At 45.6% G+C, this 576716-nt stretch overlaps 3 protein-coding genes and 2 pseudogenes across 10 annotated transcripts; 1 reads left to right on the top strand and 4 right to left on the bottom strand.

The window, feature by feature from the left end:
- Positions 1–9175: 9175 nt before the first annotated feature.
- CTDSPL (CTD small phosphatase like) lies at positions 9176–123434 on the bottom strand. Of its 4 annotated transcripts, none has more exons than XM_054595471.1 (9): positions 123312–123434; positions 41388–41542; positions 33552–33584; positions 26555–26656; positions 23221–23277; positions 19879–19971; positions 16539–16724; positions 12704–12825; positions 9176–11746 (listed from the first exon to the last, which is right to left on the bottom strand). In XM_054595471.1, the coding sequence occupies exons 1-9, from the start codon at positions 123388–123390 to the stop codon at positions 11620–11622; spliced, it is 954 nt and encodes a 317-aa protein (XP_054451446.1). In that variant the 5' UTR covers positions 123391–123434; the 3' UTR covers positions 9176–11619. The 4 variants fall into 4 exon arrangements, 3 of the variants coding, with proteins under 3 accessions (XP_054451446.1, XP_054451447.1, XP_054451448.1); XR_008530969.1 differs by having other exon boundaries at positions 11659–11746; positions 12590–12825; XM_054595472.1 differs by lacking the exon at positions 33552–33584.
- LOC129088237 (uncharacterized protein C3orf38-like) lies at positions 104878–107960 on the bottom strand (annotated as a pseudogene).
- Positions 123435–143479: 20045 nt separating the features above from the next.
- ITGA9 (integrin subunit alpha 9) lies at positions 143480–440038 on the bottom strand. The gene is made up of 28 exons (XM_054595411.1): positions 439588–440038; positions 423598–423725; positions 422250–422356; positions 410952–411075; positions 391712–391779; positions 386989–387118; positions 384362–384447; positions 382419–382487; positions 377656–377793; positions 374681–374786; positions 373395–373489; positions 369213–369303; positions 366839–366884; positions 361232–361386; positions 351762–351922; positions 277790–277939; positions 268794–268870; positions 246905–247055; positions 204252–204338; positions 200513–200592; positions 194866–194955; positions 192712–192820; positions 187616–187723; positions 173907–174032; positions 171881–172000; positions 168249–168350; positions 156804–156923; positions 143480–144029 (listed from the first exon to the last, which is right to left on the bottom strand). Exons 1-28 carry the CDS (start codon positions 439770–439772, stop codon positions 143931–143933), a joined length of 3108 nt encoding a protein of 1035 aa, XP_054451386.1. The 5' UTR covers positions 439773–440038; the 3' UTR covers positions 143480–143930.
- An 18663-nt stretch (positions 440039–458701) lies between these two features.
- On the top strand, positions 458702–462338 carry LOC129088504 (keratin, type I cytoskeletal 18-like; annotated as a pseudogene).
- An 8504-nt stretch (positions 462339–470842) lies between these two features.
- GOLGA4 (golgin A4) lies at positions 470843–561102 on the bottom strand. Of its 5 annotated transcripts, none has more exons than XM_054595234.1 (25): positions 560693–561102; positions 553896–553985; positions 549346–549444; positions 544983–545048; positions 538743–539057; positions 535656–535703; positions 533179–533235; positions 526386–526484; positions 525891–526020; positions 524795–524982; positions 524417–524500; positions 521667–521814; positions 508277–508455; positions 506186–506314; positions 503072–503227; positions 497519–501759; positions 496878–496999; positions 496360–496490; positions 492060–492173; positions 489781–489801; positions 489533–489601; positions 488646–488721; positions 485404–485507; positions 480460–480546; positions 470843–471523 (listed from the first exon to the last, which is right to left on the bottom strand). In XM_054595234.1, exons 1-25 carry the CDS (start codon positions 560762–560764, stop codon positions 471500–471502), a joined length of 6849 nt encoding a protein of 2282 aa, XP_054451209.1. In that variant the 5' UTR covers positions 560765–561102; the 3' UTR covers positions 470843–471499. The 5 variants fall into 5 exon arrangements, with proteins under 5 accessions (XP_054451209.1, XP_054451213.1, XP_054451211.1 ...); XM_054595238.1 differs by lacking the exon at positions 560693–561102 and adding an exon at positions 550453–550545 and having other exon boundaries at positions 553896–553987; XM_054595236.1 differs by lacking the exon at positions 549346–549444.
- Between the last annotated feature and the right edge of the window lie 15614 nt (positions 561103–576716).

The following is a 576716-nucleotide window of genomic DNA, read 5'->3' on the forward strand; positions in this document are numbered from 1 at the left end:
ACAATGCACAGAGACGGGGCACCTGAGGAGAGGGAGAGGCTATGAGGGCAGAAAAAGCCTCTGCGGAGCAGCACGGGCTCTGCAAACAGGTCAATGGCTTCCCCAGACGGAAGAGCAGTGTGCAACAGGCACAGGTTCTCCTGAGGACAACGAGGTCTGGAGCCAGGGAGCGTCTGTGTGTATAAGGACAGTCTGTGCAGAGACACGGCTTCTCCCCAGGGAATCTCGGACAGGCCGGCAAAATAAGCAAATCGTGTGGACACTGGAAAAGACTCTACAAACAGCCACAGGTTCTGCAGCCATGGAGGAGCCTTGCTGACTGGGAAGGGCTTTGCGAAATGCGCACGGGGACAAACCCTTAAGATGAGGGCAGATTTGCATGGGGATAGACTCTGCAGATAGGGACAGGGAGATGGATAGGGCAGATCTGCCCACGGCACAACATCGTCAGCTGGAGAAGTGCTTCCCAGACAGAAGCAGGCAAAAGCTCTTTCGGTGCGTCCAGGCTCTGCACGCAGGGACAGCCTCGGGAGGCAGGCTTGACGCCGGCCTCCAGGGGAGGAGGGAGTGGGCTGGACAAGCATTCACGAACGTGACAATGAGATCCAAGCTCTGGAAAAAGACACAGGCCCCGCGGACTCCGCCTCTAGAGACAGGCTGTGCAGATAGGCAGAGGTTTTGTGTGGGTTAAGCCCACACAGGCTCCGCAAACAGACAGGCTCTGTTCACAGGGACAGGTCTTCAGAGATGGCAGGGTTTGCTGAAAGCAGCTGGCAGGGCTGTGGGCTCTGTGTCAAGCACAGATGCCCCAGATGTGGGCAAGGTCTTGAAACAGGGCTGGCTTCTGCAGGGAGCCTGGGGTCTGCTGACAGGGTCAGGTTTCCTAGCAAAGGACGGGTTCCGGAGAGAGGGAGAGCTCTGTACTGGGGACTGGCTCTGCTGACAGGTGCCCACGGAATTAGGAAAGATGTGCGCAGGCAGCCGCAGGCTCTGCAAGCAGGCTCTGCAAGCAGGCTCTGCATCTGTAGAAAGTGACAGGTGCTCCCCAGTGGACACAACAACCTGACAATGATGGGCTCTTCATGGGAAGAGGTCCTGCAAGCGGACATAGTTTCTGTCCAGGGAAATTCAGGCCAAGGCCTTGGAGAATGCCATAGGCTGGACAAAGAGGGCTCAGGGTCTGCACACAGGACCAGGCTCTGAAGTAGGAACAGGCTGCGAAGAGGGACATTGTCTAGGGACAGATGCTTATGGCAGAAGAAAGAGGCCCTGCCGACAGGGACAGATACTTTCCACAGGCAAAGCTTTGCAAACTGCAAAAAGTGTCCTCAGGCAGAAAGAGGTGTCCTAGACAAGGATGCCAGGCGAGCTCTGTTGACAGGGTTGGGCTGTACCAGCTGGGCAGCTTCTGCCATCCATGCTGGCCTCATACACAGTGAACAGGACAGGCTGTCTAAAAAGACCCAGGTTCTGGGGACAAAAAAAAAAGACTCTGACAATAGGCCCAGGACAGAAGCGGGCTCTGCAGACCAGACAAAGGTCCTTTGGACTCAGGGTGGACCCTGAACACAGGACAGTCTCTGAAGACAGTGAGAGACCGCAGCAAGCGACAGACAGGCTTAGCTAACGGGAGCAGGCTGGGTACATCAGGCACAGCACTCAAATTCCTGGGACCGAGCTGAGCTTGTGAGACACACAGGCTCCGCAGACGGACTTAGTTCGCTTGAGTTTGTGCCCGTGGCTCCCAGGGTGCCCAGGAGGGAGGGAAGCCGGAGTGAGAGGTATCTGGGGAGGACCGGGGCTCCCCCTTCTGTTACCTCTCAGCAGGTGACTCTCACCTGCCCCAGGCTCCCCCGCTCCACTCTTTCAGAAACCCCTGTGTGAGGTTTGCTCAGTTCTTCCTCCGCGGAAGTCCTCCCTGCATCTAACCTAAATCCCGGTATCCGGCTGCAACTTTTCTTCTCGCTGCTGCTCTGCTCACCAGGCCCAGAAGTCCCTTCTTTCTGAATTTCTCATTCCAAGTGGCCCTGCTGGGTGTTAAGTCATCTCCCTTCCCCTCTCCCCCTCCCGCCCCCCCCCTGCCCCCGCCTTATTAGCAGGAGGAGCACCCTCGGCTGGGCCCTGCGTGACCCACCGGGAACGATGTGGAGCAGAGATAGAGAGTTACAGAAGCAGAGGCATGGCGTGACAGGTGAAACAACGTGGCGCCCCCCACCCCCCGGCCCGGGGCAGGGCTCAGGCCTTGGTGAGCTCACAGCACACCATGGGAAACACCCAACCCTCTCTGGGAGGGTCAAGGTGGCCGTGGAGTGGGGGGTGGGTGGGGGGAGGGGGTGGGCAGGGGGAGGGGCTGGGGAGAGCTGCCCAGAGCAAGGCAGGCAGAGGGGGCTGTCCTCCTGGAAGGGCAGGTTTTGCGGAAGCCTGGGACCCCTTGGAACACACTCTGGCGACCACGCAGGCTGTGGGAATGGATTCCTGGGGCCAGGAGCCGGTCTGGTTTATGGGCAGGCACTCAGCAAGCAGCTGCTGAATGAGCGAAGCCTGTGGCCTGGGACTGCGCTGAGTGAACGGGGATGGAGACGGAACGTCACCGTGAGCTCTAACTGTACCCAGGGCTGCTGTCGTAGTTGGTGGCCTGGTGGTATGACAGTGACATGAGTGCCCGGCAGACACAGTGACCACGTAAAGGGGGCCTCAAGCAACAGAAAACACGTGACGACACCAAGTGACAGGCACAGCGACATTTAGAGGTGACGGGGCAGAAGCGGTGAGCAGAGGCACCAACTCTGAGCTGTAGATCTTGCAGCAATGTGACACAGCGACAGGGTGACAGGGAGACTGGCTGGCCTCAGCTCCGTGGTCACTACATGGGACAGGAAGTCAAACTGTGGCCAGAAAGCTGGGACTGGGCTTTCAGTGGGTGGGGACAGCATCCCTGAGGGGCTGACAGGGTGAGAGGGTGCCCCACACCCAGCTCCAGCCAAGGAGCCAACTCGCAGGCGCCCAGGACCCTCCTCCCTCCTGCCCGTGGAGCCTATGTGCAGCGGCCTCCAGGAGAGATTTGGGAGGACGGCCCCCCACCCCCGCGGGGATGGGGGGATGCTCGAAGGCCTGCCCCTCTTTCCCCTAGGATCCTGTGTCTTTCTCGGGGGTCCCTTCCCTCTCCAGAGCCCCTCTCACTTGCTAAGCCCTCCCACCCACAGATGTCCCCCTCTCCCCTGAGGAGTTCCCTTCTATCACCTTCTCTGAGGAGGGGGAGCAGGACCCTTCTTTTTCTTTTCCCTGGGGGCTGGCTCCCTCCACCCTGAGCCTCTTTTCCCTCAGAGATGCCCAGTTCCTCCAATATCACGGGTCCCAGTCCCCTAATGCCCCTCCTTTCCCCAGGTGCCTCCTCCCACACCCCGCTCCTCCTCCAACGCACCGCCTCTCCCGTGGGCTCCCCTCCCACCAAAATGTTACCTTCCTTCCAGACACTGCTCCCCTTCCCCCAGCGCCCCCTCTCCCTCCCCAGGTGCTCACCCCCTCCCCAGGCGCCCCTTTCCTCCCCCAGGCGCTCAGCTTCCGCCTCCCCAGGTAGCTGTGAAAGGCGGACCCTGAGGTGACCTCACTCAGCGTCCCAGAGGGGGGAGGGGCGCTGCCTGCCGGTGGAGGAGCGGAGGGCCGCCCGGTCCCCTGGAGTTCCGACTTCAGTGGCGGCAGCCACCCCCGCCCGGCCCGCGTACCACGGCTACTCCCTTCCCTGTCAGTGGCCCCGGTGGTGGCCTCCCTGCCCCTACCAGAGGTGCCCCTCGCTGGCCCCCCCAGCTCTGCCTGCCCCTTGGCCACCCTGAGCCGGTGCCCGAGGTGGACACCCCTGACTCAGAACGACCCGCCCCACCCGGCTCCCCGGAGCCCCCGGCCCGGCTGCACCCGCGCCCCCTCCCTGCAGGGCCTACCTGCTGGTGGAAACTGCTGGCACCTTCGCCCTGCCTCTCGGCAGCGCTGGGCCTGGCGCCCGGCCAGGCTCTGCCCACCACGCCCCCTCCGCTGTAACCCAGTCCCTGCTCCCGCCCTGCGGGACACACCCCGCCGCCTGGCGGCCTGGGCCTTCAGACTTGGTCCTTCACTTAGCCAACAAATATTGACCCAGCTCTCTGAGAGCAAGCCCCCTCTTTAGGGCCAGGCCACACCCCGAGGTGCCAGTGGCTAGAGCCAGAGGGGAATGGAGGCCTGGGCCGGGCCACTGGGTGCCTGTGGGATACGCTGTGGCTTCCCTTCTCTGAGAGCCCAGGCAGGCTCTTCATCCCTGACCCCCAGAAAGCCAGGCCACCCCAGTGAATTTTAGCAGAAGTAGGACCAAAGCTGGCAGGGCAGGGGGCTGGGTGGAGAGGGCGACAGTCTGGCTCTGTGAGACCAGGTCTGTTCAGGAGGTGGGGGGAGGTGGCCAGGGCTCTCTCCAGCATCTCTGCTGTCCTCCCCACCCCCAGTTTGGGCTCCATGCCTGGCACAGCCCCCCCAGCAAGCCCTGATATCTATCACGGGAGAGGCCAGTCACCCTTTCAGAGACGACACCTCCCCCACACCTTGGGCTGCCCCCTCCTGTCCCCGATTGTGGGGTGGGGAAGTTGCTAGAAAGAGAGCCTTCTAGAAACTCCAGGGTCATGGCCACCCTGTACCTAAGGTCTCAGTCCCAGCTACAGCCCAGCCAGGGTGGATGCTCTGTTCGGGACAACACCGCTAAACCCCTCCCGCTGACCCCACGGCCTTTCCCCGGGGGGCCAGCCCTCAGCTCCGACGGCTCCCTGTCGCCGGGTCAGGGCGGGGGGGCTGCAGCATCTCTGGGTCCGCCTGAGCGCAGTAGGACCTACTGGCAGTGTGTGGCTGTGTTTAACAGAGTTAGGGGGCCTGTGTGTGAGAGGACGCCCGTGTGCGTGCCTGACCCCGTGTGAGAGGGTGCCTGCTGAACCCTCTGCTCTTGCACCTGAGTGTGTGAGTCTGGCTCCGCCGGGGGGCCCCCCCCTCCGTTTCCCTGTCTCCATTCCCACCCCCCACCCCGCGTCCAGCAAAATGCCAAGTACTCACTTTTCCCCACTTTCTCGTCTCGGAGCCTCTTATCTGTCCACTCCAGCCGGTCTTTGTCCCCACAGTCCCCAGACATGGCTCTCCTAGTCACCACTGCCCCTCTCACCAACTAGGGACCCTGCTGGCCACTCCTTCCTCTCGAAAGAGCCCACGTTTTCTCCCTGCCACGCGGGCCACGCCCTATCACCCTCGAAGCCTTTAACTATCCGTGACCCACAGCCCGGGCCTTAGCTCCTGTCTTTTTTCAATTTTCCTTTCCCAGTTCCAGTCCCCAGGCTGTCGCTACCCCGGCGATGCTAGTGTGCCCTCTGACCCCAACTCCCTGTCTTCTGAACCCCATCCCAGCCTCTGTCTCTTCACTCGGGACCCCGCTGACCCCACGCCTGACCCCACATCAGGCCTCTCTCAGATCCACCTCCTCGGAGTCTCAGTGGGTGGCTGAACAGCCAGCTGGGTGCTCAGGCCCCAAACGGGGGAGCTGTGCACGGTCCCCCTCCTTCCCTCGCCCCCACTGGCCAGGCTGGCTCACCCTGGACCCTGAGCCTGGCCAGCCCTCTCAACTCCTGCCCTGCTCTGGGGCCAGCCTTCCGCATCAGCTGGCATCGTGAGCCTCCCTCGGGGTCTCTCCAGGCCCCCATGGAGCCAGAGGGATCTTTTCACCATAAATTGGATCCCGCCTCTCCCCTGCTTCCCACCTTCCAGTAGCTTCCCTGAAATAACCCCCCCCCCCCCCCCCGTTGCCTGTCCCCCTGCTGCAGCTCCCATCACACGCCCCATCCCTTGCTGTGTTCCAGCTGCCTTGGCTCTTGTTGCACCCACGGCTTGGAAGCCTCTCCACCCCAATTTTTCCCAAGACATCTTTTCTGCCTTCTGGCCTCAACCAGAGGGGCCTTCCCTCACCTCCTTAGCTAAAGCAGTCCCCGCTCCTCGCCGACATACTCCCTTTTCTTCATCTTAGCGCTTTCAGAAGCGTATCGACAGGCACTCTCATGCCCTGTCCGTGTCCCCAGCTGCAGGGGAAGCCCGTTGTGGGCAGGGCCTTGCTCACCACTCTATCCGTTTCTGCAGGGGGGCCCCGGGCACCATCGTCCCTGTGTGAATAGTCGTCGACATCCTCCTGTGGCCTGGGCCTGACTGGGGGTGGGGAGGTGGGGGGCGGTGTTGGGCCCTCCGCTGGGCTCTGTCCTGAAGCCGGGCCCTGGGAGTTCTCCCCAGGGTCAGGTTCCAACCCTGGCTGAAGCTTTCCAACCCACTGGCTGAGTGACCTTAGGGACATTCGCAGCCTGTTCCCAGGTGACGGGCCCTTGCCTCAGGCGGCCGCGGAGATCACAGCCATCCGTGTGGTCATGCCTTGGCTGCTTAGTGAGGGCCACAGGACCTCTCCAAGGCCCCCACCTCAGAATCTGATGGGTCTCTGGGGTCCTGAAGACCTTGGGTGGGCATAAGGACCTTACCCCAGAACAGCCCCGCCCTGGCATCCCAGGGCCTGGAGAGAGAGCCGCGGGACCCAGTGCCCGGCCTGGGGCCAACGTAAGCAACACGGCTTTGTGTCTGGTGTGGCCAATCCTCAGCTCATGGGATCACACCCACGGACCGGGGAGAAGGAACTGGAGCCTGGGGAATGCCTGCAGGCGGGGTGCAACATGGAGGGGGTGCCCCGTCTTTCCCTCCCTCTTCTCCCAGAGCAAGAAGGGCGCTCCACGCCCCCCTCTTGCTCCGCTCCCTCCCATGGATCCGGGCCTGCAGTCGGAAGGGCCCTGAACTTGGCTTGCCTCCGCCTGCACCTCCCTGGCCATGACTCCTCAGTCCCACTGACCTCTTCCGGCCCCCAAGTCCCCAGAGCCATCCCAACCTCCGCCCCGCAGGTTCTGAGGGCTCTGCCCCCCTACTTTGTTCCTTCCTGGCTTATCTTCCAAGGCCCAGCCCGCTAAGGTTAATATTGGCAAAGGCGGCAGGGTGGCCCACGGTGGGCGGGGCAGGCGCTGGAAACCAGCCCCGTCCCAAGCCCCGCCCCTAAGCTCCCACAGCTGGTTCCCAGGTCTCCTTCCCCGACAGGTGCAAAAGGTTGCCCCTAGTGCAGACCGGACCCCGCAGGGGAGAAGAGGGGTTGTGCCCCACGCGGACAGAGTGTGGGGCAGGTGTTGAGACACCTGACTCTGGTCCTGGATTCCACTGCCTGGAAAAACGCCCTCATGGGCGTCCCACATTTGGCCGCAAGCTGTGGAGAAGCAGGGACCCAGCTACCAGGTCGCGCATGGGCCTGAGAGCAGCCCCTCGAGGGCGCTGTGGGGACCCCCAGGACCTGCGGTGGAGCTGTGCCTGTGGGGCCACTACTCTGAGGGGCGGCGTGGGGTGCCGAAGTCGTCTGTCCCAAGAGCAGTCCCAGGTCCCCGCGCAGGAGGAAGGTGTGGCCGCCTTGTACACCGGTGACGAGTCAGTGGCGCACCCACCCCGTCCACACACAGCTTGGGCAGGGCTGTCTCAGTTCCGTTCCTGGGGGGAAGGGTGACCCAGAGCTCCCGTGCGGATGTCTGTTCTGCTCCCCGGCTCAAGAGTAAAAGCAGGGAGCCGTTAGTCGTGAGGCGCCCTTAACAGGGCCCATTCTCACGCCTGCCTCAGGGAAGCTTCCTGGACATACCTGGGTGTCAGGCCTGCAGCAGGTTGGGGAGACTTTCACTTCCTCCATAGCTGGTCAGAGCAGGGGTTCTCAGCCCAGGCCGCACTTTTGAGGCCCACTCTCAGAGAGCTGGGTTTAAATGGTCTGGGGTCCTCAAGGGATTTGGACTTTGACGCGCCCTCAGGTGAGTCTAATGGGCGGCTGGAGCTGCGGATCACTGGGCTAGTGGGTGCAGCTGCAGTGAGGGTTTGGGGTAGAAAGCTCTGGAGCCCACACAGCTTCCTCCTGAGGGGCCGGGGTACCCATCCCCAGAGATCAGGCTGGTGGGCAAGCTAGTGTGGCGGCTCTGAGCCTTGATTTGCCTGTGGACCCACGGGCAGCCCGGGCACCGGCTCTGCCGCGCAATCCTGCCAGGTGACTGGGAGGGCTCCCCCACAGCCCCAACGCACCCCTACCCCGTCAGCGCCATGGACTGTGCCCAGGCCGGCTTTCCCAGCCACTCCACCTCCACCCTCCTGGCCTTCTGGTCCTTTCCTTGGTTCTGGAATACACACTGATGATGAGGGCTCAAAAAAAATGGAAATGAAATGAAAATGAAATAAAAAATAAAATAAAAATTCAGGAGGTGAAATCTCAGTGTGCCCAAGTCCCAAAGAAGTGACCCGTGCTATGAGCGGATCTGTGAACACGCACCGGGACACCTCAGCTTCACCAACCATTTGCTTGCATGCAAAGGTGTGCAGCAGTCGGGGGTGGGGGGGCAAAGCTCCAGGCGAGAGAGGGTGAGGAGAGGGATAGGGAGCGCAGGGGAGGAGTGACAGGGGGGCAGGCCACAGCTGGGGTCCAGGGCCCGGGACAAAAACTGTGGCCGGGAGACCTCTCTGGCAGGCTGGGCTGCTTCACTGTGGAACGGGCACCTTGGAGCACAGCACAGACGAACCACGGGGGACTTGGGCTTTGTCTGGGTAAATACTGGGCCTTCCGGGCTGATACACTGTCCCGTGTTGTTTGAGATGAGTAACATGCCTAGCAGAACCCCGTGGCAGAAGAGACACTGCAGAACACGGTAATCGCAGCATCTCGGCCAGCGTACCCAGGGCTATGGGCTCCGCAGGCAGCACACACCAGGCTGGTGGCTCTCGTGGGGTGCGGTGGGGGCCATGGTTCTCTCAGGCTGCACTTAGAAAGGATGAAATCCTTGTGGGAGGACCGCGAGCCAGGCTGCTTCTGACAAGCTGGGGCGGGGCAGGGGGGGCTAACATTGGGCAGAATGGGTCTCTGACTCCCCCTGGGGTCAAGGTCCAGGGCTCCTAAGATCCTGCAACCCTGCTCCCATACTCCAGAAGCCCGAGAACCAGGAGACCCAAGGTGCGGGCATGAGGCTGGGCAGTGGGTAGAGAGAGAACAGAGAACAGGGAGAGGAGAGGCGCTGCCGGTAGAGAAGCAGTCCATCCACAAGAGGGCGCAGTTTTACATGTTTATTTTTGGCAGGCAGGAAGGAAATCATTGCAAATCTCTTGACTTAACAATGCTCGCCCCTGGAAACGTGCACATTCCACATGTAGTATTTCTCGAGTAATGCTGGATTGCGTATCACATTCAAATGTCCAAAAATCCATGACCACCCAGACACCAGCATCTCCGCTACTTGGGGGTTGGGGGAAGGGGGGTTAGTCTGCAGAGAAGCTCCCTGGAGAATGGAACAGGACCAGACACCATCAGGTTACAGTAAAATAGGAACAGAGGCAGCCAGTCAGTTTGGCACAGGTAACGGACTGCAAGCACCCCAAGCCACGCACTCTTCTCGAACCCCGGCACGCCACTGTCCACCACAGCACCTTGAAAACGCAGAGGCACAAACGTCACGAGTGTTTGACCATAGGGCTGCGTGGTTCTGGATTTTATTAGAAAGCCATCTTTCAAATACAGGGTTGTCAAATGTTGCCAGGTTATAGAATTACAGATTTCTTTTTTATACCCCAGTTCACATGCTGCAACCATGACAAGTCAGTGTCACTAGGGCATCCTCAGTCATCTCCAGAGTCAGCTCATCGAAGTTGCACCATGTCAAAGGAGCTTCCCACCAACCATCAACCGTGACAGGAGGTATTCCTTCTAAGCATACAAACGTGTTGTCTACAAACAGCTAACGGGTGAAACCACAGACCAACACGGAGGATTTCAGAGCAATGGAAGACAGAGCAGTCACGACCTCAGACGTGCCCGGGCACCTCCACTCGAGGCCCGGCCAGAGATGTCACAGCATCATAGGGGCCAGGATCCATGACCCAAGGTATCCTGTTCCAGATTTTAATGTAAAAAACACTTGTCCAAAGGCTATATTTCAACCTGGTACAGAAGGGACCATGGAGACTCAGGAGGTCAGATTTCTCTTTTGGCTAAAGAGTTAGGGATGTTTTGGTAACATGGGAAATATATGGCACAGAGAAAGAGCTAATTGGTTTCAATTAGGTTTTTAAAGCCCACAATTTAATAGAAGGTAATAATTAAAAACAATACCCGTATTTACCTTAAAAAACATAAACCCCAAACATTCATCTCATTTCTTGGCCTTACGTTAGAAATCTATTGCTTCATTTACATGTAGATGATTAAAAATATATAGATATTTTGATTATGTACATAAAGCAGAATGAAGAATGAAAATAAAAATGGAATTTTGGAGTGTGGTCAAATAAGGTGCACAGAACCCAGGACCCTCCGAGGGTCCCCTGGTCCTCCTGAGACGTCCTGTGTCCGTGTGGCAGGGCCCGGCGCCATCCTCCACAGCCCTGGCTGCGTCAGTGCGCCACGCGCTTTCGGGAACTACTGCGTGAAGGGTCTGGCTCAAGCCTGCCAAGTGTCCTCACTCCATCTGGCACTATTTCTAGGTTCTTGTCCCCTGAAATATTCTAGAATGTCTGTCCTCTCTGCCCCCCCATTCCAAACAAGACTCCATGATGCCCAACAAAGAAGGGGCACAGGTGAGGGTCTAAGGCTCTCATATCAGGACTGAGTTCTGTGTGGATTTCAACACGTGACAAGACACTTGACTGCAACATTCAAGACATTTAAGGCAGCGGGTTCATTTAATGACTAGTTTTTCAAATCAAGGTTTATGGCATGTGCAGATCTGCCACGTCACCGTCGTTATCTGTGGTCATGCCCAGCAAGGGGCCGATTTTATTTTAATTGGCATGTGGATTACTGGGTTCGGAACACTCAGAATGTTGGGAGACCTGGGTACCCTTGAATACTCACTTCTGAACGCGAGGCGGTCCACAGACCAAAGTGCTGTTGGGAAGACGTGATTGGCAGCTGGCTTCATTATTTTGTGAATGAAAGCAAAAAAGAAATTTTACTTTGACACCCAATTTCCAGTCTTGTTAGTGCCAGTTGCTCCCACCAGAACTCTGGCGGAGGCCCAACCCACAGAGGACTAAGGCAACGGTGCCAACACGAAAGGTTTCTTTTTAATTATTTTTAAGAGCAATACTTTATAAACTGTCTTGTTGTCAAACAAGGAACATGGCACTGCTTAAAATATCTCACTGGGAGAGGCCGCTCAGGGAGCCCCGGCGCGGGGAGGGAGCCTTCCTCCCCCTGCCTCGGGACAGACAGCGAGTCCCACCTCTAGACAGGTTTCCCCAGCCCCCGGCTCAGAGAGAGGCTGTGCTTGAAAAGAGAAGACCTGGAGATAGACTTGGGCCACATCAGCGTGGTGGCTGGTTGAGGCCACGGGTTCTCAAGAGAGAACGGCCAGCTCCTCCGAGGCTCTGATGCTGACTGCAGTTTAAAATGAGCACCGCCCTGCTGGGGTATGCCGGCCCTTGGTCTGCGCCCTTCGGAGCGCCCGCGGCCAGTGCCGGGGAGGGGCACAGCTGGTGCAGCCCGCAGCGGGGCGGGACACCTATGTTTCGAACCCTGTCCGAGTGTGCAGCTTAGCAGTGAGCAGAGTCTGAGCATAGGCACAGTGGCAAAGAACAGTGTAACAGCCGCTGGTCAATTCCATTTGGTGGCAGCGCAGTAGCAGCAAAGAAAATCCCCAACAGCTCCATGTGTATCCAGCTTTTGGAAAGGAAAGATTTAAAAAAATCAATGAACAGGTAAAAAAAAAAAAAAATCCAGGGGTTTCAGTCTTTTGTAACTGCTCTACCCAAAACGACAACAAAACGAAAAACATACAGAAGTATGGCAGTAGTGTGACAGCGGAAGTGACAGGATGTCACTTTTCAAGGGAAAAGTGTGACTCTGAGACCAACTTGTCACCATCCAAAGTCATAATAATATACACGAATCTACTGTTTCCCAAAGTGGTGAGCCACAGAGTTGCAGACACATCCCCAGACTGGGTCAGAGATGAATGGAGACACGGACGCGGTCACACACACTCCGGTCAGGAGCCTGAGCCTGCGCGCGCACGCGCGACAGGTCGTGCAGGCCGCCACGCCCGTGGGGAGCCAGGCTCCTGTGCCTCACTCCCATACCTCGCTACCCCTCCCCCACCCCCAGGTTTTAGAAAATTGTCATCTTTATCTTTTTAGAGAATCTAAGACAATAAAAGACTAAAAGATGTCTGGAAATATGTTGTATAGAAAAATTAACTCTCAGCTTAAAATAACATTCAAAAAGGCACTTCTTCCTGTAGGAAAGAGATTCTGAGTTGGGTCAGCTGCTCCGAGCTGGGAGAGAAGGGGACAGGTTGTCTGCTTTGAAGGGAGGACAGTTGAAAGGAAGTCTGATAGATATCAAGCTTTTTTTTTTCCCCCATTTTTTTTCTTTTTGGTATGTTTTAAGAAAAGCAAATCCAGTAAAATGCGTGTCCCTTTATGAAATTCTTTAAAAGAGTTCATTTTAAAATAGTTGTTTCTGTTCTTAAAAAATAAAACAGGTAGGTATGGCCACAATCACCCCGTGTCCTGAGCACGGAGCGTCCTCACATTCGGCTCCCGGGCAGCCGAGGCCAGGCAGGGGCCCAGGGCCGGGGGCTCCAGAGCGCAGGCGGCGGGCGGAGGCCGGGGCTACCTATTGCAGAGTCTGTGCAGCATGCTGTACACGCTGTCCTCCTGGCTCAGGCCCTCAAAGAAGGGGATGAGGTCCAGCAGCTCCGTGTCCGTCATGTCATCGAACCACGACTGCACAGGCACCTGGAAGACAGAGGGTGGAGGGGGCAGCAGAGCTGTATCCAGCGCTGGGGGCTGCTCCTAACCTGACCGGGGGCCCGCGTTTCTCTAGCAACATTTTCTTTGGTAGGGAGGCCGTGTATCCAGCAATCATCTCCATCATCACGATTTTGTTTGTTCCTCGTCGCAACTGAGATCGGTCCAGAGCAGCCTGGTTGGGGACAGGGCTCAGAAAGGCAACCAGGGTGCAGAACGTGTGTGAACTGGCCTTGCTAGTTGCCCATTTCAAAAAGGTCTTTCTAGCAAACCAACGCCTTGAACCTCACAGAGCCTGGAGTCAGAGGTTCCTGACAACCGTGGACACCAGGGAGCCTATGGAGGGGGGTTAGGAGGGTCCACATGGGGTGACTGTGCCAAGCTGAGGGGCAGAGAGAAGTGAGGGCCTTCCTCTCATGCTTAGCATCGATCCGTTTAAAGGAGAAGTACAAAATTTCAGGGCATTCAGAAGGCATGGGCCAAGAACTGGATTTTTTCTTAGTTTTAGATAAAGGGTTGGTAGTATCCTGGGAGAACAGATTGAAAAAGAAATTTGGGGAAATTAAAAGCTTAAAAGTAATATTTGACCCTTTTACAGGTCTAAAGTCTGCTTAGAAACATAATTCATTAGCTAATTAAGAAAAAGAAATAAGGTAGGGATCAGCAAAAATTGACTACTCCTAGAGGAAGGAGTGGGGTGGGGGACAGGGCCAACGCGGACGCAAGGCTCATCTAAATTTATCTTTGTTGACAGCTTTGATGCTGGAACCCTGTAAATGTATTACAGGACTAAAATAATATCAAGCCATTGAGGAAAAAAGCAATGAAAATGAGCTAAGTGTGTATGAAGTTGGTGACATAACCACACAGAGAATTATTCCAAGTAATTTTACAAGAGCGTTTGTACATTTCTCCAAAAACCCATAAATGTACCCAACTGTCTTATTAGTAATAGTACTAGTACTGCTATTTTGGTATTATACGTTTACTATAGAATAAATCAAATATAAAATGATGCTATTATCTTTAGGAATTAAGAATTTCAGCCTATGAAGAGAGGCAAATACAAGAACAAATAAATTAAATAAAAACTGTTATAACATTGAATTGGGAAAACCAATGTGAATTTATAATTTAGTATTCACTTCAAAACATGTATATTTTAGCTCTGTCCAGTAGGAAGGGCTGAATGCAAAGGACATTCCAATAACAATGAGAACCCTGCCAAATTGTGGTCTCTAAGCCATTTCCGCTAATAGGAACCAGGCTTCATAGAAAAGTGGCTGATTACAGGGCTGAAGCAAGAAACGGATAGATGAAAAGCATTAAAAGATGGAAGCCACTGTATAGGTCATTTAAAAAAAAAAAAAAGAAAAAGAAAGAAATGGACAGGATGAGTCTGGAACATCTGCTGAGTCCAGAGCGCAGGAAGCTCCCAAAGACTATACTATCATGGGAAGGCGTGTCTACTGGCCAAAGGTGAAGATCTAAGCACACAAAAGAATAATAGATGGATTAAATTGTTAACGATAAAAAAAACACATTAATTCATGATGATGCCTACCAAAAAATAATCATTGGTTACCTTTGGAAGTTGCTCGAGTACCAACTCATTACTCTGAAATTGTAGGATTAAAGAAAAAGAGCTAATATTGTACCCTGCCTTTCCTTTTCAGACATTCAAACTGAACTTTAGGGTAATGAAGCAGTCAATGAGGGCAAGTTTAATTTTAAAAAACTGGACTCCCCGCCAACAAATGCAGAAAGAATAAAATTTAGAAATCACCATTTTGCAATTCCTAATGAAATAGTGGATGTGGGCAATGATCAGCAACTGCTTACATTTTCAGGTGAAAGGGTGATGGGGAACTTGAAAATGTACGAACACCATCTGACTCTAAAGAGGAATTTAAAATCTTTAAAAGTGGGACAAGCTGACATTATGTGTCTCCTCACATGGTACCTAATCTAGCGGTAGAGATCTAACTTTGTGGTTAAAGAAAATATAGTGGCTAGGAAAGCAAAGTAACTACCATCCTGAAGCTGCAATTAGGCAAATCGAGAGTGTAGGAAATTTCTATTAGAGAAACAGAATTTCCTCAACAAACAAAATGCATGAAAGACAAAAGGTGAGGGGAAGGAGAAGTATTCAGATTATAAAAGAATTAAGAGACATATTAACCAGATGTCATGTTTGGATTCCGATTCAAACAATCCAAATGTAAGAAAACATTTCAAGACAATAAGGAGTATATGAATAAAGTCTGGATATTAGGTATAAGAAACTGTTAAGTTTTCTTAGATGAGATAACAGAATTGTGATTATATGAGAAACTAATGCACTCTGGCTGGTGTGGCTGGTGTGAACTGAAAGGTCGCTGGTTCGATTCCCAATCAGGGCACATGCCTGGGTTGCAGGCCAGGTGTCTGGTTGGGGGTGTGTGAGAGGCAACTGATCGATGTCTCTCTCACACATTGATGTTTTTCTCCCTTTCTTTCTCCCTCCCTTCCCCCTCTCTAAAAGTAAATAAATAAAATCTTTAAAAAAAAACCCCAACTAATCCTTATCTGTTAGAAATACATTACAAAATGCATTATGTTGCATTTGATTAACTCATTAAAATAAAAATTTAAATATAGTAAATTTAAAGCTCTATTAAAATAATGATTATACATGAATCGAATCTAGTTTGAACTCATTTTTATATTTTAAGTGGAGCAACCAAGTTCTGGGCTCAAGAAAAAACCCTGTGTAGGTTTCTGTTGAGCCCGAGAGCCTGGTGTGGTGGCTTCTGATGAGGGGTCAGTGGTCACTGTTGGGCTGGCTGATCTCTCCTCCCCTGGGAACATAGGGAGGCAGGCGTCTTGTTTTGAGAGTCATATTGTGCCCTGTGCGTAGACACTGAGAGCTGCCACGCTCCAGGGAGTTTTATGTAGGAAATGTTCCCATTGTATACTTTTTACACATCATTATGAGGCAGTAAAGCCTGGCAGCTTTATCTGAAGACCTTATTAAAGTGCCCTATTCATTCTTGCTTAAGAAATACTTTTTTAAAAAAAATCCTCACCTGAGGATATGTTTATTGATTTTTAGAGAAAGGGTGGGGGGAGAGAGGAAAGAGAAAGAAACATCGATCTGAGGAACATTGATTGGTTGCCTCCTATATGCACTCTGACCTGGGATCTAACATGCAACCTGGGTATGTGCCCTGACCGGGAATCGAACTTGCAGGGATGATGCACCAACCAACTGAGCCAACCTGACCAGGGCAAGAAATACTTCTGTTGAAGATATCTGCAGGGTTGTAAGTCCTGGGCAGCAGCCAGCTCCAGGAGGTTCGTGACAGACAGGACACTTCTCGGTAATAATACTAAAAATATTAAGAAGAAACAAGCTCACGGAGCACTTACCCACCACAAACACTGTTTTAACTGCTCTTCACGTGCTGCCACACCGAATCCTCCAATAATCCTATGAGACCAGCACTCCTATGATCCCCATTTGACAGATGAGGCAACTGATGCTCAGGGAGGTGAAATCACCTGGTCAATGTCACGCAGCTGCTAAGTGGCAGAGTTGGGGTTCCACCAAGGACAAGGCCAGGCAACCTGGCATCGGTGCTTGAAGGGACAAAGGCAGGGGCTGCCCAGCAGGAGAGCTCAGACGGAGCCCTGCGTTCTTTATCTGGGGAGCTACTTACTGCGTTCTCGGGGTGGAAGATGTACGAGGCAGGAGAATTGTCCACGATGATCACTTTGCTCAGCTCCCGTCCAAGGCGACTCAGGTCCTTCACATAGTTCCCACGATGGAAAACACAGGATTCTCTGAAGAGCCGGGCCCGGAACACGCCCCAGCGGTCCAGCAGGTCGGCCACAGGGTCTGCATACTGGAAAGCAGGCGTCGCAGTGAAGGCCGGGCGCCTGGGAGAGCCCAGAACTGACCTGCTGCAGCGAGGTGCAGCTTACTTTTCTAAAAAGGGGCTTAAATCGAGGGAGGTTTTAGGATCCTGGTTATTTTTCTCTCTGTGCGTCAGTCACCCTGGATTCTTCCATTTCTCTCACTTCTCATATCCCATCCATCAGAAATTCTTGTCAGTTCCATCTCCAAAAATATCTTGAGTCCACCTGCCTCTCCTGCACTGTCACGGCCGTCGTCCAGGCCTCTGTAACCTCGTTTCTCAGGGCCTGGCGTCCCTTACCAACCATGGAGAGTCCTCCTGCATCTTCCTTTGGGGTACTACTCTGCCGCCTCACAGTAGCTTCCTTCACAGAGCCCACCGCCGCGTGGAATTACTTTCTTTGCTCTTCACTCGTCAGGGCCCAGGCCTTGCCTGTCGTGCTCACCATGACAGCTCCAGCGCCTTGCGGAGTGCCCATCCCACAGTCCCCGTGGCAGGGGGCTCGGTAAATACCAGTTTCATCAGGGAGCCGGTAAGCTGACTTTTAATTTGGCCTGAGTGGCATGAGACCACACTGCCCCCTAGAGGCACTCTAGGCAACTGGACCCAGCCGGCCCCTGACGGTCTCCGGAAGGGGCCCAGACACCCACTCCATTTACTTGGAGCCCGGGAGGCCACGGGAGGGAGTCTGAGCCCAGATTGCAGCTGGGGATTGTCCTGCTTGGCCTTCTCTCATGGCCGGGGGCGTTTTCCCCAAAGCAGGCTGACAGGGATAAAGAAACAAAGGGAAACTCTTCATAGATGAAAATATGTGAAAGACTGGACCAGACCGAGTGTCTGGAGCTGAAGGCGTAAGAGCAGCCGTTGCAACCCCGATGTGAGGGTGGCCCTCCGCACCAAGGCAGGAGTGAGGGGCACAGCCAGGCGTCGGCAGGGACCTGCGACTCTGCCCGGGAGGCAGAAAGGAACCAAGACGGGTGGTGGTGGGAAGGCATGGCCGAGCTGCCAGAGTGCCGAGCAGGTGCCAGCGGGGCTACGAGGCAGAGCCCAGAGTGAGCTGTACTTCCGCGGACCGAGCGCGGGGAGAGCTCAGGGCACTGCGGTTTTCTGCCTGTGAAGGCGGCCACGTGCGTAGTTACAGGGGCTCTTTCTAAATAGGAAAGATGACTAATTTCCTCAAATCATTACCACTGGTGTTAGCATACATCTTTCAGGGGAGTGTCTAAGTCTCAGGGCTCCAGGCTTAGGATGAATATGGGGCATGTGAGCTTCACGAGGACTGGGACTTTGTCTCTAGTTCTCTACTGTATCCCCAGTGCCTAGTACAGTGCCAGACACACAGTAGGTGCTCAGCAAATATCTGTCGGGTGAATGAGGGAACGAAGGGAATGAAGGAAACGAAGGGGAGGACGCAGGTACGGAAAGGCTCTGACGGTCAGCGCAGGGTCCCTGTTGGCCCTTGGGCGGGGGCCGCGAGGCCGCGGCCCCAACAGCGCTGGCTGGGAGCTGCGCCCAGGGCCCAGCGCTGGGGAGCGCCCACCTGTCAGCGCAGCCTGTGCGGCAGGGAGGAAGGGGCCAGAAGGCTGAGCCAGGCTGGATGGGCAGCATGAGGAGGGCTGGAGAGACAGATGGAGGGGCAGGTGGGAGCAGCCCAGGAAAAGAGACTGAACAAGGATGTTGAAGCGGGTGGTGGGGACAATGCCAAGGAGGAGTGTTTCCAATTTCGCCAAAGATAAAAAAAAAACAACAAACAGCTCTCAGCACGGCGAGTTTGGTGCGGTCTTGCTGCTTACCATTTCTTTGGTTACCACTTCAGGCCCCTCAGCGCCCCAGAGCACCGGCAGAGGAGCCAGAGGCACGAGAGTACAACTGGGCTTGGTACCATTGGTCTGAAAGAGCGAGCCCTGGGGACGATGATGTCTTCCTCGAGGCCACATTCTCTATTTAGCTGCCAGAGGAAGGCCCAGATTTTGGCTTCCACCTCTACCGGCTCATGCTTGAAGGCCTGGCAACGAGCCTGGCAGGTTGGGCTGCAGGTGAGGTTCTTTCTCACCTTGGCCGGGGCAGGGAGGTGGCCCAAGCCAGGAATGCCCCGGCTGGCCAAGCAGCATGTCTGGGAACTCAGAGCCAGAGACCTCAATGTGCAGAGAAGGGAGCTGTCCAGATGCAGGGCCGAGGGAGGGAGCAGGTGCGAGACAGGCAGATGGCTCACTTGGGGACACTGATGGGGCCACCAAGAAATGGATGGTGTTGGCCCCACTAGAGTCAAGGTTTGAGAGAGGGTCCTGGCAAAGCTCTTGTCTGACAGGCGGGGCCTGCTGGCCTGTCCTGTGCGTACCTGTTATCGGTAGACTAAACCACGTTGGGGTCCTGTGAACCTGCTAATTCCCTCAGACAGTGGCAGAGGCCAAAGAAAACACTCTATCTGGTCAGATTCATAGAAGCTACAGGGCCAAAACGGGTGCGAATTATTTTATCATCGTTAATAGTTATGATAATAAACAACAAACGCCAGGAGCACGTACCCCGTGGCAGTGCCCAGGACAGCATATGGAACGCAGCAGGCTTCCAGGAATGCTTGCTGGATGAGTCAGGCACTGTGCTAAGCCCTTCACGTGCCTTATTTTGATCCGCCCCACAAGGTAGATGAAGTTATCCCCAATTAATAGAAGAAACCGAGGTGCGAGAAGTGAAGCAACTTGCTTGAGACTACAGGACTCATCGGCGCAGGCAGAACTCTCATTGGGTAGGTCCAAGCATGCAGGCCCCCGCTAAACGTGTCTACGCTAACCCAAGGACACAGAGGTCTGAGCCGCTAGCCTTTGGCTGCCAGCGAACAGATGAGGTGCCGACACTTGTCCTGGCATGGTGGGACATATTTGTGATTTCCTGCTCTGAGGACAACCAGCTTCAGGGGGCTGCATGCAGCAACTTCATGGAGCATTTGTTCCGAGGGCTCCCTGTCACCATGGTAACCCAGAAGCCTTTCAGGCTGGCACTGTGCTCATGGCCTGCATCCATCCCATCTGGGGTGGGAATGTGTCACCATAGAAACAGCTTCCCCACCTTAACAAAGGGCCATCTGATAGACACGGGGCAGGGGCGGAGGGGCTGGGAGCCCCGGCTGGGGAGCAGGACTCACCTTGGCCAGGCTGGCAGTGAAGAGCACACACTCGAAGAGCTGCCCCATCCTCTGCAGGAACTCGTCCACGTGTGGCCGCTTCAGCACATACACCTGCAACGGCAGGAGACAGCAAGCTGGTCAGGAGCCGCGGTCACTGGGGGTGGCCAGGGGCCCACGCACCCGTGTAGGAAGGTTTCCTAAGATGGTTCCTGCCTCCGGCCCCTGGGGTCTGTGTGCGGGCACTTCACATCAGACACACTCCTCAGATGGGGCCCCAGGCCTGAGCGTGGTGCAGACAAGGAAGGAGAGCTGACCAGTCAGTCCCGAGGGGTCTGGGGATTTTCAGAACCAGCGAGTGGAAGGGTTGTGCCCTGTTTGTGGGAACTCTCTCATTTCGTGTGTTTTTCGTCACATGCTCTGGGTCAGGCTCCATGTGAACACGGGCCAAGGCCTCGGGGTGTCCTTGTGAAGGTCCAGGCCTGGCCCAGCAAGCTGTGCAGTTGCTTTGCGGGTACTCGCACTGGAACGCCTCCCTCCTAGGAAGGCCTGTGGAGGAAGCCCACAAGGGAGGTGCCCCTGGACACCTTTACAAAGGTCACCGTGCCTGGGCTGGGTGCAGAAACAGATGCTTCGGGGGATGTGAAGGCAGTATAATCCCAGGCCCTGGAATGAGCCATCAGGCGGGGCCGCCAGGCAGAGCGAGGTGAAGAGGAGCCTTTTCTAGGGGGGCTGGGCCCTGTGCTCCTGACTGGGGAGCCTGAAGGAATCTGAGGGAAAAGGGAGATGGGCGAGAAGGCAAGGCTGATGAACGAAGACAGAGGATGCAGGAGGAGGGAAGAACTAATTAAAACTTGAATAAATTCCATTCGAAATTAGCCACTTCCCTAAAATAAATCAAACGTGTTAAAATGCAATTCAGTTCATATTCACTGAGCTCCAGCTCTCTGCTCAGCCTGAAGCAGTTACAGAGATGAATAAAACGTAGGCCTTGCCCTTAAAGGGCTCACAGTCTACAGCAGACAGACACACACAAAATATCCAAATAAACACGCATACTGAAAGTGATAGTAGAGGGATCAACTAAGGGCCATTAATTCCCCTCTAAGTTCATCACAGAAGGTGACGTTTGGCCTGGATCTTGCATGAACAGGAGTCCACCAGGCCAATAAGGGTACGTGAGCTTCCGGGCAGGAAACGGTATAAGCATGAGACCTGGACTGAAAATAGTTGGGGTGTTAGAGAACGGCCCTTCAGCGGCAATGAGCACGAGGGGAGAGGGGGGCACTGCAGCAGCGGAAGGTGGAGTGTGAAGGACAGCGGGGAGTGAGTGCGCGGGCCAGAGAGGCAGGCGGGGCAGGCCGCGCACCCTGCAGGAGGAGCACCAGAGGGAGACGCGGGGCGCTCTGAGGCACACAGAGGGTGTGCTGCTGGAGGGGAATTAAGAGAGCCAGGCCGTCGTGGCCCACTGACAGAGGAAGTTGAGCACGGGTCTGTGGCCACGGGGGCAGTGAGGGGCCAGAGCAGCAGAACGGCCTGGGGCAGGTGCCAACAGGGCTCTGTGGAGCTGGAGGGCGGGCGGGGGCTGAGGGCAGGGCCTGTGGCTGCAGGAGCCCCAGGCGCTCACTTTGTACACGAGACTCTTGGTGCGGGGAGTGGTGTGGCCTGTGGTCGTCAGTCTCCCTGGGGATACTGCTTGGAAAGCAAGCTTTGCTACATGTGAAGGGCGGGAGACTGATTTGGGAACTCTGGTGTTGGTGCCTCTGGCAGAGAGGAGGGTCCTGGGCCCGGATGCCGGCGTCCAGGCCCGCGTCCCCGTGCAAGTAACCAAGAATAGGCCCTTGGGACCTGCACAGCCTATCCTGGATTACTTGAACGAGGCCACGGCCTTCGCCAGGGCTTTGGTCCTCCACTTGGCGCCTGTGGCTTCATTCCCTCAGGAGAGAGAGTTTTTGATCCCAGCCCTGGTGCCCCAGGGTATCTCTCGCCAAGTGCATCATAGAACAGTCTGGAGGGAGGCTGGGGGAGCTGGGTTGGTTCCTTCGAGAACGGTCTGGCCACAGCAGGTCAGGCCCCAAGGGTCATGCTCACAGTCACGAGGTATTAATTTCACTCCTAATTCTTGCCATGCCAGTGGGCAGCCTCTCCTTTGTCTCATTACTTTGTAACACGAGCCAAGATAATAAATGCAGAAGCCTTAACTGCCTCTCAGATGCTAAGTTAATTCAGTTGATGTTTTTGCAAATGTTAAATGCCCAAGTGCCTGCCGTTTTGGCTCCCTGATGGCTTTTAAAGGCTTGAAGTGTGGAAATGCTGGGGACGAAGATGCCTCTTCCAGGGACGGCTTCCTGGCAGGGGAGGGAAGGGACTGACATCAGGAAAAGAGCCCTGGGCAGGGGGCAGGACACTGGCAGCCTCGTTTTAATTCTTCATGTTGTCTGACCTTCCAACAACACTTTGGCTGAACCTCAGTGTCCCCATCTGGACCACGAGGTGGCTGGGCCCGCTGATTTCCAAGGCCTTGTCAGTTCTGACACCCTCCTCTCAAGGACCAGAGACTGCTGACATCGTTAAGGAAAGACATCCTGTTAGAGCTCAAGCACCGAGAGCGGCTTCCCTTCCTGGGATATGAACGTATCAGTTCAGAGACTCTCACTTTAAGACCGTGGGGTGGACAGGAAGACGGGCAGGTCACCGCTGTGGGAAACCTGACAAAGCCTCCCTCATTCTCCAGTCTCCACAGCTACTTTTTCTACAATGTTTCCAAATATGTTCCTAAATGAAGCTATTCCCAGAGGTGCTTCATGCAGATAGGAAAAAAAAAAAAAAAATCAGAACAAGATACATGCCAGCTGACCCTCTCCCTTTCTCTTTGGGTTGGGCTTTTGCTGAAATTCACTGGAGAACATGATGCAGGAGAGACAAGGTCAGGCTGGAGAGGCTGGCATTGGAAATGGACACCTTTTCCCGAGAAGTCACCGTAAGTGGGTGACTTATGGCATTTTCTTGTTGCCTGCTAGGAGAGTAGCCAAAAGCAATTAGATGAGGAAGTTAATTAGACCATCAAGCTAGACCAGTAAGGGATATGGAAACTTCTAAAAGTCTGCATCAAATCAAAGAACTATTTGAAACTGCAACCACATATAGTATTTACAGATTATAATTTTCCTTATAAACTCTGTATAAAACAAATTCACGAGTGAAAAAAAAGCAGAAAACCATTGTATTTATGTTAAAGTTTGCTCTTCCTTTTGATTCAGTAATGAGATTATTACTGAAATGGGAATTTATAAATAAAGTTCAGAAGAAATGTAATTACTAAAAAATGCTAATTGAAACTCAGTTTTAGCTTTGATTTCTTACCTGATGTATAGTTCCATCGATTTCAACCGGAACAATAAAATCAGCATTACTAATAGGCTGGAGAGAAAAGAAACTATAATTAATACATCTGAAAGGATGAAATAACATTGGAAATTTTAGCAAGATAAAAACTCACTTGTACCAATTTTTTAAAAGATTTTATTTATTTATTTTTAGAGAGAGGGGAAGGGAGGGAGAGAAACATCAGTGTGTGGTTGCCTCTCACATACCCCCTACTGGGGACCTGGCCTGTCACCTAGGCATGTGCCCTGACTGGGAATCGAACCAGCAACCCTTTGGTTCGCAGGTCAGCGCTCAATCCACTGAGCCACACCAGCCAGGGCCCATTGTTTTTATTATTGGAAAAAACAGTTCAGAAGGATGCTGAAGCATGCCTGGGTTCTTAAAAATAAGGACAAGCAGGAAAGCACATTTTTTTGTTGTTGTTGTTCTGGATATCATTACATTTTCAGCAGCTTGGTCCAACCTCTTTATCACCTGCCTTTGCCTCAATGCATCAACCACAAAAGGTCGGGTAGCCTGGCTAGGGAATGGGGCTCCTGAGAAACTCCAGCTCTTGTCTAAAGCCCTGCTAGAGTAAGAGGGAACCGCTCTTGGCCAGCAGGGGGAGGCGATGAGAGCCCGTGGTCCTGGAGGACAGGGCTACTTGAGGGGCAGTAATGCATACTGGACCCACAAGTGCCAGCTGCCCTGTGGTGGGCAGGAGACGCTCAGCCCATGGACAGGAAGCAGGACCAAAGACTCGGGGGGGTGAAGTCAGAGGCCACACACCACGACCTCGGGCAGGCCCCGTCCCCCTCTGGACCTCGGTCTCTCCTTTCCACAGCTCCTGGGATGGGTCTCACGAACGTCCATGGCTCCATCCAGTCCAGGCCTCAGGGATTTCCAGCCACCCTGGCCTGCTCTGGTTTAAGCAACACAACACCTAGCACACTCACAAACTGCTGGCTGTTTACAATAAGGCAGACAGTATTAATGACATTTAACATTCAAATATGATTCTTCAACAGTCACTGTGTTCTCAGGGATGGACTCGCATGTAATTCTAAATGGATTTCCACAAATTAGAAAACTACTCAGATGAACAGGCCTGAGAGAATCATAAGGCTGCAAACCCTTGGGACAAGTAGGGGAGAGACACAGGGATGGAGAACGTGTGTGGTACAGAATCCCTGGTCAGGCTCTGAGCTGTGGTCTGCCTTCAAGCCCACCACTGTACAAACACACATTCTTCTTTGGTAAGTAAACTGAAGAAGCGTGGAACATACAAGATCACAGAATCATTACTAAGCATGCACTAGAGCACCCAGGACTTAAGATAACAGTTTATTCACTTCTGTGGCTGGAAGGCCAACGGTGAGTTCACAATTAAAATAACTTCACAACTAAAATACAGAATCCTGTTAAAAAACAAAGGGAAACTGGAGGAAGAAACTCTTATAAGGTTCATTCCCCAGCTCAGGGCAAGCACCCGTCCTCGATCCCCTATCACGTGTTGGTGTCAAGGAGGCCTTGCTTGCCAAAGCCAGGGTTTTAACTTGGGTCTGTGAGCCTGTGTGTTATACAGTAGGTAGCACATGTTCAAAGAGAGAGGCTCACAGCTTTTGGATTCTCAAAGGGCTCTGAAACGCCCAGAACCCTAGGAACTATGCAATAAAGCATACTCTGCTTGCAAATGTGGGCAGGCCAGGGTGAGGAGATGAGAAGATGCTGTTCACATCAGCTTGTCCTACGAATGCCCTGTGAGCAGGCCCTGGAGACACCAAGGGCTGCCAAGGTCCCGCCTTTGGAGCCAGGAGACCTCAGTGACCTTGGGTGGCCTGGCCAGCGTTGCCCACACTCCCAGAGCTGCTTGGAGCGAGCTGTCTATGCTGCCGTGACAAATGGCCCCCTGCTCTACAGGGCTTCCCACCAGAGGAATCTGGAAAAGTCCTGTGCAACTTGCTCATAGGGTGTTTGTATGCGGCGGGGGGAAGGCTTCCAGCACCTTTCAGAGCTGAGCTGGGCCGTGAGGCCACTGCAGCCCCGGGACCGGCCCGGGAAGGGCCCTCAAGGTACTGGGGCATGAGGTGGCCGCACACGCCCCAGTGGCCAGAGAGACTGCTTCTCACTGCTGAAGGGAAATGTGGTCCCTCCTGCACTCTCCTAAGGACTCAAAGACAGGCACCTGGTCTTGTCCTGCCAACGTAGGCCTCTGTTTAATGACAGCAGGCACAAGGAAAAAAAAACCAAAAACTGGTGTTAAGGTCTGCAGGCAGATTTGATGGCTCTTCCAGTTCCCACACCACCACCAGGGAATGAGTGCGGTTCACGTGAGACCCATACCCCTTAGCCGACGGTGCCTTTTGTGTCTCTCGGTGAAGTGGAGTCCTGGCATGTGGATAGGAAGAGAGATTCGGTCTAACTGGCCAGCGATGGTAGAGCAGTTCCCTCACCAGAAATACCCCCGCCAAGGAGGGCCAGGGACCTAAACACCCGCGTTTTCTCCCAGTGCACCGATCCCCCGTTTCCATGGCTTTTTGTCATTTGCCTCCCTGAAATAATTTATTCCATTTCAAAAAATGGAAAATGGTTAATTAACTCATTTCTTAAGAGTGTCATTACAGCTGTTCTGCAGGGAGGTCCCCTGGTGATTTGTAATTAATTTTTGCTGCTATTCTGTCAGGGAGATGGAGAGAGAGGAAGGCGATAGAATTGAGACTATCCGATGCTCACCTTGACATCATAGACGCCCAGGCCACTTCAGGAGGGAAGTCACACAGGTAGATACTCGTTTAGCTGTGAAGCTTATAAAATCCCCAGCAACCTCTTATTATGAAAGTAATCAAAATAAACGGCTGGAGCGGTTCAGCTGCCGTAACTTTGGGAGTCTTCTTCAGTGCTGAACATCTTTTAAAAAATTGGTCTGGGAAAGCTTCCAGGATAGCAGGTTGCTTTGACAGTGCTTCTCCTGCCCCTCCCAATAAAACATATGGCACCCTGGTTACCGTGACAAATACACAGCAGTGTCCTGGGGCACTGGGGCACACTGCCTTGTGCCACCTGAAAAGTATTTCTGCAGGGGTTAAAGTGCTGGAAACTCGAATCTCATAAATAAGAATGAGGTCCCAGGAATATTGGCAGGCCAGCATTCTTTCCCCCAAACTAATTATGTTAATATTCAACTACTTGAGTTAATGTTCACCTGAGTTAATATACAACTGTTGCTGGGATTTCTTCGTGGACGACTAAGTCATACACTAACAACCATAAGCTTTCCTCCCATTGTGTCCAAAGCACAGCGATTCTAGATGGTTTTTTTATGTTGACCTACCTTAAATGAGCTGTGCACCAATGTTTCGTCTAAATCAATGACCACACATTTCTTTCCATAGTCAAGCACCGTCACCTCTGGAAGGAGGTATTTAGCTGGTGGCTAAAGGAAAAAAAATTATTATTATTACCTTGATGTAGAAAACAAACAAATCCCCTTATTATCGTACTATACTGTGTCAGTGAGGTTAAAAATGAAACCAAACATTTAAATGCCTGGTCAAGCACATCACGGCATTTTATTAAAATTAATAGGAATTAAGTAGTTTACAATGGAAGGTTTCCCAGATACGGTGCTGTTGTCTGAGCGGCTCCTATGAGAGCCCAGGCTTTGGAAACAGGCAAACCTGGGTGTGAACATCAGCTCTGTCTCTTTTGTGGCTGTAAGTTGGGATAATAATACTTATCATGAAAGGTTGTTGTTATCAGCTGTAATTGCATTCTGTCTGGCACATAAATGGTTTGAATGTTTAATTGTAAGAGCTGCTCTAACTATGCAGGCCCATACCTGGGGTCACATTTTGTCTGAAATTCACTGTGGTACATAAGTATATATCAGAGCTGTATTAGAACCACAGGGTTTTTTTTAGTGATTGAAATTTTTAAAAAACTTGAAGAGAAACTATAGACCCAACAGCAAAATGCAATCCAAAGTGACCTCCAATAATGGGAAACAGAAATAAAACTGGTCCAGGGTCAGTGCCCTGCCTTCTACGTGCCCCATTGTGGTATAATAGTGAGTGAATGTGGCATTTTTACCTCTTGAATTCTGTCTATTGAAGTTATACTTTAATCCATATGCTGTGTATTAATCAAACATCTATTTATATGTCTTTGTAGTAGCTGACTCTAACCTTGTGATAAAAAGGCCATAAAGAGTTAATAAAATGCTAGACATCTTCAGACCATCTCATTTTTCATTTAGAGTATTGTATTTCTTTAGGCCTTGCTTCATTTTAGAAATGATTTGAAGTATTTTAGTTCATACTCAGTATCCAATGTTAACAAGCTCATTTCTGCCCTGGAAGAAGGTCAAGCTCTGTTCAATATTTAAGGCAAAACAAAACACGAGAAAATATCCGTCCCTAGCCACTGAAGAATGAACAACTTAGTTTATCCAATAAAAAAAGGAAGAAATGAAATCAAGCAGTGTTCCCTTTTAAATGACTCTTTTTTTGGTCTGAAATGAACCTTAGTCAAGGACCTAGAGAATTTCGGACTTTAGCTGGTTCAACAGAGATGGTATTGCAGGCGGTCACCAGGTTAGGTAAATTTGCAAGTGCAACGATCGTTCTGGAAGGGAGGGAGGTCCTGCACAGTGCTGACCGGGATGAGGCTATGGGTGGGGACACTGGCATTCCCTTTCCAGAGGGGCCCTGTCCAGCGAGTGTGGGTGCTCCCTCCCCTCCAGCATCATCTAGGAGAAAAGGCCTCTGTGGCCTGTCGGCGCCCGTGGCTTTAACGCGAGCTCACCAAGCAGTATTCGAAACCTTGCGGTACTGGGGAGAGATGTGCCTTAGACACGGGCCATCGGATCCTGGGTCCGAGGAAGGACTGTGTCCATTATAAATCAGCAAGCAGGCAGGGTATTAAAAAAATTAAACTTGCAAAAAGCTGTCTCTGAAAATGTGCTTTAAAGAGGAAGGGTATGATAAACTCTAAGTGAACATAAGGATGTGGGTTATTTCTGTTGTTTGGGCCGTAATAGAACGCATGCTTGTGACTAGAATAAAATTTGTTTTAACGTTTTATTATACAATTATGTAATAAAAACACATTCTCACTGTAAAGAATATAGACACGAGGACACAACTATTTGCTTTTCCATATCCCCCATTCCTTTTCCCAGATGTCTCCCTGTTTAGTTTGGTGTGTAGCTGTCCAGTCTTTTCTCTCTGCATTTATAAGCTAAAACAAAACTTCAACTTTATGTAATTGCTAGTGTGGAAAATAAGGATCTAGAAATTCTATCCTCTACATATCTGAAAACACCAAAGATCTGCCCAAAGTGGCTCAGTTATTTTCCAAACCCAAGAATAAAAATCACTTGCTTAGCATATTTAACCCACACTTTACGAGTGTCCTCTGAGTTAACAGTAAGCAAAATGCCTCACTGTACTACCCTGAGAGAAAAGAGCAAGAAGGGTGTTAAGCAAGCTATTGATTTAGCTTTTGTGCTGCAGGGAATAAGGCGGGGGCGGGGGGGGGGGGGCGCGGGGAGGGATGGGCTGGGAGGGTTCCATTAATCCTTTGCCCGGTTCCTAAATGCACACAGCTTCTCTGAGAGCTTGGCTTTAGATGGAATGCAAATTCTCCAGACCATTGGTAAGAATTCTTCTGGACAGCTGTGTCCTTGGAACATGCAAGGACACTATATAAATGCAATAGTGCTTTGCTACTTCAATTGATCTGTTCAGGTGATGCCTGAATCATTAACTAAAAAATGTCCTGAAGCAAATTTTCTCTCAGGCCATCACAAAGCGGAAGAACAAGAGAATCACCAGTTACATCAAGACGAGCCTTTTATATACAAAATCACTTGCTCCAAAGCATATGGAGGGCATTGTTGGGGGGCAGGTTGGAGGTAGGGGTATGGAGTGGAGGTGGTGAGGTTGAGGGGGGCAGAAAGCATGTGGTCAGAGGGGGAGGAAGAAGGAACCATAACTTGCCATCCCAGGTTTGGGAGTGCTCTTCCTGGGAGGAGACAGGAAATTTCCTGTCCTTGGTGGTGAATGGGCAGCCATGAATAGGAAACTCTATAGTTCCTTTCTTTCGAGTACCAACCCCGCACCCTCACAGATACAGATGTAGAGCCTCTTCTAGGTACATTAGTGTTTTTTTTTTTTTTTTTTTTAACTTAGAGCTCTCAGGCCCTGTGTCTGCACAATGTACTCCCCAAGTCTCAGAGTTCAGGGCAGAGATCTCAGGGGATACTGATCTCAGGAGGGGGCAAAGGAGACGTCCAACCTTTTGGCGTCTCAGCGCTACACCGGAAGAAGAGTTGTCTTGGGCCACACCTTAAATACACTGTGACATGTAACCACCAGAAAAATCTCATAATGTTTTAAGTGAATTCATGATTTCGTGTTGGGCCACATTCACATCCTGGACTGCACGCAGCCCGTGGGCCACGGGCTGGACACCCCTGCCCACACCATCTTTAAGTAGAAGAGTTGTTCTGCTTACGTGTTCTTCATACGGTTGGGTGGAAAGAAGTATACTACTGCTTATTAAAAGGCTTGGGCAGACAGCACAGAAACCTAACTGTTAGAAAACAAATGTCTCCTCTCCCCTGCTGGCATTTTTAGGGCTCAGCTGCACTGTGAACCTTGCGTTGTGAACATCAGTGTGGCGCGTGAGTCAAGCGAGAGTGTGGGAACGGGAGGGGTCGGGTCACAGCCCCAGAACTCACCGGCAGTCACAACCACCTGAACTTCAGCGGCCCCTCAGCCTGTCTCTCTGCATTGTCTCCTCACCCTTCAATACTCAACTTTTACTGGGCAGCCCATGAGGCTCTCAGTAAGATGTGTAAAGAGCCCCAAAGCCCAGCTCACAGCCGGGACACAGATGTTACTAAGTGGGACGTTTAACACCAAGTCCAGAGAAAGCTGTCATTTCTAACAAGTGTTCAAAGGATGGACTACTCAATAAATGGTGTTGAGACAACTGACTTGCCACCTGGAAAAGGAAATAAAGCTGGATGACTACTTCATGCCTTACATTAACATAAATTCCAGATGGATCAAAGATTTAATGTAATGTAATGTAATGATGAAACCATTAAATTGCCAGAAGAAAACATGGGTCAGTCATAGAATGGGCAGACCTTTCTAAGCGTGATGTAAAACTCTAAAGCCATAAAGGATAAGATCAATACATTTGCCTCTATAAAATTAAACTTCACTGTGGCCAAAATGTTTATATAGAAGGCCAAAAGATATATCATAAATTTGGAGGAAAGTGCTAATTTCCTTGAAATTTAAAAAGCTACACAATATAAAATCTTGGAAGAAGAAAGCCATATGGACAATAAACTTGGGAAAAGATGATTATACTCATTCATAAAGAAAGACAAATCAAAAGTGATAAATCAATACCATTCTTTACTTTCAGATTAACCAAGATTAAAATATTTGAATAGGCAAGTCCACACGCTCTTGGTGGGAACGTAAATTAGGCTTTTGGAGGACAATGTGGTTTTAATCTACCCAAAATGTAAAGTATATCCTTTGATCTAGAATTTCCACAATTAGGGACTGATCCTGCAGACATTATCACTCAAGTCCATAAACACACATATACAAGAATATTCACAAGAGACATATTAGCAATAGCACAAAGTGGAAACAGAGTAAATGCCACCAACTACATGTAAAACAGTGAAGTAGGTGCTATGTACTAACACTTAGGAAGATTTTCAAGGTGTTTGTTAAAAGCAAAAACATTTTTTTTACAGAACTCTCATTTACATAAATATGCTTCTGTCTACTTAGACCATTTTGGGAAGGATATATAACAAACATCAAAAGTGCTTATTCTAGGGAGTTGGGACCAAGTTGGGGGATTTCTTTTCTTTCTACTTGAATCTTTCAGTATTTTTTTAAACCATGGGTTTGAATGATTGCTTAGTGAAAAATCAGAAGACCAAACCTGCACATATAAATAGAACAGCATGAGAATGAAGAAAGAGGGGTGAGGCGAGAAGCAGAGATGGAGATGCCTGTTGGAACCGCTCTGGGTACCCATAGGCTCACAGGTGTGTTTCACGGTCAGGGCCTGGAAAACACTTTCGGGGGGCTGAGGGTCCTGGTGTGTAGGCTCAGTACAAGCCTGGATTTCTGGTCCTATGGTGTAGCACCCCAACCTATCAGGGACCCGCCCCATCCGTGGTCCAGCAAGCGCAGGGCTAATATATGTATGTGACCTGTGGCCTTGACGAGTGGGTACATTTTGCAGGGGGTCCCCAGGCTTGAATCCCAGGGCTGAGCTGGGACTTCGGTTCACTTCTGCATACAAAGCAGGCAGCGGGGAGATCCCGCCATGCCCATTAATAGAACCGCTCTTCTGGAGGCTATCATTCAAAGACGCAAGTTACTTCAGCTAGGCTTTGTTTTTCTGCAAGACATTTCACAGATTCTTAAGGCCTGACCCAGTGTCTCATATGCAAGAAGCAGTCAGCAGTACATTGATCTAGCTCTAGGCTAAATTACACAAGGAATCTTTTCCCCCTTGACTGTTTTATTCCAGGATTCTAGAATGACTGTAGGTTTGCGGGGAAAAGGTCATGTTTCTCAGTAGAGGTCTTACCCTGACAAATGCTTGATTCAGCACCTAACTTTATAGATAGCAGGGAATTAACACTTTGAGAAAAAACAGTGCTATTGGAGTACCAGGGGCAGGGGGAGAGATGCCAACTGTCACCTGTTTAGTGGAGGCACCTTTGCAGAAAGAATCAGTATACGAAACTACTTTGTATGAGGGCTGAAAAGAGACCTCTGGTTATCAGTCCCACTGGGGACTGCTAACACATGCATAAAGTCCAAGGAAAGGTAGATGAACAGGTCTGAGTCCTGCTCAAACACTGGGTAAGAGATTGTGCTGCCTGTCAATCTTTTTCATCAGCCAGTTCTCCCCAAAAAGCACCATTCCCCCCACCCCAGTTGTGCTGGCAAAGTCGGAATCACTCCACAAACTCTTGCAACTTGTTCATAAATGGAGAGTTAAAGTTCTGAGGAAAATGAAATGATCAGAAACATTGCGGGCAATTTAAAAGTGACATGCATTACCGAATTTGGAGTCAACCTATACTGGTGTAACCCATTCTTTTCAAACGTAGGATTGCTATGCCTCTTGAATGTCCCCAGAATATAGGTGAAAAAGTCCAAGGAAAAAGAAGAGAGCAGATTTGAATCAGTTTGGATAAGACAATCTTTTGGATTAAACTATCAACTCATGGTCGTCTTTTAAAAACCTAAATCCTTCTCTAAGGTCACAGGACTGCTAGAAAGGTCTTGTCTGTTAGGGGCATCTCATAAGCACGTTTCTTTTGAGAGTCAGTCACTGGAATGGCCTCAGGCCAAACTCTGCCAGCTCAGCAGGGAGATGCAAAGGGGCAGCGGAGACAGCGGATGTCTGAGGGGCTGTGGGTCCAGGCCTGTGCTGGGGTCAGACGCTGGTGCAGATGTTCTCCCAAATCCCAGGGCTGAAGAGCGAAGTGGGTGGCCCCAGGGAAGCCCAGCTGGGGCTGAGTTACAGCGCCGCCGGCCCGTGGGAGTGGAGGTGGGTCCTGCAAGTCCAGGGGTGATCTTCCAATCTCAGAGCCACTGCCAAGCTATTGATGTTGGTGAACAAGTCAGAAATGGTCTGCTCGCCTGGGACATGAGCTCAGGAGCCCCGTTCCCCTGGGACAGTACCTGCTGCAAAGAACCATGTCTGGGCAAAAGTATGGTTTTCTCAGTCTATGGGGTCGGAGCCAGTGTGCTGGGTCAGGCGGGGATTGCAGCGCGCTGCCTTAGCTTATGCAGCCTTGGAGTGCAGAGAAAGGAAAAGTGAGAATTTGGTTAGGAGATACTGAAGAAGGAAGCTCTCTCTGTAGAGAACGTCCTGCTCACAGTTTAAACTGTAGCCTCATTTTTCTTCCATTTTATTTGTTTGTTTGTTTGTTTGTTTATTAGAGAGGGGTAAGGGAGGGAGAAAGAGAGGGAAACATCTCTATGTGGTTGTATCTCATGGCCCCCCTACTGGGGACCTGGCCTGCAACCCAGGCACGTGCCCTACACTGGGAATCGAACTGGCTACCCTCTGGTTTGCAGACTGGCGCTCAATCCACTGAGCCACACCAGCCAGGGCTCATTTTTCTTTTTAACAGAACAGAGCTATTTATACCATGTTATAAAACGCAACATAAGCAAGAACATTGAAAACTATCTTTTATATTAGTAGGCCCAAAGCTGCAAGACGTTACGAATGTTTAAATAAAATTGAATAAATATACATACACTTGGTATGGGAATGACCTGCCTCTGGTCACCCTGAGGAAAAAGAAAAAAAAAAAAAGTCATTGTCAGGTTTGAAGAGAAGTAGAACATATACTCAAAAGAAACTCCAAAGCACTTCGGCATGGGGAACGGGCTTCGGATTTCCCATCCTCTGTGCCTCGGTGGAGTTTAATGGACAGGAGGGACCCGAACTTCCCACGTTAGGGCCCTGCGCTCCACTCTGCTCCCAGACACCCCCACCCCTGACAAACCAGGCGGAGTTCCTCATTAGCCATCTTGTTTATGTGAATTGTGCCTCCCTTACTCCCAGAAAGTTAATCCTTCATTGAAAATTAAAAATGAAAACCCATACTCTACTTTGATTCATGATTCCTTCTAATAACTGGCTTGTTTGTTCTTTAAGTAAGGTTTCTGCCTAGGAAGACTAAGCCTTCAGTCTATACCACAGGCAGGGGAAGAAAGACGAGTTCATCGGACTACAGGGAACGCCCTGGACTCTCCTGGTGCTCATCTAGGGAGGGCTGGGCAGGGGCACAAGGTAAGGTGCAGGAAGGGCCCTCCAAGGCCACAGACATGGGGCAGCTTTCCCGTCAGGGGAACAGAACCTGTATTCACAGGGCGTGTCAAGACAATTCAGGTCCCCAGGAAGAACCGCAACCGTTTCCTCTGCGGTGAATGCCCGCCATTCCAAACACGGCTGATGGAAATGCTTCATTTCAGCATCATTAAAAAATGTCATAACAGAATGAATTGCTCTCCATTGAGCATTTCCACTTTCTGTGCTTCTTTTTCTTTTTTAGACAGTGGGGATGGGAGGCAAGGTAGCAGCATCATGGTGCCTGACAAGGAGATACTCTCACGGTCTTCCACACGGAGCAATGCATGAAAAGTTTAACTGTCTTTTATGAAGAGAGGTCAGGTGACAGGGGTCTCTGAGCAGGGGGCCAAACCTGGTGGTCCATAGTGGCAGGTGGCTGGTGCCTTTCTGAGCTCTGCCCTGACTCTAAGAGCCATTTTGCTACTTCCTGGCTGTCTCCAGACCCTGGCCATCACCTCTGCAGTGTAACAGCGACTACTGTTTCCTCTTGAGACAGTCTTGATGGCTCTTTTCCTTTTCCGGGACCCCTGGGGCTCGACTTGAGGATCCTGCATTGCCTTCTGCCATTATTCAAGGCAGGACTGCGCTCTCTTCAACACATTGGCGCCATCAACTCCAATTCCAGTTTTCAAAAACATATACAGAGAAGCTCATTTCTGAGGCTCTTAAATAACATTGCTCCCAGCACTGGGACCTGGGAGTGGGTCACTGCTCTTGGTGGGGGAGATTTTAACTGGAAGCTCACAAGGCGTCACACGTGGGGCCACCGTGGGGCAGGGTTTCTCAAGCCCAGCACTACTGACATTCTGGGCCTGATGACTCTGCCATGGGGGGCTGTCTTGGGTATTGGATATGGGCATCCCTGGCCCCTACCCACTAGATGCCGGAACTTTCAGTAGTGCCAATCAAAAATATCCCCACTGTTGCCTAGGGAGCAAAATTGGCTCCAGTTGGGAACACTGCACTATTGGGAGACTGCACACAGTCCCACACACAGGTATACCTTCAGTGAGATGAGTGTATCAATGGAGAGACAATGACATCTGAAGGGCTTGACGAAACACAGACTATGACCAAAGGTGCTACTCTAGACAGATATTTGGGCTTGAAAATTACCCTAGAGGTTTACATGTATGTGTGTATGTGTTTGTGCATGCACACAAAGAGCATGCATGTATTAGTGAGTGTCCAGAAGCCCTGTTCACTCCGTCCTCATCCTTAGAAATCCTCCTTGGTCTCTGATGTTGGGGCTTTCAAGGTGCTGACATGTCCTATCGTCCAGCCGTGGGCTGCAGACGCTTACTTTGGGCCCTTGGCCTGTGGGTCCAGGGTGTACGGGAATGTGGCAAGGGCCACCACCCCAGAGGCCATCTGTCACATTTTTCCCACAGCCTCCCCCATCCTCTGACATGTGGAGCTCCAAGGGGCAGTGAGAGCTGCGGAGCCAGCCAATGAGCAAGGCCTAGAATCCGCTTCCACATCTGACGGGCCTGGGCTTGTGTGCCAGGTGTCCTGACCGAGCTGAGAGCAAAGGGCAGAGGGTCCTCTGGGAATTAGCTGGTCCACTTTGGCACGGGCTCTTTCTATGGGGTCTGGTCTCATGGGTTGAATACAGTCAACTGTTATGCAAATGATGCATTACTCAGAGTTAACTTCATTCTTTAAAAAGCCATTTTGACAAATGTTAACTGAAGGAAGTCCACCAATGAACACTAAATCCAGGTGAGCTTAGCTCTTGCCAGAGAACTGCCTTTGAAGGCCTCTACTCACTGCCACACACACATCTAAACCCCCTAGGAAGCCTTCCATGGGTGCGCCACCGTTCTCCCGGGTCATTTCATCTCGGCAGAAACTCTTTTAAAGTAACTTCACTATGACAGCTGCGATTCTTCTCTTTTTTTATCCTCTACAGGTCTAGGGCACAAACTATGCTCCCTTAACTAACGGCGATTTTCTACAGCAGTGATTTTTAAATGGGGGGAGGAGGTTATGAGTAAAGCATGCTGAGGGGTCAGAGCGGGATCTGGGGCTATGCTACCATTCACAGTGCAATTTCCTCATACTAATCTCCCTGACATGCTTTCCTCTACCAGCGGAGAGTAAGGTTCAATATCTGTTATGGTAATTCATCTTTCATTATTTTTTCCCTGCCAAATTTCTCAGCTATCATTAGACATTTTTCTTCTACATCAATGCGAAGTCTCCCTATCCAGAAACACAGTACATTTCTTCATAAGTAACAGGTACCATACTGAAAATTTTTAGTGCTTCTAATTGTTGGTAGTATTTTGGGTTTTCTATGTAAATAGCCATATCATCTGCAAATAAAACTAATTTTGCATCTTTTCCATATTTGTACAATTGTTTTATTTTCTTATCTTATTACATCAGCCAGAAACTGCCAATGATTTTCCTATGTTGTTTACTGTTTATTTTTAGAAATCAGCTTTTTATCATGTTTAAATACTTTTCTTCTACTTGTTTGGCTGTACTGTTGATTGGTATATAAAGGTTTATAACTATTCCATACTTCACATATTAGACCTTTTATCATTATAAAATGTCCCTTTTTCTCTGTTCAATGCTTTTGGTCTTAAATTCTGTTTTGTCTAATATTAACATTACCACTTCTGCTTTTTATTTGATCTGCTCTATACATTTTGCCCATATTTTTATTTTCCACCTTAAAAAAGTCACTGTATGTTAGGTATGGAGTCAAAAACTATTAGCCACCTACTCTAACAGCCATTAGGAGAGTTCACGAAATAAACTTCTTTCTGAAATAATTTTCAGAAAGAAAATTCCAGTTTTCTTTCTGGGCACAAGATAGGATTACATTTTTATGCCCCTTGAATTGCCTCGGCCAATAGAATGAAAGTTGAAATGAGGCATGTTACGTCTTTTTAAAAAAAATAATGGTGTAACAAACACTGATTCTATGTTGTTACATAGTTAGTTCATTGACTTATGGTCACATGAGTAGTAACTGGCACGGTCAGGACACAGGTTGAGCCCCGTATTCCTAGCCACCACGTCATTCTGTCTTAGCTCAGTGCTTGACCCACAGGAAAGAGGCATGCTACTTCTGGGTGAAAACTTCAAGAGCCAGTGTGACTCCCGCGCTCCCTTTTTCCTGCTGTGACAATTGTGGAAGGAGACATGGGGCCTTCCTTAGTCTAAGTACATTAACAAATGAGGATAAGAGTTTTACAATCCAGTAATGATGGTTATTAGTCACATGAGGCTACGGAGCATGTAAAATGTGTCTAGTCCAAATTAAGATGTGCTATAAATGTAAAACACACCATATTTTGGAGAATTATAAGATAAAAAGAGTATAAATTTTATCTCACTTATAATTTTTCTACTGATTACATGTTGAAATAATACTTTGGACACATTGTTAAACAACATATATTATCAAAATTAATTTATCCTAAAAATATATAAAAACAGGGCTACTAGAAAAATTTAAATTATATATGGCTCATATTATATTTCTATTGAACTGTGCCAGAGAGCAGAAGGTCCAGCCCACCAATGATAAACATGCAGCATGAATGAAAAATAAATTTTTTATTATTCAAGCCTCTGGGGTTTGGGGGGATGTTACTGGTGCAGGGTAACTGAGTCCACACTGATTAGTTAAGTACATCTACTGAGTAGTCATTCCTATTTTATCTTTTGTGAAAAGAGCTCCAATTTTGTTTTCTAATTCTCTTTGCTGGTCTAAATTCTTCCCCTTTGGGGCCTCCCTTCCTGCTGCGGGGCAGCCATGTGACCAGGCTCTGGCCAATCAGACGTCAGCAGAAGTCTCCCAGGGTTTTCTGTAAAAGCCATTACTTTCCATAAAAGGCATGGACAGGGCCAGAGAACTCCTCCCTCTGTTTTTCCCTTCAATGTGGCTATGATGGCTGAAGCTTGTGACTTTGAGAAAATAGACAACAAGCATGAGGATAAAGGCAAACATGCCAAGGATGGTGGAGCAGAAAGATGAAAAGACAAAGGAACAGAAAGAGTGTGGGTGCCCAACGGCATCATCAGGCACCTGAACTAACCCCAGCAATGACCAATCTTAGGCTTTTTATCTGACAAAAATAGCCCCCTATTTGTTTAAGCTATTACTGGTATTTGTCAGTTTTCTTCTACTTGCTGCCAAAATCATTCCTATCTGATATAGGTATATTCTTGGAAACATACACAGTTGAATTTTCCAAGCCACATAGTCTTGCTCTTTCATTAGGAGAATTTGGTTTATTAAACTTGGTTTTATGTTTAAAGTTTATAACAAACTTTATTATGTAATTTGTTCTTTTTTCCCTTTCGGTAATTTTTATGGCTTGTTCATATTTCTATTTATTTCCCCTTGCACTCTCTGTGAACTTTGAGGATCTATTTTCTAATTGTGTTACTTGTTATATATAGTTGTACTACCAATAGTTATATTTATTCCTATACTTCCTATAATTATATTGTAACTGAATATCAATCTCACCCAGATTTCCTTTGCCCCCTTCTCTGAGTCACTGTATATCTGAAAATGTACATTTTTTTCCCTTGATCACATGTAGAATTTTTTTGTTTGTAATTCTTTTCTCTCAGTAGCCTATAAACATTTTTCATAGTCTTCTGGCTTTCAGTGTTGCTGACAAGAAGTCTAGTATAATTCTTTTTTTTTTTTTTTAAATAATAGCTTGTGCCGGTAGCTTGTAAGATTTTCTCTTTATACCTAAATTTCAGAATGTAATCAACATATATCTAGGCCTGTGTTCCCTCGTCTGCTTCTACTAATCCCGATGTAGATTTGGTACCCTTTCAATCTGCAAATTAAAGTTTTTTCAGCTCAATAAAAATTTCTTCTATTACTTCTTCTCTTTCTGGTACTCCTATAAATTGCATGTTAGGTCTCCTAGACGTCCCCTAACCCTCACCCAATTAACCACCTCTGTGCTTCTGGTCTGAATTGTCAGACATTTCTTCCAGTTGCTCTTCCAGAACATTAATTGACTTCTCCGCAGTGACCATTTTCATTCTCCTTTTTCTCAGTTTGTTCAGTGAATTTTTATATTTAGACATCATGGGAAATTTTTTAAGTTCTAAAAGTTACTTTTGTATGTAAAGTTCAGTCCCTGAAATATCGTTCCCTGAGTTGTCTGTTAAAGATCTCTTCTATCTCTTCCATTAGTTTTACCTCAGTAGGAGTCTCATATGCTTAATTTTTCATCTTGGGCTGAATGAGTGAGCACTGCAAGGCCCAGCGAGGCCCAGTGAGGAGTGATGTTTTCACGGTCCAGTGGAGCCCACACTGAAAAACCACAGAGAGATGAAGAGAGACCCTGTGCTCTGGGGCTCGTCTAGGGCACAAGAACAGAGAGCAATTCAGCTCCCAGTACACCCCCTCGAAGGACTGCACACATCAAGTGGGCCCACGGGTTCCTGCTGGCTGGCTGACCTCGCAGGACTATTTGCGTTATGCCTTTGTTCTAGGACCCCAAATGAGGCAAGCAGTTTCCTCTGCTGGGGGTCCCCTGCTTCTCACTGAGTGCTGGAGAGAATGAACCTGTGCCTGCTCTTTCCCCTGGAGGTGTCAGGGACGTTGGAGGCCTTAATGCACTTCCGGGCTTTATTGCCGGCCCACACAGGTTCATTCAAACAGGGAATTTAAGTGGTCAGGGCCATGGGCTCAGGCTGTCATCTTCCCAGAATCTTCTCCTTCCTCGCACTCACATGGAGTGTCAAAATAATGTATTTTCTAATCACAAAAGTAATTTAAGCTTATTCTGTGAAAATTGGAAAAAGAAAAAAGAAAAAGGAGAAAGAAAGAAAGAAAACACAGAGGAGAGGAGAATAAGGAAGATCATATATATGATCCCATCAGTTGGAAATAACTTCTTCATATTCTGGCATACATCATTCTGTTTTTTTTTTTTTTTTTTTAAGATCTTATTTATTTATTTTTAGAGAGAGGGGAAGGGAGGTAAAAGAAGGGAGAGAAACATCAATGTGAGGTTGTCTCTCCCATGCACCCCCTACTGAGGACCTGGCCTGCAACCCAGGCATGTGCCCTGACTGGGAATTGAACCAGTGACCCGTTGGTTCACAGGCCGACACTCAGTCCACTAAGCCACACCAGCCAGGGCTAGGTCTTTTATTGTCTACTGTTCATCATTAGGTTACTTACAATTTTGCAATATCATAATATAATCTGGATAATAGCTTATTGTTAAATCTTTACACATCCACAATTATGTCAATAAGGTGGAACTGCTTACGGGAACAAATAGGCATATCTTTTAAGGTTTTAAGATCAGATCCCAGATTTCTCTCCAGAAAGGTGTAACCAATTAGCATTCCTACCAATAACCAATTTATATCCTCTACCCTCCCTCTCATTACCTTCAAATGTTATCTTTGATAATTTAGTAATGAAAAAGGATCACACTGAGTTGCATTTCTTTGATTACTGACTGTATGGAACAATTTTTTATGTTTATTGGCCAATTGTACTCCTTATTTTATGAAATGCCTGTTCGTGACCTTTGCTCATGTTGTTTGAAACATAAAGGTTTATAACTTTTGTGTCCTCAACCTTGACTATCTTCATAATGAATAATCTACTTTGCCTCTTTCAGTGATTTTTACCTGAACTTCTATTTTGACTGAATTAATATTGTAACCTGTTTTCTTTTTGCTTATACTTGTGGGATGTCTTTTTGCTCATCCTTTTACTTATAACTGTTCTGAGTTACTTTGTTTCAAATACATCTATAAATAGCATGTGGGTAGAATTTGTTCTTTTTCATCTATTGTGAAAATTGGCTTAAAATTTTTATTTGATACCTATAAAAATATATAACAAATGTTTGCTTATTAAACAAGGTAGTTAAATCCACTTATATTTATTATTGGCTCTTTTCCATGTCTCTGTTTCGCCTTTTGTCTTTCAATTTCTTTGTCTGCTAATGGTTCTTTAACTCTCTATTCATACATTCAACTTGCCAAGAACGTTATAAAAATGTGACTCTTACCATTCTCATCAAATATGATCTGTGGTTGCTACATGGGAATGACTGATATTCTTTAACAAGAAAGATGACTTTACTGGTAATTTCAAATCTTTTAAGTAAATGGCTGCACACATACCGTCATAGGCTCTTATTAAGGACATTTGTCCAGAATGTGACAGATGTGCAGCTGCTGCAGCTTTGCTGAGTGCACAGTTCCCCACCAGGACTGACCTTCTGCAGCCCGCCGTTCTCCTCCACCAGTGGCGGAAGCGCACTGGGGCTGCTGGCTGGCGGGGCCTCCACATTATAGTCGCGGAAGCAGCAGAAGAAGGAGCTGAGGATGCTGCGGCTTCTCTGCTTCTTTAAGCTGACGTTGCACTGGGACGCTGGAAAGAGAAACACAGCACGCTGTGGCCAACTGCAGCACATACTCATAGTTGTCACGCAATGTGAAAATGTCAACGTGCAGTTGCCACCCCTCAGCGCCGTCCCGACTCTGACACCAGGACAAGAAGAGGGGGGCCCCCAGGAAGTTACTCTAAAGGATTGTTATTCAACATGTGAATCCTAGAAGGCCAGCTGGTCGATGGAGTCCGGTCCTGCTGGCTGGACAGAACTCCTCTGACCTCAGCCCAGTGGGGGCGGCCTGCTCGCGGAGCGGCCCATTGCAGGGTCAGGCACCATCCGCATTCCTGAGCCCAGCAGGGAAAGTCTCTGGCCCTGCACTAAGCACTGCTCCAAAACAAAGATCCTCCAAGGCACAAATCACACTTGACACTCTATGAGAAGCATTTCTCTAGTAAGGGTACCAAGAGCTACTTTGAAACTAGGTTCTTAGATACTCCCTGCTCACCATGGAAATGACTAATTTCATGGGTTAAGAAGTAAGATGTGGAAGGGCACAAAGGAGCTCCCTTCCTCACCGCTGACATTTGTCAAGAAATTGACAGGAGCCCGGACATTTTTAGGAGCTCAGGGCTGAAAGCCGCCATCGCACTTAAAGCACAGACAGCAGGAAACGCAGGGCGGAGAACGTGTGCTCTGGCCGGAGCAGGGCTGGCCAGGGCAAAGCCTACCTTCACGGGACCCGGGCAGTGCTGTGCTGTGGACTCATTCCCTGGCCTGGCCTGGACTAGAGCTCCAGAGGGGGCGATGCAGCCTTTCTGTTACCCAGGGTGCAAGACAAGCTGCCACAAGTCAGAAATAGAAGGTAAAAACTAGTATAGATGAAAAACACCTGAGGGGAGGAAACTGACAACTCGGAGAGGCAGGAGCATTTCGCCCGGGAATGCAGCCAGGGCTGCCCCACCACATACCATGTCTGGGTGGGTCAGCAGCGTTCTGAGAGGAGGCCACAGGCAAAGGGACCGTGCTTAGGGTTAATGAGAAAATCGCCAATGTTAGGAACTGATTTAAGTCCACATGATAATTGCTGGAGTTTCTCGCTCCCAAAAAGCAATTCTGGCATGATTTCTATTTTTGAACACTTGAGTGATTTGCACAGCACCTTCCCTCTCAAGAGATCGCAGAACCTTTGCTGAAAGTCTTAGGGTAGGTACTCATCTGCTGACAGCAAAGCAAATGCATTCAGGTGGAAATTCTGAAAAAGGATGGAAAAGCTGTTTTGCCAGCAACTCCACAGGCACGGATGGTTTCTAGCCTGCGTTTGGGCAAATGGCCCAGGAAGTGTGAAGTTAAGATCCTTATTCACTAAAGATAAGCCTTAGAACCACACATCCTTGGAAAAGCTGGCTGTTTTATTCCTCGTGAATCTGTGGGTGCAGGCTCCAGGGCACCAGTTTAGGCCCCACATGCCAAGCCAGACATCAGGCCACCAGGGCCACCAGACACAGAGGCCATCCCAACAGCCCAGTGGGAAGCGATCGTGACCACTGTTTACCGAGGACCAGCCCTCCACATTCCAGTCTTAACAACCCCCAGCTCGTGTGATCCTTACAGCAACCCAAGGAGATAGGTGTTACTGCTTCCACATCACTGCTGAGAAAATACAACTGCTAACTGCGTGTGCCAGGATGCAAACCCAAGTGGGCCCGTTGCCACGGTGGGCGCTTTCTCCATGTGCCATGCTGAGGACAGCCTTGAAACGATTTAGGTCAGCTTGAGAAGGAGAGGAGGGGACGGGCCCAGAAGAGAGAGAACTACTGCAATATACTCCTATTTAATATAAACGATTGGTTGAACTGTTTTGTTGTTACACTGGGTGTTTCAGTTTTTTGTGCCACACTCAAATAATTTAGTCAGAGGAGGGACAGAAACCTCTCTCTTCCCTGGTCGATAGCACCTTTCTCTGCAAAACAGGCTATTTGTTCATGTCTCAGAGACACTGAGCAGCTAATACTCAGGTTGGGCGGTAAATGGCTCTGCAAAAAGCGCCTTCCCAGATTCTGTTTTTATTCTTGGATCACATAAACCTACCTATAACTAACTAACTAATATGCTAAAAAAATCCTAAACCCGGAGCCAACGAGCTACTTATAATTTCTACCATATGATTGATTACTTACTGTGTAGAGGCCATAAATAGACTCTGAGAGTCACTAAATGAGCCTGAGTCACTTGGGAGCCCATCAGCCCCTGACGGGGAAATGGCATCTCACTCAGGCTCTCCCTGCTCTGAATGAGGAGGCGACGCAGCCCAAGCATCCCACGTCCTCGGCTCTGGGAGGGTCCAGGCCTCACCCCACCCTCAGTACTCATTTGTTCCTAGAAGGGCTCAAGTTAGGGGCTGTCTGAATCTACCGGCCCTGCTGCCTCCCACCCCAGCTGCTGCCTCTCCTCTGGCTGCTGTCTGGTAAAAGGGTTTTGGCTGATAACCGAAATTAAAAGTCCACAGTTTAATGGACAAATGTTAATGTTACAACATTAGATCAGAAAAGCTAGATAAATAATTGTATATCTGCTTTGATTAGAACTGTGCAAAACAAAAGAGATTATAAGAAAAGATGGGCAAAAATATGTCAAAAGTGTTAATAATAATAATTGTCAGGTTATGGGTGCTCACATTTCTTTCTTCTATATTTTCCAGCTGTTTTATGGTAATCATATATCACTCTAACAATGGGAGACTAAATAATCTTGTTAGGCTCTCTTTCAGCAACTTGGTGATGCTCAGGAGAAACCATAGCCTCCTTCTAGCTCTAATGTTTAGACTTACTCCTATGCTCCTCCACTCCATGCCCACGAAGCAAAATCCAGGCAAGGCGGCGCGGCTGCCGGAAGTAAACGGTGCCCCTATCATGGCTCATTGCCCCACCCGGACCGCGGTCATCTCCAGCCCACCGACCTTAAGCCCACGTGAAAAGAAGGCACCAACTAAGCGTCTTTCTTTTTCTTTTTAGGTTTTGTTTATTTATTTTCAGGAACACAGGAAGGGAGGGAGAAAGAGAGGTATAAGAAACATCCATGTGCAAGAGAAACATCCATCAGTTGCCTCTCGCATACCTTCAGCTGGGGACCTGGCCCAGAACCCAGGCATGTGCCCCAACAGGGAATCGAACCCGCGACCTTTCAGTTTGCAGGCTGGCGCTCAATCCGCTGAGCCGGTCCAGCCAGGGTGTAAGTGTCTTTCCGCAGCAGAATGCTCCCCCTGGCCTTCTCATCTGGCAGCCCCACCGGACCCCTCACCTTCCCTGTACAAACAAAGGCCGTCCCGCTGCTGCTTTGTTCTTAATCAGCCCTGGGTCTCTCACCACCTTTCCTCACTCCCTTTGAATGTTCCTACTGATAACATACATGTGAGAGAGGACTCCTGGCGGCTCAGGCATCCAGGAACTAGGTATCAGGACTGTACCAGCAGGATATTAAAGAGAGTTTAACGCATACACCTCCCTGTTACATTGGTTTTAAGACTACTTTGGAGATTAAGTAAAGGAAGGAGTAGCAACTTTGAACATTTGTCTACAGTATTACATGAGAGATCTTCATTCTGTAATCAGACGTAGGAAGAAAAAGTCATCGGAAATCAATCCAAAGTTTTCTGCTGCTTTTCCCCATTACCTACCCACTCCCATCCACAGCCCCTCATGCCCGATTCTCTCCCTGGCACGCTCCTCGCCACACCGACAGCCATCCCACTCCCTCTCCTCCTGGCCTCACATCCCCACTTCTCAGAACATTCCTGTTCTCCAGGGGCTGGTTCAAAGCTCCCCTCTCGGAGGAAGCTTACCCCAGCAGAAGCGATTTGTTCTTCAGCCACTGCGTCCCCACGTGAATGTGTGTATGCCTGACATATGTCCTCAGCTCATTCCTCGCTATTAAATTCCAGGCCACCAATCCCCTAGTCAAAAAATCTACCCTTCTCCCTTTCATTACGTTGTTGGTTGGTTGTTTTTCTTAAAGATTTTATTTATTTACTTTTAGAGAGCAGGGAAGGGGAGGAGAGGGAGGGAGGGAGAAAGAGAGGGAGAGAAACAGCAATGTGTGAGATACATTGCTTGGTTGCCTCTTGCATGCCCCAAACCAGCGACCTGCCCCACAATCCAGGCATGTACCTTGACCAGGAATCGAACCGGCGACCTTTCAGTTTGCAGGATGACACTGAATCCACTGAGCCACACCAGCCAGGGCAAGCTGATGGTTTTGATATACTTAACAGCTCTTAAATCTGTCCTCAACAACTCCCTGTCCCAGCTGAGGCCCTCCTCACTTTGTCCCTGAACAACTATCGTAGCCATTGGATTTGTTTTCTTGCTGATTTTGTATCCTATAACTGATTATCGACATGACCCACACAGGGAAAGCCCAACAAGTGAGTAGACTGTTTGTTCATTATGAGTGTGGGCTCTGAACTCAGCTTGCAATAGCACAGGACCTAGGTTAAGTTACATGGCTTTTTTGTGCTTTGGTTTCCTTATCTATAAAGTGGGGATAATAAAGATACTTATCTGTAGGCTTGTTGTAAGAATAAAATGAGTTTTTATAAAGCACTTAGAACAGTGTCTAGCACTGGGTAAGCACTTCATAAATGTTAGCTCTTGTTATTATCATTAGCCTCTTAAAAGCTTTTGCTTTTTAAAGGAGTCGGGGTTCTGAAGGTAAATCCTGAATCAAAGGCTCTATTCTGTGGGTACACATTTTTTACCTGGCATCTCACAAGTAGGAGGTCAAACTTACTATAACAGACCTTGGTTACATAAACCATAATTTAGAAAGCAAAAGCAGAAAAAAAAATCTGAAGTAATGCTACTAAATTGCTCTAAAAACTAGATGCAGGGAAGGGTTAAGGGTCCAAATGAGCTCTGCTGGGGGCTGCTCCCTGCATTCTCCTCACTCAGCTTGCTTTGGGCTGCAGCTGACTCCCCTCTGCTGAGCACTGCGCCTGCCCAGTCTGCATCTGACCCAGGGCCTCCTTGCCCCAAGCCGTGCATCAAACACGAGTGTCCTCCCATGTGAAGTGGAACCACACGGGGACTGTGAAGGAGGCTAACAGACCCAGAATGGGTCCCTCCTGCAGGCTCCCCCGCAGGGCCATTACACGCTGCCATCTCCTCAAGGCTCCGGCAGTGCAGGCCTGGCGGAAGGACCGCCTCTTTTCCTCTCCCTTAGCCCAGCTCATGAAGACAAGCCCATGCCTGGTCCCAGCATCTGCCCGTGTCTTCACACAGTTGGCTGGGCCACGGGCATGAACATCCCATAGGCTGAGCAAGGCAGATGACTAGCAGGAGCAGATGGGGTGATTCTAAGACTTAACTTTCTCCATTTCTCTGAGCAGGTCTGGGCGGGAGAAACCCTGGGAAGCGTTGTGAGGAGTTGGAGGTGTTCGGCGTGGGCCTCGCCCGGGCCCCCTGTGACCTCTGACCACCTCAGGGAGCGTGTGACACTGAGGCCAAACAGGTATTTCCCTGGACACATCCTGGGAGCAGACGCTTCTGGTGTCACTGCAGCCCAGCACGTAAAGACCCTGCTTCCCACTCATACACATGCCCTCTCTTTATCCTCCTGAGGCCGGGGACCTCCCGTCCTCGAGCGCAGCAAAGGGGGCACCTAGAGAAGGCCTGTGACCGGGCGGCTCAGAGTGGAGGCACAGGTAGCTGCCTTCCGGAGTCCTCAGTCCTAAAGGCAGGTGGGAAGCCTCCCAAATACCTCCTTGGCCTCTCGGGGAACAGGGCTGGCCCACTAGCAAGAACCAGGGTCTTCAAAGCACCGGCTAGCGATGGGAAGCGGAGCAGACAGTTGACATTTTTGGCCTGCCAGAATCCATCACTCATCTTTCTGGTAAAAGTACCTCATTTCCCTCTGGGGAACCACTCCCAGCCCACCAGCCTCCAGTCCATTACCAAGGCCTGGAGAACCAGAGCCACGTGATTGGCTGAGGGATGTGCCCATGACCCAGCCTGGGCCAAGGAGAGTCTGCCCCAGGACTGACGCTACAGCTGTTAGAAGAGATGTTCTGTTTTTGTGGGTTTTCTAAGCTGGGAGGATGTAAGCCTGGAGCCCCTGGTGGCCATCTTGGCCACCAAATGAGAAGCTCCTACTTGAGCATGAAGGCAAAATTGAGAAAAAGGCAACTGAAACACAGGGAAGATCAGATCTCTGACAATATCCTCTGCGGGCTTGGTTTCATTCAAACCAGACCCTCCTGGAATTTTCAGTGATGTAAAAGAACAGTCCCCTTCTTCTCTTAAGCCACTATGAATCGGGGTTATGTTGTTTGCGATGGGAAGGTTCATCCCTAAAAATGTAAGCCCCTGGCCAGCCATCGTAGAAACTGATGCAGCACTCAGGCCCCGCCTCTGCTTCACGTGGCTCGTGCCTCCTGGGAGACACACCTGAATGAGCAATTCTGACCCAGGATGAGGTTTGTTATGACCGGGCAGCACTGGACACTGATGGAGCCCAAAGAAGGGCACATAGGCCAGATCTGGGGGTGCGGCAGGCGGGTAGGAGTGACTTTTTAGAAGAAATGTCTTCTAAGCTGGGCTGAGTGTTTTGTAAAATTGTTGGCAGGTGCAGGGAAGTGGGGGAAACAGAAAGGGGTAAAGGGCCTGATGTGAGAGAGAACATGAAATATTTGAGGAACCATAAAGAAGTGCCAAGGGCTGGGAGGTGGGGGTGCATGCTGAGTTTGGGTTTGATTCTATGAAAACAGGGTGTGACATGGTCGACGGTATGGATGTCACGGTTTCACTTCTGCACCTGGAAGTGCTGACTTTAAATTTCCAGTGGTGACTAATGCAGGCTCTAAATCAGCATCAAAGACTGTCAGGACATTTGCAAATTAGACATGGGGACCATTTTGTATAAAGAACCTAAAGTGGAATTTCTTATTTAAAAATTGACTTTAAATACAAGTGCCATGGAACGAAAATGAGCTTTGGAATTACATTTGGGTTCATGTCCCAGCCCTGCCATTTGCTAGCTGGTGTGACTTCATCTGACGAAGCCACACTAGCAACACGCATGTCATAATACCGACCCCACAAGGTTCCTTGTGTGGATGTAGCAAAAACACGTATGTTTATATAAAAGAGAAAACCTACCAGCAGCTTAAAGCATAGTAACAAAAAATTATGACTGGTTTAGATGCAGTACAGTGAGAACATTCAGAAGTTAGCACGTATCCAGACAACATCCTCGCAAAAACTGCCTGGTTTGATGAGCAAACATCTAGGCAAACCCATTTTGTTTTTTGTTATGTGAATTCTAAACATAGAACTTACAGGAGCTCTTTAAAATTTTACCATGTAGCCAGTGAAGGTTTCTTTGAATAATAATAATAATAATAGAAACCAAACAAATAAAAAGCAGCTCCACATGTAAAGCTTAAAGCAAACTGTACGTACGACTCAGGCCTTTTGTAGGAAATTGTAGGAGATACAGGTAGAAAGAAAGTGTTGTAATTAAAAAGACCAAATGTCCAGGGGAAGCCCACCAAGGCTGGTGGTGAGGTCTGGTCCTTCGGTGGGGCAAGAGGACTGGTCTACGGAGCTATCAAACCATGTTTATGCCAACAAAGAAGGCACAACTGAGTTCACGACTGGCTGGTGCACACAGGCTGAGAGGGTGCATTTCTACTCATCCTCTTCACTTCCTGACCTCATTCCCTTCTATATCCAGAAATTGAAATGTTGACCTCAAACAGCCAGTGTTTCTTTAGTGAGTGTCATAGGTGTCCAAGTCTGTCATCACTATCCTTTTACAATGCTTGCGGTCTGACCTGGTTTGGATTTCAGATGTGGGGAGCTTCAGGTCCCCAAGCTCTGGTGTCTACACCAACTCGGAGCCTCGCAGACTCACGTTTGTGAGCACCCCACCCATCTGTCCTTATCTCTGATCTGACTCGGCATTCCCAGCACCTCACAAGCATCTCTCCATTAAAGGAGTAGTTCAGGATAAAGATCAGAGTAGCTGGGCACATAGGGGGAAACGTTTGCTACCCACTATGAATCCATACTCAACCATTCAAGTTTCTTCCTAAGTGAAGAAGCTGCATCTTGGCAGCTACGAAAAACAAAGAAGGTTTGCCTTTAATTTCCATGGTGTCAAGCCAGCCTATGTGCGGGCACAGGGACCAGTCTGTCCAATACCCAGTGTCACAGAATTTCTAGGAGAAAAGTGACTTGTCACACGAGGTCTACTGCCAATATGTCAAAAGCACCGAAACCTGCTCTCCAACCAGGTTCTTTCTTGTCACAAGAGTAGAATTAAGAAAGGCGTTCCATAGCAGATTTATATCATCCAAGTATTTACAGCGGAACATTAAAAATAAAAATATGCCCTGTTCTAAGGCTCCATGTGGACACTGATGCTGTTAAGGCTGTAACACTGCATAAGGGAGTTTCCCAAGGTAGGGATATTTCTTCAAGCACGGGGATGTCAGAGAACTTTACAACCCTGAAGAGACCATACAGTTCAATTCACAATTACGTTACTATGGAATAAGCTAAATACCTTTTTTACAGGAGGAGGAGGAGGAGTTCCCTCCCGAGGGCCAGGCTTTAAATGAATGCACCATTTCTTCTCTTCTGGAGTTGGGCTGCAATCTCTGGAATGCATCCCAGGGCGGTGGTTTGCAATGGGTGTCTAACAGGAAATTCTGGGCAGTCTGTGCATACATTACATTCCTTTCCCACCCCGAAAGAGTGGTCAACAACCACAACTTTCCTCTGTTTGAAATATAAGGGGGGTGTTGAGGGTGGGGAGAGGCCAGGGCACAGATTGCACACAGTTCAAAAGCAGACGTAGCTGCTAAGAAACCAAACATCCTTTTCTTTTAGAAAAAGGGTTTAGGCACCAAGGGTCACTTTGTGAGATGTCCGCTCAGTCCCTATTCTATTTCTAAGTGATACACTTCCCCAGGGAATTCCACCCAGTGCTGGATGAAAGAAACACACCCCCGAAAGCCCGTTTTCCCACTGCAGCCCGGAACTGGCCGAGGCCCCCGGCGGTGAGAATCAAGGGGAGGAGCAGGGCTGCTGTGCGGGAGAAATTCTACCTCATCCCTCCACCGTGGTAGGATGTGGTTCCTCTGTTCACTGCTGGCTCCCAACAGCGCACATTTCAGCTGAGAGCCTTGTTTGTGCGAGGTGCCTGACATAAATCATCTCTGGCCTCCACAGTGCGCAGTGCCAGCAGGACCACCTTTCTGATGGGGAGACGGAGACTCGGAGCATATACGACTGTGTAGTGAGGGTGCTGGGCTCCGAAGCCAGCGCAGCCTCACTGCAAGGCTCCCAGCCATCCCACAACCCTCTGCGCAGCACGCTCTGGGTTGGGCGTTTATTTCTAGGGACAAATTCTGAATATGAAGCTTGGCGCCACCGGCCTTCATTCCAAATTTTACACTTTTGAAAACTTCGAATGAACCAATGATATTGGCGGCAGCCCTGTTTCATGAGGCCTGACAGAGTGGTTGTCCCACGGTGCCCTGAATGTAACCAGGCCACCAAAGTCTCTGTGACTCAGCCTCCCAGCACAGCCCCTCTTCTGGGAATGCCTTTCCTCATGTTAGCACTTCCCCAGACCTTTGCACCCAAGGTCACACAGCCCCTAAGTAGCAGGGCTGCATATAAACCAGGTCCGTGCAAGCCTAGACTCTGAGCTTTTAACTGTCACTATACAGAGTCTGTTTTTCACATCAAGAGCCAAAGTAAGTTAATGGAACAAAGGATTTAAACAGATAATGTGCTTCAGAGGAAGTAAAGGTTAAAATTTAACAGCAATCCAATAAATAAATGTTTAAACAATGAGGCCAGTGTTGTACCTATTACATGAACAGAAATGATAAAAATAAAAGCAAATAGCCAGTGGTTTTGATGGCACAGGCCCATTCATTCACACTCATTGTTCCGCTAACTCTGCAAACTGGAACAATGCATTTGAAAAGCAGACGAATGACGTATCAAAGTCCCAACAATCTGAATGTCTAGGAGAGTAGACATGGTTAATTAAATCAGTGCATAGCAACTGGAGAGAATACTGTGCAGCCATAAGTAATGACCATTATGAAACCACATGCAGAAAGGTTTGTGGCCGTTGTCAGGTGAAGCATCTCAGACACTGTGCATGTCCTGTGTCTGTCACTCTGTAATGCACTTCTGGACAACCTCTGGATGGTGGGCTCCAGGGACACAGGCCTGGGCCCAGCTTATTTACATCCGCATCCGTAAGACCTGGAAATGTGCCTGTGCTAATAAATGTTTATTGGATAAATGAATGTCTGAAAAGAAACACAAAACAGTGAAAATGACTGATATTTTGAAAAGAAACAGCTCCTGTGATTCTTCTACTGAGAGCACAGCTCAGGCAGCACCGCTTTCCTGGGAAGGTCTCTTGCCCACAGCAAGCTTCCACTCTCTAAGCAGTTCTAACCTCTTCCATCCACATATGGACAGCCTCCCTCGGCAGAACCCAAATTGCTGCCTCCTGCCATCTTTGGTGAAGATGGCAACCCCTACTTCCTATAAAATAATTAGTGCAAGCTTTCAGAAAGAGAGGTTATGGAAAATTCACTAATATGTTAAGCATGGCAATCTCTGGGTCACAAGACTAGGTTGATCATATTTTTCTTTGTCCTTTTCTATCATTTCTCAATATAATGAAAAAAGTTGAGTAAATATTAAAAATGTTTCTACTTAATAAAATATATGGCAACATTTTCATGTATCATCAGATCTTTCTACAATGTAATTTTTTAAAATTCAAAAAGTAATTTTATTATATTTAAATTATATTTTGTTGATTATGACATTATAGTTTTCCTGACTTTTCTCCCTTTGCCCCCTCCACCCAGCACTTCCCACCCCTCAGGCAATATCCCCACCATTGTTCATGTCCATGGCTCATGCATATAAGTTTTTTGGCTCCTCCATTTCCTATACTGTACTTTACATCCTCATGGCTATTCTGTAACTACCTATTTGTACTTCTTAATCCCTCATCTCTTCACCCATTCCCCCACACCCCTCTCCCATCTAACAACAATCAAAATGCTCTCTGTATCCATGATTCTGTCTTTGTTCTTGTTTGCTTGTTTGTCTTTTAGAATTGCTGATAGATATGCATTTATTGCCATTTTATTGTTCATAGTTTTGAGCTTCTCCTTTTTCCTAAATAAGGCCCTATAACATTTCATATCATAATGGTTTGGTGATGATGAACATCTTGAGATTTTTCTTGTCTGGGAAGCTCTTTATCTGCCCTTCTGTTCTAAGTGATAACTTTGCTGGGTAGAGCAATTTGCCTGTAGGTCCCTACTAATCATGATTTTGAATACTTCTTGCCAATCCCTTCTAGCCTGCAACGTTTCTTTTGAGAAATCATACGACAGTCTTATGGGAACTCCCCTGTCGGTAACTAACTGCTTTTCTCTTGCTGCTTTTAAGATTTTCCCTTTATCTTTAAACTTTGCCCTTGTAATTATGATGTGTCTTAGAGTGGGCCTCTTTGCATCCATCTCGTTTAGGACTCTCTGTGCTTCCTGGACTTGCATGTCTACTTCCTTCACCAAATTAGGGAAGTTTTCTTTTATTATTTTTTCAACTAGATTTCCAATTTCTTGCTCGTTCTCTTCTCCTTTGGGCACCCCTATGATGTGAATGTTGGACCTCTTGAAGTTGTCCCAGAGGCTTATACTATGCTCATTTTTTTAGACTCTTTTTCTTCTTGTTGTTCTGATTGGTTGTTTTTTGCTTCCCTATGTTCCAAATCATTGATTTGATTCTTGGCTTCATCCACTCTACTGTTGTTTCCCTGTAAATTGTTCTTTATTTCAATTAGTGTATCCTTCATCTCTGACTGGATCTTTTTTTTATGCTTTTAAGGTCCTCACTGAGTTCCTTGAGCATCCTCATAACCAGTCTTTTGAACTCTGCCTCTGGACACTGCTTATCTCCACTTCATTTAGCTATTTTTCTGGAGTTTTGATCTGTTCTTTCATTTGGGCCGTGTTTATTTGTTTCCTTGTTTTGGCAGCCTCCCTGTGTTTGTTTCTATGTATTAGGTAGAGCAGCTTTGACTGTGTCTTGGTAGTATGGCCTAACGTAGTAGGTGTCCTGTAGGATCCAGTGGCACAACCTCCCATATAACTCACGCTGGGTACATGAGATGAGCCCTTTGTGTGGGCTGGGTACACCCTCCTCTTGTAGTTGAGCCTTGGTTGCTGTTGACAGATCAATGGGAGGGATTTACCCAGGCCAGTCAGCTGCAAGGACTGGCTGGGACCACTGACCACCAACCTCTGCCTCCACAGAGGATCAACTGTGCGGGTGCAGGGTGGCAGTGCTCTGAAGAGGTCTGTAGCTGTCCACTGGGTGCGCTGGTCCTGGGGTTTCCCAGGTGCTCCAAGCCAATCTCAGACCCAACCTGTGTTTTGCCTGGGGAGGCCACCCTGTCGGAGCTATATAAAGCAATCTGAGATGGCTGTTATTTGTGCTGGGCTTGGAGATTCCCGGAGGAAGCCAAGTTGTGAATCTAGGCTGGCTGCTGCTAGTGCCAGGCTTGGGGTTCACTGAGGCCAGCTGCTGCTCTTTTGAGAGGACTTAGGAAGTTGTACAGCATGAGCCAAGACCAGCCATTCACATGGAAAAGCAGCTTGGGTGGGCCTGTTAAGTTGGGTGGGGCGGAGTCTCTGGGGATCTCCACAGAGAGGCAAACAGTGTTAGCCAGGTTGATGGAGTCTCAGATATGCCACCAGCTTGTCAGCTCTGTGGTTCTGTGGGTGGGAGGGTTTAGAAAAGGGACAATGGCCTTTGCTCACCTTGATCCAGGACACTTCAGTTTCTCCCAGTATGCCACTGGAACCTTTCAAGATGCCACTCTGGTTGCGGAGCTCAGAGGAAATGAAGTTGCATAGGTGAGTCTGTGTGTGGGTTTTTTAAGAGGAATTGCTTGGGGCTCTAACAGTTTCTTCTACCGAGTCAATCCTCACTGGGTTTTGCAGCCAGAAGTTGTGGAGACTTATCTTCCTGGCACTTGAACCCTAGGCTAGGGGGTCTGGTGTGGGGCTGGGACTCCTTGCTCCCAAGATATCCATCCTGAATTTTCATCTACCATACATGGGTGTGGGTCCAGCCTGTTCCACATCTGTGCCCCTCCTAGCAGTCTGGATGGATGTGGTCTCCTTAATGTCGTAGTTGTCAGACATCCATTCAACTTGGTCTCTGACAGTTCTGAGTGATGGTTATTCAGTATTTTAGTTGTAATTTTGATGTGGTTGTGCAATAAGGTGAGCCATGTCTGTCTACGCCTCCATCTTGACTGGAAGTCTACAACCTAATTGTGATCGATTATACTGTATTCCACAGTATGGATGAACATTGTGCTGTATTTAAACTAACTTTGGACATATATGTTGTTTCCTTTAAAAACATGTTTCATAACAACTACTGCAATTTGTTTACAACAGCAATGCTGAGAATAAGCTAGTTGTCCATCAATATGGGTGGAATATTACACAGCTGTTAACAGCTGCAGCTTCATATGTATTGATGATAGCTAACACTTATCATAAGAAAGATATGCCAGGTCTATTTTATGCACTTGATATACATTAGTTCATTTAATCCTTTCAGTAATCTTGCGAGGTAAGGACTATTATTATATTCATTTTATAAATGAGGAAATTAAGGTCCAGAGAAGCTAAGAAACTTGCCTAATAAATAGTAGAGTTTGTTCAAACCCAATAGTCTGTGTTCTTACACTCTGCACTGTAGTACCTACTGATAATGGAGCTCATTCTGAGACATGTTAAGTGAGGAAAGCAAGATACAAATGATACATACAGCATACTACTATCAACCTCCAAATATAAAATTAAATAAATTAACAAAATAATAAGCACAAGGATATGTACGTTCTTGTATGTGTAAAGAGTATCTCTGGAAAGATTTATAAATAACCGGTTGCTTCTTCATGGGAGGGAAATAGAGGACAGAACTGGGTGGGAGGGAGAAATAGTTTTCACTCTATTCACTTTTGTATTCTTTGAATTTTGTATTATGTATTAAAATAATAATTCTGTTTCATGTATTATGCATTATAAGTAAAAACGTCAAAAATAATACTTCAGTGAGCATAGTGTCCATAATTTTATGTGCATGTCTAATGATTTCCTTAGAAGAAAATCCGAGAAATGTAATTGCTGAGACCAAAGCCTTTGAAAAAAATGTCAAGCCTCTTGATACCTATGAACTATCTGCCATTTAGAGAGGCAGTGTTGATATGAACTCCCACCCACAGAGTGTCACACTAAGGCTATGACAACATTGAGACTTTAAACAGCATTTGTCAACCTGAAAGGTAAAAATGGTAACTCGTTGTTGCTTTCTTTTGCATTTCTTTGACTGCCATCCAAGTTCCACAATCTCTAATATGCTTTTTGGACATTTTTGTTTCTTCTTTGGAGAATGTGCTTATACATTTTTTGCCTACTTTTCTATTTTGTCCTTTGATTTGTAACGGTTCCTTTGTTGTATATTAGAAACAAAATCCTTGCACTGTTCTGTATGTTAGAAATTATCTCAGGTTGTTTTAGGCATTTACTTTTGTTTATAGTGGTTCGGTTTAAACAGAAATTTAAAGTTTTTAGGAAGTGAAACCTGACAATCTTTTCTTAATAATTCTTTCCCACTCTAATATGACACACTATTCGCTCATATTTTCTTCAGTTCTTTTTCAGTTTAAAGTAAATATCTCTTAAAGTAAATATTTTGTCTCTTTGGAGTTTATTCTGCTATATAGTAGAATATATGAATCTATCATTTTTCCCCAAAAGATTAAACCAATATCTTAATAATATTTATTGAACAATTCATCCTCATATACTAATTTGGGCATTCTATTCTACTCCATTCCCCTCTTTTGCTTATGCCAGTACAGATTTATTGTTTTATATTTAATAGTACCAGTTCTCCTTTCATATATTTTTTTCAAAAATTTATTGGATAGTCTAACCTTTTATGCTTCCAGGTAAAAGTCAGAATCACTTCATCAAGTTTAAAAAAAATACCATAAGGATTTAGTTACATTAGGCTCATAAAATATACATCCACTGATTAGAGTTAATTCCATTAAAGCAATTAAAGGAAGGTTAAAATGAAAAAGTAAAAAAAAAATCCATTTGTTTTACCTTATTCCTAAGAACTGCCAGGATTAAAAGTGGTCTTGATTATCAGCTTAGAATAGACTGTCATAACTATAAGTTGTTTTGTTTTATATAAGTCCCATGGAAACCACAAAGAAAATACCTATAGTAGATCCATAAGAAAATGAGAAGCATAAAAACGTACAACTACAAAAATAAAAAAAAAAACACAAAGGAAGATGGCTAGAAAGGAAAAGAGGGACAAAAATGTTAAAAGACAGGCAGAAAACAATTAAAATGCAATAGTAAGTTTTTCTCCATCTATATTTACTGTAAATTTATATAGGTTGAAATCCCCAATCAAAAGACATAAAGAGGCTGAATGAATAGAAAATAAGATTCAACTATATGCTGTCTACAAGAGATTCACCTTAAATTTAAGACACATAGGCTGAAAGTGAAAGCATAGAACAAGATATTCCACGTAAATTTTAACCAAGAAAGGAGAGTGGCAATACTTATATTACACAAAACAAACTTCAAGTCAAAGAACAATGTTATCTAATGAAAAAGGGCCAATTCACCAGGAAGACATAGCAATTATACATACCCCCCCGCCCCCGCCCAACATCAGAGCACACCAATATATAAAACAAACATGGACAGCACTGAAGGGAGAAATAACAACACAATAATAGGATATTCCAATAAACCACTTTCAGTTATGAATAGAAGATCTGGAGAGAAGACAAAGAAATAGAAGACTGGAACAACGCTGTAGAACAAATGGATCTAACACACATAGAGAATATTCCAGCCAACAGCAGCACAGTACATATTCTTCTCAAGCTCACACTAAACATTCCCTAGGACAGATCATATATTAGGTCACAAAACAAGTCTTAACGAGTTTAAGATGATTGATATCATACCAAATATCTTTTCTAACCACAATGGAATGAAACTAGAAATCAATAGCAGAAGGAAAACTGGAACATTCAAAATATTTGGAAATTAAACAACAAACTCTTGAATAACCAATAGGTCAAAAAGAAATCAGAAGAAAAATTAGAAAATATCTTGAGACAAATGAAAATGAAAACAATATATGAAACCTTATAGGATGTAGCAAAAACAGTACATAGAGGGAAGTTTACAATGGTAAACAAATGTTGACATTAAAAAAGAAGAAACATATCCAATTAACAACCTAATTTTATACCTCAAGGAATTAGAAAAAGATGAGCAGACTAAGCCCAAAGTTAGTAGAAGGAAGGAGGTGACAAAGATTAGAGCAGAAATAAACAAAATAGAGAATAGAAAATAAATCAATGAAATTGGGTTGGGTTTTTGAAAAGATCAACGAAACTGACAAACCTTAACTAGATTAACAAAAAAGAGAGAAGACTCAAATTAAGTCAAACATTACAGAGGAAACTTTACAACTAATGTTATAGAAATATAAAGGATTATCAGAGACAAGTATACCACTAGACAGCCTAGAAGAAGTGGAGTAATTCCTAGAATTTGTACCTACAATGTACCAAGACTGAATGATGAATAAATAGAAAATCTGAAGAATCCCATAACAAATAAGGAGATTAACTAGTAATCCAATATCTCCCAACAAAGAAAAGCCCAAGGCCAAGGAGTTTCACTAGAGAATTCTACCAAACATTCAAAGAAGAATTAATGCCAGTTTTCTCAAATGTTTCAAAAAAATTAAAGAGATAGGAACACTTCAAACTCATTTTATGAGGCCAGCATTATCCCGGTACCAAAGCCATACAAATGCACTACAAGAAAAGAAAACTTCAGGCGAATATCCCTGATGACAGTAGATGTAAAAATCCTCAAGGGAATACTTGCAAGATTAATTTAACCACACAGTAAAAGGTTCATACAACATTCATGACCAAGTGGGATTTATCCCTGGAATGCAAGGATGGTTCAACATACAAATCAATCAATGTGATACACCACATTAATAGAGTGAAAGATAAAGATCACAGGACCATCAATAGATACAAAAAAGCATTTGACAAAACTGAACACCCTCTCATGATAAAAACATTAAAACGAACTAGGAATAAAAGAAAACTACCTCAATATAATAAGAAAGGCTATATATGAAAAGCCCATAGGTAACATCATACTCCAAGTGAAAAACTGAAAGCTTTTCTTCTAAGAATAGGAACAAAGCAAGGATGCCAGCTCTCACCACTTCTATTCAACATAGTCCCAGAAGGCCTAGCTAGAACAAGTAGACCAGAAAAAGAGACAAAAGGCATCCAAATTGGAAAGGAATACATAAAATTATCTCAGCTTGCAGATGACATGATCTTTTATTTTTCTATTACAGTTGCCAAAAAATATTTTATTAATTTCAAGTGAACAATTTAGTAATTAGACACATATAAAGTACATGAGCTTATCGGCTGAAAACCTTAAAGATTCTGCAAAAAAAATACTATTAAAACTAATAAACAAATTCAACAAAATTGTTGGCTACAGAATCAATGTACAAAAATCAGTTGTATTTCTATCCACCTACAATGAAAAATCCCCAAAGGAAATTAAGAACGAAACTGCATTTACAGTAGTATCGAGAAGAATAAAACACTTAGGAATAAATATAACCATGAAGGTGAAAAACTTATACATTTAAAACTACAAAACAATGCTGAAAGAAATAAAAAGAGACACAAATGAATGGTAAGACAGCCTGGGTTCATGGACTGGAAAGCTTAATATTATTAAAATATCCATGCAACCCAAAGTAATCTAAAAAGTCAATGTAATTCTTATCAAAATCCCAGTGGCTTTTTTTTTTTAGAAATAGAAAAAACAATCCTAGTATTCACATGGAACAACAAGAGACCCCCAATAGCTAAAACAATCTTAAGAAAGAAAGAACAAAGCCGCAGGCTTCACACTTTCTGACTTCAAAACTTATTACAAAGCTCCAAAACAGCATGATACTGGCATAAAGACAGATAATAGACCAATGGAACAAAGTAGCCCAGAAATAAACCCACACATATAAAGTCAAGTGATCTTCAACCAGACAGCCAACACTGCACAGTGAAGATTGTATAGTCTCTTTGACAAATGGTGTTTCTGAAAAGTGGCTATTCACATGCAAGATAATACAATTGGACACTTATTTTATACCGTATACAAAAATCAACAAAATGTATTAAAGGCTTAAACTGAATTGTAAACAGGGTATCAAAGAGATAGCTACACTCCCACGTTCATGGAAGCATTATTCAAAATAACCAAGATATAGAAACAACCTAGGAGTCCATCGATTGGATGAATGTAGATAAATAAAATGTGATCTATACATACAATGGGATAGTATTCAGTCTTAAAAAAAAGAAAAAAAAAAAGAAACTAGAGGACATTATAGTAATGAAGTAAGCCAGGCACAAAAGGACAAATACTGTGTGATTCTGCTTACATGGGGCACCGAAAGGAGGAAGCAGAAAGTAGAACGATGGTTGCCAGGGGCTGGGAGTAGGGGAATGGGGAGCTGTCGTTCCACGGGTGTGGAGTTTCAGTCATGCAAGATGAAAAAGCTCCAGAGATCTGATGCACAGCAACATTCACATAGTTAACAATACTTTACTGTTCACCTAAAAATTCATTAAAAAGGGTAGATTTCATGTGAAATGTTTGTGTGTGTGTTTTACCACATTAAAGAGGTGGCTCTGGCCGAGGCCATGACGACTTGGTGACAGAACGCCTCCTGCGCTGTGCTGGTGGTTCACCGGCTTGACCTTGCACAAGCCTCACCTCATGCCGGTGTCATCAGTGGCCAAGAAGTGGAGCAGCTACGTTCTGCCAAAGGGTGTTCAGCTGCTAAGCGGTAGAACTGGAATTTGTACTCGGGTTGTTAGACTGCACAGCCTATACTTTCCTGCCCACCAGCTTTGTGACTAATGCACTGTGGGAGAGCCTTCTCACTCCCTCTGGCTGGTGAGTGACCCAAGTACAGGGGCTTGTTCACTCCTGGCTCGCCACCACCATTGGGCACTGTGGGCATTCTTTAGATAATGAATGTATTTGCTTCTTGTTCTTGTTGACAAAAGCCAAAATTGCACTAAAAATGCTTATTGGGTCAAACTCCTTCGAATGTATTTAATTAAAATTACTAGTTAAAGTAGCAAGTCAGCTCACTCAGAATATTCTACTTCTATGTTGGTTCTGCAATTACAATGTAACCATATGTGCATTCTGCTCTCTATCCAGTCATACCAAATACTGGTTCAAAACTGAATAAAGGAATAATCACCCCAAATAATGCCTCAAGAGTCCTCAATTATCCTCCTCAAGGAACTGACATTTCCCTAGGCCAGAAAATGAAGCAAAAAAGCTCCCACCCGTTCGTCAGTTCACCTTCAGCTCCTACATCAGTTTCGCCACCGATCAATTATGACGATATGACGCCATCTATCCTCAGAATCTCTGCCGCCTCAGATGCAGGACCTGGATGCCTGGAGTCCCTGCTATTCTGCCAGGAGAGCTCCCTTGATCAGAGGGCCCTCCCACACCCACCTGCCAGGTCAGTGTACCTATCAGGGTGGGAGATGACATTCATAAGTCAGTCCTGAAGATCCACCTAGGGCTTCACCGACCCAGGGACAATACTGACATATGTCAAAGGATTATGGGATTTTCAGAGCTTGAAAGGATCTCGGAGGTCCCTGAAGTGGGTGGTTTCTGAGTGTGAATTATGAACAGGGGTCTCCATGAGCCCACAGGTGTGGCTGCGACACAGCGGCATGGACTCCCACGGAAACATCACTCTGTGCCGTCGTTGGAAGGTTGCACACACACCTGTGTGGCTAGTGACAGTCAGTGGCTGCTTCTTATTCACAATGTTGAATGTCTATGTCACCATTACCGAATGAGAATAAAAATTAATTCTTTAATAAGTTATTTGCTGGCATTGATATGGGGCCCATGGTGGGGGCAGGAATGGAAAAGGAACAGAGATTCTAGCGTGGGCTGGAAACCCAGAAGCCTACCTGCCCTAGCTGCTCCTCTCAGGTCCCTGGTGTGGTTTCAATGAAGGTTTCTTCCTATTTCCTGTTACGCTCATTTTGGCTCTTCTAGGTTTATCCTCACTTACTTGTGTGTGTGTTTTTTTTTAAGATTTTATTTATTTATTTTCAGAGAGAGGGGAAAGGAGGTGGGGGGGGAGAGAGAGAGAGAGAGATAATATGTGGTTGTCTCTCGCACACCCCCTACTTGGGACCTGGCCTGCAACCCAGGCATGTGCCCTGACTGGGAATCGAACCAGTGACCCTTTGGTTTGGAAGCCGGTGCTCAACCCACTGAGCCTCACCATCAGGGCACTTGTGTGCTATCTTTTAATTTCCTTTTGTCAGCCAGCCTGCCGTCTCCCCTGTAAGTTCCCCAAAGCCTTGCAGACCTCTCGCCAGTTACCATTGGTCATCATTCTGCTCTCAAGGAGCAGGGCTCTCAGCTCCTAAAGGGCAGTGAGTGTGCATCCAGCGCCTGCTTACTGAGCGTCTACTATGTGTCAGGTAGTGATCTAGGTGTTGAGGAAGAGCAGTGAGCAAAACTTACAAATATCCTTGCCCTCATTGAGCTTACATTCTAGTGGGGACAGATAATAAATAAACATGTAAAACATACAGTACGTCTGATGGTGATACGTAGTTGGATCAAAGTAAAGCAGGAAAGAGGTTAAAGAGTGTGTGTGTGTGTGTGTTTAAATATGGTATTTGGGGAAAACCAGCTGATAAATTGATATGTGAGCAAAGGCCTGAAGGAGGTGAGGGTGAGCCTTCCGGGGGAAGGGCACCCTGGGCTCAGAGCACAGCGGGTGCAACTGCCCTCAGGTTGGGGCATTCTGGGCACGTTCAAGAACAGCCAGGGGGCCAGTGTGGCAGCCACAGAGTAAGTGAGGGGACAGTGGTAGGAGAGGAGGTCGGTGGTGAAGGGCTAGGTCAGGTAGGGCCTGTAGGTCACTAGAAGAACTTGGGTTTTCCCTCTGATTGAGCTAGTAAAGTTGTTGGAACAGTGCCATAACCATGGCAGGCTTACGACAAATTATATAAGGCTATCTAGGGCCGAAGTCAGGTGCTGCGAAGCCAGCTCACCTCAGGTACACTCCTGGCTTTGGAGAGCTGTCACCCTGCATGGAGGGGACCGCACAGGTGATGTATGTCCTCCACCTTTCCTCCCCCTCCGCCACCCACCCTCCCCCGGCCTCCGCACACACCCCCGCCCCAGCATTCCTTCTGTAATGCTCCCCACCTTTACCTGTCTGTCAGCACCTGCTCTGTTCCCAGGACCAGATACACACTTTGCGGGACCCAATGCAAAATGCAAATGCAGGGCCGCTTGTTCGGAAAGTCAGAATTTCAAGATAGAAATAGCAGAACATGAAACTCAGTGCGGGGGGACAGGAGGGATGGGGAAGCGGGGCCTCTGCCGGGTGTTCCTGCCTATTCCTATTCTACCCAAGAAGGCAGATGAAGGCAGGAGGGTGAATGCAGGCCCCACCCCCTCCAACGCAGCCCTGGGCGGAGGTGGAGGGTAACAGCAGCCCTTGCTACATTCTACAAGAACCAGTGCTGGGAGGGCAGCCTGGTAGAGAGTGAGACCAGCTTCCAGGAGGGGGAAACGTGACACGAACACGGAGGGATAAACAAGCAGGGCTCGTGAGCGCACCCTCGGCACTGGGCGTTGAGGGAGAGACAAGGCTGGATGATGCAGGCTGGTCAAGGCTTCCCTTGGGTAGGGCAGTCTCGGGGGAAAGAGGGCTGCAGCTGAGGTAGAAGGAGGGGCGGAGGGCATACGGAGGGGCACTTAAATAGGGGAAAATGGGAAGTTACAGAGGCGAGCAAGCAGCCAGTGTGTTTGAGGGGCAACGAGGAGGCCTGCTGGCAGAGGATGTCCCACCCGGTGGGACCAGAGGAGGGGGCAGGGCAGGCTTTAGCCTGAAGGCAGTGTGTGGGGGGGGGGTACTGGGGAAAGGTCTGAGGAGTGACAGGGACAGGATGAGAACTGTGCTCTTGGAAGGCCTGTCTGGCAGTGTATGAGGGACAGAAGGCAGGCTTAGATCCTCATCTAGGCAGGGGTCACACTGGTGAGGGCAGGGGGGCGGGAGCCTACCAAAATTAGCTGGCTAGAACCTTCCTACCCTCGGCAGTGGGTCCGCACAGATGGACAGACGCGAGAGGAGGTTTAGCCATGCACTTCCAAGCGAGCAACGACAAATAGGAGAACGGCACATCCCTGAGACAAAGTTCTCTGGCAGGATGCCTCCAACCACGTGTATCCCACAGATTTCCTAATTTTAGAAACCAGACTGGAACTTGTCTCACCAAAATAAACCGGGCCCCAAATATTTACTTTTATCATTATTTTGCAGTTGTGGAGGCAGGAAGATCAACATGAGCCACAGGACGTTGTTCACGTTGCCCACCAGGATAATTCCTCAGGGTGCCCACTGGTGTCCCTTGCTGGAAAAGCTGGCAGTGACAATAGAAGGGAGTATCCCAGTAAAAGTAAACACTTTTGGCATTGGGTCATTCAGCGCTGTTTTTCAGTCTCTCAAGTATCGACTCTGGACTTCAGAACCCTTTCGAATTCCTTTTTCACATGGATAAACAAGCCGTCCAGTTATGGGACAGCAACCACAAGGGACAAAAGAGCAAACGGTAGACCTAGAGACATTTATTTTCATCCCATAAACAGGACACACAGTACTCCTTCTCTTTTTAGGTCGGGTAATGGAAATAGCGTTAGCATGAGCTATAATGAACTCTGAATTCTGACCTTATGAATTTTCAGACAGAGAAAACCTCACCTTGGCCTACTGTGAACACTACACCTGGCAAAAGGCCTCTTGTCCTTGCTCCCAGGCCTCCAACAGAGAAACTCTTGCCTGGTTTGTTTAACAAGAGAGGGTAAATACAAGAGTTTATGCTTATTACCACATTCTGATTAGGAGAGGCATCAGCTCTAATGCATATGGACGAGTGTTTTCAGATTAATTATGAAAATTTCATTAAATGATATGTTTGCATTGTTCCTTTCCTACTACTGTAGTTTTCTGAGAGCCTAAATGAGTGATTTAATACTGTTTGGATTTTGTATTGGTTTGTGTGTTGTTTCATTAATAAGAAAAGAAAACAGAAAAGCAAGGAAAACTTAGAAGGCTTGTTTATATTAACTAGCTAACAGTTTAATAATTCAGATGGAAAAATGCACATTAAAATGTCCCTGTCAACAGCCTATAGTTTTTAACTGCACAATTTGAATTCCCATAACAGCATGGCTTTATAAGAAATGTTTTGGGTTATTTGTTTCTTTCCTAGGAATTTTCTAGGTTATAAAACCTTTATAAATGGAAAAATATTAACAAAGAAACCTCTCTAGGTGAAAATGCATAAACCATGTACTTCAAAATAAATACCACACTTCGGGAACTGAACATGGAAGAAGAAGTACCACATGATCCTTCCTACACAGAGTCCCACTCTGCCAAGATCAGATATTTTAAGAACACACTTGAACTATCAGCTGGGATGGCGGTCCTTTGGAAGTCTCCACGGCATTTTCAGGGTTTCCCAAAAGAAGACCTCGGGGCCCCTTTCTCCAGTTGACTAGGTCAGTGTCACTGTGAGACCACGAGGAGCGCGGACACCAACTCCAGCGTCTCCTCCTGTCTCCCCCACAACCCATCAGCCATCAGGCTCCTCTCCCCATCTGCTCCGCCGTCATCCTGGCCCACGCCACCACCCCACCCTCCCTGGAAACCGTGCGACAGCCTGACTGGTGACAGGCCTCTCCTCACCCACTCTTTCAGACTGATCTTTTCTCAAACGCGGGTGTGGGTAAGCTCCCTTCCTGCGTATAGCCCCTCCGTGGCCCTCCCTGCCTTGGACCGGGTGGTTTTAATGTTACATAAGATAAAGCAACACAGGGACGTGAAGGATGCTTGCTTGGTGGACTCGCCCTTAACCGTCTGCGATGGAAGCATTGGCCTGGCTTGTCAAATACCCAAGGCTGGCACAGTCTGCTAGGCCCGTGGGCTCTGAGCCTGGGCTGGGCTGCAGCCTGGAAGGTAGCCCTTACACAGAACACAAAGTTCAGCGCTTTAGGGCAGGAGGTGGCAAGGCCCTGGCAGGTGTGCGGAGTGTGTTCACAAGCCTCTCTTGCTAACCACTTGTGTGGGACCTGGAATGCTACTTCCCATAAATACTACATGATAAGGAGTGATGGGGGCCCATGCTGGCCCATAAGGCCCGCTTTAACCCATACTGTAACAGACCCACCTTTGCAAGGGAAAAGAGTAGCAATCTATTTAGTAGAGACTCTCCTGAGCAGAGGAGGGAGAACTGCCCAGTGGGACGGAGCAGTTGGTGTTCCCAGCCCAATTCCTGTCCTGAGATCCACTTTTCCTTTGGGAATCCAACTGGTTACCACTAGCCCTGCAACTGCTCCCAGACCACTCTGGCTCGGCCGGGGGACAGACACCGGCCTTGATGCTCCTCCGCACTACAAGCTGGCAGTCTGGGGACAGCACTCAAGAATCAAACTCAGAGTTACCTCTAAAGGCGGCTATATGCGGTTGCCTGCAGGCCCCTCTCCATGGGTGCTCTGTGGGGCCGGCCCACCTCTCCTGCCCCAAGGAGGTATCTGTAGCTATGCAAGTATTCGCCCACCTAAAACCTGGGGGGAAAAGCCCTTTTAAGCACATTTGAACTTGGCAGAGACAAGGCCCAAGAGAAGAGGGCACAAAGAGAAGAAACAGGGTGTCCCAGCATGACCAGGGGTTGTAATGTCCACTCTCTGACAGTGGGTACGTCCCTGTACCGCAGAGTCGAGGCCTCATAATAGCTCTGCATCAGCATACCAGGTGCATACACGGTGTGTGGGGTGCTGGTGATGGTTGTGTTAGGGGTTGGGATTGCCTTCTTCCACCGTGTATGTGCCAGGCGCTGACTTGACACCGAGAGATTAAAAACAGTTAATTAAGACAATGTTTCTCTCCTGGGGAAACACCCAAACTAGTGGGAGGGGACAGTACACAGCCCTACCTATAGTTCAGTCTCTAAGCTTGGGGGTACTGACTATGATCTGGGGCGAACGTGTCTGGCAGCGGGGGCACTGGCTCCTCACATGCCCTGGTTCTCTGTGCTGAGTGTGGAAGAGACAGCACCAAGGGGCCGCTGCGGTGACAGTCACCAAGCCCGCTGGGGCTGGGGGCGCCACGCCTCACATGGGAGCAGTGGAAAGAATCCCAGACAGCATCCCGTCTGCAACATCCTTTTCCTCGGGCAAGTCCTTTACCCAATCAGAAGCTTGACTCCTGTTATCTGTGGGGGAAAAAGGCGCTGTGTCAGCCACTTCCAGGAACTGTAGTGAGAAAGGGTAACAAAACGGGTAGGAAAGTACTTGGCCAGCTGCACAGGCGGGGGAGGACTGTCCCTGTCTCTTTCCTTCTCCTGTCTGGAGGGCTCCGATTCACACCCACGCGGGGTGGGGAGGGCTCTGCAGGGGCTGGAGCCAGGCCCGCTGGGCTGAGGAAGTGCGGAGGCCAGTGGGGGCTCACAGGAGGTTGGGGCCCGGAGGAAGCTGGAACTGGGCTGAATTATTAACTCCTCTTGAACTTTGGTGAGCTAATCAGACCAAAACATTTGCCCCATTCCAAATGGCAAGTGAAACGCGCCACATTAAAACCGTAGTTACTACTGGGAGCACCGCAGGACACGGGTTAAAGTGGATGTGTGATCTTAGGCCACACGCTCATCTTCCTGCACAGCGCCTGCAGCCCCCAGGGGCCTGGGGGCAGAAGCTGATGGAGAGCCCACTGCCCCGAGGCAGGGGAGCCCCAGCCCTTTCCCCATCCTGCCCCTGCTGGTTCTTCCTCAGCGGTGGGCTCCTGTCTGCTAGCTAACATTCCAGCTCTTGAAACAGCGGCCGCCCACGAATTCCTCTGGTTTTGGATTAGAGAATACTGGTTGTCATTAAATAATCCCTCAAGGAGACTGTCCTCACTACCTACCCCTATCTCCTATCCCAGCTTCCACCTCACGCTGTACTTTTAAAATAAAGATGGAGGTGAAAACATGTTCAGAGAACCGGTCCTTCTGCCATGTCATGTTAATTATCAACTTGAGGCAAAATTCCAATCCTGTTTCCCCAGCGGAGGGGCAAGCTTTAAATTCTATCGCAAGGATACTGCTCTGAATGTCCTAAGGTGGCAGTTCTATCCTGGAGCAGCCTCCCGAAAACAACAAAGATCCTGTGCACGCGAGACCCCTAAGCGCACCTTCCCACATTCTGGAGTCGGTGGCGAAGTGCCTTCCATAGAAAAGTCTCGTTTTCAAATTTTAAAATGTAACGGGTACCCACTTAAAAAAGTCACTCATACAAGGACACCTTCTATAAAACAAGAAAAAGTGAGGGGCTGCTCTGGTGTGTGGGGGGCGGTAGGTGAGGAGGGAGCGCCGGAAGAACTGTTTCTGATCTACTCGGCCCAAGAGAGATTTTAGAGCCATCTGAAAACCACTGCTATCACACAGAATCTATTTTCAACATTTCGCATAATCTTTTTAATAATAAATATTCCAATTGGCACCAATTCTATTAGATAAAAGGTACTGCTGCTACTCCCATCATGTCCCCTAGCCTGCTCTTATCATTCAGTATAGGACCTGCTTTCTCGACTCGAGGGGGAGCTCTTTGGGGCAGAAAGCAGTGTTTTCTTGAAGATCAGGCCAAGCTAATAGCTGACGGCCCGGATCACATATGGTTCATGTTTGCTGGGTGAATGGTTCAAATTGTTTCCAAGCTCCTGGTGCTGTACTTTAAGACCCTATCTATCTGATGCAGAAAGACAAAACAAACAAAAAAAAACCCTCTACCACAATTAAAGATTACAATTTCTCAGTGTCACTGCAAAGCAATGTAAAGTTTGGTCTATCCAGTGTGTGTTTGTGTTAAATCAAGAGAACCCGTGATGGCAGAACTATGAAGGGAACGGACTGATACGAAAACAGAATGTGCCCGGAAGGACAGAATGAAATTACAGTCCTCTAGAAATGTGAGCTCAGAGGACACTTCCAGGCTGGAGGACTCCAGGAAATACATTAAATGCAAGAAGGTTTGGGAAATATTCCACCCGTGTCTCTGAAGGTAGCGAGCCAATTGGGGAAGCAGAGGCATGAGGCTAAGAAAAGACCAAGCTTACGGCACAGGAGGCCTCAGGGAGCCCAGCAAGCCTGAGCAGACCCAGGGATTTCCAAAGGGGGCTCAGGCCTCGGCTTGATAAGGCAAGCAATGGGGGCAGCTGGGTAGGCGTGCAAGGAGCTCTAACAAATTAGACTTTGAGGAATGTTCTGATGCCAGGCGGATTCTTGAATTCCTCAATAAAGGCACAGAGAAATCAAGTGACTTGCATGATGTCAGAGTTGGTTAGAGGCAGACAGAGGCTGTCACTTTGCCTTCCAGGCCCTGAGATCTGTTCTCTTGTCCAATGAAGCAAGTATGCATGCAAGCGACTATACAAGGCTCATGGTCCTTCGGGAGCACCCCCCTGCATGTTTCCGGTCTCCCCCTGCCCCCGCCTGTTTCTGCTCCCCATCCCTCCTCACTCAGTGCTTCCTCCAGGCCTTCCTCTAGCTCCTGTCTTACCTTTTAAGGTCCAGTCCCACGAAGCGTTCTGAAATTCTTCCCTAAAAACTCCAAACCACGCTTCTCTTCCCAATTACCTATCATGCCTTTGGGCTCTTGGCTCGGCCAGCTCTTCTCTCAAATTTCTGCTGCTAAACACAATAGCACTGAATTTTATTCTTTGCTCATTCACATCTTATTCAACACCCTATCCCTACTGCCTGGACACTCAAATTAAGGATGAACAAATGAAAAGATAAAGGTTTCATCACTTACAGTTTTTCTCTGGCTGAGCACAAGAACTGCCTGACACTTCCTTTATACTCCTTTGGAAGTTCTAAGTAAAAATGTGATGACGGAGTAACACAGTGTACTAAATAGAAACATTTACTAGGAAAACTGTATCTAGCACACAGTGGTCTCGCGTTTGCTGTACATCTACATTTCTCACTAGATGACATCAACCTAATAAGGTCTAAATTTATTCATCTATATTGGGATATAATTTAGGACAATTTATCAGCAGAAAGTTTTCTAAATAATTACAGTGAGAATGTCTAATCCTTTAGGGCAAAGGATGTGCCATAAATATTAAAGAGGGTATATAAATGCTTTCTTACATTTCATTTGTATGTAAACCAGAGTGGAAAATTCACTTTAAATGAATAAAATTATTCACGCTCTGCTGATTTCTATCTTAAAAGCTTCCAGAGTTTAAAGTGCGAACATGTATCTTCTCTGCCACTGCGAACTCCCAAGGAAAGGGACTGAATCTTTGCTGCGTCCCTCTTACATTTGTCCTATGGACTACGCTCTTGCCTTCCCCCCGGGCATAGGACCTCACTGCTCACTAAGTGTCTGCTGAACAAATGAATGCATGCACTGCACAGTCAGGAAAACGTCCTGTCCTTTTTACCTATAAAGCAATGAGCATCAACACAGGGTCACCAGGATGAAGCTGGAGAAGAATGAGGGCATCTCAATGGGGTAGAAAGAAGCTGGCTACTTAGGTACACCCAAACGTCGCCTGCGACTTGTGGCACTCAGACTGCTATGCCTCCTTTCTGGGCCTCAGTTTCTCGAATTCTGATCTCATCCAGTACCACCTGTCCTCCCGCTTTCCTGTCGGGATCGTTGTGCTGAACATAGGAGGGGGTTTCTGGGAAGGTACTTTGTAAAGTACCTATAAAACACTGTGTTCATTTCCTAGGGCTGCCGCACTGCAGCACCACAAAAGGGGCAGCTTAAAACAACAGGAACGTATCGTCCTACAGCTCTGAAGGCTACAAGTCCAAAATCAAGGTGTCGGCAGGGCCGGGGGCCCTCTGAAACCTGTGGGAAGAATCTTTTGCCTCTTTATCTTCTGGTGTTCGCTGGCCTTCCCTGGCTTTCTGTGGCTTGTAGCTGTGTCACTCCAATCTCTGTCATCACATGGCCATCTTCTCTCTGTATCTCTTCTCCTTTCCTTATAAGGCCTGAAGTCACATTGGATTAAGGGCCTACTCTTCTCCAGTAAGACTTTATCTTAACTATAGTGGAACCTCAGTTCTCGAACTTAACTCTTTCTGGAAGCCTGTTCAAGAAGTGACTTGTTCAAAAACGGAATCATACTCAGACATGTGCATTCTCTCCTTTGTTTGTCACCTGAGAGATGCATGACGGATCATACCGGTATCAGCATGAAAGCGTTGTCGGGTCAGGAACCGAACAGGAACTTAAGTGTTGTTCGACAACTGAATTGTTAGAAAGGGGAGACATTTGAGAACGAAGGTTTGACTGTAATTACATCTGCAATGACCCTATTTCCAAATAAGGCCCCGTTCTGAGGTTCCGCGGGTTAGGACTTCAACTTATCTTTTTGCAGTACCCAATTTAATCCTTAACAAGTGCCATGTGAATATGAGCACCGCATTTGAAAACCAGTGACATAATGATAGACTAGTCATTCAGACTATCCCTTGAGCTGAGAATGAGAAAAGGGGGAAAGTATTTCAGAGAGCGAGCCTGGCCCCGGGGAGGGGGCGGGGGAGGCATTCTTCCTCCAAGAATGCCTGAAGCTTCTGGAGAGTCAGCTAGGAGGCAGAACGGCTGAGCAGCACTCTGGACAGCCTGTGGGGCTGGGGAAACTGAAGTGGGAGCCCCATTCTTGAAATAAAAGTAAAGGTGAACCCAAGCAGGCTGGTTCTCACAAGTACTCCTGCCCTCTCAAATCCTGGAACTGGATGATGGGGGTAACACATTTCTGGTTCTCCCTAAAGAAGGATAACATCATCCAAGGCCTCAAGCTGTTTCTGTAAGTTTTCATCTGTGATGTCTTACACTCAGTCAAAAACAACCAGGTAAACAAGGATATAAGACGATACGAAGGGATTGCAAGTAAACAAGAGGCAACAGAAAGACTCACGAGGGCTAAAAATAAAGGTGTTATCCAACACAGAATTGAAAAAAAAAAAAAAACAACTATGCTTAATATGTTCAAGAGTTAAAAGGAGCAAAAGTTTATTAGAATACTCAAAACAACACAAAAAGAACACATAGAAACCCTGAAACTTTAAAATAACTAAAATTAAGAATTCAATAGGTGGGTTTAACAACAGCTTAGATACAGCTTGAAGAGAAAATTAGTCAACTAAATGATAGGTCTAAAGAAAATATCTAGTTTGAAAATCAGAGAGACAAAAGGATAGAAAATAAAGATGAGTGGGTAAGAGACACAGGGGATGCGAAAAAGCAAGAAAAAAAAAACCCCAAAACCCAAAAAAGGACAAACAGATACACAACTAGAATCATAGGAAAGGAGGGAGAGAATTGGGCAGAAGAAATAACAACACAGAATTTTTCAAAACTAAAGAAAGACATCAAGCACATATCCAAGATCTTAAATGGATGAACTCTACACAAGGTAAATAAAAAGAAAATGGTACCTAGGCACCCAGTAAACTGCTGTGCACCAAAGTCAAAGTGAAAATCTTAGAGGCAACCAGAGGGGAAAAAAGACAGACAATTATTATCAAAGGAGTAACAATAAAATTGACAGTTAATTTCTCAAAGAAAATACTGGAAGCCAAAAGACATTGGAATGTTGTCAAAGTGCTGAAAGAAAATATCCACATGTTTAAAAAACAAAATGCACCACTTGTAAACAAACTCTTAAGGAAGAAATAGCACCAATCTTAACACAAGTTCTTCCAGAGAACAAAAAACATGGTACTTCCCAATTCATTTTATGAGACTAACCAAACCATGGCAAAGATACTACCAAAGCAGTAAAATTATAGGCAATCCTTGTTATGAGCACGATGTAAAAATCATGAACAAATATTCAGAGAATGAATCCAGCAATACATAAAATGATAATATAATACATCCCAAGCCAATGGGTTTAATGCAGGAGTGCAATTCATCACATTTACAGAAAAAAGGGAAAGATATGAACAGATTCAAAAAAGCAATTTGATGAAACTCAACCTCTGTTTATGATAAAAATGCCTTGCAAACTAGGACTAGAGAGGGACTTCCTGAATTAGATAAATAGCATTTAGAAATAGCTATTGCATTCATCATACTCAATGATGAAACGTTGATAGCTTCCTGCTGAGATCAAGGACAAGACAAGGATGCCTGAATCACTACTTCTGCTAAACGTTGTACTGGGGGAGAAAAGAGGAATCAGAAAATCTCATTCACAGATATCTTGATTTTTGTGCACATAAAATCCAAAAGAATCTTCAGATAAATTTCTAGACTCAACAATTAGTTGGGAAATATAAGGGCAGTCTGGAAATATCTCTTGTATTTGTGAACACCAAGAATAAACATTTAGAAAAAGGAAAAAAAATTAAGTTATAATTTTCACAAATATCCAAATATAAAATGTCTAAGAATAAACTGAAAGATATGCAAAACCTGTATGCAGAAAATTCTAAAATTTTATTTGAAGAAAATTTACAAGTCCATAAAAAATGGAGGGACATACCATATTCATGGTTTTGAAGATTTAATATTGTAAAGATGTCAAGTCATCCCAAACTGATCTATAGATTCCATGCACTCTCAATGAAAACCATAGCAGTTTTTGTTTGTTTGTTCATTTTGTAGAAACTGGAAAACAGATAAGTGGACCCTAAGAATTGTGTAGGAATGCAAAAGGCCAATAGTAGACTTGTTCCACTGGATACTGATACAGAGCAACAGTGATTAAGAAAGCGTAATTTCTGTAAAGGAATAGAGAAATCTATTACACTGGCCTATGAGCACAGAAGGCCTGGAAACAGTCTTGGGCATAGCTATGTTCGCACAGAGACATCAACGCTGTTAGGGTCCTGGGGCCTTACTCTACTTTCTGTGTGATCCCTGTCTGGACTTCAGTTTCTTCATCTATAACATCTGTAGTTTGGACTAGGTCACAAAATTCTGTTTTGAAATAAAAATAAACAGATTAGTAAGTATTTCCAGTTTGCAGGGTCTTCCCAATCTTCCAGGAAACTATTCCCACTCTGATGTCTGGGAAAAAGGGAAAAGCAGAGATTTATGCTGTGTCCTGCCACCTACAGATGTTAATCCAAAGTATTCCAGGGCAGTTTGAATAGGAGGAGTATAAACTGCCAAGTGTTGCAACGTTTGCTCATTTAGGAGGCAGACAAGGTAGTGGATGAATCAGGGAGACCTTGGTTTTAAAATAATGTTTGTCGTTTACATGTCTATCAAGTTTCTAATCAAACTGTTTACGCTCTCCGTGCCTCACTTATCCTCATCTGGGAAAGGACAGTTATTGTGAAGATTAAATTGACTAATGCCTGTAAAGCACTTAGGGCAGCGTCTAATTCATAGTAAGCATTTCAACAGTGAAAGCCATTATTGAAAACATACTGGGGCTGGGTGTTGGGGCTATTTCCTCGTGATGAAGACAGATTAACGGAAATAAGAAGCTAGACTTGGGAGGGTTTATCACATAGTGCCTCATGTGTGGTTACTGTTTAATAAATATTTGTGGACTGGAGAAGTTACTAATTTACCAGGCTCTCTCACCAATCCTGTAGTTAATGTCCCCTTGTTTATAGTGTTAGGTTTGCTTTGAAATGATAATTGAATTCCTAATACATTTCTGCCTTCCATTAAAGACTGGGTTCGCTCCCAAGGCCCCAAACCACTCCCCTCCCACAAACACACCCACTCACCTCCAGCTTCAGCTAACATCTCTTCCCTCCTTCCCATCCTGAATATATAAGGGGGGGTGGGGGGAGCTCTGCCTTATATGGTTGACTTGTGCTTTGCTGAGGGTCTACCTTACCCAGATAATCCTAACACAAAACAGCCTATGAAGGAAATATTTCAAAATCAACAAAAAGCCGAGGACTACAAAGCCCTATTTCAGAGCTTATACTTTAGGCCTGAAAGCATTCGCCAGGGCGGGAGGAGTGGCCAGGGCTGACTGCAGGAAGGAGCTGGCCTTCCCTGCTGGGATGGACAGTCATAGGACTTTCGAACCCTACCAAGTGGGGGTGTGCTCAGTCCTCCCAACCCCTAAGACTATAAACCGAGGTGCGTTTAAAGTCACAGATGAATGTTCTGTACTGTAATTAACGGAAGAGGTTCTCCTAATGACAGTTTTGACTTGCAAGCGTGTAAGAACCCTGCTCTTCCTTTGCTGCAGAGAGGGTTATACCTGCCACCCTGGTGTTTGAAGCGCCTCCTGGTTCTTACTGCTACCCCTCCTCTTGCCCTTCCCAGTTAAGAGAACCTGAACCTGCTTTGAAAATATAATAAAATGATTAAAAAAAAACACACCCTTTTTCTCCAATATTATTCTGTCCCTGTTATTTGTCAAAGGTTCTTCTTATTGGATGTTAAGTAGAACTAGAAACAGCTAATCTGCACCCTAAGGGAAGCCGACAGCATTCGACCGTCCCTCAGCCTTCTCTGTTCTAGTTACACAGCTCTACTCCCTTTGAGGGTCTGCCCTCTCAGATTTTGGGGGCCCTCTTCTGAATCCATTCCCATTCTCACTAACAAAAGGGAAGTCATCACCCTGCAGCCTAGATTCAGTTTATACTGCAAAGTGTTACCAAAAGTTTGTGATCGCCCTTAGTTTGTCAAACCCAGAGAGCACTGTACTCTGACTTAGCATTCAGTCACCTCGGCAAAGCGCACTGTGGAAGAGTGAATGCAGCCACCGCTGCAATCACATCTAAGGCTCACCCTGTGCTTTGATTTCCTGAGTCCTGCAATTAAGCCAAGTCAGTCTCCCGAGATCAACTGTTTTGAAAGAGGCAAGGGCATTAAGTGACCTAAATTACCTACATGCTCGCTGTAAGTGCCACATCTGTCCAGCACCCTTGGAAGGTACGGGACAACACCGTCATCTGACAAAGACCTGTGTACATAAAACAGGGCAGAGGCTGGGACTTTGCCCACCGGGAAGGGGCCTCGACCTTGAAACCACTGGAGCTTGGGCAGAGCTGTAACCCACCGGCTCACCTCCCCCAGACCTCAGGGCCCACATTCACATGTGGTGAGCTCACACCTCTCACCCTGTGCAACGGAGCCATTCAGCCTCTGTGTGCTTCTCTGGGACAAAGGGACATCTATTTCAGCAGCAAGCAAACTTTTCTCAGGGACTACAGGCCTGAATTTTAAATATCAAAGCCGATGGAAAAGAATTATATTCTACAGCTAATTCTTTTAGGAATATATCTATTATGTCTTGATGCACAGTCTTCATAAATACCGTGTACTTGTAATGAGCTGAGCTATTTTACCAAATTACCTTTAAATTGAATTTCCAGATCTCCGACTAAAATGCAGTTCAGCGTCTGAGTACCGTAGATTTAAATGGAGTTTTGCAAGTAAAATCTTAAGACCTTACGCTATCATATGGTTACTATGCGGCCTAGATTTCTGTTAATGCTTTCTCACCTGAGCTCATTTAATCCTCACAACATTCCTAATAGCTACTTACTATTACTCTCTCATTTTACGGATGAGGAAACTGAAGCCTGGACAGGTTAAGTCACTTGCCCAAAGTCACATAGCTAATAAGTGGAGCTGCAATTAGAACCCGGCAGTCTGGCTCCAGTGCTCATCTTAACTATTCTCCCCAGAATGTGAAGAGAATGGGAATGTGGGAGGCATTCACTTTGTGGGAAATAAAAGTTTAATGTTTAATCAGCATACGTTTAAAATCCATTAGCGTCAGTTCAGGGGCACCACGATCCTGAATTCCAAGTAATGGCGACTTGCCATCCCTCGCTTCATTCCCGCACCACTGGTGGAACCTGGCGTCAGGGCGCCGCTCAAGGTCACCCAGCCCATGACCGGGAGCCGCGAGGGCCTGGTGGAACGGCCCTGACTTTCTCGCCGCAGGAGGAATTAGAGAACTGAGGTTACCCATCCAGGACTATTTCTCTCCCTCCTGCTGCTGACTAAAAGAACAACACCACACCAGGAAAAACAGGAAGCCGGTTACCAGATACGCCAGAACAACAACTCCACTGTTCTGAGCGGCTGGCAAGAAGCACAGCCACTGCCGTGTCCTGGGGCCTCCTGCCTGGAAGGAGACAGCCAGCCCCAGGAGAGCGATGGGCATGCCGTACCTTCTCACCAGCCACTTGGCCTCCCTGGGCAGCCTGCGCGGCCCTGGGACCTGGAGGGCAAGGAGCGGGAAAAGGGTCCCTGCGTACTGCGCGCTCCCTATACCACTGTTTGTTCACAGTCCCAGTCCCACACCTGGAAGGTGGGTCATAATTTCCATGACACAAATGAAAACAGTGAGGCTCACAGAGCTTGACTGATTTATTCAGCTAAGACATCATGGGTGGGGACTGGAACCTGGCTTTGTCTCTCAAAGGCCTCATCTTGATGCATATTTTTCATCATGCTGTGCTGTAGAATTTCCTTCTCAAGTTTAACCAAAAAGTATCTTGATTTTTATCTGGCCACCAAAATAAACAAAAACACCAGTGAATCAGTATCAGTTTCTTTAAAGAAAAACACTTCGTATAACAAAAAAATTTAAAAGACAAACAAAATAGTTGCAGAATTTTGATAGAGATTAAATATCAATATTGGGTAAAGGCTGAATACAAGTTGGAAAAGTCACATAGCTAATTAAGTATCACATAGCCAATAAAAGTCCAAGACCACCCCCAATAGTAACATAAACAGATAGACTAATCTTTAACAAAATTGAAAAATTTCAACCTCATTATTAATCAAAGAAATGCAAAAGAAAAATCAACGTATGTTAGGTATTAAATTGGCCATTATGAACTTACAGAACGCAGTGTTGGTATAAAAACATACCACTGCTGGAAGTGTAAATTGCTACTATCCTTTTGGAAAGCAATTTAGTAATTTGTACCAAGAGTTATAGAAGCTTCACCCAGTAATTCCACTTCCTGAGTCTATCCTAAGGGATTAATTTAATATATGAAGACGTTGTATCCAGTACAGATACTTTCTTTTCTACATTACTTTTAAGTGGGAGATAAGTGGAAGGCAGCCTAAATGTCATTCTAATAAGTGTTGGTATATTTAGTCAATAAAATATTACTCAGCCACTAAAAATGATGGCGACGAAGTCTGTGTCTCACCATGGAAAATACTGTTAAATGCAACATTAAGGAAACAATAACTGGGGTGAGGATGTAACAGTATAATTGATGTAGAATGTGATTATGTAGACATGTGATATCACTTTGGCAAAAAAAAAAAATTACCCATGACAAGAGACAAAAAGAAAAAAGATAAGAGGGTATATTGTTCAAAATATTTTATGCACGCTCTTCTGACAGGTTTACATGCATGTGCCATCTCTTCATTTTCCATCAGGCATTTTGCTTTTTTTTTAACAAAAGAGAACCACATTTGGAACACTTTTGCCTGTTGTGATGGACACTCACCCACCTGGCAGGCACTGCCAGGTGGTGAGTTTCCAGAAGTGAGCCCTGAAGGGCGGCTCCCAGCATCCCTTCTCTCATGTGGTTCCTAGGAAGCTTTTGTGCTGTGTTTGTGTTCTGACTCTACAAAGGTTACTTTTGTTCCGTTAACCACGTGTCATGTAGGGGCTACACTGAGGACTATGGAGGAAGATGATAGCAAACTTAAGGTAAAGCTCTTTTAGGTTTTCTTTGAAAACCTGAAAGGAAAAGAAAACCTGAGGACTCTGTTTTGCACCTCAGGAGCGGAAGGTCGCATTTACCATATGCAATAGTTCCTGGCACATGCTCAACACCATCTGGACAAAAGCCCTGTACTCTGCTTTTATTTCCTTTTTATCCCTATAGGCTGCTCCCTTTCCCCGCAGGCAAACTTTCTAATGTGCTAGAGGTGTACTTTGCTAGAATGATCACAAAATGTGCAATGGGTTTTTCTATTTTTAACTTATGGAAATAATCCGTTTGGGCATCTCATTCTTATTCTTCCCACTAAACAGTATCTATGTTGTTGAGATTCACTGCTAAGTACACAGTTCCTAACTGCTGTGTAATAAATACAATGAGGCATGTCTCCAGCACTTAATGCTGTGTACTCTCCCAGTGTATCATCCCTCCCCGCTTTTCTCCTTCCTCAACTCTCCCACTCGCCTTACAGATGAGCTGCATGTAGACTGTATGTATATGGCATGACAAAACATCAACAGTGCTGAGTGTGATTATCAAGTTCTTAAAAATCCCTTTATTTTTTAAAAGAGAAAGTTGTATTTGAGATGTGTAGTTTTCAAGAATGTATTTTTCTTGTATGTCAAAAAGTCCACGATAACTTTAATAAAAAAAATGCTGAAATATAACCAAATTAAACTCTGAACTCCCTCATCTTCCCTTAGACCTCTTTCAGAGCCGCTGCTTTCTCTCAGAAGAGCCATACGGGACCACCTAAGACCCCCCAAGGTCAGGATCTGAATTCCAGAGATGTCAGAAGTTTGTCATGGCCGTTTGATGGCATGATTCTGTATTCTGGTGTCTCTGAGGTCAAGCTTTGATCCTGAAATTGACACTCTGGGAATCATGTATGTCTCAGCAAGTGTGCACAGCAGGAAAGAGAGAAAGAAAGCAGGTTTTCAGCTGGGACGGGAGCAGGAGGGATGTCCTCACTGGGCTCTGTGCCCTGCCTGTGACCCCTACTATAGTAAAAGCTGTTTATGACTGCAGCTTTCTTCAGTCCCACATTTTATGTTCAACAAAGTGGTTTCGCACAGACTCCTCCCTTTGCACCTTATAACAATCCTGTGTGGGACAGGGTAGGTGTTATCAGCTCTGGGTCACGAAGGAAAAAGTTAAAGCTCAGAGGACAAAGTGACTTAAAGAAGTCAGAGGCAGAAAGGGGAATGAGGGACAGCCCAGCCTCAGTTGGTGTGATCATCCCTCGCTTTCTCCCCTCCACCTCAGTGGAAGAGCACACCTATGCACTCTGGAAATCAGGATACAAACGGCCTGTGCCTACCAAGACACCAGAGGTTCCAGTCCCAGCGACTCTGGCTCTGGAGATCACATTTCCACCAGCTCCTCCCTCCCATGATCCTGGTGAACCATGCGGGGAGGCACTAGCGAAAACCGGGATCCCCAAAGGACCAGCTCCTCCCCGACTTCCAGGCTTCTCTTTTCGGGGCTGGAAAAGATCTCAGGAACCGTATCCGCCAGGGTTCTGGCAGGAAACAGATGGCGCTCTCAAATTGGGTAACGTGAGGAGAGTTTAATAAAGGGACCATTTACAGAGGGGTGGGCAAAGGTAGGGGAACCACAGCGCAGTGTTCTGGGACCAGTAACAGTGTCACATTTACACCCCTAGGACCAAAGGGCTGAGGGAGGAAAGGCTCCTGGAACCCTGAGACAGTGTGTCCTGCAGTGAGGGCTTCCTGCCAGGAGCCCCGACCTGGTGATGCCACCGGGAGGAGCCGGGACACACAATACTGTGTGCTCTCCTTCCCCGCTCCGGTCCCAGCTGAGCCAAGAACACAATGCGGGGCCAGGAAGCAAGGGGGCTCCTTCTTACAGTCCCCGCTGGTCAACTAGAGCACAGGACAGGGCGGAGGAGGGTGGAGAGTGAACCTGGAAGGGCAAACAGAAAACATCCAGGCGAGACCAGACTAACCCACGCTCACTGGAAAGGTACTGTGCGTCAGGGGGAAGTCCGTGGATGAGCTGCGGAGCCGAGCTGGGGACCCGGTCCCGGGGTGCCAGTCTGCACTCCTCCACTCTCCACTTCACTCCAGGACTCCTTTTCTAATAAGCATGACTCAAACCTTGAAAATGGATAGGCCTCCAAATCGCCTAGAAATTGTTTATTCTCACGGACTGCGTCCAAAGCTTCCCCCACGGCGGAACACTCTACCCTCCCCGGAGCCCCTCCCCAAATGCCAACTTAGTTCACACCTGTGTGCTATTCCTTTGACAAGGGAGTCGGGGTCCTCACAATTCAAAGGGACCAGCTCAGAACAAAACACCCTGCGGCAGGTATGTGCACACAAACCAGATGGGTGAGAACGCGTGTGTGTGGTTCTGCCGTGAAGCCCGGCTGCGGCACAATGAGGGAAGAGGAAGTCTGTCCATCCAGCCTCCAGGTTCAGACTACTTCGGTGAAGTAGCAGAGCACCCTCCCACTCTACTTACATACAGAAATAGCAACAGTGCATTGACCTATGAGTTGTCCAGGCCTGGAAAAATCCTCCAGGATATTTTAAAAATCACATGTTCTTCCGAGCCTTTTTCAAGTTGACTTGGCTGGCTAAAAAAGGAGCAAATTACTAAGCTCATTTTTGTAGGCATTATCTGATCTACAAATTGAAAATGGAAGATCAAAATGTTAGACTCTCAATTTCTATATGTATTTCATAAACCTTGCCCCCTTTGTAAAGTAAGACATGCTTCTCAATTCTTTGCACGATAGGCTTCTTTCCAGATAACCATGAAGACTATCATGATTAATTTCATGCAGATACTAGCATGATAACTCTATTATCTACAACATGAAAAACACCAGAGAACCCTTGTTTGGCTTCCTAATTTTTATATTCACTCGCTGTGTCTCTAAGTGTTTCCTGAGTCCTTCTGTTTGGGGCTATAGGCGGAACAAAGTACAACAAGACTCACAGGAATCACAAAGGAAGGTTCTCCCACCTTCTGACTCTTACAGGTGGAGGTGAGGTGCTGACAACTTCCAAACAGAGGATTGATTGGACTGCATCATATTTGGGCAAGTTATGCTGGAAAGATGTACAGGATGATGGTGATGATGAGACCCAGAGGCAGGAAGCCTAGTTAGGAGGCCACGGTAATATCACAATGAAGAGGTGAGGATGGGCAGACAAACCACTTTCCCAGGTCACAGAATGTAGAGGCGGAAGCAGCAGAGATGTGGGCCAGGCCTGTACGATGCATCAGGGGGAGATGTGTCCTGAGCATGAGAAGGAGGCTGAGTGCCAACCCAAAGGAGCTGCACCATTCTTGGTATCTAGTCTGAGCCTGGTATCTACAGGCGCTGATTCTTGGGAGCCTGGTGGAGTCGTGCTCGGGCCAGGGGGTTACAAAGGGACCTCTTGCTCCTGACAGACTCCCCCTGCTCCCATCTCTGCTCTAGCGGGTCACCGCTCTGGTGAGCTGCTCCTTCCTCTGCACAGCTCTTCACACCAGAGGCTCTTTCGCAGCTTGGGTGGGAATAGTACCCTGGGCCTTCCATCCACTGATGTGGCACCTTCCTTCTGAAGCTTGATAGAGTGCACTACTCCTTTTTCTCCTGGGTGTCTAAAAAGGGGCCAAGTGAAGACCCTGTCTCAAAGGGAACTGTAGGGCTAAACAGCCAAAAAAAAAAAAAAAAAAAAAAAAAAAAAAGGAACTATAACCAGTGTGGCTCTGCTCAGCAATCTGGCTTTCTTCCCCGCTTAAGATGCAAATGTCACAGTATCCAGTTGGTGCAGAGCTTCGGGGAAAAGCTGTTCTGCTGACAGCCTGGTGGCAGCCAGTTCACGAAGCCAACTTTATTGTATAGATTCTTCATGTCAGAAGATTTCCTGTACAGGCCTCCAGCTCCGGGCAGGCTGCAGGAGAAGTCATGGAGCCACAGGAGTGTGTGGCAGGGATCCTGTGAGGAAGGCGGAGCCCTCTGGTTATTTTCTGTTTACACTGTTACGGCCCATGCACGTGCTCCTTGAATAAGCCAGTTACCCAGAGGCAGTGGCAGCGGAAGGCTGGCTTGGGGACCTCGCGCCAGCCAGAAGCAATTGCACGTGGGTTTGATAGGAACTCTGCCCCAGCAGTGGCAGCGCACTGCCTACTGCAGCTTCTCCGGGGAAGAGTATACATGCAGGATAGACAGGGAAGAGGAGCTACTGGGCTCCTGTCCCAAGAGGCGCTGACCTTGTGGCTGATTTGCTATGAAGTCGACGCCTAGCCCAAGCTGTGAAGAGTCGAGTAAAGGTCTGACACATCCTTTGCTGACTGTTCGCCTAGACAACCTTGTCCTAACTCTTGGGTAACAAGGGCATCCTTGCCTCTTGCGCTTGACACTCATGGCTCAGGTCTGCTTTATCTCTACATCAAGAATTACACAAATACCTAAAAGCACTACTGAGGGACAGATAAGCCTTATTCACCAACCTCCCCCCTCCCCCCGCATCACTGAAGGCAAGCTCTCACGTCCTGTGTTGCCAAACAGCTCCCCCACTCACCGCCCTACCTCCGAAGGCTGCCTTGTACCTCAGGGCTCAAGGCTGCTCACAGCAGCTGCAGCCACCGTGATAACAGCACCTAGGAGGCCTCTCCAGTGAGTCACTGGTTCAAAGTCTGCACACAAACATTCCCTCCTTTGTCCCGACAAATGTCCCTCACCTCGCAGCAGCTTGGGATAAAGAGGAATGTAGCTACCAGCAGCTTCCTTTCGAATGACAAGGTCGTGCTCAGGAATGTTAGCAATCAGAGTGGCTGCTCTTTCCCACGTCCTCCTCTCATTCCTTCAAGGAACCCAACCTCTCCACGGTGCACGGAGTTAGCGCACCAGTGGCCCGGGGTGGTGCCTGGTGCTCTGACAGCCAGGTAACAAGGAGCTCGTCACCATTTCAGTCTCACACAGCAACTGAGGCCCACCTGTGACCTGCACCTCCCTGTGGCTCAACCCCAGGGAATGGTGTTTCCTGGAAAAGAACTCACATTTTTACCACGGATGGTGCCCCATAGCTGGGTGCAGCGCTGTGCGCCTGAGGCTCTCGAGGTGGGGTATTGGAGAGGATCCGGGGTCCACCAGCTCTTGCCACAGCCATGGGTCTCTGCTGAGGAAAGCCACAATGCGTTCTGCGGCTAAAGGATGACTGTGGCCGCTGGGGCAGCCTGGTGTAAGACCGCCTGACTGCGATGTTCCCCACGCAGTGGCGACTGACCAACCCGGGGCACTGTCTCTTTTTGGGGCGGCTTGGGTATGAGATGCGGCAGTGGCAGCAGAGACAAGGGCTGGGATGAGGCAGTAAAGAGAGGAGCAGAAGCAAGAGAAAGAAGTGGGCAAGAGGCCAGCTTTCCAGGCCTGGAGGACTCCCTAGGGCAGTCAGCATGCATGTCCACGTCCAAAGTGATGGATGACAGGGAGTCCCCAGAGCTCCCAGTACATCCTGAACAATGAGGTGCCCATGGGCTGGCGGGGAGGTACACAAAACCCATGGTGAATGGCCTATGTGTTGCTGGGGCCCATGCTTGAGTTTGCTCGTGTTCCCGGGGAGATTTTCACAAGGAACTCCCAACCCCTGAGGCAAACTGGGCATACCTCTTATAAATTGAAAGAGCCTGGCTAGAATAGGGAAGGACTATTACTGGAGGAATAATTGAGCTTCAAAGAGATTAACTGACTTGCTGATACAGACACTGATGGCTGCTTACCCATCAAACATTCCCTTGTTTCTCTTTCTAACAGAACCCTGATTTCCTTAGGCATGGCAATGTGCCCAGCTAAAACTTGTCCCATGAGTTCCTGACAGCTAGGAGGCCATGTGACAAAGTCTGGCCAATGAGACATAAGTTGAGAGGTTTTCAAAAGAAGCTTTTGCTTTCCTGATTGAACTCCCCACCCCTTCCCTCCTCTTCCTTCTCTATTTCTCCCTGCCTGGATCCCTGAGAGACGAGGCCTCACAATGCAGCAGCCATATTGGAACCATGAGGATGAAAGCCATGTGCCAAGGATAGTACAGGGAGGAAGCTACGAGACTGGATCCCTCCTGACACCTGAACTGGCTTCCCTCCAGCATTCTCATTATGTATGAAAAATAACCACCTACTTATGTGAGCCACTCTTGACATTTGCAGCTGGATGCATTCCTAACTGATCCACCTAAGTCACACAACTGCTGGTAAACGGTGCAGCTGGGGATCTAACCAAGGTCTGAACAACTGCAGAGTCCACTATGCTTATTTTCTCAGCACAGCACTACCTCTTGCTCTCAGAACAAGAGGTCTGCAAATTAAACATGATGCTATATGTAAAGCACTTGACACAGCATAGCAAATGCCCAGTACATATTAGCCACTGCTATTACTATTATCATTAAGCCAAGCCACTAAAAGCTCCTGATTTAGGAGACCATAGACCTCAGACCAAAGACACACAGGAACCCAGAAAAAGGTGTCTCTCTTTCTGAGGAAGAGAGGGTGAGGAAGGGCCAAGTCTTTTGCCCTCACAGGGATACTGCGAGCAGAGGGGTTGTCCGCTGAGATCAACTCCCACTCCCAGAGCCTGACTGTCCCCTGGGAAGAGCAGCACAGACAAAAAGTGACCCTGGCATAAGCAGTGGATCAAGTACTCCCTCCTTGCACTGCAGCAAACTCACACATTTCTCCTCCTTCCCCAGACACAGAAGAGTGGCTCCTAAACCAACAGATATTGCCGCTTTTACAACAGAACATTGGAAACAACTTGTATGTCTAATAGTAAGGTACTAGTTTAAAAAGTGATATTATGTCCGCAAAATGGAGTATTCTGTAGTCATCAAATATGATATTCTCTAAGGATTTTTATAACATGGGGAAATTCCTTTTTAAATTAAATTTATTGGGATGATGTTGGCTAATGAAATTATATAGGTTTCAAGTGTACAATTCTGATACATCATCTGCTCATTGTACCATGTACTCACTACCCAAAGCCATCTCCTGCCGCTATATATTTGACCCCCTTTACCCTTTACTACCCCCACCCTCCTTCCCTCTGGTAACCACCATACTGTTGCCTGTGTCTATGAGTTTTTGTTTGTTTTTCTTGTTAGTTCATTTGTTGCTTTCAGTTTTATATCCCACATGAGTGAAATCATATGGTTCTTAACTTTGTCTGACTTATTTCACTCAGCATGTTATTCTCCAGATCCATCCATGTTGTCACAAATGGCAGTGTTTCATCTTTTCTTATGGAAAAATTCTTGTTATGTGACAAATAGCTGGCATATTAAACTATACATGTGGCATATTTCCCAAGATCCCCTTATGATATTTATGCATATACATATGCAACCAAGTTAAAAAGCAAGAAGAAAAATCTCAAAAGCTGTAAAAACAGTGGTTAACGTCTTTAATTTGAGACATTTAGATGACCTTCTGGTCTCTACACTTGCCTATATTTCTAAGATTTCTATAGTTCCTTTTATAGCCATAAGAAAAATCCTTACAAATAAGTTGAGGAGAGGTAAGTATGTTAATGACAGAAGTTGCGACATAGTTTTTATTACTTGGACAGGATATTTTGGCTTCAAAACGTACTGTTTGCTAACAGCCAGAAAGTGCACATTTTGGTGAAATAGTTTTAAAATGGAAGAGAGTCTCTGATGTGGCCCTCGCCACCTCCCAGCGGCAGCAAGCGCCTTCCTCCCTGTGGTGGGCCTGGGTCTGGAGGCACATCCCTCACTCCTTGAAGCAGCTCTGATCTGAGACCCCTCTCACTGTGGTTCCCTCAGAGAAGACCCTCTTCGTGAAAGACTCCAGTGGTTTTGAAATTCCTCTGGACTCATTCCATCAGTAAACCTGAATGCTAACCATCTTTGCCTAGCTCACAGAGCACAGATACATGAGACACTTGGAGAAGCGTGGCTTGGGGTTCCTTCAAATGGTTTTAATGGGGTCAGGAAATGGTGTTTCACCCTAACAAGAGGAAGAGTGAATGAGATACTAAGAAACGCGTTTTTTCTGTTACAGAACTCTCTGTATAACCAGCCCTCCAACAAGGATTAAGCTTGTGTCTTTGGAACTGGCCCTATGCCAGTCATAGAACGACCACAGCAATGGCGAACATACTAAGGAGAGTGCACTGGGCCACGTGTTTTCTGTTTCTCTTCCCAGAGGTTTGTGCTCCCACATCCCACAACTTTTTCTGCCTATCGCTCCTTTCCCCACATCAAACGCTTGACCCCAGCGGGGTTGGAAAGTAACAATATTTCCAGCATCTTGTCTTCACTCCTGGCACAGATGTCCAGCTAGACGGGTGTGCTCAGAGATGAAAAGTTAATTTTTTCATCACTCACCCAATGGTTCAATTTATTGTTTGGGACTTTTTACCCACCCCACCCCCAGGCCAAAGATCAAAATTCTTAGTACCTCAGAGATAATGATAAAACCATTATTAAAAACTCATGTAGTAATAGATTTTTCTTTTCAACAAAGGAAACTGTGTTGTTTCATACAATTTTAAAGTTTCATTTCCTTGCATTTGGGAATTACCAGAATGATAGAAGCATTCTGCGAAGGGTTTCACCTCAAGTTTGGGTTATTCGGACTCATCCGTGACACATGCAGGGCTGCTAGATCCCACGTGGGACAAGTGCTTATGGCTTCCCCTATGACCCTCATCTAGCTTAACAACACAGTCATTTTTTCACAATGTGAAAGTTCAATAGCTTGAAATGGTACAAGTCTGTGAAAAACAAGATTACCACACAGCAACAGTTTATGAGCTCTGACACCCTGAACATGGGTAATATATTAATACCTAACAGTACACTCCAGACTTTATAAAGGAGTTGGTCACAGAGTGAAATAACAATGCAAGGGGAAACATTTAATCTGGGCAACATGTTTTTAAGCAGCCATCTGATTAGAGGATGTTAGAACCAGGGGGACCTTGGAGATCTGCCAGCCTAACTCTTTCAATTTAAAGCCTGGGCCTGGGTACCCCTCCAAGGGGGGTGTTATTGGAATAAAGCCTCACAGTGAGTGGGGACAGGGCTCCCACCTGGGCTTCCAGCATTTCTAGGGACCAATAAGTGACATTAATGTTGAAACATTCATCTCTCCCTCTTGCTCAGACACAATGTATTCTACCTATCTAGCTTTACTTCACATCTCTTGAAACATCTGCACAGGCCCCTTTGTGAACCTGGGATACCATATCCTTTGTTGAAGCCCTCTGTCCTGCTGTATCTAAAATATCTCCTCCTCCATGCAGACTCCATGGTTTCTCTAAATTAGTATGTTCTCGCTCTTCTGAACAAACATACCTCTATTAAAGAATGTGTCTCATTTTGTACTCTTATTCGTATATTTGTTTTAAATCCCTCAGATTGCAAGTTTCCAGAGGACAGGGAAAATGCTTGATTCATTTTGATTAATCCAGTCTTTTGCTTTATTAGTAGCTCTCAAGAAACTGAGAACAAATGCATTCATAACACATTTTTTTCTTGTCTATAAAAGTAGATACCAATATAGATTCAACTAACTACATTTCAGTAATTCTGCGTACATGTCATTAAAAGCACACTTTTTCCTCCTAGCATTTTATTATGAAAATTTTCAAATGAGCACCAAAATATTTTTAAGGCCACCTAGGTTCTACCATTAATGTTTTACTACATTTGCTTTATCACTTTTCCACACACATATCCATTCTCTATCCATCAATCCATCTAATCCTTTTGATGTATTGGGTTGGCCAAAAAGTCTGTTTATTTTTTCCCATAAAATGAGACACATTTTTCATTTTCACCAATAACTACTGATTTGGATATTTTGAGTACATCAGTTATCTCCTGCATGGTATAATGTTGACTGTCCTCAATTAATGTCTTAATTTGACTGCTATCAATTTCAACTGGTCTACCTGACTGTGGAGCATCATCCAGCTGGAAATCTCCAGCAAAAAACTTCACAAACCACTTCTGACACGTTTGATCAATCACAGCACCTTCCCCAGACATTGCACAAATCTTTTTTTGTGTTTCAGTTGCATTTTTACCTTTCTTGAAGTAATAAAGCATAATATCCTTCAAATGTGTATTTTTTTCATCTTTAATATTCAAGTGACTACACAAAATTCACCAATTTTGGTAAGTTTTTTTAAAAATGCATGCTGATATGACAACTGTCACAATACAATCTAACAAAATTGTTTCAAATGAAGTTAAAGATAACTAAGTGCTACCAGAGCCACCTTACAGAAAAAAAACAAATGAAACTTTTGGCCAACTCAATATTTCAAAATAAGCTACAGATCTCATTCTACTTCTCCTAATAATTCAGCATGCCTATCATTAATTAAAATTCAATGTTAATTTTTTCTTTTGATGTAAAATTTACATTTAATGAAGTGCACAACTCTTTAAGTGTACATTTACTGAATTTGTACAAATACATACACCTGATTTAAAAAAAAAACCCTTACTCCTTGATAGGGAACCACGTTTAGTTTCCTGCCCCCAACAAAGACTTCCTTGCCTGTTCTAGAATTTCATGTAAATGGAATCATCTAGTATATACTCTTTTGTGGAAGCTTTCTTTTACTCAGGGTGTTTACTAGTTTCACACGTTTTTGCATGTATTAGTAATTTTCTCCATAGTATTCCATTGTATGAATATACCATTGTTTGTTGAGCGTTTTTCTACTGATGGGGACACCTAGGCTATACGTGTGTTTATTTGTCAATGTATATTTCCATTTCTCTTATGTAAATAGCTATGAGTAAAATTGCTGGGTCAAAGAGATGTATATTTAGTTAGACTAAAAAATGACTTTTTCCCAAAGTGTTTTTACCACTTTATATTCCTACCAATATTGTCTGATACTTCCAAGTTACTTGTAGAAAAGGTTCTGAGGTTGAATTAGATTTTTTTTATAGACTAGGAGTATTCATATTTTCTGTTTCATCTTATGTCAGTTTTTTTCTTAATTTTTAAAAAATGTTTATTGATTTTAGGGAGAGGTGGGGAGAAACATCAGTTGATTGTCTTCCATACATGTCCCGACAGGGGATTGAACCCATAACCTAGGTATGTGTCCTGACTAGAAATTGAACCCCAAACCCTCTGGTGTATGGGACAATGCTCCAACCAAGCCACACTGGCCAGGGCTTGTGTTAGTTTTGATGAATTGTATTTTTCAAATAATGTACAGATTTCACCTTAATTATTGAGTATTTTGGCATAAAGTTGTTCATCATATTACCCTATTAATTTTTTAATGTCTGTAGGATTGATAACCCCTCTTTTATTCTGGGTATTGATAATTTGCATGCTCTTCCTATATTTAATAATTTTTACTGATCTTTTAAAGAAGATCATTTGGTTTTATGGATTTTCTCTAATTTTTGTCTGTTCTTTTCATTAATTTATGCTCTTATCCTTATCATGTCCTTCTAACAGTAACTGGAGGTTTCCACTTAAATATGTATTAAAAATAAGTAGTAAGAAGGACATGCATGTATCTAAGTTTAAATTAAAAATTCAATTCCTTAGTCACATTAGCTATATTTCAAGTACTCAATAGCCACACATGGTTACCAGATGGGACAATACAGGTACAGAACATTTCCATCATGACAGAAATTTCTATTGGATAGCACATTTGAGATGTTTCTTTTTTTTTCTAATACAAATACTTAAAGCTATAAAATTTCCTTTAAATACTGCTTTAGCTGCACCCTAAAATTTTGATGTTTTCCATTGTTATTTAGCTAAAAATATTTTCTAATACCGTTTTGATTTCTTCTTTAAACCATAAGTTATTTACAAGTGTGTCATTGAATTTACAAATATTTGGGGTTTCCCAAGGAATATTTCTGTTATTGATTTCTAATTTAATTAGATTGTGGTCAGAGGATACACTATATTCTGTAAATATTTCAAATTTTTAAAGTGTATTGAGACTTGTTTTATGGTCTAGCATTTGAAAAATTTTGTACACATACCATCATACCATCTGCACTTGAAAAGAATGTGTATGTTGAACGTAGTATAGGTTTATGTCTTTACCTATGCCTTCATTGATTTTTTTTTTTTTTTTGGTATAACTGTTCTCTCAATTACTGACAGAGGAACAGTCTCCAATTCTGAGGAATGTTTTGTTTCTCCCTGTAGTTCCATAAATTGGCATCTAAGTTGCTACATGGCAACTTTTACTTGATTTGAATGAAATAAAAAGCTTTGACTAAAAGATAGGACAAAGATGTTTTTAGTGCCTCAATGATATGTTGAAGTGTACAATGACCAATGCTTTCTATTTGGGTGCTAGCAGTAGTATTATTTACTAAGACCCAAAAACTAACAGTTTCCTTATGAGGTTTTCAAGTTCCATGTCTTTCCGTATTTATAGCTATAGCACCAGTCTAAACTGATTATGAGAAGGAGCAGCTTGCATTTTAATTGTTCTTTAAAAAGTGTGCTTTTGTAACCAATGTCACCCCAGTAAATTTAATTTTAAAAAGTGTGCTTTGGTTTCAATTCCCGTGTGGTCAAGTAAGCTCCAACTGGGACCAATTGTCCTGGAGAAAACAACTCTAAACTCTAGACAAGTATAAAAAACAACTACCTAAAGGCGCTGCAAAAGGCAAAAAATCAGGTAGATTCTGGAGGAGGGCTGGCACTTGGAAGAGGGTAAAAGAACTAGATGTGTTTCTCAGTTTTACAGCTTTTGGCCTGGTGGCAGGCTGCAGTCAGTGCCATAAGGGGCAGCTAAACACCCACTGAAAGCATGCTTACCGGGGTGACAGATTTTGGGACAACCACGGGCAATGGAAGGTGAAGAAGGGACCCCAGTAAGTAGAGAGTCACAGAGAAAGAGCCTCAAATTCAGTGTAAAAGCTCTGCCTGCCTCAATTTCTGGCTGACTCCTGAACCATGTATGCATGCAACAGCCTCTAAACAACCTATTGAAGGAGAAAAGAACTGAGCTAAGAATTGAGGTGCTGCCCAAGAGGCAATGTTTGTGGCTTTCGTTCAGCTTAGTTAATTGCTGGCTAAGGCAAAACCCAAAATAAACAACAGCTCACCCTGCTCTCAAATAAACATCCTCAGAGGGACTGAATCCAGAGCCTCCATAACATAATAGCACAATGTTCAAAATACAATAAAAATTAAACAAAGAAATAGGAAAATGCAACCTGTCCTCAAAAAAAGACAATCAGTAACAATCCCAAGATAACCCAGATGTTGCAATTAGCAGACAGGAATTTTTAAGCAGCTAATATAATTATGCTCAATGTCATAAAAGAATATGTGAAATATATAGGAAACCTGGGCAGAAAAATGAAACTATAAAAGAGAACCAACTGGAAGTCTAGGACTAAAAAAACAACAAAACAATATATAAAACTTTCAAAAAATATTGGATGAGCTGAACAGAGTAAGGACAATACAGGAAAAAGTCAGTGAACTTCAAGATAGACCAAGAGAAATTATTCAATTTGAAGAAAAAAGATTTCTGAGAGAAAAAAAAAATTTGGAAAAAACAAAACAAAACCCTGAACAGAATCTCAGGCCTTTAGGACAGCACTAACATGCCTACCGTGGGTGTAACTGGAGTCCCAGAAGGAGAACAGAGAGAATGTGGTAGAAAAATACTTGCAGAAGTAATGGCTGACAATTCCTCAAATCTGGTATAAAACCTACATTTACAGATTAAAGAATCTCAATGGACGACAAGCAGGATAAATACAAAGAAAACTAAATACAAAAAGAATGAAATCTTGAAAGTAACCAGAGAAAAATGATATATTACATACAGGTAACAAAGAATCAGGGGACCACTGAAACCAGAAGGCGGTATAACAGTATTTGGAAAAAAAAATCTTCAACCCAGAATTCTATATCTAGTGAAAATATCCTTCAAGAATGAAGGTAAAGTAAATATATATTTGTCATGTTTTAATCAAAACCTTTAATTTTATACTAAAAGTTAGCCATGCAGCAGTTTGCATACCAATTCATGGAAACTTTAAAACACATGTTTTTAAATTAATAGTAATTAAAATATCATGTGAACTGGGGGGAATGAACAAAACCTGTCGTCAGTTTTCCTTTAGTATTGAACAGTGGGTAAGAAGTTATTTTTATGTAACCTGATCTAAGACTGAGAGTCATTTACATTTGGCCAAGATTTTCTGGATTGTAGTATCTGTCTCTTCTCTCTCCTTTTCCACAACTATGCCACTAGGAAAATGATGGAATAGTTAAGTTCATTCGTCTGAGCATTTTTCAGACCTAGAGGAAGAATTCAGAACTGGCCATTAAAAACTCACCTGCTAAGAGTTCAAAATAAAGGGTGGGCAAACTATTAGGCAAGAAGAAAGAAAACATATAGGAAAAGGTATCCTGAAAGAACACATTCAAGTTGGAGAATTAACTGCAAAGATTGAGACTGAGTCAATATTTGCATTAGAAATCTCAACCTGAATTAACACATTTGTTGGACTTGTTAGTCCAGAAATAGTTCCCAAGAGAGCCATGGAAGTGTGACCTTGTCCTGTACATCTGCTCTTTTATGAGTTCTCTTAATATTTTTTAAAACGGCTGCTAAGTGTTAATTTTTGTTCAAAGAAGGATTACTAAACAACCTGTTGGTATCACAAAACAAAGATTCCCTTCATACTGGCTTTCTTTAAACCGAGAAGCAGACTGTTTTCTAAACTGTTAACATCCCAAGCTAACTGCCAAACACAGTTATTAACTAGCCTCTGACATCTAAACAACAGCTGTGTTCTGTCCTGCTAAAGGGCAGCCTCACCCAGACAGTGACTCTCCAAAGGTCAGCTGTATCCTGCAGCAGGAAGTCCACTCCATGGTTGGTGGCACATGCCTGCACAATGGAATGGACTATGTTTGTCCCAATTCCCTTTCCTCCCTCTTGGCTAATCTTCACTGGTCATAAATGTTCAGCTCGCCTTGCACAGGAAGCAGGGGCCTTAAACTTCATCCTGCTCACACACTGCTGCTTTTGCTCTTACAGAAACACTTTTCACTGAAGATCGATCGTCTTAGAGTTGCCACTGAAAATGGTGCTGATGACAAAGGACCAGAAGATAAAGTAAAAATCCTTGCCTCCTAAGCAAGCACATTTATTTCATGTCAGGCACTGTTGTAATGCTTTCTTACAAAATCCCCCCGCCACCCCCGGTAAGGATCATCTCTCCCATGTTACAGGTAGGAAAGCTACAGTTGCTCACAGAGTTTAAATGTTGTGCGGCTTTGGAGGGACACTGCGTAAACATCCAGTTCTCTTTGACTCAAGTCCAAGGGTCATTCAGCTCTGACAACTTTTAAGAGTTCCAACTGGATTAAAAAAAAAAACTTGTCATATTGATGGGAAGTAGGTGGAAAGTTGATTTAAAAAATTTACCTGGAGGAGTAAATGAACAGGAATAGCTAATGTCATTTTAATAATAAGGATGCCTTCACAGATATTAAAAAAAAATGTTATAAGGCTAACACACAAAACCAGAGTGATACTTGCTTACCTGCACAGTGCCTAGCTGATAGTTACTACTCAATAAATGACAGTTATCACTATTATAATATGCTAAATGCATTATATGTACATACATATTATCCAACTTAGCTTTCTTTTCCACAGGGACCTTGTGAGTACAATTTTATCTCCATTTTACAGATCAGGAAACTGAGGCACAGAGACTTTAAATAACTTGCTAAAGGGCACAAAGCAAGTAAATGGGATATCTGGGTCTGAACTAAGGCTGTCTGACCTCAGAGTGAAGGGTGTTATTGCAGCATTAACAATATTGTAAGTCTGGGAGAATCCACATATTCATCAGTGGGGAACTGAGATAAATCTAAAGTGTATAAAGAATATTCCTGAGAATGAGGCAAATCTATATAGGAAAAGATGTCTATGATATATGTAAATGAAAGAACAAGTTCCATTTCGTAGGTAAAAATCTCATTTTTGTTAAATAACTATATACGTGTAGTCATAGTTGTTTGTGAAATACATGCATGTACATGTTATATATGTACACACGTATACATGTTGTACAAAATTGTATTACGAACATACATACAATCATTTTTCTGACATACTTTTGTAATGTTTCAATCTGTTACAAGCATATAATAAACATGTTTGTGTAATCTTTTTTTCAAAGGAAAACACTTCCATAAACAGGTTTGACTACAACTAATCCAACTAGGAGTCTGGAACAACTGTTTCCACTATAAAACGGCACCCAAGCCTGGAACAGAGGAGGACAGCCTGGGCTTTAATCAGACCAGTCTACACAAACAGCTACGTCCTAGCCTGTGTCTGGCCTGGTGCCCTGCACACCTGTGTGTAGAATTAGAAAGGCTCTTCCCTGTACAATCACTTCTTTCAGAGAGTGCTGGTCAACAAGAATAGGGTGTAGAGAAGTGAATGGCCGCTTGAATATTGTCATGATCTGGGTGGTCCAATTCGAACCAGATTCAGCGAGCCCAGACGTGGATTAGTCTGCACTGAGAGACCCCAGGCTTACGGGCTTCAGTCAGCAGTCAGCAATGGTGATGGCTGGAGAGAAGATCAGCCCTGCGTGAGGGCCTAGAGACACACCATGGAGTCATACCTGCAAGCTGCATTCAGATGGTAAAGAAGGGGAATCGTCATTTGATGCTATATTCAGCTGGTTGGTGCATTTCAGATAGAATTTCCCTGAAGCTGCCTGTCTCAATAGCAAAGTGGCAAATTGTTTTCTAAATCCATCTATAAGGGGATTTTCTTCTCCTTTCCTTCCTTCCTGTTATGAGGCATGTACCCAGTTCAGCCTTCTAACCTCATCTGTAACTTGGTATGACTCTGGCAACAGACAGCCCAGTCACCTGCCAAAGGACCGGGAGGATATATCCTGTGACAAAGAACCTGGAGACAGAGAGTCTAGATTTGATCAAGATTTCGATTGTGCGCTATACCATGTGCCATGACGGAGAGGCCAGCAGTGGCGAAAGCTTGTTAGATGGTGCAGGTTTGAGTTTCCCATTGATGGTCAAACTTTTGATCTTTTATATTATGTTTAAATAATTTTTCATTTTTATCAAAGAAAACAAAAATCACATTTTAAACCCAGGTGCTCAAAAATACTGAAATCAAAAAACATTACGCTGAAGCAAATACTTTCGACGCTGTTAGCTTCTTTTTTTTTTTTACCAAATAAAATGTTAATATTGCTATTTCTTGGTTTATCTATTTATCCTCCATCTATTAACTTCTTTTTATAATAGTTTAGACTTTAGCTTTTTATACAACCTACCACAGTTCCCCTTCCCTTACATTATTATGACAAAGAACTGTTTGCTGAAAAGCCAGAGTTTACTCGGACATTTTTTCCTTGTACCATTTTTTTTAGTTTAACACTTTCATATTTATTTCATTTGCTTATTTTCTATGTATTTACATTTGAATTTTCCTAAACACTCTATCTGAATTATCGATATATATAAATATTATTTTCCAAATGGCCAACTATATCAGATAATCTGTGAATTCCAAAGTAACTAAGCCTATTTTATACATATTGGGCTTTTTCAGGTTGTTTTCTGTGTTGGTTCCTTGCTTTCTGAATTCTGTTCCTCTCTCCTTTTTAATTTTCTCATTTTGCTAAAGTACTTATTCTGGTTGTTTCCTAGAGAAGGATTAGCAGGAAGCAAAATTTTGAGTGTTTGCAGACTTGAAAATGTCTTTGTTCTATACTCACACTTGATTGGAAGTTCAGATGAGTATAAAGTTCTAGAAAGAAAGTAATTTTCTCTTAGAATTTTGTTAACTTTGTTCTATTATTTTCTAGCTTCCAGCATTGAAGTTAAGAACTCTGATAGCATTCTGATTGTCATTCATTTGTTTGTGACAAGTTTTCTCCCTCCAAGCTTTTATAATTCAGGGTTTCTGGAATTTTAAATGTTGAAGGTGGTATGTCTAGGTATGGGTTGTTTTTCTTTTTTCATTCATGGGACTGGGCTCTAGATTTAAAGCACCTTTCAATATAGAGTTTTGACCTTCAGTCCTGAAATATTTTTTATTATTTCTTTTGACAGTTTCCTTTTCTCTATTTTCTGTGTTCTTTCACCATGGAACTTCTATTAATCAGATATTAAAACTCCTAGATGTGCCACGTAAAATTTTTATCTATTATTTTGCCTGTTTTCTATCTCTTCATCTTTTCAGTTTAGTTTTGGAAACTCACTCCTTTTGTTTTTTGTCCTTTCATTATATTTAAAGGTAATTTAAGTTAGTTATACTTTTATTTTCCAAGGTCTCCTTTTCTCAAATATTCACTTAAAAAACTTTATTATAAAAAATTTCCAAGTTTGATATTCAAAATAATATCACATATGCACTCAGCGAGACTTCACAGTCGTCACCCCTCCTCCAGAGCACTGTGTGGTCTGTGTTCTGTATGAAGTGGGTATTATGTCAACAAATAAAAGTTGTAGCTAGTTAGGGCTTCCTGGCTAGTGCCTGCCACCCAGCCATCAAGCCCGCATTCTGATCCCCACGCTGCTTGGAGAGGCAGCAATAAAAAAGAGTATATTCACCTCACAGTTTGCTCTTATTGTAAATGTTTAAAAATTATTTATTTTAAGACCTAGAGGTAAGATTACAGACTTCGGTTGGACGAGGTCTCCCTGGCCTCGTCCGTTCCCAGGAACCCATTCCACAGCAGCTTCTTGCTAAAGTAAAAAGCGAGCTACCAAGGGGTGCACCTGGCCTGGCTGGCAACAGCTCCCTCTAGCACTCTCCCCATCCGCAGACCCCAAAGTGCCCTCATGTGAGCATCATCTCCCAAATGTTTGGGCAAAAAATGAACTATTCTGGCCCCTACTAAGAGATGAGGATGATGCTTGGCCTAAAGATGGTTCCAGAAACAAAATGGCTTTCTGGTTTCTAGAAGTCTGAGCCTTATGTTGTGACAAACACTAAGCAGTCTACTTAAACCAGTCAGTCCCCTTTAAAGAAATATTGCACAATTCAAATAGGGCAGTCTAAGTGTTTTAGTGGCTAATACCTGAGATCATGCGCTGAGTGCTCACGGACGAGCATCTCACAGGCCACAACAGAAATGAGGTCCAAGAACCTGCTTCCCAGCACCGCTCTAGGGCTCTCCTGGGCTCAGAATCTGAGGCTTGGCACCTCTAAGTCTGAAGCGTGATGCAGGGAGGTGAGGCTTTGGCAACTCTGTGAGTTCCGTTTTTTACTCGAAAGGTTGATTAAACATATGATTTCAGAGATTAATTCAGCTTTGTGTCACTTTAGAGACTGATGCAATCTTAGTTGTAGCTTAAAAACACTCACAATGTGGTTAATAAGAGATAAACTTTCATACCTCCCATTGGTGCTAACCTGAGAGTAAATGTCAGGAGCGGGTTTTCCTGCTGTCAAGCCAACATGTGCCCAAAACAAATGGCGCAGGGAGTGCATGAATCTCCCTGAATCAGTTTTATGAAGACCGCAGCTGCTGCCGGTCCTCCATCTATCATACCCTTCGCTCCAGCAGTCACACATCTTTTAAAAGCGCCCGCTCTCCCACCCTCTGCTCCACTCATTGGCGTGGTTGCAGCCCGTTATGTAACCGCCACCTTCTCGCAGTACCAAAACACTGAACTTCTGTCAATTTCTTACATTACGCAAGGCTTGACCTTATTGCTAGAAAATACCACATATTTTAATTGTCTTCAGAGGTTCAGGAAACATTTCGAAGAGCTATTACTACATTACTCGCCATTCCTCTCATCTATGTTCATGCAACAAGGAGGGAATTGATAACCTGCAGGCGGCTAACTGTGTAGAGAGAGCAGTGAGTCACCTCTTTAGAGTCTCATTAATTCATCACATCTTTCATGAAATAATTATATTAATTGCAATCCCTTACTCAGCACTTACTATGTGCCAAACGCTGTATCAAGTGATTTCCATGCATTTATTTGTTATCACAAGTATCCTGTGAGAGGAATTATTTTTATAATATAATTATATTATTTTTATAATTTTTATAGGTGAGGAAACAGAGGCAAAGTAATGTGAAAAGTCATGCAGCTAGAAATGGTGGAACTGCAATACAAACCCAGGCAGGCAGTGTGTTCAAAGTCTTGCCCTAATCACAACACAAACGGCCCTTCCTCCTTGTCATCTGGCGCAGGGCTATGTGTGCTGGGGTTTGGAGAGCTCTCGGCACATGTTTGGCTTTGGTTTACTTGGGTGTCCAGTGGCACAGGCACTTGCCAGGCCACAGAGGCTGGGCATCCACACTATAGAAGGTGCTCAGAAACACCTTGGCAAATGGGGTGTTTCCAACAAGAATTCCACTACACTCAATATTTTGCCAAGGTATGTCCAAAAGAACTTGGAAAAATAATTTGGCTCCTGGGAAAGATAGCAGCTTGGACGCAGGCCAGTTTGAGCCTAAGAAGGTACACAGGCTACAGCCCTGAGCTGCTGCAGTTACATTCTGGAGGGAAACCTGGATGTGGGGTAACCCAGGCCTGCATCTGGGGTAAGAGGCTTCAGAAAAGCTTAACAGTGTCCAATAGGGACAGCATCAGGGAACTCAAAAAGGAAGCAAAACCAAAGGTATGACCTCTGTCTCCCGAAGGGTGGTCTGTGGGCTCCTGATATTAGAATCACCCAGGGAGTTTTTTGTTTTGTTTTAAATGCAAATATTCAGGTCCTACCCTGGACCTACTGAATCAGGGTTTTCCACTATTGGGTTTAGAAGTCTGGACTTTTAGAAATAGCCCCAGGTAATTTTGATGTATTCTAAACACTGATAACCACTGGTTCAGGTCTCTGGGATTTCATGTCGGGCATCAGAGAAAAGCTGTACTTTAAAATCAATATTCAATTCAACAAGTAGCATTCAGGTCTGAGAATCAGGGGTCTCGCTCAGTTTTACTAACAGCTTGCTGGTTGACCTTGGGGGGTGTCCCTTGGCCTCTGTGAATCTGAGGCTCCCCATCAGTAAGATCAGGGGACTACGTCCCTCCCAGCTCGGAATCCTCTGCTTCCTACCCAAGTGTCCCTAAGTATACTCACCATACCTGAGTTGTTACTGAGACGGAATTGACGAGGTCCTAAAAGGAGTGGCGAAATGAGTACCTGGGGGGACAAAGATCAGTCTGCATGGGCTGCAAGGGGGCACTGCGCCTTGCCAGGCAGGAGAACCTGGATTGGGGCGGTCAGGCTGATGGGGCAGGCATCACGGTGGGGGGAGAGAGACCAGATGTGAGGACGTGGCGGAAGTGAGTTGGGAGGGGAATAAAGCAGGTCTGAGGAAAAGAAAAGGTTTGGAAACACGGACAGGGAGGTAAGATGGTTCCAATTTATAGAAGCCCTTGAAAGCCAAGGGAGGCAATGGAGTGTCCCATGGAAACTAAAAAGAGAAGGAACAACGGGACGTGGAGTTTTGGGAAGATGAGGGGTGGCCTATGCAGGATGGCAAGTGCGGGGGGGATTGGGGCAGGCCTGATGGCTCAGCTGGGGAGACACCTGTGACCCAGAGGACAAGCTTATTCTAGAGATGACGTGGCCTTGACCTGGATCTGTGGTGGTGGGAACAGGACCGGAAAAACACGTCAATGGAAAAACTCCAGGACCCTGGGATCGCGGGTAGTTTTTATGGTTCTTTCAGTTTTCTTGTTTTGGTTTTTTGCTTATCTGTATTTTCTGTTCTCTCTGTAGTGGGCAGATATTGCTTTGTGATAAGAAAAAGAAACATACAGTTCAGCATTTCCTTTGGGAAACCAGCAAACTAATTTCTACCCCTTTGCAGCTTAGCCCTTCCTCTCACTAGTCTGCTTCGCTTAAAAAACCACTCTCCTATTTTTTACCAACTCGTCTATACCCCGTACTTTCCGTCCTTTAGCTAAGAGGCGTCTGCAGGACATTCCTTCTCCTTTTCTGGACCATTCCTCCCGCCAGCCTCTTGAAGTGCAAACCTGGCTTTGCTTCTCTGCCTCAAGGGGAGCCCAGAATCCTGGCCTTGGGAGAGGAGGCCAATGAACTCCCTGCTCTCCCACAGTGGCTCCGGGACTCAACCCCTCTCTTCATCAAACATTCTCTGAGGAGTTAGCTTTCTTTCTGTCCTTGAAGCCAAACTCATAGTACCTGCCTCAATATCTCTTCCAAAAGAATGCCCGTCATTATGCGGGGAAATGCCGCCAGCATCACAACCCTCTGACCGTCCCAACTTCCGAGACCATTCCTGTATGCCCATGACCGCCTAGCAGACCTTCATGTCCCTCAGAACTCCTATTACAGGTCAAACTCTGAAAACCCATTTTGACCATGGACACCTGTTTTCTGACTTCTTGGATGTTCACATTCCAGCTCAATACCCAGTTGTTGGTACTCTTTCAATTTCACGTTCCTGCCAAGCATCCTGGATTCTCAGACCAGTTATTTAAACTGCACTCATCAGTGTCCTCTGCAGCTCTGCTAGGGCTGGTACCGGCTAGAGAAAAACTGCCCAGCATGCCCCTGGGCTCCCTTACAAAAGTTGAGGCAAGGCTGCCACATCAGCTTGGCCGTCCGCACCCCACTTAATCCCAATGCTACTGTTAGTTCTATTGGAGAGCCATACCTCTGTCTTCGAGACCCTTGACTCACTCTCATTTCCCCCGCTCTTGCCAAATGGTCTTACCTACAGTTTCACTAAGAAATTGGCAGCCATGAGTTATGAACATTCGTATTTTCCCTTCTCTTCGGCTGTGAACTTCTACATCTCTCCATGGGCCTTTTCCTCCTTTCTGGAAAGAAATATGGCCCTGCCCCTTTAAGGCTAATTTGTGTGTCTCAGTCCAGGCCTTCCTGTCCTTCTAAAGGATTTACTCGGTTGATTATTCCTTCTTTCTTGTAGACTTCAAGTTCTCCTCCATCATGCAAGAAAAATGCTTTGACACTCCCTTCCTCTAACACCCTCTCATCTTCTTGCTACTGCCAAGTTCTTTAGAAAGTTTTGCTATTTTTGTTAAAGTGATACATGTTCATGCAAACATTTTAAACAATGAAAAAGAGCAAAAAGAAAAGAAGTATTACCCAACATCCTACCCCTCACAGATAATCACTGTTAGAAATTGGGTGACCGTGCTTCCCAATTACTTTCTATGTACATAGAAGAGGTTACACTGTACATGCTCTTCTCAGATTTGCTTCTGGCTCCCCAGCATGTTTCCATATCAAGAGCATCTATTTTGTAACTATGAAAGGCATTCTAGTGAATGTAAGTAACATAATTACTTCCCTCTCCTCTATTGATTTGTTTACAGGTTTTGTTTTGTTTTGTTTTGTTTGCTGCTATAGATAATGCTGTATTCAATATTTTTGTATTTGTGAAATTATTTAATTATTGCAAATTCTTTAAAAGGGATTGTTGGATAAAATATGCTTACTTTTTATGTTTGATATACACTGCAAGAGTCTTCCAGAAAGATTGTACTAATTTAAACACCTATAAATTGCTGTGATTTTCCTAAACACTTAAGAACCCTATGTTTTGTTAATGTTTCAAAATTTTATCTAATATCAAGAATGAAAAAGAGGACAGCATTACTCTAGTCATTAAAAAGATAAGAGGTTGGCCAGATAGCTCAGTTGCTTAGAGCGTTGTCCTGATATGCCAAAGTTGCAGGTTCAATCCCTGGTCAGGACACATACAAGAATCAACCAATGGGTGCATAAATGGGTGCAACAGCAAACTGATGTTTCTCTCTCTCTCTCTCCCCACAGCCCCTTCCTTTCTACTCTAAAATCAATAGATAAAAAATTTTACAAATTAGCATTGAAAACATACATGAAATAGACAAATTCCTAGGAAAAAGAAACTTGCCAAAACTTATTCCAGAAGAAATAGAATATCTAAATGGTCTTGCTTATAGAAAATAAATTAAATATGTATTTTAAAGTCTTCTTACAAAAAAAAACCAAAACCCAAAACAACAAACCCCCAGGCATCAAAGGCCTTCACCAATGTATTCTAGTAAATATTTAAGAAATAACACCAACCTTATACAAGTTCTTCCAGAGAATATAATTTTCCAGTTTATTTTCTGAGGCCAGCATAACCTTGACACCAAAACCTCACAAGGACATGTAAAGAGAAGAAAATCACAGACCAGTCCAGTCTGTTTTGGACATAATGATAAAGTTACAAGCACTGTTATTGCTACAGTGGTTAGATGGCCAGAGGGGAGGGGGGACAGGAGCTGGGTGGAGGTGGGCAAAGTGGGGGAAAATGGGAATATCTGTAACAGTGTCAACAATAAAGAAAAAACACTGTAGTGGTTTGTTGCCAGTTACCTCCATAACTGAAATTTTAGTTAGATGTCAATAAAAAAATTAATCTCTGAAGTCTATTCATGGACCACTTGGGGATTTGTGGACTCCAGGTTAAAAATTCCTGCACAGAAAAAAAAAAACAAACCCCAAAACCCAACCAACCAACCAACCAACCAAACAAACAATGCTGGAGGCAGTGTAGGGCCCTGGGGAACCAGAGCGAAGAGTCCAAGTGGAAATCCCACCAGTTCAAAGCCTTCGGGGGGGGGGGGGGGCTCTCTGCAAGGGTTGCCACAAGTCTTCAAACATTTTTTCAGTTGATTTCTTTTAAGATGACTCCTCTTGATTTTGCATTTCACACATTTCTTTGTTCTCCTTCCAATGAGATTTCACTTTGCTTATTATAAAGGACTTGACCGAACATTTCAGTTCCTTTATTCCCAAAATAAATTCCCACGATAACAGGGTAGAATTGGCAAGTCAAGCAAATCATTCCTTTGATGACACCCAGGCTATTTGACTACACATTTGTAAACAGAACATTTTAAACCAACATGGACTTTTGTGGCCAGAACTCTACACAAAGGCAACTTGGCTCGAGACCAAGCACTCATGACACCCTTTGGAAGGTCACCTGAGAGAAACATAATAGGACTGGGGTGTGCCCTGGCTGTTGCTCACATACCTGGCAAAGCCTGAGCTAGCACCGAGGATCGCATGAATCCCCTTCGGAAAGCTCAGTGACCAAGTTTTTTGGCTGTCTTCCTGAACACTTTCCTAGAGGGAACAGAACCAACTAAAGTCAGTAACTGCATCTTTACCACTTCTTTTGAATTCACCTCTATGTAAAAAAAAAGGTAGTATTTTTAAAAAAATATATCTTAATAACCAACTAAAATGTATCTGAATACTCAAAAGTCCAGCAGTAACATGTTAAATTATAAAAATAAACATACAGAGAATAAATATAACTAACAACTGTATATTGGGTATCCAACTACTCAGATCTAGCATATCTTTACATTTTGTTGGATGTCTCAAGAAAATAGTTAATAAAAACAAAACATTAAAGATACAACTGAAGCTACCTGTGTACCCTTCGGAGCCTACTCCCTTTCTCCCCTTCTCCAGAAATAATGACTATTATGAACTAGTTATTCGTCGTTCCTCAAGATGGTTTTCCAGTTTTACAATATATGCATATATCCATACACTATATAGAAACTATTTTTGCAAGCTTTCAAACTATGTACATATGGTACCCCACTGTATGTGTTATTATGGAACTTGTTTTTTTTGGATCACCGTTACATTTTTAAATTTTAGCCATATTAATAGATCTGGCTCTAGTTTATTCTTTTTCATTGCTATGCATGATTTCATTGTTTAAACATGCCTCAATTTGGATTTTGTTCTTATAAGATCTTTTAACTAGATCTCAGCTCCGTTCCTTGAGTGAGCACATACCTAAAAAGAACCAAATACACCTATAAAATTGCTTTTCTTTTATTTCTAGTAGTTCCTAGAAAATGAACACCAAGTTTAAGGCATGACAAGTACTGTTATGCTGATGCTTCTAAGTTCAATCACCAGCAGACAGGGGCAGCCGTATATTTCACTGGAATAGTTTTAAGGTGTCGTTAAGCATTTTTTTCCCCTGGCTGTGAAACAGCTAAATCTAATTCTTTGGCCATAAGAGAAGATCTATCTATAAGCCACTATAATCTTTTTGACAAACTCCTTTCCAACTAAAATAGTATAACTGGAGTCTGTGTTTGCAACTAATAACTATGACCAATAAAGTGGGATTCAAACATCTTTAAAAGCCTTCTTAGCACTCTTTCATTCTAAAAATTTCTTTTTTTAACATCTAAAGTGAGATTTATTTGATGAACTTAATTAAGCAGAACATTTGCTGCAACTCAGGTAGAAAGAGGCAAGATTTCACATAGTATGTCAGTCTGTGGTCAAAAAAGATATTTCAACTAAAATATGTCAATGTTAGTGTCTAGAAGAGTTTCTGTAGAGACTGACATACAACGCTCAACGCTTGCTGAGGCCCGTGGGCCACAAGTGGCCCAGGATAGCTGTGAATGCAGCCCAACACAAAATCGTAAATTTACCTAAAACACTAGGAGATTTTTTTTGTGATTATGTGTCACAATGTGTGGCCCAAGACAACCCTTCTTCTTCCAGTATGTATGGCACAGAGACGCCAAAAGGATAGACAGCCCTGCTTTAGAGGATTACTTAAACTCAGTTCTCTTTCGTTCAAGAATGGTTCATTTCCATGACATAAAGCTTGGCCTCCAGTTCCACCATCCAATGCCTGCCTTACATTATGTTGTACTTTTTCGGTACCATATAAAGTGATTGTGTTATAAAAGGCCTCTAGATCACTTGGTTTAAATGTAATAGCTGGTTTCATTGATGTTCAAAGAGCAAGGGAAGCCTCTCCAAAGAGTCTTGGGTTGATAAATTTGATTTTCCAAGGATTCTCCACAAAACGGCAGCAGATGAGTCCAAAAATTTGTTCAACAATTCCCAAACAAGTGTTTCCTTGGTGGGCAGTCCCAGCAACTGCAACCATAACCAGACAGCAGGGGAGAAGAAGCACATTTCAGTCTGTGGGAAATCAGGGTTGAGACTGAAAAAAAGATACTCTTCTTCCACTAGTGACAGCAGCGGGCGAAGGCTCACAATTTCTGCTCCTTGGTAGTCTATCACACTTTGTCCAGATGTGAGGTAATAAAACCTACGCTTGACATCATGCCAGAAGTGCTGTGGCCCCCATTCACCTTGAAGTCATCCAAGAAAAGGATTCTGAGAATGAAGAAGTCCAAAGAATCAGTGCCAGAATTCTTCTCTTAATTGATGAAAATCAACTTTTTCCAGACTCTTAAAATCTTCTTTCTCCCGCTGTTGAAAGACTCTAATGTCCTCAGACGTCTTAAGTGCTCCGGTGTTGCCTTCAATTTCAGATGTAACTGTTGTATTCAGTAATCCTTTGCATACTGGATAAGATTGTATCTTTTAGTAGCTGGAGATATCACAACCCCTTGTGATGCCAAGTACTTAAATATGACATCTCGGTGGGCTTTTTTTTGACTGTACATTAATACTGCAGGAATGGCATCTTGGCGGGCCTCAGGCTGCACCAGGCGACTGGTGACCGTGTTGCATAGGGCCTTGACCTCGTTCTTATCCAGTAAACCGAGCAGGTTACACAGCCTTCTCTCTCTGGGTAGCTGAGCCCCGACAATCCGACCCCCAGGAAGGGGAAAAAAGACGAGGCCAATGTTGCTCCTTTAGGCCTGAGGGGCCAAGCACCTTGGCAATAGGCACTGGCGGTGCCTTTCCTGTTTTCCCCACCGGAGCGCCTTGGGTATTCCAGACCCTCCGGGAGAAGTGATCGCCAATGAGGTCAGTCAGGACGCGCGCTCCAGCCTTCCATTCCAGGCAGGCCAGGGCTGGGCGGAGCCCACGGATCTCACTGTAGGGCAGCACCGCGTTTACGGAGAACGTCACCCTTCCACAAGGGAGCTGGCTGTGGAAAACTAAAACCATCAGAAAACTTTACTTTTTATTTACACACCTAGATATAGTGTATAAGTGATGAGTGAAGCCTATCACTCCTTCCAGAGGTTTAGAGACAAAAGCTACTGGGTTCTGGACCTTTACTATAAACTTGAAATTCTCTCATTTTTACTATTCCAAGTATCCAAGTGAATATGGAAGAGGTTTAAGAGTTAATAGCGAGACTCAAGGAAACAGAATTTGTTATATAAATTATAGAACATGAATTGCAAGAAAATGTGGGCTGTCAACTTGGGTAAGCCCTAGAATTTATGCTGCCTCTGGCAGAAGTAGAAAGAAGCATCTTTTGGAAAAATATGGTTGTGCCTTTCAAGATGTAATCTCAATGGGCTTATGGCATTCTCCAAATATTTCCTAAGTCTTCTTTTAACAGAGTCAGACGGACTAGGTTTAACTCTTGCCTGTACTATTCGATAGGTATATACCTATAGCAGGTAGGCATGTTATGTAACCTCTCTGAGAGTAGGTGCCCACAGATGTAAAATGGGGATTATAACACCTACATCTTAAGGTTGTTGGAGGATGAAATGAGATACACGTGTAATGTGCACAGCATAAAGTAGTCACAAAATCAATGGTAGCCTCCATGGCACTTTGCATACATTCTTCTTAAAAGGACTGTGCTTGAGCACTTTCGCTACATGGCCAGGTCTCATTGATCTGTGCATTTCAAGTACCTGGTGCAAATGAAGAGCACATAGTAGGTGGACACTAAATGTTTACTGAATAAATGAATTTGAGATAGCATTAGTAAAGAAATGTATTAAATACTTACATGTTTTGATATGAATTATGTAATACATATATATATATATATAACATTATTTAATCCTCATAATAACCTGAGGTATTTACTATAAAATCAAGGCTCGGAGAGATTAAGTAACTTGTTAAAGTTCACCCGACACATAAGTGATGGAGCTGAAATTCAAACACAAGCCTATGCCCTTGAACATTATGCTCCATTCACTGCATCCTGCTCAGGCAGTGCAGGAAGGTTTCAAGAGAAGGTGGCACTTCAGCTGGATCTTAGAGGATGACTAAGAATCCTTCAGGCACATAAAGGAAAAGGTACCCCAAGAAGAGGAACCAGTACGTCCACAGAGGAGTGAAAAGCGTAGCATGTTTGGGCTCAGCAAGTAGTTCGTTGCAGCATGAAAGGGGGTCCCTGGAAAGGAGGCTGTAAAGGGGGTCTAGTGTCAGTCCATGAAGGGCTCCAGGCAGTGAGATGTCATGTTTTCATCTTGGGGCCAATGGGCAACCACTGAGAAACAGCCTGATCAGGCGGCAGCGTGATCAGTGCTGTACTTCCAAAATGCACATCCAGCAGCCTCACCAAGGAAGAAGTGGAATGAGCCCAGACAGGAAGCAGAAGATGGAAAACACTGTTAGCCATTTGCCCAGCCTTTCCCATCTCTGAGACTCTGATCATCTCTACATTATTTTCTAAGTGATGTCTTAACATCAGTGGCAAACAGAACTGTGATCTCTATACAAACTGGGTCACACCTTCTGGACGAGGATTTCATTCTCAGAAAAGTTACACCTGGTTTATTTAACTGGTGGCAAAAGAACTCAAGCTACCTAGTGAATGCGCACAGCTCTCCCCTACAGTTTCAGGTAGTATAGGCACTTCCTTTTTTCCTGCAGACTTGTGTGGACAGCCTGAGAGGTGTCCCCATGCCCTCTAGAGCCCAGGCCCTCCCTGCAGAGCTGGGACTTGAGCACATTTATTTCTGTTCTAGTGATATTCTATTCCTTTGTTCTCTTAGCCTCCATCAAGACAGTCACTGTTGTTTACTCTTGTATAACTACGGGACTCTATATTTTAAATACAAATGCTTATTTATCTTATCTTTGTACTTCTGTAATAGCTTTCTGTAGAAGAATACACATGATTAGAAGAAATTCTCAGCCCCAATTTCAAACCTGAGAAAAAGATACATTGTACAAAATCTCTTTGGGTAAGTTCCTAAAGAAAAGCTGGGGAAAGTCATAGATTTTATCTTTCAGAGCCCACCCCGCTCCAAGGCAAAATGCAGAGTAAGTCTGCCCTGCCAGATTGTAAAATGTCTTGATCTTCTCTTCTACTTAAATCATGACCCAAAATTTACTTCTGAGGGAGCACTGGTACTATATTAAGCTTAACACCGCCTCACATTAAGGAGGCTGATCAAAATTTAAGGAGAGAAGATGTCCAGAATAGACCCATACATATGTAGTCGATTGATTTTTAATAAGGTTCAAAGGCAATACAAGAGAGAGAGAATGGTCTTTCCAAAAACTGATGTGGAGGCAATTGGACATCTATATACAAACAAATAAACCTCAATTTCTGCTCTTCGAAACACATCTTTTAACATCTCACACCCATCAGGAGAGTTACTATAAAAAAGACAGAAAATAACAAGCATTGGTGAGGATGTGGAGAAATGGAAACCCTTGTGTACCTGGTAGGAATGTAAAATGGTACAACTGCTGTGGAACACAGTATGGCTGTTCCACAGAAACGTAAACCTAGAGTTACCATATGAGGCAGAAACGCCACTCCTGGGTATATACTGAAAGAAATTAAAGTAGGGACCCAAACACTATTTGTACATCCATGTATCCATGTTCACAGCATTATTCACAATGGCTAAAACACGGAAGCAACCCGAGTGTCCATGGAGGGATCAACAAATACAAAAATACTGGTATATTTTATATACCAGACATATCCAACTATACACGATATGTATAATTTATATGTATTACGTGTGTGTATATATACACACACAAAATGTAATATTATTCACGCTTAAAAAGGAAAGAAATTCTGATATATGCTACATCTATTAACCTTGAGAATATTATACTAAGTGAAATAAGCCAATCATAAAAAGACAAATACTGTATGACCCTGCTTATATGAGATACCTAGAGCAGTCAAAATCAGAGATAGAAAGAACAGGAGTTGCCAGGGGCTGGGGAATTGGGGGGATGGGGAGTTATTATTTAGTGGGTACAGAGTTCCAGTTTCACAAGATGAAAAAAGTACTGGAGATGGATGGTGGTATTGGTTGCACAACATGAATGACTTAAAACCACTGAATTGTAATTAAAAATGGTATAAAACTTGGAAAAGACATTAAGAGAATGAAAACACAAACCACAGGCTGTGAAAAAAATTCAACAAAGTACTTGTACCTAGAATATATGAAGAACCTTCAAACTCAATAATAAGAAAATGAAACAATCCAATTTTTTAATAAAATGGGCAACAATTTTAACAGACGCTTCACCAAGGAATTTAAATGGCAGACAATGACATTAAACGAACCTCAGCACTATCAGTTGTCAGGGAAATACAAAATAACTCTGACAAGATAGACACTACTATTAGCATTAGAATGACTAAAATAAAACAAATGACAACGCCAAGACCTGACAGGATAAGGGACAAGTGGGAGTGTCATACACTGATGGTGGCAATGCAAAATGGTACCGCCCCTTTGGAAAACAATTTGGCAGTGTTTTATAAAGTTAAACATATACTTGCAAACTGTAGTACATCCATACAGCTGAATACTACTCAGCGATAGCAACAAGCTGCTGATACATACAACCACCTGGATGAATTTCAAAAGCATTACACTAAGTGAAAGAGCCCAAACGCAAAAGGCTACGTACTGCGTGATTCCATTCCTGTGACAAGATTCTGTAAAAGGTGGAAAATGATAGAGAAAAGGACACTGTTGGGGCTGAGTGTGGAGGGTAAGTGCAGAGGGGCCCAGGTAATATATTCTGTCTTCATTGTGCTGTATGAGTTTGTCAAAACACACAGGACTTGGTACCCGTGGGTAACACAGAAAAGAATGATTTGTATTGTATGCAAATTTACCTGAATAAAAATAATTAAACTTGAAGTTTAAGGAGAGAAGTCAGCTCTATGCTAGTGAGTCAGGGCATACTGTAGAGGAGAAAAATTAATGCTCACCAGTAAGTGCTTGATACACTTGACAGATTTAATAGCTACTCAAATTATATACTCGTTTGATTACTGCTATGAAATGTATTTGTTCTAACCAAAACAAAAATGCATATGCTGAGCCATTTCCTCAAAAAGGCTAAAGAAAATACAGCTCTCACTGAAGTCTATGGAATTAAAAGTCAATGGTTTCCGACTTGAACACAAGTGAGCCAAGGGCTTAGAACAAATTTATGAACGCTACATCTTGATAAGAATGCAAAGGGAGACATTGTATACAATTTAAAGTACAGTATGAATTCTTACAATACTGACTTCTCTCTAGTACTAAAAGGCTACATTTATTCAGGCCATGTTGACAAGGTAGAGCAGTTTGTTCTTCAACATACCCTGAAACATTGAAAGCTTAGGTGAAATACTAATTTTGAAAGGTAACAATAGTATTAGTCATCAAATGTTAAGCCAGCTCTCTGAAGTTTTTAAAGTGCTTTAAGTACCAAATTTTAAAAACATTTTGGCAAGTAGCCTTAACACAAATTATAATGACAAAGAAACCTTTCAGTTTTTAACTTGAAGCAGCTACTCAGAATCAAAATGAGCTATTACTTAGGTGATTACATAATCCTTAGGATCCATAAAGACCACTGTTGATTAGGCCCTGGTTTCAGAGAACTATGCCACCAGTGTTTTCAGTTTTGATCCAAAATATAAAAATGTCCACATCCCAACCCAGTGCTAAAAACAGTTCCTAAGTCTTTGCTCCATTTTGTGATGTTATTTCAAAGCCATAAAGGCAAATATTTGCTTAATTTTATTTTAAATAAAGCGCCAAATATGCACTTTTTTTTAAATAGAAAAGATTAAAGAAAACTATTTAAAGAAAGTAGATTTTTTAAAAGACAGGTCATTATAAATACTGAACTTCAAATGTCTGATAAACCAAGACTTATGATCTGGAAAATTAAGTTTTAGGGTATAGATTATACCTTCAACACTATGCACGAGAATCCTTATATTCCCTTTTTTTTTTTTTCCAGTAGTTACAAAATATGCTGATGACCTTAGCAAAATACATTACTATCAAAGGAAATGGGGTGGGGGGGGAAGTGTATTTAACTCCAGAATCATTTGTGCCCAGAGTGTGTCCTGATCTCTGCCAGTTCCTGGCTGAAAGGATCCAGTGACCTTTCATGGGTCCTGGCAACATCATGTATCCCTTCTTCCCACCCCTGACATCATTAAAAGAGAAAAAGCCATTTACCCCACTTCTGGGTATATACCTGAAGGAAATGAAATCATTATCTTGAAGAGATATATGCACCCCCATGTTCATCACATTATTTACAATAGGTAAGACGTAGAAACAGCCTAAGTGTCCATCCATGGTTGAATGAATAAAGAAGATGTGGCATGTACATACAATGAAATATTATTCAGCTAAACAAAGAAGGAAATTCTGCCACTTTTAACGACATAAATGCACCCGGAGGGCGGTATGCTAAATAAAACAAGTCAGACAAAGACAAATACTATATGATCTTAGTTAGATGGGAAATCTATAAAAACCCCAAATTCACAGAAAAAGAGACAAGGTTTGCGGTTGCCAGAGGAAGGAGGTGGGAGGTGGGGAAATTGGGTGGAGGTGGTCATATGGTATAACTTTCAATTAGAAAACAAGTAAGTATTGCAGATATAATGCACAACATGATGACTATAGTTAACAATACTGTATGGTATATATTTAAAAGTTGCTAAGAGAGTAAATCCTGAGTATTCTTATCATAAGGGAAACATTTTTTTTAACGATAAGTGACAGGTGTTAACTAAATTTACTGTGGTAATCATTTCACAATAGAGACATATTTCAAGTCATTATGCTACTGACCTTAAACTTGAACAGTGTTGTATGTCAATTATATCTCACCAAAACTAGAAGATACATAAACAAATACATCCGAATTAAACTGGAAGTTGGGTGGTCCTCCCCGAGAACCCAGTCCTGCCATTTCAGATGGGGCGGCCCTCCACCCCCAGTCGTTGGCCAGCGAGCCCTGTCTAGTGGTCAGGAGTGCCGAATCCAAAGATAAGCTATAACTACTTATTTAAGTGAGTTCTTTCTTTATTGAGTAACAAAATGAAAGATAAGATATGCATTTAAATGTGCTTCCCTGCCAATCAAATAGAATATCAGATCAAAAATACATGTAAATGAGGATACTCACAAACTCTGATCTAAAATTTTGGTGTTAAGACCAAAACTTATGAATCCATTCTTTTAAGAGTGGTTAAACATTTGTCACTGAAGCCCTACTGATCTAGGCATGATTTCACATCGAATTCATTATCATTACTCTTTTGTAGGGGACAATCAGAATTCTTAAAACACTAGCTCAGCTTGACTTTTACATAGCTCATTAGCACCATGTTGAAACAAACCTTTAAAATGACAGCTTTCCCCCAGCCCTCCTGAAAATGCTCACTGTAGGTAGATCTAAAAGTTCACTAGGGGACTGACACTTCCAGGAAGATGGAGTAGACATACCTCTTCCCATTCTCCCCACCAAGGACAGCTAAGACACTGTTTATAAAGCTCACATAAGGAGATTCTGAAAAGTGGAGAGAAGAAAGCAGACTTGCTAGGGACTTCGAGATCTGAAACAACATGGTAGTAATCCGGGCTTCTCGTTTTGCCTCATGCAGCAAAGACGTAGAGCTGAAGAGGCTGGATACAGAGAAACACCAACAGTTTCCAACTAGTGGAGCGGTTGCAGATAGTCGTAATCAAGGGACCAGGAGAAAAAGACAGCCTAGCAAGACAGAAAACTTTCAGACAATGACTGCCCTACTGCAGCCTAACACATACCATACACACACACACACACACACACACACACACGAGCGCGCACATGTCCCACCCCCAGCCATGCCAGCAAAATCCAATGGGTACCTAGAATTCTGCCCTTATCAGAGAGTAAGGACCCAGCACCCCTGTTGGGGTAGTGTCAGAGAAGGCCAAGAGCTGCATCCCTGACAGCTGGTTATACATCCTCCCCTCTCCCATGTGGCCAGTGCAGACCACACAGCTGGCAGGGACTTCTATCCCTACCCAGCAATTCTCTCTTCCCAACCGGGGTGGTGCCAGAGAAGGCAAAGGACGAGTGAGGGCTTCCACCACTGCCTGGCGGTAATGACACCACTCCTACTGCACACAGGAGAGACCATGCGGAAGCTGGAGCCCCCTCCCTTGCCCAGAAGTATCTCAGAAGAGGCCAAGTGGAGATGCTAGACCTCTACCTCTGTCTGGCAGTATCAGGGTAGTGCCGTCCCTCTTCTACTGGAGAAGCGTCAGAGAAGTCCAACTAAACAGTGGGTTTAAACAAGGTTTAGAGTTTTAATGCTTCAGACTTCAATTGTAATGCAGTTGCTATTCAAAGGATCTGAAAATCTCAAACAAAATAAAATAGATACCAAGATCAAAATGATGGAGATGTTACTTTTATCTGACAAAGATTTTAAAGCAGCTTTGATAAAAGCAATTAGGAACACATTTAAAACAAATATAGAAAATAGAAGGCCTCAGCAAAGAGATTCAAGATATACAGAAAAACTAAACAGAAAATTTAGAGCTAAAAAATACAAAAATTGAAATAAAAAGCTCAGTGGGTGGGCTCAATGGCAGAATGGAGGGGACTAGGCACAGATTAATGAACTTGAAGACAGAATATTTAAGACATTACCTAATCTGAATCAACAGAGATTTTTTTAAAAGGTAGCATTGATAAACTTGTGGGGCTATAACAAAGAACCTAATATTTGTGTTTTCAGAGTCCCAGAAGGACAAGAGAAAGGGCAGTACTTAAAAAAGTACTTCAGGAAGCAATGGCTGCAACCTCCCCAAATTTGGCAAGAAACATAACCCTACCAATTGTCAAGAAGCTGAGTGAGCCACAAACAGGACAAACACAAAAAAATACACGCCAAAATATATCATAACTAAACTTCTGAAAACTAAAGATGGTAGTTTATTCTGGAAGACAGTTTGGTAATTTCTTACAAAACTAAAAATATTCTCTCTTTTTTTTTTAATCCTCAAACGAGGACTTTTTTTTTTTATTGCTTTTAAAGATAAAGGAAGAGAGAAACACTAATACAAGAGACAATCATTGGTTGTTTCCTGTATACGCCTGGATGGAGTTTGAACTCGCAACCTAGGTATGTGTCCTGAATGGGAATCAAATCTGCATCCATTCTGCTATGGGACAATGCTCCAACCAATTGAGCCACACCAGCCAAGGCCAAAACTAAAAATATTCTTACCATACAATACAGCAATGGGGCTCCTTGGTTTTTACCCAAGGGTTGAAAATTTACTTTTACAGAAAAATCTGCATACAAATGTTTGCAGCAGCTTTATTCATAATTGCTAAAACTTCGAAGCAACCATAAAGTTCTTCAGTAAGTGAATACAAACTGTGGTGCATCCAGACAATGGAATACTATTCGGCACTAAAAAGAAATGAGCTATTAAGTCATGAAGAAAAAGAGAGGAAACTTAAATGCATATTAGTAAGTAAAAAAAGCCAATCTGAAAAGGCTACATAATTCTGACGATGTGATATTCCAACCATGTGGTAGTCTAGAAGAGACAAAACTATGGAGAGAGTTAAAAAGATCAGTGGTTGCCAGGATTTGGGGAAGAGAGAGGAACGAATAAGCAGAACAGGGAGGATTTTTTACGACAGTGAAACTATTCTGTATGATGCTGTAATGATGGATACATACCATTATACATTTGTCAAAATCCACAGAATGTACAACGCCAAGGCTGAACCCTTATGTAAACTGTAAACTGGGTGTCAGTGTAGGTTCATTGACTGTAACAATGTACTGCTCTGGTGCAGGTCATCAATAGTATTAATAGTGGGAGGGGGAAGCTGTGTGTGTGTGGAGGGGGCTCAACATTATATGGGAATTGTCTTTACCTTCTGTTCAACTTTGCTGTAAACCTAAAACTGCTCTAAAAAATGAAGTCTATTAAGAGTACAGTGAACTGAGTGAAAATGAAAACATAACATACCAAAATTTGTAGGATGTTGTAAAAGTAGAGTTAAGAGAAAAACATGTAGTACTAAATGCATACATTAGGAAAGAAGAAAAGTCTCAAATTAATAATCAAAGCTCTCCTCCATGAACCTAGAAGAGCAAAATAAACCCAAATCAAGCAGGAGGAGGAAATAATAAAATAACACAGATAATGGAGTTGAAACATAAAAGCAATCGAGAAAAATCAATGAAACATAGAGTTGGTTCTTTGTACAGATCAAGAAAATTGAGAAACCTCTAGTAAGACTGACAAAAAATAAGATGGAAGACACAAATGAACAATATCAGAAATAAAACAGGGGATATCACTTCAGACCCCATACAGGTAACAAGGGAATAGTACTATGAAGAATTATATACACAAATTTGACAATTTAGATGAAATGGATAAAATCTCAAAAAACAAAAACTGCAAAAACTTACCCAATATGAAAGAGATACTTCGACCAGCTCTGTAACTATTAAGAAAATTGAATTTGTAGTTAAAAACTCCCCCAAATAGATATCTCTAGGCCCAGATGATTTCACTACAGAATTAACACCAATTTTACATAATCTCCCTTAGAAAAGAGAAGAGAGAACACTTCTCAATTTATTTTATGGAGCTGAATACTAAACCAAATAAAGACAATTAAAACAAAACAGAACAAAACAACAAAAAGCTGTAGAGCAATATCACTCATGAATACAGATACAAAAAATTTTAATAAAATATTAGCAAATAGAATTCACCAATATACAAAAAGAATTATATACCACACCATGAGGCTTATGCTAGGGATATTCAAAAACCCATCAACGTAATCCTCCATATTAATAGACTAAAGAAGAAAACTCACATGATCATATTGATTGATGCAGTAAAAGCACATGACAAAATTCAACATTCATTCTTGATAAAACACTCTCAAAGTTTGGGATTCAGAGGAACTTCTTCAACCTGATAAAGTCATCAACAACAACAAAAAAAAACAAATGCAATCCTACATCTGACATTTTATTTAATGGTAAAAGAGTGTTGGAAAGAAGATAAAGACATCCATTCTTACCATTCATATTCAATATACTTTTAGAAGTTCTAGTCAATGCAATAAAGAAAAAGAAATAAAAGGCATACAAATCAGAAATGACGAAACAGAATTGGTCTTATTTGGTGACATGTTTGTCTATGTAAAAATCCCTAAGAAATCTACAAAGCTGCTTACAACTAAAAAATGAGCTCAGCAAGGCCACAGGATAAAAGAAAAACATACAAAAATCTATTGTATTTCTACATACTAGTCATACTATACTATATAGTTCTATATACTGAACACTTTTGAACACTAAGATTAAAAATATAACAAAATCACTTTAAAAAAGAAACAGATGAAAATCTAACAAAACATTAACAGAACTTGTATGCTAAAAATTATACAACCCAGATGAAAGAATATCTAAATAAATGAAGAGATACACTGCATTCATGGGTTGAAGACTTAGCACAGTAAAGATGTCAATTCTCCCCAAATTGATATTTAGGTTTAATTCAATTTCTATCAAAATTTCAACAAGATTTTTGTAGACATAGACAAGATTATTGTACAGTTTATATAAAATACAATAACAGTAGGAGAGCTAAAACAATTTTGAAAGAGAACAAAAGTTGGAAGAGTCAGTCTATCTTAATCCAAGATGTAATATTTAGCTATAGTAATCAAGACTGCACGGTATACACAGATATAAAGACACATATATCAATGGAACAAAATAAAGAAACCAGAAAGAGATCTATACAAATATGCTGAACTGATTTTTTACAAAAATGCAAAAGAAATTCAAAAGAAGGATGGCCTTTCCAACAAATGTGCCTGAAGTGATTAGAGCCCACAGGCAAAATAATCGAACCTAAGTTTTTCACCTTAATAAACAAATTAACTTAGAACGGATCATGGTCTAAAATGTGAAATGTAAAAACTACAAAACTTTTTAAAAAAATAATAAGAGAAATTCTTTGAGATATAGTGCTAGATAAAAGAGCTCTTAGACTTGACATCAAAAATATAATCAATAAAAGGAAAAACTAATATATTGCATGTTAAAATTAAAAATTTTTTCTCTGCAAAGCATCCTGTTAGGAGGATGAAAAGACAATCTACAGACGAGAAAATATTTGCAAACCACTTATATAACAAAGGACTAATATCTAGACTATGTCAAGAATTCTCAAAACTCAACAGTAAAAAGAAAAAATCCAAACAAGCAATAGGGACATCTCACCAAAGATATATAGCATATAAAAAGTTGTTTAATATCATTAGCCATTAGGGAAATGCAAATTAAAACCATAACGTGACACCACTATACACTTCGCAGAATGGCTACTATAAAAATAGTGACAACATCAAATGCTGGTGAGGATGCAGAGAAAGTGAATGACTCACACACATTGTTGGTGAGAACGTGAATGGTACATTGATTCTGGAAAACAGTTTGGCAATTTCTTTAAAAAGTAAATATACAACTACCATCTGACCCAGCAATTGTACGTCTGAGTATTGATTCCTGAGAAATAAAGACTTGTGTTTGCATAAAACCTGTACTCTAATGATTATAGCAGCTTTACTTGTAACAGCCAAAATCCAGAAACAACTCTGGTATCCTTCAAAGAGTGAATGTTTAAACAAATGGTGGTATATCTACCTCATGGAATACTACTCAGCAATAAAAAAAGAACAAACTATTAATACAAACAACAACCTGGGTGAAAACCCAGAGAATTATGCTATATGAAAGAAAAAAGTCAATTCTAAGATCACATATTGTTTGATTCCACTTATATACATTCCTAAAATGACGACGCCTCAGAAATGAAGAACAGACTAGTGGCTGCCAATAAGTCGCAGGTAGGGATGGGAGGGACGGAGGTGTGGCTATAAAAGGGCACCATGAGGGACCTTCCTGGGGATGGAAATTTTCTGTATTGTGACTATGTCAACATTCGGATTTTGTGCTATAGCTTTGCAAGATGTTAACATCCGGGGGGAAGTGGGTAGAAGGGATGGGAGATCTCTGTGTGATTTCCTACAACAGCATGCAAATCTACAGTTATCTTTAAATAAAATGTCTAATTTTAAAAAGTTAGACTGAATCTACTTCAAATCTCTGGCATCTGAAAGAACTATAGCTCCCAAGAGTCTTCTTGATGTAATTTTGTTAGCAGCTCAAAGGTTAAAGGTTTCTAAGTTAAGTTTAAGTGCTGCAAACATTTGGGAGAAATCTACCTAGCACCTTGGGCCAAAATATCTAGGAAAACAAATTTGCCTACAAAAATCTAGTCAAGGGGCATGTATTAGCTTACAAAGTAACCATTTAGCTAGAGTTGATATGTTCTTGCTAATACTGCATTTTAATTGAGGGCTTTTTGTTTGATTATTGTTCAATTCCCTTAAATTACTAATGTCTCTTTTCCTCCAAACAGTTAGGGGGATGTTCTTTTCTATTTTAGTTTAAAAAATTTCATCTGTAAAACACAGGTACATTGTAATTTCACTCACTTCCATCCCAGTCTTCTCTCCAGAGAAAATCTTTGTTGTCAGTTTCAAGTATTTCTTTCTAGATTTTTGTATTTCTAGACATACATACAGCTTTGCATGTGAGTGTTTTTAGGAAGACAGAATCATACTATTTATACTGTTTTTCAAATTCCTCTCATCCCCTGCCCCCCGCCCCTGCCTTTAAAATGTCTTGGAAATTTACATGTCAGTGTATTTAGATCTGATTTAACTCATTCTTTTCAATTGCTTGCAATAGTCTGGTATCGATGCACCGTAGTCTAATTGTTTGCCCACTGACCCTCAAGAAGGCTCCAGCTTTGGCTGTTGGAAGCAATGTAGCCATCAGTGAAAGTTCTGTACATGTTTCTTTGAGCACATATGAAGATTATTTCCCTAGGAGAGAAACCCAGAACTAGAACTGGAGCTTTGAAGGTATGGCCAACATTGTTGACTGACTGAACTACCCACCACCTGTTCCCACTCATTTCCAATCATCTCTCCTCCTCCCACAACAAAGGCTAAAAAAGCTGGAAATTCACTTTGCTTATAGCTAGGGGTGCCACGTGACCCAGTTCTGGCCAATTAAACATCAGCAAAAGTGTGCTAAGGTGACCCTAGGAATGCTTTTGCTTTCTGGGTAAAAGGGATAGACACTACCAGCACCGTCCCTGTTTTCGGCCCTGAGGGTGGCAGTGGTGTCCGGAGGGGTGGCGGGCCCGAGGGGTGGCGGGCCCTCTTACGTGCAGGAAAGCCTTAGAGACTCAGGATGATGTCAGCCCTGACCAATGAGGTGGGGAATCAAGGCCGGCAGTAGCCCATCTCCAGGCTGCATGTTAGGTGAGAAGAAGGAACTCCTACACTGGTGTAAGCTGCAGTATGAGCCTGGTTTTCTGTTAACTTGTAGCCAAATGATTCAGTACTAAATTACTCTCTAAAAAATCAGTACTCACAAAAATGATCTCACAAAAATCTTTAAGAGTATCCATTTCCTAAAACTTTTATTTACTTAGGATGTTGTCAGTCATTTAAATGTTTAACCAAGCTGGCATGAGAATGTTTCATATGAAGTGGAGTGTCACTTCATATATTTATTGGGCATTTGGATTTCCTCTTCTATGACTTTCCTGTTTATATCCCTTGACTACTTTTCTGCTGCATTGACTTTTTCTTATTGATTTGTAAGAGTCAGTTTCCAGATAGCAAAGCAGGCTGAATTAAACTCCCGGGGAAATTTGGTTCTGCATTTTTACACTATCAATCAAGTCAAACGCAACTAAGAAGTAAAACTTCCATGACGGGCCAGGCTGACAGTGACAATTGTGACAGTCATCTCTGAGTGGTACACTACCACATAACAGTGCGTCAACAAGTAATTCAGTTCGTGCAAAACACTACAGCCCACGCTTAGCCCTTCCTTTACAAATCCACACTTTAAGCAAGGCTTATAAAATAGTGACACACCAGCGACCCAGGCAGAATCCTTAACATCCATCCTCTCCTAGCAAACCAAAGGGGCAGTCGTTATGATTCCCATTTCACGGAATAAAGGATGAAAGTAATCTTTTAAAACCAACCATTTCTTTCCTACCACAAAACCTGCAACATTCCAGGTCCCATATTCAAAAACAAAATGATTAAGTGTTTACCTGAAGTTATGTAAAATATATTGCGCCTATCTAAATACATCAGCATGCTTAAGTTAGCAGCATTGCTAAACCTGTTGAGTGGTTTATGAATCTAAAGAAGCTGTTCCAAAGTTTGGCTCCAAGTTTATCGCCACACTACAGTTAACCAAAATTATTTCCATTTTTTTAAAATGAAAGAAAAAATCAGGTAGGATTTTTAATGTTTCAGCAAGAAGCTACTAGCTAGCTATCCTACCCCAGATCAAGAAGGCAAAGAATTTCTCTAATCAGTTAACAATCAACCAGTCTGACACTAGAAAACAAACAAAATGAGCTGTTAAAGATGATAAAAGACTGTGGTGAAAAGCAGTGTAAACAAGTAGAACAGAACATGCACGGTCCTGAGTATTTGGACATGGTTTGGATTTTGGATAGATGGACTCTAAAAAGCCTAGCAGCTAGAGGGAAACAGAAAACTGGGGAGGCCCCAGCTCCAGGAGTCAGGTGTGGGCCGGTAGGAGGGCCGAGGCCCTGACAAATACTTCTTTGCTCTATGCCACGCCTCTCCAAATACTTCTTTGCTTTATACCACGCCTCTCCTCGCAGAGCTGTGGATTCTCTCTCTGGCAAAGCATCACACAAAGCACTCAATCCACAGCGGGTGAGGAGCACATGCATCAGACCTCCTTGATGCCTCTACCGGAGGGGACACACCCAGCCCAGAGCCTGCAGGCCAGGGCCCCAAAACTGACAATTCTTATGGCAGGACGATCAGACCACCTAGGTGCTGCCAGCTTAGGCCCCAGGTTGACATGGAGGTTTACCTGGAGCCACCCTCTTGTAGAATTTTTTTAGCCAGTTTGTACAAAGGCACAGAAAAATGCCTGGGGGAGCTTGAATTCTCAGTTTACAGAAAAGAAAACAAGTCTGCAGACACAATGTTTACAGTCTACAAAAGTGCCAATGGGTTGACAAATTCCCCAATCTGAAGATACTTCTGGTGGTTTCTTGCATTTTCCAGGTGGGCTGGAGGTCCCTGCTTGGGGAGACACAGTGGAGTGTTCCCTCGCGCTACCTGGCTTCCTCCGATGGGCTGCGCACCTCACCCCACGGGCACAGCAAGGGTGACAACACATTGAAAGAAATCTGACCCTGTTTCAAAGTCAGGCGTGGCCAGGCCAGGCTTGCAGAGGTCCTGGTGGGCTGCGCCTGACCTCCATCCAGGTGTTTACTGGGGCATAGCAGTAAGAAAGTGAGGTGAACTTTAGTCACCAGAACAAAACAAGCCAGATTCCTTGGCCCTTCAAAAACAGCCTGTCCACCCCTCAGGACAGCTCAGTGAGGAACCGTGAGCAGGTCACCAAGTCTCAGAGAGGGGCAGAGACGAAAAGGAAAAGAGGAAGAAGGAAAGAGAAGAGAGTGATGGGACCAAAATGTGCCCAAACCAAACCATGTGCAGCAGCAGCACAGTGCTGGCTCACTGGAAAAGGACCCACCTGGCACCCTTAGGGCTCCCTGAGTACCTGTTAGAGCTGGGTCCCGAATGGGCCCAGGGAGAACCAGGCTTTGCAGGTGCCCCTAACAGGCTGGTGTCACTGAGACTGCAAAGAGCAGGGGCGGGGCACTTAGCACTGTGCACTCCCCGCCCGCCCGCAACTACCACTTGCACAACCACCTAAACATACCCAGGCACACAGCCTCACTGTCTGGTGGACACATACAGCACAGGCAGGCACACACATCTGCATACACAGCCTTAGTGTGTGAGTGCACACACACACTCTCCCAGTGCCCACTCAGTGGCATGGGAACATAATCTCTCTCTCTCTCTCTCTCTCTCTCTCTCTCTCTCACACACACACACACACACACACACACACACACACAAACTCCATCAGGAGTGAATACACATACATCTCTGCAGGCTCACACTTATGCAAGCAAAGATGTCTCTATCTCTCTCACATCCCCCGTGCCCCCCCACCGGCCCCCCCCAATCTCAGGCGCGCACGCATGTGCCTGCACACATGCGCGCGCACACACACATATCCTACAACCTCTGAGGTACCTACAAACCTCTACATAAGATACACAAACTCACAGCCCGTTAGGGAAACAGGGAAACACTCACTCACAGCCTGTTAGGCACACAGCCATCCTTACAATATTAGTTGGAGTGTGCACACACAGTAACACACACACTCACAACCCATCAGGCACATGCCCACAGTCACAGCCTCTGTCTTGTGCACACACATCCTTCTAACCCCTCTGTCTAGTGCACACACAAAACCTACCAGGGTACACGCACTCACAACCTGCCAGGAACACACACCCGCTCACAACTTCTCTGTCGGCGTGAGCGCAAACACAAACTCCCAGCCGGCCAGGGTCACCCCGCACACTCACGACCTCCTGCTGAGATGCACGCACAACCCACACGCTCCCCGCTGGCGCAGGCACGCTTGGCCTATCTCCGCCGGCACACGCACACTCACAGCCTGCCCTGCGGGGGTACCCCACACCCCCGCACCCTCGCGGCCGGGCACACCCGTCCCCTAGGCGGTGCCAGCGCTGGACAGCAAACTCCGGAGGTGCGGGTTGTGCACACACCCCCGGTCCACAGCTGCCCGTGCCCCTCCTCACCTTTCTCGCCGGCGCTCCGCGCCCGGCCCTCGTCCTCCTTGGGGTTGGTCACCTGGGTGATGATGGCCGGGCCGTCCATGGGTGCGCGGCGCGGCGGCCGCCCACCGGCCCGGCCCCCCGCCTGCCAGGCGCGCGGGGGCGCGGCGCGGGGGGCGCGCGGGGCCGCGGGCCGGGGGGGCGCTCGCCGCCGCCGCCGCCTGGGCGCGCCCGCCGCCCGGCCCCGCGCTTTGGGAGAGGCGGCCCGCGCCGGTGTCCCAGCTCTCGCCGCCGCCGCCGCTGGGCTTGAGCGGCCGCCGCCTCGTCACCATGAACCCCGGAGCCGCGCCCGGGAGAGCCGCGCACCGGGAGGTGGAGAGGGAGGCCGGGCGCCGGGGGAAGCGGGAGCTGGCGAGGGGGAAGGAGCGAACGCGGAGCGAGGGCGGGAGAGAGGGAGGGAAGAAGGGAGGGAGCGAGGGAAAGAAGGAGGGCGGGCGGGTGGGTGTGTCCCGGCCCAGGGACCGGCCTCCGTCGCCGCCGGCGGCTCTGCCAGCCAGCCCCGGGGGGAGAGGGGTGCGGGGTGAGATGGAGGCGGTGAGTGTGGGGCGGGAGGGGCCGCGCGCTTTGGGGGGTCCTTGGCAGATGAGTGAGGTAAGAGTTAGGAGTGTAGGGGATTTCACAGGGGTTCTGGCGGTAGATGTGAGGGGCCTGGGGCATATGGGGGGTGTCTGGGGGCTGGAAAAATGGGTGGGGTGAGGGGCCTAGGGTGTGAGGGATGTGGGGAGGAGTCTGGCAGACCAGTGGGGTGAGAGGCGTGGGGCTCTTAGCAGGGCTCGTGGGTGTGTGGTGGGGTACAAGGTGGTGCGCGGTGTGGAGACCTGGGCGGTGAGGAGGGATCGCATGGCTGCGGGAGTGAGGGTGGGCCCTGGGGAGGGATATTTACCCGGAAGAGGCAAGAGAAGTATGGGGTGGACAGTGGGATGGAAGTGGGGGGGGATCCCGTGAGCGTGCTTTGGAGGCGATGTCGAGGGGCGTCCCGGCTCGGGAACCGAGGAGCAGGAACGTAGGCAGGAGGGCCCGGGTGTGCCGATGCAGAGGCTGCCAAGGAATGGTGGCTTATACCGAGGCGGTTCTCGGAGGGGTCCTGGGTGCTGCTGTAAGGAAGTCCCCGGGGTTGCGGGGAGATTCGGAGGGATCCGGGAATGAGAAACTAAGGAGTGAGTAGGGGTCAGGAGCGGGGTGTCTGCAGGCAGGGCTGGAGATTCCAGGAGTGGGGTGCCGGCGGAACCCGCATCAGCTTTGTGCCCTAGAGCTCGCTGCTGAGTCCTCGAGGACCAATCTCCTGGCATGTAGTGGTGTAGCCTTCGAGGGGGCCCCCGGCAATGAGCTTTTCTGGGTGCTCTGCAGAAAGGGGGCCAGGGGAGCAGATTGAAGGCTGAGGAGAGGAAGGGACCTGTGGCGGGTCGAGCTGCGCACAGACTGTGCTTCTGAAGAGTTGCCAGCCACTGTCAAGCCTGGGGCGACGGCCAGACCACGAGCATGACGGGAAAGTGCCCCTTCAGCCTCCGCGTCGGAGCCCTGTCGTGCCCGCGCCTTCGAGTTCCAACTTGGAAGCCACACAGGCAGCTTTGTAAATCAGGGGGCGGGGCAGTGCCGCAGGAGCTCGGATCTGGAGGCGGGGAAGGAACACTCGCGCGCGCTCTCCACCAATCAGGAGGACTTGGGAGGGAGCGTTACGTAGGGACCAGGCTGAGTGGGCGGGCTGCCGCGCAGAGAGCCCTGCGGCGGGGCGCTGTGCTGCGCGCGCACTTCAGGCCTTGTAGGCTCGTCCAGGCTTGCTGTGCCTTAAAGAAGGTGAGGCCCGATGGGACCTTTCTCCTCCGCATACCCTGGAGCACGGATCTGGTTGCAACCAGGTCGAGTGCTCACGGGGGACGAGCGAGCCCCTCCAAAAATTTATTGTACTCATCAGGAGTTGCTTCTGACAAGGGGCAGCCGGCAGACCTCTCTGGTCACCGCATTAGGGGGAGCCCCGTGAGCGTCCCGTGTGGGAGACAGCTCTGGGACAGGGCTCCTGGGGCTGAGGCAGGTGGGAGACCACTTCAGGGAAACTGCTATGAAAGGTAGCTAGGCAAGCAGTGGGTGTTCTGCCCCCAAAGCTAGACCTCAAGTGACATCCTGGCTCTGCACATGAGCGGGTCTTGGTGGCAGTTCCCTTGGCCTTTGTTCCCCGTCAGTACCTTGCTCTTCACCTTTGGGACCCCAGTGAATTGCCGGGGACAGCCAAGTCCTGAAGATTAAGTGAAGATTAAGTAAAGTGCCGTTCCGGTTGGGAAGGCAAGCCCTAGTTAGGTAGCCGGGGCTCCAGGACATGCCGTGCCTAACCCTCCCAAGCACAGACCAGGTTAGGGCCTCATGGTACCAGGGATAGCCCTTGTCCCTACTTCTAATGCTCTTCCCATTTGTTAGGACGGGGAGGTATGGCTTACCCCTAGTCTGGAAGATTTAAATGTATTCGGAATTCAAATTTTAAAGACGACTGAATTCTAAGGAGCCAGAAAGGGATTTTCCTGAGATATGGTTCCTTTTACAATTCCTAGCCTATAGCCACAGAGCACAGCATCCCTGCTGCTTGGGTGATGCTGCATCCCATTAGCCAGGGCGATGTGATGGGAGCATTTGGACTCGCTGGTCCACGTTCCTGAGGCCTGATTCCTTTTGGGTGGGGGACTTGCCGAGGTTTTGCTCACTTGACTGAGGCTGGGGAGGAGCTCAGAGCTCGGGGTGCACGGCCAGAGGAAGTGGTTTTCATACACAGATTCTCACTGTCTGGACTTTCCTCTCATGGTGACACCACAGGGGCCTCCAATAATTTTCCTCTACCGGCATCCTCTAGCTTCCTGAGATCACCTCCAAAAAGACAAAAACAAAAACAAAACCTGTCTTCAGCCAAGTGTTTGCCTCAGGCTCAGGCAAGGAAACAGCTTGCTTTCTTTTAAGGCCTTCTTCCCCTCCATATTCTGTTCATTTAAAGTTTCCATTTTTTAAAAAAAAATGTCATCAATAGTAATAGAAATCAAAGAAAAACTCACCCACAGCCCCATCCTTAAATCAATCTATTTCCCTCCATTTCTCCCTGTCCTTGCCTAGATGTTGACATCATTTTTATGTAGCTATTTTTAAAAAATGGTTAAAATTACAAGGATTTTTTTCATGTGGCGATATAATCATTCTAACTACCCCTGTGACTCACCAAGTCATAAATAAGATAGTATCTTGGTTTTACAGTAAAGGAAAAATTCAAGAATTGCTATTGGGACAACTGATTCGCCATATTTACGTCAGGTAGATCAAATCATTAAATACACAAAATTCATAAGTAAGTAAATACACCAGAACAAATACAAGTAAATGCTCTTTTGATCTTGGGTGGGAAAGGCCTAAGAGTGACAAAAACTCCAGAAATCACAGAGCATAAGATCCTTAAGTTTGGCTACACTTGTTGGTTAAACAAACTTTTATCAAGTGCCCACTGTATACTGGGTTCCGTTCCAGACACAGACTCTCAGAGCTGTCCCAAAGTCGGTTTTGGGAGCTGGGCTATCCTACTCACATATCAGCTAAGCCTAGGGCTATCCTGGCTCCCTGGGAATGAAAGCAAAGCAGCCTCAGCGACCTGAGGACAGGAGCCAACCATTGGAGGCCAAAGCCCACCAAACCCCAGAGAGGAATACCCAGAAACAGTAAAAGGGGTCTAAGGGCATCTGGAAAGGGCACCAAAATGTCATCTGAATCACATTTTGCAACGTCTACCATGCAGTGTCCTTGTACCACCTGTATTATTTAATGTTTTCTTTCCATTAACTTAATTTTTATTTAAATATATTTTTTAAAATAGAAAATTAGTGGATATGGTTTTTAAAAAAGATATGGAATATGTAGGAAGGGCCATGATCCCAAAAAGGAATAGCACAGAATGACGGGACAAAGAGTCAGATACCAGGGGCTCTTACCATGCGTAGGGGGACATGGGACGAGGGCTGACAAGCGTGGCCCCGAGCGGCCAAGGACAGGAGCGGATAGGAGAATGAGGCAGGTACTGGTGAGGGCAGCCTGGCCGGGAGTCTGGTAGAGCCCTGGGGTACAGCTCCAGTGTAGGAGGGGACAGTTGGGGGAGAGTGGCAAGACTGCTCTGAGGGTGAGCGAGAGACTGCCCTTGACAAAGGAACATTGAGTTTAAGGTCAAAGTGAGGTGGTGCTTTGAGGAAACAGGAACTGGGGAGGTGGCCATACAGAAGGAGTATCCCAGAGATAGGGAACAGCACATTTCTAGGCTTAGAGGCAAGGGATGGCATGCTTGGGGGAAAGTCTGCCATGGCTGACTTTTAAGGGTCTGGTAATGTGTAGGCTCACGTCAAACAGAGCCTTTTAACTCAGGAATGGGACCTGGGCTTTGGGGCCTGTGGGAATGATGTATTCAGAGACATGTGTAGAAAGTTCCTACCAACTAACATTGGGTTGGGCAATGCAAAGGCAGGGGACTGCGCAGAACGTGTTGCATTAAATCCAGAAAGGTGAATGGTGATGTTCTCTGGGTTTGCCCCTCCCCGCCTGCCCCGACTGCTCACCACCTCGGAACCTCGTCCCTCCAGACTGTTCTTGGGCTGCTTTTTCTCTTCTGTGTGAGTCAGCTGAAGCAGCAACGGGAACTATATTGGCCCATGTAACCAAACCAGGGTTCCATGCCTGGGCGGGAGTGGTCTGGGAGCAGTGCCCCTGAAGCGTGGAGCCGGAGGTGCCTGGGGGGAGGCTGTGAACTCCAGCCGCACTTCCCGGTGACCTGGAGGACCAGGGTGCTGTTAGGGAAACCAGGGGCTTTCTTATGCTCCAAGACACCCTATCTTGTCTTCCCAGGACATCATCCTTGAGCACTTCCCGCAGCTCATCCTCTTGCCCTCAACGCCTGTGCCCCCAGACATCCTGATTCTCCTTTTCCAAGACTCCCTCTTCCCCATCACACGTGGGTTTCTCCAACTAAATGCCTATGTCCGCTGATACCTGGGACTTCCTTGCTATGTTTTTCCTCTGTTCTCATCCCCGGGGACACCTTCCAACTGGCCCCACATGGGATATGCGTAAAGCATCCTTCCCACCTACGGACACTGCACTCTGAAGAGAAGGGCCCCCTAATGGGCCAGTGGTCCAGCAGGTGTAGCCCGCCCCCTGGTGGTCCCTGTGTTGTGAGGTCCTTTTCTTGTGCCCAAATGGATATGAAAGCAGGCCTCTGTCCCCTGCCAGGTCCTTGGGGTATACCATAGCCGCATGGGCTCAGTTGTCAGTTGTGCCCTTCATTTCACCTAGCTGTTGTGACTTGCACTCGTGTTCAGCTTTCCCCAGGGTATTTACAGAAGAGCCCCCAGGAATGTGAGGGCTGCGTGCTTGTCCGGAGGGGAGAGAGTGTGCCCCACGAGGCAGCCAGCCTTGGAGTAGAGATGAAATGGCAGAGTTGATGCTGGCTGCCCGTGATGGAGAGAAGGGCAGTCAGCCAGTGGTCCTGGGGACAGAGAGAAAGGGACACCTGGCATAAAATTGGTGGTCAGGAAGTACTAGGGGAATTTGAGATCAAGACACAGCCTGGTCTGAGACAGACTGGGCCCTTGGGGCTGAGATGTTTCATCCTCGGGGTACCCAGAAATCCAAGAAGCTTCCTAGAGGAAGATGCCCCAGTCACTTCCCCCATCTCCAAAGTCTCAGACCTGTCGGGCCCAGAGAACTTGGTTGGAATTAGGGGACACATGCCTGTGCGCAGGCCCTCCCTGGGAGCCCTGGGTTGGGGGAGGACATGGCCCCACCCCGAAACCCTGTTACAAAGGAATAGCCGCTGGAGCAGAGTGGGCAGGGCAACCCTGTGTGCCCTCAGCCCACTGGCAGAAATGGCTTTGGCTCCTGAAGGGGTAGAGAGTCATGGAGTCCCAAGTGGGTTTGGGGCCTCTGGAGCTACTAAGACCCTTGAGGTGGGACCCCACACTTCTAACCCCCATAGGGATTGCCCTTTCGATGCCTCTCCCCTGTCCCAGGGTACACGCTATCACCTGGCCAGGCTGGCCGAGCTGCTCCTGCCTAGCTGCTGGCATCTGGCCTCTCACCCCGGTTCCCCAGGCCCTGGGCTCGGGCCCAGCCACAGGTACTCGCTTTGTTCCCTGACCTGTGCTTGCAGAGCTCAGGTGGACAGACCCAGACATGCCCACAGTCTGTGACGTGAGATATTTCACAGGCAGGTCTGGTCACAGACGCACATCTTGGCACACACAGCTACAAGCTAAGTTGTGCACAGGCTCAAATACGTGCTGGGACACGGTGTGCACGTGACAAGGTTGCCTCTGCCCAGGCTGGTTTCTCCCACCTTGGCACTGTGTGGTTCTCCCTCCCTCCCCCACCCTCTGGCATCCATGTCCGGTGCTGCCAAGCACTGCGCTACCCCTTTATTCCCCTCAAACCCCGCCTCCTACCCTTTTGGTCTTCTTGGACCATTCCTCCTATACATGATCCCAGCAAGAGCAAAGCAGCGTCTGCTGGCAATTTCTGTTTTTCACACAAACTTCCCCAGAGGCCTGGGTGGAGAGAGGGCTGGGCGGTCTCCTTTGGAACTGGGGGAGGGGAGAATACAAGGAGGGAAAAAAATCTCAATCAGCCTGTCTGTCCCTGTCCTCCCCACCCCCCACCATGTCACTCATTTTCATCCACTGTGCTTTGTCCTACACAAATGTCTCAAATGCACCACTAAAGCCCATTCTCAGATGGAGTCTTAACCCCAATGACCCACCACTGTCTACCCCATCCTGCTCTGGTGCTAACGTGGCCTGTGCTCCACAGCTGACTGCTGGGCTGGGGCAGGTGGAGAAGGAGGAATGTGGGGACCCAGGGCTGAGGAGGCCCAGTCTCCACGGAAAGAGGCCACAGGCACGTGCTTCCCCGCCCGGGGCCTTGCTTTTCCAGGTGGGAACACGCAGATAGACATTGGCTCTGGCCCTGCAATGAGTGCAAACCAGAAGGGGGCGCTCCTCCGGGCCTGAGCTTGGCGATGGGACAGAGGAAGTAAAATTTTGGGACATTTGGAACCATTAAAATTATTTTTAAAATACTAAAAGCAAACTGTGCTTGAGAACTGAAGATACTTGTCACATGGATTCGGCCAGACCTAGAGAATTCACAAAGCTCTTTAATATTTACTGTCGCTGCTGGTCCCTGATAGCTCTTGGCAGGAGATATGAAGGTGGGTAGGTTTCACCTGTCCTGCTTGCTTACTGTACACTAGCCTCTGACTGGGTGCCATATGTCCCCAAGGGTGAGAAGCTCCTGTGGATGCAAGGAATGGAGACTTTCTTAAGAATGAATCAGCGTGATTATGTTTCAGCTATATCTTCCATCACTGTTTCTCTTTGGGCCTAACCATTTGTCCTCTTGCTAGCAACTTGCTAATTTTCCTAAGCCCGAGTTTCAACTCTGGGGAGAGACGGAGAAAAATCTATTTGGCTCAGTTCATTACCATTGTTCAAGTTCCTATGGTTGTATAAAATATCGCTCTAAAACTTAATGACTTAACAAGGCAACACAAATATATGCATATGATCTCAGTTTGGACAAGACACATCAGGAACGGCTCATCTCTGCTTCGCATAGTGTTCCTTGAACCCCTTGAAGATGTGGCAACAGGGCTGGACTCATCTGACGACCCACTTCCTCACAGCCCAGTTGATGCTGGTCATGCGCTGAGAACTTTAGGCTGCTAGCTGCAAAATCCACACATGGTTGTAGCAGCTGTGTCTTTTATTTACTGTCCTCTGATGTTTTGACACCTCGGGGCCCTGCCGGCTCTTGAGTGGCTGTCCCTCCTGGCAAGGCAAGCTCATTCGTAGAGGCAGCACGTCTTTCCTGTGCAGACCAACCGATCACGCTGCAGGCCACTGTTCCCTTTCTTTAATTCCCTCCAGGCCAGCTGCCAGACAACTAGGGAGGGTCCCTGCACCCCAGAGGCCGCTGAAATTATTCAAACCAGCCAATCCAAAACCTGCTCGCCCTGTGTCACCAGTTCCTTTCCATGGAAACCACAATAAGGCCTCTTGACACAGTTTCCCTTCCTCCCTCTGCCTCCTGACCTATACTGGTGCTTCCCTGCCCCCCTACCCCGCCAATCCGTGCAGCCCCACCCTGTAGCATGGCGTGCCCCCTTCTCTGCGGGGCTCTGAGCACAACAAACTGTCTTCGGTGGCAGCTGTCTATTGGCCTTACCACTCCTGAATAATAATAAAATCCATGTTTTGAAACAATGGGTCTCTCCAGTGGCTTGGGCTTCCTCACATTATGGTGGCTGGGTGGCCAGGGTGCACCCTCTAAGCAAGAGAGAATGACGAGGGAAACTATATCACATTTTATGACCCAGTCTCAGAAGTTACTCAGTGCCAGGCCTACTGCATTCTGTTCACCAAGGCAGTTAATTACACAGTCCCATCTAGGGACAGGGGAGGAGAAGTCTTCGCCTCTTAATGGGACCTAGCGAGGCAATCGATAGCAGAGCAACTAACTAGAAATACTGTGGTGACCAGTTTTGGAAAGCACGGTTTCCTGAGTTACCCTCTTTGGGCTGAGCTCTTCATGCCAGGCCACGTTCCAGGTTAGGCTGCTCGTAGGCCAGAGGTCAGTCCCACCCCAGTGTTGCCCTTGGGCCTGAGCAAGAGGGGCCTTTGCCCTGGCCCTGGAGCTTTAGCAGGCCCTCTTCAAGCCCTTGTCCAGCTTCCCTTCTCTGTGGGATGAGGAATTTGCAGGACAAAAGGACATGTGACTACCAGAAGTCTGTGTACCCATTGGCCCTCTTTAATTTTTGTAATTATTTTTAAAATTTCATTTTATTTTAAACATTTTTCATCTTTATTGTATTTTTTCCATTACCATTTAGTCCCCTTATACTCTCCCTCCACACAGAAATCACCATGCTGAACCATTTTATTTTTTAATTACAGTTTACATTCAATGTTTTGTTTCAGTTTCAGGTGTACAGCATAGTAGTTAGACAGTCATGTACTTTACATAGTGTTTCCCCTGATATTTCCAGTCCCCACCTGGCACCATACAGAGTTATTACAATATTATTGACTACATTCTCTATGCTGTACTTTTACTTTGCCACAGCTGTTTTGTAACTACCCCATTGGCCCTATTTTACAACATACTTGGGGGCACCCATGACCCTGGCATTTCTACTGGCGCGGCTTTGAACCCACTTCTAAGGTCAGCACGCATTTCATCACTGGAGCAGTTTCTTCAGGCCGGACCTCATCCTTGGGGAGGGATGGCCAAAGGGTGGCTGTTTGCAGGGTGAGGGTGCAGCTGGACTGCACGGGTGGAGGGTGGTCTACATGCGTGGGCGTGGGCCTCACGTGATGGGGAGGAGGGAGGCAGGCTGTGCCCCCGGAGCCTGGGCTAGGTCATGCTCCAATGCAGAACTTCAGGGACTCGGATCGTTTTTAATTTAACCTGGTCTTCCAGCCTTATGTTTCTTTGCTGTTTCCTGGTTTGGATTGGATGACATGAAGAAACTCCCCACAGCACAGAATCTGAGTCTTCATTGTTTTTCTTGCTCCGCAAATGTCAGACGCAGGCCTGCTCTGGTCCAGTTGGCCGGGGACGGATGGTGGTGTTTCCAGAAGAGTGAAAGATTGCCCCCCACTCCCGTCCCCCTGCTTAGGGGAGGGTCTCATGCAACTGGAGGCACCTCAAGCCCTGTCATGGGACTCTGTCTTCCCGGTCCTCACAACCTCTCTGTGAGACGGAGATCAATGATGGCATTTTGCAGATGAGAAAACAGGCGCAGAGGGGTGTTCAGTCCCACAGCGGGAGCGAGAGCTGAGACGGCAATAGGTGTCCTCATGTCTGGGGCTCCTTTCTGTCCAGGAAGCTGCGGCTCGAGATTACAGGGCAGGTCATTGGCTGGGATTATTTCCAGGTCTTGTCTCGGAGTTCCCGCCATTCTTGCACACTGTGTGTAACATAGGCCGGCTCAGAAAATGACTGTACTTCATTTGTTTGAAGGGATGGCATTGACAGAAATCTGGAAAAGGATTCTGGGATAAACATAGTAATTACTAAAACCTCCTGGGTCTGAGAACAGATGCGTTGATTGGGGGTGAGCAGGATACGACCTGAGGTTGAGATGGGCACTCGTTCTGTGTTCTGGTCATGAGGCCTGAGACCCACAATCTACTAGATCTGTGCTCACTAGGGCCTTCTGTTCTCAGGAAGCTAAACTCCTAACTCTAGACTGTTTATCTGTTGGACTGTTCCCAGAGAGAAATGAGGATGTGGGGGGAATAGGCGAGAGAGTAAGACACGGCCCCAAAGTTTTGTCATATCCATCATGACTGTCTTTTGCATATGCTGTTCTCTGTCAAGAATGCTGTTCCCTGCTCGTCACCTTGAATAATCTCTCCACCTCCCCAGGTCTGCTCATCAGGCAGCTTTGCCTGCCGAGTTCGGTACTCATGGGCTGTGCTCCCTTCAGCCTTGAGACTTATTAATTGGGAAAGAGCAACTGCAGGGTAAGAAGGGAGAGGAGCCAAAAAATGTCCCCTGAATCAGTCTACAAACTGATTTAACACGGCCTTTCCCTGGCAGATGGGGCTGCACCCTCAGATGAGACTACCCCGTATGCTGCACGGGACCCTTGAAGGAGGCCCTGCTACTCACCCAGTTCTCCTTCCTACTTAGAAAACCTGGATGCGCCAAGGACATTCCCATGTCCGGTATTGAAACACTTGTTTCTCCCTTCATAACTTAACTTTAAAACTTCCTTGCCCTCTTTATTTATACAAACATATTTTCTTCAACAGTGGGGTTCTGAATGATAATTAGATGCCCCTCTAGTGCTGTGTATGGCAGAGATCAGAAATGAGGAGGCAAGATTGCTTGCCCCTCTCCAACAGCAGCCGAGGAAATGCGGGATCTCCGGGGCAGGGGGGTACCGTTGGGACCATGACGGCCTTTCTTCATCTCTGAGGACTGGGGCTGCCTTCAGACACATCCTGCTTTACTATCAAGGCGAGCATTTATATCCAGGCTGCCGTTGCAGCTTCCTTGTTGGTGCTAAGCTGGTTTAAAAGTTCCAGACACGGCACCGGTAGTGGTTGTCATCAGCAATACCTTGCTCAAAATCAAGTCAAGAAAATGGGTCTAAGCCAGATAATACAAATTGGCAGCGCCGGGGTGAAATCCAGCCTGCAGGCCCATGCTGGAGGCACACATGGTTGGTTGTTGTCCCTGTTGTTGGCTTTAAAAAATTTTTGTTTGTCTAATATAGACTCACAATTTTTTTTAAATTACAGACTCATAGAAACAATGCAAGAATAAAGAATTCCCATGTTCCCTTCAACTGCAGTCCCCAAAACAATGTTTTGAAAGGGATTTGTGCCTGTTTTGTTCACTTCTGTATCTCTAGGGCCTAAGGAGAGGGTTTAGGGCATCATTGGCATTTGGTGATACTTGTTCAATGAATGTTTATAGATAGGAAACAAGAAGTGATCAAAATATTTCTTTCTTCAGAAAACCATTGAAAACATATCAGCACATTATGGGTGGGAGTAAGTTGGTACAACCCTTACAAAAGATAACTTGACAATTTTTGTGAAAATTACAAATGCATAGATCCGTTACCCTCCCAGATTTACGCCTAAAAAAATTGTCCCAAAGTATTTTGCATCCACACAGGCAAAATGATGATGTACAGGGTTGCCTACTGTGGTAATAATGAAAGATTGGAAAGAAATTAAATTTCCTTCAAAAGGGAACTGATTATATAGATTATGGTTCATCCATACATTAGAACAGTGGAAGATACAGTAATAAAAAGAATAAGGATGCCTTCTATGAACAGAGAGGGAAAAACAATTACTGAATACTCTCAATAGCCAGCTACATTTGTCTGTATAAGGAAAAAACAAAGATCCATATTTATATTTGTTTGTAAGTTCAAAAAGAAAATCTGGATGGACTCAAAAAACAAGTAACAGTGGTTAGTTGGGGTTAGAGTTATTATGGTAAAGAAACTGGGCAGACGGGGACAAGATGGGAGAGAAACTCCCCTTTCTCTGTGTGTGTATCTCTCTGTGTTTGTCTCTGTCTCTTTCCATGACTCTGAGGAGTAGGTTTTAAACAAAGTAATTATATATGCATATATAATGTATAGATATATACATGTATAGATGTATACATGTATACATGTATAAATGTATAAAAAAACTATTTAACTAAAGAGACAGTAGAGGAAGCCATCAGACCTTGGACTCTCTGCATGGACAACCATGTGAGGGGACTCTAGGTCATTCATGGGAATCCCATCCCGCCTTGCTAGATGATGATATTGTGCACGGTAATTCTATTTGGACAGAATAGGCAGTGAAATATGTTTCCATTCTTACTATCTTGCATGCAGATAATCCCAGAGGGGATTTTACAAATTGACAGTCAATAAACCACTTCACCCAGTGGAGAAATAGAGGAAATTCCAAGATGGAATGATAATATGCATGACACAGAGACATTATGATAAATAAAAAAGTGAAATATTCCAGCTGATGGAATTGGGAATTTAGCAAAGAAAGATTTTTTTCGGGGGGGGGGGGTAATTACAGTTCTAGAATGACAGAAAGCAAGATCTTCTAAATTATTAAAAAGCAAATTCAGGAAATATTCAGAGAATAACACAGATCTTATATATTACATAGGGTTTGGCACATGACATGTGATCAATGTGAAATGAATTTTTAAAAAGAAAGTGTATTAAGCTGAGTGCTCTTCCTCAAGTAAATTAAATGGATGAATCTGTATCTGTCAGAGCATTTATCAAACTATCTTAAATTGGGAAGCCCAAGGAATAATTAGAACTAACGCTGTGGCAGATAATATTTTGGATGTATGTATGACTCGATAATCTTTTTGTTCTTTTTTGCCACTGTTTCTTTGGAGTTACTAGCATCCTTAAAAAAAAACCACAACACTTAGATAGCAAGCCACCCTGTTTTACACCCTTGCAGATAATCTATCTGATGACAAATGTCAACATTTCCAGTAGGCAAAATATGGGTGTTTTAATTCAGTATGCCACAGCCCAAGGTCATTATATTCAAAGTAGAACAATATTAATTTTCAGAAAACTTTAGGATAAGCCACCTGAGTAAAGAGACTTTGGTACAATGAAAAGTGTTTTCAGCTCATGGGCTCAGCGCATACATTTAAGCATTCATACATACATACATGAACATAGACATGGAAAATAATCTATATCAAACAGCAAAAAATAAAAACAGCTTGGAATTAAAGTATGCCCCTGTTTTCTTTATAAGATGTATCTAAAATGAAGATTTGCCTAGTAACTGACTGCAGTGACATTGTAGAGAAAATGTAGCCAAGAGATACTTACTGCTTAAATAGCGTTTCACCCATTGATACGCGGGAGTAAGAGTGGCTCTCTTTGACCGTGACATAGTTTTGGAGAGCCCAGAGAATGGCCCCATTTCACTATGATTATGTTCTATGCTTCATCCTAATTCTCAGTTTTCCCGTAGTTCTGGAACTTGAAATGAATGCCCAATGAAAACATTGCTCTAAGAAACTATGGCTGAGGTATTTCTTGTTCTTTTAAAAGACGCTTACTTTTTTTTTTCCTTTTCCCATTCTTCCCACTAATTGCATCACTTCATTTCTTGATTATTGTTGCCTCTCAGCCCTACCTCGCTGATGTTTTAGGAAGTTAAACATTCGGTTCCCATAAATAACCCCCAAACAGTCACGTACTTTTAAAGTAGCAGCAATGAGGAATGCTGCCCGGCGTGTTCTGACCACCAGGGGGCAGCCGGTAGCCAGATTACTTGATTCTGATTCCTCCCCGAGTAATTCCGACTCTTGATGGCCAGCTGCTGCCCTCCCCTTGGGCCCTCCCCTCTAGCACCCGAGGGGGCGGAGGGCTGCTAGGGTTCAGTTGCCTGCTGGCACAGTTCCTGGGTCTCCTTGCCACGCCTCACCTCACCCCGCGCCCCTTGGCTCCTGCTCCTCTCTGGCCGCTGGGCTTTTCTCAGTTTCTTGAACAATCTAAGGAAGCCTTCCATGACCTCCCAGAATAAGCAACACTCTTTGTGTGATTTCATGACCTCATAACCCTCTTTGTATGGTTATCTGCTTGGTTATATGTATGGGTTTGTCGTTAACCCTAGTTACATAGCCCTGTTGCAGTTTGCGGAGGGGTAAGTGTTATCCTGGAAGGCCCTTGGGCGATGCCTTCCACACCCAAACTCACCAGAAACTTATGGGCTGATTTAGGACGTTCTACAGGGAGAGGTGTGACTACCAGTAGTTTCTGCAGCAGCCATGAAAGCTGGAGGCGCGAGCTAGAGGCCAGGTGTGTCTGTTTCCCTGTGCTGTTTGCTTCCCCTGAAACTAGTAATTGTCTTTTTCTCCTTTTACTTGGTTTTCTGACCAATTCATCCCCAAACTTGGCTCACTTTGTATGTATCTCCCTCCCTTAAGTCCTAACATACTAGGCCCTCTTTAGCATTGACTTGTTGACCAAGCAGCATCTCCCAGAGCCTTCCCACCTGCTCTGCGTGGCTGGGCGCACCCCAGTGCCCACCCCAGTGCCTGCTACACAGCTGAGCTGGACGCCGGTTGTCCCTCAGCCTGCGGCCTTTCCTAATGGCTGAAGCCTTCTCTTCTGCAGTGTGACGGTGCGATTGACCCCCGAGGGGGTCTGCCCTTTCCTCTAGATCTGAAGGCATGGAAGGGGTGAGGGCATAGAGAAGGCAGGTTTCTCCGTCAAGGTGATTACACTGTTATTTCTGGGTCTTCCAGTGGGGCAGCAACAGCCTCATTAGACAGAAGCAAAGGAGGCTCCCAGCAGCTCCCACGTCCTCACTGCAATGCTTGGGGCCCGCTTGTCCCTTCATGTGTGCCTCATCAGCGCCCTGTGCTTCACACCGGGATCTGATAATCTGCAAATTTAATGGATTTTACAATTTGACAACCCACAGGATTTCAAGCCTGACTTTTGGCAACCTCAGCTCTGTGGCTGCACGAGGTGAAAATTCTTTTAGCCTCATCATCAAGTCTCTTATTCCCCGATCTTGCCCTGAAACAAGACTTTAGAATTTGGGCTGCTTGTTCTTTTTCATAAAGTTGTCCAGGACGGGTAGAAGTAGCCAGCAGACGCCACAGCCCTTCCCTAGGGCCATAATCCCTCCCCAAAGCTTGCCTTCCTTTTAGGGGGCCCGTGCTTTGAGAGCCTGCCTCGGGCTGCTGGGGGATCACCCTCCAACCCCTCTTGGCTCCTCACTGCCTTCAGGCTTCACCAGGCGGATAACAAGTCCAGATCCTACCTCGTAAAGGTCTGTTGTTTCTCCTGATACCAGCATAGATCAGATAGGACTCTCCGTGGCCACAAACCAGAACACACTTTGGCTAGCTGAAGCACAAAATAAATATAGAGGCCTAGAGAATGAGGCTTGGCAGTTCCACAGCCAGGAATGGGATCTTAAAAGCTCTCTTTTAGGATTTTTTTTTCAATCATCGAAGAATCAGATCAAATAAAGTATAAAATGATCTAGACCAGACTTTGAGGCAAAGCAGGGGTTTGCCAGCAGCCTTAGATCAGTGCAGATCTTGTGATACCGTGTTATACCCACTTTAGTTGGCCACGTGCATTGAATGAATGAACACGATCTCAGGGATCGATGGCTTTGCTGATGGAGAGCTGCCAATCAGGCTGATGGTATAGACAGAGATCTAAGTAAGTACTTACGTTAATTTTGTTGCTAAGCACGGTAAGCTGATGAATAGACAGGCTTTAAGGAGCAGAGGTAATCTGGTGGACTGGAAAAGCTCCTGATTGAATGGAGGCGGACTTCACTAACAGGTGATTTTTATTTCTCTTAACTTTGTGTCTTTCAATTCCTCTGAGTTTGTTAAGGCCTTTTCTGGCTTAGTGAAACAGGTTGAGCAAGCTCAGAGAAGCGTATTGAATTAGCGCTAGTAATGGTGGCAGGTCTTGTTAAGCCAGGAAGCATCTGGAATTAAAATGCTTGAAATTACTTGCTGGACCACACTGTCCTAGGCGTCAGGCTCACTCACCAGTGTTTTTTGGTGCAAACAAATCTCTTCCTTTCTAGACCTACCATTTGGAATCTTTCTTGGCTTAGTTATTCACACTCTCCCAGATGTATCTTTATCTAAAAAATAGCTTGCATGTGCTTCGTTGTTACAAAAGAAATACACGCTCACTGTAGAAACTAAAATTCAGGCTAGGAAAAACAAAACTAAACAAACAGCAAGGCAAAAACACTGACAATTCCACCTCCTAAAAACAACCATTTTTAACCCTTTCGTGTGTATCTTTTCATACCCCCTCTGCACTGTGTGGCATGTATGTATATGAATTTGAACCGTAGGGGAGTACACTCAATTTTAATAAAATCAGTAGTAATTAATGAAATAGAAAGCAAAACCCAGAAGACTCTATTGGTACAACCAAAGACTTATTCTTGCAAAAGACCAATGAAAGAGGTGTATCTTTGTTGGTCTCCTCTAGGGGAAAAAAGAGAAAAACACACAAGTGAAGAACATCTGAGATGAGAACAGGGACATAACTGAAGAGACACCAGAGATTAAGATTCTAAGAGAACACGATGTTTGTAAATGTGTGCAAATGTGACCAAAAGGCTTCCGGGAGAATGCGTGGTGACTGACTTGTGGACGCACGTGAAAGCAGTCTACTAACGATGAGGCCTATGGTCTACTTAATTTACCTTCAAATCAGGGTCTCAGGTGTGGCCCTGAGCAGGTAGGCGGTGCAGAGAAGGTGATGGCCACGAGTGGAGGCCAAAGATCAGGAACAGTTCAGCCACTTTTAGTGGGTTGTTCATGAGCAATTACATGAACCTGCACATCTCCATCTTCAACATCCTAAAAAGGTTCAAGTTCTTCATTAGCAAAGAAATTTCAGACTGAACTCCTGAGTCATTTGCAGCCATGTGGTTTTTCTTTTTATTCCAAATGTATTTTTGTAAACCTGCATTCCCCAAACAGTGCAAGTGAATTAGAAGTGACTGCATAGACTTTAATACACGTGACTTCGTGAGGGGGAACATTCTTCCCGCCAACACTCCTCAATGGAAACGTACATGAATGTATCAGTCAAGTTCCGGAAGTGAAGTTAGTGTAGGTGCCTACCATGCATGCAATTAATCACACTTAAAGCTTTGAAATGCACTCTGCCATTCACACCGTGCACATTAGAAAAAGAAAACCAAAACCTTAATAAAGTCTGAAATCTAGATCGTTGTGCTATAAAGCATTGCACCATGTGGGAAATTTGTTCATTATCCCCCTAATGTGCTGAAAATCAAAAGACATTCCAGGAGGTTGATTCTGGCCCTACTGACTCTGGATCCTCCTTTCAGCCATTCTTTGTTTCAGAAAATATTCTTCACAATGTCTATTATTGCTCTGTATAGCGGAAAAAAACATTGACTGACCACAACGCTGTATGTTAGAGCATTTCCCAAATGACACTCATTTTCTGCCTTTTGTCTGCTAAAGGACCATTTCACCCAAATTATAATCCTTCATAGTGCCTGTAAATTTTGGGCAGTTTGAATCAGGTTATGCAGGTTTCACCAGATGTGTGTTTCATATGTATCCTATGCATAACTGTGTTCACCTGGGCACAATGCCTTACCTCCTCCCCACCCCAAAAAATAGCATAACCTTGTAAAACATTATTCTGCAGGGGATGAACAGGTAGCGTACAACACATGTTATCACTTGAAGGATCCACTATGGTTTGTATTGAAAACAGGCCCCAAATGTTTCCAGGAGGCCTGCAGCCTTTGTTTCTAACCTCTTTGCCTTTGGCTCATGGATTTAGGCTTCCCATGACTTGGTGAAGGGCTTTCTATTGGGTTTTCTACATTTACCAGACTTCAGAATCCTCCTGGTGATGCTGATGGAATTTTCCTGAAGAACTGACTGGGAGAGCCTCAGTGACCTCAGGGGTAAGTGATTCCAGATGTGTGCCTGTCAGTTATGAAGCCAGTGCACTCGCTTCTTCTAGTGCGTCCTGGCTCCTAAACATCATGATTTCTTGTGACAGGTTCAGGGCTCACTTTGGGGATCTTCCAAACTCTTGTGACCTAGGTAAACTGAGCCTAAGCAAATCACTTTTGAAAAGGGGGAGGGGCCTGTGCTAACCACATGCTGGACTTCTTTCTGCAGCACCCCCGCGGAGTGGTTAACTCCCCGTCCCTGCAGCCCCACCTGGTCCTCGGCAAGATCAGACAAGCAGAGGCGCCATCCTTCCCAAACAGGTTCCTGGAGTGGCTGCCAGCATTTGCTCCTGCTGATGCCAAGTATGATTTTCTTAGAACTGCCTTAGGGAGCTTTAGTGATCTCCTGGGAATGTAACTACTCACGTGGGCCTCCTATCCAGAAGCAACTGGATCCAGCTCTGACATTGTCTCCAGGAGCCTCCTCCACACCCCCTTGCCCCCGTTGGAATGAGGCTTTACCCTCTGGCTGGCAGAAGTGTGGGCCTGTGAGTCACCCTTCCACACTGTCACCAATGCGTCTGCGCCCCTTGCAGGAGGCTGGTTAGTGGCTATAAAAGCATTTGGCCAAACCACTGATGGAGCCGGCCCAGGACTACCACCTACGAATTTTAAGTGATTTATTAAAGGACAACATGACAAGGAACAAAAGCCCATAAAAGGAAAGCTGCAAATGGGGTTTCCTTTTTTAAAAAAACCCACTGTGTACTCCACTTGTTTAATTCCCATTTGAATGTACCTGGGGCTGGAGCAGGCTCTAGTAAGTGAGGAAGGATGCTTTGTCAGACCCTGCTCTGAGTCATGTGTTTCTCCCTTATCAGTAAGGGCTGCTGTAGCGGCTAACAGTCACTGAGTGCTCACTGCAAGGCCAGGTGCAGTGCTGAGCATGCTACGGCCGTCACCTCATTGGGCTTTTAGAAAATCACAATGTGCTCAAAACTGGGCAGCACAGAGCACTTACAACAAACACTGTCAAATAAAGCTTGGATACGGAAGGCCACAGCTCAGCAGTCAACCATGCAGGGGCAGGGGAGGCGGCTGCGGCTGTGCCCAGAGCCCTGTGCATCATTTCTGCACGCCTCCCCAGGTGGGGGTGCACCTGCAGCTCTCCTTCGGCAGCCTTCCCCTGAAACATTGGAGCCATTTTGCCAGTACGAACTGAGAGTGTAAACGTTACATCTCCCCTGGGTGCAAGACTGTGAAGGCGCAGCTCCCTTGAGTCAGGCTGGAACGACTCTAAGATGCATCTTCCTCTCCGGAGCTCCCCTGCAGGATCAGGCTGGAGCTCCCCTCCCTGGGGCCTTCCCTGATATGGCACGCTTCCCTGGCTTCCTCCATGTCCCTGTCTTGCTTCTCTCACGCCCATACTGCTGTCCCCTGGGAACCCTTCCTAAATAAGTTATTTGCATGCAGATCCTTGCCTTAGGGTCTGCCCCACCAAAGACACTATTTTAAAAAATAAGAACAAGTTGAATGGTCATCTCTGGGAAGGAATCTGCAATTACCTCTAGTTGGGACAGCAAAAGTGATGGGGGAATGGAGACCCCTAAACTCCAATGACCACACAAAGGCAACACATACAACATTCAGACACAAGTCTTCACTTGGTGGTCACTGATTCAGTCCCTGTGGTGTGTAGACTCTGATGCATGATGTCCAGGCTGAGATGCCACTCTGAGGTTTACCAGATGACCACCTGGCCTTGCTCCAAGCCTTCTTCTACTAATCCAATTGGAAGGAGGGTGAGATGTCTGCCGTGTAAACGTGAGGCAGTGCAGACTTGTTGCTAGGAATCAGGCTTTCCGTCCAAATTCCTGTTAGGAATCTTCCAGTGAAAAGTACATATGAAGAAAACAACAACAGTTCTTTAGCACATGACTTCAAACTTGACTCCAGGCAATGAAGATGGGAAATGGCCCAGGGGTCTGCTGCAGTCACAGCTTATATGCAGCACTGCAAGTTTGGTGCATTCGCGACACGAGGTTTCCTCAGATTATTTTATCTGCAAGTCTATTTTAACAGCAAGTTCCAAAGAACAGTAAGATTTTATCCTTTAAAATTTGTATGAATGTACATGTGTTTCCAGGCCAGATATCAGTGCTTGAGTGAACTATATAACTATTTAATAGAAATAATAAAACATTGATACAAATATAAAGACATAATCAGTATAAAAGGCTTATATTTATAAAAATACTTTTAGGTAACAGTTTTCCCCTGAGGGTTGACCACGCATGTTGCATCCATAAATATTGCTCGGCTTTGTAGCTCGCTTTCCAAAGTTCAGAGTTCATCTTTAAAAGGGCAGTGGTGGGCTCCAGTCATGTGACCTGGCCAAAGTTGGCTGCCTCAGGTTGGTACCCGGGCTTGATAGAATGAAGATGAGAACAGCATCAGTGGGGCCTCCGAAAAATCTGGAGAAGATTCTTTCTTCCAAATATGGAAGATACAAAGATCAAGGACGACAGGCGAAATGGTTGGGTCACGTGACTGGTGTGGCAGGTCACTGGTTTTTCTGGACCCAGTCCCAACTGTCTTCGTTCTCTTTCCGGTTCTTTTCGGCTTCAATAATTTCTTTGTACCTTCGGCGAAAGAAGCCCATCTGAAAGGCAGACAGAGAAGAAGCTGGGTTAGAAATGCTGAAGGATCAGCCATTTGCACTGCAAGGCAGCCTGGCTGAGGCGGCGGCCTGACCTAAACTCACGGTGCCAGGACGGCTCGGAAAACTGCTCCGATTCGGCTGGCTCAGAAGGCGCATGGTATAGAGCCGCCTTTCAAAACTCATGGGCTTCCTGCAGGCTATCTGATGTGCGTTCCTTGTCAGGTGCTTCCAGTGGAGTGTTTCCCAAACTCCGTGCTGGAGAACACTAATTACAGAGAGTGATTCCAAGGTGTATGGGAGTAAAATGGGTTTCCAGGCCAAATCAGTTTGGGAAATGCCGCATTCTTTCTTTCTTTAAGAGATCTGCAATGTGCAGTGGAACAGTAAATGATCTAATAAACCCTTAGAAAAGGATCTAAGAAACCCAGGGGCTTGACGTTTCCTGAGCTTATTTGGCTTTCAGTAAGCCTGTTAATATCCTGAGAGGTATCAGCCCCTGTGGAATAATTGAATAATCACTGTTCTCACCTAACAGGCTTTTCACAGTGTCTGCAGGTCTGCCTCCTGCCTTGCTGTCCTCTCATTCTCTCTCAAACCTATGAACCCCGTGCTGTGAGTGTGCCCCTGAGACGTGGCACCCCTTCCTTACCCAGGGGCAGTTTCCTTTAGCCTGGTTCTGAAAAGACCTTCCCCCTCTTGGATCTTATGGCTTTTCACATACGGTAAGGTGAGCTTTTGTTTTTCTCAGACAGTCATTACAGGCACTATACTGTAATGATATTAAAGCAACTTTTTGTGGCCTGAAGCTGACCTCTGCTCCCACACTCAGGGTGGCCTGGCATCGCTTGTCCTTTGCTCACCGGCATTAGTGGCGTCTGTGTCTGAGGTCAGACATCCCTCCTGCAGGACTGGCTGGCCTGGGTGCACCGCAGCTCCCTCTCTCCTTGGGAGCGATAACCCCGAGGTGCTAGTCTCCCAGCGGAACTTGTCCGCAGGGCCAACCAGCATGACACTTCCTTTCTTGGATTCCTCCCCTTCCCTGTCTCACTTCCCTGCTCCTGTCAGTGTTTCCTGAGATCACCTTCCAAATAAACAACCTGCCCTCAAATCGCCCTTTCAATCCCCTTGAACAGAGGAAGTCAAAAAGACATACACGCTTGGTTGGCTGCACTGCAGGTTTGTGGTATCACACTGTCATTAGCTGACGATTCCCGTGATCGTATCTGAAAACGCTCAGGACTAGCAGTCTCTACCGTCTGCTGCCAACAGCAAATGCCCAGATAAACCCGCTCCAAGTGGATCATCAAGCAAACCGAGCTCCCCCGGGCACGTCTAACTTCCTTGTGGTCTGTGCATTAGTCTTCCTGCTCCTTTATGAGTCAAGTACCCATAGTCACCTGATGATGTGAGCTCCCCAACGAAGGCAGAGCACCTGGGGTCAGGGATTGTCTTGCTCTACCATCTACCTACCCCCAGAAGGGAGCTTAGTGGTCAAGCCAAAGTTGAGAACTATCAATACAGCTGCCAGGAAACATTTCCACCCATGTTGCCAAGGAAATTCTGAGGACTCGCTGAGAGGAGTCAATGAAGGGGTGCCATTTGAATGGCTGGGAAGGAATAGAAGTTTCCTTAACATAACTGGCAAGGGCTTGTATTGTGAGCGTCACTCCTCATGGTCAGGGTTGTAAGCAGACACTGAGTTCCCAGTGTTTTCAGCCATGGAGGTGTCTTCTCAGCAGCATGAGACCATGTCTTTCAGGACGCCCCTTTCTGACACCCCCACATGTACGCTTTCCGCTCCTCCAATCCCTACTGCCATCTCCCCTCTGCAAAGGATGTGGAAAGGTGCCATGGCCTGAATGTTCTGGATAATTAGAAAAAGGTCCTTGCCATTGCCCTCAAAACACACCCACAGAAGGCCTGAAAAGCAACCCAAGATTCAACGGAAATGTCTGACTAAGCAGATATGTTATTTAAAGGCAAAGACGGTTGATGGGGGGAAAAATGTCATGTGTCTCTTCTGAGCTCAAGAGAACATAATCATGAAAAGAAGTCTGGATGTTAATATGGAAATAAGATTCTTTAGCACATAACTCTGTCTTGCTGATGGTGTCATGTTTCGGTAATCCCTGGTTACTCACTCTGAATTCCAGACAAGCAACCTATCTCTGCTGTGGCACTAATGAAGCAGAATTTTAACTGTCTGCTGCTCCCTTCTCATCCTTTGCATCTGTCTTAGAACTCCTTGAAGGCAGGGCTTGTTTTCTATCCCTGGGGCTCAGCACCTCGCCTGTATTTGGCATCAGTGATAAACCGCAGAGGTGCCTACAATCCTCCATCCCCCCTGGAGCTGTGCCCTTGGCCACGTGACTCAGCGGCCATTCCCATCAGGAAGGCGGAGTCTATTTCCCACACCTTGAATCTGCACAGCGACTTGCTTTGACAACTCAGTGCTTTGGAGGAGATGCTTTGTCGGTTCCACACTTAGGGCTTGAGAGGCCTTGCACACACTTCTGCTCACTTTCTCAGAATCCTGCAGGGCCATGTGAATGAGTTTGGTCCAGCCAGCTGGGGCCGTCCTGTGTCAGCCACCCCGCGACTGCCTGCAGGTGTGGGCGTGAGTCTGGCTGAGACTAGGGAGCCACCCTTTTAATCTCGGTCCAACCCACGGAGTTCTGAGCTTTCGAGCTGATTGTTGCTTTTGAGCCACTAGACTTTGGGGTTGGCTTATTATGCAGTACGAGTTAACAGATACAGGATGCCATATTTTTTTGTCTGACACACTGAATGAATGAACAGCCACAGGAAGGGCAGCAGAGGGGCAGCTGACAGTGTTCTAGATACAAAAGGCATCACTGTGCCTTGCCCTGCTCAACAGACTTTCCTTGTTCATCTCTAAGAAGGACAAAAGTTGGCTCACCCTCTCCTAGCTATGCTAGCGTGAAGATTTGACTTAGAGTGTGCAAAAAACTCTAGTGAGGATTTAGAGCACCTGGACTTATTCTCACGTGTGCTCATGTTTTATGTGTGTTGTCTTTGTTGCCAAAAAGTGAAGGTGCCGTCATCTCCTGCCGGCCCCCAGAAAGAAGCGAGCTTTCTTTCGAGTGGAGCGCTGTCAGCATTAGCTCCAACATCACCTCCTCCCCGCCTTGGCGGTGACTGCACAGCGGCTCCCAGAAACAGCCTGGCCAACTCTGTGCCCCGCTCCAACACTGCAGGGTCTCAGGAGCCCCATTCCCAACACAGATGGAAGGCTGGGGCTGCCATTGATGTTTGTCCTTCTATGGCTCCAAACACCATTTCTTAAAACACAGTTCGCACTCAAGGTTTGAGAGTGCTGGGTACAGCAGCTCAGACTGTGCTGCGTTAAGTGTGTGCTGGGGACGGGGAGGGGGGGTGCCCCCCCCCCCGCCACACCCGTGCCGCTCGCATCAAAGATATAGGCGGGTGAATTTTTTTCAACTATTTTTCCAGCAGATGTCAGTAGAGCATCTTTTTTCTAAGGAAATCCGTACAGCCTCTGAACTTGGGACAGTTGGAAGTCAAGCTTCTGGAGGAAGGGGCGCTGTGTACTAGTTTGCAGGAAGGTGCAGTGTCGCCTGGTGGTCTCTGTCGAACTCACTTTGCTTCTTATGTGATTAAACTAATTCTATTTCAGAAAAAGAGACGAGCGCCTTTTTGCTTTTCTTTAGAGCCTGGTTTTGGCTTTTGATAGAGAACTCAAAGTCCTGGCTCTGAGTTCACCAAAAAATGGTCCCCCAAACCTCAGTGTCACACGAGGCCTGCTACGTGTCACGGGAACTACTCAGGAGAGTTGCGCAGGTAAGAGGCAGGGCATGGGGAGCCCCGAGTCCCGACTACTGCTCATGCTCCAACTACCCACCCTTCGGGCCACAGGAAAGGTCATCTGCTCTCTCTGGACCCCAGTGTCTTTGTCTCTGCCCAAGGGACCAATGACATCCTTAGACCTCTTCCAGCCATGAAACACAGTGACAGCTTTTTATGTTGGCGCGCAAAGCCAACCTGGGACGGTAGCCTGGGGGCCACACAGCCATGTGGTCAGGGTACACCCTAACAAGGGACGGGCACAGAGTTCTTGCCCGGGATCAGTGTTCCTCAGGCAGTTTTTGGAAATTTTCGGAAAATTGAATTGTCAACTTTTCTATGACAGTATATTATAAAGACTTATAAAATTCTTCAAAGTTAAGATAAATTAAGACTTCAAGACTTCCTCTCCTGTGGCGGGCCTTCCTTAGGCGCATATTCACATTCTCGTTAGGGCGCATGGTTACGCTGGGGAGGACCTTTGAGAAGTGCTGGGCAAACCTATGTTTCTTCTGCCAGCTGGGCTCACTCTGAGCATGCTGGGAAATGGTTAGTGCTGAGTGTAAGCTGGCCCCTCAGCAGCCCCACAATTCCAATCCAATGGAGTCAATGTTTTCCTGCACTTTTTCTGGAACCTTCCAGGGATTCCTTTGCCACTTGAGGGGCAAAAGGCTCTGTTTATAACTGTTCTGCCTGTAGCAGAGGAAACACTCATGGAAACCCTAGAGGAGGAGAGACTCAAGCCAAATGTTGCTCAGCTAAAAGCTTCCTGGCTTTTTGTCTGTGGAGGTCCTACAGCCCCCCAAAGCAAGAGCTCACTAAGCCGCTTGACAGATGCACCCCATTTTCTGAAAAACTTGTAACAAAAAGCTGCCAGAAAACTTCTAGAGAAACAGCAGCTTTCCTCTGAGTGGCCCTAATTATGGAGGCCTAGGAGGAAAGAAGGCTTGACTGAACGCTGGGGTCTGCGGCCGGCAGCCCCAGCTTCTTCCTCCCCAGCCCATTTCGAGGTGAGTGGGAGACTGGCCTGGACTCCCTGGCGTCTGGGCTCCTGGGCGAGCCCCACCCCCGCCTTCCCTGGCCTTCGGGTTGCCTCCTGGGCAGCTGTTCCAAGGACTGTGTGTGCACTCCTTCTTTGGATGAACTCAGGGCCTCATGTTTATGGGTTTCTTCAGTTTCTTGACTATTTACATGGCATGTCTCTGTCTCGAGATGTCAACCGTGCAGCATCAGCCCAATATTTACATCCAAACATAAATAAGCCCCCACTGAGTGTCTCCGGCACATGGTTTTAATTGAGACAGTGTGATGGGTGTGAGCGTGTCTGTGCCTTCCCCCCCCACCCTCCTTTGGAGAAGCAAGGGTGGCTTCCGCAGCCTGGTTGGAGGAAAGGTGATAACCCCCGTGACCCCCGGAGGGGCTGCCAAACTTTGCACATTCTCTGAGCCATTTCAAAGATTTATTTTTCTAAGTGTTTCTGCTGGAGGTCAGCAGTAATGCTCTCAAATAAAAACCAGGAGCCCAAAGCCAGCTCGAGAGCAGCAGGCTCCTGGAACCGCTCCAGCTGAGGTTGGAGGCAGTGCTGGTTGTGAGGGCGGCCGACAGCCTCTGCAGCCTGCCTCCCCTCCGCTGGCGAAAGGGAGGAGCCGCAGGTCCGGGGCCCTGGGTGGTGGTTTGGGGCGGGGCGGGGGGAGGACTGGTCACAGGGCTGGGAGGCCACGGCACTGTCCTCTGCTCCAAGGCTTCTCTGCTTGCATGGGGGGCAAATGGGAGAGAAGAAAACGGTTCCTTGGCTGAAAGCAGTAGGGGAGGATGCATTGTTTCGCTCCTTCTCCGAATGGTGGCCTGTGTGTTTTGGCAAACCGCACACGGGAGGCGGGAGTGAGAGAGAGCTGCCTGGGGCCCCAAACGAGGCTCTTTTAAATGAAAGACATCCCAGCATCTTCATTCTCTTACCACTTGACTCCAAGCCTGGCTTAATGAGTTGAAAACCCTCCTTGAAGGTGCCAGTCACAGACAGAACTGTCATCTCTACTGCATGTATCGCTGAACAATGAAACTTTCTCCTATAAACAGGCCTTTACGATTTTCTGGAAGAGGCACCAGGCCCAGGCCGCTGCAGACCCAGTCAGGGGCTACAGGGAAAGAGAGGGGACTTATTTGGATTTTTCTCCCTTAAAAGAGTTTCATATTTCAAAGTTTTCTTCCTGCATGGTGGTTTGGCAGACTACTGAAATCCTTGCACATGAAGTTTAAATTATGGCTCCCAGTGTCTGCGAACATCCCAGCTTTGGGCAAGCTGATTGGGATCCATTTCAGAATTTGAAGAAGGGTCTAGTTAGCTCAAGGCCCTTGTTGTGGATTTTGTGCCGGGGCCAGGGCCTGCTGCCACCGAGCATGAGACAGTGGCTGAGATGCCAGCGGGGGGACCTTCTGGAAGACTCCGGGGTCTGCCCACAGTCAGAAGGAGAAGAGGCAGGGAGCCTGGAGTTCCTTTCTGCGAAAGGCATTTGATGACCCGTTAAGGGGTTTCTATTTTAGATAGACAATAGGTGATGGGCAGTTAGTAGCACCACAGGGACATTAGAAAAGCCAGCAATTGGTGGCTCAGGCCCCGTCTCCCACTACATCCTGCTCACCTCTCAGGGCTCAGCCATCATCTCTGGTCACTTAATTGCTTTCCCGAGAGGCCTTCAAGGTGGAACGAGGGCTGTGTGGTCTTCCTCTGTCCCTTTGCCCAGAGCCTACCGCCTACTAGGGACCCAGTACTGTTTGCTGAACGGAGGCACCGGCCATCTTGCAAGTGTAAAGCAAGCTGGCCCGCAGGCCTGCGTGGCACAGGGAACACGTTAGCACAGCTGGCTGCTCCGTTCTGCTTTCAGTATCACCCCAAAATTTGTGTTTATGGGGCACATTTTTGGGAACAATCATTTTTGGCTCATGAGCTCAAGGTGGTGGCAGGCAACCACAGGGAGCACTATCAGCAGCCATTCTACAGGCAACTTCACGAGCCGTGGCTCTATGAAAGGGAAGAGGACTTGAAATTTCCTACCTGTCTGCAAAGGCCCCAGTGAATGAAGTGTGTCCTGAGTCGGCAGTGGCAACTAGGCACCACCCACAGCTGTCCTCTTGAAAGGACTGGAGGGAATTATATATATGAATTATTAAGAAGCTAGAATTATTAAGACCTCCCATATACGTTCATAATAGGCTGAACTTTAGGTCCATAAGCAACAGATTTCTATGCGCGGGGCTGTCAATGTGATATTCGATCTCCAGTCACTAGAAATGAATCATTCTTTGCTTACAGACACAGAAATCAGAGCTGACAAGAGGTCTGTAGTTAAAGTTTTAGAAATACATAGATCTTCCAAGTAATCCTGCATCCCATTTACCCTTTTCAACCTGCTCTAAAGTCATCAAAGTTAGTTAGCGGGTTAAGAAAGCCTCTTTCCTAAAGCAACTGCCTCCACCACGTCCCTGTGCGTTGTAGCTTTGCCTGAAGAGACCATCCACTCTGAAGGATGAGCGTATTCATGGACATTGTGCTGGGGTTTACTCTTTTGGTTTCTTTTCCCCGAAGGAGCTCAATTGTGATTTTATCTATGACATTATGGAAAAGAGATGAGGTTTCATCTACTTTAAAACAACAGTAGTGATCTTTTAAAGAAAAGATCACGATTTTGCCCATATTTCTGAACAGCATAAATGGGGCAGATAAAAGATGGCCACAAACCTTTTGCCATGCCTCCCACTGACAGGCAGGGTCTACTTCCCCTCCCTTGACCCTAGGCTGGCAGGGTACCGCTTGGGCCAGCAGAGTCTGGTAGAATGGCGATGTGACAGGTCTGGGCCGGTCTTTAAGAGAACTGGCAGCTTTTACCAGGTAAAAAGTCAGACCACTCTGTTGGGAGGGCCACGGGGAGAGGCCCTGAGTCTACATGGTGAGCAAGAGCAGCACAGCTGAGCCCAGCCTCCCAGCCATCCCCACAAAGGTGCCAGGCATATCAGTGAAGCTGTCTTAGACTCCTGAGACCAGACCAGGCCCCAGGTAAGTGCCACCAAGTGACCTCACTCAACGTCACACGGAACAGAAGAACTGACCAGCCAAACCCTTCCTGAACTCCTGACCCACACACTGTAAGATATGATGTAACGATTGTTTAGTCACTCAATTTAGGGGCAGTTTGTTATGCAGCCATAGATAACTGGTGCAGTCTAAACGCCTGCAATGGAGGCCTCAGGACCACTCACTACCATGAACCCTGCTGGAGTGAATGTCTTTGGAGTATCAGCCTAGTTTCCTTCTTTTCTGGGATTCGCCTCCCACCCTGACCCCATCACTCCACGTTGCCACCTTGCATCTTTCTCCTACCCTAGACTCAGCTGTTTGGGTTACTGGGAAACATGGAACCCAGACTGACCTAGTCAGAGTCCCTTTTGGCCAACTCCCTGCTCTTAGCCACAGGTGACAGGAGTTGACATTTGACTTGAGCTAGCCAATCAGGTTCTCTCTCCCAGACTTGCAGAACTGGGGCTTAGAGGCAGCTGGAGCAACCATTTCCTCCTGTGTGTGGCTGGAAAGCGAGAAGAAAGCTGGTCCGCTACGGAGAAGAGTGACGCAGGCGTGCAGGGCCAGGGCGTGCGGGGAGGCGGGAAGATGCCTGCTTTGGCTCGTGGACATTTTCTGGGTCTGAACACACGCATTCTCTCTCTTGCTTAAGTGGCTACGGATAGATTTCTGTTTTGTTTTTTTGCCACTGGAAAAATGGCCTTCGTGATGCCTGTAAGCATGTTCAGCCCTAGAAACTAAAGAGAAAACTGCCCAGGCTAGTGAGGTGATAGGAGTACCCTTCCGCTGACCTCCCCTCGGCTAGGTGAGGGTGACCGGGAGTGAGTCAAGTCTAGTCAAGTCTCCTGGAGGCAACCACACTCAGAAAGCCCAATGCTAAACTCCTCCTCTTCCAAAACAGCTTCCAACTCTGCCTTCCTCACCCTGGTTAAGGGAAACCATTCACTGTCTAATCTAAAAACAGCAAGAGACTGATATTTTTTTTCCTTCCTGACCGCTCAAGTCCCACTGGTCAACAACAAATCCTGCCTCTTCTGACTTGGTCCCCTCCTCTCCACCCGTGAAGATGGCCACCATCCCCATCCTGTCCCCAGCTCTCCTTTGTCACACAGATGTGGCCACACCGCTGCTCTGCTAACAGATACCCATGCTTCCCCATGCTCCTGGTCAGGAGGCCCCGTCACAGCCGAAGACAGCGATCTCACTGCAGGTCACTCACTGCCTGCCGTCCCCTGACACACCTCACCAGGTGGCCCCCACAAAGCCTGCTTATTTTCTCCGTCCCTGTGCATGGAAGGTCCATCTGCCTGCCCTTCCTTGCCCGAAACAGTCAAACCAAACCTGAGGTCAGACTTGAATGACACCCCATGGGTGAATCGTCCTCTGACTTTTATAGGGGGCGTCTGCGTGTCAAGTCCATTGCTGAGTATTCGGCCTACATTATCTCTATGCTTCAAACTAGATGTCATGGTCTCCATTGCACAGAGGAGGAAACGGAGGGCCACAGTGGGTAAGCAGTTCTCCCAAGGCCACACAGCTGGCAGGTGCGACAACCAGGACTCCAGTCTGCAGCCGTCTGCCAGCAACTCCTGCATCCTCCTCTACCTCACTGTACTCAATGACCTTTTCATTTCCCTGGGGCAGCGAAGACCGATGGGGCCTTTTTCTCAGCATCTAGAGAAGTTGCAGCACAGCCCACGGTTGTTATGTTTATAGGCGTGTCTTCTTGATGGTGAGGCATTCACGGGCAGCAAGAGCCACGATCATGACGCACCGGATGCCTGGCCCAGGGTTTGGTTCAACGCAAGTATTCAATAAGTGTGAGTAGAAATGAGCTGCTCTTGGATGTAAAACGAAGCTCTCTGACCCACACGGCGTCATTCAAATGCTCTCTCAAAGCGGTTTTAGATCCTTTTGTTCCACCTCTTTAGTAATGGCAAGACCTTGCTTGGGCTAAGGCCCCCTGCCTGCCACCACTCCGCTCTCTTCCCCAGCCCACGGCAGAGCGGGGTGCCGACCCTCAAGGTGCTGACTCTCCGCACCACATGCAGCTGAGTGACCCCAGGGCCTTGGCTACCCCACGACAGCCACCACCTGCGACCACATTCTTTAATCAAACACAACAAAAACAAAGCTAAGCAGATGGTAGGTGAAAGCATGAGCTCGGGAGATGGGACACCCCCTGAGGGCAGGGCCAAGTAGGGTGGCCAGAAAGAGGGACACGTACCATGACTGACACTGGGACATGGCCACCATGCTCCCTATTCTGTGTCCCTGTCTTGTCCCACACACCCAGTCATGGAGGATGGCATTTCTTCTCAGACAGAAGGAACGCGCGCGCGCGCGCGCACACACACACACACACACACACACACTCCCCCCAAAGTCCTTACTGTCTTTCCAGATCTCAGACACTGAGCTGGCTTTGTCCTCCACCCACAGACCAGAGGCAGTCTTAGCAGGGAGGAGTCAGAGAAAATGGAGATTAAGAATCTATCTGGCCACACTGATTAAATAAGCAACAAATTGGCAGATTATTTAAAAAAAAAAAAAAAAAAGAAGGAAAGGAATATCCACTCCTTGCAAATACACAGGAAATTGGGTGCTTTCAATACCTGCTTGAAGAAGGGTGAATAACCTTTCTGGAGGGCAATTGGCAATATAAAAGGCTTAATATATGCATTTCTATTGACTCAGTAATTCTATTTCTAGGATTTCATCTTAAGCACATAATGAAGGATTTATGCAAATATTTGGCTTCAAGGATATTCATTGTGACTGCTGAAAGAAGTGTGCACCCAGGAGCCACCTAAATCCCAACATCAGAGGACTGGATGAGTCACCTGCAGCCTTCTGTGGCCTCAGGCAGCGCGGGAAACAGGCTTTCAACAGGGAAAAACAGGCTGCAAAACAGCACACGGGATGTCCACAATGCATGGACCGTAAGGTAAACTTCTTTTCAATAATACGCTCAACATACTTTTAACTTCCAGACACTTTTTCAGGTGAAGTATCTCTAAATGTAAAGCAATCAATACAACTGTCAATCTGAAAAATGTACAATAAAACCACTAATTTTCCTGTGTTTCTAGATTTCTTGGATAAAAAATGTATTTATTATACTTTTTCAGGCTTATAATTAAACCTAATGCTGTAATTTTAGAGGTACTACACATGGATATATATCAAGTATGTTACTGGGAAATTTAACATACTACCCCAAAATAAGTAAATGCTGGGAGAATGCCTGGTCTATGGCCACTTTGCAGAAAAAAGGTCCAGAAGAGACAACACTGTGGTTATTTCTGGGATGTGGACTCCTGAGTGTTTCACAACTCTTTTCCCCTTCCTGATATGTTACAGTGTTTGATCAATAAATACACATTATTTCATAATCCCAAAGAAATTCATTATTTAGATTTAAAGCATCCATAACAATGTGACAGGTTGCTGCCACCTGCGACTGAAAGCTGGAACCCTGGGAAAGCAGGGTGCTGGTGTCAGAAGTCCCAGCGACAGTTCCGGGTGCTGTTCTAGGAACTGGGACACCGTGGGAACAAAAGAACTGACATGGGTCCCATTCACCAGGAACGTCCCTGTCCAGTGGGGGAGGCAGACCTTCAGCAGGTAACGCCTGGCCTGAGTACTGATGTATACGGAGGCTCTGAAATATTGGGCTGGCCAAAAAGTTCGTTTAGTTTTTTTCTGTATGACGGCTCTACTAGTGTTTGGTTGTCTTTAACTTCATTCAAAACAATTTTGTTAGATTGTATTGTAACAGCTGTCATATCAACAGGCATTAAAAAAACTTATCGAAATTGGTGAATTTTTGTGCAGCCATTTTCATATTGAATATGGAAGAAGATACACAATATTTTTGACATTATGCTTTATTATTTCAAGAAAGGTAAAAAGTCAACTATAATACACAAAAAGATTTGTGCAATGTATGGAGAAGGTGCTGTGATAGATCGAATGTGTCAAAAGTGGTTTGTGAAGTGTCTTGGTACTACGGACATTTTGGCCAAATAATTCTTTGCTGTGAGGCTGTCTTATGCATTGGAAGATGATTAGCAGCACCCCTGGCCTCTACCCACGAGAAGCCAATAGCAGGAGAGAGCTGATACACTCAAAATATCCAAATCAATAAAGTCATTGGTGAAAATGAAAAATGTGTCTTTTATTTCATGGAAAAAAAGTCACCGACTTTTTGTTCAACCCAATAAAAGGACTGCAGACCTCTGAGAGGAGAGTGTGAGGCAGTGAAACCATCCTAAACTTAGGGGTGAGGACACCCTTTTCTCCTTGAGGAAGTGACAAGACGCAAGACACAAAGGATGAACAGGTGTTCCTTGTCACATGACGCACCACCGTGGGGTCCGAGAACTTATGACGCAGCACCCCCAGGCAGGACTTGGGACTTGTAGCCCATCTCAGTGACCAACTATTCTGGGCAGAGATCTTTCTCTTATTCCACATGGGAAAGAAACAATGAATTGTTCTGTAGTTCCCTCTCTTGGGTATTTTCCTCTCCCCAAGTGGATGGTAAACCATCTAAGTCCCAGCTGTTACTTCCCATCCTCCTGTTTTGGAATGAGGCTCCCACCACCCTACGTTAGGACTGATGGGAAGGCAAGAAGAAAGGAGAGTACGCCTTCTGCTCTTTCTCTTAAGTGGTCCAATCCCCAGGTGTAAAAGACCTCAAGAGGCGCCCAGATTCCATTCACTGCCTGCAGGGAGCACTGCCATCCCCCTGCTGTACCTGCACCAGGAAGTTCCAACAGGAATCCTCTCCAAGGCGCTCTAACCCTGGGAGGCAGGAGGGCTAGGCAGCCACAGGCAGGGACCTCCTGGGGACCTGCAATCGCCACACTCACCTTCCAGAGCAGCACAGCCAGCAGCAGGAAGATGAGGATCCCCACCAGCAAACTGATGGCGATGATCCACCCCACAACGTAGCCGCGGGGCTCCAGGTTGTGCAAGGCCTCGAAGACCACCTAGGACGCAAAGCAAAAATGAGAGTGTTTCCCACTGGAAGTGTCCCTGGCATGATGGAGTCCACCAGTTGGAGTGAATCAGAGCAGAAACCACTTCTTCCCATATGGAGACAAAGGAAAGAAAACTGCCTACAAAACATGGTAGTCACTCTGGGAATGGAAATGAGGTCCCTTGGCAACACATGTTCACTAGCTGTGTGGCCTTGGGCAAGATCCTTTACCTCTCTGATCTTCATTGTTCCCATGTGCAAAGCAGGGGTAGAACAGCACCTCCCCAGAGAATTCAAGGGAATAATGCAGGTTGACTCCCAGCACAGCACCTGGCAGGGCTTACCCTTGATCTATGGAGGTGCTCCTATTAGCATTTAGCATCATCATTGTTGCAAGGGATTTTTTTTTAAATGTGATCTATTTGAGGATATATCTATTGATTTTAGAGAGAGGAGGGGAGAGACAGAGAAACATCGATTGGTTGCCTCTTGTATGTGCCTCGACTGGTGACTGAACCTGTAACCTAGGTATGTGCCCTGGCCAGAGATTGAGTCTGCAGCCTTTCGGTGTATGGGACAACACTCCAACCAACTTAGCCACCTGGCCAGGGTGGGAGATTTTTCTCAGTCTGTACATAGTTGGCTACTTTTTTAGTTTTTAAAAACTACTTATTGACATCTAATATGCACAGAGAAAAGTATACCTAACTTAAGTGCACGGCTCACTGAATTTTCACAAACTGAATGCTAAATGCATCTGTGAAACCAGTATCGAGATCGAGAAACTGAATGTGACAAGCGCCCCAGAAGTCCCCTTCACCCTCCTGTGCAGTCATGACTCCCACTAAGGGTAACGCTACCCTGACTTCTAAGAGCCTGGATTAGCCTCACCTGCTTTTGTCCTGGAATGTAACTGGGGTTCAACATAATGTTTGGGAGATTCAACCAGGTTGTGGCATGTTCATTCTCATTGCTATATATCAATAGTATCCCACTGTATGAATACCCAATTTATTCATCCAGCCTACCCACTTAGGGGCTATTATAAAGAATGATTTTCAGACAGTAGGCTATGTTTCAGGAGGACTACCTGGGAGTGGGAGGTGGTGGGACAGAAATGGGCTCTAAAGTGGTCATCATAAAGCCCACTGCTTTCTATCTGGTTTAGATGAGAGATTCCTGTCTTTAAAGTCAGACTCATGCCTTCAGGTTGTCATCTCTAAAAAGCGACGTTGTCACCTCACCTCCTGCATTCAGAATCTCTCATGGCGTTTTGTACAGATGAACCATGAGACACTAGTGGCCAAGAAGTGTGACCTTAGGCAACCAAGATAATGGGGTTCCGAGAGGGAAAATAAGATAGTTGATCTAAGATCCTGGTGTATGGTCACGCAGTAAGTCTGCTGAAGCGTCTCCTGGACAACGAAGCGCTGAGGGGGGCTGTGAGCTCAGAGGGGTCAGCTGCAAAGGCCAGCCCTTTGGGTCACCCTGTTGGCTTCTTCCCAGGGCCACTGACTGCCCCTCGGTGCCGGGACTCGGCATCCCAGCAAAGCCGCGCTGGAGGTCTGGTTTTGTGGATGCACACACAGTGAGATCCCGCTACAGTTTAGTCTGGCAAATTCCACAAGAATGCCCCGTCGCTTCCCCGGAATGCGTGCTTAATCTTTTATTATGTTTAGTGCTGCCACTCAGCTTCTTGGACGTGGGCGAGATGCTTTGGCAGAGTTGGTTCCTGCTCATCGTGGCCCAAACAAACTCATTTGTGGGTGAAGACCGGAGCGTCCTGCGGTTCTAAGAAGTTCTATCTTAGCTGAAAACCCAAAGGAAAGGACAGCAGCAAGGAGTACGGGGACAGACAAGAGAGACAGGTCTTGTCTCCGCCACTGATAAGCTGGTGATGCCGGTCAAGTCCCATACCTGCCCCTAAATATCTTTTCTCTCCATCCCCTTGTTTCGATGCCCAGCTAACGACCCCAGTGCGGGTCTGGCCTTCCCCCACCAGCGCTGCCCCAGGAGCCGCGGGGGGGCCTCCCGCAGTTGTCTGCCCGGACCCACAGTCCCATCACAGTGCTTCCCAACCAGGATCAAGGGCTTCCCTTTATGCTGAATACATATTATAATTCAGGGCACTAGGCTCTGCCCAACCTGGCCTCCTCCCTACCTTTTCAGTCCCTCGCAGGATGTGTGTTCGTGACATTCTGGCCAATTAGAGCCATCTCCCCTGTGAGATCTGGCTTTTTGTCGCCCTGAATGCTCTTCTGTTCTTGACCATTTGACCAACGCCAATATTGCTTATCTCACAAATGTTCCTACCCTTGATCCATCAATTCCGCACTTAAAAATTCACCCTAAGGTGAGAAACATAAAGTACAGAAAAAGTTTTATATTCAAAGGTGTTCCCTGCAGAGTTATTTATATTGGCGCGGAAACAGAAATATTCTAAACGTCCAACCATAGGGCAACAGATAAGTTATGATCAATCACAAAGTACGATACCACAGAGCTGTTAAAATGCTGATAATAAATCTGGCCGTCGAAGTATCATTTACAAAAAATTAAAACACAACTTGCATACAAAAATACAGTGAATATACGCCAAAGATTTATTTAATTCATTATGGAGGGAATCAGCCGGATGGTAAAGCCATTTCAAAGAAGGATCTGAATAGATGTGCAGTCACAGAAAAAAAAAAAAAAATCTGAAATCAGATACAAAAGTGGTTAATACCCAAGAGGACAATAAACTACATTTTCTGCCAGACAGAAATCATTTCATCTTTTTTGGCAGAAGTCGATTATAACTCATCAGCCTTCCATGGGTTAGTATGTAACTTCGCAGAGGCTGGGCCATAGAGAATTAGGCAGGCCTATGAAATCAGGCAGTGCTGTTCCCAAATTTTAAGGTGCCCAAGAAGCACGTGAGGAACTTGGGCACAGTGCAGATTCCGAATGAGCCAGTCAGGGTTAGGGCCTGAGGTTCGACATGTCCAATAAGCTTTCTGGTGATGCCAATGCTGCTGGTCTGTGACCACACGCAGTAGAAAGGGGACAGGGGATGCTCCAAGATACCTTTGGAAGGACATCACCTTTGTGCCTGATTTCAAAGTTTTAAATACTTTTGAAAACATGATAATAACATGCAAAAAACAATAAGTGTTATAATGGTAAGTGAAAAAAATCAGGTTATCAATTTCATATATAGAAGACTTCAGCTTTGCAGAAAAATGGTAAAAAACTTAAAAGTAAAAGGTGGTTTCTGAGATTACAGGTGTCTTTTCCTCATTTCTACTTTTTACTATTAAAAAAAATTTTTTTAACTGAGCATTTAAAGCCAAATTAAAAAAATTGAGAAGAAGAGACTGCTCCAACACCTTCTCTTCCAAGAAGCCTGCCCAGTCCTCTCTTTTCAGCAGAATCAACCATTCTCTGAGCTTTTGGAAACATGGCCATTTCCAATCTCTTTTTAGCAGAGAAAACCTACTGCAGCATCCCAATGTATAACACAGAAAAATGTGGGTTCACTGGCTCTACAGATGGGACACCAGAGCCCTGCCTGTTCAGCCCCCTTCCCAAGCCTGTCCTCCCAACCCCTGCCCCAGTCCCAGTGGCCGCTGAGCCAACTCAAGGGAACCCCCCAGACCCACAAAACTTCATTTTAAAACCACTGTGAGTGCGTCATAGTCCCAGTTCTAAGTCCTTTTCACTCTGAAAGGTAATGATGTATCTTCCTGTCTACAGGCTCCCGCAAACTGAATTCTTATAGAACAAGGGTTCAAAGGCATGCGTTCCTGTCACCTAATCCACGGTAGTGATTCACTATGTGATTCATGAATGTGCAAATTAACAAAGTCAATGTTTTCTACCATAACATTAGATGAGGCACGGCCATGATTCAGTCTGCAACAAAAAGAAGATGGGATCTGAAGCTGCAGGCTCTGACTGTACTTTTTTCTACTTCGAAAATGTATCTGCAAATGTTATTTCTTTGGGGGAGGTCCTGGCCACCCATTTATCCATCTGCCCATCCACCTACCTATCTGTTGGTCCGTCCACCCACCCATTTGTCCATTCATTCATTTGACATATGTATATGCAGCACCTACTATTGCCAAGAACTGTGGAGACTCATTGATGAATAAAACAGGCAGCCTTTGCTCTCATCGTGCTTTCTGCTTGCCAAATAGACACATAAATACAGAATTATAACCCTGGGAAGTGCCCCGGGGAGAGGTTCACGGTTATAAGAGACTGAGATGGGCATGGCAGTCAGAAAGGATTCCTTGATGAATTGCTTGAGTTGAGAGTTAAAGGATAAGTAGAAGTCGACTATGTAGTCAAAGAGGGCAAGGAACATCATTCCAAGGAGAAGGAATAGCATGTGCGAAGTCCCCGCGGCAGGAGTGAGCTTGGCAGGGGTAAGACACTGCCAGCAGACAGCAAGGCTGGAGCAAACAGACTGAACCAGAAGCCAGAGGAAGATGTGCAAGGTGAGGCTGGGAAGATAGGAAAGGCTGGAGCCACATTAAGAACTATATGCATCCCTGACTGGTGTGGCTCGGGTGACTGGCCATCGTACTGCAAAGTGAAGGGTCTCCAGTTCAATTTCCGGTCAGGGCATATGCCTGGGTTGAGGGGTTCGGTCCCCAGTTGGGGTGTATGCAAGAGGCAACCAATCGATGTTTCTCTCACATTGATGTTTCTCTCCCTCTCTCTCTCCTTTTCCATCTCTCTAAAAATAAATTAATACAATTTTTTTTTTTAAAAAAAGAACTATATGCTCTGTCTTAAGAGAAATGGGAAGTCAGTGGAGGGTTTTACCCAGGGTTCAAACTATGTCACCAGGGCGGTGACACAGTTGCCAAGAGGATTAGAAGGGAGAACATCACATGGGGGTTTGGGGAACAAACAGCCCCAGGAAGAGGGTTGCAGGGGGAGTGGTTTCCCCCAGGGAGACCCATGCTTCTGACACGGAGAGAAAAGACTGAGTTTGGGGCAGGTGTGCTGGCTTTAGAGGGTGGTGGGAGGCAGGGAGATGGGGAAGGCAGAGGTTCTACCCAGCCAAGGGATGGAAGACGTCATGGCTGCAGCCTGCAGCTGGAGGGCTTAGGTGTTGGACGCCAACTCCTAAAACAAGAAAATGAGGAGCATGGGGATTTGCCTCCACAGAGCCTTTGAGGAGGACAGACGTCAGCCGGTGGTGATGGCACGGCCCAGACACCGGGCATCCTGCCTGCTGCTGTGAAGTTTAATGCACCTGAAGTTGGCAAGCTGGCGTCAGGAAACGGCCAGGAGCCAACTTCCAGTCTGAGGCAGCTGGCAAACCTAAACCACAGTGCTTAATTCACTTCTGTGTTTCTGGAAGCTTCCACTTTCTGACCATTGCAAATGCGCCTAATGTCACAGCTGGAAATGCTCGGGTCTCCATAAGGCCTGAGGACATGACCACAATGGGGTACATCTGGCCCAAGCTGGACGAAGGGCTTCCAGCTGGGGAGGACAGTTCAGTCAGTACCTCCCACCACCCCGGCCAGGGGAGGTCTGACTGGCTAAAGGCCGATTATAACAGCAAGCCGCTCTCTGCAGTCAACAGCATCCGCATCTGACGGAGGGAGGGAATTTACATAAAATGAAAAGTGGAAAGAGAAGAGCACCTGGGACAATGAAAGGACATTTTCACCTGCTTCTGATTACACCTACTAGCCAGTGGGGGTGTAGGGGAGGGGTACAGGGGCTGGGAGAGATGTTCTTAGCCGAACCATGTCTTAAATTGCTCTCAGAACACAGCCTTCAGAAAGCACCATCAGCCTGGGGGAGCAGGGAGGCTTCCAGAGACGGCATCAATGAACAGAACACAAACTGTGCATTCGGTAAGATCAATGTTGTAAGTCTGGGCTGTGATAAACGGAGAAGTCAATCATGCCCACGCCTGCCGGGTACCGGGTTCCAGAAATGTCTTGCTCTGTTAGAATTTGTACAGGAATAAACTGGGCTGGTGCTAATTTCTTTGTTGTTAATGGGTCACATTTGTCAAGAACTTACTATGTGCCAGACACTGCAGAGAGGTTTTATGTCCATTCCTCCTGAGAGTCCTCAGAACCTCTCCACAGGGAGGGGGAGAATACAGCACATTTACCTCAAGCTATCCAGGGCCCTGCAGGACCCCTAAGCCTCTTCTTGATGAGTAGGTTGCATCTGCTTTGGGACCTGGCCACAAAGGGAAGGGTTCCAGAATAAACAAACATCTAAGTCTGAACATGATGTGCTTCTGAGGCTACCAGAACCAAGGGTCAGTCCTGTGACAAAGGACCAGCTGTTTACCGCCCAGGACGGTGCCTCCTACCTCCTGCTCGGAATGGAGCTCCTGCTGTGTGTGGGCGCAGGGCGACGGGACAGCACAGGCCAGGGGAATGAAGGATTAAGGAAGACCTGGAGGATTTGCAAGTGGGCGGACCCGGGGACCAGTCCTGGCTCTTCCACTGGCAAGCTGTAGCTCCTCAGGCTGGTAGTCTCCTTGTCTCCTAGAACCTCAGTTTCCCCAAGAGAAAATGGGAGAAATAATGCCTAGTTCACAGGGGTGATGTAAGAGTGACAGGGGATAATCATATCAAATGGTGCATCCTGTCCTTGTCATCTCTTTATGCAATGAGAGCCACCAGTAACTCACTGGTGGGTATACCAGGCAAGGGGCTTTGCTTCAAGACGTTATCTGTTCTCTCCTAACAGATATTCCCTACAAGTGACTAGTACAAATTGCCACACCTCCACTCACATAGATCTCTCTGTCCATTTCTATTTTCTCTGCCACCATCATCTTTTGCCAGGCGACAGTCACAACCTTCTAATTAGCTTCCTTATTTATGCTTTTCAGCCCAACGAGCCATGGTCCACACAGGAGCCTGTGATATTTAAAGACTTCACATTGGAACATGCCATTCCCTGCTCAAACCAGAAGCGTTCAACGGCTTCCCCTTGTAACTGCCCCCTTGGGTTGCAGGGCGTGGACCCTGCCTATGTCTTCCATCATGGATGTCTTCACTGCTCGCCAGGCTCCTGCCCCACTGGTCTATCAGCCATGAATATGGCAAGGTGTTTGTGTCTTCTTACAGCTTTCCCCCCACCGCCACTGGGAGGGACACTTCCCCATGCTGGGCAAGCCACCTCCCTCTTGCTCTCTAGGTCTCAGCTTCCTTGGAGATACATTCCTAGACTCCCATCCAAAGCAAGTTACTCCCACAGCACTAGCTTCAACTTAAAATAAAACCCCTGTGGCCCTGGCTGGATAGTTCAGTTGGTTAGAGCGTTGTCCTGTTATGGTAAAGTTGTGGGTTCGATTCCTGGTCAGGGCACATACAGTAATCAATCAATGAATGCCTAAACAAATTGATGTTTCTCTCTCTTTTTCTCTCAATTAAAAAAATAAAATACAACCTTTGTTGCTTTCTTCGTTACTGTCTGCCATGACCTCAGTCAGCTCTGGGAGGGCAGGGGCCCTGTCTACTGTTCCCTATTGCGTCCCCAGTGCCTAGTACAGTGCCTGGCCCTTAGCAAGCCCTCAGTAAATACTCATCAAATGAATAAGCAAATGTGACCATTAGGAAATATGACTCCTGTGTAGTAGCAAACTGTGCTGGGCTTTTTCTCAATTCCTCATGGTTATAGCTTAATTCTCACACGCGGGGGTGGTGGGTGAGGACAGGCAGACCACCTATCATCTTTTGAGGATGGTACAGGATCGGGGGTGGCAACCCTCCAATGACCCTCTTCTTCATCCTACATCTCAATGCAACCGGATGTTCAGGGGGAAAAACTCTCTTGCGATATGGAATGTGGTTTTAACTGCAACGGACCACATACATGGTAAAGGACAAGTCACAATCTACTTGGTGACAATAAAAATTGTAGAGTCTGCTTCAAGAAGCAGTATGACAAAGGCACTACGATGGGCATCGCTGGGGGCCACCTTTGCCCACCATGTAGGCCGGTGGCCCTCTGGCTGAAATGCCGCGGCGTACGTCTTTGGTTGGGGGGCCATGGTAGGGAAGAGAATGAGAGGGAAGTAGACGGCGGCTTTCCCATGAGGAGACCGAGGGTCACTGAGCCGACCTGATACCCACAGTCCAACATCAGGACACGAGGGAGATGCACTTGAACCCACAGTGCTCCCTATGCACAGAAGTGCTGACTTCCCCAAGACTGGGAACTGAACCAAAATGGCTCCAGGGAAAATGTAGCTGGGACTTCCCATCCCAATCAAACAGTGCTTGACTGGGCAGGTTAGTTGGAAGTGAAAGCGTGGCTGTGGTCATGAGGCTTCCTTCTGGGAGCTGATGTGGACTGCGAAGGGAAAGTCCCAGCCGGGGGCGACAAGAACCAGTTCCTCTGAAGGAGCCGGCTGTGCTCCAAGGGCTCCTGGGCAGTTTTAACAGAGACCCTTTCAAACAAGTGATTACTTGTATTCCATGCCGAGGACCTTGCGTTGGTCCAGGCCCTTTCACCCCAGGCGGCTCAGTGCCTTCCTGTGGGACCCAGTGGCTGCAGGGGAGTCACACGTGAGGGAAGTCCCCGTGCACCACGGCTGAAGGCAAACCCTTGCCCCATCAAATCACCAAGGAAGCACCGCTCATTCATGCACATTATTTCTTAAAACAAAGCAAAAAACACCTATGCTCCTCAACCAGAAAAGTTAGCTCCAATATGGTGGTTTTTAAATGGTGGAACAAGGACTTGAGCACAAAGTGCACAGAGCAATGACTTACTCCTTTACCTGTGGGTTTATGTGTTTCTTGTATAATCTGCTACTTTAAAATATCAAGAAAATGGATTTGCTGCATAATTCATATAAGCTTCTCCTCCAGCCTGGGAAGAAAGTGCGGGGGTGGCAGCTTGTGGTGGAGGAGCTGATGCCGTAGGTTCTTGGTTTGCCCTGGGGAGGTTTCTAACCTCAGTTTTTGGCAACTCTCCCCGAAAAGGAACAAGGGTGGGATTCTCAGGTGTGGATCTGTACCAAGCCAAGTAAGCCCGGTGTGGTTGGTCTTGGACCCATGCTAACACCCTACCCGGGAAATACCCCAAGATCTATTTCGTATAAACAAGGCCAATGTCCCAAGACCTATTTCTAGGTATTCATCTAAATGCTCTGTAAAACACTACCTATTCCATGGCATCAAAATAAAACACACAAGGAGTCACAGGGAAATTATTTGATTTCCCTATCGGTTAGGTTGACCACCATGTAGATTTGATGTGGTTAAAAATCTGTTTTCCTCTTCTCGCCCTCTCGCTCCTCCAAACCAGCTGCAAGTACACGGGCTGTAAAAATTTGGTGCCTAATCTAAAATCCCGTGCCATTTTGCCTGATTTAAATTTGGTGGCTACCCTTAACAGAAGTGTCCCCTCCGAGGCACGGCTGACAAAGAGCCAGGGGCTCAGAAGGGTGACACAGGAAAGAACGTGTTTGCTCTAAAAAGGCAAACCTTCTCTCTCAGAAAATATTTCTTTTCTCTGCCCGAAAAGTTGAGAACAGATTATAGAACTTCATCTGAGCTCATGGATGAAAAAAAGGCGAGTCAGGAAAGGGAGGGAGAAGGGGGCTTTGCGGGGAGACAACGGGTGCTGCGTTTTTCTTAGGACTGACGAAAAAATCAGTTGCAATGAGAGCTTCTTCCCAAGAACTCTTGATAATGAAAATATTACCACAGTGCTCAAAATGGAACAGTAATGAATGGAAGTAGTATTTTGGGGGCGTACAGATGACTCAGTAGCCAACAATGTGAAGTTAAGTAATATCTTCCTGGATCCCACACACAGCTCAGTGTCCTAATCAAGGACAGTGTTCTCCATGATAGATTTTTTTTTAACAAAAAATCTAGACAAGGGATACTACCTGTAGGAAACCTGTTAATTACTTCCATTAGCTCTTGACTGGGAACACTGTGGTCTGCAGAACATACCAAGCCTCTCATGTTGGGCATGCATTTCAGTCTATAAATCTTTCCAACCGGAGTTATGACGACATTCTCCTTCACTTCCCAGGTGAAGGCCTGACCTGGCAGTGAAATGGCCCCGAAAGGCCAAGACCAACTTGAAACATTTGACCTGCCAGGAAAACTGGCTGTTGGTAACGAAGGAGTCCCGTGTCATCCCCATCAGCTCCTATGAGTAAAACGACTGTTTGGCCTTTTCTCAGTGTGACGAGAGGAGGAAGGCCGTCCATCTGACCGTCCTTCCCTGCACTGAGCCTGGAGTGGCCAGGTCCTGGCGCCGCCTTGACATCCTCGCCCGTTCACAGGTTCCCACAGTGTTCATTCTGGCCCAGCCGATGGCCTCGGCTCCTGCTCACTGCCCCCAGGAGCAGGACTGAGAGCTCACTGGAGTCTCCAGGGACTTATTTTCTACATGAACCTCCCCAACCAGGGTCTTAGAAGAGCGGGCTTTGGTCCAATCCTCTCCTAACATTTAGACACATAGTGTCTCTATTGTCATCAGAAAATAAATTAACCGTCTTTTTTGTAAGTAAATAACCTTTATGCACATGTTCCTTCTGTAAATTTGTCACAGCAATACTGGCTCTTCTAAGAAAGGGTAACGTCTCCTTTGAGACAAATTCCAGGGAAGGAGATGCAGAAAGGTAGCCTCCTTGCAGAGCTCATTGGCCCAGCCAGTCACAGGCTGCTGTCCCCCTTTCCATTTTGCCTAGCATTTCAGTGGGAGGGGGTCAAAGGATGAGCTTCCCCTCTCCGCCCCAATAAAAGGCAGGAAAATCCCACGGCCACACTTTTCTTCCAGCCTCGCTACAACCAAGTCTCCTGGGCGCCGCAGCTTCCCATACCTCTGAGGCCGGCCTGCCGACTGCACTTGATGGAAAACCAGGGAGTAGGTGGAGAATGAAAGAGAAGGTTCTAGGACTTGGCAATTTGGCCGTGACCTCTTTAAGTTATTCAAACAACTTGTTTTTATCCAGTGTTTATCCACGGAGCAATTTCATTGGAAAGGCAGATGAGGTTTCGGGGAAAGGTCTGAGGAAGATAAAAATAGCCTTGGCTTCAGAGTGGAAATCCAAGCCCTGTCAAGGGTCCTTCCAGACTGTTTTCCCTTTGGCTGGACATAGCAGGGAGCTTTCACATCACGATGGCATCCTGAAGAACAATGCTATCACAACACGAGCCGACCGCAGAAGTTCCCCATGGGGGTCTCGGAGCCAAGGCAGGCCTGGTCGTGGGCCTCCCACAAAGCCGACATCTTGGCTCAGAAACTATCTTTATCCTCAAATTCCGGCACCGAGTCACCCAGATTCCCTCCCCTCTGAGAAGCGCCGTCCCTGGGGTGGCTGACTCACCATCATCTCCTCTGGGTTCCCGCTGGCTACCTCCACCACCCTCAGGGCGGGGTCCACCTTCACCTTGGCACGGGTCATGAACTGGATGACAGATGAGCTGTCCTGCGGAGGAAACAACACGACTCACTGGAAGATCTTTCAGTGACAGCGGCTGAGTACCAGGCGGAACTGAAATCCCAAGGTTCCACGTGGACGAGACAAAAACCGTAGCACTGAGGTGGATACCTCCCCATCCCAGGCACCCACCTCAGAGGGCTCCAGTCTCTCTCTGGAGAATTCTTTCATAGCACGGTGGATGCTGAGAAACTGTGGGGTTTTGCTAATCATCCACACATGCAAGCGTGTGTGCTGTGGTTTTCAAGTGGAAAGAGCCAGATATTTGGATATTGATATTGACATAATCACAAAGAGTAGAGAGTAAATCAAGCTGTTTAATTGTGTAAAACAAACCCAGGCCTGGCATTCCATCGAGGGCATTTGGTGAGATCCTCAAACGTCTTCCTCCCCTGACCACAACCCTCCAACCCTCCCCATCAGGCCCTTTTAACTCTTTCCTTGCTCGTAAGTGACAGTGTTTTGGGCTCAAAGCCATTTAACATGGAAAGAGGGTACCCAATGGAGACACGAGAAAGCAGGAAGCATCTGGCTTATGGATCAGGTGTGGGCACCTCCAAGAGTCAGGAAGAGCCCACCAGCCAGACGCAGTCAGAAGCCTTGCATGTGGGCTCAGAGTCAAAGCCACCGATCCAGAAGAACGAGAAAATGGCTCCAAGGCCGGGGTGGAGGAGGAATGTGGAAAAAGACAGGGGCTGGCAAAATACGGCTTAGGAAAGAGCCAGAACCTTGGGCCAGTGGTACGGATGAACCACGGAGCGGAGAGGCAGCCTGGCTTTCGTCGTGGAAACAGAGGACAGGCAACTGGAGCATTCGGCATCCCACCGGTTGGGGGATCGGTGGCTGGGGGATCGGTGGCTGGGGCCCCGCCGTCAAGGTATCTTGTGGTGCACCCACCCACATCTACCCGGCTCGCCTGCTGTGCAAGGGGGCACACGGCAGACGCCAGCAACGAGCCACTTCTGGTGAAACCCACGCCAACAATGAAAGTCAAGAAGTCTCTTTATAGGAATCAGTACTGAGGGGCCCTTTGCTCATCAATGACAAAGAGGTTGAAGACCTTCCTGGGACGATGCACAGGACGTCACCTTGTGTACTTCACCTGGGCGTCATGCACTGATTATTGTTCTTTTTTAAAACAATAATAGAACATCTTTTAAATGCTCTGGGAAAATGGTTTCTCAAAGGTGCTGCTCCAGTTGGCTCCCATGAAGCAGTGAATGATTTTGTACGCAAACAATCTTGTACCGGTTTTAGTAGTCTTATAAATGTGCGGTTTTACGTGTAAGGACATACCATGTTTTCAATCTGGGATGATAACGATTATCATCATCTCAGGTATTAATCATGACAATAATAATAACCATAATGATGATGCTAATTGTCAAAGTTCAAGGCCGAGCCGATGAGGAACCTGCCACAGCACAGGCCTCGGTGGTAGCAGAAGAACATGTTCAAAGAAATCTAAATCCTCTGATAATTTAAAAAAAAAAAAATCAGATCCTACATTTCAAATGAAAATTTGTTAAGGTCAAAACAATAAAACCACAAATCCCCTTGTCTAGGGCCAGACCCTGAGGTCAAAGGAAAGTAAACACACTGGAGGCCTAGGCAAACCACAAGGCTGGCGCCACTCCACATCCTTAGGGAGGCGGGAGGGAGGCTGGAGGGTGGCAGGAGGGCCCCGGGGCCACCTCCCTCTCCACCCCCCAGGGAGGCTGGGGCTGGCTTCAGGGGACTGGCTTTTGGCATTTCAAGCTCCGGGGGCAGCTGGGGCCCCACCGGGCCTCTTAGTCAGACTGAAATTTCTGCTGGTTTCTGCTGCAAAAGCACTTTCAGGGAGAGTGACCCTCCAACACCCGCCTAAGACACCCCACGGCTCTGCTCTCTTGGGGTGCCGACTGGACTGGATGGCCCACAGGGACAGCAGTCAGTGGGACATGTTGCTTGGCAAAGGACATGTCCCTTTCCATAGGGTCTCCACTGATCGCTGAGAGAGAGGGAGATGCAGGCGATCAGGCCACAGAGCTGCGCCCCAGGAGGGCATGAAGCCCTGCAAGTCAATCAAGCAGTCGTCTGGGTGCAGGGGGTAGGAGGAACCAGAGTGCTTTCCCGCCACCAGTGCCAATGTGAGGGCTCTGTCGACAGTGGGGAATAAAACTGTCACCAGGGCCACCTGTGAAGAACACAGTCAGGCTGAGTAAGTCTACACAATCACAGTCCCTCAGCTAACCCAGGGACCCACGCCGGGACGGCACGCGCTGTGATGCGGGGCTTCCCACTCCCTTCCGGAACCGTAGGATGGTCAGTGGTGCTCTAACTCATGCCTGGTCTTGTCAAGACACTGTCCTTTTTCAAGGGACAGGGACAACAAGGAAGCTCTGTTGCGTGAGCCCAAAGTGCCCCAAACCCGCTTCCCTCCCAAGGAATGTGGAGAGAGCAGCACTGAGCGCGGCTCTCCATGGAAAGTGGGCAAAACATCCCGTATTCCCTAGTGCCCGTGACTTCTCAGGTCAGCATGTGACCGCCATGCCTAACTTAAAAAATAACATTGGAACGACTTTGCTAAGGATATTCATTCACACACTGACAGGTTTATACGGACTGACACGTTTAGTTTTTCCAAAGGAAAATAAATAGAATCTCTGTGGCTAACAAGCATATTTAGTTTTATCTTCACATGTGATTATTTTGAAAGCATCTTGTTGGATGTGGCCTTTCATACTTGGCAGCTCTTATGCAGCAGTGAATTTGTATTTTTTTTTTAAGGACCACCGATTCACTGACTGAGGTCTTTTTTTTTTTTTTTTAAATGAACCACATAATGGCAAAGTGACCTGAGGTTCAAAAGTTGGACTCCTCTGAAACAAGGTGTCATCTAAATGAAAGGTCACCAACTGTAAGCCATAGGTCCAATCTGGCCCTTGGCCTGTTTCTGTGAACGTTTTATTGGAACAAAGCCACGTGCATGTGTCTGAGTGTTGCCTGTGGCTGCTTCCACAACGGCAGAGAGGAGCAGCGGCAAGGCCGCATGGCCCCAAGTCTGCAAAACACACTACTGTTTGTTTTTACAGAAAAAGTTTGCCAACTCCTTGTCTAAAACACGGCTCCCAGACCAGCAGTATTGGCATCACCTGGGATGTCAGAAGGACAGCATCTCAGACTCCACCCCCAGGAACCTGCATTTTAACAAGGTCTCCAGGAGATTCTGATGCAAGCTAACGTTGGAGAGAAATGTGCAAACCGAAGTGCTTGTGAAAATGGAGGGGCTGATTCAGCAGGTCTGGGGTGGAGTCCAAGACTCTGCATTTCTCACAAGCTCCCAGGTGAGGCTGATGTTGCCGGTCCTCGGACCACACGTGGAACAGCGAGGGTCTCATATTCTTCCCTGGCCTCCTCCAATGGGATTCCCAGCGGCACTGGCCAAGAAAGTTTTAAAAGGGGCAGGCAGAGTTTCATGAGAAACCAATTTGAATGCTTTTAAATGTACCTCGAGGGTGCAGTTCCTCAGGACTTACCTTCTTCAGTATTTCTGTGTTCAGCAGCATGTAAATGTCGATAGTACGACTTTCTTCTTTAGCAAGTGCACTCAGGTTACAGTGCATTGTTAGGCAAGAGATTCCTGGTTTTTCACAGTCCTGAAAAGAACAATCAGAGAATTTACAAGCGGTATTAAGAACAAAGACAGATGCACAGCAATTTATGGAACAGAAAGTTCTATTCTGGAGACTTAAGACAAATCTGGGGCCTAGGAACTGCACGAAAAGGTGCAATTGTTCCTTCTCGCCACCAGAGGGCAGTGGAGAGATTTCCCGCCCTGTGGGCAGCAGACTATGACTTCAAGTGAAGCAACTGGATTTTGCAAGGAGAAATAATTGTCTCCAAAAAGAAGTACACTTACGTATTCTGAAAACATTTTTCTTATGAGTTCTAAACACAAGATGTATTTCCTACGTTATGTAATTTCTGCCTGTGCAGTGGCAAATACACTTCCATGCTCATTTTTCAGGTAGGGCAGATTAGAGAACTAAGGAGTCAGAAGACTCAAGAAAACACAGAAATAAAGGAAACCACCTGTTGGACCAAGAAAATACATGAATTACCAGTACAAACTTATACTTCAAATTTAAGTTACAAAAGAAGAATCCTCTTTTGTATTGTAGGATCCAAAATGTATTCACATTCCTTGATGATGCTTCACATGTGGGGTAAAATTTTTGGTCGATATAGAACTTATCTATTGGACAAAGATATCACCACACCTAACAACTCTAAGAGCTTTTAATAATAATTGTATCATCAGCACTATGTAAGTAAACCCCCCCCCAACATTCCAAGTGGCAAACAGCCCTTTTCTTAAAAAAAAATTACATATGAGATGTACCTACGTTGAATAAGAAGCTGAAGAGATGGAACCAAAGATATGGGAAAAGGAGGTTTTGGAAAAACATGAGTCAACCTTCAGTAACTGCACTTAAAAAAAAACTGGGGTAGCCCTGGCCAGGTAGCTCCGTTGATTAGAGTGCTGTCCTAATACACCAAGGTTGCAGGTTTGATCCCCACTCAGGGCACATACAAGAATCACCCAACAGATGCATAAATGAGTGGAACAACAAATTAATGTTCCTCTCTCCTCACCTTTCTCTCTCTCTCAAATCAATTAAAAAGAAAACATCGGAATATGGCATACATACAGCGAACAGATTAAATCTGAAGGGTCCATCCTGATATATTTTTACATATGTTCATACCCAGATTAAGATGTAGAACATGAACAGTGACTCAGCAGGTTCCCTCATGTCCCTTCCTGTTGATATTCCTCCAAAACCTGACCACTATCCTGACCTCCATCAATATTGACAGTTTTGCCATTTCTAAACTTCATATAAGTGAAATACTGTATTTCAGTACAAATACAGTATTTATCCTTTTGTCTGTAGCTCTGCCATCCAAATATTATGTCTAGGAGATTTATTCATGTTGTTGCGTGTAGCAGTTTTCTATTGCTCTATTATATTCCAGTGTGTGGCTACACCACAACTGTTTATAACAACTGATGGATATTTGAATTGTCCCAGCTTTTGTCTATAATGACTGTGATTCTTGCCCATGTCTTTTGGTGGGCACAAATCCTCATTTCTCTTGGGGATATACCAGGGAGTGGAATTCCTGGGTCATAGGGTACAAATATCTTTAGTTTTAATAGATACTGCCTGGCAGTTTCCCAAAGTGGTTGTACAAGAAGCATCACTCTTGATGAGACTCCCATTTATTGGAGAAATGTTTTACTCCTTTGTGCTCTGTGGGTTGCAAAGGTTTTCCCTTTGCCAGGCAATGGAACTTGAAATGTCAATTTAACACTTTGATTGAAACCTCCGGCTGAAAAGTAGGAGCTGACCACAGTTCTTGTGACTTTCTAAGCCAACTGATTAAAACCAGATTTGGGAAATAATAAACGCCAAATAGAAAACTGGCCTCTCATCTCAGACTTGCCTTCCTAGTGAGGACCACCCATGGTGACCCAACCAGAAAGCAAATTCTTACCAAGACTTTTCTTCCAGACTTGGTGAAAAAAGCAAATATAGTATGGAAGATATTTTCTTGTTCTTGAGGGATGATGCAGGGGGTTGGGTTCTTCTGGAAGGAACAGTTTCCCTTCTCTTGACCCACCTGAAAATGAAAAGAAATCCATCAGGGTTGTCCACCCAAGAGTGGATCGTGAGCATGGAATCTTTTATTGTATAGGTGCTGGCGGTCAAGCCCACTTGTTCATTCTCCAGGGGACAAAAATGGCTGACAAGCGGAAAGGCAGAAGTAGTAGCAGCAACATGGCCAAACTATAGAAAATGTGGATCCTCAGTCCTTAAGTAATTCAGATAAGATGGCATGTAGCATGCTGCTGAGGTGTGTCCAGGAAACAGTAATACTTAGGCAACAAAATAAACCTACGCTTCATGGTTTCCAAAGCACATTTACAAGCATCTTCACAACTCTATGGGATAAGCATTCATGCTCTTTGTCCAGATGAGGAAAACGAGACTTAGGTTAAGTCACTGGCCAACCATCACTGAGTTCAAAGTGCAGGTTTTGGATGCAGGTCTTCTGAGACCTGACCTTTATGCACGGTCCCCTGCCAGTGGTTTTCAAACTGTGTTCCATGGAACCCCGAGAGTGCTACAAAACCCTTCACAGTCTTCTGAGAGAGAAGGGGCAGCCCACAGGATGGCTCTAGGCCCTGGCTCTGCTCCAACTGGAGACTCAACCACATATAGTGTCATTTAAAACCAGGGTTCTGCTACAAAAAAGCAAAAAAAAAAAAAAAAAAAAAAAAAAAAAAGAAGAAGAAAGGTTGGGCAGCCATACAGCAGATTATACAACCAGTGAGTCTTGGTGAGTTATCTGGTTTTGCTTCTGACAGCAATAGCAGCGGTGCTCAGCAACAGCGACATTAAAATCAAAAGAAACTGAAAATAACGGTGTAGATTCTTCCATGCTGATTTCTTTAAGAATATTATCTTTAATGCCTACATTGAAGAATTGTTAAAAAAAATCTTCATATATTATCATATCACACTGGCTGAAGCTGAAGACTTAAACATGACGTAAGGTGAAGTTTCAAAGTTAATCGTTAGTTATTTGTAACTTAGAATTGTTTTTACTATTCCATTTCCAACCAGAAGCATCTGTTTAACCTCTGCTATCTTTAATGTCCTTGACTGAGATACAGTGTACAGTTTGCATTTTTTGGGGAAAAAAAAATTCAACTTCTCATTCCTAGGTAGGTTTAGTTTAAAATTTTTACATAAAGAAACTTCTAACTTAAGCTAGCTATGTTAATCTTTTAATGATGAACTATAAAACAAGACACCCAGAATTTGCTAAATTAATCTCTAGTTTATCTTTGGTCTGAACATATGTGTCAGGATTTAGTATGTAGTATATGCCTGAAAATAAGGTAAAGATATATTTCCCCAAATTGATGATTAGAAAAGAGTGTTGCCTTTATAACGCTCTCAGTTTGCGGCTTACTATTCTTGAAAAGTACCTCCTAATGTGGTGTTTTCTCAATTACTCTATTTGAACCACAAAATCTGGGAAGATATACCAGCCTGAAATGGTCTCAGTCAGTTGGTTTGGATGTTCTCAGAGGTCACTAGAGAGAATTAATGGGAAGGAAGCAATGAGATTTAATACATATTTGGGGATTATTCCCAGGGAACAATTGTTGTAAATTGTGACAAGTATTTTAGGTCATTTCAGAAAGCAAAATATCAGTTGCTTATGTAGTGAGGACTGTTCCTTATCAGGCAAATAAGGAATGTAATTGCTGCCATATTGTACTAACGGGTATTTGTGTCTTTCAATAAAATTTCAGCATCAAACGTGGATTCAAAATGTTCTATGTTTCAAATAAATTGGACAAATTGAAGATGCTGTGCTCTGGAAAACTGTTGACTAAAACGTGGCTTAGTAATAATATATATTGATCTTGAAAGATATACACTCGCATAAAATCATTTTGTGAAATGTGTGAATGGGAAGAGGAATATAAATTAATATATTACTTTTATATCATTTTAAGTATGGTAGTCCCTCTTGATCCATGGGGGATATGTTCCAAGACCCCCAGTGGATGCCGGAAGCTGTGGATAACACTATATATGACATTGTTTCCTATATGCACGTACCTTTTCACTAAAGGAAGCCCTGTCTCGCTTCTCTTTGGCTTGTCCGAATTGCCAGCATCACTCACTACTCTTGCGTTTTGGGGAGGTTATTGAACACAAGCCCTGCGGCATCAGGACAGTGATTCTGATAACCCAGATGGCAACCAGTGACTAACAGGCAAGTAACATATAGTGTGGAGACGCCGGACAAAGGGGAGACTCATGTCCCTAGCGGGAGGGAGCTGTACGGCTCAAGGATTCGTCACACTATTCAGAGCCATGTGCAATTTAAAACACACGAATTGTTTATTCCTGAATGTTTCCATTTACTATTTCAGACCATGCTGACCATGGGTAACTGAAGCCGTGGAAAGTAAAACCACAGATGGGGGGGATGGTTGCGTGCACGTACCTGATTAGATTAAATGTGAGCAGATATTATTTAATCATTATTATCACTTTTTATTGAGATGAAAATGTAGAGTCGCTAAAGTGCACAGGCCTTAAGATTCAGTCTGATGAATTTTGACAAATGAAACTGCCCGCCTAACTACCACCACAATGAAGGTACAGGACATGTCCGTCACTCCAGAAAGTTCCCTCTGGCCCCTTTCCAAAGTCAATTCCCATCTCTCATCTCAAAGGCAACCACAGTTCTGATTTCTGTTAAGTTGGCCAAAAAAGTTTAAGTTTACCTCATTAGTCGGGGTCTGGACTATTTGGGGGCTGGTCTCTCTTCAGGCACATACAGCACATTGCAGATGGAAAACATTTTGCTCATTGAGCATTTGAGAATTTGAATGTGTGCTCATGTTCTTAGTTTAATCACTTTTCACTCTGAAGCAGAGGGGTCCCCACTTTCCCATTTGTCTTTGGGAGTGGACATTTGCGGGGAGGCCGCTCGAAAATGGTCCTTCTGCAGCCCTGCAGCGCCCGGTCCTCTGCGGAGGTGATTAGGCCTGGCCGCCTGCGCACATTTGGTCTGGGTTTAGAAAAACAGAACCTCTCAGTCTTGCTGGGTGCCTCATCCTAATGAAAATCAGGGATGACGGTAGAGCTCCTCCTGGCTCTGCAAACAGGCACTTTGGGTTTCTAGGCCAGGACAGAAAGTGTGGGAGCAGAGTCCCAAATCAGTCTCACTAGCATGCTTTGGGGGTGAGGCCTGCCGCCGCCATCCCCACATGACCCCGGCACAGAGGCAGGGAGCTGGGAACAGCAGCGCAAGGCGGTGAGAAACCACCGAAGCCTCACCCCGAGGCGGCAGGGCAGCGACCCGGCCCAGGGCTTCATTTTCCTTCTCACCCATGCCTCCCACCCTGTGCCGGAGTCTCTGGGGTGGCCTGTGAACAGGGTGATGATGGTGACCTGATGTGATCGATGTGACATTTGATCGGCCCCCGTGGAATCTGGAGAAGGGAAGTGGAGGCTGAGTTTGTGGTGAATGAAAATCTCAGCCAGTTGTGCTCCCAATTGTGGTTACATGGGAACCATTTCAATCGGGAAGGCGATGTTTTTTCTGGGAGGCTCAGGGTGGTCCTCTTTTAAAGGGAGATGGAAGGTTGCTTGGTGCTGCACGGGTCCAATTCAGGCCAGCTCATCCTGTTGTGGATGTTCCCTCAGCAGAAACTGAGCAACCCAATCGCTGGCCCGGGTCATCAAAGGGAAGCGTTTTCCCAGGTGTGTTAGATATACATGCGTGCGACAGGCACAGTAACGCCCAACACTTGTGCAGCCCTCACTGTGTGCCCGGCTCCGAGTGCTTCACACAAATTAACTCAGCCAGTCCTCGTTCCCGCGAGGGGAGGGCTATTATGACCCCCTTTTTACACACAGAGAAAATGAGAGGCAAGGGGAGGCCACATGACTGCCACAGGTCCCCCAGCGGCAGGTGGCAGAGCTGGATTGGAAGGCAAGCCATCTAGCTCCAGAGACCTGCTTGTCACCACCTTTCTGCCTCTCAGATGTGGAGAATGAGGATGGGGCTGGGGCGGAAGTCACAAAGGGGTGGGGGTGGAGGGAAGCCATTCCTTCCTTTGGACAGGAAGGAATGGCTTTTGACCTTGACCTTGGTCAAAAGGAAAGAACCAGTAGTCTAGAAGCCTAGGAGTCTGAGTCCTCCATCGTGACCCTGTTCTGCTGCTGTGGCAGAAAAAAAGACTCTTGCTTAGACCGTGGGAGATGAAGGTGCCTGCTGTCCGGGAGGCTCCGAGGTCATGTGGTTTCATGGCCTCGGCTGTCAGATAAGGAACCAGACGCCCCACATTCCGTGACTTGTCCAAGGGCACGTGATTGGTTGTTGGCCTAAGGGACACCAGTGAAGGAATCCTGTGGCACAGATGGCTTTGGTGGCTCTGGACCCCAGCCCTGGCTCTGCCTGCTAACAGCTGTGCCAATTCACATCTCTTGGGCCTCAGTTTCCTCATGTGTAAAATGAGGACGGTGGCCTGTGTGGTCCCCAAGGGACGCCTCAGTTGCGAATTCCACACTTTGAGGACTATCTGTGCATTTTAGTGAGAGCATGGGGTCACCTAATCTCACATTAAATAGATAAGCAACTGCTGACTGCGCCCCCCCCACCGCCCAACACACAACTTGGTTCTAACCACCCTCTTCGCTCAGATTCAAGAAGTAATGTTTTCCTCTTCTTTGCAGATAACCCAAGCCTCACAGTGCTAATGTATGACAGCTTCACTTTCCTGACTGGCCGAGGACTTTGTGGCCAGTGCCCGCTGCTCCCCTCTGCCCACTCACTTCTCATCGCTTTTCCACCCTACGTGAGCCCAAGTACTTCCCACGACATGGCTGCTTATCTTCTACAACCTCTGGCCGCTGGAAGCTGTCCATGTCTGTTGGAATGTCAGTAAAAGGACTTCACCAAACACACAAAAAAGGACAAGAGGATGCAGGACACAGTGTCAAGGCTGAATTTGGCGAAGGCAGCGATTGAGTGTTTTCCATTGGCATTCGGTTCCGCGCCTTCCCCTGCCCCAAACCCAGAGAAAACATTGTGCAAGTTGAAACCAAGAGGTAACGGTGACTCGGGAAATTGTTGGGAGCCCCAGGAGAATGCGGACATCGCTTGGTGGCAGGTTCCAGGTCAGCCCTGGTCAAGGGGGCCTTTGTGGCCAGAAACTTCCAAGGGCCCAGGCCTGTCTAAGAGTGAAGTGTACACTCCAGGGGGTCTGGCAAAACCTCATTTCATGAAACATTGGGTTTGAAGAATGAATCAGGGCCCATTCCATGGGTGTGATACCGAAAGGAAAATCCACACTTTGTTTGCAATGTTATCATTTGAAGGAGCATCTAGAGCTCTTACTAAAGACTCTCAGCCTGTGGTGCTCTGATGAAAAGCTTAGAGGAAACTGGGTGTTCCCATGTTGTAGCCTCAGGGGAGGAGCCTGCAGAAGGTACCCAGGGTTGTTTGCTGACCTAAAGTGAGAGAGAGGACACAGGCCTTCCCCAGAGCAGTCCTAACACAGCCTCTACCCCTGAGCCTGAAGACTGCTGGGACATAAAAGTCCTTCAGTCTGTTTGCTAAGTCTCATGTCCCAAGCACATCACCCTGGAAACCAATTCTCACTGTTTAGGGCCCCACCTCCCATCTTTATACGAAGTTCAAACATAAATGGAACAACAGTAGTTAACATTAGGTGCTATGCTAAGTGTTATGCCACACACTGGATCTTTAAAACACCCGTGTGCAGAGGCTACTGCTATCCGTGGGATGACCATATAACTTATTGTCCAAAGTGGACACTTTTGAGAGTGAAGTGGGGGAGTCAAGCAGAGAGAATAGCGTGATGTGCCAAGCAAACGGGAACATCTCATCTACTAAGTTTTCATCCCCAATTCAGAAAACTAAGATTCAGAAAATAAGATGAGAAAAAGAAGGCCCAGAGAGGTTAAGTAACCTGTCTTGTACCTAAGCTTTAACTCTGGGTATAAGCGTCATCTTCAAAATCACCCCAAGGATGCTCACTGTCCTGCTCCTCCTTCCTCGCATGCCGGCCGCACAGCCTCTGCTCCGCACGCGCCGGGGCCACCCTCTTACTGTTTATCCCTTCACGCCCCTCAGAGCAGGGCTCCTCCTGTGATTATAAATCTTGTCTACAAATTTCTCCCTCTGCCAGCAAGCCAGCCCCTGTCATGATCTGCATTCCTGACTGGGAGGTGGCCCTTCAGGTGGACCTTGGAGGATAAAGGAACTCCTGGGGAGTCAAGAGAGAAGGGGGAAGGCAATTCTGGGCCGAGAAGAACAGCGTATGCAAAACCACGGAGGTACAAACAATAAACTAGAGAGCCTAGCAGTTCTACGTGGCTTGAGCATTGGATGAATGCTGGGTAGCAGTGGCCACAAACGAAGCAGGAAGGTAGACCCGCACATGGAGGGGCTAGTCACCCAGAAGGTGATTAACATGGCTCAGATACAGGAACCGCTTTTTACCTGGGGCATGTGTTAGTATTGGTGTATTTGAAAGAAGCAAACACATAGCTACCCTCTTTCTACCAGCACTGGCTCCGTTCCTTGATGGTATTCTGGCTGGTTGGGTTCTGGGGATGGGTCACCGACTTGATGCACAAAGTGTCCTGCCTTGAATGCAGTACATCAATAAAGGAGAAATGGAAAATTAAATCAGCGGGGGACCAACTCAATGACAACAGTGCTTTCCATGCTCCAGGCTGGAGTCGTCACCAGGGTGGGTCTTGGGTAAAGTTTGATCTAAGAACTGTTTGTTGAATTGACTTGGATTAAAAGGGGCATAGGTTCATTTCTGAATAACACGTGTTTCATGTTAACTGACATTTATCTGTTAATCATTGACTTCATGTTCTCTCATATCCTTGGGCCACTTTTCCATATCATGTTACACCAGTCACAGCTGATGGCAACTGGGTAAACATGACCCATCCCCTGACTTACCACCTGTTCCTCCGAATTCACATGCCCCCTGACTTTGGAAACCCAGAGAATGTTTTGAATGCCTACTATGCTAATTTAATTATCTTTTGCTTACTCTTGGGACCAAGGTAGTAGAAGAAATAAGTTCTCTTTCTGCCACAGAGGCTGAACATTGATCACAGTGGCTTTGGTGATACTAATTTTAGGATTCCAAGTTTGAAGCAAAAACAGTATTCATAAAGTGATCAACTGGTTAATTAGGCTAACCTACGATGTTTTCTACTGGAGAGATAAATAAGAACTACATATATTCCATTCAACAAACTTTGTAAACTTTGAGAGTGTTACAAAGCCTTTTATGTTGTGCCTCACGTTCAATCACATTGCTATGATTTACTATTGAATGTTCCTTTGTATTGACCAAAGAACGCTGAGAGATGACAATATTTTCATCATAAATCCTAAGATAAATATTTTCATGTTATCACCATTCATTTCAAGCCTTTATAATGACTGAGAATAACCTAGAAAGGGTGAATACATTCATTGACCCTAATTTTTCAATATCAATGACATTATTTAATATGAGGGCAGTGATTATACAATATAATATTATGTTTAATATGAGAGAAACAGTGATTACAATTTGGGTAGTTCCTCATAATAAATATGCTTAGCTTTATGATTCTAATGTATTTACAAAGTTGAAAACACACTTTTTGTGTGTGTGCATCATATCATTTACAGGAAGCAGCTCTCAAAGGCATCCTTTGGGGGGGCCCTTCTGAAGCGTTATGGATTCTTTTACTTTAAGAAAAGGGTCCCCTTGTTTATTAGATCAAGTAAGTTCTGATTTTCTGATACTTGAGTGTAGCTAGACACTCAAGTGGTCGAACAAATAAACAAAAAGGAAAACACCTGGAAGATCACAATACTATGAGGTAAGTTAATATGAAGTTCCAGGTGCAGACAGCCCCCTGGGCCTGGGCTCTGAAATGAAGAGCCATGTTCTCTGTTGAACTGAGAAGGGTGAATGAGAGCATCTAACAACCCTCCATAGGGGCTGGAGAAGGAGGAGCAAGAAGTTCACGAATAACCTTGTGTCACTTAATTTCCAGAAAGGGAAAGACAGTAACTTTAAAAAGCAGGAAAAGGTCAGCACTCGAGATGTCTTCTCTCTTTCCAGTTGCAAGTTATGTTCAACATAAAATACTGGCTGTCCCCACCTTTAAGCCCAGCCCCCCTGTGAAAGCTGGACTGGATATGGAAGGTCAGGGTGTTACTGAGACCAAAACTGAAACAGAAAATAAAGGGACAAAGCCTCAAAGCAATGTTCCCGAGGAGTGCGAGAGCACAAGGCATTGTACAATTTTGACTTCTGAGTCTGCCATTACCGTATTTTGCCGTGTAAATGCGCAGTTTTTTGGCCCAAATTTTTGAGGGAATAAGGATGTACATTATACATCAGTAGTACTAAGTCCGTAACTATATAAATGTTTTTAATTCTTTCACTTATGCTTATGTGTTAAACATGTAACTCTAGAAAACGATAACAATATCCATGTGTAAAATAAATACCCTAGAATATGATAATCGGTTTTGTTTCTAAATATAAACGAACAAAAAATGGAATTAAAAAATTAAAACGAAAGATTTTTTTTTCCCCCCTGAAAGTCTGGGCCAAAAACGTGAGTGTGCATTATACCCTGCAAAATACGGTATATCATAAGAAAAAAAACTCACTTCTTATGATAAAAGCTAATGACTTTTACCCCCTTCCCCCCCAGCAGCTTTAGGGTTTGGCTAAAACAATGCGGTTCCCTCCCCACTCCCCACACCCTTTTCCTTTGGGTGTGACAGGCCAACACCCTGCAAAGTCAAGAGTGCAGGCCACCCCACCAGGCGGCCGGTAACACAGGCCTCCTTTACACATATTCAGAGAAAGACACGCCTCCCAGAGGAGGCCCGCTTCGCCAGCACGGGATGGCCTCTTAACGGCGTTAAAGTGATACAGATGCGATGTAGTTTCAGAGAAGCAGTGACACAAAAGAATTTCCAGATGCGGTCAGATTCTCTTGAGTGAAAAAGTGAGACATAAATATGTTATCTGAGCGCTTGACAGGCATGCCAAAAATGTTTGCCTTCCACAGATAATGAGACATTTGGAAGCAGCCCTGTCTGTTGATTTGGGTAATAAATGAGTCAGTAGCCACCCCCCTGCCTCCCCTGGAACCCAACACAGTTCTTGGAATTGTACTGGTTTCTTTAAATTCTGGCTCTAGCCCTCAGAGCCATCTTATGGTAAAGGATAAAGAAGCACACCTAATGATTCACTCACTTATCTCTGCGTTTACTAGATGTAACACTTTGTGATTACCCCTTTATCACAAGGGAAACAAGCATCTTCTGGCTGGCTGGTTTTGTGGGTACCCATCTGTCTAACCTCTTACAGTGTGTACTGAGGGTACATCCATCAGAGCAGTGGAGAGAGAAACACAGATGCCATTTATGAAGTCTAGAGTGTCAAGACTTCATAGGAGACCTGAAATATGCTTTAGGTCACAAGTTGAGATTATTAAGGAGCCGTGAGCGAAGTTGGCTCCCAGACAGCTAGGGAGAGAATTACTGCTCTGTGTCTAACAATGCTACCAAAGTTCCTTTTGGAAGAAACTTGGTGTGTCTGTCAGAAGGGAGTTTTCCTGTTTTTGTGCTTCCGAAGCGCACACAATTAGTCCTCGGCAGGTTAAATTAGAACCATGTGTTTCTCAGCAATGACCGATGAGCTCTGTTTATCCTCAGTGAGGTTTCCTGTTATCGACTTTGGGAACAACCCATCACCCCCACAAAGACAGGGCTCTGCGTTGTGTTGCTCTTAAGGAACAACAACAGCAGCAACAACAACAAAGGAATGAAGGAAAGTAAACTGCGTAATCACCATCTTTTAGGGCCAGAAAACACCAGGCGCCTCGCATGGGCATTCCAAACTGGGCCGCACCCCGCAAGGAAGCGGTAATACTTCCGGATGCCACAGCCATCTGAGCGCGGCCCCTGGGCTCCTTGATAAGGCTGGCGCCCCCCGTCAGTGCTTGATTCATTTGCTCTGTCCACACGGGTCAAAGGGCATCCTCTGGACCACGTTGTGCACGAAGAGCCCAGGCCGAAGCTTATGCTCACCTTCCGGAACACACACTTTCTCCCTTTAGCCAGAACTAAAACTGACCCAAGAGCCCAGGAACGTAACTCTCACTCCAGAATTCTGTCAGCCGTCTCCCCTCTTTTTAAGTGTTTGGCTTCTGTTGAGAAAAGAAAAAAAAAAATGGAAGCCAACCCCATCCTGACCCATTTCAGGAACTTGACTATTGGGCTCACGCTCAGACATGTGCAGAAAGGAGGAAAAAAAAATGATTTGAATCTATTGCTGAGATCAGCAGACGTGTGTGTGAGTGTGTGTGTATGTGTGTGTGAGAGAGAGAGAGAGAGAGAGAGAGAGTGTGTGTGTGTGTGTGTGTGTGTGTGTTAGGGAGGGGGGAAGGAAAGGGAAGGATAGAAAGGGGAAAGAGGGAAACTGGGAGCGGATTTTCATGATATCACTGGCCAAAACTTTTGAGTTTAAATTTGCTCTCAGAGGCCCTTCTCTCTGATAGGTGATTAAGCCCCTTATTTCAGCTTTACCTTCTTATACATTCCCACATTAAAATCAGGGCAACCTCTGCTGTGTGTTAAGGGAAGTTGTTGAAACATCTGCACTTCAGTTCAATGCCAATTTCCTGAGTTCCTAGAACATATAGGGTGCTTATTAGCTGTGTTGCAGTGTGTACAGATGTCTAAGGACACACACCTATTCTAAGGCAGAAAGCATCCGTTTGCGATGGTGATACTATCAGAGTAAGAGTGGCCAGCCCTTTCATTTAACTGAGCACGTAATGTGGTCCAGGCACCAAACGCAGGGGGTACACAGAAAACAAGGTCGCCATGACCTTTATTGTCATGGCGTTTTGAATCTTGTGGAGACAACAGGCAATGAAAATTAGTAATTCCAGATAGTGGCTAGTGAAATGAAGAAAATAACACTCAGGGAAATGGGACAAAGAGTTGGAGAGAGTTTGCAACTTTAGCTAATGTGCTCAGGGAGGACCTGACACAAAAGGAGAGTACAGGGCTCAGACCTGTATTATGAGAAGGAGACAGCCATGCAAGGATCTAGCAGAAGAGTATTCTCAGCAGAGGCATGTGCAAAGGCCCTGGGCCAGGACTGGCTGTAGGAAGGCATCTGCCAGGCTTGATGGAACAGAGGATGTGTGAACTGGCTCTTGAGGAACGAGTGGGCTTTCCACAGCCAGAAGGTAGGGAGAAGCCATTAAGATCAGGCAGCCCAGGGAGGTGCACGGTGGGTGGTTCAGTACCCTTCAGGGTCCAGAGTGGCTCGAAGACCAGGTCAGGAAAGACATTGGAGGCAGAGGATGTGGGCCTGAAAGGTGGGTAGGAGGTCATGCAGCGTTTTGGACCTTGTGGTTTTGGCCATTATGATCTTGATTTTTCTTTTCTCTTCCTCCCTTCCTTCCTCCCTTCCTTCCTTCCAGAGAACGTCACAGTGTCTCTGCGAGTTACACAGAGAAATAATTAGGAGTAGAAGTCAGCAAGTTCTGAAATGATGAACAAGGTCCTACCTGCCTGAGCAATGACAGCTTGTGAGGACAGGTTGGATAAAGAGGCATAGGTATCTGGTGTCCAGTTTTAAATTTTTATTTATTTGGATGATATGGAGAGAGCAAAGGGAATGGCCTAGGATGGGAAAAAGAGAATTAAGCGAATTGTGATCTTTTGCGGAAGAAAACTGGGGAAAATGACTAAGCAACAGCTCAGCTTCTCCACAGAGGGAGCTGGGCAACTGTTTTCCATCTTAGCTCAGAAAAGGTCAGAGAGGGCTGTGGCCAGCTGGCTCAGCTGGCTCGAGGCTCATCCCTCTACCCCAAAGTTATGGTTTGATCCCCTGTCAGGGCACACCTAAGCTGTATTATTAACAGTTCACTTTACAGGACATCATTTAGTTACAGGATATTAAGGAAAAGAAGGCACGTCACCCGAGGACTTTGCATCCTGGGGTGGGTTCCTAAGCCTTGACTTCTTGTTGACAGGAACCTCCCACCCAGGATGAGTGCTGATTTTGTAGAGGGTGAGCCTTGAATTTCTACAGGAAAAAAGGAGGGTTAAGGAGGAGAGAAAAGAGAACATGTGTTCACCACTGGGGAGAGTAGCGGACATTGGGTTAAAAAAAGTGAGTTGTTCCACTTGCTTTGGGTTACTTGCTGGGCTGCTTGGAATCACTGGGCCTGGTTTCTGTACAATGAAATCCTGGCCTCCAGCAAGCTTGCTGCAGGGGAGACTTTTTGTTGCAATTACCCTCCATGCACTCAACAAAGTCATAAAACCCAGGATATTTCTCGTGCAAAATGTGCCTCCCAACCAACCAGCTTTAAAAGTTGTGTTACTGTCAAGCGCTGTTGCCAGTGGAGCAAGCGATTCACTTGGAGGCAGAAAGCAACCCCGGGGGTGAGCGCGGATGAACGCACACACCGAGACTCCTGGACATCCACACTGGGCCCTGCGCGCAGGCAGCGTGGAGGTCGCATTTCCAAGGAGAGATGCCACGTAGGGTTAAAACCAAGGAGAGAAAGTTCTCCGGAAACACTGACTTGGCGAGGCCTTCAAATGCAAAGAAGATCACCTTCTGAGCCCCTGAGACAGCTCGGCCCCCCTCCCGCTCCCCAGCGAAGGTCTCAGCGGAACCTGCCTGATGACGTAAACTACAGCTTTCCCACGCTTGAGCCCTTGCCTCCTGTATTTCCCCCCCTCGCATTTACCACCATGTATTAGACTACATGTTTTACTTATTTATACATTATTTGTCTCTCTCCACCTGAATATACATGAGGCCTGGAAATTATGATGATTTTGTCTGTTTTGTTCCCTATAGCAAGCCAGCACTTGGCATAGGGTGAGTGCAGATTATTTGTTGAATTCAGCACAGACTGGATATAAAGCCATGAGTCTGGGGAGATCTCTGCGACTTGAGTGTAGAAAAAAGGAGACCGTGGGTCCTGTAGAAGTTGGGGAGATGAGAAAAGCCAGTGAGAAAGGAGAAACCAGGGACTGTGATGTCCTAGAAACCAAGGAAGTCAAGGAGGTGGGTGGGAGTGACCACATGCTAGCTATCAAGCTTTCGTTGAGAGCAAACCATCTACAGTTGACTTAGGACCAGGTTGAATTGCATATCCTGCATAACCTTGAGTTTCAACCTGCAGTTATGTTGTATGAACCAATGCTTCACCCTCTAGGCATCTGTGGCCCTTTGAGAATCTTTACAAATAACGTGGCTCTTTCCTTCAGAAAAATGCACTCAGACACACACAGGACTGCAGACAGTTGCTGGGGGTTCCCGGGACCAGTCAAGTCTCCCCCAGAAGTCAGGTTCATGTCCAACCCTCACCTCTCCCCAGAGAGGTCTTCCTAATGGCATTAATCAAACTGCCGCAATGTAGACATTCGGGTGTTGCAGGTCTCCAGGGCTCCTCCAGATGTTTCCTAAGGTTAGAACAAGTTAACTTTCTGGGCCCCCGGGGACAATACAAAAGGTGAACTGAGCTGGTTCAAGTCCAAAAGCAACAGTGAAACGAAGCAGAACTTACCACCATCTCCTGGATGTGGAACATCTCTGCACCTCCAGGCGACAGTCGGTTGGGGAAGGAGATGCTGACAGATGACCCAGGAAGGGTGCTGGGCCCAGTGTTATAGACCTGTGGGCGTGAGACACACGCAGCAAATTTTAACAGAAATACAGATAGATCTTCCTTTTATGGCAGGCAATATATACGCTAAAGTTCTTGGATGTGACAGAGAGTCTAGGGGTTGGGATCTAGGAGGCCATGACTTACAGAGAAATATCAAATGAGGGGAGATTTCAATGTTCTTGTCTTTTTCCTCCTAAAAATTATTTCTTTTTATATACCCAGAAATTTACATCTAGACATACTTGTGGGAATTCAGACATACTCTAGTTCAGTGGTTCTCAAACTTTAGCACAGACAGAATAACCAGAAGGGCTTGTTAAAACACTGACTGGGGGGGGGTCATGCCCAGAAGTAGGTCAGGGGGAGGGCGTAAGGTGGGCTAAACCATTGATCTGGTCAAACCCCTTTCATTTTACAGTTTAAGGTCCTTGAGACCCTCAAAGACAAGGCAGGTTGTCCCCAAACCAAATAAACTAACTTACAGAAAAGGCTGTCTTAAGTACACTATCCAGCTGACTTGGTTTCTCCATAACTTGGAGATGATCCTGTGCTTATATTGTTCAATGACATCTGGGCACCTCTTTCCTGTCCCAGCATTTGGTCCTGAAACTTTAGCCCTCTCAACGCCTCCCACCCCACAGTCCTCCCTATTTCTATCTCCAGCAGCCCATCGTCTGAGAAATGAGAGAAAAGATGGCAGCCACAAAGAGACTGATAAAAGAGACAGAGCAAAGGCATGAAATTCAGCATGAAACACAAGCTAAAAATGGAATATGAGGGAGAAGAAAAAAGATAGGTGCGCAGAGACAGACAACAGGTTAGTGGCTGCCTAGGGCTGGGGTACGGGGAAGATGGGAGTGTGGTAGACAGAAGAATGTCCCCCGAGATATACGTGTCCTAATCCGTAAAACCTGTGAATGTCCTATTGCTGCATGGCAAGAGGCAATTAAGGTTGCGAATCAGCTGACCTTAGAGAGATTATCCTGGATTATCCAGGCGAGAGCAATGTGATCACAATGGTCCTTATATAGGGAAGAGGGAAACAGAGAGTGTGAATCAGGGGATGTGTTGTGAGATAGACTCCGCCAGCCATGGCTGGCCTTGAGGATGGAGGGGACCCTGAGCCAGAGAAGGGAGAAGGTGGAAAGGGTAAGAAGACTAACTCTCCCCTAGTGGCTCCAGGAAGAAACACAACCCTGTTGACACGGTGATTTTAGCCCAAGGAGACCCATTTCGGACTCCTGTGGTGAGCAATGTGAGATAGTAACACCTGTGTCATTAGGGTTAGGGTTAGCATTAAGCCACTACACAGTCTGAGGTCAGCAGTTACAGGGCCCACTTACGGATATGGAGATTCTTTTGGGCTGTGGCGGGTGAGGAAATGCTCTACAATTAGATGATGGTGATCGTTGCATAGTTCTGTAAACGTACTAAAATCGCTGAATTGAACACTTTACGTGGGTGAACATCAAGGTGTGTAAATGATATCTCAATAAAGATGTTATTTACTTATCTATTTATTTGTAAATAAAAGATGGGTTAGGAGCAAGAGAGAGGAAGAAAGGAGATGCTTCTCTGCAGCCTGGGTACTAGAGAGAGAATTCAGGGACTCAAGGCGTCTCTGAAGTTCAGGTCAGGAGGGCAAAGCCAGGGGATGGGATGGAAATCTAAGCCGGTCTTCACACATGACAGAAGGTATCAGGATCTAGCTCCAGACAGCTCTTCCCTAAAAAAAAAAGTTACTTCATTTTTTTTGTTTTTGTTTTTGTTTTTGTTTGTATTTGTAATAGTTGGTTCTGCTCCAAAGGACCAAAAAAAAAAAAAAAAAAAAAAAAGATAGAGCGAATGAGCTGCCATTGCCAATTCTTGATTCAAAAGGAACAATATTCACCAAAAACAGCAACCCTAAGACACAAGAAAAGGAAGGAATATCCAACCACAATTGAAGAAACTAATTTGAAGTGAAATGTGAGAGCACAGAACGGAGAAGAAACCTGTTGGTATGCCTGGGAAACCCCAATTAAAGCATGAGGCGGGGAAGGGAAGAAGAAAAGGCTTCTGATTTGCATTAGTTCACCGTTAGGGCCAGACAGATGGGAGAGCTTGTAGTACAACATTAATTTATTTTTAACAAATGTCTTAACGTTTGATTCTCTGCATATGTTCTTGCGCAACATCTGCCTTGTTTTTCAGGTGAGGGAAATGATCGACTCCTTATGCATAAATAAATAAATAAATAAATAAATAAATAAAAGCCTATCATTGGTCAACAAATTATTTGTCTCTGTTAAGAAAAGTTAGTATTTCTGCCTTTCTTCCAGCTGCATTTGCAGCGGAGTCTTTAAACAATTATGTAGCTTATTGAATAGTAGCTTTTCAAAGACACAGAATCATGTCTTTGTATGAAAAGTCTCTTTATGTAAAAAGTCTTGTGCTCTTCTTCAGGAGTGATGTTGCCAGAATAAGGAGAAACAAGTTGATTTATCCATAGTCCTGACCCCACCCTCCCCCGTTATTTCCACTGCTTGGTCACTGCCATCGTCGATGTGGCCAGTGGCCTTCCTGCAAGATGGTCATAGTAATGACAATTATACCAGAAAATGAGCCGACAGAGAGTATGCTCAAGGAATCTGCCAGCTTTGCTATCACAGGAGAATCTCCTCACTAATGACACACACCTTCCGTCTTAGAGTCCCAGTCACCTTGCTTAATCCTGGCGGAATGGCATGTCCTTCCTCAGGCAACTGATAATCAAGAGGTTTATCTAAGGGACATGTTGATCACTCACTCCTCCCGGGGGCCCCGATTCTCTAGCCTGTATCCTATGTCATGTCAGGTGTCTACGAAACTCTGTGCCTGAATACCACCCTTCAAGCTCCCTGGAAAAAACTCCTTCGGAGAAACATGACTCAACCACATGTCCTCGGATTGTTTTCCTTTCTTTTTTTTTTAGAGAGTGATAAGAACATTTTTGTATCTTTCGTATAACTGCTCTTCCTTCCTGCTTTCTCCTCTCAACACCTGTCCTCTCTTCATTCCATGGTAGGAGTCTAAATAATTTCTGTGACTGTATCTTTTGTTGTGTGAGACCTAAAAACTCTAAGAGTAGGTAAGTAATTTAAAATTAAAGTGATTTAAGGAAAATGAAATAACTCCAGCTGATCTTTATCCATTTTGTTATTCCATTACAAAAAAGCAATGGAGAAAATAAAATGAATTCTGAGAAGCAGTTCAGCAACACAGAGATCCTGTTTGCAGCAATCACTGCATGGCCTCAAAAGCAGATGTAGCCCCATACCCGCCCTTTCCCCTGTAAATCAAGCACCGGGAGTGACAGCTGAGCTTAGCCGGCCGGGAGGCATGTCCTCTCCGAGCCGGGGTCACGTGCTATCCATCATGGTTGCTGAGGTCTCTTGCCTGGGAGAACATTTTGGAGAGAGAAAGACCATTGTTTGTGTGATCCCACAAATGTTTTACTGCCTCATTCTCTGGACCCTTACCCCGTCATTATTTGTCACCCCCTTGGTCCACCTAGGAGTAGCCACAGGGAAAGAAAATAAAAATTACTTGGCCACAGTGGTGAGAGCCAGACCAGGAAACCACCTTCTCCATGGGGAAGGGTAGAGAGGAGGCGGCGGGCACGGGAGCTCTGGGCAATGTGGGATACAGATCACATTAGGGTGCACTGCGGGAGAGATGGGCCCATCTCCTCCTCCTTCCCTTCATCCCCAGCTCCTGGCAGGGGGCTGGGCCACACAGGGGCGTCTGGTCAATGCCGGACCAGTCCTGGCCCCAGGCCTCCTTTCCCAGCTCTGGGCCCTGCGGCCTGTCCTCTCCTGCTTGGCCTACATTTCCATTTGTCACTTGAGAAGAATAGACTGGATGACGCCGAGACCCGTCTGGATTTACATTCAAAGGGTCTCATGTTGGCCCTGGCTGTGTGGCTCAGTTGCTTGGAGCGTTGGCCCATATACCAAAAGGTTTCGGGTTTGATCCCTGGTCAGGGCGCATACAGAAGGCAGCCAAATGACATCTGTCTCTGTCTCTTTCTCAAATCAATAAACGTATCTTCAGATAAGGATTAAAAAACAGTCTCACGTTGAGCAGTGCTGGCCTGAGAATTTATACATTAGAGTGGGGTCAGCACACAATGGCCTGCAGGCTAGGTCTGGCCAGCTACCTGTTTTCCTACAGCCTGAGAGCTAAGAATGGTTCTACATTTTTAAATGGTTGGGGAAAAAATAAAAAAGAAAGAGTACCAATTCATGACGTGAAAACGCTATAAAATTCTCGTTAGTAGCTACAGAGACTGTATGGCAGGTGAAGCCTAAAATTCTTACCCTGTGGCCCTTTGAGAAAGAGTTTTCCCACCCATGGCTCAGAAAAGGAATGGTGTCCTTCATAATGGCCACAGTCCGCACAGGGTGACAGGGAGGGCCAGCCCCGCTCCGTGAGGGGCCCGCATGTGTCCTCCCATGGGGAGCTTATGTGGGCTTGCTCTGTTCTGCCCTTGAAAAACTGCACTTCTGAAAGGCTACACTTTTAGGGGAGAATGGGCTCCTGGCTGAGTCAGCACGGAGAGCCCAGGAGGAAGGGGAGGCGGCCAGTCCTCGAGGCTGCTCTGCCCACAATGTGAAGACTGATGGAGAAGGGAAAGGGGTCTTTTGGGGCCGTCTGGGCTGGGCCGTTGGCCTGGGCCTCGGCACCCAGAGGCCTTCTGGGAGAGAGCTAGTTGGTAGTCATCATGCAGCCCTCCTTCCAAGTGCTGGAAAGCAGAGGGGTCTACACAGCGAAGTACCAGCCAGGGAAGGAACGCATTCTGGGTGTGGTTACAGAAAACACACACACGCACACCTACAACCCACTCTCGCCAACCACGTTGGGGACAGTTTCTCCTGGACATCGTCTGGCCGTTCAGTTGCCTCTGAGAAGACACAGCCCATGGGCCCTCCCGTCGGTCCCCCGTGACAGAGACGGTATCTGAGGGTGGGTACCTGGAGGGTGACGTTGAGGGGCTGGAAATGACACTCGAGATCATCCAGCTGAATGAAGTTGGATGCGTCCACAGACTCGCCGTACACAAAGGAGGTTGGAGACGTGATTCTGAAAGAGGAAACCATGGTGTCTGTCATCCCAACCCCTGGCCACACAACCCACGGTCACTCCCAGCCTGAGAACCCAGACATCTGTCTCTGGGACCTGGCTGTCCCCAGTGTCTGCCACCAGTTGCTTTCCACCTGGAATTGTTACTTCTTTCTCCTGTAAATGGTCACAGCCCAACGTATGCTTTCTAAACCAACATTTCCAATGATGACTTCTCATCTTAAGTCAAACCAGTAAGCGACACATATGTATATGGTGATTACATTGCTAAACTGACTAGGAAGGCTATGGTAGCTTTGATTTCTGTTGGTTTTTTTTTTTAAACTGGATTATAAAACTATGTATGTTCTGTTTTGTGAAAAATTTTCTGTAGAGTGAGAAAGATCACGGTAAGTTTTCAGGAAATCAATATAAAGGAATTACATACTTGGCATCCTACATCCCACACTGACAGATCTGTTTCAAAATTTAAATTTGTCACGCTACCCAAAGTATAAGAAATTAGGTCTTAGAAGTGGAATCTGCTCGAGGATAGCATTTGTCTTCAGATTGCAAACAGGGGCCACGTGAGACGTGACAGGCAGTCCAGCTCAGCTTGTAGCGCGCTGCTAGGCCGCCCTTATCAACAAACCCTGAGATGGGACGAAGCCCCAACTTAAATGCCCAGACAAATAATGGCTTCTAGATGAGATCCTAGAAGCTGCTCACTTGCCCAAACACTAATAACGCAAGATTTGGGGTACCAAGTCGGAACGGACAGCAATTTATCTATTTGCAGCTGAAGTGTACTCCTTTAGAAATGTAGCGAGTCCCAGTGTTACCAAGTGGCAGGAACTATAATCATGCTAGCCCTGTTTTGTGTTTCAGGGGAGATCAGAGGCTGACTAGTTTGTTTAACCGATGGCTTCATCAGGGGCTGTTCACACCTCACAACGAGGCCTCCCAGGGCCTGACAACAGGATCAAGTGGGCCAGTGTTTTTCTCTTTGGTCCCCAAGGACAGGGCTTGGTGCGGGGGGCACATTCTCACTGTGAATCTGATGAGACAAGTAAATAAACTATATGGTTAAAAATAGAGCCCTGAACAAAAGCAAATCTATGCTAATTTGCAAATAATATTCCATCGATGCCTCCCGTCTGAAGACCATGACAAAAAATGCCAAGAACGCAGGCCTGCCCATTCCAGCACCCAGCGGTGCGTGCGCTTTCACAGCGATGGCTCCTGCTGCGATGTATTAGCATCTCTACTTCGAGCCAAGGCCAGGGCCCAGGGCTCTTGAAAACTGAAACATGAGAAACTCCAGAAAGCTCAGCTTGCACCTGGGGCAAGGGTTCAGTGGATCCTCATTTAATCTAAACAGATTGTGCAAATCCTATTCCCACTATCCGAGAGGGGTGGGCTTGGGCTTCTGAAGCCAGAAGCAGGCGCTGTGTTCTCAGGTTTCCTGGCCCGGGCTTTCGCTGAAAACCCAGGCGGTTTTGTTTTGGGTCCACCGCCCTGCTTTCCTACAATGCCGGCAGCACCGTGGCCGGCCCGATGGTCCCCTGCCCACTGCAGACCAGCACGGACGTGGGGCGGAGCTGCTACCGGCTCTGTAGAGGGGTGAACAGAACCATACAGAGCTGGTGCCGCCTGTGAGCCAGTCGGGGCACCGGGACCCCTCTGGCTGTAACCTCTGGCCCAGAGGCCTTTGGCTGAGACTTTAATCCCAGGAATCATGCTGCCTGCTACCATATGGCGCTCTGGCGGGGTGGGTACTGGGAACACACGCAGATAAAGGTATACAGAATGTTCAACGAAATTAAGGGGCTTAAACTTGTCATCGAGCTTCTTGTGTTACGCGCCAGGTGGGTGAGAGGCAGGGAAGGAGGAGAAAATCAGGAGGGAGGAGTCACTGCCGCTGAAGCTCTTCCTGTGTTTCAGAGCTGGGGAGGCTGGGAGGTGGCTGGGCCACTGACTCCAGGCTACAGGTGCAAATTCAAGAGAGACACAGCGCCCCCTGCAGGGCTCCTCTGCGTTTGGCACCCCAGGCCCGGGCTACTCACCCAGTGATGGACGTGTCCACCTCGTGCATCAGCGGCACCACCAGCGTGAGGGTGTTGTCGTCCAGGGACTCCGAGCGCTCCACGTTGCCGCTGTGCGGGAAGAGAGGAGGGAACGCTGGTCAGCACCGGGCCTTGGGCAGCAGCCTCCTGGGTTCCATATTAGAGCTCAATCTGCCTTCCTGAAGGGCTGACTCACACCTTATCTATCCTCCATTCTGCTTCTGGTCCCTCGACAGGGTCACAGGGGGCGCTCTATTGCCTCGGCTGTGTTCCCCTCACAAAGCTGTGAGTGCAGGTTGTGTACTGGGGAGCGGACCCCAGGAAACACCAGTCGGGAGTAGAGAAGGGAAACAGGGAAGGGGAGGAAGACCATGAAGGCGTGTGACCCAGGAGGTTAGGGCTGTGGGCACTGGGCTCAGGCACTCTGGTGGCCAGTCTTCCCAACTGAGGGCATGGGAGTTGGGCCTTCATCCACTGGCTCCTGAGACCTGCTGCTCCTGGGGGAGGCAGGGTGGGGACCTTTAACTCCCTGGCCCCGCCCCAGGCCCACAGGGGAGTGGGCCCTGGACAGAGAGACCTCGGGAGAGTGGCAGGTGCTGGGAGCTGTGCAGGGTACGTGGGGAAGGCGACGCCGAGGGGTTGTGTGTGGGTGGGCACCAACGGCGCGTGCTACTTCTATGAGTGCTGGTCCATGAATGATGGACCAGCAAGGCTGGGGCTGGATTCCCTGCGGAAGGAATCTGCCGGACTTCACAGCTATTTCCCACCTGGAGACTGCACCCATCTTCCGAGGACAGGCGGGGACGGGAGAGAGGCCCTGGCCGACCCTGTCACCAGGAGTAATACAGGAACTCCCACCACGCACTTTGGCTACTGTATGTCCACATACATGCATCCCCTTTGGGGTGAGAAAGTGCAGGACTGGGATTATTGAGAGGTTATCCTGGAAAGGCAAGAGCAAGGAGCTGGAGGCTGTTGAGTGGCTGCTATGTGACAGGCACATTTCAGAGCGTGACCTCCCCAGGTCCTCAGAGTGACCCCGTAAGGGAGGGATTACCCACCTCGGTCAGGCAAGGAGCAGCTCAGATAGATTAGGTGGCTCGCCCCAAGCACCCACAGCAAGCCACGTCAGTCTGACTCCCAAAGGAGGGCTTTTCCTCTGTGATTCCCTCTCCTGACACTAGATTTCGGGGCTCAGGGAAAGATGGGAAGAAGGAAGAGGAGAAAAGAGGAACAGAGGAGGAGGAAGAAGAGGGAGAAGACCCAGCTTCCCTTTAGTATTTAATGAAATTTCATATACGAATTGTGAATGTTGTTTCAGGGAAGCGACCGCCGTGGTGAAAGGCATGGCTGCAGAATGCGCGTCGCGGACCTGGCGTTTACAGTGGGTTCTATCACACAGCGTGACTCTGGGATCCCAGCAGAAAGCCCAGTTCACCCTCCAGTGTGGAATATGAGTCTCCAGGACTCGCTGAGGCGTGGGCACAGCTCATGGGCACTGCTCCCGTCGCACCATTCCCTGGCCATGTGCAGAGTTCCCACCTGCCCCCTGCCTGCCCCTACCTCCCCCTCCCCCGCTGCCTTCCTCTCCCACCCTGGAAGTGCTGAATGCAACAATACTTAAATAGCCCTCACATCCCCTCTCCTTCTCTCCCCTATTGTTCTGAAACAATGGCACTCTGTGACTCTGACCCCTGACTCCTCATCTGCCTTCCGCATATGGGGTGACACCCATCACTCAGAGGCCAGCCCCAGTTTGCAGCAGCGGCAGGATCAGGTGCCCACCTGGCCTAACTTCCTTGCCCTTCCTTTCCCAGGGGGCAGTGAAAGCCAGAGGGTCACTGCTGTGGGCAGATCGGAGCCTGCTCCCTTCCCCCACTGAGTATCCTGCCAGGACTGCGGAATCTGTTCCTGATGGAAGCACCGCCCCTTGCCCTGCCATTTGTCCAGGCACCTGTGGCCGCTGGCAGCTCAGACCCAACAGTGTCATCTGTCATCAGGGGACTGCTCCAGACTGAGCAAAGTTGAAAAGTTGAGATAAAGAGGCCAGACATCAAAAGACTCCCAGTCATTCTGCAAGCGCGTGACTTGGGTGCTTTCAGGAGGTCGGCAAAGCCGGCCTGCTGAGAGGAGAGCTCTTGAGGAGCTGTTTACTCTCAACATGACGTCTTTCTAAATCCACAGGTGGGCAAGAGCTCTTCAAACGAGCGGTGACTGGCAGGGAGGCAGGGAGGCAGGGAGGCAGGGTTGCTAGCTTTCAAGATAAGGAGCTTTGAGGATCTTTCTGTCACTGAAGGAAGTCAAGTGTTTAGGGGTGCCCTCTGGCGCAGTAAGACCAGATTTTCACCAAAGTCTGGGAAGAAACGAGGGCCTGAAATATTCTGCTGTGTATTCAACAGACAATACAGCCCCCTTAACATCTGTGATTCAAAGAATTAGAAGATCTGCTACTTAATTAAGCTACCAGTGCCGGGTGTTCCCTGACGCTATGTGGCAATAATAATGTATAGAAGGAAATGTTTTTTTTAAACTGTTTTTCAACTTACTGATTTTAAAGAGAGAGAAAGGGAGGGAGGTGAAAGAGAGAAAGTACCATTTTCTTGCTCCACTTACTTATGCATTCATTGGTTCATTCTTGTATGTGCCCTGAGGATCAAACCTACAACCTTGGCGCATTCGGACCACGCTCTAACCAACTGAGCTACCTGGCCAGGGCCTAGAAGGAGATTTTCTTGAATTTGTAAGTTACTAGCATTTTTCTTATGTGCCCCACCAAATCTGGTAAATAAAAGTTGCTTAATGGATGTTTGCTGAGTGAAAATGTGCCCGGTATACACAGCAAGGGGCTACAGACAGTGGTTCTCTGCTGTGGCTGCTCATCACAATCACTTGAGGAGCCTTTTTAAAAATCCCAAAGCCCAGATCTCATCCCAGACCAATTAGATCAGAATCTATTCAGGGTGGACCAGGCATTAGTAGTTTTTAAACCTCCCCAGTTGATCCCAAGGGACCCTATGGCCAGGGCACCACGGGTCTATGGACACGTCATTCTAGTCGATGAAGTTTTCACTGTTGTGTGTTGACCGGCCCTCCGTTTACACTTCTGATTAGCCCTGAGTGGGGTTGGGAGGCAGGTGGTATTTCCTCCCTTGGACAAGGGAAGTCTCTTCCATGTCATATTTCCTGTTCAAATGTTCCTTCCCAGGAATATTGGCTGCCCCAGGTGTTGAGGAACCAAGAAGTCATATTCATAGATCTGCCCAACACTGGTGTGTAGTCTGTGGACCCAAGAAACAGCAGAAGAATGAGAGTTTTCAAGTTTCAATGGACATCTGCCTCCCTTTATTAAATGTGACAATCTCGTGCTCTGGGGGCAAACTGTTGCACTGTGTCACTCCCTCGTCAAGAACATTCAATGGCTCCCACTGCCTTTGGAATGTAGTTCAGACTTTCTGAGGCTCCGTGGGCCCTCACGGCCCAGCCCAGTCTCCTCTTTCTGCACATCTTCCACTGCCCTTGTTCGTTCCCCACCCTTCCGCAAAGGTGGCCTCTGATGCCCCCCATTCACTCCAGTGCCCACCACCCACACGGCTGTCACGCAGCAGGTTGTCCCATGCACATTGTTACCACTGTGCCTATGCTTCTTCACCCTCAAAATAGACAACGCTGTTTGAATGCTACCTTCCCAGTGAGGCTCTTCTAGATTCTAGCAATAGGAATGAAGTCTACCCTTTCTGTGTGCCTCATGTGTTTCTATTAAATCACGGTCCCATTTTATGGGACCGTGAATTATGTGATCCTGAAAATAGCGTGAATTAAAAAGAACAAAGTCTTGCACAGCTTTGAAGTTTGCAAGCCCAGCGATTGCAGTCTGTGTTGAAATGCTCCCACCTCCGGTAGTGGCACCTGGACAGTGGGAGCCATGCTGTGCTGGAAGGTTGCATGGAAGTTCTGGGATTGCTGGGCTACGTTGTTAACATTCACTGTTGTTATTAGTGACATCTACTTTGTATGTTCTATAGCAATATATAGGATACACTTAATGCTAATGTGCATTAAGCCTGGCAAGCCGTAAGCTTTGTGGTGCAGGTTCGATACAACATACCGCAAAACCACTGTGACCTGCTGTGTGCGTACTGTTAGGAGAGAACTTTCTCCCAGATATTAGAGATAATGCTGACAGATGCAGAAAGCAGCATTAAAGTCAAACAGATGCTATGGTGGTTGTGGACGGAGAGGCTCTGACAATGCGTGCCTCTAGCATCATAGTCATTCCCAGGGGGAAAAAAAGTCATCTTAATTCTGTGAGTTTCAAATAACGCTGGGATGGAGGGAGGCCCCAAATGAAAACAAAATGCAAGGGTGGTGGTAGATGAAAATAAAACCAGCTTCCACCTGCAGCCCTCGAGCACTGCTGCCGCCTGCCCGCAGCTGCGTTTTATCTGTGGGAGCCTCAGCAGGGCTTCCCTCACGCCCGGCCCTGAAGGTGGAGACCGAGGCCCCGAGGGCAAAGCCACCGGTGAGACTGTGGACAATACTGAACGGTTCAGGACTTGCGAGGAATCCTAGTCTAACCTGTGGGTGACTGGTGTTTTTATGAAAATGAAGGAATCCTTCGGAGTGAGAGTGATGGGATGTTAAGAAGAAAACTCTGGCTGAGGCGTCATAGAGGCCAAAATTCAGAGGAAAAACACTAGACCGGGATTTACTGCGTTTGGCAGCAAAAATCCAAGATATGATGTCAAGGAGAAAACGGACTCAAGAAATGAAGATTTCTGCAGACAGTTTTTGGAGAAGAATGTGATGCGGGGAGGGTGCCTGCCTTTTAAATCAAGCTTCAGGAGCCTGGACCAAATAGTGTGGCTCCCCACCGCCCCCCGCGCCCGCCCCGAGGACATGTAAGGGGAAGGGGCTGCTAGCTTCCCCTCTGATGGCGGAGTGAAAGACAGGAGACCGTCCAAGAGTCACCTGCATTTCCAGAGACTACACAAAGATTGCTGCATGAGATCCATATGGTGAAAGGCTGTGCTAGGTCCCGTTTGGTCCTGTCCCGAGGGTACGGCCTCAGCAGCAGAAGCTAAAGGTATTTCCGGCTGCCTAGAAGCTGAGGTTGGAAACAGTTTTCCCTTTTCCAAAGGGTAAGAGTCAGCTTTGAATAGCTGCCCAGTGCAGTGAGTGCTTACAATGGTACCTGTTAACCTGGACCCCTCTCGTTCCACAACCCTGCTATGAGCCTGGGGCAGGGGGGCTCAGACACTGCTCTCAGGAAAAGGGACGAGGGCCAGTACCGTGAGATCACTCCCCCAGGTAACTTCTCCTTGGACACTTTAACTAGGGATTTGTGAACTTGCTTGGAGACTTGAAGTGACTGTAGGACTTTGCATCACCCAAGAGTGACCTGAGGATACAAAGGACTGTCCTAGATGTCCTCCAAGGCCCGGGAAAGGGAAACGGGGTAGTTGTGCAAGCAGAGCTAGACAGGCACCAACCCTGAGAGATCTGATTTCACCCTACACTCCGGGGTTTTATCACTCCTTCCTCTTTGGCATCTGGCTTCCAGGGCACCATCCAAGCCCGACCAGGTTGTGTCTCTTCGGGTTCCATCGATACTTTATCTTTGGGGAAAAAATGTTCAAATCCCTCTTACCTCTGAGCAGTAATGATGAAGCTCAGAACTTCCTCTTCCCCAGATAGATGGCTTGTATCAAAGATCACGCTGAATTCATACTAGAAAAAAGAAAAAGAAAGGGACATTTAGCGTCAACAGGGACTCCAAATTAAATTGTTACCTACAATCTTCTCCAGTTCATGACCTCTGGAAACTTATTTGCATGACAAGCTTTATTTGTATGCATAGCTTTTTGATTGTCAGGCCAGAGACACAGCTTTGGCAGTAAAATCGCCCTGCCAAGAGGCCCTCTGTCCTTTTCAACAACTGAGGTTCTCTTTGGGAAGTGGTATGTTTGTCTCTTAAACCGGCACTTTCTCAATTTTATTCACACACCATCTTCCCACCTTTTTTTTTTTTTTTGCCACATCAGCATACCATATCACCTGTGATCTATGTTCCATTATTGCCTCATTCTTTTTGTGGAAAGACCATCTTAAAAGGAAAACACATGCCACTAATACATCTGGGACTCCAGGATCACCTGCCATAAAAAGAAGGCAGTCACAAAAGGAAGTATAATGAAAGCAAAGCAATGCTGGATTTGGTGGCCTGCTGAAGGCTCTGGGCCTAGGGTCTAGTCCATTCTGGTAAGAGGGAGATAACAAGGGATGGGGAGGCGTTAAAGGGGGGCTGGCACGACCGCGACCTTAGCCTGCATGTGCTTAGAATGCAAAGAGCGTTGAAAGGTAATGCCTTTCTCACTGTGAGAATCAACGTTGTTTAGTACTGAGTCCATGTATCACCTACAATCACCTCATGAACCACCTCATGAACTTCCTCTCAGAGACCCCGAGGGTGAGCCTCCCGTGATTCGGGAAACACTACCCTAAGCAAATGTTTTCCACCGTATAGATATCAGGCCTGTGTGGGACTGTGGGAGGAATCCTTGGCTGGGGGTGACAGAACCAAGCTCTACCACACGTGGACTATGTGACCGTTGCCAAGACACTTCATCTGTCTGCATTTCAATAAAAAGACGAGGCCGTGGCTGCTGGGCGGCTCAGGTGGTGGGCTGCCATCCTGTAAAATGCAAGGCCGTGGGTTTGACTCATGGTGAGGGCACATGCCTAGGCTGCAGGTTTGCTCCCTGGTCGGGGCGTGTAGGGGAGGCAACTGACAGATGTTTCTCTCTTACATTGATGTCTGTCTGTCTCTCTTTCCTCCCTCTCCCTCTCTCCCCTTCTTTCTAGGTATATCCTTAGGTGAAGATGAATGAATAAATGAATGAATGAATGACTGGAAAGAAGATGGTGGACAACATGATTCTTAAATTCCATCAAGCTCTGAGAACCTATGACTTATTTAATATCCAAATACTTGGGTTCCTTTATGACTAATTCTAGGCCATGGTCTAAGTTTGCAAGACTGGAATCTACTGAACCGAATGCTGCCTGACAGTAATGAACACTGGACCGTCACACTGGACTGTCATCTACAGTGGCCACTGAACATCCCTTTCTAGACAGAAATTTCTGTTGCTGTGGGACTTGTCAGCTTTCAGTGAGGGTTGGGCATGGAGACAGGACAGGAAGCAAAGCTGGGAGAGTGAAAGGAAGGAAAGTCAAGGGTCTTGTCCCAGCAAAGAGCCAGAATTGGCAGAGGATCTGAATTAAACACACTAGAGATCAAGGGGAGGTGAGAAGCAAAAGATATGGGCAAGAAGCCAAAATCAGAGATGGAGACCTGGGTGATGAGGTCAGACACATACAGCTACGGCGAGTAAGCCGGCGGGATAGTCATGAGGCTCAGCGCGTGGGCTGGAGCCCAACGACCCACAGGGGCCGAGGACAGGGAGGACGGGGAGGGGGCAGCCAGGCTGTGACTACAGGGAGCCCCTGTCCCCAACCAAGTCACTTCTTAGGCTTTCTCCAGGGAATGTGCCCCTAGACCCCGTTTCCACGTTTACTCTTGCTACGAGTCTTGACCTCTGTATGTGGGAGGAAGGTAGTGGCATCACCAGGTAGGAGAAAAAAAAATCAATATTCCAACATTCACCCTTCTGTTGGCTCTATGACTATTTTGAAAGTTAATGAGTTCTGAGAAAATATAATGCCCCAGATTTTAACATCGCTTTGTTTTCATTCATTCCTTTTTATGACTACCTTCCCTTTGTGGAGAGTGGGCCTGGATCTATTTGTGACAGTGACATGAATTCTCCTTTTAAACTAAACTTCAGACTAAAACTAGGAAGACATGCCTTAGGTTTGATTTGGGATGTCGATGGAATTTTATAATAAAATGGCAACTGTAAAAAAGTAGTTTTTGCTGCTCAATAGATTGCAGTGGAAACCGTGGCGTGCCACCTATCTTATGACAGGCAACGGCATCCAAGGTCAGGTCTTCCTCCTCTCTGCTCATCGTGCTTGGAGTCTAACAGGACTTGCGATCCTTTTTGAAGGGCAGCCACCATGGGTTCCCCTTCTCCTGGGGTGAGTGTGGGCAGGAGAGAAAGGGAGTCGGGAAGAGGCTCAGGAATCACAGATGTAAAGGCCACAGTGGTTTGGAGCAGGTGCATTCACTGAGGCTGATGGCTTCGAGCGATTTTTAAGAAGTGAGAAAATCTGTTTTCATGAGAACATTCTCAAGATTGGTTTACAAAACAGCTACCACGTACCGGGGACCAAAAAGCCTTAAGAGATGAAATGATCTGATTGTCTGACCCAGGCGGGAGAGAAGGGTTAGGCTCTCACTTATTCTAAGGGGGAGCAAGAAGGTGGACAAAGGAATGTGAATTTTCCTTCAAATCAGAGCAGGGAAAATAGCTTCCATTTCTTTTTCTTTGTTTAAAAAAGATTTTATTTACTTATTTTCAGAGAGAGGGGAAGGGAGGGAGAAAGAGAGGGAGAGAAACATCGCTCGGAGAGAGGAACATTGATTGGTTGCTTCCCCTACGGGCCCCAACCCCGGAGACGGAACCTGCACACCAGGCACGTGCCCTGACTGGGAATCAAACTGGTGACCTTTCGCTTTGCGGGACGATACCCAACCAACTGTGCCACATGGGTCACAGGACAATCAATAACTTCCATTTCATAAGGCAGACCTGGTCTTTTAGATTCTGGTTTTGCCTCAAAAAAAATCACATTTTTTCAAGTACCTTCGCATCTCCTTACAATGACAGTGCATGCTAGAATGCTCTGTGAATGTCTGAATACGCTGGGCCATGCTATTGTTTGAGCGTAGAAAATTCGGCTCCTTATAAATATGGAAGTGACTGTGATTACTATTACTTAAAAAAAATGAAGTGCAATACAACTACTGCTGTTTTAAGAATGTTAACACGTCTCTTAAGAACAGTGTGAGCGCCCAGGGGCGGGGGTCAGGGCTATAGGTCCCTAGCCTAGACCACCCATATCTTCTCCATCTTCTCCTAAATAGTCTCAGGGACTCAGAGTGGCATCCAATATCCCAGGAAAAAGAAAAACAAAAACATTTTAAGAAGGCCAACCAGATGCTGCTCGCCCCAGTGCTAAGGCCATGCTGTATCTCTCACATTTGGGGCGTGTCATGTGGCTCAAGAGAAAGACCACATGCCACGGCCCCTCTGGAGTATGCCGGGAGCACACTGCCGTGGGCAGGAGCGTGGCCGTGCCCAGCCGTGGCCACCCCAGCCCCTGCGGGAAGGAACCTCAGGGGAGGTGGCTGGTGGGGTCCGAGGCTGGTGGGAAGGCCCAGGGGGCTGCTCCCACGGAAGCGCCCCACCGCGGTCCTTTACCTTTGACTTGGACCTCATGAAAGGAAATCCCACACTGCACTTGAGGAAGTCCGATTCCAGCAGTTCACAGGAAACGCCCATTTCCTCCTGAAAGAGAGAGAGAGAAAAACACCTACAGATGGGCTGGCCACAGGAAGACAGATGTGTGGAAGTGGCCGCTGGGGGGATCAGATCAAGACTTCAGCAGGCACAGTTTATCTCCAGGGCATTTAGTAGCCACTGCTGGCTGTGGTGTGGCGAGGAACCTCTGACCAGGACGAGTCCCGGGCCTCCCGGAGCTGCCTTCCCCTCCGATGGGTTCGCTGGGAAGACAGGTGCACAGGACAAAGCCACTCTTCACTCTTAACTAATACTTGGGCTCTGAACCCCTGCGCTCTCCTGGTAAACTAGGCCAGGCCACATGTGAGCAACCACACCCTAATCCTGTCTTTCAAGACCTTGCTGGTGTAGGAAAGTCAAACTCTAAGAAAATCAATCCAACGAACATACAGGGATTCTTTCTAGAGCCTAAAGAAGCGAAGAGGGCTGAATTTGCCTGCAAGCCTCCCCAGGGTGGGGGATGGGTGACGGGCAAGGAGAGGTTTCCCAGTGTAGCTGGCCTGCAATGGACGCCTCGTCCGATAGCACAAGAGAACCAGGAGGAGGCACCGGGAGCTGCTGTCTTTCCATGGGAACATGCAGTGTACAGCCAAGGTCAAAGGTAAGCCAGGAGGCTCCTCATAACCCTCACGGCTTCTCCAAGGCACTGAAGCAAATTAAGGCTTCCGAGGGGAGGGAGTATGCTTGCCAGTCTTAGAGAAGGAGAGGCACAGGAGAACTCGCACTTGCTGAGTGTCTCTGGAACCAAACACTGAGGTTCAGTGAGGCAGCGTGACTTCCCCAAGGTCATTCTTGGCTGACTCTACATCCTGTCTCCTTCCCTGTTCCACACAATGGCGACCAAAAGGAATCAATTCATGTGGATCCAGCTCCGAAATGCTGCCCGTGCTTCCTGCTCCAATTTCCAACACCCACACCTCAGCTCAGATCAACTGTTCTAGTCCTGTAAACAAGTAAAATGGAAATTTTCTATTGTGTCCAATCAGGAAAAAAAATGTGAGCCCTTACTATAATAAACCTATACTAATATATTAGGAACATTATTAACCACACAAAAAGTACAAGTGATAAAAGGTACCTAGTCCGTGGCACTAGAGGTCAAGATAGCAACTAAGGGGAAGGGGTTCCTTGGGCGCTGGGAATGTTTTCGGGTGTGATCATTGTGGAAATTCAATGAGCTGGGCACTTAATGATTTGTGTACTTTGGTCTGTTTGTTAAACATCAATAAAACTTTACTTAAAAATAGCAAAACAACAAAAATCCCTCCAAAATACAATGAAACAAAAAAAAAAAATAGAAGATACAGAAAAAGAAACTCTAGTTTCTAATCTTTTTAGCATCCACTCTCAGAGAAAATTGACCAGTGGTTATAAAGTTCCTAATGGCTCTTTGTGACCTTGGCCAGTGCGCCTCACATGGACGCGGGACCCCTGGCATCAGAATCTTGAAAAACACAGCTTCCTTGGCTATACCCCCGTCATCTCTGAGAAGACAACTGAGTAGATTCAGAGACTGTGGGGCCTGGGAAAGCACGTTCAATGAGTGGGAAGTGATGAAGTAAGTGACTCTGCTGTACGATGTTTGGGAGCCACTGCTACGAGCCTTCCTCCTTTGGGTCATCCTAAGGCTGCTTGAGGAAACTTCTTAAAACATGCAAACAGAATAGAGCTTAAAATCCTAATGCTGTTGTCCGATTTGGCCCATAGTTTCTGTTATCGCCCCCCCTGCCCCACTGAGCATGTGCATTACTATTCTACAAACACCCTAACCTGGTATCATTTCCACACCCCTGTGTAAGCTGTTCCCACGGTCGGGAACACCTTTCCTCAGTCCTCCCTCCAAGGTTTCCTTCATCCACCTTGGCCCCCCAAAACACTCAGGGGTGGTAAGATCATGTACATAATAGGGATGTGGTGCAGGATTCAGCGTCAACCCTGAGTATCCCCTGGGGAGCTCAGTCACCCCATCCTCTACCATGATCAGCGCTGAGGACACGGGTCTGAAAGACGCTCGCCCCTGAACTTGAAGGGCTCAGAGACTAGAAGGAGAAGGTCTCCCAGCAGAGAAACAGACATGTACATGGCAGGGTAGGGGGCTACTCTTGGAACCTGGGGAACACGTGTTGGCCATTTCAAAAAGGAAAACCAGAGAACAAGTTCCCAAATGTTGTCTCAAGACCTGCATGTCCCAAAGAGTGGTCCTAGTAATTCATGCGGGTGGCCTTTTGTCACTATCCCCGTCCTCATTCCTCACCCCAGAAGCAATATACACAATGGGCCCAAGCAGAAGCTACTCTAAATCCTGGATAATTGGCTTGTGGGCCTCAGGGGCAGCGTGCCCAAGCCTAGGGTGACTGTAGCTCTTGGTTTCCCTAGGACAGTCCTGGTTCATATCTGTCATCTGGGTGTAATTACTCTCAAGAGTGTCCGAGCGCGCGCGCGCGCGTGTGTGTGTGTGTGTGTGTGTGTGTAAACAGGATTACTCAGCCCAGTTCCGAACTCCTTCTGTAAAGCGCAGTAACTCACTGGAAATCCCTTGCAAGCCAGGAGAGAGCTTTCCAATTTAAGTCAAAGGCCTATCTGTTCTTGAAGATTTACTGCTCCGAAGACTCCTTGAGTTTTTGCGTGTGTGTGAAGGAATGGCTGTGGCTTCAAAAATTTACTCTGGAACTTGACGGGACCTCAGTTTACTTAGCTTTGGCTGAGGCTGCTTTGGATTACTCAAAAGCTGCTGAATGATCTTATTTTTGTTAATTCCAAAATACGAGAAAATAACATATAAACCAGCATTTACAGTGTTATTCCAAGTCTCTCTCCTGCTCAGCCTAATAGAAATAACAAAATTCTGGATGGCTCTTTTGCAACAAGAAAAAAAGAGTGTAAAGCAAAGACATCTCTAAGAATGTGTGTGTCCAGCATCTGGTCCCTGACTCATGGGCTCCTGGATGATGCTACAAACGGGCCGTCACAGGTCACCCTCCTGCCACCTGTCAGCCCCAGCACAGCCCTCCTGTGGCTGTTTAAGCTGCCCTGACCAAAAGATTTTAAAATTCTAGGCCCTGCTCTCCCACTCCAGTTTTGTCTGGGAGGTTACAAGGCCCCTCCCCCACAGGCATTCTGCCGCCTACGATTGAGGTGACTGCCCCTTCGCCTCAAGGTGAGACCGGCTCTGTTGTGCAACTCATGATCCAGAACCCCCACGGGAGCTGGCCGGGCAGACTCCAGCTGAATGCACAGCCCTGCTGGGCTCCTTCCTCTGCCCCATCATGCTCCCTTCACTCCTCTTCCCCCAAGAGCAGTACCGCAAGAAATCACCTGCACAGGAATCCCCATCTCAGGCTCTGCTTTGGAGAAACCTGGCCTCAGATGATACTGGTTACAGACAAGGCTTCCAGAACGAGGACCACTGGAAAGTTCTGGGCATTTGCCCCAGGTGGGGAGAGCACAGATGGGGATGCTCACATGCTAAGATCCTTGTTTAAATTCATCCTAGCCAGAGAACATTTTCTTCATTGCAGTTTATAAAATCTGAATAGCTTCCCCATTGGGGAGGCACTTGCCCTCAAAGAAGCATCTGCTCCCCCTTTGTTCTGGGTTCAGAGCATGCCCTGGTAGAGCCTTAGATATGGAGCTACACACCCTTCTGGGGGTCAGGCAGGAACGCCTTAGGCACAGGAAGACCCAGAGAAGCTTTCAGAAATGAATCCTGGGAGGTGTGGCTAAATTCTGCCGTCCCCCTGCTTTAGGCAGCGCCTGTGGATAGCACTCTTTTGGGGGTTGCTTATTACCTCTGCCAGGCACTGGTGCCCACCAGGAGGTAAATGGGGGCGACCCCAGGGACCAGGCTTCTCCTGGGCTCTGGCTCCTTCCCTGTCCCAATCATCGCTTACATGGACATCAGCCTGCAGAACTTGACTTTAGCATTGTTGCAAAATTTAGGACTACCTGCTCTCAGCCCTCTGGGAATGAGGGCCAGTGAACAAATTGTCCTTTGTCCCTGGCTGCCAGACAGTGTAGATATCTGATCACCCAATTCACATACAGTGCAACTCTCGACCACAGGATAAACTTAAAACCTCGCTGCAAAGGATCCAGGCTTTCAGGAAATCGATGAATGTCATGCTGGAAAACTGCTTGCACCACTGAGAGCCACTGATAAATCTGGACTGGCAGCGTTAGGTCAGTTAACCTAACCTAACCTCTCCGTTTCTGTTGGAGAAATCAGAATTTCCCTGGATGCTAACACGTTAAGCTGCTTCAGAAAATAAGAATTTAAGTAAAAACTATTCAAGAGAGCCCTGGGAAAAAACATACCATTGTAAAGATGATATTCTTGTGATCGTGCTTAAAAAAAAAAAAAAGAAGCAAAAAAAAAAAAAGTTACTTGATGACATAGTAGGGATATTCACCTCCTAAAGCTGCCCATCCAGCACTCAATTCTTCTTTTGTTTCAGAAATTGATGCACTGTTATTTTAAAGACTTTAATAAAGCAAGTATGCTCTTGCCTTGGGTCTGAGATATTCTAGACAATTATAATCACAATGTTACAAAAGCTGTTAAATGGAGGATAATATAAACTTATCTTCATAATTTTTAGTTTCATTTTTCAAGTAAAGTTCCAATCAAAACTTAAACAAAAATTTTACTATGGAATTTTGGACCCTATTTTGTGAAGATTCACATAACTGGCTTTTCTCCCAGCCCCACTTTGGCTTGGCTAGGAAGGATATCCAATACTATAAAATGCTATCAGGGTTTCCCCCTGGAGATTATAAGTGATTCAATTAAAACATTTTTTTTTTCCAGTTTTTAACTAACACACATTGTTCTTGGGATCAGGAAAACATCAATTAACATTTTCGAGGACATAATAATGAAAAGCTTGGTTTGTGCCCATTCACCTCTGAATCCGCATGATGCCTGGCATTGAGCCGGGCCCTTAGTAGACCCTGAGTTTGCAATTATTACATGAACAGGCCTTGGCTCATCAGTGATTCAGATGAAAGGACTGCAAGAAGCAGCTCATTTGCTGGTCTGCCTGGCATGGGAGATGCTTGCCTTGGCAAAGTCCCTTTCTTTTCCAGACATACCTCGGCTGTGCTGGCCCCAGGAGCGTGGCCGGTGGAGCCAAGCTCCAGCCCTGTTTGTAGCGTGCAGTGGTTGGCAGGAGGAACCAGATAATGAGGTTAGGGAGCCTCTGTGGCCTCCGGACTCCTTTCTCCCCCTCACGCAGTGCTTGGTTCCACTGCGGAGCGGGGCTTTATCTGACCACCAACATGGGGCTCTTCGGGGAGCAGCAAAGTCTGGCAATGGGCTTACGCTCAGCGCCAGGGCGAGTCTGAAATCTGACTTCCCATTTCCACATGTGCTTGTCAAACTGAAGGTGACCCTGATGTCTCTGTCTGACTGCCAGGTGACCCCTGAGAGCTGGTAAGAGATGCCTCCCTGTTAACTGAGCTGATACAGAATTCGAGTGAATTTTGAAAGTATTTTAGCCAAATTCTCTAACCGACTGAGAAGTCAGAGGTGAGCAGAGGTTCCCAATGACCTGGTCCAATAAGTGAACAGAAAAAGTTTATTCTGAGGAAATGCTTTATTGGCCCGACTCAACGATGAGTCAGCCTGAGCCTCACCAGAAAAAAAAACACAACAGACCTGTTCCCAGAGGGGGAATCCTTTGGGACAAGGCCCATGAAATTCCTACCCATAAGGAAAAGTACATGAGCTCACAGCATAGAAAGTGCACACGCTTTGGCACTGGTGTCCTGACTTTCGATTGCTGGCTCAGATGTGCAGCAGCTGCGTGTCTTCCAGCACATTAACCCTGCTTTCTACAAGCCTCCATTTTCTCACCTGCAAGATGGAGTCCTAACACCTGCCTCGTGGGACCGTCACTGTCCTGTAAGTGCTGATGGTCATGAAGATGGGACACACAGATGGCCCCTATTCAGTAATGCTGACGACGTGTCAGGCAGCCTCTCTGTGGTGGCTTCTCTTTTTATGCCCATTTTACAAGGAGGGAAGTAGAACACAGAATTCTATCAGTGGCCCAGGGTTTCCTGGCTGGCAATAGAAGAACGGGTCAGAGGGGGTTGGGGTGGGGGACACTACACGAGGAACAACACGATTCCCTTTCCCCTCTTCCCCCAAGAATCCCTGGAACTGAGACTGACGAAGTCGGGAGCACAGACTCCATGGATCTGGAGCGCACAGTGAGTCTACCACAGATGTCAAGGGTGGCTGGTGGCCTGGCCAGGCTGGGGCAGCGGTTACAGACCTTCTGCCAGTTAGGAGCTGGCAACTGGACAGTGTGGGGGGTCCGGAGGGGCAGGGCAAAGAAAGTGCTACAAAGCAGGTTCTTTTCTTTAATGTCATCAAACTCCCCATTTGGGAGCCAAGGCCCAGACGATGCTGGGTTTGTTCTTTCCAACTCTGAAAAAGTGAAGCAAGTGTTGGAGAGAGACAAACCACAGAGGTGTCAAAGTAAAATTCCGCTCCAAAGCAAAGCATGAGACTTGAGAGAGTGCACTTGAAACACCCGTATCCATCCCAGGCTGGGGGAGATCAACCGGGCGCGAGGGAGCGATGCCCTGATCGCCGTGGCGGCAGAAGTCTCTCCAACAGCCCTAGTGACCCTTTGGAGAAAAGTGCTTTGAAAGCTTTAAAATAAACAAACATAATCTTACATTTAAAAAACCAATACAAATTAGAAGTGACTTGAATAAATTGTTTTATTCCTAATATGCCCCTCTTTGGTGCATTTCATCTACCCTGCTTAGAGCTGATCTTTATACTTTCCCAAAGTGAGGACAATAAAAATACTTTCCCAAATGCTGGTGTTTGCCCTCTCTGGGACCATAGGAATATGAACTTTAGAATCTAAACTAACAAAGGAATAAAAATAAATCAACCAGCCCTAACTGAGAAGCCAAAAGGGAAAAGAGCAGCAAGCCATGCCTTCTAAGGCTTCAGTATTTGATTTTCATCCAGGAAGTTTTTCCTCCTGTTAAATAGAGGCAACTATCTTATTTTTAGGTTTTTTAAAAATGGTTTCTATTCTAAGATTAAAAAAATGTGTATTGATATTTCCCAGAGCCTGGAAATTCTTGATCAACAAACTGAGAATTCAAAGTTGAATTCCATCTCATGAATCAAATTGTTCTGGTTTTCTGTCACTCTTTTCCTTTGCCCTGCAGGCTTGACTGAAGAAAATAAGGTGGGGACCTCTCTCGAGATGACTGGAAAGAATTTAACATCATGGCACAAAAACAATTTGTGAGTGGTATTTGGATGAAAAGGTTTTGTAAGAATCAAGTGTTTGTAGGGCGCCTATGAAAGTCTTGGCCAGGAGAGCCCTGGCCGGTTACCGCAGTTAATTAGACCATCTGCCAAAACGCCAAGGTTGTGAGTTCGATACCTGGTCAGGGCACATGCAAGAATCACCAATGAATGCATGAATGGGAGGCACAACAAAAAGCACTGTTTTTCTCTCTCTAAAAACCAATGAAAAAAAAAAATGTCTTGGCCAGGAATCTCAATGCTAGAAGTGTACTCAGAGTGAAGAGTTCCATCCCACCTACAAACCCACTTATACTCCTGCCCACTCACAACTCACTTGTGAAGAATCTTGCTGCTATGGGAATCTCACGGCGCCCTGTCTCAGCGGGCAGCTGCTTCTGATCTCTTCACTCTGGTTGGCACGTCAACTTTGTTACATCTGGACACATCTCGGGACTCTCCTTAAAGAATTGGGGTCCTCTTTGGGGATAATCCCTCCCTCCTTCCTCTTTCCACGCTGCCACAACGGATCTGCTCCAGTCCCTTCCCATCTAGGCCAGGCCAAAAGAGCCTCTTGGTGGAAGCGCTGCTCTCAGCTGTCGACTCAAAGCGCGGTCCCTCGGACCAGCAGCATCTGCACCACTTGGGAGCGTGCGCCCATGCAGATTCTCAGGCCCCACCCCAGACCTGCTGAATTAGAATCGTCATTTTAACAGCGCTCCAGGCTACCTCTGGGAAACAGCCATTGGAGAAGCCCTGCTCTACATCCCCAAGCCCACCCTCCACAGGGAGCTAGATGCCAACCATGGAGACCCTCTTCCTCCTGCTCTGCCCTCCAGAGCAATACGTCCACTGCTGAGACTATCTGAGGGCTCGTGTCTATGTGAGGACAGACTTTTATGGAGACGGAGACCCGTCCATTCCCACGATCCTTATCTGGGCAGACTCTGGGACAAGAACTGGGATGCAAGTACTTTGTTTGGAAGGTGATCTCAGGGCCCTCCGTGAGGGAGTGGGGAAGTGCGCTGCCAACTGGGGAGAAAGGTGGGCATCTATCCTTCAATACCTGCCTCTTTTTTTGGCCAAGAGTTGTTGAGGGGACATTGCCAATCTTGTGCCTCTGGCCGCCTGGGTGCTTGAGGACAGCACACCGCTGTAGCCAGGAGAGACACCGGCAGCCCTCAGCCTGCAGAGGAACTGTGACAGAGGGTCCCCGGGGAGGGGGGAGGGTCTACAAGGGCATCAACAGTATCTCTCCCCATCCTCTCCCCTCTGCATGAACCCTTAGGGTGGCAAAGCTGTGGGCTGAGAGCAAAGGCTGGAGGCAGCCACTGATGATCCTCCCCTGGCCGCAGATGAAGACACCCCTCCCCAGTCCAGCCCACGAAGCAGGTCTCCACTGAGCATGCAGGGGGGTTCAGGGCGCCCTGTCTCAGTGGGCGGCTGCTTCTGATCTCTTCACTCTGGTTGGCACGTCAACTTTGTTACATCTGGACACATCTCGGGACTCTCCTTAAAGAACTGGGGTCCTCTTTGGGGATAATCCCTCCCTCCTTCCTCTTTCCACGCTGCCACAACGGATCCGCTCCAGTCCCTTCCCATCTAGGCCAGGGCAAAAGAGCCTCTTGGTGGGAGCGCTGCTCTCAGCTGTCCAGCAGTCTGTCCTACAAGCTGCCCTGGCGAATCCTAACGCACTACGGCAAGTCCTCACTTCACATCGCTGACTTAAAACAAAACAACATATAATAAAACCAACTGTACCGCAGGCTGGCTGAGATAAACAAGAGTTCAGATCCTATACCATCTCATCAGTGTTGTAAGGAAATGTTGAACGAAATGACATTCCTCAAGGATCTGGACTTGCTTCATATTTGCTCCAAAGCCTTCGATGATTATTAACAACAAAGACCCTCCACTGATTCCTAGCTGGGGGTGAGCACAAAAACGCCCTGGGATCTGGGGCTACCTCGCTCAGCTTTGCAGGGCTGTCCGCCACACAGGAGACCTGGCTGAGGGGGAGAGGGGCTGACATCCAGCCCTGGCAGATCTGGCCAAGCCCTGCACCCTGGAAAAAAGGCTCTGGGCCACCAGAGGGGGCACTTCTCTCCAACTTGCATAGTGGCGCTAGAAAGACTATGAAGGTTCTGTGTGGGAAGTTTCGTTAAAAAGACCCAGATGGAAGCCCCACTGCGGACCCACTGAATCAAAGCACACAGCATGGGCCAGCATTTGCTGAAAGCTCCCTGGGTGGTTCCCAAGTCAGGAACCCTGGAACGTTAGGCTGCATTAAAATCATTATTCAAGAAGCAGATCGCATGGTCCACCCTCCAGAGGGGGGTGCGTGAGAGCAGAGGCTGGGGCAGGAAATCTGGATGTTTGCATCATCTGAGGCAAGTGTTCTGCAACCAGCCTTTGAAGCACTGGCCCCCAGGGCTAGGACGGTCACTGTCACGTTGGAGATTAAGAGATCAAGGTCCCGAGTGTACAAGAAGTGCCTTCCTAGGGCTCTAACTCTGGTGAGGGCAGAATGCCTGCGATTGTGGCCCTTGCTGCCTTTGGGTCCTCAGATGCGAGCCTGCACGCTGTGCCCCTGCGCGCTGTGCCCCCACCCCCCGCCCCAAACCGGTCCCGCCCTCGGGGCAGGGACACAGAGAGGTGAACCCCGGAGAGCAAGGCCAGCTCCAGCACTGGTGCCCCCTCCTTTAGCTCCAGAGGAAGCTCATCCATTCATTCAGCAAGTGTTTCTTATTTTGCCTCAAATGGGAAACAGCTCCCCTAGAATACCTCTTATGTAGGAGACACGTATGTTTTCTGTTATGCCTTACATTCCTTTGTTCATTCCCTCGGTTAATAATTATTTATTGAGTAGCTTCGATGTCCTTCATTGGGCCACATGCCTTTGTTGTAGAGTCCCTGCTGTCTCCAAGGGGGTGTTCCCATCCTGGGGGGAAGGGGAAGGACCAAGCTGTTGAAGGCACGACTGTCCACTGCTGTGTGAGGACAGCTCGGGTGAGGCGGCTCCAAGGGTTGAAACCGATCTCCCTTTACAATGAAAGCTTAGCCTTCCATCAACCTCACCCCTTGAGTCCTGCCTCACAACTCATTATTTTACTACTGCTTCATCTTTCCTTTAAAAAAAAAAAAATTATTCATTGATTTCAGAGAGGGGGATGAGAGAAGACAGAGAGACAGACAGACAGAGAGAAAAGCTGATTTGTTGTTCTACTTATTTATGTATTCACTGGTTGCTTCTTGTATGTGTCCTGACTAGGGATTGAACCTGCCACCTTGGCATATTGAGATGATGCTCTAACCCACTGAACTACCAGCCCAGGGCCACCTTTCCTTTTAATTAGCTAAAAACAATCTACAAGTTCTTTAAATTATGGAATCTAAGATTGCGCAGAGTGTGTGGTGTACCAGAGCCACGCCAGTGCTGACTTTGGTGGGAAAATTTAGTTCAACATTCGAACACATAGATCAAAAGCTATTACAAATGCCAACAACAACAACAACAAAATACCATTCATAACATGGCCAGATCTAGCTGAGGGTGTTCTTATTCAGAACAGTGTGCAGCAGATGAAAAGCCAGAGAACAGGTCCCTGTGGCAAGTATAGGACTTGTGCTCTGTTATTATCTTACTCAACAGGTATTATTGGACTAATTGCATGTGCCAGGCATGGAAGTACACAGGTATCTCCGGTCCTAAGCAAGCTCTTCTGTTAAATACCAGACGTCGAGTAATTGCCTTGCAGCTGCTTTAACAGAGAAACATACACCAGTGAGGGTTCACACTTTAGGAAATTGACCATGAGGAGGACGGTCAAGGGAGCACAGGCTGGTCCTTAGGGGGTTCAGATTGTACACCCAGCAAGGGAAAGCCTGATGCCAAGAACCTGGAGGATCAATACAGTTAGATCTATTACAAGTCTGTTTTACAACACTTGATGCAGAAGGACCCACTAATACAACTACATGCCAAAGGTATGTGACCTTGTGTTTTCGAGAACAGCATAGGGAGATGGGTTTGGTGTTCTCGGATTTTACTTGGTTTTCTCCATATTTGGTTTCAACGTTTTCAGTGAATTGGCCACTTGTTTAAAATGACTTACATGCACAAGGAGTAGGGGTTGCTTTGGGTTGTTTTAACAGTTTGGTTTTAAGTTCAATCTTGCGAGAGTTTTTGGTGAAAAATTTATGATTTTTTTCATGGTTCTTTACAAAAAGCTGCAGACTCGTAAGGCTGCCAGAGCCCCAGTATGTTTGCTCGGAGCGTGCTGGAATATTCTGGATTTACGATGGTGTCAGCTGCTGGCTTGGTTGTGCGGGGGTTGGGGGGGAGGAATGGACTGACTGATTTATTACTTCCCCCAACCTGCAGAAGTAATCAATTGGTCAGCATTTCCTGGGTCTCCATCTGTCATTTTCTAGGTGTCTCCCCCTCACAGGACATGTTCTCCCTTAGAAAATGTTTTCGCTTATCTTGCCTTCCATGTTGTTGTTTTTGTTTTTTTTTAATGACGTTATTGACTATTCCCTGTTATATCCTTCTGACTTACTGTAACTGGAAGTCCCTCCTTCTTAATCCCCTTCCCCTTTTCTGCCTGCCCCTCACATTGGTTTTAGTTTTCCTTCAGCTGGCTAGGTGGACCGCATGCCATTTCCCTCACAGCAGGACACAGGAAGGACGGGCACAGAAAGCTGGTGGCTCCGCCATGTCCCCTGGGTCTCTTCCCCACCCACGGCCATGCACACTGACTTCCCAGCCACCAGCACCTGTGTGTCTCCTGTTGGAGGTGGGCGCCTGAGCTGCTGGAACCCTTGCTGCCTGTGAACGTGGAGGGATGGAGGAGCTTGGGAATTCACATCCTCTTGGGGGAATGGCTAACCAAGCTCCTTGTCCCTGATTGGGACACTCTGAGGTGGGACCTATGCCAGGTTGGGTTGTGCCCGAGTTACCCACCTTCTCCCCCCACCGAGGACTCTGCCTCCCTCCCCAGGCCCCTGGTGGTTTCTGCTGGGACCACTTCCTAGTAAGTCCCTTTTATGTGATGCCTCGTGTGCTCATCTCAGGATTTCATTCTAGGAAACTCAAAGAGGCCATCGTAGGAACTCCCGGCTTCCTTCCTGTCTCCATGCCTCAGGGAGGAGGCGGCCAACCTGGCCCTGGTGGGAGAAGTTCAGGTTCGAGCAAATGGAAGCCTCTTGTCCTCGCTAATGCATGAAGCAGGGAGGAGCTGAGATGGGCCATTCTGAGCAAACCAGGATCTTTTAAAACAAAGAATTCCACCCACCCCACATGAAGGACACAGCTCGGATGGCTGTGCAGACTTACATATTGATTTTTAATCCACTTAAGTGCCCCTTAAACACAGACTCATTTAATTATTGTTCCTAAGCGTTTCCGCTTTCTCCACTTTGGGAAGGATGCCGCCGGCACTGTCTACACCAGGCTCCAGACATGGGCTCTGAACAAAGGTTAAAGCCACTTTCTTCTTTACAGAGCTTCCCAGGGGAACGGCACTGGGGCCCTGGAAATGTCTTGACTTGTGATTACAAAATGATTTTTTTCTAATTTCCTTGGGTTCAAATCTTAGTCCCGTCACTTACCACGTATCCCCCTGCGAACACGCAGACGGCAGGAGCTCCCGCCCCACAGCCTTGCCGCCAGTGTCTATGATCTGCTAGGGAGGCAGCCGCCACAGTGGGGCTTGTTGCTGTCGGGGCTACAGAGGGACTTCTCAGGTGCTTCCTCTGCTCTGCCACCCACAGTTGCTGGCAAATCCTTAGGCTATTCAAAGCCACCTCCACAGTAAGTCCCTCAACCTGACTGGGCTGACTGAAAACTAAAGATGGAGCTAAGCGTCCTGAACTTGGACCACGTGGCAGACTCTGCTCGAAGCACTCTGTTTGCATAAACCGATTTATGCTTCTCAACGACCCTACGAGGTGGGTGTCAGGTGGCCTGTTTTGCAGGGGAGGGTACGGAGGCCCAGTGCGGTGAAGGATTTTGTCCAAGGCCACACAGCAGTTATGCAGTAGAGCTGGAATGCAAGGTTGGCGGCCTACCCCCAGGACCCACTCTGCCTCACAGACTCCAGTCTGCAAAAGGGGTCTTCGGGGTGAACAGTGCACAGCAGGGTGTCTTTCCTTTGCTCTGTGATAAGCTGCCAACAGCACTGGGGTTCCCAGACTCCGCCGTCCATCTGGGAGGGACGTGAAAGCCCACAGTGCTGGGGCTCCCCCCCGGAGTTTCCGATGCAGCAGGTCTGGGGAGGGGGCCTGTGAATGTGCCTTTCCAGTCAGGTTGAGGGTGATGTGGATGCTGGTGTCAGGGGACCACACTTGGAGGGGACACTGACCTCGATGCTTAGAACACGGTCCCAGGCAGGACCCACGGGGGCAGACAGTCTCACAGAGAGAGCGGACGGGTCTACTGAGCCAGTGGACACCCGAGTGGCCCCTTGCAGGGATGCTGGGAAGTCTGCAGGGCTCTGCACTGATATGTGGGGGCCTTTCACAGGTCACCCACTGTCACTGTGACACCCAGATGTCACCGTTCTCCAAGTTGCCTCCAACCTCCCTCTAAAAGTGGAGCTAGGAAACCACCTTCACAACGGGGCTGCGGTGAAGACAAGGTGAAGAGGAACTGAAGGGGAGGAGTGAATGCACAAACATACAGGAGTGCCTGCTCATGTCTGGCCCCGGAAGTACCATTTAATCCTGAGGGAGGTGCCATAATCCCTATTTTACAGATTAGGAAAAGGAACCTCCAAGAAGTTGGGCCACTTGCCCAAATCTATGCAGTTATTAAATGGCTGGAGTGGGATTCAAACCCAGGTCCGTTTGGCCCCACGGGCCCGGCACATCCTCTACTCCACGCTGCGACCCTGTGTCCACCTGGGTGGTGACACCTTGCCTCAGACATACCTGGGTGGACTGCAGAGAGAGGCCTGTGTCCCCACATGGTGTTTCTGAGGGGAAGGTAACGTTTCACGTGCCGCATTAAAAGCCACGTAGCAGACTCTGCTCCGTGTGGGGTCTCCCAACCAGGACTGGAAAACTCAAATGGCGTCGCATCTGCCTCAGGGATCCACGGTTTGTCCTTAGCCCGGACAGAAGCAGAAGTCTGACGGCAAGCGGAGTAGCCCCCGGCCTTCAGACATGGCCAGGAGACCCCTTGCTGGCAGCCACTGTGCCCATCCGCGAGCCCCAAGCAGCTGCTCCTTTGTGAAGAAAGCTCAACAGGCTTTTTATAAAGAGCACAGAGAGTTTTCTTTGGCATGAGGCTCTGATTTCCTGCCCTGTTCCAATGACCTCACGAGGGAGTGTGGACACACCCGACCCCTCCCCAGTGCCAACAGTCTCGGCTTCACACCCAGCCTTTCTGATTATTTGGGGACAGAGCTCGTTTCTTGTCTTCTTAATTTGACCCTCCTCCTGCCTCCATCCGTGGCTCCTCTGTATTGGAAGACCGAAGGCCATCCCGTTGGCTAGAACCTTCTAGAAGAGGGACTGTGGAGGAGAGAGGCCTCTCTGTTGCAAACACCAATGCTGCCTCCTCTCTTCAGCCAATGAATCTTTAACTGCTGCTAAACGACACGCAGGAAAAGTATTCCACGTTTAAATCTTACCAGTAGGCAGCGCTAAGAGGTGGGAGGAAAAGTCACGTGAATTTGGAGACTACCAAAGCTCACCCGGGTGTCTGTCGTCCAAGGGGCCGAGTTCTCCCCTAACTAGAGACGCTGTGTCCTCCGGTCAGCGGGTCATCGCCCCACGCCACTGTCTCCAGCCAACAATGTTTTAACCCAGTCACTGTCTAGAGGACATTGGTCGTGTCCTAGAGTTTTAAGCGGGCACTTCATGGGGCTACAGAGCACTCCGAAGTCAGGGCTGGGTGGATGGGTGGAAAAAACTGCTTGCTTCATCACCGAGAGCAGGACAGGAAGATTAGGATTCCTCAGCTGCTGGCCACGCTGCTTGCCTGCTCTGAGCCCCATTCCTGCCTCGGTAAACGGGGATGGCAACGCTACAGAAGACGTTTGTTTCTCGCCGCCCCCACCCATCCAGCTTTCTGATGACCCACCTCGACAAATTCCCTCCCCCTCCTCCCCCACTCTCAGCCCATGGGTGGCGGATACTCCACCAGACTCCCGCTCCCCCCAGAGGTGGGGCCCGTGACCCAGGCTTAAGCCAATTAGACCAATGAGACCTGTGAGATGAGATGACCGGCAGCCACTTTGCTACCCCTGAGGGGACCGCCTGTCTGAGAAAGGAGCCAGAACAAGAAAGGGAAGCTGACAGATGGAGAGGGAGACACTGTGACAGTTTTCTGAGGCCCGACAAAAAGCTGTGGCTGAAGCCAACCCCAGGTGTATTCAGTTTGCAAAACAATACATTCTCTTTTCACCCTTGCCAATGTGGGTTGAGTTTTCGATTGCTTGCCACAAAAAGCAATCAAGTGCGATACAAATCAAGAAAGACACAAATACTGAATACCTATCTCCCAGGGTTCTGAGAAGCAAATTAAATAAAAGTCCTTGAAAGAACCTAGCAGAGGGTGGGCTGGGGAACAGCCCATGGGATAGGCCTCTGTGCTATGGTTCTGGGGCTCAGTTCCCCAGAGTGGGAAGGAGACTCAGCCACGAGGGCTCCAAGCACCAAGGGGCGGGTGTGCAGTTGGGAGTTTCTCATTGGGAGGTTTTAGGAGGATGTGCATGAAAGTCCAACTCGAACCAAGGCGGAATTCTCTGGCCACCTGGACCCCGCAGAGGAATGAATGACTTGCATCTGAAGCCGCCTCAGGCTCTCAATTATAAAGGTGACTCGGTTCCTCCATGCCTGGCAGGGGTGCTCAGGCCTGCAGAGCATTCGGGAATGCTGCTGCTGGTCCTTGGAGGGCCAAGATTCTTTCTGATTTTAATCAGAAAGATTAAAGGGTGCCAAGCTCTGTTGCAGGCATTTCCCATACAGTACCTAACTCGTAAGTCTGTCACGTCCATCCTGAGTAGGTACAGTGGCTTTCAAACATGGCCACGGGTTATCTGACACTCCTCCTTTCAAAAGATGGGGCCTAATTCCCCTCCCCTGGAATATGGGCCAGACTTAGTGGCTCCCTTCTACGGAGTTAAGTGTGGCAGAAGTGATGCTGTGGGGCTTCTGAGAGAAGGCCATACACGAGTGAGCCTCTGCCTAGTTCACTCTCTTGGCTGGTTCACTCTGGGGAGAGTTGACCGCCATGTTGTGAGGAGACTCAAGCAACCCGCTGGAGGGGCCCATGTGGATGGAGAAGACCGCAGGCCTCCCGCCAACTGCTACCACCAGCTTGCTGGCCATGGGAGAAGCCATCTTGGGAGCAGATCCTGCAGCCCCAGTCAAGCCTTTAGTCAACAAACCCGAGCTAGAACCGCCCCCCTCAAATTCCCAACCCACTGTGATGGATAGTAAGTGTTTTGTTGTTTTAAGCTACTGGGTTTTGAGGTGATTTATCACATAACAACAAATAACTAATACATTAAGCATTGCTAGGGCTGCTATGCATGAGGAAGCAGGGACACAGAGACAGAGCAGAGTCGGGTACAGAGTAAGACCCGCCTCTCCTGGCCCAAACGCTGGAGTCTTGCCCTCATGCCCACTTCAGGGAGCCTGCAGTCACGGAGCCTTCCTTGTACTTTGGCCATAAGTAGGGTGACCGTGCATTCCATATGGCTGGGACAGTCCCAGTTTACGCCTGTGTTCCCGAGGCTAAGTATTAATAATGCTCACTTTAAGTCCCCAAAGTGTCCCAATTTGGTAGATTTTATGGTCACCCCCGATATAAGAACTCCACCTTTAACGTTCAGGCCTCAGAGTCCCTCCTGGAGGTCACCCTGAAGCCAGAAGGGTTCTCTCCAGTGTCCAGGTGAGGATCTGCTTGCCAGGATCCACGGGCCCTCCCACATGAACCACGCGTCTGTGAGTCATCCTCCAAAGGTTTACTGTTCTCCATTTTGGGAGGGGGGGCAATTTTGATCTTGACAGGAGGTTGTCAGTTCCCTAGGTCAGGAATCAGACCCTGCCCTTAATTGTGAGGCAGAATGCGTTCCAATCCCAGCACTGCCACTTACTAGCTCCGTGACCTGGGGCAAATCACAGTGCTTCTGGGCTCAGTTTCCACCTCCGTAAAATGGAGATGATGATTCCACCTCCGCGGGGTTCACGGGAGTGTGCCCTGAGGCGCCACGCGTGACTGTGCCCAGCGCAGCCCCTGTCACACCGGGGCTGGGTTCCTCCCCTCCCTAGCACAGCTCTGCTGAATATTTGGAAAAACCAATCCAGAACAGCAAGTGCTATGCTGCACTTGGTCACTTGGTTTCCTTTATCACAAGGATGAGTCAGACGGAGTCCTTGCCTCGTCCCTGTGTCGGAACGGAACTTTCATCTGGACTGTTCTCTGGAAACGCTGGATCCCTGCTCTCCACCCCAGATTTCCCAAAACCTCCCAGTGGTGCGCTCCTCTCCCTCCGTGTAGGACTCTCCAATGCAGGACACAGAGGGAAGATGATGCTGCCGCCCCGCCCCCCGCAGCTCTCCATCCCTCCCTGTATCCACCCCTCTTTGCAGCGGGACTTTGCAGTGCCTCCCATCATGAGGCGGACTTTATTCTTCCTCGTTGAATTGGAGTGGGACCTGTCACTCACTCGACAGAATGCAGCAGAAGTGACGCAATTATGCCTCTTCCAACCCTCCTCTCAAGAGGCCTTGGAACTTCTATTCACTCTCTTGGAACCCTGCCGACGCCATGTGGGCCTGGGCTAGCCTGCTGGAGGACGAGGACCACACAGCTCTGTCGCTACCTCTGCCCCAGACAACAGCTGGACCCCAGCTGACCTGCCAGCTAACCACAGACGCCTGCGCGAGGTCAGCCAAGGGCGGCGAGCTGGGCCCGCAGCTGAAAAACTACTCCTAGAGTCCGGAGCAATACTCAGTGGTTGTTGCATTAAACCACTAAATCTGGGGACAGGTTGTTACAGTAATGGATACACACTTGTCGTGAAGAGTAACCAGAGGGCACCTGGAAGTCACCTAAGTCCCACCCAGCCGACTGGAAGCACTCAGGAAGGGGTGGCCGTGATAAGCTGGTTACCCACCCACCCCCTGTGCCACCTGTAAAGCAAAGTTCCAGCTTGTCCATACTCCACTTCCTAAGAAGCTCAGGCCGGCTCGCCTTTCTTGGTTAAACCCTCAGGAGATGTAGAACTGATATGCATGCAAAAAATATCAGAGGGAGAGAGAGGGAGAGAAGGTAATCTCAGAGCAGTAGTGTGGATTTTCCGAGGCTCCGAGTGGGGAGATCACACGACAGAGCCCATGTACTAGAGGGACGGGAAAATGGGCCTGGGGACGTATGGAACATGCCAGACCCGGCATCAGCTTGATTTTATTCATACCACATACCCTGGGGCCTGAAGAATGACCTTCTGAACACAGGAAAACATAACACTCAGAGGCGAATGACAAAAAGTGGCCAACAATTATATTTAGTGTCCCCCAACCTTCAAAGCACTTGAAGGTATTGCAAATAGGAAGAAATATAAGAAGTCCATAAACACAGCAAAAACAAGAAGGTGTTTCATAAGCTCCTTCAAAGAAACTGTTTTCCTCACCTGCAGAAGGTACAGCTACTCAGAGAGATCCCACTTAAACAGAAAGTAGCTCCTCGGTCAAATCGTTTCTTAACTAAATATTTATAAGTTGTTGAAGCATATTTAACTTTTCATTTGAATTGTACTGGCCTCTGTTAAGATATTTAAATATTTTTCAGCATTAATCCTTTTCTAAACAGAAAACACTTGTGATGAAAGTAATCAATCCCTTATTTATCTTTCTTAAAGTCTGGAGTTTGTTTGGCTTAAAATAAGGTTTCTGCACAGTATGGATTAAATGCCCTAACTTTGCAGACATTTTCATTTAAATTTTTTCTCTATGTTTACTCAGGGTCAAGAATTACGATTAGGAAGAACCAAGGTGTAGATTCGAACCCTCATCCTCCTCCCTCTGGACACACGAACTCTTACTGGCTCTGGAAAATCGCAGCCACATGGTTGTGGCCAGGAGATGGGCTGACTGCGGCTGCTGTTCAAACCGCAGAAGGCACTGAAATGTTGAACTCGGGCTGTGGGAGCCTGGGCTGGCCCTGGGGTCAGAAATGGGCGTCATGTGCGCCTCAGATGCGCCGTGTCACTTCCTCCCGACCCAACTCTGGTTCCCGCTCGGGCGTGGCAGGCAGTTCCCTGGGCATCCCCTATTCAGCTGCGCCCCTTGCCAGAGCAGGGCGATCTGTTCCTTCAGGGGGAGCCCTCATGTGACTGGGAACGGAAGCTGGTGAAGAAATGCTCGTCTCCTGTCCGGCAGGTGAGCATTTCTGGGTGTCTGCTTCTCCAAAGGTCCCGGCACTACCAGCAGGGACCTCCAGAACACACCCTCAAGCTGGCTTTTCTGCCCCCCGTTCTGGGGCCTGGCTGCAATACGCCGCCTGCACTCACACCCTCGGGTCAGGCTTTGCACGTGGCAGCAAATCTGCGGAAAAGGTTTGGATTGAAAAGCACCACTTGGGGGAAGAAGTGAATCAAAACGCCCAGGGGTCCAACTGAGGCTGAGAGGGAAGATTTCGAGGCGGGGGGGGGGGGGGGTTCATGGGAAGGGCTAGCAGCCAATATTATCAAGGATAAATGGCCCTTCTAGAGTCGGCCTGCATGTGTGCGGCGGGGTGGAGGAAGGGAGCAGGGAGGGTGAGAGCGTAAGCAATTAAACTGCGTGGATTCTTGCTCTGCAAAACCAAACCTCCTCTATTCTTGTTTCCATCCTACATTTCCATTCTACTCCCAATGGCGAGCCCTTCCCATGGAAACTGCTAGACTGTCTGTCAGTCTTTTCATTCTCTGTTGCCTCCATCCGTAAGTCCCCGTGGGGAAGAGGATGAGTGGACGACTTTGGAAAAGGAAGATTCCACATCGGGCCTGGCCCCTGCTACAACATTCCTCCTTTCTTGAAGAGCAGGCCAGGTACTAGAAAGCTGGGTGAATTGTGCCTTTTACAAAGCCCAGCTACTCAGTATGCAGACTCTTGCCTCTCATTGCCCAATTAATTCAGGAGGCACAAGCAAAATAAAATGGTTGCTGTATACTTCCAGCCAAGTAAAAGAAACCTATTTCCCAAAGCCAAAACTAATACTGCGTGCTGAAACGGACTGAAAGCCCACGCAGAGAGCAGGTAAGGCATTTCACGGAACACACATCGTAACCCTGAGCCGGGAAACGAGCTGGGGGTCTCAGTGCCCCCCTGCACTGGGCTATATTTTCAGAGAAGCTGAAGAAAGGCAGAATTATTCTGAACCTAGATTTGGTTTTCTTAAACAAGGGCCCCCAAATTGATATGCTGTTTTGCTTTGTGACTTTTAACAGACTGTTCTCTTTTCCTGGGGCTTGTCCCATCTGTAAAATGAAAACTTTTATGTCTTTTATAGCCTTAGCTTCTGTCCTTCGAGGACAAGGTTCAGATTTAAAGCTTGGGCTTTTTGTTTCTCCCCTCCCCGGCAGCTTGAAGATCAACCGCCATCGTGAACGACACAGTAACTCTCTGGACCAGGACGTTCATGGCCAACAGATGACTTCAGTGTAAAGAAATGGTCATCAGCGTCCTTCATCCCGGGGAGACAACAGTAGCCAAGACAGAAACAGACAAACAAACAAAAAACTAGCCAAAGTTTATAAGACCACACTCGATGTCATCTTTGTGTTTGGATTCAGAAACCATTCTTGGGGTGGCCGGACAACTGGCTTTGGCAAGATTTATGATCCTTTGGATCGTGCAAAGAAAGATGAACCCAAACATAGACTTGTCAGACGTGGCCGTTTGAGAAGAAGACCTCAAGGAAGCAGAGCAAGGAACGCGGGGACGGGATGAAGAAAGTCTGGGGACCGCGAAGGCCAGGGTTGGCGCTGCGATAAGTCAGCTGGAGCTGGGGCCGCAGAAGGAGCAGAGGTTCTTCAGTGACTTTATCTGTGGTCACCGCACACTTGTCATGTGAGGATGACTGAACTAAGAACTTTATACAAAAAAATTTAAAGCTTGGATCCATTAACTGGCTCATGACCATGTGTAAATGATTCTTTTATGATGACAATTCTGGCATCAATTAAAAAGTTTCTATTTTCATTAAGGACAGCTTTTCTTGGGGGGTGGGAAATGCATCTTCTAAAGTAAGAAAAAAGTGATAAATATACGTCCTCTCTTCCCCAGACTTAATTGTGAGACTAGAGGTTTATAAAAAATAACTACACATACCTTTTTATAGCATTTTATAAACATATCTGGAGGCTCCAAAATTAAGGGCAAACTAAAGTCGAAGCACACACACCCAGTCCCACCCTGCTGTTTGCCCAGAGGCCGCTTACTGTGGGTGCCCCGTGAGGCCTGAGTCACCTGGCTCCGCCTGGGCCTCTGCCCCTTTCAGGCCTCTCCTCTCCCTCCCTGCCTCCATTTTGGCCACGTGGCCTTCCTTGCAGTGGCCTGTGTTCCTTCCAGGCCCAGTATCTTTGCTTTTCCTGAAAACTGTCCCCAGCGCCTCAATATAACCTTCATGGCACCCCAGCACGGTCCACGCACCACAGTTACAGCCCAGTCTGCGAACAGTTCTTCAGAGGCCGAGTTCCCCAATGGACTTCAAGCAGATTGAGGACAGGGCCCATGTCTGTTTGGTTCACGTATCTCCTATGCCTAATACATTAATTAATTTCTATTTGGTGAGTGAATGAATGGTGTTGCGATTCTACTCACGATGAAGCCATTTACGTCATTCTAAGCATCTACTTCCTCACCTGTAAGTTCGGTACTCAGAGAAGTAATTCCTTCAGACCTTTAGGAGGTACATGAATGGTTCTCTCTCCAAGGCCCAGTTCTAAATCATGCAAGCAAGGGGCTCTATGTTGTTCATTCAGCGTCTTGCTGATAGAACTTAACTTTGACTTACTTAGAGTAAAACAAAACAAAAGTAAGAGCTTTTATCCCACAGAAACTGCAGCTGTGTCTACAAGCCGGTACCACTCCACTGCATACTGTACACTAGGAAATTAGAACATGTCACAGGATTCCAGTAGTCCCATGATATAATCAATCATTCAATAAGCTACTGATTTCCTTGGTGTCTATAAAAGCTTCAGACCCATTGTGCCAATAACACAAAACCACCAGCATCTCCTCTTCCAGCTGCCGAACGTTCAACAGGTAAATGTCAAAACAGGAAGGGCTGTGCTATTTCCACCATCCCAATCCCTTTTAAGGAACAAAGCTTTCATGTGCGATCTTCCTTTTGAGTTCACTTGGGGACAAATTAATTCCAGAGAGGAAAACCCCAGGGTGAGCCTGCTGCCAAGCTTTCCAGGATCCAGTGCAGAGACACGCAGGCACCGCAGGAAAATGCGCCCCAGGAGGAACTGACTGGGAGCTAGCCTGCGTGCCAGTATCCTGGGGATACTGAAGAGAGCCTTGTTTGGACAAATTGCAGCTGTCCCTGAAAATTCATCAATGCTTCCTTGCCCGTTGCCTCCTGCACACACACACACAAAACTGGTCATGATGTAATAAGAAAGATCTAATTCATGAAGCACCTGGCACTCCAGCGGGTAAGAGCCACAGAGCCACGTGGGCAGGCAGCACTTTGCATCAGACATGTAACTAAGCCTCTTTATGCAAAGAAGATGCATGAGGGCACCCTGGAGTCGTCCTGTCTGCGCCTGAGTCCCTGCTCTGGCGCTTACCAGCTGTGGCTCTTCCTTAACCTCGCTAGGGGTTGGTTTCCTCATCAGGAAAACTGAGGTCATAATTGGACATACCTCACTGGATGGTTGTGAGGGTTAAATGAGTTGGTAAAAGATAAGCACTGAGCGTAGAGCCTGGCAAGAGCTCCAATAAGGGTTAGGTTCTGCTCGCCTGTTATGTATTTCCAAAGGACAGAGAAAGAATGTAGGCTTTCTGCTTGTTTTGCAAATACCATCAAAAGCCTGATACCGGCCTGACAAAGGCCACACAAGAAAGAGAACTGCCAACATATCTTGTTTATGAAAATAGATACAACAATACGATTAGCAAATGGAATCTAGCATCACATTAAAAGAATCACACACAATGACCAAGTAGAGGCTGGAGCTTTTAAAATATAACTGGTCTTACCAAAAGGTCAAGAAAGGAAGCCATATGAATATCTTACTATGGCAATATTGTAAGTCTTAATAGCTAATTCCAAAAAGTTGTAATTTCAGCATCCCAATGGATCAAAAATTTTAGATTTAACTGAAATGGACTGGCCCTTATTCAGAACAAAATCACTCAGAACAAGTACTTACAAAGTTATGTAGAGTTAGGCTGAGTTACAAAGGTAAGTAAGGTTCTGCCAACGTGGTCACTAGAGGGAAAAGATTGTCACACACACGCCAAATCAAAACAAATCTGATTGGTCAGATCCGTAATTTGGGAAGCTCCCCCCTGTAATTAGAAAGCCTAGTCATGAGAAGGGGGCCTGTTTGTTTTAGACCTGGGTACCCAGATGCAGACCCAGAGATGGAGATTTGAGATTAAAAGATTTGTAAGAAGTATGTTCCCAGAGAGACCGTTGAGTAAGTGAGTGGTACATGCAGGATAGCGGATGGGGAGGAAGTTCAGGCTGATTCCCACGGAGGGTGGATTCACGTGACCCCACAGAGGAGGTACGGAGTATGTTACGCCCAGTACTGTCCCAACCTGGGGTGCTCGCTTGCATACACCTGCACCGGCGATTGGTCAAGGGCTTCCCAGGATGGGGCACTGTGGTTCTTCAGAATGACAGGTAAAGTGGCTCTAGTAACCTGAGGTCAGTCCTCCAAAAAAAGAGTCACAGATGCTGGGTGTGAAAATCAAACCAAAGTGGGGTATGTGTGCAAGTAGAGAGGCAAACAAGGCAGGAAGGGATTGGAGGGGGTGGGGCTGGAATACCAACACTGCTGGCTACATCGGCCAGCAGGAGAATGGACCAGATAGAGTAGAATCCTCATGTCCCTGGGGCCAAATCTCTCACGGGCAACGCTGGTCCATGAGAAGGTAACCCTGACTATTCTGGGAAAGTCAGTGCAAGTGGAGCTCCAGGAAGAAATCAGAACCAAGGTCAAAATCAGAATCAGACTAGCGATAATAAAGAAATTTAAATCTTTGATAGCACTTGTGCACTTGGTTTTAGTGTTAGCTTATTGATCGGTGAATCATGGGTTTGCTTTTTAAGGTATTAAAAGCATTTAAGAAAGTCTGAGAAAATTCAATTGATTTAGCTCGTGTTCAAAGCTAAGTGGGAAAGTCTATTAGGTTGAACCATATAAAACTGCCAATATTCCACTGTCTGAATTATAACAGTATCAATTAAATATGGTTTAATGTAAACCTCTTATATTCGTGTTTTTAATGGAGAAGTTAGACCAGTATTGTGTGAATATTTGTACCATGGCAGTTGTTTCCAAATAAATGAACTGGATATTAGACATAATTCTACTAAAAATGACCATTCCTTTTTATGCATGAAAGCCCTTCAGATTTAAAAGGATCCAGTAGACTGAAAGCCTATTTGACAAAATGGCAGCATCCATCATGTTAATGCACTTCCTTAATGTGGTTAATAAAATATAGAACTCGGTTCTACAGCCACCACCATGCCCCATTACAGTGGAGAATGAGAAGAATGTTTATCGTGTCTGCCATTGTTCACGTTACCTTAAAGCGAGCAGAGAACTACTCCCTAATAAGCAGTGAAGTTTTACTATCAGAAAGGAGGGAGCAAAATCGTTATTTGCACATGATAGGATTTCCACCTCAAAAAGGCCTAGCTTAATAAAACTGGAAAACTAAGGTGTAAGTTCAGTAAAGTCACCATTAAACTTATACCAAACTTACAAGCTTTTTTTTATATACATGTAACATCCAGCTATAAAATATAATGAAAAAGGACCCTATTGACAACCGCAGGTATCCAGGAATAACTAGAACACGTGGGACCTACGTGGAGCAAATGATCATTCTTTTCTGAGGAACAGAAAAGGGAAAAAGGAAACTGACAGACAGCAGATTCTCAAACAAACAAACAAAAACAAACCCTGAGAACTGAACGATGTATATAATTTTTTCCAAAATTAAAGTACATATTTAAAATAATTCCAATCACATGCAATGGGATATTTCTGAACTTCAAAGAATGTTTTAGTTGAAAGAATAAGCATGTGACACTAGGCAGGAAAAGCTGAGCACTAAGGGAGAAACTTCTCCCAGATCTTAAGCTGCCACACAAAGCTTTGGCATTCCAAGTTCAAAGTATGACCCTGAGGTAGACAGATCAGGGGACAGAGCAGAGTAACCCGATCAGGGGACAGAGCAGAGTAACCCAGAAACAGATCCAAATGCAAAGGGAACCTCAGAATGCGAGGAAGATGGTCAAGCCAGTGGGGGTGCGGGTGAGCGGTGGGGCGTTTGACAGATCTTCTGAAGATCACGACTATTTGGAAATATAAGGTTTTTTTTTTCCTTCTCCCAGAGTAAATTCTACCAAAAATGAATTGAAAATTTAAATATTTAAGAAATGAAACTATGAAGTACTGATTAATACTTGGGTAAATATCTGGAGATGGGGAGGAATTTCTACGCCAACACCAAAGTCAGACACCTATGCAAAAAGGAATAGATGGATGAATTTGACTCTGTGAGTTAAAGACTTTTGTTGAGTAAAGTATAACAAGTTAAAAGACAAAGAATAAATTGGGAACAAATGACACAGGCAAAGGGTGACTATTTTGAGTATGATACGCATAAAATACTCCACATGTCCCTTCGTATAACAGGTATTCAGGTACGTAAAATAAGTAAATAAAAATACTAGAAGAAATTTGGGACACACTAAGGCCAACATTTTCTAGTGGTCACTGCTGGGCTGTGGGGTCAGAGCAGATGTTCGTGCTACGCAGAACAGGCACTTGTCCCAGGCAGGGCAGCAGCAGCAGCACCTCCTCCTCCTGTCCCGATACCTGGAACTTTCTGAAAGATGAGGCTCCACTGTGTGCTCCCCAGGGGCAGGGCCAACATCTGCTTCATCTCTGGGTCCTTTGGTCTCTTATCACATCTCTGTTCAGAGGAGGGCTGGGCTGCATTAAGAAAGGCTGAGCTTTCACAATGGAGAATGCTTGGCCAGGAGGCACCGGGAGAGGACACATTCCCAGCCGCGACTTTCAGGAACACGGCAGGCTTATTGGGAGCGCGGGCCACTCCTCTCTGCAGCAGCCTGCGGGGCGCGGGTCCCTCCCACTTCAGCCCCACCTCTCCTGCCCAGAGGTTCTCTCTGTTCAGCCCCGGGCTCCAGGAGTCCCATTTCTCCTCCGTCCCCACTGGTAAAGTTTTGGAGAACTACATTGGCCTGTTGGGGTGAGTCAGTGCAAACAGGACAGAGCTCGCTACTCAAAGGCCGTGGGCTCTGCAAGTCCCTCCTGCACCTCTCCCGGAGGAAAACTGAAAGCTGGGGAAGGCCTCTCAACATACAGCTCTGACCCCCTCGCCACCAAATTAGCCCTTGAGCAGCGGTCACTGTCTCCCACTGATGCCTCCCTGGGCGAAGGCAAACCTTCATTTGGGAGACATACATGCATAGTGGACAAAACACAGGCATGGCCTTGAGACAGACCAGGCTCCAATCCAGCGATGCTCTTTCCTAGCTGCATCATCCTGGAGTGGGAGGGTCCTCTCGGTGCCTCAGTTTCCTCCTTTTTAAAACAGACTGTAGCAGGTGGTTACAATTACTCTTATCCCTCAGTTCACAGGTAGGTCTGCGCTCTCACCGCAGAGTCCCTGTTAACGAGCTCGCCCAGGTTGGAAGTCTGCTAAAAACAGGCCCCTCAAGTACCAGATAACTCACCCCCCTCATCTCCCCTCCCAAACTCACCCCATGCCTCTGGTGGGCCATGTACATGAGAGGCGCTGTCACCTGTCCCACAGACCCTGGGAGCTCCCTGAAAGCAGAGGTGGCCTTGTTGTGCCCCCAACATGCAGCCACAGCTTCCAGGTGGCCCATGTGCTTTGAGGCCCGTCTTCATTCTAATCTGCCCATATCCTCCAGCGTGTTGGCTGCTGCTCTACATCTTCCTTCCATCTCAGTGAGGACCAGATAGAAACGAGTGCAAAAGAAAGAAACGCGGCTAGTGACCGATGGGTCAGAGACCAGACTGGCCGGGGAGGTTTCCTTTTTCAGTTGTTTCTCCTCTCTCTTTCCCATTCCCTTAACCTTACCCTGCCAAACTATTTGCATTTGAACTCTTGTCTCAGGTTTACTTCTGGGGAAACCTGACCCAGACATGGGTGTCACTTTGGGTTCTTTCAAAGAAACCCCAGGGGAGATGATTTTCAGGCCCCTGGGGTTGTAGCTCCCACTCTCAGCCCTACCAGGGGTCTGCAATCCTGGAGCCACTGCGGACACCCACGTGGACAGAGGGTGTGCTGGCAGGAAAGAGCGGCTGGCTTCAAAGATAGATGGAGTACAGGGCACCCTGTGGGCGGGCCAGGGCCTGGTCTACTGGCTGTCACCCCTAAAAGGCACTGATACAAAGCTGCCAGGCCAGGGATGACTTTCAGCACCAGAGGACTGAACTCACGCCTCAGCTCGGGCCTGATCCTACAGAGCAGGACTCCGTCACCGGGGCGGGGAGTGGGGGGTGTACCATTTCTCCACTTCTCTGATTCTTGGTGGCTTGCCTTTCCAGGGAGATAAGAAATTAGCGTACCTCTCCAAATCACTATGATGTTTAAAAAGAACATTCAGCACTTAAAAACTACCAGTGCAATGTAAAGTTTAATGATAACTGACACAGCAACCATAAAGTACACAGAAAGATAGGACTGTTCTTCATCTACCTATCTATCCATCCTTCATCCATTTGTTCCCCCAACAATCTTGACATCCAACTACATCCCAGGCAGTGCGCTAGGTGTTAGGGATGAATCAGTGAATACAAAGTTGTTCCATACTACAGGGAGGACCAAGACAATCAGCAACGAACAAATAGCATGTCAGATTGTAATAAGTTTTATGAAGAAAATCAGGGTAAAGGAATTAGCTGGGAGGCTTGGAACAGTAGGTATTTCTAATCAGGTGACATCTGAGCTGAGACAAGAAAGACTTGAGGAAGTGGGCCATCTGACTATCTGGGGAAGAGCTGGTGCAAAGGCCCTGAGGCAGGGACAAGCTCAGTGCGTTCCAAGGAACAGCAAGGAGGCCCCTTTGGCTCCAGTGGGGAGGGCGGGGCGGGGGGGAGACTGGTAGGGGATGTATTCAGAGAGGCGGCCATTGTGTCAGGTCTTACAGAGCTTTATGGCTTTTGTAAAGAATAAAGCTTTACAATGAGAAGGAAAGCCCCTGACAGGTTCTGAGCAAAGGAATGCCAGGGGCAAGGGTGGAAACGGGGAGACCAACTGTGAAGGAAGCTACTGCAGTCAGCCCTCAGGCAGGCAGAAGCCGGGGTGCTGGTGAAAGCGGACAGATGGCAGATGTACTGTGCCGATTCACCCGACAGGCCGTTTGTGGGATCGACGTGCTGTGTGAGAGGAAGAAGCCAAGAAGGATGGAGTCACTCCTTTCTGCAAATGGAACGGGTGTGAGGGAATGAGGATCCCATTTTTGGACTTGTTGGGAATGTTCTCATTCAGACACGTATAAAAATTATTAATTTATATGCTTAAGATATAGGCATTTTACTCCATGTAAGGTATACCTCAATTTAAAAAAATGCTAATAAAGACCAAAAAGCCAAACAAATAAAAAAAGGGAAGTAGTTAACTGTGCTAACAGTTGGGTAGTTGGTGGTAGGTCCAGAAAGACAACGGAGAAACCACCTGCCTCAGCGAGGTGTAAGTTATACTCGTCTCGTTCGTGACCTGTTCAAAACACAGCTAGGCTCAACACTCTCCACCTCTGGCCCAGGGAACCCGTTTCCTTTTCTTTGCTTGTATACAGGCACATTTTCTTTATCCCAGTCTTAGTCCCTGGCAGCTGGGCTCATGGCTCTGAGTGACTTTCTCCCCCTTAGGAAGGGAGCCCGCTGACCACTCTGAGCTGTCCTGAGACTTTCTTCTGGACCCCAGTTTTCTCTGTCTTCCCCAGCATATATGTACTAATTGGCTTCCTGTCCTTTATGCAAGAATCCACCTCCTTGCTTCCTGCACAATGAGCCCCTATATGACTGTCATTGTTAAATGCAATGCGAGGGAGAAGCAGTGTCCCCTTCGGTCACGGAGGCAGAGGCTGATTTCCCCAATCAGCCAGCCAGACTCTCAACAAAGCAGCCGACAGACTCCCTGGCAGACAAGACAATGAGGCCTGGGCCAAGAGGTGACGTTCGCACCAGCTCAGCAGCTTCCCAGTTGTGTGAGCTCAGTCTCTTTAACCTTTAAGAGTCTTGAGCATAAAATGATTGTGTTCCCTTCACCTTGCGAGTCTCAGTTCCCTCATCTACACACTGGGAATAAGAGCGCCCACCTCATAGGGCTGTGGGGAGGGTTCAACGGGATAAGTACCCAGCACAGTGCTGGAAGGATACCCCTGAAATGCCTGCTTCCCTGCCAGCCCGCTCAGTGAGCGGCTCCATGTCTGCCCAGGGGGAACAGAAGCACCACCAGCCCCTTGCTTTGAGGGCATTTAGGGTCCTCTTCAATGTCTTGGTGAGTCACCAAGTTAGAGGACCTCAAGTCAGGACCCTGCCGTAGCCTCCCGCAGATTTTGCTATGCATACAGGTTCCCAAGTATCTTGTTAACAAGCCAAGGTCTGGGGTGGTCAGGTCTGAGATTCCATACTTCTAACAAGCTCCCAGGTGAGCGCCATGCTGCTGGTCCATGGACCATATTCTGAGTGGCAAGGCTACAAATGGCACAAAGACCAGGAATGACAAATAGAATACATACATCATGAATAAATGTAATTGTGCTGTGGTTACCACATCAACAGAAATATTACATTTAGATCTGGTGCAATAATAATTCTACACTGGGCTTACTGAACAGCAGTTCAGGACTGAGCTCCACATTTTAAGAAGGAAGATGCTAAAGGAGAGACAGCAGAGAGACGGATAAACAGAACAGTGAAGAAGGGGCTGGAAATACATGCGTCACACAGTCAGAAGGACAGGGGTACTACACCTTGGCCTTCTGTGAGCAGATTGGCCTGGATATAGAGCAGGGGCATCTCTGTTGGAGGCCCAAGATCCAAATACATTGACATTATGAATGGAATGGCTTCCTTATGAAAATAAATGCCTGTGTCAATAAAGGTAGGTAGGTGGACAGGTAAGATCACCTTATACTTTATCAGGATCTGACATTCACAGCAGGAGTAGCCTCGCTGGGCACTGCCTGATAAGACAGACCTGGGTCACATCACCTGCTGGTTCACACCAGGTGCTCTGCTACACTTGACATGGCCAAATCAGATTCCCTCAATAGCTATTCTTGAGGATGACTATTTAAAAATCTTAAATGAGGTAATGCAGAGCCTAAAGAACTTTGGTAATATGAAAATAAGAGAGTAATTAACTGTGCTGATCATTTTCCTGTTTTTGATTGATCCTCCATCTCTCCCCCCTTTCAGCTATGTATCTCAGAGACACATACTTGCCAAAGACCCCTTCTCCCAGATTTCTGCTGGGGCTGGCTCTGCTGATCCCTCCCAGTGGCCGCTCTTCCCTTCCTCCCTAGTGACAGAACCTGACTGAGTCTGGAGCAGCAATGTGCCCTGATAAGAAACCTCGTCTCCCAGCCTCCTTGCAGCCAGGGGTGGCCATGTGACGTGGTTCTGGCCAATGCAATGTGCGTGGAAAATGCTGAATCTCCAGGAAAGCTCTTTCAAAGGGGACAAGCCTGGTCCTGTCTTTCTTTACCTGCCAAACACACTCCTAACTGATTTTTAAAATCAGCTGTTGAATGCGCTGCGTAGACGACCCGGGTGGGCTGGCTGGTTACCCTCAGGTGCCGGGGCGAGAACAATGCCAGTGGCTGTCATGCAGCAGGAGCTCCAGAACCCTGGACTCTGTCCAAGTCTGGCTGCAAAGGGATGGAAGGCCAGCTCTGGCCAGCTGGGTGGTAATGGGCTGCCGCTGTGCATCCATGTTCTCTGTGAAATTCCGCGGGCACCCATGCTGCTTCCCAAATTCAGAGGCTGGCAGGGATACCCCGCGGGCCACTGACACTGAGAATTTCACACAGACGCTCCAGGAGCTCAAAGATCTTGGTCAAAATGCTTGCCACATGGCCTCCCGTACACAACGGGAGCCAGCTGATGGCAACGGTACTGTAGCCAACACTGTCAGCGGTGCCCCCAGGCTCCCTCGGGCCCCCTCGATATGCCCTCTCTCTGGCTTCAGTTTGCCTTGGCTTCCAACGGCCAGCACCCGTGGGCCTTCTTCAGCGGCCCGCCCTCACGCTGCCAGAGCCACTCTGTCCAAACCTCACTCAGAGGGTGGAAAGTGCCCGGGACATTTATTCCTCTGTAAGTGGTCCTTGTGGGAGAACAAAAACCCAGCTTCCAGGCCTGGAGATGGGACAGTGCTGAGGTGTGCCCTTCGGAGCCCCCCTTGCAGGCGCGGGCTGAGGCCACCCTCTGTGGTCCTTTGCCTGCGATCGCACTCCGCCCCTTCCTGCTCCGTGCCAGCCCCGCCATGTCTCCCTGGGGAGCCTGGCACGCCTCCTCACCACGGGACCTGCTTCGGGGAAACCCAGCCTGAAACACCTACCTTCTTGACTTTTTTTTCAAGTTTTCTTTTGTTTGCCTTAGCTTAGCAGACCATTTTCATGGCTTTCTTTTTAAGGGGTGCGATGCTGCTTTATGAAAAACGATTTCAAATCCAAGACTCCCCCTTTCTCCTTAGAAGAGGAAATTATTGAATTGCTGTTTTGCAGTTCATTAGAAAAATAACATCCAGAGATTTAACACATGTTTTCTAAACTCCCCCACCAAAGGTTTGCCCAAGTCCCGCAGCTCTGGGAAACGTCCTTCTTAATTGATCCTTGTCATAGCTACAGTTCTGTTGACATTTCTAAAGCAAAATGTAGCCTTCCTTCCAAAAGCAGTGAATACACAAATGAAGCTTTTCATATACGTGAAAACTGAGCCCCACCGTGGAACACTGGGGCCACGCTGTGACTTGAAATGGCACCTGGGTTTCTCCACCACTTCCTCACTGCCGACTGCCGCAGGAAGGGCCCGGCCCTCCTCCGGGGCACAGTTACACCCTGGGTTAGGCTCTCTCTGACTGCAAGGCCATAGAATGCTAATTGACTGGCCACAGGTAATTCCAGGTGAGGAAGTAAAAACCTGGCAGGGCTGGGGTTTGCGGTCCCCACCACCCACTCCTAGCCTCTCGAGGAGGAAGGTTGGGCCGGGAGTAACAACTCAGAAATGCCACAGGTCTCTAGGGAACGTGGCATTTACCTTTGGCAGGCCGGATGGGAAGACCAACGGTGCAAGAGGAAGAGCTCGCTGTTGTTAGAGCCTCACGTGGGCTGGGAGCCAGGTGAGGTTTCTCTGCCTGGCATTAGGCAGGAAGTTCAAGGTAAAGTCACCAGGGGGCTTGGGGCACTGGATTAAAAACAGGAAGGGGGCGGAAAAGACTTATTATTTTCTGAGTATCGATATCCACCCTCAGGGCTCTCTTACAAGGGCAAGCAGAACGTTCATTCATCATGTTAATGGCCTGGCGGAGATGACTATAAACATCTAAGGGTTGCATTTTACCCGCGGCTACTATTAACTTGACGAGAGACACCGGAGAAAGCAGAACACAATGAAAATCAGTTCCTGCCATGAATGAGAGTGGTGGCGGAGGGACCAAAGGCTCTTTGAAATCTGCTTATGCAATAAAGGATGAGGCGCACCCACCTCTGCAGCCAGCCCCTGCGTTGTGCCTGCGGTGTTTGACTTCCAGGCCTCAGTGAATACAATTCACTTTGTTCCTCTGTGTGGATGCAGCTTCTGTGTGGAATCCTCTGAGAACAGGCCAGGGCACCCCCACAGATATAAAGGAAGACAGACACGCAAGTGTCTATCTTTCCCGCTCTGTACAGGTTAGAAACGGGATAGGTTTTATCGCCTGGCGCCATCCTGTGCCATGCGCTTTGAAAGTGAGAAGAGAGAAGCTCGTGTGAGAAGGGGACCGCCCTTTCTGTAGTAAAGGTATATAGGCTGGAAGAATCATTTTACAAGGAAAACAAACTTACAGGCTCTCTATGCCTCTTGTCATAAAGAATAAGCCACCTGAAAGCTGCCAAAGCTGACCTGGTGCTTCCCGCCAACCACTGCCCCCACCGCCCCGCCCCGCAAAGCCAACTCGGAGGCCTTGTTTCAGTTCAGAACTCCAAGCGCTCATTCCTCTGAAAGAGCAAAACTGAGCTTTCCTTCTTGGAACTTCTAACATTGTCATACCTCCCACATTAGGCCCCGTCATGGGATAAAATAAAAGAATTTAGGGCCCATCTCTCCATCTCAGTCTCTGAAGGAGACTAGAAGGTACCGCAAGGACTCATCAGTGCAATTCAGAGACTTATAACCAACGGATGCGGAGAGCGCTGGGAAGGCTGGCCTCTCCCCTCCAGCAATCCGAAAGCCCGTCTCACCTTCCCAACATCTCCCGTTTGTTTCCTATCTCTTTGCTCTTCCTCCAGGATGTCCCCAGCCTCTGTCCTGTTTCTTCGGGCCAGACCCTCAGTCCAAACACAGATGGCCCACCGCTGTCCACCTCCACCTGACAGAGAATGTGGCTTCCTCTGCCAGGTTTCACAGGGCCTGCCAGGCTCCCACAGACTTTTGGGCAGGTCCCCTCCCTGCCCAGGACTGGGCCCTGCCATTGTTTTTGGAGAATGTCATTCTCCTCATTCTCGAAACTCTGACATTATTTACTGCATGTGTCACATGTTTGAACAATTACGTATCTTGGATTTTAAAAAGTCAACATCCCCAAACCAGAAATTCCAATATTTCAGCAAAAAGTAAATTTTGAAAAAATCAGCAAGTCTAATGAAAAACAAACAAATAAGAACCACACAAGCTAATGCAAACATGTATGTAATGGATATATTTGTATATTTATTAAGTTTTACATTTTCATGTACTTTTACTTTTTTAAATAAAAGCAATTCATCAAATATAAAATATGTTCACCCTATCTCTATCTGTTTTTTGACAGTATAAACGTGTACACGCACACCTTGTTAAGACCATGAGTCTTGATTTTTGATTTGAAAAAAAAAGCCAACACCATCTGGCGTACATGCTTTGTCTTATATTCTTGCTCTTTTTCCTCATCCCCCTCAGTATTTCATCTTGGTCGGAAGTAGGCGATCAATACATACTTTCTCAGAAAATGAATTAACTATACAGGATGTGCTAACATGTACAAGTAATTGAGCATAGGCCTCATTTAATTCTCAGTACCTCTCCTTTTACAGAGACAGAAACTGAGGCACAGAGAGAAAACCCTTGGCCTGAGGGCACAGGGACTGCGAGAGACCGAGCTCGAGTTTCACCTCAGCGTCTGACAGCAGCCAGAGCCTCTCGTGGCCTCTTCTCCACGTTGGCTGCTTGTTATTTGTCTTCTCTCCTAAGAACTTCTAGAACAAAAACTCCAGCTTAGCTGCTTCTCGCAATCACTATGAAGTACAAACATCCCAGCCTGAATATAGTTTTCGAACCATCATTAACTCCAAAAATTCCATGGACATTTTTTGGGTTGACCCTCTGTAATCGCTTCTGTCCCGTCCAAAAAACCACACTCGCACCTGACGCCCTCAAATTCCCAATTTCTTGGGCTAGCTTATGTGCCACCCAGGGATGGACGGGAGATACATTCAAGGCTGCAGACGGACTAGGTTTACGGGAAATACAGAGGCATGTGACAAACAGGCAGGCCTGTGAATGGGACTAGGACATATGGAAAACAGCTAAGCCAGGGGTCACAAATTAGTGGCCTACAGGCTGGATGCGGTCCGTGGACATGTTTTGTTTGGCCCATACAATGTTCAAAGAACGTTTTAATTAGCTGCCAAAGTCATAAGATTTCACATAAAAATGTGGATTTCTGGATTTTATTGAAAAATAGGAAGACTGGCGGCACGGGCCGCGACTCCCACTCGACTACCAGCGACTCTGCTGAGAGTCGGACGGGGCTGGAACCCTCTGTTTTCCCAGGCTCCCCTGCTCCCCGGTGTCCCACACTGGTCCCTTCTCCCATGCCCGACCCCTGCCCTGCCCCACCCCTGTAGGCCATGAGATGTGCATCCCCAGTTCTCACGTTAGAACCTCAGTGACGTTCTATTAGGCTGATTTCCAACTTCCAGAAGTCTAGAAAGGGGGGTGCTCATGCTGGAGGCGCTTCCAACGTTGCGAGCATTTCGAGCAGGTGTGGGACTTCACCTGCTCAGACGCCTCACACTTTTTGTGGTGCCCCAGGCCGTGTCTGCATCTCGGCACCTGAGGGCATGTTCCAGGACTGTGAGGGTTGCTCTGCTCATGCCCATTACAGGAGAGAAGAATGCACCCCCCTAGAGGCCTCAAGCATGGACTCTTTGGGAGGGGGTGTAAATTCCCCCAGCTTCCTCACCCCTGGGGTTTGTATTTTGCTCTGTTTCCCACATGGGCCCTTCGGGATTAAGCCCCATCGCAGGCTTCATTAGCTGCCTCCGCCTGCCCCCGACACTCCTCCGCCTCCCTACCAGTGTTTCCTGCTCCTCGTACATAGGCTAATTGTTCTCAATTCTTTTGTTCAAGGTCAGCATCCGGGAGACCCAAACCAAGAGAGCACTCACACTGAGAAGATGAGCCTGGGTCAAAGACTCTGTCCCTGTCCTCCCCTCTCTCCCAGCAGGGCCTCCTCTGTAACTCCACGAAAAACTGCTGTGTTCTCTTCGCGTCCAAAGCTCAGCTGGGAGCTTTCCTGCACTTGACCTGAAGCTTACACTATGTCCACGTCGGTTTCCGCATGCATCGCAACAGTCAGTACCGTGGAGATGTACTCATGGACCCAGTCCCTTCCTAGAGTTTCTTTTACTCTTGGTCACATGCGACATTCAAGAGTGCAGGATTCCTAACTGACAAGCAACTTTATAGCAAAACAGCAGGCATGAGCATTCCTAAAATGTCCTGAGGCCACCCACCAACGGGACGCTACGGGCTCTTTGTCCCACATGGTTCAGCCTCTTGCTGGACTTCTCCTGTCTTTCCTCCTTTGTTCGCCTCTGGCCTGTCATGCGGGCACCAGCCCAGCTCTCTCCTTTACTATCCAAATCAAGCGACCCACCCACCCACCCACCCACCCATCTTAGCTCTGCAACATTGACAGTAGCTGACACCAACTTTTCAGAGGCCCATGCATCAACCCCAAGCCTTTATCTAAGGATTTTGTCCAACCTGAGGCTACCAGCCGCGCTAAAGACTTCAAAGCAACTTTCAGCACCTCTGTAGAGCAGTTGGCATTTTTGTGCTTTAACTGCTTGCTGACATAGCTCTCACCCACTGGGCTGTGAGCTCCCTGGGAAAGGGGACTAGATCTTGCCCATCTTTGTGTCTCTTAACAGCTGGTACATCCCTGGCCCTTAGCAAGTCCTTAATGGCAAATAAATCCATTCCATTTCACAGGGGCAAGAAGAGCCAAAGCCATTTGTGTCAAGAAGCACCACAGCAAGAAATTAAAACTTGACTTTATCTTGGCACCAGGACCATATGTCTGTACAACTCCAGGGGGCCCCATTCACATTGCATTCTGCGGCATGTGCTCTGGGGGTATCAATCACATAGAACCCAATGTGAATGTGACTCTGCAGCTGTATGATACAGCAGCTCCCAAGTGTTTTTCTTTACTCTTTCTTAGTCTCCCTTTTAACTGTACGCCCCTCCCCTGCCCCTGAGAGATCTCTTTCTCTGCTCCACGGGAGGCTATTATATGACCATTATATGCTGCACTCCAGCCAGACAGCACACGCCGGCCGGCCAATCAACCAGCCGGGTAGCCACCAACAAATTAAGTCCTATTTTATAGAGTGTTTCCAAGTTAGCTTTATACAAGCAAGAGAGTCAGCAGATGGTCACCCATGTGCATACCACATTTTTACAAGCGGCCTTCCCTCGCAGGGGTGTCCAACTTTTGTCTTTTCTGGGCCACACTAGAAGAAGAGTTGTCTTGGGCCACACATTAAATACATTGCAACACTTAATCACAAGAAAATCTCACAATGGTTTAAGTAAATTTATGATTCTGTGTTGAGCCGCATGCACAGCCACCCTGCGCTGCACACGGCCCATGGACTGTGGGTTGGACACGCCTGCCTTAGAGGAAAGAATCAGGAGAGCGGTCTTACATGAAGATAGAAAAACAAGAGGCTATTTTTTTATTCAGTCTTAGAAACTAATATGTCACTAATTGTGTGATGACAGAGGAGACCTTGGAGGCCTGGGCTCTGAGTTGCTTTGTGACGTTGGACAAGAGGGGTAGCCATCCCCCCGCCATCCACCCACGTCACCTGTGCCGCCGAGGGAGGCACCTGCCTAGGTGACACCTGAGTTGAGATCTGAAGGCAGAGCAGTTCATTAACAAAATGGGGGCAAGGGCATTCCAGGGTAAGGGCAACTTCCGCAATAAATGATGACTGCCTTCGAGTGTGCGTGTGCGGGACAGCGAAACAGTGAGGCTGAGGGTGGGGGAGGGGCGGCAGGAAGGCCCAGGCTCCACGCGGCCTCTGGTGGACAGCTGAGGAGTCCGGCCCCATTCTGAAGGCTGTGAGGTAGGAGGCCTGACAAGATTACGTCTCTTCTCAAATTGTTATGGTATAACATAGAAGTTTATTCTTAACCTTTTAAATTATGTTATTTGCTACGGCAATAATTTTTTATACGTGCTTAGTATTTTAAATAGTTGTAGAAGTTGTTCTTGTTTATTCCCATGTTCCTTTGGCTTTGACACACTTTTCATTCAACAACTTCTATGTCTTTGAGGGCTTTATCTGTAATGATTTATCAGGAACAGTTTCACGGTGATTAAAGTTTCTATGATGATTGCAACAGATTCTGCCAGCGCCTTGCTCACATTCTCCAGGCTCAACCAGAGGGTGGGTCACCTAAAGCCAGTCCCCTTCCAGGCCAATGGCTTCCCACATCCCTCTGCCTGAGTTGTCCACTGGCCCCAGGGAGTGTGGCCCGTAGCCAGAGAAGGCTAGAAGTACTGGAGAGCTAAGGCCCTTGGAGTTATTCTCCATGGATGAGGGACAGGAGTTGCTGGATAAATCCTCACCCTTCAGGGGAATGGTTCTGAGGTGTGTTCCACAGAGTTTGTCTCTCTGAGGATCTGCAACAGGGTAGAGCCTGAGCTGCCTGCAGTGGTCGCCTGCTCATCCGCGCACACCTTCCTGTCTTGCATCCAAGCCTTCCCTGTCTAAACTCACCATTCCCTCCCAGGGCCTCCTGAGATCGCTGCCCAAATAAACTACCTGCACCTGCACCTCAGTCATTGTGTCAGGGGCAGCTTTGGGGGGAATCCACACTAGGAATTTTAATAGACTCTATGAATTCTCAGGTATCTGAGGCTATCTTTATTCTGCCTTCACAACAGACGGCAAGTTGGCTGGCTATAAAACTCTTAATTCACAATGGAATAGATTCTAATTTTTGATATTAATGTTACACAAAAGAAGTCTGTAGACAACTGGTATCTTTGTTTCCTGTTAGATAACAGCAGTACCATTTTCATAGCCTTAAAATAAAAAAGTTTCATAAAGCTAAGGGTACACATTAAACTATTCTAAATATTTTTGCCTGGTATTTGCAGCGTCCGTTCAAGAAAATGGAGATCCTTCTTTGCTCATGTCTTCTATTGCAGCTATTCTGGAACCATTTCTCCTTGCAAATTCTCCAGCCTCCAGCTTCCATTTCCGTAGCCTTCACTGTCATCCTCCTTCATTATTATGTACTTTTTCTCTGAATTCTCAGAGACCCTCTCAAATACATCCTGTACAATAAAGAATCAGTTTTCCATACTGCTAATTCTGCTCTTTCCTGATAACCCATATTTTAATTCTGCCATTGCTTCCTAGGCTTCATTGTAATATTTCCTTATCCCATCCATAATCTTTATTTTTGCATTCCTCTCAGTTCATTCCATTTTCATCCCGTTCTGTTGTTCTACTATCTGACCTTTTGTTGTGCTAATTTTTTTCTTGCATTTCTTCAAGAACAAAAGCGAATGCTCTGTAAAATTTACTCTTCTGTTAATAATCTTTTTAAAAGGTATGCTTTTCCTCTATATCTTGAGTTGTACTTGCCTTAGTTTCTCTGTTAGAATCTTTATGTAGGGCCCATGTTGGTTCTGTTTAGGTCTGTGCAGGGGTGGGGGTTTCCCCTCGCTGCCCACCTGAGTGCTGTTGGGATTGTGCTCTGGGCTGAGCAATGTCATTTACATGCCCCGTTGCAGTCGAGGCTGCAGTCATGGGAAGGGAACTCTTAGTTCACCTTCTTCTGCCACACTGAGGGCCCCCTTGCCTTTCTGCTTTTCCAGTTGATCCAGTCCCTACAGTTGTGACGTGCTGTCTCCGTGCCCGGCCACCATTCTCACACTAATGCTCACCACATCCTGAAGAGCCCTGACACCTTGTCAACTTTCTACCAAACTGAAACTAAGGGTCCCCTGTGACAAAGGTTTTAATGGTTGTTGAAATTCAATGGCAAAAATATAACAGTGCTATATTCTCATTTTCTCTATAATCAGCTACAGTGGCAATGACCTACCTGTGTCCTTCTCAGGTGCATTGTCCTTGACTGACCAGCGCTCCCTCGTCCGGAACACCTGGGAAGTTCCTAACCACACCCCACAGCAGGGGGCAATGATGATAGAGGGGTGGAAAGGATGCTCCCCACCAGCTGAAGAGAGGACAATTCTGCTGGGTGATTTGTGCTCTAGAGCAGCAGTCCCCAACCCTTTTGTTTGTCACCAGGAACCGGTTTTGTGGAAGACAATTTTTCCATGGATGGGTAGGGGGTGGGGGACTGGACGCAAAGCTTAGCTGGTAATGTGAGCAAAGCTTTGCTCACTTGCCCACACGGCCCAGTTCCTAACAGTCCATGGACTGGTACCAGTCTGTGGCCAGGGGGTGGGGAACCCCGGTTCTGAGCACCCCCCTCTTTCTCCTCTGAAAATCAGACCAAGGCTAGGTTTTATGGCAGCACACCCTTTCTCAGCCCTTTCCTTACCCCCACCCTGCTTCCCTCACTTCTCTTCTCCTGGAACATTCCTCCGATAAAGCAGACCCCTGGGATCATGGGCATTAAGGAGGGAATGGGAAAACTTATACAAAACCTCTGGTGTATTGTAGGTGGTCAATAAATGCGACCTCCCCCGAATAGTTTTAAGCCTAAAAATATAAACATTTGCTCATGCCAATATCTGTAGAAGACATTCATCAAAATATTATTTAAAAAAGAATAAAACTAGAAATAATGAACTATCTAATAATAGGAATTTGCTGGTAATCCATAGTATACCTTATGATAGAATATTTTGTGGTATCCAAGCTAGAAAGAAAACCATGGTGAAGGGAAATAAACTAAGACATAGGAAGCTATTTAGTTTATGAACTAATACTATCCAGTCCTACATACTGACAGAGGGAGGCCGGCTCTGAGTGTTCTAGCAGACAGCAGAGAGAACAAAGCCTAGTCACAAGGATGACTGTGTCCACGGGTAAAAATATGCCAATTGTTCAGAAAAAGCACAGCTATTCCTAATGCTGAGACTGGAGAAAAATTTCTCCCACGGGCCCTAAGTGAGAGCTATCTGTGTAATGTAATGACCTGGTCACCAACCACATCCTTTCAGTTACCACAGAAACAAGTTTCACAGGTCTGTTCCCTGAGTAAACCCTTCTCCCCACTCCGACCCCCTACAGGAAGACGGCACCACAGCACAAGAAATTCTGTAAAAGAGATTCTGTGCGTAGCCAGAGATACTGACACCCTATAGGTACTTGGTTCACTCTTGATGGGGGCCTGAACCAGGGAAGGTTTTTAGGGGGAAGGAGGTGAATGGAAAGCCTGCCCTTCTGGCAGTCCTTCTTAATTATTTTTGGGGTCCCCCCCAACCCTGGACCTCTCAAGAGCCATTAAGCAGCAGAGAGTTTGAGATGAGCTCTTGGGAAGTTCTTGGAGCACTGCCCCTCCAGATTGCTCTACATGCTTCAGTTGCGTCCTAAGCCGGGCAAGAGTGGCACAGCCCTGTCAGAACCCTTCAGTCTGGCAGGATATGTGCCTGAGCAGAAGGTAGGCTGCCGGCAGGTGTGAAGGTACACCCAGTGCTCATCTATGGGCAGGATGAAATTCGTCAGAAAGTGATTTTGGTTCCATTTTAATACAGACATCAAGGCACTGTAGTTCAAGGCTATAAACACTATGAAAAGCTGCAAAAAATTCCCATCAGAACAATTGGTGCAATTATGGGGGTAGAATGGGGTCTCTTTAAATCCCCCATTCCTCCTGTTGCCCACCGAGAAGGCCTGTTCTTTCTTCCCAAAGGTGGTTCATGGAGGCAGATTACAAGACAGAAGGGAATTCCAGCTCCTTTTTCCTTTCTGAGTCATGCAATTTAAACTCCAATTCATTCAAATAAATTAATTAACTCTAAGGAGCTCACTCCATTCATGGAAATCATTTAATTTCCTCCATTCACTCAAGTATGTCAGGAATAAATAAATATGCCAAAGTGCAGGATGATGAACATGACCCTCTAATGAAAGCATCAAATGCATCGCTGGCAACAACAAGCACGATAAGCTGCAATCTGTCTTCATCTCTTGTTTTTCACAACTACTGACCTAACGCTGGAACTCTCCGGAATATGCGCACGCTGGAGACAGTGACCATATCATCTTAGAGAAGGGGCCAGACCTAAAACTGCATCGAGTGGGTTTCATAAGAGGGCACGGGTAAGAGGCAATGGGAGACATCAATCTGCTCCGACACTGAGGAGGTACTTACAGTTTCTTCTTCACCTATACCGACATACTTTCTAAGTCTGGGAGGAAAAAATATTCAAATAGTCCCAAATGGTACTCCACATAACAAAATAGTCTTTGCAGGATCACTGCACAGTCTAAGCTATGATGAAAATCAGCAAATGCACTAGCTGGACCAAAGGGGCTCTCTTGGGGTGCCCTCTTTACCTTCTGCCACATGTTGATGAAGAAAAGCTCCCGGGAAACATTGAAGGACACGTTGGCATCGTAGGCATCATCGCCAAGGTTGGAGATGGAGATGTTTAGGGAAATATTCTTCACAGCCCCCAAAGCTAGATATGGGGTTCTCTCATCGATGCTGCAAGGAAAAATAAATAGCAATGAATGCCCCCAAGCTTTCAGCTTTCACTAATACAACATGAGCCGTTGTGGGGTAGCTAAGGGTGCGGTGCACAAACTCCTCTAGGCTCAGAACTACAAGTCCCAGGAACCCCATGAAGCAGCCATGCATCCCTGGGCAATTGATTAGATCCCATAAGCTTCAGTTTCTTCATCCAAGCCCAGAAGGGATCTTGGTTGCCTATCTCACTAGACTTTTCTGGGGCTCACGTGAAATCTTGTATATCAAACGTGTAAAATCATAAGACATTTAATAACCCAGATATGGAATCCGGTAATTCATTCATTCATTTATTCATTCAAATATTTTTGAGTACCTCCTAACTACCCATGACTGCTATTCTAAGTGCTAAAGGAAGAGCAGCAAACAAAACAGAGTTCTTGCCTTCTTGTAGCTTCAGGGAGACAGCAAACACAGACACAAAGAAGCAAACACACTGGTCAGATTGTGATAAGAACTATGAAGATAACTTACAAAGAGGCAGGAAGGACCGAGAGCACCAGATTTGGAGGGGGAGTAGGATGCACCTTTAAATGCATTGGGCGTTTGGGAAGCCATAATGATGAAGTGACCTCTCAGGACAACCCTGAAGGAAGCAAAGGAGCAAGACACAAAGAGACCTCGGAACTAGCCCAAGGAAAGTGGCACCTGGAATGTTCAAAGGCTGGCAAGGAGGCCACTGTGGCCAGGAGGCATGAGCGAGGGGAAGAGAGGGAAGAAATGGGCTTAGAGAGGTGAAGGTATTAGGGGCAAGAAGATCATGTAGGCACTGCTGGGCCAACACAGGACCTTGGTTTGACCCTGAGCTGGAGCCCCTGCAGAGCCCCAGGTGGAGGACCCATGTCACCTGACCTCCCTATTGAAAGGTTCACTCTGGCTGTGAGGAGAATACTCTGTGGAGTGAGTGGTCAGGGGAAGCAGGAAGCCTGGTTAGGGAGATCTTGTGATAGCCCAGGTGTGACAAGAGGGCAGACCAGACCACGGCGGTAGAAGCTGAGGCAGTGAGAAGAAGTCATACCCTGGATATGTTTCAAAGGTTATGTCAACAGATTTTGCTCATGGGTGGATGAGGGATGTTAGGGATCTTAACAGGGGCGTCAAGGATGGCTTCAGGGATTTTAGATTCAACATGTAGAAGCGAAGAGTTGTCATTTGTTGAGATGGGAAAGACTGCAGGTACAGAAAGTTTAGAAGAGAAAATCCAAATACCTATTGGATTTTTAAGAGGAGATGGTGAGACAGCTGGATGCATAAGTCTGGAGTTGAAGGAGGGGTCTGGGCTGGGGATATCCATCTGGGAGGGACTGGCTGTGATCACCAGGGAACATGTGTAGGCAGAGGAGAGTTCTCACACTTGGGAGATGAAGATGAGGAGGAGCCAGCAAAGGAGACTGACAATGACTGGCGAGGGAGACAGTAGGAAAACCAAGGGTGTCTAAGTGGACACAGAAGACATATTCTAAGGAAGGAGTAATTAAGTTTGTCAAGTATGGCATATAGGTCAAAATAACATGAATCAGAACTGGCCACTGGAATAGCCATCCGGAGGTCACTGGTGATCTCCCTAAGCACAACTTAAGTGAAGTGGCTGGGATGGAAGCTTGAGTGGAATGGGTTTCAGAGCTGCAGGAAGAGAATAAATGGAAACAGTGAGTACAGGCACCTCTTTGAAGGAGTTTTTCTACAAAGGGGAGGAGAGAAAAAGGACAATAGCTGGTAGGGGAGGTGGGCTCAAGGGAATTTTTTTTAAGATGGGAATTACCATAGTATATTTGCATGGTAATAGGAAGGATCTACTAGAGGGAGAACAATGAATGACGACGTGACAGGGAACAATTTCTGGATGGCCTCTGAACAAATGGAGGGGTTGGCCTCAGCTGGTATGAGGTGAGAAAGAGGCACATACAGCACAAATGCATTAATAGATGGGTGTGGGGAACACGAAGAGATTCCTTTATGATTGCTTCCATTTTGCAATGAAATAAAAACAGTGAAAGACTAGGACAGGAGAGGAGGGGGAAGGAATATTTGAGAGGTGAGGAGGAGGAGGGAAATGGCAGCCCGGGAGAGTGGGGTGGGGGGTGGTGAGCGGGCCATCAGTGGGATGGTGGTGGGGGTGAGCGTCATAGTGAGGAGGAGAATGACAATGATGATGTACTTGACAGTGAAGATTATTATGTGAGCCTTGGAAAAATAAACTCACATGGGTGGCCAATCTGTGATTGGCCAACCAATTCATGGAAGATGTGGTTAAGCATATAAAGGTTTGTGTAACGGGCAGTTGATATTTTTGGCCACTCAGCACCCTGACACCTTCCGTTTGCGGGAAATCTCAAGATATGTGGGAGGGGCACATCAGAAAAAAAGCAGTAGGGTTAGGGCTTGTTGCTAAAGTGTAGGCACCTAAGTGCAGCCACGTGATCTCAGGGTGAGCAAGTAGCCTCAGTGTGGTGAGCAGATAGATGCTCCTAACCAAGGTCATGAACTTTGCGGTTTGCCCAAAGATACAAGGGCCCCACTCTGAGATCATCTGAGGTGGTCACAGAGGATTGAGAGCCCAGGGGTAGCACCCTGAGCTAAGCCTTGCCTCCTTTGTTTCCTGCAGTGATGGTTCTCCAGCCCTCCTGGCTAAGCTCTGAACCCGCCCCTATCCTTCCAATAAATCCCCTTTCTGTTTAAGTTCACCAGCACATGTTCGTTGTTGTTTGCGACCACTGACATAGCTAGTAGAGCGCGACAGACAACTACCCAAAATGTCAGGAGGCTAAAATACTTTGAAATACAGATTTTAGGGGGAGGAATCCTCATTACCCATCCAAGAAGAGCGGACCTCACTTTCCTGCATGCCTGGCACGTCCACAAAAATAACATGTGCAAGGAGAGATCTGATGGGTCTTGTTTTTGGAAACAAGACCTCTAAGGATGCAAACAAGATGTGAAAAATTAACTTGGAGGAAAGTTTCAAATTCTTGAACGGACTCCAGTAAATTACGACCCTGACCTCAAGCTATGTGGCAATTATTTATTATTCTTGGCCATTTTAATTTTAAACAATTGATGCGTTATTTCTATCCTCTTGTTTGCTTTTGTAAGATTAAAGGAGCAATCCTCAGGCTTTGAGGAGTTATGAGAGGGAGTGCTAACTTTGCTTTATCTTGAGAGGGAATTGCCTAAGCACTCACAAGTAGCCCAGTAGCCTCAGAGAATACCCATCGTTTCCAAATGGAACATTGCACAGAGAGACAATATAAAAAAGCAGAGGACCATGGGCAGGGGGCTGCCTCTTGACTCCAGTTTTGTTGTTCATGATCAGCCATGTTTCTTCATGTATAAATGGCAAGGGATCTGGCCAGAGCTGTCTAACCTTCTGCCAGACCCCACAGCTTAGACCTCTGTCACTTCATCATGCAGTGTGGTCATCTCTGGAGTTTCAAAGTCAAGTGACTCAGACATGACTCCAGGATTAAGGGAAGCCAGGCACCTTCCAGACCTTGAACTCTGACTTTTTAAAAAAGAGGCCTCAAAGCTGTTTCACTCATCCTCCACAGCTAAAAACCCTCATATGAAATAGAACATCTCGGCTTCCAAAGCAATTCTTAGAAATGCAATGCAATGCGATCTGCCTGGTGCTGGGTACTTTCAAACATGTCACCCTTCTGCAACCTTACAGCGCCATGAAAGCTTCCCGATGTCAGCTCCATTTTTAGACAGGAGGAAGCCGAGATACAGAGATGAGGTGACCGGCCAAGGGGCTGGCTGGGCTTAGAGCTCACTCCTCACCATTGTAGCCCGTGTTCTCCAGCCCCTCACCTGCGCTCCCTCCTGGGTGAGATAATTCAGCTTGTGACCCCCCATGTGCTCCACTGTCTTCACAGCACTTACCAATGCTGTGATGACACAATTATTTGTGCACATATTTAGGAACTGTCTCTCCCCTATTAGGATCGAAGCACCGGGGAACAAGGACCCCTGTCTGGTTTTGCACATCATTGAACGCTCAATGACAGAGTTGTGCCTGGCACACAGCAGGTGCTCAACAAACCGTTGTGGAGTGAATGGCTGAACAGGTACACTATCCCCGCAACAGATCATCGGCTCAGCCTTTGCATCTTACAGCTGGAGGAGCTGAGTCCCCCAGGAGGAGATGTATTCTGACTCAGGTCACCCAGCTCTCTGGGGACCGAGCTGCGGTTAGTGCCAAACTTCCACTGGCATGAGGACAATCTGCAACTCTTACATAAACTCCATCTCGGTCGGGAAGGACTTTGGCAAGAAATAACTGCAAAGAACAGGGCTCCATGAGAACCGACCTCTGACAGGACTGTTGAAAGAGTAAAAGGACCAGGCACAGGGTTTTGGTGCCAAACGTTCCCCAGGTGCTTAGTTATTTTGTGAAGAAAGATTCCAATTTTCAAGAAATTTCACTCCCTGGAAAAATTTCTCATTAGTTTTAATTTGCTTTTGTGCAGTCTTTTACATGAGTCACATTACTTTGAACATCTACCATCTGATGTACTTTTATAAGAAAAGTGTTATTAATAGTCAAAATAAGAACCAAACTGTGCAGTTTCTATAAAGCTTATCTCACCACTGATCAGGACACATACCAGAATCAACCAATGAATGCATCAATAAGTGGAAGAGCAAGTCCATGTTTCTCTCTCTGTCTCTCTCCTCTACCCGCCCTCTGTGCCTTCCTCTCTAAAATCAATAGATAAGAAAATAACTGTCCTTATACATCTTACAGCAGCTGTTTTTGAATATGTTGGGTTTATCTTCAATTTGGCACCATTCGCCCATTACTTCACATGTCAGCTGTTACTGCCACCATCTTGGTGGCCTGAGGGTCACTTCAGAACTTGTTCTGTGACCTCACTCACCACCTTACGTTAAGAATGCACACCCTTCAAAGTTCCCTGTTGGGAAAGTGCAGTACATTCCCATGTCAGTCATCACAGGCTCAACCGCTCAGGCCACTGAACTAAATTCTTCCCCTTCTACCATCACAGGAAGAAATTTACGCAGGCAATTTTTTTGTGAAGATGCTAAGGGAAGGAACTAAAGCAGCAGGCTCCTCCCTTGGTCCCTGTGACTCTGCAAGTACAGGAAAATACAACAAAACTGTATAAAATTCACATAAGCTTATTCGGCTATAATAAGAAGAGAAGTGAAATTGTGATGCCTTCTTAGCATTTGCAATATTTAGAATATTGGAAGGTATAATCTCTTTACAGAAGCTATCTGAGCTGCTTATTTTTCCCTCTGGACAATTTTCCTTGAAATCGGTGGAGGCATTCAGGACGGTTCCAGATACCTTCAGCACCTGTTGGGCCATCTCCTTGGTGCTTTGTTGACAACTCAGTTTTTCAACTAGTAGTGCTTAAACTTACAAACATGGAAAACCCATAAAACCACAGTTTCTCATGTAGCATCTTCCTATGAGGGACTTGAGCACAAAGTGCCAGATAAACTGATTGTGCGGCATATTGATATGAGGAAAAGAAACCACAAAGTGAATGCAAGTCATACTGAAGGACAGGTGCAGAACAAGGTGCAGGAGAAATCCAGAGGGAAGAAATCACCGTGGACTGAAATTATCCTAAGAGGTTCCCTAAGAGAGGTAGGAATTGAGCCACATCTTAAAGAATGAGGAGTATACGGTGTGGGGTGGGGGCGGGGAGGGAGAGAAACAGGAAGTACATTCCAGGCAGGGAAATCTATAAACAACAGATACAGAAATGGAGTGACTTGGAAATAATGTGGAAAGGAGCAGGAAGAGGACATCCTTAGCAGTGAGATCAATGGTAGGCCAGGAGGATACACGGGATGCATCTAGATTCCCAGGGACTTAAGATATCCACGTTTTGAGTTGATGCTCTAGGTCAATGAATTTAACCATGGTATCTGGAGTTACCAGCTCCGGGTGTATTGAAAGTAATTTGTTGATAAATAACAAGGCACTGCAGTGAAGGTATTATAAAATGTAGTAGGCTACGGGTGGTTGTGCCCCTGTCCCCTGAGGTTTATCACCGCAGCTGGCACAGGCTGTGATTCTCTCTGCCAACATCCCCATCTGTTGCTGAAGGGCTTTTCTCTGCAGGCCAGCAGCGTGCTGAAGAATCGAGCCCTAACAGCCCCATAGCAGCCCTCAACCAATGGTTGACAGCCTTGTAGCAGCCCTCAGCCAATGACCAACGGCAGCTGGTGTGGAATGAGCTCACCTCCCTCGCTTATTGGGTGAGACAACTCTGAAGTACATGTTCTAGTTCTAAGCCTGGGCTGTCCAATATCATAGCCACTACTCATATATGGCTTGGAGCACTTGAAACATGGCAGGTCTGCATTAAAGTGTAAAATGCACACCAGATTTCTAAGACTTAGCACAATAAAATAAAAGGGGTTAAAAAAAATCTCAATCATTGTTTTACTATTAATTGCACATTTAGATGATTTTTGCTATAATAAATAAAATTTGTTTTATGAGTTTCAGTTTAATTTTTCAGTGTGGCTACCATACATTTGAAATTGCATACATGGTTTGCATATTTCCATTGGTCATGACTGTTCAGGACTCTCAGTAAATCCTATGTATTTTGCTTTTAACAATATAATATGTTTCATTTGTGATTACTCTTCAATGGTACATATGTGCTCATGTTACCTGCAAAGCAGTGGTCTAGAAAAAAAATAAAACTTGGGTAAAAATAAAACCGAGTATTTTTTTAAATGAAATTGACAATATTTAGCCTCTAAAACTCACTTGCTTATAATATGATGTAATGAACATTGTGAAATGTCACAAAAATGTGCCACATGTGTGCTTCTGTGCCCCACAAAGTAATTTTGAGTTTCCCCAAAATCTGATACCCAAAGTTGTCCACTGTGCCAACACGCCTCAAGGGCTAGGGAAGGGTGTGTGCGTTGGCCCCAGCCACTGGCTCAGCGCGGCTGTGGGACCAGAAGGGCGCCTATTCCCAGCACCGCTGGCCTGGTGGGCCGAGCCGGAGGAGATGCAGGTACCGGAGCTGAGCGCCAGGGTAAAGGGATGCAGACAATGCAGACAGTGAAGACGGTGCCGGCAGCGCCTGCCGCAGGGCCCTTTGTGTGGGAGATGCAGCTTTACAAATGGGAGGAGGAGCCAGCCAGTGAGGCCTATCTCTGGCAGGTTGCAACAGTTAGTCCTGTTACCTCCGAACGTCTGGAAGGGGCCCGAGGCCCTGCAGACACCCCACCGCCCCCTGTGAGCCCCATCCTGGTTGCTTTCCTTCTGTAGCAACGGTCACAAAGACCTCTCTCAAGTGGCAATCTCCATGTCTACCAATGGTTCCTCACAGTCCTGCCAAATGTCGTTGTGGGTGACCAAACACACCCCTTACCCAGGGGTGACAGCCAGTGGGTTATCCCGGGGCGCTGTACTGGTTGTCCATGGCTGGCAAGTGTTTTAAGGGTAGGTATGCCTGGGCTGTGAAGGTCGTCAATTATTTTGAGTGTTATCCCTGCCCTAAACCAGGGCACCATAAGGGTAGACTCAGAGGCCAGTACCCTTGCTGAGTCTGAGGGGTACATATTTTGAGCTTCCCCAGTGCAATTCACTTAGAGAGAATGACTAGGGATACATTCAGGAAGATACAGATGGCAGCAAATACAATTCCTGAGCCCATCCCTGCAGGGTATGCCCTCAGCTCCTTAATGCAGGGGGGCAGCAGTCGATCCCTCTAAGGCACACAACAGTCACACCATTGTGTCCCTGACTGTTGCTACGGTATGTCCTCCTCAGCTTCTGTTGGCCTTGATAGGCTGAGAGCTTTCACAGTCAAGCCCACTGCTTGCGTCTGAGAGTTGTTCCCAAGCCCCCCAGAATCCTTGCAACAGCGTTTGCATCCCAAAAGCCAGACCAGAGGCCTCTCCTTGGGGACGCAGCTAACTTCTCTACAGAAAATCACTGATCCAGACCAACAACATAAAAACCCACTCTCAAAACCCCAGCATTTCTGTACCTCCAGAGAATAAAGCTGCCAGTATCAACATGCAGAGGTAAGGTGCCGGGGTGAACGCCATCATCAAAATCTGGACACGTGAGCGTTACGCACCGCGTTCTCAGATTCACAGTCCCTTTCTCTCAGCTTGTAGGAAGCGGGGGAAGCTGTCCTCTCCCCAAGGCATTCTCGTGGGACAGAACTCTGGACAAGGAAACCTTTAAGTACAGCTGGTGACTCCAACGACATCAGTTCTCACAGAATGTTCCAGTATAAGCTCTGAAATGTCTCTTTCCTACAGAGGGGAGAAACTATTTTGTCTTGCTGGCTCGTTGGAGTTAGTGACTGCCTGTTCCCTTCCACTCCTGTAGATCTTATTCATAGATCAAATTATTTAGAACGCAAATACCTATTTTCACTGCCATAAAAAAAAATCACTAAAGTTTCCTGATTTATAAGGTTCTAGTTACTGTGGCAAATATTGAGGGACTTATTTGACAAACCAAGAGCACCAAAAAAGATATTACTTCTATTTTTTTAACAAAAAAAACCCAACACTTTTTTTGTTAAAAAACAAAAAAAAGCACCAAGAACTATCCAAAAAGAATATTGTACCAAAGGGTGCAATTCTAAATATACATTAAGAAATCAATCTAATCTTCTTTTATCTTTTAATATCCGCTAGAGGGATGGGAGCTGTTACTTCTGCCCAGCTCTTAGTCTTCCGGCCCCAGGCAGCCGCCTGTGGTCCACAGCCTCAGCCCTGGGCCACCTGCTCACTCACCCCGGCCCTCTCATTTCACACCCTACAACACGGTTCACTTTGCTCAATACTCAGTGGCACATCTGGGACCAGCTTGCTTCTCAGGTGCTCCGCCCTGCCTCTGCCACTGCTCGACCTCCCTTCCAGCTGTCCTGCCTTTGGCTTCCCCGGACGCCACCCCACTCCCCGCAGCTGGCTGGACTTTAGCTGCATCCCTGCGTTGATGCGCGGACATGGCTTGTCCCAGACCTCCACCGGCACCTACTGGATATTTGTCTTCTTTCAAATATATTTTTAAAAAGTCTAAAGAGCAACGGCTTACATGAATTAATTTCTGCTTCTGTTTTAACTCTGTAAGTTTAAGTAGCTTTAATATTCATATTGCTCACATCCTTGAATACTGCCTAAACCAATAATTGAACTATATGTGTGTATGGAATTAGGTTTTAGTTTTCTCCACCGCTGGGTTATTAGGCCATACAGTTGGAGATGGGCTTCACATCTCACCGTGCTTTATAAATCCCTTCTAATCATGCCAAACAGACCCATATGGCTGTTAACTCCAGATAGGGATCCCGAGGCCCTTCTGTGAGGCACGTCAATTAAAGTTTATGGTGGGTCAGGGAAATGATGCCTGGGACTGAGTTTCTGCTTGGAAAACCACTCACATGGAGCCAGAAATACCTCTATCTCCCTCATATGTACCCAGCTGGGCCAGCTTTATGGTCATAAAGCCAGAAAAGCATTTACTAAGGTGGTCTGGGCCAAAATAGTGGTTTCCCTAGCAACATTCCGATAATTAACATATGTTACTTTAAAAAGTCATATGCCTTTATCCTCTCTGACTTCATCAGCATTGATTTGGCCGTGGCTCTGGCTCATTTAATAACTCGTACGGGGACAGGACCCGTACTTGCTTCAAAGGCCATCCTCTTTCTAACGAGGCAAGCGCGAGAGGCCAGAGGGCCCTCCCTGCCCCTCCAAGCAGCTCAGGCTCCTTCCTCCTGCCTCATCTGTTTAATCGTGAAAGGAATCGCTGGTTCCCAGCTAACAGAGGAATTCAAATCCTCATCAGCCTTTACTTTAGGAGTATTTCCGGAATCACTAAATCTGAGGACATCTGGAACAAATCAGTGAGGTTCACTCACTGTAACAACTGGATTAAAGGCAAAGAATACTTCGGGGGGCAGAGGAATTCCCAAGCTCTGTGGGCTGCTCAGAGGTCTGACGTCATACGACAGGGAGGGTGTGCAGTGATGTATGACCTGACCCAGCAATGGCACGGTGCCACCTTATGTCACACATAAGCCGCCTGTGGAACCAGGCCACTTAACACACTCAAAATGCAAGAAGCCAATGTGCACACCACAGAAGCTGTCAGGCCAGACAACTCTAGAGGACCAAGTCAGCACGGCCACCAGGGTCCCCTGGCTGTTGTGGCCATAATATTTCCCCGATTCTAGCTCAAGGACCAAACAGGGGATAGAAATAGTCACAGGAAATAAAACACAGAGCCTCCCTAGACTTGGAGCCATTTGTTTCCTGTGAGGTGAGCAGCCACAGGGGCAAGGAGAAAAGAGCTCCTTCTTCCTGGGTCCTCTGGATCCCTGGAGGCCTTGAGGGTAGAAATGGCACACACACCACAGCATCTCAAGCCACCCCGAATGGGCCCACTGGCCCACAAAGCGGCTGCCGCTTTCACCCGCTGGCCCAGTTCTCGGCTCTGGGCCTGGGGCGCTAGTTTTCTTGAGCTCATCGAAGCTCGCACGAAGTTACCTGCACCTCTAATAAACAGTAAACCAAGGCCTTCATGAATGGTTACTTCCTAATCAGTGTATTGGTCAGGAAGCCACAGAGACAGGAAAACATGACAATAGCTTTATAACGCAGTCCCAGTCCTGAATGTTGTAACAAAAATCTTTCATTTACTCCACAAGCAGAGCAAAAGATTTGTTTCTCCAATATGTATCTTTCGCCATACTCAGGGAAAACTTCTAGAACAGGGTTTTCTAACCTGTTGGTGTGCCACTGGATATTCCTGACACTCTAGTGAAGTGGATGGACTCCTTCTCAAAATACTGTTTTTAAATGCATAAAATGAAAAATAGGATTACAAAGAAACAGATGACATAAAATACACTGATAGTTATGTTTAAAAATGTGTGGCTTACTAATACTGTTATTTTTTTTTAAATGACAGTGACTAATAAGATTGAGTGGAAGACCTAAAAACTACCGTAACTGTGAAGCCGGGATGAATATAAATAATATTTTGAAATATCTGCAATACAGTAGCTCAAAATGAAAATGCCAGTGTATGTGTGTGACACACACGGGTCCTGCTCATATTCCTATGCTTTGCTGTCTACGTTTATAACTGAATAAAATGCTCAGTTCCAGTTCCAAGTCAGTGAAAATAAACGAGTGACTGTTCTCCCATCCAAGTCCACAGACCTCACGCATTCTCTGCACACATCACGGAGGGCACGGACCCACGTGAAAGCTCTGTCCTACGGGAAGGTGAGAGTGGGGGACTTGACGCAAAGATGGGACGGAGAGGCCATGTGGGCCAAGGGGAGAGGGAGAAACAGCTGCTCAGACTCCCACACCAGCAGGAAAGGTAAGAACGGCATTTCCAAAAGGTATATAAGAAGGTATTTGTAAGTGCTTCGATTTCACTCATCTCAGTCCCACCATCCCTGGGCTGAAAAAAAAGAATCATCTTTAAAACTGGGGAAGTTGGTCAGGGAGGGACGAAAATAAGAATCTGCTCCTTCTTGGCTTAGGAGGTTAAATTGTGTTCTTCCATACCAGGAAAAAAAGAGAGAGAGAGAGAGATTTAAAAATTTGTCTTTTGTTTCTTAAAGAAACACAGCTGTTCACCGACACTCAACAAGAGGCATTCACCTCTTGTTCAAGTCTCATTATCACAGAAAACTTTCTCAAAAAAGAGCCGTGTTCCTGGTGAGGAAGGCTGACTACTCCTCCTGAATGTCACGCATTCCCTTATGCACTGAGGACTGCCAACGGCTCCAAGTTCCGTCCAGGGAGGACCTTTGGCACTGAAAGCCGTCTCACACAACGCCACTCCCTCTCCTGTTATTCCTTGTGTTGGGATGGTCCTCTTTAAAAATTAAGGCCCAGGGAAGAAGCATCCAGCAGTAGCCCTAGAAGACACAAAGTCTCACTCGCCACCTGAAGGAAACTCCCACACATCAGCCCAAGGCGTGGTTTGTAAGAAGTCCAAATCCTACCCTGGCCAGTGTGGCTCAGTTGGTTGGGTATCATTCCTCAAACAGAAGGATCATGGGTTTGCGTCCTGGTCAGGGCACATGCCTGGGTTGCAGGTTTGGTCCTCAGTAGGGGTGCACAACCAATCAATGTTTCTCTAGCTCTCTTTCCCCCCGCCATCCCTCCTCTCTAAAATCAGTAAGTATGGCCTTGGGTGAGGATAAATGAAATGTAATAAATAGTCCATACCTCTCCAATTTCAAGAGAGCAGATAATAAGCCCACCAGCAACTGTTTCTCCCTATTAATATCTGATAAATACATTGGATTTGGTTTCTGTTTGAAACTCAGTCCTAAAAAGGAATGAGATGGCCTGGCCAGGATATCTGAGGATAAACAAATAAACAAACAAAAAGTGCTAAGTTCCACAGGATCTCAGGTCAGGTCCTCTGGCAACCATCTGCGACAGGATTCGGTGGGTCATCAGGAGGCATCACAAGGAACGGGGCGAGGGGAGCAGGTGGGGCAGGGCAGGAGCTGCTCAGCCTGATTCACACCAAGAGTCTGGAGCACAAACTGCTGCTTGGAATTACCCGGGCTTGACACAGAGGGTGGTGTTTGGTTCCTCAGGTCAGCCAGTCAAGGGCTGCGGGCTGCCCCGGGGTGGGGGTGACCGCCCGGGCAAGAGGACGCCCATGAGGTGAAGGCCTTTCTCCAGACCAGAGGCAGAACAGCTGTGAGCCCTTGGCTGCCAACAGCTGTGAACATGGCACCTGCCAAGTCATCGGATCTGGGCGTGGCACCCACCCAGCACCCACCCAGCCTCGTCACTTTTGGATCAAGATCACCTGGAATGGAGTCAGGGAAGGAGGCTCCTGGTAGCACGGAGTTCTTTACAGGGTACCTCCCATCTCATTGCAACATCAGTGCAAAGTGATTTATGGGCAGTTCATGTTATTTCAGAGTCTGTCACCTCTGTCTGCAGGGAGGGACCAGTGACCACTGAGGGCAAAGAAGAAGGCTCCTCAGCCGCAGCCGTCCTTGGGTTTTCATCTGTGAAGAGCAGCGGGGCCGCCTCCCCACTCGCCCGCGGTTACATCAGGTGGCTCAGAACACACTTGGGAGAGGAGCTAATGAGAGAGGGTGTGTGCACGACAGCAAGAAAAACCTGTGTGGAGGAAGGGTTACCTCAAAAAACAAAACCACTGCACATCTTCAGAATTTGGCTTTTCTCACAGTGACCGAGTCTGTTGTGGGATGGGTGAGTCTAGTGTTAGTGGCAAGAGACCAACAACCTAGTCACACAGGATAAACTGCAAAAATCTCAGCGAAGACAAGCACAGGGCTCCCTGCCTGCTCTCGATTTGAGAGTAGTGAGGAATCCAGTCGCTACATTATCTGGATAGGTCCTTAGGTTGCATGTCCAGTGAGACAGAAATAACAGCCATATCATTTCAGCCCTGCTGGAGAGATGCTTATACATAAAGCCTCCCATGGTTGGCTATATTTGGGAGCCAAGGAAAATACTACCAAATAAAATTTTATTAGGTACACCTGTGAGGTAGACCAAGACTTCCCAGGTCGCTTGGGAGGGAGGCCAGCTATGAGCACGTTCCCAGCGTCTTCCATGGTTGCCATGGTTACGCCTCAGCCTGCCTTCCATGCTCCTCTATGGATACCCTGTCCTCTCACCATCCAGATAGAAAATCTCCATTGGTGTCTGCTCAGCAGGAGGAGGGCTGTCCCTGAAATCCAGTATTTGTCAGGAGAGATTTCTGCTGCTCATGGCGGGGGGAGGGGGGGTTCAGGGGGAAGGGGTGTGTCCTAAAAATGAAATGACTTCCCCAAGGGGAAAAGGTCAGTTCCTAGGGTGGTGGCCCACTGTCCCAGCCTCACACTAAGGCCGGTAGGCCGTGGAGGAAATCAGATCATCCCGAAGATAGGAAGATATTTCCTAAATTGGACAGCAGCACATTGCAGTGGGAGTGAGAGACAGGCCAGGTTCCCTAAGCTGCCACGGCTTTTTAAAGAGAGAGACCATGGGTCTCACGCTGGAACACTGGACTTGGATGCAGGAACCTCCCAGCAGGTGTTTTTCCTGCCACCGCCATTTAACTTCCTTTTGGACCTCAGATAAGTGACTCAAATCCCTGCGTGTCAGCTTCCTGTTCTGTCCCTGAAACGCCATGTCTCCTAGGACATACAGGAAAACTGCCAACCACGGAGAACCTGTGAGCTGGGCTTGTCTCTCTCCTGCCTGAGTTACTCTGTAGGACAATGGAGGGGCGCATCTCAGAGTGTCAGGGCCACCGTCGCTGCTCATCCCGGGGCTGAGCTGGAGCCAGGGCTCCAAAGAAACACAGCTGTGTGGCCTGACTCCACCCAGGTCCCTCCCAGGATGACGGAGGGTCAGAGGTCCTATCCTCTCTGCCTGGGGTGTGCTGTGGACACATCGCTCATCTGCTGTCCTCAGGAAAATGGGAACAAAGCGCCCAGCCCTCTACTTAGCTCATGGGTTTGCTCGAAAGCCAAATGCCCTTTGGCACGTGGACGCTGCATGGTTATGCGAAAGAAGGGGAAAAGGAACAAGACACAGACAAGTGCAGTAGGAGAATGTTGGGTGTTGGGCAAAACAAGGAAAGTAAGCACCCTCAGGAAGTTATTGGGAAGAAGTCTCGGTGTCCAAAGGTGCTATAACACTCTTGTTGGAAATTCCAGTGTAAACTCACCAGCTGAGGTCCTTTGAGAAAGCAGTTGTAGCAGACACCACACATGCCCCGCCAACCCCCTTGGACTGTTTCCAATGCTCTCGCTGACTCTGACCTGCCAGTGTCTGCATCTCTGTACATAAGGGCCTTTTTCCAGAACCAGACGTGCTACTGTCTTAGGTTGGAAGTGTCAAGGGAACTAAATGTCCCCAGAGCAGCCCTCACCCGATGACTCCGTAGTTGGGGTACAACACGCTGGCCCCTTAGCCCCTCAGTGTCTTTTTCCCACCATCCCTAGCATTTCCCTGTGGTATCTGGGTCTGATGGGCTGACGGGTAGCCTCTCTCTACACACATCCTTTGTCACGTGACACTGCAGCTCATCCCATCAGAAGTAGAGTTTATTTCCCTATCCCTTGAACTGATTGGCCCTGTGACTTTGCTTTGGCCAATAGAATGTGGCAAAAGTGACAAGATACCAGTTTAAGACTAGGTCTCATGAGGCCTTACTCATTGCTGTTCTAGTTTTGGATTCCCCGCTCCCCTTGTCACACTATAAGATGGTAAAGGGGGTCAAACATACGATGATGAAAGGAGACTAGACTTTGGGTGGTGAGCACACAATGGAGTATTCAGAAGTTGGGTGTGATTAAGTTGTACACCTTAAATTTACATAATGTTATTAATCAACGTTACCCCAATACATTTAATGAAAAGAAAGTAGCAGCAGCAGCAGCCTGGGCTTGCCTGCTCCAGGGTGAGAAACCATGTGGAGGACAGAGGAGGGACCCCAGCCAACAATGAGCTAACCATCACAAACAGAGGCACCTGGCCAACCTGAATTTGGCCGCAGAACCATATGTGAGCCCGGAAGACCTGAGCAACTGAGCCCAGCCTAAACAGCTGACCCATGGGATCTGGTGCCAACATATAAATGGTGGTTGTTCCATTCATGCGGCATGATATTTTGGGGTGACTTGTTACACAGCAATAAGTAACTGATACACGGTATTAGGTTGCGCCCTTACTGGTAGGCCTCCCTGTATACTTATTTACCCCCCTACCTCTGTTCCCTGCACTTCTCAATGAAATTATTTAACCTCAGATCCTTGTCTTAGGGTCTGGGAGAACTCAGACTCAGACAGGGTGGGGTGTGTCTTCCCTCTGCTTCCAGAGATCACAGTGAATTACAGTTACTGTGTTCATGTGTGTTTCCCCTTCTAGACAAATAACATTATGATGCAGTGCTTTATCTGTATTTGTTTCCACCAAGCCTAGTATACTCAGAACAAATGCTCCATCACTATTTGTTAGATAAATGAATATATTAGCACTGTGTCACTTCTAGCCAGGGAGTAGAAGCAGGTACTCCCAAGGGGTACCCGTCGATACCTCTTTCAGTGTGTAAATGTCTCTTTGCCTGCCTTACTCTGCTGATCACCTTCCCAGGGCCTAAATCACACCCTCTGCCTAGGTAATGCCCATAGAAGACCACCCACGTGTGTTCCTGAAATGTGGTGGAGATGCCTGCTGCCTCCTAGGGGGAATCCACATCAGAGCAAACGCTTATCCTGAGAGAGGAGACGAGGATGAGTAGAGCATCCTCTGTCTTTCTGGGAGTTCTCTTCATGGGAGCATCTCACCTTTCCTTCAGGAATACACCATTGAAAGAACCCTTCCTGTTTCCAGAGATTCCAGAAACAGCCACTACAAAGGCCAGCTGCTCCCAATCAACAAACCTTTTTTTTTTTTTTTTTATTCCCTCTCAATCTGGAGCAGAAAGTGAAGGAGTGAAGAAATAAATAAATCCCATGGCTAATATTCTGGCAAGGGCAGAAGTTTTCCAGTTTTCTGATCAGTTCCAATTTACCTTCCTTCTTTCCTTCAATATTAATAACAGTAATGGTGATGATGATGTTGTTGTTCCATTTGAGGGAACTCTTGATACGGCAGCCCCACCAGCTCATGGTCAAATCTGAGACCCTCCAAGGAGAGAACAACGCCACCCACATGGATGAAGAACGCAGTGCCTCTTGCAGGGACTGCCATCAACCCCACAGGACGGGGCCTAACGTCTCCAGAGAGAAAAGCTGCTGAGCAGGGCCCCACAGGCCACACAGCCAGCAGGGAGCATGAGTGGGGTGGGTGGGAGGCATCTTTGACAATGGATTTTTATCCATCGACCTCCTTTCTGAACTGGGGCTATTCATACAGAGGAGGACTTTCCACCAATGTGTCCCCAGCCTTGGTCTAGTCTAGAGCCGGCTGATACCAGACCCCGATGGCAGCTGGGCCCCAGGCACAGGCAGAAAGCAGGATACAGAGTGGGATATTTCCAGCTTTAAATCCCCATCACTACCATGAGCCCTTGGGGCAAGTAACCTGGCCTCCCTCAGCCACTACTCTGTACCCTCCCTACTAAAAAGAGTGTAACAATATTTACTTCTCAGTGTTGCTGGGAGGGTTAAATGAAATGATGTTAGCCCTCATCTCCTGAGTGCTTACTGTATGCCAAGCACTTTTGGGAGCACTTAAAAATATTTTAATTCATTAAATACTCAAAATAATTGCATAAGGGGTTGTTCTTGGTTCTCCCACTTTACAGATGAGGAAACAGACTCAGGGACGTTACGGAGCTTGCCCACGGTTGCACAGCTGGTAAGACACCGCAGTGTGGTGATGCATACTGAGGACTCTGTAGGGTACCTAGCTCATGTAGGTGCTCAGTAATCAGGGGTCTCTTCCTCTTCATGAAACAAGACAACTTTAATTCTATCTTATACTGCGGAGTTACTGACTCTGGCCACTTTGCCACTTTTGAGAAGGAGAACAATTTGCTTCACACTCTAAATAGCTCTCTAGGTGCTGTGAGCCTCCTCTTAAAGGCTGATTTTTCATGGATAAAGCTACCCATCTCCCAGCCAAGGGTTTTGGGAAATTCACTGGCCTCCCCCGCCCTGACCGCGATAACAGAATTAAGAAGGCTCTAACCATAGAACCATTATATGTGGTCACTAGATGGTTCTTCTGACTTCATAAATATTCTACTGTGTCTTTTCACTTCCCTCAGGAGTTCTTTCATTATTGGAGTTGGCTAGCCAGAAGGCACTGAAACGTTCCACTGGTCTCCTATGGGATGCATCAAAAAATATTTTTTTAGCTCAGCTGCCATGGTCTATATTTCTTTTTCTTTATCCTAATACCCTGTGATGCATTCCTAGGTACGGTGAGGATTCCGACAGACAAAACAAAACATAGTTGCATCATTTTACAAATGGAATTTCCAGCCCCCTTTAATAGAAACTATCTATACAGCTCCATCCCCATTCATGGACATTTTTGGAAACGGCATGTTTTGGAACTAGGCTCAAGACCATTAATGATTGCAGACTTTTAATTGAAGAGTTGATTGTTTTAGGAGACAAGAGGCCTGCCAGGATTCATGCTCTCTGGACAGAAAAATAAAAACATCCGTGAATCCCAGTCACAGAGAGCATTTCTTGGCTCAATCCCTGGCCACTCTGGGTGACCCAATGACTCCCAGATGTCTTTCCTTCTTGTATTCTCTAGACAAAGGCTCCTCAGTCTAGTGGGAACTTAGCCGCCTCCAGCCACAACACCTTGTACTACACCGTCTACCAGTCATTGGAGGGATCTTTCTCTGTTACCCCTTTGCATCCATTTTTCAGTACAGCGAGTCACAACTAACATGAGAGCTAGGTTCTAAGGGCAGCACGAAAGGCAAAAATTGTGTCCAAACGGCCCTCGAGAAGCCCTCGGGGGGACGCCATGGTGGAGATCAAGACCACATCTCTGGTAAGTCCAGCGCTGCCGAGGGTGCTCACACACCAAGACCAAGGCTGCTCCGAGGACCCGAGCCAGGGACACAGGCGCTAAGGTGGATGGAGAAGATAGCTGACTCGGAACTCCAGTGGGGACAGACTTTCACTGAGTGGAAGAAAGGACCAAGTGACCCATGCCATTCTTTCATTCTGCCTCCCCGACCCCGCTCCCGCTCTCCATCTCCTCATCCCTCACTATGTCCTCCTGACCACCTCTACCACTGCTGCAGACCCTGCAGGTCTTCATGGGAACCCTGCTCTCCACACCTCCATTGCTCTGCTCCCGTTTGCTCTCTGCCCAGGTGCCTGGATCCTCCTTAGTCCCCGTAATCCCTCTTCTTGGAAGCTGCTCCCTGGCTTCCCTGTAATGACCCATCGACCTCTCTTAAGCAATGAGTGGGGGTTGCCACCTCCCACCCACACCGAGCACATTGGGAAGGGGCCCTGGTGCCCAAAACTCCCCTGACTTGAACAATGAAGGAATGTGCATCCCTCCCCAGGCAGGAATGAACCAAGAGAATTAAATAATAACCAAAGAAGCTTACTTCCAGCTCAAACCACTGAGCCTTTGCCAACCAAATCCAGATCTTGGCTCCCACTACCAGTTGACTGACCGTATGTACCTTCCTCCGCTTTGTGCCTGGCTCTACATGAAGGTCTGGGAAATCCAATGTAATGAAAACCACAGGTTTGGTTTTGTACCTCTACTTATCCATTTTCCAAGTAACATTTCTTTGGTAGCTCCTTTGAGGACAGCCCATGGGCCCAAGAGTATAAGGAACATTTAATGAGGGATGCAGCCAACAGGCTATTTTGAGAGACAAGGGCCTCCTTGGAAATTACTTATCCCAAGGAGAGACTCAGAGCTTTGCTCCAAGGACACTGCTTCCTGAGATTCAGAAAGTCTCCACACCCAGTCTCTCAGTCTCACGTCTGAGTTCTAGAAAGATGGAATTGCCAAGAAAGGCTAAAATAGGCCTGAAAACTATAAGGCATCAGAAAAGAGACAGAGCTACCCTGTTCCTTATGCAGGAAGGGTAGGTAGCGTCATTGGTCCCACTTTGCCATCGCTTCTATACTTGTGCCTTGGCGGTGTGCCTTTTCAGTTCCTCTCGCTAAAGGTTCAGAGCGTATTTTCCTGTCCCTTGTCTTTGGGTTTGGCGATGGACTTGTTGTGACCAATAGAATAAGGCTGAAGTAAGAAGGCACAGTTCTGAGCCTAGGCCTCAAGAGATGTCACATGCTTCTGCCTGCCCTCTTGCCCTGTTGCCATGCCAGGACGGGAATATGCCCAGGCCAGCCTATTGGTTCTAGCAGGACAATGAAAAACACATGAAGCGGAGATGAACTGACTCACCCACACCCAAGATCAACTCACCCCAAGATTTGCTGAACCCCAGATGCATGAGCAAGTCAACTGAGATCCAGCTGAATCCAGCCTGGACATGCCAACATGCAGCTGACACTCAGACCCTTGAGAATAAGTGATTGCTGTTTTAAACCTTGGAGTTTTGAAGTAGTTCGTTAGTCAGCATATTCTGTAGCTACAGCTAACTGATACATATGAGGGTCTGGGTCCTGGTTGGCCCATAAGTTGTTTTTGTGTTACTGACTACTGGGCCCACCGAGCAGAACTGTTTCTGACCAATACTCTTAAGAGGCAAAGTTGTGGAAGTGGAGGCAGCTCTAGGAATAGGGTATTTTATTGATCATGAGCCTTGGGTTTTACATCTTAATATATAAAAAGCATAATTCAATACAGAGAGATTTAAGCATCCATTACTGGGCAGCAAAAACAGGACTTTCCTAACCTAATATTTAACCTTGGAACAAGTGAGCATTTTCCCACCACATGAACTTATCTATAATCCAAAATAAATTGCCAACATTTACAAAACAAAACAAATCCATATATTTTGTTTCAAGTTACTTTTTCCCTGAAACACTTTCTTTTGGAAGACCTATTTAAAACTAAAAGGACTCGATCATCAATAAACCTTCTTTAGATTTGGTTTCTTTAATAGTTCCAGGAGGTTCTTCTTACTAATGTTAAAAGTTCCCCACATCTACTTCATCAGTTTGAAGTAATTTTATAAGCTTGGCAAAGCATGTGGCACTTTAATCTACCATTCTTGCCCTAGGTAACAGTAATGCTAATTAATATTTAAGTGGTTTGAATGAGTATTGGCACGCGTGCGCACGTGTGTGTTGGGGGGATTACATCACCTTTCACCCAATAAATGCAAACAAAAGAAAAAGAATCTTGGTATTACTTCCCTTTGATGAATAATACATTTATCATCATAAGTGTCCTAGTATAGTCACTAGGTCATGAGGGGATATTTCATTGAACACAAATGTAACTATCACAAGTACAAATAAGGGACAGAGTATAGCATTTTAGAGAATAACTGTCAAAAGGGATGACTGTTTTTGAGAAATGGTAATAAATCATGAGGAAGGGCTTTCTGGCCCCAAGGCTCAATCTTTCAGAAGGAATTGTCTGGAAAGGAAACCATTCTCTGAAATGCGGCTAGTGATTCAGGGCCAGCACCTTCATCTGAAAAGAAGGCTGAAATACAAGGATGGCAAAGAGGAAACAGGAGGCCTCCCTGCGTGTGGTTCACCTTTAGCCTGCGGGATTCACCTACTGTGGGAGAAAATACAGAAACAAAAGAGCCTGTCTGCTCACTTGGATCCGGACAGCCTGCTCTCTCCTTCACCCTCTCCTGCCACAGAACAATTACTTGTTGTTAAAGCAGACGTGCTGCTAAGTGTGGGAAAAAAATAAAAAGAACCTTTATATAATGATCAGTCCAATTATATGAATTGTCCCAAACAGTTAAATATTGGCAACTTCATATGGTTCAACTTAATACAGTGAGTAAACATAAAATATATCCGCCACACATACACAAATACTCACAGAAAATAGAAATATAGGCTAAATTATGGGATATGTGGGCTTGCAAGCAAAAACCAAACTATCCCCCCAAAAGAAGAGCTGTTGTTAAAATTATTGTATAATACACATTTTTTAAAACCACAAAATATCATTGTAACCCACTAACTTTATTTACCTTCCTCATTAGGGAAATACGCACATTCAGTCTTTGGGTTTCGAAGTCAAGACAAAGGAACTTTCCAGAACAATGTCAAGAAAGGAGCACTGACTTACCTGGACAGCAACAGTTGACCCTGAAGCTGCAGGTCAGCAGCACAGTCCTCGGAACGGCAGTTCCTTTCAAAAACAGTCTGTGAGGGGAACAAGAGGAAGGATGGCACAGGATTTAATGACAAACGAGTAACAACCAAGTATTTTCTTTCAAATCAGCACGAATTCTTCCGTGAGCCTTCAAGCTCTCGACTCCCCAGAAGCCAGCTCCCTGGCATGACTGGGGGTCCTTCACAGGCTCCAAGGAAACCCAAATCCACACTGGTCTTGCCTGCAGAGTGTACTCCTTGCTTGTCTCATTTTTCAGCCTATCCAAGTGTTGCTTTCAGTAGTTTTTCAAGAAGGGAACACGGTAGGTGTCCTTTCCATCATTGAGAATATCTTTAAATGCCCTCAGACATGGGTGAACAATAATTAGTTGAGTAAAGAATTCTTAAGATTATTGTCTGGTCATTTCCCTCTGTTTGTTGTCTCTGGGAGGCAGACCATCTATATTTGAGATGGATCCTGCCTAAACCCTGCGATCATATTCTAATTTTTAGTTCCAAAGGGAAAAGTCAGTGGCAATTAGACTATTATACTGAGGGCACCAGGAAGGGCCAAAAGGGATCCTTTCCCTTCAGTAGTGAACAGGGGTACAATGTCCTTTTTAACTAATTCTGAGCCTTGAGGTCCTGGCCAGGCAGTTCAGTTGATTAAAGCATCATCCTGATGCGCCAAGGTCGCAGGTTTGACCTCTGGTCAGGACAGATACAAGAATCAACCAGTGGATGCATAAATAAGTGGAAAAACAAATCGAGGTCTCTCTCCCTCTCTCTCCCTCTCCCTCTTTCTCTCCTCTTCCCTCCCTCTCCCCCTCCCTTCCTTTCCCTATCTAAAGTCAATCAATCAATCAAAAGACTGGGCCTAGACAGCCAAAGCCCCACCCAGTGCTGGAGCCTAAGGCTTGTGTGCCGAACCCTACATCTTTCCAGAGGGCTTGTGGAGGGGCCTGAGCTGGGCCTATCTGTGGGGGTCGGCCAGGAGAAGCAGCCTTTTGGGAGGAATGACAGTTGTCTTCTCTCTGTGGTACACAGCAGGCTCCTCTCTCCCTCGATCTGCTGTCATCCTCTTTGGTGGCTCCTATCTATGGACAGCAGGCTCCCTGTCTCATGCTGACAGACTCTTCCTTGTTGTTGGCTTTGAGGGTTTCAGAAGGATTTTGAAGAGAAAAGCCTGCTGCCATTTTTCAGTTGTAATTTATTCACTATTAAGCTTTTTAATCATTACCCCCTCTGCCCCCAAACATAGTTCCAGGTGATCCAATCCCATCTCAAAGGGTAAGTCCAGGCGGCCTCTCAGAGCGCTAATGTGGACTCCAGCAAGCTTGCTGGCCAACGGGCAGTCTAGAGCTGGCCAGATGGAGCAATGCTGCCTATGGAAATTCATATTCGTGTGTCCTATTTCCAAAAGAATAAAATGTCCCAGCCAACATTCCCTGCTTTGATTGTGGGGGAGAACTCAAGGAAGTCTTGGGCAAAGAGAGAAAATTCCCATGTTTTTTTGGACACTGCCGGGGGCAAGGAGAGCGCCAAGTTTCCAGGAGATTTCAATTTAAGACATTTGTGCTTTCTCTGCCACCTCAACCAAGGAGAAAACAGGAGGAAGTGGGTGCGAAGGCGGCTTTTTGAGGTTAGGTAAAAGTAGCCTTCCTACCACATTAATGGAACAGAAGTCTGAAGGCCCCTCATGGACATGCCTTGTCCCTAACTTTGTACTCACAACTTCACTTTTTTTTCTTCTTCAAGAGCATCTCTGCACCCAGACTGTAAGCTTCAGGCCCTGCAAGACCCAGCTGTGGCCCTGGCGACGGGCTCTTCCTTGCGCGTGTCGTCCGCTCCACAGGCAAGGGAGACAGCCTGGCTTCCTCACCAGGTGCTCCAGCCTGGGAGCAGCCATTTCTCTGACCCAAACCTGCACTGGAAAAAAATCTTCCTGTCTGACCTAACGGGAAGTAGGATTCTTCACCTTTTCCAGCTGTCATGTCCAGAGGAGAGTCAGTTTCTTGGACTTGGTGATAGTAGCTTTACTCTTTCTAAATTGCTATTAATTAGTCACAAGAGGCAGAAAACAGGACCAACAAGTTCAGATGAAGGGGCTGGTGCTGCCGGAGTGACAGAAAACTGTGCCAGCAGCGACCCTAAAGGCTGCTGAGCCAGAGTCTGGTAACAGTGAGAAAGGTGACCCTAAAAATAGAGCAGGCCCGCAAGGCTTCTCCCTCTACCCACCTGCAAGAACATCATCTCCATGGGGCCCCGGGTTCAGCCTGGGTAGCAGTGCCTTGCCTTTGATTCCCCAAACCATCTCAGAAGATAACAAGGGGAGGGCTCATGCTGCATCCCCAGCCAGAGACTCTCCATTAGGTGTGAGCTCTCATTCACACGCACGCACGCACGCACGCACGCGCGTGCGTTTGCAGACTAGGTTTTCAGTAAAACAGGGCAATGCAGAAAAAAACCCAATGGGCTTGTAGATTTTGGGGAAAAGACACTATTTTCTTTTAAAAAGGGTTTGGGGGGGGCCAGAACATACCTTTTCCATAAATTGCAAAGATAAAGCCTAATGCTGAAGAAGAAATTTTGCAAACTCAACAGGTCGCTGGAGGATACAGCTCAGCCTTTGAGAGGCGGGAGGTCTCTCTCCTTTGCTTGTGGGGTTAACCTGGGAGGGGAAGCCTGAGACACAGAGACCAAGCCAGACTTCTCTGGCGAGAAGTCTGAACTACTTGTTTCCCTCACAAGTACTTGAAAGTGAGGTGGTTTTCACGCATATTTCACCACGGTGCCCTTTCTGAAAAGATTACCCAGAAGCTGGCGCCTATAAAACTAGGGTTGCTCTGGTTGAAATTGAGATGGGAAGCGGTGGAAACTTCTTCCTCTAACACCTCTTCTCCTCTGCTGGGCCAAACTGCTCCCCTGAATCCAGGTGCATAGTCTGCACCCCCCAGACAGGATGCCCCCTGATAGCTGTCTGATATCTGGAGTTACTGACTCTCCCTTCTTCCTCCCCTCCCGGCCCCCAGCTTTTCCATCCTACTGCAGAGACTTTATACATGATAATGAAAATAAACCTCAGAGCTGTAAATAACAGCGTTTTAAGCTGGTTGGACACTTCAGCCTGGAAAGTACTACCTCATATCCAGGCTGAACAAACAGTAGGTTTTCACAGGCAATAGGCTATATGCTCACCTACTGGGTATTAAGGGGTTTGGGGTGGGAGGAACAGAGGGCAGTGACTTCTAGCACAACGGAGGTCCAAATATTATGGCTTCAACGTGGTTAAAAGTGAATACTAGAGTCAAATAGCTCACTTTTCACTTGAAAGATGGCAAAGGGAGTATTCCCTACCTAGCCAATGGCTTTCACCAGCTGTCTTTCCTCCATTTGGTTTTCAAAAAGGAAATTCATACATGCACATGTGTACTGTTGTGTAGGTAAGTCCACTAAATGGCGTGTTGCGTAGGTATGTCCGCTAAAGCAGCAATGTGTTATCTACCTTTTTATCAAGGTCTTAACATGCAGTGAACACTCAAATGATTGAGTTGCTCTTGGATTTATAATCCTTTTAAATATTCTGGTTAATAGATAAAGTAAGTTTGGTGTTTTTTGTTTCTGTTTTATTTTATTTTTTTTCAATCAAATGTTCCCCAAGGAGACAAAGGCAGGTTTCCGCTTTTCTTTAAAATTTTCAGGTGAAAGATGCTCATCAGGCTGAACGTCTTACGGAGGAGTTCCACTATTCCCAGAGCGCCCAGAATCCCAATCCATTCTCAGCAGCAGTGGCAACCCCACTACCCGCTCACACAGTCGAGCACCTACGTCAGAGTCCACACTCCCAAGGCTGTTCTTCCCCCCGCAGAAGGAAGGCCTGGCCTGCTGCTCGTCTCGCTCACTCCCACTCACTGCAAAAAGCCTGGGACCCTCAGTCAGCCTGTACTTAACATGCTCCGGTCACTGTCTCCATGTCATATGCACTGTCTGTGCAGCTACCCGACCTGGACAAAGACCCTCAATGGGGGCAGGCCCTGATTCTACAAGACCACCAGGATTTAACGCACTCCATGGTACAGTCCTGTGCACCAACATGGGCTCAGTGCCTTTTAGTTGAAGAAATGAAGGCATTTAAGTCCCAGTGTTATCCAATGAAAGAAGCGAAATGCGCTCTGTGGCGTTATTGTATATGCACACAAAGGTTGGACATCGGCTCTGCTCCCTGGGGTGGGCCTCACTCTCACTCTCAGAACCTCTCTTCCCTCAAACTGAGCCAACATCTGGAAGACAGATGGAGGAAGGTAACTAAATTATCTTTTTGAAAAAAGAAACTGTTAATCAGGAAAAGGAGAATAAGCAAGGATCACTTTCCCAGATTTTTTCTCAGGCTCCTGGACAATCTTCCCAAGCTAAGGACAGTGTAAGAAAAATACTTGCATGTTAATTTCAGGCAAAGAATCACATGGTTAAAGTAATAATAATGACACCCGTGCCCACCCCCTACCATCCACTTCTCTACTGAGTCCTGGTCTCCACTATTACCGTGTCCACCATATGCTCCTTTTGATGATTATTTCTGTACCTCTAAAAAATATGCTGATATCACTCCTTCTTGATTCACCAGATTTAGACATTATCTTACAGAATTCCTGGCATGATAGACAAGAATTTATCTTACTTACATCCTGGCCCCCTCCCATTTTACAGGCAAATCATTACTCTTAGCTCCTCTACTGCAGTGATTCTCAAGTATTAGCTGCATCAGATCACCTGGTCAGAATGTTCAAACAGCCTGCTGAGACATACCCCCTGAGCACCTAATTCAATGGGTCTGGGACGGAGCCCGAGAATTTTCATTTCTCCTAAGATCCCAAGAGAGGCTGACGCTGCCGATTCCATGACCACACTTTAAGCAGCACTGCTCTACCGGTGACCTCTGCAATTTTAAGTAACAAGCAGCTATTTCTTATTTCAGCGAATTTCATCATATCTCTTGGCTCACTGACTTCAAAAATTAAGATATTGAGAGAACTTCTTTGATTCTATTTTTACCTCTATACAATCATATTTCTTGGCATTTACAATTTATACGACAACCACAGTGTATGGGATTGACTGTAAATACTGAAAACTGATAGATTGTTTACTGTTCATATAATTACATGATTACTGTTCACAGTAGAACCAATAAGAACGCCATGATTACATTACTTTCTTTACAGGTTCAAAATTAAACTCCTAAAATGCTCAACTCTTACTTAAGGGAGAATACTTCTAGTATCAAGGTCCTTCTCTTCCTTGTACTCTTCTTGCTTAAAATTCTACCACATTGTAATTTGTTTTATATTTAAACTATGACATATTGACCATATTTCTATTTTTTTCTGGGAGTTTTTGATTGCCTTTATTTTTTTACCCATAAAAAAATACATTTTATCAACACTGTATCCTGAATATTTTATACTTTCTTGTCATTCTATTGCTGGCCTCATTCTTCTTGAAACTCATTGACCCCCTGTTCTAAATAGACCAACTGTTTTTTCAGACTTGCTGCACAGTTGTAGTCTGAATTTTTGTCATTAGACTTCTGGGAGTTAATTCCATAGTTTCTTGTATCCCACATCTTGCTCCTTCTACTTGTCTTCCGTGTTTTGTTAGAGCACATCTCAGGTCATTTCCTTGGAAGGGTTACCAGAGAGGTAAACTTTCTGGGTCCTTGCTTGTCTGAAAAATTATTTTGACCTCATACTTGACTCTTAGGCTATACATGAAATTCTAGTTGCCAAACCACTTTCAGAACTTTGAAGCCCTTATTTAACCAGATACTAGCTTCCAATCTTGCTCATAAGGAGTCTAATGGACTACACAGTATGACTCTAACTCTGTTGTAAGCTGATATATGTTCCTCAATATCATCATCCCGGAAGCATTTAGAACTCTCCTTATATTTTAGGAGTAGTAATATTTCAAAATGATATATCTAGGATATTTTTGGTTTATCTTGATTGTAAGTTGGTGGGCTCTTTAAATTAACAAAAAGAATCTCTTTAACACTGGAAAATTTTTATTCCATTATCTGTCTTATAATTTCTTCATTTTTCTATTTGCTTTTCCTGATATTCCAATTACTTGGATATAGGACCTTGTCGATTAATCCTTTATGCTCTTCTATTTTTTTTTTTTCTTTTTTTGGTCTCTGCTTAATGGGCGATTTCTTACCATTACCTTCTAATCTTTCTATTAAATTCTTGGCTTTGCAACCACATTATTAATTTTCAAGAACGCCTTCCTTGTTCTCTGATTCTTCTCTTTGAAAAGAAATAGAACCTCAATCATTTTATAATAGGTGGAATATATTCTTAAATCTCCTTATGTTTATTACATAGTTTGTTGGTTTTAAATTTTTATAATTGCTTCTATTCCCTGAATAGTTTATTTCCTTCTAATCAGTTATTCTGTAGGTTTACGTATTATTTTTTTCATGAACCACATTTCCCCCCAATCTCAGCTTTCCTTGATTATTCATTCATATTTAAGATGCGATAAAGGAGTTGATTGGAAAATCTGTGGGAGTGTTTGGGTGGGTGGTGGTGGGTGTGGAAGCGAGCTCTTGCAGTTTGGAGAAGTGCCAGAAGGAAGGCTTTCCTCTGGGGAACCATCCTACCCCACACTCTCTCAAGCTGTTATTCAGTTCTTTAGAGAAGAGAATGCCTGGTTGCTTGCTATTCAGCACACCTGAATAAGGGCAGGATAAGGGGTGGAAGGGCAACTCTTCCACACGCCAACCTTCACTTAACCCCCCAGCCCCATTTCAGCCTCTATAACTAACTGCTGGTTGGACCGTGGCTGCTGCCTCTCTGGGTCCGCAGGTAGATGGGCACCCAGGCTCTGTGTATAGAGCAACATTCTTCCACAGAAGTAAGTAAGAATAACATTTTCATACTGGTCTCTCAGTAAAGGCTGTAGGATGCTCTTCACTAAAGGCAGCCTGCTCTGGGCCACTGGTGGATCTGGAGAAGGGAGAGGCGGTTTCACTGCGGAAGGCGTGCCCAGGGAAGCGAGATGCTGAACAATGCAGCTGGCTGCCTCCCCAAGGCCATTTCAGAGACACAACAAGCAGCCGGCACCCTGAAATGACTCCCCTGATTTGGACCACGCCCGTAACCCAAGTTTATTAGGACGCCAAGAGTCCGCCTTAGGGAGCAGAGTAATACTAAGATGAGGGGAATAGTTGCCTGGAAATTTACTGAGTCTGCAGGCTGATCTCTTTCCCCCCACTTCACTGTTGGGAGATGATACCCATCTCTCCTTCTCAGTCAAGAGAGAGGTCATCGGCTTCCTGCCCTGCCTCTTCATCTAATCTTCCTTCCTCTCCCTACTTACGCCAACTCCTCCACTTGCCCCCCCCCCAACCCCCAGTGTTCCCCTGGTCTTTCTCCTCATTCCCCCAGAGTTTTCTCCAAGTATCAATGACCAGCAGGACATACTGGCCTCCTCCAAGGCACTTGTGTTTTGAAAGAGGTTCATTCAAAAAGGCAGTGTCACTTATAGGCTCTGTGTATATGGACAGTGGGCACCATGAGCCTCGTCCACGTCCCTTCACAGTGGCTGCCCCATCCCCACAGATGATGTGAGTGAAGGTAGTGAATGGCTCACATCAGTATCCTTCAGCCAAAGGGGGTCTCCTTCAAGGAGGGTTATACTCTGCTACCATGCCCGCAGCCAGCCGATGGCTGGCTAATACGGGGTAGCAAAGGCCAACCCTGTACTTCAAGCAGAGGACAACTCTGCTGTAACTTATGCTCCAGAGTTTCCTACCTCAGGCCAAGGCTAGACCTGAGCTACAACCACATCCTTGCTCAGCCCCTTCCCTCCTAGGTTTCTCCCAAGACCACAGCCTCATGTGACCAGGTGCTCCCACCTGTCACATGGGAGATCCTGTCTCAGGCTCTGTTTCTGGGGAACCAGATCCAAGACCACATGGGAGAGACTTTGGGAGAAAACAGATACGATTTTGTAAAAAAAGAAAATCACCACTTAACCGAACATCTGGCTAGACATCTTAAAACCCTCATACCGCACTGTGGTTCTGTTTACAACCCTAATGTGCAAGGTGAGGGTCGCTGATCTGCTTGTTTCCCATAAGCTCAGAAGAGTCAAAGGACCATGGAGGGTGGAGCTGGCGGGTGGTCCCACAGCTTTGCCCTTTCCCTGCACAAGAGCCTGGTTTAGCCAAAAGGACAATTGTGCCTGCCCTTCCCCAGCGTCCTGGTCCTGTGACGATCTCGGGTGTTAAGGAAAGATTTAAAACAGGCGTGGGAGCACAGATGCCTCGCATATTTCCTGATTAGTAGTCAGCACTGCACAGCTCCAGATGGCTCGGGGCAGACAGGCCAGAGCTGCTGCCCAGAACCGACTCACAGGCTCACTCTGGCCCTGTGTGGCTCATACGGCCTGCACCCAACCTCACTCTGCAGCTCCTTCGCAGCACATCGCAGAATCTGCTGCAGGCGGACAGGGTCGGTGGCCCCCTGCACTCAGTGCTCTGGCTTCCAGAGACATTTGGGCCGGGCATTTTCCGTTCAACCACCAATCCTAGCAAGATGAAGTTCTTGCTTCTCCACCTCACTCGCTCCGCCACCATAAAACAACTGATTGAGTACCTACAATGTCCTGATCTAAGCTCTAGAAACAGTTTAGGAACAGGGCACACGTTCAGGGGTCAAGTAGCCAGTTCATGGCTGCAAAGGGATTATAATTTCCTAATTGCTTAGAATAGCCTCAATGTCTTTAAATCATGTGCTTGTTAGAAGCGACACCCAAAATCATCGAATTCATCATTTTGCGGATCAAGGAAAGGAGCCCCCAGAGCGGGTGTGCCTTGGCCTCGGTCCCCCAGGCAGCGAGGGCCGTGACTCCTGCCACATACACCAGCCCCCCGATCCCGGCTGCGGGCCTTAAGGTTCTGACCTGATTCTTCTGGGCAATCTTCTGTCCCTTTTTCCAGCGGAGCACCGGCGTCAGAGCTGGCAGTTCCCTCTCCTCCTCTCCAGTCACATGCTCGGCCAGGCTATAGGCGGCTTCAAACACGATGGGACTGATGACGTCCTGCACCCTCCGCTGCAACAATAAACAAACAAGCGCGTGAACTGCTAATACGGGCTGATGTTTGTAGAGCATTTCCCGGTTTAGAAAGGCCTTCCACATGTGCTGCCTCACATGATCCTCACAGCCACCCCTGTGAGGTGGGAGTTCATTATTTTTGTGCTTTTGATGAGGTCACGGAGGTCAAGAACAATTAAGATCTTGTCCTGGGTCACTCTGCTAATGACTGGGGGCTCCTCTACTCTACCTTGCGTGGTGCTGCATCATCTTCTCCTTAGCATATGGAAGACATTACCTTACTCATCTTCCAAATATTCTTACAAGCTCGTTGGCGGGCAGGAGAGCATCTGCATGCACCCTGCAGTGCTAACCCTTCGCGTTCGTGCTATTGGGGTGATCAAAGCTCTTCTGCGTTGAGATAAATATGGAGTTTGTGTTAGAAAAGGGCACTGAGGGGCTCGGCGTCTTCCCAGAGCTCGTCAGCAGTGGAGCTGGAATAAAAGCCTGACTCCTGGCCTTGTGTTCTTTCCTTTGGAACCCAAGGACTTCAAGACCCAAGGGAACGATACAGGTTGACAGTCATGTCAGGAAAACAGAGGAAGGGAAGGGAAGAAAGCAAACTTACAAAGAACACCTCTGAGATGCCAAACTCCGTGCTAGGTGCTCCAGAGGGATGAGCAACATGCAAACCCTGTGAGCTGGGGCCTCTTATCCTCCACTGTACAGTAAAAGGAAAATAAAGGTGCACAGCTAAGTGTCCCAGGGCACAAGGCTAATAGGGATTGTGGATCACATCTGTTCAGCCCTGGAGTTCTTGGCTTTTCTGTACAGGGTGACATGGTCTCCCAGGGACTGTGGGTCCCCCAGGCTCACAAGTTGAGAGTTAGAAGAGAAGTAAAGGGTAGGAAGTCCTACATTCCAGGCCGGGATGCTCTGTGGGAGGTAGGCTTCTGGGGGAGGCAGAGCAAGTCTGAGAAGTGGCACAGTGAGCCAAGTCCCCGTTGCTCCTGTCACAGGAGAGGCGGGGGTTGGGGAGGGAGCCTGCAGGAAGGCAGGGCTGGCCCAGTCAGGGCATGAGGGAAGCTGGGTGGGCAGGCAGCGGCCAACCACAGAGCCAAGCACTTGGTACTACCCTCGTGTGACGTTTGGAGTAGATCAGTGCTGCATTCAAAACAACAGAAAGTTCTAAAGCTTCCATGAAGCACACAGTGAGAGGTTTGCTCCTACCCCGCCCTCCCTGACACTTGGTGTCCCTCTCCTGGGCAGGCCAGCCTGCCAGGTTTCGGGTATTTGTCCAGTCTGAGCACATGCGGACAATTGGTAGCTCATCACACCCTCTGCCTTCTTAGCTCAGCACGACCCCTGGAGATGGTTCCATGTCAGTACCTAGAGCTGTGCCAGCTCCTTTTTAACAGCACACAGCACATTACGATGGATGTCCTTGCCCACCAACATATGGGTTCAAAGCTGCTCTAACAGACAGCGGCGTGGCCGCCCATTTGCATCCTCCAGGATGGGTTCTTTGACGCTCAGTTCCCCAGAAGGGAGGTAGATAAACGGGTCTGTGATCAGCTAAGTTGGGGGGAGGAGGAGAGAATACCCGGTTAAACAAAGTTAAAGAGGGTTTTTATTGTTTTATTTGTTGTATCTGTTTTTACTGCAATTACCTTTGAGAAAGAGTAGGGCAGGCCCAAGTTTTGGGGGCTGGAACCTTGTGTTTGCTCAGAGCTCCTGGGCCATGGGTGTTGGGTAGAACAACTCAGGGACACTGGAGGGCAGAGCAGGAAGCTCCAGGGGCAGCTCAGGAGAGGAGATTGGTCAGAGCCAGGGTGGCAGGAGCGGGGGACAGAAATGGCTGCACCTGTGGCTGCCGAGCTGTGGGGCATGGGGGACAGGGCACAGGGGCACCTGCGACTCCAGGGTGACCAGCAGATGATGTATATTTCTGTTCAGAAAAGCAACTATTCAGCAAACTATAATATAGGACCTCCTCAGGGGAGTGAGGGGGGAGACTCTGGATAAACTGCTTCTAGAAAATTCTCTTGAACTTCGGCTTTTAGGAACAGATCTTTAATACCCATGCCCTTTCCAGGAGCAAAACACACACCTAGGATCCAGATCCCCTCTGCCTGCTGACTCCACTAAGCAGGATTTAAAGATTGTCAGGGGTGTGGAGAAGAATGAATAAGCACAATTTTCATGTTTTTACCAATACATGCTTTAGTGTTTCTTTAAGGTTGGTTATTTTAAGTGTTTGCATTTAAACCCTTCATGTTGAGTGCTGGCTGCGAGGCTCAGCTGGTTGGAACACTACCCGTGCACCGTTGCAGGGTTCGATCCCTGGTCGAGGGAGCCAATGGGAGGCAACTAATCAATGTTTCTCTCTTACATTGATGTTTCTCCATCTTTCTCTTTCTCTCCCCCTTCCTCTCTCTAAAATCAAGAAACATATCCTCAGTGAGGATTAAATCCTTCATCCTTCATGTTGAAGTCAGTCAGTTGTGATGTTGTTATTCTTTTTTAATTTTTAAAAATACATTTATTGATTTTAAAAAGAGAGAGAGATGTCGATGTGATAGAGAAACATCAAAGGGTTGCCTCCCATTTGCGCCCGACTGGGAATCGAACCTGCAATCTAGGTATGTGCCCTGATGGGGACGCAAACCCCCGGCCTCCTGGTGTGTGGGACAACGTTCCCACCAACTGAGCCACACACACAGGCCCAGGTGTAATGTTGTTATTCTTGGGGGAAAGGCTGATTATGGGGGTAGGAGTGACAGAAGTAACTTAATATTTCCTGGCTACCAAATGTACTCCAGAGATGTTTTCTTACTTAATCCACCTGAGCTGGTAGGTTACTGCTCCTATTTTATAGATGACGTAACAGAGGTTCAGGAGCTCAAATAAATTGTGCGTCGTCCTAAAGCTGGTAAGGGGTGGAACCAGGCTTATTCTTAGCACCTGAAGCAAAACAACATTCCCTGAAGTCCACAGAATGCTATTTAAAAATGATCCCACCTGCTTTAGTTTCTAACATCACCCTTAAAAATTACCTGTTTACTTAAGGAGCTACAGAAGGGGGCTCGCAGTGGGAATGGTTCTCTCACAAGTAAGAATGTAAATAAATGACAACTAAGAAACAGGCTAGAAGTGAGGGCTAAATGTGCAGCCGTTCCAGCCACGACCACCGTGGAGGGAAACCTCAGACGCGGCATCGCTTCCTTGGGACGAGTTTTGACATCGTGGGGCGTAGATGCTGCGCTCCGGCCCTGAATGCATCAACCTGTTTCAGCTTCGAGTCTGAAAACCAGTTTCTCGTTACACGTCCCAGTAGCTCTGGGCAGAAGGGATCCAAACCACACTGAGCCGTGGGCGGAGGCAGAGGAGGGGGCAGCCGTTAGAAAAAAGCCAACACCCCACAGGACAGCCCCTCCTCCCCACACTGTTACCCCGGCTACAAAGGAAAGGCAGTGGCCACAGTTAGTGGTTTCCATCTCATTTCTGGAAGGGCGTCTTCCCTCAGCTCAGCACTGCAATTAAGTGGAGGAACTCCTGAGGGTAGAGAAGGAGGCTCAGGGTTCTGGCGTAGACCGTAATTGCAGAAATTTTACTGCTGGGGTAAAAAAAAAAAAAAAAAATCACCACTACAAACTGAGGCTTCTACAGTTGAACGAACACGTAATGCCGACAGGCTGCAAGGCAACAATTTTGATTTTCCTGCTGAAAATCTATGGGAGCCTCCTGTTGTGAAAACCGAAGGGGCCTCCCAGAGAAGAACACCCAGGCTGGTGGCAGAACGCGCGGCGGCTGAGGTTTTATAGGGAACTTAACGTATGCTCAAATTGAAGTTTATTGGGTGCTTACTTTATGCCAGGCAGCGTGCTGGGCCCGAGAGACGCAGCGAGGAAAGGCTTTCAGGGGAAACAGGCAAGCAGTGACAATCTAGTGCCAAAGGCACAAGGACAGAGGTGGCTTTGGGGGCACACATGAGGGAGGCCCAATTCAGCCTGAGGGCGGGCGGGCTTCCCAGAGGAGGTGTGCTGGGCTCAGTCATAAGACAGGAGATTAGACAGAGAGCTGGTGGGAGGCATGGGGCTGTCTAGCAGGGCAGAGGGGGCACAGGGGCGTCCAGTGGATTGCATGGGATTCCCAAAGGAGGGGGAGTTGGGCTTGTGGGCCAGAGTGAGGGGAGAGGAGGCTGAGCAGAGACCAGGTCTCAGGGGGGCTTACAGGTTGGGGTGACTGCATCCTAAAATCTAGGGAGAACCGGGAAGGGGGCCAGGTGATACTAGGAGCTATGTTACAGAGAAATTTATTTGGTTTCTTGGGTTAATCAGGGCGAGGATGATGGCAGGGAAGCCAGGAAGGAAACTGGAGGGCGCTGTGTTCTACGAAGACCCCTCTAGCAATAGCATGGAAATGCACGGTGGGGGGCAGGCCTGGGGACAGGCAGGCTAGGGAGGAGGCTGCCACTGGGGCTCGGGGGACAGACATCGTGAGGGCCTGGGCCAGGGCCCAGCAGTGGGGATGGAGAAAACAGGAGTTGGGTGGGGGTGGGGCGGGGGGAGAATTAGGAGGAAGAGATGGCAGGAGTTGGTAACTTGATGTGGGGGATGAGAAAGGGTCATGAAAGATACACCCTGGTTTGGCTTAGGGAGAGTCGACAAACGAGTGCCACTTAATATCATGGGGTGTCAGGAAAAGGAACAGGTGGGCCGGGGGTTTAAGTGTGGACACACTGAGCTTGTTACAGCACAGAAGTTCCCTTCCTGTCTCCAAACTCTAACACCCCAAGAAAGGTCCTCAAATATACAGATTTGGGCCTGAAATTCCATGCTCCCTTTTCTCCTTCCACAAAGGAGTTCCCTGGCCCAATGTGCAGGGCTGACCTTCCCTAGGATGGCTGTGCCTATGAGTCCTCTGACTGTACCATGAGCTGGTCTGGCCCTCTTCCCAGGGACAGGCTTTGCCCTCCTGTGTACCATGTCCCCCTCCTTCTTCAGCTCACCACTCCTGCAGACATACTCTCTTGCGGCCCTTAGAAAGGACTCCAGGGCCTTTGCAGACAAGAGGGAGTGAGAAGCTGGGGAAACATGCCTCAGGCTTTTCCTTCGCATTAGTTACCTTGCTCTGAAAACGAAACAAAAGGAACTCAGAAAGGAAGCCCATGACAAGGAAATGCTACCTACACAAGGATTTCTACTAGAGGAAGAAGGGACACTCTGCCCTGTTGTCCTGGGCATCTAGGCAGCTGTCAGAATCAGAAACCCCAAAGTCTTTTGTCTCCTTTATGTTGTGTAACCAGGGAACTTTTACTGCTCAGTCTAAGTAGCGTCAGGTCCCAAGACCCCATCTACCTGGCCAAAGGAAGGTCTGCACCCCTATTTGGGACAAACACCCAGGATGACCAGACGCCAACCCTCCCTCCACTGTATAACCCTAAATAAGCGGCACCTGGGCACCGTGCACCCCCCTGACCAGCCACGTGAATTAGAAACCTACCTTCCAGCTGCTTTTCTCTAAGCGATGAAGTGTTTTCAGCTTCCTGAGCTAACTAGCAACTACAGGGCTAAACAAAATGAAAACAGGAAGGGTTGGCTTCACTTTAAACTGGCAAATAACACAGAAGGGCGGCAAATAAGCCATTAGCGTTAGGCCAGGCAATTGGTTTGGAGAGGAAAAAAGAAAAACCTTTGTGTGTGTGTGTTTTTTTTAAGAGGCCTCAGCAATTTTTCTTTTTCCAAACATGATTTTCCCCCTCTTCCATCCTGGGTCATTTCTCACTATTCCTCTGCTCTCCACATCCAACTCTGCTTCTGCCTACGATCACCTTGCTGGCATGCCTAAAAATGAGAGATCTTCAAAAGTGAAACACCCTTTATCTCTCTGATCATATCGGTTAGAATGGCAGTTAAAATGCCATAGACGAGCTCACCATCCTCGTAAGCTTGAAGATTTGTTAAGAGCAAACTGAGGACTTTGCATTTCTAGTAATAATCGAACAGCATTGAAGATCCGCCCTCCCAGAATGACTCGCAGAGCTGGAACGAACACACACGCACACATACACTTGTTTAAAGGTATCTGGGGACTGGATTATCAAGACCGCCAGCACTTCAGAGTCTAGGGTGCCAAAGAGAAGGATGGACCACTGAGCTGAGCCCAGCATGGAGCAGCACTCCCCCCGCACCCCCCAGCCCCCCGCCAACCAAGCTATTTAAAGATTTGTCAGCGTGTGGAATGAGAGGCACAGAAACAGAACGTGAAGTCGTGGCTAACAGGCTGAGTTCTCAAGTTTCTGAGCTGGGTTTCTGGCAGCCGTACGAGGCTTAGATAAAACGTAAAGCTCAGGGCTAAGGAGGCCAGGACATGAGAGCTAAGACCCCATGGGGAAAGGGAGAACGTGGAGGTGAGTCTGACACTGAACACCACGTTCACTGAGAGGCCTTTGTTCATCCCGCCGCAGCATATGGGTGTGAGACTAGGCAGCCAAGCAGAAGACAGGGGCCAGGGTGCCGAGAAGAGATGATGTAGGTATTTAACTGTCAACTGGACGCAGCGGGAGAGAAGAGCAGTGATGCACAAGGTCAGTCAGCGGAAAATATCCAGATTGAAACGTGGAGAGGGAGGAGGACCGAAAGCTCAGAAATAAACATAAGACACATGAGCCACAGCAAAAGGAAATAATGAACTCATAATGTTATAGAATATATAATATTTATAGTTGTACAAAATGCCTAGCACAATGACTAGTATACTATGTGAGCAATGAATGGTGGATATTATTATTTTTCTGTGATTTTAAAGATTTTATTTGTTTTTAGACAGAGGGGAAGGGAGGAGAACATCAATGTGTGGCTGCCCCTCGTGCGCCCCCCACTGCGGACCTGGCCTGCAACCCAGGCATGTGCCCCGACTGAGAATCGAACTAGTGACCCTTTGATTTGTAGGCTGGAGCTCAGTCCACTGAGCCACACCAGCCAGGGTGTTTTTCCATGATTTTAAAAGTGGCAACTTTGATATAAAAAAATCTGTGAAAACTGTCCTATTGCAAAATGAATCCTTATTATACACTGCACATGTCATGAGACCCTATTTCCCATTTTACAAGAGAATAAACTTAGGTGGTTTCATTTAGAGTCCTATAAATTAAAAAAATAAACAAAGAAAATTTCAACTAAAACCAAGGACAAAAATCTTAGAAATAATTTTTTTTTAAAAAAACTCTATGAAAAGCACAAGTGATTACAACAATCTTTACAAGACAGGATTTACACTGGGGAGAGACGGAGCTTTATCTTTGGATGAGTTCAGTTATAAACACTGGCTAGACAGAGCGCTACAGCGCAGCTGGACTCAAAAACATCAAAAATTCTGTCACGAAATCAGGAAAACAAGTGGTGAGCAAACAGTGTGCCTTGTTTCTGGAGGTTTCTCAATGAGATTAAAGATTTTAATTGTGACGAAATGGTACTTCATATGCAATACCTTATTATGCAAATGGATATCATCATTGGTCTAAAACGTATGACTCTCGGGCAAGCACTCATTCTCAGAAACAGCAAGGAAGCCTCCATCACTCTTTAATGGACATAGCTGCATAAATTATCTATGAAACTCACATAACCTCATTGATGCTTTTTCTTCTTCAGTGGTAAAGTGACATCTTGCTGGATATCTGAAAAATGGTTTGCTTTTGTGTTTGAGTTTGTGTGTGGGGGTGGGGGGTTGTTGTTTACATTTACATGTCTATGTTTTGTGGTTTTTGTTTTCTTTTTCTCTGACCCATTCTGAAATATGCAAATGGAAGATTAGACTTTCTGACAGTTTGGAAGCAATTTTCTAATAGCATGCCGCATTCTTGCAACAATACATGTTAATTACATCCCAGGTAATTACACGCATCACTTGACATCTAAATGACATCAGCTGGAATGGACCCAACATGGAGACTACCCAGCCCAGGGATAATCTACTGCTCCTCCCTTTCTTAATTCTTTCCTCCCATCTCCCGTCCTCAATGCCCAAGGTAACATTGGTAAAAGTATGTGTAGATGAGCAGGAAACCAACACAGAAGAAAATGCTGAAAATGTAACCCACAGAAGAAAATGGCCGGACGTGCCCAGGCCGGGTTTCCTGCTACCACACGCCCCTGCGCATGGGCTCGCCAGCAGTCCTGCATCCGGTTGGCGGGCCAGCCTCAAGCCTTGCCTGAATTAGGACAGATGCTCTGGGAGTGAATAGAGGCCCCTCTCCTGCCACTCAGTGTGATCCCTGCCTGTCAGCTGAAGGACAAGTGGAAGAATGAGGCAGCGACCGACCTGGCTCAGCCGGCGTATGAAGTCCCTGGAGTGCAAATCTCTCCCTGCAGCCTGACCTACTAAAGCTACCTTTCGAGGAAGGGGACACAGCTGAGCCAAGTGCCTGTGCTCAGGTCCAACGGCTGGCCCCACCTGGGCCTCTGCTCATGAGGTTCCCATGCCTGGAATGCCCTCCTCCCTGCAAAACATGATCCACCTTTGGGGCTCAGCTGCACGCTGCCCCTTCTATGAGACTTTCTGGAGGATGTCACCTCGCCGCCAACCCCCAGCCCCAGTGTCCTCATGACACAATTTGGCACTTAATTATTTTCTGCCTTTTATTGCTTGCTTTCCTTGACGCTAAAGACTTCCCCAGCCTCAAAAACCAAACGATTTCACTCATCTGTGGGATATATAAAAACTGAAAGCAACAAATGAACAAACAAGAAAAACACACTCACAGCCACATATAACTGTAGAGAGGTTACCAGAAGGAAAGGGGGTGGAGTTGGCAAAGGGGGTCAAATATATGGTGGCAGAAGATGATTTGACTTTGGGTGGGCACGTACAGTGTACCGATGATGTCTCATAGAAATGTACACGTACACTTGAAACCTGCATAATTTTGTGGACCAATGTCACCCCAGTAAACTTAATTAAAAAAATAAAGTTTCTGAAACTGGGCCACGTCTTAGCATCAAATAATACATTGATCGTGAGAATGTTTCCCATCCTCCATCCCTGCCCGAAACTCTGTCCTTGCACGGGGAGTGACATGGGAAGTGAGGAAACGTGGTGCTCGCCATGGGGCGAGCTAGCTCGCTGGGGGTAAGTCGCTGCAGGACCGGACCTCAGCTCTGCCCTGAACTCCTCATGTCTCGTGGACAATACTGAGCATACTCCTGTCTGAAAGAGGGTGGCGTGGCAGCAGGGGCCAATCCACAGCACTCAGGCGAGAGCCCAGGATGAAAGGCATGGGGAGAGGAGGGGGGAAGGAGGGGCAGGCATGAGGGGTGACCCTGCAGAGGACATTCACCTGCCTTGCCTTCGGCCAACACTCAGTTGCTGTGAGCCTGTGCCAGGCGCCATGTTAGGCAGAGGGAAGCAGAAAGGAGGGATGCAGGCAGGAGGGTGTGAGCAAAAAGATGCCGAGAGGGTGCCCATTCAAGAGCTGAGCAAACCTGAGGAGAGGGAATCGGTTCTGGCCCAGAGTGGGCTAGGAGTGCAGTGGTGAGTCCTTGGAAAGCAGGTGACCCTGGAAGAAAAACTAGAAGTTCAGTAGGCAGATCGGGGGATGGAACGAAGGCCGTTGTGTTCGTTGGTGGAGATCATATGGAGGCTGAATAAACAACTGCTCGTCTGGGGAATGGGGGCAACAGACAAGATCAAAAGCAAGGGCTTTGACATCGGACAATGCTAAGTCTGAGGGGATCCCAACTCTGTCTCTTACAACCCAGGTGACGCTGGTCACTCAATCTCTTGGAACCAGCTTTCGCAGATGTAAAACGGGTTGACAGAATCAATCTTGCATGACTGTTGTGAAAATTAGAGAGGACAGATGTCAAGCACCTTGGAGAGCTCCAGTACTCAGCGAAAGTTAGCTGCACCCTCGTCCTCGTCTTCATCGTCATCACCACCTCCACCGGACAAGGGTCCCTGGGGCAAGATCACAGGGGGAGGGGCAGGGAGGGGCAGGGAGGGGCTCCTGACAGGGCAGGAGAGCAGGCTGGAACCAGGCGACAGGACCTCAGAAACCAGGTGGAGGCTCTGATTCATTCGGTGGGTGATAGGGGCTGTGGCGAATTTTTAGTCAGCTTTAGGGCCAGGGCCCCCGAGGTGATCTGGAAGACTGACTAGGGATGGAGAGGGAAGGGGGCAGGACCTTAATGTGGCTGGTGCACCTGTCCCCCAGCTGCATGTCAGTCGCCATCAGCCCCCAGGTGCCTCTGCTACAGAAAACTGTCTGTGGTTAAATGGCAGCCACGTCGCCTAGGAGGTCTTAGGCCCTGCTCCATCCCTTCCCACTAGCGACGACTTATTGGCATGGGGGCACAAAACGGGTGCTCCCTGCCTCCAGGTGCGACAACTGTGAGTGCACTTCATGCCCCTGAGCTCGCGGGGGGGGGGGGGGTTCAGCTGAGGCGCCGTCCTTGCTCAGTTCCTCCCCTGCTCCTTCCTGTTCCCCTCATTCCCTTCTCCTGAGAGCACCCCTCAATACGTCCTGTGCAAGCGAATCCCCTTCTCAGGCTCTGCATCCAGGGAACAGGAACTCACACAGTAGCTAATACCAAAAATTGTGGCAGCAGAAAGCCACAATTACATAGATGTACAACATGGGAATAAACTATGGACTCAGAGGCAGGGAGAGACAGTCCCCACTTTCTTGATATCTGCCCTAAACCCTCTGGCATGCCCAAGGGGGGCTCCCCTGTGGCCATCTGGAAAGCTTCCTGATAGAGATGAGAACACTGGGTGCCCGAGAGGTGAAGAGACTCCCCAAGGTCACAGAGCCAGCATCCCTCTTCCCTCTGCACCCCTAGACTCTAGGAGGGGGTGAGAATGCAGCAGGGACCAGAGGAACGCCTCCCACATCCCCATGCATCCTGGGAACCCCACACTCCCACTGGGAAGGAAATGTGGCAGAGAAGGCAGTGCTCTGGATGCAGACGGTCTCAAAACATGAACCCATCAGGCTCTGAGAGCACCCGGGGGATGCTGGTCTGCAGGCAACAATTCCTCCTGTTCAGACTCTGAGATGTGCGACCAGCACTGAGTGCATGGTGTAATGCGCAATGATCTGTCCCTGTGCCCGTCTCTACCCTCAAACTGTGAGATCACAGCAGTGTGAGGGGCAGAAATCTGACTCTCAAGGAAGCTTATTCAACATCAGCTTTGACCTCTATTTTTAGAGCTGTAGTTTCAGTCCTGGCTGGTGTGGTTCAGTGGATTGAGTGCCAGCCTGCAAACCTCATGGTCACAGGTTCGATTCCCAGCCAGAACACATGCCTGGGTTGCAGGCCAGTGTAGCGGGCCGCTTTGAGTGGTATCAAGGACTGTAGTCCCACACAAGCAGGGGCCTGGGAGAGGCCCCATAAGACTTGGCAGAAACACTGGTATTGCAGTTGATAGGGAGGACCCGATAATAGCTCTGAGGGCCCCCGGGGAAATCAGGCCTGGAAGTAAATTACACTCCTCGAAGCGCGCTTTGTTTCTCCCTCAAGCTCTGTTAACCTTATACCACATAACCAGCTCAAGGCTGGGAAGGGAATTTACAAAATCCCTGGACCCTGACCCAAATCCCATCTGCCCTAATGTTTACTCAACTCAGACCCAAGCAATTCAGTGTGTTCCTGCCATTGTCTTCTTTAAACATCACCTACTCTCTGTAAATCTAAGATACTGATGTAATGAGATTACCTATACATTCCTGCTACCTGTCCCCCACTTGTAACCCTCTCAATAAAAGCCATTGAGCACGGGGACTCAGGGCATTCCCCACTAGGGGCAATCACCTTCCCCTTTCCTTGACAGGCAAACAGTGTCTGGAACGATTCTTCCATCTGTGGCAAATCAGGCACTTTGCGGGCTGAGTCCCCCATAGGCCAGGTCCCCAGTTGGGGGCCAATGCAAGAGACAATCGATCAATGCTTCTCTCCCTCTCTTTCTGCCTCCCTTCCAAAAGCTACAGCTTCAGGAGAGTCCCAAGAGAGTAGCAGTCTTGTTAGTTCCCTGCCCCAAACGCCCTTTGCCTTGACCCTCCCCTTGCTGCTACAGGCACTGGCTACTAACAGCTCACATCAGCTCGCATCTACAGCCTTCTCAGGAGGGCTGCCCTTGGCTGATGGGAGCCATCTCCTCCAGACATGCCTCCAGGTGAGGCCCTGGGACAGGCAGAAACCTAAGATGCGCCCCAATGGCCCGTGCCCTTGTATAATCCATCCCAGCCCTTGAGTGTAGGAAGATACGATGGATGCCACTATGGTTACATTATATTATATGGCAATGGTGAAGGGATTTTGTCGATGTAAATAAGGTCCCAAATCAGTTGAATTCGAGTTCATCAAAAGGGGCATTATCTGGGTGGGCCTACTCACGCAGAAGAGGGCCAAGGTCTTCTCTAAGCTAAGGGATTTGATGCTGGCGGGACACTCTCCTACTGACCTTCAAGAAGTAATCACCGGATGCTCTAAAGTTACAAAGACATGACTTCTTCCACAAACCCCATGAGTCTGGAAGAAGACCCTAAGCCTCAGATGAGATCCAGCTGACACCTGGGTTGTAGCTTTGCGGCCCTGAGCAGGGGACCCAGGTGAGCTGTGTCTAGACTTCTGACCCACAGATCTGTGAAATAATAAACATGTGCTGTTTTCAGCTGCTGAATTTGCCATTTTTCACGTAGCGTAGAAAATGAATGCATGCCCCACTCCCCAGCTGGCTGACACAGTGGACCAACAGCCCAGCCCGCTGGCCTCTCTGCGTGGATAAACTCTGTGTTGTGTCAGCCTCCAGAGCTCCCTCCTGGGAGGGGGCCGAGGCCAGACTTTTCTTGAGACCACATCCTTGCTCAGTTTTTCCTCTGCCCCATTCTGTTTCCCTCACTTCTGCGAGCATTCCCCCAATAAATCTCTGGCAGAAATCCCCAGCTCCGATTCTGCTTCTGGGGAACCGGATGTGAGAAACTGCGTCATAAATTCCATGCTGAATTGGTTGCAGTATCCTTGAAGAAGTGAGAAAAGCGAGATAAAGTGCCAGGGATGACCCAGGACTCATGTATGACTGAAATGCGAGCAGATCCCCATCAACATTGGGAAAGTGTGGGGATTACACGCAGGCTATCATGTTAACCATTAGTCTCCATTACTTTCAACTCACAGAGTTTTACTTTGCCCTTCCTTTATTTATGTTCCAGCAGAAGAGAGCCAGCACTCCATGAGTAAGTCTTAGGGCCCAGGGGCGGATTACAGATACAGATCAGCCCCAGGCCTCCTCAAGGAAAACCTTCTATTGTTTGCTTTTCCAGAGCTGCCCAGGAAGCACCTTTGTCTCTAGTACACAAGGCACCAGAGTTTCACAAAGGACAGAGTGCAGAGGGCAAGGGGCTGGGATTTGACAATCACAAAATTCACGATGAGCTTCTCAATCCTCAGGAGCTGATGATCCATTACCACACGTCACAGGAACCAAGAGTTTTTCGTTTGTTTTCTCACTACTTTCAATCAAAATCACATCTTAAGCCACAGGTTATGAACCTGGAATCAAGGGGTCTATAAACGTGATGAAGAGAGAAAAATGAACCTCTTAATTTTTATTAACCTCTACCTGAAATTTAGCATTTCCTTTCATTATAAATGCAGACAGCAAACCACAGAACTATTTAGAAATACCTGTGACTCATCAGTTGAAATCTGAGATATTTTCACATTATATTATAGTTGTAGAATCCTTGAAATATGGTTTATGTTTGTCAGTACTTCAAAATTCTAGATCTCATTACTTAATGCATTAATAAAAAGCAGGTATATTACTATATCACAAATGTGGGTTTCCTTTTTAACATTTTGATCACTGAATTTCAATATGATTGGTTTCTTTATAATTTTATGTATTTTATCATATGCCCTTAACAACATTCTGAGAAGGAGTCCAGAGACTTCTCCCAGCTGCCAAAGGGATCCATGTGCCCAAAATGGTCAAGAACTCATCTTACCGGTAAAGGACTCATGGACATGAACAAGAGTGTGGTGAGTGTTCGGTGGCGGGGGGTGGGGGTGCGGGGGGTGCCGTACTAAGGGGACTAAAAGGTAATGTCAAAAAAACCCCACACAATAAAGATTAAATTTTTAGAAAATGGTAAATGATACAATGAGAGGGTCCATCCTGTGGTTTTTGAAATGCTTCAAGACATGCTTCAACAACTTCAAAAAGAATCATTATGTTGTTTCAGTCTTCATCGGCTGTATGAACTCACTGGTCTCAGCAGTTAAAAATATACCATCCATTACATTTTATGACAGGTTCAAGGCCTGGGCTCAAAATCACCCCGGAGCCCCTGGGGTTTTAAGAATTTGGTTCTGGATAGATATTTCAGGCCGACAGTTATATGAAAGCATCTGGTTCCCCGTGTGAGCCCTGAGGAGGGGAAGGGTGAAGAGACTGGGCTCTCTGGGCTACATGTAGAGTTCGCTGCTTTTACAGAAAGGACCCCGACCTTCCCAGGGCAGGCCTGCGGCTTCACAAGCCCTGAGAGGGTATCCAGAAAGCTGAGAAGCTTGCCCTGTGTGAAAATCCTGAACCGTGACTGAAATAAAGAAGAGAATCAAAGTACCAACGCGACAAGACTTCCAAGTGGCTCCAACCACAGTGGGCCGAGCTGCTCCGCTTGGGGACTAACTGAACCAGCACAGCTGCTGGGACTGCTTTGCTGCTCAGCAAGTGCAGAAAGTAGCTGCCCTCAAAGCTGTAATAAAACAAGGCCATTAAAATTCCAGGGACTTCCACCAAAACTTGGTCACTTTCGGGTCTCTTCTATTCCCCTTCCTGTCACTCGGTTCCACTGGCTTTGACAAGATCATCAACAGCTGCTGTCTTGTTAGTGACAGTGGACACCCTCCTTCTGTCCTCATCTTTCTTGCCCACTCCCCAGTCATTCCTTCTAGTTGCATCTCTTCTTGCAACTCATCCTTTCTTGATTCCCCCAGGGGATAGCGCACACCTCCTGTCCCCACTGTTCCCCATCCTTCTGAGATAGTATCTAAAGCAACACGTGGCACTTATCGGTTGACATATTCCCCATCACCACCACCACCACCACCACCACCAAACTAAGACTGAACTCCTTGGGAGAAGAGGCCAGTCTTTTTTTAGCACACAGCTCATGAGACTTAGTAAACACTCAATAACATTTACTGAGATGTACGTGAACCGAACTGAACATTCATCCAAAAAAGTAAGGCTTTGGTGAACGTGAGATCACTCCCCTTTAGAAAGGTGGCTTTATTTGACAGACCAATCCTCCAAGTATAGTCAATGCACAATATGCATATGAACATCTTACTAAATATTTACATAAAGCATTATTTCTTTGCTCCACCCCTACTGCATTTCAGTGTATATATTTCACACCTCTTTACTGCTTTTCTTTCCAGATCTTCCTCCCTCCTCAACCTTGGCTATTTTAAACATCTGGAAGCTCCAAAGGAACAATGTCATGCCTAGCCACAAAAACCTTACTAAACCACTTAATAAGTACCATTTATTTACCTCTTAGCTACCGCTTTGGGTTTACTGGGTACTGCGGGATCCTAACCCAGTGAAAGGACACAGACACTGGGTTCTTATGGGTGGCAAACGGATCTTCTGACAGAATTCTACTTTCTCTTTGGTCCCTTCAGCACTGGTACCTGTTACATCTGAATTCAACTAATGTGGGTCAGCCATCAATGCTTAGGACTGGGCCACATGCTTTTATAGATTCTCTGGCATAATTTCACTGTAGGTATTATTTTCTCCCAAGTGGTAAAACTCAGGCTTTGACAAAGTAAGTCTGTATATGTATCATTTCAGAGTTTACTGCTATGATCCCGAGAAACTGTTCAAGTTGTCAGGACTCACAGCAGAATACTCTGAACTATAGCTACATTTCAGGAATCTCTGCAAGTAGTCAATAAAAAAGAACTGTTATCATAGCTCCTTCTCATTTCTCCCTCTTCTGTTTGAGTAAGCCGTATTTCCTTTCTCACCTGGCCATTCGATGGAAACCAGGTACAAATTTAAGATGACCTATGAGTTTTAACAAAAGAATTCAGAGAATAAAATACATCATTTTCTCCTTGGGTAAATATAAGATTAAATAGCTCTGCTCTAAAGAATTTGAAATCTATCTGAAAAAGAAACAAAGAAAACAATATCATTTAAAACAGCATAAAAACAATATACTCGTTAGGAATAAATTTAACCAAAGAGGTGAAAGATCTAAGATGTGAAAGAAAAAAATTGAAGATGACACAAATGGAAATAACCTGTGTTCATAGATTATAAGAATGAACACTATTAAAATGTCCATAGTACCCAAAACCATCTATAGCTTCAATGTAATCACTATCAAAATTCCAATGGCATTTTCTTAAAAAATGAAAAAAAAAAAATCCTAAAATTTCCAAGGAGCCACAAAAGACCCTGAATAGCTAAAGCAATCTTGAGAACAAACAAAGCAAGATGTATCACACTGGCTGATTTCAAACTATACTACAAAGCTATAGTGATCAAAACAGTTTGGTACTGGCATGAAAACAGATACATAAACCAATGGAACAGAGTTGAGAGGCCAGAAATAAATCCATGCATATACGATCAGCTAATATTTGACATGGAAGCCAAGAATACTCCATGGGGGAAAGACAGTGTCTTCAATCAATTGCGTTGGAATCACTGGATATCCATATGCAAAAGAATAAAACTAGATTCCTATCTTCAGTCACTCATAAAAATTAACTCAAAGTGGTTAAAGACTCAAATGTAAGATCTGAAATGGTAAAACTCCCAGAAAAAAATCACAGGAGACAAGCTCCTTGACACTCGTCTTGGCAACAATTTTTTTTTTATTTGACACCTAAAACCCAAGCAACAAAAGTAAAAATAAACAGGTGGACTACATCAAACTAAAAACCTTCTGCAGAGCAAAAATAAATAAATAAATAAATAAAAATCAACAAAATGAAAAGGCAACCTATGGATTGAGTGAAAATATTTGCAAATCACATATAGAATAAGGGGTTAATATCCAAAATATATAAGAAATTCATATAATAGCAAAAAAAACAACAAACAGAGATGAGCTACTCCTAATGTTCCCTGTCCAAATTCCTCACCCATAGAAACTGTGAGCACAATAAAATGGCTGTTTTACATGATTTAGTTTAGGATGGTCTGCTACACAGGAGTAAATAACTGAAACACCCATATTTTGTGATGTATAATTATTTACAAGTATAATGAGGGGAGCCCATGTCATTCTTTGATAAATCTTCTACAAGAATTTTTTACTGGGCACAAAAATGTGCATATAGGTGTTAAATAATTCTCATTCAGTCATTCAACAAACACTGCATTTTGTTGTGTATAATGCGCACCCATGTTTTTGTGCGCATTATGCACGGGATTATTATACCCAGGGTATGTAATCATTTTACCTATTATTAATAAGGATGTGTATAATGCACATCCTTATTTTTCCCTCAAAAACTTGGGCAAAAAGTGTGCACTATACACAGCAAAATATGGTACTTTGAATGCCCTCTGTGCAGAGTAGAGGGCCGTAGGGATTCAAAGATGAATAAGGTATCATCTTACCTCATAGGAAAGCTTATAAATATTCTTTTGAAGGAGACAAGACCTGTTTACAAATACTTCTTACACAAACCTAAAGAGACACAATGTGTTATGACAATTCATGGAAAGAAGAAACCATTCCCTGTCGACTTAAAGAATGAGAGGAGTGTTTGACGGGAGGGGATGTACAAGTGGGCGGGAAATGAGAGGGGGCTGTGTGAGAGGGGCTGACTATGCAGACAGCCCAGGGGGTGGGGGGAAACAGAGGCAGAAAAGCCCAGCGCGCGTCCCACCTCTCAGGAAGGTCAGGGAAAGGAGTGATCATGTGATCGCAGTCAAGAACTTGTTGCTCAGTGGCTAAAAAGGAGGTTAATGCCATTTATTTTGGGATAGTCACAAATTTAGGGGACGCCTGACCTACTTCAGTGCAGCATGACCTGGGGGCCAGGGCCAGAGCCAGCGTCCGGTCCCAGGACCTTGAATATCTGGGAGCCTATTTCTCTGCCCAGCCCTCCAGGCCTCCCCTCCCCTCCCCACCCCAGACAAATAACACCAGGATTTACAGACTCCACTTCAAGGACGACCCTCATCTGGAGTTTCCAAGAAAACCACAAACAAACAAACATACAAATCCCCTAGCTTTTTAAAACACAGCATAAAAGAGATGGTCCCACGAACTCCATGTAAAACAGTATTTATGTCTTCAATGTCGCATCATTGAAAACTCCAGCAAAAGTCTGAATGGAACAGGGCAGTGTCTCTGGGAGCTCTAAAGGCAGCCCTGTTTGCACCAAGGAGAAGCTCGTGTGAAATGATCTGTAAGGACCGCTGGGCTACCTTACACGGACAAACCTGTCCAAAATGATTCACACAGTTCCATCAATTACCTGGAGTCCATGAACCTCATTCTTGATATAACAGGAGCCAAAGACAGTGAAAAGTTTTTGTTTGTATGTTTTGCAAGTCTTAGTTGGTTGAGCCATTTTCCACTAAATCTCAGCCTATGTGCACTGATGTTCCATACAATCAGTTAAAGAAAAAAAATGAGCAGAAAAAGAAAAAATAGTTCACACACTTTTTGGTGTTCACCTTCAATCACATTATCCCAAACCCCTTCTGTTAATAGAAAGAGCTGAATTTTATGTTCTTGAAACAGCATTCGTGCTGCATTTATGAACTCTTTGATCTTGACATTTGCAGTAAGTTAATAACACTTCTTATATTGGAAAGGGAAACATAAATGACAGAGGCTCCCCAATCAAAGGAAATTTGGCCATAATCTTTAAAAGCATATTCTGGAAATACAGCCATAAAGAGCCCAAAGATATGCCCCCTACACACCCAAACCACCTGTTTATAAGCAGATCAGCTCAAACACGGGGTGTGAACAAAGACGTGACAAGTAGCAAAAGCCACCGCTGCGACCTGGGTAATTACCTGTAATTGGAAATCCCTGCTGGCCATCCCGGCGGGAATAAAAACAGCTCTCAGGAGCGATCACTAAGGGTGAAAACAGCACTACTACCCCCAAATTAAAAACGGTTCCTGTGAAACTTGAATTTTAAAAAAGAACCAGCCGTCCTCTCGCAGGACCATGTCTGCGAGGGCCCCAGCCTCCCCCGCCCCTGGCATCAGGCTGTTTCTGGGCCACGCTGTTGCTTCTACCCTGTTGTTTCTACTCCATTGGATGGGCTTTGCGTACCTCATTACTATGATAGAGGGCACCAGACACTTTAACCCCCTTCTTTCCTGGAAAAGTCTGTATCAGGTAAAAAAAACAAAATAAAAACAAAAATAAAAACTAAACCAAAGCTGCTCTCCATAAAACACCCATCTGTTATCTCTCAAATGTCTGTTGTGGTGACTATAAATGAACCCCCCGTACGCTGAATGCTGACATCTTGCCTTGCCCAGGCATCGAACTCCAGAACGGGCGAGCGCCGATGCCATCCACACTTAACACCCTGTCTACCATCGCAGTCATCGTCACCCGTCTCCCCTTCCCCACCCACAGACCGAGAAGAACAATGTTGGGCCAGTTTTTTGTCCGAACCCTGTTTCTCCATCTGCACCAGAGTAACCTTCAACATCCCCCCTATGGACAGGTGAGCTACCTGAATCCAGGTGTCTGCAGGTCCCAGAGTGCACAGGCAGCTCATCCACCTGCCCGCCCCCCTGCCACTGAGCAAAGGCCTCCTGAAAGCTCTCCTGTTCCGAAGGATGTGGGCGAACACGGAGGGTGCGCATGGCCCCTACCCTGCAGTCATGAGCCCCCAGGCATCTCTCACACAAGCCGAGGAGCGGACATGCGCCAAAAAGCCACTACCTTTCCAGCGTCTATGCTGATGGGGACAACGTTACACAAATGTCCTCCGCAGGACTGGCTGCCCTTCACATCCAAAGAGACCAAACAGGACAAGGCCAGAGCTTGGAGCGGCACTTGGTGCGGGTCGGGGACACATCCCTGTCTGCAGGGCAGCCTTCTCAACGATCCCTCTTCAAAGTCACTTTGTTTATTTTTTTTAAAGAGGAGAGGACTTTTTATAGCTTTTTTTTAAGAGAGAGGGGAAGTGAGGGGAAGAGAGAGAGAAAGAGATTTGTTGTTCGGCTTATTGATGCATTCATTGGTTGTTTCTTGTATGTGCCCTGCCCGGGGATCGAACTGGGAACATGCAACCTTGGTGTATCAGGATGACTCTCCAACCAACTGAGGTACCTCGCCAGGGCTTCAACATCACACGGACAGTGGAGAAATACGGGGATGGTCACATGATCCCCTATAACTGTCCAACAACAAGTATATGTTCCAGCGGCCCCCAAACACAGGAGATGCAAATGCTGGTGAGGATCTTGGAGGGCGTGAGGGAGTCTGTGAGCTCATAGCATCACAGAACCCTCAGGGCTCAGAGGAGAGCTTCCCATGAGAAAAAAATAACATTCCTCCAGAACTGCACTGTCCAATATGGTAGCCACTAGCCACATGAGGCTATCTAAATTTTAATGAAAAATACAGTACAATTCACAATTCAGTTCTTCAGCCACATCCTGAGTGCTCAGTAGCAGGGCGCACGGCGGACATTTCCACCGCTGCAGTGCCTGCCAGCGAACATTTTTAAATTGGTCGCTCTGGGAACCCAGAGACCCTCCTAGATGACGGGGCAGCAAATCTCAGCATCTGCTCACAGCCGTGACAGAAAATTACACTGGAAACAGGATATTTCCTTGTAACCTAAGGATTCCGAGTGGCCCAAACTCACTCATGATGAAAAATAGGCTTGCGGTGTTCAAAGCCAAAGTAAGTATTGTGTGACGTTACGCTAAGGACATTGAGGGTCCTGGTGGGGGTTGGGGGGCAACACCATAACAACCCACTGGGCTAGGGGACAGCGACGGTCCGTCAGCACTAATAGGGTGCCGAAAGCACGTGTGGTCTCCTGTCAGTGGGAGAGTGGCTGTGGGGAGATTTAAGGGACCCTCGCCAGGCATTCTCGCGTTTGCAGCATGTCACACCTGCACATTTTATCACACTCCTACATCACCCACATTTGGTGCCCAGGGACATGAAGCTGGAAAAAAAAAAAAGGTTCAGACATTACAAGTTATTACCCCAGTAAATGACTACGTATCAATGACCACACCATGTGATGTTTAACCAGTCACCCTCCCTCAGAGAGACATTGAAGGGAGTCAAGAAACAAAAGCATCTTTTTAGCCTCGGGCTGTAATAAAATGGTGCTCATGTCGGGCAGCTGAGTGATTTTTCCAGCTTTGCAGGGGTCTGCCTCCTTTCAATATGAATCATATTATAGCTCAGATAAGCATATGGTCCAGGTTTATAGAGAACTTTATGAATACTTATTCCTTCCAGAAACCACATGAGAAAATACTTACCCCTCTTTTATTAGGGGTGAATGCCAGAGACATTAGGAGACCTGCCCAAAACTGCACAGTAACAAAGTGGCAGAGGCAGCGCTAGAATTCACTCCGGCTCATTGAGAAGCACTATGGCTTCTTGCCTGACCTACCACATGCGTCTCCTCTGTGGCCCCCTGCTTGTTCTCCTGTCCATTCTCCACACAAGAGCCAGAGCCATCTCCTGAAAACACCGTGGAACCGTGTACCCCTTGCTCAAAAGCCTCGCCAGCTTTCCAACGTTCATCTCCTTAAACCCACTCCCTGAGCACAGCCCACCAGGCCTTGGGAACTGGCTGCACAGACTTCTCCACCAGGACCTCCTCTGCCCTCCGCCTTGCCCCCTACACTCCAACCATGCTGACCCCTTGGTGCACCTCTGAACATCGTCCCTGCCTCCAGACTACCACATCGACTGTTCCCTCTGCCTCCAATGCTTTTCCCCCAACTCTTAGTAGCACTGACCTGTTCTCAAACATGTCACCCTGGTCCCCTCATAGCACCTATCAACAATCAATCTCTACTATTTAGTTAATAAATGTTTGCTTCCTGGCATTCCTATCAGATGGGAAGCTCACTAAAGAATAATCATGTCTATTTCATTGGCCTCCGAATACCCAGTCCAGCAAGACTCAGTAAATGAGCTGAGACAAATGAATGACCTGGGTAGATGACCCAGTGCTGGCTCACGCTCTGTCAAAGGGCCTCAGTGCTTTCCTGGACAGGACGAGGAGACCTCTCCAAACGTCCGAGAACCCCTGAACAGTTTCCCTCAACTTTCTGAAACTTTCCTTTCAGGGTTTTAAAGGGGTAAGGTGAGAAATACTGAACTCTACAAGGACATCTGCCAAAAACTACATCTGCCAGGTTGCTGTTCCACAGTGAGTAAAGAAAAGAGAAGATATTGAGGAAAGGTGAGTTGTAATTAAAGGTTGAGTAGAGCTGGAGTCACGCGTGATTTCTATACCATTCCCAAATGCTGCACAAAGCCCTCAGTGTGGAAACCCTCTGGCTGAACAGTTGCTTCTCTAAGCAAAGTTTGTCTAAATGTTTAGCTCATGCTTCTGATTCTCACAAGGAACCCATTTTTTGCTACCCTCTGGGCATACATGATAGAAAATTACATAGATTTCCATGCATTCCTTTTGAAATACACTGAAAGATATGGCTGCATGTCTAATAAATTTGCTTCTAGAACTTGCCTGATGACTGGAATTCTCTACTTCTGTAAAATGAGTTTAACACAAAGTGATAGGAAGTGCAGAAAACTGGGAAAGATTGCCTGACTAAAGGGGAGACTCGACTCCTCATCATTTAGTTAGCATCTCTAAGCCTAACTATTGGGTTGGCCCAAAAGTCCATGTTTTTTTTTCTTTTTTCCTGTAAAATAAAAGCCACAGTTTTCATTTTTACCAATAACTTTACTGATTTGGATATTTTGAGTATGTCAGCTATCTCCTGCATGCTATAATGTTGATTGTTCTCAGTTAATGTCTCAATCTGATCGCTGTAAACTTCAACTGGTCTACCTGACCGTGGAGCATCATCCAATGAGAAATCCTCCAGCACAAAACTTTGGAAACCAATTTTGGCATGTTCGATCAGTCACAGCACCTTCTCCATACACTGCACAAATCTTTTTGCATTTCAGTTGCATTTTTAACCTTTCTTGAAATAATAAAGCATAATATGCTGAAAATGTGGCTTATTTTCTTCCATCTCCAATATTAAAATGGCTACACAAAAAATTCACCAATCTTGATTTTTTTTTAAAAACACAGGTTGACATGACAGCTGTCACAATACAGTCTAACAAAATTGTTTCAAATGAAGTTAAAGACAATAAGCATTACTAGAGCCATCTTCCAGAAAGAACCAAACAAACTTTTTGGCCAACCCCAAAATACCGACACCCAGCTGTCGCCTTCTCACCATTCCTTATTTACTGAAATCTCAGAGACTTCAGTGACTCCAGATGTCTCAGAAAATGAGTACAACTAATGGGACGTGATCTGATAGAAATATACGCCCCTCTCTATTCTCTGGCCATTTCCTGCTTTTCAGTTCCAGCTCAGACCTAAGGAAATGCAAGCAGTAGGAACATGGCTCAGACGTACTGCAAAACGGGTAGGTTCCCGATTCTGTTACCCAGCACTGAGCTAGCTCCCTTGTTACCCTGCCCCATCCAACAAGGTAAAATAATGGTGGCACGGTGTGGTGGTCAGAAACCCCAGGTTTGAAGCATACCCTCTCTGAGCCTCAGCTCCCTCCTCTGGCAGAGGAGGAGATAGGTGCACAGACATGACCTCATGGTGCCTGGCGTGCTGGGTGAAGGAGAGGGGTCAGAACATATTTGGTGAGGCAGAGTCTCCTGTCACATGGTCCCTTGACAGTTACTAAAAGAATCACAGAAGTTTCTAAGAAGAAAATTTAAAGATGCTCTAGTTACAGACTCACAGCACCCCTTAAATCGCAGGCAACATCACACATTGCTTTCCGCTATGGTCATATAACTGGAGCTTGGCAGTAGGTGGGGGGAAATACTGAGCAGCATCAACCCCACTTAACGAGGCCCAGAACCTCAAAGACCCTGAGTGCCTGGAATATGATTCTCCATGAAGTAATGAGGGAATTGAAAGGCTGGGTCAAGTTGAAGAGTGCTTTGATGACTTTGCAGCCAGCTCCTCGCATCACGAGTCCCGAATGAGACACACCGCCACTGGGAGTGGGTGACCCACAGGGAAATTCCAGGATGGGTGTTTCACCCTCGTGGGAGAACACTAGAGAATGGCTCAAATGACAGCCTATGAAGTAATATGAACCTTCGCGCCCCAGCTCTGCCAAAAATGGCTGTGCGGACTGGCTCAAGTTATCTACCCTCTAAACCTCAGTTTCCTCCTTGGCAAAGTTATGGTAATGGTGGTACTGTGACACAGAATGTTGGTTTCGCTTCACTGAGATAATGCACAGAAAACACCCAACGTCAAGCCGTTGTCAAAAGAGAAACTGTTCTTTACAATGGCAGCTTGAATCCATTGACTCTGGAACTGACCTCACTTGGAAATGGCCAGGCAGCGCACAAAACTGGAAAAGCATGCCTGACTTAGTAAGAACAAATGGAAGAATTCAAATTAAAGAGAATCTAAATCTTAACACAAAATTCTTCATCTAATGAAAGAGGATGGCATTTCAAGGGGGCCAGTACTTTGGACTGTACTTTTGGCCAGTACTTTGACCAGTACTTTTGAACGTACTTTAAACTATAGTTTTACAAAAAAAAGATGACTAGATAGTGGTGTGACAAAGTAAATATAATGAAACGTTAATTGTAGAATCGAAGTAATGTGTATAGTTGATCCTTGAATAACATGAGAGGTAGGGACGCTGACCCCTCCCCCGCCCCCTACCTCACATAGTCAAAAATAAAAAACCACATACAATTTTTGACTCACAACTTAACTCTTAATGGCCTACTGTTAACTGAATCCTTACTGATGATATAAACAGTTGATTAACACATATTTTGTATATTATATGTATTCTATATTATATTCTTATAATAAAGCAAGCTAGTGAAAAGAAAATGTTACAAAAATCATAGGAAAAAGAAAATGCATTTACAGGATTTTGAAAAAATATATTATTGAAAAAAAACTCTGCATATAAGAGGATCCACAGAGTTCAAAAGCATGTTAACGGTCAGCTGTACATGGGTATTCATTCTGAAAAGTCTTTAAACTTTCCTATTGTATGAAACCATTTAGAATAAAATATTGGGAAAAATAACAGAGGTAGGCAGTGTGAATCCTAGTTTAAAAGTCTATACTTATCCAAAAGAAGTTTACCATTCTTGAAGGAACTCCAATTTATCCTTTAAGACAATCTTCAAATGTGATCACTTCCTTCCTGGGCTCCCTTCACAATGCTCTCGTAGCCCCTGGCGAGTGTGAGTGCACGTGTGTGTATTAATTACTCAAGAAACCCATTAATATATTCTTGTTATATAAGATCAACTCTCTTCTTCGCCCTTCTCAGTTCCGTCCCCATATATGGTCATTATTATCAGCCTTCCAGAACTTTAAATATGTGTTTTATACATAGACATAGACATAAAGAAATATAGGCACACCTCGTTTTATTGAGGTTCACCTGATTGTGGTGATCTGGAACTGAACCCACAGTGTCTCCAGAGTATGCCTATATATAGCATTGTGAGGACTGCTTTCACGTACATGGTATCAACTGCGTCTATGGTTCTATAACTTGATTGTCGCAGGCTGGGGTCTGGGGAAGCCACCTCTGAGATCATGACTAGCGTGCATGAGGGGAACTAGGGCGTGTTCCTGGGATCAACACTTGTGGAGGGAAAGCAACAGAAGCACATTGGGCAGGTGGAGAAGTTGAACTGTGATGTGGTCTCAGTGGAAGACTTAACCAAAGCTATTAATTACTCAAGAAATAATCAGTGATAATAATTATTATTATGTATTAATTATTATTATTAGGGAGTTCTAAAGATGGAATGACCGCTCATCATTTTTCCAAGCTGGGCCAAGAGGCCCAAGCCTTTCTTCTTCTGTGAGGAGAAGCCACTGAATGCAAGTTGCTCCAGAGAAAGTGTGACCTTGGACAAGGTCAACTGAAGGTGACGCACAAAGGGAGATGACAGCGGAAAGCCTCAGCAGGAGGAAGAAGTCCCTCATTTTTGGAGGAAGACCTGAGCTGTGAGTTATGTATCTCAGCTTCTGCCACATTGCTTTCTTCATTTCTTTTTTTTTCAATTTTAAAGTAGGATCTCTGAGAGCTTTCTATGTCGGTACAAATAGACATGCCTCACTTGCCTTACCTGGTGCTTATTAGATTCTATACTATTACTCCATTACAGCTCATCTAACCATTTCCCTATTTGTGAATGTTTAGGTGGTTTCCATTTTTCTACCATCAGAAACAACACTATAGTAAAAATCCTTGCTTTGAGCATGTGTGCAAATATTTCTGTAGAGAAGATATCAAAAAGGGTTGGGCAAAAGTAGGTTTATAGTTGTTCATATGGAAAATAATACAATAATTATTTAATAATACAAGAATAAACTCTGTGTTTCATGTACTCACAATTATAAACCTACTTTTGCCCCACCTTGTATTTTGTACTAGTGATTTTACAGTGTTGACGGTATCAATTGTCATACAAAAGGGGTGGAATATAATAAAATGTATCATCTGTTCTTTATAGTATTGACATCATATATCTTAAGACCACTCTTATTCCAATCTCATGAATAGTCTTCTTCCTAAATTTCTCCTGTAGTCCTGCTTTTTACACTTAACTCTTTATATAATGTATAATGTACAAATTATGTTTGTGAAGGGCATGCAGTTGGAATTAACTACTTTATTTAAATGGGTAGCTATTTCTAATATTTAATGAATAGGTCAGCTTTTCCTCCAAGATTTGAAACATAGTTTCTATCATCTACTAAAACCTCACATATTGATATTTATGGCTGTTTCTAAATGCTCCATTCTGTTTCACTCATCTATTTTTCTACTTTAGTACAAATTCTATATAATTTTAATACTTTTTATGCTATACTTTGATATATAGCTGAGACAGTTTCTCATTCCACTATTTTTTTCTTTTAAAGAAAGTCTGATTCTTTTTTGCACATTTTATTATGTATCTAAATTACAGATCAGCCTATCAAGTCCCATGGAAAAATTTTTCTCTAATAGTGTTTGGGGAAAACTGATAGATTTGTGTGGTATATCTCTTTATTTTGTCAGATTTTTTAAGACCTTTTAAAAAATTTTATAGTGTTTCTTATATACATTTTACAGATTTTTTTCCATTGGATTCATTCTTAGCTACTTCATATTTATTGCTATCGTGAATTGTGATTTTTAAAAAATGATACTTTCTCACTAAGTACAGGAAAGCTATTGATTTTTATTTATGGATCCAGCTAAATTACTAAAATCTATTAATCTAACAGTTCATCAATTATTGTTAATTTTTTTTTAGGAAGATAGTAACATCTGTAAATGATGACAGTACTATCTTTTACCTCCCACTAATTATATCTATTTTTCCTGTCTTATTACATTGGCAAGAACCTTTACTAGACAGTAACAATGATAGCAAGCATGCCTGCCTATAGTTCCTACTGTCAGGCAAATTATTTTTATATTTCACTATTAAATATGATGCTTGTTGTAGGTTTCTGGTTGATACACTTTTTTAAGTTAATGACTTTACTCCCTAAAGTTTGCTGCCTGCCTTTTATCTCTATGATATATGTCCCTCTATTATTATAATACTATGGGAAGGGACTTCACTGTTTCACTCAGTTTTGTATTTAATTCCTAAAACATTATTGGTTTGTAAGAGGTCCACATTAATGCTAGTTGATTAAATTGATGGGATAAAAGAACAAAGGTGGTTTTTATATTCCTTAGTTTTATAAAGAAAAAAAGCAGTACTTTAGGGATATTATTTCATTTTTAGAAAAATAAAGCCATCCATTTTGACTTTTAAGTTACTGATTAAAGGAAGAAATGCAAGCTCTGATATCTGTGTGGGAATTTCGTTAAAGCCTGTGCTAATGGAGTCTGCTTAATATCAGAGATAAAGACTAATATTGCCTATGTTGATTGTTAGCAGAAGCCATGGTGTTTGGAAACTTCGTTTTCTATGGGAGTCCTTAGGAAAATTCCTCAATATAAGTAGCTTCCGGAGATTGTATGGAGCTATCTCAGTAATATGCTGCTTCTGGGAATTACCAAATTGACTCAAGTCAATAAAGCATCGAAAAGTGAATTCCGACATGGACACATCATCGCTATTCCCCCTTACCACTTTCTGGGAGCAGTACCTGACTGGTTGACAAAAGAACCTTTGCTCTTCTGCTTCTCGTGATCTACACTCCTCTTGGTCTCTGCGTCCTTGCAGGCTGAGGAAGCTTTCTTTTCCAGAGAGATGTCCTGCTTCTGTTCAGATTGCATCCTCTTTCCCCCCATCAACCCCCGCCCCCCACCTCCATGGAGCAGTTAAGGCCTGGTTGAAAGTTCTGCTCAGCAAACGTGCCATGGAGGAAAAATGGAAGCCCCTCCAAGGGAAGAGGGAGTCGTGGCAGAAAGAAAGGAAGGAAACACTACTCCCTGTTCCCCTCCAATAAGGCTAGGAGGTATGTGGGAAAGGAATGTGAACTCTCACGAAGTTGCTGGTGCACCTGAGAAGGGCTGGGGATGGGAAGGAGGGATCCCTGAACCATACCGTGGGTCCAAGGAAAGTCACACTTAAAGTCACCCCTCTAGAGCCACAGGCGTAGTGCCCTCGGACAATTTTGACTTCCTTATGTCATTTATTGAGCTAGCATTTGTATTGTGCTACATCCTACTCTTCTCATCCAATAACTGTAGGCTCAGCAAAAAAGAGGATGGGTCAGGCTATACAGCTGCCCATTCCTTCAGATATTCTCAGAAGTAAGTGTATATGGGTGTATGACTGGCGTGAGGGGTGCCTGTCATCGTGTGTGCAGCTCCTAGGAAGGAATGCGCTGTCAATGGGAGGGTGCTGTAGCCAGAAGAGGAAGACAGTGTTTTTGCCCAAGGAGCTCCTAAAAAGGGTCAGACTGTCCACAGACCACTTTCAGGTGGAGCCCAAGGAGTGGGTGATCACAGCAACTTATGAAGGTTAGAGGGCATCAGTACAGGCCTCTTGAGATGGAAGTAACAGTGTCATGTCCGTGGACTCTGGACCCCACAAAGCCCAGCCATGTGCTGGTCCAGGATCCCTACAACCAGCCCAGGCATCCCACTCAGCCCGGCTGCTCTCCACCACCGACCCTGTCGTGTGGGGCCCATTACTGCTCTGTTCTGTTTGGAAGAACGCAAGAGCACGGGGCACGTACGGGCACAGGGAAGAGTCCGCTATGAGTTGAGTGTGGCCCAGGAACAGGACACAGAAGGAGAGCAGCATGGCAGCCTAAATTGAGACCATACTGTGAAGGGTCTTGAACATCTAGCATGAGAATCTACAATGAGAGAGGCAATGGCGGTCCCGGGCTTTCTGGGAAGGTAATGAAACAGCCTCCTCCAGGACAGGCAGAATGCCTCAGTGCCTCATCCCTTGTGTTTCCCGTCCCTAGTGCAGAGGCTAGTGTGTATTAAGCGCTTGCTTTTATGGACTAAATAAATAAATAATTAGAATTACTGTGTTTATGATGTTAGGATGTTAAGGAAGTCTTGAGAAAGGCTGAGTAATGAGCATGAATAAAATGGTCTTCTCCTGTTTCCCTGAAAGCCTCATTTCAGAGTCTCCAGCAAAGATGAGCCCACTTTCTCCCTGAGTCTAGTTTTCCAGATTTCCAGGGCGGATGAATATTCACTCCCATTGCTTTCCAAATCTGAACGCCAGGGTTCACAGTATACCACAGCACCCTTCTACTGCATTAGGGAAGGGAAAACCTACAGACTTCATTTTCCAAACTAAAAAAAAAAATGAAGATATAGAATCTGGTATGAGGAAAATGCAAAGTGCACAAAATGCTATTTTTTTATGAGCATTTCCTATTCATTAGGTATACACACATTATCTAATCCTCAAAATGATCTTTTGACTCAGATACTATTAGTGCTCCTATTTCATGGATGAGGATCATGGATAAGTGGAGAATCCTGGTTGACAGTTCCATGTGACGCCAGAGCCCACTTGCTCTGTCCATGGTACATGGCCACAACTTTCCACCTGTCCCTACATGTATGTTCTGAAAACATGACATGGTGGCTCCTTCCATCAATAGGAATCGTCTATTTCTCCATCCCTTGAATTTACTTTGGCCAACAGAATGCATCAGAAATGACGCTCGACACTTCCAAGCCCAGGCCTCAAAGGGCTTTGCCTGCTTCCATTCTCACTTTTGGAACCTTTCCCAACCACGATGTAAAAGGCCCAGGCTAGCCTGCTGGATGATGAGAGATAGTGGCCCAGGTATACTTGTTGCCCCAGCCAAGTACAAGACATTTGAGTGGCCCAGTCCCCCCGGTTCCAGGGACCTGTAGGTTGTCCTCTAACATGTGAGTGAGTCCAGCTAAAACTAGCTAAGCCTGGCCCAGATCAGCAGAACTGCCCAGCTGACCTAGAGACTCACAGACAATAAAAAAATGGCTGTTGTTTTAAGCCATTAGATTTGGGAGAGATTTGTTACTCAGCAAAAGCTAACCGATACACTATGCCATACTCATACACACTTCTGCTGCTCTGGGAATCCATCCTACAAGAATGACATTCTAAGCAGCACCTATTCCTGCTGCCCATCAGTCTCATCTGCCTTCTCACCATACTGGTCATGAAAAATGAAGTTTGTACACTTGGGGCCTAAGAGCAGGCTCTCTGCTTGTGGGTGAAGGGCAAACCCTCATAGCAGCACATCTCAGGGTTGGAAATCCTCCTGGCCAACCAGTCGTCCTCTCTCTGATCTCATTCTGTGCCAAGATCTTCCTGCCCACCCTGCCCACACTGTCTGATCCTCCCACTGGACTACGACAAATGACTGTTGTACCCCAGCACCTAAAAGAATATGTTGCACATTAACAGGGGCCAAAGAATGCTTATTGAATGAAATGCTTATTGAAATATTCTTTCCTACAGAATCTCCCATGGCTCCCTACTGCCTGCAAAATACGACTGAAACTCCCTGGCACTACACCCCTAGAGCAGAGAGAGGGTGCAGTACTGATCACACTCTCTTGCACTTCCTAAGCCCTTCGGTGCCTAGGTTGGCCCCTTTCTCCCTGGCCCACGGTTCCGCACACCCTCTTCCCTCTTCATCCACAGAACCTCTGTACCATCTCACTTCCATGGCTTCATACATGCTATTTCTTCATCCTACAATTAATTCCCTTCCCTCCCTATGAGCTCTTTTTCTTCTATACTTGTACCATAGGTAGAATTATTTACCCCCTCATGATAGTATAATGGAAAGGAGACATGATTGCTGTTACTTCATCCTTACTGCCCATTGAGATTGATTTTCTTAGCCCATTTTACAGATAAAGACATTCAGGCACAAAATGTAAACACTCACTGAAGGGTCCATGACTAGTGAGTGTTGCCGGCGGGATTCAAACCTATGTCTCTCTGTGGTCGAATGATTGCATTGATGGACCTGCTTCTGCCTTCCTGTGCCTCTTCCACCTCCGTGAGAATGCGCCGCTGCTGGCCTACTGGAGGATGAGATATGTGTAGGACAGAGCTGAACTGCCACCAACGCTCAGCCATGGCCAGTCTAGACAGCCAATAGCCAGCTGACTCCCAGCAACATGACTCAGCAGAGCTTTCAAGCCACTGCTAACCCCAAACTTGTGAACGATGTGCTTATTATTATTTGAAATTTGTTATGCAGTATTATCGTTGTAACAGATAAATGAAACAAACCCCAATGTTCATTTTTCTCACCATATCTTACGGTAAGAAATACTATTTCACTCACCAATAATTCACGGAGCACCTACCGTAGATGGCTGCATGTAGGAGGTCCCGGGTGGGAGAGGGGGAGCTCAGTAAGACACTGAGTTCTTCATACGATAGGATAGGAGTTGGACTTCACTGTGCCCTACCTTCTCTGCAGCCTGCCCTGTTCTCTTTACCTCCACCACCAGATCGCTACAAACTTCCTTCCTGATCATGCTACATCCACACTGACCTTCTAACACCCATTCCTTAGGCTGCAGCCGAAACGATCATCCTGAAAGCAACCCTGAGCACGCCTTCTTGCACTCCCTAAGCCCTTAGGGGTCTGGGTGGCCCCTTTCTCCCTGGCCCCCTGGCTTAAACCTTGGGCAGATCGTATTATTTCAGATCACAAAAAGCCATCCAGCCAGTTTAATCTCCAGAATAATCTCATGCAATATTAAAATGACCAGTCTTAGGTCACAGTTAAAAAGCCCAACATTTATTTAAAACAAGCTTTCTTGTATCCTATTTCAGGCTTGAAGCCTGCAGGGAAGTGGGAGCAGAGGGAGGAAAAGCTGTGGTCACCTCTTCTCGTTTCTCCCACTTTCCAGCAGCTACCCAGGACACCTTCTGGGGACCAGCGGGGTGGGGAATGCACCCCTGGCTGGGGCAGCTATTGTCAGAGGCTGGGTTTCCCCAGTCACTGCAGATGTTTAAAGCTCACACTCTGGACGCGTCCGTGGGTTGGCAGCATTGCAAGCTGACCTCCCTCGGCTTGGGTGGTCCCTGTTGACCTTTTTTTGGGCATATCTGAGGGAGCTCCTGTGGCACTGGGACCCTCCCATGAAGCTCCTGACTGGTTATGGTCCCACTGTCCTTCCCTGGAGTCATCTAAGGGAAAAATCCCTTTAAAAGTCTCAGAAGGCTACGGTGGGCCACCTCTCCCCCGCCCCCGCGGTAGTCACACAGCCTTCTCTGGGAAGGCAGGACATTCTCTGGGCTCCACTAACTCTTCTTCATGCTGCATGTCCAGACTCTTTGTGTGTCGAGACTCTGGAAAACAGCAGGGCAAGCGCGCTGTGGGGTCCCCTCCTTTCCCTTGGCCTGAGGGGATACACCCCGTCGTCTCCTTCAAGGGGCTCAGGTGAGAAACCAGCACACCACAACCTTCTCCACAACCCCCTCTCGCCAATGTCAATACCTGGGCCTCTCGAACGGCAACCCTTTGTACCCCAATGCTGGGAAGGGGCCCAGGGTCCAAAACTGAATGGGAGCCTTACTTTTCCCAAATCTCTACAGGGAGTTGAGCATCACAACTGAGGACGTGGAAAGACCTGCAACCTCTTGGGGCTCAGTAGAAACTGACAAGAGAACATCACATGTAAACATCCGGCTACACTTTAAGAGCAACAGGTTTCTTCATGGTAGTGTCACAGCCGAAGGAGACAATAATTCAGTGTTATCTGATTCACAGAGGAACCTTCAGTAGGGCACGCGCCACGTCTGCTTTTTGTCATTACTGTGTCCCTAGCACCACGCACAAGGCTAGCCACGGCGGGTGCTCATTAGATGCTCGCTGATGGACCAAATGAAACAATGAATGAATGGAAGGAAAAAAACCACCTGGAACCAGAAAGCAGGAGCTCGACCTTCCTGCTGCAGTGGGACAAGTGGAGGGAGCTTCGGACGGCCTCTCGGGCCTCGGCACAGAGACAGACTGAAAGCTCCGAGGCAAGAAGTCCTGGCCGAGGGCCCGGTCGTCCTCCACTGCCACACACAGGGATGAAGAGAACACTCTCAAAAAATGGGTGGCAGGAAGTCACCCTGTAGCTTTCTTCATGCATACATGGCCATCTCGCTGACAAAACAAACACGGAGCCAGGAAAGGAATGGAATGGAGAAGCAGACTTAACACGTTGTTCAAACACAGAGGAAAAGCCAAGGGAGGCCAAGGGGCTCCGAGTCAAGCTCCGCCCTTACCGGCATTCCCAGCGCCACCTCTAATTGCTGAAGGAAAGAGAGTAGGGAGCTGGCTTCGTTTTGTAGTGTTTATGTTTTCCTGCCGCCCTCTGAACTGTGCACTCTGGGAGAGCAGAACGAGTTTCTCAGCTCTGAGGCTGGTTGCTTTTCGTTTGGTTGGGTTTTGTTTTTCTTTTTCCCCTCTGCAGTTTTTGGACTCCAATCTGATCACATGCCATCAGAATTCCCTGACATCCGCATGCATGTCTTGCTTCTGTGGCCCTTTCTCACTGTTTTCTCCTTCCCCTTAGTTTGGCCCTTGGGTGCCCAGGGTACTCACTGTCTGGCCAGGAGGGGAACCGGCCGTGGGACAGCTGCCGAGCCTGGTTCAGGGTGGACAGACCTGTCCCCTTGGGCAGCCTGGGCCCTCTGGGGTCTGCCACCCAGCACCACCCGAAACCCAGGCATGTCTGGTAAACTGGTTGCCCCTTTCTTCCTACCCCGCTCTCTCTCAGCCACGCCACCGCAACTGCTCTTCCTCATGCCAAAAATCTTCCCAATTTCATGTAACGCTAAAGACATTACAGTGCCTTTTCAATGTTCATACATGGACTTTTCCATGCCCTGCACTCATACCATGCTCCCTCCAATGCCAAAGAGTAGACTACCTAAAGCTCATGTGGTTCTCTCTAGGAGGAGACATCTTTGTCTTCTTTATTATTTATTCTTGAATGGTGCCCACACTACTGAAAGCCTGGTGCTAATTTTTGGACCACTGATAATCCGAGAACGGTCTCTGCCTGGGAGAAAGAGCTCCCTAAAGGTTTCCATTTTCTTGCCTTATAGGACATTAGCCAGTTTTAAATCTAACTTTGCGATCTTATTCCAGCATTCTTGCTCCCTGTGACCGTGGAGGCCTGGGTCTCACCTGTTCCTCACCCTTCTCCATGTGCCCCGAGGGCCTCCCCTTCCTAAAACCCTGCTCCGTCCTCATGGCACAGCCGGCACCGCACCAGCTGGTAGGGAAACTGCCGCAGTGTGGCCTCCCCCTACGGCACTGCGGGGAAGGGACCCGGAACGTCACACTTCATCACAAGTGGGCCCTTCTTCAATTGATTCCTGGGGCCTCTTGTATCTCAATCGCTGCCCAATCCATAGCTATCTTTAGTTTTCCTACAGTGCTCAGCATTCAGCAGGTGCTCACTAAACACTGATAGGTCACTTGAGTTCAACTGCAGGATACTACACAATCAAATGACAACCAAAACCACCATTGTGGGGGCCAGGTGGGGGAAGCCTGGCACTGTGGAAAGATCGGGGCCTCCCACAAACTGGGGAGTGAGCTGAAAGCAATAGGAGAAGTCAGCGGGACATTCTGGCTGTCAACTGTCCCTGTCAGACCACATCTGGGAGAGGAACAGAGGCTGGAGGAAAGAATGGGTTTTCTACCATCTCCCAAGGTGGGGGTGAGGGAGGGAAGGCAGGGCTGCACCCCCTCCTCACTCCCCCCACCCCACCAACCCTCCCAGGCTGGGCCTCTTCACAACTACACTGACTCAGTCCAGGGTTCCCACTCCCACTCTATGTCTTCCCGTCCTTTTAAAATTCAGAATCGGGTTAAACTTCCAGCCCCTCAAAACCCAGCACTGCACCCGTTCCCTTGTCCCCTGTCAAAGTGTCTCCACGTAGGCCCAGACCAGGTTTCAGAGCAGAAATCAAGGCTTCTTGGGCTGGGGATGGATGAAAGTGTGGAGCAAGATTCCACAGGCGACTCAGGAAGGAACACACCACAAACAGGTCCCGAATCCCGCCGAGGCTCAGGCAAAGATGATGCTTACGCTTTTGGCTGAGGTCTAGAGACAAGCTGACGGAAGGGCCTGCCTGGGCTTTGTACACGAGGAGGGTCTACGGCCGCCGGGCGCGGCCGAGGAGTGGGGGGCAGCCCAGAGACGATCTAAGAATCCAGCCCCCGCGCCCCTCTCCCCGCAAATCCTCCTCCTGACTGCAGCAGCTCACAGAAGCAACTTGCATATGCTGGTGGGCGGGGAGGTGGGGGGAGGCTCACACCCTCACAGAAATGGCTGAGGGTGGGAGGGGGTCCCCAGATGCCAACGGGATTCATTCCATCCCAGGTTACATAACCTCTCGGCTGCAGCCAAGGTCTGAACTAAATATGAAGATGGAAAGTGCTCCAGCAAATAAATTCCAGGGGCATTAGGCAAATGGCCCTTTTAAATAAACAATAGCTTTCATTTTCACACAGACGTGATGAAAGGGAGGTGGAGAGGAAAACAAAGAAAAAGAGATCGTTCCCTGATCACAAAGGTTATCCTTTAAGCCCAGGGCCTCTGTTTGCCCCCGGAGCCTGGGGCCCTGAGGCCCCGGGGCAGCAGGGTAAGCGGTGCTGCCCAGTGGAAGCCAGGCTTTGCCTTGGGCAGGGCCCCTCCCTGAAGGGCAGGGCGAGGCAGAACAGGGCGGCAGGGCGAGGACTTCCTCCGTAGGAGCAGCCGTGACAACCCCCGGGGCCGCGCAAAGGGGGTTGGTGTTTCCACTGGCAGAGTTCGGTTCTCCCAGAAGGAGAGCTACAAGCGTGCTCTGCATTTAGTCCGGGTAGAGGTGGGAGGGGGTGGGCATATCAGCAGGAGGCTCTGACTCAATAGGACACCTTCTGACCCAGGGCCACCCCTCACCTCCACTGCTGGGAGCAGGGAGTGAAGCTGGCCTGGCTTATCCCCTCACTGTCCCCCGGGGCCCACCCACAGAGCTGCAAAGGAGACATCTGCACCTTGGCACTGGTCCCAGGAGAGCCTTCCAGCCCCCTGCACGGCCGTCTGGGCCGATGCCAAGGGCAGGGCAGATCGTCCTGGAGGGCGTGGGGACGGGTGTCCATGCCGCAGCCGCGAGCGGAGCAAGGGCTGGCGTGGCCGAGGCCAAGTGTCTGGGCTCAACTGCACCGTCCACAGGAACAATGCTTCTTCAGACGGAGCCTGACTCCCACGGGGCAGCCGTGGCGGGGCAACTGGTCAGAGAACAAAACCCAGCCCTGCTTCCCGCGGGCTCCCAAATGCACACACCCTCACCCGGCTGCACCCTGCCGGCCCCTCCACCCAACCCTGCGAGCTCTTCCTCCTGTCTCCCGGTCCCCCATCACTGCTCACCAGACAGAGCCAGCCAGGAGATCAGGGGCCCAGGGTGGTCTGGGCACAGGCCCCAGGCCCCGCAGGGAGTGGGGAGAGTCCAGCCAAAGAAGGGTGGCCACACCAGCCCTCCTCAGAAATGAAATGAGCACCACAACCTGCCCCACGGCGGAATCTCCCCCAGTTATGCCGCTCCTTTCAAAAAGGGGATCCAGAGGACAATGCATCAGATCATTGGCTCGAGTCAAGCATCTTGAGGGAACGGGACCCAGGGCGCTGTGGCTGGGGATGGAGAGGGACATGCAACGTGGACTGGAAGGAGTGAGCGGGAACAGGAGACGGGGGGAGCTCTGGGAGCCCAGAATGACAATATAGAGTCGGCCTGAGGGCCGGAGTCATGGGGAGGAGGTGCTGAAGGTTATGTCACAGCCCCCCACCCCATACCCTGCAATGTCCCCACCCCCCTCAGAGGAAAAGCCAAGCCCTTTCAGTGGTCTTTAAGGCACTATGTGATCTGGCCCTGTCACTTCTTTGACCTCATCTAGAGTTTGTGCCCAAACACTCTCTCTCTCTCTCTCTCATTCTGCTCCAGCCCCAGGCTGTCCCCGGAGCTACAGGCACTGCTGCCTCAGGGCCTGTGCACTGGCTGCTGCAGCTGCTTGGAATGCTCTTCCCCTAGATCTCCCCACAGGGCTCCCGCCCTCACCTCCTCAGGGCTTTGCCCAAATGGCCTCTCGTAAGGCCTGTCCTGACTACTCTATTTAAAATTATAGCCCACCTTAGCGAGACCAAATCCCCTTCCCCTATCAATGCTGTCCTTTCTTCCAGGATGGATGGATGGATGGATGGATGGATGGATGGATGGATGGCAGGCAGCCCAGGGCTCTTGGAAAACATCAGCAGTAAATGCCACCATCCCCACAGCTGCAATTCACTGAGTGCTAACTATGGACAAAGCCACATTCTGTTTGTAGACTTTTACAAATGTTTCATTCTCCACCTACTCAACTCTACCAGCAGATTCCATTTTATCCCCAATTTCCAGATAAGGAAACCGAGTCTCTAAGAGTTTTTAAAAAATCACAAAGCTGGCCAGGGGTACCACTGAGATGTGCACACAGAAGCCTATCCCCAAAGCTGTCAGCTTTGTACAAACTGTGTTCAGAAATCACATCTCTGCAGCAGAGCCCATATAAGCTACCGTCACCCATTCAGGCCCAGCTTCAGATCCTCATATCCACAAGGCCGCCAGGACAATGTTTGGAAAAGCTCAGCCTTCACAAACTGCACGCAAATGGCAGGCTTACTTTGCAAGATAAGAACAGGACACTGGCTGGGGAACCAGGGGACAGGGTAGAGTCAGCTCTGAGAATTTCCAGCTGGGCTCGTCTTTATGAAGTAACATGAGTGGGTCATGTGAACTCTGCAGCCCCTTCCACCCTCTGACTTGGCAGAACTGGTATTGCCTAAGCTGCAAGCAAGAGGGGCTCTTGTCTTGAACACCATATTCATGAGAAACCTCCTCTAGCCACATGTCTCCCCCAGGGGTAAGGAGTTTGCCAGGCCAAAAGCAGAGCCCATGTACCCCCCTCTCTGGGTACCCAGGTCTCCAGAATTTCTTGCCTAAACAGGCGTGATTCTAGCTTCAGAGACTACACTGGGCTCTTCCCCAGGGTCCATCCCCTTAGCTGCACACTGAACTACTGTGGGTGTCCCTCCAGACCCAAGGGCAGCCTTTTGTGGGGTGTGGGTGGATGGAGCTTGGAGCGAGTCCTGGCTGGGGTGTCCCCACACATGCGTAGGAGGCCCATCGCAATGTGAATGGAGACAGATAAAAAAGGAAGTGGGAGGATGTGCTGGGGACCAGCTGTCCTCAAACGATCAATTTCTGCACTAAACTCTGAAGAGCCTGAGAAATCTAGACTCAATCCTGGACTTCCAGGTTGTTGTAAAGGTATATCTGCCAAGGTGGGAGGGTAGAACAGAATTTACTTAAGAACTATCTTGATTTAACTTGGCAATATTTAGACATTCGCTACGTAGACCTCCATTTGTACTCTTGCACCCTCAAATGACAGGGTGAGTCTGGACAAAGCCCCAAGTGTCCAAGAGATTGCAAAGGGCAGAGCCAAGAAATGAGAGTTGATGGGCCTCCCAGGGGCTCTGTCCTGTGTATGTCCCTCTCCCTGTTTCACTGAGAGCAGGAAGACACCCCAAGAAGAGACGATGTGACAGATGAGGGACTGTTCCAGCTCCGAGCCCGCCACAGAAGGCTCGCTCTACACTCCAAGGTGGGCTCAGGTCCAGGCAGACAGAAGAGTCCCTTTAACATAAAAGAAGACAATGCTGCTCTGGTCCTCGTGTCACAGGGACACCTGAGGCCTGCTCCACCTTGACTGGCTGGTGAGCCGGGTAAGGGACTTTAGCTCCTGCTCTCTCACAAAATGGGAGATACAATTCTTAACTCACAAAGATGCTTTCAACATTGGAGACTATCTGGCAAAAAGTTTTCAATAAATGATGCTTTGTCATATAGACACAGTGCCAGGTACATAGTAGGAAGTGGTAAATGTTGACATGAATGGATGGGTGAATAGATGGATGGATGGACAAATGGATAGACAACAGGTGGTAGATTCTTGGTTGGCATCATGAAAGGATATTACAAACTACCCAGTATTCACAAAACTCCCCACCCAGTAATGATTCATCTAACACTGCCTTTGAACTGAACCTGATATTTGAACAAATACCAGGGCATAAAACTTCTTTTGTCTTTCAGATATAAAAACAATAACAAAAAGCTTGGAATTCATCACTGGAGTCAGGACCTGGACCTTATTTTATTCTCCTAAGCAGGGGTGTCCAACCCGCAGGCCACATGCAGCCCAGGATGGCCATGAATGGGAACCAACACTAAATCATATTTATTTTAAAAATCATGGGATTTTTGTTGTTGTTGTTAGTGTTTGCGTGTTTACTATGTGGCCCAAGACAACTCTTCTTCTCCAGTGTGGCCCAGAGACGCCAAAAGGTTGGACACCCCTGTAAAGCATGTGCTGTAAGGTCATAAGCTCAGTTCTAGAAGGTGCACATTTTGGAGTTCATAGCCCCCAGGGACTCAATATCCACCATGCTCTACTCTCTGTCCTTGGACATGGAGACCACTTTTAATATCACAGCTATTGGTTCAATTAATAGAGACTCAATCTCAGTCAATGCTATGCAGAAGGAAAAAATAGATGTCATGCTGTTTTTTCATATATACAATGCAATATGTGCTAAACCAGGGATGCTGATAAATCGGCTTCACTCCAAGCCATTGGCATGAATGAGGGAACTATGTGAGACTAAAACACATGGGCGTCACAGGTCCCTGACCCTCCAAGCCCATGGGTTTCTATTAGTCCTTCAAAAGAGTCATAGATTTTGCAGAAGGCAGAAGAAAGGGCGTGGACTGGGGATGGAAAGGAAGTGAGGGAGATAAATGTTACAAACGGCACAGACAGAGGCAACAGAACATGGAACGGTGAGACCTGATCTTTGCCTGCGAGATGGTTCTTCCTTCCGTGGGTCACAGAAGAAACAACCACATGAGTGGTAAGTTAACAGGCAGCCTGGGGTCTCTAAGTTAAAATAAATAACATGATTTCCCAAATGCATTGATTAATAGTTTGAAATCCCCACGCAAAAAAAAAAAAAAAAAAAAAAATCTCAGAGTACAATCACAATGAATTTGATACGAAAGGCTGCAAAGTCACCTGGTATATGAGTAACTCTAAGTTTCATAGATACAGCTTTCTGCAGAACTGTTACAGAAACTTGGATGGCAAAAAACAAAAAACTAGTCCACCACGTCCTTTTGAAGAGGAAACATCTGTGCTTTTCTCCAGAGAGTGGTCACTCGGGACACCCCCTTGTCTAGTGATGTCTGTCATTAGGAAAAATCCTCTGCAGAGCTTTCTAGAAATTTCCCTTGCATGATCCAGGCATGGGGTGAGGTTATAAGATCTTATCAAGAGGTCATGCCATGGTTCTCAAAGGATAAGCTAAAAGCTGTTTGCTTGTAGCTTTCATTTGTATAACATGATAATTGCTGTATCTTTGCTTCTGGTATCAATTATGATTATTTAACAAAAAAACTGCTGGTATCATTCCTTCCATTCAATTCTGGGAAAATAATGTTGGTGCGAGCAATATTAGACCAGAACAAGTCCTGAGGGAGAATCTATGTAAAATCTTGGCAACCTGTTCAGTGATTTCTAAATGTTACATATTCTTGTATACTGTCACCATCAGCATCGGGTTTCTCCTTTAGTCAACCAACCAGAACCTGTGAGGATCTCTGGCCGGACCCAGTGCGTCCCCACATTTGGTTAATATGACTCACCGGGATGCATGTTGAAAACAAATTTCTCGGCCCACCCCAGGCCCAGTGAATCTCAATCACTGGGTCAAAATTTTTACCAGCACATTATGTTGACCAGGGAAGTTTGGGAAATATCCAGTGGTTCTCTAAGTCATTTGGAAAATTGAAATGGTGGGCCTTCTTTTTTTCTTTTTTTTCTTGCTTAAAAAGGAAAAGAAAAGAAAACGAAGCTCGCTGCTGTATCAAGTCAGACGCAGTGGTATTAATTACCCAGCCCGAATTACGATTGGTGGGTTTTACATATAGTCTCCTTATGTTGAGACTTCTTTAGCCACAGACATTCTCTACATTCCCTTCTTGGAACGTGATATGGCACATCTGGGAAATAAAACCTCTACAATTTATGGAGAAAATGTTGAACTTGAAAGAATCCCTAATTATCCCACAGGGCATGCCAAAAATCCTCAGAGGAAAAAGAAAAGGAAAAAGGAAAACCTTATCTTCTGAATTCATTCTGATGAATGTCCTCTGCCTGATTCTTACAGGAGGGCATGGTGATTGGACAAGTCACAGGGAGAGAGGGAGGCTGCCCTGCCCTGAAATCCCATGGGGTTGCCAGGCAGAAGAATTCAGTGACCAGTTAGACAGCAGCAGCTGAGCAATGGAGAAAAGCAGCGCCCCGAGGAAATGAAGGCATATGAAACCAGAGTCAATAAACCAAATGCATGCCATGAAGTCATGTCCTCCAGCTAGGCATGAGCTGCAAAATTGCCTGTGAGCTTCCCAGCAGCTAAGGCAAAAATAGAAACACGAGTCATAGCATGAGTAAGGTACAGATGAGCCAGGAACTCAGCAGAAGGACAACCATTTCCTCGGACTGAGATCTGATAGACATGTCTTCACTGGAGCCCCCATCAGACCCTGGGTGATATAGTGGACAAGGTTCTCAAGAGAATCCTCATAAAAAAAAAAAAAAGCACCTTGAACACCACACTGATGATGATGATGGTGATTGCAATAGTTAATGCTTACATGGTGCTTGCTATGCGCAGATTGGTTGTTAGGTGCCCAACATACAACTGATTTAACTCTTTTCTTGCTACCCACAAAGAAATAGCAATGGCCTTTTCTCAAAATGACTCGCAGAAGGGCGCCCTTTGAGAGGACAGGGAGCTATGCAGGGCACTCTGGGAACACCACTCCCCGAAGAAGCCATCTACACCAAGGACATATCACTCTTAGAGCGTCCCGTGAGAACCCAGAAATTAAGGTTTGTGGATGAAATACTCCACTTTTAAATAATGAGAAATGGATGGGTTAATGTTGTGCAGGGCCAGGAAAACATGACTTGAGCAAGACCCGGCCTGCAGGTGAGCCGCTTTGAACCTCTGGCCTAGAGACGCACGGACGGCGTGCCCTTCAGGCTCCACCACAAGCACAATTCATTTCAGCCAAGGTTTCAACAAATATTGTAGGCAGGCGGGGGGGCAGGGGTTGAAGCCCTACTGAGTGACACTTTGAGGGAGGCGGATGTTCCACAGTGTTGCTAAGCATAGAAGCCCGAGAACAACCTCGGCCAGGGGTGGACGGACCCCTTCTTCGGAGGGTAGTGGAACAGGATGAAGACACCACCGCTGCCCAGAAATGTGCCAAGAAAGGTCCAGAACCCAGCCAGTCAGTCTCGGAGAAGTCACACCAGTATTCCTTCAACTATAGGTTCATTTCTTCACCTTTGCAGGTTTGTGTGGAACCCAGGAAGAGCGAATAATTAGACTGCCAACGCCACTCCTGAGACCAGCCATCATCAACTGTGCCATCGGCACACCACCGCCGATACCCTTCAATGTTCTGCCACCCAGGCGGCCCCCACTTTACTGAGAAAACCAAACTCCCCTTCCTTTGCTTAAGAGGAGGTTTGGAGGAGTGACGCAGGAGGCAGGGAGAGCGAGAGAAGAAAACAAGAAATACCATGTATATTCAGCCATCTTCCTCCCCTGAAAAATCAACCCCTATTTGGAAATGTTTGCTGCCCCTTCTTAAACAAGACGAGTGACCTCAGGGCCAGAGAAACAAAATCCCCTGCCTGTCTGAACTCAACAGGTTCCCTGACAAGCTAAACACAGCTGTACTTCGGCTGCTATTTTTAGACCCTATAAATTCTGCTCTTTTTCTCTCTCTGAAATATTCCTTACAGATTTGCCAAGGCCTTTTATCTGAACTCTAACTCTGAGACCATAATTTCATATGTACGAAGCCCTCGTTGTGCATCCTTGTTCGCTACTATTGTTATTATTTTAGGAATACACCCATAAAACACGTGAAGGGTTGCTTCTTCCTCAGAGGGGGGCCGCCTGCCTCTAATTGCCCCCAGAGCCTGAATTATGACCAGGATGAGGAAACGTTGTCACCAAATTGATTTCCTTCCCCCGAAAAATGGAAGGAAAAGAACCAGAGCAGGTGGCATCACAGAGACAGGACGGTGTTTCTCAAAGTAGCTCAAAACCCCAATTTCCAAGTGACCCTTCCGCCCCCTAAGACATTCATAATGGAGGGGTCCTGAGCCCACCTCCAACAGTCACACCCCTACAGCGCTCAGCTTTTGAGAATGGAGCTCAGATGCCAGGGCCCACCCCGAATCCAACTCTGGAGAGGTTTCCCTTTGTCCTGACTCTGTGTTAGAGCAGACAGCTGCAGGGAGGGGACCACTGGCATCTAAGGTGGTATCAAGGTGAATGTGAGGGGTCCTGAAAGATGGCAGCGGACTGTGTCACCCTTTAGAACTTGCTCAGTACTACCCAACTTGATTCTAGAAGCAGCCATCTAAATGGGTGGGTGGGTGGTCGGAGCACAGCAGCTTCAAAGCCGGAGCAGAAGTGGCCGTTGGCCTCTGCCACTGTATTCATCATCCACGTGGTCCAATAACATAGACACGCTCTTTCCTCCAGGTACTGATGAGCCCGGCCATCCAGCCAACATAATGTGGGCGCCACCCACATGCACAGTCCTCTGCTAGGCTCTGGGACAGGCACCACCATCCCCAGACCTAGGATTCCTGCTTGACTGGTGTTTTTCTTCCCCTTTTCCCCATCTGAGAATTTAGCTATTCCTACATCTCTCTCTCCAAAAGGCTCCCAGATCCGTCTACTCCTTCTGGCCCCACCATGACCGAACTGGCCCAGACGCCTGTCCGCCGCTCTGGTCTCCGGGCTGGGCTGTGTGCTTCCGCTCCTGGTTCCCCTGCCCCAACCTGCTCTCTCCGCAGAGCCAGAGGGGTCTTTCGAAAACATCTATCACGTCACGTCACTGCCCTGCTTCCCAGAGCACTAAAATAAAATCCAAACTCTCAGCCCAGCACAATCTGGTCTTCGTCTGCCTCCCTGGACTTTTATTTCATTCGACCCTCTCAACAACTCTTTGAAGTGGGAATTAACCTCAGTTTACAGATGAGATTCGGGGGGGTGGGTTCAGAGAGGCGAAGTAACTTGCCCCAAGGCTCATGGCTGGTAATGGTAGGGCTAGAATCCACTCCCATGTCTTTCAAACACCAAACTTCATGCTTTCCCCTCGACCTTTTAGTGCATGTCAGTCAACCAGATTCAAAAAGGGAAACCCAGCAGGCAGCCTGCATGGTTTGTGGTTCCCGTATTCCCAAAGAGCAGACCTGAGTTGATCTGGGGAGAGCCGAATGGCCATACACAGGAATAAAAAGGAGAATAGGCAAGAGAGAGCAAGAGAAGAAAGGGAAGGAGAAAAGGAAAGGAGGAACAGGGTGAAAAGATGCTGCGACCAACATCCAATACAGAATTACAAAGCGTAGCTGCAGAACTTCATCTGCATTTGGCCAAAGCCCTGCTAAGTTTCCAGTGCCAGAGGGTTGGGCTGACAGTGCTGCGCCCCCTCCCTAGAAGCTGCAGTCCCTGGTTACATCACCTCTCCCGGGGCCTAGCAGACAAAGTGAATCAGCCGGTCACGTGGGAAGGGCTCACCAAAGCTGCTCTCCAACTGAGATGTCCCGCACAGTCAGAGTTTCCTTCCCACCCCTTCCCACCACCCCGAGAGCAAAAGGAAAGTCCTTCCTTACAACCAGGCTGATTTTTCCATCTGCTTGTTTTTTTTATGTGGTGGAACAACCATTTACGTCACTAGATTTTCAGAAGGATTCCCTGCCCTTTTACAAATATGAAACACGGACGTGCATTTTCTCAGTCAATTCCTACCTTCGTGCATTGTTAGCAAACAAAGAAGTCCAAAGGGGCATTTTTTTAAATAAAGATTTCTCCCTAATATTCTCTTAATACTGACTAGAGGGGAAAAACCCTTATTTGTCATGTCTGGAATCAGAGAGTACAACTACATATTTATAAATATTGCCAATTTTCATGGCCAGATTTTTCCAAAATATTGATCATTACTAGCACCTTTATCGTCATGATGCATTAAACTGATAATTCTGTGAAATCTCTCTTGGAAGAAGTTACTTTTTGAAAAAAATGTTTACAAGTGACTTTTTGTTAACTGTAGATCCATGGGGCAGGGGGGCGGGGGTGGACGGGGAGGGCAGAGGCTGAATCTGATTCGATTATAAAAAAGATGGGCAGAGGAGGACCCACTGTGCATGCCCCTGGGGTGGGAGCTATAAATGGTACAGAGTTAAGGGGGATCCGGTCAGGGCTTCCAAACAACTTGCTTTCCTCTTTCCCTCCCACTGTAATGAGACTTTTCCCTGAAGCTCCCTGGGGAACCTGGATGCAGAACTAGGTGGAGACACGCCAGGAAGAAATATTCTTGAGATTATGAATTATAGGAGGCAGGTTCCTCTCATCCCTCTCACTCTCTCTCTAAGGACCAAAGGATGCCAAACAAAATCCCTGATCCCATCTAAATCCAAAACAGAGTGTGGGCTCAAGCCCGGTGGATGAGTCTCTCTTGTCCGAACCGGCAGCTACAAGTAAACAGGTCACAGAAGTCCCAGGGACCACAGCGGGGACAGGATGGGTGAGGAGGCAGCACTTCCCACAGGCACGCCATGTCAAGGCGGAAGCGGGCGGCTACATCTTTGAAAATTCATCCAAAGTAGACTGGCCTTCTGTTTTCTACCAAAAAGTAGCAAGTCAGCCACCTCCCTCCCAGCATGCCGTCCCTTCTGAAGGGGACAAGCTTCCCCACCCCCTTCCCCACACAGCCTCTAACACATAAATCCTTATAAAATGAACTCACCCAAGATTTCCCAGCAATGAATTAAAATTTAGCAACACCAAGCAGTACACTTAAAAGTTCCACAGTCAAATCCATTTCCCCCCAAAAAGGAAACACAAGTATTTCAAGAGCAAAAGAAACAGGAGTCAGAGTGCCTCCCCTCACTAAACATTTTTTTCCACCTTTTAGATGCATCTCTCTCCCCTACTACTCCCCTCCTCCCCCCAAAAAAAAATTCTTTCTGGAACTAAAAATACCAAGCTTTATTAAATATCTTTTCCTCACAAGAAACCATGTTTGGGCTTGAGATTAAATACCAAGAATTCCTTAAAACTACATTATATTTATTACGGAAAGTAAAAAAGATAAACTACATTACTTTTAAGAAGTAAATAATGACCAAGGGAAAAAGAATCCCAGATTTTTCCAATACAGCATAAAGATGACAGCACAAGATAATACCAAAGGCCCTATTTATACTCCAAGTGACACTCACGACTAAATTAAAACGTGTTTGTCTTTCCACACATCTATTTAGACTTCACATTCTGCTCACTCCGTCATCACTCACAGGAAGAAGTTGCAAAGTTCCACAGCAGATGTATCAGAAATGGAAGGCTTTCTTAATTGATCCTCTTGTACTACAACCTAATTAAAAACAGAATTGGAAACGGCAATTCAGGAGAAGCTTCTAGTGGGCAGGAGGGAGGGAAAGAGGGTTGGCTAGTCCAGCCATTATCTATACCACTTCTTTATGCCTTTTAAGGATACGTTAGAAATGAAATTAAGACAGAGAGGCCTGGGGCGGGGGAAGCATTTGAATCACACAATCAAGGCAGAGACAGTGGGCTCCACGGTTGCTCCTGCGTCTCCCAAGGCCACCCTCTCCCGTGAAGGACGCAAGGCCGGCTGCTCTCACAGCTTGTCAGCCATGAGGGCGCGAACGCCGCCCTTTGCTCAGATGAAGCCCAAGTCATTATTTAGTTTTTATAATTACAGTCACTCAGTGGGCAGCCTTCCACACTCCAGAAAACTCAAGGGCTTCCTACCCACGGAGGAAACGGACAGCAAGGACAGCGAGGCCCAAGGGCTCTGCCATGTGGGTCCACCAGACACGGGAACGTTTGCCTCGCCCACGGGTCGGTGGAACAGGTGCCACTGGGGGAAGTAGATGAGCTCTGTGGATGTGGCCCTCACCTCTCTGCTCTTCCCAGAAACAGAGCCCAGGGACCTGATGGCCCCCAGGAAGCAGGGGAGAGGGACAGGGGCCCGCCTCCGGCAGACTGGACCGCAGGGCATCCTGGTGGGGCCCGGGGTCCCGAGCTCCGGTGCCGCAGCTCGCTCTGTTGCTGAACGAGCGCGCTGACTTCCCTCTGTAAGTTCTGCTTTACCTTTGTTGTTAAAACAGGAGCAGTGGCCTGCGTGGGCACTCCTGCCATGCTCCACGAGGTCTTCCCCTTTACTCCCCTCCCACCTCCGTGTCCCCAGCAGGACCTTTCCTGATGGAACACGATCCTGAGCAGAACGCCTGACCTCCCCCACTGTTGTGACTGAAATCTCCTGTGACCAAATGATCATTTCAGCACTTAAGGGGAACTTTGTTAAAAGACTGCTTTCGTGCCCTGGCTGCGACAACAGGAGGAGGCAAGATCCTTCAGTGACTTTATCTGCAGTGACTGCAGATTTTTCATGAGAAGATGAATGAACTAGGAACTTTAAAAAGGGATTTCATCCTGGCAGGTGTGCCTCAGTTGGTTGGAGCATTGTCTCACAGCTGAAGGGTTGTGGGTTCGATTCTCAGTTAGGGCACATATCCAGGTTGTGGGTTTGGTCCCCAGGTGGGGGCAATAAATCGATGTTTCTCTCTGACATCGATGTTTCTCTGTCTGTCTCTCTCATCAATGGAAATATGTCATCAGGTGATTTTTAAAAAATAGGTCGCTTTTGTCATTCACAGGAAGTGCACTACAGGAAGGTTTTAAGTATTTCAATTAAAAAAACATTAGAAGGCTGCCTCAGATCAAGGCCAAATTCATCCTTTTCTCCTCTCTGCTTCCTATGTGCCCTTCACACTTTGTCACAGTCAGCTGTGACCTCCCTGGAGGATGAGGGCCTTGAGGACAAGGACATGGCTTGTTGACCACTGTGTCCCTGGAGACCAGCAGGACTCACGCAGGCACCCCACAAACCACAGCAGAATGAAAGCCACCTGGGGGTCCCTGGCTCTGGGCTACTGGACAGTGAGCCTTGCCCAAGGACACAAACTGTCCCTTTTATCACTTCTTCTGAGAAAAAATAGTTCCAACAGAGTCCTTTTACTTGACTCCAAGCTTTGTTCATGAAACAGCTTTTTCAGAGAGTCTAATTTAGCAGCCCGCGCCCCCCAAACGCAATGATGAGAGCCTTGACCTTTTATCAGATTTTTAAAACATCCATTGGTGTCAATGGCCTGCTTCCCCAGTGCGCAAAGCTCCTTCCAGCTCACCCCCCCTTTCGGTGAGCAGACACGGGGCAGAACGGCCCCCATGGGCCTTTTCTGCTGCTGTGTTTTGTCATGTGGGTTAGAGCTCCTCCTCCACCAGAGCACAAGTACAGGCTCCGAAGTCCAACAACTTGGGTCTGGGGCCTGCCTGCCTCTCTCCTTTCTGTTCGTAAGACTTTGAGCAAAGTCGCTCACCTCTCTGGGCCTCCGTGTCCTCGTGGGTGGCAGGGGAGATGATGGCGGGCACTTCACAGGGCTGAGTAGGGATACGCGCTTCAAAAACGCCCGGGTGTGGCAAGCATTCGGTAAATAGCTTCCACCCTCTCCCATGTTATTTTTATGACTCTCACTCCCTTTAGTTATTCTTAAATAGGAGACAGCAGATAAAGTCAAATGAAATAGCAGCCTAAGCAGAAGAGTAGCAGGTGTGGGCCTGGTGGACTATTTGTTAAACGTCTGGGGCCTCCCTCCTCCTCACAGTCTCTGAGCCCCCTCTCCATAACAAGCAGGATGACCTAGAACCTGCTACTGAAAAACAGGGATGTACGCGGGCAAGCCACACCCACGGCATGGAGCGTGGGCACCTTGGAGACAGCTGTCTGTTGCAGCATCAACTTCCTCACCAGCATGATAGTGACCGATGGACATCCTTTTATCACCAAATGTCCCGAGGCAACCATATACAGCTGCCTGCCACTCTCTCTATTAGCCTTGACTCAACGGTCCCTTTATGGGAGCTGAATCCAAGGTCATACGCTCTGTGCAAAAAGATCCTGGAAGGCAATTCCAGGGCGAGGTCCTCTGGAAGGTTCCAAGAATGTACTCCAGCTCCAGAAGGATTTCTGAATGTCTGGACCAAGTGGCTCAGATTCTGCTGGGGCTCCAGTGCCAACATGGGCTCACTCCCCAATGTGACCTCAGACCTGTGCCACCAGGAACGGGTCAAGTGGAACCCCACCAGAGGAGCTCTCTGTTCTATGCACTCAAGGAATGCAGCTGCAAAGCCTGTGGCCTAGAGAGGTCTGCAAGTTCATAGTCCCACTTTGATGGGAAACGGCAGGGAAACATCAGGGATCTTTCCAAAGGCTCGATAAGAAATCAACTCCAAGGCTAAGAGGAGACAACTCAGGAAGTTTAGGAAAAGGTAACCACATCCCAGTGGGAGTTCAATGGCTTTATGGTTTATTGGTTAAAGCACTAAGTTTTAATTTCAGATTGGATCTTAATGTAACAATTCTTGGCTGCAAGAGCTGGATGAATATGGAATAACAGGAAAGAATAATAGGAAAAAATCAGCAAAGGTGACTCTTGGGATTGATATTTTATTACACCACACTTGATCCTCACCCAAAGGTCAAAAAGCAATAAGATTTTACTCTCTACTTAACCTGGAGTGTCTCCAACCATTATTTCAAATTAGATGTTCTGAGGACACAAAGATGATTCAAAAATAAGAGAGAGCTTATTTTGGTGGGGAGTGGCAAATGAAGAGGAAATAGACTATTAACAGTCTTAAAAGAAATACCTACCCTATGAAGAATACCAAGACCAAAAATAAACTTCACATAAATGTAAAATAAACTTTTACAAGCAATCTTCTCCTGGTGCCGATTTTTTTCTTCCCATCTGACTTAAATATAAGCAAGACAGGACGCTGACTGAGGTGAACTTTTCACTTTTGTAGGTCTTGTGCTAATATAAATAAATCTTATAATGGTCTTCAATAACATCAAATTTTCAACAGGATGAGACTATACTACAGGAGTCCTAGGTTTCCCATGTGAAGTGACTGTCCAGAAGCCCTACTCACTCTGCCTGGCCCCCAGATAATCTGAACAAATATTCAGGAGGTGAATAATGACCCAGCACCCCCTTTCTTCCTCCGCTCCCCAAACTGACCTGGCCCCAGACCTGTGATCTTTACCTGTGACTCGCTATGCCTAGGACATGTCAGCTCATATTCTCTACTTTCAATGTAAAAATACATTTCTGTCCTTAAAGTCATCTGCTTTTCTATAATGCAAACTTGATACTCCTCCCACTGAGTGCTAAGGTCTATGTGCCTTCCCCTTGAACTTGGACAGTCCGTGACTACCTTGAACACCAAAAGAGATGCTCTGTGACTTGGAAGGTAGATCATAAAATTGCCATGCACTTCCACTCTGCTCTTCTGAGACTCTCACTGGGAACACCCCGCCACGTTGGGAGGAAACCCAAATCAATCCACACAAAGAGGACACATTGAGAGGCCCCATGTAGGTAGGTGTTCTGGCCAATAGCCCACTGAGGCCCCGGCCCCAGCATGGTACCTACTGGACTTGGAAAGGAAGATGACCCAGAGGACAGCAGCCCCAGTATGTGCATCTTCCCAGCTGAGGCCCCAAACATCATGGAACACCCCACCCCTCTGTGCCCAACCTGACCAACCCATAGAATCCATGAGCAAAATTAAATGGTTGCTTTACATCCCCAAATTTAGGGCTGGTTTGTTATAGAGCAAGAGTCACTGGGACATCAACCCTCAATGAGCAGGATCACAAATGCAGATGAGCGCCCACAGTGGGAAACGAGCCAGGTGTTACACACACTGCGGCGAGAGCGGTCCCAGGTGCAGGAGATGTGGTTAAGGATCCCAGCTGTCGTTACCCACCTGTGGAGCTTGGACCGGTCACTTCTCTGAGGTCTGTGCCGTACAAATTGTAAAATGGTATTAACAGAACCTAGTAAGACCACAGTAAGAATTAAATGAGACACCGTATGAAGACCCTTTGAAAGGTATGAAGTGTGAGGCATTATTATGAACATCACATGTGAGGTATCATCACTATCATATATATATAATCTTCATGTTAGACACATGAATGTCATGATTCCATAATGCCTATTAAGGCCTCTAGGAACAGAACAATGAGAGATGGTGATGAAAGCAGCATCAGGTAAAACTTGGATGATTTATCCCTGTACCATCCCTCCTCCCTTCTGCTGCTTTTCTCTAGAAAGCACATTGAAAGCTTCTACAAACCACAATCCTGGGCAGGTAGGAAAACTAAGTGTCCCGTTCCCAGACGTGCATGCACACCAACGGCATGCGCTGCTGGTCTTTCGATGGCTCAAGGCTTACAGGAGCAACTAAAGTGTGTCGACATTTTCTGTAAGTGCAATCCTAAGAGCATGACATATGTCACCTTATTTAGTCCTTGCAACCCTCCCACCAAAGAGGTCCTAGTGTTATTTCAGTTTGACCAGTGAGGAAGGAAACTGAAGCGCAGGGCGGTCACATCACATGCTGATGAAGTGCCAAAACCGGAAGTTAAACCCAGGCATTCTGAAGTAGGGCCACTCCTTTATCCACTGCCGCTAGGCTTCCCAAAAAATTTTCTTGAGGGTAAAATATGAACTCACATTCAGTTCATTTCTTATCCAATTACTGGGAATGCAAAGGTGCTCTTAATAATATTCTGCTACGCAAGCTCCCTTGAAGAAACGCAAGAGAAAAATAAAAAGGACTTTCATCAGAACATCAGAGAAATGTTTTTTTGTTCTACCACCAGTTACCTCGGTGCCGGAATCCCACATTCCCGTCCTCAGAGTCCGTGGACACATTCACACAGCAGGACCCAGCAGGTTCCAGGTGAACATTAACGGGCCACGCCTTGTGGCTTGGTCCTGGTAAAATTCTAAGACAGAACTCAAAAGACTACCTGAATAATTTACAAAACCACATGATTCTCTCAACCCAGATCCCATGTGGCAAGCAGTTCAGTTCTTGTCTTTCTTTAAAAATGTAGGGTCAGCTTTGGTTGGTGTGGCTAAGTGGACTGAGTGTCAGCCTGCAAATCAAAGGGTCACAGGTTTGATTCCCAGTCAGGGCACATGCCTAGGTCATGGGCCAGGTCCCCAGTAGGGGGCACGCAAGAGGCAACCACGCATTGATGTTTCTCTCCCTCTCTTTCTCCTTCCCTTCTCCACTGTCTAAAAATAAATAAATAAAATCTTTTTAAAAAATGCAGGGTCATAACCACCCTTTTGAATTTCTAAGACTAAAGGACAAGTGGAAAAAGAGAATGAAATAAAGAATGATGGCTCCTCAGACGGTGAAAAGTGACAGGGACAGACAGGACATTTCCTGATCACTTCCCCTTCCAGTCCCAGGTATCTACTTGGCTTCCTGATGCCTAAAAAAAATAGAAAGCAGATCCCCTTCCAAGGTCCAGGCCTCTGTGCAGTCTAGATTGATGGATCTCAGAGTGTGCCCCCAGAACCAGCAGCATCGATATCTCCAGGAAATGGACCTGGCTCCCACCCCAGAACCACTGAATTCGAAACCCTAGGGTGGGGTCCGGCAATCTGCTTTCAAAAGTCCTCCAGCTGATTCTGATACCCAATACAATCTGAGAACCACTCTTCACAGATCAGAGCCATGGACCTGAATTATAGGACCACAAGAGGGCTCTAGTTCCTGTGGTCTGAGTCACTCCTCTGGCTAATGTCTAGGCAGTGCTCCCAACCACTTAATCACTTCACACCCAGGGCCCCTCTGTGTTTGCAGGGTAGGCTGATGGGATGAGCTCCGCCTGCTTGTCTAACTGTCTTACTCTTGATCAAACACCCTTTCATTTATTGACCCATGGGCAACACAGATGTAGCACAGCTCAGATTATGTGCACCTTCTCAATCTCTTAGATCACATGTGTGTGACGCACTGCCTCTGGTTGATCGCCCTGCCCTGGGCTGACCGCTGGCCAGGAAGCAGCCGCTCTGGGCACTCAATGTTACTATGTGTCCCCGTCTGCCCTCAGCAAGTACCTTTGATGGGAGGCTTCCCATCACCCAGCCTTCCCAGGGTCTATTTGCTGGGCTTGCTCTTCTGTTTTAAATTATCACGTCTACATGCATCGTCCATTTGTTTGACAAAGGTTTGGTAAATTCTTGCTATCAAACTGACAGACGATTATTGGTAAATCAAGTCTGATGAAGTGATCGCTGTCCACGGTGGTTCAACTTTTATGTTAAGGGGGAAACTCTAACACTGCTGATAATAGCAAAATAAAATCTTCAAAACATTATCTTCCCAAAGTCTATGTTTCCTTCTCAAAAAAGTGAGTCATAGTTTCTGGCCTGGGGAGCCCCAGTTTCCTAGGAAATGAGAGAGTGACAGGCCTAATATACAAAAGACCCAGTGCTCCCGCATGGATACATTCCTAGCATCCGATGCAAACAGCTCCATCTGAGCCCGTACTTGAATCTTATTTCTGTCCCCCTCTCATACCTTGAATTCTCATCCAACGCCACTCCTGGCCTGTTTTCTCCTCATGTTATCTCATCCCTCTACTCTCTGCAGTTGTTCCATTCTTGTTTCCCTTCTTCGATTAAAAACAAACAAACAGGACTAACATAGGAATGTCTTTTCGGAAACTGAAGGGACCTCTCAATCATCAGAGTCTGCCGTGGTGAAAAGGTACAAATGTTCCTAGTGGTCCTCACCCAGGTCACCTACAGGTCACCTTCCTTCAGGAACCCTGCGTGTTTTGGGGATCAGACTGAAAATGAAACGTCCTAAAGTGAGTCTGACAGATGACACCAAGGGGCAACAGAATGAAGAAGGAAGCCACCTGCTAGCAGCCACCCAGATCTCTGCACTTCTAGAAATACAAAGCCTTTATGTGGTTTAGAGGAAACTTGTAAAACAATCTTGTTCCCAAACGGCTCTTTGCCATTCACAGCTGCATCATTCCCCCATTCCTGTCCCAAAGGGTCCCACCCAGCTGAGGTTGAGTTTGTGAATCCTTTGGACACCCAGCATGTAAGAATAGCGACAGCCAGAATAGTCCACAGGACTCTAAAGCTGTCCAGAAAAAGCCGCCAAGCACTTGAGAGGTGCATCCTGTTGGGTCTTTGCTGTACCCTGGAGAAGGGGGTCAGCCAAGGCCAGGGATGGCCAAGCCCAGGGAAGAAATGCTGGAACGCTGCGGGGAATCAGGGCGGCTGCTTTGGGATATGGCAAAAACACTGACCAACCCCACCTCGGGGGGAGCTGGTTTCTCACGACTGCATGATAGTGTAAAACCTCCCGCTGGCGTGACTCAATATGCATTCTCAAAGCAACTCTCACAGTACCAACCTTTTGCCATCACCACAAATTGCAGGCCAAATCTAATCCAGCTTCATACTCAGCCATTACTTTGCCCCTGGAACCTACAATCTGTCATACTGAAGTTTCTCAGCATCTCCTGTACATACAAAAGACCTTTGCACATGCTATTTCCTCTCCCTAGAACATCTTCGCTTCCCTTGATTATACCCTCACCTCCTCATCAATCCAGCAAACTCCACCCCATCCCCTGTGGTCCAGCTCCTCTCTCAAACTTGTGCCCTCCTGGCCTTAGATACATTTATAAAACTAATCACACCTTCTGAGTCTCTCAGCAGTTCACACCTGCATGCATTATGGCACTTATTTACATTAGAGTTGCATATGTGTATTCACCTTCCCCACTAGATGTTGCCTTGTATTCACAATGTCTTATTCATCTTTGTACTCCACGGCCTAGAACAATGCCTGGTATTCAGAGCGCGAGGACTTAATTTACATGAACTAATTAGACGAGAGCCCAGGAAGATGATCATTTTGGCAGCTACATCAACATGGAGGATCACTTGATTCACACTCTAATCAACGTTAGCTGCAAGCTCGCCACAGCAATTGAGAGGATCACAGGATGTTCAAGGAGGTAGACACTCAAGGATCATCTGGTCCATGCTCCATCTCAGTGCTGGGGACAGGGATTGTAAGGTTCACGCTGGAATATCTCTGGCGATGAAAGGCTCACTCCATCACAAGTCAGCCAGTCCCAGAGAACGAGCTGGATCAGCTATGACCACACAGGTGATGAACACATGAAAGCCAGCCAGTCCAGGTGTCTCTCTTCTGTGGCCAAGCTTTGCTGAGGACTGTGGCTAACCCACCTCAAGATCCCCAGTACTTACCTCCACAAAGTGGAGCTAACGTGGGAGACTCACGTAATTGTGTTGAAAATAGGTAAGATTTCTTTTCTTGAGTTAAGCACTCTTTTTAAAAAATGTATGGTAGCGTATCGACGTCAGTTTCGAAGTTTTGATAATACACTAAAGAAACGTAACATTACTGGGTAAAGGTTACATGAGAAATTTCTATACCATTTTTGCAATTTCTTATGAATGAAACTATTTCAAAATACAAAATTATTTTAAAATACACACACACACACACACACACACACACACACACACACACACATATGAGAGAGAGGATTATGGGAAAATATGGCAGCCAGGGTCACTGCCCTGAAGGTATACGCCATGCTGGAATGCTTTGGGCATGGACACAGTGAGATTACACTGAGGTTCTTACCATCTATAAATACTAAAAGATATGGAAAATTCCATTACTTCCATGGCCTTGTCCTCTCACCCACTGCTTTACACCTGTCTTGAGACAGGGCCGTCTGGTCAGTTTATCATGAGGCATGCCCTAACCTACCTCAGTCAACCCAGCCTTTGACCAGTAGCCAAGGTAACATTCGGGCTCACTAGGAAACCAGGGAAGAGAAAGTAAATGGATCCAGCCCTGGCCAGTATGGCTCAGTTGGTTGGAGCACCATCACCTAAACCGAAGGGCTGTCGGTTCGATTCTCGTTGAGGGCACATGCCTAGGTTGCAGGTTCAGTTCCAAGTCGGGGCACATACAGGAGGAAACTGATTCATGTTTCCCTCATGCACTGGTGTTTCCCTCCCTCTTTCTCTCACCCTCCCTCCCCCTCTCTCTAAAAATCAATGAGCATAAGGATGAAAAATTAAATACATGTATGAAAATAAGTGGACCCATAAGGAGCAGCAACCACGTGCTAAGCCCGCTCTGGGACACGCTGCACACGTTTTCTCCATTCAGTCTCGCTGCCATCCACGTTGTGTCCGTGCCCCAGAACTCAGGAGGCAGGAAGCGTGCTTCAGGCCAGTTAGTGCGCGGGTGCACCTGGTACTCCAGCCCGGCCCTTGCTTCCCTACGGCTCACGGCAGGGAACCACCGACCCTTGGGTCAGCAGTTACACTGGACAGGCCAACAGTCAGCCTGTCATGTTCAAACCCTTTAACTTCACTCACACCTTGAATCCCAACACCCACTCCTCCTCTTCTCTAGGGGTGGTGTTCTGGAATGTCCGTTAATCCCATGGGCTTCTTTTAGCCCCTTTCTCCTCGTTAGGTCTGGGTGGAGATGGGTGTGGCTGGGGAGTCAGGCCTGGGGATTTTGCTTTGGGCTCCAAAGCCCCTGCCCTCCTGGGCATTCAACGGATGCCAGTTGAAGTAAAGGGACAAGTATATCCATCGGGGCGATGTGTCACAATTTCAAAAAAGATACCCACTTATCCAGTAGCTGCTTCCCCTGATCATAAATCAGCATTAATTTAATGAAGGGGAGGAGGAGAAAGGATCACATTTTCTTCCATTAAGGCCAACCATCAATCGAGCCTGCTGAAAGTCCAGCTAAATTTAGCATGCGCTATGGGCTTGCAGAAAGTCCTTCACAGGGTGGGAGGCCACTAAAAATATAAGAAAACAATTAAGTCCCCACAGGACCGATGGTGGTCTGTAAATGACGGGGGCCCTGGAGATTGGTATTAGGGCCCGCCTCCCCTCTAAATAGGTCTGATGAGAAGGACTTAGAGTATCTCTAGATGCAAAGTAAGTTCTTCCATGACTGGAATGTGAAGCTAAAAAATATCCAAGCGAGGAGAAAAGGAACAGGTGTATATTCCTAATTTCTCTAATTATTTAGAGAAAAGTAAACTACACTGTAGCAGTATTGCCCAAACTTTAGGGGGGAAAAGCGTTTCACGGTTAAATACAAGTAGGGACCCCAAAGGAAACTAGAATTTATTTATAGAAAAATGTGTATCTATCTGTACATGTTTAAACTTCAGTTGCCTTCAAAGTACTCTCCATTTGATGCAATACACCTATTGAGACTTTTTCAAAAAGCTTGAAACAGTTTTTGAACTTGATGTTGATGCCTTTTAGTGCTTTTGCTGTTTGTTTTACCTGTTCCATATTAGCAAAACGTTTCCCTTTGAGGACTTTTTTCATCTGGGGAAACCAAAAAAAGTCACTTCGGGTAAGATCAGGTGAATAGGAAGGGTGGAGCATGGGGGTCATGCCATCTTTGGTCAGAAACTGCTGAACACTCAGTACCTTGTGAGCAGATGCACTCATAAATCACCCATCGTGAAATAGGCAAACATGTTGAGTCTTCCAAAACAATTCACTGGAGCCAAACGCAGCCTCTCACAGCTACGCCAGCTGGTACCCTGCTACAGATCGGTTCCTAGAACAATTCACGTAGCAGGGGAAGCCTGTACTACAAGGCACCCACCCTCCAGAAGATAATTCTGGTTTCTTTTGGGTCCCTCCTTACACAGTTGGGAAACACAGAAAACTGTATCCCCCTTATGCACACTGGCTTCTAAAGTTCTGGGAGGCCCTGCAATAAAGAAATTCTGCCTGATACTAAATGTAGTATTTTCCAAAAGTTATCTGAACAAAGAACTTTGTTTTGTTATGGGCATGAAACCGGTTACCATTCTGGAGAGGAAACAAACCGCTTTGGAAAATGCTCGTGTAAAGGATAATATTTTTATCTTGTCAATGTCATTTCAGCAGAGACCTGATGTCATCAAAGACTGTTCCATAAAAACGATTGGCCTGCACATTGCTGCGGACATACACCACCTGCACCCAATCCTCCCAGAAGGGCTGACTGAAAGTACCCTGCCTCAGCCCAAAGACTGAGCTATTACAATCCCACATTCGGTGGGAGGGGCGGGGGTTGCTGGCTCTACACTCTCTGAAACTGACTTTAAATGTAGGAGCTCTCAGGTGACCATTTTCCGTGCTATCAGGCCAAGTGACTTGACAGGTGTTCACTTACTTAGGATGACAATCAATTATTTATATTCACATCTATTCTGTAATATCTTGGACAACACACAAATTAACTCAAAAGAGATCACTGACTTAATGCAAAAGCTGACATTGTAAACTTCTAATAGAATATCTCGGGCGTATGTTCAGCTTGGATATAATCCAGCTTCTTCTAACATTCAGTGAACATTTATTGAGCAATTAATCAGTGTCAATTTCTCTGCCCGGTGCTGGGGATGTGGCGAGAAATGGCACAGTCCCTGATGCCAAATGTCTTAAGATCTTTTAGGGGCTCTCTATGGTTTCGTCATTAATAAAACCATCCCAACTTTATTGAATCCATGTCTATTTCTTGCCAGTTCTACCTTGGTTGTAACCTAAGTACACGGAACTTTTTGGCTCACTACTTGATCAAGTAAGGATATCACCTGCTATATGTGAACATTTTTCTTATCAAGCAGATGGGAAGAAAGACTTGAAGCCAGGAAAGTAGAGGATGAAGGGGAAATATATCAGATTCAGGAGTGCCCCAGAGATAAACTCCAGTGTCTGATCCAGAGCCACGCACCCCGCCAGTGGGGTAGAGGAGTGGAGCCAGCTGTGGCACCCGGTGGTAGGATTTTCTCAGCCAACCTGAGGGAACTGGCCAACAGGAAGGAATTAACACTTGCATTTAACCCACTATTGCAGGCATCTTCCCACACTGGCGTTGATAAGGAGCAAAACTGGCTGGTTTGAATTTCTTCTCCTTTATTTTCCCTGACCTTTGGGGAGGGGGTGGCTAACGGGTCAGATACAGGGGAAGAAAGGAATGAAAACAAAGAGTGTGGGTATTTCACGACTGGAATAACAAACTGGAGACCCAAAGAACTGGACCCCTTGGCGCCTGGGAGGAAACAGGAAGTAGGGGGTTGGGAAGACAGACGGACAGATGTCTACGGCTGCTCAGGGCAGAAGTAGGAGGGGGTGTGATTACACAGCATGGACTCAGGTTCAGCACAAGGAAGGACTTTCCGGTTATCGGTACCACCCAACGTTGGATGGGCTGCCGAACACAATGGCATCCCCCCACACCCATGGGGGCCCCAGGGCCCTATTCACAGCTCCCTGCTCCGGAACAGGGAGAATCCCACCAGCGGGGAAGCTGCAGGCAGAGGGGCTGCAGGAAGGGCCAAGAGGCACTTCCCAGGCATCGCATGCAGGTGGAGAGCGTTATTTGTGGCATGCAGGAAATGCTTACACGCTGACTTCAACACAGGAAGCCCTTAACCAGTAAATGCTCACTCACTTCACCCACCTTTATACCCTCCGAGCCTCGAGTGTTGCCAACAGGGATGTCTAATGAGTCTCAGGAAGGCCTGTACCTGTGTCCGCAGGTGAGGAACACAGACACAAGAAACGTAGGCTTCTCCAGCCCCAAACACCTCTGCGCCCACTCACTCGGCCCCACCGTCTCTAGCACGATCTATGGAATCCTCACAATGTCACCGAAAGCTACGCAGAAGTCTGACCAGCATGAGCTCACCAGCGAACTGGCCCAACACACCAGCGGGAAGCGATGATACTGACACTGTCACAGCTGGGTGGCTGTCACTGTGACTCCCGCAACGCTTTCTGAAAGGCTTAACAATTTCATGGGCCCTCATCATCACATGTATGGACTCCTGGGCTCCAGGGAGGAAATCCAGAGGCACGTTTCCTAATCAAAGTATGAAGACAACCTTCATAACATTAAAATGTTCCTCAGAACAACAGGCAATAGAAGCTGTACTTGTACTATGAGTTGATTCAGGAAATGCATTTGCACATATGAATTCACACTCCGGTCCCCCGCGGCAAGCCCAAGTTCCCCCAAAGTGATCGGGAGGTTTGACTCTGGACCGGCATTGCCTAATAGGATACCCACCACCCACCTGTGCCTAGTAAGTACATAAAACGCAGCTAAAATACACACCAGGGTTGAAAGACCTAGTACACAAAAAGAACACAAATATCTCATGAATAATATTTATATTAAGTACATGTGGAAATGATATTTTGTATATAATATGTTAAATAATATCTGTTATTCAAATTAATCTTACTGGTTTAACTTTTGCAGTGTAGCAACTAGAAAATTTACAATTACATATGTGGCCTGCGTGGCCTTTCTGTTGGACAATGATGCTAGAGTTCCCACTCCAGGGACAGCTCCTCTTCCTGGACAGAAGGAAGGGGGCCCCACAGACTTCCCTGGGGCCTCGGTGTGGCTCCGCTCCACCTAAATACACCAACTTCCTGCCCCCAGGCATCCCAGCGAGCCGCAGCGCTGACTGTCTGCACAGGCCAGTGCTCTGTGTGGTTTTAGTAAAGGTGATATAACCTCGAACCATTTCCTGAAAGTGTTTGGGTCCTTCCTTCCCTCCTGCCAAGGCAGGTTAACTAATCTGGGAAGGCACGTGGGATAGAGTATACATGCGACTCCACAGACACCGTGGGGCGGGTTTGGCGTTTTAAACAAATAAAAAGCAAAATCACAAAGGGCTACAAAGAGGCAGGGAGGACACCTGCCTGGAAATTCCAGCTCAGTCAGCTTACAGGGGACTCTCACACATGTGTTTGCATATTTTCCAGTGTGTTGAGCTTAGCACTTTCTAAGCCAGGTCTCATTTTATCCTCACACCAACACTAGGGGGTAAATATCTAGACTGCTTTTTCTCTGTAGTATTACATTTGTACCCAAAGAGAGAGAGTATCTAGAAAGCAATTTTTTTAAAAAATAAATGTGTGCACATGTGTGCGTTCATACGGTCCTATACACCAAAATATTTACAAGATTGGAAACGTTTGATTTATTACATCAGGAAAAAAGTTTCCTTTGAAGTTCAGTCCATTAACCCTACTCATCCTTTGAAATGGACAGTAAGGAGAAAGGACACTGGAACCTAGTCAGTCATTTGACAAGCATCTTGGGGGTCCTCTTCCATATTAGGCATGGCCCAGGGTGACTGCACCAAATGCCATAAGCTCCCTGCCCTAAAAGAGCTGATAATCTCATAGAAGAGCCAAAAAGCAAGTATCAAAGTGTTAAAGGCTGGTTTGTGTCCTCCCAAAATTCATATGTTGAAGTCCTAACCCTCAGTATCTCAGAATGTGACTGCATTTAAAGACAGGGTAATTAAGCGGTAATTTAGTTGAAATGGGGTCACTTAGGGTGGCCCCTAATCCAATATGAGGGGTGTCCTTGTAAGATCAGGAGATGTGGACACAGGCAAGCACAGAGGGAAAAAACCACAGGAAGACACAAGGAGAAAGCGGTCAATGCACAAGCCACGGAGAGAGGCCTCAGAAGAAATCAAACCTGCCAACATCTGGATCTTGAACTTGTAGACTCCCGAACTGCAAGACATAAATGTCTGTTGTTTAAGTCACCCAGTGAATGGTACTGCGCTACGACGGCCGAGCAGAATGACACCAAGTAACACAGGAGGGAAGAAGGCCTCAGGCCCACCTGGGGAGGCGGGTGAGAGGAGAGGGGAATTGGGTGGGGGGCCATCGTTCTGCAGAGAGCAGTAAGGTTTGCACAGGTGGCGCTGGAGAGAAGGGGGCAACAAGAGCAAAAGCAAGGAGTCTGAAAGGCATGGGGTCGCCCAACTCGCCAAGTCATGGCTTTCAGAACAGATGGCCCGCAGACCAAGGGCTCCTTGGACTCGCTGTTCGCCATCTCCGCAGGGCTCAGCACAGCGTCTGGCACACAGTGGGTGCTCAGTAAGTGGAGTGTCATATATAACTTGCCATCCAAACTAGAACGCTTTGAGAGTGAAAGGGTAACTATAATGGTTATGCTGGGTCCACGGCTGTAAAGCAGACCTGTCCCGGGCACGCCCAGACCCAGGTCACTGTATCAGTGATGCGTGTAGACGTGAACTGAAAATAGAGAAGCACGGGGTGGGAGGGGCAAAGTGAGAAGTGGCCGGGGCCCCAGTGCAGGTGTGAAACAATTGGAACCTTGCAAACGCGGGCCCTGGTCTTTGTCATCTTTGTTTCCTGGCACCCGGCAGAGTCTGGCACCCGACATGTACATGTACTCGACACGTACTTGTGGGCAGAACGCATGAACCAGACTTCAGTTTCCTCAAAAGAGGATTAAATGGCATTAATGTTTGTAAATGGTTGAGGCCAAAGGCTGGCCAAAGAGACCAAAGAGAAGGAAAGAGAAGCCCCGTTCCCCCAGGCCCCGCCCCGCTCTGAGCTCCGCGACCCACCCCTGAGCTTCTCTCTTGCCACACAGCACATCAGGCACACACACGTGCAGCAGCTGTGGGTCAGGTTCTCCCACTAGCACAGGAAACCAAGGACCAATTGGCCTGAAGACAGACTTCCCAGAGCCAGGGCTTTTTCGTCCTCAGCCTGACTTGTATGTCGTAATTATAGCAACCATCACTTCTTATGGCCCATGGTGTTATGATTACGTAATCTACTCAAAGTCACAGAACTAGAAAGTTGCCAAATGGGACTCAAACCCAAGGCTCTGCTGCTGATCGGTTGGGAGATCTTGAGTAAGTGAAAGGCTCTAAGTCTCAGACTCGTCAACTCTAAAATGGGATTTTATTTTACTTTGTTTACATACGGCTATAATTATAATACATGTCATTTTGTGTATTGGTAATACTGTCACTGAGTTCTTAGAATGACTAGATGTGTGTGTAAAACCAGATAGCAAATGTTCAACAAAAGAGCTATTATGACTGTTATTGTTACTAGTCACTGCTCCTAAGTGCATTAGAAAAAGAAGCAATTTTATGTCACCCTCTTCGCACAAAACTTCTAGGACACACTTGAATGGATTTTTCCCTTTTGCCCACTACTATTCCAACTCTCATGACACAGGGCCCAACCACCTGCAGACAGCCACTTGGAACGGGTGGGGTCCTTCCCTGTGAGAGCTTCACTACAACAGCAAATTCCCCATTTTTTTTAATCTATTTTTTCAAGATTTTACTTATTTATTTTTTAGACAGAAGGGAAGGGAGGGAGAAAGAGAGGGAGAGAAACATCAATGTGTGGTTGCCTGTCATGCGCCCTCTACTGGGGAGCTGGCCCACAACCCAGGTATGTGCCTTGACTGCGAATATGAACTGGTGACCCTTTGGTTTGCAGGCCGGCACTCAATCCACTGAGCCACACCAGCCAGGGAAATTCCCCATTCTTACAAAGAGAGGTCACCCAAGAGGCGGGTGCCTCCCAGTAACCATCCAGGGAAGAAAATCATGTGACCACTATTTTCTCACACTACAGCACGAAGTCCCCCCATCTCTAAGTTGGTTTCTCATTCCCTGTTTGCCCCCTCAGAGTAGACCCAAGGAGAAGAGAAGGAAAAATACACTTTAAATTATTCTGCTTAATGAGAACCTGTACTTCAAGAAGTTCCTAGTCTTTGGGGAGGAAAACCAGAGTTCTGACATGATCTGCCCAAAACACTCCTGCACAGTTAGACGGAGCTACTGACAAAGTCATGCTCAGGCGGTTGATGCCCAACAAGAGGCAATGAAAGAACGTGGAAGCTGCAGCCACAGCAGCCTCCTACCAGGGACACATGTTCTATTACCACCAAGCATCAGCATGAGCCAGCCATTGCACAAGGTCACAATGAAGCCAATGGCACTAGGAGAATTACGGCTCCACGTCGTTGATGAGGAACTCACCATCAGTATGAGGGGAAGTACAACTGGACAACTGTCACCTGAGGGTCTCCGTCCTTTGATTCTTACCCTGTAACTCCTGGTACCTATGCTCCCAGCTCCTTGCTCTGCGGAGTGTGGTCCATGGACCAGCAGCCTCAGCCTCACTGGGGAGCTCCTTAGAAATTCGCCCCAGACCTGCTACATCAGGGTGTGCACTTAAGAAGGTCCCCAGGTAACTGGCGTGCACTTTAAAGCTTGAGGAGCCCTTGTACACTGACTCATGCAGACAACTCAGCGACTGACTCGCTCCATTCCAGGTGAAGGAAGATGTCGCTTAGGAGAGTTGTTACCATTTGCCCTCTTCTCTTCTCACATATATTTCTTGTTTGCACCACACTTCCTATTTCTTTTCACCATCTGTTTCTAATCATTAAAACAAAAATATCCCCCAAACACCTGTGAAATGAGTCTTGACCCATTCCAAATGCAAAGGAGCCTAGGCAGAGTGACAGATTTATGGGGTACAGAAAGGAAAAGGGGCCCCATGTTCACTGGGCCCCTACGAGGAAGTTGGTGTTCTTCCCACTTTCAGCTGACGACACTCAAGCTCAGCAATAGGCAAAGCAACTTGCATGAGACCATGTGGCAGACCATGGACAGACCTGCCTGGCCCATGCCATGCCAAGAGGGAAGAGTGCTTTAATCCATGTGCTTTGCTCCTAACTGCTGAGTTCAAAAGAAATCTCCCCACCAATACGATAGGAAGGAGGGTCTTTATATGCTAAAAGGCACTTCTGCTCATATGTCTTAAACCTTAAAATGCTCTCCCTTTTGACCCAGCAATTCCATCTTCATCCTCTACATGCCACCCTTTATAGAGTCTCAGGCCAGAGAAGAGAGCAGAAAACAGCAGATGCAAGATTGTGACATTTCCTTAAACGATCAGCTCAGGATGAACATCCAACTTTCTTAGTTCTAATACTGCTCTCCTCCCCGCACTGTATATTGCCTATGGATAGCTGTGAATATAGATATGTGTGTGTGCGTGCGTGCGTGCGTGCGTGCGTGTGTGTGTGTACTCCAAACAAACCCTGAAGAGAGACACATGTTCTCTGGCGCTCTTGAAACTCAGGTTTTAATCAATGCGTGAAAGTGCAAAGTGAAATGGTCAATTTTACCTCAACCCAGTTATTTATGTTTCCACTTGGCTTGTGAGGCTTGACTTGTGTGAGCAATGCCCATGTCTTATTGCAGCAAATCTGCAAGATGCCTACCCAGTACCCACCTCTCCTCCTTTAAAAATCAAACTTCAGTAACTGCCCTGTCCAACGTGGTATCCACTAGTCACCTGTGGTTAAGTTTTAAATTAAATAAAAGTAAATTCTTCTGTGGCACTACCTACATTTCAAGTTCTCAATAGTCATCTATGGTTAGTGGCCACAATATTAACCAATGCAGATATAGCACATTTCCACCATTCCAGAGAGTTCTACTGGACAGCAAAACTTTGTACTGTTAGGGTTTACAGGACGTCCAGCTAAAACTGACATCTCCCACCTTTCCTTAAGGTAAGGATGGTCAATTAGTTGTCAGAAGTCACTGGAGGCTTGGTAAAGGCAGGCCTCAGCTCAGACGGCAAGAGTCTTTGCTCCTTCCTCTTCTTCCTGCATGGAAGGCAGACACAGTGGCTGGAACTCAGCAGCTTCCTTGAGACTATGAGGAAAAAGTTCTCCTTGTGGTCTAGCTGCATCCTTGGCCCTCGTCTCTAAGTCTTTCACTACCTTGGTGCTCTCATTAAATCTCATGATTTTAAATTCAATATATCTGCTGCTGACTCCAAAATTTACACTGCCAAACTCAGCATGCATAAAAATAAACTCCAGATCTTCCACTTAAATCGTGGTCCACTGGCAACCTTTCCTATTCAAGTTGAAGACAACACCACTGATAACTCCATGCTTCCTGTTACTCAGGCTGAAAACCTTAGAGTCAACTTTGACACTTCAGTCCCTTGTACCTTGTTGAGACAGAGCTGACTCAGAATCTTTCTGTAACCCCAACCCCACCCAACGCCACTCTACATCAGATACGGTCATCACCCACTAACACATATTTTTATCCATGTCTTATCTTAATGTGCCTCATAGCATGAAGGGGAGCCTCCCCTCCCCGTCCCCATTTCCCCTGCTTGCTGTCAGTTCCCACCCAAACACACAACTTCCATTCTCAATCTAGACTTGACTCGCCCCCTCCAGCCTTCTGCCATAGAGATGGCGCTGATGTCCGGCAAGCTGGCCCCACGGCCCAGCACCTTTGCACAAAAACATCATGGCGCAGTCCCTTCCGCTCATCTGTCTTCATTTAGAGGCTATCACGGGCCCTTCCATGTGGAGCTGACTGTGTCTCAAACACAAATGCTCTGTTTGGGAGGAGAGACAGCCAGGGCAGTGTGGCATGGGCGGGGGCAGCCCTGGCGGTGGGCTGAGGGACCGGCCACCACACCTAGGGTGACCCTGAGGCCTGCTGCTCCTTGAACCCTGTGGGGCTCACTTATTAGGCCAGAGTGAATTCTACAAATGACTTTGGGAATGGATGTCTCAGGAGGCAGCAAAGAAGACAAGGAAAAGAGTACTAGTAGAATTTGGGCCACCTTGATATGCTAATTGATTACAGCAATTAGCAAGAAAAGGGCAGGACCAGCACTCAGGTTCTACTCAATCAAGTCACCAAGCAAGAAAACCAAAAGGCTGAAGAATGACTCCCGGAAGCCGGCCCATTCCGCACCAATTAGGACTGGGCCAGATTTGTCTCATGAGACAAGGAGACCCTCAGGGTTCGGACAGTACTGTGGGAGGCAACCTTCCCTTCACCCGGCCCCTTCCCTCCTCCGTGCAATCAGCAATCAGCTCTCCATTACTCTCTGGTGTGTAGAGGGTTCCCGAACAGCATCACAACGTGCATAAGGGGTGAGGAATGGTGAGCTTGATCCCCTTCAATACACTGTTTTCCATTATTTTCAATGGAAGCTATTAAAGCGTCTAATAATGTCAGTCAAAATTGAGAGTGCCTCAGAACCAAATTAAAAAAATTTGCAGATTAAAAAAAGCTATGGCCCGGCGGCAAAACTGACCTCACAAACTTACTTTCCTATTTGTCAATTTAAAAAGCCACAGGAAACAAGAAGAAAAGGGCTCCGATAATCAAACATCTGTGTGTAAGGCGTGACTGGAGTGATGTGACCAACTTAGTAACAAACACAACAGACACCATGGTTACAGCCACGGGAGCTCACTGAAGCTGGCTTGCAAGGGCCAATTGTTAAATTTGCAGAAAGTTTATGAGCCCGTGGTTAAACACAGTTATTATTAGAGTTAAACTGCACTTAATGATAAGTGAAATAAGTCAGACAAACACAGACAAGTACTGTATGATTTCACATATAGGTGAAATCGATAAAAACAAGCAAGCAAAACCAAACGTGTAGATAAGGAAAAAAAACACACAAAAAAACTGGCGTTTGTCACAGGAGGGGACTGAGAAGATAGGTAACAGTGGCCAAAGAGTACACACTTCCAGTTTTAAAGTCAGTCAGTCCCAGGGATGTTATCTTTATCATGGTGACGATGGTTGATAATACTGTGTTATATATTTGTAAGTTACTAATAGAGATCTTTTTTTTTTTTAATCCTCACTCAAGGATATGTTCTCACCCAAGGATATGTTGAGAGAGAGAGAGAGAGAGAAAGAGAGATGCGAAAGAAATACCAGTTGGATGCCACCCATATGCGCCCCAACTGGGGATCAAACTGGCAACCTAGGTACGTGCCCCGACCAGGGATTATACCCGCAACCTTTTGGTGCACAGACTGACACTCTAACCAACTGAGCCGCACAGCCAGGGCAACAGTGGATCCTGAAAGTTCTCATCCTGAGACACAGTGGCCAGTTGGATGCCCTAACCTTTGCCACAGAGCAGCTGTAGCAATTTAAGGCTCAGACTCCCTTGAAAATTCCTCCAGCAACATAAAAGCAAAGCCTTATGAACATCTGCAGCTACTCAGAAAGCCCCTGAGCTTTTATATTCCCTTGTCGCATGTGGAGTGGCTTTTTTCCCCCTTTTTACATTAATCCTTATTATTGGCTCCCTTGACAGTGGCTGACACATGGTTTTGCTCACCGAAGGTTTTCTGAAGGCCTCTAGATAGGGTGTCACTGATCCTCACAGTTGGCAATGACGCATTGACCCCATCCTCAGCCTTGCCTGGGCTTTTCCACTGTCCCTGTATAGACTCAAACCTGTCACCCTGGTTTTCTGGCTCCTGAAGAGGCTCCCAGTTTACCCAGCAGACATAAGCCCCTAACTTCACAAGGGCTGGCTTTCTCAGGGACTGTGCAGGACTTGAGGATGGGGCTCAGTTATCTCCCAGGTAAATACATATAGACTAGAAAATGGTGGTATAATGACAAGACACTTGTATTTACTCCTCAGCATGGGCCATGCATCCAAAACTCTCTGCTTCAGCTTTTCATGCCATCACTTCCCCGCTGTAGCAGAGGGGTGAGCAGGCCCCACCCTGGCAAAAGGCTGACGGTGACCCCGCACTCCAGCTGATCCGATTAGTCACTTCACCAAGTTTCGATCTGACAAGTATTTATTGTGTGCCTATCATCCTCAAAGCAGGAGTCGGGCAGTTCTGAGAAGACAGGAAGCTGATGAGGACCGCGGCTGGCGGGGTACGGTTAAGACCTGTGGACTGGCTGAGCCTTGAAAAATAGAGAAACCTCCAGCAGGTGGTGAAGCACAGCCAACCACAGCAGAGCGTGACCAGGACTTAGGGCCTCCCCAGTGGGGCCCGTGACATGGTGTTTCCACAGAACACGGGCACTGCTCTGCAAAAGGACTAACATGTTTGAAAGTTATTTTGCTGTAGTGCTTCTGAGTGCATTTGAGTGCATCAGGCAGAAAACTCCAGAGTGGTGCCAGTGTGTCTTCAATACTTCCCTAGCACTCCATAATTGCTCCTCCGAACACAAAAGAGCGGGCTGCTTCTTCAGAGACTTTGGCAAAAAATGAAATCTAGTTAGAATTCAATGACGTTGTTGTGTCTTCCATGTTATTTATTTTTACAGTTACTTTCTGTTTTGGCATGCGATAATTGGTTTTCTGCTTATGGGAGGCTCAAAGTTTCTGTTTTAAATTACTTTATTTGAGGCCAAAAGTCAGCTGACTTAAAGGAAAAAATAGGAAATAAAATATCGCAGGAGGCATGTATTTAAGACACACACCAAAAAATGCAAAAACCATGCAGGTGGCACGTGCCTGTACATGGATATGACAAAAACTGGGCCTCTGGGGACTGGGGTGAGCATAAGAACGAAGGCAAGAAAGAGGAGAGGTGTGTTCCAGGAGGAAAAGAAAATCAGTTCACCTTGACAAGTGCCCAGGGCACACGTGATACACAAGAGGCGGCGAGGAAGGCAAACTGAAGCCAAGTGGTAGAGAGCCTTGAGGCTGAGGGGAGGTGTGTGTGCCTGTGACCAGGGCATCCACAAAGGTTCCCAGCCCACCACGCGAGCAGAAGGGGCCTGTCCCTAAAACTGGGCTGGTTTTGGGGGAGGAGAGGAGGGGCACTGCGGCATGCGGATGGTGCGGAAGCAGCTGGAACAGCCTCGGCTCCATGGCCACAGTGAGAGTGGGCCTGGCACCCCCCTCCCCTGAAGGATGTGGCTCCTCACAGAAGTCTGTGCGTTCTGGACGCCCCACCAGGTGTGAATGGAACAAAGCCGGGGACCAGCAGCGAGCCTGGGAGGCAGGTGTTAGGCCAGGCTGTCCTCTAGGGGAGAGATACTTGTCACCATATAAGGAATAAAAACTAGAGGAAAGAGGAAGGGGGAAAAAGATTGGAATAGGCTTAAAGAAAAAAAATACCTAAAGATAGCCTAAACAAAACACTCCCGGCCCCTAGTGCCTGCCTCACTGTCTGCGAGCCATATGGTGCGCGATAAGCCAGAATGCTTTTATTTATCTTCCTCCGCTGTCTATAAAGTCCCACTGACAAGGCCCCACTTGAGGCAGAGGCTGCGCTGCACTCTCAGGCTGTGACAAGTGGCTCCCAGTCCTCGCTCCAGGGGGCGGCCCGTCTGTGATCCACCCCGCGCCCCCACCCTGCCCCCGGCCTTGCTGCCTGTCTGGGCCCCACAAGAGCCGTGGCCTCCACAGCTGTTTTCCCACATCTGGAGGAACGACAGGCCAGGCCAGATGGGCCACACCGCAGCCAGCCAGCCAGCCAGCCAGCTCATTAGCGTTCACCCCCACTGACTCAGCGGGCCGTTCACCAGGGTCCTCTGCTGTGACCCAGACAATACCTAGTGGGGGGAGGGGAGGAAACTTTCCTTGTGCCGGTACGTTCTCGGCCACCTTGGGTAGTGCTTAACAGGGGTGCTGCCTCTTGAACCATAAACGCTTAAGGGCTTACGCCCTGCTGACGTATCCGACCACCCCCATTTCCTCACATGAGAAGGTGGTCAAGTGATATCCGAACTTCGGCAGGTCCAAGCCTTGCTCTGCACTTCTGAGCCTGACCCTCGGCCTCCGCACGCCCCGACCACCTCTCCTCAGGCACGTTTTGGCTGCACGGAGACATGTGACGTGTACGGTGCAAGGGTATCGATAGGGTGACTCTTCCAGCAGGACGCCCACTTAAATTTGAATTCATATAAGCGACATTTTCTTTTTTTTTTTTTTTTTTTTTTTTGGTAATTTTTCGTTTTACTTTTCAATTACAGTTTACTTTCAGTATTGTTTCATATTGGTTTCAGATGTACAGCATGGCGGTTAAACACTCATGTACTTTACGAAGTGGTCCCTGATATTTCCAGTCCCCACCTGGCACCATACGTAGTTATTACAGTATTATTGACTGTATTCCCAATGCTATACTTTATATCCTCATGGCTATTTCGACAAGTAAATTTTCATACAGGTAAATCACAGGCACTATTTGAGGTATACAAGGTCCAGCACAAATAACGCCCCTTTTTTATTACAAAATCTTTTATTACAGTCATTAAGCATGTACTTCTGTAACATAACACTATCACACTCAAGCACACCACATGACAGTTTAGGTGAAATGTGCAAATTGGAAATATAAATTATTACACTCATATTATTACCCTACCAACCACACTCAAGCAGGCGTTACTTCTGCCAGACCTTGTATTAATACTTAAAAATTTATTTGTTGGTTATCTGAAGTTCAGGTTTAACCAGAAATCCTCCATTTTTATTTGCTAATTCTGGCAACGCCAGATGCAGGGAGTAGCGGGACCGAGGGCCTCCGCGCCCTGCTCTTCCCCAGCTGACCCCCAGGCTGCCTCTGGGCTGCCCTCAGGACCGTGTTCCTGGAGGCCATGACGCTAAGGTCTTGCAGGCTCTGTGTGGCCCTACCTTGAGGCCAGGACCCCGGGGAGTTACACTGGAAGGCCAATCTCAGCCAAAGCAAGAAGTTGCAGAGAGCCCTGAAGGCAAGCATTTGTGGAAGACCCCGCACAAGGAAGCCCACGGGCAGGTGCCCCGCCCCGCCCCCAGGAAGCATGGGCACACCAAGCACAAGCACTTAAAGGCCTGGCTGTTTTTTCAAGAGCCTGTCCTGGGCGGCCTCACACCCCCAAAGGCGCCTGCAAGCCAACGTAATGTAATACCTAGAGGGATGGGTGGCTGGTTGGCTTCATGAATTGTGTTATAAATGGCTTCTACCCGGGTCCCCAGGGCCACAGGTCTGGGCAGGTCCCAGCATGAGTCCTGGCAGGAGACATAGCCCAGCCCCAACAAAGAGCTTCTCAGGGGCATGGGCTCGTGGGCTCTGGGCCAGACCAAGTGCCATGGCTGTGTGGGGCATGTCTCTGTATGCACCCCAGAAACATCTAGAAGCAGCTGTTATTCTCCTGCTCTGGCACTTCATACAATAATAGAATGCCACTTCATCCCTAATCTGTGGACTATTTTTGCTATCATCCAGAAAGCCTCTGGCTAATAATATCAGGTTGAACTACATGAATTTGCCATTTTTGTAAGTCACGAATATTAGAACACTAGCAGTTACATATAGCCCGACCAAATACTACTAATGCTTAGCACCTACTGTGTCAGGCTCCATGCAAGGTCTCTGGAGTATATCCATCATGTAATGTTTAATTCTTACAACCACCTTTCAGAGTAAGTGTCACTGTGCCCATTTTAGAGATGCAGAAACCGAGACACAGAGAGGTCGAAGTGTTCACCCAACTGGACATCAACTGGGTCTGCATGACTCCAAAACCCATGTTCATCCTACCCACCACGTGGCCTGGGTCATGGGGATCCTTCCTCCTCCTGCTCTCTCTCTGCCTCTGCTCACGGGTCACTGGCTGGTCATCCCTGCAGCTCTGGGCACTGCCAAGATCCGCACCCTGCCCTCGCCTGCCTAGGCAGGGGCCCCTCTGTAGCAAAGCAAATCTGGCCTCCGGAATTAGCAGCAAAGTGTATTTAACAAACAATTTCAAGAGGAGAAAAACATTTGAGCATTTATTTAGAGTAAGAGGGGAAAGAAGCCAAAACATGCACTCTTAAAATAAACAGAAAGTAATCAAGGGAGGAAAATCTAGCCCAACCAGTTTTAAAACGCCTTAACCACGCCTATGAGCACACATGTAGTGGAGCAGTGGGAAGGCATCAGGTGCAATGCGATCCAGCATCACTGCGGACCCAGAGGCGCCTGCTTCTGCAGCTCGCCTCTGAAATTACTGAGCCTCTTAGAGGGAAGAGGAAGAGAAACCTCCCGAAAGAACAAGTCAAAGACAGAGGGGGTCGCTGGTCTCCTGGCCCACCGTAATCCCCGCTCAGGGGCCGAGACCAGCACAATAACATAAATAAAGGGCTGTCAGGCTCCAACTTTGAAAGAAGAAGAAGAAAGGAATGTTCTCTTCCTTGTGAAGTAAGATTTTGGAAGTCAGAGCATACGTAATGCACAATAAAAGTAGTTTCCACAGTTCCAAATGAACATCTGTAGACATCAAAGTTTGAGGATAAAAAGGAGGACTGACCTTCACGTGGGCCACATAGTGATGACACGTCTCCTCCATGGGGACCAGCTGCAGCTTCTCTGAGACCTGACCCACGGACTCTCCCAGCAACACAAAGTAGACCCTGGGCGACTGGCTCTTTTCCTTTTTGGCCACATCAGCCGTCAGAACGTAATTCAGGCCTGCCAATAAATAAGGTCGAAATGTCAGCGAGGACAGACACACAGCGACAAGGCCATCTCCACTCCTCCTCACAGGATCCCAAGCACATTTCATACAACACCTCACCCTCCACTGCTCAGAGGACTGTAGCCCCAGGCCAACATATTCTCAGAGAGAAGTAGGCAGCCAGGCGCTGGCAGAATCGAGAGAGAACCAGGTGCCCCCCGCCTTCCTGCGGATGTTCTGTGCATCACACACGTGGCCCTCCCCGATTTCAACCTCATGAGGTATCCACTGAGCCACCAATATACACACCAACGATTAGCTGAGCTCAGCCCAATTAGTGTCCTGAAAAGCAGACACCACGACGAACCTACAGAATGTCACTAGAAGCTGCTGAAATTACCAGGGCTGCATGCAATACTGACTTCTATACAGCACTGGGATGTGTGCCCAGCACAAGGGAGAAATTATCCAATAATTCTGACTCATATCACAGATGTTGAGCCGTGCTCTGCAATCACTACATCTATTGGACCGCGCACCATCCAGGGTCTGCAGAATGCAGACAATGTGCCAGGCTCTGCGTAGGTACAGGGGATACATCAACAAAGCACAAGGGCTGAACACCCCGTCCCCACAGAACTGACATTCACGGAAAGTCAGACGAAGGCGGGAGCTTTCTTCCCAGGCAGCCAGATGTGCTGATCACACAGTATACAGTGCCGATCATTTTAACAAAACCATGACCCCCACGGGGCCCGCACTGGGGTGCCCTCCTGAGAAGCCAGCCTCCTCAGCCCCTACACCGCTACGTGCAAGGCCAGATGGCAGAACTTCCTATGACACAATCTGGGATTTTTTGGTTTTTATTTCAAAAAAAAAAAAAATGGTTACAATAGTTCTGACTGGTGTGGCTCAGTTGGTTGGCATTGTCCCACAAGGTGAAGGGTTGCCGGTTTGATTCCCGGTCAGGGAACACGCCTGGGTTGCGGGTTCAGTCCCCAGTTGGGGCGCATTCAAGAGGCAGCCAATTGATGTTTCTCTCCCTCTCTTTCTCTTTCCCTCCCCCCTCTCTAAAAATAGATAAAATATTTTCTTTAAATGGTCGTACTATAGAAGGCACTGTGGATGAACCCAAAATGTTCTGCCCCCATTACCTGAGTCTATTAGTAAATATAGGACAATGCGTTTTATTAATTAGGTAGATATGACTTCTGTAATAACAGTTCTATTTCCCTACTTGTCTGTACCAAAGGACCCCGTTTCAGAGGTCCACCCCTTCGTAACACTTTATTTTTAGCTGTTCTGTGGGTTCAGGGGGCTAGGTCATTTCTCAAGTGAGAGAAAAGGAACTTACTGTCCATAAAACAGTCACAGGAGACGGCTGAGCCTGAGAAAGCAGCTGACCCAGCCCCTTCCCCGTCTCCACACCCAGCCTCTTCGAAGCCGGGCTCTGGCATCAAGAAAAAGCAGCCTCGCGCCTGCCGGCGCTGAAGTTCGGGAAGCCAGGCACCCAGCACGGCTCTGAATAGCGTCACACGGCCCAGCACTAGGGGACGTATGAACCAGGAGAGAGGAAAGCGACCCATCCTGCAGCTGCCACGGCGTGTGCTTTTGATGCCCTTAATGGTTTTCCTGGGCTTCTGCCATCTCAGGCATCGTGCCCTGTCAAGCCGGCAGATTCTTGGTTAGCGAGGGCAAATCTGCCCCAACTTGTTTATTTCAGCAAACAGCTGATTTGCAAGGCAAGGCTGGGCCGCTGGGAGGGTCCCGGGACCCGGGTCACCCAGGAGATACTAGTATGAAGGAAAGAATGCTTGTGGGAAAGTACCTCGGCAGAGAAATCTCAGGAGCCTGTGCAAGAGCTACACACTGGCTCCCTCGCTGACAACAGCATGAAAGGAGGTCCGTGCAGGGAATGGCAGGTGTTTATGGCCGTCCAGCTCACAGCCCTCATCTTTCAGGTGAAGAGTTGAGGCCGCAGAAGGGAACAAGGCTTGATCCACCACAGAGCGGAATCTAGAACTGTCCTAATCTGCAGTGTGGGTTATTCCTCCCACCCCTGGTGCATTTTTTTTACATTATCTGACCGAAAAAACAAAAAACAAAACACCCTCACATTTTTTTTTTTGAATGCACAAACAGAACCAAACAAGTGCAAAGATCTAGAACTCAACTCTGGCCAATTTACTTTCTACCGATCACAACTGCTCTGAGCAACCGCCAAACAGTAAGAAAGGATAACTATAAATGAAGAGAGTTTCCAAGTTCCACTTAGCAAGGTCAGAGCGAGAGACGGATGCTGCTGGAAGATGAGCCAGAGGCCTCGGTACCCCACTGCGGTGGTGGCAGCTGCCCCGGGTCTCCTCTACAACCCCCTACTTGCCTTCCCCCGAGGTGAAAATGCTATGGCCACCGTCCCTCGAGACCTCCGGGTTTGCATCATCTGGCTGAGCTCAGAGAAAGCCTGGGTGGAGGTGGACACAGGAAGGGAAAGCGGACAATGTCAGCGCCCCACCCACTTCCTCTCGGCTTTTGCCATTTCTCCGATGACCAGCCCAACCTGCCACTGCCAGCACCTGCATCCCCTTTCCTGAGGGCTTTCTCTGGTGGCTCTGCCCCCGTGCATGACAGGCTAGAAGTGCCCAAGTGCTCAAGTCCCCAGAGCAGCCCTCAGTACCGCAGGACCCCGTGCCCTCGTCCCTTGGGTAGGGTAATGCTGCCGTGTGTTCCCCACTGACCCCCAAGGTTCCCTGCAGGATTCTCCTCCAGCGGCCCCCAGTGGCGACCTGCTCAGTCACACACCTTCTATTTGGCATCTGTGATGGTTTATGTGTCAACCTGACTAGGCCACGGCACCCAGATACTTGGCCAAACACCAAGCCAGTTGTCACTGCAAAGGTATTTTTTAGGTAAGATTAACATTTAAGTCAGTACAATTTGTTAGTTTTTTTGGGTTTTTTTTTTCAGTCCTCACCCAAGGACATTTTTTTTCATTGCTTTTAGGAAGAGACAGAGGGAAGGAAAGAAGGAAACATCCATGGGTTGCCTTTTTGTACACGCCCCAACTGGGGATCAAACCTGCAACCTGGATATGTGCCCTGACCTGAAATTGAACCCGCGACCTTTTGGCCTATGGAACAATGCTCCAACCACTGAGCCACCCAGGCCAGGGCTAATCAGCACAATCTGCATGAAGCAGATTACCCTCCATAATGCGGTGGGCCTCACCGAATCAGCTGAAGACCTAATAAGAAAAAGACTAATGTCTCCCCAAAGAGAAGGCATTCTGCTTCCAGGCTGCCTCCCAGCTACATCAGCATCCACCCATCCTCCAATTCTGTTTCTCTGGAGAACCCTGGCTGAGACAGCTGCCTTCCCTTCCTGCCTCCTTGCCCCACTTTCCTAGGGGGGCTTCCTGGGATCACCTCCTGAATCAATGACGTGCACTTGAACCCTTGCGCAGGCTCTGCTTCTGGGAGAATCCAAAGGAAAATGGAGCAAGTCAGGGAAAGGGAATGAGTTCAGCTTTCAATATGCGCCAAGCACCGTGCTGGGTACTTGACAAATACCAACTTCAGTCCTCCAAGCTCCATCTCGCAGTAGAATCACGGACCATGTGACTCAAGGGAGGGGAGAAACAGCTTAGGTGCTAGAAACGGAGCTGAGGAGCACAGCGGCGCTCTGCTCGGGGCAGCACGCGGGCGCGCCAACGCGCTCGCCTCGCAGGCTTTTCTACAACCTGAAAGCGCGCAATAATCACAGACAAACCGGATTACCCAATTCGCGGAGCGCAATCACTCTGGCAGCTTTTCATCTTTGGAATTGCCTACGGAGTGCTTCTCCCTGATTTACAATTTACTTTGACATTTTAACTTACACAAAAAGAAGTCAGCTCCCCAGCATACTCTCTCTTCTAGAAGACAGCAGCCTGGAGGAGGCTTGCAGTGGCAAACACAGCCTGACTGAGGGGGGTCTGGGGACCAGCCGGGTGGCACGAGTGCAAACCACGTGGAACTCCGAGCTCGGCTGGTAGTTTTAAACAGCTCCCGCCCCCAGTGTGTCTGAAAGGGAGACCCCGTGATGGGAGGAGCTGTCAGAGAAGCAGCCCATCGGCCTGCTGGTTAGGGTGGCTGGGCCCTGTGGGAGGGCGTCCCTAATGCAAGCCAGCCCAGCCAGCCCTGACCCAGGAGGGTGCTGGTTCTGATTAGGGCCCTCTCCAACAGCACATTTCACGTCTTCAGGTCTCCTCTGGCAGCCTGTGTCCATGCCATGGCGAATGATGTCACATTGATGGAAAAGCTGATCAGCTCCGAGTAATGCTTCCAGCCGCCTCCTTCCTCTGCCCCCAGCTGGTTCCCGTGGGCCCCCGGGCGGGGAGGGGGCCAGCTGTCTCACATCAACTCCGGCTCTGGTCTCTCCCAGAGACTTGATTCATTCCCTTTCTCCATCCGAACATGATTTCAGCTGTGAAATTCGACTAATAAATTCTCCTTCCAGAGTTACTCTGAGTTCCCTGAGAGTTTCCCAGAAGAAGGGCAGGGAGGGGGGGATATTTCCACTTTACGAGCTTTCCGAAGTTTTCTCCCCCCACCAAAGAAATTAGACCAGGTCGTCCCATTCCTCATATAATATGGATTTGCCTCATCTCCGTGCCTCTCCAGGAACCAGAAGGAGCTAAAAGAAGTGCACCCCGAAAGCCAGAGGAAGGGTCAGGGATCAAGTCGCCTGGCGTCGACCCTATCTCTGCATTGACCTGGATGACATTGGTGCCACCTCTCAGGACCCGGGCTCAGCTGCTTGTCAGAAGGGAGGGCAGGCACGCCTGCTTGCTCATGGTTTTGCCAGACTGACTGCGAGCCATGGAAACATGGGGACATAGAACCAGAGCACAAAACACTACCATTAGGGCTCATCCCTTCCTGGTTTTCACCTAGGACTCTAGTGAGGGCCCAGAGTTGCTGGCTTATCCTCAGCCTCCAGAGATTGGCAGGCACGTGGAGGCTTCAGCTTGGCCAGCAAGTAGGCACAGGCCCGGCCCGTGGGTCAGGGACAGAGCCCTCAGGGGCAAAGCTTGTACCTCGCTTACTCATGGCATCTAGGAGGCTCCAAAGAGCCACAGGCCACTCCCCAAGCCAAGAATGAAGTGATTAACAAGGCTTGGGATGGGCAGAAGTCTTGCTTGATGAACTACATTATAAACCTGTTCTTGAGGCTATTAAGAGTTCAACACTGGGTCTGCAGCCCAACCCTGAGCCAAGCGCCTGCCCCACCAAGGGGCTCAGATGAATGCAGCAGCAGCAGCAGCAGCAGCAGCAGCAGCAGCAGCAGCAGCAGCAGCAGCCACCTCGGTTGTGCTGTCTTGATCATCGGCCTCCCTCCCCCTAGATCGCAAGCTCCATGAGGACAAGGACTTTGTGCAGCCCGTTCTCCGCTCTGGGCCCGGGAGCAAGCATCGTGTCTGGCACTTTCAAGAACTTATGCTTTGTTCTCGGACTCAGCAGGCACTTCGGTAACGCCACGTGACTGGATACTTGCTGTGCTGATTTCTGAAGCTGCTGTCTGCCCCCCTCCAAACCTGCCCTTCCCACCTGCGATGCCGTGATGGGACTCTGCAAACTCACTTCTCCTTTTCCAGTGGCTCTCTGGGCGGCTCCGCCCAGAGGGAGAGCTCGAGGGAGGCTGAAGGCTGGAGGACCGGCAAGGGGCTTGCTGCTTCCTGCCTGCTTCCCATTCCTATCAGCTCAGCCCGGCAGCAGTTTTTCACGGCAGCTGGCTCCACAGGCAGCTAATTCAAGTTTCAGTTTCCCCGCCCACCCCATCCCTTAGGACCAGCCTCACTGCACCCCTGCAGAAATGCCAGCAGCTCAACCTAGCAGCCCCTCCTCCCAGCTTCCAGGTTCTGCTAACCCCAAGGAAGTGGCCCACCCCTTGTGGATCCCCCTGCCCCCTTCCTTTTGCTCCCCTTGACCGGAAGTTCTCCAATCTAAGCCACCTGGACGCTTGTTACAACACCAGTTGCTGGGCCCCACGGTCCAAGTTTCTGCTTCGGTCAGAATTTGCATTTCTGACAAGATCCCGCGTGGCACTGCCGCACCTGGTCTGGGGACAGCACCTGGTGCAGACCCAGAAGCAGCGGCTGCTTCCTGTAGTCGCTACCAGGTCCCCTGTTAAGGGCTGCGCCGATCCCCGGCGTTAAATTCCCTCTGTTAAAACAGCTGGTGTGGTTTCCGTATTCCTGCTCGGGCCTTCCCTGAGGCGCCGGAGTCACCCCTAGGGTCCCCATGGTGTTGCCAGAAGCCACGGCAGCCCCTCCAGTGGCTGAGCTACTCAGAGGGCCCTGAAAACTCCTGGGACCAAGGGGAAACTGTGGTTTTCCACTGTTAAAGCAGCAAATGAAGAGGTGAACAGGGCCCTTCCCTGCAGTCCCCTCTCTGTGCACATGTTTGAGCCCCACCAGGCCCCAAGGGAGAGAAGAAACCAGAGACAATAACATCGACTGCTTATGCTCCCAAACCGTCCCCAGAGAGGCACTGCGGCTGACGGTGCCAGCGGGCGGACACCACTGAAGATACCGCTCCTGACAGCTGTTCTGAGGTCCCTGCCACCGCTGGTGCCTCTTTAGTGCACTGCCCAAATGCAGCCGTTCTGCAGATGCTCTTTTGCCGCCATTCGTGGCCAAAACCACCACCACCACCACGGCTCCTCTGCAGCTATGAGAGTGAGGAAGGCCCAGCCCTGAGCCAGCCTCCAGCACCATGTGCTGGGCTCGGAGAGGGTGCAGGATGTCCATGCCCAGGACGTGCCCCCATCCCTCCTCTATCCGGAAACCTGGGAGCTGATCTTCCCAACGCTGCAGAGCCAAGGGCCTGCTTTCTACACCGAACTCCGGACGCCCCACCCGTAGCTCTACTCACACAGCTATCCAATGAGCTGCCTCTCACTGCACCTGATTTCCCAACCCATTTCCAAAACCACTGCCCATTTCCCCTTCTCAACCTCTCCGTAATTCCACTGCCCTCTCATTCGGGGGCAGCTTTCTGCACTTCTCCCTCTACTGGGAGCTCATTTTCCTGAGTACCAGGGGAAGAGACAGAAAATGCCAGGGCTAGATAATTTTCTGCCTTGCCCTACGAAAAGTCTCTTTATTATCCTCTTTAAGCCTGAACCTTAAACATCCCCTTAGGCTACAAAGGAATGCTTGATTTCCTCCACGAACCCCTGTGGCAGATGGAGGGGACAGAAGTGACCTGCGTTGCGGGAGACACTCCTGCTCGAAGTTCGCCACCCTGATGCGGATTGTACCTGGGTTGCTCCCTGCTACCCATGAGGTGCATACTATACGTCACCCAAGCCTGTCTCTTCTGTTACATCCCAACACTTCAAGAACCCTGGCTAAGCCTAGTCTTCGTGGTAATCCTGCCTCAAGGTCAATGGCTGGGGCCACAGAAAGGGCCACTGGCTGCGAGCGGTGTGAGCCAACACCCACCTGGCCTTGCTCAGCTCCTGAACATGCAAATTGGAGTTTCTTCTACCGCTGTCACGTGCTCTAAAATCACTCTTGCTCAAAACTCACATCTTGGTTTCTTCCCCCCTGTTCCAGCTATGCCAAGTTAGCCTCACTTGTACCACAACAGTTGATGTAGTTAAGAGTCTGAACATTGTGTATACTGCTTCAGGATCAAAATCATAAAACTCGGTTGTTCCCATTAGAAGCTCCAAGCGGCCTTGCCTGGCACACATGTAGGTGCATAATAAGTATCTGTCAAATGAACACACAGGAACTAGGAATTTTTTGCTTCATCTTTTGGAGGCTGAAAATAGTTCTGCTTATTTTTATGCACACCCAGAACTGATCTTCAACAATTCCTTCCAATGTTTCTTAATAGAGTCCAACCACGTCACGAGTTGGTGTTTGATAAGAGGACACACCATCTAATTACTTGGAGGACACACGAGTCCCAGGGCCATCAGAAATTTTTTTTCCCTAGAGACCACAGTGTCTTAAAAAATTAGGGAGGTGGCAAGAAACAGTTTTGGGAAAGCAAAACTAGTGTCATCAGCCCAGAAATCAACTCCTGGCTTTTACCAATCACTGTGTGATCCTGAACAAATATATTTTTCTGACTGGGCTGCTCACAAAAAGTTTAACCCTCTCTCAGTAACCAAGCCTGGAGTCATGCATGGTATGTTTACATCCAATTTTGAAGTTTCTAAGTCTTTTAAAGAAATCTATTTTAAAAAGTACAAGGTTTCATTGTTGAGCTTCTTCAATCCACCTGAAGGTCAAGACAAAGTGCCGATGAGGCAGTCAGCCTACAAGGATTAGAATGCGGTTACATAGGTGGAGCAGTCAGGTGCAGCTGAGAAAGGCACTAGCACTTGGAGGTGTGCTTCTGCACGGCTGGGCGTGCGCATGCGCACATGTGCACCAGAGCAGCTTCTCAAAACTAACTGCACGCACAGATCTTGCTGAAATGCAGATTCTGGCTCAGAGGCGCCAAGCAAGGCCTGAGAGTCTGCATCATTAGCAAGCTCCCTGGGGACAACACTGTAAGTAGGGCAAGGAGACACTCATGACCCTAAAAATGTCTAAGAAAGTCAGTGAGTCAGGTCCTTATCAGTGTTTCCCCCCTCCCCTGAAACTCTACTTTCTATTATTAAATCAGCCTTTCAAGTAATAACAGAGCACCTATTAATCTGCATAGCTGCTCCACATTCACTTCCTGCAGCTGATCCCATACACATTGAATTCTAACCCTCGTTGATCCGAGCTCGCTCTGGGGCTGGACCCAGGCTCCGGACCTAGACTAGCAAGTCGACCTGCCCCAGTCAGGGAAACGGCAGTACAGCTGCCACTGGCCCGGGCCACACCTGCCTCTCTTCAATCACCTGAGGCTGACAAAGCACACCCCCACCTTTGGAAACCTAGGCCACCGTAAAAGTCAGCATCGCGGTCCTACCAGCCGTCCCGGGTCTCCAACTCCATAGCAGAGGGAGTGAGCCGCTGGCAGCGGGCTGATGCTGCAAGGTCGAGGGGAAGCCTCCAAAACCCCACCGCTCCTTTTTGTCTAGCTGCACCAAATGCCCCATAGGAACAGGCTCCAGTCACGACATCTCCACAAGTCCCACAGGCCCGTCCGTCCCACAGCCCAGTGAGGTTTCAGTCTGGCCCACACACAGTGGCGGAAAGGGTGCCCGGCCTGCAAAACCAGCCAAGATGCACAGCAAGCAAGAACCCCGAAACTTCCCTTGGCTGCCCGCAACCCCGCAGGCCCACTCCAGCCGAGACGGCTCTCCTGAGCCTCGACTCAGTGGCTCATTACCGATCTCTCCAGGAACGTGCCTGCCGTGGAAGCTAAAGCAGGCGGTGACATTCAGGCAGTTCACAGGCTGCTGGCCGTCGTGACACTGAGGCGCCGTGATGTTGATGGAGACCGGGAGGTAGATGGACACGTCCACCGTAATGACGGGCCTCGCCCTGCAGGTCAAGAGGGGAAGGTGACTTAGTTGTGTTGAGAAGCAACTCCCAGAACCAAACAAAAACCAAACTGACAGGACAAATCCCAAGCCTTCAGCCTAGCACTCAGTTAAAGTGTGAAATTACCCAAAAGAAAAGGGCCAGGATGCTCTGTACATACTTTTTTCTCATTCTTCAGTTTATTTTCTAGTAAGTTAATGGTTAGCTTCCCAATAATAAAGGCAGGTTAGTTGTTAATAAAACACATCTGATGGAAACCATAAATGAGCCACCAGATTTTAATGATTATTTGGAATTTCACCAATTAAGCTCCGACTTCCATTTCATGGAGAAGAAATAAATATATTCAAGATGAGCTCAATAGCGGATACCATGACTCGAGAAATAGAAGCCCCACCGGGATCCCCACAGCATTTACTCCATTTGAAGTGTGAACTGAGAAGTTCCGGACCCATCCAGTGGGGCAAACCTCTCCCTTCCTTTACTCCCATCAATTCATTGAGTACTTTTCTCAAAAAACTTGACTAATGGAGTCCCAGCTGGTAACAGCAAAGTACTTCAGAGATGTTGAAATCAACTGGTCTGACCTCAGGACCAAGCGAAACCCAATAAACATCCACATGCCTCACACTGTTGTGGACCACCCCACCCCCTGCCCCAGACGTGCTTGATGGATGGGCATTCATTGTTGTAACTCCCCGGAGGTGCTCGACAAAAGCCCAGGATGAATCACACCACGCTGCTCTCAGCGCAAACATCTGCTCGGGGACCATTCACCTAAGCTCTAGCTTAACCTCCGCCCATCCAGGCCTCACGAAGAGACCTTTTCACCTCTGGCCTTCATGCACTGGGGTGCAATAACAGGATTAAGGGACATTAGCAGCTGGAGTACAATGACCTTACTTGTGTACAGTGACCCCTGAAAGAGTGCCCAGGGTGACAAGACAGATGGGGACAATGACCAACACCAACTCTAATGGACAAAAGCATTAAGGAGAATCTCAGAGAAAAAAGGAAACTAGAGGACAGGCGCCACAGATGGGGTTCGGGTCCGCCGAGGCCTCCACGGCCCTGAGACGGGGGGTCAAGAGAGAAGCAGTGTGGCAAGCGCCAGGGAACTGTGGGGCTCCCAGAGCAAATCCAGCCACAGGCTAACAGGAGGCAGGCAACAGCAGGGCCTGATAGAAATCCAATATCCTGGTCTTCCAATTTTCTCCTGGGTTCATCCTTAGAAGATGCTATAAACAAATAGTTACTCCTGGTCACGGAGACTGCACAGATGCCACTGGACACTCTCTAAAGCCACAGTGGCCCTTCCACAGCCAGCTCAGGTGTTGATCCCCATCCCAGGACGCCTTCCTTAGCGACCCTGGCCGTCAGATGCCCATCCCTGCTGGGGTCTCTGTGTTCGCTAATTAATGGCACCGCCTACGAGGCCTGTTCAGAAGGTATCCAGCCAGGTAATATAAAAGAGACATTTATTGAAGAAGATACAAGAAACACTGTACATAGGACAATGATGCCTCAGTCCCCTTCAACGTAGGCACCCTGGGACCTCACACAGTTCTCCCAGTCGCCATCAGCTGCCCCATCCTATTTTCCTGAACCTCATCGACAGTCTGAAATCTCTTCCCTTTCAAAGGTGATTTTAGTTTTGGGAAAAGCCAGAAGTCACAGGGTGCCAAATCTGGGCTGTAGCGGGGCTGAGTCACCTGGGTGATTTGATGTTTCACCAAAAAACTCTTCACAAGACATGAGGCATGAGTACACGTGTGGTTGTGAGGAAGCTGCCCATCACCAGGTGCCCACAGCTGGGGCCTTCTGAATCATCCCAATAGTTTCCGCAGAGGAATGTTCAAGCTTAATGCAAAATCTGATGCAGATTTGTTGCTCTACTTGCTCAGTCATTTTGAATGCAATAGCCACACAGTACACAATGCTCACTCAATGGCATCTACCGCCCCCACTGACTAGTACAGTGACATCATCATTGTTCATACATGTGAATTCCACACCACTCTCCTTGGCTGCCAGATTATATCAATATCATGCAAGCCACTCTCATTATATTAACAATGGCTGGACTTTTTCTGGACAGACCTCATATTTCCAAACTTGCCCCTCTAGCCTGCAGGCCCCCCAGTGACTGGAATCCTAGCAAATTCAACCTGATGTTCTCAGAATAGTAACTGTTCAAAAGCCCTTGTTAAATGGGTGCCAACTTTACTCCAGGACAACGGATTAAAAACCTCAGGATAGCCCTGGCGAACGTGGCTCAGTTGGTTGGAGCATCATCCCGTAAACCGAAGGGTCACGGGATAGATTCCCAGCTGGGGCACATGCCTCGATGGCAGGGGTTGGTTCCCAGCTGGGGCACAATCAGTGTTTCATTCTCACACCAATGTTTCTCTCCCTTCCCCTCTCTCCTTCCCTTCCCCTTTCTCTAAAATCAATGGGCATGTCCTTGGGTGAGAATAAAAAATAATTAAAACAAAATAGAAATAAAAACCACAGGAAAACCCAAAGTTTCACCAAACAGAGGAACCAGGGAGAGCTGGTCTCCCCCCGCGAGAGCCCCGCCCTGCCCAGTGCGTGTCCTGTGTCCTGTTCATCGTACAGAAGACAAGCCCAGCCCCTGCCATCATCCCCGGGGCCACCTGCGATGCCTGGTCCCTCCTCTCGGGGCAGAGGTTTGCAGAAGGCGAGATGAACAGGAAACAGAAGTGAGGGGCCCAGACACAATGATGAAGGCTGTGAAAACAGAATCCTTTGACATGACCCACAAGGACCTTCCCAGGCACATCTCCCTCCAACATCAGTTGCCTCAAAGCTTTTTGTTCCAACTCCAAGTATTGTTTTTGGACCAGGAAAAGCCCAGAAATCTTTCATAGGCCTCTCGGATCACTTCCTTTGACTTTCAATGGCATCACACCAGGCGCCTATCACCCCAGCACAGGACCTGCCCTCCTGGGCTAATCTGAGGGAACAAACTTCCTGAGGGCAGAGCAGCCCAACCCACCCCCCTAGCAGGCAGGAGGCCGGGTTTCATGGTGCCACCTGCAAGGGTGCCAGCCACTGAGATGGAAGCAAGGGGCGCCTCAGGACAGCATGTGGCTGGAGCGCTTCTTTCCAGTGGCCGACAGGGCAAATCCAGGTGAATGATGAAACCAGTCAGGATGCACTCAGACGTGGTGCTGCTCCCCTTACCCTGAGCTTTTTCGGGGTCAGTGCCGCTCATGGGCAGTGATAGACAGACAAAGAGCCTGAAGCCCTGGGGGAGATGCTAGCCTACCAAACCTGCCCTGAAGCCACCTGCTCCACTGTTAGTAAGGTTTCCCTGAGCTCAGCCCCAGCATCCCTAACCCGCACCCCTGGGGACTCTTTCCATGAGGATACTTAAGAACAGGGAATTGCTCTGACTGCTGTGACTCAGTGGGTGGGGCATCATCCCGCAAATCAAAAAGTTGCTGGTTCGATTCCCGGTCAGGGCACATGTCTGGGTGTGGGCCAGGTCCCTGGCTGGGGGCGTGCAAGAGTCAACCCACCAATGTTTCATACATTGATATTTCTCTCCTGCTTTCTCCCTCCCTTCCCCTCTCTCTAAAAATAAATAAAAATCAAAAAAAAAAAGAAGAAGAAGAACGAAGAGCATGATGTGTGTTTTTTCAAATCCTTGCCTGAGGACATGCTTATTGATTTTTACAGAGAAGGGAAAGGAGCGGTGGAAAGAGGAAGAGAAATGTCAATGCCAGAGAGAAATAAGCATCGACCAGTTGCCTCTCATACATGCCCAGACTGGGGACCAAACCCACAACCTAGGCATGTGCCCTGACCAGGGATCGAACCCATGACATTCTGGTGTACGGGACGATGCCCCAACCGACTGAGCCACCTGGCCAGGGCGAGCAGGGTGTGTTTTACGTGTATGCACATTTGTGGTGGTTCCTGGCCCTCCTCCCTTTTCTGGTGCACCCAACTTGCCCATCAGGGTCACAACCAGGACACAGGTTCCACCTTCAAATTTGAGAGGCTGCTACGCAGAAGTCAGGGGACCAAGAAGCAGGATTTGAGGGAGGCAAATTTAACCTAACTTATGACAGAATGGCCCGCCTTCCTTGAGCACTTAAATTAGGCACTGTTCTACACATTTTACATGAACGAATTCCCTGAGTTCTCTTGAGAGTCCCATGAGGTCGGCACTATGACCTTGTTTAACAGGTGAGACACCTGAAAGAGAGGTTATGACACTCCCCTTTAACGGCAGAGTGAGGCATGGAGCCCGGGCCACCCAGCCCCAGAGTGTGTTCCCTTAACCGCAAGAGAACTCTGCCTCCTCAACAACGAACTCTGGTAGTTCCCCGGGAGTGAGCCGGTCCCTTCAGCAGCGATTGAGCCCCGATCCACAGGGTCCTGTTGTTCAAGAGAGGCCAGTGGTCCTGCCGCAGAGCCTGGGGGGAAGGCACTGCTGAGGGAGAAGGATCCAGGGTGTGGAACTACATGGCCTCCGGGATCCCTTCCAGCTCTGAGGTCCTACTAGCCTATTTTAGAAAGTTCTGCCATCAGGTTATTAACAAAACCTAAGAGTTGGCTCCCACTCCAAAGTGTAATTCTGCCTCCTCTGACTCATACAGACAGAAATACTTGGAGATGGTTCGCGGGTGGGATGGCAGCCCACTGGCCTTTGTAGGAGATCCAGGCTGCTGGGCTCCAGCGAGCACTGGGCCCGAGCTCACGGCCCTCCGCTCCGCTGTCACCAGGGAAGGGCGGGCTGCCCCAGGCCCAGAAGGCTCCCAGTCCCTGGGGGGTGGGGACTGATGAGGTAGGGGGGTGAGCATGCAGGGTATGGGGTGAAGATATGGGACAGGACAGCGCTTCCCAGGCCCACCGAGTGCCACGGCACCCACAGCAAAGGACAGTGTGTGTACAGCACATTAATGAAAGGGACTGTTCGTGGCAAAAGGCAATTTAACACCTAGGGCCCAGGACACCCAGACTCTGCCTAGAAGCTCGAAGGATGCTGTCATTTCACCCTGGAGCCACTGGAGGCGCACCATCTGGAACCCCTGGGATAGAGAATAATATGAAAGGTAGCATTGACCTTGGCCAGGTATTTAGTACAGTTGGGTAGAGCCTCATCCCTATATGTCAAGGTTGCGGGTTCAATCCGTGGTCAAGGCACATACAAAAATCAACCAATGAATGCATAAATAAGTGGAACAACAAGTAGATGTTTCTCTTCTCTCTCTCTTTCTCTCTCAAATCAGTAAATAAAAAAAGAAGAATTTTAAAAAGAAAGGTAGCATTCCCACTTACTAAGCACCTCTACCTGCAAGGGACAGGACAGAGGGAATTGCTGACTGATGGTGAGTGACTCCCCTGTGCCCCCCCCCACTGAATTCCACCCCTCGCCCATAAAGAATGTAACCCAAGAGGCAAGAAAGAAGCGTCTCACCTTAGAAGAACCACACTGTCAGACATGAAGGCTCCAATAGTTACGTCTGAAAACCAAGAAGTTTACAGATTCAGAAACGGGTTGATGCCCATCCCCCGCTCCCCCAAGGCGCTCCAAAGCAACGGAGGCCTGCCCTCTCGGTCAGGGGCCCCTGACCGCCATCCTCTGGGCTACGTATTGATTTTGTGAGTGTCAGAGCCACACTGTCCCGCAGGGCAGCCCCATCAGCAGAGGCGGCTGTTGAGCCCCGGAATTGTGGCTGGTCTGAATTGAGACGGGCTGCGAGTGTAAAATACAGACCGATTTCAGAGACCTAGTACAAAAGAACATTAGCTGTCTCCTTAGTTTTTTATACGGATTTTATTTTAAAATGATCATACACTGGATATACTGAGCTAAATAAAACATTATTAAAATTAATTTCGCCTTCTATTTTCCTCTATGTGGTTACTAGAATATTTCAAATGATTTATGTAGCTGACGTCATATTTCTTTTGGACATCAGTGAGTGAGGAGGGACACCCTTGGACAAAGCACCAAGTTCGGTGGAACATGCAAATCAAAATTTCCACCGCGCCCCTCACTGCCTGGGACCTCACAGTCGCCCAGCGTCCTTGTCTGTGCGACGGAGAAACGGAGACAATTCTCCCATGTCCTCTTCAGAAGCTGATAATATTTCATAATATTTAAATCGGAAAATATTTATTCAATATTTATTAAATGAATATTAAGTGTGTTAAATATTTAAATATGCCTTCACTATAATATAGTAAATCAGATAGTTCATTCAGAAAATACTTGGTAAACTACAAACTGAAACACAAGTGTTAGCTGGCAATATTCATTCTAAATAACATAATTTCAGAGGCATTCCCTCACCCAACAGCTCTCTGCCTTCCTTCCCATGTAACGTAAGCCCCTGAGCCCTGGGGTTCCCATTACTACTTGGCAGAAGCCGGCATCTAAATCCGAGAGTCCCTACATATACAAAGCCCTCCTCAGGGAAAAACAAAGCCAAGCTGTGAATGGTTCGAGCTGCAACGCTGCTGCAATCTCTGCACGTGGGTGCACTTGCTCATTTTGTTACTTTCCAACAATCTTTCAGAATTGATTGAATACCTGAAAATAAAAGAACCCGATAAACTCGCCATTTCTTTTATGAAAAATGCAAGATAAATTCAGGTTCATCGTGAAGTATTAACATACCTACTCGCCACGCATTTACAGAGAAGCCGCCGGGGTCCTCACCCACCACAATGTGGTCTCTGGCCAGTCCTTTAAGTTCTCTGAGGCACAGTATCCTTGACTGTAAAGTGCGGGGAACGCCCCATCTCCACCTGCCTACTGGGGTTACTATAAGGTGTCCCGTGCGTGTGGAAGCACTTTACATATATTCAAGTGCTAAACCAATGTTAGGTGTAATTTAGGGAGGGCCACAAACTGCCAGGGACAAGGACAACTGCTTTCTCCAACTGAAAAAGACCCCCAAGGATCTAAAGGGACAAAAACGTCCACACTGACCTTTTCTATTCCCTCTCCTCCTGGCTCTGTCAAGTTACAGGGATGCTCAAAACTCCTCTGTCTATAAGAAATTACAGAATTCGGTGCCCTCCTACAGAATTTCCTTAGTTTTCCCAGATCTTCCCAAGGCATTTTAAGTGGAAAGAAATATTTTCTCAAGACAGATAGCAAGAGGACCTGAAGTTGCAAGAAATTTTTTTCTGAATTCCACTATGATTTTGGATTTTTACAATTCTTATCTTTACTTCCTTACCTCTTCCCCCTCCATCCCCTTCAAACACCCGAATCGCTTGGGATCGAGGTTTGAAATCGTGCGATTTTTTCCAGTTAGCCTCAATCACCACGGCGTATGAACCCTGAAGATGAGCCCGCCAGCCTTGAATGGTGAAGGTCTGCTTTGTCCATCAGCTCTTTTCTCTTGCTCAAAATGTTTCACTAATTTTCATGCGGGGGCGGGGCATGCTAGTCAGCTCCTTTTTCCCTCTCAAGAGGAAGAAGCTTCTGACTATGGTTAAACAATATCAAGGAAAACATAAGGTTTCACTCTTTATCATTTTAAATATGGACAGGGCTTTTTTTTCCCCTTCATTAGAAAGATCTGCCGCCACAGAGATCACTGTCAAATCCACCCATCTGGTGTTTCGACCTTTCAGAGTAGATCGTTTTAAAAAATCAAAAAGAAACTTCTGCATTTTCACCTTAAAATCAAATGCCGGGCAAAATACTCCCACCTACTGTGTGAATTTTCCTAATCCTAGAGAGATGTAAGTACTGCTTAACCAGACTGGAAATGACTCAACCTAGTGCATTTTTCTTCATTCGTCTTGTCTGCCTTTAAAGAAAAATAGCTTACCAGGATAGCCATTCCCATCCATATCAATGCCTCCTGATATGGACTGCCCAAACATCCGCAGAACTGGACTTATCTTCTGCCCCGACAGTTTCTGAAACACACAATAGGGAACTGGAGTCACCAGAAAGGAGCACAGTCAAAACAAGAACCGGTGACCACATCAGCCCAGCTTCCATAGGTCTTGATATTTGGTTTTGATATTTGTTGAAAGAAAAAAAAAATGTAGCCCTAATTGGATTGGCGGGGGTGGGGGGGTGTGGTAGAGTGTTTAGCAGGCAGCTGAAGACCATGTACTTCTTTACTATCACTTGCCTTAGCCACACGCCATGATATAAAATTGTTTCTAAGTTCAGTGCTAACAGAAAATCTCCCTAGTGTGTTAATGTTTTGACATGTTGAATGAAGTTTGAAGTGGATAAAGTTTGTTTTCCATTTCTAATGAAGGTTCTATTTTGTTTTTACACAGGTATGGCTGGCTGAAATTCTAAGAACATTCTTTCCTTTATATCACTTCATCCAAATACGTTCTAAACCTGTACCACTCCACTCCTGAGAGGCACATGTTAGAGCCCTTCCCCAGGCGGACAGGCACCCAGCAGGCCTGGATGGACAAGACGGCCTTGGGGCAAACTCCTCCTGGAGCCAGCCAGACCTACGGGCTCCTGAGCGTCACTGATAGCGTGAGATAGTTTGACCTCGTAAATCCAGAACTCTGTGGTCCTGAGCCTTCCACTCGCTGTAGGAAACCATCCAAAATGGGCTGAAGCCACCCTCTTCCCTAAAGGGCAGCTCTCATTCAGAGTTCACAGTGCTACCATCACAGGGCATACTAGCATCTGTACTTTTATTCACCATTACGTCCAACAGATGTTAACACATGCCACATTAGTTCAAGGCTACCTGTCTTACAAGCGGGCTTCACCATACATCTCAGTTCCTCACAAACATACCAAACTTCCTGCCTCAGAAAGTCTTATCTTCTGGGATTTGACCTGCTCCTCCTTCCCTTTGTCTATACAGACTCCTCACAGAAGCTTAGTCCATAATACCCTCATTGTAGATGATAAGAAAATGCTTTGTTTTTGTGCCGTACAGCGAAATCCTCGAAACCCTGAAACCCTCCCCAGAACCGAGCGTGCAGATATCCAGGGGCTCTCTTTGGACTTCCTTTCCTTCCCCTCTTCCTGACTGAGTCATTCTCCAAAGAAGTCACGAGCCTGGGGAGGGGAAGTTTCCACAGGATCTACAGATGGAGACGCCAGGGACCATCATAGCCCCCAGCAGCCAATAATTACAAATAACCCTCCACTTGCCATCTTCAGTGGAGCCATCCAACAGGAAATGTGCAAGCATCAACGTACAAATCAGAACACTGTAGGAAACACTTAAGAAATGTTTCTTGCTAACAGGCAGAGCCCACATCCCACATGGCTCTGTCTAAACAAGCATGCGTGTGTGCCTGCGTATTTCGTAAAAGCCACATCTTGAAGCAGACCCTCTTGGCTCTGAAGTCCAACAGCGCTAGCGGCAGCTTGCTCTGGGTTCGCATTTCTAAGGTCTGCTGCGGCCGGGACGAGGGGGAAGAGCGGAGGGGTGGTCCATCTGGGGGTGGCAATGCAGGCTTAAGTTATCCCACCGACATCTGCAGGCCATTATGCCATAAAGCCAGGCAGATAAGTCTGCTCAGTACTAATAACTCTAAATGAAAACCAGGAGCCTTGGAAAACCTCCGCTTGACCAGGTTTATAGGCAGTGTCCTCATGGCAGCAGGGAGATCACAGGGGCCGCGTGACGCGCCCAGAGGGCTCTCCAGTCAAGAGAGGCACACAAGGATCTTTAAATCAACACTTCTCCTGGTGAACTGGGGAAAGAGGAACGAGTTAAAGAGTAATGTGGAAGAACTTGACTCTGATCTCACAATTTATCCAGTAGAAATAATACCAACCCGGGCCAAAGAAAAGCGATTTCCCTTGCCCGGAGTTGTTTTTGATTTCCTCCTCGAGTTCGCCCACACAATGCCCGCTCTGTCCGGACCTGGGCCCTGAACAATCTGTCATGAAAGGATTTTTTTTTTTTTCCATTTTAAATCACTGACCTTATCACATACATATTAGCAGCTCGGAAAAGTATAATCATAGTTGTTTTTTTTTTTTTTTTCAGAGCCCCAAACTACTTCTCTTTGTCGAAGTTAACAAGCCAGCATGCTGACAAAGGCCAGATGGGTCCAGCTGCTGATCCCTGCTTCCTACTGAAGACACCACGCTAACCACAGGATTCATACTCCCATTGCCCGCAGGATTCCACCCAGCAACAAAACAAAACACACGGGAGGGCTGCGGCGGGAGGGGCGGGGCCCGCGCAGGTCGCCTCCCCGTGCGATTAGCTTCCGAGGTCCGAGAGCAAGCTTCCAGGAGGATGCGTGCAGAGCGACCCCAACGGGTGCCCCAGGACAAGGCTCGTCAGGAGAAAGATCACAGGGGTTGCTGGGATGTGCCCTGAGGGCTCTCAAGCTGAGAAAGACACACAAGGGTCTTCAATCAGCACTTTCCATTGGGAATTCCAGAGGCGTGAGTTAGAGAGTAATGCAGAAGAAGTGTCCCTTGTCACCCTGGGAACAGCACCCCTGACACAGACTAGAGCGGCCCTCGGGGCACGGATGTGACCCCCAACTGTGACTGAAGCCCTCTTCCTTCTGCCACGTCAGCCGAATCACCTAAGAGTGTAGTCCCACCATTAACTGTTCATTTCTAATAAAAAGCGGATGATCCTTGTTGATGAAGGCCTTTGGATACGCACATCTCCCGGCAAAGGAAGCTTCTATACTCCAAGTTTCCCAGCGGAGCTTCCCTGAGTGTTCCTCTCTCCAATGTGCAGTTGAGGACGCTGGTTACCACAGAAGGTCTGGGAGTCAGACTGGTAGTTCAATGGCCGTTCTGCAACGTCCTGGCTGGGACCTTGGGCAAGTTAGATAACCTGCCTGGACCACAGCCACCTCATGACCAAAAAGTGGGTACTAAAGGTACCCATCTCACACGGCTGTGAGGAGGATGAAACATAAGAGGGCATGGCAGGCTCTTAAGAAGCAGTCCCTCCACTCAGCATGTGTCTGTTGCAGTCACTCGGCTAAGCCACAAGCCCCCCACACCGAAGAGATGCGAACCTCCACCAGCAGTGCCCCTCCACCCCTAAACAGCCAGCTTCTATCGGCAGCAACGAGGACCATTGTGAATGTATAACCTGAACTTCCATTTATGTACTGCCTCTAAAAATCAACTTATAAAGTCTTTTTTTTTTCCTTACCTTGAAACTTTAGTTCATGAACAGGTTTTGGTACTTGACTAGTATGTTCATATTAGGGAACATTTATAGAACACTTTGTAAGAACAAGACACAGTTAAACATTGTGTTTCCTTAGCGATAATCAAGATATGAGACAAGTGTGAGAGGAAGCAGGAAGCACATACTAAGTGATTGATAAATCAATAGTTGTTGATGGGAAATGTCTCCACTTGTGCTCCGTCCCTTTCTGTCCCTGACCCACCAGGAGAAAGACGCAGGCCTGTGCTACTCGACACACAGGCACCCACAAATGTCCTGACGGAGCTTCTGCCGACGGCATGACTTCCTTTTTTCCCATGGGCTGGGCTCGACACCATCAGCAAGTTTGAACACCGAGCTGACGTGACAAAAATCTGAACTCACCACTTCCACGTTCCTGAGTCTGGAGCACAAGGCCAGAGCTTAATCAGCTTCTCGTTTCAATGCCAAATATGACAACAGCCCTGTGACGGGCTTTCAGACCCCTCCTCCAAGGCCCACTGTCTTTCTAGTTTAGGTTTTATAATATATTCCTTTGGCTTAGCACAGATGATTGACCATGGAGTAACAAAAAAAAAAAAAAAAAAAAAGCCTCTTCTCATATAAACAGTTCTCACTCTGGGTAAGAATTTGGATATTATCTTTTGTAGGCAGAACACATCCCTGAATGTGAGCGAACTCTGGAGCCTCTAAGCATTTTCGTATTTAATAAGCACTACCAACTGTCTGTGTCTTTCACTAGAGGGTGGTAAGGCTAAAGGCAGGAGCCATGTTGCGCACTCTCTGTACCCCAGCGTGTGGCGCAGAGGAAAGCTGAATGAACGTGTGAACAAACAGTGACCACGTCACTCTCACACCAGTTACCATTGAGTACTGGGGGACAATCCCACCGGCGTCACCGTGGTAGATGTAGACCGCCCCTGAGAAGTCGTCCTCCTTGGGCGCGCCAATGGCCACATCTGAGGGGAGAAAAACAGCCGTGGTTGGAAGAACGACGTGGAACAACATGAGAGCAGATCCCCTCATTCCGGCCGTCGTGTCTGAGTCCCTCCCCGCCAGAAATGTCCTGGTTGTAGGTTGTTCAAGCACCATATTAGGCATATAATCTCTCAGCAGAAAAAAGGATAAAGAAAATTCTAGCAGCCAAGAAGAGTTTGGTTCCAAGAAGTGCCTAGCTCATTCTCCTAGGGAAAAAATACCATCGAACCATCCAAAAAATACAATTATAAACCCCCTGGCCTCACTTCCATCTGTCAGAGAAGGGAATTCTAGAGACAATGGTTACAGCATAAAATCAACTCTGTTCCTGGGTAAGGAAACTGTCTAAAATGGCATTCACTTCACACACACACAAAATCAGCATTATTCTCACGCACCGACGACACCTTCTGGAACAAAGCCTAGATCTTCTTTACTTTTTGCCTTTTGCATCTAACAAAAGTCATGTGCCTATAGAAGTGAGGTCAAGGGTGAGGGACGTGCACCCACATGACATCCACTGGAGATGCCCTCTCTCTGAACGAAGCCCTCTCTGGCTGGTGGTGTGAGGGTATCCTGAGGCCGGAGCTGTCCCCAAGCCCACCTTCCACCTGAGCCACCCCACAGATCCTAAGGCCTGAATCCTGCCTCTGCAGGGAGGGGTGGGGCTGCCAAACAGGCCAGAGGGAGAGGCCAAACAGAACTGTCCACCAGGTACCCCCATGTCCCAACACCTAACATATTCAAAACTCAGACCAGCATGTGGCCACCACCAGGGGAGAGCATGTCCAATTCTCTCCTTGACCATTTCACAGACAACACGAGAGCGCGTTGTGGAGCACCGAGAGGAGCCAGAAGTGTTTGTGCCGGGAGGGCACTGGTTCGAGTTTCTCTGCCCTAAGCAGCCCCCGTGGACCAGCCCCAAGGTTCACTAGCATCACAATCACATAGCAAAGCACACAGAGCTGAACGGGAAGGGACGTGGCAGAAGGAAAACTCCGGTGCGCTCAGAGCTCAGCCCTGGGTGTCCGCACAGAGAGCACCTCTTCTAAAGGGTGCCCTCTCTCCCCAGTGTACGCTGATGGGCCTTCTGGGCAGGCGGGCAGACCCAGGAGTGCCGCGCGCGGCGGGGGCCGGATGCAAAGGTGGAAGGCGTGCCCGCGCTCCCTGACCTGGGAACCCGTCATCGTCGAGGTCGCCCAGGCTGGCGATGCTCTCCCCGAAGTGTGCGTTGTAGGCGCCATCCCCGGTCAAGGCCAGCTGCTCCTCCAGGGCTCCCTGGGAAACAGGATGGAGGGAAAAACGGAAAACAAAACAAAAACAGAATCAACCAAAAGCACAATAAAAAACCAGAGCTGGAAATGCCGCCTCTCTAGTGCACACCCCTCAACAGGAAACACCTGGGCAGGGTCACCAGCACCCAAACCTCTCTCTCCTGGGGCAAGAGGAGTCCCTTTCACCTGGGCAGCCTGAGGTGCCTTTTGGAGGGCATCTCGTGGTAGCCAGTAATTAATCTCTCCCTTGTCCTATCTGACAATCTAGGAACCTACCTACCTACCTGTCCCCCCAGTCCCACAGTATCCTCTCAGCTTTCTTTATAGCATAACATTGTTGCCCCAAAGTTGTTGTAAACAGGGATGCAACCTGTATTTTTCTCTCCTGCTTTTCAGTACAAGTTTGTAAGGCTGTTTTGCAAGGCATCTGCAGTAGTGATTACACAGAGAGAGTCATGGCTCAGAACATCCCCGCCCTCCCGCCTCCCGCCCCCCTCCCGCAGTTCTTGGGGTGGGGGTGGGGCGCACACAACTGTGCCCCATTATCATGTGCGGGTCAGATTTCCTGAGCAAACACCAACCAACAGAGGGAGGAAGTCAATGGTGAGAGTTGCAATAAAAGCCATCTGAGGATACCTACTCTATCCCCAAATCACTGACATGTGAGTATCAGAGTATCAAAATGCAATCTGGTATTTTGTGGCATAAGGGTGTCGGAACCATCCCCACCATAGGTTTAGACCCTAGATCCGCCATACGCCCGGAGCCATCCCACGGAGCGCCTAGCTTTTGTCATGACCAAGTCTTCTTTTGCACTGTAAACACAAACATTTTGCAACTTGGAAACAAAAATGTGATGATTTCTTCAGCCAATGAGATCCCCCACCCCTGGACACAAATATGTGTTGATTTCTTCCTATTCATTTAGCGGGGAGGAGAAGGAAGCACCAGTGGCTGATTCTGTGTATGTACCAGGCACTGTCTCCCTATCTCCTCGCTTTAACCACACGACCCTGTAAGGAAAACTGGATGACTCTCCTCGCTTTCCAGACGAGGAAACCCAGCCACCCATTTTAACCCATGTGCCCAGGTCACCCAGGCTAGTAAGTGGCAAAACCAAGACTCCACTGCAGGTCCCCCCAGCTCCAAACTCATCACTGTTCCCACTCCTCCACCCTGCTTTGTAATCATTAATCAAATAGCTAGAGGTTCAGTAGGAATAAGAATACCCTGGTACTTAGCGTAAGCACGGGGCATTAAGAAACACTGGTTGTGGTGGGTGAGATGTGTGGGCGAAACATTCCCTCAGAAGATCTGGGGAATCTGCCGGCTCCAAGCGTCCACACCCTGACTTAGACACATCGTCGGGCTGTGGTCTGGTCGCCTGATGGCCTCACACAAGTTAACACCCACGCAAATGTCTCAGTCTCCTGCAAGCTGAGGGGCTGCTGGCTGCTGAACGCATGCTTGCTGTTTTCATCTTGATAGTGATCACCTCATTTTTTTCCCCCATGTACTCCCTGTCCCACTTCCTGTAATGTCAGGAGGGATGCAGGTGACCGGAGTCACTGCAACAGGTAGGTGCCAGGAAGCATCTTCCTCCCAAGGTTTAGATCCACCTTGCGAAAGAGTTTGCAGACACCCAAGAAGGCCCAAGGCCCCAGCGTGCCCGGCCCCTCCTCCAATGGCTGCCCTTCTGTCTGGCATCTGCCCCCTGGTTATGGTAAAACACCACTGCCCCTTCCCAACTGGGGTAACTAGCATCTTGGCCGCTGCTGCAAAGTACACTTTTACCGATTTTAAAGATGAAAGCATTACATCTTTGCTGTTTGGATAAAGATAAAACTACAAATCTACCCAAGACCACCACCCAGAGAGATCTGTTATTGTCATTCTCTATGGCCTTTGTGTATTTTTAAAGGTTGTTTGTATATGCAGTTTTTAATCCTGCTTTTCACTGATTATCGCATAAGCATTTTCTCATGTTAGCTCAAAGGCTGGTGGTACCAGAATTTATTCATTTAACCATTTCCTTCTGGCTGAACACTCTTACTTCCAGATCCTGAAAAGATTCTGCTTTCTCACTGGTCTCCTGCCTCCCCCCAGCCCCGGGTTCCTTCTCCCGCCCACCCTCCACTCGGCTGAAGGGGGACAGAGGCATCTTTCTGACCCCATCACATCCCTTTGATTCTGCAGAATAAGGGACACAGGGATTACAGCCCCCGACCCCCATGCCAAGCTATGTGGCCCTGCTGCCTCACACCATACCCACCCGCCCAGCTCCCAGCCCACTCCTGCCTGCCTGCCTGCCTGCCTAACTGCTACTCCTTCTTCAAGGTTCCTTCCAGCCACTGCGTCCTCTGAGAAGCCTTCTCTGCTTCCCCGGGCAGCTGCATATATACGCCTAGGAAGGCAGTATAATCTTGAGATGACGCTTTGAAACCAGCTTGCCTGGGTTCAAATCCCAGCCCTGCCACTTCTTAGCTGTGTGATTTGGAGCGGGTTTCTTAACCTCTCTGGCCCTCAGTATTTTTCACCTGAAAAAATGGGAATCGCTGACACCATGTGCACAAATCTTTCACAGAAAGTGGGAGGAACAGCTCCTGGTACATGGTAAACACTCAAAGCACAGCCCGTTAAGATTTTTCTTAACCCCTGTATGTTGGCAGTATAACAGTGTCTCTATAACTTTCCATGAGTAAATGAGAATTTCGATTACACTGAGCTTTTTGAAGGTAGGAAGCACATCTTCTAACCTCGTCTGGGGAATGGGGCCCAGTGCATGACCCAAAAAGGTGCTCAGTCACTACTCGCTGGACAAATGGCCCTCCCCACCCCCACCCTGTCCACATGTTGCCCAGCACTGTACTCACATTTCCTCTGTTGATGTAGACGGTGACCTGCCCCTCATCCCTGATCTCAGAAAACATGGGGGCCCCCACCAGCAGGTCAGAGAGGCCATCCGCGTTCAGGTCAACTGCGCATAAGGAGGAGCCGAAGTAAGAGCCCATCTGCAACCAAGTCGAGTTGCAACAAAGCGTTCAGTGTCTGCCCTCACACCGGCAGCCCTCGTTCTCCCCCTGCCTCCTGGCTTTAGAAACCCTTGTCCCCCGGCCCCCACAGGCTGGGGGTGCTGCCCCGGGAGCCACAATGCCGAGACAAAGGGGAAACGCCCAATGCCCCTGCGCCTGCCCAAAGCGATGCGGAGCCCCCAGTCACCCTGAGACCAAGCTAACTGGACCAGAGTCCCATCCTGGAGCCCTCGCAAGGGGACGACAAAGGGACCGATCCCAAGATAATGAGGCATTATTTTTAAAGATACAAACATGAGCCCTGGCTGGTGTGGCTCAGTGGATTGAGTACCGGCCTGCAAATCAAAGGGTCTCAGGTTCGATTCCCAGTCAGGGCACACGCCTGGATTACAGGCCGGGTCCCCAGCTGGGGGTGTGCGAGAAGCAACCACACACTGATGTTTCTCTCCCTCTCTTTCTCCCTCCCTTCCCCCCTCTCTAAAAATAAATAAAATCTTTTTAAAAAGAAAAATAAAAAAAACAAAGATACAAACATGAGATTGTAAACACAGGTTACAACCATAATAAAAGTACCTTGTAATTCAGACATTTGACAAGGCCAAGCAAATAGGATCAAATATAAAATCTCACAACACAAGGCAGGCATGCAAATAAATGTGACCTGGGGAAAGAGGTTACCCTCTCCCAGTCTGTGCACAGCGGAAGACTGGTCAGGAACACGTGAGCTGAAGTGACAGAAAAAGCGAGGATTCACAGACTATTTGATGGATGAGGGAACACAGCCAGGTTATACTGGTTCTTCTTCACTCGTAGCCTAATCCAGTACCTACTATTTTAAATCAGGGGTCTTAAACCCAAATGCGAATGGTACCCAGGCAGGAGATATAACAAGTGGAACGCAAACAGCAATGCAAGTGTGCTTACAGGTGGCAAGTGACAATTGTCTTTGATGTCTAAGAGACAATAGGGAATGGTGGAGACTGCAGCAAACTGGCATCCAGAGTCAACAGCTGCCATAAGAAAGGCTGACCAAGGGAAGGCTGACCTTCCCATTTTTCAAGAGAAGCCAAAACCCAAATATTTTATGAAGAGCCTATTTTTAAATGACAGCAGTTAATTCATATTTTTTAAGAAACAAACATACTGCACAGAACAAACAAAAATTATTGTAGGCTGTTTTCTTTCTGAAGGCTGCCAGTTTATAACTTCTGATTTTTTTTAAAAAGCAATCCTTTTAAAATAAATGTTTTCAAATAAAAGGGCTCCAGTTGTGTGGAAGTGAAGGAGCATTTTCTGTCACTGTGGAGTTTGTTGGCAGCTAACCCTGAGGAGGGGGCACAGGTAGGGGGCACTGCAGACCATTTCCAGCAGTAGCCTGGGGACAAGGGGGCTCAGAAGCCCTTTCCTGGTCACATGCCAAGGCCACATGCACTCAGCCCACAGCCTCTCCCAACCCCCAATTTCCGAGAAAGGAGGTTTGGAGTAACAAGAGGTAAGGGACATAGAAACCAGCTGCCAGTCACTGACTCAGTGGCCTTGCCAATCTTTCTATCGGGACTTTAGTAAAAGGACTAAGACCCAGGCAGGGCCCCAAAGCTGCCGTCTGAGCCCCAGAGAATTATCTGTTTTATTCTAATGGACTATTTAACTTGGCGCCTGCATCAGTGTTAAATCAGAAATCCCTATGCATGAAGGTTCCTATCTATGTTTCAACACACTAATGCATCACATACTCAGTTAATTTCCTAAAACTTCAATGTGGTAATGGCATGCTGTAGGGTGAGCGTTCCTTGGTCAGAGATCCCCCATCAGCCTGGAAATGCAGGGGCATGAGTCTCTGCTAACATCTGAACTGCACACGTATTGAGGATGGCTTATGTGTACTCTATATGAAGGATGTCAACCTATAAGGACCAGAACTGGGGAGGGCGGCTTGTTTTTTCCTGTGGTGAAGCCAGGAGACAGGACTACCTGCTCAAGTTCTGGCCACACAAAAGCAGAAGTGAACCAGTAGTTTACTGAGTCAGACTCTCCTCTGTGGGTGTGAGGCCAACCAGACACGGGGGGAAAGCTAACACCTCCCTTGGAGAACCTGGGGTCATGTCCTTTCTCTATGACATAATGGAGAAGTCAGAGAGACAAGAATGTCTCCTGTCTTTCACAAAAAGCAGGGTAAGCCCAAAGCGAGGAGCAGTCTATTTCCCCGGAATGATAGGAACAGGGGTAAAGCTAGAAGACGGTGCAGCAAGAGGGCTAGAGTCAGTGGCCGATGAAGGGGCACGTGTAGAACGGTGTGAGGCGAGGGCAAGAGGAGCCCTAAAGAAAAGGAGACGCAGCGAGGCCATGGGGCTGGGAGGCGAAGCCGGGACTCGTCCTGTGGTCACAGGGTATTCAAGCAGACATGCCAGCGAGTCTCCTGGAACTTGATGTCATCAAGCCCCCAGGAAGTTTGGATAAGTGTGTCCTCAAATGTTTACCTCTCACTTCACCTGCTCTCAAATCTACTCCCCAAAACCTGACCATGACCCAGTCAGGGATGGCTGGCCATGGGCATTGTCGCCCACACCAAGAGGTTTCTGAGACAGGCAGAAGGCACGGCTGCAGATTGTTCACTATAGCAGGCTGACAGGCATCGCGTCTGTCTTTAGCATAGACAGCGGAGAGTTGGGGGGGGGGGGGGGCGGGGACAGGCGGTGGAGGAAGCAGGTGGGAAGCACAGATACCACTGAACATGAAAATACTCTGAAAATATTCTGAAAATAGGGTGACGTGTGTTATTTAAAGAGATCTTTCAAAAAAAAAGCAGCTATGTGAGGTGACGGGTGTTAACTAACCTTACTGTGGTAATCATTTCACAATATATGCTTAACCAGTTATCAAATCATCGTGCTGTTCACCCTCAACTTCCAGTGTGTCATATGACAATTGTACCCCAATCTGGGTCATGGGTGGGGAAGCGTTTAATTTTATGCATTCAAGCCCAGGTACATTTGAAGGGGCACAGAGTGGGTACTGGTTTTCCACAGTAGGCAGATTCACCCATCTAAAATATGGGGCTTAGCAGCATTCACACCTTAATTGTTTTGGGGGGACTCTTTATCACTAATGGCATAGAGTTCTTTCTTTCTAAATTTGGGGATGCTCAGAAACCCTTTGCAGAATCGCTCACAGTCATTTTCCAGTGTTGCTGCTTTGGGGTTTGGAAATGTTAACATAACAGGCAGCCAAGTTCTCAGGGGAATGCAGAGCTGTTCTCAGAGAAAACTTTCAGAAAACTGAGTGCGGAGCTGCATTTTTTGTTGAAAAAAAAAATGATGACAATTATATCCTGAGTCCATGCACTAAGGGTGTGAAGACCGCACAAAAAGAGTGGGATTTCAGGCACTCGGAATAGGACTCCCCATCAGAACAGCCCGTAATGGCATCAGGCTCATCCAGCAGGTCTGACTCACAGAGAAACGAGACCAGGACTGGGGCCCATGGCCGCCCAAAAAGGAAACCACCTTTTCCCTCCTTTTCTGTGGGCAGTGGGAGGGAAATCACCACCTGACAGTCTCCTCGCATCTCCCTCCCCAGCCTCGGGTCCTGTGCTTCTTCCCAGCGCTCGCTGGGGGCCTCAAACTGAGGCCAGCCTCCAAGCGACCCACCCCGCCTCCCAGCCAGTCACGCTCAGCAATCCTGCTGATCTGAGCCACACTAATGGAAAGAATCTCCAACTGGCTTACTTTAAGATTATGGTGCGGCATTACTAGAAATTAGGATTAAAAATTTGCAGGAGTCCTGGCCAGTGTGGCTTGGGTAGAACATCATCCCGTTACCAAAGATTGCAGGTTCCATGCCTAGTCTGGGTACATACAGGAGGCCACCAATGGATGGTTCCCTCTCACATCCATGTTTCCCTCTCTCCCTTCCTCTTTCTCTAAAAGCAATGAAAAAAATGCCCACGGGTGAGGATAAAAGACATTTGCAGGAATTTGGATTAGGGATGGGATGAGGACCAGAAGACAACACAGGCAAATAAACTTCGCCCAAGACTGATTTGAGGGCAGCCCTCCTAAGCTATTTCTAGTTCAAGGTTCTAAAGGGAAACAGGTGGCTTTCTTCGGTTGTGTGACAACTGTTCCCATGGCAATGCAGGCAGAGGGCTCAGGATGCGAGGAGGAAGGGGCAGCGCTGCGTTGGTGACGCAGGGGGAGTGAGGACCCTTTGTCCGCATGCCTTCTTGGAAAGTGATCAGATCTGCTTGCTCCCTGTACGCAACAGTGTTGGCCTCTCTGGAGGCGCAGGTGTGTATGTAGGAGACAAAGACAGACAGACAGACAGATGGAGGAAGACAAAGGGGCCGCGACAAACAGAGCAGGCGATAATTCTGAGGACAGTGTCTGAAATACAGATGACGTTTGGAGAAAAGAAAAAAAAAAACTAGGCTGAACTTGACCGTCTTGCTTCATGCCTCCAACAACAAGTGTGGATCCCATGAATCAGGCTACAGGCAATGCTGAGAAGGTAAAGGCTTTTAAACCAATGTTCCAATGAGTAAAATCTAATTCCTACATGACGACATCTCTCAAACCACAAAAAGACACTTATACCAAGAATCTCACCTTTTTACCTGATGCCTGAAAAATCTTAATTAGAGTCCCTGATCTTCGGTCAGCTCTAAAAATATAAACCTATGGAATGAAAAAAAAAAATCTAGTTAAGATGGAGACAATGACCAAAGTTATTTCTCAGCATCCTCCTGGGAGTCCTGTTGAAACGCTTGACCACACACAGGACAGGTGGGCTTCTGCTGGCTGAGAACCATGAAGTCAGCATGGCTCTCATTTCATCAGCTCTGCAAAGAAAGTGTCCTTTGACCCCAAAGCAGAAATGCCTTCCACTGCTCCTAAGCCACGTCACAGGTGGAAGTCACACACAGTAAGGCCCAAGGAGCTTCCAGATTACTAGTAAATGATTCACCACTTAGAAGTGTTTTCTTCCTTGAACCATTTCCTGCATCCCTATTAGTGAGAGCTTGAGCAGCTATGTCAAGACGGGGGAGGGAGGTATTCTAGACAAAGCAATTTCCCAAAGTGACACCAAAGAACATGAGAGCCATGAGGTCTGCTTGGGTAAATTTGAGTTTAGTTGGCAAATGCCAGAGTTAAACATTTAAGTAAATCCCTTCACTGTGGGACTTTCCAGAGCCTTTAGTGTGTGTGTTTATACCATAAATCTCCACTGTCAAGATGAGAATTGGTGTAGAACTTCCTAAATGACATGTCTGTGGAAGTTCTTTTTCAAGTTACATCTTATGGGAAGAGAATGTCTCATGAGAACCAGGGCAGAGGACCCTCCCACAGGGTAAAGAATCTTGTGAATGCTTTCATGTTCAGATAACAGGAATGAATAACCATCAAAATCTTGAAGGCCAGAGGTCCTTTCTGGGGCCCTTGGGAATCAGGTCCCCATCCCTGGAAATATGGAACAGTCATCAATTTTACCAGCTGTGACCAGTTACCCCAGCGCCTCTCATGGGGTCCGACCAAAAGCAGCGCCGAGGCAACAGCATCGCTGTGAACTATGAGGTAAACATTTTAGTCACTGCTACAGAGGTACCTGGGCTCCCACAGTTCCGTCCCTGGAAGACATTACCAATGCGAGGACAGCTCTGGGCACTTCTTCCCTCCACCATGGAGAGGAATTCATGTGACTCAAAGACCCGTATCTTCCTTGGAGTCATCAGAGTTCATCTACATGCCTCCCCTGTTATGCATCCTAGGTCTTTTTTTATCTGGTTTCATTTTCAAAGAACCTTTCTCCATAGCATAAGGGTTGGGGGAAGGGAGGCACACGCTCCAGAAACAGGAGTGGTGGCTCCTGACTGCTGCCTCAGAGGGTCCAGGGGAATGACCCTCACACACACATCACGGTCCAGCTTCGTCAGCTGACCATGCTGACATCCTGGCTGGAGGCTCCAGTGAGCAGTGGTCTCGGCCCATCTTGGCCCCTCCGGCATCCAGACCCTTCTTCTCTGAGCCCCCGGAGATAGGACTAGACTCTCTTAGGTCTACCCCCTGAGCTCAGATCCAAAGATCGTTCCTCTGCTCAGTCTTTCCTATCAGAGAACCTACGCGGTCTATTAAAAATGCAGATTCCTGACTCATCTGGACCTACCCAGCCTACTCAGTCTGGAGTTGCAGTATCCGGGTGCTGAAGAACCAACACGCACAGTTGTCCACATGTCAGGTGCCAACAGAGGCCGAGATTCCCAAAAGGACTCAGACAGCCCTAGATCCGTGCGGTCTTTTCAATACTCAGGGGGGATAATTTAGGGAAAGTGACCCACGCGGTTCTAGTCCAGCTTCTGGGCTGAACCAGTCTTGGTTCTAAAACAACAGGAAAATAAATATAAGAATCTAGGCCCAAAGATAAAATAAATACGCTCCAAAGCTATCTGGGACTAGACCTGGCTCCATTAGGTCAAAATCAAACTTGGAAAGGTTTGGGAGAGCAGAAGCCCTTCTGTCTGGCCCACTGCTGTTCCACGGACTTCCCTACCCACCTTTCCAATGCCTTCATCCTGCGGGGCGCCTCCGACCACATCGGTGCTGGACGGGTGAGAGAAGTGGCCAGCGGTCACTGCATAGCCTGTAACGACCGGGCAGAAACCGAGGACAGGGTTGAGAAAGAGTGACGGGGAAGAAGGTCTACCAGAGGAAAACATTTCTCAAGTACCCCTTAACTAGATCGTTACTCTCCAGCTGGTCTTGGAGCAATGGCAGCTCTCAGTCTTCTCAGGCTGGAATGGCGCATCTCACACAAAGACGTGTTCACCAGGACCCCAGAGCGAGAAAGAGTGGCCTCTGAGTGTCTCCTCTGGAAGAGGTGCTAGGCTAAAGATTCCCTGTCTGTTTTCTTTTTCCTTTTGCGGCATTTTGAACTTTGATACATTTTGAATTTTCATACAGTACACACATTTGAAGTGCAGAACTTAATGAATTGGCACACACAGGCACATAACCATGCCCATGCAGACTGCACAGAACCACAGAACCACAGAACCACAGCCCAGGAGGGTCCCTCTTGCCCCTTCCCAGTCAATACCCCTCACAGGTGGCCACTATTCAGATTTCTTTCACCATATATTATGTTGGCCTGATCTAGAACTTCACTCAGTGTAACTGTGACATCCATCCACGTTGAGTGCAGTAGTTTCTTTTTATTGTTGATTAATGCACCATTGCATGACTGTATCATAGTATCTTTTTTCCCCTCCTATTGCTAGGCACTTGAGTTGCTTCCAGTTTGGGGCTATTATGAACATCTCGTACATGTCTTTGGATATCATCATCTCTTTTAATGTAGCAATTCTACCAGGAAGACTTTCATTTTAGAGATGGGGGAATGGGGACTAAACGTGATTAAGCAACGTTCCCAAGGTCACACGGAAAGATTCAAATCCATTCTGTGCGTCTCCCAAGCCCCTACAGCTAACCATGATGCCACACTCCCTTCTGAGAGATGGCAGAAAGAAGCTAACTGGGAAGGAAGGCAGGGGCGGTGGGCAGGTAAAGTATCTGGCTACAAAAGGAATCTAGAAAGAAGAGAAAAAGTTGCCTGAGCTTAGTCTAAATGTTTCTTTTCCCTTCTGAGCGCCTCGCAGGCAGGTCGCCATACATTCCCCAAATCTTGTCTTCACCCTCAAGCCCCAATGCTGTGATCATAAGTTGTTTGGGTTTCACGATGACGCCATAGTGGGATCGGTTCTTATTCACCCTGGGCTGATTTCGCTCAGACTGGAGGCTCACGTTACCCAGAGTACTATGAGTGCTATCAAAGCCTCCAGTGAGCCTTGCACAGTCTGCGGCAGATAAGGGCCCCTGTTCTGTATGTAGAGGGAGGTCACCAGCCTTAAGCCTAGACCCTAAGGCCACCGCCCAGGCTCTCCTCTGCCTTCTTTTCATTTTCTGATCTAATAAACATGTGGTGAGTCCCTGTGGTGCACCAGGCACTGCACTGAGTCCCGAACATGAGACAAATGCCCACCCTCCCTACCAAGGTGCTCCCTGCCCGGTGGGGGTCGGTGGTGCCTCCGCAGCACGCACAGGGAGCTCAGAGTTTCCACTCTGGGCTTGGAAACCACGGATTTAAAGCCCCCACTTTGCTATTTAAGAGCCATGTGACCTTGGCAAGTTCCATAACTTCTCTGTGCTTCAGTGTCTTCATCTATGCAACGTGGGTGATCATAACAGCTATCTTACAAGGTTGTTTCAGGAATGAAAAGGAATACTATGCAGAGCCTGGCATACAGTAAGTGCTCAATAAATGACAATACTGAGGAGTTAGGCACGCAGGGCAGCGACCACCCCAAAGACTCCGAGTAAAGGTATTACGGTCTATTCAGTGGGCAAAAACTAGCAGTGAAGGGGGGAAAGGCAAGTAAATCTACAATTCCCTCCTGCCACCTCACAAATGGATCTCTATGAAAAGAGGCCAGGGACTCCCCCAGATTCAAGTTACATGCAGTGTGTGTGAAAGAGCATTGTGTTCTCATCACTGGGCCTGTGTAAGTGCAGTTTCATTTTCGGTCCAGAATTATAGCATTTAGGCCATGGATTAAAGAAGAGCCATGGAAAATGTTCATGTGCACAAGCAAAGGCAGGCCATCCCTGTTTCTAAACGGGCACGGCCCTGCCCCAGCACCATGCTTGCCTGCTGGCTGCTAACTTAAATGGGAAAAGAGGAGAAATTTTTCTGAGCCTTTAATTAAGCTCCAGCATTAGGCTGTCATCCATCATGATTATATCTGGTTCTTATTATTTCTATTCGCCACCACTTTGGTGACCAGGAAGCAGAGACCTGCCCCGAAGGAACGCCAGGGAAAGCCAGGGTTCTGTTGTCTTCCTTTTGTATCTGATCATCTGACCCTAAGGAACTGCTAACATAAGAAAGTAAAACGTTTGCTTCCCTGGAGGTTCCAGGGTCAGCTTTAATTAAATCCCAGTTTTAATTCAGTTCCCTCCATGTGGGGGACTTGGTGCTAAGGTACTCTGGCTAAAACAGTAGCTCATCAAAATAAATGTGAAAAGCCAACAAATTCCTTCCCCTGACGGTAAAGTCCTAATTCAAAAACCTCATGGCCATCGCTCCCACTCCCCCTCTTACCTGTCACCTCCCTGAGCTACTCACCCAGGTAGGTGTACCGCCTGTTCATGATCACGTCGTCATTCAGTTTGAAGTAGGTGTTGTCCGTAAGGTTCAGCACTTTGACGGTCCCGGCCCAATAAAATGACCCCGGCGCGCCCATCACCACCAGCTCCTGCCGAAGAGAAACCCAACAGTGATCAGGAAAGAAGCTGGAGAGGGAAGTGGGCAGGGAGAGGAGAGCCGCCATCACAGCAAGGAACTCGTAGATAAGTTAAAGATACCTCACCAAGGACTCTCCAGCCGACCAATACACAAAATATTCAACAGGTCACCAGATTCCCTGGCATTATGGAGTCTCTTAGACAAATGGGGTTATTAGGAACAAAGACCAAGGTAACTGGGCAAGTTGAGGAGTCACAAACCAGGTCCCTATGCTATCCACAGATGAGGCTTTCTCGCTTTCCCACCAGGATCAAAGAAATGGCAAAGACTTGGCATTGTCCTAAATCGCAGAATTCCAGGAATCGATGATCATGCAAAGGCACCACCACTTTACCCAGCCCGGCCTCCGGCCCAGCCTCCAGCAACCCCACCTGCCCGTGACAGCGCACGAGGAAAACCAGGAGCAAAATCAGCTCTGCAGAACGCACACACTAACACTCCAGTCCTTGCTCAGGACTCTCTCCTTAGAAACAGTTCTAAAGCTGGGTCTTCTGGCCACTATGGCCCACTGCAAGCTCAGAAGAACATCAAGACAGCACAGAGGCCCCCTCAGGGAAGGCATAGATTGGGACGAGACCAGAGACAGCTCTATTATTGAAAACAGACCCTGGAACACAAAGACACAGCTGCCTTCAGCATTTCGATGAGGGGCACATGGGCCTGCATCCTCAACAAGCCTGAGAGCATGTGGGCACTACAAAGTCATCTAAGGACCTGCTGATGCTGATTCTAGGGTTCAGAGTGATCCAGTTCGCTAAGGAGGGCAGCCCAGATACCTGCACGATCTTACCCACAAGGAGATGCCTGACTGTGGAACAGAAGTTGGAAATGGCCAAGACACCTCACCGTAGGGATTCTATGTCATGGTACATCCATTCAACAGAATTCTGTAGCAGTAAAAATACTGTAGACAAACTCATGGCACTGAGAGTCGCAAAGGGCTCTTGAGTTAAAAAGGCCCAAGGTATGCCAACATGGAAATGTACAAAGTATCTTAGAAAAATTCTATTGAAAAGGGTTAGAATAAAGACAATTGCAGGAGGAAATCCCTCAGCAGTGCAAATGTGCCAACAGGGCAGGCCATCTGGGCTCGTGGAAGCGAGGCCACCGTGTAGGTGGCCTCTCGTTATCTCCCTTGGACTTCAGAGTCCCGACACAGCCATGTTTCAGAAAGATCCTTCCTGGCTGCCCCTTCTCTACAGGCCGGGCCTCTCACCACGGCCAGAAGCTGCCGGTTTCTGACAAGTCCCTGGAGGCCAGATCCTGCCGCAAAGATTCTGAGTTTCTGGTGACAATTCAGGAAGCCACACTGAATTCCCAGGGAGCAAATGTCGTCTGAAAAAAAGCCAGAAACATCTAAAGAGAAAATTAGAGAGCACAGCTAGTGTGCGGGCAGGAGAGCGGCAGGACATCAGGGCAGTTAAGCCTTGGCTGCCATGTGTCTGAGGTCCGTCTGGGAAAGTACCTGGGCGAAGAGTAGGGAGTGAGTGCAGATGGAAGAACGCCGCCAGGTTTCTGCTCAGATGGTGTGCTCTTGATAATAATTCGGGAGAGTGTGGACCATGAACACTCCTTTTAAAGGTTTTGAGATCCTATCCACCCTGAAGGAAGCTGTTGATGATACGCTGGATACTCTGAGATGTCCCACTGTTTTATAAAAATGTATCACTTTCTGTACCAGGACTCTTCACTGGGAAAACAAGGGCTGGGCATTCATTCATTCGCTCCTTCCCCTTATACTCAAGTGGTCTGTGAAAGAAACTGTGCTAGTTCTAGAAGCGGTATGAGAAAGACAAATGATCAGTTCATCAGAAGGGACTTTCCTTGGCCTTGACCTCTGAAAGGAATCCGTAATCAGTGTCCAAGTACAAAGGGTGCAAAAGAACATAACAAACAACATCCGCAGGGCCCGTCGTGTTCACAGTGCTGGGCTTTCTCCACCTGCCGCTCTTCGGAGCCACAGCTTTGAGCGTTACCACACCAGGTGGTGGATGCGTTGCTTTTGGATTTAGATTAATCCAGGATAAAAGTTGAGAAATGCATGTTTAACACATCCCTGCCTGTCTTCTCCGAAACATTACAGGGAGAATAAGACAAGGTAATCCCTTTCCTCTAAAACCTTCAAAACCAACGGCTCTCTCTTTTTTCCTCCCCTGCTCATGCCCCATCTACCTTTGACTCAAACTACACAAACTGAGGCCAAGCCTGAGATCATGGGGCGGGGCAGAGGGAGCGGGGAGGAGGCAGGAAAGCAGCATCTCCCTGGAAGTCCCTCACATTTGGGTATTTCCATTCGGTGTGGGTGATGCCTATACCTTTTGGCACTGTCCACAACTGCCAGAAAATTTTACCAATACTTAGCTCCTCAGCACCTGGGAACAGCCAGCGCTAATGTCAGACACAGAAATGCAAGCTTCTCCATGAGCCAATGGCCAGCACCAACTGCAGCAATGCGTGGAATACTGTCAATAAACAGCGTGGGCCTTTATTAGCAGGACCTCCCAAGGTGCAGGGGGATGCGGGGGTGCTGAGAGAAGCCTCGGGCTTTCGTGCACACCCTGCAAGGTGGCAGGAGCTGGAGGGCAGAAGAATGCTGGGGACCTACAATGGAAGTCTGTCCCCATGCTTCCACGGGGGCTCCGATGTTCACAGGGTCGGTCCGTGTCTTTTATGGCTGCTTAGAAGTATCTATCACCTCTGTTACCCTAGGCTACAAAAATAAATGAAGTTCCCAAGAAATCCCCCCTTATCTTCAGTGACCAGCTAAAACTCCTAAGGTATCCATAACTCAAACAGCTTTGATAACCCCTGCTCACTGACCTCCAGATCAAGCAGGCACTTTGGGTTAGACTCCTGCGGCCCACAGGCTATGAATGTGGTCCAACACAAAATTGTAAACTTACTTAAAACATTGAGATTTTTTTGTGATTATGTGTCGCAATGTATGTAATGTGTGGCACAGGACAACTCTTCTTCCAGTGTGGCCCAGAGACACCAGAAGGTTGGCCGCCCCTGCTAGAGTATGTCAGGACAACAGGGCCGTGTCCAGGAGGCTGCAGAAGCACGTCCAGCGGGGGAGGCAGCTGCCTGCCCTGTGCAGGGATGGCCCAGCTCATGGCAAGGGAGGAGGTCAGCAGGAGGGCAGAGGCGGGGAGCAGTGCTGTTTGACCCCTTCGACCACATTTCCTGCTCGGCCTCCAACAGCTGAAGTTCCAGAAACGAGGGAGGCAGTGAGTTCAAAGACCTCCTGCTCAGAGAGGCCAGCAGCCTGGGAACTGAAGCTGAGGCCAAGGCCCAGAGCGGGCAGGAGACAGTGTGACTGGGTCAAAGGACCACGCGCCTCCCGGGCGCTGCCACCCCTGCCCCACCCTCGTGCACGGAGGCCCCCCTGCTGTTCACACAGTGCTTCCTTCTGGCTCGGGATCCCAGAGCCTGCAGCTTTAACAGGTCCTCTGGTTCCTCCAGTCACCTGGAGCTTGCATGGCCACCTGGGTTTCCCCTCTACTCCCCTGCCCTTCCCAAGCCCTTCTTCCTCCCAGCTCCAACGCTCTCCCCTTCCCTGACTTTCCAGCTGATGAGACCACAGTGAAACCCCTCCACCCCGCCCCCAGGACTCTTCCCCTCCCTTAGCTCTTCATTGGCATCTCTGATGAGTCCTCATTTCTGCGACGAGCCTACTCTTCCTCTCCCTGGCCCCGCCTCTGCCTCCACGCTAAGCACACTGAGTCCCCTCAGAGGGTTACTAGCATTGGTCAAATCTAAGTTTCTCACTCAGCCTGGGTTCTGGTCCCTCTGTCTAAGTATCCTCTAAAAACATCCATGAGTGTCCCATTTCTTCACCTGATACAGCACGTGTCCAAAGCAGAGCCCTCAGCTTCCCTGTCCCAGTGAGTCTCCCGGGGTGGCCCCCTTTGTGCCAGCACTGCCACGTGGCAGGACCCTGGCTCGAAGTCTCCTTCCTCTCCCCACCACCCTCTGCCCCCTGACGCTGCCTCCCTCTTCTCTAGCGCCCCACATCATCTTCACCCCTCAAGTGTCTCCCTAACCTGCACTGTTGTTGCTTTGAGGCTGGACCCCATCACAGCCCCCTACCTGGCCCCCACTTCCAAACACCTGGGCACACCCAGCCCACACAGCCTCTTACAACACCGCCTACCCCTGCGTTGTCACCCACTCGTGAACTTGCAGTGGGTCCCTGCCACCTGTTGGGCAGAATCACACATCACGAGACCTTACTGGAGGAGGAACAGACATAGAAGTTACACAATCTACACACTTGCTGAGATGGAAGAAGAGAGCAACCTGGGCCCGTGGCAGGATGGATTTTCAAGTCAGTGGGGACAGGAAACCCTGTGCAGTTCGCAGTATCAGGACAATCAACTGTACGTCTAGGAAAACAATGGAGTGAGTTCATTTCTACCACACGGTTTCTGCAAAAATAAATCCAAGAGGCATGGAAGATATAAATTGTTTTCATCTATAAAAGTGCTAGAGGACAATACAGGTGCACATGTCACGTTCTTGGGCTGGGAACAACACCCACCTCAGTGAAGAAGCCTGCTATCCCAGCCTGGCAGGAGCCGTGTTCTTCTCCGTACTTCTTCTTATACTCTGGAGGGGGGGTGGGGGGGAGGAGAGAGAAAACCACAGCCCAGTCAGTGTGTGCCGCCGTGTGTCGGGAGGCCAGGCTCGCTGGCCGCTTCCCTGAGTGCTGTGGCCGCAGGCGGGGCCTCAGGACACCGTCCAGACTGGGGCACAGGAGGAAAGACTCAGGGATCCACCAGTCCCCAAAAACCCAGACCCTGGTGCCATCAGGTAGTGGGACTGCCAAGTGCAATGTCCACGCACGTGGGGAAGAGGAGCAGCCGCCATGGTCATGAAGCGGGAGGCGGGTGACAATTATTTCATTTACTTTAGAAAGGACAGAGAGCCCCAGTAGGAAGGTGGAGCTGAAAACGTGGCCTGGAAATGGAACGGTATGGCCCTCCCAGTGCAGAGACCCCTGGAAGTCACCAAGCCTCCAAAAAGACACCCCATACAGCTGGAGGCAATCAATGTGCTTTCCACAGGAGCATCCAACCAGAAACCTGGCCTTGTGTGGGCCAGGAGAGCTGCGGGCTGCAGGAAGAGGGAGCTCCATGCACCTCCCCCAGCCCATGGCCACACCACCACCGATGGCGCAGGTGACACTATATCCTGCCACATTCGTCTTCCTGTCCCACACAAGAAAAAGGGGAGGGTCTCTCCAGGTCAAAAAAAAAAAAAAAAGAAAGAAAGAAAAAAGGTAAGTTCTTTCCTCCACCACTCTTTCAGTTCCCAACACTCCGCCCTGAGAAGAGGGCAGTGTGTTGTGGCACAGTGTTTTAATTTTAAGTTCTCAAGGAGAAGTGTTTAGCGTGTTCCCAGTACTGTGTTAGATGCATCGACTCACACCATAGCACGTGTCCCTCATCCCTGGGAGCTCCTACCGCCATTTACCTGTTAACGGTAAAAGTCCTGAAGCTCGGAGTGGTTAAGTGAACTGTCCAAGGTCACGCAGGTAGTAAATGGCAAAGCCCAAATTCTACCCCAAGCTCGCCCAGCTCAAAAGTCCACATTCTTTCATCTCTGTGGCCTAGTCAAGGTTTTGCAAAGTGGATGATTACACAACAGCCAGGGAGAGAGTGACCAGCCACCTGAAATCATTGCTTGTGCAAAGACAGGCAGATGGAGAGAGATGCGGCTCAGGTGAGTCAGGTTAATTACACATGAAACTGACATTGCTGGACACTGGCTAACAGCTGCCCCTAGGCACCTTCGGGCTGGGGCTACCCAGCAACATATCCCAGGGACAGCCCCCCTTCCTGTCAACCCCTTGGGCACCTGACAAGTCTATAATACCCTAAAAGCAATATCCTTAATTTTGACACTTTTATACTTAACTACACAATACCCTTAAATTTGAAACAAAAAATAATAATACAAAGGAACAATGAAGCTGTGATTGCAACACAGTGGCACTTCCGGCAGCTCCCAGCAGAGGCTGGAGGAGAAGGGGGGACGGGCCCCCCGGAGACCTCCAGAGTAATTCAGTTTCTAACAACACTAACCGCAGAGCCTGGTAACATTTTCCAGTAAGTGGCCATTAGCAGGCTGCTAAATTACAACGGAATGTCAAGCGAGTTCCTCCTCTTCCCGCGGAGGGCTAGAGCAGCCCCTCCCGGCCTGGCCGGCAGTCTCAGGGAGAACGCGCCCGCCGGAAAGCCGCCAGGACGAACGGACCTCACTCGTTCTCTGCTCTGCCTCGCAGCAGGGCTGGCAGCAGGCCCGTGCACAGTCACCGGCGGATCCTGCCTCCAACTAGGATGGCAAGACACAATAAAAATGAATAATAATCCCTTCACCCACATAGTGCAATGGCAACAAGGATCAAAACGTCCCAACCTGAACGGTTTGTTACATTAAATCTGGAAGGTCAGGATGAAGCATATACACCTGCCAACTCTAGGGGCTAAACACCCAACTCTAACTCCCAAAGACAAATGAAACGCAGAAAGGAGATTCAGACGCCCCCAAGATAAACAAATTATATGGTAGGGCGCACCAGTTGAGCATCGTAAATTTGACAGGAATGGGAATTATGTGGGAAACTTTCATGTTTTAAAGGAGAAACATGTCTCAAGGTCTCTTGTGTGACGGACACTAAAAAACGTAGGTTAGAAAACTTCACACAGTCTTTCCACCTCACCCCGAAACTCGATGCCAGGAGCAGAAACCAGGGTTTCTGAGGTGGCCACAGCCATGCTGGGAGCAGGGAGTACCCCACCCCTGGCCTCAGGTGATAGGCCAGCAAAGTGGAGCCCTTTTACCATCATCCCTGCCTCAGCCAGCACTGAGGCACCAACGAAACACCATTAGCGACCAGCTCCCAGCTCCCCAACTGGGGACCAGCCTCATCAGAGGTCCAATGACCAGGGTCACACAGAAAGCAGACACCATCCCCCTGGGTGTGAAGTTTCTGAAACCCCAGAGTCTATAACTGCCTTTCCAGGATGCTCTAAAACAAGGAATCAAACCACGTGGGACTCCTGACTCTCAATTAGAGGACAGGCAATGTTCTGACCTCCCAGAATCCTCTGGGACTCTGTGATTAATCCCTTTCCTTAGAACAGGATCCACCCCCTGGATTACACAGCCTACCAGACCCCTCTTCTGCTTTTCTGTCAAGGCGGCCTGGCAGGTAGAGGTACCTGAAACCCTCTCCCCCATCATAAAATGTGTTCACCTCACGGTTTACTTAACACAAAGATGAGTTCATGCGCCTCAGTGCCCCCGACACCAGCCCTGGGCCAGGAACCTGTGTGTGCTGAGAAAAAGCATGTGTGCATGCTATTCTGTGTAAGAACACAAGGACCCAAGGCCCAGGGGGAAATGTAAGAGGCCCAGCCACGTTCCTCCTGCCACTAAGCACCTGAACACTCTCCAACCTACTTCGTTTTGGACCTTTTCCTTGCCAGCCCTCCAGCCCTGCCTCCTCCTCTCTCAACCTGTCAGGCTCCCTGACCGCCATCCCAGCCCTGACTGTGTTCTGGGTACCAGGCATCCTGGGCTCCCCACCTGGTGCCACCACTAACCCTAGAAGCCAAGGAGGTCGGTGGAGGCGATCAGAGCAAGGACCCACAGGACAGGTTTTTCTGGGCTCTCCAAACCTCGATTGGCGGAGCCTACCTTGGGTGATTTCATCCCCTCTTGGGCCTCAGGGGAACATTCAGATCCAGTTCTTCAATCCCTCCCACCCCCAAGCTGTGACCCTTCACTGACTGTCCCCAAAAACCCAAGAGGAGCCACTGAGCCACAGATGGGACGCCCCAGCCTGGGAGATGCAGGCCCATGAAGCTGCCACGCCTGGGTCCAAACCCACCTCTCCTGGTGCAAAGTGCTCTTCCTCTCAAGCCAAACCCCTCAATGGATATGAGCAGCCTTCACAGAAGACTTCAAAGCGGCTCCTGACCAATCACACCTTGGGGGGCGGCGCTGCTGTGCAAGTAGGGCTGCCCAAGCCCCAAGTTCTGTGCCCAGCCCAGCCTGCCCCTTCGCGGTTAAAATAAATCACATTGTGCCGGCCTGCTGGATCGTCAGTGGTCCCGAAAAGCAAGAAGTGACCTAAGGAAGCACAGAGTAAAGGGAACGAGGCCACACGACAGGTAAACGGATGCCGCCGGGTGCCATGGGCAGTGTTAGGGCCCAGGCCTGGGCTCTGGGGGCTTCCCCAAGAGACACTAGACAGACACTAGACCACAGTGCAGGTCAGCTGTTTTTACTCTTTTGAGTGCTATTTCTGTGAGTTAAAGACCCCTCTGGCATTTTAACCTGATTCATTCCTTTAAAAGAGATCAGGTTGAGGGTTCTCCCTAATCTACTCTCCGAATGTCCACAGATGGGCCCACGGTCTGGGTCTGGTAGACCCACCTACGTGTGGTGTCCGTGCCCTGAAAAGCTTGGTTTTGCCTGCCTGGACTGCAGGAGGCAGGAAAGCCTTTCCCACAGAACTACGAGAAGGGCGGTAGGCTTGGCGATAAGGGGCTGCACTGGCACTCAGCCCCCCAGACACACCCACGTCACACACCCTTGCTCCATTGAGAAGTCCAGGAAGCGCAGGGTGGAGGGATGGGGTGGGACCTTCAGGCTCTCGTGTTCCCAGGACGAATTTTTTCCTGCACACTCACACAAAGGCTGCAGGCCCCGCTGCAGGCTGCTCCTGAGTACGCCCACTCAGTCTCCAAGTGCCCCGAGGATGTGGCCGCTGCAGAATAAAACATTTATCCACCTCCAAGCAACAAGGGGGAATCTGGCTTGGCATCACGGCAGCTCAAGGACTCTGTAGCAATTTCGCTGTTAAATTTAGGAGAACTGGCCCTGGATTTTGAGGCTCAGTTGGTTGGAGCGTCATCCAACCAAAGGGTCGCAGGTTCGATTCCCAGTCACGGCACATATCCAGGTTGTGGGTTCAATCCCCGGTCAGGGCGCATGCAAGAAGGCAACCAATTGATGTTTCTCTCTCACATCAATGTTTCTGTCTCCCCTCCCTCTTCCTCTCTCTCTAAAAGGCAATGAAAAAAATGTCCTCAGGTGAGTATAAAATAAAATTGAGGCAACTGAATCTGGGAGGCAAAAGATGCAGTTGGGGGAAGGGACACAGAAGTGACTTGGGGGAGCTGGGAACAGGCTGGCAGGCTGTCTTTTTGCTGTGGCTAGGTCTGAATTACTGAGCCTGCATTGCTCACTTTGATTCATTAGTTGTATGTCTCCATAGTCTAAAAATGGTAGTATTTTCCTTAGTTTAGCTGCTGGCTTTACTAAACCCTGTCTAAACAGAAAGCAATTCAGAGAAGAAAAAATGCCGGTTTCCAAATGTTCACAATCCACAACTCAATACGTGGAGCTTAGAGCAATGAATTTTAATTTATTCAAGGATAAACCTGGGTGGGGTTGCTTCCTGCACCCTTCCCAGACGCTGGTGGGATAAAACCAACCCATGGAAAGATCCAGATTTATATACGGTGTAACAAATAGCCTTCCTCCTAATCTCTCTTCCTATTACCCATTTGAAAACGTTTCATCTTTCAAAGCTAGTCTTTTTAACACACCAATTTTTAAATCATTTTTTCCACAGTTCCTTAGCTTAGCCACGAAATAAAATATCAGATTTAAAAAAATAGCTTTCCAGCCTTAAATTATTTCTGATTTGTTGCTCAATTTCTGAGTGAATACTAAATAACTGATCATTAAACAACAATTTAGAAGACAGTGAAGTTGGGCAGAGAGCTCTAGTGATAAAAAGGGCACTTACACATACACAACTAAACAGAGAACAAAACTACCCTCAGTCACGAGGGACCACAGTCTAAATGGAAAATAGAAAAGATCTAAATAGCTAGGTTGGAGAGGAAGGGACAGCATTTTATCAAAATAATTGACAATTAAGCTATGGTGAGCATTAAATGCAAACTGCAATAAAGCTAGAAACTTACAATTAAGTGAGAAAAAGGGGCTTTAAGAGGGGAAATGATCTTCAGAGAATGTCTGTAATTCTAATCCTATCCATTCATTTTATAGATGAAATCATTATTGCTCAGAGACAGCGAGGCGTTTATTTAAAGCCTCACAGCTAATTACCCAGAGTCACGATTAAAGAGCAAGACTCCTGACTTCCCATCTGCTTCTGCCACAATATCATTCTTCACGGAGCACATTTCCAGTAATAATATTCCCCCTCTTTAAAAAGCAAGCTTTGCATCGATGGATGATGAATGGATAAACACCACAATGTCGTGTACACATTTGTTGGTGGTGGTGAGAACGCACCAAGTGTCAGACTGGTGGGGTCAGCCTGGACCTCAGTTCAGCGTCCTCGGCACTGGAGTTCCAGCTGCGAAAGAATTCAGAGTCAAGACTCAAACCTAAGAGGTCTGTTTAGAAAGTCCCAGAGGCAGAAGTCATCTGTGGAAGAAACGGGCTTAGGAAACAAGTTAAAGAGGCAGAAGGGTCCTTGGAGCTTGGGAGAGAGGAAGGTAAAGGTAAAGATAACCTGCCTGGGGGATGGAAAGCGGGAGGGGAAAGGCTCAGCCCCATCCTCCATCCTAAGGGCTTTTAAGGGTGGAGATTTTAGGGGGGTCCTAGAGGATGGTCTCAATAGAATATTCATCAGCTCTCCAGGTGAGTCCTTGCAGGGTCCTGGTCTCCAATGATCGGTCAGACTCCATTTGTACCCAAGATAAAAATCCTTGGCCCCAGGGAGCAGCTTTGGTGGCACTCCCTGAGCCCCCAGAGCCACTGCCGGAGATGCGGCCTCCTCCTCTGGGCCTGGCTGTCCCCTCCAGCTGCCCTTCCTCTCTGCCCCTCAGGGTCCTTCTCTGCCTTTACTGGCCCTCATTCAGAAACTGCATCCGCTTTATTATTTTTTTTAAATGAATAAATATGAAAAACATAAAATGGAAGCAGTAAATGGATATATAAAGTGAATTCTTCTGTTAGCCACATATTTCCTTTCTGACATTCAATATTATATTAGTTTCAGGCGTACAGCATAGTAGTCAGACTATTACATAATTGACAAAGGGATGCCTCCCCAACCCACAATAAGTCTAGCACCCACCTAGCACCATACATAGTTACTGCGATGTTGACTCTACTTCCTAGGCTGCATTCCACATGCCCATGACTATTTTGTAACTACCAGCTTGTACTTCTTCATCGCTCCTTTTCTCCCAGCCCCCCAAACCACTCCTCCTCTGGCAACCCTCAGTTTGTTCTCTGTATTTATAAATCTATTTGTTTTGTTTGTTCACTTACATTGTTCTTTAGATTCCACATATAAGTAAACTCACATGGTGTTTGTCTTACACTGTCTGACTTATTTGACTTGGCATAATACCCTCTAAGTCCATCCATGTTGTCACAAACGGTAAGATTTCATTCTTTTTATGGCCAAGTAATATTCCATTGTATACACGTACCTCTTCTTTAGCCAATTGTCTACTCATTGGCAGCTGGGTGGCTTCCATATCTTGGCTATTGAAAATAAAACTGCAATGAAAATCAGGGTAGAGTTTTTTGAAATAGTGTTTTAAATTTGTTCAGATATATACCCAAAAGTGAAACTCCTGGGTCATAAGGTAGTTCTATTTTTAATTTTTTGAGGAACCTCCACACTGTTTTTCCTAATGGCTGCACCAGTTTGCATTCCCACTAACAGTGCACTAGAGTGCACTTTCTCCACATCCTTGCCAGCACTTGTTGATTTGTTGATCACAGCCATTTTGACAGATCTAAGGCAATATCTCACTGTGGTGTTAATTTGCATTTCTTTAATTATAAGGGACATTGAGCATCTTTTCGTATGTCTATTGGCCATCTGTATATCCTCTTTGTTGAAATGTCTATTCAGGTCCTCTGCCCATTTTTTCATCACATTGTTAGGGAGTCTTTTGGTGTTGAGTTGTATGAGTTCTTTATCAATTTTGGATATTAACCCCTTATCAGATGTATCATTGATGAATACCTTCTTCCATTCAGTAGGTTGTCTTTTGTTTTGTTGATGGGTCCCCTTGCTGTAAAAAATACTTTTTAGTTTGACGTAGTTCCATTTGTTTTTCTTTTGTTCCTCGTGCCCAAAGAGATGTATCAGAAAAAATATTACTAATGCGAGAGTTTACTATATTTTCTCTAGAAGTGTTATGGTTTCAAGTTTTACATTTAAGTCTTTAATCCATTTTGAGTTGATTCTTGTATGTGATGTAAGAAGGTGGTCTAGCTTCATTTTTTTGCATGTATCTGTCCAATTTTTCCAAAACCACTTATTGAAGAAACTGTCTTTACCCCAATGTATATTCTTGCCTTTTTTGCCATTTGTTAATTGATCATAGAGACATGGGTTTATTTCTGGGCTCTCTGTTCTGTTCCATTGATTTATATGTTTGTTTTTATGCCAATATCAGACTGTTTTGATAGTATAGTTTGATATTAGGTAGCATGATACCTTCAGCTTTTTCCTCCTATCTCAAGATTTTTGTGGTTCTTCGGGGTCTTTTGTGGTTTCATATAAATTTTTGGATTTGTTCTAGTTCTGTAAAATACGCAATTGATATTTTGATAGGATTTGCATTGAATATTCAAATTGATTTGGGTAATATAGACATTTTAATGATGTTAATTCTTCCTATCCGTGTGCACAGTATATGCTTCCATTCATTTATATCTTCACTTTTTCTTTAATATCTTACAAATTTCCAAGTACAGGTTTTTTTATCTCTTTGGTTACATTTATTCCTAGGTATTTTTTTAAATCCTTATCCAAGGACATGTTTTATTTTTAGAGAAAGAAGAGGGAGAAAAAAGGATAGAGAGGAAGAGAGGAAGGGAGAGGAATAGGGAGAGACAGGGAGAGAGGGAGAAAAACATTGATCACTTGCCTCTCCAACTGGGGATCAAACTCGCAACCCAGGAATGTGCCCTGACCAGGGATCTAACCTGCAACGTTCTGGTGTACAGAATGATGCTCCAACCAACTGAGCCATGAAGCCAGGGCTAATTTTTTTTTTTTTTGATGCAACTGTAAATGGATTGTTGTCATAATTTCTCTGATAGTTCATTATTTGTCTGTAAAAATGCAAGTGATTTCTGAATTTTAATTTTGTTTCCTGCTACTTTACTGAGTTCATTTATCCATTCTAGTAGGGTTTTTTTGTGAAATCTTTAGGGTTCTTTATATATAATACTGTGTCATTTGCAAATGACAGTTTTACCTCTTCCTTTCAAAGCTGGATGTCTTTTACTTCTTTTTCATGTCTGACTGTTGTGGCTAGGACTTCCAATACTATGCTGAATAAAAATCATGGAAGTGGACAATCTTGTCCCTGATCTTAAAGAAAAATGGTTTTAGCTTTTCCCCATTGAGTAAGATGTCAGTGTGGGCTTGTCATATATGGCCTTTATTTTGTTCCCTCTATTCGTACTTTGCTGAGGGTTTTTATCATAAATGGATGCTGGATTTTGTCAAATGCTTTTTCTGCATCTGTTGATATGATCACATAATTTTTATCCTTCATTTTGTTTACATGACGTATCACGTTAATTGATTTGTGGATATTGAACCAACTTTGCATCCCAGGAATAAATCCCACTTGACTATGATATATGATCTTTTCAATGTATTGCTGAATTTGGTTGGCTAATATTTTGTTGAGGATTTTTACATCTATGTACGTTAGAAATACCTGCCTTGTAAAATGAGGTTGGGAGCCTTCCCTCCTCAACTTTTTTGAAGTAATTTTATAAGGTTAAGTGTTAATGCATCTTTGAATATTTGGTAAAATTTACCTTTACAGCCATCTGGTCCAGGACTTTTGTTTGTTGGGAGTTTTTTTTTGTTGTTGTTGTTTTGTTTTTTTACTAATTCTATTTCATTAGTAGTAATCTGTCTATTCGGATTTTCTCTTTTTTTTTAAATTCAATCTTGGAAGATTGTATGTTTCTAGCAATTTATCCATTTTGTCCAGATTGTCTAATTTGTTGGCATATAAATGTTCACAGCATTTTATTAACAATCTTTTTGTATTTCTATAGTCAGTTGTCATTTCTCCTCTTTCATGTCTGGTTTTATTTATTTGGGTATTCTCCTTTTTTTTTGATGAACCTAGTTAAAGGCTTATCATCTTGTTTTCCTGTTCAAAGAACGAGATCATTGATCTTTTGGGTTTGTTTTTTTTTTTTTAGACTCCACTTCATTTACTTCCATTATGTTTGTTGTTCTTTTACTAGTTCCTTTAGGAGTAAGGTTGGATTTTTATCTGAGATTTTTCTTGTTTCTTGAGATAGGTCTTTATTGCCATGAATTTCTCTCTTAGGGCTCCTTTTGCTGTGTTCCATAGATTTGGGGTTGTTCTCATTTCATTTGTCTCAAAATATCTTCTATTTTTTTCCTTGACCTCATTGTTAAACCATTCATTGTTTAGTAGCATGTTATTTAGCATCCATGTGTTTGTATGTTTTTCATTTATTTTCTTGTAATTGATTTCTAGTCCTATAATATTGGGGTTGAAGATGCTTGATATAATTTTAATCTTAAGTTTATTGAGACTTGTGTTGCGTACCAACATGTGGTCTCTATACTAGAAAATGTTTGTTCCATGTGCACTTGAAAAGAATGTATATTCTGCTGTTTTGGAGTAAAATGCTCTGAAAATGTTAATTAAATACAATGTGTCATTTAAGGCCATTATTTCCTTGTTGATTTTTTTGTCTGGAAGAGCTATCCATTGATGTCAAGGGGGTATTAAAGTCCCCGACTATGACTGTATTACTGTTGATCTCTCCCTTAGTGTCCACCAATATTTCCTTCCTATATTCAGGTCCTCCTATATTGGGTGTGAAAATGTTTACAAGGTTATAACTTGTTGGAGTGATTCCCTTATTATTATGTAGTGTCCTTCTTTGTCTCCTAAAGCCTTTTTTGCCTTTGTTTCAAAGTCCATTTTTTCTTATATAAGTGTTGCTACCTCAGCTTTTTTTTTCCACTTCCATTTGCATGAGATCTCTTTTTCCAACCTTCTACATTTAGTCTGTTTGTGTCTTTTCTCTCTGAAGTGGGTCTCTTGTAGACAACATACGTATGGGTCTTCTTTTCTTAGCCATTCAGCTACTCTATGTCTTTTGATTGGAGCATTTAACTTATTTACATTAAAGTGGTCATTGATAGGTACATAGTCATTGCCAATTTTTAATTCACATTTATGTTCTTTCTTCTTCTTCTTTTTAAAGAAGTCCATTAGCATTTCTTATAATACTGGTTTGGTGGTGATCAACTCCTGGAGGTTTTTCTTGTCTTGAAAGGTCTTCATAGCTTCTTTAATTTTAAATGCTGGCCTTGGTGGGTAAAGTAGCCTTGATTGTAGGTCTTTGCTTTTCATCACTTTGAATATTTCATGCCAATCCCTTCTGGCCTGAAAAGTTTCTGTTGAGAAACCAGCTGGGTCATAAGACCCTATAAGTCCCTTGTAGGCAATTTTTTTTTTTTTTTTTTTTTTTTTTTGCTGCTTTTAAGAGTCCCTCTATGTCTTTAATCTTTGTTATTTTAATGATGATGGGTCTTGGTGTACTCCTCTTTGGGTTCCTCTTGTTTGGAACTCTCTGTACTTCCTGGACTTGTATGTTTATTTCCTTCTCCAGGTTAGGAAAGTTTTCAGTCATCATTTCTTCAAATACATGCTCAATCCCTCGCTGTCTCTCTTCTCTTTCTGGTCCTCTTATGATGCAAGTGCTGTTATGTTTGATGTTGTCCCAGAGGTTCCTTAAACTATATTTTTTTATTCTTTTTTTCTTTTTGCTGTTCTGATTGGGCGTTTTCTCCTACCCTGTCTTCCAAATCACAGATTTGATCCTCTGCTTCATCTAATTGCTGTCAATTTCTTCTAGTGTATTCTTCATTTACTTTATTCTTGATTTCTGACCAGTTATTTTTACGGTTTTTATGTCCTTCTTTATGCTACCTCTTTGTTGAAGTTCTCACTAAGTTCCTTGATCACACTTATAATCAGTGTTTCGAACTCTGTATCTGGTAGGCCGCTTGCTTCCTTTTCATTTAGTTCTTTCTCTGGAGATTTTTTCTGTTCGTTCATTTGGCACATGTTGTTTTGTTTCCCCATTTTGGCTGCTTTCTCTGTGTTTGTTGCTACACATTAGGTATCTTTGCTACATCTCCCAGTCTTGGAAGAATGGCCTTATGTAGTAAATGTCCTGTGGGGCACAATGGCACAGTCTCCCTGGCCACCTGACCTGGGTGCTCGGAATGTCCCTTGTGTGGGCATTCCTGTTGTAGTTTTCCCTTGATTGCTGTTAGCATATCAGCAGATGGGATTGACCCTGGCTGTGAGAACTGGCCATGAGCACAATGTACAAGCTATTGTGAGGGGGGGCCTGACCCATGGTACAGGACCTGCCCCAGCAGGGTCTGGTGCCTGCTGAGACTATCCTTTGAATGTGCCACTTGAGGAGCTAATTTGCGGTGTTCTGTTGTGGTCTATAGCCAGCCACTGAGTGTGTTGGTTCTGTGGCCTCTTCGGAGGGGCTCCAGTGAAGACCAGTGTCAGATGCTGCCTATGACTGGCCTGGGGCTACCTGTTAGGAGCTACAAAGCAATCTGTGGTTGGTAGCTGCCTGTGATAGGCGTAGGTGTTCATGGGAGAGGCCACACTGCAAACTGAGTCAAGCTGCCACCAGGAGTTGCCCTTGGTCAGGTCAGCAAAAGGCACCAGGCACTCTGAGACCTGCCACGGCTGCCAGCCACCCATTAGGCTCAGCCACTGAAAGAGCCTCAGGCTGTATGTGAGCTGAGCGAGGCAGGTCAAAGGGAATCACCAGTGTGGGGCTAGTGGTCTTCACCAGGTTAACGCTTCACCAGATTTGGCCATGTGGGGGAAGGGCTTGGCACAGGAAAGATGGCACCCATCAGCCACACCAACACTGTGACCATGGTGGCCTTCCCTCCAGCCTTGCCCAGAAGCCACACAACTCATTTTCTCCCTGTATGTCTCTGGCACCACCCCAGCTTGACCAGAATTCCTCAAGAGTGTTTAAAGAAAGACTGCGATAGGGCCCAGGCTGGCGGGCACTGACAGAGCCTCAAACCAAGCGTGCGCTGCATGGGGCAGGGGCTCAGGGAGCCATCGGGAAGGAGCTAGTGGAGCGCACCAGGCTGACTGCATTTACTCTTTAAAAATTCGCCGTAGTTACTTAAATGAGATAATGTTTATGAAAGCTCTTTGTAAACAATAAAATCCTATGTAAATGTAGAGTTCTTTATTTAATAAAAATTTATGGAGGTTTGTTCTTAGATTTTTTAATGGATCAGCTTAGACTTTTATGGTTCTCTCCAAAACAAAACACAACAAAACAAAACTTCGATTGCTTTTCATTTGTAAATGGCTCTTGATTGATTTTTATCCCCTGGGGAGCTCTAGCCTCCAACATTAGGAGGAGGGTTAAAAAAAGCTTCACATCTTAATGGGTGATGTATTTCCTTCCCTAGAAATGGTTACTGTCTTTGGAGATGCAAAAGAAATTAAGTATAAAAGGCCAGCCACCCTCTGGAATAAAGAAAGTGGTACAGAAATTTTTGGAATCAATGAGATCATTTTCAAGCACAGTGAAATTTATAAATTCAAACTCCAACAATTCCAAACTGGAAAACATTTAAACATGGCACGAGTTAAACTTTAGATCATCTACAAAAGGAAGAGAGGAGAGTTTAACAAGCAAATTAATTGTGCCCTTCAAAGTATTTAAGAAATGATAACCTTTTTAAGAAGTCTTAACATCATTTTAGTAACTCCCACTTTCTACTCTCCATTATCTGTTCATTAAAGCAGGATCTGAGAATGTTTATGAATACTATTATGGTACTTACAAGTTAATTAGAAAAGTCACATCTGTTAAGTGTTCATTCAAAGGTATGAACTGTGTTAAGCAAATTATATACTTCAAATAACTCATAAGTAGGGTTTAATCTCCCTATTTTAGAGATGAGAGCCCTGAGGCTCTGGGGTTTGCCCAAAGTCACCCACAGTCAGAATGTAGGAGCTATGGGTTAAATCACAGGAATAAGTCAGTGGTAAAGCCAGATTCTGAAATTAGGTCTAATATGCAATGGCACCCTAATTGCACTTCTTTTTCAGTGTTTTATCTTGAACAATTTTTGTTAATGTAGCTGAATGGCTCCCAGATTATTCCATATTAGTAAAGTTGTTCTACCGCAATAAAAAGTTGACTTGTGTGCAGCTCCAATCCAGCCAAGCTCCAGCTTCTTGTCTCAATGGGTTCAAGGGCAAAGGATGAAAGAAATTGCTGTGTTTGATTTTATCAATGCACTGACAACTTTTAGGAGTCCTAAAATAGCATGGCTTGGCTACTAGTAACTCACATTCTATAGCGCTTGCTCTTTAATTTACAAAGTTTTCCCCGTATGTCCATCCCACCGAACCTCTCAGTTTCCCATGGAGTCTCATAAAACCACCATCACATGGCAGTAATGATGCTGTTCTTGTGTCCAACATGAACTAAATGGTTTGACTTGAGGGTACGCTCCACTGGTTTATTTTACTTTGTCCCAAGCTCATTTCTGTTTCCCATTCCCTTTACCATTTCCTGGTTCCAAACAGGATATTCTGATAGCATTTCCCACCAAACCAGAAACAGGAAGCACCTGAAAAGTCATGAAAAAGAGGCCCTTGTGCCAAACCAAAGACCAACATTTTAAGAAGTCAAAAGTTTGAGACATCTGGACAGGCGCCCACACACTCAGAGGCTTTCCTTTACTAAACCAGCTACGATTCCAAAGAGAGCCCAGCTAGCCCTCACGGGGACCCGCAATAGGCCACAAAGATAGAACAATGTGTGGTCTTTCTCGGTACTCTCACCTGAGTACTCATGATACACACACACACACACACACACACACACACACACACACACACACAAAATAATCCTGAGAAGTACTGGGTAGGCCAAGAAGTTTCTTTGGGGTTTCTTCCATAATATTGTTCTAGTAGCGCTTAGTTGTCTCTAACTTCATTCAAAACAATTGTATTTTGACAGCTGTCACGTCAGCATGCATTCTGTAAAAATCTATCAAAATTGCTGAATGTTTGTGTAGCTGTGTTAATATTGAAGATGGAAGAAAATGTGCAAAATATTGTCATTAGGCTGTATTATATAAAGAAAGGTAGAAATGCAACTGAAATGCAAAAAAAAGAAAAAGATGTGTGCAGTGTATGAAGAAGGTGCTGTGACTGATTGAATGTGTCAAACGTGATTTGCATAGTTTTGTGCCAGAGATTTCTCACTGGACGATGCTCCCCAGTGAGGTAGACACGCTGAAGTTGATACTGAGCAAATCGAGACATTGAAAACAATGTTATACCTCATGGGAGAGAGCCACCATACTCAAAATACCCAAATCAATAAAGTTATTGGTGAAAAAGAAAAGTATGTCTTTTATTTTACAGAAAAAACTCAACAGACTTTTTGGCCAGCCTAGTCAATGAAACAGAGCCATCGCCGCGGACAGAAGCATGGGCGAGCAGGCCCGAAGATGCATCCCACCGCCTTCGTGGCCTCTCCACTATTCCCCAGGAAGTACGCCCCTTCCTCCCCTGCCCTGCACCCTCCACCACAACCAACTGTGGATTCCCACCATTCCTCTTCCGTGGGCCCCAACAGACAACAGACTCTACACAGGTCTCAGTTTTTCCAGTTATAAAATAAAACAATTCTGCCCTAATGCCACCTTGAGCTTGGATGCACGTGGGCTCTTTGAGAGAGGTACCCAGCGGTATACACTGGCATGGAATTCTCCACCGCACATACAGCTCTCCCCCTTTTGAAACAGCGCATTTCCTCTCTGTTCTCCCCTACAGATGGGGAACATCTTGATAACCGAGACTATGTCACTTGGGTTTTATCTATCAGGCACTTAGCACAGTGTCTAACAGATACTTAATAAGCTTAAGTGAGCTCTATTCCTGGTAGACAAATTAGTCACCCCACGGTGATTAACAAGCACTTGCTTGGTATATAACATCAGCACGTAATATGGTGCACTGGCATATAGTCTATCAGTATATCCATGCCAGGCACTGGTCTAAGAGCTAACAAATATTAACTCAATCCTCTTCACAGCCCCTTGAGGGTGATTAGGGACAAGGACATCAAACATATCATCTGAAGTCACACCATTAACGAGTAGCAGAGTCAGGCCTTGAGTTCCGGCAGTCTGGTCCGAAGTCTGTGCTCTTAGCCACCATGCTACTGTCCACTGTGTAGCATATGACTGACAGGATGGGGGGGAAAAAATAAAAAACTTGGCCTTGAGAAAGTCACACCACATCTCTAGACCTTAACAAAGACAGGCTGGTCTGGGTGGTATCTGAAAGGTCATGTCAAACTCTAAAATACTTCCGTTGTACTTCATCATAATGTGACCCTCCACCCAATGAATAAAGAGCGTGCATCACTGAACTTTTCCACATTAAAAGGAAATAATGGTTGCCTTCAGAGTCAAAGTAGGTTTAGTTTAGACCACAAAACAGCAAAGTGGTGATCCCCAAAGCCAACAGAGCTCAGGCAAGAGCCCTGAGGCCTGCGCCCCCTACCCTGCCGGCCCAGTCTTCTAGAGAAATCTGAGCATCTGCCACCCCTTGCCATTCAAAGGACCAAGAACCACAGAAACAGGCTGCTCTTATAGCCCAACACTCCCCACCCCAACCCCACCTCAGCCCCACCCCTTTACTGCTCCCTGGGTCAAAGAATGAGCTAGGGTCCAGAAGTGTGGGGCGGTGGGGAGCAGGGAGGAGGGCTGGGTGGCAGCACAACTATTTTGTGATATTCTTTGTTGGCTCCTTCCGGCCATGATTAAGTCAAGGATCAATCAAAGGCAATCCTGGAGGCCTGAGCCAACCCCGCAGCCACTGTTAGGAGGAAGAGATGTCAGTCAGCTATTACTGAGTAAGGACCAGGAGCTCTCCCGGGCAAACAATAGCAAGTGTTCATTCTCACTCATACCACTCCAGATGGGCTGGGGTTTGGCCAATCGAGTTGGTTTCCGGCTGCAGGTGCAGTTCAGGTCTACTCCACGTGTCTCTCTTCTGGGACCAGTAAGCCACAATGTACACGTCCAACCGCTTGGTCCAAAGCACTCAGGGGGGTACGGGAAACACGATGCCTCTTAAGGCCTCAGCTCCGAGCTCACACACTCGACTGTGAATGAGGGACACGTGGGGCAGACCTGAGCCCAACCTCTTACTGGCCCTGCCACCGCGCTCCTTGGCTCACGCAGGCTTCCGTGTTCCCGCCTAGCATCACGCCACAGATGCCAGCAAAGACACAGGGAGAGCAGACAGGGCTTCCGAGACCACTGTCACCCACAACATTCACATTCCCCTCACCTCATCATTATACCTTCAGGAGAGCTCAACCGGTCACCCTCTCTCCTTCTGTGAGGGTTGTTGGCGGACTCTTATTTAATCCTCATTCGAACTAAAAGTCGAAAACGCAAACAGAAACCACTAACCCACCAGGGCACAAAAAGCTTTCTGAGGTCAGACAGAGGCAAAATTCAAACCCCAGCTCTACAATTTACTCTATGAGTGACCTATGGCAATTAAACTGAGTCTCAGCTTCCTCATGTGTACCAGGAAAAAGACAACACGGAAGTCCACGGGCGGGGATCCCGCCCCCACCCCTTCAGCCCTTCCCATTGCCCCGATGAGGCCCACTGCCACCTGCCAGCCCTTGGCCGGGGGCTGTCCCTGCCCATGCACACGGAGGGCAGAATGCCCAGGGGATAAAGACCCCGGCTCCTCAGCCTGTGGGCAGGATAACTCTGAGGGGTATGGTCTGCTGGCCACTGCGCTCCCCAGACTGTGCCTCCACTGCCCACTGTGGTGGCTTGTGGGTCACATGCCTGACCACTGCCTTCCCTTTCTACTCCCCCACTGGTGTCTTCTTGAATAACTTCTGAAATAAACTACCTGGATTCAAACCCAAGTGAAAAAAAATCCCTACTTTTCAGGTGGCTGGGGAAGATTAAACGAGAGAATGCGTAGTCCCCAGACCTACACTGGCCTATTCCTGACCCCACGGCTGCCAATGGCAGCTCATGTACAAGTGCAAGCCATGGCTGAGGACTCAGCCCCAGTGCTCTCTTCCAAAGGCCTCTGCTTTCTGAGGCCTAGGGTGGGGCACAGGGGACTCACCAGGACAGCGATGCGTCTTCTGGGAAAACCAAAGTGCTGGTCCTATCGTGTAACTCATTTGGGTCCAACAATCTCTGCCTCCATGACCGCTAAGGACTCCCTCCCCATTCCTTAGTCTGACAGCCACCCACGGAGTCCCAGGGACGCTCCCCTTTTCTTCCTGGGAACACAGTTCTGACCCATTATTTGTGTGTTTACGCTACCCATCCCTCCCCCTTGATGAGCTATAGTATTATCTGTTTTTCACACAAAGTGTTTCTTCTAACAGGGGCAATATAGAGATGTAAACAAGGCCAGGACTCAACTTCCCCACGTGGCCTGGCCAGAGCTGATCAGATGCTGACACTTAGCGGGGAAAGGCTCATCCTCAGGGATGAGCGAGCCCAGGTCCCGGCAGGGCCCCCGCCAGCTCCTCTGCGGAGCCGCGTCACAGAACATCCTGCTCCGGCCACCTGAGTCCCCTTCAGGGCCTGGAGGGTCCTCCAGGGGGAAGAAAAATGCTTGAGTCCAAACGGCATTTCTCAGAACCCTCTTTGGTGGCCATAGAATTTGGGAAGACCCAGGGAGGCCCACAGGAAATGTGGACACAGGTGAGTTAAGGCTTCATCTAAACAAATAAATTACAGGGAAAGTTAAAATCTGAATAGCCGGCACTGAGAAAGGAAACAGGTTCTAGCTCACTCTGAATTCGGCTGAGAAAACCTGAGCATACGAGCTGTAAAACTGTAGAAAATGACAGCATTTTCAGAATCCCTAAGGCCAAATTCAACGGAGCTACATAACGACTAGCTCAGTGGCCCCCGGGGCCCAGCTGTTTGAAGAATCTAAGCAGGGAGCCTGAGAAAACCCATTTTCCTTCCATGACCCCAAGAGCCCACTGATGAGGAGCTCTGAAGGCCCTGCTGAGGGCGCACCCAGCTCTCGGGCATCTGACAGGCTGCAGGGACCAGACAAGAAGGAAAGTCAGATTTCCAATGTTATGAAAACTGAATCCTGGGACGTCTCTGACCCCGGCCTCAGAACATTTGTCTGCAGGTGTGGCCAGGAGCTATGTCAGGAGCCTATGACCACCTGGGAGCTACAGGGGACTGTGATGACCCTAGGAGCCAACCTCTGAAGTTTCAGATGAGGAAACTGAGGTCCAGAGAGAGAGAGTAAGTTCCCCAAGGTTGCACAGCATCAGGAAGTACCAGGAAACCGAGGGTGCTACCCGACAGCCGGGCCGAGGCTGGGCGAATGTCGTCCCCAGGACTCCATGAAGCTCGGTAGGCACCGGGGGCTCTTGGCAAAGATGGGCGTGGGTGGGCAGGGCCTGGAACCACTGCCCCCTTCTCACCCTGCTCACTACCTGGGCAGGACCTCAGCACCAAGAGGCCCCTTGGCGACACGGTGCTGCCCTCCTGTTAGAGCCTGGGAAGCTGGGGGACGTGGACACGGGCAGGGGGTTGTTGAGAGCCTGGTATGGGTAGAGGCTGAGGGAGACTCAAGAGCGCTCACCTTCATAGCAAGGGATCAGCGTCCGGCCTTTGGCCTGGAGGTTGGAGGGGATGACGTAACAGAAGCCGTGGGGCAGGATGTGGTCGGTTTCGTAGTAGATGTTCTTCCAGCGGTGGGCACAGGCCTAAAGGACAGAGAGGGGTTCAGAGCAGGAACAGGAAGTCCCAGGAGGTAGCAAACCATAGCCTGGCTCCGTTGGAGCAGAGGGACCAGGAAGCCATCTTCTCTCCCACCCAGCCGCACCTGGGACCAGGCACTGCTCTGGGCATCAGCAAACTGCATGAACAAGAACGTGCCCGTGAGAGGCTACTGGGAGCAGACAATAAACAGATGCAGAGACAAACGAGGGCTGTAGCTGGCGCTAGGCTCTGGGAGGGGAAAGTGCGGTTTCATTCAGAGGTCAGGAGGGGCCAAAGGATGAGAAAGCACCAACCCCGCTGAACGTAGAAGGGAAAGTGCTCCAGGAGGAAGCAGTGCCATGTGCAAAGGGAGCATGTGAGAAAGGTTTGGGGTTCAAGAAGAGGCCGGTAGGGCTGGTCTGGGGTGACTGTGGTGGGACAAAGGAGAGGTTAGAAGGGACAAGGGACAGGCCACAGGAGTTCCCGCAGACCTTGGGGCCGGCTATTACTTTAGCAGACAAGCAATGGGGAGCGGATCCCGAGTCTGACACAGGGGAGCCACGGGATCTGATTTACAGTGGGGGAGGGTCATTCGGCGGCCGTGCGGAGACTGCGGGTGGGCAGCAGTGCAGGAAACATCCAGGGGGCGTGACGCTGGCCTGGACCTGGACAGTGGGCCTGGACAGGGGCAGTGGACATGAGAGCAGGTGGCTGCAGGATGCGCGCTGGAGGGGGCGGGGGCGATGGTCTCTACTAGGTGTGCAGACAGCAGGAAAGGAAGGGAAAGGCAGGCAGGTGGAGACTAAGACAACACCCGACACCTGCGTGCGGCCCTCAGACCGTGATGGGTCTGCTGTGCACACCTGTGCACTGACTCCCCCGCCGAGTCTTTACTGAGCACCTAGTGAGTGCCAGGCTCTGTGTGGGGCACCAAGGACACAGCAGTGGCCAGTCGCACCCTTCTCTTGGGTCAGCTGGCAAGGGAGACGGACTTGGAGCCTCATGAGGGAACATGTTGGGAAAAAGCCACAATGACAGGTCTGCCACTCACAACACCCAGTGCTCAGCCATGGGATCCGCAGTTGGCCTCCATCAAACCTGAGACCCACCAGAGTCACCTGGAAGCCTTACCACAGACAGGCTGCCGGGCCCCACGCCCGAGGCCCTGGCTCGGCAGCCCTGGAGTGGCCCCGAGAGCTTGCACTTCTCACCGGCTCCCCGCGGGCCCCACAGCTGCTGGGCCGTGGAGCGCACTTCGGGAAGCTCCTGTTTAGAGTTGGTTCAGGGCGAAGCAGTAGGTTGGACCATGTGAAATGGCCCATATTTGACTGTTTTTTACCTAACAGAAACACTTCAGCATGCATATCCTAAACTGGAAGCAAAAGCTTGCTGATGGTGCTTTTTCAGAAGGAAACTAAGAGCAAAATGCACAAACCTCAAGTGTACCGCTGAATGGGCTTTGACGGTGAGCACCCGTTCGTGTAACCAAACCCTTAGCAAGATACAGAACATCTCACCGGGAAGTTCCCTCACATGAGGAAGTGGCTGGTTTTGACAGCTGATCAAGGGGAGTTTCTCTGAGGAGGTGACATCTGAGCAGAGACCTCAGGAGGGTGAGGGAGCAGCTGGGAGGGGCCCTGAGGTGGGCGAGAGCCTGGGCCGTGCAAGGAGATGAGGCCGGCAAGGACAGACAGACACTCTGCTCGGCTCTGACCCACAGACGCTGGACCCACCCACCACAGAACATACCCGGCCTCACATTCGGACCTAAGTAACTACACACTCATTATGCGGGTGCATCTGGCACCCCGATTCCCACGAGGCTGACGAGGAGCCGGGCTGCTTGTGCAGAGGGCGCGCTCTGTGCTCAGCTCAGCCCACTTCTCGTGAGCATTCGCCACCCACTTCTGTTACCAGTTCAACAGATGTCTTTTCTTAAAACACTACGCTATGAAATACTCAGAGTTTTTAGCTTCTTGCCTTGTTTCCTTCAAACACGCTACAAGGCCACACATTCAGCATATAGATGGTCCCCATATGACTTCTGCAACCCTGGCAGGTGGGCAGAGGGCTCCCTAGAATTCCCCCCCTTTTCCCACATGGGTGGCCCAGAGTGCTTTGCCTAAGTCCCGGAGCCTGTAAGTTCTGCTCAGAGGACTGGAAGCCACCGTTTCAGGGTCCTTCTGGCCTCCCTAGAAGAGTTTCCACCTTAAAACTCCCAATTTCTGCCTGAGACGCCATCAACGTTCACCTGGTAGCTGTTATCCTTACAGGCTTCCCGACAGGACCCGAGAGCCCTGAAAATACCACTCTGGGGTCAAATGGAATGTGTAGGTCACCAAGCAGGGAAGGGGCTTTCTGGAGCTTGTTACCCCGCAGGTCACTCTGCGAAAAATTGCTGCCTGCCAGCCTCTCTGCTCTTTGTCCCTTAGCCCAAAGGCAAAGATGACACCCTCAGAACGACGGGACACCCGAGCTGGTCCACACACTGCCTCTTGCCCTCTGATGTGAGACTACGTAAAATGATCTTATTATTCCCCATCCTGTGCTCTCATCTTTCCCCACACAGCACCGTTTTGTACTTGTAGCCCATTTCTCAATTGACCAAAATTATACAGGGCAAGGAGCTACAAAAATATATTACTAAGCCGATCACCACTCCATTCTACTAAGTAACTGATTTTTTTTTTTTAGTTTTAGTTCTGACTCAATTCAGATGGCTTGTACCCTTGAATCACTTATTATGATCTAATTAGCTGGTAAATAAGTTATATTTTAGTTTATGGGTTTAAGCAAAGCCTTGATCGTATTTCTGGGTGGGAGGGACCATAAAAAGAGGCGGATATTTATGGTGGGGCACGTGGACTCTCATAAGAAAGGACTTTCTGCAGTTAATGTCTAGTTTATTGTCTCCTCATGTTTTTTTTTTAAGTACCATAAACTGTTTAAACAGTGATCTTAGGAAATTCCTAGAAGATCTAAACACTGTATTTCACAGTAAGCTAGACGTAAATGAAGGCATTCTGTGAGGTCAGACAGCAAAGGGTCAAAGGCAGGATGCATGTAGGAAAAGTGTCTCTGAAAATAAATTATAAAAAGAAAAGACTGTTTAGCCCTGATTATCATTATATATACACACGTCAGTCTGACCCCAGCATTGTAAAAAAATGCCTAGGAACTGTCTCCAAAGCATTAATAACTCCATCAATCTCTCCAAATGAGCCCTGCTGTGAGGGAGGTAGGGGCAGAGGGGGACGAACAGGAAAAAAGAGAGCATTTTTTGGAAACAGCAAGACTTGATCAAACTCAGATCCCAAATAATCGTAACAAAGGGGAGGAGGGGTTGGCACCACCACAAATCTTAGGATCTGACAGATTTCAAATGATAAAGATTGTTTTTTCCTCCCAAAATAATAAAAAGAAGAAAATGAACAACTTAAAGACCTTTTTTTAACACCATGTCCCTGGAGCAGGATGGGGCGGGGGCATAGGGGATACTGGGCTTCTCCGGATGGCTCAGCCACAAAGGCACGTAAGTCCCCACCCCAAGCCTCTTACACATGCATTTGTCATACACAGATGGCCAGAGCTTTTATAGGCCCTCAGGTCTACCCCTGGGCCACCAAGAACATGAGGAGGAGGGGAACAGGGCTGTGATGTCGCAGATCCTGCACAGAGACATTTCCCCTACCCTCCTCCAAGGGAAGCAGCAGCAGCGTTGGAGGGCACAGGGAAGGGGCTTCTGGGATGTGGGAAAGCCCTTCTGAGGATGTTCACTAAATAAAAATCCATCAAGGTGTATGTACCCAGATCATTTGTGCACTTTCCTACACGTGTGTTACAGTTCAATAAAAAGTTCACAGGAAATAGAGCAACAGAAATGCAGAAATGCACCCTTTGGCTTTGGCGGGGGGCGGGGAGGACAGATGACGCATGGTGAAGCGATAGGAACTGCCCTGATGTTTGGAAAGGAAACTGCAAAGAGATAGAGCCGGAGAGCACTGCTTCCACCCAGAAGTAATCTAGGCGCTCCCATTATTTGTTGTCTGAGCCTTGGAGACTAATGAAAAGCAGAAACCAGCCTTGAGCATTTTGAGTCGCCCTCCCAGGGCCAAGAGGAGAGTCAGCGTCTGCGCCGTGTGTGCTGGGTGGCATGGCAGAAGGTGGCTTCCTTCCCCACTCCTCACGCTGCCATCTATGTGCACTCCAGGGCGCGGGCTGAGCCTGTAGGGGAAGGGGCTTACCTCTAATCCCTGTTCTGTGTTCACATCGGGTATCATTTGTCCCCTGAGGAAAAACTAGACGGTACCACAACCGCCTGCTGAGACTGGCAGATTCCCAGCCAAGGTCAGCCTGCCAGCCCAGCCCAAGGACCTGGGTCTTGCCAGAGCTGGTTGCTGGGTCCATGGGTCCGAAAATGCCATTTTTCACTGAGACACTGGACCTCCTGTCGCAGCTTTCATATTCTCCATCTGTTCTTTCCTTGGAAATCAGCACCAGATGTCATTTTTCAAAAGGCCACCTCAACTTTTCCTCCTCAAACCAGCCTTAGAATCCAGTATTATGCTCCTTTTGGATGCAGGGGTCATGCCCACGCCCCCAAGTACCACCTGAGTCCTCAAAATGTGTTTGAATAAAACATATCTTCCTGTTTTCATTTTTAAGATAAATATTTGCCTCCAAGAAAGCTTTGAGAGGTAGATTTAGGACATGAAAGAAAAAGTAAATGGGGAAGAGGCCTCCACATTGTAACTATGATTAGGTCACCACTCCCTGTACCTTGTCGTCACCATTTCTAAGGGTGATTTCACAGCATGTTGCCTCAGACCTCGATCCGCCACTTAGAATCAGCCGCCACGAAGAGATAGCAACTGATTTGGTTCCTAATTATTTTAACATCGACACTCTGGCCTGTGTTATCCAAACACACTTTCAGATACTATTCCATTGACAGAGCTTCTCCAAGCACTCACGGGGAAAAGGGTGGAAGATTTGGTCTCTGTCTGCTGGTGGCTTTCATCAAAAAAGACACATATACCTAAAGTAAGTTACAAATATGAGGTAACCACACAATGCTAAGTGTCTAATGACACAAAAGATGCTAGGCTTGTTCCAGACAGGACTCTCACCAATGACAGGCTTCATGTCCTCTCCAGTGAGGACAAAGCAAGGTGGGAACAGAAAAGACTTAGGACGAGTCTTATTGAGCCAGACCACCTGTGCATAAAAAGGCACAGGGACAACTCAAGGGCAAAAACAAACAATCGAATTTGACAATAGGCAAAGGAATTGAACAGACATTCCTCCAAAGAAGATATACAAATGGCGAATAAGCACATGGGAAGATACTCAACATCACTAGTCAGTGGGGAAATGGAAATCAAAGCTCTGAGATACCACCTCACACCCACTAGCACAGCCAGTTTAAAAAAGAGAGAGAGAGAGAGAGAGAGAACAAGTGTTGGTGGTGTGAAGAAATTGAAACCCTCCTTGTGCAGAATGTAAAATGATAGAACCACTGTGGGAAGCAGTATGGTGGCTCCTCAAAGAATTAAAAATAGAAATCATATAATCCAGCAATTCCCTTCACATATGGGTCCAAAAGAATTGAAAAGCAGAATACTGAAGAGATATTTGCACACCTATGTTCACAGCAGCATTAGACACAATAACTAAGAGGTAAAAGAAACCCAAAGATCCATCAATGGATGAGTAGATAAAGAAAATGTGGTGCATAAACTTCCAGTCAAGATGGCGTAGGCAGATATGGCTCGCCTCTTTGCACAACCACATCAAAATTATAACTAAAATATAGAACCATCATTCAGAACTGTCAGAAATTGAGTTGAATGGAAGGCTGACAACTACAGAATTAAAGAAACCACATCCATCCAGACTGGTAGGAAGAGCGCAGATGTGGAACAGCCTGGTCTCACACTCACGTGTGGTGGACAAAAATTTGGGAGGGGTATCTCAGGAGTGAGGAGTCCCAGCCCTGTTATCAGGTCCACCAGCCCAGCGTTCCAGTGCCAGGAAAAGAAATCCCCACAACTTCTGGCTGCAAAGGCCAGTGGGGATTGAGTTGGTAAAAGGAACTTCTGGAGCCCCAAGCAGTTCCTCTTAAAGAACCCACACACAGAGACTCACCTGCTCAGACTCACTGCCTCTGAGCTCCAGCACCAGGGTAGCCACTTGAAAGGCACCAGTGGCGTTCAGGGAGGAACTGAAGTGTCTGCCACCAAGGCGAGCAGAGGCCATGTCCCTTTTCTAAACCCTCCTTTCCACACTGCTGGCAAGCCAGTGGCATATCTGAGACTCCATCAACCTGGCTAACACTGTTTGACTCTCTGTGGAGATCCCCAGAGACTACGCCCCACCCAACTTACAGGCCCACCCAAGCTGCTTTTCCATGTGAATGGCTGGTGTTGGCGCTTGCTCCACCACCTCCTAAATTCTCTCAAACAAGCACCAGCTGGCCTCAGTGAAGTCCAGGGCCTGCACTAGCAGCAGCCAGCTTAGATTCACAGCTTGGCTTCACCTGGGAATCTCTAAGCCCAGAACAAGTAGCAGCCATCTCTTATTGCTTTATAGCTCAGGCAAGGTGGCCCCAGGCAAAACACAGGTGGGGGTTGAAACTGGCCTGCACCACCTGGGAAACCCCAGGGCCAGCATACCAATGGACAGCTACAGACCACATTGGAGCACCACCACCCTTCTCTGACATAGCTGATCCTCCATGGATGACAGAGGTTCGTTGTCAATGGTCACAGCCAGTCCTTACAACTGACTGACCTGTGTAAATCCCTCCTACTGACCTGCCAACAGCAATCAAGGCTCAACTACAAGAGGAGGGTGTACTCAGTCCACACGCAGGGCGCACCTCAAATACACAAAGGGTGCACGTTGAGTACTCAGCTTGGGTGCTAGGGGTGGCTGTGCCACCTGGATCCTACAGGACACCTACTACATTAAGCCACACTATGAAGACACGGAGTCAAAGCAGCTCTACCTAATACATAGGAGCAAACACAGGGAGGCTGCCAAAACAAGGAGACAAAGAAACATGGCCCAAATGAAAGAACAGATCAGAACTCCAGAAAAGAGCTAAAGGAAATGGAGATAAGCACTCTCTCAGACGCAGAGTTCAAAACACTGGTTATAAGGATGCTCAAGGAACTCTGTGAGGACTTCAGCAGCATAAAAAAGATCCAGCCAGAAACAAAGGATACATTAATTGAAATAAAGGACAATTTACAGGGAAACAACAGGAGAGTGGATGAAGCCAAGAATCAAATCAATGATTTGGAACATAACAAAGCAAAGAAACAAAAACAAAAACAAAAAACACCACCAATCAGAACAAGAAGAAGAAAAAAGAATTCCAAAAAACGAGGACAGTATAAGCAGCCTCTGGGACAACTTCAAGAGGTTCTACATTCACATCATAGGGGTACCAGAAGGAGAAGAGAAAGAGCAAGAAATTGGAAATCTTTTTGAAAAAGCAGAGAAAACTTTCCTAATTTGGTGAAGGAGATAGACATGCAAGTCCAGGAAGCACAGAGAGTGCCAGAGATGGATGCAAAGAAGCCCACTCTAAGACACATCATAATTAAAATGCCAAAGGTTAAAGATAAAGAGAAAATCTTAAAAACAGCAAGAGAAAAGCAGAGAGTTGCCTACAGGGCAGTTCCCATAAGACCATCAGCTGATTTCTCGAAAGAAACTTTCTGGGCTAGAAGAGATTGGCAATAAATAGTCAAAGTTATGAAAAGCAGGGACCTACAACCTAGATTACTCTATCCAGTAAAGCTATCATTTAGAATTGAAGGGCAGATAAAGTGCTTCCCAGACAAGGTAAAGCTAAAGGAGTTCATCATCACCAAGCCATTATTACAGGAAATATTAAAGGGACTTCTTTAAGAAAAAGAAGAGCAAAACCATGAACATTAAAAAGGCAACACATTCACAACTATCAGCAGACTCTCAAAAAAAAGAAAACAAACTAAGCAAACAACCAGAAGAGGAACAGAATAATTGATAAGGAGACTATTCAGAGGGTTATCATCGGGGAAGAAAAGGGGAGAAAATGAGGAAACGGTACAGGGAATAAGAAACATAATTGGTAGGAACAAAATAGGCAGGGGGAGGTTAAGAAGAGCATAGAAAATGGAGAAGCCAAAGAACGTACATGCATGACCCATGAACATGAACTAAGGGGGAGCATTGCTGGAGGGAAGTGGGGTTCTGGGCAGAGAGGGGCAAAGGGGGAAAAGTTGGGGCAACTGTAATAGCATAATCAATAAAATACACTTTTAAAAAAAGAAGTACAAAGAGGTAGTTACAAAACAGTCATGGGGATGTAAAGTACAGTATAGGAAATGGAGCAACCAAAGAACTTCTACGCATGACCCATGGACAGGAACAACGGTGCGGGGACTGGCGGAGGGAGTGAGGGGTGCGGGGTGGAGGGGGCCAAGGGGGAAAAACAGGACAACTGGAGTAGCATAATAAAATATAATTTAAAAATAAATAAAATCTTCAAAAATAAGGTTTAAAAAAAAGAAAGAAAATGTGATGTATACATACAGTGAACTATTAATTCAGCCCTAAAAATGAAGGAAACCCTGCCATATGCTACAATACGGATGAACCTTGAGGACATTACACTAGCTGAAATAAGCCAGTCACAGAGAGATAACTACTGTAGGGTCCCATCGTCAGTTACCTAAAAGAGTCAAACTCTTACAACCAGCAAAAAGACTGGAGGTCGCCAGGGCCTGGGAGAGCAGGAAAGAGGCAGCCATTTGACAGCTACAGAGTTGCAGCTTTAGAAGATGACAAAGTTCGAGAGCTCTTTCGGACAATGTGCGTATAGGTGACCCTAATGTACTGTACACTTACAAATGGATAAGACTGTAAATTTTACGTTGTGCTTTTGACCAAAGAGGAAAAAAAAAAGAAAGCCACAAGGAAAGCGGCTGCTGTGGGAGGTTCGCCGCAGTCGCCAGACCCCGCATGCAGCGGTTTACTGAACGGGCGGTGCGGCGATTGTGAAAACAGGAGAAAAACAGCCCCGCGCGCGATGGGTTGGGACAGGATTCTCATAGCACAGGCGGGCGCAGAGGCCCAGCTCAGCCTTCGCAGCTTCCTCTGCTGAATCGTCCCCGCGATCCTCGCGGCCGCTCCCGTCCCTGGAGATGGCCCCTTCCTGATACTGACTTGCAGTAATGCAGACCCCCCTGGAAACCAGTGCTCAGCCCCACGGCTGGAGGTCACCCCTGCACGGGGAGAGGAAGTACTGTCCCAGGGGCAACCTCTGGCTGTGGGCGCGAGGCTCTCCAGGGCACCGTGGGCTGTGTGCCATCAGACCGCCATCTTCTTTGTCCCGAATCTCAACCTCGGGCCGCCCTGGCGTCAGACGGATCGGCTTCTTCCCTCCTTTCCAGAGGAAGGCGACAAGTTTTCTAGCCTTCCTGGGGCCAAGTTGTCCAGCCAGGGTCAGGCCACTGCAGCTGGAGGAATGCAGAGGCTGGGAGAGGGTCCAGGGCAGCTCGCGACAGTGATTAAAGGACTAGAAACGAAGACAAACAGCGGGGTTGGGGGCCCTCCGCAGGACCCACAGTGCTTTCCAGCAGGGAGGCCTCAGGACCCCGGAGACAGCATCCAGCTGCCGTGTCCCTCCCGGTGAGGGGCCAAGAAGGGGAGATGAGTCACTTGTGCTGAGAAGGCAGGCAGAGCTCTGATGACTGGCCTCCCATGGAGAAGCTGAACACAAAAGGGGGCTCCTCCAAGTGAGGACAGAGACATGTCGCCTAGGTCCTTAAGAAGAACATCTGTCCCCTGGGATAAAATGTATGCAAAACACACAGCTTTATGGCATGTGGCCCAAATGGAGTCCTCAATAAATGGCAGCTAGTATTATTTTCCCCTCTTGATCTTTCATAAGAAAAACCGTCACCCAAGAAAAGCCAATGGCGAGAAAAAGCCTACTGTTTACCTCAGTGGGGAGGGGCACCAGGGAACATTGTGGGGTGTTAGCAGCGGGGATACACGCGTATGTGGATACACAAAGACCCACCAAGCTGTTCACTTGAAGTTGTGCATGTTAAGTGCTTTGGTGTTCTACATCAAGAGAGAAAAATATAAGAAAAAGTAAAAAAAGGGAAGAAACCACCAAGGCAGTTAGCAATTCCTTTTTTTGTTGCTGGGTTCAATAAAACTTTGTGCAGCACCGGAAATATTCTGTGTGTCACCTATTACAGTAGCCAGCATGCCACAGGCAGGCATCGATCACTCGAAATGTGGCTAGTGTGCCTACAGAACTGAATTTTTAATTCTGATCAATTTAAACTTGAACAGCCACACGTGGCTGGAGGCTACGTTACTGGACGGCACAGCTTCAGGATATCGCGTCTCAGCGGCAAAGACTTCCTCTGTGCATCTCAAAATACCTAATGGAACAGAAGACCCCACGTGTGTTTTGGGAACCACATAAATGACTATTTAAAAATAACATGTATTCCATAAAACATAGTATCATACAGGTTTAAAGAGGAATGAACTGCTGACACACATAATATGGGTCCATCTCAAAAGTATTATTTTGAGTGGAAGGAGCCTTACACAAAAGCACACACTGTGGGATTCCATTTATATAAAGTTCCAGAAAAAGCAAAAATAGCCCATGGTACCACAGTTCGTAACAGTGGTTGCCTCAGGGCGGGAAGAATTGACTAGAAAGGAACAGAAGGGAACTTTCTGGAGCGACAGAAACAGGCTGTGTCTTGATTGGGGGCGGGGGGGGGGGATGTTACACAGGTGCATACAATTGTCCAAAGCCAAACTGTAATCTTAAGATCTGTGCACTTTATGTAAATTATGTTTCAACTTAAAAAGATGAGCACAAATATTTATGTCATGAACAAGATTTACAAAGTGCTTTTCCCCATATGTTTTATGTATCGTGTTTTAACAGCCACATCTCTGCACCCTGGGACAGACACGATTAACATTGGACAGATGGACATAAAAAGGTTAGTTATTTGTCCAAACAGTAGTCCAGAAGGGGCACCCTCAAAGCCATGCCCTTGTCACCATGCCATCCAGCTTTCCTAAGAGAGCAAAGTCACCCTTTCTCCAGGTGCCACCTCCTCCCCGCAGCACCCCCAGGAGGTCTTACCAGAACCCGGCCATCGGCCTTGGGCTGCCGGGCCAGGCTCACCCCCATCCACTCATCATCCCGGTCTTCCCGGCAGGTCTTTCCGCAGGACATTCCCCGAGTCTTCCCTGGAGGGAAAATAGAGGAACACCAGTCACAAATTAAGGAATAAGGATGTTCTGACTGCTTTTCAAAGGGTGGTCTACAGCCCACGTTGTTTAGAACCAGCTCCGGAGGAAACAAAGTCTACAGTCAACTCTGTCCTGTCTAATTGAGCCAATATTTTTTCCTAGCAAGACTTTCTTGATGAAGGAAGCCGTGCACTGGTTTATGTTTTGAAGCAAGCTCCTTTGTTTGTTATGCATCAGCAATAAACAGTTCGGCCACCGGGCATTTAGAAGAGCGCTTGAGAACACCATGGACGCCTCTCCTTTTCTGCTAAGGGAAATCACGACAACAGTTCACTTAAAAATAATAATAATTAGACGCTCTTGATGGAAAAGGACTTTGGAGAAAGTGAGGAGTTGAAGTGATTGTGATAAAATAACTCCTACTTACTGGATACCTACTACGTGCCCGGCACAATTCTGTATATTCACCTCTACCTCACTTAATCTTCTCAAGGGACTGCTGTGAGGCAGGTACCTTAGTCCTGATTTTAAAGGAGGAGACTGAGGACAAAGAGGCTATGGCACATTCCCAGGAAGTCCCAACGAGGAACTGGCAGAGCTGGGCTCTGAACCCAGGTAGACCCATCTGATTCCAAAGATGACGTATTTTCCATGGGATCAAAGTGAGCTTTTTAAAACATCCATTGATCATATCTTTCCCTACTGAAAATACAAAGCCTAAAATTGATCTCAGTGGCTCCCCCTTCATAGACGGACTGAAATCCTCACACCTTATGCCAGCCCACGGGTCCCTGCGCAGCCAGCTCCCCCCGCCGGCCTTGCCGTGCTCCTCTGCCTCCGCTCCACCCTGCGCACCACCACAGCCAGTCCGCCCTCGCTCCGCACCTGAACATGGCACATGCGCTCCTCCGCTTGGAGGCTCTGCCTTCCTACCTGCCAGCTAACTACTGTGATCTTTCCGATCACACGTAGATCAAATATCCCCTTTCTCCCTGGTCTTCTTGCTCCTGATAATTTGTTTTTTTAATGTCTCTTTTGCCTACTGATTTGTAAGGAGGGCAAGATCTTTGTTTTATTCACCCGGATATTCTGGTGCTGAGTAAATAATAAGTACTCACTGCATGATGGATGGATAGGTAGGAAGGGAGGGAGGAAGGCGGGCTGGGCCACCCTGGGGAACAAGAGGAAAGTATGAGGGTCTGGAGCCCATGTCCACTTCGGCAGGGATGTCCACCCACCTCGAGCCATGTCCAGTTCGGTGCATCTCCGGTCAGGGTTGGTGTGGACGCGGCACTTAAACACAGCCCCAGGGGACTTCACTGACGTGCTATACTTGGAATCTGCCTTTGGTGCGCCCACAAGGACCCTGTGCAGCAAGGAGAAAAGGCATCTGTCACAAGCTAGTACAGGAAAGGGGAGGCTGAGGGTCCATTTCTCACCCAGCCACGGGCTGGCTGTCGGAGGCCCGGCACGATCCTGCGCTGGGGGTCGGGGGAGGGCCTCCGACAATGAACCCGTTAGATTTTCTCCAGATTTACGTAGAGCTTCGGTTTGTTGGAAACACATACACCCAACCAACACTGCTTATCCAGAATCTACAAGGAACTCCTACAAATTGATAAGGAAAATACAGGTATCCAATATCATGGGCCAAAGGCTTCGATAGGTAGTCAGTGAAAGACCATAACCCAATGGCCAATAAACATATGAAAAGGTGCTCAACTATATTAGTTGTCAGAGAAACACAAATGAGATACCACTTCACACCTACCAGAAGGCTAAAACCAAAAAGACTGAAAATGCCGCATGCTGGCAAGGGTCTGGAGCAACGCGAACCCTCACACACAGCCAGTAGGAGCATAAACCATTACAACCACATTGGTGAACAATTCAACAGTTTCTAACAAAATGGAACATGTGTTCACCCTATGACCCAGTCATTCCATTTCTAGGAACACACCCAACAGAAATACCTACACATGCCTACCAGGTGAGAAGTACAAAAATGTTCACAGCTGGATATGCAATGGCCAAAAATGAAGAAACCCAAAGGTCCATCAATGCTAGAAATGGATAAGTAAATCATGGTCTAGAAATATGATAGAATTCTATACAGCGATGAAAATCAGTGAGCACCGTTCAACCGCAACCACATGGATGAATCCCATAAACACAACACTGAGCAAAAGACATCAGGGACAATAGTGTACTCAACTGCCTGATTCCATTTATCTGAAGTTCAAAGCAGCCAAAGTTTAACTGTGGGTTACTTCAGGGAGGGCCTGGGGGGGTTTGTCATTAGGGAGACAGGGCTTTCTGTGTACTTATTGGATTCTTTTCAACCTGAACAGTGCCCACACAAATTTGTGATAATTCATCAGATTATTATTCATTGATATGGGCACTCTCCTAGATGCACTGGGCTTAAAAAATAATGAAATGAATAAATAGGAAATTCAGATTTCTCTTCTGTGGCCTTCTCTTCCTCCCCACCACGCATAGCATGCACATTTAAGGGGACACAGGAAAGACAGAGCAGTAGTGGAGAATTATAAATGCATCCTGTAGCCCGACACAAACCAGAGATGAAATCGTTCACATACAAACTGAGCAAGAATGAAGCTCTATGTCCTTCATCTTGAACTGGAAAGCCGCCTTGGGGATGGGCCGTCCCCAGCAGGGCCCTTCCCTTCTGGAAGAACAGACAAGGCATGCCAAGAAGAAAGAAAAGACACATTTGGGCACTGAACACGGGGGGACCAGCAGAGACTTCCCCTCCAGATGTTACAAAAACAATTCTGACCTACACTGTTATGCATTGTTTCCGGAAAGCAGTCAACCGAAGAGCTGCAGCAGAGAATACTAAACAGCGCCAATCAGGCACGGTTTGTGCTGAGCTACAAGCCATTTGGAAAAGAACTTGTACAACGAGACTTTAAACAAAACCCATACTGATGTTCAAAGCGTAGAAAATTCTAAGCCGCTGCTCAGTGAGAACATGAGCCACTCCGAATCCCTCGCAGTCCACAAAAGGGGTGCAGTTCCCCTCGAAAGGAATTACGCACGTTATGAAACTGATCGTCTCCACTTGCCTGGAGAAAGAAAGCATTATCCATTAGGTGTCTCTCAAAAAGCTGTCTAGTAGAGATCAGAATGACCCCAGACAGCCCCCCTGGGGATGTGGAATGTGGAATGTGGACCCCTCAAGTTGTCCTGAAAGCCACCTTCAGCTCGAGATGCTGGACACTCACCTTTCACCCCTACCCTGGCCTTGGAATCACGCTGCCCCCCCCCCCCGCCCCCACCCCCCCCCCCAGCCAACACTCTGGAGGAGGAACCAAAGTCAGAGACCCTCAGACAGGCCTTCCGCAAAGGCTGGTGGCTATCACAAAGGACACCCCCGCTACTATGATTCAGACATATGTTACCAGGTTCACAGGAAGGTACGTGGGTCCCATCGTAATTGCCAAAGTCCCAATCCCATGACACCCAGAAGGTGAAGGATCCCTGAGGATACAAGGAACCAGGGCTTCCCGGAGCATTTCCTTCAGGATCAGCCTTGCAGATTCTATATTTGATTCTGTGAGGAATCAAGTCACACCCTCCTGGGGCATGAGAGGAGGCGGGCCCCCGATGGCGGGGCACCCGAGCTGCCCCACAGCCCCCCAGTAACACGTTGGGGAGCTGGCCCTCCAGCCTCACCACGGTGGGCCACAGCGACAGAGTCTCCAAGCCGAAGCAGGGCTGGAACCCACAGCCTTTAGAAATCACCTCAAGCGCTTTCCCAAACAGACCAGACAGCCTCTGTTTCCCGCACAAGGGCAGTCTGGCCGGCCTTTGGCTGCTCTAACCCAAATGCAAGATGATACACCAAATGCAACAGCAGGGACGCAAAAGCCACGTTTAGGGATCAATTCTCCACCCCCCTCCCCCCCCCCCTTGCTTCTGGGGCTGAGCTTTAGAGCAACCAGGGCAAGCCAAGGGTTGCTCTCTATAAGGCCAGTTATGTTTTCACAGGTGAGAAGAATTAGCAATTGGACATATTTAACCAGCTGAAACTCCCACGTCTTTCCACGTGTCAGCCTGTCAGAGTTGGGCAACATGCAATGCCTCCTCCACTCAAAAACCCCGGTGGAACGGGGCTGGGTCTAAAAATTCCTACCAACTCCAAACATACATTAGCCCACCAACGAAATGCCACTTGCAATTCATTTTGTAGGAATGACACAAGTTAAACAAAGGGGAGACTTAATCTCGTACAACAGCACACTGTTTGTTTCTCAATCGCATCTCCCGAAATGGCATTGGAACCCTGGACATTTCAGACAGTGCCTCTGCTCCAAGTTTAAAGACCCAGAGTCACAGGTTTTCCAAGCAAGAAGGGGCCCTGGATCCGGGCACTGCTTCTCTCAGCCTAGAGCGGAGACTGAGAGGGACAAAATGTATGTAGAACTCAAAAGTGGAGAAAGGACCAGCTGAATTATTTTACCTTCCAAGCCCTATGGTTCTAACAACAATGGCTGATCAAGCAGTGATAACAACCCTTTAGTTCAAACCTGTAACCGGCTGGGCAGATGAGAAAGTTTTTCCCAAATCCTGTGTAGTGGGAAATGAAACAAGAGATCAGGGGGGCGCGTGCAAGCGCACATGTGCGCTCCGCTCACAGGGGTGGCACGGTGGAGGATGAGCTTGTATCTCTGTGTTTACAGAACACTGTGGCTTCTTCCTCCACTGCCTGGCGCTGCTCTTTACCTAGGCCGCCGGCCAGCAAGTCTGCGGCTGCGGGCCAGCCGATGAGCTTGTCTTTTCTGAAGTGAGTTCAGCTGGCTACTCGCCAGGCTGATCCCAAGAGTTAGAGAGAGCACAATGGCCCAGGGTTTAGGACAAGCCACTGAAAAGATGCCATCTGCTTTTTCTCATTATTCCGAGTTATAGAGAGACATCCCGGACACTTCCAACATCCCCCACAACCTTCCCTGGCGCTCCTGACAAGACAATAAGACGTTTCTTTTTTCCGTACAGTTACTGTATAAAAGGGCCTGAGAGTCCCGCACCCCCACCAGGCACCCCTCAGCAAGTCAGCAGGCTGATTCTGACTCTTGCTCACTACTGCAAGTGTGGTCCTCAGACCAGCAGCGTGGAGAACACCTGGGAGCTTGACAGAATGCAGAATCTCAGGCCGCATCCCCAGCCCACTAAACCAGTATGTGCCTTTTAACAAGCTCTTAGGTGATTCACAGTCTAAGAAGTGCTATGTTACCACCCACATGGATGACAAAAAATCATGTTCATTTGGAGCTGGTATGAACAGATGACCCTTGAAAAGCAAGGCTTTCCTCCCATGACACGCTCTGTTAAAGACACATTCAAACTCCAGAGATACTTCAGAGTCCTCTCCTTAACTCAGAATTTAGACTTCTAATTACAAGGACAGACAACACGTATCGGGCACTTGGAGTGTGCAAGTGTTGGGCGAGGCTCCTTACGGCAGAATCGCATTGAATCTTCACAGCAACCCTACGGGACGCCCTAACACTCTCCTATTTTACAGGTGAGGAAGCAGGCAGCCAGAGCAGGTCCCGGAACTTGCCCGAGCCCTCAAATCGTGGTAAGATGCCAAGATGTAGCTCGTACCTCAGCAGTCGCGTGCAGCGCCCACTCCGGGATTCTGCCGCTCCCACACCAGCCAGGAGGAGGAAAGGGGAGCCAACAGGTATCAAGCACCCCCATATGGTAGCAGCTGCTCACACATGTGACCTGCCTGAAAAAGCCCAGGTGAGGTTCCGCAGGTGTCTCCCAGGTTGGAACTTGGATGTGGATGCCCCTTCGTGCCAAAGGACAGACTGGGCTTTGGAACACAAAGGTGGTTTCCTCCTCCCCATCAGGCTGAACGTTGATAGACGTTCTTGCATTTCTAAATCGTTTACATGGCTGGTGTGGTGTTGCCCAGAGATTTCACCCCTCTTAATGAGCAGTTCACACACTTAATTAAATATGTGGGCCCATCTGTTCGTCTGCCAGCACCAGTTATTCTAACTAGTTGTCTGATTTCTTGCTCAGGGCAATCCCAGCAGGCAGCTTCTCATGTGCGTTTCACTCAGAGATGGTGGGTCACTCCGCTGATAAGTGGCAGAGCTGGACTTGAGCCCGGGGTGTCGGCGTCCAACAGCACAGTGTTTCCAGTCCCCCGAGACTCCCTCCTATCGTGGCAGTTTAGATGCCCTCCATTTTCCCAACACAGCCACTTCCGTGGCTGGCCTACGTGTGGTCCAGCCGGCTACAAAGGCTCCAGTCCAGCCGCGCGTCCTGCTCGGAGCCCACCCCTCACATCCTGAGGGTAAACTGCAGGGCAGGTCCCTGGAGAGCAGGTGGCAGAGGAGGGCTGGGCCACAGCTGCCCTCTGGGGCAGGCTCAGCACGGACAACGTTTCAGAGGCTCCCTCCCTCCCCACAAATGCCACGGCTGTGTTTCTGCGGGCGAAGTTACAGCCGCAGCCAGGACAGCAACTGGGGATTCAAAACCTTAAACCCATTAGGTTTGCTTTCATGCATTTGATCCCAAAGCCAAAGCTTCCCCAGGGTCCCACGTGGCAGCTACAGGAGTGGAATTCCGTCACTGTGTGCTCACCACACTGCACGGAAACCCCAGGAATCACTCCATAGCCCTTGATCAACCAAAAATAGCCAAGACTTGAGCAAAGGGAGAGCCACTTCGGACCAGACCAAACCATTCACTTGCAGAGGGAGGAGGCTGTAGGGCCAACACTTGCTAGCTGGAGGTGTGGAACCTGAAAAACCGCAGAGGCAACTCTCTTTACCTGTTGGGAACCTGAGACTCCAGGTGTTAAAGCACTTATTTTAAACTAGCAGTGCCACCCAAATGCTAAACTTCAAGGGCAAGTTATTCAAGGTGGTGAAGTGTAAAAAGCACAGGGGTAACTAACACAGGATTCGAATTCTGCCTCTACCACCGATAAGCTGTGTGACTTCAGACAAGTTTCTTAACCGCTCTGAGCCTCAGTTTTCTTCCTCTGTAAAACAGAGGGAAAATGCACCTCATAAGGGTTCTTGTAAAGTTTAAGAAAGATGATGTTTATAAAGCACCTGGCATGGCACTTGGTACAAAGTATTTAAAGAAACGTTAAAAGGCTGGGCAGTGGGGCAAAAACCTTGGCACCCAGCTCATCCCAGCGCGACGTCTTGGCAGCACGCCGGGAGCTCACAGATCCTTAGGACCTCAGTCCCTGTCTTGGCAGGCAGCACAGAAATTTATTCAGACCATCAGCTGAGATCGCAGAAATCCAGGAATGGCTAGGGCACTTCCGCCACTGGGAGACTACAAAGATTGCAAAAATTTCCCCACCTTTCCTGAACCCATGCCCTTTCCGATGTCACGTCGCAGCTCCTTCCATTAAGATGTGGAGTCTGTTTCCCCTCCTCCTGAATGTGCTGGCCCTGTCCCTTGCATTGGCCAACAGAACGTGACAGAAGGCACAGCCTAGGCTTCAAGAGACCAAGCATCGTCTGACTGCTCCCTTGGCACGCTGCCCAGCCACCACGTGCACACGCACAGGCTGCTGGAGGAGGACACACACATGGAGCACAGATGAGCCCCGCCCCCCTGAGGCCACCCTCAACCAGCCGACCGGCCCCAAAGCGGATGGTAGGTGCATAGAGAGCCCAGCAGAGCACATAAGAACCGCCCAGCTGAACCCAGTCTAATCCGCCAACCACAGAATCAGGAGCTAATACACGGTGATTGGTTTAAGCCACTGAGTGTTAGGGTAGTTTGTTCTGCAGCAATACTGCAGTCACAGAAAACAGATAGATCGTCAAGCTGGGGCATGCCACCCCTGAAGAGAACTAGACTGGCCCCTCCGTCGCCCACTCAGTGCTCCTGAGTCCAACGCAGTTTCCAACTCTGCAGCTCAGAACTGTGGCTACTACCTCCCTGATGGCCTTTCCTTCCCACAGAGGAATCTCACTGCAACCAGGACCACAGGGTCCGAGGGTCCTGACTGAGAAGGGGGGGTACTCGAAACAGCCCTGAAGAGTCTGCCAGCTCCTCTCCAGCTGTGTGACCTTGAGCCAAGTCCCCAGGCACTTCCTTATCTCTACAACAAAGGTACTAACAAATGCAGGGTCCCCCTCCCAGCACAGAGAGGCACAAAAGGAAATGGCAAAGTGTTTGGGGAGGGGGCCGTGCACCCAGGATGGCCTGGCTTCTGAGAATGGGGTGGGATATTTCATGTGGCAAGGCCAAGAGTAGAAAGTCCTGTCTGGGCACCTCTCCCAGAAGCAGCCTCCGGGCACGTTTTCTTCCCCCTTCAGAACCTGATACCTTGGACAGGGACTTAATGGGGTGGGTGAGGGGAGGGCAGCATGGCCCAACCTGAGAACCACCAGAGGAGCATTAAGGCAAACGCACCTGCAATCTACAGTTCTTGCTGGGTAGCCTTGGGCTTGGCTTCTGTGTTTCCATAGCAGCAGCCCCCACCGCATCAGGGTGACTGCGAGCCTGGCACCTCCGGCGCACAGGACGTACTCAGAAAAGGCTGGTGATAATTACTTCAATTCTTGGAACTCTCGGTTGGAGTAAATAGAGGGAGGGGGAGGGGTGCAATCCATCCCAGAAAGTGTTGACTCAACGAATGAAACAGGCGGCGTGCCTGTTTCAACTGGGAAAGAGCAGAGGCACAGGCCCCAGGCGGGGTCCCACCCAAGAGCGGCACAGCCCCATGGCCACCCCAGCAGGGCGCAAAGGGGCCTCAGATCTGGGCTCGGGGCCTGGGAGATGCCCTGAGGGGAGGCAGCTGGAGAAGGAAATGTGGCAAAGGACTGAGGATGTCTTTCCCCACCTGAGACCATCAGGTCAACAATTAAAAGAGTCAGACAAAGCTACAGACCTCTGGGAGAGCTGAGTAAAAGCCTTGACATCTTCCTGTTGGTTTCTGATAATTTTCTTCTCCAAGAAAAACAGGTCCATAATTTTACATTTATTTATTTATTTATTTGTGTGTGTACGCGCGCGCGCAAAAATGCTCACCACCACCCCACCTTAGGACTGCAGACCTACCTCCTAGACTTATCTGGAGCCTGGGAAGGGGACCAGGGCTCCTCATAACACGGTGGCCCATGATGTCTCGGAGAGAAAGGAAAGGCATGCAAAACGCTAGGATTTACAGTCCCACAGGTCTCCAAGTGAAGCAGCCATTGCAGGTCCTTTCTGGAAGCAGGCAGGATGCAAACAACACCCCAAAGTGCACATGTATGTAGACCCTGATCAAAATTCAGAGAGCACACATAATGAAGAGTGTATTATGCGAATGAAGAGTGTATTATGCGAGACTCTCTCATTCATTTCTGTATTGGGTATTGACATTAAGATTTTGATAAATGAATGACTGAATCAGCAAAGGCACTAAAAGCAAACTCTTTTAGCCTCTAAAGTAAGGATGAAGATGACCGTTAGGTCCAAAAGTCAGATCAGAGCAACACCACAAATAACTACTAGTATTAATCAAGGGTTGGCTATATGATACATGTTGTAGGCCAGGCTTTGCAGACATTATTTCATTTAACTCCCCAACAACATGATTAAGGAAGTTTTTTTTTAAATATTTTATTTATTTTTAGGGAGAGGGGAAGAGGGAGAGAGAGAGGGAGAGAAACATCGACTGGCTGCCTCCTATACTCACCCCAACCAGGGACCAAACCTGCAACCCAGGCATGTGCCCTGACCAGGAATCAAACTGGCGACCTTCCATTTTGTGGGACGATGCTCAACCCACTGAGCCACACCAGGCGGAGTGACGGAGAAACCTTATCGTTATTTTATAGAGGAGGAAGCGAGGCTCACACAGCGGGAGGAACGTGCCAAGATCACCCGGCTCCTGCAAGGGGGCGACGTCAGCGTTGACGCCGGAGCCCACCCTGTTGGCAGCCCCCCTATTATGGCACAGAGACCAGGGATTCGGCTGCTGCTGGGGAACAGAGCCACAGCGAAGGCAGAGCCAGGAAGAGCTGCACACCCCAGTCCGGACCATCCGCTCTCTCCGACCCTCGCAGTGGGGAAGAGGCGTCAAGCCCCCTGCCGCCCCGCCTTCCGTGTGTCCTACACGCTGCCGACTCTGCTCTCGGGTGTGTGCACATCTCAGTGTGTTGTCGCCAGATGGTCAGGACAGGGCTAGAGAGGCTGCGTGGGCTGGGGTAGAGGAAATCAGTTCCATGCTTTCTTGTGTTCAGATTTCGGGGATCATCCTCGCTCACACGTGGCTGGCCACTGCTGCAGGAAGTCTGACTTTGTGCGCGTGTCTTTAGTAATGTTACAAACCCAGGGGTGAATCCTAAAGGCTGGCCACCAAGGCTGCCTTCCCCGCCCACTCTCCAAACAGAGCTTCTTATATAAGTGGTGGGAGCTAGGAGACTCAACAGAGCAGCTGGAGGGATGGTGACAAAAGCAGCCCAGCGAGGTTAGGATGGATACATGGAATATTCCAGAATGCTCCGTCTTTCCAAGGACACATATGTCTGAACAGCAGACCGACCTGGCGTGAGAGCAGGCCCTACAAACGTCCCTGGCAGAATCACTAGATCCCTGTTCACTGAGTGATCATCAAGGATCTCTGGAAAGCAGGACCTCAGTACCTGCACACCAGCCAGTGGATCATGAATACTCATCCCCTGAAGGTGTCACGAGGAAGCTACCACCACTGTAATTTCAAAACATACCCAGCAGGGCAGGCAGGACAGAACCTCATGAGACAGAAGCCTGGGCGCCTTGGAGCCCCAAACCCAGGCTCCTCACTTCTTCAGAGGGAACATCACAGGCCCCAGCACTACAACTCTCTTGCTACATTACTTGGGCCTCTGTGCCTCAGTTTCCCCCTTTGTGAATGGGGCTAAAATGGCGGCCAACTGAAACAGCTGTAGGGAACATTAAATGAGCTTATATGCACAAAGCAGGTAACCAGAGCAATACTCTAAGGTGTGCTAAGCACTCAATAGGTGTGTTGCTTTGCTGCTGTTGCTACTGCTGTGATTTTAAACTCACAACAGACATCCTTTTTGTTCTCCCAAAACACAGAAATTGGGGACCAAGTGAACCCATGGTTTCAAAGGCTAGATTTTTTTTTCCCCTATCTTGGGTTCACTTTCGCTTTCAAAGGCTCCCTCTGGCAAGAAGGCAGGCCATGATAAGACACTTAATTCTGCCTGGGTTAGCTACCAGATCCACTCAGCTTAAGGCCAATTCACAGGGTCCTTGGGATGCGGTCTGGTCAAGAGCTCATCCAACTAACTCTGGGTGGTTCAAGGTTAAGGTGGAGTGTTCTTCCTCCTCCATCCCTCGCCTGCGACTTTCCTGAGATCAGCTGGCAGCACGAATGTTCTGGAGTCGGCTTCGGCGCCAATTCTAATGGCCCAGAATCCCAGTGCCCCATGTGCTGACACAGTGGGATGAGCAAAGGCAGACTGGTCCTCAGTGACTAGTGCAGGCAGAGGTCTCATACTTTCCCAACATGGCCACGCACTCGTGAGGGGCCCCAGGGAGGCCATGAAGGTGTGTCCCCTCATGACACTCAGCTGCAAGGAGGGGGCAGTCAGCCTCAGGCCTCCAGCTGCAGCCCCTGAGGGTGGCCGCGCAGTCAAGCTGAGGCCACCCTTCCCAGGCACCCACAGCTAATGACTGATTGTGATGGGGGGGGGGGGGGCGGGGAGTCCCTGTTGAGTTGGCTGAGACTCTAATGAGATCTGCATCGAAGTCGGAGGCTCTCCCCGCCCAGTGCAGTTTCCTTCCCTCGCTCACAGGCTGCACCCACCCCCCCCTTCACCACTGTTTCTCTGGCTCTCCTATCTCCGTCCTGGCATCTGTCTGCTCCCGGAGGACCCGAACCAGCATGAGCCGCAGTCACCGTGTGCTGACCACTGCGGCCGGGTGGGCATGGGCCCCACCTCTAACGCTGTGAGCCTCAGTTCTCGGAGGGCCAAACTGGAGCCACTCACCTGGTTGTCCATAAGAGTCAATTAAAGACTATTATGCCTGTGGAAGCACTTGACCTCTTGAAAACAGACGCCCAGCGAATACCATCTGATGGTATCATTAATGTTCATTTCTTGAAAGTCACATGCAACTCCCTTGAAAGCAAGCGATTTTTGAGAATGCCATGGCTGCTTTTAATAAACCTGAAAACGTTTTCCCTGGACAAATCACAATAGGAGTTATCAGAAGGAGGCCGTTTCCTGACCAGCAGGTCCCCAGGGACTCAGAGCTGGCTGGAGCTGCGCCCTTCACACCCTCACACTCAGGGCTGTTAGTGACTGGCTGAAAACCGTCTGCCTTCTTGCCCTGGAAGGTTCTCCCCTGGGCAAGGCAGCTGCCTCTGCCCCAGCCAGAGTTCAGCACCAGCTCAGGAAACAGCACCCTCGCCAGTCTCAGGATCTTCCCGGGGAAACTCCCTGGTCGCCCCAAGAGATGCTTTCTGGGTCCCCTTAGAACTTGAGCCTCATGGACATGTCATCCCTTCCTGAGCAGGCTCTGTGGGGCCAGTGAGAACCAGAAACAAGAGCTGAAAATGCTACTTCCAGAAAATCCAGATGGGGAGGTGGAGCTACACCCACGCCTGAAAGCCAGCATGGGGCAGAAGAACTCAGCAAGGGCTTCCCCCGCAGAGGTTACGGGAAGGCAGCTGCCACGCTGTGGCTCCTCACTGACATGGGCGAGGCCCATGACCCTGGAGTCCCCATTCTGAAGGCTTTACCTTCACAGGGGGCTCTCCTCTGGCCCCTGAACAATCCTTGCCTCCCCAAGGACAAGCCTCTCCCCCATCCGAGCCCATATCTCGTATTTCGCCTGAGATAGGAGACTAGAACCCACTATCTTCTCCCCCTGCAGGCTGGGAGCGGAGTTCTCATCCTTGAATCCCTGTCCCATAGCACAGAGCCCACAGGCCAACATCTGATGAACGGAAAAAGAATTTAGCCGCTTTGGCAGCCCACTCTTAATTTTTAGTTACATTTAAACACTTTTGTTCAGTTTTGATACTCAAATACTCCAAGGGTTGATTTTTTTTTCTTTTTCTTCTAACACCTTCTGATCTTTGTCTAGCCCTTTAAGACTTAAGTCGATGCTCTGAACCAGCACTAGCCAGTAAAACTTTCTGCGGTGATGATTATGTTCCCTCTGTGTACAATCCAAAACAGTAGCCGCTAGCCACATGCGGCTACTGAGCACTCAGAATGTGACTAGTACAACTGAGGCACTGAATTCTTAATTTTCTTTGCTTGTGATTAATTTTACTTTAAATAGCAATACATCTGGCTACTGGCAACGGTATTCGCAGGGCAGCAGCAATGTCTCGCTCGTTCTTTTCATTGTCAACCTTAATGCAAAGTGAGGCTGTTATGTTCTCCCTGGATCTGAATGGCCTCCTATTCCACACTGAATGATGCTCTAACAACCTTAACAAAGCAAAAAGCTGCCCGTCTTCCATCGCCAAGCACTTGCTCTGTGCCTGAGCACAGCCGTCTTGCTGTGTCCCGGGAAATGGGCAGGAAGCAGGTCTCCAGAAAGGAAGCCGGGGCACCCAACCAACTCCAGGGCGTCTGGGGCAGAGGAGAGGGGAGGGTGTCAAAGAAACCCACGCTGGGGGGCTGGACGCCAGCCGGGCTGCGTTTATTTATATCACAGGGTGTTAGAGTTGTCTGTCCCGCCTGCAGCTGAAGAACTCGTCCACGTCTAAGGGAAGGGGACAGAAACCGGCTTTGTCCATGTTTCCTGGCACCGGCTGCTGTTGTTCAAAGAGTGCAAGAAACCCGGGGCAGGGGTGGGGGGAAGGTGGCGCGGATGGGAGGTATACGGGAGGAAGCTGGCCCTGGGCAGGCAGATGCCCTCCGGGTGACGCTGCAAAGGAGGCAGCAGAGTCCTCTGACATGTAACACTGCCCGGGATCCCCTGGCCCACCTGGTCACGGGGACAACGCTCACTGCCTAGAGCATGGTGACTGAGGGGCCACTCAAGCCAAATGTGTGGAGAGAGGAGGGGTCTGGGGCTCTGCCCCACGACTGCACAAGCTGGACTCTGTCCCCAGGGCTCAGAGAAAGCAAGGTCACACCCTCCCTCTTACAGAGGTTTAGGCCCTCCTGATCGGTGACGAGTTTAAAAGAACTGATGGGAATTCGCAGCTGTGGGACTGAAGCAGGGCTGGTTCTGGCAGGACACAAGCACCTGCTGTGCGACGTGCACCGACGGTCTGTCACAGCCGCGAGCTCTCAGCTCCGCTCCTGCACGGCCCATGCTGACCCTGGCCCCGGAGCTCCGTCCCTGCCCCTCCAGCACATCCTCCTCACTCCCCTCCCCGTTCCACAGCAAATCACCTCATCTGTAAAATGGTGTTTAATTAGCATGAAGCAAACTCATCAAACCACTAATATTGAATTAAGAAGCGAAGCAGCAATTTTCTCTGAAGAAGGAAGACATCGAATACAAGGCTTAACATTCTTGCCTTCTTTTCCTTTTAAAGTTTCAACATCGTACTTTTCCTTTTCACGTCTGTCCCTGACCCCTCTCACCGATTTTGACTATTTGTGACCTTTTTCAGTCCCCCTCTGTAGGCTGCTATGCTCGTCCATTGCACGGGAGCGGCCCTTTGGTAAATTATGCCAAAACTGCAGTAACCAAGTAAGTTAGTGCATCTCTCTGGTATACACACTCTAGCTTCTCTGGCACTTTGGAAATGCATAGAAAGTGACTTAAAACCTCCCTTCCTCTCTGACCCAGCAACAGTAAGCCCAGGAATGCATTCGGAGGAAATAATTAAGGATGCCGCAAAGCTTCAGTTACAAGATGGGAGGAGGAGGTGCTGGAGACTTCCTGCTTTGCAGGCCACAGCCTACCAAGGCCGGACAGCATAATTGGCAGAGAATAACGTTCAAGGTGTAAGATGAAGACTATTTGGGGGAAGGGAGAGGAGAGAAAAAGGATAAGGAAGGAAATACTTGGAACAAGAGGACAGAAATCAAGGAGATAAGCCAAATGATGATAAATTAAGTCAGTGCAGGATGGGGATGGGAGGGAAAAGGTGCTTCAAAAAGATTTCCGTAGAGGTTAGCAGGCACCTGAAAACCCAGAGGGACGAGCCCTCCAGTAGGAAGAGCCGCTCACTCAGTATCAGGAGCGAAGACGGTCCCTTTGAGCTCAGCAGCCTGGCAGTGGATGGGTTCGTACTGACCCCTGAGATAGCTGCCCCACGTCTCCACTGGCCGTGGCACCTGCGCCAGCGTTACCGCCCGGCCCCACCTCCTCTCTGCCATTTACCGGGTGCCGCGCTGAAGCCCAGACTGTCTTTTCCTGCACTTGTCTGCACTTGTCAAATGTATTCATCATCCCCTTTTTGAAACAAAGCAGGCTCCACTCTTCCCCATGTCAGGGCTCCTCTCGGTTCCTCCCCGTTGGAGGGAGCCTAGACCTGTGGCCCATCCAAATCCAGGTGAGAGGGTCTTAACTGAGCCGTTTAAAGAGCTGAGAGAGCTGGGAGGGCACAAGCCCGCACAGCTGCGGAGCCCACGCAATGCCCCAGGGCCACCGCCTGCCTCTCCACGGGAGCCCCCTGTTCGGAGAAGCCCTTCTATTTTTGACAGCTCTCTCCACATGCCCCGTGCCAAGGCCACGCAGCCCAGGAGTCCGGCGTGGTATTCTGGGGTGTGCTCTCCAACTGCTTCTGCCCAGGCTGCATTCTCTACCACCCCCCCCCCCAGCCCCCAGCAGACTCTGAGTGTGGAGGAGGTGCTCAGCCTGCTTTGCTTTATAAAGGGGATTACTGGCAAGTGCAAGGAAAGACAGCCTGGCCTTACACTCAGCACCTGGGGCAGACGGTGGGGACGGAGGTGTGAAACCGGACAGGAGCTACCCAAGGTTCTCTTGGAGGCCGCTCAGTAAGCGGCACAATCGTTAATAGGCTGGCCAGTCACAGAGCCTACACTGTTCCAGGAATTCGCAAGCACTTGATCTACAAATCCACTCTTTCCATCAGCCTCTGTCCAGTTCAGAGCAGTGACTCTGGCAGAACTGCAGGCTGAGAGCTTGCCTTCCCAGCCTGCAACCCCTAAGGATGCTCACACTGGTGACCACAAAACACATAGCCCCCTGGGCCCCCACTGGGGCACGACCTTGAATAAGGGAACTATCTATGGGCCTAACACTCTTTGATGAAAAGGTGACTGTGTGGGCTATTTCATTCCCTCTCCTGCAGGGAAAAGGGTCAAGGAGGGACCAGCCTCTTCTCCTGCCTCTCCGGAGCCCCACACTCTAGCTCTGCGCTGCTTAGCTGATGGCGCTTAACCAGGGAGAGTTCCCCAACCCTTGGGACTCTCAGGGGGCAACTGGACTCGCTGACCTGTACAAAACCACAGCCCTCGAAGACTTCTGGTGCTTGTGTGCAGGTCAGATGACCCATATGAAATGAGGCCCAGGCAACGAGAGAAATCACCCACCCGCCCCCTGTCCTTGTCACTTGGGCTCCTGGACCATCCTCCTTTCCTGCATCCCGGACCCTCTCAGCTCGCTTCTGCAGAGGACCTTGTAAGTGAGGAGGGGGCCTCTGGCCTCAAATACGCCCCAGGGCTACCACACACTCAGGCCTCTGGGGACCCCCTACGTTCCCCCTCAATCCCCCAGCAAGGCTGCACACACAGCCTATTCTTTTCACAACCTGGGGTTAATCCTCTTCCTGTGCGCAGTGGCGCGGGACAGGCTTAAAGTCAGGGAGAGGTGGGTGGGGTGTCACCAAGAGTTTCCCAAAACTGTGGAGTCTGCATCTCCAGTGCCCCGTCTCCCGACCCTGTGGCGTTCGGAATGCACGCCTGGCTAGCGGCGGCCCGGGGAGCCAAGTTACTGTGCGACCCGGAGAGTTAGGCTGACTCTGGCCGGGGTGGGGGGGCGGAATTGGGGAGGCGGGGGCGGTTCTCCCCGCACACTCCAGGCTGGGACCCCGAGGAAGCGCCCGGCCCGGCCCCCTCCAACGCCGGGCGCCACCCGGGACGTCTGGAGGACCCAGGACCGGCGCCCTCCCTCCTCCCCGCCTTCTCTCCGCGGCCGCGCTGCGCGCAGCGAAGACATTTAAATCGCCCCCTCGGGACGGCGGCGTGGAAGAGGCCGGAAAGGCGGCGGCCGGCCCGGGAACCGAGGCCGGGGAGGCGACCGGGCGGGGGTCGGGGAGCCGCGAGGACACTCACCAGCGCGTGTTGTCGTGGAAATGCTCCAGCACCGCGTAGCCGAAGAAGGAACCGGCGGGACCCTGGAAGCGCACGGGGCGCTGCGGGTCCAGGTTGTAGGCGCCCACGGGGGTCCCCGCGGCCACCAGCGCCAGGAGCAGCGCGCGGAGCCCCCCGGCGCCCCTCCGCGTCGCCGGGCCGCCCATCCCCAGCCGGCCACCGCCCTCCCTGTGCCCCGCGAGCAGGGCGCTGAGCGCGCCGGCGGCGGGGCGGCGGAGTCCGCCGACGGCCGGGAGGCTCCCGGGGGTGGGAGCTGTGCGCTCGGACGCAAGCGGGATGCGGCGCCGGGCCGGGGGCGGTAGGCCCAGCGGGCGCGGGAGGCGAGCACAGGGGCGGCCCAGAGCGGGCGGCGTCCTCAGTCCGGCCGGCCGAGAAGTCTGAGCGCTCGCAGCGAGCGGGTCCGGGGCCGGGCGGCTCTGGACTGCGGAGAGGCGCGCCCGCGAGGTGGGCGGCCGGCGCAGCGGGACGGCGCGGCAGCGCCCCCTGCGGGCCGCGAGCCCCCACGCACCTCCCGGCCGGAGATAGCCTGGACTCCCGCCAGGCGCCTCTGGCTGCCCTACCTCCCCACCGCGCCTAGGGCGCTGTGGTCGCGAGGCGACGTTAATCCCCTCCGCAGCTGCGTGCTCTGCCCGCCCTCCTGGGTCTCTGTCGGCGACTCTCGTTCCCTCTCACTTTCACACCAAGGCCAAAGGAAGCCAGGGGAAGGACTAAGCTGTGCCCATCCGCTACCCCTTTCCCCAGCTGTGAGACAACCTGTAAGAGGCAAGCACTCAATAAACGGCAGCTGTTGGTAATAACGACAGTAGCCACGTGGGAGTGAGCAGAGTACCCCCCACACCGCGTATTATACTCACCTGGTCTCCTACACCACTGATCGCTAACTGTGGTGCCAAGCCAGCGGCAGTATCACCTGGGAACTTGCTGGAAATGCAGATCAGTAGAGCCTGCTTCAAACCTGCTGAATCAGAACCTCTGGGGGTTGGGGCCCCGAAGTGGATGGGGGGGTGTTAGATTTCAACAAGTTCTTAAAGCGTAAGGTAGTTTTAAAAAGGTTAGGACCCACTGATCTAAAACACACATTTCAATCTCTTAAACTAAATCCTAGAAGGGATGTCAGGTGAAAATGGTAGCCCTAGTCTTTGATTTAACCAAACAGAAGCTCCCAAACCTGGCTGTGGATCCGATCCTCAAGCAATCACGGAAAAATATACATTTACAAGCACCACTCTGGGTCAGAATCTGCAAGGGCGGGGCCCAGGAGTCTGTATATCCAACAATTCTCAGGAGACTTACCGAGTCGCCAGGTTTGGGAGGCACTGTCCCCCAGAAGAGATTCAGAGTTCTGCCTTGTGTCCCTGCGCGTGTCTCGCCAGGAAACGCAGCATTTGGCCTCACATGAAAAGGAGTTAATTCCCGGGTCTTGGGAAGTCAGGGAAACAGGGATGCTAACAAACCAGTAAACCTATTGATGGGCTGGTTGGGATAGCATTTTCTAACTGTAAAATTGTAAATATCTGTTAGTCGTTCGTATAGTCAGATATCACACTCGAACTCAGTTTCCCAGTTGCCAGAATAAGCTTTGCTACAGAGACCGGGCCTGAAGTGTGTGTCTCCAGAATGACCAGCTGCGGGGACACAATAATTCCAACTTGGCCGTACAGGATGCAGGTTTGCTCCCTGGGAGTGTGCCTTTTGAAAAAAAGGAGCCTCTTGTCCAGTTTTCCAACTGAAATGACAACCCACCGCTCTTTCTCCCTTTCTCCTCTCACTTCAAGAACCAACCTGAAGGTTTTCCGTTAACCCTGGTGGTTGCAGATTGAACAACATGTAATATATAGCTCCCCTACCGTTTGCCTTGTCTAGAACCTGCCATGAGTTTCCCTACGGCAAACTTGACTTCCTTCCCCCGGGGGGAAGATGGTCGAAAGCATCCTTGGCACAAGATGCAAAAGAAGTAATAGTTTTGCCCTCACCCCCTCCCCACCCCACTGCACAGAGGAATATTAAGTGATTAAATGTCCCGCATAAACAAGGTTGATTTTTCATAAGCCTTGGAAAAGCCTTTAAGATTAATTGGTCTGTTTTCCCCCCTCCTTTTTCAACCAACTTTTTTTTCTTATAAACGCATAAATTTTTGTCTGCCTCTCATTATTTCCCAAATGCTTATCTACCAGCTCAAAACTTGATACATTTCTAAGGTTCTTAATACAAGCTGATTGTCTCAGGAATCTTTATGTTTAGAATATAATCTTTCTTTTCCAAAACCCCAGATTATAACAAAATAACACACAGTGCTTCCAGTTAAGAAGCTAGTACCGTGAGCATCTTCGGGCCCTGTCTTGAGCCATACTTTCGCCCGGGATTTTCCTCCTGGAGTGTCCTCCCCCTGGCTTCCAACGGAATATGCTGATTCCTCCCCGATGGAGCTCCCCAAACATCACTCTCTTACATCTCCCCTGAGGGCTCCCCTTTCTGGGCTCTGCCTGAATGTAGCTCGGCAGGGTGCTGGATGGAGGCCTTGACCTTAGCAGTGACTATGGGCGCCTGGTCTACGGAGTGAGCTGCTGGGAGCACAGACAATGAGCAGGTCAGATGCTGCTGTAAGCCGACCAGCCGCCAGCTGCAAAGCGGGAGCATTCCCGGCGTGTGTAACACGGCACCAAGCATTTTACAAATCGTTGTACATCATTTAAACCATGCAATGATCCACTTAGGCCAAGATCAAGTTTTACAGGCCAAGGCTTGATCTCAGTTCAAGTCTATATTTCAGATCCACGATCCTTGTCCAAAACTCTTGGGGCCAGATATGTTGCAGAATTCAATTTCTTTTTTCAGAATTTGCAAGATAATACAGTATCATGGCCATACATTATACACCCAGCACATAAAACAAACATAGAAATCAGTAGCAAAATGTCACACTTGTGATCAGCAGAATGATGCCTGGCCCCCGAGACACCCATGTCCTAGGCTCCAGAACATGCGAATACCTTACTTCACAAAAGGGATTTTGTGCCCTGACCGGTGGGCTCCGTTGGTTGGGCATCATCCTGCAAAGCAAAAGGTTGTGGATTCGATTCCAGGTCAGGGCACATGCCTGGGTTGTGGTTCAGTCCCCGGCTGGGAAGCATGCGAGAAGCAACCAATCGATGTTTGTCTCACGTCACTGTTTTCTCTCCCTCTCTTTACTCCTCCTCCCTCCGCTCTAAAAATAAATAAATATTTAAATTATTTTTTAAAAGGGGGGTGGGGGATTTTGCAGATGTGATTAAGTTCAGGATCTTGAGATGGGGAGAAGAGCCTGAAATATCCAAGTGCATCCACTGGCATCACAAGTGTCCTTGCAAGAGACAGAACAGAGTCAGAGCCCAAGAAGATGTGGCAGCAGCAGCAGGGGCCGAATGATGTGACCACCAACCACGGAAGCCGGCAGCCTCCACAGCCTGGCAGAGTCGGTAAGGAAATGGATTCCCCAGAAAGAACTCAGAGGCTCAACAAGGACCTCAGCCTCGCTGACCCACGTTACACTCCTGACCGCCAAAACTGTAAGATAATAAATTTGTGTCATGTCAGTCCACTAGTTTTGTGGTAATTTGTTACCACAGCAATGAGGAATTAATACAACACAATAGGAGTCCATCAGTTTGGGTAGGGTTTTTCCACCAAATACTTTTTAAGAAACTCAGTTTTTAGAACTTCTACTTTAGAATTGTGAACGTCCCCTCTCACCCCCATCCTCACCTTCTACATGAGAAAAATAAGGCACAGAGACGTTCGGCAAAATGTAGGTGTCAGTAATACCATGCTCATAAGTTTTCTATAATGATTAAAGATAAAGCATATATACAGCACAGCACAGTATGTGGTACATAGGAAATATTCTGTAAATGTTAACTATTTCTCATTCATTCTTTACATTCTGAGAAATTTCTTCAGTCTTACTTTCCAGTTCACTAATTCTCTCTTCAGCTGTGTGTAATCCTTGTTTTACCACATCTTTGAATTTGTAGTTCTCATTATTAATATTTCTTAACCTAAGAAATTCTATGTGGTGCTTCTTTTAAAAACTGCCTTGTCCATTTTCATAGTGCCATACTCCTTAATCATATTTTTAACATCTTCCTTGATTTCTTTAAATAAATTAAACTTGTTTATTTTATATTCTGTCTCTGGTAATTCTAATGTCCACAGTCTGTACATTTACTCCTGCAGTTCATGGCCTCTGCTTATTCTCTCTCAGCGGTGGCTTGTTTCCTGTGTGTTATGTAATCTTTGGCTGTGAGTTCATGTTTCTTGGAAATATATCTTTGTTTAGAATACGTTTCTCGACAAATGATTTGTGTTTACTACTGCCAATTGCCTGGGGCAATGCTGTCTCACCACTACTTTGAGCTAAAGTTCTGGCTTGGATTTTTTTTCAGCTCATATGTAGGCGCATGCAGTATAGCACAGATTTACGGTTCAGTATTCTCAACGGATGGTTTTTCCTTTTTTTTTTTTTTTTAATTCCACCAACAGCCAAGGAAGCCAAGACAAGAAAGACTTCTTACAATGTCTCTGCAGGGCAGGTGTTAACCTAGCTCACCACGAAGGAGGTTCAGCTTTATTTGGCTCCTCCAATCGGACTACACCCAGGCCTGGGTCCCAAGCTTTGTCTGTTGTCCCCTGTGTGTGTGACAGCCACTTAAATCCAGACATGCTCAAGGTGAATGCCAACATCAGCACTCACCTTTTCTCCTAGATTAGCTTTTCTTTTCATTTTTTTCTGGCCTCTGAACATCTACTTTATTTCTTGCCAGCTTTACAATCCATTATTCATTTTGATATTTTATTCAGCAATTTTCAGTGTTTTGTACCAGGAAAGGTTCCCAGATAGATATCTGGGTATTTATTTTATCATATTGCCAGGAAGAAAACTTCACTGATTTTTAAGTCACCGAATAACCTAATCATGTTGGGCACTCTTTATTCTACTAGGAGGTTTGATGTTATTGCAAACCCTCAAACAGGGGCCAGGGTAAGGGTGGGGCTCTGGAGGGTCAGTCTGATGTCAAGAATAGCCCGCAGACATCTAGTCAAGAACCTTTGGAAAGATAGGACTCACCGAGCATCCTCACGCTTCATTGCCCCAAGATCAGCTATCACAGGACATTTACAGGTGGACCAAGAGTATGACAGTGAAGTCCTTTATCTGATGGTTCGTATGTTTATTTACTTTCCAATGTGTATTTGATTCATTCCCTACTTTAAACTTTTTCAAGCAATGAAAATAGTGAAATACAAGTCTCCCTTCCCTGCCTTTTCTCCAATTCCACTGCTCGCTGAGACAACCACTGCAGCTGTTTCTCAGCATGCTTCTAGAAATATTTTGCACATATTCAAGTAGACAGCTTCTTTATACACACATTAGCATACCCCGCATAGTGTCCCTTTTTTTTTAAGCTTAGCAATGAGTTAGAAATGCTCCATACTGATATGACTCATGTATCAAATAGCTGCTTGAGTGTCCATTGTATGGATGGAAGAGAACTGATTTAAACAACCTCCACCCACTCCCAGCTGCGACACATTGATTGTTAGAAGCAATGCTGCTGAGAACGTTCCATTCGGGTACCTACGCCTTGTGACCATGGGTAAGTAGTTCCATAAAAGAAATTTCTAAAATTGGAATTTCTTAGTTAAGGGGAATGCACGCTTTAATTGTTAAATTGCCCTGCAAAGAAGTCAAATCAATTTATGGACCCAATAGCAGTGTATGAGAAAGTCTGCTTCTGAGGGCTCTTTTTCAAAATTTTTTCACTTCCAGTTGACATTCAATATTATATTTGTTTCAGGTGTACAACATAGTGGTTAGACATTTATATAACTTACAAAATGATCTCCCCATAAGTCTAGTGCCCACCTGATTCCATACATAGTTTTTACAATATCTTTGACTATTTTAATAAGTCAGTAATGTTGTACTGTGCTGTACTTTACATCCCGGTGACTGTTTTGTAACTGACAATTTTTACTGCTTTATCCCTTCACCTTTTTCAACCAATCCCCCTCCCATCTGGCAACCATCAGTCTGTTCTCTTATCTATGCATCTGTTTCTATTTTCTTTATTCGTTTATTTTGCTCTTTAGATTCCACGTGTAAGTGAACTCATATGGTGTCTGTCGTTCTCTGTCTGACTTATTTCACTGAGCATAATACCCCTAGGTCTATTCACGTTGTTGCAAATGGTAAGATTTCATTCTTTTTATGGCCAAGTAATATTTCATTGTATATATGTACCACAATTTCTTTATCCAACCATCTATCGATGGACATTTGGGTTGTTTCCATACCTTGGCTATTGTATATAAAATGCTGTAATCAACATAGGGGGGCATATATTTTCCCAGTTACTGTTTTGGATTTCTTTGGCTAAATATCCAAAAGTGGAACTGCTGGTTCATAGGATAGTTCTATGTTTAATTTTTTGAGGAACCCCCATATTGTTTTCCATAATGACTGCACCAATTTGCAATCCTGAGAGCTCTTTCTTCATCTACTTCAATCAACATATTCTTACTTCCTTTCTTAGCAAGTTAACAGTTTGTCCAGCTGATTGAACTCAACCAGAAAACCTCTATGTGAGTAAATTATTTTATCAAAATACATTGCGTATCATATATTATGCCCAATATTGAATATAGAAATATCTCTTTACAGATGCAGAGCTAGAAAATTTTATTTAAATTCTGTGTAAAATTAATAATGTTTTATTTCTAAATTATTTCTGATTCCGAAGACACTTTAACTACCTCACTTGTTGATAGTCAACTGGAACTAGATCCTTAGACTTAATTCGAAGTTCCTAAACTTCCTCTTCTCCTCTCCACCTCTCCTTTGCACCACAACCTGAGTCACTAAGTATTAAAAATCCAGTTCTATTTAAACTCCTGTCCTCTCTGGCGGTCACCTTTGAGGAATTTATCATAAGAAAATCATGCAATATGAGATTTTTAAATATTTGCATAATGATTTTCATGGCAGTTTCGTAACAGTGAAAAATTGGAAATCTCTAAATGACTAAATGTCAGTAGGAAAGCTATTGGCTCACACTTTACAGGCAGCCACGGAGCATAACCTGTGCAGCCATCATCAAAGGGGGAAAGGGTCTGCTTGACCGGTCTCAGTATATACACGCACATGAAATTGCTTTCTTTTTTCTAGTAATTGCTGCCACCATAGCCTACTAAGCAGCAGCCTCTTTTAAGTAATACCCCGATGCCATCCTATAAGTCTTCAGGCAATCAGTTACTCAACGGTCTCATTTTGTCAATAAGACTTTGCCCTGTTCATTTAAAACGTCAAACTCATTTGCTCAAAGCTTTCCTCTTATCCCCAGCCCTGTGGCTCTAAGTAAGGACTTGGATGAGGTGTGTGTGTTGGGGACAACTCCTCCCTCTCACACATCCCCTTCTTGTGCCCACCCCTCTGGCGTTGAGGTAAAGAGGAATGAGCGGGGCTGCTCAGCTTTCGCTGGCGGCTTTTGGCCGGTCATGGCCACTCCTGCCGCTTGCCTGCAGAGGGCCACCGCTGCTGCAGGGCTCACTCCCCAGCAGGCCCCTAGGCCCTGGTAATTCTGCCAAAGACTTGGCCACGCCCCTCTGTTGTCACCAACCGGGTGGCCTCACTCCACATTTCTCTGAAGTGCACACCCCCTCCCGCTATGAAACGATGGCATCCCATGAGCCCCCGACCCGCAGTCCATCTACCCTCTGCCACCCCACCCTGGGTCCGGCACTGTCGTGGAGATGACCGTAATTCTCAGGGAATGGAACCCCAGAGGGACAATCATTGTCCTTCTGCAATGGCCATACCCCTTCTCCGGTTCATTCCTGTTCTTTCCCTACCATCCCCTTCACCTCTGAGCTGATAGCTTAGCATAACCAAGGAACAAGAGATCAGCTTCCCCTTCATATAGTCACCTAGAAAATGTATGACTAATTATATTGAGAGCTCCTTCCATAGACTCAAGGAGGGAAAAATCCCTCAATCCTCATGGAGCAGTAAGAGAATATAGACTATCTTCACAGACACTGCACTCACCCTAAACATGACCTCCTTCAGTTCCGACTAGTCCCCCCACAAAGCCAGTTCATCCTCTCTAGCTCTTAAGGCACAAGGCATCTCATGTTAACAATGAGATCTTCTTGGAGTTAGTCCGAAAGAACTCAACAACTTGGTTCTTAACAGTGCACAATCACATGAGCCTGTTAAAAAGGATGATGTATAACTTTATGTACCAACAAGGAAAGATACCTATGGTATATGGTATGGAAAAACTCCAGTTCTTTAACAACATGGCAGTATGATCGGAAATATGCACATTTTCATGGATCTAAGTGTATACATGCACATAAAAAGAGGAAGTTTACTGTAAATGTTAATAATCGTATGGTTGAGATATGGGCTCTTCCTCCCAATAGACCTAGCTATCCATCCATCCATCCTTCTGAATTGTCTACAGAGAGCCAGCAAGGGATGTTGAAGATGCGATATCCATTCAGGCCAAAACACTCATCAGAGTGAAAGCCAGTTAGAAACAGGGACATGGATCAAGAACAGCACACACAGCCTTGGGCTGGAATGTCATCCCATGCATCAAAGGTTGCAGGTTTGGTTCCCCGTCACGGCACATACCTAGGTTGTAGGTTCAAGCCCCATCAGGGCGCATGCGGGAGGCAGCTGATCAATCTCAATCTCAATCTCATTCTCTCTCCCCCCCCCTTAAATGAATAAGTCTATCCTCAGGTGAGGGTTAAAAAACAAAACAGTGCACATAGAGCTGTCTGCACACCCCCTTCCTCCCCACCGCCCCCGCCACAAATGAAACAGAAACTTGACCTTCATGCAACAGGGGAAGAAAATGGAGCCAAAGGCCACCCCTGTTATCCATCTATTGGCAAGTCCCTGCCTACAGCCCTGTCTTCTATTGAGGGGCTGACACCCACTTCCTGCAAAGGGGCGTTGCCAGCAGAGGTAAGGAGGAGACCAGCCAACATGTGGAAGAAAGTGGTCCACAGCCAGACAGCAACTCACATTATTTTCAAAAGAGGGAGAGAAGAAAAAGGGCCAAGAGCATTCACACACCAGATAATCATTCTCTAAAAGTGAGCTGCTTAGCTAAATGCACTTCTTGATGTCAGTTCTTCAAAAGTTACCTGACCTTATTTTTTATGTAAGACAGACTACATTTCCACATGGTTTCGAAACCCAGAAAGTTCAGGGGAAGGGCAAATACTATCACCAAACCTTCAACTATAATAGCAGGCAGAGATTTAAGCAAATACTTTCCCACTTAAGTATTTCATAAACTGTAAGCCCAACTACTATTACTGGGTGCAATATTTCCAACCTGCTTTCATGCTCAAAAAATTGTGGTTTTTTTTCCCCCAAGATCCAAATTTAGTGAAACGGCTCTAAGTAATAACCATCGATGTTAGAATAGTTCTGTACAACACAATACCCAGTTTTAAAAACACTTCTCACATCCATTTAAATGCTGAAACTAGCAATGCCACTTGTTGAAGCATAGAAATTTTTAAATGGGTGATGAATGAGTCTCTGGTGTTATAATCCCCGTGTCAGGTTGTCAACGGTGTCAGCTGCTAGGGCCACCATGACTAAGCTGCAGACAGTCTTCAATGACAGAAATGAATTTCCTCACAGTTCTGGAGGGTGGAAGTCCAAGATCAAGGTGCCACCGGGGTTGGTGTCTCGAGAGAGCCCCCCTTCTTGGGAAGCAGACAGCCGCCTTCTTGCTAAGTGCACAGGTGGCCTCTTCCTAGTGTGTCCACATGGAGAGCCCGCCAGCTTGAGGTGGTTCTTCTCCTAAGGACACTCGTTGCCGCAGATCAGAGCTCCACTCTTATGACCTCATTGAACCTTAATTACTTCCTCCTCAAAATACAGCCACACCGCCATGGCTGGTGTGGCTCAGGGGGTTGGAGCGTCATCCCATACATGAAAAGGTCATGGGTTCGATTCCTGGTCAGAGCACATACCTAGGTTGTGGGTTCCATCTCCAGTTGGGGCACGTAAGGGAGGCAACCCTGACCTCACACCGAAATGTTTCTATCTCACATCAATGCTTCTCTCTCTCTCCTTCCCTCCCCCTCTCTCTAAAAATCAATGAACATATTCTTTAAATTTTTTTTAAAAATACAGCCACCAGCCACACTGGGGATAGGACTTCACCATATGAATTTGGGGAGACACATATATATATTCAGTCCAGGTATGTACTGAACTTGAGGTATGTAAATACCAGGTATGTAAATAACTTGAGAAGTTATTTAAGTTCTTCCAGCCTCAGTTTCCTTATGCTTAAAGAGAAGCGCATGGCCAGAGGGTTCTTGTGAGGATTAAGTGAGACGTTGAGTGTCTGGCACATGGGAAGCAACTCATAAACGCTTGCAATTGAATACCATTATTATTGTACTATGTATTTTGCTCTTTTAAAAATAGCTGTTTTTATTTGAAATAAAACAAGAAAATTCATAACACTGTCCCTAAGGTAGCTTCCTTTGTAGGCGGGTCCTCTTAGAGCCTTCTTTGGCCTAACAGTTCAAGGCCTCACCATCCCACATGCTACAGGTGCCCCTTTGGGAAACACAAATTAAAACCATAATAGAATTTGATACCACTCCTTACCCATTAAGATGGCAAAACCTGAAAAGCCTGTTGGCTCCACGTCCTGGTGAGGAGGAACTGGAATGCTCACACGCCACTGGCGGGGATGCAAAATGGTGCAACCAGTTTAGAAAACAGTTTAACAATATCTTTAAAAGTTAAGCATACACCTACCATATGATCTAGCCATTCCACTCTTAGGTATTTATCTAACAGAAAAGAAAGCTTATGCCAGACAAAAACTTGACCATGAACGTTCATAGCAACTTTATTTATAATAGCCCCCAAACTGGAAACAACCTAAATATCCATCTATAAATGAATAACTAAACAAATCCTGGCATATTCCTACAAGAAAATGCTACTCAGGAATAGAAAAGAACAAACATGCAATAAGATGAATAAATCTCGAAGTTCTTAAGCTGAGTAAAAGAACACAGGCAAAAAAAAGAGTACATGTGATTCCATTTATATAAAACTCTTGCAAATGCAACTAATCTAGAGTGACAGAAAGCATAAGGAAACCCCTTCCAGTTTTCCAACATTATTATGGATCAAAAACACATTTTGTCTCATTTCTAGGATGAGAGTCAGACATAGTGTCAACAGTTGTCTGAGGTCAGAGTTGAGAGGGACTGGGCGGGGCATGGAATTAGAAAGGGGCAGGGGAAGACTTTTGGGAGTGACGGGTATGTTCACTCTCCTAATTGCGGTGACAGTTTCACAGGTACAAACATACATTAAAACTCCTCCAGTTGCATGGTTTAAATGCATATAGTTTATTGTATATCAAAGATGCCTCAATAAAGCTCTTTTTATGTTACTATATATCAGGGTTTCTCAAGCTGAATTAACCATGACTCTTCCCCTGCTTACCTGTTGCCCCCACTTGCAGAACCATGGCCTGTGTAACGAAACAGACCTAGGACTGACCCACGGTCATGCTGGCTGTGTGCCCTTCGGTGAGTGACTGACACTGCCAGGGCCTCGGTTTTCTCATCTGTAAAATGGAGCTGTGGTCCGGATTAAAGCAACAAATGCCTGCCCCGTAGTAGGTTCTTAAAATCTTCAGTCCACTCACCACCCCAGAAATCAAACCAGCCATGTTTACGGTCTCCTCCATTGCCTTACATTTATTTTTAACTAAAGACACCAGCACTCAGTCATCTCGAGCCCCAGGGTCCCGGGGAAAAGACGGGGAAATGCTTAGCGCTCCCCTGAAGGCGCATCTGCTCTGCATTAGCTGCTCTTCCTCTGTTTATTATTCCTGGTGTTAAATCTCCTCCAATCCTTGTGTGAAGAGTTCGGACATACAATAACCTCTTTATCACGTTTTCAAAACTGGTGCCTGTTCTGGAAAGTTTACACCTTTTTCTTGTTGCCATTGTTTTCATGTGGATTCGGGTTTCTGAAAAAGGCATTTGGAGCACTTTACTGAAAACATTTATATGTAAGCTGGATGCAGACAAATATCATCAAAGAATGAAAAGGAGATGTGAGAGGAATCAGAACCGTGTCACGTGGGCTCTGTGTCATTCAGCAAGGCTCGAGCTGGTGGTCGGGGGCCTGGGCTGGTCAGCCCCTCCCTCTGCCTCTCCTCTTTGGGGGTAAAAATTGAGTAACACCAAAAAAAGATAAACAGAAATACGGTGATGTTAAGGTACAGAACAAAAAGTGTGCATAACTCTATAAAAATAAATATATCATAATAACAGTAGTGGCGATCATTCATTGAGTATTTATTATTTGTATGCTATTTTATTTAAACCTCACAGCAAACCTGTGAGTTGAGTAGAAAGTCAGGGAGGACTCTTTAAGTCACAAGTGACAGACAATTCCCCATAAACTGATTCACAGCAGTTAAGAATTTTTACTGGGTGTGTCCATTGAGGTCCAGATTTATCAGTAGTTCTGGCTTCAATTGAGACTTGATCCAGAAGTTCCAAACGATGTCTCCAAAGACGCAGATTCTCTTCCTCTCTTTTCTGCCTTTTTGTTGGCTTTCTCTCAGGCTTCATGAAGTCAGCTCAGACGTTCCAGGCTTTCTCATGGCAGCAAAATGGCTGCGGCTATTCCAGCCTTCACATCATTATACCACATCACTCAAGAGAAAGAGAGAGCAAGCCCTGGAATTCGCTCTCTCTCATTGGTCCCAAATGAGTTATAGGCCCATCCCGGAAATCACCGTGGTGCAGGAGAGGAGAAGAAGAGGTGAATAAGGGGTTAAACGTCTGGGATGTGGGGGTGACCCACACCCGGGAACAAGTGGTTGGGCCTAATCCCCCCCAAAGCCATAGGCTGGGGAATCGGGAGAGGTGGTTTCTCAAAGGCAAATAGAGATAAAACATTGATCAGAAAATGGAAAATGGATGCAGGGGACAGCCTCAGCAAATGTCCATTCTAGTATCTATCCATTCATTCATTCAGTACAAAAATTAGTCAAATACAGTTTAGGTGCTGGTGCTACATCAGGGAATAAGAAAACAACAATCCCTGCGGCAGATGCCATGGCTGCCCCCGTCGCGTGGTCCCCCCCCCCCACCTGCAGCCGTGGTGGGCAGTTTCCACTCAGGGGACAAGTGTAACCCTCTGCTTCTCCACCTGAAGACTGTCTGGCACTGCAGAGGCTTGCTCAGCCCGCAAACGGCTGCCCGCGTGTGTCTGTGTGAGCTGCATGCTTCATGTCCTCAGGGCAACCTGCAGCCTTTAACGGCCAGGAGTTGGGGACAAACAGGACACATTCCAGTTTTTCTATCTCTAGATAAGAAATTTCTGAGCCTGGTTTGACAGGACCTCTCAAAGGCTCTCCAAAGGGCTGAGCCCCAGTTGCCCACAGCCATGACGAGCTGATTACTGCGCCTTTGATGGGTTTTCCTTTCTTCCTTCTCTCTTTTCCCCTAACTCTCTCTGTCTCGTGCTCCTTGGAACTGCCTCCCAAATGAATAAATGGCTCCAAAGCCCCTTTCTCAGGATCTGCTTTCTGTAGATCCCACACTCAGACCATCCCTGACTTTGTGGGCTTACAGTCTGATGGCAGAGGAAGTCGGATAATAAACAAAGTAAATGAGCAACCCCTCTAATGTTAGACGGAGATAGACGTTGTGGACAATAGAAAGTGAGGAAGAAGCTGGAATGTCAGGGTGGGCGTATTATTTTATACAGGGGTTCAGGGAGGCCTTGAGGAAAAAGTGAGGTGTGAGGCAGGACTTGAAGAAGGTACATCAGTTGGGTCAAGCTGCATTAGGCTTAGTTAACAAGTAACACCCAGGTCCTAAGGGCATAGAGGCTCATTTCCTGCTGAAACTACGTGTCCCCTGCAGGTCAGCAGGGGGCATGGCGCCACACGTCTTCTTTTAGCAGCCAGCAGAGGGCACGCTGCCGGCTGTCAAGGAAGACGGAAAAAGAGTTCCGAAAGGTCTCCCACCATGAAGTAAAAGTTCCGCCCTGAACTCTTTAGTTCTACTCATAACTCACATCCAGAACTAGTCACATGGCTCCACAAGCTACAGAAGATGAAAGAAACGCAATTACCAAGTGTCTGGGAGGCAGAGAGCCGAAATCGACAAGAACAGACCTCGTAACATCACAGTCCTCCTGTCTGACCACCAAATATTCAGACAAAATATACTCACCCCCGCCCCATGGGGAAAAAAGTCAATCATTGCTTCAAACTCTACATCCATCAGGGGATGATTTATCTTTGCATCAGGTTTGTTAGGGTTACTCTTGATCAAGAGAGCTATGAACTAAGAAGACAAGTTGTCAGAACCCAGCATGCAACACATAATGTCCAGCTTTCAACAAAAATTACAGGGCACACGAAAAGGCAAAATACACAATTTGAAGACACATGGTAAGCATCAGAACCAGGCTCAGATATGGCAGGGATATTAGAATGACCCAACCAAGGGTTTAAAATAACTATAATTAATATGTTAAGGCCCTAATGGGAAAGTAGACAATTACAGATGGGTAATGTAAGCAGAGCTAGAAATTCTAAGAAAAGAAAATGCTAGAGATCAAAAATACTGTAACAGAAATTAAGGATTCCTTCGACGGGCTCATTTAGTAGACTAGACATGGCTGAGGAAAGATTCTCTGACTTTGAGGATATATCAATACAAACTCTCAAAACTGAAAAAGCAAAGAAAAACAAGACTGGGGAAAAAAAAGGAACAGAATATCCAAGAACTATGGGACAACTACCAAAAATGTAACATGCACATCATGGAAATGCCAAAAATAGAAGAGAAAGAGAAAGGAACAGAAATATTTAAAGCAGTAATACCTTAAAACTTCCCCAAATTAATTCCCCAAACATCAAAGCTCCACGAACACTAGAACACTAAGCAGGACAAATGCAAACACCCTACCCGAGGAAATCAAAGATAAAGAAATCAATGAGTCCACCACCATAGCTGGAGACATCAACGCCCCTCTATGAGACGCGGACAGACCCAGCAGGCAGAAAACCATATTCAAACTCCACAGCCCCAAGAGGCCAGTTCCAAAAGGGCACAGTAAGAGGAACAGAACGACACTGCTCTAGCAATTCTGAAATTCTCAGCAGCTACTGCAAGGCCCTCCCCGACCTGGAGGTACACAATGTCCCACGACCAGTTCCAGTTTGCTTCCTGGGCGGGCTCCCCACATAATGTCATTTTGTCCCCTGGCCCCATGGCCTGGGAAAGCCTTCCTTCCCCATCATCGTCCTTGGCTCTATCTAAAGTGCACGCCGGAGAATACGCCCTCCTGGGGGGCTGCGCTGGAACACGGATCCTGGGCAGCTCCTCGCATCCTCTCCTTCAACCGCATTCCTGGGCGCCCGCCCAGAAGACGTCCTTCTCAGATACATGGCAACACAGACACAAGGGCACTCCTTGCAGCCTTATTGTAATAGCAAAGGACTGCAAACAACTCAAATGTTCATCACTAGGGGTCTGGTTACATAAATTACATTCATACAGGGACATTGATTTTTATTGAACGTATTGGGGTGACACTGGTTAATAAAATTATATAGGTTTCAGGTGTACTGTTCCACAACACATCGTCAGTGTATTGTACTGTGTGTTCACCAACCCAAGTCAAATCTCCCTTCATCACCATTTATCCCCTTTTACCCTCTTCTACCTCCTCCTCTACCCCTCTTTCCCTCTGGTAATCACCATACTGTTGTCTATGTGTTGTTTGTTTGTTTGTTTGTTTGTTTGCTTAATCCCTTTACCCAGCCTCCCAAACCCCCTCCCCTCTGACAGCCATCAGTCTGTTCTCTGTATCTATGAGCCTGTTTCTATTTTGTTTGTTCGTGTATTTTGTTCATTAGATTCCACATATAAGTGAAATCATATGGTACTTGCCTTTCTCTGACTGGCCTATTTCACTTAATGCCATACAACGAAATTCTTATGCAGCTGTAGTAGGAATGAGAAAGTTCTCTGTGAACTAGGGTGATCTCCAGAATATATTACATGAAAAACGAAAGATATAAAGCAATGCATGTAGTATGTCAACTTTTGTACAAGAAAAAGGGGGAAATACATATATTTGCTTGTTTTTCAAAATAAACACTGAAAAGTGGGATAGAGAATATAGGGAAGGAGGGACACTTTCCTAAGGATACTACTTAATATCACTTTGACTTTGAACTGTACCAATGCTTCACATATTCAAAAATAAAGTTAAATAGGAGAGGAAAAAATGCAGGAGTCAGCGGTGTGGTGTGTGAGAGAGAGGAATGCGGCAATGAACTGGAAAGATGGCACTGCCTTTAACTGATAAGGGGCAACAATGGAGAAAAAAGTTTGGGGGACAATCAGGATTCCGCCCTGGACGTGCCAAGCTCAAGATGCCAAGTACACATCTGAGAGGCGATGTTGAGGAAGTCTGGGGGCCAGGGAAGGGTCTGGCTGCAGATATAAATATGAGCATCATTGGCATGTAGCTGGCGTTTAAAGCCATGAGACAGGATGAGATCACTGAGGGGACATAGATAAAAGGAGGAAAGCCCTGGTTGTACAGCAAAAGGTTGCAGGTTTGATTCCCAATCAGGGGACGTACCGAGAGTGCAGCCTTGATCCCTGGTCAGGGTGCCTAAGGGAGGCAGCTGATCTATGTTTCTCTCTCACATCAGAGAGAGAGAGAGAGAGAGAGTGTGTGTGTGTGTGTGTGTGTGTGTGTGTGTGTGTTTCTCTCTCTTCCCTTCTCTCTCTAAAAATCAATAAAAACATATCCTCCAGTGAGGATTTAAAAAAGAAAAGAGGAAAGGTACGGAAACTGAACCTTAGGACCTAAGTCGCCAATGATCAGGGAAACAAGGCCACGCCAGCCAGTGAGGTGGGAGGAGAAGGTGGCAGCCGTGCACACCAGCGGGGAAGGTGTCTCAGAGGAGAAAGTGGCCCGCTGTGCATGTTGGATAGAGCCCTAGAGTGACCATTGGCCTTAGCAGCTGAGCTGGCCAAGGGCACTCTCCAAGGAGGGGAGAGGGGTCCTGACCGGAGAGGTTTTAGGGGGGAATGGACACAAACATACTGGGGATAGTGAGCATAGTGGTCTCTTTGTAAAGAGTTCTCTAAAGAGGAAGTTAGAAATGGAGTCACGGGTGGAGGGGGATGGGAGACCAGAGAGCATGGTGTTTTAAAGTAGGAGCATATAACTCGTTTGTCTGCTGACAGTAATGACCCAGTAGAAAGGGAAAAGCTGGGGATGGCAAGAGAGAAAGATTATTATACAATTTTTAAGATGAGGGAAATAACGCTTTGGGGGGCAGTTAGCAGAGGCTGGAACAGTGACTTGCCAAGGTCACCTGGCAGGAGGGGACCCACACCTCCAACCCCAGTGTGTCTGCAGGGAACACAGCACGGCGCTGGCTCTGCCCATAAAAGGCCACAGACCTGGGAGCGGCTTCTACCCCAGCCGCTGAGGAGCTGGGGAGACTGGTTGCCTCAGAGGGACAATGAAAGCGAAACCGCCTCCATTAATCAGGGCAGGGGATTAGATATGAATGGCTAAAGCCTTGCCAACAACTCCAGCCCTGACAGCTGACCGGGGAAATCAGGAGGCCCTTAAGCACAAGCAAGCCTCTGAGAGCTTCCACGAAGCCTATCTGAAAGGTTGGTCACATAGCTCACATACCCAGCGGTCAAGCCCAAGGTCAGAGGACAGAGGAACCGTCAGACCCACCGCTGCCGGAAACCGGAGCGGCAGACTGGGGGCCTAGAAAAACTAGAAAATGTGCTACTCTTGGATGAAAACGCCTCTCCCTTTCTTTTGCTTTCTTTCTCTTTCAGATTGTACTCTTTTTTTTTTTTTTTTTTTAGAGAGAGGGGAAGGGAGGGAGAAAGAGAAGGAGGAAAACATCGATGGTTTGCGATTGGTTGCAATCAGTTGCCTCTTGCACACTCCCCGACTGGGACCAAACCTGCCACCCAGGCATGTGCCCTGACCCTGACCGGGAATTGAACTGGTGACCTTTCACTTTGCAGGATGTTGCCAAACCAACTAAGCCCCATTGGTCTGGACGCCCCTCTCCCCTTTCTTGCTCTCAGTTGTGGGTTGTGTCCCCTGGGCCTGGTTTCCCTAAGGTGAGAAACAAGAGAGGGACATCCCAGAAGCCAAGAGGAGAGAATGGCCAACTAAGTCATATGCTGTTGACAGTTTGAGCAAGAGAAGCACCCAGAATCAACCATTGGATTTCACTCTTCAGAGGCCACTAGTGACCTTGGAGAGTCACCTTAGTGCACTTTCTGGGGAGAATCCCTGAGTTAAGGGAGTGAAAGAAAAGAAAGAGGTTGACAAAGTCTGGAGACAGTGGCTACAGGCAACTCCCAAGGAGGCCGGCCTTTAGGGGTGTAGAAAAATGGACCAGATGTTGAAAAGAGACATGAGGACAAGGTGGAAATTTTTTTGATGCTCTTTTTGGTTTGATTTCTAAGCTGGGAGCCATTACAAGCCAGTGCAGAAGGGCAGATTGTTTAAGCAGAAGGGAAGACACTTCCTAGAGTTCTCTCCCTGAGTAGGTGACACGATTCAGCCACAGTAGCAGGAGCGAGGGCAGAATGTGTGGGTCAAATGAGAGTATTTCATAGGTTTGTAGATGTGGAGGGGGCAATGAGGCAGGCTTCCAATTGCTTCTACCTTCTCGGTGGCTAAGGTAGCACAGGCCTCAGCAGTGAGGAGGGGGCGAGAGGTGCTAGAGACCTGAGGAGAGAGATGTGTCGTGTCGTGTCGGGGCTGTGAGGGTGGATAGACAAGGGAACGTGGTGGGATTGGGACCAGCACAAAGGGCCCACGTGAAGTGGGTGGTCATGAATCTCAAATGAGCAAGTGAGCTTGGTTCAGCGGCCTCTCCAGCCTCCTCCAGCTGCCAGGGTGCAGATGGGGAGCGAGTGGAAAGTGGATGGAACGATGGCAGGAATTTTGTCAGGTGAGTTATTGAAGAGAGACAGGCGTGAGAGCTGGCAACGTGTGACAGTTACGCTGGGCCATGGCATCTAGGGTGGCTAAGGAGAAGGGCAAGGAGATAAATGATAGGGATGAGATTGGTGAAAGGATTGTAGAAGAACTGATAGGTCTTAGATCTTAGAATCATCAGTTTTGAAGAATTCTGGAGTTATGCCAACAGAAGGAGATGGATGGAAAGTGGGAGGAGCGGAGAGTACGTGATGGAGGGGTGCGCATGGCAGGCACTGCAGGGCTCAAAGATGTTAGGGCAGGGAAGGGGTAGGTACAATGCGGAACAAGGAGGACACTGACTCTGCCTTCAGGCCCAGTGGTCTAGGGGCGTGGGGAAAACAGGGCCCCACCCATGCACCCAGCCACACACAGAAACTCAACCCCAGAGGAGCGGGAGGGCTTCACTTAAACTAAGCAAAAGAAGAGTTCAGCCCTGGCTGGATGGCTCAGTTGGTTGAAGCATTGTCCCGTACACCAAAAGGTTGCAGGTTCAATCCCCAGTCAGGGCACATACCCAAGTTGCGGGTTTGAACCCTGGTCAGGGTGCATCCTGGAGGCAGCTGATTGATGTTTCTCTCTCCCTTCGATGTTTCTTCCTCTCTCTCTTTCTCTCTCTTTCTCCCTCTCTCTCTTTCATCCTCTCTCTCTCAAATCATTGAACATACCCTTGAGTGAGGATTTTTCTTTTTTTAAAAAGAAGGGTTCAGAGCAGAGATGGAGGATACTGGGAATTTTGCTAATGATTCTGTGCAAGTCTGAGAGGGCCCTGTGGTAGGTTTGGAGTCACTAAGTCCAGGGTTCGAATCCTGCCTTCCAGGTTATTGACTGTGTAGCTTTGAGCATGCTTCTTGATCTCCACAGTGACCCAGTTTCCTTGCCTATGGCTGCTAGAAAGTTAAAGAAAATAAGACATGCACAGTGCCTGGCAGAAGTGACAGCCAGGGCAATTCTTTTCCATCCTATTTTTCTGACACTTGAAGTTTCGGCTACAGCTCCTGATGATCAAACACATTTCAGTGACCATCTTATCAGCTGTTCTCAAAGTGAGAGCTCTTTCTGCCTCCGGATTGCCCTCTCTGTCTCTCAGACCCCTCTCTCTCCACCCCAGCTCTGGTTAAACAGCTCTAACATATTCCATTCCTCCCAAGGAAGGACCCCCAAGTGCACTTTTATATTGTCCCAAGACCACAATGCACCTGACTTTTTTCCTTATTGAAGATTTCCTTTGATATTTCCTTATTGAAGATTCTAACCTTGTCATTGCCAAATAAAACCTAGTGTCAACATTTAAGAAAGCTATGAAATATGGCTAAAAGTGAACCCTAATGGTTAAAGTGGGAACAACAGTGCCGGTCTCCCTAGGAGGGCTTAAATGAGCCAGTGTGTCGTGAGTCCCTCAGTGCACCTAGAAGATGCTCCAGACACTCCTCTTCTTCTTCCCATCTTCCTTCTTCACAGAGAGCAGTGATCTCTGAGGGTGCCCTGAAGCTAATCTAATATTGCTACTATGTGTGAAAGAGAAGAAGACAAATACTCTTCTTAAAAGGGTATAAAGAGGAGAGATCCCTGGCCAGGTGGCTCAGTTGGTTGGATCAACATCCCATATACCAAAAGGCTGGGGGTTTGATTCCCAGCCAGGGCACATACCTAGGTTGCAAATTTGATCCCTGATCAGGACATGCACGGGAGGCAACCTATCTCTCCTCCACCCTCTTCTTCTCTCTTTAAAGTCAGTAAACATATCCTTGGGTGAGGATTAAAAAATATTTTTTTTTTGTAAAAGAGGAGAGAAAGAGAAAGAAAAATATCAAAGGAAAAGATGTAAGCTGTCAACAGGCCCTGTCACTCACCTGGGATGCAGAGGTTGCCCTTCCATTTGGGGACCGGCCTTCACGGACAAGCAGGGATGCCAGACACTGGGAAACACCAAAATTAAAAAGAAAAAAAATTAACTAACAGGACAACTACTTCTGGAGAAAACAGAGCTGTAGGATAAAAGGAAAAAAGTTACTTTTTAAAAATTCTAATTAGTATTTTCAGAAAGATTTAATAGTAAGTTTCCTTTGAAGACTATTTTAGTTTAAAAAAAATACTGAATTTATTAACATCTCAAATGTAGTTCCTTATTTACCCAAGGTTGATCAATCTAACCTATTAACTTATAAGTAGCATGTATCTTAAATTTTCCAATATTGTTTATTAATAATAAAAGTTTGGCTTAAAATCACAAACCTAAATCAATTCTTCAATCATAACTTTTAAGATGAATCCAAGGCTGAGCTGAACCTGAGCCGGTGCCTCTCGCCTTCCTCCCCGAGCAGCGTGAGCTGCAGTGTCTGCTCTGGCTTCTCCAGCGACTCGCGGGCCCTGGACTCCAGGCCGTCACCCGGCCACCAGGCCCGGTGGGCCAGCAGCGTGACCAGCATCTGTGCAGGTGCCAACCACCTAGGCTCCCAGGTCTCCATGTCTTACTCCGCCGGCGTCCAGGGCAGCTGAGGGTCTGGGGACCTGACCGGGGGGATGGCCTGGGTCTGGGGGGGAACGGGGGCATCCAGAGCGAGAAGGAGACTGGGCAATGCCTGAGTGACCGCCGGCCCTCCTGCCTGGACAGGGCGAGGAGCCTGGAGGCTGATAGTTGGAGACTGGAGAGCAAAGTCCCAGAACACCTGGGGAAGAAGGGAGCCCGGGTCAGAGGCTGGGGACATTACTTCAAGACTGTCAAAGACATGAGGGCTCAGATACTTGCAAGGTCTGGGCAATGCCCACGTCGGTCTGCAGATTGACGATGCCCTTGGTGGCGTCTGATGACTTCAGAGTCGAGTATGAGACAGAGCTGGCCATGTGCCAGTCTGTGGAGAGTGACATCAGTGTGCTCCGAAAGGTCCTTAATGACACCAATACCACATGGCTGCAGCTGGAGACAGAGATCAAGGCTCTCAAGGAGAAGCTGCTCTTCATGAGGAAGAGCCACAAGGAGGAAGCAGATGGGCTACGATACCAGATTGCCAGCTCTGGGTTGACGGTGAGGTAGATGCCTCCAAACTCCAGACCTCAGCAAGATCATGGCAGACAACTGGGCCCAGCATGATGAGCTGGCTCGGAAGAACCGAGAGGAACTCGATAAGTCCTGGTCCCAGCAGATGGAGGAGAGCACCGCGGTGGTCACCTCACAGACCGCTGAGATGGGAGCTGCTGAGAGGACACTCACAGAGCAGAGACATATGGTCCAGTCTTTGAAGATCAACCTGGACTTGAGGAGAAATCTGCAGGCCAGCTTGGAGAACAGCCTGGGGGAGGTGTTGGCGCGCTGTGCCAGGCAGATGGAGCAGCTCATGGGACCCTGCTGCACCTGGAGCTAGGGCCGGCCCAGCCACAGGCAGAGGGGCAGCGCCAGGCCCAGTAGTACGAGGCCCTGCTGAACATCAAGATCAAGCTGGAGGCTGAGATCCCCACCTACCGCCACCTGCTGGAAGACGGGGAGGACTTCAATCTCGGTGACGCCCCAGACAACAGCCACTCCATGTAATCCAGGACTGCGGACGGCAAAGTGATGTCTGAGGTCAACGACACCAAAGCTTTGAGGCATTAAGGCAGCTGAAGTGGGGCACCCCTTGCGGGGCAGGGGCACAATGAAAAGTTCAGGGACCAAAAAATAAAATAAAATGAATCCAAGCCTAATTCATTAGCTAATTTAACATGTCAAATTACCTATAAAAATACAAATAATCCCAAAAGATTAGGACAAGGGATTTATTTCACATTAACATTTATATTTGATTCTAATTTCAAAATCATTTTAGAGGAAGATCATGTCCCTCCAAACAATTGTCTGTCAGGCCTGAATATTGAAATAACCTCCGGGAGCCTTGGTTCCCCACCTAAGCTCAGCGGTGGCCAATAAAGTGAAAGATCTCAGTGTCAGGAGGTCAGGGTGCTGCAGGGCACTTAGTGGGCAGTGGCTTTTTCTTGACCTGAGTCCTGCTTCCCTGAGAGCCCTGGGGTGTTTGGCTCAGCCCGACCCTCAGGCCCAGCCTCCACCTCCAAATTAGGCACCCCCCGGGGTGCTCGCTGGGGAAGACACCTGGATTCTCAGCCCCGCAGACCTGGAGGGCCCCAGTACCGCTGCCCCCTGCTGAGGACCTGCCCCCTCTCCAGGCTGGGCCCCCAGATTGGCCAGGGGAACTTCCACTGCCTTCACTGGCCTTGTGAGCAGCCCCCTCCCCATCGCCCGTTTGGGCCTAGTAATAATTGACTATATCAGATGAAAGCACAGACAGGGCCAGGGGAAACCTATATCAGAATCAGAGGGCAAGTCCAGGTTAGAGGAGAACAGAAATGACGCCATCAGGGGCAGCCCAGTAGTTCAGACTGAAACAGAATCTCAGTAATTGAAGTCTTGAAATCAGTAGTTCAAAATCTCATTGGGCCATTCTAGTTTTAAGTTATTAAACTGTGACCTGAATTTGGCACTGAGCTTCCCGGTGGCCAAAGTAAAAAGGGAAACATGGTATACATTGCATAAAATAGTTCTCATTATCCAAGAGAAAAATATACTAAAATTTCCCCTAACAGTTGGCCGCAAAGTAATTTCCTTTTATTGAGGTGACACTCATAAAACAAGTATAAATAACATATAATCATTGTTTCCCCGAATTCTTTCTTAGAGCGGCCCTTGAGGAAAATCTAAGATACAGCCTATAACATAGCCAAGCAAGAGCCCTTCTGCAGGGACCAAGGAAATCTGCGCTAAGCATGCCTCTGCCTGTCAGTCTGCCTACATCCAAGGACAGGAGGCTTTCTAAAGCTTTGTGATGGCAGAACCTTTTTCCAAACAAAATCTTATGTAGACCTTCAATACATAAAACAAATCAAAGTGCAACAGCTCTCAGTGGGGAGGAGGGCCCAGAGTCCTTCCTTTCCGCCCACCCCCCCCCGCCCCCCCGCATCCCTGCTGCGTTCCCTGGAGCACGCCCTTGGAACCAAAGAGCGCCACAAAACCCAATTTGAAGACTACATAATTATAGCGGTGATGGCAAACAGGTTTGACGTTAGATGTGAATGCAACTGATGGGTTGTGGCTGCGGAGTGCTGAGCTGAGAAGTGTTTTGGTAGGTTGTTTGTATGAAGGGCCCAAATCTTCACTCCCTCGGTCAATTCACACCCTTATAGTGTGACTTACTGATTTCTCCTTTCAAGAAATAGCGAGAATTTCCCAACCCTGAGTTCCGAGTCTGGCCCAGGCTCTGACATAAGCAGAATGCTAGCGGGTTGCCGTTTCTGCTCTGGCACCTGTACCTGCACCGTGAGAACAGGACTGGCTGGTCTGCTGGAAGGAAGACAGAGACCCGGGCAGCAGAGCCAAGTTCCCCCACTGAGCCCTAGGCTGACAGCCCACCAACCTCCAGCTCAGGTGAAAAAGCCTAGCCCAGGTCCAGCCTGATCACTGACCCTCAGACGCTCTTGAGCTAAAGAGATGCTTGTTTGAAGCCGCTGAGTTCTGGGCAGCTTGTTAAGCAGCATGATCGTGGCAGTACATAACTGAGACACGTGTAGATAGTTACGTCTGCCGTGGATGCAGAAAGCAGACGGCTGCCTCCCTCCCATCATTCTAGAAGATTCAATGGGCCATGTGGGCTTCCAACCCTTCTCCACATCCCACCGTCCCTGGTCTTCCCATGCAGAAGACCCATTTCAGAGATTCACCTCAGATCAGCCTCCCAGGGGCAGAGTCTGAGGATGAGTCCACCCAAGGGCCCCCTGTGAGATGCTGGGGAGGACAGGGGCTGAGGGGCGGCAGGGCGTGATACCGTGATACCTGCCTCTCAGCCATCATTCCACAATCCAAAATGGGAAAGGGGAGAAAAAGCACATATTCTCTTAAAAGCACAGACAATACTCTCCTTCCCTCTGGATCATTCTGCAATCATCAGCTGGCTTGGGTACAGTCATTCGCACCTTCTGCTGGACCTGGAACAGACCTCCCATCTCGAGACGGGGACCCACACAGGGATCCCAGTAAGAGCTGAGCAGTGGGCCAAGGAGTCTGGGGTCTGGTCCATATCCTTGCCTTGGAAGTTCTTTAGACTGCGGGTCTTGTTGACAACTGCTAGTTCTCTGTAACCTCATTCTCCTGGGCTCAGTAAGCAAGCAATGGGGTGCACATCGCCCCAGAAAACAAACTTGACTTCAGACGCCTCCTCGCCCTCCTCCCGAGAGGCCCAGATGACTCTGTGCATTGCATTCGGCTTGAGCAATGGAACACCCCACGTACATTTCATTTTTCAGAGTCCACCCTGGCAAAAGCTGCTGTTGCAAGATTCCTGGCAGCAAAAGTGGCCCTGAACTTTCAAGGAAGGAGATAAATGGCATTGAGCTGAAAACATCCAAAACTATCTTGAACTTCTCTCTTGTTACTGCTTTGGGATGAAGTCGAAGAAATTGGCAAGGAATACGTGGCCCTGATCGCCTGGCCCCGTTGCCTCTGGCCACATCTCCCGCACCTGCCTCACAGCCTCTATGCCAGCACCTCTCCCTTGCTGCGGCTTCACACGCAACACGGGCAGTTCCTTACCTCGGAGCTTTGCTGTCCTACTGCCTTAGATGCCTCCCCAGATGCCAGGGGCTCCCTCCCGCTCTTCTCAGGACTCAAGTCAGGTGTCAGCCTTGCAAGGCCCAGGGAGGTGCCCCTCCTCCTTGTCCCCAGGACACCGGTGCCTCCTCTGAGCAACTACGTGAAGATCTCTTCCGGGTTATTTGCCCACCTCGCTCCGACGATGCAGCTCTACGCGTGCGTCTTCTGCTGCGCTGTTAGGGATTTGTTTCCTCTCGGGATCCTTTCTCTAGCTCACAGTCAGGGTGCTTTCCTATGGGAGCCCCAGCAAGCACCCCTACAGGGCAGCTTCGCTGGGGTTCTGTGGGCGCCAGAGCGGAGCTCCGGCTCCTCTCCCGGCTCCAGGTTTCTGCGCCACTCGCTCAGGAGCCACTCCTCTTCCATCCACGCTCCTTGGCGAGTCCAGCTTCTGCTTTCCCAGGCCAGACAGTGGCGTTTGTCTACATCTGGTTTAATGGGTGGACACCCTTCAACGGCTCCTGGGTTTATGCAGGAAGTGCGGGTCTAAGTCCCCACCTCACGGGGGCTGAAACCTTGTCGCAGACGCATCTGGTGACCACTCACCTCCTCCTGGCCTGCGCTGTGACCGGGGTAGGCAGGTTCATGGAGACTTAGGTTCATTTTATACTTCAGCACACAGGCCAGGTCCCCAGAGCCCGTTCATTCCCCACCCCCTCCCCTAGGAGCCTCCCAGCCCGCGATGGGGCAGGATCCAGGGGCCAGGTCCGGACCACGCAGGACAACCCCCCGGGACAACTGGGATCAGGCCTAAGAGGTGACTGGGGATGACAGCCGAGGAGTCCAGGAGGCCAGAATTAGGGTTACTCCTGAGAGATATAATCAAGTCAGGACAGAAGGGCGAGTGTGAGACCGAGCAGAGCCCGGATGAAAGGAAAGGCCCAGGAAGGTGAGAGCCGGCGGCTAGGGCTGCAGGTCTGATTCAGGGCGCCGGGGGCAGGGCCAAGGAGAGGGTGTCCCTTCTCACTGAACACTGGCAGGAGGAGTCCCGGGCAGCTGGAGACCTGGAAGGCCTAGGACAGAGCTGAACAGGCCCTGAGCGCCCCAGGGTAATGCGGGAAGGTGGTCGCTTCCACGACAAATAGAACACCCCATGGCAACGCCGGTTTTCTGGCCCCGGAAATCCTGAGTCTTCTCCAACAGAAACATGGAGCCATTGCAAAAGGGGACACTCCCTCCTGAACTCCCCTCCAGGCCAGCACCCAGAGAAGCCTTAGATCTGGCCTGAGAACTCGAGAGCTCAGACCCTCAAGGAAGCCTGCTGGATGACCCCGCCCACCCAGGCCCAGAGAGGGAACAGAAACCCTGCTCTGGACGCAGGGCGGGCAGCACGTGGGACGGCGCTGCGGGGCAGGGGCTGGTGAGGCCACCTGTGGGTGACGCCCCTCCTCACAGTCTCTGCCTGTCTGTCCTGCGAGGCGGCCTCGTCGCCTACTTCCGGCAGCATTTGGGCCCCTGTTTGGACTTAGGCTGCTCTCAGCGAGTCTCATCTCATCACTGCATCCAGTGTCGTGTCCAGGACCTCATGATCCACACCAGGTCTTGAGTCAACCTCTTCTTCTGGAGACCTGCAAATTAAGAAGACAAATGACCTGTCCTGCCCGCTGCCAACACGAGTAATGAAAGAGAAAGCAGAACGGGTCAGGGAAACACACTGCACACTCCCCACTTAAAAGGGGAAGGCGGCCTAATCGTGTGCGGGGCAGGGGAGTGAGCAATCAGAAAAGGATAAACGATGTGCCCACAGCTGCGTATTAGGCTATTTAGAGAAAAATGTCCATTTTTAAGTGGCTACACTATTTAGTCATTGAGGTGATGCTCACATATGTGTGGTGTCTGAACACTTCTAAAGAATGTAACAACATCGACAAAACCTAACGAAAGAGGATCGCAAACGAAGGCAGGAGGAAATTGTTATTTCAGGAGAGGAAGGAAGGAATGTGGCCGCTGCCTCGCCTGCACCCACGCCACCATGGAAAGTATGCTGTAGGCATGGCTATTTCAATTCGTCTTTGACATTTCAAATTTGGGGGAAGCCCAGTTTTGAAATGTAGCCTTCTAGGAGTGTACTGACTCAGAATGTTCACCCAGGCATTACCACCACACCTTTGGAATGTCAGGGAGAGGGTGCCATGTAAACCTGGCACAAGGCAGTCTCAAATGTGTCCACTTGTTCGGCCCCGAAAGCGGCTGAGAGAAGGACAGGTTGGTCCTGGGTTGTTTTTTCAAGAGTGCCGAGAATACGGACAGTAAAATCGTCATACTGAATGAAAGGGACTAATTACACACACCTGGAGGGTCAACAGAAAAGGGTTAAGTGATGTCATATCCAGAGGATAAAATATTATGCAGCAATTAAAGTTTCAAGGAAAATTTGATGTCCTGCAATATAATGTAGACATTAAATGCAGGCATGTGCCTACATACACACACATTCTCCCATGTATGCATTTTCAAGTTAGAAAAACACTTCATGATTAAATCCCCCGAATAGGGGTTATCTTTTTTTAGAGTTTTATTGAATTTATTGGAGTGACACTGGTTAATACAATTAGGTAAGTTTCAAGTGTATAATTCTATAACACAGTGGCAATTTCTTGGTGGGAAATTCTGGAGAATTTTTTTAAAATACATATCCTCCAAATCATCCACAAGGGGCCCAAATTTCTTTCAGAATCATAAAGAAAACAAAAACAACGGTCTTTTCTGCTTGTTTGCTTTTTAGAGGTTAAGAAAAAACTTCAATCTGAACACAGAGGGTGAGGGAGCCGCAGCGGAGCCACCCGCACCCTCCGGCCCTGCTGCAAGGGCAAGGTAGAGGCACCTCTACCCGCGGGAGTGTTTGCAGCTAGTGCAGTTTTGAAAGAAAAGCAAGCACTTAAACATCAAAAATTCCTGAGTGAGGTTCTAGTCCTTTAATTTAGGAATGGCTAATCCAACACTTTTCAAATTGCTATGGATTGAATATTCACATCCCTTCAAAAATTAATATTAAAATCTACCCCCCAAGGTGACATTAGGAGGTGAGGCCTTTGGGGGAATGATTAGGTCATGAGGGTGGAGCCCTCATGACTGGGATTAGTGTCCTTATTAAAAAGGCCCAAGAAAGCTCCTCTGTCCCTTCCACCGTGGGCAGTACCATCAAAAAGAGAGCCATCTTCGGACCAGGAAGCAGGTTCTCACCAGACACCGAACCTGCTGGCACCTTGAGCTTGGACTTCTCAGCCCCCAAAACCATGGTGTTTGTTGTTTATAAGGCACCCAGTGGATGGTGTTTTTGTTATAGAAGCCCAAAGGAACTGAGACAAGTCAACAAGGTGACTCTCTACCAAAATTCACAAGCATCTGACCAGAAAAAAGTGATCATAAAATTAATTCTGGTCCCCAAAAGCTTGCTAAAATACCATCTTTAAATGAAAGACTTGTTTCTTGGTAATAAATTTACTGTATCCACCTTTCTGTGTGCTTCAGCCACAAGGTCTTGGAGAGAGCCTTGGTTCAGGGACCCAGGGTCCGGATCTAAGCTCTGGGATCACAGCTCTCTCTCTCCACCCGCCCCCTGCCCCATAGCCTTGGACCAGCCTTCAGCCATCACAAACCCGTTTCTTTGTCTGCAAGTTATCATCAGAGAGCAGAAGGCAAAGTCCTCAGCAGACTGTAATTTCCAATGCAAATGTGTCCTGGAAGCATTGCTGGAAAGACTGCCATTTCCCAGGCATCCATCAGGGACAGTTACAGGGGATCATCAAGAAAAGGTCCCAGATGGGTCTGAGACCCCAACCCTGACCACAGTGCAGGCTTTATCCTTTTTTTTCTGAACAAGTAACAATGAGAGAATGTCACTATTTTTAAATTCTCACCCAAGGACATGCTTATTCATTTTAAACAGAGGGGGAGGAAAGAGGCAGAGAGGGAGAGAAACATCCACGTGAGAGAAACATCGATCAGTTGCCTCTTGCGTGCACCCCAACCGGGGATCGAACCTGCAGCCTCGGCATGGGCCCTGACCCAGAATTGAACCTGTAGCCTTCTGGCTTACAGACGATGCTCTAACCGAGCCACGTCAGCCAGGGCATCAGCACTATTCTTAATCATGCCTGCACTGAGGAAAAACAGTCAACTCCTGTTCACCCTTCCCCCTAACCCTGTATTTAAAATCCAGCTTGTGCCCTGGCGGGTGTGGCTCAGTGGATTGAGTGATGGCTTGTGAACTGAAAAGTCACTGGTTCGATTACCTACCAGTCAGGGCACATGCCTGGGTTGTGGGCCAGGTTCCCAGGAGGGGGCGTGTGAGAGGCAGCTGACCAATGCATCTCTTGCATATCGATATTTCTGTCCCTTTCTTTCTCCCCCACTTCCCTTCACTCCAAAAATAAATAAATAACATTGTTATAAAACGCAGCTTGTGTGCTTTCTCAGGGCTTGGCAAACCACACCTTGCGAGGCAAATCCAGTTTGCTACCTGCTTTTATAAATAAAGTTTTATTGGAACACAGCTATGCTCATTCATTTATGTATTACCTGTGACTGTTTTCACACTATAGTGACAGAAGTGAGAGGTTGTGACAGAAACTACAGCCTACAGAGCTGAAAATGTTTACTACCTAGCCCTTTTATGGAAAAAAAGTTTGCTCACCCCCAACTCTTTGATAAGTCTCAAGGAATGGGTTAGGGAGAAATTGTTAGAAGCTGCATATGGATTTCACTATGAGTCTACAATCTACTCTAGAAAAAGACATAAAAAGGGTAGGAAGTCATGTCTGTTGTCAGAATTTCTTCAGTGGGTCCAAGTTTTGCTCCTTAAGAAAACCTTAATTTACTAAGAAAGAAAGGGAAGATGGAAAGGAGAGGAGAGAAGGGAGGGAGGGAAGGTAGGCAGGAAAGAAAGGAAGGGGGGAAGAAGGGGAAGGAGAAGGGAGGGAGGAAGATCCTCTTCCCTTGCTGGAATAGTAGCCCTCAAAGGAGTCCGCTGAGGGCTATAAGAAGACCCCTTGGTCATCCAATGCCCCCCAACTTCCAGAACTCCCCACTTTTTATCACAATACACCAGCAATGCTCCGGTGCAGATTGTCTGGAAACTGAGATTCCATCTTGAGACAGAGGTTAGATAATACCTAGGTACCGCATATTGTTTTTGTTAGAATGTAGAGTGCACGAAGCTCTCTGAACAGTTCCCCTCTCATGTCCAGAAAGTTCTAAGTTTAAAAAGAATCAAAGTATGGTCTACTCCAGAAAGAGAAGGCATCTCCAAGTTGGCAGAATCCCAGAGCACATCATGAGGTATGTTATTTCCATACTTCCTCTAACTTGGCCATGCTAATTTTGAACATAAAAAAATCCTTCCAAATACTCATCTTGACAAATAGTTTATTATATCCACCCAAACAGAAAATAAATTCTTAACCACTTTGAAATAGATTTCAACATAGAAAAAAGCACAATCAGCAAATTGTATACAGTAAATAAACTTTATTTATTCTGTTCTTCCAAGATGACATTGCCAAGAGTCAGAGATTTGCATACAATAGTTATATATTGACTATTTACAATTTACAGTAGTATTTTTTCCTCTGAAAAATATAAGTACAAAAGCTAAGTAAACAATGAGGTACTGCTGTTTGGATTTATCATATGTCATAACTTAAAGAACTAGTTTTTAGTAAATATTCAACAAATCAATCTGGATAAAATAGTCAATTAAATGCTCTAATTTATCAGAAAAAAAAATCCACTATGTTTCACCTCAAAATGTATTGCACAAGTCTTTTAAAAAATCACTCTAAAAATAAATAGAAAAGGCAAGCAGTTCTTTTAAAAGAGGGACAAAAAAGATGGAAGAAAGGAACATTTAAGTGAGCCCATAAATCAGGTTAAGTCATTTAAAAAATTTTAAACAACATAAAACTCTTCCTTCCTCCCGAAAAAAAGGAAAAAAAGAAAAAGAAAACTACCACCATTTCTCCACTGATACAACCTATTTTAAAGGCTGCCTGCACTGGGTGGGCCAACATCAGGTTCTTCTTGGTCATCTGGCTACACGAAGAGCCCTGAACAACAGCTTCTTTCTCAAAGAGCAGCAGTGCGCAGCTTCCCAACTTTTCCCAGTTACTCTCCTCATTTCTTCAAGATGAAGGTCGAAGCCATGACTGGAACAGGGAAAGGAAAAGAGGATAATTAAAGAGAGGGGGGAAAAACACCTTTAAAGCCAATTCTCTGGGGGATCGGCTATTTCAAGTTAAAATTAAATTATATCTATGGTCTGCGGATTAAAGTAGAAATAGTCTAAGAATTAAATCCTACAGAAATCTTCTAGAAATCAATGTTCTTGGAATGATCTGACCCAGAGTCAGCAATCCTGAAAAACAGTATTTTCAAATGACACCGAAATTGTAACCCTTCACCATGTATTGAATGCTACCAGGTCACAATTAGAGAAAGCCAGGAGTAAACATTCTAACTTGTCTCTAGGATGCAGCAATTCAGGTGGGATTTAAAGAGGAGGAGTCCTTCTCTTTCCATAATGCATTGGTTTTCCCACATCTTGCAGTTCTCCAGGATGCCAAGCTGGCAGCAGAGGACAAACAGCATTTTGGTGTCAAAAGCTATGCCTCATCTGAAATTAATAAACTTAATTTTAAACACTTAAAATGTAAGAAATTATGCTAAACCTTCTTAATAAGGTTTCTCAGATTAGAAAGCTCATAGATCAAATATGAGGTTAAAAAAATGGCATAAAAGTAAATTACTAAATAAGGTTAAGTAATACAGAAAAACTTTCATATACTTAATGGAAAAAGAAAGTTTTAAAATCTTTTCAATTTGTAAATAAACAATATAATCCACTACTTATGATATACTTCCAAAAGTGTATTATTTATAAAACTAGCTCAACAATCATGTTGGCCCTAGAAATCTAGACAAGATAAGAAAAAACCTCCTGTTATATTTAAATTCCCTTGTCAGTTATTTCAAAACCTTAGCTTGAACTGTTGTGGGAAGAAACTCGTGCACGACTCAGTAATGCCATGCAGTGCGATGTCATGAGAGACAGAGAAGATAGGAGACAATTTACGGCTATAAATTGCAGTGTATGATCATTAAATAGATCCTGGAATTTAAAAAATTATGAAAAGCACTGTTTAGAAAACTAGAAAAATGTAAACATTTACCGTATACTAAATAACAGTTACTATGTTAATATTAAATTTCCTATGAGTGATTATTATGAGTATGTAGAAAAAGCTCTTGTTCTTAAAAGCACTTGCTAGAATAGTTTAGTTAATATTTGCAAGCAACTGTCAAAAGTTACAGAGGGAAATACCTATGGAGAGAAAGAGCAAGAGTGAGAGTAAGTGAAAATATTTCGCAAAAGGTTAATAATTGGTAAATATAGGTGAGGGTACATGCGTGTTTATTGTACCATTTTTGCAAATCTTATGTTTAGAATTTTTTAAACTAAAAATTGAGAAGACAGTCAATCAATTAATCAGTCCACTGAAATGCTACACAGTAATCATTTCCAGTGATTAATGACAATACTTAAATGCAATATAATAACAAGCATGATGCCATATTTACAGTATTATTAAAAAAGGAAAATTTAAGACTACTGAGTTTGATATGGGATCTACATGACTCAAGATAACTCCAGGTAAACACTAAGGCAAATTCATTGATATATATTAAAATAAAAATGAGACTCAAATGTAGGCATAAAGGATTCTTAAAGCTAAAAGGTTTTAAAAAATGCTGTATATTGGCATTTTTAACCTTAATACTGTTAGCTGAATACTGGCGAATTAACAATCACAGAGAACCTTTAATTACAATTAAGCTCTATTAATTGTGATCCAGGTCATTTGTGATTTGTAAAAATTCTAGCTAAGTTTGAGGTAAAAATGTACCCTAAATTTTTAGGAGGTATGAAATCAAGCTAACAGCAGGAATGTGGAGGTGATTTGGAGGGGTGTTTAAATAGTGAATACAGCCAACTGCTTTGAAATATTTTAGATGCCTCCACTTCATTGTAATAATATGTTAATAGAAATAGCCACCTTCGATTAAAGCAGGCTGCCTAAGGGTCTCCTCAGGACAAATGTGTAACTTTGTTAAATTGTGCGACCCCAGGAAGTAAAAATAAAAATGCACTTATTTTTAAATCAATTTTACTAGTTTTCATTATTTCAGGTTAGCCTTAACTCTAAGGAGGCTTTATAGTTAGTATTTTAAATTCTAGCCTTCTGAAATATATTACTTTACTTTTATCTAGAAAAATGATTTTTTGTTTCTCTCAATTCTTTTTTGACTTCTCAGAAAATTCTTGGGAAATAAAAGGAATACGAAATACATAAATACTTCTTTGGATTCTTTTAACAAAATTTCAAAGAGCAATTCTGAAATTTTCAAGTACTATTTTAAGAAGTAAAATTTCCTAAAATTATATAATCATACTGGTAGCAGTGATTATTAATCTATATATTATTAATATAAAAAATAGAATTAACAGAAAATACCTTTATTAACCCATAGCAAAATCATATATTATTGAAACAAAAAAAGCAAAAGAATTCCAGCGAAATGGTTAGTATCATGCAATACATTTGATTTTGGCACAGAAGACACAAGACATTATTCTTCACTCACCACATGCTAACTAAGCACAGACTGATGGTTTACTCAGAAGATACCACTGCGAGGTGAAGTATACTACAAAGCCAGGAAGAAAAAAAGCTTATTGGGTTAGTTTTAAGACTTAACATAACACATAGAATATATGTGTATATGAACTTCAGAGGATTAAACAGGTTGTACTTAAATTTTTCTCAAATCTCCCCAAATCAAGGACGTACAGGCAAAGTATAAAGCATCTGTATTACCTTCCTCCTATCCTAAGTAAATGTAACCCTATGTAGCTGAGATATACTTGTAACTTTAATTTAAAAATTTAAAAAGCATAATTAAAGATGTACTTCCACTTTAAGTACACATTTATATGCTTGATTAGATTATGATTATCTGCTTTATAAAAAGATTTCTTTCATAATTCCATTAGAGTACACATTCAAATTTTATTTATATTATCTCAACTGACCATCAAAAGGTTATAGGGAAATGTTGAAGAATATGACTACGGTATATCTGTATGTCATATTGTCATTCCTAAAATATGTCACTGTTATCACTGAACAGTTCCCTTGAATTCAACAGAACATCAGACGTGGTTTCAGGAATGATGAGCCACCCAAAATTTCCATTCAACAAGACCCAATTTCAATTTCAAACATAGTTTTGAATGCAGCAACCTTCTTAAATAAATTCTATGTCCTGTCTTAAATGGTCATAATCCAAGATAATTAATTAGCTTCCTGGTCTGTTTTAGAATAGCATCAGCAAACACAGGTATTATTTATAAAATCTAAGTCTATTCTCGGATAATTTGACCAACCTCAGAAGTATCATTTTACTTATTTTTTTCTATTTAATGTGGAGTTAGTAAAAAGCAGCAAAATCAAAAGGCAAACTAAAAAAATAATATTTGCAATACACACAACACAGTAAGGTTAATATCCTATTGGAAAACTTAAAAATATACATATATGGATGTTTCCGTGGCTATTCTTATAAGTACTGAAAAACTGGAAACCACATTAAGTGTACATAAACAGGAAACTGGTGAATGAAATTGTAGGACATTCATATAATCATACAACCAGCCATTAGAAAGAATGAGGTAGACTCATTTGTAATGAGGTGGCATAGTATAGAAATATGATTAAGTGGAAAAAGTAAACTGCCGCATATTCTCATTTTTATAAAATAAAATAATTAAGTGATACAGGAATAATTATTACTATATTAGTAAAGCTTCGGAAACCTGGGGATATTCACCACACCATTGACAGAGAGGACCTTGGCACAGTGGAAACAGCTGGCAGGCTGTAGATCATAAAGACCTTACTTTCTGTGCAATGTTTCTGAACTATATGCAATGTGTTTTGACAATGATCACTTACTATGTAATTCTGAAAAAAAGAGTCAAAACTACTTTTAAGATAACAAACCTGTATTTTATATGCACAGTATCTATCACTATGCATCAGTTTTATTTACATTTGTTTTCTGAGTCCACTTTGCATGCATCTACTGAGATGATACAAAGGGCAAAATAAATGTCCACCAGAATAGAAGCCATTTGTGCCTAACAATGCTGAAAAGTTCTGATGACTTTATTAATTCAGAGGAAATATTTAAAATTCTAACCAAAAGGAGAGAAGTTGAGAAACATTAACTGAAGTACAAGACCAATCGAAGGCAATGACTAATTAAGAACTTGACAGAAAACAAAAGATCTGCATGAAAGCAAAGCCAAAACAAAGTTAATAGAAAATGAATTTTTAAAAATGACTAGAGTGGATGGGGAAAGAAAATAAGCCAAACGTTTTTCATCAGAAAAAAAAAAAATTCTTTTAATGGAGTCATCAAGAAAAGAGCCATCTATATTAAATGTGTCATTAAGTTTGCTAGCACTCGAAAGAGAAAAATGTATTCGTAAAAATACTTTTTAAAAGAGATTTCTAAACAAACAAAAAAAAATTTTCAGTTCCAGAGATGATTTAGCAGCTGCTTAAAATAAACTTTCTGTAATACTGTATGTCAACTATACTTTATTAAGGAATCAATAACCTTTCTTAATGAAGTAATTCTAAGTAACAAATAGCACTCTCCTTTTAAAAAAACCCTCTGATGGTGCACTTCTAGGGCAGTTTTTTAGGCAGAAAACAATTAGGCAAGCGGAGACGTCTGTATTCACGCCAATGTCCCATCTACTCGGGCCGTCTCACCTACCTAAACCTTCACAAAATGAAATATGAGGCACAATAAGCTAAAAACTGAGAGGAGGAAAAGGGCTGTTCTTGGGAAGACGAAGGTAAGAACACAATTGATATGTGCATTTGCTTTTTAACTTCTGCCTGTAATGCAATTTTTTCCACTTGAAACAAATCTAGACCTTGAAAGTTTACAACTAATGTACTACTTTGGAGGGAAAGAAACCATAGACATAGATTAATCCAACACACACATTTTACTAGTGTATTTCTTGCCCTCATTGAACCAAAACATTTGCTCAAAGTCACACCAGGCTGAGCTATTCAGGTGCAGGCTCTCCCCACAAAAATGCTACGTATGGGACTTCGTTCAAGCTCGCAACGTGACTGTCCTGCTGAGGTCTTTAACGGTTTATGTTATATACATTATTAGATCACCCTCCCAAGTCTCATCTTCTAGGAAAGACGAGCTCTCTAAGGTGCTACATGGTGGCTAAGCAATCACCACCACCACCCCTACCGCTATCTCCAAAGCCCAGCACAGGTACTGCGCTCTGGCCGTCCAGCATACCCAACGAGGTGATGTTAGCTTTGTGAAGACGCACAGGCTCTGAGCCTTGCCCTCGTTTCCACAATATGTCAGTGAAGGATTAGATTCCTTCTCTACACACCACGCCCCTCAAACCAAACTGTAACTATGCTCTGTAATTTACTCCTCCTTAACAGGTAAGGATTTCTCACATATGAAATGTATTCTTGAAATTAGGTTCAACTCTGAAACCACTTATTAAGTAATGACTGCTATTCTATAATGGGGTTTTTCAAATAGAGTATAAAACGCAGGCGCGGTGGCCAAGTGGTAAGGAGTCACTCTCGTAAATCAAATAGAGTATAAAACTCACTGGGGGAGGAGAGATATGGTAAATAAGGGATATACTGAGAAATACCTTACCAGCAGTCATGGAAGGCTTTTGATCAATGCCATAAGACAAGTGTATAACATAGAACCACAAAGCAAAGCTTTCAGACCGCGTTCCTCCTACACTACCTGCTCAGCACTGGCGTGGCTGCTTATCAGCAGAGTGCGATCCACACTCGCTCTCCGGCATCCCAAATATTTACAGACAGGGCAAGCTCCACAGGTGTTTGGGGTTTGTTGTTTACATACACCAGCGTTCAGCCCCCAAAGCTAAAGTAACAAAATACTCAAGGTTGCTGATTTTAACAGAAGGGAACCTTGTAGCTCCACATTTACAACAAATTGCCAAAAAGATCCTTTGGGAATATACGTTTAAAGCTAATGTGACTAAATAGCTTTAAATGATTATTTAACAAACCTTAAAAAGCTTTGTTTTCTATACATCTATGTATCTTTCTGTGGAAAAGCTATTTTACATAATGACATTGAAAAGATATGTATGTATCTTTCTATTGGATATCTTATCTTTCTGTCAGAAAAAAAGTCACTGTTCTCTGCAGTGTTGTGTTCCAATCAGCTACATTTCACTGACAATTTCTGAAATTTCTTCAAGAGAAACTTTGTGCAAAGACAGTAATTTTTATGGCTCACTTTACAAATGATAGCAATCTTAACGCACATGCGATTCTTGCTTCGACTTTCTCACTCACCAATGGTCTACGTTCCATCAAATACAGAACAGTCGCCAGTCACTCCATCCAGTACCAAGACTCTCCCTATACTGACAGAAGGTAACTCAAGGTGATTTGTAAGTCCTCTTCATGTTCATTATAGGTTATGTCACATTTCCTGAGCATTTATTTTTATCATTTGAATCGTATTATTTAGATGTATCTTTTATTCATGTATGAATGGATGGAGAGTACCTCCTTCCCCTAAAACATCTTCCCTGTCTTCAATTTGTCTATATTCACTGCAAGTAGAAGAGTAGGTGATTCCTGACTGAATTCATTCATTAAGCAAAAAGTAACAACAGAATGAGCCCGCCCTCGCAGGAGCAAGCCCCCGCCTCTCCTCCCTCTCAGGTGTGCATCTTTACTCCTCTCTCCTGAACTCTGTAGGTCCCTACAAGACCTGAAACCCAGGGAGCAACGAGCCAGCGGCAGCCTGTCCCGGGCTAACCCCCGAACCTGTCTCCAAGGCCTCTTGTCTCTGCCTTTCTGATGAGCCAACGCAGCCCTGCCTGAGCTCTTTCCTGCTGCTGCTTCTACCTTTCCTTGTCTCACTGGCCCCAGCTTTAATGAACATACTATCAACTTTTTTTTTTTAAAAAGATAATCATGGGTGAGACTGCTCGAGGTCATAGAGAAATGGGACTTTCCTTCTGAACAGGTCGGCCTCCAGGGTAAGGGAGGGTTATTTCAGGAAGATCAAACACCCTTTCATCCCTATGTAAAATGAATTCTACTCTACTCAGAAATAAAAAGCATAATGTTTTTCAAAAATTTACTTTTAGTTAAATTTTAAAAAAAACTTTTCTTCCTGCTTGAAAATGTTTTACATGGTGCACTATTTACATGTGTCAATTCAATTAAGTTTCCCTCAAAGCAAACCACGCTGAGACTGCATGTGTACATGGGGTATGGAGGCATGTTTCCTAAGACATTTGCCAAGCAGGGACTTAGGATGAATCTGTACTTTAGAGCAAATCCTGATAAAATGTAGCCCAACAGTAAGAGGAGAATTTGCCATCCTCCAACATTAAGATGATAAAGAGGCCATGGGAGAACGAACAAGATAATAAAAACTTTTTTATATTATGTCAAAATATTTTCTTAAACTTGACCATAATGACAAAATCATGTCAACAGGCTCAACAGCACTGGAGATTTTTATTTTCACAAAGACACAGTTGTTTTACTCAGTGAAGAGAAAAGCTTCTACTGAGTGACTACATGGTTATAGAATTAGATGTTCACTAGAATTTAAAACATTCTCTCTGTTCACAAAGTACATTACAGTGACATACTTCTTTATCAAAAATATTTATAACCAGAAATAACTATAAAAGAACAGCAACATTTTTCAGGCCACCAGATACGAAGGAGGAATGCTTCACAAAAAACAAATGCTAACCAAAGTAATTGCAACTGTCCCAGAAAAAAAATAATAGGTATGTAACACAATACACAACGGAGTATTGGAACAAAGGTCAGGGATGCTGGGATGACATCGGAGGAAGCCTGGAGGTCAGAATGTGCCTGGGATGCCTTCAGGACTGACCCTGGGCAACGGGTCACAGGAAAGGAACTTCATAAATGGCTGAGACGTGCTGGAGTAAGTATTTAGCCTGGCATGGAAAAGCCTTCCATCTAGGCTATCTCCAGATTTTTGGTTCAGTTCCAGGGGTTAGAACAAACTGGTGACGGCTACAGAAAGGGAGATGCGGCCTCAGGATAAGCAGGAGCTTTTCTAAGACACACACAGTTTGTCTAGATAAGATGGGATGCTTATTGGCTCAGCCCTTCTTACTGGAGACACTTGAACATAGGCTAACCTACCACTAAGGAGAAGATCTTTCCTTGCTCCATTGAGGAGAAAAGAGAAGAGCAGTACTGAGATCACTAAATAGGCAAAGAAACTGGAGGGAGAACAGGGAGTGTACTGCAGACTAATAGCAAGAAAAGAAAAGGAAGCAGAAAGAGAAAGCCTGGGGCAAGACACAAAACTTTACAAGTTTCACTCTCCTTAGAATGGATTCAGGGCAAAATTACCGGTTCAGGGCAAAAAGAAGTGAGGCACAGAGAATTTTGCATGATTTATGAAGTCGTGTATTTGTTATTTGTATCACAGCAGACTTCACACAAAGGTTTCTAATAATTCAGTTATCTATATTTTCCTTGTAGGGTATGTCAAAAGCTCAAAACTGCTTAAATTGTTTCACTCAAAATTACTGTATATTTGAAAATCAACTGAAGTAGAATAAAGAACTATAATATATAAAACATCATGATATACTTACTGGGCATACCAGAATAAATGCCTTTTCTATCCTTTCCACAAACAGTCAGATTCTGGAATTCCCGTACAGCCACACATGGGCGTCACCCTCACATATGCTATTAAATAAGGCTGTTCTTTCCTTGAGGGCGCCCGTTCATATTTGCCCTAAGTTAAACTTTCTTCCTGTGGATCCACGCTCATTCTCCAGGCTATATTATATTAAAAATAAAAATTTTTAATTTCTTTTACCAACTCAAAGTCCTTGTAAATGAGCCACAGTGAAAATGGGTAAGATAAAGTCAACTTCTAACCGTAACCTACTTTCAAAGCTTACCATTAGGCGAGCATCTTCTCGTTCCAAAATTTTCTGAGTCTGATCATCAGGGAACTTCAGTACAGTGGTTATAACTTTTGCCATGGTCTACAAGAAAAGTAGGAGACGATCACTGACAGACACGGGAGCAGAAGCGTCAACCCATTCCGACACGTTCTCTGGTGAGATTCTTTAGTGCTCTCAATGGAAGCCACAACCAAAGAAGTATGATGTGAAGGTATCAGTCAAGGAAATACCAGCCAACACTAGAATTTCAATTTAAAAATACTCCTCACAATGTCTGGTTGATATTATTTTAAGAAGATGCATTTACAATAGCATGAAGCTATATAAAATTCTAATGCTCTTGGCCCTTTTTCTTATTAAGATGAAACTTTATTACTCATTCATTTTATAAGGCTTTTTATTTGTAGAAATCTATCTAGCAAGTGATGTATTGCCAAAACATATGCTCTAAATAATCAGAACTGGGTACTCCCAAGTTCAGCTTTAACTAAATCACATCATATATCTCATAAACATGGGCTACTGCATGAACATGAACATGCTTAGTAGATATTTTTAAGACATGCAGCACATCAACCTAATAGAAATACAAATTACATTTTAAATAAACACAAGATGTTTCATTTGGTAGAAAACATGATGAATCAAACATTACACATGGTGGCTTGCAAAACAAGATCATAAATTGTGTAGATCTAAATAAATATACCGTAAGTCAGACTGTACCCATAAGCTCCTGGAAAATTCTCCTCAAAGGTTGAAATTCCCTATTCTGTGTCAAGATGAGATGTTTTGAGGGAGACAGAGAGGAAAGAAGATACCACTTATGAAATAGGTAGGACAACAAGTTTAGAGCTTACATACAAATGCCGGTGCTAGCGCCCTCCTGAGGACCCTCCGGGGGCGGGGAGGGCCGCCCAGAGGCCTGACTCTAACACGCTTCGTTCACGGTTACACAGACTGTGTGGTGGTGGTGGCGGTGGTGGAAGGGAAGAGGGGGTGGAGGAGACAGACCAGAGAAGGTCACTGAGGATAAGGTGACATAATAGAGTTAACCAAAAATTTTGGAAACTCACATCATTAGGGAAAAAAAGTATCATTATTTCCAGGAAGGGAAGAAAGGAACATTTTTTTTTTAATTCGCAGCAAGTGCTAAGCCTAAGCAAAGTCCTTCACACACTTCTAATATTTATTTGAACTAAGAGATCAACTAATACCATGACCTTCAACACAACAAGATTTTAGTTTCAGCCCCCATCATTCTTTTTATTTTTTGCCTCTGCCTTTGATGATTTCAAAAAAAAAAAACCAAACAAACAACATTTAAAACTACTTAGTTCTTGGAGAATTGGAATTTCTTGTAAAATCCCAAAGGCATTTTACAAAAACGTTCATCCTTTATATTATATTGCTGAAGTCTAAAAATGAGGCATAAATGCAGCATGAAATGGCAAGAGAAACATGAAATAGTAACTATTTCAGTATTTTTTTATTAACACTCTGAAGCAACTTTAAATGTTTCCTGGTATACTATCTATGAAGGCTGTTTTTAGGAAATAACAGAAATCTAAAATTCAGAAATTTACAATTCTAAGACTTTCTTTAATTTCAAGAGCTTATAAAGTTGAAAGTACCCCAAAATTCATTTACATTCACTATGAAACCACATATACAAGGACACACAAGCATGTCTGTCAAAAAAGAAAATAACTGTGGCTAGTGTCTTTTCACATTTCTAGACAATGGTAAAGGGAAACCCACCTCTAAATTCATCAGCAATTCATCAGAATTTGCAGCTTATCACCCAGTAAAGGCTTAAAGCTCTTCCCTAGCATGCCACACAACACTTCCGTGGAGAAGCCCAGCTCTCTGCCATACCATGGGAAAGAAACCAGACTCCCTACTCTATACACAATGTCTTCAGGCCCTGGGAGTAAGCAAAGTTCAAATGAGCCGCCTGGTTCAGAAGTGGCTCTGTTGCCAGGTTTTCTTTAGGGAGAGGATTCAATAAAAGTCAGGATGAGAAACAATTTCTATTGAAAAGGAGAACAGGCTGACTTTTAGTATCAATAATAGCACAAAGGATCAAAACCCAAGACAAAGAAACCAAGAAGAGAAGAAAGAATAGGAGCTTACTTTTACTTCATACCCTAAGAATGTGTGTCCTATGTGTGGTCTTAAAAAAATCATCTTCCTCATAAAATTAAAAACATTGTGTGCAAAGGCAGATGAAGAAACACAGGTGGGGTGAACTACAGATCCTGCCAGACAAGAAACAACTGCAGATGAGGATCAAATTGCAGTGGCCACAATAGAACTCTGGCTCATTCTATAGCCATAATCTGGTCTCTACTTCGAATTCTTTATTAATGTGTAAAAATTGGACAAATCAGCAAAACGTATGTCTAAAACAGCTCTGACCTTGTCAACCCCTACTCAAAATTTTCCAGGGCTACCCCACAACCCCTCCAGGTAAAGCTGAAAACACTCCAGGCCCGCCACACTGCACCCTAAAGCAGTCGCTTCCACCGTGCAGATCCAGTGTTTTAATTGGACCAGACGAAATGTCTTCCAAAACCCACACTCAATTTCCTGCCTTGGACCTCTGTCTAGGCTTTCCCTCCTATCTGAGCTCATCTATCAAAATCCCCCCCCGTCCCCTCCCCGTCCCCTTTAAGCCCAGCAGACACACCGGCCTCTCCACGTCGTCTTCCTTGACCTTCCCACAAGTAAACATGAAGACTCTGCGCCTCTCTTAAGCATCACATTATATCCTTGACTGAGAACAGCTCCCCTTCCCTACTACAGACAGTCCTTGACTTACAGTGGTTCAAATTAAATGATTTTTCAACTTTATAATGAGGCAAAAGCAATATGCATAATAAATAACATGAAATAGTCAATACTTTACTACAAAATAGGCTTTATGTTAGACAACTTTGCCCATCTGCAGGCTAATGCAAATGCTCTCAGTATTTTTAAGGTAGGCGAGACCAAGCTATGATATTCAGCAGGTAAGGTGTTTTAAGTGCATTCGACATGGTATTTTTAATTTACAATGGGTTAACAGGAAGTAACTCCCCTGAAAGTAAGTCAAGGAGCATCTGTATATGGTATTCTCCTTTAAATTAGGGGTGGTCTCAAATTTCATCTCCCTATCCATCCTGGTGATAAACAAAGGGCCACAGGTAGTTAAGTGTTCAATAAGTATGCAGTAAATTAAATGGAAAATCTGCTACCGATTTTCAATATTTACTTGTAAGATGTGAATGCAGAATGAGAGACTAGTCATCATTTTTAGTAACTAGAAAAATATACTGCATGATGGAGATGAAGACCAGAGAGAGGACTCCTTGCCTTGAAGACGTCCCTTTCAGCTGTCTCCCAAGTCACACCCTAAAACTAACTGCTAAGCCCTGAACACACCAGCTGAGACCTGGCTGAAGGCAGTGCCGCAGACACATACTATGTGTGTGCTGCGTTTTTCTTCAGAAGGACCTAACACTCTGTAGAGACCTCATCCCACACATGTTCGCAGCCTCCAAAAGAAAGAGCTCATTGAGACAGTCTCTTAATTTCACAGATCAAGAAAAGGTTAAATAATTTATTTAGCAACAACGCTGGGATGATAGTTTTAGAGTACAAATGGACCAAAGTAGCTAAAGTTCTAAGAGGTTATTTTTTTTTAAAGTATGCCTTTCCGCCTTCCCTGCAATAACAAGGTAACATAAACTAACCTCACCTCAAACACAGGCTGCTATCCAATAAATATATAATAAGAGAAAGTTATATTTAATTAGCTTTGTTTTTAAAAGAGGACAAAGTTAGTTTTAGCTATCCTTTACCAAAAAAAAAAAAAAAAAAAAAAAGGTCCTTAGGAAACAAAGACTCTGAATCACTGTGAATCCTCCCGTGATACACATTCAGGATCACACTAGTTATTACTTTAATTTGAAACTATTTGATACAACAAAATGAGATTTCTATAGATATGAAGGACTCAAATGACTCTAGCCCTGTAACTTCTAGTGTTTAGCTGAATCTATAATCCATAAATTCGTAATATTAAGAAATTTTCTTATTGCTCTTACTTTTGTTTTAAATATATTTCAAATCGACCCCTGAAATGGTTTTATGACTCAGTAACCCCCACAGACTCATAAATTAAAACACTGACTGTTTCTAAGAATAGAAAACTCATTATCCCATTCTCGGCCAAAGTATAGAGGCTTTGTAAAAGTTCATGTAGGTAAAAACTTGAAACAGTATCAGAAAAAGAAATTGCTTTAAATGGAAAATTTTGTTGGAGGAAAGATTCATGAATTTCCCTAAATGCATTTAATTCAATTCAAGATATAGTTACTAGAAGTCCAATAACACTGTAGGGGATATAAATAACACTCTATACTCAAGAACCTTACAATAAATTTAATCTCCTAAAAAACAAATTAGCCAAGCATTATTACTCATATAATGTGATAATTTTTTAATGATCAATATTCCCTGTGTGAAGGAATGACTTTCTTACAGTGACTAATGTAAAATATTTCTAAATATCCCCAACTAGTCATTCTTAATTATGACCATTTCCAGTACTCTCACACTATAAAATCTATTACCCTAACTTCAAGATCTGGAAGTTAAAAATTAAATAGTCACATGCTTCACAAAGTATTAAGTTAATGAAATTTTAAATTTTAGTATTTTGCATTATCCAACAGTCTTTTTTAAATTAATACTTTATAAACGTAAGAGATATAAGCAAAATCTGCCAATTAACTTCTGTAAATTACGAGCAATGACACAAGTACCTGTCACCTACTACTAGCATGTATGGTCTGTTAGTCGTACACATATGGAATCAGTATGTGCATTAAAAATGGGACATATTTCCTTTTAAATTAAGCCACATGCCAAATCACCCATCATGATTTATACCTTAGTCTCACGACCCATCATATACTCAAAAAGCACTTTTCGCAAATACTCAAATTCGGTTGGTTCTCCGAAGAGCGAGACATTAGTATGGTACAAATTGCCACCTGTCAAATAAAACACAGATCAAACTGTAAAGACAAAACTAGATACACTACTTATTACTTAGAAAATAGACAAACGACAAAACAACTAAACAAAGAGATGCATCATTCTTGTTATTAATTATATTATATTGCATGGTATTGTGTTGTATATACATAAAGTATTCCAAAGGGTATTCTTCCCTTGTAAGAGAAAACGAAGATTATTACAGTAACCTTATTTCTCACATTTTTTCTTCCTCTTCCACCCCCTCCTCCTTCTTCTGCAATGGCAATTCTAAAAGACTATACTTAGGGAATACAAAGATTCCTTAAAACTGGTTTTCTTTCTTAAATATTATGTGTTGACTTCTACAATGATTAAAATTAACAATGATTTTTTATTTTATTGAGAATTTAGTATCTCAGCCCTGGCTGGTGTGGCTCAGTGGACTGAGTGCCAGTCTGTGAACCAAAGGGTTGCGGGTTCAATTTCCAGTCAGGGCACTTGCCTGGGTTGCAGGCCAGGGCCCCAGTAGGGGGCGCATGAGAGGCAACTACACACTGATGTTTCTCTCTTTTCCCCTTTCCTTCCCCTCTCTCTTTTCTCCTTTCCTTCCCCTCTCTCTAAAAAATAAATAAAATCTTAAAAGAAAAGAATTTACTATCTCAGAATAGCATTCTAGTTTTTCTAGTATTTCAAGCCTAAAAGCACTCTAAGTTTAAATCAAGTTTTCAAAAACTGTTTCTGAAACAGAATAAAATAGTTTGAAAATGTATGATTAATGTCATTACAATGGTTTCCAAATATTTTGATTCACAGCTTTTAAAGACTTCCATAAAAAGTTATAGTTCATTTGTTAAGCTCTATTCAATCTAAAAGTAAAGAATAAATACAGGTCAGATATATGAAGTAACACTATGCCAAATTTTAATCTGAATAAACTCATAATTATGCATTATGTGAAGTCTATATTTGCATCAACTTCCAGGAATATGGCACATTAGGTAATATGAAAAGCCCTCTGCTATCAAGAAACATCTAAATACTGCGTGAAAATATTCTAGGATCGTAGGAAATCCCTAAAGGGGTAGAGGAACATAGGAAAACTAAGCTACAAATTTAAAAGACAAGGCGAATGGCAACCTGGGAATGCCCAAACAGTCAAAACCCATATTGGGTGTTTCTCAGGAAACCAGAGACTAGGCTTTGGGCCCCTAGGAAGGGGATCTGCGCTTATGCTGTAACATAAGAACAGTGAGATAGAAGACTGAAGAGCAGCACAACGCGCCTCAGAGGTCCGGCCCCTTCTAGACGGCCGTTTCCAAGGTGCACACTGGTCTCCGTACTTCATTTTACATCGTGTGTGTGCGCGCACGTTTGGACTACTTCATTTTTTAAAAGTATGTATTTTTAGAACACTGAAGTCACTCAACACACACTTTACAAATACAGAGCACCAAGAACTAAATAATAATACAGTATTTCCTCCTCAAAAAATACATGTTTCATCTCTCTAGATCAGTGACTTTCAACCTTTTTCATCTCATGACACACATAAACTAATTACTAAAATTCGGTGGGACACCAAAAAAAATGTTTTTGGTGATCTGACCAAAAAAAAGGTATAATCCCAATTCATTCATACAGGATGGCTATTGTTGTTTTACTATTGTCAGTTTTTTATTTGACAATCTAAGGATAAAGAAGTCAGTGCCCTGACTAAATAGTCAGGTACTACATGTTCTGAAAATTCCTGCAGCGCACCACTTGAAAAACCACTGCTCTAGATCAACACAAAATGCAAACGTTTACATTTTTCACTTTTCAAAAAATAACTGATTTTATTGTTTTAAACATTAGATTACTTATTTGTAGCTATTTTCCTGGAAAAGAAATTAATACTTTTTCCTGCATGGCAGGTGCTCATTTTACTCTTTAAAGAAGTGGCATGGTGAAGAGACTGATGTGCATATTTAACCAGACAACTTTGCTTATGGAGAGGATTAAATAAGTTGATAAGCAAAATGTATTTTATAACAGCGCTTGGCAGTTGATATTTTTGGTGATTATTAAATAAACTACATACGATCATTTTACAACTTAAAACTGAGAAAAAAATTATGTATGAAATTCTTAAGTTGAAACGTACCAAAAAGAATCAATACTATTTTTATGCACTGCTGAGCACTGATTCAGCAATTCTATGCTGAGAATCACATATGCTTAGGCTGAGACTTAGCCATGACAAGCGACCTTTGTAGCAAGAGTCTTCTCCTCAATAAGCCATAGGAAACTTCCACATCAGTTTTCCCTTCTTTTTGAAAAGGATTTTGGAAAGAATCCAAAACAAGTTCTTATTTAATTAAAAATTATGTAGTATCTTTTATTATTTCATAGCAATAAGCACTTTCAAAAATACAAAGGAATGCAAAATAGTTAAGCTTCATGTCCTAGTACTTCCTATGAAAAAGCAGAAAGCTTTACAAAATACTTGTAAAATATATTACAAATATCAAAAGCAAAATCAAACTATTTTGAATGCAGTGAGGCAGTAAAACTGAGAATGAAAAATTGTTATGAGATTATTCAATGATGATTATCTCAAGGGAACAACTACATACAATGCCTAGCTGAGCTTTAAAATTCTTTGTATGTGGCATACATTATTTAAATTGAGACTAATATTTCCAAATCATCTGTCCCCAACTTGCATATAAGAATGTTTACAAAATTATTTTCTCCTTAAATCCTGGTTTATAATTCAGTAATTATATCATTATTGTAACAGTAAAAAACAGAAGCATATAAAATATGTAACTGTGTGTGTATGAGTACATGGAGTGGATTACATACATAAGAGTCTGGAAAAATATACAGAAACTGTCAACTAGATCCATTTGGAGAATGGAGACTAAAGTGGGGACTTGCAGTTCACTTGTACACTGTAGCATTATTTGAATTTTTAAACAACAAATATGCATTAATTTTGTTTTAGATTACCACCACTCTCTCCTTAAAACCAGCTGTTATTGGTGAATGACAAAGGTAAATGTATTCATTGTAAAGAATAAAATTAGCAAAGAGAAAAATAAAAATCATCCATAAATCTACCAATTAGAGATAACCATGGATAACATCATATGAGAGATCATTCTTACTTTTGTAAGGTGTCCCCCCAGGTGTTGCATATACATTCTTTTCATATTTCTTCAAACGGTCTTCTAAATTGTGAATCTAAAATAATAAATATTTACATCATATCATAAAATTCACATGGAGACCATATGGGGGGAAAAAGGGACTGCTGTAGCCACTAAATTTTTTTAATGCTGAAAACAGCCTATCGCCAAATAAAATTAATACAAATGGCTTCTCAGGCATGACACCAAAAGTACAGACACCAGAAGAAAAAATATTTAAGTTGAACTTTAACAAAAGTAAAATTTTTGTGCCTCAAAGGATCTCATCAAAAAAATGAAAAAACCACCTACAGAATGGGAGAAAATATTTGCAAATCACACATCTGATAAGGGACTTATATCCAAGATATATAAAGGACACTTAAAACTCAACAACAAAAAAACAAATAATCCAACTAAAAAATGAGCTAAGGACTTGAATAGACACTACTCCAAAGAAGATATACAGCCAGATGATAAGATGCTCGACATCACGGCTCATTAGGAAAATGTCAATTAAAACTATAATGACATACCATTTCATACTAGGAGGGCTATAATCAAAAAACTTGGTAAGAATGTGGAGAAATTAGAATCTTTATATTTTTTAATAGGAATGTAAAATGGTGCCACTACGTAAAATAGTTTGGTAGTTCCTCAAAAAAGTTAAGACATATAATTACCATATGATCTAGCAATTCCACTCCTGGGAATATATTCCAAAGAATTGGAAACAGGTGTTCAAACAAAATCACAAAGCCAACTATTAAATCAGCTCCTTTTTAATTAGTTAAAAGAGATCCAAATACATACTAACATAAATTAAGGAAGGTAGTTAAAATAAAAAGCACCAATTAGACCTGTACCTGTTCTCTGAACTCCTGCTCTTTCAACTTTGAATCATTGATCAGAGTGGTCTTCTGTGCTAGTTGTGTCTGAAAGAACAAAACATCAAATCTGAAATGCATATGGGTTCCATCACTGTCTGAACACTTTTCTGTACTGGTTGGGAATTTTTTTTTGAAATTAAAATAGTTTATGTTTTAACTTAAAACTCACAATGCTCCTGAAAATGCACTACCTTCATTCAAATTCAATGAAGATTTAGTCTTACCTGCAGCTCCATAATTGATACCTGAAAATTGAAAAGAAAAAAAATGAGTGAATACAATTCAATAAAATGGAGTAATATGAAATTACAAAGAAATAAGAATTCAATGTTAGTCTTAAGAGCATGGTCAGGTTTAAAATGAGACAATTTTAAATATTTGCTTTTAAACCTCATCTATTCTGCTGTACAAACTATTACGGTATAAATACAAACTCACCGAACTTTGTTAACAATGAACACCACTTGGCCGGGGAGGCACCCACCAGGGAGGGCTTATTGTATGTACTTCTGTATTATCTGACTCTTCCAACAAGAACATACTCATGTATTGTTTGTATAATTTGTAAGAAATTAAACATGTTCATATCTATTTCAAGCATATGGGCCCTTTAAGGAAACTTTTAAACAACTATTTCAAAGAATCTACTCTGAACTATAATTACAAATTTTTCATTGAACTCAACACTGATATGCAATTCAAGATACAGCAGAAAAAACAAAAGGAAAGAAAAGGATACAAATTCATGAAGAAAATAAAAAGCTATTTCTTAGAGTAGGAATGAAAATTAAGGATATTTCCTCCTATGGCACAAGGACTCAGAAAACCTGAATATTAATTTCATAATCTTTCAATACTCTATGCCATTCCAACACAGGTCAAAATGTCACTACAAGCAACACTAATACTTATTTTGATGTCAAGGAAAAGAACATGTTAGACAGTGAAATACATGTATTTTTCTTATAGGAAGTAGTATTTTATAGCACCTGGTATATTCACATCATGACCAAACAGCAAAAAAACAAAAACAAAACAAACCCTAAAATAACAGAACCTTGTAGCCATTAAAGAAACAGAGAAAAGTCCACATAGCTTGCTCAATGTTAATAACTAAGATAGATACCAAGTGGCACAGTACAGCAAAGCATATCATAAAGGCCTCTTCTCTCCATTTTGGGAAAGTGGTCCATGTAATTGGTGTCGGGAAAATTTCTACCTGGTAACTGATATTCTGTAATGAATCACCTATAACTATCAAGGATAAAGATATGAACAGTGCTAACCTACATTCCTGAGCCCCTCATGGCAATGCTATGAAAAGGCCATACTGGATGAGTGAGAGTATTTCAGGGAGCAGAACGGTACACTGACCGGCTTCTCATATTCAGACCCACATGCCCTGTGGGAGGGCACTTGCTGGGGTGCACAGTACAACAGGAAGCCACAGGGTAAACATGGCCTATCTTTCATAGCAACAACTTTACTTAAAGATTGGGATGATAGCTCTGGCCAGGTGGCTCAGTTGGTTAGAGCACCATCCTGGACATCAAAAAATGGTTGCAGGTTCAATTCCCAGTCAGGGCACATACCTAGGTAGCAGGTTCGATCCCCAGTCAGGGTGCATATGGGAGGCAGCCAACTGATGTCTCTCTCACATTGATGTGTCTCCCTCTCCCTCTTTCCCTCCCTCCCTAAAATCAATAAACATATCCTCAGATGAGGATTAAAAAAATGGGATTATAAAAATGCCTAGATACACAGTGCCAGATCTCTTTGAATTAAGTCCAATTTTCGAACTAATCCCATTACATTTGCATCTGACTCATTAGCCAAGGAGAAAAACAGGAATTGTTTTTAATGGTATATAACTAAAAATATTTCTATGTGACTACAAATAAGGCTATATTAGAGTAGCATATAAAATTTACATGAATTTTTAACACAAAAGTATAAAAATCTAAAATTATCACACTTTCTATAGACCACTTCTGCTATGCCTCAAGCTGTGAGGTTCACTATCCTCCGCTGCTCTTTCCATGGAAAAGGCTGAGAAGCACTAGTATAACAGAATTGTCTAGGGCTTGGGGGTGTCCAACCTTTTGGTGTCTCTGGGCCACACTAGAAGACGAGTTGTCTTGGGCCACATATTAAATACACAAGTGCTAAGGAAAACTGATGAGCTAGGAAAAGGTTTTAAGTAAATTTACGATTTTATGTTGGGCAGCAATCACTGCCATCCTGGGCTGCATGCAGCCCAAGGGCTGGACACCCCTGGCTGGGCTTTGAAGTCTGGCACATCAGGTTTAAATTCCCAATACAACATTAATTAGTGAGCTTGAACATTTTATTTAACCTCTTTGAACTTGAGTTTCACTGTCTATAAAATACAGGCAAAGGTTTTTGTTAGGATTAGATGAGGTAGGTATGTGTTAATGTGTCAAATAATGGAAATGACAACATTTTCAAGAAATAATGTGACACAAAGTCCAGTTCCTCTCACTTTATCATTGCCCGGGTTTTCTTCCTGCTGCAGCCTTTGCTGATATTCCTTCTGCAGTTCCTCAAGTTGAGTCTGCAGGTCCATCACTTTTGCAGTCATTTCTTCTTCACGAGCCTTTAGAATAAAAAAATGTGTTAATAAACTTATCAAAAAGAACATAGGAGAGAGACAACACCGTATAGAGAAAACCACCTCAGTAGGACAAACCTAAACACTTTTTGCGTCAGCATCTGTGCTAAAATAACATTTGGAATTAGAATACTGATCAAATTTAAGTAATGAAGACAGGGCAAGTGTCTGCTGAGTAAACGTCTAAATAGGAAAAACAAATGCAAACAGGTATCTGATTTAACAGATGCTGACTTGTGAGAACCAAGGAACAGACTCAAAAACAAACAAAAATAGGCCCCATGGCACAAAATAAGGCAATGAGCCACCACAGGACACATAAAAATCCCCTTTTAAATACCACTTGCGATGAGTTTAGACCACCTGAAAAAGAACGAACTCCTTCTCCCAACATAAGCAAAGCAGCTCCCCACGAGCGCCCCGCCGAGTCACACTTTACCCCCACTACCGCCCCCTGAACTGTCATTAACCGGAAACTGTTCTAAGCACCTCACTGCCCGCAGTCTTGGTTTTGTTTCTATTCTACATCTACCGTCCTGTGTGAATGGTCCTTGTCAATGTGGCATAGCCTTGTTTGAAAGAATCATCTCTTAGCTCTTTATTCAGTTAAGCCCAGATTTTAATATGACAGTTAGCTATGTCCAATAATTCCTTTGACTGTTGTGGGATACCAATCTAAAGCAAGCCCTCTAAGAATTACAAACGAATCTGTAATGTGTTATTTCTAATTTAAGGTATAGGTCTGTAGTTCCCTTTGTAAAAATTTCCTAGTCTTCCTGGAGGGAAAAAAAAAAAAAAACAGTACTACTTGTTTTGAAGCAAAAACAGTAAGGAAAATTAGACTGAATATTAATGCACACATGTGGAAATTATGATTGAAAGACTAGCTATTATGCCAAAGCCAAATCACTAAAATACAATCACTGTCAAAAAGAAACCAGTTTTGTAGCCAGTATAGCTTTAGGAGCTACTTCCTCCCAGCGAAACTGCTCTTAGGCTGGGACTAAGGCAATTAGGCAAGTTCCTTTACTTGGGCCTACTCAATTCCTCCTCTGAGATGCCACCACCTCTCTTCCCAAATAAAGTCTCCCCTGCCCTTCCACATGTCATCTCCTTCACAGTGTCTTGTATGAGCCAAGCATTTGGCTAGGTTCTCAAGATTAGAGATGAGTAACAAAATCCCTGCCCACAAGATGCGCACAGTCTAGGGGAGAGGACAGATATGTGAATACATCTATACATATATGCATATATGTATGAGAAAAATCACATTATAAGTGAAATAATAAATAGATAAGTACAAAGGAAAACAGATGCAATTAATTCCATTTAAAGGGTTTGCAAAAAACTGTAAGTGAAAACAGTAGGATGCAGGAAAGTATAGTTAAAGAAGCTAACTTTGGGTGGGAAAGAAAAAAATAAGAAAGTTTCGTTTTTGTTCTGGTTTGCATAAGGAAATACTGGAATATTACATAAGAAATTAATGGTTACCTGTGGAGGAGGAAGAAGGACAGGAGGCAGAATACAGAGAATAGAAACAGGAATAATTTTCATTACAGCCCATTCTCCGACTATATTTTGTTGTATTATCTAGATCTTTAAACCACATGAATACATTCCATCAAAAAATTTTTTTCTAAGTGAAACTTAAAATTTTTAAACTTTTTTTAAAAAAAGCAAAATGGGAGGTGATTAACAGCTTCACTGATGCATAAGGTTTGAGAATGTGATCTTTAGGCACACAGAAAAGCATGAGCAAAGGTAAAATACAGTGAAGAACAAGTTAAAGTTGAGTTTGGCTGGAACACAGACTGCACTGGAGGAGGTGTCACCAGGAGCCCCCAGAGACATCTAGGAGGGGAGATGATATGATCACATTTGTTTCAAGACAGAAAATAACACTGGCGAAGAGATGAGTACCTTAGAAGAAATATCAGCAGTAAGGCAGACCAGACCAGATGGAAGATGGCAGCCCAGACCGAGGCAGTAGCGGTGGAGTTATATAGGAGGGGAACATGTAGTAGAAGTCAGTTAAAAAACTCCTCCTAAGAGCCTACTGTATGTTGGATATTGTGCTAGAGATACACAATTAAAGGGAGACAGAGGACGCAAGCAGATTTCTTGTCCTAAAAGGTGAATGGGTATAAATACATGTGTGACATGACTATGTAATACATACAAATCCTATATAAAATTCTAATACCAGTAGTTTCTAAATGAGAAAAATGGTAAGAGGATATGTTTCAGAATCAAAGCAATATGGTGTTTGCTGAGAATTATTAATATCAACTTCTAGTAATGTTTACATTTTCAAAAAGAAATTCTTCAAGACAGAGTATGTATTTGGAGTATTTAGACAAGGACTGCCTGCTTCATCACAAAGTCAACCCTAGATCTGGCCGTTGAAAGTCTAGGGGCACACTGTCTAATATAGTAACCACTAGGTACCCCAGGACTGTGACCGTGGGCACTTGAAATGTGGCTAAGCTGAGATGGGCTCTAAATGTGAAAACATTCTCATCTCAAAACTTAATACGTATATAATTTTTACACTCACTACATATTAAAAAGATGTTTTTGATATAATGAGTTAGTTAAAATATTATTAAAATTAAACTCACTGTTTTGGGGTTTTTTTGTGTGTGGCTACTAAAAACTAATTACCTATGTGGCTCACATTGTGGCTTACGTTATATTTCCAATGGACAGTACTGGTCTAAGACACAGGAAGGAGCTGGGGGAAAATGTAACCAATTCCTTTGCCCACCTTCCACTTCCTGCCCACTTGCTCTGTTACTCTAAGCCTAAAGCTTAAAGGACCCTTTGCTTAATTTTCTCTAATAAATAGCAGATTTTCAAGGATGAACCATACCAAAGGCTAATCTCTCTCCCTGTTCCCTCACCCCTCTACCTACACATCTGTCATGATCTAGGAAAACCTACCCACCGCTACCCCACACATCCAGATAGAGAGAAGTAGTTCACAATAGGGAACTCCACAGCTCCCTGACTTAATCACCCATGGTAACTGTTGCCTTCCCACAGTTCCTTTCGGAAGGAAAAGACTATGAAATATATAAAGCTGATGAAGAGTTAATGCTCAAACACTCACTAGGTAGTTCTGGGATAATCATTCAACTATGCTAAACTGGCTTTTCTTTCTGGAAAAAAAAAACAAAAACAGAAGATGAAACTAAGCTAGTTTTAATGTATCTTCCAATTCTCTAAGCATTCAAGAAACAATAGTATTTTTAAAAACGTCACACATATATGCTCTATGGAAGTATAAAATAAGTGCAAAATTATTTGTAACGAGATATAAAGCTCAAACAGTATATAAAGGTGCCATTTATATGCATGTGTCACCCCCTGGAATTTCAGCCTTTTAAGTTAAGAATCTATTCCTGGCTGAGACTTCTACTGCTGCCATAGTCAGTTGAGACATGATTCGCTGACTGATACATTCTTAATCATCAAATGGTTCTTAGAATATAGCAAAGTAAGGCTTGGAGTAACTAACAAATCTGCAACCCAGTGAAGAAGAATAATTTACATGTTTTACATTTGGAAATATTTTAGAGTCCAAAATACTCATTAGCACTCAACGCTTATCTTCACACAAAAAGTAACAATGATAATCCACCATTAGTGGAATAAGCACACTGAAATATTCTTCCACTACATATAAAAGATCTGGCTGATGCATTCCTCTTCTGCCCATCTTTTAAATCCCTTGAGACAAACAAAACCCATGTAAATTGGGTAGGGGTAAATAAAGGCAACTGGCCCTCCTGGAAAGATCTCAGCTAGCTAAGCGGCCACACTAAAACACACACAATCTGTTCTATTACTTAGGCTGCATCCAAGTCTCTCACAATTTAGCCTGACTTTGGGAGAAAGATAAATAAGAGAATAAATTCTTCCCCCTAGCAACTCACTGTTGCTTCAATACTTGCCAAGTGGACTGTACTGCCTGGTTAGCAGAATCTGATCAGGAAACTACAATCTTGGCAGAAGTCAATTACACTCCTTATAAACCTACATACAGTGTAGAAATACTAATCTGGATAATACTAAGCCAAAAAAAAGAGGAAGTCTGACAGCCCAATTTTCTTTAACACTACCATGAAATCTCTTACAGCTAAATTTCAAAATAGAGAAAATAATGTACATCAAGGATTTCTTCGTATCTTTGGGCGGTTCTTTTTAGATCATCTTCTTTCTCTGCAATTTTTTTATACAACTGATTTGTCTCTTCTTGATGGCTTTGCAAAAGTTCAGCCTCCACTTCCTGGGCTTTATCTAATAAATAAAAAATGGATACACACAAGAAAACACATTAGGTAAGAATTAATACCTATATCCCAATCTCAGTAAAAATCCATGTTTCAAATCAAATTTTATAAAAATCAACTGATCAAGTGTGCCCTTCCCACAGAGCAGAAGTGTCTTTACAAGGTAATCAACTCGCTAATGCCTTCAGGTTCATTACCCGGCCGCTCCTCTCAGTAAGGTAAGGCAGTGCCAGGCAGGAAAGGTTCCCATTAAAGAACTTTCTTGAGCAAGAATCATTTTTTTCTCCAATGTAATTACTTAAAGCACTTAGCAGAGTGTGCAACGATTAAGCTTAAATTATAAACAGTCTCTATTGAACTCTTTTTCTCTATTGAACTTAAAAATTTTTCTTACTTATGGTTTCTTTTACGGCAGTTTCCAGCTCCTGTTCCTTTTCTGCCAGCTGTGTGTGGAACTCCCTCATCAGCTGCTTTAACGTGGAATTGTGCTTCAACTCAAGATCTTCCTGCTCCTGCCTGAACAACAGACATATAACGTTAACCACTGTCATACAAAAGCAAGCTGTAAGTCACCCGGTCTTCACAACAGTGTACACATGACCGTCTCAGTAGGGCGCATGTGAGTGTGTGTGTGTGTGTGTGTGTGTGTGTGAATGTGTGTGTGTGTGTGTGTGTGTGTGTACACGTGTGTCTAGGCAAAGCAAACTTTGAAAGTATAAGTAAACTATGATTACCTTTAAGGAATGGTCCTGGGGATTTGAAATTTTTTCTTTTCCACTTGTCATTCCTTGGATATGTACCTAACATCATGATCTTATACGTAAGAGCTCTCCCCCACCCCCAACCCCACTAAATGGACACAGAGAAACACTCCCTCTGCCTGAAATGTTTCTTTTTCCCTCCTCATATTTAACTTATTAGATCTATGATTAATACTTCAGGTGGGTGACACTTAACTGTATTAGGCACCAAACAAAAAGGGACTCACTTAAAGACAACTGCCTTAAAAATATTTATGCTGAAAAAAAAACTTACTTGATTTTCTCTTCCATTTCTTGTTCATATTCTTTCCTCGTTATATCCAATTCTTGCTGATGCTCCTTCCGCAACATTCGAATATCTTTCTGCAATTTCATCATCTCCTTGCCCAGCTTCTGCTTCTCCTGCTCTGCTGCTGCTAATTTGAACTCCAGGTCGTTGTGCTCAGCCTCCATGTTACTAAGCAATTTGGGTTGGACCACATGTGATTTGGACTTTTCTTCAGCACTTTCTTCCAAAATTTCTGTGGGTTTACTTTTTCCATTCCTCTGTTGCTGCAAAGCCTGTAATTTTTCATATTTTGAGGTCAACGCTTCCATTTCAACTCTATGTTCTTCCTTCTCTTTAACTAAGCAGGAATCCAGCTCTTTTATCTTCTGCTCCAAAATCTGACAGGCTAGTTCCTTCTCCTGGAGGGTTTTCTGGACATCATCAACCACATTTTCCAAGTTTTGCTTTGCCCCTATGTTATTTTTACCTCTTTCTTCTTCCGTGTGCTGGGATACTATCAAGGAATATTTGTTTTTTTCTTCAAGTTCTTCTTGAAGATGATTAATCATAACTTGAGCCTCATGTTGCTTTGCTTCAGCCTGTTCTAGCTTTATTAAGAGCTCCTGGTATTTGCACTGCATTTCAGAATGAGAAGACATTGTCTCTTCTTTGTCCTGCTCTAGTCTCTGCAACAGGTTTTCCTTTTCAGTTAAATTTCTTTGTAAAACATTGATTTTTTCCTCACATGCCTTCTGCATACAGCCTTGGGAATCTGCTTCTTCTTGCTCAATACATGCTGCCACATTTTTTGCTGAACTGGGTACAACTGATGCTTCTGACTGTGGTGAACTTTCCATTGACTTAAGTTTTTCTTCCAAGATGTGAATTTCTCTTTCTCTTTCCTGTAATTTTGTGTTTAGCTCACTCAAATGGCTTTCTGTATCTTTTTTATACTGCTGTTCTCTCTCTTCCATTTGAGATAACAACTGCTTCTTGATGGCAGCAATTTTTTGTTCAGCTTTCTTCTTCAGTTCCACTAATTTTGTAGCACTCTCTGACTCAAGTCTATCCTCCAATGCCTTTAATGCCTCTTCTTTGCTTTTCACAGTAGAATTTGCATGTTCCAATTCTTCCTTCTTAGCTTCAAGTTCAGATTGCATGGAAGCCACTTGTTTTTCAAGTCTTAACACCTTTTCTTCAGTTTCTTTAACCCTGTTGTCCTTTTCTTCTCCTTGCTCTTGAATGTGCTGAAGTTTCTGAACCATTTCATTCTGTTCAATATCTTTTTGTTGATTATAATTTTTAAGAACTTCATTTAAGGACTCAATTTCATTTGTTTTCTGAGTAACATGCTCCTCTAATTCCAAAATTCTTGCTGTTTGAATTTTTAACTCAGTCTTTAAATTGCACTCCTTTTTATCCATCTTGCTCTTCTTATCTTCCATTTCACTCTTTAAACATTCAAATCTTTTATTTTGCTGATCAAGGTCTTCTTTCAATAAAGTTATCTGCTCATCCTTTTCACTGGCGTCCTTTGTTTTTGACTCAAGCTGCATCTGCAATTCTTTAATAGTATTTTGATACTGTGTAAATTTTGACTGTGCTTTCTTCTTCCATTCTGAAAATTTGTTAGATGAGTGATCTACCTGTTCAAGAGCAGAAATTTTCTCTTTGCTCAGAGTTTCAACTTTCAAAGATAAATCTTGCACCCGATCTAGCAATTCACGTTGTTCCTCATCATATCGCTTACTTAATGATGAAATGACTGCGTCTTTTTCAGTTAGGCTGATACTATTCTGAAGTTGAGCATTCAAATCAGTTAGTTGTTTACTCAGACTACTGATCTCAGATTTTTTTTCTTTAAGCTCTTCTTTCATCAGTGTGACAGCATTGATGTTTTCTGATAACTCTTTCTTCAACTGTGTGATACAAGACTCCTTTTCAGAGGCAGCCTGTTGCTGATTGCCCCCCTCCTTCTGTAAGGCTTCTTTTTCTGTTACAAGACCTTCAATATCGGCCTTCATGCTCTTAATTTGATTTTCTTTTTCTTCTAACTGATGGGTAGCCTGTTGAAAAGAACTACTTAGTGTATATTGCTCTTCTGTTAGCTGTCTAAGTTGTGCTTCTAATTCAGAAACTTTGCAAGTTTTAATTTGTAGTGCTTCCTTAATTTTAGTTGTATGGTGTTGACAATGGGAAATTCTAGAGAGAAGAGCATTAATTTTACTATTACTAAGGTTGATTAGTTCATTTGTTTTAGCTTGTAATAAGGCTTCAGTTTTCTTAGCATAAATATCCAGCTGAACTGCTATTTCCTCAGACAGTTTTTTGAATTCCAAGCTTTTGTCTTCTAGGCTTTTTTTACTTCTTTCCTGTGACGATTTGAAACTCTGAAATTCTTCATCTGTGGCTTTCAACTTGTCAGTCAACTCAGAAACCATAAGCTTATCTTTTTCTGACAGCGTCTTCAGTTCAACTACATGCTCCTGAAGAAAAGTATTTTCCTTCAGAGAATGCTTCAAGTCAACTTCCAGCTTTTCAAGTTGCGCCTTCAGTTTAGTTTCATTTTCTAAGAGAGAATTCATATGAGCAGACGTCTGGTTGACTTGTTCCTGTAACTCTTTTGATATTGTATCCTGCTTAATACATTCCTCCTTTAGACTTGCTATCTCCTTGTTCATCTCTTCCTTTTCACATCCAAATATGAGGATCTTCTGCTTCAGTTCTGCTACCTCTTGTTCCTTTTCCTGTAATTGGATTTTGTGTTTTTCCTGAAGCTCTTCACCTTGCTGATTCAGTTTCTTCTCCCAGTCTGATATTACATCACTAAGCTCCCGCCTGTGCACCTCAGTAAGACTTTCTATTTGCTCCTTTTGGTTTATTTCCAGCCTTGACACTGCCTCATTGATCCCAGCTGAGTTAGCCTGTGCCATTTCCAAAATTTTGGCATTGAGCTCTTTTTCTTTCTGACTAAGCTCTAGAACAGTATTTTCAAGCTCTTTTTTAAGTTTGGCTTCCTGATCCAACCATTTCTTCTTTAATGTTTCTTGCATCTCCTTTGCTTTCTGCTTAATTTTTTCCATTTTTTTTTCTTGATTTTTAAATTTGGTGTCATATTCCGCCTGTAATGTACTAATGCTGTCCTCCTTAGCTGACAGTTTCTGTCTGAGTGTTTCAATTTCTTTGCTCTGTTCTTCTCTCATTTGTAAAATTAAATTCTCCTTTTCCATCAAGATTTGCTTTGTCTGTTCCTGCTCTATGTTATTATCTTTAAGTTGGGACTCATAGAGTTGGGTTAGAGATTTTAGTTTTTCCTCCATTTCCCTATTCTGTGTTTCAAGTTGTTGCCTTAAGTCCTGCACCTGGATTTTGTGAGTGTCTAACTCAGTACAAACATCTTTCTTCTGTGTTTCAACTTCAGCTACCTGTTTGCTAAGATGAATTCTTTCTGCTTCCAAATCCAACAACTTCTGCTGCAACTGGGCCAACTCATCCTCATACGCTTTTGCCTGCTCATGTGTGGTACTCTGGTGTGACTGAAAAAGATCCAGCTTAGCAGATGCCTGCTGGAGTTCCCCTTCTGACCTTTTAATATCTGCCTCTAAATTTTCCACATGAGCCTGATGCTCTTTCAAATGATTATCCTTTTCCTTCAAAAGAAGCCTAAGTTGATTAATTTCATCTTTCAATGCCTTCTCAGTTCTCTGGATAGACATCTCTTGTTCTTTAATAATACTGTCAACTTGTTGCTGGTGATGATTTTTCTGTTCATCCAGCTTGGCTTCTAATTCCTGCTTCACTTTATTTGCTTGATTCTTTAGTACACAAAGTTCCTCTTCCAGCTTGTCGCGGGCCTTCAATACTTCTGACAGTTCAGAAGACAATGATTCCAGTTCCGTTTGCTTCACATCAAGCTTTTCTAATGTCCTTTCATTCATCTCTTCTACATGGGCCTGGAAGAGACTCTCTTTGTCTTTCAACAATGTTTCCTTTTCTTGTTCATACTTTTCTCTAAGTTTTTCCATTTCAGTCTGATGCTGATGCTTTAAGACTTGGAGTTTTTCAGACCAGAGGTTATCCTGCTGATGCTGCAGGCTTTCCAATTCTGTCTTGTGTTTTTCAACCATGATTGTAATTTCTTTATTGTGCTTATTTTTTTCAGCTTCCAAATGAATAGCCAAATCTTCTGACTGAATTTTGCTTTCTTGTAAGCTTTTTTCCAAAGAACTTTCTAACTCAAGAACTCTCTGTTAATAAAAACAGATGTTTTTATTAAGTACAGACTTATTAGCAATGCTATACCTGACATACCTGACCTGACATGATTAAAATTTAGATAAATAACTTTAGCTATCACAACAAACTTTAAAAAGAAAAAAATCTGTGCTCAACTCTTAAAGGAATTACGTAACCAAAAAAAGATTCTATTTTTAACATAACTCATAATTTCAGCTTCTTTCTACCTACATGGGTAACCATTCCACTACCTGTATTTCAAGAATATTTTATATGGATACTTATTAGGAAATAAATCATAAAGTAGATAATAGTAACTGTTGGTAGAAAGATGGGTGTTTTTTGAGGCCTATAATAGTATCCTATTACTCTCATAATTTAATTTTGGAAGATAAATAATGTATATGATTATTTTTATTACAATAATTATTATTCAGAAGATAATTTACAAAAAAAGGAACTTATGCAAATTTTACCAAAGATTATTATTATCCCAGGAAAATATCAATCTTGACTCTGAAGGAAAAGGGCTAAGTCAGAGCTGCAGAATGTCAGAGCAGGTCTTAAGGAATTACCAAATCCAATCTCTTCAGTTAACAGGTGGGAAAATTAATTTACAAAGCTGGTAAGTGGAAGATCTAGGACTGCATACCGATTCTCCTCCATCATGCCAACTTACATAAATGTTGGAAATGGGAAAATAAAGCAGTTTAGAACTATAGGTAGGAAGTGTGACTGTTTAACTATCTAAATCAGAACAGAACATCTAAATAAATGACACAGGTGAGTTTATTCAAAACAGGGTATACATTTCATATACTCCAGAAGAAAGAGCCAGAGGGCCTTAAAAATGTGCACACTGAGACATATATACACATGTTTATTATAGGGCTATGTTTAATATGGGAAAATTGGGAAAAACTTAAATGAAACTAAATTGCGATACAGAGAATAAATTATGTCCAGGACATGACATGTGATGAAGCTGGACAGGCAGAAAGGTACCAGGGGAAGGGCTGCCCACAAAGTAAGGCCACTTGCTAAAGATCAGGGTGAGTAAGCGATGGAGTTAAGAGATGCTATAGAGTACGAGTGCAAAGAATCAGAGTGAGTCCTGATAGAAATACAGGAGCTGAAAGCAGAGTCAGGAGCACCCTGTAGCAAACACCAAACTCATGAATAGTTAGTTGTTCCTACCAAAAATGAAGTGCATGGACATGTAAATATCTCAGTAAAACAAAAAACTTCTCTACAACTGGAGAGATAGCACAGTCTTCATATTCAATTTCACAGCTCTGGAACCTAAATACCATATAAACTTACAGTTCTGTAAGTCTCTGCTTCTTGCTGAATGTCCCGAAGTTTATTTTCACTCTCTGTGAGGATTGCTTTTTTCTGCAACTCTAACTCTTCTAGGGCCAGAGATTCTTGCTGTTCTTTTTCTTGGGAGATCTTCAAACATTCTGATTGACATTTTTCCTGTGCCAACAACAACACCACCTTAGACCCACATACGTCTCCTGCACTCCCTAAACACTTGCACAGAAATCACACATTTCTTTAGATCTGCACACTAGCCCCGTAAGGTAGGCGCACTATCATCACCTCTCCCTTCCTGTGCTCGGGTCTAAAGAAGCACAAGGCACTGTGGCTTTTTTACAGCGTGGTCTGGCCAATATTTGCCACAATCACAATTGATATGAAAAGTCTTGTTCCAGTAACCCCACTGCATCTGCTATTTTTCCACTATTTGAAATGTTTCAGAAAACTGCTGAATGTGAAAGGTCGCACAATTGCCACTAACTCTTCTCTGCACTCCAGAGTTTCCTTTTTAAACTCTAGGTGGAGAAACTAAATTATAAACTTACATAAGACCTCATTATAATAGGGAGTCCCACCAAACCAGTCAAAATCAGAGGATTACATATGAATACATGAATTAGATCCATGAAATACTATAAAAGCCTACCTAACTCTTTCCAGACAATTTGAGCTCTTTTACCATCAATCCTGAAAAGCTTCTTCTTTGATTGGTCTTATTATATCAACATTCACTGTGTGAACAGAGGAGCTCTAGAGAGCACTTAGTATTTAGCGGCTGTGGACTCCAATTAAGTATACCTACCCATACCTACTGCTGATGGCTGTGTTGCCAGCAACACTATTGTCAGCTTACCACACCCTAGGGAAGCATATTGCTTTAAGAAAATTTTGTACCATATTATAAATAGGTTGATAAGAAAATAATCCATTTCTAATCAATTTTAAACATACTATATTGTTTAATGTAAACTATATGTTAAATACATGTCCATATGTCCATAAAAATAAAAGGAAATTTTAACAGTATGTTGAATTTTGGCTCTCAACTCAAAGCTGACTTCTTTAAGAAACTAGGTGGAACAGGGAGTGGAACAGGGCAAGTGCATGCACATACGTGTGTGCTCTTTATGGTGTCTGTGTCTCACTCTCTATATTCGGAATATATCTGAATATATCAGTTCCTAGAGCACAGTTCAGGACTCGGTGCCCAAAAAGCCAACTACACCAGCATGAAAACATACAGCAGGTCTTATGACAAGAATTTTTAGCACAATTCCCAGCTTCATTTATGTCCCATTATGTTCCTTCATTTCTGTGCCACTATTTACTTATTTTTTAAATTACAGTTTACATTAAGTATTGTTTTGTATTAGTTTCAAGTGTACAGCACAGTAATTAGACAATAATGTACTTTACAAAGTGCTCCCCCTATACTTCAAGTACCCACCTGGCACCATACGCAGTTATTACATTATTACTGACTATATTCCCTATGCCATACTTTACATCCCTGTGACTGTTTTGTAACTACCAATTTGTACTTCTTAATCCCTTCACCTGTTTTACCCAGTCCCCCAGCCCCCTCCCTTCTGGCAGCCATCAGCCTGATCTCTGTCTATGAGTCTGTTTCTACTTTGTTTATTTGTTTTGCTCTTACGACTCTACATACAAGTGAACTCATATGATATTTGTCTTTCTCTGCCTGACCTATTTCACTTAGCATAATACCCTCTAGGTCCATCCATGTCATTGCAAATGTTAGATTTCATTCTTTTTTATGGCTAATATTCCACTGTACACATGTACCACCACGTTTTTTTATCCATTTGTCTACTGATGGGCACTTGGGTTGCTTCCATATCTTGGCTGTTGTAAATAATGCTGCAATAAACATGGGGTGCATATATTCTTTCAAGTAAAGGTTTTAGGTTTCTTTGGCTATATACCAGAAGTGAAATTGCTGGGTCATAAGGCAGTTCCTTTTTTTAATTTTTTGAGGATGATCCATACTTTTTTTAGAGTGTCTATGCACCTATTTTAACTTTATGCTATCCTGATAATTTAAGTATTCTCACAAACTAAAAACTTTCTGAACCAACAAAGAATATAAATGTGTACTCATAAACATGTACATTTCACAACCACAGACTAAACCCCTAACGTTATTCAGCCAACAGCACTGTAAACCCCTGTGCCTGTTTGCCCCGCAGAGATCAGAGAGAAAACTCTGACTCAGTTCAACAATCACTGCTGCTGGAAATTTTCAGAGCTCTAGATCCAGATAACAGTGAAAAAAAAGTATATATGTATAAAATAAAGGAGATTAAAATAGTGGGGAAAAAATGTATATATGTGTAAAATAAAGATTAAAATTATAAATATGGTTTCTCATTCTTTTGTACTGAAAGCATTTTTAAATTATGCATATAATCTTATGCACAATAACTTCATATAAAAACAAACCAAATTTTTGGCATTACCACTTCTTATAGTAACTTATGTAAAAGGCTTTCACAATTTAAAAACAATGTTTTTTGTTTTAAACTCTCAAATTATGCTATTTTAAAAATCTTATCTTTGCGTTCCTGGTTATTGATTTGGTTAGTTCAGTCAGTTGTTTTTTATTTTTATTTTTTAAACATCATATGGATTGAAAGTTACTAGTGAAACTATTCCACTTAAAATGAAAAGGACTTGGTCATTTTCATTTTTTCTTCTTTAAAATGCATTTCAGACAAAAATCTCTTGAGTTTTGAGCTCTCCTATATTCGGTCTGGTGAGATTTTGACTTCTTCCTGAATTATACAGTCACTCGTTCATGGTTTCGATTAACCCATCTTCTCCATTCCTTCTCCCTAACCACAGCCTACTGCCAGGGTAAGAAAGATGATGAACAAACCGATTAATGAAAGCTTGTTAGATCAGTGAATTTAATTTTCACACAATACTAAGTTAATAAGCTCAGAGAGCCTCTTTCTTGCCTACATCCTATCCCCTCCTAATTCAGTCAAGCCTGCCAGCAGTCTGACCTCAAGGTGAGAGCCAGGGGTGCAGAGATAACAACTTCATAACACTGTGAAGTTTACCTAGAGCAAAAGCAAAATAAATACTTACAAGAGCAACTTTCATTTGCTCCTGAAATTCCCTTTCTTGGGTCTGAAGCTTCTTGGTCAGCTCCTGCTCTTTGCTGGCCAATCTTTCTTCATGAAGCTTCTGTAGTTTAGCGATTTGTTCTGAGGATTTCTGAAAATCAGCCAAATAGTTAAAGTGAAACACCCAGAATAAAATATGTGGCTCTGCAACCAAATAATACTTTGTTACAGTTTAATTTTCAAGTATAGCTTTGCAAGAGGAAAAATCAGAACATATTTCCCACATAAATCAAGAGACACCAAAGCCTCAATAGTTAAAAAAGCCAGTATTGCTCCTCATTTAAGACAAGGAGAGCTGCTGTCGCAGCAGCAGTCAGTCCTGTGGGGCTGAAGCTCCTTTTCTACATTTTGCAGGGATTCCCTCACCAATCAGGACTGGGAAGCACAGGAAAGGAAATAAGGGTGCTCTCAGGGAGGGCACTCCACTATAGTCAAGCTGCCCAGCCTGCACCAATCTAATTATGCCTAGCTTTCTAGGCATGTACTATATATTTAAAGGAATATTGGCTTTGTTCTATCTCTGATAGGAAGACTTAATTTTACAAAAACATCCAGCCTCCCTAAATAAACCAAAAAATGTAATATAATCAAGAAAAACTAGCAACAAAATTGGGGGGGGGGTGTTCACTAGACAAGATAAACATGCAAGAATAGCCAATACTCTTCTAAAAAATAGTAAGAGAAGGTTATCAAGTAGTAGAGCGTATTATAAAACTAGAATAATTATAACAGTGCAATACCAGCACACAGTCAGGAAAAGCAGTGGAAGAATACAGAAAATCCAGAAAAAAAACCAAATCCATATGCAGCATTATAATAATTCAGTATGTAATAAAGATAGCATGTCCTGTCAGAGGGGAAAACATGGATTATTTTTTTTTAAGGATTTGGAAACAACTTAGTAGTCATCTGGAAAAAATTAAAGTTGGCTCCCCACCTCACTCCTTACACTAAATAAATTCCAGTTGGATCAAAGATTTAACCATAAAAAAATAAAAGCATATAAGTGCCAGAAGAAAACATACAATTTTTAAAAATGATCTCAAGTGAGAATGTATTTTTAAAGAACAAAAATCCAACGAGCATTTAAAAAAAAATTTTTTTTTTTTTTTGCATGGACAAAAACAAACAACATAAAAAAGTCAACAAGTAACAAACAAGAGAAAATTGTTTGGATAAAAAGCACGTTATATCTGAACAAGTAATTCCTAATATAAGTAAAAAGCTTCTATAAATCATTAAGAAAAAGACCAAGAGCCCAATAGGAAAATGAGTCAAGGACGTGACAAGGTAACTCAAAAAGAAAAAATAAATATTCTTTTAAACATATAAAAATATGTTTATCATACTGGTAAGATATATGAACATTAATACTAAAATGATGCCTTTTTTTCTAATGGATGAGCTTGAAAAAATAAGAAGAAAGTTAGGCAACACCCTCTTTGTGAAGTGGGGAACATACTCTAATGCACTGCTCTGAGAATATAAACTGGCCTCCATTAAGTTTGTAGCATCTATGCAATAATTTAAAATACACATAAATCTTTGCCTGAGTAATATTCCATTTCTAGGAATCTGTGAGCAAATATGATAAGGATACTGACCATCTGCAATAATGAAAAATAACATTTATATCCATTAGTAAAAGACCTATTGAGACATTCATACAATGAAATCCTGAGCAGACTTTAAAACAAACGGGACCATTTTTCATTACCGATGATAAGGAAAAATATCCAAGACGGTTATTAAATGGAAAAGGAAAATATAGAACAGTATATATAACATGCTATCTTTTTTATTAAAAAAATAAAAGGAGGACTTTAAAACATAAAAGAGAAATCATATGCAAAGACTACCTCTAGGAAGTATATCCAAAAGGATTTAAGTTCTTTTCTCTATCAAAGTGCTTTTTTTTTTTCTATATCCTCAACATCATGAAATGATCATGGTCTAAAATACAAAATAACTCTTCTTTATAATGAAAGATTATCAAAAAATAAGACAAGTTTTAAAATTACTATAGCTCATTTCAACTAAAGATTATTCTTACTTTCTTTATATCAACAACCTCCTGTTTCACCCGACTTAATTCCTGTTGAAGACACATGCGTTCCTCCTCACTTGTTTTTTCAACAGCTTTTATTTGTTCATCCATTTCTGCCTTCATTTTCTTCCGTGATTCTTCTGCTTTTTGAGCTGTACTCAAGGCTTTTTCAAGTTCTTCAAAAGCTATAATGAAAGCAGCAGAAAACAAGTATCTCAAGAAATACTATCATTGAACTAAAGTGTTGTACATTGAATTTACATAAACTAAGAGCAGCAGTAGCAGGACAGGTTAAAGAACTCATCAGTGTATTAAGCCAGAGATATTTCTGAATGGTTCTACAAAGCCACAAGAAATGTTCAGTCACTGAAGCCATTTTGTCATTGAGTTCTGAATTAAGATCTTACAATTGCTTGTGTGAACTTAAGCTCACAAGTTTGAAACAAATACTAAATTAGTAACAGTTCCCTATTCCACCCACAAGTGACCTTATAGATGGCAAATTCAAAGAAATAAAAACTTGTACCTACTTCTGCACTGTATAGTTTTAATTGTTTTTTTGTTCATTAAACTGTTCTTATCTATTATCAAAAATTAGCTGCCCTGGCTGGTATGGCTCAGTGGATTGAGCACTAGCCTGCAAACCAAAAGGTCGCCAGTTCGATTTCCAGCCAGGGCACATGCCTGGATTGCAGGCCAGGTCCCCAGCAGGGAGCCTATAAGAGACAACCAATAAATGTTTCTCTCATAAATTGATGTTTCTCTCCCTCTTCCTCCCTCCCTTCCTCTCTCTTTGAAAAAGTAAGTTAAAAGAAAAGCATTAGCAATTATTATATATTCATGGAAACATTTTTAAGAATGGAAAAATTATCCTTTGATTAATCTTATTTTTATTGTTCTTATTGGTTGATTTGGGGAAGGGGCAGAGGGAAAGGGAGAAAGAAACATCACTTTGTTATTTATGCATTCTAGTATGTATCCTGACCAGAAATAGAACCTGCAAGCTTGGCATGTCAGGACAACGTTCTACCCAACTGAGCTACCTGGCCAGGGCTTGACTAACCTTATTTTTAGAAACCTGTTAACCACATAATAAAAGAACGGGACCCCTCCCCTTTTTTTTTAAACATTTACTGGCTGAATCACATAATTAAACAATGTATTTTTAAATGAAACCTACTACCTATATTAGTTTCAAACTAGGGCTATTAACTGATTCAACAGTGTACAGAAAAGGTCTAGCAGCAGGGAGTTCTTAGGTGAAATAAATAAGAATTCAGGGTCTGCTAACAAAACATCAAGCCTAGAGTATTATTATCTTTACGGAAGCCAAATGGCTCACGCAGCATCAAACCAAATCAGATGGGTTGGGTGCAACAACTGGACAACCTGGCACCCAAAATATGTACATATGTATGTTTGTATTTGTGTGTACATGTATGTATATGCATGCATGTGCACTGTACATATATGTGTATGCATCCACACACACACTCTCTACTGTCATAAGGGTACCCTTTGAAAATCCTACTGCTATTATCATCCTAGATTATTTCCTCTAGTCCTCACAGAAAGAACACATCCGACTTTTCCTTACCATAGAGGTGGACTATAAATAAAACATCAGTTATCAAGATGGATTTTTAATCCTATCAAAAAATGTCTGTCAAGGGAGACAGTTCCCTGACATATGTGTGGTATTTTCATTCCCAGTGATTTAAGAAATATGTAACTTCAACCTATGGCACCTCAGGAAAAAAGCTCTTTTATTAACCACACCATGGCTTAATAGACAGTGGTTTAAGCACAGAAATTTTACACCTGCAGAAAAAAACTGTTCTAAAGCATTTTCTTAATGGCAAATTACATTAGTACAGAAAAAGACAAAAGTAAGGCTGAATTCTACTAACAATTGGGAAACAACTTAATTTGCATATCATTTAAACAAAAAATTCTCTGGGCAACCATTTATCTTTGATATATTGGATTGGCTAAAAATTTCATTTAGTTTTTTCCCATGGTTCTTGTAGTGTTTACTTGCCTTTAACTTCATTCAAAACAATTTTGTTAGATTGTATTGGGACAGCTGTCATATCAGCATCATTTAAAACAAATCAAAATTGGTGAATTTTGTGGTCATTTTAATATTGAAAATGGAAGAAAATACACAACATTTTCAGTGTATTATGCTTTGTTATTTTAAGCAAAGTAAAAAAGGAACTGAAACACAAAATTTGTGCAGTGTATGAAGAAGGTGCTGTGACTGATAGAACGTGACAAAAGTGGTTTGCAAAGTTTCTTGGTACTGTTGACATTTTGGCCAAATAATTCCTTGTTGTGGGGCTCTTAAACACCGGAAGGTATTTAGCAGCACCCCTGGCCTCTATCCATGAGAAGCCAATAGTGGGAGATAGCCGACTTACTCAAAATATTAAGATCAATAAAGTTGCTGGAGAAAATGAAAAATGTATCTTTTATTTTATGGGGAAAAAATGCAACAGACTTTTTGGTCAACCCAATAAAAAGATATCTATCTGATTTATTCATTTTATATGCCCAAAGCATAAAACTAATGCTCAAATATGCTCTAAATTTCAAAAAACATTAATTAGCTGAAATTACTTTTAAAGATTCTTATAGTAGCTTTACTGATATTTGCCTGCAAATACCAAAACGGTAATCCTTAAATATAAATGTTGGGAAATAAAATACTTAAAGGAAAATGTCATCTTTGTTTTATTTAGATATTTCTTTATTATAAATTCTAGTGTTGAGCATAAAAAAAAAACCTTACTTCTACCAGGAAATTGTTTCCTAATTCCTTAAAAATCAAGTGAAGTCATCAATTATGGGAAAGAAATTCTGTAAGGGTGCTTACTGCTTAGTTTCAGCTAAAGGTTTAAACGTGGGGAAGGGAAAAAAAAACAGAAAAAGGAATGACAATATTTTTTAATGCCTGGATATTATCAGCATCTTTGCATTACTGTAATTATTCAGCACGTAAAATTGTATCTTAGCATTTCTAAGAACTTCACAGAAATATCTAAAATCAAGCTCTGGAGAACCCAAAGATACATCTGATAAGCTTCCAGCAAAATAGAATTTTACATGAAAAACTTCTGTCAATTAAGCAAAATAAAATAAAACTGTATACACTCAATACCAAGTGAATTTTCCTTGTTTTCATTTTTAAAATTTCAGAATGTAGCACAGTATAAAACTGGATGTAGCTCTCACTTTTTTCAAACAAAAAAATCCATGTCACTAAGTTCCTATTTAGATATAATTTTCCAATAATTGTTTTCTAACCACACTCAGTAAATTTTAGAATATTCTCTTATATTACATTTTAATTTTAGTATTTAATCCATGAAAGTTTCCTAAGTCAATCTGATTATCCATCATAATAATTAAATTAGGATTGATCTGGTTCCACAGTTCTTTGAATCTGACTTTAATCATCTCTTTCACTTTCTGCCACCATGTCAGAGAACCATATAATTTTATACCTAGAGACCTTATAATTAAATGTTCTCACTCAAAAGCAAGAACGAAAGCATCCAACTTTTTCCTCAGATGATAAATCAACTTGAATATATAGGCGTGATAGTAAAACTTTAAATTGTATTTAAGGAACAACCCTTACCTTGCATTATTTTTAAAAACTAAGAATGCTGACATTGACCAAGTTCAAGTGAACAACAATATATCTTACTAAACCAGAATTTCCGAACCTTACAATTACTGATGGCTTCTAACTCAACAAAATGTAGCATGTCATACCTCTGACAGACATTCAAAAACTCAACTGTTTTCCATTTCCATCCTGCTTTTCATAAATGTTAAGTCCAAAAAAAAAAGACATTAAAACACATTGCATATATCCACATATAGAAAACATATTTTAAACCCATTCAGGAAGTCTGTCTCCAATCAATCCCATTTCAATGCTGAAGGGGGATACAATGAGAGTTTACTTACTAATGTCTCACTTTCTGCTGTTGCAACCACAGATACAGAAAAGTAGTGTCCAAAATAAAACTATGCTGGGATTTTAATGTGAGTACTAAAGGAGTATGTCCTGAACACCTACATAATTTATTCTGCAATTACCAACGATGGATAAATGAGTGGGGAGAACAAAAGCGTGCATCAGGCACAGCTGACAAGTCTTCTGCCAACATGCAAGAGTGCATGGTAAAACCACGGTCACAGCACACATAGTGGGGAGGCTAAGCACAAACTGCCGCCAGATGTTGCAAGAACACACTGTGTTCTTCCAAAGCAAAATTCAATGTATCTCAGGCAATTTTTATTAAATTAAAAAAAATACTTTGAAAATATTTCTAGGCAAAAATTCAATGAATCTTAAAAATGTAAAACGTAGAGGAGGCCTCTTACTGTAAGCTTCTCACTTTCCCCTTCAGATGAGGTTCATTCATGTCTTTAGGAATTATAAAATGGACAAATGCTGACTGTAAGAGTTAAATGAGAAAGGTTGGCAACAGCAAAAGAATCCAACCATTCATTTATCATATATTTACTCGATGTTTGTCATTTGCCAAGCATATATGGTAGGCACAGGGTGACATAAAGAAAATATTTCGCACATATACACACAGACAGTTGAAGTAGTAAGAGAGGTTGAGAAATAAGAACTAATTCTTAGATAAAGGTAGGAGAATGTGGCATTTGCTTTTGCTACTTTACCACCTTTTCCAGTCTCCATTCTCAATGTCCTTCCTAACCGTGTAACAAATGCTAGAATTCGGAGATTGTAGGTAGCATTACGGTTGTGTTGCACTGTTCCAGACAGCACATTACTACAATGGCAACAAGAACCACTTTTCCTCCCACTACAGGGAATAAACAAACATGCAGAAATGTGGGCAAACATGCAGTTAACCTCTCAATTAACTGTTGATCTTAAGAAGCTGATTGAGAACATCAAGAAATGAGTAAGTAAGCTAGTGCCTGTCTTTATTCCAGCAGGGGGGAAAAAAAAAAAGCTGCTAAAATGCATATGATACTACTCTAAAAAAAAAAAAAAACCCACACAGGACTTCTGGCCCAGATGGAGGCATAGGTAGATATGCTTTGTTTCCTCACACAACCAAAACAAGGACAACAACCAATTAAAAAAAAAAAAAACAACCAGAACTGCCAGAGAATTGAACTGTATAGAAGTCCAACAATCAAGGAGTTAAAAAAGAAACATTCATCTAGACTGGCAGGAGGAGCAGAGACAGGCAGCCAGGGTGGAGAGGACATGCAGAAAGAACGTGGCTGACGGACCAGGTGGTCCCATATTTGCATGCAGATTAACTGGGAGGAACAACTGGGAAGCAAGACAGATGATGCAACCCAACGGTCCAGTGTGGGGAACTAAAGCCTCAAACCTCTGGCTGTAAAAATCTGTAGGGGTTATAGCACCAGGAGAAACACCCAGTCTGACAGGAGAGTCTGTTGGAGGGACCCATGGGGTCCCTAGAACATACACAAACTCACCCAACCAGGAATCAACACCAAAAGGACTCGATTCGCTCGTGGGTAGCGAGGGAAGTGACTGAAAGCGGGGCAAGTATTGAGCAAGCTGCATTGTTTGTTTCCTCTCTGACCCCTCCCCAACAGACAGCACCCCAAATGCAGGGATGTGGGTTGCCCCGACCTCGTGAATACCTAATGCTCCACCCCTTACAACATAACAGGTGCACAGAGACAAAGAACTCAAATGAAAGAAGAGATCAAAACTCCAGAAAAAGAACTATGTGACAAGGAGATAGCCAACCTATCAAATGCAGAGTTCAAAACATTGGTAATCAGGATGCTCACAGAAATAACAAAGTACAGACGCAAAATAAAGGAAGAAGTGAAGGTTATGCAAAGTGAATTAAAGCAAAATATACAGGGAACCAACAGTGAAGGGAAGGAAACCAGGACTCAAATCAATTATTTCAAACAGAAGGAAGAAATAAACATTTGACCAGAGCAGAATGAAGAAACAAGAATTTTAAAAAATGAAGAGGCTTAGGAACTTCTGGGGCAACTTTAAACATTTCAACATCCGAATCATAGGCGTGGTGCCAGAAGAGGAATAGGAAGAGTAAAAAATTGAAAACTGATTTGGAAAAATAATGAAGGAAAAATTCTCCAATCTGGCAAAGGAAACAGACATCCAAGTCCAGGGAGCTCAGAGAGTCCCAAATAAGTTGGATCCAAGGAGGAACACACCAAGATACATCATAATTAAATTACCTAAGATTAAAGAAAAGGAGAGAATCTTAAAAGCAGCAAGAGAAAAGGAGACAGTTACCTACAAAGGAGTTCCTGAAAGACTATGAGACGATTTCTCAAAGAAACCTTACAGGCAAGAAGGGGCTGGAAAGAAGTATTCAAAGTCATGAAAGGCAAGGGCCTACATCCAAGATTACTCCATCCAGCAAAGCTATCATTTAGAATGGAAAGGCAGATAAAGTGCTTTTCAAATAAGGTGGTTAAAGGAGTTCATCATCACCAAGTCCTTATTATATGAAATGTTAAAGGGCACTTATCTAAGAAAAAGATCAAAACTAAGAACAGTAAAATGAGAACAAACTCAAAACTATCAACAACTGAACCTAAAAAACAAAACAAACACAAACTAAGCAAACAACTAGAACAGCAACAGAATCACAGAAATGGAGATCACATGAAGGGTTATCAGTGGGGAGGGGGAAGGGAGAGAATGGGGGATGAGGTACAGGCAATAAGAGGCATAACTGGCAGGTACAAAATAGGCATGGGGAGGTAAGAGTAGTATAGGAAATGAAGAAGCCAAATAACTTATATGTATGACTCATGGACATGAACTAAGGGGGCGGGGGAGGGGGGGAACGGATACACGGTTGAGAGGAAAGAAGGGAGAAAAAAATGGGACAACTGTAATAGCATAATTTATAAAATATACTTTAAAAACATACAGGTAATACTACAAAATGAGTAAAATGCAAATGAACAGAAAAAACAACAAAAAGAATTTTTTATCACAACTCCCATCGAATCATCAAGCCTCTTTTGAGAATAAAAGCAGAAGTCCAGAGTGGCAGTTTTCAAAGTGTGGTACAAAGATCCTTGGGTCCTGAGGCCCTTTTAGAGGACCTATAAGGTCCTCCCTTTTCCAAATATCTATTACATGAGGGAAGAGTTTTTTCATATATTTCAACTAAAAGAACATCACAACAGATTAAATGCAAAAACAGACATAAAATCAAGCTATCTTCCATTAAGCCCAACGATGAAATAAGCAAAAATGTAAACCAGGTCACTCTTCACACTAAATTTGGTTTTGGGAAATACAGATAATTTTTGTAAATTCTTTAATATGTAATAGGCATATAAGTGTTACATTAAAATGAACTAAACAAACATTTTTTAAACTTATAATACAATAAATATCACTACACATAACCAACATAAACAAAAGCTCTTTGAAATCCTCAGTAAGTTTAAGAATGTAAAGAGGTCCCTAAAACCAAAAAATTTGAAAACCACTCCTCTAGAGTTTAAATGAAAATAAAGTAATACTACCACCCAGTGGTACACACCAGACACTGCAATATTTATATATAAATTGAGATCTCCAGATATTTAATAAATATCGTATTTACAATGGAAATCTACTTCTTAAGCCACTGTCCAAAATATATAACAAGATTCATTCTGTAACTCAAGTATGCTTTGACTTTTTAAACTGTATAGATCTATAAAAAATTTCATGCATTTTATATTAACCATACAAATGTATCTATTAAATACCTTAAAAACATCAGACTGATCTTGAAAAATACTAATCTAAAGCTAAGTAAATTTAATTAAATGGAAGATATTCTTCTGCTTGCCAATGCTTTCCAGTAACAGTGACAGTGCCAAGGACATAAATAAGTGTAAGGTGAAAATGACTATCTAAGTATATGGATGATGCCCTGGCTGATGTGGCTTGGTGGACTGAGCGCTGGCCTGAGAACCAAAGGGTCATCAGTTCAATTCCCAGTCAAGACAAATGCCTGGGTTGCAAACTAGGTTCCCAGTTGGGGGCATGTGAGAGGCAACCAATCAGTGTTTCTCTCTCATATCTATGTTTCTCTCCCTCTCCTTCTCCCTCCCTTCCTCTCTCTGTAAAAATAAATCAATAAAATCTTTTTAAAAATAAATAAAATGTAACCATCTCTTTAAAATAAATAAATACATGGATGTATAGCTACTACTACAGAAATGTATCAAGGGCCTTACAAGTACGTGACTATTAAATAAACAACCTATAATGAATGAAAATCTAATTCCATTTAAAAAAAATACATTTTTCCATCAGATATTCATTTAGTGCCAAAATATGTACATATCAGGTAAAGTGGCTAACTTAAATTCTACTTTAATTCATACTTTTTTGCCTGAGAAACATGGAATTTTCTTTGTAAAGCTTATCCTAAGTACCCATGATAAGAAAATAAATAGCCCTTACCCCAGTCCTGTTCATACAAGGCTTGGGAAAGGCACCATGATTCACTTATTGGCATGTGTGGATGCACAAAAATAAGATGTTTTGTGAGACTTAAGACTCCAAGAAAACTTCATTATACAAATTATCAACAACAAAGCACTTATACATGTGATTTTTATTATATAAGTATGCATAAATCTTACACATTAAATATATAAACTCTATTTTAAAGGTCCTTCAAACTCCAATAAATGCACTCCACTGAATGTCTTGGATATATCAAGCATATACTATACAAATGAATAAAAAAACTTATTTCCTGCACAAACACAACATGGCAATAAAAAGCAAAGAATGTTATAAGCTAACCTAAGTTTTTAAATGCAGCCAATTATATAAAACACATATCTTCAGCAAAGACAGGGTGCATGAAAGGGAAACAAACCTTACAAAAGAAGGTGCACTCTGGAAACTTTCCTAATCCAAGCAGAATATTTTATTCACCTTGCATAACTGTAAGCAAGAACATTTTAAAGGAAGGGTGGGAGGTAACGCTGGTGTGAGTTCTCTTTTTATACTGGCTTTATTTAAATTACTAAAAGGTAACTAAGAAAAAAGACTAAAAGTCTATGGGTATGAATTTACTCTGAAAAAGTTCAAATATGAAACAGGCTGTATCACAAAGCTGTTACAGTAATATTATTCATCACAGTGGAAAGAGAAAATAACCTAGACATTGATCAATAGGGAAGTGGTTAAGTAAATGATGTACATGCATTCGGACACAGCCATAAAATGTTAGTACTTTAGCAAATATAAAAGTACTTCTAATATAACGCTAAATGGAGAAAAAAGGAGCATACAAAGTTGTAAATATAATATGGTAAAATATGATTAACAATAATATAAAAATAAGGATTAGAAAAAAGACTAAATGGAAGTATTCCAAAACAAGAGGAATTGCTTTCATTTTCTTTTTTCCAACATTTCTGTAATATACTGTTACTAATAGCCAGGCAGCTACCCCGGCCTCCTACCCTGGTTAACACACACACACACACACACACACACACACACCCACACACACCCCCACACACACACACCCCCCCCCAACCCACCACCCCCACCCCACCCCCGACCTAGTGTGAAGGATATTAGTAGCATTAACATTCTGCACTGATGCTGCATTGAAGAGATAATATTCTAGAAAATTAGTAAAAATACCTACCACCCATAAATTACAGTATTATGCACTTAAGCTTAATCGCTAAACTCCAATTTTAAAAATCTTGTTACGTAGGAATGACTATCTGTTCTTAAGTAACACCTAAAAAGGAATACTATCAACAGTTCTAATAAAATACTTACGACAAATGTATTTATGTAATCCAATAAAATAAGTAACTTTAACAAGACTGATATAATATGCTTCAAAAACATGCCTAGCAAATACACTAGAAAGTGGAATAAATACTACAGGTTGATAGAGTATCCTAAAGTAGGCATGTCAGCATGTTTACATAATCTTAGTATTTTATAATAAAATTGTTCTTTTAGTAATAATAAACATTCAAATTTCCTTTGTCCTCCAACATATGGAAGGCATAATAGTTCATCTAGAAAAACTATGAAGAGCAGTGCAATAGAGTTGTTTTCCATGAAAAGTAGTGGGGAATGTAGTTGAAAAATTTTGACCTCCAGAATAAGTAAGCCAAAGAAATTAGTTACTTGTCTACTAATATCTACGTATCAAAAATTACTGAATATATCAGAGTTAAACTTTTTAAAGTTGAAAATACATTAGGAGAGTTTGTATTCTTTGGTAATTATTTTATATAGACACATTTACTTCTAAAAATCTTAACAACTGCAAGCTTTAATGATGTTAATGTTGCCTTTACATGGCCATCTCTTGTGCATTTAGCTTTTGAATTTTACCTCTAAGAGAAAGACAAATATTTAACAGAGCAACTAAATTCTCTAAGAACCAGATGATGTTCACAAACTATTTATGGAAATTTGACTTCCTTTCAAAGACCTTTTCATACTTTTAATACTATGTTGGAATTTTTCTGTCAATTGGCATATCTATTTCATATTTGAGCTAAGAACCATTTTATATTTGAACAGATTAGTTCATACTCAGCTAAAACAATTAGAGGAAATGCAGTTGGTGTGCAAAACTAGTTTTCATAACAGACTTAAAAGGCAGTTATCTTCAATGTGGAATCCAGTCTGTTACAACTTTCTATCACAGCCTTTAATAATTAGGGCTAGAAATAAAATTTTAAATATCTATAAAACCACAACTGTGATTCAAAGACTTTCAAAGTAAATATATATTAAATAACTTTCTTAATTCTCTAGGTAGCTAGTTTGTTTTTAATATTTTGATAGTGCTATTAAAGTTTCAATTTATATACTAGCAATTATTTACAAAAAGTTTTATGAAAATCATATTTAAAAACAAAAATACCTGTGTTTTGAGGAAGCACTATAAAGAAGACTGTATTTTTAAAGAGCTGTCTAGAATACTTATCTGGCAAATTTTTATCCTACCTGTGAATTAACTATATTTTTGTCTACCTTTTCATCATTTACCCCTTTCAACTTGAGTTATTTATGGGTTTCTAGTACCCGACAAGATATACCTCAATTTTAAAGGAAATTTAACTCCTTAAGCAGCACTATTTTCCCTTAACTGGCTATATTAGTCAACAAAACCAGTTCTAAAAATGGAAAGGCTTGGAATGGGAAGCTGAAACTACACATTAGTCTCACTAATTGTTTTTCACTGTGAGCAAACCTGTTTAACAATGTCTCACAACTCTCTTAACTGCTTCAAGTAAATCTTCAGAGATTATATTCTGAGAGGTGTTGTCCATTAACGTTCTCTGGAAGGACACTTTCTTAGATTTACCAGGAACAAATTCACTGGATAAATTCCCCAGCCACTTATCAGTGAAATTTAAGGAGATGGGGAGATACTTATGAAACACATTTGATGTCAACCACATACATCACTCATCCAGATCCATTCCCCTCCTTAAACTTTACCCTCTGGTTTCCTCATTTCTGAAACCACATCCTGGGAATCAAATCTTTACCAAATTCAAAGCTTTTTAAAGTCTTCATCCTAGCTCCTTCATTTCTGGAAATGCCTCTGATAGTCCCTCCAAAAGTATAACTTTCCACAAGTCCTATGCCTTCTTAGGTAACTTTCTTCATTGATTTCTTTCTGCCAAACTCCAGATCACTCTGGTTTAAGAGCACAGACTCTGGACTCAAAATGCCTGAATTAAATCCTGACTATACACTTACTCTCTGTGTGAGAATGTAGGCAAGCTACTTAACTTCTACGTTCTTAGGTTTTCTTATCTCTAAAATGAGGATAATAATAGAACCTACTTCACAGGAATTGTGAAAACAAGTACACACACAAGTAAATACAAGTGAAGCATTTATAACAGAGCCTTGCATAAAACAACTAAGTGTTGGCCACTGGCAGGAGTAGCAGCAGCAGTGCATGCGCGCTTCTGCTGTTACTGCACCTGTAAACTAATCTTTTAGAGAAATCAGCCTCTCCTACAGACTGAACCACAGGCTTCAATCTTAGGCTAATAACTCCTGAAAGACGCTCCACGGTCTTATTTCCAAATTCCTACAAGTCAATTCTATTTGGGAGGCTCACGATGGGTTCAAATTCTAAATATTTAATAAGCAAACTCTTCCCTTTACCCCATTCCTCAACTTCCCCATTTAGATTTCCTATTCTGACTTCACACCATTCATTCAGACTCCTAAGCCTGGAGTTATCTTAGATGCCTCCTTTCCTTCTGCCCCTCCGGATTTTTGAGATACCAAATTCTGTAGACTATTCTCTTCCTCTCCTTCCCATGTCCACAATCCTAGTCATGGTGGCCAAAGCACTCAATCCCTCAAACCTGGGTTTCTACTTTTGCTTCAAAGTTGGACTTTCCCTTCATTTCTTTTCTCCATAAAACACTACCTTCCTTACATTATGTTTTCCCACTACTGGTTTCCTTTTGCCTTGTACACCAAATCTAAACTCAGCTACTCACCTTTTAAGATATTAACAATCAGTTCTTCACAATCCAATTTTATTCCTCACATTAGCAAGAATGGTTTTCCATGGATTCACACGCCCACTATGGTCACTGTGCCCATTTATGGTCTTGCAGCATCTGAAATGTGTGCTGTCCCACCTCTCTGTTTAGGCCCTTTCTATTCATTTGAGGCTCACCCCAAAACTCACGTCCTCACTAACCGGAAGGCTCCAATTCATTGCACATCTCAACTTTCTAACATCTCTCCATTCTTCCCTAGCATTACTCAGTATTACACCTGTCGAGTACTATGCTGGTCTTCATACTTCACAGCCTAGCATTTACTGTGTCAAAACATAATATTATTATGCACAGCACTGAATTATTCATTATTCCTTTAAAAAGCAGATATCATCTTACGCTTTGTTTACCCAGAGCATCTATAAGGCAGCAGTTATTTAGCATGTACTATGTGGTGCCTAACTGGGAGTTCCAAAATTGTGAACCTGAATTCTGATGCTCCAAGGCAGTGGTCAGCACACACTTTCTATAAAGGGCCAGAGAGTAAATATTTTAGGCTTTGTAGGCCACAAATCGTCTCTGTCACATATTCTTCTTCTTTTGTCCAACTACTTGAAAATGTAAAAAGTATTACTAGCTGAGAACCCTACATAAATAGGCCATGGTTTACCAACCCCTGCCTCCTCTAAGGAATAGTTCAGTGTCTTATACAGCCTCTCTAGAGTTGAGCATTTCTATCAATATTTAACTAATTTTTCTAAATTTTGGTTGGGCAAGCACTTTACATGACTTTTGATCTCTATCATAAAATGAGTAACCCCTGAGTTCTTACCAGCTCTTTCAGACTTTTCTTTCTGTTCCCGTAATTCCTCTCCCTGGGTAGTCATCTGTTTGATGCGACTACGAAGTTGAGCAATTTCTTCTTCTTTGATCTCCAGGGTTTCATGCATCTGACGTTTTGTCTCTGCTATTACCATTCCCTAAGCAGAAGCACAGGCTCTAAAGTGTTTGCATAACAAAACTGCATCATGAATAGCCATATGAAACTTACTTTAAAAGGCAGAAAACAAAGTATTTCTTACTAAATACAGCATAAGAATTTTTTCCTTATTTCACAAACTGAAGTCTGTATTTTTCACTATATGCTACACTACCTACTCTAATAACCTTGGTTACCTAGCTTAACATGGTATTTACATTAAAAACTATTTTAACAGCCCTGGCTGGTGTGGCACAGTTGGTTGGAGCATCACGCCGTAAACCTGAAGGTCTCAGGTTCAATTCCCCATCAAGGCACATTCTTAGGCTGCAGGTTCAGTTCCTGGTCAAGGTGCATGCAAGAGGCAACCAATCAATGTTTCTCTCTCGCATCGATGTTTTTTTCCCTCTCTCTCTCCCTCCCTCCTTTTTCCTCTCTCTAAAATCAATAAGCATGTCCTCAGGTGAGGATTAAAAACTATATATATACTATTTTAATAGTAAGTTTAATCTTTTGAGTACTAAAAATATTTTCATTTAAAAATTTATTTTATAATCTTTCCCAAAATGTTTACTATAATTTTCCCTATCTTAGTAAATAGTTTATAATGAGCAAAATACAGCCTTTTGGAATGGCTCAGAGCCATCGTGAACTATAGTGAGTCTGTGCTGTAACATGCAAAGAGCCTCAGAGGCTGCTGCGGATGTAAGGTTGCCCTGCCACGCTGGATGAACCAAGGCTGTGGAAAAGATCTACCTGGCTTTTCTCATTCCTCTTGTGGCAGTTTATAGTCCCACCACTAATCCTTATTATGTCAGTGAGGACACTACATGACTCCAATTTGCTAATTGCTACTGTCTTCCCATTCTCAGATAATCTACACAGGAAACAAAGGTCACTAAGTCAGTCATTTGTGACTAACAAAAAATGGGGTGGTTCAACTTGTCCTTGAAAAATAAGATATTGTGCCCTGGCTGGTGTGGCTCCGTGGTCTGAGTGCTGGCCTACGAACCAAAGGGTCACCGGTAAGATTCCCCGTCAGGGCACAGGGGTTGCCCTGGGTTGCGGGCCAGGTCCCTGGTTGGGGGGCATGCGAGAGGCAACCACACATTGATGTTTCCCTTCCTCTTTTTCTCCCTCCTTTCTCCTCTCTAAAAATAAATAAAATCTTTAAAAAATATAGAAGATTTTGTGACAGGTATTTTATGCTCTTAAGAAAATTACTACCTCACTCCCACGGTTTATACACCCCTGCTTAAGGGTAAGACTCTTACAGATGGCTATTAAACGGAAAGATAAAAACCAGGCAAGTGGGGCATTATTATATAAAATTTCAAGACAAAATCTTTAGCCGTCAGTTTCTTCAAAAACCAAATCACGACAGAAAAAGGAGAGAGAACGAGGGCAGTGAAACCTATAGATTAAAAGACATTTTAAAAGTCATATCAATCACTTGCAATGAAAGACTCTTATATGAATCCTGATTCATGAAAACAGAAAAATAATGTATGAGACAAAAGAGAAAATCTGAAACTAGATCATTGATCACATTAAGGAATTATTAAATATTGTATGTGATCATGATTATATGGCTCTATTTTTTTAATAGAGCCACATATTAAAGCCACTTAATTAAAAAAAATTTTAAAGATATAGCCCTTTATTTTAAAGTACATAAAGTACTTATGGAAGAAATTATAAGATTTCTTGAATTTTTTCTAAAAAGTTGAGAATAATGGGGGTTAGAAATGTACATATGAAGATTAACCATGATGTTAACTGTTGAAGCTGGGTGATGGGTTCATAGGCATTCACATCATTAAATCTCTCTACTTCTGTAAATGTTTTAAGTTTTTCTTAATCAAAAAGTTTTTTAAAGTGGACCTTCATGCAATATATAGAACTAAATCTAGCAAAATGATATTATAGAATGAAAAGACTGCTAATACATTTCAACAGAGTAGCTCTGACATGTTCTTAAGTAGAGCTACTTAAAACACTGTAACTACAAATTAGCATAGTAAAACAAATGGGTAATAATGTGTATGACTGGGAGCTGCTTTTAAATAAGGACCCAAGAACTTAGAGCTGAAAGAGTCAGGTCAAAACTCTTTGCCCAGGAATTTTTCAGTTGTCATTGCCACCGTAGCTAAAGCTGCAGCTCCAACTCTAAATCACCCATCTCATTCTGTTTAGGCTAATTATACAGTAACACTTCTTTTTTAGGCAATTTCTCTGAAAGATTATTCTGTTTCCATTATATTTGAAAGACAGTACAGTCATCATTCACATTTAGCAATGCCTTAATTATATATAACTTTTCTCTGAAACATGTTATGTACTAAAAACAGATTTCCTTTGCAACAGTTAGTCTAATCTACAAATCAAAATACTGACCAGGATCCAGAAATTACAAGAGAATCAGTTTCACATGATTCTAATGCTAACAGTTATCTCAATCTAGAAATTAAAATAAAAAGATTTTTCATGGAAGCAGCCACAATAATTTTGGAAAGCAGAAATCTGAATGCTTCTGATTGCTTCCAAAGGTGAATTTTAGGGCCCCCTGCCAAATTTTAGTATCATAAGTATTTTTATTTTACCTTATCTTGTTCAAGCTGTTCAATTAAGTTCTTTGCATCACGTAACTGAGTGATAAGTTTAGTCTTCTCAGCCATATGAAGCTCCTAAAAATTTTAAAAATTTTAAAAATTCATTTCCATTTCTAATAAAGCACCTCTTCATATGAGAACAGTCTAAACATTCTATCTAATTTAGTTACTTCTCATAGTCTAGAAAGAAAGGACACAGGATGTCTCAGAAGCATGGTAAATGCTATGAAGCCTATGGCACTTGGGAGCCCTTGTCCATGCTGTCTATGGAGGAAGGGAGAAGGCTTTGCAGAGGAGGTGCGGGCCACGCTGGGGCCTGCGGATCTAGCTTCATGGGGCTACCTTAAACAAAACTCATTGCTCTTTTACCTTCATCTTCTCTAGCTCTTGAAGTCTTTCATCTAGTTGTTCCTGCAGTGCTTCTTTTTCACTTGTTAATAGCGTACATTGTTCCTTATGTGACTGAATTGTTGCCTTACAACGCTGCAGTAGGCTTTCTTGACGCTTAACTCTTTGCTGAAGTATTTCCAGTGTTTTAGCAGAAGATCCATCTCCAACTATTAACAATAAAGCAGCATAAGCAGGGGCAGTCAGTGAGGAATATAAGGACTCCCTGGGGATAGTTAATTCTGTTAGTACGCAGGACTGTATTCTTATCCCAACACTCTGCTATACTCAGAGCCAGATCTATAAGAGTGTCTTAGATCTCATCCCAAAAGGATTACTAAAGTATTCCTTTCAATGTATTCTAATCTCTTCCAGAAAAAGAGTTCTGGTAAGTACACCTTTCTCCATGTCCTTACAATGATGAATGAAGTTTTCACACCTTGAGAATTTCGGGGCCCCTTACAGGTTGGTTGTTCAGATAGATGGCTGCTCAGCACCTTACTGTGGCTCTGGCTGGACCCAAGTTTATCATAATCTCTCACAAAGAGCTGGTAAGTAAGAAGTGGAAATTTCATTGAATGTGTACCTGAAAGCCTCAAAGAGTAGGGAGGACTAGAAATGGAGTCTAAGAAAAGATTTAACTATTCTTTTACAGTTAGATAGCAAATAATAGGGCAAACACAGACATCTTTGAATGCAAAAATATGTAAAAAATACTACTTAAAAACTTATAAACAAACAATCACAAACTGCATATTAACTAATCTCAAGTGGAACTAACCTGTTTATATGAAATCTAACTATTGCTATCAATAAAACAGTGTAAGATAATAAATTGATTTCAATTATAATGAAAGTGTGAAGCTACTACTCACAGGCTTCCAAGTCTTAAAACAATTACTTAGTTACTTTCTTCTCAATAACAACAACAAAGAACCAAAAAACAAAAACTCTTGCATCTTTCTGGATCAAGAACACTTTACTTCTATCTCAGTCCATGTCTACTAGTTCACACCCTAGAGTCTCTCAACATCCTCCTCCAATTTTTAAGTTAACATTTTGACAGGACGAAGCTTACCTACTGCTTCTCTATCACTCTCTGTGTTCTCTTTAGGGACACCTTCAGTCTGTGGTTCCATCGGAGGGAGTGGTGTTTGGAAATCAACATTCATTGGGCCATTTCGTAACCGCTGTTTTAACAGAGAAACCTAAAAAAATGTGCTTCATTAGGAAAAAATGATTCAAACGAAAACATGGCAGTAGTACTTCCTTTAAAACAGAGAAGATAGAGTAAATTACATCCTTTTTGTTATAGTGAGAGAAAAAATTAAAATAAAAAGTTTATTCCCAATGAAGTTGAATTTTATATTTCTTATTTTCTATAACAAATTTGGCTAACTATAATATCCTAGTTAGCCAAAAGATAATAAATCAACAATTATCCTTAAAATTAACTGAGGAATAGCAGTTTTAAAAATAGGCCATTTTTAAAAACATCTGGAACCTATTACCTAACCCATCAAAACCTCTTTATTTTTCTTTATCCAAAAACTCCACATTCTTAATCTTTTACCTGAGTCTGGAGAACACTGATATGCTGATCCTTTTCCTCTAACGATGCATCAAACTCCTCTTGAAGATGTTTCTTTGCTTGCTGGTCCATTTGGAGCTCCTAAAACATAAAGGATTTTATAGATAGTTTTCAGCATAAAACAAAAAATACACACTTGAAGTTTTCAAAACTTAAAGACATGATCAATCCAGATTTGCATTCCTCTTAAGACAAAGTATCAGCAACAATAATTTTTAAATAATCAACATTTAAAACATTAGTGTTTACACCAGCAAATAACTTTGATCCTTAAAAAATACGAAGATCCAAGAAGTATATTTTGTAACTGCAATGACTGCTGAATAGAGAATAGAAAAATTACGTAAGATAAAAATAAAACTTTATCCTACTTTAAGACATCTCATTACTGTGCTACCTTATATTCACTTTATCCACAATTAAATTATTATATTCCAAACAGAGACACAATGGAGCCTTCCTCCTTCCGAAATATGAAAAAGTGTTCAACAGCCAAAATCAGAAACCCCCTCATCAGCAAAATAAAAAGGTTCAACTAGTTCATCACCAGACAGTAAAATTTCAAGTTCTGAAATGACTCAAAATGCTTCTTTCTTCAGGTCGTTAATGAGCTTCCCGGACTGAATCCAATGATCTTGGTCTCTGTGCTCCAGCAGTCACCAATAATGACCTCCTCCGTACACGGGCTTCCCGGGGCTCCCGGGCTCCTGTCTCGCACAGCGCCTTCTCTGCCCTTCCCCGCTTCCAGGGGTGTCTGTTCCTCTGGTCTCAGCCCAGTATCCTCAGTGCTTCTCCCTCACACTACTCCATTGGCATGCAAGAGATTAACTTCTAGAACATTTTCGATATCCCAATAAAACAACTCTATTTTTCTGGGATTCCTACTTTGCTTACCTCAAGTCTTCCTCTGACTTGATCCATCCTTCACATATTTGCTAGAAAGCTCTCCTCAAAAAACATTTTCAAGGACTTGTAAGAAACGCCCTCTTCTTAACACTGTTTCAAATTTACTAATTTTGGAAACACCGAGGCACTGACCGTCCTCTCTTCTCCACCACACCCACGCTGCCCAAGATTTCTAGGCCCATTATGTACTGTTTTCACTAAAGACTCCTGGCTTGATGACTTCCCCTCACTGCAGTAGTCTCCTGATGCTGGTCTTCCAATTAGAACATGTTCAGAATGAAGTGTTCACGGACCAATGGTGAAATACAAAACAGAGATCAATTAGAGAGCTTTCCTTAGATCCAAATCCTTCATGTAAATGGCTGAGAATATGTTCTTCCTAATGTTTTGTTATTAATAAAAAGTTTCTTTCATGAAATGGCAACAGAAGAATCTGGCTCCTTCTTCTTGATGTCCACACTTGAAAAAATAAAAGCAGCCCTATGACAATTCTCCTGTCCTCAATTTCTGGAAGGGAATGGGCATAATATTTCAGTCCATGAAACCCAAAAGTCTGGAAAGAACTGTCTTCCGTGACTTCTCACAAGCCAATTCTTTAGTCTGGTAATTCTGCCCATTTTCTTAGCAATAATGTGGTCCTTTATTTTCTTTAAAATTCATTTCTTCTAAATAATTTTCTATATTCCATCCACCATATTAGACTCTGTTACACAACATCCCTAAGAGCCCATAAAAATGCTTCAACTTACATCAGTTTTCAGGTTTTGAACTTTTTTTAAATACTCTAACAACTTAACTAAATCCTTTTTTAAAAAAGAGTGATGCCAATTACTGATTCTAAAGTCCAATCTTTTTTTTAACTTTTATTTATTGACTGATTGATTTGAGAGAAAGATAAAAACATTGCTCTGTTGTTCCACTTACTTATGCATTCACTGGTTGTCTCTTGTATGCATCCTGATCAGGGAGAACCCACAGCCTTGGCATATCAGGACAACATTCTAACCAACTGAGCTGGCTGACCAGTGCCTCTAAAGTCCAATCTTAAAATTCAGTTATCTTACTAACGGGGAAAAATCTGCATGTTACCCACTTAGAGATGAAAAAATATGTTCGGTATTTACCATCATCTCACAGTTTATATATCAACCTCAATCACCCAAACTACTCTGTTAAAACTGTAAGCCTATGGGAGAAAAGTAACTCTCTCAGAAGTCTAAATAAACTGTAGTTCCAGTTTAGGTTTAAATCACTAAAGATTTTAAAAATATTTCCAACTTAGTTTATTTGGTAGTCCTTCTGCTTAAACTACTTAAACTGCTTAAACTAACCCCTGTTCAAGTCACAAGAATAAGATACAGAAGTGAAATGTAATTAGAAGCTTTTTAACAAAATAAGAAATGCCTCTATGATATTACTAAATATTACAACTAATTCAGTAATTCTCCTATTGTTGACCATTTAAATGGTTTCCAAATTGTGGTATACTCTAGGATTAACATTTTTATGGGTGAGTTTTGTAAGGTCTTTCTGATTACTTCCTAAGAGAGAATCTGATGAGTGGAATCTATCAAATACCTTTATTTCACTATTTTTTTTAATCTCAGTCCGATGTTACCCATTATGTTCAGAGGTGATTTCAAACTGCAGAAAGATGAACCCTCCCTCCCCGAAGTCAGCTTTGAGAACTACTTAAAACAATCTGCAACTGGATGAGCCTCTAGGCTTAAAAAGTACATGCCATACCCAGAGAAAGGGCAGAGGAAGGAGGAGACACCTAAGACAATGTCTTCATTCTCCATGTAACTGACCTTCAAAGAGAATCAGAGAACCTCATCTACGAAGATGAGCCCATAATTTGCAGAGCATAATCACCTTTTCAATATCTGTTCCTGTTTTAAGTTTCAAGATCAGGCAAAGAAAGTTACAGGATATTTGCTGGAAATGTTTCTACTTAGGTTTTTACTTCTTTATCTATTCATTAAAAAATACCTAACATTCTAGGAATTGACATAATATTTGCCTATAAGGAGCGACTGTTTTGTTTGTCCCCTATAAAATACTAGGAGAGATAGATGTTCATGGATTCTAATCATACATATACTCATAACCACAAAGGGAAGAAATAAAGTACTAAAAAATACTTTCTGAATATCATAATATTGCAAAATAAAGGTATTATACTCACTTTGGCCTGTCTAAATCAAAAACGTACTAATGAAACTTTGTATAGCTTCTATTCAAAATTTACTCCCAAAGAAACAAAACATTTTATGATTTATATCATTCCAAATGTTTAATTAAGTCATAATCATGATTTTATGGGTTATACTATCTAGTTGAAAGAAATTCTTCTCTTCATGAATAAAGTTAAAAGTACCTAAAACTCTCACTTACTTTGTGTTCACATATAAATTACTGGGTAAATTTTTCTTTATGTAACTGGAGCCAGGGTTACAGCTCAGAAATACATCTTAGCTACTACAAAAGTAGTTCAGATATGCACCAAGGAAGAATTTACTATGTGTGCTCTAAACTCTTTGCTTCTCCTCCATTTCTTATTAGCTGTCTCCTGGCCACTTCACTGATTACTTTCACGAGAGGCAATGTGGTAGGAAGGAGAAAGACCCCCAAAGATTCCACGTCCTAATCCCCAAAACCAGAATATATTATAAAAATTTGCAGGTGTGATTCAGTTAAGGATCTTGAGACAAAGAGATTCTTCTGGATTATCTGGGCAGGCCTACTGTGATCAGATGGGTCCTTAAAACTCAGGGAACTTTCCCTAACTGAGTTTAGAGAGAAAGGGAGAAGTGACGATGCAAGTACAGTCAGGGGATGCACCGCTGCTGGCTTCGAAGGCGGAGGAAGGCGGCCACAAGTCAAAGAATGGGAGCAGCCTCTAGAAGATGGAAATGGCCAGGACTCTCATTCTCCCCTGGAGTCTCCAAAAGGAATGCAGACCTCCTGACATCTTGATTTTAGTCCAGTGAGATTTGTGTCAAACTTCTGATGTAATACATTCGTGGTATTTTAAACCATTAAGTTGTTATAATGTGTTGTAGTACAATAGCAATAGAAAACTAATACACGTAGGCAGATTAAAAAAGTGTTGCCACAGCCAGGTAAGACAATTGGTTAGTGTGTCATCCCAATACGCCAAGGTTACAGGTTCAATTCCCAGCCAGGGCAAGTACAGGAATCAATCAATGGATGCAGAGTGCATAAATGCATGGAACAACAAATTAAAGTTTCTCTCTCTTTCTCTTCCTCTCAATTAAAAAAAAAATTTTTTTTTAAGTACTAAAACTCAATCTGTGGCTCTGATAAGTATTCCCTAAGAAAAGAAGATAAAGTTACTGAGTGTTACGAATTTATACTACACTATATCCTTTAGTTCTATATTACCTTACCTCTGCATGTCCCCTCTAACCCTCAGCAGCTCCCAAAAAGAGGAGGTAGAGTTGTAAATCTGATTGGCAGCATCCAGATTATTCAAGGAACCCCATCTTCTTTGAAGGGTCAGCACATCTCCTTCTTACCATAGATCTTGGCAGGGTATGCTTTTGAGCCAAGTTTCTCTCATAGTTTTCTAAGTCCCTCAATACCTGCAACTGAGTAGGTAAGCTTAGCTGAAGCCTGATGGCAAAGCAGGCCCTTTTCTCTTTTCCCACTGATATACCTAAGAATACTGGTCCTACAATTTAAATCAGAGTAAAAACAAATAGGCGGCCTATATTTACTAAGAGCCAGCAATGAGAAATACTGCATGGGGACTTATCCGTCTATTAATAAAAGAGAAGTTTGTGGCCCACTCAGTATTTTCTTGAAAATAGCTCCTGCAATCAGGGACTCTTAGTGGAGAAGTACTGAGCAGCAGAAAGGAAAAAAACAGGTATCCCCATGTCTCCAGCTATAATACTAACACTGTAAACACCCTCAAAACCTAATGCCTAACATCTAATCTACACTCCATGAATTCTGATATTCCTGCTACTCATTACTGCACATAACCACATCTAAAATCTAGCCATTTAATTTCTTACAGAAATAGAATATACTCCTACTCCTTAGTTAACAAACCTCATTTACTCTCAAAATATAAGACAAGCAAAAAAATAATAATAAGTGAAAAGATATTAATTTAATAGAAAAACCCTGGAGGGGAAAAAGCACCATATCATTAACCCCTCTAAGTTCTAAAAGTACCTTCTTTCTGATAATATACAGTGATGGAGAAGGAACAAAACCTGAGCTCCTACTCTGCTCAAGACTCCACATTTCTAGTTTGACTTGGAAGGCAGCACTACAGGAGTGCTAGTGCTCAGAAAACATGTGTGCGGGTTAGGGGGCACGCAGTACAGAGCTTAGAGGGGAGTAAGAGAGTAACAGAGGGCACCCTCTTTTTTGGCCAACATTAAATATACCACAAGGATTACTAGGGAAAGAATACATAATGGCTTATGATCTAACAGCATGGTTATAAAAAAAGATTTTTTAAACGGTGGAAGAATGGGAATATCACATAAAAATGTATATAACTAATTTCAGTAATCATAATTGATAGTGGCAGTATTAGTGTTGCTATTCCAAGATTTCTGGTTTATAATGTTAGATAAGACAAATGACTGATTTTGGATGTTCTGATTTATCAGCAGATTCATCAACAGATAAACAGTAAAGAAAACAAAGGGATGCAAGGATGTGTAACATTTAAAGAGACTTAAATGATATATCAAAAATATTTTTAGCCCTGGCCTGGTGGCTCAGATGGTTGGAGCTTCGTCCTGTGCACCAAAGCTTTGTGGGTTTGATCCCTGGTCAGGGCACATACCTAGATTGTGGGTTCGATCCCCAGTTAAGGTATATATAGAAGCAAACAATTGATGTTTTCTCTCTCTCTCACTCCTTCCCTCCCTTCCTTTCTCTATAAATATAATCAATAAGCATATCCTCGGGTGAGGATTTTTTAAAAATATTTTTACATGAACAGGATTGTAGTGTGTCTGCGGGTCACACTTAGGTGATAAAACAAAGAGACAAAAGGAAGTACAATAAAAATCAGGAGAGTAGTTACTGTCAAGAAAGGGAGAAAGTTGTGATTGAGCTGGGAAACGGGGGCTTTTGGGGTGACTGGCTATATCCTATTTTGACTTTAGTGGTGATTACAATAGTGTTCATCACGTACATAGAAGCTATATATTTTGGGGCACAATTTTCTATATACGTTTTATTACTTCACTGTAAAATTTACACCCAAAAAATTATAGTGAAAAATTTTTTTGGTTTTTTTTTTCCCAAAAAGATTGTTGGTTAGGAAAAACAAAAAGTCTGAAATACCTAAGAGAAGGGACAGTTTAGCCTTGGAAGTTGCCACTGACTGTTCATGCAGGCAAATGATATTCTATCGCTAAGTAAGGCATTCCTATTTCACTAACTCCACCAGTAATATATATACTTGAGGAAAAGCACACAAATAAAAACTGTAAGACTTGAACTCTGGTCTTGTAGGCTGGGCTACTGAGTTACTACTATAACTACTGAAGTACATATGAAACTATCCCAGCATGAAAAACAGTTCTAATAAAAATAAGATACGTAATTACTGCCCTGACTAGTGTGGCTCAGTGGGTTGGACATCGTCCCACAAAGCAAAAGGTTGCTGGTTCAATTCCAAGTCAGGGCACCTGCCTGGACTGCAGGTTCGGTCCCTGGTAAGGAAGCAACTGATCGATGTTTCTCTCTCACATCAGTGTTTCTTGCCTTCTCTTCTTCCCTCCCATCCCTTCTCTCTAAAAATAAATAAGTTCTTCTAAAAAGAGACAGAGATTCAATTACTATTCTCAAAGTACTAATCATTACAACTTACCTCTCTCAATTCTGCAATTCTCCGAAGTGCTTTATCCTGGCTCTGACTTAATATACCCTTTAATTAAAATAAAAAATAAAGTTGGGTCAAACAACTGCTTGACATAGTAATACTTAGCAAGTCAAAAATAATTATTTTTACAATATTACAACTGTTTATCCAAAAATAACATGAGGATGGAGAATAGGATAAGCCATACTGAAAATGCGTTAAAAGTTAAGTCATGATGTTACAGAACTGTTCTGTATCCCGGTTGTGGTACCGGTTACACAAATCACACGTAAACCAAACCAAAGTCAATTCTACTGTGTGTTAATTTTAAAAATAAAAAAAATTTTTAAGTTATGTCAAATTCCAAACGCAATTTATTTCATTGCACCCTGTGTGGAACAAGTCAATTACCAGCCTGTTTGAAAGGGTATTTTTGTGTGTTTGACTTAAAAACAAAAATCTTTTTCTATATTTAAAAAAAAAAATGTCCAGGAGAAAACTGCAAAGAGAACTGCAGATTGCTAAATTAGTAATCATACATAAAAATCAAGAAACTAAAAGAGTAATATTAAAAGATAAAATGATTCATCCTTTCCTGGGGTGGCAGGGGGGGTGGGGGGCAAGGAAACGTGCTTTTCACTAGTTATGAAATTGAAATCTGAAAAGTTACGGACTATGGAAGCAAAATAACTGTGTTTTCTTGTACAGTATAAATACAGAGAGGTAAAGAAATGGGTAATCTGGATCTTCCTTGGTCTGTGTAGACTAACAACACGAAACAGAGATAAAGGAAGGCAAATGGTTTGCTTGTGGCTCAAGGAAGTGTGACTGGGTTGTACTTGCCGCGGCCTTGTAAGTGAATAAAACAAAAACCAAAGGCTTTTTCCCCTAAAGCCATGAACACAGGCTTTATTTGGGGAAATACACAAATTTTAAATGCAGGAAGATGCACTGCTGAGAACGATGGAAAACTGCAGCGCATAATGTACAATCACACGCTCTGCAGTCTAACTGCCAGGAAGGGATCCCGGCTCTCCTCCCTACCTCTGACAAGCTGTGCAACAATGAGCAAGTCGCGTCTCTTCCTCATTTCCTCACAGGAGAGGTTTAAGGACTAAATACACCATAATGCCTGGCACGCAGTAAGAGCTGAAAAAATGTTACCTAGTATGAATAGCACTGATAATAGTGTTGGCAGTACTTATAATTTTAATTTCAATGGCTCTATTAAGAAGACATTTGTCTATTTAATAAAGAAGTTTCTAGGCATGCAGATATGGGCATATGTAGACATACAGAAGAGAGCAAAAAATCACTGAATTTTATCTCTAACACCCTTTATATTTGGGTCTATGCAACCGCAATTCTCTATCGCCACTTAGTGGTAGAAATGCATACACCTAGAAATAAAAATCCACAGGCAATTCATAGAAACACAAGCAACATACCCACAGAATTTAGGAATAAGATGACCTTCCGAGGATTAAAACAGAACCACTCCCCACTTCTATATAACTCATGTTTAACAAAATATATTTAAAAACTAAAAACTCTATTTGTAATAATCTAACTCACACATTACAGACAATTAGAACAATGAATCAACAATAAATAATGTTGCCATTCTGATTATATTCTATACCAAAGCCAGAAAATTTAATGTTGTACTTAATGGAGATTAATACTTATGGCACATTAAATATTTTTAAATAATGTACATGGGGAAATTAATTAATTTTACCAAAACTCATTTTACAAATAACTTTTAGTTATGTAACTAACTTTGGTTATTGTCTTTAAATGTCACAAAATGCCAGACTGTTTTAAATAACTTCTACTGTAAAAAATAACACTATATTTTATAAATAACACAGCACAATGATAGCACCATTAGAAGTGGACTGGATGTTTCCCCTTAGCTCTGACATGTGATAGCTGGTGGAAAATTTCTGCCCATGAACCGGATGACACAGTAAGGCCAGGGTGGGTCACCCAGAAGAGCTACAATAGCCTCCTCTCTCCTCATTTAACCAAGAACTTCCCAAATAGCAGCCTCAGGAAACAGAAGAGAGGATGCTTGAGTTTGGACCCTGACACAATGATAAGAAACAGAGATGTCTGCAAATATTTAAAAAACAGAAGAGAAAGCTTTGAAGACTGTATGTCTACCACTGAAACAAAAATGCAACCTGCAGACTGAGACCCTAGGAAACATGCTTAAAAGAGACAAACATGCCTTAAAGCCAAACCTCGTAGGCGATGCAGGGATCCAAAACTGAAGGAAGCCCATCCCTGCCAGGTAAAATCTCTGGAATCCCTCCCTCTCTCTCTCTCCTTATCAAATCACCAGTAATGGGAAAACAGGTGAAATACTTTATCATATGGAGAACTATCACAAGTGAGGATAGAATTATTTTTACCCTAAGAGCCTTTCTAATTTTAAAATTATGTAGATGAATCAATATCACAGCCAACAAGTCACTTACCTGTAACTTTTTCTTCTCTCTCTGAAGAGTCTGATAAGCTGTTATAAGCTAAAATGGAGAAAAAGTCATCAATAACATTAGTTATTCCTAAATAAATGCAATCACTTATTCTGAACTCCACTAAAACATCTTGTTAAGAAAGTTTAAAAAAAATAAATAAGAATCCTTTTATATAAGACAAATTCAACCTAATTAGATGCATATACGGCCAAGCTAAACAATACAGGGAATATATTTCTAAAAACTAAAAGGAAAACTCAACTCTACAAATAGATAGCAAATCTCCTTTTGGCTTCACCTTAGACATGTGCCTCTTTAAATTTCAGTACCTAATTCATGGGAGGGAATTAGAGCCAATTCGCCTAAAGGCAGAAGACAGCTCAAAAGGTAGTCACAGACCAGTACTATCAGCAACAGCACCTTCTGGGAGCCTGCTAGAAACAAATTCTTGGGCCTCACCCCAAACTAACTGAGACAGGACGACAGCTATAGTGGGAGCAGAGGGAGGTTAGGGGGTGGAAGGACTCAGGAAAAAGGACTCATGGATTTGGACAACAGTATGATGATTACTGGGGGGAGGGGAGTATAAGGGAACAAAATGGTAACGGGAAAAAAAATACAATAAAGATAAAAAACAAACAAACAACCCAATTAAGAAATAGGCAAAGGACCTGAATAGACTCTTCTCCAAAAATGAGATACAGATAAATGGTCAACAGACATAGGAAAAGGTGCTCAAAGTCACTAATCATCAGAGAGATACAAATTAAAACCACACCGAGATATCATCTTACACCTGTCAGAATGGCCATCAATAAATCAACAAACAAGTGCTGGTGAGGATGAGGAGAAAAGGGATCCCTAGTGCAGTGCTGGTGGGAATGCAGATTGGTGCAGCCACTGTGGAAAACAGTATGAAGTTACCTTGAAAAATTAAAAGTGGAACTGCCTTATAAAAATAATAAAATAAAATAAAATAAACCAATCACTGATTTTTTAAAATACGAGAGGGAGAATTAGGGGAGGAAGAGCAAGGAGATAAAGGAATGTGGGTTTTAACCAGCTCTCCAGGCGATGTTTTTGCTTGACCACGTAATTGAGCTCTACAAGTTCCTTCTGGTTGTAGGATCTGTGACTATGGCTGTGTAAAAACTCTTAGGAAAAGATTCATAACCAACAGATGAAAACTGGTAACTCAGGACCTAAAGAAATGTTTGACCACTTAACCTAAATAGGATATTTAAACATTCTAGTCCAACTGGATGAAATTATGAATTAACAAGTCCTTTAAACCTATACATTGCATAGTACTACTCAGCTGAAGGCTGGCACATGGCTCCAATTACTCAGACCTTCCTGTAGAAGTGCTCGTGGTCTCTGAAAGGACAGGCTGCAGCTTTAGGGGGAAGCACTCCCCTATTCTGAGCCTTGCCATTTTCCTTGGAAAGCTGCTCTGTGCTCCTAAATGCCTCTACTGATACCCGGTGAAGAAGCAGTTGGCAATGAAAGTTGCAGAGGTGTGTACGTACGTGTACGTGTGTGTACGTACATGTACACACACACACACACACACACACACACACACACACCCCACCCCCCCCAAACCCCCCACCCCCAAATTCTCACTAGGAGAAGGACGCTCTACTTCTTATTACCTTAACACCAGACAAGTGAGGAAAGGTAAAGAAAAAGTCTATGGGCTCTTTTCCCTAATAGGCTACATAACTCTACGTGAGGCAGCACAGACTAGCAGAAACAGCCAGGCAAACACAGAATCAAAGCAGACTCCGTCAACTGCTACCCATGTGACCTTAATTAAGCAAGTTACTTAATCTCTATGATTAAATCTCTAAGAGTTTCTAACCCCTCCTCTACAAAATAGAGCTAATATCTACTTCACAGAGATGATGCAAAATTAAATGGCACCATAAATATAAAATGCATAGTGTCTTACACACTTAAATACTAATTGAACTGTTGCCCCAGCTTCAAACATAAAAGCCATGAATAAGTTGGTGAAAATAAAATCAATCTAGACAAACAAAAATCAAGACTTTTATTTACTTTGATAAAAATTTTAAGATAAAAATTTTAAAGGAAGAAGTTGTCTGACTCTGCAAGTGCCTCATGAGATACATGGCTTTCATATTCTGTTTACATCTCTGGGATCCAGCCAGCCAATAGATTTTAGCCTAATAATTCCTTACTAGTTTGTCAGTATTTTATAGTTTTAAAAAGATACTTTATGTATTTCATCTAGGGTTTTGCTGTTCTTTTTGGTGCAGGGTTAAACTACCCATATTGTAGCCATAATTGGAAATAGAGGTTGTGGCTAACTTTATATATATATACATATACTTTATATATACTGTTAAGACAATAAACATTTAGGCATTGTAAAAAATAAACAAACAAACAAGAAAACCCAGGCAACTTGCTCTAGAAAGGTGTCCCTTAGGAGGGGTCATTTCAGCTGCACAGGATGGGGAGGACAGCTGCTCCAGCTCAGCCTGAAGGGAAAGGGCTGCGTTCCCCAAGGAAGAAGAGGCAGAGGCAACCGCACCCCTTCCCCTCTTCGACCAAACTGAGAGTGACATCCTCAAGGGGGTTCGAAGTTAGAAGATTCCTTTGAGGCAGTTTAAATGTAGGTACAATGAGAGTGAACCAATGTGTTGGAAAATCAGACTATGTAAAACAACAATGGGGGTCTGTAATAATGGAAATCTGGTTGGCATAAGGGGTCATGTTAGAGCCACAGAACTGAGAGGATAAACAAGGGAGAGGATGTGAGGAGGAAAGATGATAGCTCTGCATTGGGGGTCCAAGCAAAAGGGCATAGAATGTGAGAGCCAGAAGGCGACAGACAATAATCTCCAAAACTTTACCAAGAGCCTTGCCATAAAACCTCTGTGCCACTGCAAGTCTAACTAGATATTGCCACAGACTGCCCACCATTAGTAACCAGCATGTCTAAGCAATCAATAGTTTAGCCAACCACAGGGGTAAAAAGCCACACAGTAATAACTCGTATGAACTAGAAAACAAGGGGAAGAAATTTTCTTTCAAACAAAAAAGTTATGCTCCTACCTCAGAACACCTTCCTTTGTAGCTATTCAACCTTCGTTCCATTCTTCGCAACCACTGAATCAACTGTTCTTTGTTGAGGCTGTCTAAGTTCCCCAGGGAGTCTTCGGCCTCGCTCTCCATGTCAGAGGGTGGATCAAAGGTGGCAGGAGAAAAGTCGAGGTCAAGTCGATTCAGGGATTCTCTGGAAGATGTTCGTACCAAAGACTCCTTAGAAGAAGATCGGAACAGAGATTCCTTGATCGGACTTCGAAACAAAGACTCCATGGAAGGCACCCGGAGCTGGAGTTTCTGTGCAAACGTCTGTGTGTCCCCTGACTGCAATAGAAACCCGACAGAACATGTGCGTTAAAATACACATTTAGACTTCCATTATTCCCTATCACAAGCAATAATCTATTAAAAGCTCTAGCATATTCAATAGATATTCCTGACATTTAACATAATACATTGTTTTCTGAAAAAGAAGAGACACTTGGTTATTTCTGAAAAAGTGCTGGACCTGAAATCAGAGGACTGGGGTGTAGGTCCCAGGTCTGTCCCCGAGCAGTGGAATTACCTTCAATAAGTCACTTCCTTTCAGTTTGCACATCTCAAAAAAAAGAAGGAAGCCATACTTTCCCAGCTAACCTCGCAAGTCACTAAACTGTAAGATCCTTTGAGGCAGCATCACCAGTATATATATCCAGTCCCTAAAATGGGGTATCTACTGAGAAGTATGAAGTTGTGGCTGAAATCAAGTGGACTTTATGTGGAGTCTTTATGGAAGCACTGACTCCTGATCACTCTTCTCATCAAGAGGGAAATGGGGGCCAGGGGATGATAACGTACACAAAGCCCGTTACGTTCCTAGGAGAATGCCAGGCAGAACCGACTAGTGACAACCAACTCTGCTCTACTTACCACTCTGCCTACTGGGAACAGAGATCAGCATTAAAAAAATCATGAAGATCAGGTGAAAAGCCTGAGCTAGAGTCCCTCTGCACATATCAGTAGGTCTGATGTTAGAGAGAGTGATAAGAGCTAGTCTCTTAATTAATTCAAATAATAACATTAATTTGAATAAATGAAAAGCAATGTAACAATTCAAAAGAACTGTTCTGAGCGCCATTATTCTTTTTTTTTAATTTTTTATTTATTGACTTGAGAGAGGAAGGGAGGGAAAGGGAGAGGGATGGGAGAAGATGGAGGCAGGGAGAGAGAGACACACAAGTTAATTTGTTGTTCTGCTTATTTACGCATTCACTAGTTGTTTCCTCTATGTGCCCTGGCTGGAGATCTAGCCCACAAACTTGGCACATGGGGACGACGCTCTAACCAACTAATCTCTCCAGCCAGGGCTATCCAGCTGCAATAATATTCTGTTCATATGACAGCAGTCAGTATTTTTTCTAATTGCATTTTTTTAAATTTTTCAATTACAGTTGACAGTCAACATTATTTTATATTAATTTCATGTGAGCAGTCAATATTTAACACGTGTTTCCTAGAAACGCCTTCTCATTAGTGCAGCAAGGTCACCGACGAGACCTCAGTGATGCCAGCAATAAAATGCTCAGGGGAGACGGGGGTCATGTGTTGGCAAAGGTTACAGGAAAACAAAAATATTCTTTTTTAGTATACGATTTGAAAATCAAACCATAAGTAATTTACTCATGAATTTTAGAGTTTAATAACAGTATTGGGCAAGATGGGAGGAAGAGGGGATAACTTGCCCCACTCCCCTCATATGCACAGAGATTTATCTCAGGCTGTTTATAACGGGTAAAACTGGAAACAGCCCGAATGTTCACCACTAGAGGATGCATTCTAGAAACTACAATATATGGAAGGAGGTTCAAGACATACTATTAAATTGAAAAAAATAAGTTATTATGAACTCATTTTGATTTAAAGTAATTACACATTTTAATTTACACATATTTTTACACAAACACCCCTAAAACTAGGTCAGAGTGAGTGGTTCTGAATGGCTAAGATTTTTAGGTGACTTTTATTTTTATATTTTCCTGTATTTTCTAAGTTTTTTTCCCATGACATGTTAGTTTCACCTTTATGTTGGGGAAATGAAGATCGTCTTAAGGGAACGGAGGGATCCTCAACTTAAAAACTTTAAGGACCACTTCAGTAATGACCCATAACCAGCTACTTCTGACCCAAGCAAAAAGTGCTTTCCAAGTCATACAATCTTCTTGTAAATTGCCCTCGTACAAACAAGTGAAGCAAATCTGAATGAAACTAGCCATAGTTGTTATTTAAGGGTCAGAAGCTAATGAACAATATCAAAGATATTATCTTTGCAGAAGTTGACAAACTCAGCAACTGCCACATCTACTACATTTGTGAGTAATATGTTTGAGTGTAGCAATTCTCAGCCTGTGGGCTGTCTAGTAAGGCTGCCCAAAGGGAGAAGGGTACTTTATGACTATCTCCAAAACCTCTGATGAATGAAAAACTAAACTGTCATTGGCACCTATTGTCAGGTTTCTAGTACCAAAGATACTCACTGATAGATATATATATTTCACTTCAAAAAAAAAAACAAACCAAAAACTGACGGGGGTTAGAGAGGAAAATGTGTAAGTAAAACTAAATAGACACAGCCCTGACTGGCATGGCTCAGTTGGTTAGGCGTCGTGACTGGTATGGATCAGCTGGTTAGGCATCATGCCACAAAGCAAAAGGTTGCTGGTTCAATTCCCAGTCAGGGCATGTGTCTGGGTTGCAGGTTCAGTTCCCAGTTGGAGCACATACGAGAGGCAACTGATTGACGCTTCTCTCACACATCAATGTTTCTCTTTCTCCCTCTCTAAAAATAAAACCTTTTAAAAAAACTAAATGGACATATAAGAGTCACTTTTAACTCCTGTCTCCCCCCTTTTAACCTCTTTTCAATCCCTTCTTTTTATTTACCCATCACTGTTCTTATCCAGGCCTATCTCTAGCTGCCTTCTGATCTCGACTCAAATCTCTTGCCGACAAATCTGCCAGTCACACTGTCAGCAGTCTGTGGTGTCGAGAAGGGAGAGGGGAGATAGGTGAAAAAGGAGAAGGGGAATATAGTCAATAATGTACAAAACCGTTTAAGTGAACTGAACTCTTCTCAAGACTGAGACAGGTTTAATGAGACATAGAACAATTTACCACCGTAACTTCTGGGATGTGAAATTTTCACGCAGTTTCAGGGGAGGAAGAATGAGTCATTCCAAAATGTGCCTCTGTGGTAGGCAGACTGTTCAACTTTAACAGCAGGCTCAAGAGAAACTTCTGCCCCTACCTTAACTACCTTACAAGAACTTAAATTAGAGGTCCTGCCCATAACAAGAGACTTTCAGAGATAACTTATTTTGACCTACCCTTAGGGCAGGACAAACTTCTATTTACTAAGCATCTTCTCTTCTTATCCTGCAATGACCCTTCGAAGGCTACAAGGACCCTTATCTCATTTCTAGCTCAGGATGTCTAACATACCCATGTTCCCTTTCTCTCTCAAAATCTCTCCTGCGTGTGGGGTCTCACACTCCCTCACCTATGTGGGTTCCATACACTTGTACATATTAAATTTCATCATTTTCTCTTAGTAAAAAATAAACAATATTGTGACAAATTTGCATAGTGACAGATGATTATCAGGCTTAGCGTGGTGATCACATTGTAAGGTATACAAATGTGGAATCACCGTATTATACACCTGAAACTAATATAATATTGTATACCAACTATACATACATAAATAAAAGTATCCTATCTCTTAAAAACAAACAAAAAAAGTTAAAAGTATGGCGGGATGGACAAAAGCATGTACAGATGGACAGGTTTGTGATAAAACAGTACAGTGAAGTATTAATGATAAAATCTAGGCAGTGGGTATGCAGTATTCACTTTAAAGTTCTTTAAACTTTTCTGCATGTTTGAAAATGTTCGTAATAAATTGTTGAAAATAAAAAAGTATTCAAAAAATAACAACAAAAATTCAAAACTCAACTTTAATACTATAATTTATCTTATATTTTAAAATTCACACATGGTTTTCAAAAGAATTTTCCCCAGAATTTAAAAAAAAGCATATGAGAACAGCCATATAAATCCCTGTGTTTTGCTTTACTGAATTTAATAAATTCAGTCCTCATTTTGTTTTTGTTTTAATAGCATATAAATTCAAAAGAAGCAATCAATACATGGCAAAAAATTTTATCTAGATAGTGATGTTTTGTGTCTGTCTATAATAATTCCACAGTACTATGAGTAACTAGCCACTGGTCCTTGGGCAAATAATTTAAGATTTCATGCTTCATATCTCAACTATACAATAAGAGAGTAATTCTAGATCTTAGTCTCTTTCTAAACTGCTAAAACACTAACATTATGATTCAGTAAAACCATTTCACAGCTTCTCAGATAGATGTTCAAATATCTACTGTTTTGAAAAATGTGTTTTTCTCTATTGTGTGGTGACACATACTAATTAGTCTTCAAATATCTGAGTTTTGTAAGTCTGTTTCAAGTTAAAGGTCAGCTCTCTGCATTCTTCTGGAGATGAACGAAGATCATTTTCATTAGCTGAATATTATGAACTGTATTAAGCAATTTAAAAGTTAATTAATAGAAATTGTTCTGAAATACACACTTTTTTGCCTTCTTAAATAAGGACAATGAATAATCCTTTATAATGATGTCCTTGCCATAATCATTATATTGTGTGCCAAAACTACTCATTTATACAGGATGTTCCACCCAGTAGTAAGGGGCCACAAGCAGCTATGCCTTATGAACTCCTGGGTTTGCATTTACCATCACTTCTAGCTTGGTGTCAACTCTCATTTCCTGCTGCTGTCAAGATGTCCAGCCATAGTAAGCATCCTACCTCTTCAGGGACATACACTGCTCCTAATTTGCTACCAACCAACCCCCAACTTGTCAGAAACCTGTTTAAAAGTAAACATTAGAAGTGAAACCACCTCTTTACTATGGGAATTAAAGGAGATCATACACATACAAAGGTTAATAATGCCTGCCTGACACAGAGTAAATGTTCGGGAAATATTAGCTTATTTTTTAATGAAAATGTTTGTTTTTTCTTTTTGAAGAAAGTTTAAAGCCTTTAGTGAGCTTACTTCCTAAATATCACCCATGTTCATTATTTCACCTAATTAAAACTTAAGTGTCTCCCAAATTTGTTATAAAGCTGGTTATCATTCATTATAGTTTTGCATTCATAACTGTATTTAGTCTTTTCAGACTATTCTATAAAAGAAGGAAAAGGGCATGCTGAATAATAATATTCTTTAATAATATTCCTTATAGCTCACTGGACCTGTCCAGTACCATTTAGGCTGGTGCTTCTCAATATTACCCTTATCCCATGGCACTTACTGAAAATGATGTATTTGTAAAAGACTTGGGATTAAGGCCAGAGTTAGACCCAGGGACACGGACTATGGCCATAGCCTCATCATCATCCCTGAAAGAAATGAGGATTTCGGCTCACAGGTGACCTTTCCATGAAGTTTGGGAAGCTGCAATTTATACATTTGCTAGACAATACTTTAGGGTGTTTAGTCTACATAATTCAGTCCATAAATCATTTAGCTCATGAATTGTATACGTTCATGCTCCAGATTCACAGAATTAGAAATGTTATTTCCCTACATTTAGAGACTGGTGAGAAAAGACAGGTTGATGATAACAAACATCACCAAAGCCAAATGTTCCTTTCAGATACTGCTATCATTATATTTAAAAAAAAAATTTCTCTTTTTTGGAAGGAGTCAAAACAACGTCAATTAGCCCCAGTCTTCAAATAACTTGAATATCAAAGATAATCTAAATTCTCTAGTAGAAAAATATTCTGCATTAGCACATTTAAGAACAAACTTTTAAAGAGATCCCATTTCCTTAATATCCCCCTTTAAAATTATGTAATTTAACATGTCTTTCAATATACCTCCTCTATTTTCTTTTATGACTATAAAGTTAGATTCCTTTTTTCAAAAGGTTTTCTCTTTACCATCATTAATTTTTTAAGTGAGTAATAATGGAATCTTACATGACTGGTGTATATACAAAAACCACTTTCATTTAAAACTTTTTCCAAGAAACCATCGACAAAGCTGGATTTACCATACATATACTACATCAAATGTTTGGACATCACTGTTCCAATGTAAGTCAAATACTAGTACTATAGGTCAACCAACACTCTGAGATGACTTGCTATTTTTTAAAGTAAAATAAATAACAGACCTGAGGAGTCACTGGTTCACTTCCATTAACACTGTCGGGAAATTTTGTGGCTTGTATAGATGCATTCTAAGAAAAAGAAAGAAACATTGGAACATCATTAAAAAAAAAGGAAGAAAAAACCAAAGTTTTAAAACTATCAAGAACAAAGGCCCTGTACCAAGACTTATTAGATACATTTATCAAACAAAATTAGTAATTGTTCATTTATTAGAATGTTTTCATGCAAGCCAAAACTAGTATGGTAAGTATTTTAGAAAATTCATTTTGCTGTAACATATGTAACTAAATAGCAAAGATTAGTATGTAGCAAAATTTATTTCAAGCTATCACATGTTTTTCCTCATCATTATGTCCCCAGTTTTTCCCCCACAACAAAATTAACATAAAGGTTTCAATTAATAAAACTCATTAAAATAGAAAACTATCCAGAAAAAGAGGTAATAGCAATAGTTGCCTGAAATAAAAGAATATTCAAATTTAAGTTACTTGGGCTGAGCTCTGAAAAATATCTTGGTAACAACAAATAGAAAGGCCTCATCCACTTGAGGCAGCAGTATAAATGACATTATTAGGACAACTTTCAGAAAAACCTATAAGTAAAAATAATCTTATTCTACATGTGAAAGTTTTATATTTTGTACTATTGGTAGGACAAATGGTCCAAGTGAAGCAACATTCTACTGATTGCATCATACTGGCATAGGTTCCATAATGAATGAGATTCTTTGAGATTAAAAATTCTATATTAAATTCATAATACACTAAGGGTCTAACTGAAATTAGAGCTTTAGAAGTAGCTCATGATAAAATAACTTCCATATTTTAAACAAGAGCATTTGACCAAATACTAGCCACTATGTTTCAGTAACTTGGTCTTTAATAGTACCTTTTCCCTACAACTCGATAGCTGACCAAGAAAAAGTCAGCCCTGCCCATGTGACTCAGTTGACTGGAGCATCATCCCATACAACAAAAAGGTTGTGGGCTTGATTTCGGGTCAGGGCACATACCCAGGTTATGGGTTCGATCCTCGGCCAGGGCACAAACAGGGGGCAACCAATTGACGTTTCTATCTCACATCGATGTTTCTCTCTCAAATCAATAAAGATATCCTTGGCCCTAGCTGTTGTGGCTCAGTGGATTGAGCACAGGCCTGCAAAGCAAAGGGTCGCCAGTTTGATTCCCAGTGCAGGGCCCATGCCTGGGTTGCAGGTCAGGTCCCCAGCAGTGGGCGTGCAAGATACAATCATACATTGATGTTTCCCTCTCTTTTCTCCCTCCCTTCTCCTCTCTATAAATTAATTAATTAATTAATTAATTAATTAATTAATTAAAAGCGCTATCCTAGGATTTTTTATTTAAGGAGGTCAAATCTCTGACCTTATTTACTCTAAAACATAAGTGCAAAAGGCCTTCAGCTTTGCAAAAGTGTCCTCAAATTCTTAAGCTCTCATTAGGTATTTGATACTAAGAAATTATTAATCTTTAGGTTAAATATATTGTGGTTATATTTTTTCAGTCTTTACCTTTTCAGAATATGTACCAAAATATATACCAAAATATTAAATATCTGAAATTTGCTTCAAATAATCCACCAGAGACGGGGTGGGGCAAAGCAGCATGTACAGGGAGGGCGGCGGCAGCGTGGCCAGGGAAGTCGGCGGGAGGTCCTAGTAAGGTGGCCGTGAGTTGTAATTGCTGACACTGGTAATGGGTACGAGAGGAGGAGGAAGAATCTTATACCACTGTCACTACTATTTCCACTTTTGTGATGTTTGAGTTTTCTCTGAATAAAAATTTAAATACCTCCTCCCTCTAATACAAAAGGAGTTATCAAATTTTATGAGTCCAAGGCATTTCTTTGAAGTTACGTAGGGGAGAAAGGTTGGGAGAACATAGGAACTAACTTTTATCTTCCTGCTCTTGGCCATTTCAAAGAATTAAAAGTTGTATACATGGTATACATTTGTGTAACATCATAAGTAATGTTTTCTAGCCCTAAAAATATAGTACATACTATAAAATTAAAAACATATTTTATAGGGATCAACAAGTCTCTCAGCCAGTCAGTATACTGAAAAATGAGTTAAATTATGGAGAAGAAAATGAAAGAATTCCATGAAATATTTAGGTTAGGAAGAACAGTGGCGAGAGTCCATATTCAATTTTTAAATAAATTACTTGACATATGATTGTAGTTCATACAAAAAAAGCTATTCTATGATTGCTTGAAATATCACTATATCAAACACAGCATAACAAAAATTTCCCTCCCTGTGTAATATTTCAATTTATATATTATATCATATATCTAAATAAATGCAGGACAGCTAAGGGAAGTATTGGCCTATAAACTTAAATTAGGGATCTTTAACCTTAAATCATGGATGTTTAGAAGCAAATTAGAGATTCTGTCACTATCTGTAATGCCTTCTCTATTTCTGCCCAGCAAACTCTTGTTCATCTTTCAACTTCCAAATGCCCCTTCTTTTATGAAGTTCCATGTGACTTGCCCCAAAGGACTAATACACTCCCTACACTCCCTATGCCTGTATTTTCTTCCATGACGCTTTAATTTATTTCCTTCCACTGGAAGTGTAGGTTGATACTTTTGTCTCCATACTAACATAAAGTCTTGGAGAGCAGGAGCCTTGCATTTTCATCTCAGTCCTCAGGCCCTACCATTTTGGTGACTGGTAGCCGAGGCTCAGTAAATGCTTGTTAAATCCTTACTTCCTTCAGTGTAGGAAGACTTCTGAAGGACTTCTCCCAGATAGAAGCCTAAAGAACTAGTTCAATGCAAGTCAATACCCAAAGTCACCAATACTTTCTCCTGGAGGCAATTCTTAGATAACAGGAAAACTCTCCTAAGGTGCATTGAATTTAAAAGCACACACAGGTTCGTTCTCTGCCAGATTTGTCTTCAATTATGTTCTGTTCAGTCTTTTAACAACTACTGATTGTTAAGCACTAAGGATACAGCAATTTTTAGAATTGGAGATAAAGATATGTATGTTTAAAAAAAAAACTAAATTAAGGAAAAGTCAGCAGCCTGTAAACTCCTAATGTAATGAATTAAGCCCTCACTAAATGTTTATTCTACTACAGGTTATGCTATGGTTGTTACATGAGGAAAAGTTTCTATCTGAACAAAACTCAATTTAAATGATATTACAAAGATTTTAGTCTACATAAATTACTTCTAAAGCCTCCATTTAAAAATTATTAGCATTTTTTCACATAGGTTAGGAATCAATACAAATTAGTACTTAAGGAAGTGGGCATAGAATAAGTTGTTTTTCTTCTTTTTTTATTCTCATTCTAAATCTCTATTACTACTACATGACTATAAAGCAGTATCATTTTGTTTTTAAAGAAGTTGGTAAGTTATCTTTAACTGGGATTCCCACGTCCCTCTCAAACCAGTTTTGAAAACAGCGAGGTGTTACTTGCAGCCAGAACTACGAGAAACCTCTTTCCCGGAGATTCAGGCTAAGGAAGGCATCTCCAGAACTCTTTTCTAAAACCAAGGCTAGAATATAGCTTAGGACTGCTAGTGGCTGTATACAGGCCCAGTCTTTACTGGCTGCATGGATTAAGTACAGAACTGTTTTTCATCACCAGCTACTTAGTAAGTTAAAGCAATTCTCACTGTTTAAAAAAACCTCAATCCCAGTTCAGTGTCTAATTTAACACCAAAAGCTATGCTTATTGAGCAAATATCTCTAAATTTTAATTTGCTAAATTAAGAACTTAGATATATTAGGGGAAATGTCCACTTTCCCGAAGTGAAATGATATACAAGATTCAAAATCGTATGAATTCAGTCAGCTAAAAAATGAGATAATTATTTCCTTTCAGATATTTAATACCCAGAAAACTGGCATTCCCCCAAAATAAGTTGTAATTATTTGTTACAGTAAAATCAACCTACTTACTCAATGGCATTTAATTGTAGATTTATACAAAATGCATTTTTTTCCCCTAAAAATGTGAGTCACATCTCAAAAAAAAATATCTTGGCCTCCTACCAAACAGAGATTTCTAACAATGCATACCTTTCTTAGTCAATGAGAAAACATTTCCTAGGAAGAAAACTTAGGAGTTTAGGCCAAGTGAAGGTAGTCTCCACTACATTAATAAAAATGGTGTTATTTTGTTGCTGTTAAAAAGCTACCAGAAAACACACCAGCCATGAGAATTCAGCAATTCACTCTCCGATTTTTTAGAGCAGGGTTAGCAACAGGGTGCTGAAGGTACTTTGCAAGATGGTAAGTGACAAGCAACGTAAGATTTGCTTCTAGAATTGCCAAATTACTTTGCCTCCCCAAAAGGGAATGCAGAAAGCCGTGGAAGGACTCACCACACTGTCAGTCTGTGTTTTAGGCTGTTTGGAGGAATCCAAAGCAAAGATAGTATACTCAGAGAGAAAAGCAGGCTCTGCTATCATCCCGGCTAGTAGCTGTCTCATTCAGTGTAATGAGCCGAGGTATAAAAATAAAACAAATGATGAAAAACAAATCATAAGGGCACGTTGCAAAGTGTTCTCACCACCCAGCACGCACATCACTGTGATGGCCTTGCACCACCACCGCCACCGCCGCCGGCACCGTCACCCCACCCCCCAAAATAATAAGTTGCTGTGAAAGGTTAGGAATGGAGATGAGTTGCATTGTTTAGAATCTCAAAGCCCAACTTTAAACAGCTTGCTTATTGGCGTATAAATAATATATGCAATGGGCACCACAGTGCAAAGCATGTCTAACAATTTGACCACACCAATAAGAACAATGCATGGTAAAGAACACAAAGCATAACATGAATACTGAGCCATCCATTTTTATACATTCAAAAAGACAGAATGAAAATTAATGGGAGAATAAGACACATAAAACGTTAAATAATCATTTATTTTTCCTTACACAAAAATAATGTTCTCCAATATGTACAGAAGAAACTTTTGAAACTTAAATTTATAAGTTTTAAGTATACATTCTATTGTATCTACCCAAGGAGTACCACTCAACATAAAAACCGACTTAAAAAACGTTTGTCCTACCTATCAGGTAGTCTCTAATATAGGACCAGTTTGGGTTTCCCAGCCTATGCCAATGCTAAGCCAGTGTGAGGTTCAGTTCAGTTCTCAATCATGAGGCTTCCCGGGGGACAGGAGCTTCATGTGAGGGCCGCAGACAGCTCTAAGCAGCAGTCCACAAAAGCTTTTTTTCAACCTCCTTTCAACAGTGCTGGGAGCCCCACTTCAGCCCCTGGCTTGTAGCCCTAAATCTAACTCTGGCAGCACAGACCCACCCCACCCTGCTTAACCAGAGTTCAAAAAGAAAATAAAGTCCTAACGTCTGCCCTAAGGCATCCGCTAGCATCCACTGTTACATAATGAATTATGTGTCTCCTATGATTAATGTATCTCCTATTAGGGTTGGTTTACATTGCACTTTGTGGTCAAAAATACCTTTTAAAGTTGTCAGAAAATGCTTCAAAAGCAAGGAGATAAAGTGATGATACTGCTTTGTCTTTCCTTCAGACACCATTTCTTAAGCTAGACCTATAAGAACAGAATCTTTAGTATTAAAATTTGGAAATTTGGAAAGAAATTTTTAAAAACTTAGAAAAAAACCAAAAAAGTAACCATTAGCTTGCTTGGGCTATTGTTAATGCTCAAATCATCCCTTTCAGAAAAAATTATTTTGTAAAGATATATTCATTAAACTGTTTTAAAACACCATAGATAAATCCTTTGTAAAAAGTAGTAGTAGTGATCAAGTTATTTTCAGGGTTTCAGCTGTACTGTCAAATATACTATCAAAAAAAAATCAACCTATAATATACTAAGAAAGAAACCATTAACACTAACAGTAAAAACAGTACTAATACTGCAGCTTTCATTCAAATTGGTTACATGTATAAACTAAGTTCCATAACATTAAACTTAAAATCATTAAGTTAAAGAAATGCAACATTGCAAATGCACAAAAGAATGAAATCAAAGAAAGTGCACACACACTTTATACTTTTATACAATTTTGTCAGATCGTTTAAATATATGCACCAAGGACATAGTATATATGCCATTAACTTTTAATGCAGAAACTATACTATGAAGTGCTTAAGTTTTATTTTGTTATCAACATCTACTAAATAAAGGTTTAAAAATGTTTTGTTTTAACGTAATCTTCATCAAGACAATTTGGAAGTATCTTTCAAATTTTTAAAATTTGCCTATGTCCTATGACCTAGCAATCCCTTTCCTAGAAATCTATCCTACAGAATAATAGCATTATAAACATTTGTGTAAAATGCTCAGTGGAGTACTACTTATAATACTGAAAAGACTGTAAGGTTTAATTTACGATAGTAAAACTTTCTCCAAACTAATCTATAGAGTCAATGCAATCACAATAAAAATCTCCAATAGGTTTGTTTCATTGTCATTGTTGTGTTTTTTTAAATTGTGAGACTTGAACATCTGATTCTAAAATTTACCCTATTTTGCCATATATAATGTGCTCCTGTGTACAATGCACACCCACATTTTTGACCCAAACTTTAAAAAAAAAATCTTTTGTTTTAATTTTTCAATTCAACTTTTTGTTTATTTAGAAACAAAACCAATCATCATATTACAGGGCATTATTTTGCATACAAATATCATTATTGCTTTCTAGAGTTACACTTTTAATGCATAAGCATAAAAAAGGAATTAAAAACATTTATATAGATATGGAATTAGTACTACCTATATATAATGCCCATCTTTATTCTCCCCTCAAAAATCTGGGCAAAAAAGCACAGTATACACAGCAAAAATGTATGTTACATGGAATTTCTATGGAAAGGAATAGGAATAACCGAGACATTCAAGAACAAAGTGGGAATTATGGAGTGAATCCCCTCCACCAAAAATTGATTTAGACCATAACCCTCAATGTGATGGCATTTGGAAGCAGAGCCTTTGGGGGGTAGTTAGATGGGCTCATAAGGATGAGGTCCTCACGATGGAATTTTTGCCCCTTATAAAAAAGAGACATGAGAGCTGCCCCCTACCTAATTCTCCCCACCTGCATCTCTTCCCCAGGTATATGCACCAAGGAAAGGCCATGCTAGGGTATAATAATAAGATAGCTGTCTGCAAATCAGCTATCTGGAGGAAGGACCTCACAAGACACAGCATCTGCTGGCACCTTGATCTTAGACTTCCCAGCCTCCAGAACTGTGGGAACTGTTTGTTGTATAAGCCAGCCAGTCGATGAATTTTTTTTTCAGCAGCCCAAACTAAGACAGGGAAGACCTGCTCTACTGAAGGCAAAATGTAATATACAATTATTTATTAAGACAGTGTGGTATCAGATCAAAGACAACAGAACTGAATACAGAGCTCAGAAACAAATCTGCTCAAATACAGACACTTAATTTCTGAAAAATGGTAGCACAGTAGAGTAGTGTAAAAAGAATGAGACCACTAGATAACCATGGGGGTGGGGGGGTGAAACTTGATCCCTTCCTCATACCATATTGAAAAAAATCATTTCCAAATGAGTATAGATCCAAATGTGAGGAGTAAAACAGGGTAATACAGGAAAATCTGAGGGCCAGAAAAAATGTCTTTACTGCAAATATACTAGACACAAAATAAAATACTGACAAATTGGAGTACATTAAAACTAAGAAATTCTGTTCATCTCAGAATACCATTAAGAGCTTAGTAAAAAGCAAGCTACAGAGTGGATGAAGATATCTGCAAGGCATATATATCTGTAAGGCATATATATCCAATTTAAAAAGAAAAACAAACTATCCACACTATATAAAAAAGGACTGCTACAGAGCAATTAAAAAAAAAAAAAAGACAAACCAAGAGAAAATAAGCAAGAGACTTGAGCACTTCACAAAAGAAGATATCAAATGGCCAATACACAGAAAAAAATGCTCAATCTTATTAGATATAAGAGAAATGCAAATTAAAACTGTAAGAGAACACTACACACCCACCAAAATGGTTGAAATTAAAAAGACTAACAAGGATGTACAGCAACAATTACTCAAACTGGTGGAAAGGTAAAGTTTTACAACTTTCCTGAAAAATAATGGTCATTATCTTCTGAAGTGTCAAAATTCTGAATACCCTATGACCCAGTACTTCTACTCTTAAGCACATAGCAAAAGAAATGCAGGAACATGTGTATCAATAGAAATGTGCAATAACATTCACAGCAGCATAATTTATAATAGACAAAAACTGGAGACAGAGCAAATGTTTCACTGCAATGTTTACAATAGAAAGCACACTTAGGTGGTACTAAAAGAGAAGGAAGGAAGCAAACACAGAAAGTCAGGAGGATGGTCATCTTTTTGGGAGAAAAGGGGAGGCAGCTAAATAGTGCTGACACTGTGCCTTTTCTAGATCTGGGTGGTGCTTATATGCGGATTCACTTTTTAATAATTCACTGATTTATACATTTATGTTTTACCTTCTTTTCTGTTACCTGTGTCAAATGTCACAAAAAGATAAAAAGTTGAAAAAAATATAATCTGAGCTATGGTGCCAGCCACAAGTCAGATGGCATTAGTAAAGCTACTTCACAGTTTCTAAACACTAGCTTGAAACTCTAGAACAAATTGTTATCAAATCATTCTGAAAACTTCAAATATTAAATGCAGAGTATATCATCCTCTCAAATAAAGATTCTCAAAGAACACTTTACAAAACATACTTTACGAAAACATAACTACTATTAGCAAAAAAAAAAAAAAAAAGTTACTAACAAAAACAAAACCTAAGAATTAAATAATTGACCTGTCAAAATAATTTCCCTTTTTGTTATCAACAGCAGCATTATATTTTGGATTAATAAACTTCTTGTAAGAGGTTTATTAAAGAAGAAATTCCAAGCTTACCTCTCTGTTGGGTGTACCTTCATCAAGTTGCTCTGTAAATGAAGATGTCCTGCTCCTCGTTCCTGTTGGCGTTGAAGAATTGGAGGAAGCCTAAATTTAAAAATTATTGTACAAGTTAGAAAGACTGTAGTGACTAATACACTATGCACTTGCTAGGTAGTCATTCTCTCAATCCATGACCAAAGAACCCAGCAAAAGGAAAAGAGCAAGTATATGAAAAACTGAAAAGGATCTAAAACATAAGCAATTAGGAGACCCAGGCCATCTCCTGGGTCCCTGGTCTTACTCTGCTACCAACTAGGACTATGATCTTAGCTAAACCAACTTTTTGAGGGTTATGTGTCATCATCTATACAAGGTTGTGACGGTAAAGTAAGATGACAGTAATAGGGAAAACTAAAACCAGGTAAGGAATATATGAACACTCTGTGTAACTTTTCTGTAAATCAAAATTACTCCAAAATAAAAAGTTCATTTAAGAAAAATAAGGTTGTTAATTCAATCTTTAAAGTGCTTCCCAGCTCTAGTAGTCAATACTGTGAAATGCACAGATAAGCATCGCTCTAGTAAACGGCAGGCCTTGCTTTGAGTCTACCTTACACACCACAGCTAGATACAGAGAAGCATTTAGTTCTATGAAGGACAGACAGCCTGACTCCTAAAATCCTCAGCCACAAAAACCCTCAGGAGAAAGGGTCCAAAATTTAAACTATGACTCTGAGGCCTACTTGAGGTGAGCTACAGACCGTCCTAAAAGTATAGAGCCAAAATTTCAGGACTCTTCCCTGATATTAATACAAAATACTATTGAATGTAAACTTCAATTGAAAAATGAAGTTTTAAAAATAATTTTTTTTAAAAAAAGATGTCCAACAAATGGTGTTGGGACAAATGGCTATCCATATGAGGAGACAGAAACACCAATCAGACCATCACTTTGTACTTAAGCTATATTAAAGATTGAAATGATTTTTAAAAATCAAAATATAAAAGAAAATATAGAGTCTATTTCTATATCTCTGAATAGGACGAAGATTTTTATGGCAAAAGCAGAAATCAAAAGAAACAGCAATCAAAAGGAGGAGGGGGAAAACATCAACAAAACATGATGAAAATTTAATATCCTTTTTTTTCTAAACAGCTCATATAAGCTTGTAAGTTACACATCAGAAAACTTACTGACCCTCTTTGTACCTAGAGCACGTGGCCAATGAACACACCCACGTGAGACTGAGTCATAGTGAGTGATGTGAGGAAATAAGCAGACAAAATTAAAGCTCATCAGCTGAAGAGCACGGAGACGGCTTCAGGCAACCATGACAGGAGCTGTGCGCTGGGAACCCAGCGCTGGTGCCCAGCAGAGGCAGGTGCATCGTTCTTGCTAGTGCGGTCCCCCCACTGCGGCTGGGCAGAGCAATCAGCCCGGACTTTCAGGCCGTCCTGGAAATTCTGTAAGCTACCAAATATTATTTAATAAAGTTCTTTTCTGCTTAACTAGCTGGACTGAGTTCTGTTGCTTACAACTAAGAACTCCAACACACATACCATCTACAAGATGAACCAGAAAAATCAACAATAGATGAAATTCGCTACATGCAGAAGTTACCTTAAAAAATAAGATACCTTTTCCCAGAATAAAGAGACAATAGGTCTTAAAATTTTAAACAAGAAGATGATTGAATGTGAAATAAAACTAAAGCCTTATCAATGTCTTAAATGTCTAGAAAAGGTATGACTAGAGGTCAATGTTGTGCTTGGAAAATGGGAATGGAAAGCATACTCACTGGACCACATTTATCCAGGACTGAGACTACACTGAAAACTTTCAGACCACTTCAGAAATAGTTTTCTCTGAGGTTGAAAGAAAGTAAGGGGGAGGGAAAAATTAAAAGAAATAAATTAATAAAAAAAAAAAAAAAAAAGAAAGTCAATAAACCCCTCCTACACCCAGAGCCATAAATTTCAAACCATGCCAGCTCCAAAGGCTGCAGATGCTTCAAAGGCTGTCACTATGAGAAGGAGGAGCTCCAATTCCAACTACTTTTAAATGGTTATATGTAATATGTCCTTTAATAAAAAGGCCACTGGGCAGGGGGCGGGGGAGGAGACAAAAAGACAGGAAAGTAATTGGAAAGTGCTACTAGGCTAGAGGGAATAGCTCTTGACCAACCATCTCTGCTGTGGTTCCATCATCTCCAGGTCATCTTTGGGTTACTAATTCAGCTTTCCAATTGCCCTGGGGCCAGAAACAGCTACTCTAGATGGTGACCTTCCAATTGCTTGAAAAATACAGCCCTGCTGTGAATTTTAAAAATTGGCACTATGTCTTTTTACCTTAGCCTCACGTGAGCCTAATCAGTAATTGAGAGCCTTGTCAGCTCTGGATAAACCGGCAAAATCAAATGTTGGGGTTTATAAATTTGAAGACTAGGTTCTAAAACACACTGTCCCCAGAAAGCAGTGCCACCTAGCAAGGTTTGGCCTGATAATTCTAAGTCTTCCTCTCAAGTTACAAGAGTGCAGAACATATGAGGGAATGGATGTGACTACAAAGTATAAAACATGCATAAAAAACTAACTGTAGTTGAGCATTTATCCCAAGGTCCTGGATCTTTAATGGTCTAGCCTCACTTCAAAATATAAAAGGATTTAGATTCCTTCAAAATAAACTTGGTCTAATTAATTCTCACAGCCACGATAAATCTGAAGACAGATTCCTAAGCTATTGTCAAGAATCTTGATGGTTATATCCAAGCTCACAATTAATATTTTTATTGCCAACTGACTGTTATTATTAGTATGAGACCAAAGGCCCCAACTTTAGTATATACAAGAAAAACTATTTCAGCCACTGCAGTATGCAGAATTCTAAGATGACCCCAAATGACCCTTGCTTGTGAATGTGATGAGATATCACTCCCCTGATTACTTAACCTTACATAGCAAAAGGGATTTTGCAGATATATTTAAGGGGACTAATCAGCTGACTGTGAATTAATCAGAAGGAGGTTATCTAAATGGATCCAACGTGAACACAGGAGCCGTTCTAAAACAAGCCCAAGTGCAGAGGCAGGCAGTAGGCAGAGAGCTGCACTCCCACTGTCCTGAAGAAAGCAAAGTGGCTGTGGGAGGCCCAGGGACAAGGACCTCAGGCAGCAATTAGGAGATGAAAGTGGAACCACAAAGGACAAAATTCTACCACAACCATGTGAGCATGGAAGAGGACCCTAAACCCCAGATGAGTACAGTTTGGAAGACACCTTGATCTTAGCCTTTTGAGATGCTGAGCAGAGAACCCAGCCACACCAGGCCAGACTCCTGACACATAGACTGTGAAATAGTAACTGAGTTACCAGACACTAAGGTTGCAGTAATTTGTTATACAGTATTAGAAAACTAATATAGTCACCTTTAGGAATAATAATGCTTGAATGCCTTGTCTGAGTATACTATGACTTTTCATTATCCATCAAGAGTCTACTCAGATGTCCTCCTGACTGACCCCCTCCACAAATACCTTCTTATATGTAGCCACAACACCCTGTGCACACCACCACCATACCAGGAGTACTTACTTGTCTCTCAACCCCATGGTACAGAGAGGACATATACCCTTCAAGGCAAATCCAACACCCAGCATAGCACCTTAGCAGGCTCTGTTAAATAAATAAGTACTCTACAATTACAAATGCTTTCAAGTACTTTATCTCTTTTGAGCCTCACAACCAATCTGAAAGGTAAGCGGAGCAAGTATCACCTGCAATTTCCTAATGAGAAAAGGAGCTCAGAATGCTTGTTCAGAATGTTTATGTGGCTTGTCCAGGGTGCACACTGCAAGATCTGGGTTAGCATACAGGTCTTCTGATACCCACATCCACTTCCCCAGTATTCTTTAGATCACTGTTTCTCAAATTTTTTTCACTAGGATCCATAGTGAAAAAAAATTTTTTTAATTAAAAAGAAACCATTTCACACATAGTCACCTCTAAAACAAAAGTTTTATAGAACCTTAATCTTTATGATATAAGATGCCATATTTTCAAAATAGAAAAAAAGCTGATCCCAACACTTTTACCACTAAAAAAAGAAACTTAGGATATACAAAAAAAATTTATCCAGACTCGAAAGATTTTTTTTTTAAAGGAAAAAAAAGGGGGGGGGGAGCTAAAAGGAAAGTAAAGGAATAAAAAAAAAAAAAAACCAGAAACTTTCTATAATCAAAGGATAAAGAGAATATTCAAAGATCAGGTTAACTACTAATTAAGAAAGAACAGATCTGAAATTAGACTTTTCATCTGCAACAAAGATAAGGGAGAAATACATTCAACCACCTAAGGGAAAATTTTCAACCCAGATCAAGAGCAAACAAATATATCCTCTTGAGTGGGAAAAAGTCCTTTCACACCCCACTAAATTCTTTGGGGCATGGTAACTTCAACACAAAATAATTTGTACTCAAAAATGAAGAAATAATAAAATATACAAATTAAAGAGCCCTTGCTAAAGAATTTCTGTCATCTGTTACAAAAGGACTGTCATCAAGAAAGTTTGTTGTGCTTTTTAATTCACACATGAAATAAATCCTTAAAACAATAATCCAGAACTACTCATCCTGAAGGGTTCCTGAATAGATAAAACTCTGAGACTAGAACAGAATCCAGTTTCTATCAGTAGTTGATCAGTAATGATTTCCTTTTACATTCTGGACAAATATACATATTATCAAATGGGAATGTTTTAAATCTTTTGTACACAAAGTGATTTTTTTTGATCCAGCTGCACTGTCTCACCAGAGGCACCAACCTGAAACTGGGAACTCTGATGTGTTAGCCTGTAACTAGCTTTTTATTGTTACTCTAAAATCCACCTCTCTGCTAATGCATAAAAGCACTTAACTTTCATGGAGAAAAACTAAGCTTTACAAATAAAAAATAATAATAATAATCTCACCAGCACCTTTGAGCATACCCTTCTTAAATTATTTCCACTGTCTGTACATAAATACACTTAAATATATATTTCCCCTGCAAAATCGGGATCACACACTGCTTTTCAATCGTTCAAAACAATATCTTTACATGTTAATAATACTTTTCTGTGGGCTCTAACACAAGCTGTGTATTACTAGGCAACTTACATCTTTGAGCTTTACTCCATCTACCAAAGATTATCTTCATCTTAGGATAATGCACAACTAAATGAAATAATCCGTGTAAAACAGTAAACAAAATGCTTTGCACATAGTAACAACACAATGAATTTTGGCATTTTTAAAGGCTGCATAATAACTCACTACCTAAAACAACTTTCTATTGTTGAAGTTTTAGCCAATTTTTATCTACTAAAAAAACATTGAAATGAAAATCCAAGTGACTTAATTTTTAACGCATCCTAAATTTTCTTAGAATAAATTTCTAGAGATGGCATCCTGGATCAATGCTATTTTACACATTCCCAAACCTAAATGCCTCACATTCACTACCATGACCACTTCTCCACATTATTCTATGTTCCTTAAATAACTGTGTTTTGTAAAGAAACGCCTGCAGTAAATGGCATGAAAAGTAAAACATTTAGTATTTAAATTTTAGTCACTACTTACATTTTACAAGGGAGAATGAATGAGCAAGCTTTCACTGCCATGTTCCAATATATTTCGAGCAATGGCTTACTCTACACGAGCTTTAAATTTAAGAAAACAACTTCAACTTAAGAGTTCGGAACAAACTCAACGCAACAGATGTTTGATTTAATAGTTGTTTAAAAGTTATATAAATGTTACGTTAACAATGTATTAGAAATGCCAAATTAGTCAAATCTCAGGCTCCTTGTAAAAACTAAAATTAAGAGAGTTTTACTCAATCTGTTGAGATTCTGAAAAGCTAGAAACTCAGCAGAAGCCCTCATCTTCACTGGAGAGACCACGTGCGGCCGGAACCACAACACACTTTCACTGGTGCTTAGCAGCCTGTTTAACATTAACACGCCCCCCTCTTCCCTGGAAACTGCCGTTTCCTGAAGCAACAGCATTCGTGAAAAATAAACACAAGACTCTTGAAAAAGAAGAAGAAGCCGGGCTCTGAGGAGGCACAAGCCTGGCCCAGCCTCAGAGTGTTAGCCCCGGCGCCTGTCCCGGATCAACCAAGTTATGCGAAGTGGCTAACTCGTGACAGCCTCGGGCGCTGGACGCCGGCCACACCGCCACCGCTTTCAAGTCCCAACGCTCCGGCAAACAGCCTGGCCTGAAATGGCTCGACCCTTGGCCCTCACCCCAGGCCCAGGGTTTGGATTAGACTTCCGTCACGGTCAGGAGTCCTGCGGCGTCCTGGCCCCTTCGGAGCTCAATCTCGGGTCGGGGATGGGAGAAGGGACTTCAGTCAAGAGGTCAGATATTCCTAGGGACCCTGGTTTTCCCATGCCGCCCTCACTCCTGAGCTGGAGTCTCGGCTGGCTAGGGGAACTTTGCATACGGGTCAAAAATCATGCAAGACCAGAGCCCCTCTCATTTATTCTCAGGCCGGGGGCGGGCATTAGGGAAGAACTCTTAACAGAGGTCAGCAGCTATCATGACCGATCCGGCCACCTCCACCCACTCTCCGGAACGGAGTTCTGGGAGAAGGACCTAGGCCAATTTGAGCTCATTCCCAGTCCAGGGTCGCGGGGGAGCGGGGGGGGCGGGGACGGGGGCGCAATCCTCAGGTTACAGGTCAAGGGTCACGGAAGAACCTCCCCTCTTCTCTGCCCCGGAGCCGGTGTCAAGGGGTATCGAAACTAGGATAGAGCGGCAGCCATAGTACCTGACCAGAGGCCAGCGCCTGCTGCAACTGCTGCTGCTCCTCGCTGATCTTTTGCTTCAGTTTCTTGAACATGGTGCGGCGCGGGCGGTCCTGAGTGTGAATGAGACCCGAGGGGCGGGTGCCCAGAGAGACCCAGCCCGGCAGCGACGGCGGCGTCTCTACACCAGGGACCGAGGGGGCCGGGCCTCGCCGCCTACTCCTCGGGCTCGCGGGCGGATCGGGACTCTCGTCCTGAGATGTCTGCGTCGCCGCCGCCGCGTCTCTTTCTTCTCGGTGCTACTGGTTGGTCTCGGCCCCCCATCCAGCCCCGGCAGCGGCGGCGGCGGCGACAACGGCAGCAGGTGAACGGCGTGCCAAAGACGCCTGCGCGGCCTACGTGGAGCTCGCCAAGGGGCCTCTACGGAGCGCCGCAGTGGACAAGCATGAGGTCGAGCCGGCACATGCGCGCTCGGGTGTCGCTTCCGAACGCGGGAGCGTGCACGGACACGCAGGCGTCTGTGCTGCCCGCACACATTGCGTGCGGTGATACGCTCAGAGCCGGGAGCCGGGGCTGGTCGGAGGCCTGCGCTGATGTGCACGCGGGCTTCGGCGTTGCGAAGTTAGGCTGGGAGGGTACTACTTCGATTGAGCATGGCAGGCCTGGCGGGCCCACGGCGAAGAACCGAGTGTGTAAGCGTCGGGGTGGAAGAAGGGGCGATCAGGGAAACTGCCATGAGCTCTGAAGGACAGTGTACTTTTTGTTCAGTATTTGTGCACATAAGTACCTAGTGCTCCGACTGCTCCCCAGGGGAGTGCCTGACACTAGGCTCCCAGGGTCCAAATGTTTCAGAACGTTACTGTAAGATCTCAGTCATTTGGACATCTGCCTGTATTTTTTTTTTATTTCACTGAAATAATATATTATCACACACACATTCAAAAATCTATGTCATCCTAAGTGCCAGGTACTTGCGGATGTTAAAAGAATTCACAGCCTAGTGGAAGATGGCAGATTCCTAAGAAGTATACATTTAACCCTGGCACATGTGATCATTCTAAAGAATTTAACGTTGATCTGCCTGATTATTCCAACACCTACACTTTGCGCATCTGTGAACATGCTGTACCAAATTGCTTCACATTGCCTTAGATATCAGAGCCTGACAGAGTGTATGATGATCACATTTTAGCAAATTTTATTTGCTAGCAATTATAGGAGCAAGTTTGGTCTCTAAGATTCCATAGCCTGATCCCTAAATATGTTAAAACCAGAGCAGGGCCTGGGCTGAACACTAAATTGACAACTGGGCTAATTCCTCCTGTATTTCATAGTAAACACCTATACTATAATTACCAAAAGAGTTTCTTTTCTTTTTTTTTTTTAAGAAGTCTTTCTTGGTCCTGGCTGGGTAGGACATCGGTTGGTTAAGAGCATTATCCCCATATGCCAATGTTGCAGGTTGAATCCCCAGTCAGGGCACATACAAGAACCAACCTATGAATGCATAAATAAGTGGAACAACGAATTGATGTTTCTCTCATCATTAAAAAAAAATTTTTTTTTTAAAGACAAAACTACAGGGAGAGAACAGACAAGTATTTACTAGGAGCTGAGAGGAGCAGAGGTGGGATGGAAGCAGGGAGGTATGTTAACTATAAAGGGACAGGCTAAGGGAAACTTTGGGATGATAAAACAGTTCATATTGTAACTATCATAGTGGATATACAACTCTATGCATTTGTCAAAACCCAGAAAAAATATATACTACAAACTCTGAATTTCACTGTATAAAAATTTTTAAATAAAAATTAAAAATCTGAGGCTCAGAGAGGTTAAGAATCTCACCCAAAGTAACACAGCTTGCATACAGTGCAGGCAGCATTTGAACCCAGAGCCTTCATGGCTCTAAAGCCTATAGCCGTTCTCCTTTCGGCAGCAAGAAAAAAAAATAAAAATAAAAGTAAAATAAATAAAGTCTATAGCCACACCACCACCCACACTGCCTCTGGATCCCTTAGTGCAGAGGCTGAGACTCCCATTGATACCGATTTCTCTATGTTCAACTCTCTGCTCCCAAACAATCTACCCATTGATTGCTTCCTCACTAACATACATTCTTTCTTAATTGCAAATACATATATTTTTTATTTTATACTTTCAGAGAATTATTCTCAAATGGGAAATTGCTACAGCTGTATTCTTCAGATGCCAGATTTGCCAACTTTTGGGTTTGTTTGTTTTTTTTAAATCTTCACCTGGGATACATTTATGAACTTTAGAGAAAGAGGAAGGGAGAGCAAGAAACAATGGGAGAAGGAAACATCAGTCAGCTGCCACAGGTATGCCACTCTGACCAGGGATCGAACCTGCAGCCTTTCAGTGTACAGATGACACTCCAACCAACTGAGCCATATCTGCCAGGACAAGATTTGCCAACATTTGTTATGTGGGATGGGAGGAACACACATTCATATTCTCTCTCTCTATCTCTCCCTCTTCTCTCTCTCTCTCTCTCTCTCTCTCTCTCTCTCTCTCTCTCTCTCTCTCTCTCTCTCTCTCTCGGTAGCAAGTACCAGAGATCCAGTGTAGATAGAAATACTTGTATCACTATATATGCTGTTTTAATGTACTTCATTAGAACACTTTGAAACATATTATGTTTTTATATTTACTTTGCAAAACAATGAACTATGGCAATATAAATTAAAGTTATAAAACAGTTGGAAAACCTCCCATGAAAGAAAGGTCTACACATCTGTGTCTAAACTTAGACTATGATTCTCCCAGGAGTTTAGCCAACTTTTCAGCCTGAATTCTTTAAAGATTTTTTTTTCGTATCTCTGTTTTCAATTTAATTCCCATTGTAGGCAGAAAGTAAGTAAACTAGGGGATAGTGTGGGGATACATTATTATTGCTATTGGCCATGTTTGACAAATAGGCACAAATAAGAGCAAAAAAAATGACTTTCCCAGAGTCATCTAATCTCAGTGGCAGAGCTGGAACCTGACCTCAGGCCTTCTTGCCCTTTGTCCTGATCTCCAACTATAGTATGTTTAACACTTCCTTCTCTTCTCTGAAACACACCTTGCTCATTTTTTTTAAGCGATTCAATTTAATTTTTAACAGTTTTATGATAGTTTACATGACATGTCCTAGAGCTGTTTGCACAGCTGATGATTCAATCTAATGAGAAGAATCTTTTGAAGGGAAAACCCAACATTGGGCTGAGGGGGGTAAAAATCATATTTTGCCCCTGGCTGGTATGGCTCAGTGCCCCACAAACTGAAATGTCACGGTTTCAATTCCCTGGGTTGTTGGTTGAATCCCCAGTCAGGGAGTGTAGAGAAGGCAGCCAATTGATATTTCTCTCCCTCTCTTACTCTCCTCTTTCCCCTCTCTCTAAAAATAAAAATAAATAATAATTTTTTAAAAAAATCTTCTTTCAAGAATGAGGCCTCTTGGAAACAAAAGGGTTAATGAAATGGAGATAAGGTGTCACATTCCTTGCTCCTTACTAAGTAACCACTTGATAATCGGACACCTAAGTAAACAAATTCACTATTCAAACATTTGGATGCCCTGCTGTGTTGTAAAAAAAAAGAGCACTTGGTCATATTCAAGATGTGTGGGTGGGTTCCTCCAATGGGAAAAGACTGGGTATTGTAATGAATAAGCACAGAGACATTAAACTCGCCGGGTTCAAATCCCAGCTTTGCCATTTATTCTGTAATGGGGAAAATTATTTAACTTCTGTATATTTCAGCTTCTTTATCTGCAAAAAGTAGACATGTCATTGTACCCATCAAACTTCCTGTGAGAATTAGTTTTTAGATAATAAGTTGGTATCTTGGAAAAAAAAAAGTTGGTTGGATTTTTTCCTCACACCTAAAAACTTAAAGTACTAGAAGAAAACATGGGAGGATCTACTTTATACTTTTAGAGTGCTCAAGGCCTTTCTAAACATAACACAAAATTCAGAAACCATTAAAAAATGTAATTTATCAATCAATATAAAAGTTTATTTTCAATTCTGCTTGTCAAAAATGCTGTAATAAAGTAATGTGCAATTCATTGTTTTATTGTAATCACATGACATCAGGAATACATCTGGGAGCAAAAGTAGACAAGCAAAAGGATGTATAATACATGATTTTATGTGGGCAAAACTAATTAAGTGTGAGAAATCAAGGAAAATGTTTTGAGGTGTAGGAGGAATGCATAGAAATGGAGAGGAGGGTTGAGGGGAGATTCTGGGGTGCCTGCCAAGTAGGTACTATTCTGTCTTGCCTGCCAATAGTCTCCGGTCTTTGTCATTGGTGGTGATTACAAAGATATGTTTGAAATATTTGTTTCCTGATTGTGGTGGTAGGTTTACAGATCTATACATATGTTAAAACTTAATGTACATTGGAAGTAAGATTCCACTTTACTGTATATAAATTTTATTTATTTATTCTTTAAATTTATATTTATTGATTTGAGAGCGAGAGAGAGAGAAACATCAATTCGTTGTTCCACTTATTTATGCATTCATTGGTTGATTCTTACATGTGCCCTGACTGGGGATCGAACGTGCAACTGTGGCAGGTCAGGACGACACCCTAACCAACGGAGCTTCCTGGCCAGGGCTTTATATAAATCTTAAAATAATACTTTGCCATGAAAACAAATAAGTAGGCACAAAATTGCAACAACAAAATGAAGCAGCTCTATGCATATGGATATGGGGAGGTCTCAAGATTTTTTGTTAAGCGAGAAATCAAAATGCACATTGTATATAGCATTCTACCATTAGTGTGATTAAAAATTATATTCATATATATATGTTAGGTTGAATCTCATGGAAATGCTGATATTTTTGAACTTCAAAAATGGCAATTTCATATGGCTCAACAGATATATGTATGCATATTAGTAAACAGATATTACAAAATATATCTGGAAAGACGCATAAGAAATCAGTGAGAGTGGTTGCCATTGGTGAAGGAAACTAGGCAGCTTGAAGTATCACCATTGGGATTTACTTTTATGTCTTTTTTATCTTTTGAATCTGTCTGGGAGGATAATTTCCCCTCTCTATCCTGATTTAGCTTTTATGACTGGGCTAATAATAAAACAATAAAATTGACACAAGACTAGATTAACAGGGAAAAAAAAAACAATTTAATATGTGTGCACAGGAGAATCACAATATGAGGCTCCACAATGAAACCAGGTATCTTTTTATACTTTCTAGACAAATAAAACAATAAATTTGTAAAGAATTGATGGAACAAATGGGAAAAAATGTTAGTGCTCATTCAAAAGGACTGTAAGCAAGGTTTGGAGATTCATTAATGAGAAATTTAAACAAAGTAGTAAATTAGAAAAGAGGCAACAAGTCTTAGCTCTGAGTTGTTTGACTCTAACAAGGCGGGGTGTCTTCCAGGTGTGGGGGGGTACACCTGTCACATGAGAGGTTTATTTCCTGTATTCAAGGAAACAACGGAAAGTCAAGGCACCCTTCTGGCACCAGCTGCTTGCCAAGTAACTTTAATTCAAAGTAATCAATATGCCATTGTGCGATATTTCCAGGCAGCGTGTCTTGGGCCCACACAAATTAATATTTTAACGTGTAAAAGAAACAGACGATGGAGAATTACCTTTAAAATTTTAAAGGAAAATTGTTTTCCACCTCACATTCTTTTTGAGCCAAAATACCAAAGGAAACACACCAAACTATTAGTTGTAAATACATTAACCCTGAAGAGTTTAATTAATCAAAACAGGAGGAGTGCAGATTCCACTTTTCACTTTGTGTGTTTCTGTATATTTTGAATATTTAAAATGTGTATATAGCCCTGGCTGGTATGGCTCAGTGGATTGAGTCCTGGCCTGCAAACCAAACGTCTGCCCATTCAATTCCCAGTCAGGGCACATGGCTGGGTTGCTAGCCAGGTCCCCAGTAGGGGGATGTACGAGAGACAACCATGCATTAATATTTCTCTCCCTCTTTCTCCTTCCCTTCCCCTATCTCTAAAAATAAATAAATAAAAATCTTTAAAATGTGTATATAACACTTTTATATAACCAAGATATGCCCGAACCCCAAAGGTAGGCTCTGCCTCTTCCTACCTCCATCTCAGAACAAGATAATACTTCAACTGACTCTCCAAAGGAAAATAGACTCACTTCTGCCACAGAGAAACATGGATATTTTGCTCCAGCGTCTATAATATCTAGAGACTAGTTGTCTGTTTTTTTAAAATCCTCACCTGAGGATATGTTTATTGCTTTTAGAGAGAGAGGCAGGGAGGGAGACAGAGAGAGAGAGAGAGAGAGAGAGAGAGAGAGAGAGAGAAACATGGATCAGTTGTCTCCTGTATGCGCCCCAATTGGGGATTGAACCCACAACCTACGTATGTGCCCTGACCATGACTTACATTGTCTAGTGTGCAGTACTTTACTCTGAACATTCTTATTAAACATACATTTTCTCTGAAACCATCCTACACACTGACCCTGGGGCGCTGTCCATCTCCCCATGCAGACGTCAGCCTGGTTTGACTAAGCCTCCTCCACCTGGAACAGAGCAGCCCAGGGCCTCTGGCATCTCTGTCTCTCCTTTCCTGAAGCCCAGTCGCCTCTGCCGCCTCTCCAGTTTTGCATTCCCATATCTATCTCTTAACTCTGTCCTCCTGGGCAGGAGGGGCAACTGTTGCTGAGAAGCTGCTTTTGCACTTAGAAAACCAAAGATCCTCTGGTTACTAGGCACTGCCTCCTTTAAAGGAAGGGAAGGAACTGTAAACAATTAGTCTTTTTCTAGCATCAGATTTAAATATTTAAAGCATCACACTTGTAATCTAAGAAAATTAGAGCTAAAAGAGAAAGCCTTTTCCTGACATTTTCCTAACCACGGAAATTTGTTTTCAATATATAAGCTAAGGATCTTTATATATGGACAAAGGTTTCTGGGCACTGGTTCCTATAGGAATAAACAAAGAAAATTAAAGTCAATGGGGATATTAAAAGAATCAGGCTTTGCCCTGGTGGGGGAGCTTAGCTGATTAGAACACTGTCTTGATAAATCAACGTTGCAGGTTTGATCCCCAGTCAGGGCACATACAACAATCAGCCAGTGGCCCTGGCTGCGTGGCCCAGATGGCTGGAGTGTTGTCCAAAGGGCTGCAGGTTCAATCCCTGGTCAGGGCACATACCTAGCTTATGGGGTCAGTGCCCCCCTACACCTCGGTTGGGGCACATATGGGAGGCAACCAGTTGTTGTTTCTCTCTCACACTGATGTTTCTCTCTCTCTGCCCCTTCCTCTCTCTCCAATATCAATAAACATATCCTCAGGTGAGGATTAAAATTAAAAAAAAAAAATCAGCCAACAAACAACAAATTGATGTCTCTCCCCCCATCCCCATTTCTTTTCCTTTCTCACTCTAAACTCACCTAAAAAAAAAAAAAAATCAGGTTTCACTTTTTGACCCAGGGACAAAAGGACAAGCATTCCACATTTGTGAGGGTCTGGGATGCTCGTGGCTGCACCTTGTAGACCTTGGAAAATAAGCTTGTGTGCCGACTTTCTACCAGGAGTAATTGCCCACCAGCTGCCCTCCAGGGTTCCCGTGGCAGCCAGAAGAGTGTTGGGTCACTCTCTCCTCACACTAGGCAGGCAAGTGGGGCCTCCAGTCTCAGCCAAAAGCTCCACCCGCCCCGCCTTCAGGCCAGGCTGTTGCTTCGGCTTGTGAAAGGCGGAGAAGCAGTCCTTTCTGAAGAGTGCTTCCTCCTCAGACCAGTCCCCCAACACCAGTTCAGCAGGTCCCCACCCCCCCCACCCTGGGCACACCCCAGTTCCAGATTCAACCCGCAGAGGAACCAGAGAGATGCCTGCCCTGCACTCTCAGCCTCAGGATTGTCTACAGTGAGGCCCAGTACAATTCTCGTCCTCTGTCTTGATCACGGCACAGTTGAGGGGTGATGGATTTTAACACTCATGTGATATTCTGAATGAAACACATTTTCTTCATTGCAGATGTTGAGGCTTACTTTTCATTATAGAACCAGCTTGCAAAAATCATACTTGGTAAACTGCCATGTCTAACTATCCCAGAAGTGTGATTCTAGAATTCTGTTCTTTCTCCCTTTGAAAGGGCATTATTCAAATGCACTGGCCTGCTACTTGAACAGTCTTTGAGGGGAAAAGAAAGACTGTCTCCCTTGTATCTCTTCCCATTGTGTATGAAAGAATTGCCTGTCCTCCTGGGGCCGAGGGACAGATGCCAGGGTGAGCTACAGCTCAGCAGTGTGGGATGACTGTGAAAATATTGACATTTGACAATAGGCCCCAACCACCAGCTGTGACAATTCAGCAGCTGCCCCAACCCAGACAAACCATCATGCAGCCAAAAGAAGTTGTTCCCAAAAGGAGAGGTTTCTGTAGTGGGACATCTCTTCTGACTCCCACCCTGGGCAACTGTACAACAACACTGACTTATTTGTGACTTACTGACAGTAACCAGAGAGAATCGTTCCTGTGCAGGGAGCTGGACTGTCTTCTGAAACCTGCCCTTTTCTCTATAAAACTTGAACACACTCCCTAGAATGGAAGACGTTAGCTTTCAAAGGAAGGCGCTGTCAGAGTGATGGTAGGGAAGAGCTCGGGATACGACCTGCTGCCGTTGCCTCCGGGTCTCCATTACTTCCCGGGCTGTGCCTTGACTTGAAGGTAGTCTACCAAGTCATGTGATATTGGCCTATTTCTCAAATGCTCTCCCTCCCCCGGCTCCCATTTTCTGATTCCTCCATGTATCACTCCAGATCCAACTCGGGAAAACATACCAGGTATGGGGAACTAGTTACATAGGTACTGGGAGAACCAAAAAGAAGCCAAACAAGAGATGGTGAGGCAATCTAGAGCTTAGCAAGAGCAGGGAGCTGCTCCCGTCCCTGGGGCAGGAGGCAGGAGGGCAGGAGAAGGTGTTGACAGAGTCCAGGAGCAGGACCAGAACCACAGAGTGGAGCCACCTCATGGGAGACACTGCTTCTCCTCCCACCCGCAGACTTCCTGTGCTCACCGGCAGCACCCAGGTGGCAGAGGAGCCTGGGAGCTGCAGTTGTAGGGTCAGCAATTCCAAAAGTGCAGAGCAGAGCTGTGAACAAATGGGAAAATGACTGTCACTCTGAATATGTCATTGCTGCCCCAAATAAAAGCTCAAAATCCCCTACCAGGGGACTCTGACCTCTGATCAGACTACCTCCCAGAGTGCAAAATTCACAGAACAAGAGACTTAGGTGCTGTCCCCAAGGTGAGACCAATGACATTGCCCAGTGTTTACCAGAGGATTCTTGGAAAACTAGATTTGGGGAGATATTAGCAGTCTGCAAGACGGAGGGGGAGAGGGAAAGAACCTGGGAAAACAGGTGTTTTTAGCAGAGATTAGATAAGACCTGATTTGCATTTTTACAAGAGAAACCTGGTGTGCTTTAGAGCAAAGGCTTCTAAAACTTTAATGTGCATACAGATCACTGGGGATCTTGTTAAACCGGGGGTAATTTAGCAGGCTGGGGTGGAGCCTGAGGTTCTGCGTTTCCGGGAGGCTCCTCGGTGATGCTGGTCCATGATGCTGGTGCATTGACCACGTTGGAAGTAAGGATTTAGGGAGTCTCTTGAGTTTGTGTACATGCTGATTGGAAAGGCCCAGGAGGGAGAAAGTGTTGGTGCAAAAAGAGACAGAAATAGAAGATTCCTGAGAATGGGGGAGGGGATATGATACTGAGCATAGAGGAAGAAACTGTCTTTGGGTGGAAAGAGACAGATCCTCTATGAAAATAGGAGAGAACAAGAGATATTATGTACAATAGAAGCAGGAGGTTTAGCAGGAGGATGACCAATGTTAAACATTTAAAATCACATAGGTTTCTTAACGGACGTTTCTTTCAGAACTGTTACTATACTACGTGTATTGTGAATCAGTCAGAGGTTTCCTAATCATAAGTGACTACAGAACCCCTTGTCAACATAAGAAACGTCCAAACCTGTAGGGATTTTTATGAGTTTATTTGAGCCAAACTGATGACAATTGCCAGCAAGCAAAATCTCAACGGATTGAGGAAATGCTCCAGAGAATGGCAGTTCTACATCTTTTTTCATACAATTCAATCAAAGGAGGAGGTGTAAGGGGTTACGTGAAATCCACTGGTGATATTTTAGGGAGGCAGAGAAAGCAGAGGGGAAGTGGGGGAGGGAATCTCTGGGACTGGACAAGAAGTAAAACAAATAGACACAGACTTCTTTTACATGGGTGGATATAGGATAGTTAACAATGAACATGGTAACAGTAACAATGAGGGAATCTGTGGTCTCTGCTCTGGTACAGTGGTTATGCTTTGAGGGATGTGGGAGGGAGGGAAGGACGTTACTTTGACTTCCAAAGATATGTTATGATAGATGAAAAAAGAAAAACAAGACAGGCTCAGTTAAGGTAAAGGTTGACTTTTGTTAGGGAAAAATGCTGGCCTAAGACATGACTACCGCCATGGATCGCTTTTAGTTAGAAAGTTTTCATTTCAGACCACCCTGTGGGGTTCCTATAGGCCTCTGAGTTTGTAAGGTCACAACTCAGGCCTCCCCTGAGCTTGTCAGGTTTAGTACGTGGCCCCTTTTTTGTCCACATCCTTTTCACGGATCACTGAGGGGGCCTGTGTTCTGGAAAACATACCTTGGAAAACATACCTTGGAAAACCCTGACCTACCTAATATATGCCTGAACCTTTCTAGCTATTAGATGGAGACAGCAAGGTCTAATCTGACAATTACTTCATAAAGATATTGTGAAGGTAAGTTTGAAAAATATGTATTTCATAGTTAAGGTCTCAGTGTAGAGATTCAAGTAGGGAAAGACATGTTTCATCAATAGTTTGGTCCAGGTGGTCATCTGAGGAATTAGAGCTGGCTGTTGTCCAGGCGGGCTCCCAGGCCGGCATCTAATTACGTTGAGGAGTAATTAGCTCTCCATGTTGTCAGCTCGGAGACTGTGTCCTCAGCACACTGAACAGAAGAGACATCTCTCAGAAGCTAGTGCACATGAACTCGTGTCTCAAGACAGAGGCATAAACTAAAGTTTATGAGTTTACAACAATGAGGACTACATCTGCCACATAGGCCTTTATAACCTCATTCATTCATTCAAGAGTATTTATTAATTGCCTGTAATAGGCTGGGCTATGAAGTGGACATGAGATCTCAGCAGCGTTAATTAGTGTCCTTCCTGGGAAGTGGTACACAGACCTCTTTCCGATGACATCGTCCAGCTGGAGAGAATGTGACTCTTGGGCTGCAGGAGGAGGGTTAAAGGTGGGATAGTTAACAACTAACATGGTGATAGTAACAATTGCCTGCAGAGGGAATGAGATGAACATGCAGTGAAAAGCGGGGACAAACTATGTTGAGAACTGGGCGGACGGAGAGCCCGACTGGCAGCGAGTCCGTGGCTGCAGGCCCTGAGACCCAAGGCTCTTCGGATTTCCCTCCCACCTTCTGAATTCGCCCTGAACTAATGACTTCTTTCTGCCTCACCTGAAGAATTTAGTTAGGTCCCTTTGTAAGCGACAGAATCCTAACCAGTGTACTTGGAAGGTAACTTGTCTGGATCAGGCCAGATTTGAAGTCATTTAGAACAGCTGGAGTTCCCTCATAATTCTTAAGTCTTGACAGAGGAGATGAAAGACACAAGCTGGGCAGGAGGACTTTTAAGGCGAAATGTGCAAAATCTGAGAAAAGAGACTGAAGAATGGCATTTTCCTCTCTGTGGCTTGACAAAGGACAGTGTTGCCCATTTACAAACAAGCAGGGTGGAATTGAGCTAGTCTTTTAAATGTTTGGTTGTAGAATCCGTCAGTACCAGCCTGTTTCCTTAGTTGTTGGTTCACTTCTGACCGCAGCTGCAGCCCGGGTCCAATCAAAGTCCGATGGACTAGCTCCCGCCCACAAGCCATGCATCAGCACAGATGATATTACTGTGTTCTGGTTGCAGTGACTCAGTTCTGATAGCTGAGCTCTGGTCTCATCAACAGGATCACATCCCCAGCGTCCCCAAGTGTTCTGTTTATTTATTTGGCTTTTGCTAGATTCCGTTCCTAAATTCTCATTCTGATATGCCACCTAGTATCTCATTCTCCCTCCTCTTCTGTGGACTATAGATTCGCTCCTTCCCTCAGGCCAATGGCCAGCATCTTGCCACCGCCTGATCCATCTCCCTCGATTTTGCTCATTCTGAGTTCCTCTCTTTCTACCGTGCTTTTTGTAGCAGTCTCAGGAGACTCAGTTAATAACCTGCCACTCCCCTTTCAGGTTCTGAGCCAACCGAGAGATAAACATAGGAGTCAGACAGATGGGGAACAAAGTATCAGCTTTAAAACTGATAAGAGTGATAGGGAGTAAGTGGCATGTTGTATGCTTCATGGCCTTGTTAATAATCTTCATTCCAGAATGAAACTATGCAGCAGAGGTAGAGGCATGGTATTCCACTGCAGCCTCTGTGCCCTGATGATGGTACCAGGGCTCGGGCTGGGCAGCTGCCAGTACTGTGTCCGTATCACCCAGTTCCTGGTGATAACTGTCCCGGTGGACTTTGCCTGGCGTCTTCATTGGTTTCCCCCCAAAGCAGACACTGAGACAATGGCTCAAGTGCAAGTAGTTCATTGCAGAGCTAAAAGAACACCAGGAGGAGGGGAAGTGAGACAGTATGGGAAAGGCAGACAAAAAAACGGGACTTGCACATTATCAGGCCAACTACCATGGGGACAACTGGAGCTCAGTTGTGACTCTGAGAGCCAGGGTAGACTCACTCTCAGGTACCCTACCCAAGGGAGAGGAGATTTGGTATTTATAGACTAACTTCCATCAATCATTGGTTGAAGGCTAGTGGCGGCGGGGAGGGGGGATGAAGTAAGTGGAGGGACAGTAATTCCTGGATACCTGCAGCCTGCCGCACAGGTGAGCAAAGTAGACTTCATGGTCAAGAAAACAGCCCTCAGATGGAGTTGCAGGAGATGGCAGTTGGAAGTTGGGCTGCTGTGTACCGAAGGGAAATGAGTAAAGCACTAATGCCCCGTCTTTTAGCCTCTGGATTCTATCTTTGATCCCAAAGAGAAGAATTTGAATGAGAAGCTCCTCTGCTTCCTGCTCAGCCGTGACTATGACTTAGACTCATGCCACCTCCTCCTGCACCAGTACCGCCAGCACCAGCACCAGAACCAGGACAGTGAGGCACTGACCTGAGCTGGACCAGCCCCTTTGGCAGCAGCTATTGAAAGACCAATGAGGGTACAATCACATGGCTGTCATCTGAGGACTTCCCCCAAACAAGAAGTAACCCCTGGCCCTGGCTGGTGTGGCTCAGTGGATTGAGTGCCAGCCTGCGAACCAAGGGGTTGCTGGTTCAATTCCCAGTCAGGGCACCTGCCTGGGTTGTGGGCCAGGTCCTAGCGGGGGTGTGGCACGAGGTGGTGTGCAAGAGGCAACCGCACACTGATGTTTCTCTCCCTCTTTTTCTCCCTCCATTCCCCTCTCTCTAAAAAATAAATAAATAAAATATTTAAAAAAAAGAAAAAGAAAAAAAAGTAACCCCAGATCAAGAAACTGAAGAGGAAGGTAGAGATGTGTCATTTCCCATAACAAGCTGTGAAGCAAAGAGAAATGTTTCTAAAGTAGCAACAATTTAAAAAAAAACAAACAAACTAATTTTGATCAACCATGCAAGAGGAAAGACTACATTACTTCTATTCTTTTTATGGAAGATGGCATTATAAAACTGACGTCATATGAAGCAGTTACCGAAGAGTAGACAGTCATAAAACAAAAGAAAATGTACTATAGAAGCATAACGAGCACTTAGTAATGGTTCATATCCTCATTGCCTTTCTAACAGGACACAGAGGCTGGATGAGGCAGTCCTGGCAGCAGCCCCAGGCTGGCATTCAGTACTTCATCTGGGCCTTACTCACCAGGCCATTTCCCTTTCTCCGTAGAGTCCGCGCTCTGAGCCTCCATTGTCCCCCCGTAATCTGAGCATCTCTGGAGTGACTCACCCATCAGATATGTTTATACAGTTGATGTGTGTCTGATACAGGAATGGAAAAGGATCCGAGGTGCTCCCTGGAAGCAATCCCAGGAGATCCTGAATTTTAAATGTGGATCAGTGGGAAGGGCTGCTGCCCAATCGCTCTGCCAAAAGCATTGCATCCCAGCTCGTGCCTGCTCGACTCCAGGACGGTAGTCCCTGTTGGTGCTCCACCCAGACCTTTTTACCTGATGGTGAATTTGGAGTTGTGGGTACTGTGACCTTCTCCTGTGCTCTGCCCTTGGCTGATAGGAGCCACCTCTCTGGAGTCACCTCCCTGGAGCTCCCTGGGAGGTCATACCCACTCCCCACAGTGGCAGACAATGATTGACCATCACTGGAGTGCAAACACATTAGGGCAGGGCAACTTTGTGTTACGATTTACACTTTACAATACTGTTCAGTTTAGTTCTCTGTAATGATGGAATTCCTTATGTCTGCTCTGTTCAATATGGTAGCCACTAACTGCATGTGGCCACCAAGCACTTGCCATGAGACTGAAAAACAATTTTAAATTTTAATTCTTTCCCCTGCGTTATTTGTTTGTTTGTTTGTTTGTTTGTTTGTTTAGAGAGAGGGGAAGGGAGGGAGAGAAACATCAATCAGTTTTCTCTCGCACGTGCCCAGACTGTGGACTGAACCTACAACCCACGCATGTGCCACAATCAGGAATTGAATTGGTGACCTTCCACTTTGTGGGACGACATCCAACCAACTGAGCCAACTGATCAGGGCAAATTTTAATTAATTTAAACTTAAATAGCTACCTGTGGTTACTGGCTACTATATTAGACAACACAGATCCAGAATCTCTCATGTATCAAGCCAAGGACAGACTTTGCGTGAGACCACATCCTTATTTATCGCTTCCCCTTCTCCTACCCTGTTCCACTCCCTCCTGGCTTGTCCTGAGAGCACAACCTCAATAAATAACTTGTACTCAAACCCCTCTCCCAGGACCTGCTTCTGGGGAATCCACCTGAGATGTTACAATTATTTAATAGTAAATCACAAAAAGCTTAAGTTCTGAACCAAAAATGCACATACAAATTCAAAACCAGACAGAATGTTTCAACAGAAAGTATAAAGAATTTTAAATTCATCAGGCTAAACAGCAAGGAAATGACTATCCTACACCTGGAAGTTAAAGGATAGGACAGCTCCAGGGTTGGATAATTCAGTGGTTCGACGACATTCTCAACGTTCTTTCCATCATGCTGCTCTGTCACCCTGGTGGACAGCCTTCATTTCTGGACTAGACTTCCCTTCATTGTCACAAGGTGGCTGCCTTAGTGCCAGCCTTCACATCTACATATAGCCATTTCCAGGAAAGAAAAAAAACTATAAAAGGATCATCTTTTCCAGTGTGTCGTTTATTGGGAGCAAGACAGTCTTTCCCAGAAGCCTCCTATAGACTTCCCCTCAGTTTCACTGGTCAGAACGGCATCACGTGGCCATGTCTGAACCAATCCTTGCAAAGGGGAACAGGAAAACTCTAACTGCCATAGAACAATCAGGACCTGCCCTGTGGGTCTGTGGCCAGCCTCTCCTGAAGGGCATGGCTGAGCAGAGAAGGGTGAATACCTCAGTGCAACATAGCATCTATGTATATGGGTCAGGAGCAAATGGATGTTACAGAGACAACCACTGTATCAATTATAGGTTTCCTTAGGCCAGCTGCTCCTACAATGTGTTCTGTGAACCATCTGTATGAAAATCATTTAGTGGGCTTGTTTATATGCAGATTGCTAGGCCTAAGGCTCTGTCTGGAACATGGCAAGAGCTTAATAGATACTTGTTGGAAGAAGGGAAGGGAGGGAGGGAGGCAGAGAGGGAAACACAGAAACCTATTGGTTAGAACCATCCTCAGATGGTTTTTCTGCTCACTAATCCTGGAGAACCACTAACATAAGCTGAAAACTGAAGATTCACCTCTA

Source organism: Pteronotus mesoamericanus, unplaced genomic scaffold, assembly GCF_021234165.1.
Source record: "Pteronotus mesoamericanus isolate MK-2021 breed Mesoamerican mustached bat unplaced genomic scaffold, CSHL_Meso_final scaffold_54, whole genome shotgun sequence".
In the NCBI taxonomy this organism is placed as follows: domain Eukaryota; kingdom Metazoa; phylum Chordata; class Mammalia; order Chiroptera; family Mormoopidae; genus Pteronotus; species Pteronotus mesoamericanus.

Excerpts from the sequence above, each read along its gene's own strand:
- CTDSPL (XM_054595471.1), bottom strand. The coding sequence starts at position 123,390 with ATGGACGGCCCGGCCATCATCACCCAGGTGACCAACCCCAAGGAGGAC. Across the intron at positions 33,585-41,387 it reads AGAACGGCGGGCTGCAGAAG|GGTGACCAGAGGCAGGTCAT; the intron begins GTCAGTCCTGGT and ends CTTTTTCCTCAG. Across the intron at positions 16,725-19,878 it reads TCACTGCCAGCCTGGCCAAG|TATGCAGACCCTGTGGCCGA; the intron begins GTGAGTCCTGCT and ends CCTGCTTTCCAG.
- ITGA9 (XM_054595411.1), bottom strand. The coding sequence starts at position 439,772 with ATGGGCGGCCCGGCGACGCGGAGGGGCGCCGGGGGGCTCCGCGCGCTG. Across the intron at positions 268,871-277,789 it reads AGATTGCCCAGAAGAATCAG|ACTGTTTTTGAAAGGAACTG; the intron begins GTCAGAACCTTA and ends TTCCCCTCACAG. Across the intron at positions 144,030-156,803 it reads TGGCTGTGCTGCTCTGGAAG|ATGGGCTTCTTTCGCCGAAG; the intron begins GTGAGTGTGGCG and ends TCTGCCTTTCAG.
- GOLGA4 (XM_054595234.1), bottom strand. The coding sequence starts at position 560,764 with ATGTTCAAGAAACTGAAGCAAAAGATCAGCGAGGAGCAGCAGCAGTTG. Across the intron at positions 524,983-525,890 it reads GAGTGATAGAGAAGCAGTAG|TTGGAGATGGATCTTCTGCT; the intron begins GTAAGCTTCGTC and ends TATTGTTAATAG. Across the intron at positions 521,815-524,416 it reads AACAGCTTGAACAAGATAAG|GGAATGGTAATAGCAGAGAC; the intron begins GTAAAATAAAAA and ends GCTTCTGCTTAG.